The following is a 558,515-nucleotide window of genomic DNA, read 5'->3' as shown; positions in this document are numbered from 1 at the left end:
TTTCTGCCTTCCAGACAGGGGAACTGTTAGGCCGGTTTCACACACTCCGGCTCCTGCCGGACGGTGAAATCCCGCAGGGCCAGGGAGCCGTGCCGCACACAGTAGTTTATCATGGAGGGGATGGCCACAGCCCGGCAGCCATCCCTTCCAGTGGCGGGATCCGGCTGCAACCGTGCGGCCGGGCCATCCCGTGTGAATGGACACAATAGTGTCCATTCACAACCAATGTGTGCGGCACGGCTCCCTGGCCGTGCGGGATTTCACCGTCCGGCAGGAGCCGGAGTGTGTGAAACCGGCCTATGGCTGCATAAGGTTGGGTTGGAATGGTTAGGCTTATGCTGGGTACACACCAGGACGACTAGGGCCCGATCCCCTCAATCTAGATCCAATTCTGACCAATTGGATGTAGATTGTGTGCTGATTGGGCCCTTTTCTGTCCTGGTGTGGACCGATACCGTTCCGATGCGCGGTCCCGCGGGTCGGTCGGTCGTTATTGAGATCCTACCTGCTGCAGGTAGGATCTCAATGACGACCATACAGCCGGGTGCGGGTCGCCATCGGATCGGACCCGCTCACGGTGCACATCGTGAGCGGGTCGTGCCCCCCCGCGTCACTGTGAGCGGGTCGGACGAGCCACTGACGACCCGCTCACGATGTGCATCGTGAGCGGGTCGTCCTGGTGTGTACCCTACATTAGGCAGCAGAAGGGGTGGGTTTAGACTAGTCACCAAAGTTAATTGGGATTTTGACTTTGACTGCTGGGTTATCCAAAGCATATCCTCACTGTACTCAGAGGTGGTGGTGAAAGAAAGCCATTTTGTGGGAGGACGATAAGCAGGTGTGTTCCCTTCTTCTCACATTGTTTAGCGTACAGTTAATTAATTAATTAAATCGCCAAGCAGCCTTGTATGTATTATTTACAGTGCAGTAGTGGCCCTACACATGGGGTGACATTCAGGCTTTTTCTAAGTGATTTTACTAAATCACTCAGAAAATGCCTGAAAGCACATGTAAACCGCTGTGTGTGTAGACCACACAGCGACTTAAATGCACGGCCACGCCATTCTGAATATGCCCACGATTCAGAACGGCCCTGTCAGATTATTTCTGTGCAGTTGCTCAGAAGCTCCTGCTCATCTCCCACATGTGTGGCGCAGGCAAATGAGCAGGGCCTTCTATGCGGGTGATGCAACACTTCCGTGCCTTCTGAAACCCCCCACAAGCAGCACCCCTCCCTCCATCTACAGGATGTGAATCCGTGCACTCACCTTCTCAGCAACTGGGCCCCCCTGTCATCCATTTGCGGCAGTGGAGAAGGGAAAAAGATACAAAATGGACGCGGCCAGCCAATCATGGCTTGCCACATCATCGCCCCACTCCCAAGGGCTGGCTATATTAGCCTACTCGAGACAGGGGGCAGGCAATTCGATGGCGAAGGAGGAGCAGTGAAGAGCTCCTGAAGAACAAGCCCTGGGAGGTGGCGGTCATGCAAAAGAGCTATAAAAGGTCACCGCCCCAGGTGAAGATGCCGCTGAAACCCTTGGGGGGAGGGGTCTGGGTGAAGAGAGAAGATGCAGTTTAATAACATATTTTAGAAACCTGTGTTTATTTTAATATTTCCTTTACGGGGGGAGGGGTGCTATAGGTACCGGCGGGCCTTTAATGCCCTACATGCTGGTACCTGTGGTTCTCCCAAGTACCAACATGTGGGGCAGGCTTGCTGGGATCTGTAGTCCTACTGTGAAGGACATTATTACTGTTTAAACCAGCTATCAACCCTGCACCCACTGCCCAAGGGTGCAGGGGATAGCCCCGGGCTTCAGCCCAGGTCTGGGGTGCACCTCCCCAAAAACTCCCGGCCTGGGCTGGCTAGTTATGGTGGGTAATGCTTTGGCCACGGACCCCATCAAGTGTGTCTCCTAGCTATGGCATTACACCCCCTGCTAGTGGAGCCTGATGCTGGTCCCTAAAATACGGGAGAATCTTACTCATTTTGTCCCTGTATCTTGGAAGTCAGGACCGGTCCAAGAGCCCGGTGCTGGTTTCTTAAATATTGTGACCTCCGTAAATTTTTCCCCTGATTTTCAAGAAACCAGGACTGGCCCAGAGAGCCCGGGGCTGGTTATGCTCGTGGAGGACCCCACGCCATTTTTTTTTACATTATTTATTTATTTTTATAATATAGAAAAACGAAGATGAATCTCCCCAGGCTTTATTCCAACCCCTTATTTAAATTTGAACCATTTCTTTATTCCCCTGAAGTCGCCTAAATACTTTCTGTGTGAGATTTGAAATCTCTCATGCTGAATCTCCCATTGTGAATCTCTGGCACAAATATCTCCGTGTGTAGGGCCCTTTAAGGTCATGTATTGATAGTGGTCGTAGGAATGATTCATTTCCAGTGCTAATGTACGGATATTGGCTCAGCTGTGGTGGTGTGAAGTCTCTGACGTCTGCAAAGTACTTAGATCACATCAGGGTACACAACCATTATATAAAAGGGATTTTAATCAAAGTAAAAAAAAAAATGCAAAAAGAACAATGGAGACGTATGTAAAAAAAAAAAAATTGAAACATAGGCAAATTGCATTGTAGCTTTGTTTCCCTAACCTAACGCATACATAATACACACATCAAGATAAAATTTGGTACTTATGTAGTATCTGGGCTGCCGATTTTTTGATTGTATGCCTTAAGTTAAGGCATACAATCAGATGCGATGCGATGCGATATCGCATCGCATCGCATCGCATCGCATGCGACCATCGGATGCGATGACCCGATTTTTCCATAGGAATCAATGTTAAAATGGACTGAGTCCATTTTAACATGGAATTCAATGGGAAAAAGGGGTCCTTTTCATACCCCTACTATCCAAGTGGGCATGGGGACGGTATTCTGTGTCCCCTCGCGGGGCTCGCTACGCTCGCCACGCTTCGGGCTCGGTGGCTCGCTACGCTCGCCACAGGTTTATATCCAACTCCATGCCCACTTGGATAGTAGGGGTATGAAAAGGACCCCTTTTTCCCATTGAATTCCATGTTAAAATGGACTCAGTCCATTTTAACATTGATTCCTATGGAAAAATCGGGTCATCGCATCGCATCGCATCGCATCGCATCCGATGGTCGCATGCGATGCGATGCGATGTACCCGATTTAGAAATCGGCAGCCCAGATACTACATAAGTACCTAAAATTTCTACTGTTGTTATGCTATGCTATCTCACAATGTAGGAATTACTGTACATTTTTATGTCTACAGTACAGTATGTTCTGTTTTTCAGAATATAAAGGAAAAATAAATTCACAGTGTTTCTCTTTATGTCTTCCAAACAGTTGACAAAAGCTTATAATGTATACTGGAACATTAGTGGAATTTCCTCTATTGTGCATCACTTTGTAAACAGAACAGGTATTGTCTGCACAATGTTCCCGCCGAGAAGGTAAGCAGATCACATGACCTGATATCTGTCTAGTTCCCTTTTGAAAATCAAAGCTCTGATGATTTATTCAGGTTCCTCTCTCCAGTCATGCATGTAGGAAGAGCCTCGGGGACATGTCTCATTACTTCCTTGTACTTCCTTGTATCTGTGACATGGATCGTTCCATAATTATAGGTCTCTGTAACGTGTGAAAAGTGAAAGTTTTATTTATGAGGCAATATCTCCTATATATTTGGCTACATCTGTCACTCAAAGTGGGTGTCTGTGTCTATAACGCTCTGTTCCTGGACTTTCCTCTTAATGTGTGATTGCCTTCATCTGTGCTGAACACCTTTCTGAGAAATTAACCTGTTTAAAACAGGTGATGGCAATCATACATTAAGGGGAAGTCTAGAAACAGAGCATTGTGTCCCTCCTGGAGAGGGTCATGTTGGGAGGTACAGTATGTGACAGAGAACCAGCCCAGTAAACCCACAGACAGTGCCAGACACCCACTGCCTTCCCATGTTGCCCAGCACTGCTACTCCACAGCCACCAGGTGAGCGCCCCCCTCCCGCGATTTGCGGCAAAACCTCCCCCCCGCGCGCCCCCCCTCCCGCGATTCGCGGCAGAAACACCCGCTCCCCTGCTCCCCCGCGACCCCCCCTACCGCGATTCGCAGCAAAAACACCCCCGCGACCCCCCTCCCGCGATTCGCTGCATAACCACCACCCCGCGACCCCCCCTCCCGCGAATCGCGGCAAAACCCTCCCCCGTGACCCCCCCCCCGATTCGCGGAAAAAACACCCCCCCCCCCGCGACCTCCCTCCCGCGATTCGCGGCAAAAAGAACCCCCCCTTGCACGATTGGCGGCACACCCCCTGCGACCCCCCTCCCGCGATTCGCGGCACACCCCCCCCCCCCGCAATTCGCAGCAGCCCCAGGATTAAATGGCACATGCAAAACACTGACATGGCTATGGTCGACAATGAAAAAGGTTGACATGAGTTTTTGAAGATTTATTTTTAATTTTTTTAATTTTTTCATATTCATTGTCATGTGTCGACATGGACACCAATGAAGTGGCACACTTATGTCAACATTTACATGTGTTGACCTTTCTGTGTTGATTTTTTCTTGTGGCGATTCGCGTCACACCCCCCCGCAACCCCCCCTCCCGCGATTCGCGGCACCCCCCGTGACCCCCCACCTCCCGCAATTCGCGGCAACCCCCCACCGGAACCCCTGTGAACCCCGCCCTCCCGCGATTCGCGGCACCCACCCCCGCGACCCCCCCTCCCGCAATTCGCGGCACCCCCCCGTGATTCGCGGCAGCTCCAGAATTAAATTGCACATGGAAAACACTGACATGGCTATGGTCGACAATGAAAAAGGTTGACATGAGTTTTTGAAGTTTTTTTGTAATTTTTTGAATATTTTCATATTCATTCTCATGTGTCGACATGGACACCAATGAAGTGCCACACTTATGTCAACATTTACATGTGTTGACCTTTCTGTGTTGATTTTTTTCTTGTGGCGATTCGCGTCACACCCCCCGCAACCCCCCCTCCGGCGATTCACGGCACCCCGGCACCCCCCCCCCCCCGCGACCCCCCCCTCCCGCAATTCGCGGCAACCCCCCACCGGAACCCCCATGAACCCCGCTCTCCAGCGATTCGCGGCACCCACCCCCCGCAACCCCCCCCTCCCGCAAATCGCGGCACCCCCCGCGATTCGCGGCAGCCCCAGGATTAAATGGCACATGCAAAACACTGGCACGGCTATGGTCGACAATGAAAAAGGTTGACATGAGTTTTTGAAGATTTATTTCATTTTTCGAATGTTTTCATATTCATTGTCATGTGTCAACATGGACACCAATGAAGTGGCACACTTATGTCAACATTTACATGTGTTGACCTTTCTGTGTTGATTTTTTCTTGTGGCGATTCGCGTCACACCCCCCCGCAACCCCCCTCCCGCGATTCGCGGCACCCCCCGTGACCCCCCACCTCCCGCAATTCGCAACAACCCCCCACCGGAACCCCTGTGAACCCCGCCCTCCCGCGATTCGTGGCACCCAACCCCGCGACCCCCCCCCCCCGCAATTCGCGGCACCCCCCGTGATTCGCGGCAGCTCCAGAATTAAATTGCACATGGAAAACACTGACATGGCTATGGTCGACAATGAAAAAGGTTGACATGAGTTTTTGAAGTTTTTTTTTCATTTTTTGAATATTTTCATATTCATTCTCATGTGTCGACATGGACACCAATGAAGTGCCACACTTATGTCAACATTTACATGTGTTGACCTTTCTGTGTTGATTTTTTCTTGTGGCGATTTGCGTCACACCCCCCCACCCCCCCCACAACCCCCACTCCCGCGATTCACGGCACACACACACACACACCTCCCCCGCGATTCTCGGCACCCCACCCCGTGACCCCCCCTCCCGTGATTCACGGCACACCCCCGCGACCCCCCCTACCATGATTCGCCGCAACCCCCGCCCCGTAACCCCCCCTCCCACGATTCGCGGCACCCACCCCCGCGACCCCCCCCCCTCCCGCAATTCGCGGCAGCTCCAGAATTAAATTGCACATGGAAAACACTGACATGGCTATGGTCGACAATGAAAAAGGTTGACATGAGTTTTTGAAGTTTTTTTTTCATTTTTTGAATGTTTTCATATTCATTCTCATGTGTCGACATGGACACCAATGAAGTGCCACACTTATGTCAACATTTACATGTGTTGACCTTTCTGTGTTGATTTTTTCTTGTGGCGATTCGCGTCACACCCCCCCCACCCCCCCCCCCGCAACCCCCACTCCCGCGATTCACGGCACACACACCCCCGCGATTCTCGGCACCCCACCCCGTGACCCCCCCTCCCGTGATTCACGGCACACCCCCCGCGACCCCCCCTACCATGATTCGCCGCAACCCCCGCCCCCGTAACCCCCCTCCCGCGATTTGCGGCAACCCACCCCGCGACCCCCCTCCCGCGATTCTCTGCAATCCCTCCCCTCCCTCGATTCGCAGCATCCACCCCCCCACAACCCCCCCTCCTGCAATTCGCGGCACCCACCGCGACCCCCCCTCCTGCAATTCGCGGCACCCTCCGCGACCCCCCCTCCCGCGATTCGCGGACACCTAAGTTGCAATACAGGGCATCTTTCATACAATTCTAACCATATTTCTCATATACAAACGTTCACAAATTAAGGGGGCGCAGCCCCTTACGACGGTGTGAAGAGCGCCCGTAGGGCGCGATGAATCACCTAGTCTCCTATATATTTGGCTACATCTGTCACTCAAAGTGGGTGTCTGTGTCTATAACGCTCTGTTCCTGGACTTTCCTCTTAATGTGTGATTGCCTTCATCTGTGCTGAACACCTTTCTGAGAAATTAACCTGTTTAAAACAGGTGATGGTAATCATACATTAAGGGGAAGTCTAGAAACAGAGCATTGTGTCCCTCCTGGAGAGGGTCATGTTGGGAGGTATGTGACAGAGAACCAGCCCAGTGAGCCCACAGACAGTGCCAGACACCCACTGCCTTCCCATGTTGCCCAGCACTGCTACTCCACAGCCACCAGGTGAGCGCCCCCCTCCCGCGATTTGCGGCAAAACCTCCCCCTCCCGCGATTCGCGGCAAAAACACCCGCTCCCCCGCGACCCCCCCTACCGCGATTCGCAGCAAAAACACCCCCGCGACCCCCCCTCCCGCGATTCGCTGCAAAAAGAACCCCCCATGACCCCTCCCGCAATTCGCGGCATAACCACCACCCCGCGACCCCCCCCTCCCGCGAATCGCGGCAAACCCTCCCCTGTGACCCCCCCCCCCCGATTCGCGGCAAAAAGAACCCCCCCGCGACCCCCCCTTGCACGATTGGCGGCACCAGGATTAAATGGCACATGCAAAACACTGACATGGCTATGGTCGACAATGAAAAAGGTTGACATGAGTTTTTGAAGATTTATTTTTAATTTTTTTAATTTTTTCATATTCATTGTCATGTGTCGACATGGACACCAATGAAGTGGCACACTTATGTCAACATTTACATGTGTTGACCTTTCTGTGTTGATTTTTTCTTGTGGCGATTCGCGTCACACCCCCCGCAACCCCCCCTCCCGCGATTCGCGGCACCCCCCGTGACCCCCCACCTCCCGCAATTCGCGGCAACCCCCCACCGGAACCCCTGTGAATCCCGCCCTCCCGCGATTCGCGGCACCCACCCCCGCGACCCCCCTCCCGCAATTCGCGGCACCCCCCCGTGATTCGCGGCAGCTCCAGAATTAAATTGCACATGGAAAACACTGACATGGCTATGGTCGACAATGAAAAAGGTTGACATGAGTTTTTGAAGTTTTTTTGTCATTTTTTGAATATTTTCATATTCATTCTCATGTGTCGACATGGACACCAATGAAGTGCCACACTTATGTCAACATTTACATGTGTTGACCTTTCTGTGTTGATTTTTTTCTTGTGGCGATTCGCGTCACACCCCCCGCAACCCCCCCTCCGGCGATTCGCGGCACCCCCCTGCGACCCCCCCCTCCCGCAATTCGCGGCAACCCCCCACCGGAACCCCCATGAACCCCGCTCTCCCGCGATTCGCGTCACCCACCCCCCGCAACCCCCCCCCTCCCGCAAATCGCGGCACCCCCCGCGATTCGCGGCAGCCCCAGGATTAAATGGCACATGCAAAACACTGGCACGGCTATGGTCGACAATGAAAAAGGTTGACATGAGTTTTTGAAGATTTATTTCATTTTTTGAATGTTTTCATATTCATTGTCATGTGTCGACATGGACACCAATGAAGTGCCACACTTATGTCAACATTTACATATGTTGACCTTTCTGTGTTGATTTTTTCTTGTGGCGATTTGCGTCACACCCCCCCCACCCCCCCACCCCCACAACCCCCACTCCCGCGATTTACGGCACACACACACACACCTCCCCTGCGATTCTCGGCACCCCACCCCGTGACCCCCCCTCCCGTGATTCACGGCACACCCCCGCGACCCCCCCTCCCATGATTCGCCGCAACCCCCGCCCCGTAACCCCCCCTCCCGCGATTCGCGGCACCCACCCCCGCGACCCCCCCTCCCGCAATTCGCGGCACCCCCCCGCGATTCGTGGCAGCTCCAGAATTAAATTGCACATGGAAAACACTGACATGGCTATGGTCGACAATGAAAAAGGTTGACATGAGTTTTTGAAGTTTTTTTTTTCATTTTTTGAATGTTTTCATATTCATTCTCATGTGTCGACATGGACACCAATGAAGTGCCACACTTATGTCAACATTTACATGTGTTGACCTTTCTGTGTTGATTTTTTCTTGTGGCGATTCGCGTCACACCCCCCCACCCCCCCCCCCCGCAACCCCCACTCCCGCGATTCACGGCACACACACACCCCCCCGCGATTCTCGGCACCCCACCCCGTGACCCCCCCTCCCGTGATTCACGGCACACCCCCCGCGACCCCCCCTACCATGATTCGCCGCAACCCCCGCCCCCGTAACCCCCCTCCCGCGATTTGCGGCAACCCACCCCGCGACCCCCCTCCCGCGATTCTCTGCAATCCCTCCCCTCCCGCGATTCGCAGCATCCACCCCCCCACAACCCCCCCTCCTGTAATTCGCGGCACCCCCCGCGACCCCCCCTCCTGCAATTCGCGGCACCCTCCGCGACCCCCCCTCCCGCGATTCGCGGACACCTAAGTTGCAATACAGGGCATCTTTCATACAATTCTAACCATATTTCTCATATACAAACGTTCACAAATTAAGGGGGCGCAGCCCCTTACGACGGTGTGAAGAGCGCCCAGAGGGCGCGATGAATCACCTAGTTAGTTCAGAAGAGCACAGTAGTAGTATGTAATATGAATGAATAGGGCTAGGTATCAGGGGTTGGGATCATTTGGTCTACAGCATGATGGTCGACAGTCATTAGGTCGATACCATTAGGTCGACATGGGTCTAGGTCGACATGGGAAAAGGTCGACATGGGAAAAGGTCGACATGGTCATTAGTTCGACAATGGGGAGGTCATTAGTTCGACAATGGGGAGGTCATTAGTTCGACAATGTATAGGTCGACAGTCAAAAGGTCGACAGGCAATGTATAGGTCGACAGTCAAAAGGTCGACATGGGGTTTTTCACTGTTTTTTACCTGAATGTCAACACAGTCAACATGGACACAGTTTAAAGTGCACTGCATCGCTCGCTATGCACCGGGCACACTATTTTATTCTCCCACCAGGCCCTAGTGGATGGTAGGGCATGAAATACTGCCTGTTGGCACAAAAAACAGTCAATGAAAAACTCCATGTCGACCTTTTGACTGTCGACCTAGACAATGTCGAACTAATGACCTTTCGACCTAGAACCATGACGACCTTTTCCCGTGTCGACCTAGACCCATGTCGACCTAATGGTGTCAACCTAATGACTGTTGACCATAATGCTGTAGACCAAATGACCGCATCCTGGTATCAGATGTTAATGTTTCCAAGTTTCCAGTTTCCAAGTCATGTTTTTGACAGCTACAGTATAATCATTATACTGCTGTATGATTAATAGTTAATAATTAATGCAGAAATGCCCACTGCAATATTTCAAGTTGAGAGAAACAAATGACTGACAGATAATTGGTTTGTACGCGTCTCCATTGCTCAGCACCAGTAATAACTTTAGAAAGTCAAGGGACAACGCCTAGAAGTGGGATGATATGTCCTATAAATTGGGCTTCTGGCAGGCGTTATATGACACATTGAGATCGATCCTATTAGCCGAGGATGATTCGCGAGTGCGAAATCGTCACGGCATCAGACGCACTTTGCGGCGGAGGAATTCGTTAAACGTGCTCATTGCACCATAGGGTTGTGAGCAATTTTTAGCAAATTCGGGCCTGCGAAGGGTGTGAGATACCCTTCCCTGGTACTCCTGAGAATTTTCCGGGGGTTTGCTCCAGTGCGCAGACTGGCAACCCCAGAAAATTCTTAGGAATGCCACTGCCTGCGCTCCCTATTGCCGAGCAGTGCCGCTGAGCGCTGAGATCTGGGGACACAGTGGTGTTTTTTTTTAGGGAGCACTCCCCAGAAAAAACTCGTCCAGTGGGGAGCGCTCCCTAAAGCAAAAACCACCACTGAAGGGGTTAAATGGGGCGCCATTGCCAGTGTTTAAATGCTGTTGGAACGTCACCTTGCACCCTTTGCAAATAATAGGGTCGACCCCATTGTCATCATTTGTGACATGTTTTACTGTCTGTTGTAATTGCAACTTTTACATGATAGCTATTTAATGCTGCTTTCCCACTGCCAAGCTGTTTAAAGAACCGGTATTTTTAAACGGTATTTAAAATGGTATTAGCTTTCACATTGCAGTAGATTACCGTTTTAAATACTGTTTAAGTACCAGTCACATCACAGTGAAACCGTTTAATCCCCTCGTGTCCCCTGGTACCTGTCCTGCCCCCCCTCCCCCCCCACCTGCCAGCTGGTACCCTCGCTTCCCCCCCCCCGCCCTGGTACCCCCCTCCCCCCTTCCCTGGTACCTTGCTCCCCCCCCCCTCCCCTGGTACCTGGCAGCAATCCATCCTGGCAGCGGGGCAGTGCAGTAGGCAGCGCCATGCCAGGGCTCCTAGTCGGCAGGTCCCCCACTGATGCAGGAGCATGATTCAGGAGGAGGCTGCAGCTGGTGCACAGACAGCGGGGGCACTGGGGATCCGGGCAGGTCCGTGCTCAGGAGGAGGAAGCGGAGGAAGGTCCATTAGGAGATTGTCATTTCATCGGCGGGGGTCCCTGCCGCGAATGGGAAATAGCGGGTCTGCAAATTACATATGCGCATATCTAATGAGTCACTAATTTAATATGCGCATATTTAATGAACGGAGTGCCCCCGCTGTCTGTGCACCAGCTGCAGCCTCCTCCTGCATGATGCTTTCATGCATCAGTCTGGGACCTGCCGACTAGGAGCCCTGGAATGCCCGCTGCCTACTCTGCCTACCATGCTGCCCGGATGGATCGCTGCCAGGTACCAGGGGAGGGGGTTGCGAGGGTACCTGGGGAGGGGGGGGGGGGGCGGGTACCATATGCAAGGTGCCAGGGTGGGGGGGGGGGGTACCAGCTGCAAGGTAACAGGGGAGGGGGGGGTACCAGGGGGGCCAGGACAGGTACCAGGGGAGGGGGAAGACTAGTGTGGGATCCTAAATACCGTTTCAGAGCCATTCTTACTGCATAGAAAACGGCTCTGAAACGTGTAGGACTCTGCTTTTTAAACGTGTTGAAATACCGGTTATCTTTAACTGGTAAATTAACTCTGGCACTTTCCCACTGCAGCCTTAAACCTTTAGAAATGGGAAAAAAACGGCAATTTACAGTTTAAGACCTGCAGTGGGAAAGGTGCATAATAGTGTTGCATTAGACCAGGGCTGCGCAACACCGGCCCTCCAGATGTTAATGAACTACACATCCCAGGATGCTTTGCATTACTTTTGCTATGTGGCCATGCTGAAACTGATGCAAGGCATGCACGGATGTGTAGTTCATTAACATCTGGAGGGCCGGTGTTGCCCAGCCCTGCATTAGACTCTCTCTTCTTTGTTTTATGATATCCACTGGATTATTTGTTGCTGTTACTATCAGGTGAAAGAAATGATATTACTGAATGGCGGTGTATCATCTTATATAGAGTAAGGATTTATTGTACACAGAGTTTTTGTTAACTTCAGACAACACAAAGTGATAACTCTTATAGAAATACTTAAGATTATTCATAAAACATAATGTAGCTATACAGGAATATATAATCATGTTATTTGCTCACTTTCTCTCTGTATGAGTTTCCCAGGTCAGTCCTTAGTATACTCAGGTCGTCCATGCTGCCACCATGGTATAATCTATTATCTGTCCGCAGTTCCCTTACTCTCCCTTGCAAATTGCGCAGAATTCTTAAAGCACTGGAGTCATGCTGTGACACTGGCCCATTGAGTGATGGCGTGGAGGCTGATCGTAGATGGGAGTTCTCTCTTCTTTCCTGCCATAATGAAAATAAGAGGATTTGTTTTTATCACACTGTAATACCCATTCCTCCTAATGCATCTGGGCACAGGCACTAAGTAATTACCTAGCACAAAGCTCCGCCCCTTATGCCCTCCCACCTCCAATCAATTTGTCACTGTTCCCCAGATTGGATGCAACAAGAATTAAAAATTGTAATGGTTATGAAATATTACCAGTCATTAAAATTGGTGTTAATTCACAACGTTATTCTGTCTCCTTTTGATAGATTCTATATTTAATATGTGTTCTTGCCATTTATAAATTCATACTATGGGCTTCCATGCCTCTATTATATGGGACACGACTATTTTATTTACACTAGTAAATAAAACAGGGCACAATTGTTTCCTGTTTCAATGTTCTATAGGACAGATTGTTTCCTACTCACCAGTCTTACTACAGAACTACTTCCCTCACAATGCTATATCGGACGTATTATTTCCTACTCCCCAGCCTAATTGCAGAACTACTTCCCTTACACTCGTGGGGAAACGCAGGGGGGTTTCTGGTTGCACAGAAACCCCCTTCCTCTTGGCAAGTGCCTTAAATTGTGACAACAATAGCACTGGTATATAATACTTGTAAGATCAATAGAGCTGCCACCACATCAATGTAAGGGACAAAACAGAGCTGCTGCACATGCCATTTGGGAGCAGCTTCTTCTACCAAGCTAAGCTTGCTGTGTGGTAGAATTGGTGGCGGTTACTGCGCTTATCCCTCTGTATGTGGGGCAGCTTAACTGAGTGGTCCGTGCTCAAATTATGGGTTAAACAAATAGTAGTTGTTAAGCGCTCACCTAGGTTGTGTCTTTATATGCAAGTATTTGACAAAATGCTGGTGTTTATGAGGAAAATTACTTTAACTGTAACAGAAATTAAATGTTCTCCCGTGTATGTGAGAATGAGTGACAGAATTAGCTGATAATGTGAAATCAAAAGTGTTTTTATTTGAAGTTGCAAACAAGTGTACATAGAAAACAATTGCAATCAGGGTGGGTGATGTGAGCCTTGAATGAGCCCCTTTGGGGGAATTTGGGTGCCAGCAGGTCCCTTTTTACCATAAGCCTAGAGGGCTTATGTCTCATACAGGTGGGGGTGGTGTGTGGGCTGCCAGTAATAAGCCCTTGCGGGTGTAAGGGGTCAGCAGAACCCTTTAACCATAAACCGGTGGGCTTATGTCTTATGTCGGCAGATGTGGTAGTGGTGGGGCAGGGGGGTACAGGTACAGTCCAAGGTGACAACACTGTTGGTGGCTGGAGGCAAAGTCAATGGATGCTTGGTGGGTTGCGCTGGGTAGCGGCGTCCCGCTCCCAGGAGTCTTACCCACGTGATCCTCTTGCAGAGTGGTACGCAGCGGTGCTGTGCTGTGGTCCCTGTCTGCCGACGCCAGTACGAGGTGAGGGGTGCTCACCCGGCTGGCTGAGATGTGCGTGGCCGCTTGGATGGGGATGCGGCCTGCTCGGACGCGACTTCCGGGTTGGAAGGGGACGCGACGCGACTTCCTGGTTAGTCGCGATGACGTCACTGCGGGAACGAACGCTCGACTCCGGCTGGGAGGAGACTTCTTGTAGTGTAACACTGGATGCTTTGAGGTGCTGTGTAATGGTGTCCATTACACAGCACCTCAAAGCACCACGTCATCGCGACTAACCAGGAAGTCGCGTCGCGTCCCCTTCCAACCCGGAAGTCGCGTCCGAGCAGGCCGCATCCCCATCCAAGCGGCCACGCACATCTCAGCCAGCCGGGTGAGCACCCCTCACCTCGTACTGGCGTCGGCAGACAGGGACCACAGCACAGCACCGCTGCGTACCACTCTGCAAGAGGATCACGTGGGTAAGACTCCTGGGAGCGGGACGCCGCTACCCAGCGCAACCCACCAAGCATCCATTGACTTTGCCTCCAGCCACCAACAGTGTTGTCACCTTGGACTGTACCTGTACCCCCCTGCCCCACCACTACCACATCTGCCGACATAAGACATAAGCCCACCGGTTTATGGTTAAAGGGTTCTGCTGACCCCTTACACCCGCAAGGGCTTATTACTGGCAGCCCACACACCACCCCCACCTGTATGAGACATAAGCCCTCTAGGCTTATGGTAAAAAGGGACCTGCTGGCACCCAAATTCCCCCAAAGGGGCTCATTCAAGGCTCACATCACCCACCCTGATTGCAATTGTTTTCTATGTACACTTGTTTGCAACTTCAAATAAAAACACTTTTGATTTCACATTATCAGCTAATTCTGTCACTCATTCTCACATACACGGGAGAACATTTAATTTCTGTTACAGTTAAAGTAATTTTCCTCATAAACACCAGCATTTTGTCAAATACTTGCATATAAAGACACAACCTAGGTGAGCGCTTAACAACTACTATTTGTTTAAGCTTGCTGTGTGTCTGTGTGTGTGTGTGTGTGTGTGTGTGTGTGTGTGTGTGTGTGTGTGGATCTGAGCCCTCAAACATCGCAATAGACCAGAGATTAGTTGCCAGGAGGAAGAGACAGGAGCCTTACCATGAGGTGGGAGAATGTGAGCTTAGAAAGTGCAGTCTTGTTTCTTTTATATCGGTGTATTTTTTTTTATTATGTCATGTTTAACCTTCTCCTGACCACTTATCTTATTTAAATGTTTGAAACAGCCTATACTATTATTATTATAATTTTATTTATAAGGCGCCACAAGTGTTTCGCAGCGCCGTACAAAGGAACAATACAGGGAGACAAAGCTTGGCATAACATTGAATAAATAACAAAAATACAGTACAATCCACCAGAGACGCATTAAGGAATAGCTTCCAATCGACAACCTGGTATGAGCTAGAAAACATAACAAATGGAGTACCACCTTTTTGAAAATACGCACACTCGTGCAGGATTCTGTCAATGCCTAATGCTAGACCTAATAATACATACGTACTGACGGACAATTATAATAATGCTTGGATGTTACTTGATTGTGTTATAAATGTGTAAGATTTTGTCTTTATTACTATTTGTGCTTACATAAATGTAAATCTTCCGATGTTTGTTTTTGGATGTGCATTGCAATTAATAAAACTGTTTAAAAAAAAAAAAAATACAGTACAAATAAAGAGCGCCACAGTTCAATACACATTACAGCTTGGATATAAGTAGTGATCACTCAATCAACATACAACTAGAGGCTAGATGCCAATGATGGAGATGAGTATGCGGACAAAGATGGTCACTGAGTGTTGGAGTATAGGAGAGCTGTGAGTGAAATGTGCAGAGAAGAGGGCTTTGACAACAGGAGGGAAGAGGGACCTGCTCGGAGGAGCTTACAATCTAGTAACATATATCTATACTATAGACCAGTGGTAGCCAAACCTAGCCCTCGAGAGCTACCAACAGTTCACATTTTCCAGACAACCTAGCTGCTGCACAGCTGCACTCATTAATCACTGACACATTTTAAAAGATACACAGATGGAGCTAATTAGCTCACTTGTGATTCTGTGAGGAGACCTGCAAAACATGCACTGTTGGTAGCTCTCGAGGTCCAGGGTTGGCTACCCCAGCTATAGACCATCTGTACTGTTAAATATTAATATTGTATTCCATACTCCCCCAGACTCCCGTACTTACTACAAAGTGCTGCAGAGTGGGAGACTTTGGATTACATTTGGAAACCCCCCTCTAAAAATCCTGCGTTTGCCACTGCCACTGATATATATATATATAGGACATATTATTTGCTACTCACCAGTCTAATTGTATGACTGATTCCATTGCAGTGCTAAATAGGTAATATTGAGGCTAATTCGGATGTGGTTGGAATTTTCTGTCGCTGCTGCTTACATCATGCATCCTTCTGCATTACTGATCCGAACGGCATCCAAGGATGAAGCATTAAATCTTCCTTAGGACCAAGTTCAGCACAGAGGCCAGACAAACTCCATCCTGGCCTCTTCCCTCCTCCACAAGAACCCCCCCCCCCCCCCAATCAGACTGCCAATCAATGCTAGCCGGATGCAGGATCCACTCACATATGTGCAAAACAGGTCCTGCCCATGCACAAAGTACATATAACTTGTTCTTTGATGGATGTAAAGCAACTACAACCACATCTGAATTACTCCCATTGTTTCCTACTCCCCAATCTAATTGCAGGACTTCTTCACTTGCGCTACTACAGTGGTAGCCAACTCCAGTCCTCGAGAGCTACCAACAGTTCACGTATTCCAGCTCACCTTGCAGGTGCACAGGTGCACTCATTACTGACTGACACACTTTAAAAGATCCACAGGTGGAGCTAATTACTTCACTTGTGATTCTGTGAGGAGACATGGAAAACCTTAACTGTTTGTAGCTCTTAAGGACTGGAGTTGGCTACTCCTGCTATATAGGGTGTATTGTTTCCTACTCACCAGTCTAATTGCAGGATTTCCTCCCTTACTATGACATATTGTTTAGTACTCACCAATCTAATTGAAGGACTGCTTCAAATTCACTGCTAGATAGGACGCATTAAGTTTCCTATACACCAATCTAATTGCAGGACTGCTTCCAATATGATTATTTCCCTTTTTATCATCCTACTTGGCATGGCTATAGGAAAGGAATGTTTCTATATTGCTAGATATAGGATATACTGTTTCCTACTCTACAGTCTATTTGAAAGACTGCTATCACAAGCATATGGGCCATATAAATTCCTACTTACTGGAGTAAATTTTCCATTCATTGCCCTATCTGGCATGGTTACTGATCTGTGGGACAGGTTTGCTTATGTTTTTGAAGAAGGGCGCAATATAAGTAAATTTACTATATAAATAAACTGACTGATAGCTATTCTATGCGTATAGCACAGAATTACAAAATCTATATGTCAGAATACACCCCATTCCATGGGGGCTGCTGCTGTTTGCCTGATCTGTGCTGCTGCATTTTCCAGTGAGTCTGCCCAAAGTAGCATTCATGGTTTTGTCTCAGAGATGAATGCTACTTGAAAACATACTAAACATCTTCTGTCATTTTTCAAATAAAATGTAAAATGACAGAATCTCATTGTTTGGTACCTTGAGCCGGATGTAATGCCGCCTGAGTTGGCCGGGGTTACGGGATCCCAGAGGAACTCAGCAGTTTTATAAAGCGGCAATCATTTACAAGGCAAAACCATCTGTCCCTATGAGTCTGACTCAGCTGTTGTTGAACTACACATCCCAGCATGACCTGCAACATTTTTGCTATTTGGCCATACTAAACCTGTTGCAGGGCATGCTGGGATGTGTAGTTCAACAGCTGGAGGGCAGAAGGTTCCCCAACCCTGCTGTAGTCAATGAAGTCTCCTGGGTTTATAGCACTATAATGAAGCTAAAACCCTAATGTACTCACAGGTTGATAATAGTCTATTAGTTGCTATAGGTTGAGTAATAACGCTTTCATTTTGTGCAGCACATAATTAAAAACTGATGAAAAATACATAAAAATTGACATTTCTTTAGTAGCCTTTAAATAATATTTGCTTAACCCTTCACTATATGTATCTATATCTATATATAGATATATATAGATATTCCAGTACTACTGTAATAGACACAGGACACTGATACATGGACAGAGGACAAGGCTTACCCATGACAGTCTGCGGACAGCTGCTCCAACTCTCTCTGGGGTCCTGTGACTCTCTGACGCTTTGCTCCTGGATAAACTTCTACAGAAAATAATACAGATCTGTCACATTTATCATTTATTGAAAACTCCAATACAAATAAGTTTATACCAATATTCAAAACATTCATTTCCTGTTTAGTGATACGTTATTCCCTAGAGAATTAGTGAGGTCCAATGATAAAATATATATAAATTAACATCATTATTACAATCAAGTACACAGAGTTCCAACATCTCATCAGATTCAGAGATGGATACTAATCCAATGGTAATCACAAATCTCTTTGTAGGAGGACTGCACATGCAAAAACCATTTAATAAACACTGAACAGTATCAAGAAAAAGCTCAGGATCCTTATGTGGCCTCTCCTGACCTTTGCCATGAGAGCACCAGGGCCAGGCCTACTACCCGTCCAGCTGAGAACATCAGAACTGCCCCAGGCCTACCCCTCAATGTGAGCAGGGAGCTGAGGGGGGAGAACACCAGGGCTAGGCCTACTACCCGTCCAGCTGAGAACATCAGAACTGCCCCAGGCCTACCCCTCAATGTGAGCAGGGAGCTGAGGGGGGAGAACACCAGGGCCAGGCCTACTACCCGTCCAGCTGAGAACATCAGAACTGCCCCAGGCCTACCCCTCAATGTGAGCAGGGAGCTGAGGGGGGAGAACACCAGGGCCAGGCCTACTACCCGTCCAGCTGAGAACATCAGAACTGCCCCAGGCCTACCCCTCAATGTGAGCAGGGAGCTGAGGGGGGAGAACACCAGGGCCAGGCCTACTACCCGTCCAGCTGAGAACATCAAAACTGCCCCAGGCCTACCCCTCAATGTGAGCAGGAAGCTGAGGGGGGAGAGCACCAGGGCCAGGCCTACTACCCGTCCAGCTGAGAACATCAGAACTGCCCCAGGCCTACCCCTCAATGTGAGCAGGGAGCTGAGGGGGGAGAGCACCAGGGCCAGGACTACTAACCGTCCAGCTGAGAACATCAGAACTGCCCCAGGCCTACCCCTCAATGTGAGCACGGAGCTGAGGGGGGAGAGCACCTGGGCCAGGCTCAGCAGGGACATTAGTGTGCTCCCCATAGTCTCACACCCACCCATACTTCTTCCATGAGACCACGACAGTTATAATTTTCTCACAATAATGTTATCGCTATTTTCCTCATTCTTTTGGCTGCAAATATGTTACTAGTGCTTTTTTCTTTCTTTCTTACAACCTTCTTGAGCGCCACTGTGTGCTATTCATAATTCCTGTAATGTGTACCTCAAATCACTGCACACCCTGGCAGCCTACACACTGCACCCCAGATGGTTCCACCGCATGCTTCGCTAGTGCTGTGTACACACGGGTCCAGATGCACTTTTAGTTTTCACGGGGCCAGATGCAGTTTCAAAACAGCCAGCCAATCAGTGCCTACCTGCCATGTCACAGCCTGTGTTTATAAAATGTCAGGCAGGAGCTGATTGGCTGGCTGTTTATCACTCTCCATTTTATGACTTTTGAAGTTTAGTGCATCTGGCCTATGGTGAGATTCCCTTACTATTCGACTTAAGATTTGACTGCTATTCAATCTTTGCTAACTCTGTACTTTTTACATACAATTCATGCTATCTGCATTAGATTTGCATTATATAGTCATTGCTGCCCTGTCTATCTGGGTTTCGATTTGTGCTGTCCCGGGAGCACGCATAGGGATCAAAAGGTAAAAAACCTGTGTGATCTGCATGCAATTTTGACTATATAGTCAAAATCTACACAAGTATATAGTCAAAATCTACACAAGTGTCAGTTTCCCATAAATGCATTGTGTCCTTGTATGGCTCACCTCCCACAGTGCAACCTTTGTAGTGTACGCAGCATGGCTGCCTCATCTGGAACACAGATGGGATGAACAATACATGGAAATTACGTTTTTGTGTAGACCCTACTCTGAGCAGTAGGACGCTACAGTTACCCCATATAGTTTAATCTCTTCTAGGGGTGGACCACTCCTCCCAGGATAATCTTAGGCAGTGCGCCTAATATGGCTGCCTCACCTGCTACCTTGTGAGGGTGGAATACACAACCTGTGGAAATTATTACCCATAATTCTTACACCAATTCTGCATTATGCTTAGTCTGTGTGCTCTAAGGTTTTTGTTGTGTGCCTGTGTGGCTTGTCTACAGCTGTATTATTTAAATCATCTGTATTATATGCATTGTCTATAAAGCTCCTCGAGTCCTATTGGAGAAAGAGCGATGTCTAAAAATATTTATTATTATTAATAAGAATAATAATAAAAAAATGCATGGTGCAGGTGTATTATAATCTATTATAGACTTGCTTAAGAACTAAGTATTACTCTGTAGTCTTCTGAATTTACTAATTAATTTTGATCTTTTTTTAAATATCTAATCAGCTCTGAACAGAATTAAATGACTGAATCACTTACTTTTCAAGTTCTGCATTAAGCTCTTCTTCAAATTTCCGAGCAAGCTTTGTGGCAGTCTCGTCTTTCCACTTGGACATGTTCCTCTGGATAGCTCGCAGCTCGTTGTCCTTCTCCCGAAGCTGCTGCCGCAGAGACTGGGTGTTCGCCCCATTGGAATCTCTTAGCTGGTCCCGCTGCAGACTGGTGATTTCTTCTATGTGCTCCTGATAAGCAACAGGAGATACCAATGGAAGAGGTCATATTATGAGAGGTTGAAAGCATGTGGCTTTCAGTTGGGCCAGTCAGGACAGGCTGCTTCAGCATAAATCATCTGCCACATACCACACATGAGAAAATATCTCACTTTATAATGTCAAATATCAAAATAATAAAATGTATAGAATTCTGAATGCATAAGACACCCTATGTGAGGAGAGGTGCTGCCTTGCTAAGGGGGGTATTCAGATAGTCACATTTTTTCACCTAGGTGGAGAAAGTGGACTATTTTGATGCTTCAGTATTAAATTGCATTGCCCATTTTTTGTCTTTTATTACCCATGCCTTTTCGTCCTTCACTCCCCTGAACGCGCGGGGGAGCGAACAAACTAGAATAACCCACCTGATGGGTTTTACATGTCAGTGCGAATATCCATGTTTCTCTACATTTGTGATAATACACCAGAACTGTAATGCGGGAATACAAACAATGTTTGTGCTAGTGTTAATTTCTTTGGCCTGCCACCATTCTCCAAAAATCATGGTAAAGATCCATAATCCCAACCAACATAATTCATGTATAAATAAATGGATGCTACCAGTAATTAAAAACAAATATAACAGGATTGTATATAAAGGCATCCAAAAGAAAATATGGTAAGATGATGAAACATGGGAAGTCCTACTGATCCCGATACTACCCTATTCTCCTCCACTACCTTTTCCCAAATCTGGACCAGAACAGACACCAGTTTGTGGGTTGGACCATTTTTTGGTGTTGTTGAATGACATGGTGTTGGGACACTAGTGAAGAGGCTGTAGAACTGCCAGTCATATTTGTTTGACACCACATCTAATATTATTTATTAATATGAATATACAGTACCATTTGTCCTAGTTGCAATATGGATCTTATTACCTCTGATATACCATTCTCTACAAGGTATAATTAGACTGGATATAACAATGTTACATTTTGAAAGGCTCAATGTGATTACCATCTGCATTCCACAAAGAATCCGAACCTCCATCATAGGGGGGGTATTCAATCAGCGCCTAGATTTCCAAAAGTGGGAAATATCAGCACCTATAATAGGTTGAATTTCCATTTGTCCTATACAATCTATCATATCGTTGGAAATTTTCCAATGGTCAGAAAACCCGTGGATCGCAGAAAACGCCTGTATATTCACCAATTTAGCAGCCATTTTCACAAAATGAAGAATTGGCTTTTAAAAAGGTTGAATCTGCATTGGTGAAAACGGACACTAAATTGTCTAAGTCTCTGCCGTTTTCACCGATCGGCTGCCACATTGAATAGGTGTGTGCTGATATTTCCGCCTGTCGGCAATATCAGCACACATTGAATACCCCCCTTAGAGTTAAAATAAATCACCTTCACTGAATGCTGAAGCATTGTTTATTGTAGGCCAGATTACAGATGTGGACATATTTGTTGGAACCCTTCCATGAACAGAGAAGAACCCATGTTATTCAATGAATAATGTGAATGTAACATAAGGAATTGGCATCCAGTATTATTTGTTACATATTTAATACAAATCATGAGGGAAAGTATGTAAAACATGGTTACAATCACACACGTCTTCTATGGAACAGCTGTACTCTCTGCACCTGTATGAGTCTCTCCTTTAGCATTTCCAGAGCCTTTTCCTTCTCCAGCTGAAACTGCTCCTTTAGCTGCTGTAACTCACGTTCCTGTTCAATACACAAAAGAGATATTACAACTACTGGGTGCCACTTTTTCAATTTAATTTAATTTTAGTAGTGAAGGCGGATAACTATAATCAGAAATGAGTAGGATCAATTTATGATTAAATGCACAGGTCAGTAGGGTTCTTGCACCAAATCATTATTAGAACTTTATGATTGGACGGTTTCCCCTCATCATGATCTGACCTATTTTTTATGTGCAAGTTTCACATGAGAAAAGTTCAACTTTTGGCCAATTAGTAGGAAAACGGGCAAACAAATAATAATAATAAAAAATACTTCCATGATCCATGTACCTCATATAACACAAATAGGGCTACCCCAAATATTTATCTCTGTAGCCAACACATTTTCCAACATATAGGTGTACAAATGTGTGCACTTTATATATCATTACTGGGTCCAGGGACAAATGGAGTTTAGTTTAAAAAGAACATTTGACACCCTTTACCATTGTACCCATTTACAGATATCCTTGGGGAGCTAAGGTAAGTGGGGTTGGGGCCAGGAAACAAGCTAAAATAATAATTAGGGGGCTAGCACCGTTAGCACAGTAAAAGTGGGGGTTTATTTCCTAACGGTGTGGTTAGGGGAAGACGGAGGGAACCACTTTTTTTCCTTATTATTTTTCCAAACACAAGGCATGCATACTGCTCAGTGGGTCTTTGCCCCGCCACCCATGGTAGCCCCCAGTGAACTTACCTTCTCTCTTTGCACATGGAGGACAGTGCGCTTCTGTGCTTCCACTTCATGTTGTAATTCATGAAATAGCTGGTTGCTTTCCTCACTTACTCCATGTAGCATCTGTAATGCTTGGTTGGTGGAAAGGCGAGAGGGACTTCTGCAAGAGAGAGGTTGCTCTAGGTTATATCATGCCTATATATACACAGTACCACTGTAAGCCAGGTTTCAGCACTGCTTCATAGCTTGTAATATATTGTCCCACTCTCCGCTCTTCTGTAACTGCTTCAAAATCTTGTCATCTGTGAGCGGACACTTACCCGTGTTTGCTCCGCGATGGGCTTTGTGTTTTAGGCTTCCCAGGAGTGCACTGAATCCGCTCACATGCCGCACTGATTTCCCTGGCCAGGGCCCTTTCTGCTCGGTCAGCCTGAGCCAGTGCCTCCCTCTCTCTGAAGATGGATTCATTCTTTTCAGCCCTGAGCACATGCTGCTCTTCCTCCAGCTGCTGCATCCTCAGCTTCAGGCGCTCAATGTCTCGCTCCTTTTCCTAAAAAATCATTGTCTCTATATGATAAATGGTTTCTCTGGTAGACAATGCTAATTATTATGGATGCAGAACAGGGTTGGCCAAGCTGCTAGCTCTCCAATACAGAAAATATCACTTTTGAACTAAAGGAGTTGTAGAACTACCAATCATATTACTATATTCCACTGGGCAGGAGAGAACGAGGCAGAGAGCTCTCCATGCTAGAGACATGACAAATGTCAAGAGGACTGAGTTTATAGTAACCTCTCTTACACAGTCATTTCCCATTTATCAGAATTTTAGCAAACACTTGCATGAATGAGTTAAAGAACTAGCTTCCCCATACAAACAATGTGCATTTTAAAAGGGATCTCTATCTATTGTTATAATTAATATGTGCCAAAGTATAATAAGGTATAACTGCAGATGAGACAAAAAGCCCACCTCACCCAGTTCTAAGGACCTCCATTTTCTATGACAAACACAGATGGAAATCGGGAATGTAGAATGCATTTGATGGACATAAATAATACTGCCTATATCATATCCCCTATGTAAAGCGCAACGGAATATGCTGCGCTATATAAGAAACTGTTAATAAATAAATAAATATCAGTCAGTGTGCACCATTATTCCCTTTCTTCTCTCCAGGAACTTCCATGGTCTATGTAGTAGTAGTAGTACGTTTATTTATAAGGCCCCGCAAAGTGTCCGCAGCGCCGTACATAGCAAACAAAAAACAAATGACAAGGTAACGTACAGGGTGTGTTGAAAAATACAGTATAAATAGGGGTATAGCTGGTAGAACTAAAATCAGCATCAGTTCAGAAGTAGGTGTCGAAATTGTCGAGGAGCCTGAAGATGAAGTAGAGGAAGGGAAGAACAGGGCAGGAGTGCTGGTGAGGTAAAGAGGTAGGGTGAGTATGTGAGGAAGGAGGACCCTACTCATAAGAGTTAACATACTAAAAATAGGTGGGTGGACGAACGAAAAACAACAGGATAAGTAGGAACGGAGGGGAACGGAGGCAGGATAGGAGGATCAAAAGAGGTTAGGAGGAGGGATAGGCTAGTCGAAAAAAGTGGGTTTTGAGGGAGCGCTTGAAGGAGGTAAGGGAATCAGAAAGCCTGATGGGTGGCGGGAGGTTGTTCCAGTGCAGGGGGGCAGCGCGAGAGAAGTCTTGGACACGGGAGTGGGAGGAGGTGATTAGGTGAGAGGTCAGTCTATAACCATCTCTTTCAACTTGGTTGTATAAGGCGTACCCAAATGGAAAGGAGACTTTTGCTGTAGCGGCATTACATCTAATCGCAGTGAGTAATGTGCTTGCCGTTAGATGGCGTGGCATTTTCCCAGTTACACATGTACAATGAACGGTTTCACCACAGTGTCTTCATTCCTGGAAAGTTGTTTGTGCGGTCGAACGCATGGTGGATTCCTCCAGATCAACGCAAAGAGCTGTCATCCAATTTCTTCACGCAGAAGGCAAGCATGCTTAATTATGTGTAGTTATAATGTTACACATGAACTTGTAATTAAATATTCTTTAAAATATTATTTTCATACAATCATAGTCTCCTTTTCATACAACCATAGTCTCTTTTTCATTTCGGCACACCTTATATTAACAATCATGGATAGACAATGGTGTTACCTTGTGCAAAGCATGCTGGTTACCTATAATGCAATTCCCTGCACTAGTTAAATACACATTTTTAGATACATTGTACAATATAACATGTGTTCCTCTATGTTTTGGGTTTCATTTTAGAATCTATCAACAGATAACTCATTACAGAAAGCATCTGAGGGCTCCAACATTCCTTTCCCTCTCTAAAGACTTTTGTTAGCTCAGGTTTTTCAGGTCCTCCTCTGAGGTTTGTTGTTACCGCCCTTCTGCCTGAACCGATCTGGTCTTGCGGTTTTACAATATATACCTCCTAATAACATTATCCTTCCTTCTCTAAAGGTGTGTACACATGCCTCAATCTGCTTTAGATTCCATGTCCTATTCGATTTTCCATTAGATCTTTGCATTCAATTTGGCATTAGATCTGTACTTTTGCATTCAATATCGATTTCGAATTCGATTTACATTCAAGGTACAGTGTACACATTCGATTTACTGGATCGAATTCGATATTTCCCTGCCTGTCTATTTTTCTTTTCAATATATAGAAACTGGGAACGCGCATGGAATCGAATGTAGATCGAAAGCATCTGAAAAACCATTCGATTTCTATTCGATTTTGCTTCTATAAGCAAAATCGAATCGAAAACCTGTCAAAATCGAAGTGTGTGTACATCCCTTTAGATCAGCTTACAATAACTTAGCTATCACTCCCACTTTCGGTACTTGTGTATTATCACGGCGCCCATCACATCGCATCGCATACCACTAATTAAGGTATGCGACTGCATGCGATGGACCCGATTTCAGCCTTTTCCCGGGCTGAGCATACAATTTTAAAATCGGGTCACATCGCATGTCATTACAATGGCATGCGATGCGATTTCCCATTGAGTCCCGTGTTAAATGGCACCCCTAGACCCGATTTTTAATTGTATACCCACCCTGATGGGTAATAAATATGTAAATTGCCCCCACATTGTTAACGGCCCGCCACTATCAACGCCAACTCGAAGCGTGGCGAGCGCAGCAAGCCTGCGAGGGGCGGCGGTACGCGTCCTCCGACCTTTTCATACCCCCACTATCCACGTCGGCGTGGAGTTGATTTTATAAAGTGTGGCGACTGTAGCGAGCCACCGAGCCCGAAGCGTGGCGAACGCAGCGAGCCACCGAGCCGAAGCGTGGCGAACGCAGCGAGCCCCGCGCGGGGACGCGCATTACTTCACAGGTATATGCGTCCGCTCGCCACGCTTCGGGCTCGGTGGCTCGCTGCGCTCACCACACTTTATAAAATCAACTCCACACCGACGTGGATAGTGGGGGTATGAAAAGGTCGGAGGACGTGTGGCCTTCATATTGGGGTGGCGTTGACAATGGGGGAGCATTTCACATACTCATGGTGGGTATACAATTAAAAATCGGGGTCTGGGGGGGCATTTAACATGGTAATAAGGCATTTGGGTGCCTGTACAATTAGAAATCGGGTAAAATCGCGTCGCATCGCATGCGATCATATCGCATGTGATGCGACGCAACATGATTTTTCATCGTACAATGCCCTGCGATGGAAATCGGGGGCGCCGTGATAATACACAACTACTCCACTTTCTACAAGTCTGATTGTCTTTTAGTACTCAGCCAAGATTCACATCATACTTGTGCTAGGTCGTCCTCGAGTCTCCTCATCTCTTCTTGTTTCTCTTCTTTCAGGACTGCACGTAGCTCATCCAAAGCTTCCTGCTTCTCCCGCTGTATGGTACGCTGGTAAATCTCATGTTCTTGAATTATCTACCAAACAAAAGCAGAATAACCAGCTAAAGTTAGCTGCGCTGCAGGCATATGGAGAATGACCTCAAAAGGCGCTTGTGTAGGCAGATATAATAAGACTTCCTAGGGGGTTCTTGTTTGCAAATTATCTTTTATGCAATTGTAAGGAATACGTGTTGGTAAGCAGGTAATTCCGTACAGTATAGAAAGCTAGACGTTCCCATATTAGTGCATTCTAGCCATATGTTACAGGCAGAAATAGCCTTTTTGAAAAATGAACATTTATAACCCACCACTATTATTTATGACATGGTATATCATATACGTTGCCAACCTTACTACCTAATCTACGCGGAACCACACTTGTGCTCTTCTCACTACCCTATAACGTCTTCCTACATTATACAGCAAGCTTACATTTTGAAGGTCAGCTGATTTCTTTTCCAATGTCATAGATGTGCGTCGCTCCCTTTCCAGTGCTTCCCGCAGATCTGCCAGCTCTAGCAGCCTCTCCTCTTCCATTGTGTGCCTCTGTATTTGCAGTGCGTCCCTCTTTTCACTGTCCCACTTTTTCTGCTCATGCACTAGTGTATTGTGCATCTGATATACAAGAAACAGCCAAGCACAAAGATCTAAATGTCAAATTCAGCACTCTGAAAGTAAAGAGATCTCTCAGTCCTACAGGAGACCTGCCCAATACATCTGATAATGCAGTAAGAAGCTTATCCCCAGTTGTCAAACAGCTATGGACCTGAATACGGGCCTGATGCTGGAGTTGAAAGTCTGTGCTAAAAAATGTCTGGCAGATGGCGTTGTGACTACTGAATTCTAAGCACACAGAAGCAATACATGCTTCAATAACTGAGATAAGTGCTGTCAAAGAACAGACAGTAACAGGATATCCATAGAAAAATAAAATCAGAATGCAAAAATCCTACTTTTCAGACTCTACTGATGTACAATGAATACCCAATTACAGAGAGTGAGCAATCATGTGAATATGATAAAGATCCATGTCCGTCTTACCATCTCCCTTGCTTCTTGCTTGAGTTCTACAGCTAGCTTCTTCATGGATTCTTTTTGTGACTTGAGAGTGTCCTTCAGCTTTGCAATGTCCTTCTCTTTCAGCTGAAACATGGGTACACATAATGGCTGTAGACCTCAGGAGGACAACTGCTATACTACTGTAGCTTATCCCACTTTCATTTCCACATGCCAAGTCCAGATTCCAGTATACTCCAACCACTGTACCCATCATTAGCTCATTACATTAGCTCCCAATTCCTGCTCACCTCAGATATGATCACATGTACAAGAGACGCAGAACATGACCTGGTCCTGCATTATGGCTATAGCACACCAGGGAATTACACTGCCATATGTATTACTGTAGTATATTACCTCCAGAGACTTTCCAACTCTCTCCACGTCTTTTTTCAGAGCTTCAGCTTGATCCTTAAGAGCTTTTTCTTTCACCTGCTCCATATTTTCTGCAAACTTAAAGTGCAGAACCCAATGAGAACCAGAAACAGCTCATGCAACAGAAGATTAATGACATTTATTGGGTAATGATATCCTATAGAGCTCTCCATTTTGAGAACAATTTTGGGTTTATTTAGACTTGGCATTAAGGACTTTATTCAGGTCCGTTCGCAGATTGCCTGCATTCGCACGGGTCCAATGTTTAGGATGTGCATATTCAGGGTGTGTGCACCAACGGCGAACAGACTGTTCGCCGGTTGCACGCACCCAACACATCGGGCGGGGGGGGGGAGAGGGGCGCGGGGCACCGGGCAGCCCTATTAGCATATGGGAATGCCCAGCGCAATCATGCTAATAAGGCATGGACAAGGGTGGGGCGGGCAGCTTACATCATCAGATATCAGCTGCCCAACCATTTCCTCCCCAGCGTGCAGGCATATGTAAGGTTGCTCAGAGCAACCTTACATATGCGTGTACCTTCCACATCTTTCAATGGTCGGCGACCATCGAAAAATATGGGAGGTTCCCCCTACCCTGCGAATGGATGTTACTGTATAACATCCATTCGCAGCCCCAGCGAGCAAATCGCTCTTGCGAATGGGTGCCGGCAGCCAACCATTCGCAAGGCGGGGTTTGGTTGATACACAAGGGTGCGAATTCGCATCCGAGCAAATCAACCAGAATAACCCCCTAAGTCCATTGTAGACATATGAGATGTGTCACACTGCGTTTAACTTACAGCCATATATCAGGTTGACCATACAGTATCTGACACTTCTTTCCCTTTGCACAGGGAAGTGTATGTCTGGGGATTCCCATGGAGATATATGTCCATTGCTTAGACATGCATCAGATTTTGACTTTTATATATTTTTAAGAACCGCCTTACACATACATTTGTGTCTATAGACCTGGCATCAGTCACTAAGAGGGTGTTGATAATGATGGACATAGCTATGCTTTTGGTTTAATACCTTAATGTTCAAGCCAATCAGAATACAGTGTAACTGAAGAGCACAGGTGTAATGTTCTCCTATACAAAGACACCTTACCTGTTGGATTTCCCTCTGCTTTTGGATCTGCATCTCTTCTTTAAGTTTTGCAATATGTAGATCCTGGAGAATAAAACATTTCACAATACAGTAAGCTCCCATCACAATACAGTAAGCTCCCATCACAATACAAAAAGCTCCCATCACAATACAGTAAGCTCCCATCACAATACGTAAAGATGTGTCAATATACATCTGTCCTCCATGTGCCACAACCCACATTATTCATAATGCTTGAGCTCCTTGCGTAGTGACGGGCGTCTCTTATCTTTATTCACAAAACTGAGTAAATAGGATAAAAATTACAATTGAGATATTCTTTATGATTGTAGCCCACTTCAATAATCTGACCATTAATGTACTATTTGCACCCCTGGAGTGATCTCTGGGCGCACCATCTGCCGGCTCCTCACATAAAACACAATAGATGACTTGTATTAATGATGGCAACACAGGAAGCCAAGGGGACCAAACCTAACTGTAGAATGTGACATGGTGGAAGCATAACTACCTGCACCGCAGTTTACCCCAGCAATGCAAGCTCACTTATTTACCCAACCCAAATCTTCACCATCTATTATTTATTACCATTTTATAGCGTGCCACAAAAACCTGCAGCCCTGTCCAGCATCGAAGTAGAGCATATAGCATAGATGTACCATCAGGCAATTTGGTTGGCACAGAGGAAGCACAGTACTGTGCATAAGGACTAATAGGTAAGGTGTATAACAGGTGTCATAAAGAGCATGCAGGAAGCAAGGGGTTATATTCATGATGCTTCAGAAATATATCAGAAGGGGTGGATGAGATGGGATCAGGCAAGAAGAAGAAGCAAGGCCATGAACGTAAGAGCTTACAATTAAATATCAATACCACTCCTGTGTAACATATCTACAAGGACTATAAGCAGTGTGTACCCTGTCCTGCTGATGTTGGAGATGAAGGTCAGCCAGTCCCTTATTATGCTCCTCTTTCATTGCCTCTACAGCCAGCATCTGCAATTCCTTATCGGCCTTCATAGAAGACACCAGATCCCGTAGCTTCAGCAGGTCCAGCTCCTTCTCAGATAGGATCTTCTCCAGAGATGCTATTCTTGTGCTTTGTTCTCCAACTTGGGACAGTAGGTCAGTGATCTGTTGGTTAAGTGCTTCTTGCCGATCACTGGCTTCTTCTGCCTGAGTCTGCAAAGATGAAAGAGTTCCCTGCTCTCGTAACATTGGCACAAAGTGCTGCTGCTGCTTACATTTGTTCTAGATTGACCATAAAGTAATTCAGTTGTTTGTATTATAATGACTGAAATTTTAGGACCCATATTAAAAGGAACTGGGGCTGATGGAAAGTTAAATATACGCACAAATGTGAGGCATATTTTTTGTCCTTTTGCACTGCACAAGTTTCAGTAGAAAGTGTACGCAAATACTATAGTTGTTCTGTAGGTTCGCAGAATAGGGGAACACAAACAGTAATAAATACAGACTTAGAATGGGGTCACTTATTTATAGTAGAAATGAAGAAATGGGTGTGCATACAGAGTAACCCTACTATACTGGGGGATATAGTGTAACCCTACTATACTGGGGGGGGGGGGGAGTATAGCAGTAACCCTACTATACTGGGGGGGGGGGGATGGGTATAGAGTAACCCTGCTATACTGGGGGGTATAGAGTAACCCTACTATACTGGGGGGTATCAAGTAACCCTACTATACTAGGGGGTATAGAGTAGCCCTACTATACTGGGGGGGGGGGGTGTATAGCAGTAACCCTACTATACTGGGGGGGGGGGTGTATAGCAGTAACCCTACTATACTGGGGGGGGAGGGGTATAGAGTAACCCTGCTATACTGGGGGGTATAGAGTAACCCTACTATACTGGGGGTATCAAGTAACCCTACCATACTGGGGGGTATAGAGTAACCCTACTACACTGGGGGGTATAGAGTAACCCTACTATACTGGTGGGGGTATAGAGTAACCCTACTATACTGGGGGGTATAGAGTAACCCTACTATACTGGGGGGTATAGAGTATCCCTACTATACTGGGGGGGATAGAGTAACCCTAATATACTGGGGGGGTATAGAGTAACCCTACTATACTGGGGGATATAGAGTAACATTACTATACTGGGGGGTATAGAGTAACCCTACTATACTGGGGGGGGGGGGGGTATAGAGTAACCCTACTATACTGGGGGGGGTATAGAGTAACCCTACTATACTGGGGGGTATAGAGTAACCCTACAATACTGGGGGTATAGAGTAACCCTACTATACTGGGGGTATAGAGTAACCCTACTATACTGGGGGTATAGAGTAACCCTACTATACTGGGGGTATAGAGTAACCCTACTATACTGGGGGTATAGAGTAACCCTACTATACTGGGGGTATAGAGTAACCCTACTATACTGGGGGGTATAGAGTAACCCTACTATACTGGGGGGTATAGAGTAACCCTACTATACTGGGGGGTGTAGAGTAACCCTACTATACTGGGGGGGTATAGAGTAACCCTACTATACTGGGGGGTATAGAGTAACCCTACTATGCTGGGGGTATAGAGTAACCCTACTATACTGGGGGGGGGTGTATAGAGTAACCCTACTATACTGGGGGGGGGGGGGTGTATAGAGTAACCCTACTATACTGGGGGGTGTAGAGTAACCCTACTATACTGGGGGGGGGGTATAGAGTAACCCTACTATACTGGGGGGGTATAGAGTAACCCTACTATGCTGGGGGTATAGAGTAACCCTACTATACTGGGGGGGGGGTGTATAGAGTAACCCTACTATACTGGGGGGCGGGGGGTTAGTGTAACCCTACTATACTGGGGGGTATAGAGTAACCCTACTATACTGGTGGGTATAGAGTAACCCTACTATACTGAAGCCATGTAACATGCAGAGGAGTGCAATGATACACACAATGACAACATTATCCTGGTACCTGTATGTCTGAGTTATCTATACATACTAACTCGTTAAAGATTCAATTATCCTGTGTGACGGTGTCCCATTAAACATATTGCCTAAGTGCATATTAGCACTACCTCTGACATAATGTAACTATCTCTGCATCTTCTGGGGGCTACAACATCTTCCGCACTAACTACAAATATATTTTTAATATTCTACCCTGTGTTACCAAATAAAATCATATCTGCATCATACATCGTACATAATCTGGTGCGTTATGATAGATAAGTCATATAATAAAAATGTGACCCATACGCATTCTCTAAAGTCTGTCCATTATCCATCTTACCTGACTAATCTATGCAAGGACAATATCTTAGATGAAATTGCAAACACTAGGATGGATTTATTTATTACCGGTACACTGGATGAGCACACCAGGGACATATATAGTTCATAATCAGATCCGAGTGAAGTTACAGAGAACAATTGTAGTTCTTTTACCTGGAACCGAGTCTCATATTTCTTCTCAAGCTCACGTAATTGGGTTTTCAGCTGTTTGTTCTTCTCCTGCTTCTCAGCACAGTCTGCCCTTGTTTCCTCCAGTTTACACTGAGACTCCTCTAAATTCTGAAAGTAAAATCCAATCCTTCGATCACCTAATATACTGTACATGTATACTGGGGCCTTTTTTGTTTAGAATATATGCCTTAAGCTATAGGAAGAGTGTGAGTTTCACAGTGGTGTATTACAGGGTTTTAATGTGTAGCAATTTCCCTATGGAATTCCCTCAGTGCTGCAGTTTTCTACCGGGAAAAGCCTAGCATTCACATGAGCTCGGGGGATATTACACCACCAGCAAATCCTCATGAAAGATACTTGCCTACCTGACACACTCCATGAGGGAGAAAATGCTCTGTTCCTGGACTTCCCTGGTAATGTATGGCTGCCATCACCGGTGGTGAAACACCATTCTTATCAATGATCAAGCTCCCTACAGGTGCTGGCAATCCGGGTCCCGACTGTCGGGAACCCGTCCGGCACCTGGCAATCCTACATTACCAGGGAAGTTCAGGAACAGAGCATTTTCTCCCTCATGGAGAGGGTCAGATAGGCGGGATGCAGTTAATTTCCCAGCGGTCGGAATCCCGGCGGTCAAAATCCCGACGCTGGAATCCCGATAGCCGAAATCCCAAAACTTTCTCCCTCTGTGGGTGTCCACGACACCCATAGAGGGAGAATAAATTAGCGTGCCGAGTGTAGCGAGGCACCGAGCCTGCTGCGTGGCGAGCGCAGCGATCCACGTGTCCCCCTTGTCGGGATTTCGGCGGTCGGGATTCCAGAGTCGGGATTCTGACCGCCGGGATTCCATACCGAATCCAGATAGGCAAGTATGTCATGAACTGGAAAAAAAATCAACTGCAATAAGCTCCTGACGGCTGTTGTTCAATTAAACACCGTAATTTACCACAGATAATTGATCCACCTGGTGCTATGTAATTGTCTGAGGCAGGCAAAGCAAAATCCGTGTTTTTTTTTAATGAAAACACTTAAGCTGATAGAGAAAATGCTCTGTTTCTGGACTTCCCTGGTAATGTATGATTGCCATCACCTGTGGGGAGCTAGGTAATTCATAAGAACGGTGTTTCATCACAGGTGATGGCAATCATAAATTACCAGGGAAGTCCAGGAACAGAGCATTTTCGGTACTTATGTATTAGCACTGCGTATTCTGCGTAGGAAAATCACATCGCATGGGCCATTTTAGTGCCACGCGATGTGCGATGCGATTTTCTTATGTAATTTATTCACTGCTCTCTCAGCCCCGGGCCATCGCATCGCATCTGCCGCAAAATCGCATGCAATCGCATTTATAGGGTGTGCGATGGCATGACATTAGGTATACAATAATATGATTATATGTCCCCAAAATAGGTTTAACGCACCCCCACTATCCACGCCACCCCGAAGTGTGGCAAGCGCAGCGAGCCCCGTGAGGGGTGGCGAACGCGTCCTCTGACTTTTTCATTACCCCAGTATCCACGTCGGCGTGGAGTTGACTAAATATAGTGTGGCGAGCGCAGCGAGCCACCGAGCCCGAAGCGTGGCGAGCGGACACGGAATACATGTAAAGTAATCCGCATCCGCTCGACAAGCTTCAGGCGCGGTGGCTCGCTGCACTCGCCACACTATATAAAATCAACTCCACGCCGACGTGGATAGTGGAGTAATGAAAAGGTCGGAGGACGCGTTCCGCCCTTAAATGGCCCATGCGATGCGATTTCCTTACGGTGCCGTACGTAGCAAAACTGGGCGCCATGATAAAACACAAGTACCGCATTTTCTCCCTCATGGAGAGGGTCAGGTAGGCAAGTATGTGTAGGACTAGTCTATGTATGTTTTGTTATACTGGCTGTCCGTTTCTGCACCACCTTAACTAATAATATCAATGATATACAGCTGTAAATTTACAGCAATGAGTAGAAATTCATAGTTAGGGGGAATACAGAGGGCAAATCACTGAGTTAATCTTATAAGGGGATAAATACAAAGCCAAGAATTGGTTCTAAAGAATCATGGTATAGGAGTTTACCATAAGCAATGAATGAATTTCCCAAGAGACATTACACCATCCGTGGGCAGCACGGATGGTGTAATGGTCAGCATTACTGCCTCACATCGCTGAGGTCATGGGTTCGATCCCTACCATGGCCCTAACTGTGCAGAGTTTGTATATTCTCCCCGTGCTTGTGTGGGTTTACTCCGGGTACTCCAGTTTCCTCCCACAATCCAAAAATATACAGGTAGGTATGTTGGCTTCCAACAAAATTAACCCTAGTAGAATGTCTGTGTGTGCGTGTACATTTGCTAGGGAATATAGATTGTAAGCTCCACTGGGGCAGGGACTGATGTGAATGTTCAAATATTCTCTGTAAAGCGCTGCGTAATATGCGTGTGCTATATGAGGAACTGTTAATAAATATTAAATAAATAAGAGACCTTATCAGACTGGATCTATTTTAGGTTCAAAGGTCCTTTTACTGTACATTGAATGTGGCTCTCACATTCCAGCGGGAACCCTTTTGCGGGCTGCCTGGCTCTCTGAGCTCACCTCTTGTAGCTGCTCTATCTTTGCTCTGGCAGTACGTTGCTCGGAGAATAGCTCTGACTTTGCATTGGCAAGCTGGCGTTCTAGCTCCTGCCTTTCCATAAACGTCAGACTCCCCTCCAGGTGGCGCACACGAGCCATTAATTCATCTCTTTCCGTTGTCAAAGTGGAGATCTTTTTAAAAAGAAGAATTAGATCATTGGTCATAACAATAAGGCGAGTTTCTAAGAGAGGGTTAATTTCAACCAGAAAAATAAAATGAAAATGAGAGAACGACCTTCACTTAGCTACATAATAAACAACAGTATTTCCTACAATTATTATATATGCTCTTGGCAGGAGGACTGTATTGTAAGTGAGGAGTCCGAGTTACCTCGTACTGAAAGCTGGCGACATGGCTGCTGTGAGCATTGGAGCATTGCTGCTGAATGGATTCCAGATCCACCTCCAGCTCTTGCAGTTCCTTCAGATACTTGTTACGTTTGTATTCCAGGATTACCAGCTCACTCCTGTAGGAAATGAAAGGAACATTAATTACTTCAGTGGGTTCTTAGTTATCATGACTTGTGTAAAATATAGGACATGGGGCCAGATGCACTCAGCTTCAAATACTGATAAAATGGAGAGTGATAAATAGAGACGTGATTATATGTATTTGCAAATTTTGCTCATTCTCACTGGTTATTGCATATTTTACCTAAAATCTAGTAATGGTGCATATTTTTCCAAAGGGGGGAGGGGTTGGCACTTCACGCATTAGGCCCCGCCCCTGCCCCCTTTCCACCTGCAAATCACCTGGCACGAGTTAGCCGCTGGTCCCCTACTGGCATCATGAAACCCTTTTTTTTTGCTGAAAATGAGATGTGACTAGTACACACAAGGAAACCGTAACTCTAGTATATTGTGTGTGACTGAGCCTGTATACTGAGCACAACGGAACTTATATTGGAAAAAGTTGTGGCTGCAATATTGTGACACTTTGTATATAGATTCACAGAGATTCAGGGGGTTATTCAGACCTGATTACACGGCTGCGAATTTGCATATGGATTGTAATGCGCATGTCTGAGGTCATCCTGCGATATACAGTACTACTGCTACTTTTTTGATCGTTGGCCGTCCACAAGTTGATTGACAGAAAGTTGGTGTTTGGGTGGGTGAGTGTGGTAACCAGCTGGTTTCTGGGAGTGTCAGGGAAAACGCAGGCGTGCCCAGGCATTTGAGGGGAGAGTGTGTGACGTCAGCTACGGTCCCGATCAGACTGCTTCTGTCACAGCTGCTGAGTAAGTCCTGGGCAATGCACGGGCTGCACACACTGGGGAAATAATTTGGTGCCGAGCGTCTTGTGAATGAAGTTGTAGTTATTCGCCAATCCAGCTAATTTCCGCAAACCCTGCTAAGCAATTCACAGGCTTGCAGAGGGGCAGGATTTCACTATGGAGGGCAGCTAATTCACAGGGCTCTGCAATTTAGAAGCCCAGCTATTAGGTCTGAATAACCCCATCACATACAGATATACAAGCATTGCACATCAAATGAATCAGCACAGTCTCCACATTGCTTTGTGACTAAGATGCCTTTTTGGCAAAAAGTCATCTAATGCTACCAGCCTGTCATGGGACCTGGCGCATCCAAAGCGGCGTTGTGTGATGTGACTGCAGCACATCTAAACAACCAAATATCCTTAGTTCTTTTTGCTTGCATCCCATAGAGATAACAAGCTGTTCCTGCCCTAATATCCAATCTATGTCTGTGCAGAGCATATGGGTTTATAACAGTTATTATTCGTTTTCCCATTTGTAGTATTAAATAGTGACTTAAGAAAAAAAAAATTCTGTCATAAATCTCATTATTTTTATTTTTCACTGGTAACTATGGCATCATTCCTCATCTTAACTGGGGCACTGGTTTATTCTAGAAGCACTACAGGCCATATAAGAAGTGAAGGCATTTGGCCATGCGTGCTTTCTGCAGTGTTACAGGTGACTGGGGATAAAGGATTACCAGACACCCAGTTGTCCTGATGCTGGAGCTGCGCCTGTCGTACCTGTACTCCTCATCTGTGATCTGACTCTCCCTCACACGTGACTCTAGTTTTGCCGCTTCTTTCTGGGTCTTCTCTAGTAAATCACGCAGTGACTCCAGCTCATGAAAAGCTTCCTAGAACAGAAACAGCATGTCATCTTGCACCATATGTCAGATGTAGGTCTTAGATTCTATGTGTAATGATGTAAAAGAGCAGATGTCGAAAGAAAATTCTCAGGTCTGAATTCACCCCCGGTCCCGATGGTTGGGGTTTGCGCATGCACAGCAGGATGTGTGGGTAGGGGGCAAGCATGGGGCATATGCATGGGACCGCCCAGCACTGCATGTACCCATGCATCCTCGGGGCGGGTGGCTGATGTCACATGACATCAGCCCCGCCCCCAATTTGGCAGATAGCGGGCATCTTAAAAGTAAGTATAGAATTACTTTTCAGAGCAAAGGCTGGAGAAATCATTCGATGGTGAGTGACCATCGAATGATTTCTCATCCTTGTGGCCGCATGTGTAAGCGTAAATATCAGCTTGCATGCTAGTACTCGGATTCGATTGGGGGGGGGGGTGCGTTCAGTGGAGCCAGCGTTTACCTGCTAGCGAGGAAGCAAATATAGGCATCCTAGCGAGCAGGTCTGAATCAGGCCCTTGATGTGTTTGTACTAGATCGCATCTAGTTCGAATCGCATGCGATACCCTAAAACAGCGTGGGTTGTGAACTAGATGCGATCTAGCACCGAACGTACTGAATGCACAGAACTTTTTTGACTTGCTATATGCGACTAAAAAGTGCAAAACGCACCCGACCATCGCACCGCGTGTGGGCACCTTCTGCTGTTATATGCTGAGACTGCTGCTAAAGACTCACTGCCTGTTATACTGCCTATTAGCATTTCCATGGCCATGTTTATCCAGGTATTATTTGTGCACAGGAAAGCCGAGCACATACAGTATTATACCTCCCTATGAACAGATGGAGTAGACACTACTATGCTTCACTAAGTCTTCAGGTTCAGTATAGTTTGTTGACATTCATCATGTCAACCTTCAAAATGTCAACACTGATGGCATGTGGACATGATTAGAACCTGCTACCAGGTCTCCAGTGTCTTCTGAGTTTGGTGGGCAGATGATTGTGACTTCCAGCTGTCATCCAGCACTTCTCGCAATGAGGAATATAAACCTATGACCCCAAACTCTCCCCTCCCACAGCCTAAACCCACCCCCCCAGTGCCTAACCCTAACCCGCAGCCTAAATATTACCCTCCTCCTAGTACATAACCCTAACCCTCCCTACCTGCAGCCATAATATTACCCTCCTCCTAGAACATAACCCTAACCCTCCCTACCTGCAGCCATAATATTACCCTCCTCCTAGAACATAACCCTAACCCTCCCTACCTGCAGCCTAGATATTACCCTCCCTTAGTACATAACCCTAACCCTCCCTACCTGCAGCCTAAATATTACCCTCCTCCTAGTACATAACCCTAACCCTCCCTACCTGCAGCCATAATATTACCCTCCTCCTAGTACATGGACCCTTATCACCTCAAGGACTTTCACCTATACTAAGGACTGTCCTACCTGCTGAAATATCTGATCTGATGCCAGTCACTCTGAGAGTCTCAAGCCAAGAATCCTTGTTTGGACACCTGACCACTCCTAGCAGTGCGACTCCCGATCAGGCTAATTTCCACTCTTGCCATCGATTGCAGTCCATAATCACAACTTCAGGATACCATCAAGTGGCCTTAAAGGACTCCCTCCAACCCCTCCGGATCAGAGCAGGTCCTATTACCGTACATCATTGGTGATTATAATATTGGGTCCATTCCTAACTTTCTACACCATCTGGTTCATTTTAATGTCTTTTTAAAATTATTGTTTTTATTGTGTTTAATAAATTTTGTTACATTGTAATATCAGCGCTGCTTCACTTTTTATTTCATAACCCTAATCCTCCCTACCCGCAGCCTTAATATTACCCTCCACCAGGGCTATTTTTGTGCAGGCTCCAGCAGGAACTGTGGCCCTTATTCTAGTTCACTCTTTCAGACAAAATATTTATTTGATGGACAAAACCATGTGCACTGCAGGTGAGGCAGGTGTTACTTGTGCAGAGATAATTAGATTTGGGTGGGGTTTTACACCTGCCTCACCTGCAGTTCACATGGTTTTGTCTATCTAAGAAATATTTTGTCTGAAAGAGTGAACTAGAATAATGGCCTCAGTTCCTGCTGGATCCTGCACAAAAATAGCCCTGCCCTCCACCTAGTACATAACCCTAACCCTCCCTACCCGCAGCCTAAATATTACCCTCCTCCTAGTACATAACCCTAACCCTCCCTACCTGCAGCCATAATATTACCCTCCTCCTAGTACATAACCCTAACCCTCCCTACCTGCAGCCATATTATTACCCTCCTCCTAGTACATAACCCTAACCCTCCCTACCTGCAGCCTAAATATTACCCTCCTCCTAGTACATAACCCTAACCCTCCCTACCTGCAGCCTAAATATTACCCTCCTCCTAGTACATAACCCTAACCCTCCCTACCTGCAGCCATAATATTACCCTCCTCCTAGTACATAACCCTAACACTCCCTACCTGCAGCCTAAATATTACCCTCCCCCTAGTGCATAAGCCTAACGCTCCCTACAGCCTTAATATTACCCTCCTCCTAGTACATAACCCTAACCTTCCCACCCGCAGCCATAATATTACCCTCCTCCTAGTACATAACCCTAACACTCCCTACCTGCAGCCATAATATTACCCTCCTCCTAGTACATAACCCTAACCCTCCCTACCTGCAGCCATAATATTACCCTCCTCCTAGTACATAACCCTAACCCTCCCCCAGTACATAACTCTAACCTTCCCATCCACAGCCTTAATATTACCATGTTGCAATGATTTACGGAATAACCTGTAGATGTAATCCATGAAATCAGTATTTTTGTTATTATAAACCAAGCTTAGCTACAGTATAGCTGGATAACACGCGCTGTACAGGATAGGTGCCACTGCTCAGTGACTTAGCTCACTCCACATTTCACAGTTTGATAAATATTGCAGGTGGAAGCTGATTGGTCACATCGCTCAAGTTAGTATTAATTAACTCAATAAATGTACAGTGTGTCTCCTTTGCTGCATGTTTCTGTATCTATCATTGCCTTTCTAAGGTTTCCTTTGTTACTGTCTTGATTTAAAAATAGGTCCCATAGCCAGGACATCGGCCTGGAACTCTGTTCACATGAAACGCTGACACGATGTTACTATACTATGTTCAGGAAGATTTATTATCACATAAATGTAAATGCATCTCAGGAGTGACACCTTCTTCTGCTGTACGGCATCATTACACTGCTGGTCAGCCTCTCTGCACTGGGCTTTCCGCTGTGAAAGTCTCTCTTCTTCAAACGCTATGTCCTGTGAATAGGATGAAGAGTGGGATTAGATCTGCAGCTATTTATACTGAGCTAGGACTCTAGAGAGATGTATTCATAGCAGCAGCTTCACTTCTTCTACAGCCCTGATCTCATGCTGCCGCTTTTATAACAAGCAGAGCTATAAAATACTGTATTTATTACAGCCAGAATACATTCTTATAATAGCATTTAAATGGTTGTGGGAATGGAATCCATTGTACACAATGACCCCACATGCACTCCTAGTTGTACTTGTGGCAGGAAGTGTATGGGCTGCAACAACATTATTTGGAAGCTGCATGTTACATTGTCTCAGGTACTCTGACTCCAAGGTGGGCGCTAAAGCACAGCTGCTGCTTCTCATTATGCCGAAGCCACAGTAGGCACGCATTGCTGTTCTGGTCTGTACCCTATAGCACAGCTGCCGCGTCTAATTATGCTGAAGCAACAGTAGGCACACATTGCTGTTCTGGTCTGTACCCTATAGCACAGCTGCTGCTTCTCATTATGCTGCAGGAGGCATGCATTGCTGTTCTGGTCTGTACCTTATAGCACAGCTGCCGCTTCTCATTATGCCAAAGCCACAGTAGGCACACATTGCTGTTCTGGTCTGTACCCTATAGCACAGCTGCTGCTTCTCATTATGCTGCGGGAGGCACGCATTGCTGTTCTGGTCTGTACCTTATAGCACAGCTGCCGCTTCTCATTATGCCAAAGCCACAGTAGGCACACATTGCTGTTCTGGTCTGTACCCTATAGCACAGCTGCCGCTTCTCATTATGCCAAAGCCACAGTAGGCACACATTGCTGTTCTGGTCTGTACCCTATAGCACAGCTGCTGCTTCTCATTATGCCGAAGCCACAGTAGGCACACATTGCTGTTCTGGTCTGTACCCTATAACACAGCTGCTGTTTCTCATTATACTGAAGCCACAGTAGGCACATATTGCTGTTCTGGTCTGTACCCTATAGCACAGCTTCGGCGTCTAATTATGCTGCGGGAGGCACACATTGCTGTTCTGGTCTGTACCTTATAGCACAGCTGCTGCTTCTCATTATGCCGAAGCCACAGTAGGCACACATTGCTGTTCTGGTCTGTACCCTATAGCACAGCTGCTGCTTCTCATTATGCCGAAGCCACAGTAGGCACACATTGCTGTTCTGGTCTGTACCCTATAGCACAGCTGCTGTTTCTCATTATACTGAAGCCACAGTAGGCACATATTGCTGTTCTGGTCTGTACCCTATAGCACAGCTGCTGCTTCTCATTATGCCGAAGCCACAGTAGGCACACATTGCTGTTCTGGTCTGTACCCTATAGCACAGCTGCTGTTTCTCATTATACTGAAGCCACAGTAGGCACATATTGCTGTTCTGGTCTGTACCCTATAGCACAGCTTCTGCGTCTAATTATGCTGCGGGAGGCACGCATTGCTGTTCTGGTCTGTACCTTATAGCACAGCTGCTGCGTCTAATTATACTGAAGCCACAAGTAGGCACATATTGCTGTTCTGGTCTGTACCCTATAGCACAGCTTTTGCATCTAATTATGCTGCGGGAGGCACACATTGCTGGCTTCTGTTCTGGTCTGTACCTTATAGCACAGCTGCTGCGTCTAATTATGCTGAAGCCACAGTAGGCACATGTTACATCTGCCCCCCTGCAGTGTACATGGATTTGTCCATTAGAGAGAGAACTTGCTTTTGTAAGTGAACCAGTATAAATGTAACCATTTACCTATTTTATCCCAAATTACTGTCAAGCACTACAGTGTAAAGACAGTCATACTGCATTACTATACTTACTTACTGGTCTTGTGCACTATGGTCACACACAGTAACAAGAAAAGTCCTCATCCCCATAACACCACAGTTTGGTAACTTCAGTAACTTATGCCCCCAAGATACAACAATTGTCACTTGTAGCCCGCACATCATACATTTCTCATGTAGCCAAATGTGCAGAAGTGTCTCAATCCATATTTACATTCTAAAGGTGTCTTATATCCTTACAAACTGGTAGTAAACCATTACTTACTCTGTGGAGTTTGGCGACAGTTTCCTCCAGAATTGCCCTTTCCTTTGCAAGGTTCTCGATGATCCTCCTGCTCTGCACTTGTTCAGGGGAACACTACAAAACCACAAAGACAGCTTAGCAATTACATTTCCCTCAGAACCTATCATTGGTATCATAGCTGTCCCCCTAAAGGCTCCTGTTTTACACAAGGTTGATGATTTTGCAGCCTAATTTAAAAATAGGCCTCCTTTTAAAAGATCAGACCGTCATACTCCCATCTGTTAATGCTTTAGAAATACAGGATTACTAGAATAATGATAAATATTTTATTGCATCGCAGAGAGTTCAGATGCATTTCAGAAATAATCTAGAGCACATTCCCTTCATCATACATTCTGGGTGTAATTAATATGCTCATGCTACAGTTGCATTAAGATGCTAGTAGACCTCAGTGGTGCTCACACCCAATTGCACTTCTGTGCAAGCTGCGGAGACCCGGAACATGGCTGGCATGCGTCTGGCTTCGATGCTAGGCTGCACAGCCGGGGGCAGCTGGTTGTGTGCAAGGAATTTGCTTTGTAGCGAAGCTCTCACACTTTAGTGATATGCCTGCAAATATGTGCAGGTAGATCGCAAGATGAAACCCGGTGTGCGGTGCGGCCTTGTCGTTTCACAAAACTGCAACTGACTCTGAATCAGGTCCATAATGCGGACATAATTAGAGTGACTGAAGAAAACATAATGCTCGTCACTATGCGCATGTTTTCTGACCCGTATGCACCATGCAACCATTCCGCCCCTGAGAGCATTCGCCATATTCCTCTGACATACCCAGGAAAGGTTCTCTTGCATGCATTTACATTGCTGTCCAGCTGTCACTCAGAAACACCCATTCAGCAGATGCAGAGAAACAGAGAAGCTTAGGAGTCCCACAATACATGCACAGTTTGCTAAAGATCACTAGATACATACACATTTGGATATATGAGCCACTTCAGGCCCCTGATGTACAGCTCAAAACACTCACATAAATCCCTCCCCTTCCCCCCGGTCATCAAGATGTAACACCCAGGGGACTATTGTCATTGTCACAGTGAGGGCCCAGAACAGCATAATCCTTAGTTATCACTATTTCTCAAAACAACCTCTTGCTGGGGCAATGGATCTTATAGCAGTTGCTCCCAGGCTAGGTACAGTACCACTTTATGGACCTTTCTGACACCACACCTGCATGGCCATATGGCTGGGAATGTGCAGCATCTTTTTACAATAACCATTAGGGGATGAGCATGGAAACTACCAGACAGAGTTCTTGGATGAGAATGCCTCTATTGGCACAATGCAGCTAATAGTGGGCCTGATTCAGATGGGGTTACAATACTAACACAGCAGCAATCTATTTTAGTTACAGAACTTGCTAGGCAACGCAAGTGAAGCAGCCGCCCACTGAAGCTACTATGCAATCTGTAGCAATCCCGATGCAGATACCAGGAACATCAACAACTTGAGTGCCCCATGGTCATGCAGAATGCCGCGGGGGCTTTGGGACTGGTGTCATGTGTTTTATGCGTACCAGATTGCAGTGCTGTGTAGAGACATGCCCCACTCATGACTCACCTACGTTTTTAGTTAGACACATCCCGCTACCCCCAAATGAGTGTCAATCGTTCTGCAACTGATTCCTCACTGCGAACGGCATCATAAAAGTACCCTGGTGCTCTTACATTGCAGCTGCGATACACACCCAGTGTGCCGCTAATTGTACAGCTGCGACCCATTCAACAATGCAATCACAGCTGAATCAGGCACAGTATCTGAAGATGTGGGTAGCTAATGGGCCAAGCTCTGAAAAATAAGCTTAGCAATTTGCTCCAGATGCATCCCCATTGTGAATAATGGGGACTGCTTTAGTCTAGGTGGTTTAGCGGGATTTCGGAGATCTCTGATTCTTCCTGTCTCAAGCCTTTGGTAAACTGTAGGGAGAATTAAATCATGCAAAATACAGTTGTTGAAGTCTGCAAAGAAATGCATCTGGAAGGATCTAAATATGTACCATTAAAGGTATAGGATGAGAACAAAACATCATATACTACAATGCCTACTCTGTACCTTGCAAGGGAGAACTCCACGCAGCTCTTCCACCAACCCTGCCCCTTTTACTCCAACATTCTATGTGCCTTTGCAGAAATCTAGGTGAACTTAGAACTAGGTTTTTACAATAATAGTAAAATCATGGGGGCAGTAATAATTACTGAATGAATGTACAGTACCAACAAGTCATTGGGAATGCCCTTAGCTGCCCAGCTTTTGGAAGACTCAACGGATTTGAGTGGACTTGAACTCCACCGCCTGGGACTTCCACTCCTCCATTCAGTGTTATTGAAGTTCCTTGTGAAGTCCTTCTCATCTTCCTCATCTGAGGACACCTTGCTGGAGTCAGCGTACCTGAGAGAGAATGCATTTGTGTGCAACGCATAGTAGTAGCATGTGATTGCTATTCCCAGGTTATTTGCAAACAGTGTGAAAGGTACAGTGACTGTACTAATGCTCCCGAGCTGTTCTGATATAGGGATGTTAAAATGAACAATGTTGTGCAGTGAAGTTCTGTTGTGTTAAAGTGACAAGGGCCTATAATGATAGAACAACATGTTAATAAGCATTTGTAGGGGCATAAAAAGCATTTTAAATAAACAAACTATAAAAAAAACATTTCCAATAGGCACATGCTGGGAGTTATGGTTCACCCACAGATTAAAAACCTGTGCATAGGTTTGACAAGTTAACAGGCACACTGTAAAATGGTATATTAAATAAAAGTAATTATGTATAATTAAGTTAATACAGGCATAAACAGGCATCCAATATACAAGGGTATGGTATGTAGCATGTTAACAAGATGTAATTACTGAACTTACCGACCACAGTCGTGACTACTGCGATGGTACCTTCTGGTGCTGTGACCAGGATCTGTGCAAGAAATATATGCATGAGTTTCCTTGTAGTACAAGAATTGTAATCTACATAGTTGGAAAGTTTTGTTGTCAATCATGTGTCAAGTATAACCGTATTATGGGGAGTATGACCGTATTATGGTGAGTATGACCGTATTATGGGGAGTATGACCGTATTATGGTGAGTATGACCGTATTATGGGGAGTATGACCGTATTATGGTGAGTATGACCGTATTATGGGGAGTATGACCGTATTATGGGGAGTATGACCGTATTATGGGGAGTATGACCGTATTATGGGGAGTATGACCGTATTATGGGGAGTATGACCGTATTTTGGGGAGTATGACCGTATTATGGAGAGTATGACCGTATTATGGAGAGTATGACCGTATTATGGTGAGTATCACCATATTATGGTGAGTATGACCGCATAATACAGTCATGACGTATTATGGTGAGTATGACCGTATTATGGTGAGTATGACCGTATTATGGGGAGCATGACCGTATTATGGTGAGTATGACCGTATTATGGTGAGTATGACTGTATTTTAGTGAGTATGACCGTATCATGGTGAGTATGACCGTATCATGGTGAGTATGACCGTATTATGGCGAGTATGACCATATAATGGCGAGTATGACCGTATTTTGGCGAGTATGACCGTATTTTGGCGAGTACGACCGTATTAACATGTAAAATGCAGCTGCCAGGCTGTGTAGACTAACCAGCCTCGTTCCTGCCAGTTAACTCCCTTCACTTAATCGTCTTAAGATTATGCCCCCACATGGGGCCTAACACCTCCCCCTAGTGTATAACCCATGTCACCTGCAGCCTAACCCTACACCTCCCCCTAGTGTATAACCCATGTCACCTGCAGCCTGACCCTAAGCATCCTCCTAGTGTATAACCCATGTCACCTGCAGCCTAACCCTACACCTCCCCCTACTGTATAACCCATGTCACCTGCAGCCTAACCCGACACCTCCCCCTAGTGTATAACCCATGTCATCTGCAGCCTAACCCTACACCTCCCCCTAGTGTATAACCGTTGTCACCTGCAGCCTAACGCTACACCTCCCCCTAGTGTATTACCCATGTCACCTGCAGCCTAACCCTACACCTCCCCCTACTGTATAACCCATGTCACCTGCAGCCTAACCCTACACCTCCCCCTAGTGTATAACCCATGTCACCTACAGCCTAACCCTACACCTCCCCCTAGTGTATAACCCATGTCACCTGCAGCCTAACCCTACACCTCCCCCTAGTGTATTACCCATGTCACCTGCAGCCTAACCCTACACCTCCCCCTAGTGTATTACCTATGTCATCTGCAGCCTAACCCTACACCTCCTCCTAGTGTATAACCCATGTCACCTGCAGCCTAACCCTACGCATCCTCCTAGTATATATCCTCCTTATATAAAATAGTGTATAACCCATATCACCTGCAGCCTAACTCTGCGCCTCCTCCTATTGTATAACCCATGTCACCTGCAGCCTAACCCTACGCATCCTCCTAGTGTATAACTCATGTCACCTGCAGCCTAACCCTACATCTACCCCTAGTGTATAACCCATGTCACCTGCAGCCTGACCCTACGCATCCTCCTAGTGTATAACCCATGTCACCTGCAGCCTAACCCTACACCTCCCCCTACTGTATAACTCATGCCACCTGCAGCCTAACCCGACACCTCCCCCTAGTGTATAACCCATGTCACCTGCAGCCTAACCCTACACCTCCCCCTAGTGTATAACCCATGTCACCTGCAGCCTAACCCTACACCTCCCCCTAGTGTATTACCCTTGTCATCTGCAGCCTAACCCTACGCCTCCTCCTAGTGTATAACCCATGTCACCTGCAGCCTAACCCTACACCTCCCCCTAGTGTATAACCCATGTCATCTGCAGCCTAACCCTACGCCTCCTCCTAGTGTATAACCCATGTCACCTGCAGCCTAACCCTACACCTCCCCCTAGTGTATGGGAACTGCTGCTGTAGATCATTTTTTTTATACATAGCTACTAACAGGGCCGCTGATAGGGTAGAGCTGTCCCGGGCCCCGGCCTCTGGAAGGGCCCGTGCAGCTAATTTTGCCCACTGCAACTCTCCGCTGTGCTGCCTGCGCTGCGTCGGTCCTCGGGACTAAGCAGGTCCCGAAGCACAGGTTTCTTTAATGCATGACGCCGGTGGCCAATTAAAATGCTGCCCTGGCTTTTGAGCCAATCAGAGCTCATGTACCATTAGCCAATCAGAGCAGCTGCCGGTACACAAGCTCTGAATGGCTCAACAGCAGGTGCTGCATTTTAAATGGTCGCCGGCATCCTGCATTGAAGAAGCCAGGCTGTGTTTCGGGAACTGCTGAGTGAAGTGTGTCGGGGGAGATACTGCGAGATACAGTATGTACAAATAAATATACCTCCCGCACTAACAGCTCATCCGCCATGGGCAACACCACGGTGCCCAGGGGGGAAGGGGCGGACTGGAAATCAGTCCCCGGGCCAAAAAATCTTGGTGGTAGCCCTGGTTATTAAATCATCCTCCGTTGTCTGGCTATGCAGGATGATGGAGGACATTGCTAGCTCCGCCGCTGCCAGAATCAACAGGTTCTGTCCCCAACACCCCCCCCCCCCCCCAAACTAGAATAAGAGATGAGAACCTCTCAAAACACACCTTTTTTTTATTTAATATTTTTTATTGAGCTTTGTAAAAAACAAAAACACAAAAACCAAGAAAAATAAGAAACAGGAAGGGTAAATAAACGTATGAGGGTATACATAATATAAAAGGGGGTATATCACAATTTGAGTATAGAGAGTACTCCTATTATCAGTTATGCCAATTTCACCACCAGAAGGTGCCATCCGGGCTTAATTTTACATATATAATGAGGAGTATGCATTGAATCAGTGTCATATATTTGAGTACACATATCCAGCCAATATAGTTTAAGCAGTGTAGTTCTATAACAAAACAAGTTTTGTGAATATGAAGATACACCCAACCTTCACGAAAATAAAATAAAGCGTAGATTCAATTAATAAAACAAAACTATAAAACCCAAAGCAACCCTTCACCATAACCCCCTACCCTGTATAACCTACCCCCTAACTCAGGCATACCTGGATCCCTAAAACATCTTACCCCTACCCTGCTAACTAGACTAACTACACCCACGTCAAAGAAACGGGCAAAGAACTTATGACCTTAAGCTGGGTGAATCCCAGCTCTCCCACGTTAATAAAGAAATCCTTCTGGCTAGATTATTAATTATCATGTATGAAGGATTCGTTTTCATTCTAGCACCCTACTCCTTGTAAAATCCTTGTAGTTCCTCCTTCCTGCCTGGGGTGTCGCTGTCTGCTGTGGTACTTCAAGAACAGTCTGGTTTGTATGTCAATGTTGAAATACAAATCAGATTGTTGTATAAACACCACAGCAGAGAGTGACACCCCAGGCAGGAAAGAGGAACTGCAAGGATTTTACAAGGAGCAGGGTGCTAGAATGAAGACTAAAGGATTACACATAAAGGATAACAGGGCACGTGGCAGAGAGGGCCGTCAACCTAACATCCCTTAGATAACTAAACCCTTTTCACCACCATATATAGAGAAGTTTGCACATATAAAACATGGTATAATAACAGAAAATATACTGTACATCACACAAGGGAATTACAAGAAAAACAGGATATATAAGATGCAGTGCAATTGAGAAACATAAAATAAAATGAAGAACAGGGTATGTGAATAATAGACCTGGGATCACTAGTCCAGCCAGGAATGACAGAAGTAAACAAATGGTTGTGGCTCAGGTCACTCGGAGAGACCCAGGGGAGCGCCCAGGATATATAATCGTATAATCCCAGAGACACATAGCTTGCACCAGAATCAAGTCAAAGGCAGTATGGGTGGACCACAGCGACATTGAAGCATTCAGGTATGAAGAAATAAGGATTGGCAGGTTTGGACAAGACTATTGAAAAATATCCAGGGTAGGAGCAAATAATGGAGCAGTGGGTACTGCATGGGCTTCCAGCACAGGTATAGCCCCCTCAGCCCCATTGACATGCTGCTCAGGTGTATGTGAGAAAGGAAGGATATCCCTCTGAAGATCAGCAGTAGTAGTGTAAGGCCTATCTGTAGCGGTATACCAGAGTAACCAGAGAGAGACACGGCGCCCACTGGTATAACAACTGTGTATTGGCATATATAGCCTGAAGGAGCTTTTTTACATCCATAGTTCCAGTGAGATGTAGAGAGTGGTGGAGAAACCAGGCCAGCCGCTGTAAAAGGGTACAGACAGAATTGGCGGTGGCTAGCACACCACCAAGTAAGGCTATGAATCCAATATATACCCAGTTAGAGTCAGAGTTGCCAGGAGACAGCAGCAGATGAAAATCCCAGGTGGGGATGCCAATCCCGGGGCATTTTATCAATCCCGGGATTCTCGGGATTGGCCTCCCTAATTAAAAAAACAGGCCCCTCCTCCAAATGTCACTATAAAAGGATTTATAAGCCTACCCCCCCCCCCTCCCCCACAGCACTAATCTTCCCCGTGCCCCTCCTCCCTGCCCCGTCACTTACGGCGGCGGTGGTGACAGGTCACAGGCCGCAGCAGCACGTCTATCCCCGGCGGGCGGACGAGACAGTGTGCTGTGCTGACAGGCATAGCGGTGGCCAGGCTGCGCAGGTTGACGTGATGTCAGGGGTCACGCCACGCAGCCTGGGCGCCGCCGTGCTTGTCAACACAGCACACTGCCCCGACTCCAGAACAGTGGCACCGGGCGGGGGTAAGGAGCAATCAATCAGGCAGCATCTGAGCCATATTCTAAGGTGCTCAGCGCTGCCCGGCTTAAAACAAAAAGTTCATTTTTGCATGGAGGTACTAATCCTGGAATCCCGGGATTGAAAGCTTCAATCCTGGGATTCAAATCCCGACTATTTTAGGCTAAAACCCTGGGATCCCGGGATTGGCCTCCCTAATCCCAGGGTATGCTGCACACTGCTCGCAAAGACACTAAGGCGCATATTCAGATCTGATCGCAGTACAAATTTGTTCTCAAAATGGGCAAAACCATGTGCGCTGCAGGTGGGGCAGATGTAACCTGTATAGAGAGTTAGATTTGGGTGGGTTATTTTGTTTATGTACAGGCAGGGCCGGTGCAAACCCTCTATGCGCCCCAGGCAACCCCCCCTGACACCCGCTCCCCCCCCCCCCCCTTTTCCCCTCTGCCCTCTGTGGGGGGGGGGGTGTTTCAGCTCAGTGCGCACTACACGCAGCACACGATACTGCGGCGGTGGGGTTTGGGGGGGGAGGGGGCGGCCGGGGGGGGGGGGTGTCGGGTGCCTGATTCCCGCTGACCCAGCCTTCACGTCCCGCCAACTGCAGTACTCATCTCTCACCGCTACCCGCGGACATCCTCCTCTCCCGCCGGGTTATTCTGCTGCATTCCCCAGACGTGACTTCCTGCCTCAGCAGGAAGGGTCGGGTGTGTGTTTTCTATGGTACCTCTGCAGTACTGAGCCGCTGAGGAGAGGTACCATACTCTCCTCGGCGGCTCAGTACCGCCCTCCAGTGGCCGGCGCCCTAGGCAAATGCCTAGAGCTGCCTAGTGGTGGCGCCGGTCCTGTGTACAGGCTAAATAGTGGCTGCATTATTTTCACACTGCAATTAACATTTCAGTTTTAACACACCCCACCCAAATTTAACTATCTCTGCACATGTTACATCTGCCCCACCTGCAGTGCACATGGTTTTGCCCATTTTGAGAACAAACTTGTACTGCAATAAGGGCCAAAGTCACACAAGGCCTTATTCTAGTTCACTCTTTCTGACAAAATCCTTCTAAGATGGACAAAATCATGTGCACTGCAGGGGGGTAGATGTAAAATGTGCAGAAAGAATTAGATTTGGGTGGGGATTTAATTCAGAGATCTATATTGCAGTGTAAAAATAAAGCAGCCAGTATTTACCCTGCACAGAAACAAAAAAACTCACCCAAATCTTATTATCTCTGTACATATGACATCTGCCCCCCATGCAGTGCACATGGTTTTGTCAATCTAAGAAGGATTTTGTCAGAAAAAGTGAACTAGAATAAGGCCCACGGTGTCAAAATGGCTACAGACGCACCCAAAACACTAAAGCTCACCAGCCAGAGGAAACCCGAGCACCCCAGGAGACAGTCAGGCACCAGAAGGAGACATTGAGGATCAGCCAGTGTCCAGCAGGAGGAAGCGTCTGAACAATGCAGCGACAAACAGCAGCCGATGAAGCCTGAGACACCGCTCCAGCTCACCCCGCCCCCCCCCAGCTGTTGCATTACAGCCTGCAGCGCCGGCTTATGACGACAAGCCAGTCGCCGCATGTAGGGACAGAGAGCCGGGCAGCGGCTGATTGATGGTTCAGCTGCACTGCCCGGGTAGACAGCGGTGGGTTTTTTAGGGAGCGCTCCCCAGAAAACACTCGCCCAGTGGGGAGCGCTTCCTAAAAAAAATACCCACCACGGAAGGGGTTAAATAACAAGTACAGCTTAAGTAGGCAAATCATCTCTTTTTCAAACTTTCTAAAGGAAGATAAAGTATGGATGCCATGTACAGAGCCTGATTCAAAGTGAGGCGGGCTGCGGGGGAACCTGGCATAGGGCACTGCTAAAGAGCGCTCGCACATGACCGGCTGCCCCACAACACCGCTTTGTTGACGCCCCTGGCCAGCACTGAAACTACGATCTCCTGTGTTAGTAGAGTAGTGTTAATACGTTCAATTCTTCTGTAACTCCAACCAAAAAATTCTCCAACACTAATAAATAATAATTATGGGAAATGAAGGCTCGGGGTACATACATTTATTTTGACTGAAATTACTATATAACCAGCTTATATATCCATTTGATTATACAGCGCAGCAAGTTCAGTTGCACTTTACAATTGAAAATAGGGAGATAAAAAACTGGGTAGTTACAGACAGTCAAAGGATTAGGAAGGCCCTGCTCGCCAGCATACAATTTATTGATTTAGTGGCAGTTACATATCATTTGCCAGTGACAGTTGTAAACAGTACTGCCTGTTACAAATGTACCCAGTAGGTTTTTAGAATTTTCATTTTTTTTATTTTGGGAACTATGGTTTTCACAATCATTTGGATAAGGGATATTTGGATAAGGGATACTCAACCTGTAGTAAAAATCACAACTGGTTAAAAAAAAAACAGCATTTGAAAAGGTTAACTATTTCATATATATCAGCTGCAATAGTGTAGGTGACCTTTAAGACTATGCTCTTTTGCACCATTGTGACATCACAATCACTGATGACATCACAGAGCTACTTATGCAGCTGCTGAAGGCACTGATGGTCAGATTAGCTAAAGTCCTGACTGCAGCTTGCAGCTTGTGATTGTGCTAGTGATTTTTTTCTCGAAGAGCCTTATTATTGTCTTTGGACATAACATGGGAACTACAGAGAGAAAGAAAGCGAAGGAGAAAGCATGGAGATATATAGGAAAGAAATTACAGAAAAGAAAAGAGAGCAGAAAAAGAAAGCAGGCAGCGAAAGAACGGAAACAAAACGCAGTTCTTGCAGGTATAGAGAGAGGTTTTGAGAGAATGGCAGGGTTTCTTAAAGAAAAACGAGATCAGTTCTTAAAATTATGTAGCAATTGTCCCAGATTTTGGCAAGTGAGAGACCGGAAAATCGTGCCCATTGCTGAAGATCCAGGTGAAGGATGCAGCCATTGGGCAGGCCAAACAAATCTGCCGGAGCGAGAGATAACCAGAGATAAATCACCCAAAGGAGCCAAACATAGACGCGGGCGTAGATTTGCTGGTTTTCTTAAAAAGAAAAAAAATCAATTTCTAACAGCAATTGGCAGAGGACAACGAGACAGCGGCACTGCTCCCTTAACAGTGGAAGCATTAACTTTTCACTCACTACTTGGAGAGGGAAGTTTTGGCAAAGTGATGCTCGCCACAGATGCCGTTCGTAAGGACAAAGTGGCAGTTAAGATCTTAAAAAAGAGACTACTCATTTGGGACTCAAAGCTGTCGGCAGAGGAGAACATTTTTGCCGAGCATCGGGTACTACAGTTGGCACATAAGAGTCCTTTTCTGACCCACGGATATGCCGCCTTCCACACAAACAGCTATCTATACTATGTGATGGAACTGGCTGACGGCGGGGACCTGTTTGATTTTATGAAAGAGAACTCACCGCTGAACCCAGTCACAACAACATTTATAGCGGCAGAACTGGTCTGCGGTTTGCAGTTCTTGCATTCCAGCGGAATAATACACCGAGACCTGAAACTGGACAACGTTTTGCTGACCACGGACGGACATGTAAAAATCACTGACTTTGGTCTGTCCCTAGTGAATGCATGTGGAACAAGCAATGCCACAGTTGGAGCACCTGGCTACATGGCTCCAGAACTGTTAACACACCAGTCATACGATGCAGGTGTAGACTGGTTTGCCCTTGGTGTTATGCTGTATGCCCTCATCCTAAAGTCCAACCCTTTTCCTGGATGCAATAATGAAGCGATAAATATAAGGGTCCTTTACCAAGAACCATCATATCAAGGGCTTACTGATCTCGTAGCAAAGGACTTTATATCTGAACTCCTGTGCAAAAAGCCCACCCTCCGGCTCGGGGTAAATGGCAATGTGCGAAAACACCCCTTCTTTTCTTCAGTTAACTGGAAAAGAATAGAAACTGGAAAAGCTGCATCCCCAGTTGTCCAACCGCACAAGCGCTTCAACAATCTTGATACAATTCCTGTTTCCTACGGTGAAGCTTTGAAAGAGCCAATTCCTGCCACCGACCAAATCCTATTTGACAACATACAATTTGTTGGCCCTAAATGGGGTAAAACATATCATAACGTGCCAATGGAGCCGGATACTATTTCATCGTTTAACGGCGACCTGCACAAAACACACTAGAAACATCCTGTACCTGCTGCCTGCCCTGCTACGTCTCTGAAGATGTAATGTGCCAACTGTACACTACTGCTAAAAAGACTTTAAGCAGTCACTACTTTCCTTCTCTGTGATCTGGGGATTAGGGCTACTGGCGACACCCCATAAAAAAAAAAACGACACTGCGCAGCCACCTCATGGGTGTGTTGGAAGAGCTGCTAAGCTGTTTATTATTTTTTAAATGTTGACAGTTACACCCAACTCATTGATCACTTAATAAACTGAAGAGTTAAACACAGGCAACACCGTGTACTTCAGATTATTCTTCATAAAACAGAGCTGTACATAAAACTTACGCTGGGTGAACACAGAGCGATATGTCGTCTGATCAGGCGGATCGGACGGTCATATCGCCTACCTCGCTCAGTGTGTACACTCAATGTGCATCAAACCCATGCGCGGTCACATTCAACATCATCCAGTATGCAATCCAACCAATATTGTTAGAGATCTGATGCCTAACTTGCAGAGTGGCTGGCAGCCTAACCCTATGCCTCCTTCTAGTGTATAACCCTTGTCACCTGCAGCCTAACCCTACACCTCTCCCTAGTGTATAACCCATGTCACCTGCAGCCTAACCCTACACCTCCCCCTAGTGTATAACCCATGTCACCTGCAGCCTAACCCTACACCTCCCCCTAGTGTATTACCCATGTCACCTGCAGCCTAACCCTACGCCTCCTCCTAGTGTATAACCCTTGACACCTGCAGCCTTACCCTACACCTCCCCCTAGTGCATAACCCATGTCACCTGCAGCCTAACCCTACCCCTCTTCCTAGTGTATAACCCATGTCACCTGCAGCCTAACCCTACACCTCCACCTAGTGTATAACCCATGTCATCTGCAGCCTAACCCGACACCTCCACCTACTGTATAACCCATGTCACCTGCAGCCTAACCCGACACCTCCCCCTAGTGCAGGGGTGGGGAACCTTTTTTGTGCCAAGGGCCGTTTTTATGGGGAAAAAATCCTTTGGGGGGCCATATGTAAAAATGTCTCTTACAAATTGTCCTGCTGCAGCCGCCCCACGCTTCGGCGGCTGCCGCTGAATAGGACTGACAGTCTCCAGTTGCTGTTGATTAAGAGGAAACTTGCGAGAACTACCGACCTCTCGCGAGAATTCCCCTTTACTTGACTCCCGGCCTGGTGGATGGGAGGATGGATGGGAGGGCCACTCAGATGGCTACGGGGGCCGCATACGGCCCCAGGGCCTGAGGTTCCCCACCCCTGCCCTAGTGTATAACCCATGTCACCTGCAGCCTGACCCTACACCTCCCCCTAGTGTATTACCCATGTCACCTGCAGCCTAACCCTACACCTCCCCCTACTGTATAACCCATGTCACCTGCAGCCTAACCCTACACCTCATCCTAGTGTATAACCCATGTCATCTGCAGCCTAACCCGACACCTCCACCTACTGTATAACCCATGTCACCTGCAGCCTAACCCTACACCTCCCCCTACTGTATAACCCATGTCACCTGCAGCCTAACCCGACACCTCCCCCTAGTGTATAATCCATGTCACCTGCAGCCTAACTTTACACCTCCCCCTAGTGTATAACTCATGTCACCTGCAGCCTAACCATACACCTCCCCCTAGTGTATAACCCATGTCACCTGCAGCCTAACCCTACACCTCCCTCTAGTGTATAACCCATGTCACCTGCAGCCTGACCCTACGCATCCTCCTAGTGTATAACCCATGTCACCTGCAGCCTAACCCTACACCTCCCCCTACTGTATAACCCATGTCACCTGCAGCCTAACCCGACACCTCCCCCTAGTGTATAACCCATGTCACCTGCAGCCTAACCCTACACCTCCCCCTAGTGTATAACCGTTGTCACCTGCAGCCTAACCCTACACCTCCCCATAGTGTATTACCCATGTCACCTGCAGCCTAACCCTACGCCTCCTCCTAGTGTATAACCCATGTCACCTGCAGCCTAACCCTACGCATCCTCCTAGTGTATAACCCATGTCACCTGCAGCCTAACCCTACACCTCCCCCTACTGTATAACCCATGTCACCTGCAGCCTAACCCTACACCTCCCCCTAGTGTATAACCCATGTCACCTGCAGCCTAACCCTACACCTCCCCCTAGTGTATTACCCATGTCACCTGCAGCCTAACCCTACACCTCCTCCTAGTGTATAACCCATGTCACCTGCAGCCTAACCCTACGCCTCCTCCTAGTGTATAACCCATGTCACCTGCAGCCTAACCCGACACCTCCCCCTACTGTATAACCCATGTCACCTGCAGCCTAACCCTACACCTCCCCCTACTGTATAACACATGCCGCCTGCAGCCTAACCCGACACCTCCCCCTAGTGTATAACCCATGTCACCTGCAGCCTAACCCTACACCTCCCCCTAGTGTATAACCTATGTCATCTGCAGCCTAACCCTACACCTCCCCCTAGTGTATAACCTATGTCATCTGCAGCCTAACCCTACACCTCCCCCTAGTGTATGGGAACTGCTGCTGTAGATCATTATTTTTTATACATAGCTATTAACAGGGCCGCTGATAGGGTAGAGCTGTCCCGGGCCCCGGCCTCTGGAAGGGCCCGTGCAGCTAATTTTGCCCACTGCAACTCTCCGCTGTGCTGCCTGCGCTGCGTCGGTCCTCGGGACTAAGCAGGTCCCGAAGCACAGGCTTCTTTAATGCATGACGCCGGTGGCCAATTAAAATGCTGCCCTGGCTTTTGAGCCAATCAGAGCTCATGTACCATTAGCCAATCAGGGCAGCTGCCGGTACACGAGCTCTGAATGGCTCAACAGCAGGTGCTGCATTTTAAATGGTCGCCGGCATCCTGCATTGAAGAAGCCAGGCTGTGTTTCGGGAACTGCTGAGTGAAGTGTGTCGGGGGGAGATACTGCGAGATACAGTATGTACAAATAAATATACCTCCCGCACTAACAGCTCATCCGCCATGGGCAACTCCACGGTGCCCAGGGGGGAAGGGGCGGACTGGAAATCAGTCCCCGGGCCAAAAAATCTTGGTGGTAGCCCTGGTTATTAAATCATCCTCCGTTGCCTGGATATGCAGGATGATGGAGGACATTGCTAGCTCCGCCGCTGCCAGAATCAACAGGTTCTGTCCCCAACACCCCCCCCCCCCCAAACTAGAATAAGAGATGAGAACCTCTCAAAACACACCTTTTTTTTATTTAATATTTTTTACTGAGCTTTGTAAAAAACAAAAACACAAAAACCAAGAAAAATAAGAAACAGGAAGGGTAAATAAACGTATGAGGGTATACATAATATAAAAGGGGGTATATCACAATTTGAGTATAGAGAGTACTCCTATTATCAGTTATGCCAATTTCACCACCAGAAGGTGCCATCCGGGCTTAATTTTACATATATAATGAGGAGTATGCATTGAATCAGTGTCATATATTTGAGTACACATATCCAGCCAATATAGTTTAAGCAGTGTAGTTCTATAACAAAACAAGTTTTGTGAATATGAAGATACACCCAACCTTCACGAAAATAAAATAAAGCGTAGATTCAATTAATAAAACAAAACTATAAAACCCAAAGCAACCCTTCACCATAACCCCCTACCCTGTATAACCTACCCCCTAACTCAGGCATACCTGGATCCCTAAAACATCTTACCCCTACCCTGCTAACTAGACTAACTACACCCACGTCAAAGAAACGGGCAAAGAACTTATGACCTTAAGCTGGGTGAATCCCAGCTCTCCCACGTTAATAAAGAAATCCTTCTGGCTAGATTATTAATTATCATGTATGAAGGATTCGTTTTCATTCTAGCACCCTACTCCTTGTAAAATCCTTGTAGTTCCTCCTTCCTGCCTGGGGTGTCGCTGTCTGCTGTGGTACTTCAAGAACAGTCTGGTTTGTATGTCAATGTTGAAATACAAATCAGATTGTTGTATAAACACCACAGCAGAGAGTGACACCCCAGGCAGGAAAGAGGAACTGCAAGGATTTTACAAGGAGCAGGGTGCTAGAATGAAGACTAAAGGATTACACATAAAGGATAACAGGGCACGTGGCAGAGAGGGCCGTCAACCTAACATCCCTTAGATAACTAAACCCTTTTCACCACCATATATAGAGAAGTTTGCACATATAAAACATGGTATAATAACAGAAAATATACTGTACATCACACAAGGGAATTACAAGAAAAACAGGATATATAAGATGCAGTGCAATTGAGAAACATACAATAAAATGAAGAACAGGGTATGTGAATAATAGACCTGGGATCACTAGTCCAGCCAGGAATGACAGAAGTAAACAAATGGTTGTGGCTCAAGTCACTCGGAGAGACCCAGGGGAGCGCCCAGGATATATAATCGTATAATCCCAGAGACACATAGCTTGCACCAGAATCAAGTCAAAGGCAGTATGGGTGGACCACAGCGACATTGAAGCATTCAGGTATGAAGAAATAAGGATTGGCAGGTTTGGACAAGACTATTGAAAAATATCCAGGGTAGGAGCAAATAATGGAGCAGTGGGTACTACATGGGCTTCCAGCACAGGTATAGCCCCCTCAGCCCCATTGACATGCTGCTCAGGTGTATGTGAGAAAGGAAGGATATCCCTCTGAAGATCAGCAGTAGTAGTGTAAGGCCTATCTGTAGCGGTATACCAGAGTGACCAGAGAGAGACACGGCGCCCACTGCTATAACAGCTGTGTATTGGCATATATAGCCTGAAGGAGCTTTTTTACATCCATAGTTCCAGTGAGATGTAGAGAGTGGTGGAGAAACCAGGCCAGCCGCTGTAAAAGGGTACAGACAGAATTGGCGGTGGCTAGCACACCACCAAGTAAGGCTATGAATCCAATATATACCCAGTTAGAGTCAGTGTTGCCAGGAGACAGCAGCAGATGAATATCCCAGGTGGGGATGCCAATCCCGGGGCATTTTATCAATCCCGGGATTCTCGGGATTGGCCTCCCTAATTAAAAAAACAGGCCCCTCCTCCAAATGTCACTATAAAAGGATTTATAAGCCTACCCCCATCCCCCACAGCACTAATCTTCCCCGTGCCCATCCTCCCTGCCCCGTCACTTACGGCGGCGGTGGTGACAGGTCACAGGCAGCAGCAGCACGTCTATCCCCGGCGGGCAGACGAGACAGTGTGCTGTGCTGACAGGCATAGCGGTGATGTCAGGGGTCACGCCACGCAGCCTGGGCGCCGCCGTGCTTGTCATCACAGCACACTGCCCCGACTCCAGAACAGTGGCACCGGGCGGGGGTAAGGAGCAATCAAATAGGCAGCATCTGAGCCATATTCTAAGGTGCTCAGCGCTGCCTGGCTTAAAACAAAAAGTTCATTTTTGCATGGAGGTACTAATCCTGGAATCCCGGGATTGAAAGCTTCAATCCCGGGATTCAAATCCCGACTATTTTAGGCTAAAACCCCGGGATCCCGGGATTGGCCTCGCTAATCCCAGGGTATGCTGCACACTGCTCGCAAAGACACTAAGTCGCATATTCAGATCTAATCGCAGTACAAATTTGTTCTCAAAATTGGCAAAACCATGTGCGCTGCAGGTGGGGCAGATGTAACCTGTATAGAGAGTTAGATTTGGGTGGGTTATTTTGTTTATGTACAGGCTAAATAGTGGCTGCATTATTTTCACACTGCAATTAAGATTTCAGTTTTAACACACCCCACCCAAATTTAACTCTCTCTGCACATGTTACATCTGCCCCACCTGCAGCGCACATGGTTTTGCCCATTTTGAGAACAAACTTGTACTGCAATAAGGGCCAAAGTCACACAAGGCCTTATTCTAGTTCACTCTTTCTGACAAAATCCTTCTAAGATGGACAAAATCATGTGCACTGCAGGGGGGTAGATGTAAAATGTGCAGAGAGAATTAGATTTGGGTGGGGTTTTAATTCAGAGATCTATATTGCAGTGTAAAAATAAAGCAGCCAGTATTTACCCTGCACAGAAACAAAATAACTCACCCAAATCTAATTATCTCTGTACATATGACATCTGCCCCCCTGCAGTGCACATGGTTTTGTCAATCTAAGAAGGATTTTGTCAGAAAAAGTGAACTAGAATAAGGCCCACGGTGTCAAAATGGCTACAGACGCACCCAAAACACTAAAGCTCACCAGCCAGAGGGAACCCGAGCACCCCAGGAGACAGTCAGGCACCAGAAGGAGACGTCGAGGATCAGCCAGTGTCCAGCAGGAGGAAGCCTCCGAACAATGCAGCGACAAACAGCAGCCGACGAAGCCCGACACACCGCTCCAGCTCACCCCGCCCCCCCCCCAGCTGTTGCATTACAGCCTGCAGCGCCGGCTTATGACGACAAGCCAGTCGCCGCATGTAGGGACAGAGAGCCGGGCAGCGGCTGATTGATGGTTCAGCTGCACTGCCCGGGTAGACAGCGGTGGGTTTTTTAGGGAGCGCTCCCCAGAAAACACTCGCCCAGTGGGGAGCGCTTCCTAAAAAAAATACCCACCACGGAAGGGGTTAAATAACAAGTACAGCTTAAGTAGGCAAATCATCTCTTTTTCAAACTTTCTAAAGGAAGATAAAGTATGGATGCCATGTACAGAGCCTGATTCAAAGTGAGGCGGGCTGCGGGGGAACCTGGCATAGGGCACTGCTAAAGAGCGCTCGCACATGACCGGCTGCCCCACAACACCGCTTTGTTGACGCCCCTGGCCAGCACTGAAACTACGATCTCCTGTGTTAGTAGAGTAGTGTTAATACGTTCAATTCTTCTGTAACTCCAACCAAAAAATTCTCCAACACTAATAAATAATAATTATGGGAAATGAAGGCTCGGGGTACATACATTTATTTTGACTGATATTACTATATAACCAGCTTATATATCCAGTTGATTATACAGCGCAGCAAGTTCAGTTGCACTTTACAATTGAAAATAGGGAGATAAAAAACTGGGTAGTTACAGACAGTCAAAGGACTAGGAAGGCCCTGCTCGCCAGCATACAATTTATTGATTTAGTGGCAGTTACATATCATTTGCCAGTGACAGTTACAAATGTACCCAGTAGGTTTTTAGAATTTTCATTTTTTTTATTTTGGGAACTATGGTTTTCACAATAATTTGGATAATGGATATTTGGATAAGGGATACTCAACCTGTAGTAAAAATCACAACTGGTTAAAAAAAAACAGCATTTGAAAAGGTTAACTATTTCATATATATATCAGCTGCAATAGTGTAGGTGACCTTTAAGACTATGCTCTTTTGCACCATTGTGACATCACAATCACTGATGACATCACGGAGCTACTTATGCAGCTGCTGAAGGCACTGATGGTCAGATTAGCTAAAGTCCTGACTGCAGCTTGCAGCTTGTGATTGTGCTAGTGATTTTTTCTCGAAGAGCCTTATTATTGTCTTTGGACATAACATGGGAACTACAGAGAGAAAGAAAGCGAAGGAGAAAGCATGGAGATATATAGGAAAGAAATTACAGAAAAGAAAAGAGAGCAGAAAAAGAAAGCAGGCAGCGAAAGAACGGAAACAAAACGCAGTTCTTGCAGGTATAGAGAGAGGTTTTGAGAGAATGGCAGGGTTTCTTAAAGAAAAACGAGATCAGTTCTTAAAATTATGTAGCAATTGTCCCAGATTTTGGCAAGTGAGAGACCGGAAAATCGTGCCCATTGCTGAAGATCCAGGTGAAGGATGCAGCCATTGGGCAGGCCAAACAAATCTGCCGGAGCGAGAGATAACCAGAGATAAATCACCCAAAGGAGCCAAACATAGACGCGGGCGTAGATTTGCTGGTTTTCTTAAAAAGAAAAAAAATCAATTTCTAACAGCAATTGGCAGAGGACAACGAGACAGCGGCACTGCTCCCTTAACAGTGGAAGCATTAACTTTTCACTCACTACTTGGAGAGGGAAGTTTTGGCAAAGTGATGCTCGCCACAGATGCCGTTCGTAAGGACAAAGTGGCAGTTAAGATCTTAAAAAAGAGACTACTCATTTGGGACTCAAAGCTGTCGGCAGAGGAGAACATTTTTGCCGAGCATCGGGTACTACAGTTGGCACATAAGAGTCCTTTTCTGACCCACGGATATGCCGCCTTCCACACAAACAGCTATCTATACTATGTGATGGAACTGGCTGACGGCGGGGACCTGTTTGATTTTATGAAAGAGAACTCACCGCTGAACCCAGTCACAACAACATTTATAGCAGCAGAACTGGTCTGCGGTTTGCAGTTCTTGCATTCCAGCGGAATAATACACCGAGACCTGAAACTGGACAACGTTTTGCTGACCACGGACGGACATGTAAAAATCACTGACTTTGGTCTGTCCCTAGTGAATGCATGTGGAACAAGCAATGCCACAGTTGGAGCACCTGGCTACATGGCTCCAGAACTGTTAACACACCAGTCATACGATGCAGGTGTAGACTGGTTTGCCCTTGGTGTTATGCTGTATGCCCTCATCCTAAAGTCCAACCCTTTTCCTGGATGCAATAATGAAGCGATAAATATAAGGGTCCTTTACCAAGAACCATCATATCAAGGGCTTACTGATCTCGTAGCAAAGGACTTTATATCTGAACTCCTGTGCAAAAAGCCCACCCTCCGGCTCGGGGTAAATGGCAATGTGCGAAAACACCCCTTCTTTTCTTCAGTTAACTGGAAAAGAATAGAAACTGGAAAAGCTGCATCCCCAGTTGTCCAACCGCACAAGCGCTTCAACAATCTTGATACAATTCCTGTTTCCTACGGTGAAGCATTGAAAGAGCCAATTCCTGCCACCGACCAAATCCTATTTGACAACATACAATTTGTTGGCCCTAAATGGGGTAAAACATATCATAACGTGCCAATGGAGCCGGATACTATTTCATCGTTTTACGGCGACCTGCACAAAACACACTAGAAACATCCTGTACCTGCTGCCTGCCCTGCTACGTCTCTGAAGATGTAATGTGCCAACTGTACACTACTGCTAAAAAGACTCTAAGCAGTCACTACTTTCCTTCTCTGTGATCTGGGGATTAGGGCTACTGGCGACACCCCATTAAAAAAAAACGACACTGAGCAGCCACCTCATGGGTGTGTTGGAAGAGCTGCTAAGCTGTTTATTATTTTTTAAATGTTGACAGTTACACCCAACTCATTGATCACTTAATAAACTGAAGAGTTAAACACAGGCAACACCGTGTACTTCAGATTATTCTTCATAAAACAGAGCTGTACATAAAACTTACGCTGGGTGAACACAGAGCGATATGTCGTCTGATCAGGCGGATCGGACGGTCATATCGCCTACCTCGCTCAGTGTGTACACTCAATGTGCATCAAACCCATGCGCGGTCACATTCAACATCATCCAGTATGCAATCCAAGCAATATTGTTAGAGATCTGATGCCTATCTTGCAGAGTGGCCGGCAGCCTAACCCTATGCCTCCTCCTAGTGTATAACCCTTGTCACCTGCAGCCTAACCCTACACCTCCCGCTAGTGCATAACCCATGTCACCTGCAGCCTAACCCTACACCTCCCCCTAATGTATAACCCATGTCAACTGCAGCCTAACCCTACACCTCCCCTTAGTGTATTACCCATGTCACCTGCAGCCTAACCCTACGCCTCCTCCTAGTGTATAACCCTTGACAACTGCAGCCTTACCCTACACCTCCCCCTAGTGCATAACCCATGTCACCTGCAGCCTAACCCTACGCCTCCCCGTAGTGCATAACCCATGTCACCTGCAGCCTAACCCTACCCCTCTTCCTAGTGTATAACCCATGTCATCTGCAGCCTAACCCGACACCTCCACCTACTGTATAACCCATGTCACCTGCAGCCTAACCCGACACCTCCCCCTAGTGTATTACCCATGTCACCTGCAGCCTAACCCTACACCTCCCCCTACTGTATAACCCATGTCACCTGCAGCCTAACCCTACACCTCCTCCTAGTGTATAACCCATGTCATCTGCAGCCTAACCCGTCACCTCCACCTACTGTATAACCCATGTCACCTGCAGCCTAACCCTATACCTCCCCCTACTGTATAACCCATGTCACCTGCAGCCTAACCCGACACCTCCCCCTAGTGTATAATCCATGTCACCTGCAGCCTAACCCTACACCTCCCCCTAGTGTATAACTCATGTCACCTGCAGCCTAACCATACACCTCCCCCTAGTGTTTAACCCATGTCACCTGCAGCCTAACCCTACACCTCCCCCTAGTGTATAACCCATGTCACCTGCAGCCTGACCCTATGCATCCTCCTAGTGTATAACCCATGTCACCTGCAGCCTAACCCTACACCTCCCCCTACTGTATAACCCATGTCACCTGCAGCCTAACCAGACACCTCCCCCTAGTGTATAACCCATGTCACCTGCAGCCTAACCCTACACCTCCCCCTAGTGTATAACCGTTGTCACCTGCAGCCTAACCCTACACCTCCCCCTAGTGTATTACCCATGTCACCTGCAGCCTAACCCTACACCTCCCCCTAGTGTATAACCCATGTCACCTGCAGCCTAACCCTACGCATCCTCCTAGTGTATAACCCATATCACCTGCAGCCTAACTCTACGCCTCCTCCTATTGTATAACCCATGTCACCTGCAGCCTAACCCTACGCATCCTCCTAGTGTATAACTCATGTCACCTGCAGCCTAACCCTACACCTCCCCCTAGTGTATAACCCATGTCACCTGCAGCCTAACCCTACGCATCCTCCTAGTGTATAACCCATGTCACCTGCAGCCTAACCCTACGCATCCTCCTAGTGTATAACTCATGTCACCTGCAGCCTAACCCTACACCTCCCCCTAGTGTATAACCCATGTCACCTGCAGCCTAACTCTACGCCTCCTCCTATTGTATAACCCATGTCACCTGCAGCCTAACCCTACGCATCCTCCTAGTGTATAACTCATGTCACCTGCAGCCTAACCCTACACCTCCCCCTAGTGTATAACCCATGTCACCTGCAGCCTATCCCTACACCTCCCCCTAGTGTATAACCCATGTCACCTGCAGCCTGACCCTACGCATCCTCCTAGTGTATAACCCATGTCACCTGCAGCCTAACCCTACACTTCCCCCTACTGTATAACACATGCCACCTGCAGCCTAACCCGACACCTCCCCCTAGTGTATAACCCATGTCACCTGCAGCCTAACCCTACACCTCCCCCTAGTGTATAACCCATGTCACCTGCAGCCTAACCCTACACCTCCCCCTAGTGTATTACCCTTGTCATCTGCAGCCTAACCCTACACTTCCCCCTACTGTATAACCCATGCCACCTGCAGCCTAACCCGACACCTCCCCCTAGTGTATAACCCATGTCACCTGCAGCCTAACCCTACACCTCCCCCTAGTGTATAACCCATGTCACCTGCAGCCTAACCCTACACCTCCCCCTAGTGTATTACCCTTGTCATCTGCAGCCTAACCCTACGCCTCCTCCTAGTGTATAACCCATGTCACCTGCAGCCTAACCCTACACCTCCCCCTAGTGTATAACCCATGTCACCTGCAGCCTAACCCTACACCTCCCCCTACTGTATAACCCATGTCACCTGCAGCCTAACCCGACACCTCCCCCTAGTGTATAACCCATGTCACCTGCAGCCTAACCCTACACCTCCCCCTAGTGCATAACCCATGTCACCTGCAGCCTAACCCTACGCCTCCCCGTAGTGCATAACCCATGTCACCTGCAGCCTAACCCTACCCCTCCCCCTAGTGTATTACCCTTGTCATCTGCAGCCTAACCCTACGCCTCCTCCTAGTGTATAACCTATGTCACCTGCAGCCTAACCCTACACCTCCCCCTAGTGTATGGGAACTGCTGCTGTAGATCATTATTTTTTATACATAGCTATTAACAGGGCCGCTGATAGGGTAGAGCTGTCCCGGGCCCCGGCCTCTGGAAGGGCCCGTGCAGCTAATTTTGCCCACTGCAACTCTCCGCTGTGCTGCCTGCGCTGCGTCGGTCCTCGGGACTAAGCAGGTCCCGAAGCACAGGCTTCTTTAATGCATGACGCCGGTGGCCAATTAAAATGCTGCCCTGGCTTTTGAGCCAATCAGAGCTCATGTACCATTAGCCAATCAGGGCAGCTGCCGGTACACGAGCTCTGAATGGCTCAACAGCAGGTGCTGCATTTTAAATGCTCGCCGGCATCCTGCATTGAAGAAGCCAGGCTGTGTTTCGGGAACTGCTGAGTGAAGTGTGTCGGGGGAGATACTACGAGATACAGTATGTACAAATAAATATACCTCCCGCACTAACAGCTCATCCGCCATGGGCAACTCCATGGTGCCCAGGGGGGAAGGGGCGGACTGGAAATCAGTCCCCGGGCCAAAAAATCAGTCCCCGGGCCAAAAAATCTTGGTGGTAGCCCTGGTTATTAAATCATCCTCCGTTGTCTGGATATGCAGGATGATGGAGGACATTGCTAGCTCCGCCGCTGCCAGAATCAACAGGTTCTGTCCCCAACACCCCCCCCCCCCCCAAACTAGAATAAGAGATGAGAACCTCTCAAAACACACCTTTTTTTTATTTAATATTTTTTACTGAGCTTTGTAAAAAACAAAAACACAAAAACCAAGAAAAATAAGAAACAGGAAGGGTAAATAAACGTATGAGGGTATACATAATATAAAAGGGGGTATATCACAATTTGAGTATAGAGAGTACTCCTATTATCAGTTATGCCAATTTCACCACCAGAAGGTGCCATCCGGGCTTAATTTTACATATATAATGAGGAGTATGCATTGAATCAGTGTCATATATTTGAGTACACATATCCAGCCAATATAGTTTAAGCAGTGTAGTTCTATAACAAAACAAGTTTTGTGAATATGAAGATACACCCAACCTTCACGAAAATAAAATAAAGCGTAGATTCAATTAATAAAACAAAACTATAAAACCCAAAGCAACCCTTCACCATAACCCCCTACCCTGTATAACCTACCCCCTAACTCAGGCATACCTGGATCCCTAAAACATCTTACCCCTACCCTGCTAACTAGACTAACTACACCCACGTCAAAGAAACGGGCAAAGAACTTATGACCTTAAGCTGGGTGAATCCCAGCTCTCCCACGTTAATAAAGAAATCCTTCTGGCTAGATTATTAATTATCATGTATGAAGGATTCGTTTTCATTCTAGCACCCTACTCCTTGTAAAATCCTTGTAGTCCCTCCTTCCTGCCTGGGGTGTCGCTGTCTGCTGTGGTACTTCAAGAACAGTCTGGTTTGTATGTCAATGTTGAAATACAAATCAGATTGTTGTATAAACACCACAGCAGAGAGTGACACCCCAGGCAGGAAAGAGGAACTGCAAGGATTTTACAAGGAGCAGGGTGCTAGAATGAAGACTAAAGGATTACACATAAAGGATAACAGGGCACGTGGCAGAGAGGGCCGTCAACCTAACATCCCTTAGATAACTAAACCCTTTTCACCACCATATATAGAGAAGTTTGCACATATAAAACATGGTATAATAACAGAAAATATACTGTACATCACACAAGGGAATTACAAGAAAAACAGGATATATAAGATGCAGTGCAATTGAGAAACATAAAATAAAATGAAGAACAGGGTATGTGAATAATAGACCTGGGATCACTAGTCCAGCCAGGAATGACAGAAGTAAACAAATGGTTGTGGCTCAGGTCACTCGGAGAGACCCAGGGGAGCGCCCAGGATATATAATCGTATAATCCCAGAGACACATAGCTTGCACCAGAATCAAGTCAAAGGCAGTATGGGTGGACCACAGCGACATTGAAGCATTCAGGTATGAAGAAATAAGGATTGGCAGGTTTGGACAAGACTATTGAAAAATATCCAGGGTAGGAGCAAATAATGGAGCAGTGGGTACTGCATGGGCTTCCAGCACAGGTATAGCCCCCTCAGCCCCATTGACATGCTGCTCAGGTGTATGTGAGAAAGGAAGGATATCCCTCTGAAGATCAGCAGTAGTAGTGTAAGGCCTATCTGTAGCGGTATACCAGAGTGACCAGAGAGAGACACGGTGCCCACTGGTATAACAGCTGTGTACTGGCATATATAGCCTGAAGGAGCTTTTTTACATCCATAGTTCCAGTGAGATGTAGAGAGTGGTGGAGAAATCAGGCCAGCCGCTGTAAAAGGGTACAGACAGAATTGGCGGTGGCTAGCACACCACCAAGTAAGGCTATGAATCCAATATATACCCAGTTAGAGTCAGAGTTAGATTTGGGTGGGTTATTTTGTTTATGTACAGGCTAAATAGTGGCTGCATTATTTTCACACTGCAATTAAGATTTCAGTTTTAACACACCCCACCCAAATTTAACTCTCTCTGCACATGTTACATCTGCCCCACCTGCAGCGCACATGGTTTTGCCCATTTTGAGAACAAACTTGTACTGCAATAAGGGCCAAAGTCACACAAGGCCTTATTCTAGTTCACTCTTTCTGACAAAATCCTTCTAAGATGGACAAAATCATGTGCACTGCAGGGGGGTAGATGTAAAATGTGCAGAGAGAATTAGATTTGGGTGGGGTTTTAATTCAGAGATCTATATTGCAGTGTAAAAATAAAGCAGCCAGTATTTACCCTGCACAGAAACAAAAAAACTCACCCAAATCTAATTATCTCTGTACATATGACATCTGCCCCCCTGCAGTGCACATGGTTTTGTCAATCCAAGAAGGATTTTGTCAGAAAAAGTGAACTAGAATAAGGCCCACGGTGTCAAAATGGCTACAGACGCACCCAAAACACTAAAGCTCACCAGCCAGAGGGAACCCGAGCACCCCAGGAGACAGTCAGGCACCAGAAGGAGACGTCGAGGATCAGCCAGTGTCCAGCAGGAGGAAGTGTCCGAACAATGCAGCGACAAACAGCAGCCGACGAAGCCCGACACACCGCTCCAGCTCACCCCGCCCCCCCCAGCTGTTGCATTACAGCCTGCAGCGCCGGCTTATGACGACAAGCCAGTCGCCGCATGTAGGGACAGAGAGCCGGGCAGCGGCTGATTGATGGTTCAGCTGCACTGCCCGGGTAGACAGCGGTGGGTTTTTTAGGGAGCGCTCCCCAGAAAACACTCGCCCAGTGGGGAGCGCTTCCTAAAAAAAATACCCACCACGGAAGGGGTTAAATAACAAGTACAGCTTAAGTAGGCAAATCATCTCTTTTTCAAACTTTCTAAAGGAAGATAAAGTATGGATGCCATGTACAGAGCCTGATTCAAAGTGAGGCAGGCTGCGGGGGAACCTGGCATAGGGCACTGCTAAAGAGCGCTCGCACATGACCGGCTGCCCCACAACACCGCTTTGTTGACGCCCCTGGCCAGCACTGAAACTACGATCTCCTGTGTTAGTAGAGTAGTGTTAATACGTTCAATTCTTCTGTAACTCCAACCAAAAAATTCTCCAACACTAATAAATAATAATTATGGGAAATGAAGGCTCGGGGTACATACATTTATTTTGACTGATATTACTATATAACCAGCTTATATATCCAGTTGATTATACAGCGCAGCAAGTTCAGTTGCACTTTACAATTGAAAATAGGGACATAAAAAACTGGGTAGTTACAGACAGTCAAAGGACTAGGAAGGCCCTGCTCGCCAGCATACAATTTATTGATTTAGTGGCAGTTACATATAATTTGCCAGTGACAGTTGTAAACAGTACTGCCTGTTACAAATGTACCCAGTAGGTTTTTAGAATTTTCATTTTTTTTATTTTGGGAACTATGGTTTTCACAATAATTTGGATAATGGATATTTGGATAAGGGATACTCAACCTGTAGTAAAAATCACAACTGGTTAAAAAAAACCAGCATTTGAAAAGGTTAACTATTTCATATATATATATATCAGCTGCAATAGTGTAGGTGACCTTTAAGACTATGCTCTTTTGCACCATTGTGACATCACAATCACTGATGACATCACGGAGCTACTTATGCAGCTGCTGAAGGCACTGATGGTCAGATTAGCTAAAGTCCTGACTGCAGCTTGCAGCTTGTGATTGTGCTAGTGATTTTTTCTCGAAGAGCCTTATTATTGTCTTTGGACATAACATGGGAACTACAGAGAGAAAGAAAGCGAAGGAGAAAGCATGGAGATATATAGGAAAGAAATTACAGAAAAGAAAAGAGAGCAGAAAAAGAAAGCAGGCAGCGAAAGAATGGAAACAAAACGCAGTTCTTGCAGGTATAGAGAGAGGTTTTGAGAGAATGGCAGGGTTTCTTAAAGAAAAACGAGATCAGTTCTTAAAATTATGTAGCAATTGTCCCAGATTTTGGCAAGTGAGAGACCGGAAAATCGTGCCCATTGCTGAAGATCCAGGTGAAGGATGCAGCCATTGGGCAGGCCAAACAAATCTGCCAGAGCGAGAGATAACCAGAGATAAATCACCCAAAGGAGCCAAACATAGACGCGGGCGTAGATTTGCTGGTTTTCTTAAAAAGAAAAAAAATCAATTTCTAACAGCAATTGGCAGAGGACAACGAGACAGCGGCACTGCTCCCTTAACAGTGGAAGCATTAACTTTTCACTCACTACTTGGAGAGGGAAGTTTTGGCAAAGTGATGCTCGCCACAGATGCCGTTCGTAAGGACAAAGTGGCAGTTAAGATCTTAAAGAAGAGACTACTCATTTGGGACTCAAAGCTGTCGGCAGAGGAGAACATTTTTGCCGAGCATCGGGTACTACAGTTGGCACATAAGAGTCCTTTTCTGACCCACGGATATGCCGCCTTCCACACAAACAGCTATCTATACTATGTGATGGAACTGGCTGACGGCGGGGACCTGTTTGATTTTATGAAAGAGAACTCACCGCTGAACCCAGTCACAACAACATTTATAGCGGCAGAACTGGTCTGCGGTTTGCAGTTCTTGCACTCCAGCGGAATAATACACCGAGACCTGAAACTGGACAACGTTTTGCTGACCACGGACGGACATGTAAAAATCACTGACTTTGGTCTGTCCCTAGTGAATGCATGTGGAACAAGCAATGCCACAGTTGGAGCACCTGGCTACATGGCTCCAGAACTGTTAACACACCAGTCATACGATGCAGGTGTAGACTGGTTTGCCCTTGGTGTTATGCTGTATGCCCTCATCCTAAAGTCCAACCCTTTTCCTGGATGCAATAATGAAGCGATAAATATAAGGGTCCTTTACCAAGAACCATCATATCAAGGGCTTACTGATCTCGTAGCAAAGGACTTTATATCTGAACTCCTGTGCAAAAAGCCCACCCTCCGGCTCGGGGTAAATGGCAATGTGCGAAAACACCCCTTCTTTTCTTCAGTTAACTGGAAAAGAATAGAAACTGGAAAAGCTGCATCCCCAGTTGTCCAACCGCACAAGCGCTTCAACAATCTTGATACAATTCCTGTTTCCTACGGTGAAGCTTTGAAAGAGCCAATTCCTGCCACCGACCAAATCCTATTTGACAACATACAATTTGTTGGCCCTAAATGGGGTAAAACATATCATAACGTGCCAATGGAGCCGGATACTATTTCATCGTTTAACGGCGACCTGCACAAAACACACTAGAAACATCCTGTACCTGCTGCCTGCCCTGCTACGTCTCTGAAGATGTAATGTGCCAACTGTACACTACTGCTAAAAAGACTCTAAGCAGTCACTACTTTCCTTCTCTGTGATCTGGGGATTAGGGCTACTGGCGACACCCCATAAAAAAAAAACGACACTGCGCAGCCACCTCATGGGTGTGTTGGAAGAGCTGCTAAGCTGTTTATTATTTTTTAAATGTTGACAGTTACACCCAACTCATTGATCACTTAATAAACTGAAGAGTTAAACACAGGCAACACCGTGTACTTCAGATTATTCTTCATAAAACAGAGCTGTACATAAAACTTACGCTGGGTGAACACAGAGCGATATGTCGTCTGATCAGGCGGATCGGACGGTCATATCGCCTACCTCGCTCAGTGTGTACACTCAATGTGCATCAAACCCATGCGCGGTCACATTCAACATCATCCAGTATGCAATCCAAGCAATATTGTTAGAGATCTGATGCCTATCTTGCAGAGTGGCCGGCAGCCTAACCCTATGCCTCCTCCTAGTGTATAACCCTTGTCACCTGCAGCCTAACCCTACACCTCCCCCTAGTGTATAACCCATGTCACCTGCAGCCTAACCCTACACCTCCCCCTAGTGTATAACCCATGTCACCTGCAGCCTAACCCTACACCTCCCCCTAGTGTATAACTCATGTCACCTGCAGCCTAACTCGACACCTCCACCTACTGTATAACCCTTGTCACCTGCAGCCTAACCCTACACCTCCCGCTAGTGCATAACCCATGTCACCTACAGCCTAACCCTACACCTCCCCCTAGTGTATAACCCATGTCACCTGCAGCCTAACCCTACACCTCCCCCTAGTGTATTACCCATGTCACCTGCAGCCTAACCCTACACCTCCCCCTAGTGTATTACCCATGTCACCTGCAGCCTAACCCTACACCTCCCCCTAGTGTATAACCCATGTCACCTGCAGCCTAACCCTACACCTCCCCCTAGTGCATAACCCATGTCACCTGCAGCCTAACCCTACGCCTCCCCGTAGTGCATAACCCATGTCACCTGCAGCCTAACGCTACCCCTCTTCCTAGTGTATAACCCATGTCACCTGCAGCCTATCCCTAGACCTCCACCTAGTGTATAACCCATGTCATCTGCAGCCTAACCCGACACCTCCACCTACTGTACAACCCATGTCACCTGCAGCCTAACCCGACACCTCCCCCTAGTGTATAACCCATGTCACCTGCAGCCTAACCCTACACCTCCTCCTAGTGTATAACCCATGTCATCTGCAGCCTAACCCTACACCTCCCCCTACTGTATAACCCATGTCACCTGCAGCCTATCCCGACACCTCCCCCTAGTGTATAACCCATGTCACCTGCAGCCTAACCCTACACCTCCCCCTAGTGTATAACTCATGTCACCTGCAGCCTAACCATACACCTCCCCCTAGTGTATAACCCATGTCACCTGCAGCCTAACCCTACACCTCCCCCTAGTGTATAACCCATGTCACCTGCAGCCTGACCCTATGCATCCTCCTAGTGTATAACCCATGTCACCTGCAACCTAACCCTACACCTCCCCCTACTGTATAACCCATGTTACCTGCAGCCTAACCCTACACCTCCCCCTAGTGTATAACCGTTGTCACATGCAGCCTAACCCTACACCTCCCCCTAGTGTATTACCCATGTCACCTGCAGCCTAACCCTACACCTCCCCCTAGTGTATAACCCATGTCACCTGCAGCCTAACCCTACACCTCCCCCTAGTGTATAACCCATGTCACCTGCAGCCTAACCCTACGCATCCTCCTAGTGTATAACCCATATCACCTGCAGCCTAACTCTACGCCTCCTCCTATTGTATACCCCATGTCACCTGCAGCCTAACCCTACGCATCCTCCTAGTGTATAACCCATGTCACCTGCAGCCTAACCCTACACCTCCCCCTAGTGTATAACCCATGTCACCTGCAGCCTAACCCTACACCTCCCCCTAGTGTATAACCCATGTCACCTGCAGCCTAACCCTACGCATCCTCCTAGTGTATAACCCATATCACCTGCAGCCTAACTCTACGCCTCCTCCTATTGTATACCCCATGTCACCTGCAGCCTAACCCTACGCATCCTCCTAGTGTATTACTCATGTCACCTGCAGCCTAACCCTACACCTCCCCCTAGTGTATAACCCATGTCACCTGCAGCCTGACCCTACGCATCCTCCTAGTGTATAACCCATGTCACCTGCAGCCTAACCCTACACTTCCCCCTACTGTATAACCCACGCCACCTGCAGCCTAACCCGACACCTCCCCCTAGTGTATAACCCATGTCACCTGCAGCCTAACCCTACACCTCCCCCTAGTGTATAACCCATGTCACCTGCAGCCTAACCCTACACCTCCCCCTAGTGTATAACCCATGTCACCCATGTCACCTGCAGCCTGACCCTACGCATCCTCCTAGTGTATAACCCATGTCACCTGCAGCCTAACCCTACACCTCCCCCTACTGTATAACCCATGCCACCTGCAGCCTAACCCGACACCTCCCCCTAGTGTATAACCCATGTCACCTGCAGCCTAATCCTACACCTCCCCCTAGTGTATAACCCATGTCACCTGCAGCCTAATCCTACACCTCCCCCTAGTGTATTACCCATGTCATCCGGGTCTGACCCGCCGCTGACCCGGATTTTTCGGCGGTGTAAAAGGGGTATAAGAGACTGGAAGTGGTCATCGCTGACCTCAGAGAGCCACCTCAAAACTGCCTGGACATGCCTGTGTTTTGACAAACAAACTTATAAAACACCATGTTTCCGACACTAAATGCTGGCTTCCTGTCACTCAAACTGCGACTGCGGTATGTGCAGGTATTTATTCACAAATTTTATCTGTGCAAAGCAAACGCTTTCAATAATCGTACAGATTGCGATTTCTTTAAATTCATGCTGAATGAACTATCTTTTCTGTATTCTATTAATATTAACTTTGTATGCTGTTTTTTTTTTCTTTTTTAAACACTTTGGGGTTTATTTACTAAGACGGGAGTTCTAATGAAGATGGGATGTTGCCCATAGCAACAAATCAGAATTGTGTTATTATTTATATAGCACGTTCTAGACGATAAAAGCTGAGATGATGCTATGGGCAGCCAATCAGATTCTATCTATTATCTTCTAGAATGTAATAAATAAATAATAGGTATATTCTGATTGGTTGCTATGGGCAACATCCCATCTTCAATAGAACTCCCATCTTAGTAAATAAACCCCTTTTATTCCCACTGGGAGAAAAGTGCTATATAAAGAAATGTATTATTATTGTCATTGCAACTGACCTGCAGAGGTGCAATATGTAAAACAAATTCTGTGCACATCGACACCTAAACTTGCATGCACTGTAGAGAATAGTGGTATAGAAGCAAAGGCAGATAGCATACTTGCCTACCCTCCCGGAATGGCCAGGAGGGTCCCAAAAATCGGGTCTGCCTCCCGGCCCCCTGGGAAGGTGGGCAAGTCCCACGGAATCCCCCCAGTCTCCCACAATTATCCCTTATTGGAGGCGCTGCTGGGATCTGATGACGCGAATTGCATCATCATGGCCCCGCCCCCTTTACAGCAGAGGGAGGGGCCACAATGATTATAACACAATGACAACAAACAAAACAGGTTTCACTGGGTTAGTCCCGCCTCCAGCCCTGCCCCTTTCTCAATGCGGCCGCTGCCCCCTTCTCCTCCCAGAGAGGAGAGCCCAAAAGTAGGCAACCCTGGATAACTTGTGTGTAAATCACTGTACATGGACCATATGTAATAGGCTGCAATTTCATGGTCCTGGCTTGATGTCACTGACCAATTTACCGTAAATCTAGCAGCCATCCTTCCTAAATCAGGAAATTGCCATCTATTATATTATATATGGACCATAGTGGTGTTTACATGGGCAACCTGAATTTAGCCTAGTTAAACACTGGAAATATTTATGTTTTCACCTTTTTTGCTGCTGCTCAGAGCTTTTCGAATGTGATCCCGCACTCGCTCTGTTGTCACAGAGTCCAAATCACTGTCCACAGTCACTGCATCAAAACTCTTCAAAGCAATGCCTTGAGGAAGACAAAACAGCAATGTTTATCAGGCTGCTGATAGGAATGACAAAACAAAATTGCCTCAAATACTGTATCAGCTACAGAAATATTAACATGAAAACCATCTCAATTAACAGTGAATATTCTTTGTACAGAGCTCTAGGTTATTATCTACTAAAAAATGGTTTCAATTTAGTTTAGGATTGCTTTGTACAGGGAACACTAATACCCCTTTTACACCAGCCAAAATTCCCAGGTTGGCCCCGGGAACAACCCGGGACTAGAAATGGTGCAAAAGGCTCCCGGTCCCAATGTGTCAGGATTTCAACCCTGCTAGCTAGCAGAGTTGCTCCCAGGACCTTCCCAGGATACAGGTCAGTGTGAAAGGTACTTACCCGGCTTCACGGCTTGCTGTTGCTGGCCGCAGTGCTGGAAGAGAGCACCGGGGAAGCCGCCGGTCTCCTCCCTGGACATGTCAGCTTGAACGGCAGCTTTCGCCTGTCATTCAGGGGAGCTAGGTCAGGGCTGGCACTGCCGGCGCAGGTGACTCTCCGAGCAGGGCAGCAGCTCCTGTGTGCCGATGGCGGCATACACCATTCTCACTTGTCCAGGCAGGGCATGCACACTCCCCGCTTCCCACACACAGCTCTGAGCACCCAGCCAATTCCAGGCTGGCCCCGCCAGCAAAAGTGCAACTGGCTATCAATAGTGTATTACTATTCAATGGATGACCATCGATATTTTTTACATATCGGGGCTTCATAGGTGTCGGGGCGGAGCTTTGCTCAGTGTCCCGGCCCCTTGGGGGAAAATGCAAAAACAAAACTATTTGTTTAAGTTGACATCGATGGTGGGAAACCACCTGGTTATCCCCCATCGATGGCAAAACTATTCGACATCGGTCAGTAGCCATCCCTACTTGGAGTAAGAGGCAGTCAGCTGTTCTGTTCAGCTATCCGGTGCACCAGGCGAGAGTGACTGCGGCAGTAACAGCTGTGCGCCGGGAGCCCTGTTCCCGCGTCCACCTCCCCGAACAGCCAGGGGAACCCTGTCCCATGTTACTCCTTCTTGTGCAGCCTCACAGTGGCAGTGCAGGGAGAGCGCCTCTTCAGCCCGGCGCCGCCCTGCACCGCAGCAGCTGCTAAGTGGCTAGAGCCAGCCCTGCCGCACATGTAATTTTGCAGAAGTGTTTTATAGCCTGGGGGCCTGCTGTGATTATCCCATAGCAGGATAATCACAGCACATGCTGATACTGTGTCCCACCCTGTCATTCAGCACACATCAGCACATTAATACATGTGGGAGAAGCAGTATCGGTGCTCATAATGTGCACACATACCACTTCTCCCCCATACATAGACTCCAGATATCACTGACTATACAGGTGAGAAGATTCTGCAACAAAACAGACCACTAATGTGTGACTGTAATTAGTGTCAGGCTGGCATATTCAACAGGCCACAGAGTATCTAAATGCATACCAGCTACATGTTTGTATACAGCAGAACTTGGCTTTTCATCCCTCAGTGATGATTCCACATGGACCAGATCTTCAGCTTGTTCATTTATACCTGCTAAAATACCAAAATACACAAGTGTCATGTATGTGCCCAATGCATTACCTTGCATGCTACTTCTACCACATAGCACATACTTGCCTAGTCTTGAAAACAGTATTTCTGGGAGATTTTGAAGGCAATGCGTTAAAGTGGACATGTGATAGACGGGTTGGGATCATTTGGTCTATTGCATTATGGTAGAAAGTCATTAGGTCGAATCCATTAGGTCGACATGCTAAAAGGTCGACATGATTCTAGGTCGACATGGGAAAAGGTCGACATGATTCTAGGTCGAAAGGTCATTAGTTCGACAGGTCATTAGTTCGACAAGGTCATTAGTTCGACATTGTATATGTCGACATTCACAAGGTCGACATGGGGTTTTTCACTGTTTTTTTACCTGAATGTCAACACAGTCGACATGGACACAGTTTAAAGTGCACTGCATCCCCTCGCATCGCTCGCTGCGCTCGCAATGCGTCGGGCACGGTGCCTCGCTACGCTCGGCACACTATTTTATTCTCCCACCACGCCCTAGTGGATGGTAGGGCATGAAATACCGCCTGTCGGCACATGTTGGCTCAAAAAACAGTGAAAAACTCCATGTCGACCTTGTGAATGTCGACATAGACAATGTCGAACTAATGACCTTGTCGAACTAATGACCTGTCGAACTAATGACCTTTCGACCTAGAATCATGTCGACCTTTTCCCATGTCGACCTAGAGTCATGTCGACCTTTTAGCATGTCGACCTAATGGATTCGACCTAATGACTGTCTACCATAATGCAGTAGACCAAATGACCGCATCCCGTGATAGACTGTCCCCTGCATTCTGCCTTGAAACGTGTTCAGGGGATTAAACGGGTTGATTGATGTGAATGGTACTTAAACGGTAATCTACTGCAATGTGAAGGCTCAGACACATTTTAAATACCGTTTAAAAATACTGGTTTTTAAAACGTTTTGGCAGTGTGAAAGCGGTATTGTTGAATGTTGATGAAAGCATCCAGACACTTTTCAGGGCTAAATCATTATTCATTGTGTATTGTGTTTTACCCTTACACAGGGTTTCCATATAAATGGATGCTAGACACAACAGGGATCACTGTGCCTTTCAGCCTATTGAGTAAAATAGCGCATTTCATAACCCCCCCCCCCCCCCCCCCCCCTGCCCATGGAGATTGCTGCTAATTCAGCAAGTCTTCCTGACAGGAAGAGGTGGCAAGTATGCTATGAGGTGTCTGTGTTCTAAGCCTTGAAAAGAGATAAAGTGGATGAAAATAAAGTTACCAGACAATCAGCCTGTAACTGCCAAGGCTTTGTTAGAAAAATGGTTGATTAGCACTTCACATTATCTCTCTCCAAGGCTTAAGGGGTGCACACACAGACAAAATTGTGATGTCACTACTGGAGATAAACCAGCGGCCATTCTCAGCAGCAGCCGGAACAGACACTGCAGTGTCTAGTCAAAATACTCTTGCCTGGAGGGTCTATTCTGCTGGGTGCCGTACATTGCTATTGCCTGCTGTGTACACACGGGCAATTCATTGAAACTTAAACGATTTTGACAATGTAGTCAAAATCACTTAGAAGAATCGCCCCGTGTGGAAACCACACAGTATATTATTTATGTAAAAACTACAAATTAAATCAAAGTAGTTATGAATATTATTAACCTGTACTATTTTTGTCTGATATATATTTAGTGTACTCTCTAACATTAAGAATAATATAGATCATACAACATAACTAAGGAAAAGGAATGTTAAGATATAGGCAGTACAGTAAATAAATGGATGATGGTTGGATCAGTTTATGTAATGTGGTGAATTTATTATAGAACAGGTGGAAACATCAATTAGGATGGTATGAAGAGGACATCACGGGTGAAATTTAGTAGGATGAGAGAATCCGAAAGTTAAGGTGCCCATAGACGGTCCGTTCCCGGACCGTCCGTTCTGTACTATGAGATGCGCGCTCCCGCGCATCTCATCGTACGGTACAAAAAGTATGTGCTGCACATACTTTTTGTACTAGGTACACATCGTATCGGATCGCATTGCATGCACAAGGCATGCACTAGGGATGCGATCCGATGCGATGCGTGCTAATTAAGTGCCGAACGGATCCGTTAAACGGATCGTGTATGGGCACCTTTAGAGATTTGATAAGAAATCTCCAGTTTTTTTAAAGCAGCAATTATTTACACTGCATAACCAGTTTGATTTTAAAGTGTAAATGATTGCCGTTTAAAAAAACTGGAGATTTCTTCCCAAATCTCTCACTTTCTGATTCTCTCGTCCTATTACATTTCACCCCAGAATACAATGGATTATTTACAATGATATTCATATCACAAACTGCCAGAAAATATTCATGTACAGTAGAATGCAGGCAAGCAACTACAGACTTGATCTTACTACAGTTAGTACTGGTCATAAATACATGCCGTACTCAGTACTACTGGAAAATGGTTCTAGATATGGTAACTGAAATGATCTTATTGGGCCTGATTTACATGTGGTTAAAGGTGCTATCAATGCTGCTTACATAGATGCCTCGTAGCTCCCCCAAAATGGAGGCAATATGTCTCTGTTCTGGGAAACAGCAGCCAATGATGCATCCACCCTGCTCCCAAACGTCAGCAAACTGTAAATCACTGCTGGTGTGCTGCCGTTCTGTGTCGCATACTCGTACAGCACATGTGCAGTACAGCCCTGGCGCATGAGCAAAGTACTGAACATCGGTACTTTCCCTGCGTGCAATACAGATCAAACAGGACCTGAATCAGTTGCAATGCTATTGTTAGTATGATATATATATCGTATCTCCTCCATGGATGGATACCAGGTTGCCTGTTGTTGGAAATGATACCTGTTACCTGTGTTGTTACTTTCCTGATGACGATCTTTTGATCGAAACGTCACGTCACGTCGGATGTACTACCTTTTCATGAATAAAAATTTATTTGCTGAATTTAAAGACCTTGGTGAGTGCCCATTTCATATACTTCTATATATATATATATATATATATATATATATATATATATATATATATATATATATATATATATATATATACATATATATATATATATATATAATATATATTTCCAGTTTACTAAATGTGAATTCAAATATTAACAATATAGAGAACGCAGTGGTTAGTCTGACATATATTTATGACAATGTGTAGGCCACAATATAAGAGTAAAATTGCTTATTTTATATAGGATGTTATTAGTTTGAGATACAGGAATATGTTGCTTAAGTAGTAAAATCTAAATTTGAGATTCTAAACTTGCAAAATAAGTAATGTAATGGTGAGTAAGAGAGAATAATAGAACGTGCAGCTTATTATCCTACCGTGTTTCCCCGATAATAGGCCCTACCCCGAAAATAAGCCCTACCCTGAGTTCTGGACATCTGTCCAAAATAAGCCCTACCCCGAAAATAAGCCCTATCGAAATACCCATTTTTACGGGTCCATGCACCAAAATATTGGTACAATGCCCCCCAGCTCGACCCCCGCTATCCCCCTCACCTACCCTGCATGATGGATGCCGCATCGGTATGGTAGCACGGTACCGCTGAAGCCTCCCAGTCCCAGGGATGCATTGCGCATAGCGCATGATGTCACCACGCCTTCCACGCTGTGCTATACAGACTGGCGGGAGCGGACTGTCAGGAGCGGAGAGCCAGCAGCAGCAGCAGCGGCGGAAAGCCTGACAAACGGGGAAAGGTGAGGGGCATGTACAGGTAAAGTCAGCAATGGTGGCATGATGGGGATAAAGGCAGCAATGGGGGCATGATGGGGATAAAAGCAGCAATTGGGACATGATGGGTATAAAAGCATCAATGGGAGCATGATGGGTACTGTATAAACTTAGCAATGGGGGCATGATGGGGACAAAAGCACCAATGGGGGCATGATGAGTCAATGCTATTAAAATAAGCCCTACCCCGAGAATAAGCCCTATAGTGTTTTTTGTTATAAAAATAAGACAGTGTCTTATTATCGGGGAAACACGGTATATAATAGAAGTGTTGCTGCATTTGGGCGCACACAGCCATTAGCACTGCCATTATGGTGTTCTGCCATTTGACGGGCTGCTAACTACTGTAGTATTATTGCTGCATGTATCCCTGAATGTATTTTTTTTTTTTTTAACTCCTACTTAATTCTATGCAGCACAAAATGTTGTACTGGAGGGATATGTACTAATAATCTATGAATACATTACTTCTAACAAACTGTATTAGTGATGATAGGCCCTCTTTATAGAATGGTAAGGGTTTCTCTAGTTGGAATAGATACGAATGGCCGGCAACAACAACGCCTGCGATCAGAAGACTGACAGTTCCAGTGATAGCGGGATTCCGGCACCAGTGTTGTGACTCTGGCACTGAGATCTCGACTGCCGGTAAGCTGAACCCATCCCTTCCAGTTTTCTGTTCTTATACATGCAATATGAAGACTATGTGGCGTAAATACTGGAGATAAAAGCATACATTCCCCTGAATTAAAAAGCTCAGCACATCGTTCAGTGCACCCATTCCCTGTCTTGTTTCATCATCATTATCATCATCATCAACATCATCATCAGTGCACTTTACACCAGCCTACAATAACAGTAAAGGCAATGTCTAAAAACTGATGAATTTATGTATCTGTCCAACTCAACATAGACCTGCAGCTCCATTGACACTACAACAACCAGTGCCGTTTCTAGAGGTGGACAAGCCGTGCAGCAGCCCGGGGCGCCGCACGGCTTGTCCACCTCTGTTAAACAACCAGGAGCGCCCGGCAGCTTCCCCCAATGCCACCACCGCCTCCCTTCCTCCCCCTCTCCCCATCCGCCACAGGCACAGCTGATTTTTCAGGGGAGGGGAGCACATCGCGTGTCTCTCCTTCCCCTCGCGCACTGTGTCACTGGGCTGTCAGCCAATCAGAGCCAGCCCCCGAGGTATGAATGGCTGACGGCTCAGGTACACAGTGAAGGGGAAGGAGAGACTCGCAATGCGCTCTGCTCCCCTCCCCAGGAAAGCAGCAGCGATGGCAGCTGCGGGGGACTGGAGGGGGAGAACCAGGGCCAGAGACAGTAAGTTATGCTGCTTCTGGCACTTTGGGGGCATAAGTTTGGCACTGTGGGGGGCATATGTGTGGCACTGTGGGGGCATATCTGTGGCACTGTGGGGCATATATATGTGGCACTGTGGGGGCATATATATGTGGCACTGTGGAAGCATATATATGTGGCACTGTGGGGGCATATCTGTCACTGTGGGGGCATATATGTGTGGCACTGTGGGGGCATACTGTATGTGTAGCACTGTGGGGGCATATCTGCCACTGTGGGGCATATCTGCCACTGTGGGGGCATATTAGTAAACGGCATCAGTTGTGCGGCAGTAGCGCGTGGGGCATAATGTGTAATAGGCATTACGGTGTGGGGAGTATTGTGTAATTGCCATCACAGTGTGGGGTGTAATGGGCATCACAGTGTGGGGTCTAATGGGCATCATGGTGTGCGACATAATGTGTAATTGTCATCACGGTGTGCGACATAATGTGTAATTGTCATCATGGTGTGCAGCGTAATATGTAATTGTCATCATAGTGTGCGGCGTAATGTGTAATTGGCATCACGGATAAATAGTGTATAATGATTTAAGTAGCCTGTCATTGTTTGGCCTTGATCTGTGAGGAGTACTAGGTCACTGTGTGGGCGTTTATATTTTTATGTCACTGTGTGGCCTTCAGCCTGCGAACTTAAGTGCGGGAGGACAATGACAATTCCTGCGGTAACCAATGTCTGGAGGTTGCAAAAGTGAGATGTAAGGTAATTTCTTCTATGCCATGTTATGTATTTTTAATTTTATTTTTTTTGGGGGGGGGGGGGGGGGGGCATTTTTATTTCTTTGCCCTGGGAGCTAAATTGTCTAGAAATAGCCCTGACAAGAACGAATTGGTTCAGAGGCAACTAGTGGGAATGACTATGCCTTACCCATACTGAGGTATGCCTGGTTCCAGAGCAGACACAGTACCTAAACACATAAGTTGTGCTAACTCAGCATATCCACCTTAAGCTGGCAATCAGTGCTGCCGTTTTTTGCAATATACTCTGGTAATGAGTTACATTTTATTAACTTAGCTGGCACAATCACATGGGAAGCAGCGGCGGCCACAGAAGCATCTCATACAACGCATCCTCCTGCTCTATCCTCCATGATACTAACAGAAAATCCATTCTGCGTAGGGTTCCTCCTTCCACCTGTCTGTCCGGACATCTGGCCATGATGCCCTTAGAAGCTTTTCATTATTTTTAGTTGTCTAATAACAGTTAAAGTTTAAATTAGCAAAATTATGGAAATTGGGGTGCAAGGAAAGAAAAGGGTTTATTGGGGTGCTTTAGGAGTAGGACAAGAGTTTTTAGACTTGCATGTGGGAGTAATCAGTTTTTAACACTTTGTTTAAAATTATGTAAAATGTACCAAATGTATGCTTATCCCCATTTTTATATACCGCCAATTTACTTTGAGTGCTCATTTTACTAAACAACACTTGCTTTCTATCATTTGTTCACTTTAAAAATGCATTTCACAGCCATTTAGCTAATTCGCCCCTAACTGAATTCTGCCCTTAACACCAAAGAAAAAAGTTGTCTTTCCTTCTAAAGGGCTTCTCATGATTGGTCCAATGTACATCACAATCTATGAGCAGTATTGCCAGTCTTTCATATAGGTACAAAATACATATTGTATGCCTACTCTATGGGGGGAGGGGGGGGTTCAATGACTTACTTAATACGAAGTTACAATTTGTTTGTGTTATTTTTCTTCCATCTTGCTCACTGGATAAGGCTCTCCCTGTAGTCTCATCTGTCCTGTCTGCATGGCTGGGCAGCATGCTACAGTCTGTCTGTTGAGAGACCATAGTTCCATCCTTGTCATCTTCTTTGGTGTGACCTAAATAAGCATTCTTGGAGAGTGGTTTTGATGTCCACCAGCCTGAGTCCAATGTGTCTGTGCGAGAGGCCTTCCAGCTGCTGTGAGCTGTACTCACCATGCTCTCAGTCTTCTTACATTCGCTTTTACTCTCTTTAGGAGTAAATGATGCTGTATCATATGCGGCATCAGCAGGATCCTCAGATAAACATGGCTCTAACTTGTAATCAGCCATGTTATCCTGCCTGGCAGTCTGAGAACTCACAGCACAGGTCCTTTTCTCCAAACGGAGCCGTTCTATTGGCTCAGAAATATTTGCTTGGCTAAGTCTGGAAATCCGCCCTCCCAAAGACTCAACACTATCCCTCCTACTATTTCTGTTGCCTGGAAGCTTGTCTTCAACACTCATGGTCAGAGCAGCCTGCAAGTCATCCTCTAACTCTACTTTGAACTGTTGCAGGATGTCTTCTCTTCTTGCCGTGTTCAGAGAGAAGTTCTCTGCAGTGCTACCCTCGCATAATGGAAGTGATAGGGATATGTCTTCAGAGCAGTGTGCCACAGTATTTGCATTGCTGCAATGTACATTCTCATTGCCCTTGTTACTTGCTATTGGCTGAACCATGCCTTGATTGAACTTCACTGCAAAGTCCTCTGTGCACACGCTCTCTGCAGAGTTGGAGTCACTGTGGTACCCCTGGGCGTCTGTGTGTTCGGATCCCAGGAGCTGTGCCAGCCTCCATGTGTACTCCTCTTTCTTACTTTCTGTACCTCTCTTGTGTTCACTAGAGGCAAACATATTGTCCTCTTTAGGCTCCTGAGAACAGACTTCATGCAGCTGCTCCTTATCTGCACAAGAGACGGAGAGGGTATAACAATGCATTGTTTTGGCTACAAGTCCTTCAGGTATACACTATGAATACCTAGTATTGTCTTGCCCTTCACTTGCTGCACTAATTATCACTGTCCCCGGAGGAGCTGCGGACAGAGCATTGCAACGAGTTATACATGTACTACATAAACTATATGTCTAGTATATGTGGCATAACATGAATCGGGGGTTCTACTGAAGTGACAGAGATGGGGGAGTGATGGAGATATAATGATGAGAATGGAGATTGGGTGGGACATGATATGGGAAATGACTGTGGGGATCATGATGATGAGAGGGGGGGTTGATGATGAGAGTTTGACATGATATGGGAAGTGGCTGGGGGTCACGATGATGAGTGGGGGGATTGATGATGAGAGGGGTGACATGACAATAGTCCTAGCAAGCCCCTGGGACATCAGTGCAGAGCATTGCTCTCTAAATGTCGCTAGGAGCCTGCCTAATAAAATATCCTGCACATTCCAAATCCATCTATATCCCTGAGGTATACTGAGGTAAATGGCATGCAATTTATGGTCTAACCCAGACATGTGCAATCTATGGCCCTCCAGCTGTTGTGAAACTAGACATTCCAGCATGCCTTGCCATAGTTTTACCATTCCCTAATAGCAAAACTGTGGCAAGGCATGATGGGACTTGTAGTTTTACAACAGCTGGAGGGCCATAGTTTGGACAACTCAAAACCAGAAACTAATATTACATTTGCTCAAATCACAGAATCTGTCTACTACTTTCTACCTGTTAAGTACTGGGCCCATAGAGTGCTATTATTATTAATGTTGGGGAATCAGTGTTACCAAAAGAAAGGTGGGGCCATGATATGAAGGAGGTGTGATGGCATTGTGTTGTGGCAAGCACACAGTGCATAAATCCTGAGCACCTGGTAATGCAATACTGAACAGAGCATAGAACATCCTGTTGGAAGTGAGCTTGTGGCCCCTTGGTCGACTTGGGTCCTAATACGAATTAACCAAACCCCCAGCGTCTTCTCTGCTCCCCTGGGTCTATTACGAAAAAGAGAAAGACGCAACACTAGTTGCTCTATGACTACAGTATGAAGGGAATGTTAGTGTAACTGTGGCAATAAGATTGTGTTGTGTAATACGCCCTTTCACTGTTTATTATTTAGCGCACACATATTCCGCAGAGCTTTTACAGAGAAAATGTGGCCATTCCCATCAGTCCCTGTCCCAGCGGAGCTTCCAATCTATAGGGGTGATTCAGACCCGCTAGTTGGTGGGGTCTGCACATGTGCGAATATGGGAACGCCTTAGGCGACTTTCACTCTCGCTGGGTCCATAGTGGGTGGAATGGGGACGGTCATGGGGCTGGAGCAGGGGAACACCCAGCATTTTATGGGCATGCCCATAAAAAAATGCTGGGCGTTTCCATGCATACACAGGTGTGTCGATGCCTGCTTGGGGCAGGTGGCTGGCGTCTCATGACATCAGTGCCCGCCCCAAATTCAAATATCTGCAGCCAGGATAAAAGTCAGTTTAGATTAAAGGTGCCCAAGGTACAATATCCCTGTGCGTTTTTAACTAGATTGCATCGCATGCAATTTACATGCGATGCGGACCTAGTTAAAAAAGCAGACGTTATGTGTGATAGGATGCCCCCGGGAGCGGGCATCGCATAGCACCCTCACACCGTGTATGGGCACCTTAACTTTTATCTATGAATGGGAGAAAAATCATTCCATGGTGAGCATGCGAGTGGATGTATAGCATACACATCCACTCCACTCACACTCGTGTGGGATGTCATCCGAACTTGGGCCCTTATTCTGATTTAGTCAGACGGCAACTTGTTCGGTCGGACGGCCGATGTATTGTGTTTGCACATGTGCAGAGGCGTTTCTGCGCATGTGCGAACGCCTCGCATGTCCGAACATGGCGTGAATTCCGTGCAGAAAATTATCGGTCGGAACCATCCGAGCAGGGGGTGGAGAGGGGCGTGAAGGGCTGTTTGGGCTTATTACCATATGTGTATGCCCCGTGTTTCATGGATGTTCACTTGAAAACTCTGGGCTTACGTATGGTAATGCGGCCGTGCCGCACGTGTGAGGGGTGGACAGCTGACATAGCCGGATGTCACCTGCCCGCCCATATCCCTGCTTTCACACGGAAAGATGTCCGAGTGGTCTGGAGCACTCTGAGCTGTCTGACCGCTTGGTCCATCATTCGATGGTCGGTGACCATCAGAGAATGGGGGAGGTTCCCACATATGGGGGAGGTGTTCACATGAAACTTCCACTCGCGGTCCATTCGTTCGGCGTCTTACTGCATTCGGACTGTGTGAGCGATCCGTACAGTAGGCGGGGCTAAGAACACTCGGTGGCCGTCTGAAACACGCATCTGTCCAAGTCAACTAGAATAAGGGCCTTGGAGTTTTTCTAAAGGAGGCGTTCATTGGAAAGGCAAAACCATGCCTTGTAAATGATTGCCCCTTGAAAATAACATCCGAGTTCGTCCTGCATCCCACGCGGCTGATGGTCCGCTATTACATTTGGCAACACATGTGACACCACTGAGGCAATTTGTCACCTACACAAACTGGAGTCAGACGTTCAATGGGAAGCAGCAATACTGATTTTCCCTGACACAGACAAGGCAGCCATTCTGTAGGCCAAAGCAATATGCATCACAGCCTATGGCTATTAAACAGTTGATCTACCTAACCAAAATATTGGACAATTGGTACATTGGATAAAGGAGATTATAAGATAATCGCCCATATACTTTTATGCGGTCAAATTCAAAACCTAAATATTAGGTTTTACTTTGCATGGGGAATTTCAATCCCAGTATTGTATACAGTATGTTGGTGTTATTTGCCATATGCAGCCAGCAGGAAAGGCAGCAGTGATGTCATGCAGTACATCATCTACTAATAGAGTGATGCTCGGGTGATAATGGAGCGAAGACAGACATACATCAGATATCTGTACAGATAAGTGGAATAAGTGATGGATCTTCACCATATGGAGGCTGCCGCACAGAATAGTAGAACTCACACATGTAGGCCTTACCTGGTACACTTGGTTCTTTGGTGGGGTCAAGGTTTCTTACAGAAGCTTTGAAGTTGGAATGTGACTGAAACAGATAAGTAGACAGGGAAGGATTCCTCTTTAGGTAAGGATTTTACTACATTGCTACACACAAAGGCCCTCATTCTGGTTGACTCGCAAAGCTTTGGGAGCCAATTAAGTGCTGCCCGCATGAACTTCCGCCCAGTGGCGTAACTATAGTCCCGCAGCCCCCGCGGTGGCGGGGAGGCGCTAGGCAGGTGTGGGCGCCTGGGGGGTCTGCAGGACTATAGTTACCACCTGGTCCCGGCTCCCGACTCCTGCCCTCCCCCTCCTTACCCCATTGCCGCCGGCGCCGCTGCCTCTAACCCGACACGCAGATCTGTGTCGGGTGACAGGCGGTCCCCGGCTCCGGCTGCAGTGCTAATATAATAAGAGACACTTGGAAAATGGCTGCCCTCATAATGCTGTATGGGGGCAGCCATTTTCCGAGTGTCTGTTATTATATTAGCACTGCAGCCGGAGCCGGGGGGCGCCCGTCACCTGACACAGATCTGCGTGTCGGGTTAGAGGCAGAAGCGCCGGCGCCAATGGGGACGGGTAAGGAGGGGGGTTAATATTTCGGGGGGGGGGGGGGGGGGCGCCCGAAATGTCCTGCGCGGGGGGGTGCAAAATAAGTAGTTACGCCTCTGCTTCCGTCCCCATCCCCTTGCACGGTGAAATTCCCTGCATGCATGTGAATGGAGGTTTTGCATAAACATCCATTTGCAGAGTTGCGTGCGGGGCAGAACTCATTCGGTGGTCGGTGACCATCACATGATTTCCTATGCGCTCGCAAATCTAAGTCACTCTCTGCTGAATTAGGTTTGCCGCGCCCTGAAACGGGGGGGGGGGGGGGGCAGATGACATCCGGTGATGTCAGCTGCCCACCCAAGGCACCCACATCACTGCCAAATTACCATTGGAACGCCCTGCATTTTCATGGGGACGCCCATGAAACGCAGGCTGTTCCCATGGGCACTGCCAGCCCCCGCCGCCCCACGATGGCACTGCTCCGTGCAAATGGGCCGGCAACTTGTATCCAAGTTGCTGTGTCCATTCGCAAATGGAGCCTGCGCATGCGCAGAAGCTAAACATCGCTCCCCGGTGCGAAAGCCTCCAAACAGTAGTACAAGCGGCTCACTTCCACCCCTATACAGCCTAATATAAATATTGTATCACATATATATCTCAATATAGTTGTGAACAAATAGAAAATATAGAAGGTTCTATAAATGTTTTCATGAGTAGTCACTTTAAAACAGACTCTTGTCTATGTAATTTCTACCTGGAGTTGGTCAAGTTGTTCATCAAGAGCATCCAGAAGGTAATCACAATGGTCCCTGTGTCTTTCATCTGACCTTTCAGGGGACAAAAGGTGCATCTGAAGATCTATAGTGGGTTTAAACACATTGAATACCATAGGAACAAACCAAGCAAATCAAGTCATTAGCAACTGATTAGCTGAGTGTGCAGATCAAAAAGTGCTACAATCATAAATGTAGTCCTTTTTTAAGAACAATAAGGAGAGAGAGAGAGAGAGAGAGAGAGAGAGAGAGAGAGAGAGAGAGAGAGAGAGAGAGAGAGAGAGAGAGAGAGAGAGAGAGCCTAGGGCTGCCCTTGTCACAGAGCCAAGGTGAGGCTGGAGCAGTCATATAGTCCAGGTGGAGACTACAGTCAGAGTCTAGGCTTCCCAAAAGGTATATTTAGTAAAGCTTCTAAAAAAAGAAAAGCAGTGATGTTGCCCATAGCAACAAATCAGATAGTGTGTCTATCATATCTCTCTATTGCATCCTATAAAAGTATACAAGGGATTTTTATTTATTTATTAGAAGCTTTAGTAAATATACCCCAAGGAAGCTGGGTTCTTACCTACAGGAGGTAGGACAAGCCCTAAAACTCTAAACCCTATGAGACTCCAATTGTGAAGAAGTGACAGGAAGCAAAGGGGGATTTACTAATTACCTGGGCTGCTGTATAGGTATATCTCCTGACTATACCTATACGTAAGGTGGGCACCATCATTACCATGGTATCTTCAGGACATACTTTCCTACTTTTGAAAACTAGTTTCGGGGAGATTATAGTTGGTATTAAAATTTTGCACAGCACCCCACTGAGGGGGTGCATCATGCTCCTCCAAAAGGACGTGTCTAGTTCCATATATGGAGAGATTGTGAAAAGAGATTGTGAATATGGCACCTAGAAGCGTGGGTGTGTACTGCTACATCTGAGAGGAATCTTTTAAAATGACTTATATGCAAATGTAGATGAGCCCCAAAGCAGTTAGTAAGATCTACTATACTTGCCAAAGTGCTGGGATATGGTGCTGACGATTCACTGTAAATGTATCTATTTCTCATTCCTTTTTTCCCCAAAAATGTAACAGTGTAATGTGGGATAGGTGATATGAGGTAGGTTGGTAGACTAATGAGGGAGAGAGGGAGATTGCTGTTATTTCAGGGAGTCTCCTGCAGAATGCAGGAGGGTAGGCAGCTATGCTTCAGTAAGATGGCACTTGCATATTGAATGCAATGACTCCGGCACTGTGATATCCCTAAAGGCAGGTGTTAAAGTGTGTGTGTGTTTGGGACAACGAGGTGGAACAGAGTTCCACCGCCTGTATTGGTAGGGGGACCTAGTTCCACTTCCACCACAGCCCTGCACAGTAATTCCAAAAGAAAGCCTATCACATCTGCTTTCTTTTCCAGCAAAGCATATGTAATTTAATGCCACCACCGCTGCAGTTATGAAGAGCAGGCTCGGTGTATGCTAAAGACAAGACGAGAGGGGTCTGGAGGGATAGAGAGAGGTGGGGAAGCTGCTGGAAGGACACAGTTTGCACGGGAAATTAGTTCCACCACCTCTCTAGCACCACTTACTGAGAGTTTTGTGAAAGACATTCTAGAGAGGGACCAAGCAGTGAGATAGTGCCCTGAATGGGGGCTAGGCTGTCTGTTGTTTAGTTTCAGTTATTATGCTGCCAGTAAATCACCATTTCAATCGTCTACCTGTGGCCTCTGACTCAGCACTTAGACACTGTCCCAAATACCTAACAATTTACAGATCCATAGATATATAGATAGATAGTATAATTAAATGTATTTAAAAGAGATATATGTTGTAAGTTATTTGGTAGCAATTATATATATTTACAAAAAGGTAAATGTAATATGCTTAATCGACTTCTTACTTATGCCGATGTCCTCTTCTGTAGAATCTTCAAACTCAGTATCCTTTTCTTGCACTGTATCGGCCATGTTGTCTTTACAAGCTAAAGGGAAACAAGAGACTATATTACCACTCCTGTCTCATACTGTCTGTTCACAAGTTGAATGGATAAAAAAAAACTACAAACTAAAGGACTAGAAATAATACCGAAATTATTTTGTACAACAGAAGACTATACAATTGACTGTTAGGTCATTCTAAATTATTTTACGCAGTTCCAACTAAACACATAGAATCATGCAATCTTAATGGACTGTTTCAGTAAAATGTTGTTCAGCCACCAATATGGAAGTCAAAGAAAAGTACCAAATCCATTCGTTATACAAAAGCCATCAAAGTGTGGTTGCTCTTGAGAGATGTTGCCCATGCCATCTGGATAGCTTTCCAAAGCTTCCTGATATTTGTAAGTAAATTAATTAAATCATTGGCCACAGTTTTATTCAACAATCATTAACCAATGTTTTGCAGGGTGAGGGCAGAGAGCGGTGGGCAAGGTGCAAGAGCCTATCAATGCCGATCATTGATTTTGTGCTGGGGCGTGCCACATACCTACAAGGTAGGCCCTCGGCAACGCCCCCTCCCGTTTTCGGGAGCCAGCCCCCGCAGATCACTCTTGCTTGGCACGCAGCCGATGGCCCACCGCCGAAAGCTGGAGCCTGCCATGCAGCAGCGTGCCGAGGGTGAGTCTGCCACCTCAGCTGGTTCCCCTCCTCTTCCCGCCCTGCAACATACATCAATGCAACCACTGTGACATAGTACATAACTCATACCAAATCCCGTTACAATACATCAATGCAAAAACTTTGACATAGCACATAACTCATATAAAACACTGTTACAATAAATCACTGCAACATTTGTGACATCGCACATAACTCGCAAAACTACCTTTACCATATCGACCTGACATGCACAAAACTCCTCACGCACTTATGCTATGAAAAAGCAGTGGGTGGGTGGGATCGCGCTCCGATGCTGTGTGCCCGGCCTCCTCCCCTGCCCTGGTTTTTAACCCCTTCCCAGCCGCGCCACCCCCCCCCCCCCCCCGCGCCTCACTGGCTGCGCTTTTTGCCCCAGGTGTGAAAAGGGGGACGAGGGTACCTGGCCGACTCCCCCCCCCTCCCCCCTTATGCCGTGTCGGCGACATGCTGGGGCCTGTGCTTCCTATATACTGGTGTGAGGCTGCTGAGTTGGATCTCGCATCTAGACTGATGAGAACTAGAGTGGAGGACCCAACGGGAGGTAAGTATATGCAGCTGTAGGAGGCATCAGGAAGGGCGATGGAGCGATGTGGACTAGCAGGACAGAGAAATGGACAGTGTGGCTAGATAGGGCATAAGAGATGGTACAGAGCAGAACAGCAGACAGTGAATAGCACGGCAGGACAGTTCTATGGAAATCTGAACAGATAACCTTTTTTTTAAGGTTTTTTTGGGTGGCAATGTCTACACCAGAGCATGTGGAGCCCCAATCAGTGTAGCGCATGGCTCGCTTCTGTCACCATGCTTCAGACCACTTTACCATTCCCAATAGTCAACAAAGTCCACTTGGATATACAGCAAAAGTCCCCAAAATTTTAAAAGATCATGTCAACCGTCTGCATGTTACCCTTTTGGTATTGACTGTATCTAGACCCTGTCGACCAATCAACAGGATATCATCTGAAATGTTCTATCATTCGCTAACAAAACACAGTATAAAATGTGTCAGTGACAGGGATAGAAGCTCAGACTTCTTACAGTGTGCTTCTATCAGCAAACAAGTCATTCCTAACCCAACAGATCAAAAGGTCTCTAGAACCTTTCATCTGACTTCCTACCACAATGAGATTCAACTCATTAAACAACTAAATCCATTCTCACTTTTATGGGAAATGACACTTCAATTTAGGAGATTTAATTAGTTTTCCATCAAAGATCTTAAACACCAGTACTAATTAATCACTTAGTGCTGCTGACAGGCCCTGTGTGTCTAATTAGTATAATAATAATAATTGCAGTGTATCTGCATTAAATGTTTCTGAAAAGTGAATTCAGCTCTCTACATTCTCTAAACATGACCACGTTGGTCAGGTTATCTGTTCACTTAACCACCTAACCCTGGCCTTTCCCGGAACTAACACTACAAGCTACTTGGGTTGGATTGCTGGGTATTGAGACCCAGGTCATTTTTTCTGGCACGCTTTCATATCAAGCCACGGCCCAGATTAACCCAAGTCAAAAGCTTGATGTGAAAGGGGAAATAGACACATATACCCCTCTATCCTAGGTCCTACCCAGCGCTTTCACATTAAACCCGGGTTGCCCACTATACAGAGGGAGACCCAAGTAAATCCTTCTTATAACCCGGGTCGAATGGCTGGTTGGTCGACCCGGGTTACCGGCTTTGGGAGATGGTCCATGGAAATCTACACATGAAACCCCTCATGTCTTGGCACCAACATTAAATTGTACAGTGCATTGGCCCACAGATGCAAAATGTTACTACTGCCATGTTACAGACAGGGCCGTCTTTTCGTATGGGCTTAATGGGCACTTGTCCAGGGGCCCCAGGGGTATAATGGCCATATGCTGATAGCTGAGGATCCCCTTTTTCCAGGGATACAAGAAATTTGAAAAATCGGCCCTGGGGAGCAGGAGATATCCAACTTCAAACCAGCAGTCCACATCTGACCTGTTAATTGCAATTCCCAGTCAGATTTCTCAGGTTCTCTCGGACTTAAGGCCCCCATACACTAGCCGATTTTGGTCAGATTTAGGCCAGATCAGTCGGATCTGGCCTAAATCGGACCAAAATCGGCTAGTTTTGATGTCCCCTCAGATCTGATGCGCGGTCCCGTGCGCATCGGATCTGCGTCGGGTGGTCGGACCTGCTGCACGTCCGACCACCCGACTTGGGACCTAGTGGGGCGGTGCGGCGGTGGAGGGAGCAGGGGGGGCTGGGGACGCTGCGAGGGACACAGGCGGCATAGAGCCGGGCGGGGGGAGCCGGGAGCTGTCAGCACTGAATAAAAAAAAAAAAAGTCCATACAATGAATGGGCGGCCTGTGATTGGCTGAGCGCTCTCTCAGCCAGTCAGCAATTGGCTGAGAGAGCGCTCAGCCAATCACAGGCTGCCCATTCATTGTATACAGTAGGCTTTTTTTTCTAGCACTGACAGCTCCGGGCTCCCTCTGCCCGGCTCTATGCCGCCTGTGTCCCCCGCAGCGTCTGTGTCCCCCGCAGCGTCTGTGTCCCCCGCAGCGTCCCCAGCCCCCCGGGTTTTTTACATGTGATAAATCGAGACGATTTATCACATGTAAAAAATGGCACATCAAGTGCCAATCTAATCAAGCTCCCCCGGGGAGCAGCCGGGGAAGCTCAGGGGGAAGTCGGAGGCGACTTGTCCTAAGTACAAGTCGCCCTAGTGTATGGGGGTCTTTAGAGTTTTTCTGATAGTAGTTCCAAAAGTTTGGACTCTCCCCTTTCTGTCAACACTAGCGGCTTGTCTTTATCATGCCCAGAACCAGAGATATCAGCCTTCCAGCAGCCAGTCCCTGCTCCAGCGCCAAACATCTGGTGTGCAGTTTTATATTTGTGTCAGTGGATTGCTCTGGCTCCTGATCTCTGATCCCCAAATCCCCAGCACCTCCTGAAAGGTGGGACTCTAGGTTTTTATACTATTGAAAGCTAAGAAATCTATTTCCAGATAATGGCGATATCTGCAGTGAATCTGCCCTTCCACCCGAAAAATGACGAATATTAAGCCCACTCCGTTATCCAACCCTCCACTGCGTATAAAACACCCCCTACCTCCCGGGAAGTAATTTACAAGGGACCCTTCATTCAGCTCAGTGCCCCCTTCCACACGTTAGTGTTCACTCTCCCACCACCTGTGCAGTAAAGGAGTAATTAGCAGAAGTTACTGCTCCAAGTCCCACATGTTGAATGGAAGATAGAGCACCCCCTGCCACCCGTGGGACATCAAAGCTGCTGCGGATAGCACCCCCCACCCCTAGGATGGGAGAATGGGTAAGGGCCCCAGTGCATTGCTTTGCCCAGGGGCCCACATTGCTGTTAAGATGGCCCTGGTTACAGTCTTTGAAATATGTCAAGAGCCATTTGGTTGGTACTTTATCTCAGTCCACTTTATTGCTCTCCAATGGGTGAATTTACTAAAGAGTGAGTTTTTAAAACTGAGAGATGTTGCCCATAGAAACTAATCATATTTTGGCCCATACTTGCCTACCTTCATGAGGGAGGGAATGCTCTGTTCCTGGACTTCCCTGGTGATGTACAGTATTATTGCCATCACCTGTTGTGAAACACCTTTCTTATGCATTACCTAGCTCCACACAGGTGATGGCAATCATACATTACCAGGGAAGTCCAGGAGCAAAGCATTTTCTCCCGCATGGAGAGGGTCAGGTAGGCAAGTATGTTTTAGCCATTATCCTCTAGCACAGGCATGTCCAACGTTGGCCCTCCAGATGTTGTGAAACTACACATAAAACTATTGCAAAGCATGCTGGGATGTGTAGTTTCACAACATCTGGAGGGCCAACGTTGGACATGCCTGCTCCCGGCTGACATGCTCTAGCACGAGGTGGCCAAATCTGATCTCCAGATCTACCTGCTCATGTGCAATTAGCGCTGACTCCCGGCTGACGTGCACTGGCTGCACTGTCCCACTGGCAGTGTGGGAAGTAGCCCATAGGCTACGGTCATCTCAGAATGGCAGTAGCCCTGGGACCCGATGCTACCTAATAATGGTACATCGGGCAGCATCGCAAGCCCCACAGAAACCTATTAGGAATGTGGCTGCCGGCGGGAAAGGAGGGATCACAGCAGGAATCAGTGATTCCTCCGCGACATGTTAAGGAGGAACTTAATATTAGCGGCTAACCCGACAATGGCTGTTTTCAGGGAGTTAGCCATAGATATTTAATGGTAAATGTGCCCCTCAGTCTTTTCAGCAACAGTAACAGCTATACCAACAGCTGTGATGGTCAACAACCGCAAAGGTCATTGCATACTTAATACATGGAAGTCAACCTATTGCAGATGGTCTGTTACATGGTGTTGGGATCATTTGGTCGACATTCCTTCGGTCGACCACTGAAAGTCGACACCCTGAAAAGGTCAACATGGTCTAGGTCGACAGGGTCATTAGGTCGACACAAGCATTAGGTCGAAATGGAGATGTCAACATGGGTTTTTCATGGTTTTTGTCCAGAATGTCGCCACAGTTGCATGGCTCGCTGTGGTCACCATGCTTTGGGCACGGTGCCCCACTATGCTCGGCTTACTATTTTATTCTCCCTCCACGCCCTAAAGCAGGGATGGGGATGCTTTTTTGTGCCAAGGGCCGTTTGTATTGTGAAAAAATCCTTCAGGGGCCATATGTAAAAATTTATCTTACAAATTCTGCTGCAGCCGTCCCACGCTCCAGCGGCTGCCGCTGAATAGGACTGACAGTCTCCGGCTGCTGTTGATTAAGAGGAATCTCGCGAGAACTACCAAACTCTTGCGATAATTCCCCTGTACTTGACTCCCGGCAAAGATGCCGGCCGGGTGGGAGGGCCACTCAGACCGGCTACGGGGGCCGCATACGGCCCCCGGGCCTGAGGTTCCCCACCACTGCCCTAAAGGATAGTAGGGCATGAAATACCGCCTGCAGGCACGTCGGCTCAAAAAAAAAGTGAAAAACCATACCGCCCAACAGTCCCGTTTTTCGCAGGACCACCCCATTTTTTTTGGATGGTCCCGCATCCCACCCGGGGACGGCAGTGTCCCGCGGCAGGGGGGCAGTTGTGAGTCCTCCCAGCCTGAAGGAATAGACACCGTGCGCATGTGCACAGTGTCTATTCAGCGATACAGAGGGTGAAAGGGGGCTTGGCCCAGTGGCAGCATCATTTGCATATGACACGCCCTTATTTTCCCCCTTTTCGGTGTGGCGCGCTTCAAGAAGTTGGGAGGTATGGAAAACCCATGTCGACCTTTTGACTGTCGACCTTCCCCGTGTCGACCTAGACCCATATCAACGTTTTGAGGGTGTCGACCTTCAGTGGCCAAATTAATGAATGTCCACTTTCCTGTGGTCATCCTAGTGACCATATACCGTTACATGTGGTACTGACGCACAGGACCCATTTTGCTGCAATGTCACAAGTTGTCTGATTAATGCAAGATTTGTTATATGAGCTCCACAAAGCAGTCCGGCAGCAATGAGGAGGGTTTCCACCACTGTGCTGTGATTTATGCAGTGACCCATCAGAGACACATCATACTATATATACACAAAGATCTGTACAATGAAAATGGTTAACTATATGGCATAGATTAATAAGAACAGACAGATGCAATCTGTGATTTAGCAGATGTTGTAGAATTATAAGTCCCAGCACACCCCGGCAGGCGTTTGTTAGAAGGACATGCTGGAATGCACAGTTAGTGCAGCTGCAGAACCACACACATAACATTACACTTCAAGTGTCAGGACACACTACTTACTGTGTCACTTCTCAGGCCGCACACGGGCACCGGGGCTCAGTAGACTGATGGCACCGTTTGAAGCACTTAGAAATTGGGAATACTGTCCGCTCAAAGAACTGGTATGTGTCCCATGGCAACCATTACACGCCGGATGTCCCACCGCCGTAGTTATGGCAACCGCAGAATACTGGAAGGCGAAGCGGCCGCCGGTTGGTCAGGATGCGTTGCGGTTGCCTGGTAACGTTTTCGAAGTTGCAGTAGCGCCAGAATGTGAATGTTTAGCGGCGGAATGACCGCCGTGATGTGTGTGATATCTGGGGGATGTACTAACTATACTATAGAGGGTTTATGGGTAAGAACCGGACAGGACCCCGGAACGTTCTGGGGGCTGCTGTGACACCCTGTGTGGTCCTCTCCCTCCCCCCCACACACATGCACTTGGATCCCTACCACTGCATACCTTGGTGGTGGTGGGGTACTGTAAAGGGGGTGTATAGTGTATGTGATGGGGGTATACTGTAAAGGGGGTGTATAGTGTATGTGATGGGGGTATACTGTAGAGGGGGCTTATAATTTATGTGACTGTAGGGCATAGGTGCCGATTTATGTTTTTGCTGGTGGGTGCTGCTCAAGCCAAAAAATATAGGGGAGTGGCTTCATGGGAGCGTAGCCACAAAATAATACCAGTTTATATTACGCAGCACAGTTCCCCTTTTTACACGTTACAGCAGCAGAGTCCCTCTTTTTACACATTACTGCCAAGTACATAAATGCCCCCACAGTGCCAAATACATAAATGCCTCCACAGTACCTGTACCGGTGATGAGGGAGGAGGAGTGCGGAGCAGGGGCGGATCCAGGATAAAATGACAGGGGGGGCACCATGATAAAAAAGGGTTTGGGTGGGGGAGGGGCGGTGTTAGTGGTGCCAGTGTACATGCTAAGAGAGCGGCAGGAGAGTATGGGAATGGAATTAAAAATAGGCCCTGGCATTTAAAGTACGCAGGCCCACCATGGCGACAAAAGTGAAGGATGTAGTTGTGCGCACGCCAAAAGCACGCTCCGGAAAAGGGTGTGTGGCCACTCAACAGGGGGCGTGTCAACACCATATACAACTTCTACACATTATGCAACAAAATACTAGACCCCATTATACTTGCCCCTTACACATAATGCCAAATGGAATGAGCCAAAATTGACATAATGCCACATGGATTGAGCAAAATTCAAATAATGCCACATGGATTGTGTCAATATTCACATAATGCCACATGGATTGAGCCAAAATTTACATAATAACACACACGGATTGAGCCAAAATTCACATAATGCCAAATGGATTGTGTCAAAATTCACATAATGCAACACAGATTGAGCCAAATGCATAAAATGCCCCATGGATTGAGCCAAAATTCACATAATGCCACATGGATTGAGCCAAAATTCCCATAATGCCATGTGGATTGAGCCAAAATTCACATAATGCCACACGGATTGAGACAAAATTCACACAATGCCCCATGGATTGAGCCAGAATTCACATAATGCCACACAGATTAAGCCAAAATTCACAATACACTTCAAAAACAGGGACATTGTCCACCAAAGGCTTGCATTAAACATTTACACCATAATGTCCATTGCACGTTAAATTACACGCCATTATGTCCATTATGTGTTATGCCAAACACCATAATGCCTATTAAAAATTATGCTACATAAGTGCTGCTTCTCTACATGCTCATTGACAAGGGTTCCATGCTCATTGACAGAGGTTCCATGCTTGTTGCCATGTGGGATTATATGCTCATTGCCAAGGGGGAATACATGCTCGTGGTAAATGGGGGACAGCAGAAGTGATAGCCACTGACAGTGGCAGAGCCTGGCTGTATTCAGAGCACTGCAGGTCCCGGCTATTTGAAATAATACCGCTTTCACACCAGAAAATGCATTCCCAGGTTGGCCCCTTTTAAACCAGCCTAGTACCTGCATTTTCTGGTGTGAGGGGGAGAGAAAACCACCCCTCCCCCCTTTAACCAGTTATCTCATTTAACCGGCTATATCTTCGGAACCAACTGACCCATTTACATGAGACAAGTATCATATTGAAGAACTTTTGAGTGGGCTTTGAATGATTTTGGTCCAGTGAAACTGGAACATTTGGTTCCAGAGTAATCTGCCCTCAAAGAAAATGAACAGCCATGAAATTACATTTCAAAAATAAAAAAAACGGTTTATACGCAATATCTCTGGAACCGATTGACCGATTTGGACCAGCCTGGTATCATATTGAAGGCCCAGCGATTTGGAATTGAATGAAATCAACCACAAGCTTCTGTGATGCCAGGGTGGGAACTGGCAGCCATCGGAACTGGGTGGGGGTCGGAATTGACGGGTCCCATATTATCCTATGGGGAAAAAACGTTACAGGTTTGCCAGGCGATATCTCCGGTTCCCGGGGGGCTAGAGACACGGGGCTGGGCTCGTTGGAAAGCCCTGGTCCTCAGCTACAAAATAAATGACAGGGGGGGCACGTGCCCGGGTGCCCCCCCCCTGAATCCGCCACTGGTGCGGAGGGATTGGGGGGGGGGGGGGGGCTTGGGCGCTGCTGAGCTACTCAGTAAGTGTGCACTATGCCCCACGTCCACGTATTACTCCGCAGACGGAATACACTCCTCCCGACATACTGTTTTCCAGGCAGCAGGTTCGGCGACGCGGGAGCGGCAGCCACAAACTATCAAGGCTGTGGGTGCTCATCAATTTCCATGGGTGCTCAGGCCCTTAAGCACCCACAGAATCGGCACCTATGCTGTAGGGGTATAATACTGTAGAGGGGATAGTAAAGTGTCTGTGACTGGGGGTGGGGGGGGGGGGGTAAGGATAGTCTGTAGAGCAGATGTACAGTGTATGCAACTGGGGGAGGGGTATACTCAAGGTTGCCAACCCTCCCGGAATTCCCGGGAGTCTCCCGAAAATCGGGTCCCCCTCCCAGCCCCCCCCCGGAGGGTGGGCAACCCTCCCGGAATCTGGGGGACCACCCTGAGCCCCCCGAATCGCGGCATGTAAATGCCGCAATCCGCAGGTATCAGAGGAGGGGGCGGAGCTAAAATGGCACAATTGTGCCATTTTAGCCCCGCCCCCTCCATGGAGATCAGCCATCTCCTATTTCCCGTAATGGGGGTGGGGCATAATGGCGTCACAGTCAAGCCCCGCCCCGCAATCGGGTAAGGAAAGTCTCCTCTCCAGGCTTCTCCCGGAGAGGAGCATTTAAAAGTCAGCAACCCTGTGTATACTGTAGAGTTAGTGTATAGCGTATGTGACTGGGGGGTATACTGGGTGGTATTCTATAGAGCGGGTGTATAGTGTATGTGACTTGGGGGGGTATACTGTAGAGGGAGTGTATATTGTATCTGATGGGGGTATTTTGTAGAGGGGGTGTATAGTATATGTGCCTGGGGGATATGCTGTAGAGCCATACTTCAGGGAAACTATAGTTGGTAGTAGAATTTTGCACAGCGCCCCATTGAAGGGGCGTTTCATGCTGCTCCCTAAGGGCTGTTTCACACGCTCGTGCGAAACCCCGCACGACCAAGAAGTTGTGCCATACACAGAAGTTTTCAATGGTTGGGATGGCCACAGCCCGGCAGCCGTCCTTTCCAGTGGTGGCATCCGGCTGCAGCCAGGCCGTGACCATCTCGTGTGAATGGACACAATCCTGCCATTATTAACTACTGTGTACGGCACGGCTTTTGTCCGTGTGGTGTTTTGCCGCCCTGCGTCAGCCGGAGCGTGTGAAACAGCCCTATGAGCATGTCTAGTTCCATATATGGAGAGATTGTGAAAAGAGATTGTGAACGTGGCACTAGAAGCGTGGGTGTGTACTGCTACATCTGAGAGGAATCTTTTAAATTTACTTCTATCCAAATGTAGATGAGCCCCAAAGCAGTTAGTATAGTAAGAGCTACTATACTTGCCAAAGTGCTGGGAAATGGTGCTGATGATTCAATGTAAATGTATCTATCTCTCATTCCTTTTTCCCCAAAAAATGTAACCATGTAATGTGAGCTAGATGAAATGAGGGAGATTGCTAGACTATTGAGGGAGAGAGGGAGATTGCTGCTATTTCAGGGAGTCTCCTGCAGAATGCAGGAGGGTAGGCAGATATGTGTAGAGCTGGGGTAGCCAACCCTAGTCCTCGAGAGCTACCAACAGTGCATGTTTTGCAGGTCTCCTCACAGAATCACAAGTGAGCTAATTAGCTCCATCTGTGGATCTTTTAAAATGTGTCAGTGATTAATGAGTGCAGCTGTGCAGCAGCTAGGTTGTCTGGAAAATGTGCACTGTTGGTAGCTCTCGAGGGCTAGGGTTGGCTACCACTGGTGTAGAGCATGTGTATAGTGTATGTGACTGGGGAGTATACTGTAGAGCAATTGCATAGTGTATGTGACGGGGGGTTATTCTGTAGTGTGGGTGTGTAGTGTATGCATACCTCCCAACTTTTGATTGTTCCAAAGAGGGACAGTGCACGCTCCGTAGGCCTAGTAGGAAAGGGATGTGGCCTGTACTCTCGGCGCTGCTGGGCTACGCCCCCAATTTTGCTGCTGTGGGGGCATACCCAGCAGCTCCGTGAGCTGCTGGCTATGCCCCCAGCCCCTCTGGCTGCAGGAATAGATGCTGTGCGCATGCACACAGCATTTATTCCTGTGTGCCAGGGGGGGACTCCAAACTGTCCCCCGCCGCGGGACACTGCCGGCCCTAGGAGGGATGTGGGAACTTCCCAGATAAGCGGGACAGTTGGGAGGTATGTGTATGTGACTGGGGTATATTCTGACTGCGGGGTATTCTGCAGAGTGGGTGTATAGTGTATGTGACTGGGGGTATACTGTAGAGCGGGTGTATAGTGTGTGTGTGACTGAGGGGGGGGGTATTCTGTAGAGCGGGTGTATAGTGTGTGTGACAGGGGGGGTATAATGCAGAGCATGTGTACATACCTCCCAACATGACCCTCTCCAGGGGGGGGGACAGAATGCTCTGTTCCAGGACTTCCCTCTTAATGTATGATTGCCATCACCTGTTTCACACAGGTTAATTGATAAGAAAGATGTTTCAACACAGATGATGGCAATTATAAATAAAGGGAGAAGTCCAGAAACAGAGCAATGTGTCCCTCCTGGAGAGGGTCATGGGAGGTATGTGTGTACAATGCATGTGACCTGCACTGTAGAGCGGGTGTATAGTGTATGTGACTGGGGGGTATTTGGTAGAGGAGGTGTATAGTGTATGTGACTCGGGGGAGTATTCTGTAGAGGGGGTGTATAGTGTATGTGACTGGGGGTATACTGTAGAGCGGGTTTATAGTGTATTTGACTGGGGTATAATGTAGCACGGGTGTGACTGGTGGGTACACTTTAGAGGAGGTGTATAGTGTATGTGACGGGGATATTCTGTAGTGGGGGTGTATAGTGTATGCGACTGGGGGAGGGGTATACTATAGAGCTGGTGTATAGCGTATGTGACTGGGGGTATACTGTAAAGCGTTTGTATAGTGTATGTGAGCAGATGTGTAGTTTATGTGACTGGGGGGTATACTGTAGAGCGGGTGTATACTGTAGTGTATGTGACTGGGGGGTATTCTTTAGAGGGGGTGTATAGTGTATGTGACTGGAGGGTATACTGTAGAGCAGGTGTATAGTGTATTTGACTAGGGGTATACTGTAGAGCGGGTGTATGTGATGGAGGGCTATTTTAAAGAGGGGGTGCTTAGTGTATGTGATGGGGATATTCTGTAGTGGGGGTGTATAGTGTATGTGACTGGGGGGTATTCTACAGAACAGGTGTATGTGATTGGGGGGGGGCAGTGGTCGAAGTGGGGCGGTATACGGGGGTATGGCATACCCCCACTTTAATCTGAAGATAAAAAAAAAAGTTTTTTTTCCCCCTCAGGATGCTCTCTGATCACTCACCAGCACATATTGTGCTTTTGTAATACCCCTGTACAACGGGGCAGTCTGGCAGGGGACGTTGATGGACAGGGGGGTGTCCGAAGGTGCGCACTATATTCACTCTTTACTTTTCCATACCCCCACTTCAAAATTTCCATACCCCCACTTAAAAATTTCCACTTCGACCACTGGGGGGGGGGGGGGGGGGTATACTGTAAAGTGGATGTATAGTGTTTGTGACTGGGGGGTGTTCTACAGAGCGGGTGTATGTGATTGGGTATATACTGTAAAGTGGAAGAATAGTGTATGTGATTGAGGGGTATACTGTAAAGCAGATGTATAGTTTATGTGACTGGGAGGTATTCTGTAGAGGGGGTGTATTCTGTAGTGGGGATACACAGTGTATGTGACTCGGGGGAGTATTCTGTAGAGGGGGGTGTATAGTGTATGTGACTGGGGGTATACTGTAGAGCGGGTGTATGTGACTGTATAGTCACAAACACTATATAGGGTGTATAGTGTATGTGACTGGGGGTATACTGTAGAGAGGGTGTATGTGACTGTATAGTCACAAACACTATATAGGGTGTATAGTGTATGCTGTAGAGGGGGGTGTATAGTGTATGTGACAGGGGTATTCTGTAGTGGGGATACACAGTGTATGTGACTCGGGGGAGTATTCTGTAGAGGGGGTGTATAGTGTATGTGACTGGGGGTATACTGTAGAGCGGGTGTATGTGACTGTATAGTCACATACACTATATAGAGTGTATGCTGTAGAGGGGGTGTATAGTGTATATTATGGGGACTATTTTGTAGAGTAGCCGATGGGTTACATATCGCATAGCTAGCCATGAGATGGTTCCCCTGAACTCTACCTGGAAATGGCCACCAAGTATATGTGGTATGCCAGACTGCCCATGTGTAGGACTACCAGCAGCACTCAGAGAACATTGCAGGAACAGACTCATTTTGCAGCCCCTCTGCCTACAGGTGCTCCATCTTATATCCTGCCATAAGAATTGCATATTGCAGTGTGTTTGTGAGAGCAACTATCACGCCCAGATCACATATACAGTTCTTGATAAGGGAAATGCCTGAAATGCAGAGATGATACAGCTGCTGTTCAAGTCAGTTGTCTTTTTTCCTGAATATAGTTATTACACCCCCCCCCCCCAAATAAAAAGAAAAAAAAAACAAATAGCGAACTACAGCTGCACCATTCCCATTATTCCATAATCAAAACTTGTTGTTGCTAATGTACCATATCTTTAATTCACATTTCTTATTCATGTTGCATTCATTTGTATGCATAGTGACATGCAGTATGTACTTTGTAGCATAATTTATGCATAAATTCCAGCGCACAAGGCTTTTGACTTAATTACATAATGATTACATGTGTTGTATATTTATTAATGTTATTCAATTCATGCAATCCATTGACACAGACAGATATTAGATGATTATCATGTACAGCCATGATTCCATTGAAATGTATAAATTCAGCAACAATTTCAAGCATTAGCAACAGTTAACAATGGAAATCAACAAAAGCAGTCTGTAAATATGGCAAATAATCCATAGTGTATAATAAATAAAGATAAAGGCCCCTTATTCTGGTTGATTCGCAAGGCTGCGAATTCGCAGCCATGCGAGTCCACCAGATGCTGCCCTACAAATGCCGATACGCACGCCCCCCTCACTCACACACTGCGTTCGTACACACGGGCTGCGAATGGATGTTTAACAAACATCCATTCGTAGGCTGTGGGGTAACACCCCATCATTTGATGGATGCTGACCATCCAATGATGTGGAAGGCACACGCACATCTAAGATTACTCTGAGGTAACGCTAGATGTGCATGGGCATTCAGAAATAAGTGGGCGGGCAGCTGACATCTGGTGATGTTAGCTGCCCGCCCCCGGTACACACATCACTGGGCAATTTCCATGTGAACGCCCAATGTTTTCATGGGAACATTGGTGAACAGTCTGTTTGCCATGGCCGCACGCACTTGGCGTATGCACATGCCAAGAAATGCGGCTGCACATACGCAAAACATCAGTCCCCATGTGAACATATGGTCCTTGCGAATGGCCCAGAATGCCCCCAAAATGTACTCAAACTCCTTAAAATTGGTTTCATACATGAAGTGTAAAGGCATCTTTCAATCATTCTCAGACTTTTTTATGCCCATTTCAGAGATGAATGTAAACCTGATGTTTTTAGATCTCCACATGAGCAGTAACCCCAATTGCAAGTGTTCAGATTCTGGGTTGCGATGTTGCTCACAGTTCCCCAACACTGCACCATGATTGACATCAGTGCAGCCATCGGGGGCCAGCCAGGACTCCAGTCCCGGGCCCCGTAAATTCTAATGGCAGCACTGATGTTTACATTTAGAGGAGGTGGCAGGCAGCGTTACAGAAAACATGTCAGCCTTTTTTGTGGGGCATGTTGAAGTCAGTGGCTTCATCCTTACATGTTTAATTTTACAACAGTTTTTATTGAATTAGCAAATGGAGAAAAAAATCTAACAGGTACAACATGTACATATACAAATTGAAAAAAATTGCAAACATTGTGTACAAAAATAAAAATAAAGTTACATTTAACTCCTTGAATTTGTCACGGGTTTTCATTTCTCATCACAAAATTCGGTACTTGTGAGTTATCTGGGCGTCCGATTTTTTGATTGTATGCCTTAAGTTAAGGCATACAATCAGATGCGATGCGATGCGATATCGCATCGCATCGCATGCGACCATCGGATGCGATGACCCGATTTTTCCATAGGAATCAATGTTAAAATGGACTGAGTCCATTTTAACATGGAATTCAATGGGAAAAAGGGGTCCTTTTCATACCCCTACTATCCAAGTGGGCATGGAGTTGGATATAAACCTGTGGCGAGCGTAGCGAGCCACCGAGCCCGAAGCGTGGCGAGCGAAGCGAGCCCCGCGAGGGGACGGTATTCCGTGTCCCCTCGCGGGGCTCGCTACGCTCGCCACGCTTCGGGCTCGGTGGCTCGCTACGCTCGCCACAGGTTTATATCCAACTCCATGCCCACTTGGATAGTAGGGGTATGAAAAGGACCCCTTTTTCCCATTGAATTCCATGTTAAAATGGACTCAGTCCATTTTAACATTGATTCCTATGGAAAAATCGGGTCATCGCATCGCATCGCATCCGATGGTCGCATGCGATGCGATGCGATGTCCCGATCCGACCCGATTTAAAAATCGGACGCCCGGATAACTCACAAGTACCCAAAATTCTTTATAAGCTTATTAGTGCAAAAAGAAAAACAAGCAAAGGGCCTAATTCTTTAGTGTAGGGGTTCTCAAACTCGGTCCTCAGGACCCCACACATTTCACATTTTCCAGCTCACCCGGCAGGTGCACAGGTGCTTTCATTACCCATTGACACATTTTAAAAGATCCACAGGTGGAGCAGTGGCGTAACTATAAATTTTGCTCCCCCCTGCCAAAAAGTTTGTGGCGCCCCCTGGGCTCCTCTCCAGCGTGTTTCCCCAGTGGAGAAGCTGAAGCAGGAGAGAGGCAGAGAGACCAGCAGACACTTCTGCTTCCCCTGGCTCCGACGCCCCAGCACGCCCATCCTGTACACAGTAGCCAATAGCTGGCTCTGTGTACAGTCAATTGAATCAGTGGGGGGATTTATCGTCTCAGTCATGGCTGACTCGCCTCCGGTGCTCAGCCAGCGGCATGTCAGTGCGTCGATTGGGTGCTGGCGCCCACACAGATCCCGCTGCCGCTTGCTCCCCCAAGCGGCTGCTGGGGCTGCGTTACAGTAGTTACGCCACTGAGGTGGAGCTAATTATAACCACTTGTGATTCTGTGAGGAGACCTGCAAAACATGCACTGTGTGAGGTCCTGGGATCGAGTTTGAGAACCTCTGCTCTAGTGATTGGAACGGGGCAAATTCGGCCCTGTTCCGATGTTTGGGGGTGCAAGCCCAGGCAACGAACATCTTTGGCGAGATACACACTCGACGGGCCATTCGTTGCGGGGATTGAGGGACGGGGGGGGCGAAAACGGGGCTCGTCCATGGGAACGCCCAGCGTTTTATGGTCGTCCACCAGCAAATGCTGGGCATTCCCTTGTCAACGGAGGAGGGCTGATGCCTGCCAGGAGCGGGTGGCTGAGGCCACAGGACGCCTTGTCTTCAGCAATTTGCGGAGGAAATAAAAGTCAGTCTAGACTGACTTTTATTTCTGAAGGGGAGACGGGGAACATTGATATCTCTCCCCTACGGCCACATGCGAAGGGATGTGTTCACATACATCCCTCACATATTACCGAGGGGATTCGGCAGTGGGGGGAAGGTACTTATAGAAGCTAAAGTGTAAGAAATATCAATGTGGGGAGGGAGAAGGGAGGGTATGGGTGGTGCTCTTTCTAGCAAGCAGGGGTGATCTGAACACATATGAGAACACATTTGTTTTGTGAGAGAGTGAATGTTTCTAAAGGCCAGGTAAATGGGGTATTGTGGTAGATGGAGCCACGGGAGCCAGATAGAGTGAAATTTTTAACCATATTGTTCTGGAGGCTGGTGATAAATGACAATCTTGCTACAAATTATATACTATTTAGAAATTCTTGGTGACTTGGAGTGGTGGGGACTATCCAATTATGAGCGATTTGATACTTGGCTGAGCATGAAATGTGAAGGAGTTTGTTGGTTTCCTTAGGGGTGTGATCTAAGTGGAGGTTGGCAGGTGTAAGGGGTATAGGGAGAAAAATTATTTGCGATACAATGGAGAGCACCATACATATGTATGGTAGAACGTGCCTTTCTATTAAGGGTCTCCCAGACTGGACAGTTAAATCAACAATAGAGGATGGATGAGAAAATTGGATGAGAAAATTGGGGATAGGATTTACGCAGAAGTTAAGCCCCATACACACCGGGGAGATATATTGCTCAGCCATATATTGCTGAGCAATATATGGCTGAGCCATATATTGCCCAGTTTCTCATTTTCATCAGCGACCAGAGATGGTCGCTGATGAAAAAGAAACTGCCGGGGGGAGCCCGGCAGTGGTAATCAGCTGGTCGCAGGAGCATGTTCCTGCGACCAGCGATTACTACAGGGGTAAAACCGGGAGCGTGCACCCGGCGATATATCGCCGGTGCACACTCCCATCGTAGGCAATATGGTCGCTTAGCGACCATATTTCCCGCGATTATACACAAAATCGCCCCCGTGTCATCGAAGAGATATTGACTAGATCACTTTCTAGGTCTACCCATCGCCTAATATTTCTCGGGGTGTGCCAGGCTATCAGCTGGATTATTCTTATGGCATGTACATAACGCTGAAGGATTTGTAGTCCAAGACTCTGTGAGAGTTTAGCTAAAATGTTCCGTCGGACTCTGGGCTTTTTATGGTTCCATACAAATTTGCCTAGTGTGGATTGAAGTGCGGTGATGGTGTTTGGAGGACTTGGGATTGAAAGGGTTTGAAAGAATATTATTACTTGAGGAGAGTGTTCATTTTAATGGCATAAATACGACAAATCCAGGATATGTAGTACGACTGCCATTGCTGGAAATCCATGTTGATAGACCTAAAGAGGTAGGGGGGGGGGGAATTTGTTTGATATAGAGAATAGTAGGATTTCGTAATCTGAACCACAAGATATTTAGACCGCAATTTTAAATTGGAGTAACGTTTTAGTGTGGCCCAATGTGTGAAGAGGTACAGTAGGGCTTCTGATTTAGTGTCGCTAATTTTGTATCCTGAAATGTTCCCGTAGTTAGTGAGTTCAAGAAATAAATTGGCCAGTGAAATTAATGGTTTACATAGGATGAAAAGAACATTGTCAGCAAATAAAGATATGGTACAGTATATTGGGAGTGGTTGACTTGAATTCCTGTGATATCTGGAGTAATGCGTAAGTGTTGAGCCAGTGGTTCGATTATAAGGGCGAAATTGAGTAGTGACAAGGCCTTTAATGATTGCGAAGGGTTCGGATAGTAGACCTCCTGCCTGCACTGTGGCCAAAGGGTTATGATAAAGTGCTTGTACAGCTTGAGAAATTTCCCCTGAAAAACTAATTGTTGGACAGTTTGAATCATGAAAGCCCAGGAAACAGGAAACTGTGTTAAAGGCTTTATCTGCATCCAGGGCAAGCACCAGTAAAGGGATTTTTTGGTGTTTCGGTACTTATGTACTAACTGGGCTGCAGATTTTGAAATCGGGTCCATCGCATCGCATCCGACCATATCGCATGCGATGCGATGCGATGGACCCGATTTTTCCATAGGATTCAATGTTAAAATGGACTGAGTCCATTTTAACATGGAATTCAATGGGAAAAGGGGTCCATTTCATACCCCTACTATCCAAGTGGGCATGGAGTTGGATATAAACCTGTGGCGAGCGTAGCGAGCCCGAAGCGTGGCGAGCGGACACAGAATACCGTCCGCTCGCCACGCTTCAGGCTCGGTGGCTCGCTACGCTCGCCACAGGTTTATATCCAACTCCATGCCCACTTGGATAGTAGGGGTAGGAAAAGGACCCCTTTTTCCCATTGAATTCCATGTTAAAATGGACTCAGTCCATTTTAACATTGAATCCTATGGAAAAATCAGGTCATCGCATCGCATGCGATATGGTCGTATGCGATGCGATATCGCATCGCATCTGATTGTATGCCTTAAGTTAAGGCATACAATCAAAATATCGGCAGCCCAGATACTACATAAGTACCGGTGTTTCTAACATATATGTCTAGTGTCCACTTGTGTGTCTCCGAAAACACTGTTGGCAGCAAGTGAAACTACATCTCTTTCTCTCACATGCACAAACACAGAGGCAGCAGACTAGCTTTCAAAGCATTTGCTTTGAGCTGGCGTACTAGTAATGAATATCTATGGTATGGCAAGTTTTGTCCAGTGTCTGTCTGGATGGGACAGAACCAGCTTGATCAGGATTAATAAGTTTAGGGAGAATTGGGTTTAGTCTAGTAGAATAGTTTAGTCGGTACTTATGTAATATCTGGGCTCCCGTTTTTCTTATGAGACCGCGTTCGCTCGCCACGCTTCGGGCACGGTGGCTCGCTGCGCTCGCCACACTATATAAAATCAACTCCATGCGTAGTTGGATAGTAGGGGTATGAAAAAATGGGGTGCATATAACATGGGAGCCCAAATAATACATAAGTACCGTTTAGTCTAGTAGAATGGGGATCCTTCTAGAATTAAGTTAAACATTTGTGTAACATGAGGTGTAAGGGTGGCCTGAAATGTTTTATAATAGGACATTGGATAAACATCTGGACCAGGTGCCTTGGATGGTTTCTGTGTTGCAAAGGCCAAGAGTACTTTTTTATCAGAAATAGGTTTATTGAGGCCTGCTGATGTGTCAAGATCTATCGAAGGAAGGTTACAAGAGGATAAATAATTTGTGGCAGACAAGTTAGGTGGTAGTTGGTTATTTGAAGAGTCCTTAAGATTATAAAGACATTCACAGTGTGTTTTAAAAGTAGAATTGATGATGGTAGGATTATATTGTAAGGAGCCCCTTCCATCTGAGCCCCCATGCCTTAAGTCTATTTGCAAGCAAGGTGTCCGCTATCAGTGTTCAGAAAAGCATGGAGTGAAGTTCTGGCCGAGTTAGTCTCTATACTTGCATGTTTTGTATAAAAACAGATATTTAGAATCAAATTATAATAAGTGAATGTACCACTTGCATTGGAGAGAGAGATAGACTCACTGGGCACCCAGGAAAGAGATTCAAGTTACATTAAACATCCTAGCATCTGATGTGTGTGACCTCTAGCATGTGTATACATCACATTTCAAAACTTACAAACTAAACCTGAAATAAAGACTCGGAGACTTAGGTTTGGCCGAAATTGTTAGCTGATTTATTTTAGCACTTTTAAGCTAGATTAATTTATTAATAATTAATTAATTAATGGTGGCCCAGAAAGAACGGCAAATTAACTAAACTCCACCCACACAATCTGCATACGTAATCAAGCCTACCCTAACAAGCGGTATCCGCTCGACCTACTGCATTGACTACCCACCCATCTGATGGGTTCGCTGCCCCCCGAGCGGGAGATCGAGCGAAGGCCTAAGCCAATGAGAGGCGTGCGCACCGAAAAGCAAACATATACGTAGCATCATCATTTGAATAAGAACTAATTCTATTCACCTGCCGTTCTTTCCCGCCTATCAGCCAACGCGATTAACACCCACCCAACCATAATAACACAAGGGAGGGAGGGCGGGAAAACTTTCAGGAAAGAGAGAAATACTCCTCCCTTTCCTGCCCTGATATCCCAGCTAACACTGCCCTTCCCTAAGTCCTTATTGGACCACCGAGTCACATGCTTCCCTAGGTCACACAACAGTCTTGGATGTTTAACCCACTCCATGCCTATTGCAGACATTACGTTATTCTAAACATCCTAGCATCTGATGTGTGTGACCTCTAGCATGTGTATACATCACATTTCACAACTTACAAACTAAACCTGAAATAAAGACTCGGAGACTTAGGTTTGGCAGAAATTGTTAGCTGATTTATTTTAGCACTTTTAAGCTAGATTAATTTATTAATAATTAATTAATTAATGGTGGCCCAGAAAGAACGGCTAATTAACTAAACTCCACCCACACAATCTGCATACGTAATCAAGCCTACCCTAACAAGCGGTATCCGCTCGACCTACTGCATTGACTACCCACCCATCTGATGGGTTCGCTGCCCCCCGAGCGGGAGATCGAGCGAAGGCCTAAGCCAATGAGAGGCGAGCGCACCGAAAAGCAAACATATACGTAGCATCATCATTTGAATAAGAACTAATTCTATTCACCTGCCGTTCTTTCCCGCCAAAGCGGGGACTCTGAGCCCAGAATCCCCGCCCGGCCACCAACCTAACGCACTGAGCTACAACCAGAGATAGATCCTCCAAAATTAATGAACCATCCCTAACCAAATGCACCCCGTTAGGCAGGAAGACCTGATGGCACCAAAACCTAATCCTCTCCTGTGGGTCAACAGCACCTCTGGCAGCTAGAACCCACTGTGCCACCGCCGATATAGCTGCTTCCGAGCCTCATTTGAAGCCTTACCATTTCTAACCTCTCTCAAAACGGAGTCGGGGAAACAATTGGAGACCAACCAAGGTGCAGAAAAACCAAGCTGTATTAATGGCTGCAAGATCACTCAAGATCAAGGCCGACAGCTTCAATCGGGACATTTTCCCAAATTATTGCCTCCAGCTGAAGTACCAAAGACCTCAGACACTGGCGGACGTTCACCTCAAGGAACGCCTCTAAACTCAAGCCAGTACGGCCCTCGAACTCCAAGCCACCAGACTAACAGAGAATTCGCAACCGGCCTACCCCCAGATGAGGCCCAGCCGGCTGCCCAATACACAAATGAATGTTGAACTATGCACACTCTGAGCCTATCCTTCTCCATACCTCTAAAGGAGAAGCTATAAGAGGAGACTAGTAGTATTTATATTAAAGGGTTGACCTAAGTATAATAGGAGGATCTGCCAAAAAGAAAATAAATTTGTTCTGTTGAAGCACAATTTTAGGTGCTTAGGACATGCTCCAATACCAATTGAAGCCATACCAGGAAACAAAGATGGAAAGAGACAAACAGGGGGAGGGCAAGGTAATGGAAGGGTATAAGGAAAAAACGGGTGTACTCGGCCGGAGAAAAAACGACTGGACCTGCTGAGGGACTCTTAATTGAGACTATAGCCGAATCAGAGTATGGAAGTACATTTATTTATATATGCAAAGGAACGCCTCTAAACTCAAGCCAGTACGGCCCTCGAACTCCAAGCCACCAGACTAACAGAGAATTCGCAACCGGCCTACCCCCAGATGAGGCCCAGCCGGCTGCCCAATACACAAATGAATGTTGAACTATGCACACTCTGAGCCTATCCTTCTCCATACCTCTAAAGGAGAAGCTATAAGAGGAGACTAGTAGTATTTATATTAAAGGGTTGACCTAAGTATAATAGGAGGATCTGCCAAAAAGAAAATAAATTTGTTCTGTTGAAGCACAATTTTAGGTGCTTAGGACATGCTCCAATACCAATTGAAGCCATACCAGGAAACAAAGATGGAAAGAGACAAACAGGGGGAGGGCAAGGTAATGGAAGGGTATAAGGAAAAAACGGGTGTACTCGGCCTGAGAAAAAACGACTGGACCTGCTGAGGGACTCTTAATTGAGACTATAGCCGAATCAGAGTATGGAAGTACATTTATTTATATATGCAAAGTCTATCTAATTTATTCATGTCGCACGCAATCAATAAGCGAATGTCCAGAATTATAATCAATGAATATTATTTATGAATGTAAACAGATGAAACGGTATCATGGATTTCAAAATATAACAATACAGGTATTATAATTAATAGCGATTATTATGCCAGCATCCTTAAATACAATTAACCTCAGTGTTAAATACTGTGTATGCGAATACAGCGCGGGAGGGGGCGTGGCTATGAAGCAGCCATTTTGTGATACCAAGTCTTTGTGTCCGCCATTTTGTGTACTGCCGCATGGCACACAAAGGAACCTTATCAATCTACAGGCACAAACAGCTGCCTGGCAATCACACATAAACTGCCTGTACTTTCCTAATTTCTATTCACAACATTTACTCCAAATTAACCTCTAACCTGCATTCATGCGATACTCACGATCCTGAATATAACTCGCACATTCAGCAAACACACTTTACCTGCAGCATACACAATTGAATATCATTTAAGCTACAATGTACTTCTCTGTACAGAACACCTAACTGGCACTATACAATCTATGGCCTTGCTATATCATACTCACATCACATGCCGTTACACACACACCATCCGAGCATCATGCTATCAACATTTGTTACATATAAGTTGGTTCTATCCGATAGTTTATCTAGATATTCTCACTGGATATCACACAAAGCATTCACACTCTTCAATACAAAGAGTCCATACATGTTCACGCATAGCCTTACACATGCATTCAAATACATGGTTGTAAATCAATCTACCAAGCCAAACACATCCTCTCTGAACAGATCACAATCACCACACTTTCAACACAATACATACCTCCATATGTCCAGGGGCAACATCCCATTGTTCCTATACATACACCATATACTCCACTCACGATTCATAACTACAGGCTAATAACACAGCACGTTTCAACCATTAGATCTATGTATGATATATTATTACAATGCCTTATCTCAATGATCCTAGCTAATCATTGTTCACACAGGTCACTTCTCAAACACAGACACAAGCTTTCTTTGTATAGCTATATGTAAACATATTCTGGGCCTAAACACATGTTAATGTCCGAAACTAACTAAGAATGGAAGTTAACTATTCCTAAACTCTATAACATAATCCACGTTCCATAACCGGGGTCCTAGTACACAATTCGATTAGTCCTACAAATATACGTTACTCAAAGCCATGTGTCCAATCTTATCCAATCTTCTCCAGGACTGTTGCACTGCATCTTATCTGGCTCAGGTTCCAAAATCAACTACTTGTCTGTGTTTCATTTACTATCCAAGAAAACTTTCTAGGGGGAGGGGTTGATCCTATTGTCTTTCCTGGTATCACTAGCCTTTGTTTACAGTATCCTGTGACTGGCTCGCTGGTGCTTTCCAGAGAACCATTCATCACATTCTATCCATTAGCCTATAGACACGCCCCTCTGTTAGCTGTATCTTAATCTTATGTGAACTTATGATTTGTAATAACATGTGAGTGCAATATCATATGGAATTCTAATAACTGTCATCTGATAGCTAATGTAATTTCGCTCATTTAGAGTCCAAACATGACATATATGGGATAAAAGATTATTTATCCCTGACTATTATTAATGTTATGGGCATGGTTATAATTTATAATTATGGAAATTATATGCTGGGAAAAATTAGACATTGACAGTCGTCCCTTTGACAGTATATAAAACTGTCACATTAAAATTAATAATGTATAATTTCCGCATTAATTTTCATAATTCATAAAATTTCAATATTTTTCATAAAAAATATTTTTCATTGATAAAAAAAAGATTTTTAAAGGGGTGGAACTTATGTGTATGTGTAGAAAGAAAGGGGATGTATCATTTTTGCGCAATGGCTTAATCCTAGATTAATAATAAATGGGGGAGTGCATTTACTTAACGCCGGCATGTCCAGACTATGACCTCACAATAGTTGTAGGGCCACAGCCCAGACACACACGACTGAATGATACATTTGGGGAGTGTATGTGTAGTCTATGTGGGTGTAGTGTTCCTGCATAGGTGTTGTGTTACCTACCGCAGGATGTACAGGGGTGAACACTTTCATATGTCCTACAAAGGATGCTGGGAAAACATTGATGAACAATCATAACAAACAATTTGACAGAGTATTATAAAGATTTCCTGAAAGAGTGGAGAACAGTCATTTCTCCTTGGGCAGTAGGGGATTAAAAACCTGAATAGGGTCCCAGGACAAAAACCTTCTACGCCCTTTGGGTCATTCCTAGTGTCTCTTGACATTAAAACTAAGGGCCAAAAAGTCTCTAGTGGGTCTTCTGCTCATCACGACGTGGGGTCGTCTAGGGGTCATCATTCTCTTGGTCGGCTTGTGTATTTCGTCGGCTCTTGGGGCTTTCTAGCTGGGTTCCTATCCAGTCATCTGTCGGTATCCAAGTCGTCGTCTCGAGGACTATCGTCTGTCTACGGCTGGGCTCGTCTCTCCTTCTCCATTGCATCTGTAGGAAAAAGAAGTATCAATATTTTTGCATTTCCACCTATTTTCCCTACCATCCTTGGCTTCTTGTATTCCATCCGATCCACTTGTAGACTTCCGATAGTTCTGTCGTCGACTCGTTTCCCTGCAGAGACATAAACAGAAAGAACTTCCCAAGCGTTAAAAAGTATCCCGCCTCCCACATCTGTGAAGCTTCTACACTCTAGAGTGCTATAGTTTAACCCTCGACTTACTGTCTTTTGACACTAGGTGGCGCTCTAATTTATTTAAGGGTATTTCTACCCTGTACTACCAAAACTATTTCAATTTAACCTCTATACCACTCCATATATTACAAATACAGTTGTCTGAGCCAAATGATCTGCGTTCCTCTTCGGAAAAATGTGACTAGAGGAAGTCTGAGATATTCAGCTTCAATATTTGATCTCTCATTTCCCTTGTCCAATCACTAGGGACTATCAGTTACTTGACATCTGGACCTAACACTATCAATATCTTGAGATTTTTAAATCTCATTTAAAAAAAAACCACTGTAATATATCTCGTTGTCTAGGGGATTAAACTTTTTCAATGTTAGGTCCATACGCTCTCCATGCAATTAGGAGCAATAGGGGTTTCCAAATTCAATGTGTCACATTTGACCGGGTCCAATCACAGCTCTTTCTGGCTTAACTAAACAACACAAAGAAAAACAAGTCGTTAGACACCTTACATGACATATGTCTGATTCTGAGAAGCATCAAAACAAACAATAACAATCAAACAAACAAAAGAGAGTACGTATAGACTAACTTCCATTTCTCCTTACTTGATTCCTAAGAACCTGGACTGACAATTACATCACATACAAGTCACCCCTAGGTGGCTATTAACTTTTTAACCACTTCCCTATGCCTATGTGTTCACATACATATGTGTCATGGGAACTATATGTCATGTAATGAACAAGCATGTTTCAAAAACAAATTTCCTTATACGTCATCCCTGGTACCTAGGGCGGATCGTATGCAGTACTCCTTTGAATAGTACATGTTATCTTGTTCTCTACCTTTCCTTGTGTTCTATACCTGTATGTCTTACCATAGTCTAAACCTTCATGTGTTCGCTGTAATATTGTGTTCTACGTTTAAATCTTTAATCTATTTGCTAAAGGGGAGAAAGAAAGTTTAGGAGTCTTGTTAGTTACAGTTCTTCATGTGTGCGACATCTCTGCTTCTCTATACCTGCAGCAGTTATTAACCTGGGGATGTAATTAACTTCAAATACAATTTGGCATTCTCAATTTATCTTGTTACCTTAATACTTATTACCTGAGTCAGTGTGAAACCAGTATACCTACTTCTCCAGCTGTGTCAATTTGGCGTCAACTGTACCTTCTCTTACCACTTGGGAAAAAGAACAGCATCCTCTCTGGCTGTTTGACTCCGCCTTACATTTGACTTCTCTCGTCTCGGAGATGACAGCTGTCTTGAATATTGCGTCAACACTTACTAATCCTTAACAAGGAGTTGACACAGGGTATAGGTTAGTCAGTTTCACAATTTCATCAGACACTTTAGAATAACTGGTCCCATTATATATGAATGGGGGGGTATTGCTATTCTGCATTAACAGTCTAATTGCATCTTTGTCATCACTTTTCCTATTGCCATTTTCCTATACCACAGTTTTAAACAAACACTATGCCTCTTCTTACCTCGCGTTTGATGAGAGCAGACATATTTTCAATTCTTATTGTGTAATTCATCCGGTTCGAAGCTATCAACACTGGGAAATTCTAACTTGCTGCCTTGTGTCATTCTTCTCCATTTATTTTGGTAAACAACTGCTCATTCACCGTGCTCACAGCACATTATGAAAGCCGCCGACCCTTTGGGTCGACTAGATTCCTCCCTAACTGACTCGGTATCCCTGTGTGACCCGTTATAACCCATAATTACAGGAATAAACGGTTACAGCTAGCAGAAACCGGAGGGCCGTTTATCAGTGAGTCACTCCCAAATCACTCCTTCTCCACAAAATGGCACTATTCCGCAATCAAGCGTGAAGCCCACTATGCGAGGTAATGTACTCAATCACCAAGTCTTTCAACTAGTAGCGAACTGCTAGCCAACTTGCAAGGTGCGGCAGTTTTTCCAGGGCACAGCAAAACTTGTTTTTCCTGTACCCCCAAAAACTGGTATTTCTAAAGTAGCTAATCGGATCACTGGGTTCCGATGTATCTCTTGTACCCTCCCAGTGGATCAAAATAGGTAGTTCCACGGAAGGGGCAGTTCCTATGTGTACGTCGGCACGTACACCCTGTCCTAACTGGACTGTCCTACACTGGACTACACTGCGCTTGAGTCGTACCGTCACACACCCGTTCGCCTCAGTTATTTTTCACACTGGGCGCTAGTTACACCTTGGTCTTATGCTTATTTTTGAAATATTTCTGTACAGAAAATCTTCCTAGGCTGGTAGCTCTTCTACTGGATGTCACACGAGTGTTCCCTTGACTATCAATGGGAATTTAATCAATACTATTTGAATTTCTTGAATTTTGAACAATAATAAAAGAATCCTGTTTGTCACTCAACAGGAGTCTTACTCAATTTATGAATTGTAATTATCACTCAATTAAGTATCACTACCCATCCTTGGGCATTTACCTGTACAGCGTACCTAGGCAATCACATGCGCCCGCACATGTGTCCATCACGCAAACAGTGTCTCACTGAGCGGCAGACGTTGACACCCATGTGTCCGAGTCCCGCCTTCTTTTGCATACTTATGTGGGTTCACACTCTGCCACTTGGCGTTGTGTCCCACAGTAACTTAATTATTCAAGAAATCCAAACAATACACTCTTTCTATAACATTTGTGGTTAGCAAGGATATGGCACTATGAATTTAACACCTCTTACAATACTGTAGATATCTCATATTCACAGGGGAAAACAAATGCAATTTTTACTCTTAACAGGCACAAACTCCACACAGTACAATACCTCTAACCAGTTTTTTTTTCATGCACTTATGCATTTGGGATAAAGATCACAATAGTTACAAAAAGAAATATTCTGTCTATTGAGCCTATTCAAAACTACAGTTGCTGCTGAGAGAGAAAGCAAATAAATCAATCCTATTCAAATGCCCCCTCTCTAAGAGAAGTTGCTTTGTCTAAGTTTCAAGGTTAAATCTATTGTCTCAACACTTTAATTTACATCTAAATACCCTCTGGCTGGCACTTTTAAAAGTTAAGAATCTTTTTCTGTCTTTTAGCCTGGAATAAAAAAAAGAAAAAATGTTATATATCATATTTGGTAACAATTTGTTTCAGTTTTAAATGTAACACTTTAGAGTAACATTCAAAATTTCATACTGCTTGGAATTTGTTGATTTTAACTGTACCTGATTTTTCTATTGACTGGTATTTTATCTCTCTCTGCTTTTATCTTTCTAAAGCAAAAATACTTATGACTCAATCCTATCAATTATGGGAATGAAAGTTTACTATTAAACACTCTTAGCACTGGCAATGCCTACTACTCTCATTACCATATGTTGAAAGATATACTAAAAAATAAAATAAATTTATTTAGTAGAAATAGCATTTTTACCCAGAGTTCTTTGCAACATACAATTATACAATGGCTTTCTCAGGTTGAGATGGTCTGCAGTAAAATACCTGCAATTTATGGCTATACATCGCTTCTGCTGCAATTATAAAAGATGTGCATTTATTTAAAATTTGCATTGCTTATAAAACAATTCAAATAAAAAGAAAAACAATTCAACCTGAAACAGCCCTTGCCAATCATATCTGACTATTATTTAAAAGATAAACATCAAAAGGAGATACCATCGCAAGAGAGAAAACAAATTATTATAACATATATATACTTATAGAATCGCATCTTGGTATTTAAATATAAATAAATGTTTTTCCTTTTGTCCCAAAGTTCAAATTAGAGCTTTGTAATACTACAGATCCAACACAGGCCCCTAACCGGCAGTAATATGGAAACACACAAAACGCACCAGAAAAAAAAAAAAAAAAAACTTTTTCTTCTTTTCTGGCAGATGATCCCACACCTGCCGATATTCGCAAACCTGCGCATATCCGCACATCGTCAAATGCTTAATCCCGAGGACTGAGGCCCCATCTATGGAAGTACATTTATTTATATATGCAAAGTCTATCTAATTTATTCATGTCGCACGCAATCAATAAGCGAATGTCCAGAATTATAATCAATGAATATTATTTATGAATGTAAACAGATGAAACGGTATCATGGATTTCAAAATATAACAATACAGGTATTATAATTAATAGCGATTATTATGCCAGCATCCTTAAATACAATTAACCTCAGTGTTAAATACTGTGTATGCGAATACAGCGCGGGAGGGGGCGTGGCTATGAAGCAGCCATTTTGTGATACCAAGTCTTTGTGTCCGCCATTTTGTGTACTGCCGCATGGCACACAAAGGAACCTTATCAATCTACAGGCACAAACAGCTGCCTGGCAATCACACATAAACTGCCTGTACTTTCCTAATTTCTATTCACAACATTTACTCCAAATTAACCTCTAACCTGCATTCATGCGATACTCACGATCCTGAATATAACTCGCACATTCAGCAAACACACTTTACCTGCAGCATACACAATTGAATATCATTTAAGCTACAATGTACTTCTCTGTACAGAACACCTAACTGGCACTATACAATCTATGGCCTTGCTATATCATACTCACATCACATGCCGTTACACACACACCATCCGAGCATCATGCTATCAACATTTGTTACATATAAGTTGGTTCTATCCGATAGTTTATCTAGATATTCTCACTGGATATCACACAAAGCATTCACACTCTTCAATACAAAGAGTCCATACATGTTCACGCATAGCCTTACACATGCATTCAAATACATGGTTGTAAATCAATCTACCAAGCCAAACACATCCTCTCTGAACAGATCACAATCACCACACTTTCAACACAATACATACCTCCATATGTCCAGGGGCAACATCCCATTGTTCCTATACATACACCATATACTCCACTCACGATTCATAACTACAGGCTAATAACACAGCACGTTTCAACCATTAGATCTATGTATGATATATTATTACAATGCCTTATCTCAATGATCCTAGCTAATCATTGTTCACACAGGTCACTTCTCAAACACAGACACAAGCTTTCTTTGTATAGCTATATGTAAACATATTCTGGGCCTAAACACATGTTAATGTCCGAAACTAACTAAGAATGGAAGTTAACTATTCCTAAACTCTATAACATAATCCACGTTCCATAACCGGGGTCCTAGTACACAATTCGATTAGTCCTACAAATATACGTTACTCAAAGCCATGTGTCCAATCTTATCCAATCTTCTCCAGGACTGTTGCACTGCATCTTATCTGGCTCAGGTTCCAAAATCAACTACTTGTCTGTGTTTCATTTACTATCCAAGAAAACTTTCTAGGGGGAGGGGTTGATCCTATTGTCTTTCCTGGTATCACTAGCCTTTGTTTACAGTATCCTGTGACTGGCTCGCTGGTGCTTTCCAGAGAACCATTCATCACATTCTATCCATTAGCCTATAGACACGCCCCTCTGTTAGCTGTATCTTAATCTTATGTGAACTTATGATTTGTAATAACATGTGAGTGCAATATCATATGGAATTCTAATAACTGTCATCTGATAGCTAATGTAATTTCGCTCATTTAGAGTCCAAACATGACATATATGGGATAAAAGATTATTTATCCCTGACTATTATTAATGTTATGGGCATGGTTATAATTTATAATTATGGAAATTATATGCTGGGAAAAATTAGACATTGACAGTCGTCCCTTTGACAGTATATAAAACTGTCACATTAAAATTAATAATGTATAATTTCCGCATTAATTTTCATAATTCATAAAATTTCAATATTTTTCATAAAAAATATTTTTCATTGATAAAAAAAAGATTTTTAAAGGGGTGGAACTTATGTGTATGTGTAGAAAGAAAGGGGATGTATCATTTTTGCGCAATGGCTTAATCCTAGATTAATAATAAATGGGGGAGTGCATTTACTTAACGCCGGCATGTCCAGACTATGACCTCACAATAGTTGTAGGGCCACAGCCCAGACACACACGACTGAATGATACATTTGGGGAGTGTATGTGTAGTCTATGTGGGTGTAGTGTTCCTGCATAGGTGTTGTGTTACCTACCGCAGGATGTACAGGGGTGAACACTTTCATATGTCCTACAAAGGATGCTGGGAAAACATTGATGAACAATCATAACAAACAATTTGACAGAGTATTATAAAGATTTCCTGAAAGAGTGGAGAACAGTCATTTCTCCTTGGGCAGTAGGGGATTAAAAACCTGAATAGGGTCCCAGGACAAAAACCTTCTACGCCCTTTGGGTCATTCCTAGTGTCTCTTGACATTAAAACTAAGGGCCAAAAAGTCTCTAGTGGGTCTTCTGCTCATCACGACGTGGGGTCGTCTAGGGGTCATCATTCTCTTGGTCGGCTTGTGTATTTCGTCGGCTCTTGGGGCTTTCTAGCTGGGTTCCTATCCAGTCATCTGTCGGTATCCAAGTCGTCGTCTCGAGGACTATCGTCTGTCTACGGCTGGGCTCGTCTCTCCTTCTCCATTGCATCTGTAGGAAAAAGAAGTATCAATATTTTTGCATTTCCACCTATTTTCCCTACCATCCTTGGCTTCTTGTATTCCATCCGATCCACTTGTAGACTTCCGATAGTTCTGTCGTCGACTCGTTTCCCTGCAGAGACATAAACAGAAAGAACTTCCCAAGCGTTAAAAAGTATCCCGCCTCCCACATCTGTGAAGCTTCTACACTCTAGAGTGCTATAGTTTAACCCTCGACTTACTGTCTTTTGACACTAGGTGGCGCTCTAATTTATTTAAGGGTATTTCTACCCTGTACTACCAAAACTATTTCAATTTAACCTCTATACCACTCCATATATTACAAATACAGTTGTCTGAGCCAAATGATCTGCGTTCCTCTTCGGAAAAATGTGACTAGAGGAAGTCTGAGATATTCAGCTTCAATATTTGATCTCTCATTTCCCTTGTCCAATCACTAGGGACTATCAGTTACTTGACATCTGGACCTAACACTATCAATATCTTGAGATTTTTAAATCTCATTTAAAAAAAAAACACTGTAATATATCTCGTTGTCTAGGGGATTAAACTTTTTCAATGTTAGGTCCATACGCTCTCCATGCAATTAGGAGCAATAGGGGTTTCCAAATTCAATGTGTCACATTTGACCGGGTCCAATCACAGCTCTTTCTGGCTTAACTAAACAACACAAAGAAAAACAAGTCGTTAGACACCTTACATGACATATGTCTGATTCTGAGAAGCATCAAAACAAACAATAACAATCAAACAAACAAAAGAGAGTACGTATAGACTAACTTCCATTTCTCCTTACTTGATTCCTAAGAACCTGGACTGACAATTACATCACATACAAGTCACCCCTAGGTGGCTATTAACTTTTTAACCACTTCCCTATGCCTATGTGTTCACATACATATGTGTCATGGGAACTATATGTCATGTAATGAACAAGCATGTTTCAAAAACAAATTTCCTTATACGTCATCCCTGGTACCTAGGGCGGATCGTATGCAGTACTCCTTTGAATAGTACATGTTATCTTGTTCTCTACCTTTCCTTGTGTTCTATACCTGTATGTCTTACCATAGTCTAAACCTTCATGTGTTCGCTGTAATATTGTGTTCTACGTTTAAATCTTTAATCTATTTGCTAAAGGGGAGAAAGAAAGTTTAGGAGTCTTGTTAGTTACAGTTCTTCATGTGTGCGACATCTCTGCTTCTCTATACCTGCAGCAGTTATTAACCTGGGGATGTAATTAACTTCAAATACAATTTGGCATTCTCAATTTATCTTGTTACCTTAATACTTATTACCTGAGTCAGTGTGAAACCAGTATACCTACTTCTCCAGCTGTGTCAATTTGGCGTCAACTGTACCTTCTCTTACCACTTGGGAAAAAGAACAGCATCCTCTCTGGCTGTTTGACTCCGCCTTACATTTGACTTCTCTCGTCTCGGAGATGACAGCTGTCTTGAATATTGCGTCAACACTTACTAATCCTTAACAAGGAGTTGACACAGGGTATAGGTTAGTCAGTTTCACAATTTCATCAGACACTTTAGAATAACTGGTCCCATTATATATGAATGGGGGGGTATTGCTATTCTGCATTAACAGTCTAATTGCATCTTTGTCATCACTTTTCCTATTGCCATTTTCCTATACCACAGTTTTAAACAAACACTATGCCTCTTCTTACCTCGCGTTTGATGAGAGCAGACATATTTTCAATTCTTATTGTGTAATTCATCCGGTTCGAAGCTATCAACACTGGGAAATTCTAACTTGCTGCCTTGTGTCATTCTTCTCCATTTATTTTGGTAAACAACTGCTCATTCACCGTGCTCACAGCACATTATGAAAGCCGCCGACCCTTTGGGTCGACTAGATTCCTCCCTAACTGACTCGGTATCCCTGTGTGACCCGTTATAACCCATAATTACAGGAATAAACGGTTACAGCTAGCAGAAACCGGAGGGCCGTTTATCAGTGAGTCACTCCCAAATCACTCCTTCTCCACAAAATGGCACTATTCCGCAATCAAGCGTGAAGCCCACTATGCGAGGTAATGTACTCAATCACCAAGTCTTTCAACTAGTAGCGAACTGCTAGCCAACTTGCAAGGTGCGGCAGTTTTTCCAGGGCACAGCAAAACTTGTTTTTCCTGTACCCCCAAAAACTGGTATTTCTAAAGTAGCTAATCGGATCACTGGGTTCCGATGTATCTCTTGTACCCTCCCAGTGGATCAAAATAGGTAGTTCCACGGAAGGGGCAGTTCCTATGTGTACGTCGGCACGTACACCCTGTCCTAACTGGACTGTCCTACACTGGACTACACTGCGCTTGAGTCGTACCGTCACACACCCGTTCGCCTCAGTTATTTTTCACACTGGGCGCTAGTTACACCTTGGTCTTATGCTTATTTTTGAAATATTTCTGTACAGAAAATCTTCCTAGGCTGGTAGCTCTTCTACTGGATGTCACACGAGTGTTCCCTTGACTATCAATGGGAATTTAATCAATACTATTTGAATTTCTTGAATTTTGAACAATAATAAAAGAATCCTGTTTGTCACTCAACAGGAGTCTTACTCAATTTATGAATTGTAATTATCACTCAATTAAGTATCACTACCCATCCTTGGGCATTTACCTGTACAGCGTACCTAGGCAATCACATGCGCCCGCACATGTGTCCATCACGCAAACAGTGTCTCACTGAGCGGCAGACGTTGACACCCATGTGTCCGAGTCCCGCCTTCTTTTGCATACTTATGTGGGTTCACACTCTGCCACTTGGCGTTGTGTCCCACAGTAACTTAATTATTCAAGAAATCCAAACAATACACTCTTTCTATAACATTTGTGGTTAGCAAGGATATGGCACTATGAATTTAACACCTCTTACAATACTGTAGATATCTCATATTCACAGGGGAAAACAAATGCAATTTTTACTCTTAACAGGCACAAACTCCACACAGTACAATACCTCTAACCAGTTTTTTTTTCATGCACTTATGCATTTGGGATAAAGATCACAATAGTTACAAAAAGAAATATTCTGTCTATTGAGCCTATTCAAAACTACAGTTGCTGCTGAGAGAGAAAGCAAATAAATCAATCCTATTCAAATGCCCCCTCTCTAAGGCCCTTATTTTGATTCGTGCGGTACGGCCCGCGTGCGGCCGTACCGCCGATGTTTTTCTTCTGCACATGCGCAGAGGTCAATCTGCGCATGTGCAGCCCCCTTCGCCGCAGACGGATTTCGTCCGCCGCAAAGGGGGCGTATAGGGGCGTGAGAGGCATCATGCCCTCATTTCCCTATGTGTACGCCCCGCGTTTCATGGGCGTTCCCATGCAAACGCGGGGCGTACGCATGGTAATGAGGCCATGACGCCACTCATGGGGGCGGAAAGCTGACGTCGGCGGATGTCAGCTTTCAGCCCCCATACAAGCTACCACACGGACGATTGTCCGTGTGGTCTCAGCTTGCGGGAGCTGCCGCGGCGTGCGGACCTGCCTTCGATGGTCGTCGACCATCGAATGCAGGGGGCAGCTCCCACCATGGTGGAGGCGTACGCCTCCACCATTTTCGTGCGGATCGCCAGCCGTCCGTGTACGGACGGCCGTGGCGATCCGTAGTGTGGGCGGGGATACGTCTGGTGCGGTCGGAGCCGCATATGCGGCTCGACCGCACCAACCAGAATAAGGGCCTAAGAGAAGTTGCTTTGTCTAAGTTTCAAGGTTAAATTTATTGTCTCAACACTTTAATTTACATCTAAATACCCTCTGGCTGGCACTTTTAAAAGTTAAGAATCTTTTTCTGTCTTTTAGCCTGGAATAAAAAAAAGAAAAAATGTTATATATCATATTTGGTAACAATTTGTTTCAGTTTTAAATGTAACACTTTAGAGTAACATTCAAAATTTCATACTGCTTGGAATTTGTTGATTTTAACTGTACCTGATTTTTCTATTGACTGGTATTTTATCTCTCTCTGTTTTTATCTTTCTAAAGCAAAAATACTTATGACTCAATCCTATCAATTATGGGAATGAAAGTTTACTATTAAACACTCTTAGCACTGGCAATGCCTACTACTCTCATTACCATATGTTGAAAGATATACTAAAAAATAAAATAAATTTATTTAGTAGAAATAGCATTTTTACCCAGAGTTCTTTGCAACATACAATTATACAATGGCTTTCTCAGGTTGAGATGGTCTGCAGTAAAATACCTGCAATTTATGGCTATACATCGCTTCTGCTGCAATTATAAAAGATGTGCATTTATTTAAAATTTGCATTGCTTATAAAACAATTCAAATAAAAAGAAAAACAATTCAACCTGAAACAGCCCTTGCCAATCATATCTGACTATTATTTAAAAGATAAACATCAAAAGGAGATACCATCGCAAGAGAGAAAACAAATTATTATAACATATATATACTTATAGAATCGCATCTTGGTATTTAAATATAAATAAATGTTTTTCCTTTTGTCCCAAAGTTCAAATTAGAGCTTTGTAATACTACAGATCCAACACAGGCCCCTAACCGGCAGTAATATGGAAACACACAAAACGCACCAGAAAAAAAAAAAAAAAAAAACTTTTTCTTCTTTTCTGGCAGATGATCCCACACCTGCCGATATTCGCAAACCTGCGCATATCCGCACATCGTCAAATGCTTAATCCCGAGGACTGAGGCCCCATCTATGGAAGTACATTTATTTATATATGCAAAGTCTATCTAATTTATTCATGTCGCACGCAATCAATAAGCGAATGTCCAGAATTATAATCAATGAATATTATTTATGAATGTAAACAGATGAAACGGTATCATGGATTTCAAAATATAACAATACAGGTATTATAATTAATAGCGATTATTATGCCAGCATCCTTAAATACAATTAACCTCAGTGTTAAATACTGTGTATGCGAATACAGCGCGGGAGGGGGCGTGGCTATGAAGCAGCCATTTTGTGATACCAAGTCTTTGTGTCCGCCATTTTGTGTACTGCCGCATGGCACACAAAGGAACCTTATCAATCTACAGGCACAAACAGCTGCCTGGCAATCACACATAAACTGCCTGTACTTTCCTAATTTCTATTCACAACATTTACTCCAAATTAACCTCTAACCTGCATTCATGCGATACTCACGATCCTGAATATAACTCGCACATTCAGCAAACACACTTTACCTGCAGCATACACAATTGAATATCATTTAAGCTACAATGTACTTCTCTGTACAGAACACCTAACTGGCACTATACAATCTATGGCCTTGCTATATCATACTCACATCACATGCCGTTACACACACACCATCCGAGCATCATGCTATCAACATTTGTTACATATAAGTTGGTTCTATCTGATAGTTTATCTAGATATTCTCACTGGATATCACACAAAGCATTCACACTCTTCAATACAAAGAGTCCATACATGTTCACGCATAGCCTTACACATGCATTCAAATACATGGTTGTAAATCAATCTACCAAGCCAAACACATCCTCTCTGAACAGATCACAATCACCACACTTTCAACACAATACATACCTCCATATGTCCAGGGGCAACATCCCATTGTTCCTATACATACACCATATACTCCACTCACGATTCATAACTACAGGCTAATAACACAGCACGTTTCAACCATTAGATCTATGTATGATATATTATTACAATGCCTTATCTCAATGATCCTAGCTAATCATTGTTCACACAGGTCACTTCTCAAACACAGACACAAGCTTTCTTTGTATAGCTATATGTAAACATATTCTGGGCCTAAACACATGTTAATGTCCGAAACTAACTAAGAATGGAAGTTAACTATTCCTAAACTCTATAACATAATCCACGTTCCATAACCGGGGTCCTAGTACACAATTCGATTAGTCCTACAAATATACGTTACTCAAAGCCATGTGTCCAATATTATCCAATCTTCTCCAGGACTGTTGCACTGCATCTTATCTGGCTCAGGTTCCAAAAGCAACTACTTGTCTGTGTTTCATTTACTATCCAAGAAAACTTTCTAGGGGGAGGGGTTGATCCTATTGTCTTTCCTGGTATCACTAGCCTTTGTTTACAGTATCCTGTGACTGGCTCGCTGGTGCTTTCCAGAGAACCATTCATCACATTCTATCCATTAGCCTATAGACACGCCCCTCTGTTAGCTGTATCTTAATCTTATGTGAACTTATGATTTGTAATAACATGTGAGTGCAATATCATATGGAATTCTAATAACTGTCATCTGATAGCTAATGTAATTTCGCTCATTTAGAGTCCAAACATGACATATATGGGATAAAAGATTATTTATCCCTGACTATTATTAATGTTATGGGCATGGTTATAATTTATAATTATGGAAATTATATGCTGGGAAAAATTAGACATTGACAAGAGTGATCAAATTCAGTCCGTCAGTTCAGGCAAAAAGCGAGAAAACTCCGGACGCTGGCCCAACAGCAGAGCGTAGCTAATCCCCGAGTAGGATGGACAAGGATGGGGGAATAAACAAATGACATCAATCAAACACATGCATACAAAGCGCAAGGACCTACAGCGCAGTAGGTGAGGCCTAATGTACTATTTAAATTGCGGAGCGCCATCTCCCTAGCGATTTAAAGCTCGACCAGGCCAATTGAGCGGCTATAGCCGACGTGGCAGCCCCAAGGCAGTGGGAATGGATTCCAAATTCCCAATGGAAACTCGCTGGACAACGCCACCTCGACCCAGCAAACTGACATCAGGTCATCAGAGAGCCACCAAACTGCAGGAGCCAGAGCCTGCAAAGGAAAGCCTGACCAGTGTATAAATGTTTGCCAAGGCCACTGGGAGGATGACCTAGGGCACCACAGGAACCAAGGACACACTTCCGCCCCCAGCCGTCAGATCCATCTTGGCCACCCCGGGGACTAGTCGGATATCTGATGCCAGCAAAAAACGCAGCGCAGGTCCTAGAAAGCACTACCAGATAAGACACCCGAGGGGCACCATGCAGCTGTAGCAAAACAGCAAGGATAGACTCCTCCCGGACAATAGCGTATCGTAAGCAGAGTCTGCGCAACCCTAAACCTAAACCAGCAGCAAGCAAAAGGTGATGGGGTGGTGGGGAGGGGAGGGCATTTTTTGGAAAAATCAAAAAGAAAATACCCATTAGGTAATGCGCCAGTACCACCCTGAAGTTCCCGGTACTAAACATCCTAGAATAGACAACATTAACCCCAACCCCCGCCAACCTGACTGCGCAGATAAGCCAACCCAACGCCCGGAACATACGTTCCCTAAATAGAATTGCGAAGTGCAAACATTGCAGGGCGAGCTGCCCCTAGCCCACGCAACCAAGGAGACCCGGCCTACTGGGTAGATGGCTGCAGCCCTGCATTGACAACTACTAGAGCCAGCTGGATCCCATCCTGCCCAATTATGGTAGACAAGCGAACCAGATGATGGGATCTGGCCACGCCCGCAGCGGACCTTATTAGTGAGCGGCAGACAAGTGACCCATGGGTACAAATGACTTCAGGTAACAGAGGTCATACACAGTGGCAATCTGGATTCCCAGAAAGGACAGGTAAGTAACCACTCCTCCATTCCAACCTCAGCAATTAGCACACCAAAATGTCCGAATAGCGAACGGAAACCACCCAGGAGCCTAGCGCAGCGTTCAGAATAAGCAGGGCCAACAAAAAGCAATTCCTAAAGGTAGTGAGAGATCCAGCCCTGACACGGTGACACTTCCACGCCCCAGTGTAAAGGTGTGTAACCCCTTAAATTATACGCGAGAAATGGAACACCCCATCGGCAACACTTGACGATGAAGTATTCCTCACCTCTCCACAGCAGATCCGTTCGCTAAGGCTAGTGAATAACAGGCTAAAGGTGTTATAATCCTGATGCATTTATTCATGGCATTGCTGCTATTTAATTGGTAGTGGTGATGTACATTGTTCCCATACTACGTAGTGCGTTACAGGGGACGTATGCACCCATAGATTGCTGCCTTGAACTTAAAGTCTATATTTTAATTCACCTGGACACGTATGCCCACCAAAACTCATTTTGTTTCGTTCTTGGCATCCAATGAATTTTAGAAGTATTATTGTGGAATATTATTATCGAAAATAATGATTATTACTGCAATGCTAGAGATTTTGCCTTTCTTTATTTTGCTGCTTGTGACACATTCGAGAAGCAAATATTTTGATTTGAACGACCCCTAATCCAGATATGCGTCCGTAGCATAGCCTGGAGCGCTGGAAATTTTTAGAAGGGAATATTACTGTGCGAGAACACAGCGTTGCCCATGCGCTTACCTGATGTGTTCTACCGCCAATCATGTCACCTTTCCCTCACTCATCGTAATTTTAGCATTGCAAAGCAAATGACAGATCTTGTACCTTAGAATACCACTAATCCAAGCTTTAGAGGCTGATGCTCCTAAATAACTCATTCGCTGGTACTGCGCTTCCACCGCCATGTTATGTAATCTATTTATTCTGCAGTAATAATCACACCCTTCTGGAGAAATACCCTGGAGAAGGATGGTCCCTGAGCTGAACTACTTTATTAGGAACGCTGTATCTGGGGCAGGGGTTCCCAATCTTTTTCTAATTGCGACACCCTAGAGTATCAGAATTTTTTCAAGGCACCCCCAGGCCCCAAAAATTTATCAAATCAAGTAGATTCTGTTGATATATTTTTCTTAGGGTCAGTTATGTGGTAAGGGGCAGGATTTGCTTCCGATTGTACACATTTTATGATTGGCAGCCACCAGCACTGGTTTTGTCCAGAAATAATTGAACGTAAATAGTTTGAATTGGTCCCGGACCACCAACCCGAGGCACCCCTGCCAGTGTCCTGAGGCACCCCAGGGAGTCTAGGCCCATAGTTTGGGAACCACTGATCTAGGGATTGAGGCTGATCTAATTTAGACATAGGAACACCGAGCCTGGGAGGCTTACATGGACTCGTCGGTTGGGCTGAACAAGTACATAAAGTCATCCTTCTAAATTTACCCCCTACGGCTCTCACTTAATGCCTCGATACCTGAAGGACTGCTGTGCATTCGCAGAGCCCAACCAATGTCAACCCCATGGGGGGGGGGCGAGTAAGAAATGCCAGATAAGCCGCCCGACACAGGCTCAGCCCCCTCACCTGAAAATCCAGGCCGCGCCGTCCATGTACCAACATCAGCATCACTATCCATGCCCGCTTCCATAGCCGACTCCACTGCCCGAAAATCCGTGGGGACTTGACGTCTGAAGATTCAGTCTGAGCAGCCCATGTGTCATCATCTGCATCGTCCTCCCCGACTTCGCCAGCAGCGAACGAATCCTCTTCGCTGTAGTCCAGCTGTGCCTCAACATCTGTGGGAACATGCAAAAGGGGGAGGGGCACCCCGAGGACTGTAGGCCTCGGTCACGTATGCGGCTCTGTGCAGAACCATCACCTCAGAGTGTCTCCCTCTCCATCATGGCAACAGCTGACCCCATATCCCTGAAAGCCTGCAAGAATTCTGAGCACCCTGGAATGGGCCTCCTTTGTGCCCCCTGAGACCAATCCTCTAACTGTCTGGGACCCCACCGTCTCCCGGGGCAGAGTATTAACAATGGGCACCAGAGCCCCAGCAACGGAGGACACTGCTGTGGACAGCAGAGAGGGGTCAAAGGAGGTAGTGGAGACTCCAGCCATGGTTGCACCCCCAGACCCTGCCTTGGATCCAGAGCGCACCCCACCGGTGGAAGCCTGCCATCCCCCCTGACTCCACCCCCCAGAAGCCCGTGCAGTAGTATGTCCCCTAGGTGGCAGCGCCTCACAGTGGGCCGATGAGGGCATGTAAATGCTGCCCGCACTAACCTGGCCCACGCTGCCCGACCCCTAATGTTCGCAGCTACTGTAGCGCTCACCTACAACACCGGGCCTTGCTGCCCCACGGCGTCCCGCCCCTTGGCTCTAGCCGCCCCGGGGCCTGAGGCCGGAAGCAGGCCGCAGCGCAGGAGCCTCCAAGGCTTCACCTGCAGCCGGGCGTCTACCACAAGCCCATCCGCGAATGGGGACCAGAGACAGGGATGATGCCACAGCGTCTGTTCAGACCTCCTTGACTTCGCACAGCATCTACTCAGCATCGCAGAGGGGTGGGGGGGCCTAATCGCGGCTAATTAGCATATGCCACGACCTAATTAGCATATGCCGCAACCTAATTAGCATATACCGCGACCTAATTAGCATACATCGCGACCTAATTAGCATAGGCCATGCGCTGTGAGAGTCCCTATTTGCAATCTTCAGAAATTGGGAGGTATCCATGGCATGGTAATAGTCAGGGAAAGCACTACTGAGGCAGCAAAGCAATGTATCAGCACTCAACTGAATACAGTTATACACTAACTGGGGAGCTCAGGGGCACAGGTCCACTCACCAGAAAACTTTCAGGAAAGAGAGAAATACTCCTCCCTTTCCTGCCCTGATATCCCAGCTAACACTGCCCTTCCCTAAGTCCTTATTGGACCACCGAGTCACATGCTTCCCTAGGTCACACAACAGTCTTGGATGTTTAACCCACTCCTTGCCTATTGCAGACATTACGTTATTCTTCTGTACATGAGAGTTTTAAGGCCTGTTTGTAGGGTAGCCCCAGAGTCTGCAGGCTTTTTTTTCTTCTGGAGAAGTATGCGTGCTTGATGGACGACTGCACATAACTTTGACATTTTCCAGACCACCCACAGGTCACATATTCCAGGTCACCTGGAAGGTACATAGGCTGAGTTGACCAACTGTCACATTATCAAGAGCTCAGTAGTGATGCAATGTGATTGGTTGGTGGACGTTTTGAGACAAAACTGTGAAACAAAGCACCCAATTATAATGCCAATTCTGCACAGCTACGGACCAAGAGCTTTAATTTGGAATATGATGTGCTCTGTTCAGGCACCAGCAACATAGAAATACCTCACTCATAAAAATCACCCTTAAGTTGGCCATAGATACGCAGATTTATCTTCAGATCTGGCTGGTTGGAACAAAAACATGGTTATGGATGAGAGCAAATGACAGTTAACCATTTGCCTGGAAATGCTGGAAAACTGACAAACTGTCATTCAGATATTACCAGGTTTTTGTTCCAACCAGCCAGATCTGAAGATAAATCTTACTAGTGAATGGGCACCTTTACTCTATTAACATATAATGTAGATAAAACAAACAAAAAAGTTTATTTGTTCTGAAAACAAAATGAATGTACTATACATAGTATAAGAAATCAAATTACATCCACCTTTGGAATCTCAGTTACAAGAAATGTTATTAAAAAGCTGGTCATGAAAAATAAGGAATGTTCAAGAACATAAAAATAAAGTGTATAGTGTTGGAAAATAGTAATGGAAAACAGGGAAAATGGAGAAATATAAGAAATGACTCTGTAAATCAGAAAGATGAGGGCTGTTTCTATATAATCTTTCTCCCAGTGTGAACAGTAAAGACACCCCCTCCCCCCCCATTCCCCACTGATCATATTAAATATAAAACATTTGTGTGTGTACCAAAAAAAGTGAATATCCTTTACCACGTTTTGGGGCAATCCCTGTTTTACACCAGGCCTGGAGAATCCGAAATTTATGGAGTGGAGGCATAAAGGAATAGCAGCAATTAGGAATATTTTTGACCACGGTGGTGTAATCCTGCCTTACTCAAACCTAGAAATCCTAGTAGAAAATTGTGATATCCCTAACATCCAATTTTTTATGTATTTCGTTGCGACACTTTGCACAATCTTTCGCTTGTAACCTGTAATAGAGAAGGCTTATGATGCCCACTGGAATTGAAATGGAGGAAGGTTCTTCCCGTCCTCCCAGAGATTGCAACTATTTTTAAAAATTGAGACCTCACATTGAAACGTCTCCATCTCCTTGCAGGAAACTCACCTGAAATATTTGAATAGGACATATATCTCCCACCAACAGAGGAGCCATTTTGTGCCAGATGATTTAGGAATTTCTACCGTTTCAGGGAGTGTGGGCGGATCAGGATCTTTTGGCTTAAATTGCTAAACTACTTTACTGACATACAGTATTTCAAATTAAGCTAACACATAATCCAATTCCTTGTTTTTTTCTTTACTTCAAAGATTAGAATTTAGGCCCGAATAAGAAGGCCATAAGCCAGTGATGGCTAACCTTTTTAGCTTGTTGTGTCGAAAATCGTAAAAATGTGTAGCTTTCCTCGAGTCGTGTGCCACTTCAAGAAATATCAATATTTGCAAATTGGCAGAGCAGAAGTCAAGGGTGGGCCAGGGGGTATTTGGTCCAACACTCTGCTTTAGCACAAAGAAATGCCGTATTGTCCATGATGTCATGTCTCCTAATTATGACATGCTCATGTGAAAATATGTATGCACACCCCAACGGTAAGTTACCTACCAGCACCCCCACTCTACACCCTCCCCTCCAGACGGTAACCTTATTATCAGTTCACACACCCAGGCCCGGAGACAGTTGGGATCAAAGGGGACAGCTGACCCGGGCACCGACTATCGAAGGGGCCCCAGAATCAGCCACTCGTCCCTGCAGTTAGCTGCCCGGCAATCGATTGCTGTGGGCAGCTGACACATAAACCACCCCCCTATCAAGAATTTTTACAGCCGCGGCACTGCAGGGACTCGGGAGGGGAAGCTGCCTAGGGATGCCTGTCAGAACACGCAGCTTCCGGCCACCGCTTACACACACACTGACACGAGTGCCGCAGCAGCACCAGCTCATGTCAATGTGTGGCCGGGAGCTGCATGTTTAAACAGGCAGCTTCCCCTCCTGAGTCCCTTCAGTGCCGTGGCCACAAAAATTCTTGTTGGGGGGCTGGGGGGATATTAAGTGCCAGCCTCCCACAGCAGTCCAGTGCCTGGTAGCTGAATGAAGGGACGAGCGACTGAATTTGGGGCCCCTCTGATGCACAGATTACCCCTGGGCAAGAAGCATGTAAATTCCCCTGGAAGAAAACATTTAACCCCCCTGGCATCAAGCATGTTATGCCCCTGGGCAACAAGCATTTGACTCATCTGACAACAAGCATGTAATCCTCCCTGGGCATTGAGTGGGTACTCCCCCATGGCAACAAGTATGTACTCCCCCATGGCAACAAACCTAAAACCCAGGCAAGGGCAACCCCCCTGGCACTGAGCATGTAACTCGATGGCACTGAGCAAGAATCCTCTGGCAATAAGCATGATACCCCTGGTAAAGAGCATGCAACCCCTGGCAAAGAGCTTGTAGGTAAGTGGCACTTATGTGGCATAATATGTAATGGGCATTATGGCATGTGGTATAATATGTAATGGCATTATGGCGTGTGTCCTAATGTGTAATGGGCATTATCGTGTGTGTTATAAGTAATGGGCATTACCATGTATGGTATAATATGTAATGGGCATTATGGTTTGTGGCCTAATGTGTAATAGGCATTATGGTGTGTGGCATAATATGTAATGGACATCATAATGTGTGGTAAAATATGTAGTGGGCATTACAGTGTGTGGCATAATATGTAATGAGCATTATAGTGTGTGGCATAATGTGTAATGGGCATTATGGTGTGTGGTAGAATGTGTAGTAGGCATTACGGTGTGTTGCATAATGTGTAGTACAGTAGCTCTCAGATCAGAAGTGAGACTGTCTGCACTGGGGGCAGCCATTAAATGGGACTTCTTGCCACCAATATGCCCACCATCCCTCCCTGTTCCACACAACTACTAGTGCTTAAGAAATATCAATGTATGGGGCCCCAAGATTTCTGTTGCCGGCCCTGCCCCACACCTCCTTTGTGGAATGTTACTAGTGGGTCCCGCACTCCCCTCCTGGTAATGTCACTAATGGGTCCCGCAACAAACTCCTACCTAACCACATGAAAACATTACTAGTGTGTCCCCCGTGCGGTAATGTTATTAACAAGACACATAACAGCCTCCCCTCACAACCAGTATGCCCCCACCCCATCCCCGACCAGCACGTGCCACCCCTGAAGTCACTCTCAAAGTTTAAATAGGTCACTCACTTGTCTTTGCTGTTACTGCTGCTTGTAGGGCTTCCTGTGCAGGAGAGGCGGAGACAAGACAGAAGGGCGCTCACGCTGAACTCCGAATCACCCCCAGCAGGTGGATGCATTGCAAGGGCCCGCCTGCTTCACCTCATCACAGATTTTCCGCACCTCGGCATCAGCTGGCTTAGCGTCCCCAAGACCGCCGACTAGAGGCATGATGACACCAGGAATGAGTGAAGCTCCCTGCCCAGGCTTACCAATCAAGTGCTGAACATATCCACCCACATGAGCTCGACTGCTGCCTCTAATAACTTCCTCTCCGCACACGAATGGTCAGCATGCGTGTCAATCATAGTGCCTTGGCGTGTCACGAGTGACATGCGTGTCATAGGTTAGCCATCACGGCCATAAGCTGTAAACTGAAACATAATATGTATGTTTCAGTTTACAACTTACATATGTTACTCAGTCATCTTTACTGTGACATGCTCTTCTCAATTCCTGAATAATCCTTGTATTTTTCAAAATTCAAGTAAAAAAAGTGGGGAAAAAAAGTGAATATCTTCACAGCAAGGGGCATGGACTTGGAGAAAAAGACTACCTTACTCCTCAGCTTTTCATCCTGTACCCCCAGACACTGGAAACAAACTCCTTTGATTCAATCCCCTTATATTATTTATTTTTCCTCCTTATTGTAATGCCCCTTAAACATTATGCACCACACTTTAATGACCCTGACACAATATTATGCCCCCATAGTTATACCCGTCACCATATTATGCCCCACACAATATAAATGCCCCTTATAAATGATGCCACAGTACCTGCTTGTTGTCAGGAGGTTTCAATCAGATAATTTTTATGTAGCCTCAGGCTCTAACTGCAGTATCTATAGTTCCCCTGCAGGTCAGCAGTCCCAGTACTTCCTCTTTTCTAGTAAATGTCTCACCAGAAATGGTCACATACACCTCTAGCATCATTCACAACCGTTCGTCTGAGGTGGCCATTTTGGGAGGGGCATTTTCAACAGCCCCTGCGCACAGCATCTCTGCAGTGCAGAGAGGAGGGAGGGAGTGTAAGGAGGGGGCTGTGGGCTATCCAGCTGCTAGGGTAGCGCTAGGCACACTCCTGAAAATGGGTAGAGGGTTCATGGTGATAGGCAACGCTCCCCCTAAACAAAGTCACGCCCACCCTCCAGTAGCTCTGCCCCCTTGCCGGGACAGTCCCGCCTTTGGCGCTGCAGGTCCCGACCTCAGCCTTTCAAATGTTGGGAGGGATACATTAAGTACTCTGAAACAGACCTTCAGCCAGTATGACAAAGGCATTTCTCCCAACTGTCCCTATTGTCATCACTGGCATGTCTCAATAGTGATAAAAATGGGAGGTGTGACTCCCATAATTTCCACAAAATCATGCCCCTTACAAGACCACACCCTCTTTTTGGCATCGCCACAGCTTCGTCATGCAGGAGTCCTGCTGCATGCATCGTCTATGTTGGGAGGTATGCAATGATAATGTTTTTGTTTTTTTTAATGCCCTGCCCTAATTTACAGTATATAGAATAGCACTCTGCTGCCTAACTCCAGAAATGGGTCCCCTCCCCACCGTTTTGTTAAAAAATATAACAAAAATATTGTGAATAAAAGGGTGCTGGGGGTACTAAGTGTATATTTTAAATCAATATTATATTAACTTTTTATTGATAAACAGTAGGCAAAAATATATATAAAAACAGAAATACAAACATATTTAAAAAATAGATCAGTTTATAATAAATATATATATAAAAAAAAAAAAATCAGTATCAGCTTTTATAAGGAATGTGCTTTGTAGTCCTATATTTTCCTGTATAAGGATCTTCCAAATAAAACACTTCTAGGGAATAGTCTAGTACTCCCTCAGGCTTATATATATCCGTTCAACTGTGGTTCAGCAGGAAAATTCTACTCATGAAAATAATATCTCCTATATTATTACACTGGAGCAGCCAGAGGCATAACTTATGTCCAAATGGATATGTCTTGAAAATGGAATGTCCTTTTCCAAGTGCGTGCAAAGCCTTCATCCTGTAAAGCATGTCAAATGGGGAAGTCTTACAGGAAGAATTGAAAGCTCTCAATAAATTGGAAAAAAATCAAACAGTTATCATAGCTAAGTACATTCTGGGTGACATTTAATGTGATGCTATTTTGTTTCAAAACGTCCAAATTTGCAAGTTTTTCCCCGAAATCAACAACTTAATTGGATGCAGATTGCGGTAAAAAAATTGCACTCTTTGCCACGAATTAGCACATTCTGAAGTGGCGATTTTTCCCATATACAAATTTCAAATTTAATGGGAATTCGGGAAAATGTTACTTAAAATCACCACGCAGACCAGGTCCGGATGGGCGATTTTGACAGAACCATGCACTAATCAGTGCGATCTGTGCATGGTTCTGTCCAAAAGAATGAAAAGAATGTGTAATATATATATATATATATATATATATATATATATATATATATATATATATGCACTTTAGGAGGAGATAGTGGGGGCCTTGAAAAAGGTCTGTTGGCAGACCGAAACATTGGCCCTAGGCCCAGTGTCATGCACTTTGCACTTTATTGGATGTGGCGATATGGATTAAAAATTATTTTGAAGAAAGACCGGTGAGTGTCCTCATCTTTGTGGATATATATATATATATTTTTATTTAAATAGCGTGGGGTCCCCCCTCCTGAGCAACAAAAACAGCCCTAGGCTTAAAGAGCTGGTCCTGGTTTCATAAAATCACGGGGCAAACCGACTAGGGGTCCCCCGGATTTTATAAAACCAGCAACAGGCTCAAGGGCCGGTCCTGGTTCCCAAAATATGGGGGGACAAAATGAGTAGGGGTCCCTCATATTTCAAGAACCAGCATCGGGCCCAACCAGCCAGCAGGGTAATGCTGACCGGTCAGCATGGGCAGGGATCCTGGGGAAGTGGGAACCCCTGCCCCCCCAATGAAGGGATCCCCCCTACAGAATTTTCCTGCCCTGCCAGGCTGTGGCCTGGTGGCAGTGGCCACCAGGCTGATTAAATGTGTAAAAGTGGAATAAACTATTTTGTATTGTTGTGGAACTACGATTACCAGCAAGCCTGCACTGCATGCAGGGACTTGGAGAACAACCAGTCCCAGTCAACTGATGCACACTCCTCCATCAGCATCAGCTGCCCCTCACCTGCTCTTATTTCCAGCAGATGAGTGATGTGGTGGACAGCTTTCTATTGTGTCCTGCTATGCTGCTGCACCCGCTAGCAGGAGAAATAATATATTGAAATAGAAATAATGATTTCTCCTGCCTTGCCATCTGAACTGACTTTTATTTACAAGCACTATGACAAAGACAGGGTGGGCGGCTGATCTCCTGTGACATAACCTGCCCACCCTCGGCAGGCATTGGCCGTCTGCTTTCCACGCCTAGCGTTTTCATGGGTACGCCCATAAAATGCCCAGCCTTCCCATGGTATGGCCCCCAGTCCTCCCTCCCCACAGCGAACGGCCAGGCAAGTGTATATCGCACCCGATTGGCTAGGCGGGCATGTTGGGGGAGGAGCTGAGAATGTAAACATGCGATGGCTTGGGTCATTTTACCTGTCCCGGTATTGCCTACATGGAACAAAGTGGACGCAATTTTCACTGGAGGAGTTGGTGAGTATAATTTCCTTCCGCAGGTACCATGTGGATTTTCTACTGGAAAAGGGAACCAATCCTTCAGGTTAAGGTAGGTGAGTATAAGTATGTATGGGCTCCGGATGTAATAAAGTTTTACTTCTCAGGTGTGTGTGTCTTTATTGGGCTATTGGTTCTGATGTGGAACTAACAGTCTCAGCATACCCTTTAATGCCCGCATACTAGGTTCTCCAAGTCCCAACATGTGGGGAAGGCTTGCTGGGATCTATTCATCTATTTTTTTTTCACATTACAATCAGCCTGCTGTTCACTGCTCAGAGGTACCAGGGACAGCCCCGTGCTTCAGGCCAGGCAGGGTTTATTTTGGAGGGGGGACCTCTTAATTGGGGGGGGGGGAGGCATTTCTTCAGGGTACTTGCCTGGCCTGGCCAGCCACAGGGTGATTGCTTTGGCCTTGGGAACTAATATAAATAGTTTTGGGGATCCTGTACTTGGTTGGACTTGTGAATTTCTAGAACCAGCAACAGCTGTTTGAGCCTGGGGCTGGTTATGGCCATGGGGTGGAGAGACTCCTTTTTAAATTATTTATTTTTTCTATGTTTTATCCTATGACTGATCCATGCAGGCTGGTAATTCGTATCTGATGGCTGTATATACGGAATAAATATGGCCGCCTATGCCATCAGGGAAATATGAATCTGTAAATACGGCGGATTAGTAAATCTGCACTATTTACAAATTGTATTTTCCTGAAAATATGGCCTATGCCAGTTGTATGCAGTCGTACCCGGCATTGGCCGTATAACACATATCTTAGTGAATTTCCCCTTTAATGTTGGAATAAACCCTCAGTGCCCAGCAGAGTAATGTATCTTCTATAATCTGAACATTTTCTATTGTTTGATTAGTACTGTCCCTGCTTATATTGTCACCTACCTGGCTGCTGCACTGACCAGTGGCGCCGAGGATGACTGCCTAGGCGCTGTGCAGCTTGGCGGGTATGTGTTCCCTGTGCGACAACTGTACTGTCTATGCTTTTTTGTTACCCACCTGGCTGCTGCAACGTCCAGTGGCGCCGCTGAATGGCTGCCTAGGCGCTGTGCAGCACGGCGGGTATGTGTTCCCGTGTGAAAACTGTACAGACCCTGCTTAGATTGTTACCCACCTGGCTGCTGCATCGTCCAGTGGCGCCGCTGATGGCTGCCTAGGCGCTGCACAGCTTGGCGGGCATGTGCCTCCCGCATATAATGTCTTAATGTAACGTATGCATCTCCTCCGTCCTCATCCCTGCTTGATGCTGCATTGTAATCCACAAAAAATTCCTAGTGTGCGCAAGCACACATGGCCAATAAAGTTGATTCTATTCTATATTGAGCAGTGGTTATTGAAGGGTGTGCTGGGAGAGATCCCGGAGTGTTGAACCTCAGGGCTATTATTAAATAATTATTCAAAATCTCCACCCACGTTATAACCGTACTTATATTATATGGTAAAAGGAGAGACCTTCTGTAGGCTTCATTAGTGCAGGGATCGTATCCCAGAATATAATTCACTATCTTTGTGATGGCTCCAATAATATTTTATCCCTGGATACCTCTCATTATTTTGCCTTCCAGTAATTCTTAAAGGTGTATAGTTGTAAGGTCTTGGGTATGCACAGAGATAACAAACCAGGAAGATTGGCTGGGTACACCTCACTAATAATCTCTATAGTCTTTCAAACCATTGTGTGTAGTAGAGACACGAGGAATATGTGTAGCATTGCTGTTTCTGCTATCACTGTGTCACTAGCCTTGTTCGAGACTCAGGTAAGAAAGTTAATGTAAATCACCTCTCCCAATGGGATTCCGTTCTGCAGACACTGACGCAGCCATCTCTTTAGATGAGATCACTAGCAAAAGATATTACTTATATTTCTAATATGTCAAATGAGAACTGCAAGCCCATTATTTGTAATACAGTATGTAATGAATATTGGATTGTTGTATCTTTAAGGATTTCTTTCTGCCTTTTTTAATACAGATTTTAATCCAAAGAGATTAAGAAAAATAAGTACAACGCTGAAGAATATTAAATTACAAGCAATTCATATGTACAGATAACTGCAGATTTTTTTTCATGTACTATGTTTTATGTCTAGGTCTTGGCAAAACATTATCTACAAGATGTCCTGATTGGTTCTTTGAAACCATGAGTATTGCCAGTGAGTTAGTTTGCCCGGTTTCATTCTAATTATTCATTCTGATCGCTAGGACTGATATTGGTAAATGCATACCCTCCAACATGACCCATCCCATTAGGTACAAAATGCTCTGTTCCTGGACTTCCCTGCCAGTGACAGTTACAGATGTGAGCCTACAGCACAGTCCAATATTTAAAGAGGGGGGGTCACATCAACTCTCAGTGATGTTTGGGATGGCAGCTGGTGTGGCTCCCCTTTTTGAATATTGGACTGTGCTGCAGGCTCACATCTGTAACTGCCACTGGCAGGGAAGTCCAGGAACATGGCATTTTGTACCTAATGGAATGGGTCATGTTGGAGGGTATGTAAATGGTTCATGTTGGTCTAGGTGCTCCTCCAGTATCAGTGGAGACACATGGACATGGAGACCGTGAATAACAGAGCTGCCATTTTGAATCCTTGACAGTGCTGCGTGCAAGTTGATGGCACCAATCTTACAGGTAAAGAAATGTCAGGAAGATCTATACACTGTTGTTATATTCATTTATGAATTTGCTATTTATTTATTTATTACTTGTTCTTTCTTTCATTTTATCTCTGGTTCGAATTTTCTGTTATTTCTCTTTATTTCACTTACTGTAAATCAGCCATTTTAATTTATTACCGCCTCAGAGACTCACTTTCCCAGCATTCCCCCTGCTTTGTCCTTAACTGGACTAGCACGAAGAAGCCCATTTAGCTAGCTTCCCAATAGTAATCAGAGCTGCATATTACAGTATATCAACATGAAAGCAATTGAATGGTTTACAGTATATGGGGTATTACACATGGGTTAGGGGTGCCAAAATAGATAGCTGAAGCTTCACCTATGCTAATTCGTACAGGCCCTTCTTCTATTCAGTAATGATCAGATGCCAAACAGATACCTACAGACATGATTTTCAGCCCTCGATGTTGTATTGACGATATAGCAAAGTGGGCCGAAGCTTTTTAATCTTTCAAACAGAGTATAGAAGCATTACACCAAAGTTTTCATTATATAATTTATTAATGGGTTTGTGGGACTGTATGAACCATAAAACATTTTGTGCTTTCAGTACATTGCCAGTCTTTCAAATCATTGCAAGCCACACAGCTTGAGGTCAGAGACATAAAATGTGTTCTTAAAACATGTGTCTATATTCAGGTAAATGGAATCAAAGCAGATTGATTTCACAGCTTTACTCTTTTATTCACATTTCATATATAGCCACCATGCTTTTAAAAATACAGTCCATTCATTAAAAATCACCATAATCTACAAGCCTGCAGTACAGTCCCCATATAATGTCCATGGACAGTCATCCTTCTGGTTATCCTATCTCAGCTCTCTGTCTCATGTTGTCATGGAGACTTCATAGTGATGAGACCAATGTTTTACATTATTAAGTTCTCTTATACAGAACGGCTACAACCTGAGATCTAAATATTTTGCCATAATATAGTAACAAATAATTAATGGATACAATTGAAAAGATTATTCATGTGACCTTAATTCTAATTGCACTCATATTTCTCCAAACCATGTTTGTCTTTTTCAAAAATAGAGTACAATATGATAATGGGAGTCCCTTGTTAAAACATTTGGGCCTGTATGGAGAAATATATCCGGTATGGTCTAACTTACCTGCAGTACTATTGGAAACTCCCAATAAATGTTACAGAGATAGAATAGAAAGGCTTTGCATGATGCTTGAAGGCAGCAGATACAGGCACTAGAACATGATCACAGCAAGATCTTGCAGAGATGTTACTGTGTCCAGGGCAGCCGTGAGGAATGCTGGGCCCCGGTAAAAATTTTGAGGCGTGGCCTAAGTGTGGGAGGTGTGGGCACCTACCGCACTTAGGCCACGCCCCCAAAATGGTTAAAGGAGGGTGAAAGAAAACTCTAAAAACTGTAATTTCAGCAGCAGCACACACCTACAGCATGTGCTGTGCTGACAGCAGGCTCAGCATGAGACACTCATGCTGAGCCTGCTGTCAGCACAGCACATGCTATAGAAGTGTGTGCTGCTGTTGCTACCCGGGAGGGATGGAGGGGGGGAAGGGAGGGGTCGAACCAGGGCCCCTGTGGGCCCCCCCCAGCAAGCCTGGGCCTGGGTAATTTGTACCCATTCCCCCTCTCTCTCGGCTGCCCTGACTGTGTCTAACCAGCAGACCCCCTCAGGTACAGTATAGGAGTGGCCACGAAACCAGCCATTTCCGCTATGACATCACATTTCCTAAGTTACTAAGTGACACACATAAAAAGACTAGAACACAGGGCTATTCGGTCCTGCATAAGACATCACCAAATCCTGTACATAAGTCATCATTGTACAGAAAGTATAAGGTTTTAATAATCAGTTAGGAAGCTATATATTGGTCTGAACAAATGTTTGGATTACATATTGTAAAAGAATAGTTGATATGACATGACTTATAAATCAGGGTAAATATGCTCAATCTGTACACAGAAATAAAGACTTATAGCCTGCAATTGTAAAAGGGCCAAATTCAATTGTTTTGGGCATCTAGTTTTCTGGTCTGAAACAGGAGAGTTTATGTGGCCAAACAATTGCCTCCATTCAATTGTTGTTTGAACGAATGTGGCATTCAAACAGACCCTTAGCAGCGTAAAATGGCTAAACCTGTCTAAAGTCCTTGCGTACATTTTTTATTTTCTCACACCTCAGGAGGCTGCAAGAAAAAATATGAACTCCATGATGGCTGGGTGCCGAATGGCAAAACAATTGAATTGCTGCCTTTGCATATCCTCTACTGCCGTCTGCAGAACAAAAAAAAAGATTTCTCCCCAAAATCTGCTAGAGACACTCCCTTATTGGTGCATTGTAACTCTTCAAAGAAATAGCGTAAAATATAATGTACATGGCAATGCTGATTGCTCAGATAATAAGTGTAGTATACAGTATATATACAGGCTTTGGACCATCCTTTACCATTGTCTGCCAAAGTGGTCCCTATTGTGTCATTCTCTTTGTTCTGTTGGAATATATACAGATAATCATTGGTGGGGATGCCTATCCACCCCCTCCCTGAGCCAAACCAGAAACCGTCCCGAATACTCTTATCTGGTATCCCGGCAGTCTGGATTCTAGCTCTGGGATCCTGCCGTCTGTCTCCTGGCTGTAGTCAGGATACCGGCGTTGGTATTGTGAACACCGGCATCCCCACCTCCCAGGATGCTTTACACATCATGTTCTTTTCATCTGGTCGATATTAACCAAAAAAAAGATTATCTTATCCAACTTCACTTTAGGAAACTTACTTTCTTGAATATTGTTAGATCCTCGTGAAAACTTCCCAGGGTAAGTCATCCACAAGACATTCAAGTAACCTACCGTGTTTCCCCGATAATAAGACATCCCCTGAAAATAAGACCTCCCCCAGATTTTGGACATATGTCCAAAATAAGACCTCCCCCGAAAATAAGGCCGATTCAAATTTCAATCCTGTGCAATGCAAACAATAAATACAAGACCCCGCTAACCTCCGCTAACCTCCAGGTGATCTTCAATCACCTCTGAGGTATTTAGAGACCTCCGTCTTCTACAGATGCCGCTTTGCTCCCAGTCCCAGGGATGCATTGCGGGAGCCGCGTGACGTCGCTGCGCACATCAAGCGGCAGCAGCAGCGCGGCTGTAGCAGAGCACGGAGCTGGCGTTGATGAGACAGAGAGGAGGCGAGTTGTTTAATGGAGGCTACGGTACGTTCTTTAACCTGGGGCATGTTTACAAGGGGCACTGGGGCATGTGTACAAGGAGCACTGGGGGCATGTTTAAAAGGAGGACAGGGGCATGTTTACCATATCAAGGGGGTTTGGGGCATGTCAAAGATGGCGGTCTGGGGGCATTTTTAAGATGGCGGACTGGGGCCTGTTTAAAAGGAGCACTGGGGCCGGTTTAAAAGGAGCACTGGGGGCATGTTTAAAAGGAGCACTGGAGCATGTTTAAATGTGTACCGTATTAAAATAAGACCTCCCCTGAAAATAAGGCCTATGGTGTTTTTTGTTGGTTGAAAAAAAATAAGACAGTGTCTTATTATCGGGGAAACACGGTATAAATCGGTGTCAGTCAGTCCTCAGAACCCCTAACACTTCATCCTTGGGACAGGCGTGTGAAACAGTAAGCTACGAAGATCTAACAGTGACCTCCTCATCGTATTGGCAACCACATTGGTGTAACGTGGGGTAGGATTGCTCAAAGCATTTATATACGCCAAACAAAGCGAGTGTAATTAGCTGCACTATAACTTCAGCACTGCCATATTTCTATAGAGTGTACACATACACTATGGCCACTATTCAGATCTGATCGCAGTACAAATTTGTTCTCAAAATGGGAAAATCCAAGTGCACTGCAGGTGGGGCAGATGTAACATATATATATATATAGAGACAGTTAGATTTGTGTGAGTTAGTATTATTATGTGCAGTGCAAATACGGGCTGCATTATTTTTACACTGCAATTTAGATTTCAGTTTCAACAAACCCACCCAAATCTAACTCTCTCTGCACGTTACATCTGCCCCACCTGCAGTGCACATGGTTTTGCCCATATTGAGAACAAATTTGGGTACTTGTGTATTATCACGGTGCCCATCGCATACCACTAATTAAGGTATGCGATGGGACCCGATTTCAGCCTTTCCCCGGGCTGAGTATACAATTTTTATATCGCGTTGCATCGCATGCCATTATAATGGCATGCGATGCGATTTTGGCTTATTCCCATGTTAAATGCCACCCCAGACCCGATTTTTAATTGTATACCAACCCTGATGGGTCATGAGTATGTTAAATGCCCCCCCCATTGTTAACATCACCCCACTATCAACGCCAACCTGAAGCGTGGCAAGTGCAGCGGTACGCGTCCTAAGACCTTTTCATACCCCGACTATCCACATCGGCGTGGAGTTGATATTATATAGTGAAGCGCGGCGAGCGCAGCGAGGGGACACGGAATATATGTGAAGTAATCCGCGTGCTCTCGACACTCTTCGGGCTCTGTGGCTCGCTGCACTCTCCACACTATATAAAATCAACTCCACGCCGACGTGGATAATGTGGGTATGAAAAAGTCGGAGGACGCGTTGATAGTGGGGTGGCGTTAACAATGGGGGGGGGGGGGGGCATTTAACATAATCATTACCCATCAGGGTGGGTATACAATTAAAAATTGGATCTGGGGGGGGGGGCATTTAACATGGGAATCAGGCGTCTGGGTGCCTGTAAAATTAAAAATCAGGTCCAATCACGTCGCATGCGATGCGATGCGATGCCATGCGATTTTTGGTCATACAATGCCCTGCGATTGAAATCGTGGGCGTAATGATAATACACAAGTACCCAAATTTGTACTGCGATCAGATCTGAATAAGGGCCGATAGATAGATATTATGGTATGTAAGGACTGTAACCCCAAAGGGTACTGATAAAAATCACATGAGAGACTGTAACTTTGTGAAACTGCATGTGCTGAAATTTGGCATCGCTTCCTATGAATTCTCCAAGACAATTTTTTCCTGGCTATGATTTGTGATCCCATACCTTATACATTTGGGTGTAACTCACCACACATAAACCTATTACCTATCACTTCTCTGCCACCTAATTCAGTTTTGATTGTTCATTAAGTGCCTGGGTGATCTGTACAATGGCATGTTGGTCTGTGCGAAGATCTCAGAGCACCATATATTCACTTCTATCAGTGTTGTGTGGCAGGTACGGCAGGTACTGGCGGTACGAGGCCTATGGTAAGGTGCTGCAATCGGACATGTTGAGGGGACCCTTCATGTTATAGATTTATATATATAAAAATACAGATGCAGTAATAATAGGAAGCTATTGCTAGTAACAGTTTTAAAACTACAGTTTATACACAATACTGTATACAGTAGATTATAGTCCCCTGATTCTCAAACACACAATAGAATTAAAAAAAAATTATATTGAGTTAATTTAAATGTATTGTTAATGCTATCACTATCTAACCTTTGTTATCGATTGTATAAAAAAACATTATAATTCTCTAGTTTACATAAAAAGATTTATTTGAATTTTAGTAATGCACAAGTTCAATAAGGTGTTGCTAAAATGGAGACTTAAATCTTGTTGGCAGAATAAGGTTTCTACAACAAATGCTAGAAGCACTTTCCCCCTCATTAGACATTTCTAGAAGACTTGATCTTTTCATGAGGAATCAGAACTGATGCAGGATAGTTCCTGGAAGTGACTGAGCATATATATACTACCAGTAAGTCTGTGTGACTCTTAAGCTGCTTTCACATCGCATAAACGGCATTGACCCGGTAATTTAAAACGTTTTAAAAAAAATGGGTCAGACAGCCTTAACCCCTTTCACAGGGCATAGCTTAAACGGTATATTACCCGTTTAAGTGCAGTCTGAAAGGGGTATTACCGTTTAAATGCCGTTTTTTCCCATCACTTTTTTAAACGTGTAGGATCCTGCTTTTAACACGTTTAAAATTCTGTAACCGGTAAATTGACAATGGAGCTCTCTCATTGTAGCTGTCCCAGTTTTAAAACGGTAAAAGAACGGCAATATACCGTGTTAAAGCTGCAATGTGAAAGGGGTATTACTTAATACAAGAAAATATAAACGTTTAGATGCAGTTCAAATCCATACTCCTATATTGTATCAAGTTCAAAGACGATGACATTGCTTATGTGGATATGTGGTAGGCAGTAATCCATGTGCACTGTACAGATGGCGCCGGGCTCATCTTTCCAGGGGATGGCGACGCCATTCGCCATTCCCTGCTCCGGCGCCATCTGTGTGTCGGAAGGGGACGCGCGCGCACGAGGTGTGCGCGCGTCCCCTTCCGACGGTGCTGCCGTCCTCGTCCGACGGGCGCCCGGTGCCCACACCGGGCGCCCGCACCCCCCCACAGCCGCTTCGGGTCCCCCCAGCCCCCCTCGAGCGGGAGGCGGACAGTATTGCGTCCGCCTCGCCCGCCGGCCGCCCGGATACTGAGACGCACGTGCGTGGGGGACGCACGCGCGTCTCAGTCAGATGGCGCGCCGTGCTGCTGGCGGATCGCCAGCGGCATGCTGCTGGCGATTCGCCAGCAAGCATAAGGCCTGCCCCATCTGTATATGTGATATAGCAATGATTTTACGGCAGTGGCCGATTTCAGGGGCAAGTGTAGGATTTTTAAAGCATGGATTCTAAGGCAGAAATGTACTAAGATGGGAGCTCTATTTCACATGATGTGTTGCTATGGGTAACCATTCAGATACTATCTATTATCTTTAAGAAGGTGCTAAATACATAAGTAGATTCTGATTGGCTGCTGATAGCAACATCCCATGTGAAATAGAATTCCCATCTTAGTAAATTTTCCCCTAAATGAAAAAATATAATAGAATGGAAAGAACCACAGGACAACACGCACAAAATGTCATAGGTATCATTTCCTGTCATGTGTTTAGGGCAGACGTGTTTAGATGGTCCAAGTGGTTCTTATCGGTCACTACAACTAAAAAGTAGCACTGCACTTTGTAAAGTAATAGACTAAAGCAAAACTTAGACGCTTACTGTATGTATAGTTTTAGCATAGAGTTTCCCGCCGACCATCTAAGTGCAGGGCGGAACACATAGCACATATAAACATACATGCAATCATGTATGTAATATATGTTCTAGAACTGAATAGATTGGGTGCCGTACGGTGCCCGGAATCAGCATGCTTTAAATGCTACTAAGTCTGCCCCCGGACTCCTATTGGCTAGTTTTACAGGAGTCTGGGAGTGGGTTTACAGTAGGAGTGTGTGAAGCAGGCTAGTTCCTGGGCGATGCATTCTGCGCTACTGATCCTCTGGAGAACCATCCACATACCTCCCAACTGTCACGATTCCGTCGGGACAGTCCCGATTTTCGGGTCCTGTCCCGACGTCCCACCCGCGGCAGGCATTGTCCCGCTGCGGGGGTGGCAGTTGGGAGACCCCCCAATCTAGTAGAATAGACGCTGTGCGCATGCGCACAGCGTCTATTCTCGTATGAAAATGAGGTCGCGACTAATTAGCATAAGCCGCGCCCTCATTTGCATACGCCCCGCCCCCTTTTCGGACGCTCGCGCGGCGAAGCCGCGCGAGTGTCCCTATTTCATCCGGACACAAGTTGGGAGGTATGCATCCAGCACATACTGTATATTACATAAATAATCAGATGTATGTTTATATGCGGTAAGAGGTCCCCCCTGCACTACATGGTTAGCAGTGATTTCTGAGATATACACACACACACACACACACACACACACACACATATACACTTCTCCTGACAAAGGTTCTAATAAATTCTGAAAGAAATACTCATAGATGGTGGCACTCACAGAATAAATGTCTCAACAAAGCCTTTTGTGGGTCAACATTTCGAAGCTTTATTAACGCTTCTTCACCAGGACTTGTATGTCCTGATGAAGAAGCGTTAATAAAGCTTCAAAACATTGACCCACAAAAGGCTTTGTTGAGATGTTATTCTGCCCAGCCAGCCACATTCAGGGCCAGATTAACAATGGAGGTAGATGGGAATTCAGCCCCAGGCCCCCAATTAATAATAGGCCCATCATTATGTATGCATGATGATGACGACTAGTCACCAGCTGTCACATGATTGGCCATAAATCATACATTTTTGTAATCCTGTAAAATGTATGCCATGTTTCTACTTTTACATATTATCGATATCATTGGGGCTGGCCACACCCACCCGAAACCGATCACCAATCCTCAGCGTCTCAAAGTAGGCTCTTGATCACTTTCAGCCCCATCCCCATGTGCCCATTAATCCAGCCCTGGCCACAGTGAGAAAAGTTGAAAATCCTTAGCTTCCATATAGCATCTACTATTTTAGGGACTGGATGATAGGTCAACACCATATGTTTGGCGTGTACAAGTTTGACACAAGCAAAGGGCCGACATGGCTATGTTCGACACATGAAAATGTCAACATGAGTTTTTTACAATTTATTTGTGTACATTTTTTGGCCTTTACCATCCATGTGGACTCTGATTGGGGAACGCAACGAGGAACTGACATGAAGTATGGCGAGTGAAGGCTGTACAATAATTGGGGATACACATGCTCAGATACAAAAAAAATATGAAGAACTCATATTGACTTTTTTTATGTGTCGACTTTAACAGTGTCAATCTTTTTCCAGTGGCGACCTTTGGGGCCGACTTAGTGTCAACCTAATTACCCCATGATCCACACCCACTGTCAGATAAGCCCATTTCATTTTTAAGTTGTGTTCTGTTTCTAGCAAAAAATAAATAAAGCCTTGATGGATAAAGGGGTTAAATATAATGAACAGGAAACTATAATACAGAGTATTTTCAGGGGTCTCTATCACAAAAGCAGTCTTGCACCGTCCTGGCAACTACTGAACTGTAAAATGTCTGTGATGCTCAGCGGGCAAAACAGAAGACAGGATTGTGTCAGACATGGAACAAAAAAACCCCAACAGAATAAAATACAGATAACTAGCAGTAATGCCTTAACCCATGCAATGTAACATATGACCCCTCTCACCTGCAATCATTAATGGCCCATGTGTACAAAACAGTGCTGTACGGAGCTCTGCTCTCTTCCTGCCCTACTCTATGGAGAGGACTGCCTGGTTAATCCCAGCTCTTTGGAAATGTGTCAATAAAAGTGCTCTAGTCAAGTTAAAAAAAAAGTGAGATTATTACACAGTGATTTTTTGTTATTTAATATTTTAAACCTAGTAATCATCGTATGTTTACACATTTTGAACAACTGTACAAACTGGCATTGCCATATTAACTTGTGATTATGTTGCTGTCCATAATTAAAAGCATACCTCATTGAGAATATACATACTGTATGCATATACTGTACACAAATAAATAATGTACCTATAGAGTACTTTATCTTTAGTTCCTCCGTTTTCACCAAAATCCAAGACAGTATATCCCAACGGATTGCCATCAGACTTGGAAAAAACCCTACTGAAACACATACACACACTATGGGCCTGATTCTGTCCACTCGTAAAAGCAAACTCCTTCTTTAATGGACAAAACCATGTGCCCTGCAGGTGGGGCTGATGTAACATGTGCACAGAGTTATATTTAGGTGAGTTAGGTCAGTTTGAAGTACAAACCCCACCCAAATCTAACTCTCTCGCCAAATCTAATTCTTTCGCCAGAAGGCAAACAACACACCAACATTACTTCGGAAGGACTGCATTAAAACCCACAAAACTCAGGAACATCATGTGGCCTCAACTCACCTTTGCCATGAGAACACCTGGACCAGGCCCTACAGCTGAGAACACCAGGACTACACCCAGGCCGACCCCTCATGGTAAGCATGGAGCTGTGAGGATAAGCACCAGGGCTAGCCTATGTAGCAAGCCTTTGCCCATACTTGAATGTGCTCCCCTCCCCCCGCAGCATACATCTATCCCACCATGTGCTATTCCTGTAATGTGTACCTCCGCAGATTACATGGACCTGAGTATACACTGAAATCATTTTGGGTAATTTTTTTTAGGGGTAATCTATTCCACCCAGGGTAATTCTACGCAGAGCGCCTAAAATGGCTGCCGCACCTGGTACCTTGTCAGGGTGGAGTACACAACCCATGGAATTATCCAAAATGCTGCATTAATCCTGCATTATACTTACTGTGTGCTCAAGGGATTATCTTGTCTGTGACGGTTCCACCAACATCCTCTGTATTATGTGCCTTGTTTTTAAAGCGCCTTGAGTCCTGTTGGAGAAAGTGCGCTATATAAATGAAACTTACTCCCTCTGCACATGTTACATCTGCCCCACCTGAAATTCACATGGTTTTGAACATTAAAGAAGGAGTTTGCTTTTACGAGTGAACCAGAATCAGGCCACCCAGAACCCTATATTATATCATATCTATAGATATTATAGATATATCTATATCTAATATATACACACTTAGCAAATGTTTAATGACACATTGATAAAATAAATAATATTATTTCCCACCCTTATTAGATTCTAGAAAACAAATGTCAATGCATTAGAACAAAACTCTTTATCTTTAGAAAATATGCTTGTGATCCATGTTTCCCCTGAATTTCCTCAGACGTGTTTATTTTGGCATGTGTTTTGGCTTTGTTTTTGTTGTTGTTTTCCACAGGAAATGGGCCCTCACTGCCTGTTCCTGAGCACTGCAGTACTTTTGCCTGGTGTGTACTGCACCCTGCGTGCCCAGCTCGAGGGTGGTGAGATCTGGAAGCTTTTCCTTTTTTTGCCCCAGAATGTGTCAGAAAATATCAGGGCATGTAGACCAGTCTTGCTTCTCTTTACACTCCCAGTATCCACCTTTGTAAACACAGATGAGCTCGCCGGAATGTGGGTCAACCTTCCTCTCAAACCACAATGGCTGATACCCTTCATAGTCATTACCTGCAATAAAAGTGTGAAAGTGAGTGGAGGCTACAACAAGTGATAGAGGATTTGTATAAAATGTAATGAGACCTATTTTTTTTCTGATGTGACTGTACATCTCAGCATGCATTTTCCAGGTGGCTTCGATGGAGGGGGGAGTCAGCTTCAGCAGTCACCTACGAGCTTCCGTGCAGTTCGTATTAAGGTTTTAGTGGACCCCCTAGGTTTAATTGAAGCTTAAAAATTAAATGTACTATGGGACAGCGCTAAGCCATTAAATTCTGTGTGGGACTTGGAAAATGAGCCATCATCCAGAAAGTGTTCGGGAGTTAAAGCCAAGCAAAAGCTGCTGTTTCATGACAATGCACCAAGCCACACCAGCTTCGTAGTCAACGACTACTTTGCTTGGAACGGCATCGCAATGCTTCCCCAACCCCTCCTACAGCCCGATCTGGCCCTGGCGGACTTTTTCCTGTTCCGCCTAGTGAAGACAGCCCTCAAAGGACACCGACATGGGACCGTAGCAGAGGTCAAAGCGGCTTTGACACGCTGCTTAAAGGACGCTCCGGAAAAGGACCTTCCAAGTGTGGACAACTCGTTGGCAGAAGTGTGTCGACGCACAAAGGTCTTATTTGATGAATTTTTATTGTTTGTAGCGATATCTTCAATAAATATTTTTTCACGAATTTGACCTCATTACTTTTTATACAAACCCTGTAAAAGGTATCAACAAAATCTCTGCAACCACTTCATACCTGCCAACGTTCTCAGGGAAAAATACTGAAAATTATTATACTGTACATCCACTCTGATCAGCATTTTATGCATGCCGTAATTGTATGCATTTTTCACTTGTAATTATTGTGGGACTGCACAGGGACCTAGTGGTTTGCACTACTGCCTCAAAGCACTGAGGTCCCTATATGTGTGGAGTTTGTATGTCCTCATTGTGTCTGCATGGATTTCCTCTAGGTACTCTGGCTTCCTCCAACATGCCAAAACCACTCGTAGCTTACCTCGCTTCTGACAAACACCGCTAGTAAGTCCAAGCTATAGGAAATATAAACTGTGAGCTCTGTTGGGACAAGGACTGATGTGAATGTAATGCACTGCAAAATACTTGTGCATTGTATAACTCACAGCTAAAGAATTGTGTATGGACGAAATGCCCTATTTTACATTATTTATATAATGTATAGTTTTAGCATCTTCAATAGGTGGGAAGCGAGTTAGCTTGTCCTACAGCGCAGTAACTTAATGTCTCTGCATAGAAGCAATGGGGAGTGCACTGTCCTAGACCGAGAGAAACCAGAAACACATTTCAAAAGGAGACTTATGGAAAAGGTACTCTATAAAGTATTTGCATTTTAGGATAGAAACTGACAATTTAACTTTTGGTTGCTAGGGGTTACTGTACATGTGTTGCACAGCTAGCACATTCCTTGTCAGGGCAAACATTTCCTAAGTAATGTGAATATGACTACCTCTAGGGGTCCAATCCCAGGATTTTCGCCTAAAATTTCTGGGATCCAGGATTTGGAGATTAGTCAGCACATGTACATTTTTTAATGCCGGGAAGTGCCGAGCACCTGCTGTAGATGGTTTACACGCTGCCCACCTTCCCCTGCCCTCGATGGTGCACTGCATGGCGTCTGAGTTCAAGCTGCGCACCCCGATACCAGCCACACTGCCTCACAACAAGGAGAGGAAGAGCCACTGTGGGCCCTGAGCTGGTTAGCCCAACCCCAGCCAGCCTGCCTGCCCTCCTACACCATAAGAGAGAAGAGTGAGTCAATGGGCGGTATTCAGTGTGGTTTGTACGGCGAGGATGGCTTTTCCTCACCGAAAACAAGCCATCCTCACCGTCCGACCCCCTCGGTGTATTCAACGTAAGGTGCAGTGAGTTTGCGGCATTTTCTAGCGAGCCCCGCCATTTTAATAGCCACACTGGTCGTTTTCACCTCGTTGAATTAAACCAGCATGTGGAAACAGCGAGTGAAGTGGACGGAGTTGAATACTGTGACGGCGAGCTATGGGCACTGCTCACCGTCATAGCTCGCCATCAGAGCATTAAATACCACCCAATGTGTGCAGTGGGCTGGTCTGGTTGGACGGCATGAAATAATATATTTATTCACCAACTCAATCCCAGGTATCCTGGGATTGATCATTTCGGGATTAACCCGCCTAACTGCCTCCAATGTCTTTGCCTGGACCGGCTTGGAAAGAATATTTTAGTTAAAATGACTAGACAGGAATGTCAGTTTAGTATTCATATAATGATCAATTTACCTTCTTCCAAAGCCTCCACAGCTTCCGCCTCCCGTTTCCTCCGAACAGCCCTCTGCTTCTCCTCCAGACGCTGCTTCTCCACATTAGCCTCATCCCATTTGCCATTCTCCATTAACCGTTGATCTGGTCGAAGTCGGCTGTCCGTGGGGGCAGTGCTGTCATCAGGCTCATTAAGTGTAAGGGCAAGTTCCGAGAAAAAATACATATTCTCTGCATTCTCACTGCAAGACATCAAATCATTGGTTTTAGGGGTTATCTGTCATTACAGTATGGAGTGCAACTACTGTACATTACTGTACTGTACATATAAGTGGATTACAGGGAGCATTAGCAATCTATAAGATGGGGCCTAGGCCAGATGCTTTGGATATCACTGACCCCCCACATTTGTTCTCTTATACCACAATTAACTGAAAGCAATGATTAGGAGCATAGGCGTACGCAGCTCATTTTCTTAGGTGATGCAACATTGGAGGGACGTGTCCATTACCTCCAACTGGGTGTGGCCATTACCGCCTACTGAGCATGTCCATCACTGCCTGAGCGTGTCCATCACAGCCTACTGGGTGTGTCCATCACAGCCTACTGGGCATCAATGCAAACTAAATATAAGGTGATTTATTTATCTATATGCACTTCTGAATGAATCATTCCCCCCACATATACTAGAAACAGGGACAGTACGCGCCGAAGGTGCACTGCAAAAATTTACACTGTAATGCCCATTACACATAATGCCACACTGTAATGCCCATTACACATAACGTCACACACAGTAATGCCCATTACACATAATGCTACACACCATAATGCCCATTACACATAATGCCACACACCATAATGCCCATTACACATTATGCCCATTACACATTATGCCAGGGCTTGACAAATTTTTGTAAAATAGGGGCAATAGGGACACTGTGGGCCAAAAGAGCGCACCAAAAATGTACATTGCAATGCCTATTACATGTTACACACTTATAACATACTATACTTTATGCCATAATGTCCATTACACATTATGCCAAACACTGTAATGCCCATTACACTTTACGCCACACACCGTAATGCCCATTACACACTCTGCCTCATACCGTGATGCCCATTACACATTGCGCCTCATATTGTTATGCCCATTACATAACTGTGATGCCCATTATGCCTCACACCGTAACGCCCATTACACGCTTTGCCTCACATGTGATGCCCATTACATGTTCCGCCTCATATTGTTATGCTCATTACACATTGCGCCTCACACTGTAATTCCCATTAAGCCTCACACTGTGATGCCCATTACACAATACGCGTCACGCCAGGCCACCATTTGCAAGGCGGGGTTTGGTTGATTCGCAAGGATGCGAATTCGCATCTGAATGAATCAACCAGAATAACCTCCTAAGTACAGTCACATTTCAGGTATTTTGTGTTTGTGTGTGTGTGTGTGTGTGTGTGTGTGTGTGTGTGTGTATGTGTGTGCGTGTAAAATCAGATGTGATAGAGATTACAGTATGGAACTTTACCCATAGCATCTCCCCAATGATTACAGAACTATTACTTGTTCAGCTTTTTGGTAAGGTCCAGAAATAAAACTATTATTATTCATATACAGTATTACACATTATACTGTACCTTATTTTGCCACCACTGCATTTTGCACAAATACTACATTAATACGGGATAATTCATGCTTTAAAACAACAAAACACACAATGACCATAAAACCACGCATCATCTTCCATCTGTAGATGCTGTATATTGCACCTGTATATGGCCACTAGGTCGACAGTCAAAAGGACGACATGTATTAGGTCGACGGGCCTTATGTTGACAAATGAAAAGTGTCTACATGGCTTTAGGTTGACACACGTATTAGTTCAACAGTGGGAAGTTCGAAAACCACAAGGTCGACATGGGTTTTTCCCTTTTCTTTATTGAATGGACATGTGCTGACAGGCGGTATTTCATGCCCTACTATACACTGCGCTCCTGTGCAAACATAGTGGATTTGGGGAAGTTGCATGAACACTGCAGGAGGTTCATGTCTTGAAGTCTGTAAATAACCTTTGCTGTATTTTACATGTGGCCTCATTGTTAATGGAGTATATGTACCGCCTGTGCGTATAACACTTTGCCACCACTGTTTTTTGCTGATGTAAAAATCATTTTCTGTCATCTAAAGTTATTGAAAGCTCTCTGCATGCAAGTTGCTGAAGTCATCTGCACAATTACAATACAGATTTATTCCAACGCAGAGAAAGTCAATAATGTCAATGCTTCTATAGCACACTCATTTTGAAGAGTATCAAATGAATAAATGGAGAAAGACAATAGGAGACCTCATCTCATAAACAAGTTAGATGTCTAGCCTGTTTCACATAGGTGCATTGCTCACCAAATATATATGTGCTAGAGGCTTCTGGGGACAAATAAGGACAGAAAAAGAAATCTGGTTGTCACCGCGCAGAAAGGTGCCCAGTAGTTTTTAGGGAATAGGGTTCCTGCACATCCAAAGAAATGACTACACCTTGGGGAAGATAGATCAAACCATCAAGATGACCATGCCCTTTTGTACGCCAGGGCACAGACACCCGATTAGAGACTTAGAAACGCTGGAAAACAGGTTGAACCATTTCTAAGCGATCTAGTCAGAAATCGCCCCATGTGCCCCTTAAGATGCTCATCCAAGTGGAAAAGACCGAAAAAACCTGCAGAGTTGGATTGGACTTGGTGAAGGTCAAGAAGGGCTGTTTGGGCATTACTACGCCAACAGTGTGTAAGGACACATCTGTGTGTCTGATTTTGGAGACATTTCCTACACCAAGGACAGGGCTGGTGACTGCTATTTTCATAATGCATGCATGAGGATGGTGCGGCCACCTGGAAGGGCATCTGCATTGAGTCCCATGCATGCAGTAACTGTAGCCCAAGTGTGTTCTTCTGTGAATCATCCTTTCTGCCTGTATTATTTACCTGGTCTATGCAACCTATTTCTTAAAAAATTCTAAGGTCACATGAGGAAACCTAGTTTAACAGCAGCCAAAGTTCTACTCTCCAATCAACAGCGACATGCTCCTGAGACTTACGGTAGGGGATATTTCTTCCATAGCAGCTTAGGAGGAAGGGTCTGGTAGACGGTCTTCTGCTTCCCTTCTGCGCTGCCATTGCCTTGACTGCTCTGCACAATTTTTGCACATTCCATCTTTTCATCCCACGTTCCTGACAGGACATAATGTGCTTTTCCATGTGCATCTGTCACAACACCAGTGACCTGTAACAGATGACCAGAACAGGTCTGATAAAGTATTACGGTACCTTCCCAGTCACTGCACCCCACAAACATTTTGGAAACTGAAATATATGCATGAGATCAATCAACATCCTCTCAGATACATTGAATTTTCAGTAGATTGGAAAAAGAAAAACTGAATTTAAGATTTGTGGTGCAAGTAGCTAATGTTGAAGAAAACACATGGCTGATGCAAACACAACATCATTTTCTAATAATAATAATAATAATAATAATAATAATAATAATAAATCCTGTGTATAAGAAAAATTAGATTTACAAGACAAAGATTGTATGAAGGTCTGGCAAGTCTCAATACTGAGAGGACTACAGTACAATGAAAGGAAGATCATGTGGCAATAATCAGCAAAGCCAACAGGACACTGCAGCAGAGAATTAAATGTTTGTTGTCAGTCTGCAAGACATTAGGAGAATATAATAAGAAGACATAAAAACAGGCCATACCTGGGACATAGGGGCCCAACAAAATAAGGTTTTGAAATCCATGAACAAAAGTGGGAAATACTGAGCATATCATTACTAGAAATGTGCAGGTTCGGATTTACCCGGAAGTCCAAACGGGATCTTATTGGCTATAGGCTGTCACATGATTTGGAGTCAAAACATGTGATAGCCGATAGCCAATAAGTAAATCCGGGTAAATCCGAACCTGCATATCTCTAATTATTACTAGTACAAGCAATGAATACAGTGCACTATTAGGTCATGGCACCCAGAATAGCCTCCTGGTCTGTCCTGGGAAGTAATTATGCCAGCATCCAATAGTGTAAATAGGATTACAGTTACATATAATAGTGTGAATAGGATATTACACCCTTTAAGACCCTGCCACACTGGAATATTTTTCTTCCTCAACATGCACAAAAATTAATAGTGTTAGATCCATCACAGTCTCCTATGCAGTCAATAGGTCAAGATCTCAGAAACGTCTTTTTAAAGCTGAGGCACTTTACAGTAAGGACTGTATTATTGATCAGTATTCTCCGGATTGTCTCGTGTGAACAGGAAAAAATGCTATTTATTTTTGTGAAGATCAGTAAGAAATTTACAATTATTCTCTTTACAATGTAAGATACAGCGCATGTAAGTTAGTGAATCTCTAAAACATTCACTCTAATATAAAGCGTCAAATTATTTCCTGACCAAATTACACCGTGATAAGATGAAATCGTATATGTTTAATACTCGCCCAATCTCTGGCCATTAAAGGAAGCTGGCTTGTCAAACATGCAGGTCTCTTGCTAAGGAGACTGCTGGGAAATATATGTAGTGGCTTTTATCCAGGAGGCAGCAGTCAGCGTGGAGCCATTTTGTAGCTCTGAATGGTGTAATTCCACCACATATAAATTCAGGGAAAGAACTATTGCCTCATAGAATCTGCATATATGAAATGAGGCTGCATAATGATTGGTGTAGGTTGATTGACTTACAATAAGAAATGACAGGCATGTATCATCATAACCTGGGTTATTGTTTTAGGTATTGATAAATAGAAGACTGTATGTTTTAACATACACTGTTAAAATGACATTGTTTTGTGACAAAAAGGTTTATTACAATTATGGAATAATGGTTAGGGCATTTTCTGATCCCTTGACTGCCCAAAAAATGTTGGCAAATATTGTGTAAACAGATCCGTCGAGTAATATTACCAAACACAACCAAAGGGTTGAATTCAATTGTGGGAAGGGGGGACTCTATTGCCATTGATGTGATGTTTAAACGCCAGCAATGAAAGCCCGACTCAACCATCCCAATTTACCTAAAAAATACTCAAAAAACTTTTGATTTAGATTCCGCCGCAGTAAAGTTCGGCGGGTGTTGCAAGAGATTGGGTGGGCAAACAAGTTACAGGCAATTGAATGCCCCCCAATTTTTTTTTTATTTTTTTCTCATTTTCATGAACATCCTTCTTTACAGTCAATAAAGTGAAAAACACCCCCCCCCTCCCCCCAAAAAAACAAACCAAGACAGTTACAAGCATTTCCTCTACTTTCATGTGATCATTTTTATGGGATTTAACTTTTGTAACTTTCCATTTCCACCCATCAAAATCACTGCAAAATAAATGACTATAGCATCTTTCATTTCTAGAAACTTGCATTCACGTCACAGCTATAGTCTCACTACCTTTCTTGCAATGTCCCTGGAGAAGTAGCTGTATGGGGTGAATTTCATTTGGCATTTGTCCTTGGTTTTATAATTAGTAATCTCTATATCCCCAGACTACAGAGAAAGAGAGAAAAAAAAGAAAGAGGCAATAATATAAATGTTATGCTTAAAATTAGGAAACTCTTAAAGACATTTAGGACATTGGGGTTAACCAAGCAATTGTCATGCAAAAAAATAAAATAAACACCAGATCCTATTAAGGATGTACTAGCCTACATAAAGCAGAGAGAGTCATCATATCTCATTCCTATGATTTTCCGTATAAGAGTATTGGTTGTGGCAGCTACATAGAACCAGCTGTACACTTCATGAAGCAAGAGACGGAAGTTATTTTCAGATTGGGCAAGGTTCCAAAAATATGTGATTTTTGATACAGCTCCAGTTTTCCTTATTACTCTACATTGAAAGGTAGGAAAATAATCTATATGGGTCTAATTTGATAATTATATTATTACATATTCCACCAACAGCAAAGTCCTAAAAAATAATTATTTTATATATTTATTTATTATTTTTATAATTTGAAGGATAAAGCTCAACAAAAAAAGAAAACCTAAACCTCTAACAGTAGTAAAGGGTAACTGGATGATAGGTTGACAGTGTCTATGTCGACAGTCAAGGTTGACTAACTCTAAAACTTTTTTTTTGCATGCATGCATTGTGGGCACATATGATGAAGCAGCCAAAATAACTTAAAAAAAACCACCATGTGTCCGTAATTGTCAGGTCAACCTTTTGTACCTGTTGCCCCAGATGGCACCAGTATAATATAACAATGTACTCCTAGTCAATGTATATTAGTCTGAAGCTCACCTGCTCAGGGCTATGGGACTGACCTGGTCTATCCAGAGTTTGCCAACAATGATATTGTGCACAGTGGAGGTGACTTTCTTCCACACATAATGGTTGCCGCTGGAAGGAAACTCCAGGTGGATGTCCCCTAGGAGACACACAGTTTTAGCAGAGTAATGTACAGCAGTCGGCATTATTCCTTTCTACTTATTTAGAAAATAATCTAGCATAGATTTGCCATGACAATCCTGTTTATCTTGTTATAAAAACACAGTAATGAGAAACGTAGAAAAATAGGTCAGATGAGATGTATCAGAGGGACATGAATACACTAGGGGAGTGCACTCATAAACAGCAGCAGTATACATTCAGTGTAGAATCACCGACATAAGGTTATGTACACTGGGGAATCATGACTGTGCAGAGTAACCAAATGGATCAGTGAAAACATGCACATACACGTGAATGTGCCACTAAGATGATGTACCAGACAACCCGATTTCCATGCTTTATAACCTGTACTCTTAGAGTGAATGATGATCCACATATACACAGATGGTTTGCTAACTCTACCTAATACCAGAAGACTGCGTGTAGTGATCATTTTTGATCTCATATATGAACAAAATTGAACGTTAAGATCTTACGGAGATGTATTCATGTATGGATTCCTCCTCTGTATGATAAGGGCTTAAGACTATCCTATGTAATAATGGCATAACACCTCTATCGTGCACCAATGGCCACACACATACCCCTCCCCCCACACACCTCAGCATAAAACAGAGCCCCCTGTCCCGTCAACTGCATCATTTTTTACGGGCTGGTGACTAGTCATGCATAAAATAACATTAAAACATCACCATGTACAGTCAATGGCTACTTAAAATGTTCTCACAACACAACACAAATTGTGGCTTAAAATACATCATATAACGAGACTTGAGCTGAAAGGTGCACCATACTTAGACCCAGATGAACGAAGCTTCAAGAAGTGATAAAGTGGAGAGTGATAAACAACGAGCCAATCAGCTCCTAATGGTCATGTTACAGTCTGGGGTTGAAAAATAACAGGTAGGAGCTGATTGGCTCGTTGTTTATCACTCTCAATTTTATCACTTTTTGAAGCTTAATACATCTGGCCCTTAATGTCTTTCCAATTGCAATATTGAATTGGGATATTTCTCTCTGCTCATAGATCACAGTATCCAACTTACCTAATGGCATAATAGAGAGATATTTGCCCCTAAATTTACTGGCAATGGTGATTTCCTGCCACAGATTCCACCCGTTCCTGGAGTAGACATGATGGGCAGCAGCTGGTGGGTGGTGACTGACCTGACAGAGAAATACAGGGAATTACACCATATGAAGCACAAATGATTCAAAATGTGCACACATACATTTTGACTAATTCATCGAAAGACATTGATGAACAATTCCCCTTGAACCTAGTGTCCTGGATGAAAGATGTTGACGAAAGACGAACCACATAGTTACAGTCTATAGGCTTTTTTTTTTATTATTATTTTTATTGGGTTTTCGTTTATCATAGATTCATGTATACTGTATATTCAGTATATATTCAGCAAAGTGTCTGACATATAAACCTCGAACAATTATATCAGTGGGCAACATACCCGTCCCAACAGCCAATGTATCAATTATACTGTTCTTAAACAAGAGTACATTATAGTATATAAAGAGACTCGTAGATGTAGAGAGACTTGAATATTAAACATAACATTTCATATATTCTTATTTTTTTAATCCTTTTTTATTGTTTTTCATACCTTTGTATACAGTATTCGTATATTCTTATTAATTAAACTGAACATCATCTAGAAAGGGGAACATATAAGCACAAAGACAAAACAAGACAGACATGTAGGGAATAAAGGGAAGGGAAAAGTGGGGTGGGGGGAGGGAGATAATAACCAGTGAGGCCCAGATGAACATCATATTAGTTAAGAATCAATGCTTTAGATAGCAGTTGTTTCATAAGGAACCATTCGGTGTGTCGAAATATCTTAAAAATATGAGTCTGAACGTCACGGTTAAGGTTGTCAATGTATATTCCCCATTTTTTTATAAAATGAGATAACCCCCTTTTCTGGATAAGCGGAAGCAGAAGCCGTTTTTCTATCATAGTATCAGATTTGCAACAATTTACTCTGGACTTCTGCTATAGACTGCGCTGTGGAGGATAACCAGTGTGATAAAAAAGGGATTTTTGTAAGAACTTACCGTTCGAATCCCTTTCTCTGATATGGTCCTGGTGACACAGCTCAACACTGGGATGTAGGAGGGTCCGAAGGAGCCAGGCACCTATCCTAAAGCTTTAGAGGGTAGGCTCCTCCCCTACTGCATCCCTGGACTCTTCAGTTCAATCTTTCAAAGCCACTGGAATACATTAACTCAGTACAAACGCCTGCACATATTATATGCACATTTTATAACAGAAACTGTTAACTTTTAACCATTTTAACATGAACATCATGAAACTTCTGGCATACTTACTGAGCGTAAGGGAGGAATCGGTGTCACCAGGACCATATCAGAGAAAGGGATTCGAACGGTAAGTTCTTACAAAAATCCCTTTTTCTCTTTCAATGGTCCTGGTGACACAGCTCAACACTGGGACGTTCCAGAGCCGGTCCTTTGGGAGGGTACGCTCAGGTCTGCAGCTCTCAGCACTGCTCGCCCGAATGATGCGTCCTCCGACGCGAACTCATGGAATCTATAGAATTTGGCAAATGTGTGAACAGATGACCAAGTGGCAGCTCTGCAAACCTGCTCAGCTGTGGCCCCATGTCGAACCGCCCAAGAGGTGGCAACTGAGCTGGTGGTATGCGCATTAATTCTGGCCGGTACAGGCCTACCCACTTTGGTGTATGCAAAAGCTATCACAGATCGCAACCACCTAGCAATAGTCTGCTTAGAAGCAGGCCAACCAATTTTGTGTACGTCATACAGTACCAATAATGTGTCAGTCTTTCTGACACTCTTCACTCTGTCCACATATATGCGTAAGGCACGCACAACATCCAAAGTCTTCAACTTGTCCCTTTTCTTGGAACCCTCTGGGGGTTGAAACACAGGTAGAACTATCTCCTGATTTAAATTGAAGGCAGAGACTACCTTCGGTAAAAATTGAGGCACTGTTCTCAGAACAGCCCTGTCATCATGAAAAATTAAGAAGGGAGATTTGCATGACAAGGCTCCCAACTCTGACACTCTTTTAGCAGATGCTACTGCTAACAAAAACACTAGTTTCCACGTGAGAAACTTAAAGTCAGCCGACCTTAAAGGTTCAAAAGGTGCCTTCTGAAGGCAATCCAAAACCAGTGACAGATCCCAAGGCGCTACTGGTTGCTTGTAAGGGGGTTTCAGTCTGGATACCCCTTGTAAAAAAGTTTGAATCTCCGGCAAAATGGCTACTCTTTTTTGGAAATAGATGGATAAGGCCGAAATCTGCACCTTCAATGATTGAAGGCTTAGGCCCGATGAAAACCCATCTTGTAAGAATTCCAACATTCTTGATAACTTGAAGTGAGATGTGTGAGCTTTTCGCCTCTCACACCATCTAATGTAAGTCTTCCAGACTCTATAATAATTTGCCGACGAAACAGCTTTCATGGCTTTTATCATAGTCTGCACTACTGCGTCAGAAAACCCTTTCCTTTTCAAAATGGCGGCTTCAATAGCCAGGCCGTCAAAATCAATCGATCGGAATCCAGGTGATTGAATGGGCCTTGTCTTAGCAGATCTGGTCTCAGAGGTAGACGCCATGAGTCCACAGACAACCTCTGAAGCCTCGAGTACCAGGACCTCAGATCTGGTCTCAGAGGTAGACGCCATGAGTCCACAGACAACCTCTGAAGCCTCGAGTACCAGGACCTCCTTGGCCAATCCGGGGCCACAAGGATCACCGTAACCTTCTGGTCCTGTATCCTCTTCCAAAGTCTCGCTAACATTGGAATTGGAGGGAATGCATAAAGAAGATCTCCCTGCCACTGAGTAGTCATGGCATCCACTGCCTCTGCTAGCGGATCTCTCATTCTGGCATAAAACCTGGGCACCTGATGGTTGAACCTGGATGCCATCAGGTCCACATCCGGAGTTCCCCACATCAAAGTGATCTGGTGAAACACCTGAGGGTGTAAGCTCCATTCTCCTTCCTTGAGCTCCTCCCTGCTCAGGAAGTCTGCTTCTATATTCTCCACTCCTGGAATGAATATAGCCGATACAGCAGGAACATTCTGTTCAGCCCATAGGAAGATTCTGGACACCTCCCACATGGCCCATCTGCTGCGTGTACCTCCCTGGTGATTCAGATACGCCACAGCTGTGGCATTGTTGGTCTGAATCCTCAAAGGGAGGTTCCGTAACCTGTCTCCCGCCAAGGAAATCACTTTCCAGACAGCTCTCAGCTCCAAGATGTTGATTGGTAACACTGATTCCTCTGCCGTCCACAGGCCCTGCAGCCTGAGATCCAGGACTACTGCCCCCCAGCCCCTGAGACTGGCGTCGGTAGTTATTACCAACCAGTCCCAGGTCTGTAATGACCGACCCCACTGAAGGGAATCTACTTCTGTCCACCATTTCAAGGAGTCTCGAGTGTCCGAAGACAGCACTATCATCTCCGCCTTCATGGTCAGAGTGTTTCCTGACCAGGCTGACAAAATGTTCCATTGGAACACTCGAGAGTGGAACCTGGCAAATTGAAGCGTCTCGAATGACGCCACCATTTTCCCCAGGAGCTTGAGGCACCTCCATACTGACAAGCTCTGAGCTCTGAGAATCTCCTGCACTAGAGTGACCAGATCCCTGGCCTTTACCTCCGGGAGAAAAACCCGATGGAGATGGGTATCCAGTATGACTCCCAAGAATTGAAGCCTCTGTGATGGTACCAACTGAGATTTTTGTAAATTTAAAATCCAGCCGTGAGCCTGCAAAAAACTGATGGCCTCTGCCAAGTGACTTTGAAGCATGGCTGCTGACCCTGCTTTGAACAGGAGATCGTCCAAATAGGGTATTACTGTGATTCCTCTGAGCCTCAGCACCGCCGCCATCACTGACATTATCTTTGTGAATACCCTTGGCACGGTCGCTAGCCCAAAGGGTAACGCCCGGAATTGTAAATGCAGGTCTCCTATAGCAAACCTCAACAGGGTCTGATGTTCCGGGTGAATGGGAACGTGCAGATATGCGTCCTGGACATCCATGGACGCCAAAAATTCTCCCTGGTCCAGACTCAGTAGTACTGAACTTAAAGACTCCATTTTGAAATGGTCTACCCATAGATGGACATTTAAGGATTTGAAGTTTAGTATTGGTCTGAAAGACCCGTCTGGTTTGGGCACCAGGAACAGCGTGGAGTAAAAGCCTTTCTTCCACTCTGCCCTGGGAACCGGAATAACCACCCCTTTTTCCAAAAGGGAATGAGCCGCTCTCATAAGAGCTGTGCGAAGGAGCGCCTGTTTCGGCACGGGTGTGGGGATGAACCTCTTCGGAGGCAACCCTCTGAAAGGGATTTTGTAACCCTGGGTAATAATCTCTAAGACCCAGGAATCCTGGTCTAGAGAAGCCCATGCGTCCCTGAAATGTGTGAGACGCCCCCCCACCTTTATCACTGTCGGGCCTATCCCCTGACAGTCATGCGGAGGGTTTGTCCTCTCCTTTGGAGGCAGGCTTCTTATGGAAGGAGCCAAACTTGGACCTTTGAGTTTTGCCCCTAGAGGCCTGAAACTTTCCCCTGAAAGACTGTCCTCGAAAGGACGCACCACCTCTAGGGGAGGGCCGAAAGGACGGCCTAAAAGCAGCGAATCTGGATGTCTGCTTTGCTGAGGGGGCCGGCAGAAATGTACTCTTGCCGCCCGTGGCTTGCTTTATAATTTCCTCTAGCTCAGAACCAAAAAGCAACTTTCCCTTGAAAGCTAACATTTCTAGGGCCTTCTTGGACTCATTGTCCGCTTCCCAGGCCTTAAGCCAGAGCACTCTCCTGGCATTAATAGAGACTGTGGACACTCTGGTCGCCATTTTAAGAGCTTCCTCCTCTGCTTCCACCGCATATTCTGCAGCAGCCTTAATCTTCTCTGCTATAAGCAAAGCACCAGGGTCAGCTTGCAGCATGGTGCATAATTCACCAGCCCACTCTATCATGGCCTTAGAGACCCAGGCTGAAGCAATAAGGGGGCGTAGGGTAAACCCCACCCCTTCAAAAATAGCCTTGAGGTTTCCCTCCAGCTTTTTATCCACAGAATCTTTAAAAGCTGCACCGCCCTGTACAGGCAATACCGTAGCTTTGGATAAACGTGCCACTGAAGCATCCACAACAGGCACCTTTTCCCAGAGTTCAGCATGAGACTCTGGCATGGGGTACAGACTAAGGAATCTCTTAGGCATCTGTAGCCTCTTATCCGGGGTTTTCCAAGCCCCTTTCAATAATTCCTGCAACCCCTCATCTGAAGGAAAAGTAACAGCCTCCTTCCGCTGTCGCTTGAAAACACCTTTAACAGGAGTCTTATCCTCCACAGACAGTTTTAAAGCCTGTTTCACAGCTACAATAAGATCCTCTATACCAGCAGCAGAGGTCTCTTCAAAATCATCACCCTGATCCCAGGGGGTGTCAGTATACGCTCCCTCCTCCTCATCTACCACAGTAGGCATAGCATAAGACCTTTTAGGGGTCCCTGCCACATCATCCATTTTGTCCAGTATTTCACTGAACCTGTTGATCCCCTTTGCAGTATCCTGCATCACCTGAATAAGCGCAGGATCTGCCTGGGTAAGAGGCAAGGAGCCAGAAGACTGCTGAGATGATGGCATAGGTCTCTGTGATTCTACCAACACATCACTCTGCCTGTCTAGAAGCTGCACCAAAGCGTTTACTGACCTGCCTAGGGCACTGGCCCACGCAGGTTCACTCTGCTCAGCCCTATGGGGTTCACTGCCCATGGGTCTCACATCAGCGCAAGTAATACATAAGCCCCCCTTGGCCATCTGCTCAGGGACAAACTTTTGTGTGCAAACATTGCACGCGCTCAGTGCACTAAGGGCTCCCTCCCCCAAAACCACAGCCTGATGCTCAGACATGATGTAAGCGATAAATGTATAACTATCAGTATACACAGTGCAAACAATGTACAAGCGTTTATACAGAGGCAATGCACCCAGTCACTTAGCTGTCTGTTGGTTTCAACTGCGGGGAAGCGATGCCCAGGAAATCCAAACACTCTGCCAGGATCAATTAGCCAGCTCAGCTCCGCTGCAAGCGTTCTGAAAGGCGCCAAAGTCAGAGTGAAGGAAGAGACCAAAAGTCCCTGCTGCTGCGGGGTCCGTGACCTTTTGGCGCCAACCACCCCCAGCCAGCCGCTCCTTAGGTAGGATTTCCTAGTTCCAGTGTCTCCCCCTCGAATGGGGACCACTTGGAACATGCCTGTCACAGCGCTGCTGTCCTCTCAATCAGGAGCTCAGCGTGTAAGCTCCGCATAAAATGGCCGCCGCCATCACGGAGCGCCTGTCCCCCATGATCCCCACCTAAACGTGGAGCCGGTTTCAGGATGCTCCGGAGCCCAGGCAGCCTCTTAAAAGAGGCTAAAAGCGCTGCACAGGGAGGCCAGACAGCGTCTCCCCTGTGCACAGTGAGCTGACAGGACGCGATTCTGTCAGCTCCTGCTGCGCTAGCAGTGTGAGGATTCACTATGAGAATCCTCACACTGTGCCTACCTAGCTAGGGTGAAAGTTAATAAAACAATAAAAATTCCCTAACTACTCTATTTCTTCGGCTGCTCCCGCAGCCCTTTAGAATAGCACCCACTCCAGTGGGCACCTAACATGAACTGAAGAGTCCAGGGATGCAGTAGGGGAGGAGCCTACCCTCTAAAGCTTTAGGATAGGTGCCTGGCTCCTTCGGACCCTCCTACATCCCAGTGTTGAGCTGTGTCACCAGGACCATTGAAAGAGAAATTATCTTTTTTGCTACTGTTATAATAATCGTTAATACAGGTATAAGCATAGATTTCCTGGTTCCCAGTTCCCATTCATTGAAGTTAACCAGTAGACAGGCCCTATATTTCAGGGAGACCTGTAAGCGGAAGGAGCGATTGATGTAGTTAATGAGTTTATTCCAATAACGTTTGATGAAACCACATTTCCAGAAACAGTGAAGATATGAGGCCGATGAAATGGGACATTTGGGGCATTGTCCCGAATTGTTGGTAGAGAAATGCGCATATCCACTGGGGATATGTAAGCCATGTCTATAGGCTTTTTTTTATAGATATCCAAATTGAGCTGCCTGCACAGTTCACGAGCAACCTTGATGAACAACTGGCGTGGATGCGCATCATTGTTCGTCGCATACACACTGAAAGATATTTTGACCAATATCGTTCGGAAGGGCCACAATGACTGAAATTGGTCAAAAAAATTGTACAGTGTGTTAAAACATGAACTAAAAGAACAGACAATTCTCTGTACAAAGTGCCACATAGCACACGTCACACATTAGTTTGTGTTTGTGTTGTATAATTATTTAAGATGGATTGAAAAGGACACACTTCACATCTAATGACACACTTGTAACAGGGTTAAGTTGTATTAAAAGATTTGAGAGACAGAAACTATTGTGAGCATGATAATTTCATAACACTGGAAACCTCAGATGCAGCAGTAGGGTTATTCAGCGTTAGCGGAAAGTGTTTTGTTTTTGTATTTGCAGCAGTGTGAATCTCCATTCCGTGATCAGCTGTGTATGCGTTGCAGTAATCTGAATGGAAGGAAGCGTCTCTGGGTCGCTCATTTATACAATTATCTCATTTTAGGAAACTGCATTGTGCAACATTTTAAACAGAGCAAAAAATAGGAAAGCAGTGACAAATACAACGCCAAGCTATCTTTGTTTATTAGAACAATATCTGTAGCTCTCTCGGTGCTTACAATCTATTTTGAGTTTCCGCAAACACTGGGGAATAAGTGATTTGTCTACAAGACTTTACTGCTGTTTAAATATAATTCTTCTGGGAAACCAGTTCATGGAACATACTGAGAAATATCGATGTCCGCAATGATTTATAGAAACCACCTAGGAGGTGTTGATAACATGAAAATGCACAATATTGGGACAGACATCAATACGCTCTAGGAGTCTGAATGTAAGACAGCAACTTTTTAAATCTATATTTGAGGCAAAGAATAGGAAATATGTAGCAGAGTTCAGCATTTCCCGCTGACTTTTGTGAATTAACAGCCACTGCAGAACAGTGCATGCTGGGACTTACAGTTCAATAACAGCTGCGGAGGTCACAGATTTCATAACCCTGGTCTAAATAACATCCTTGCTAAGAGGTGAAATATTTCTCACTTTTGTGTAACTCCCTAGAAGCACAAACACATCTACAGTATATAGCGCTGCCTAGATTAGATGCAATAGGTTAAGATGTCACTGCAGAGACATAAAGGAAGCAGGTCCTGTGTGTTATTAGATTGTGGACAGAAGGAATGAAGGTCCTATGTGTTATTAGATTGTAGAATTAAATTGGTTTAAAAAGATACGGATTTTCACTCAGTAATCTTACTGGAAAAAATGAGTGTCTTGGCTGATAAGATTCCTAAATCGTTCAATATTGATTTAGATATGTGCGAGAAGTCCTGTCTGCAAGCTTAATGAAAGCTTACGGTAATTAGACTTATCTGAGGCTCATCTTAGCTGAGGATGGATAAGTAACATACCGTGCGGTGTCAGCGCTTATCAGCTTGTATTGATCGGGATGTTGTAGATAAACTAGCATACGTTAAATGTGCCAAATGATCTACAGACCCACACTGTATCAGGAAACATTTTGCAGACATAAATGAACAGTGAAATATTTTGTTACACTATAAACTTAAGGCCCAAACTGTTTAAAGAAAACCGGCAGAAAAACCGTCGGTACTTGTGTAGTTTCACGGCGCCACGCTACGCTACGTTGCCAGCGTAGTGTCACCGCGCAGCCCTGCGTAGTCAGCGTAGTGTCCCCATCGGTATTTTGACTGTCGGTCAATGGTTGTCGGTATTTTAACCGTCGGGATTTTGATTGTAGGTAAATTAACTGCATCCCGTGCAATTGTCACTGTTGTGAATAGAGCCCAGGACACTTGTTTCCCATGTCCAGAGGCAGCAAGATCTTATAAACATCCCTGTACCTGGTGCAATCCTGGACACCACCATGCAATTTCCCACTTGCCAAATCTTTGCTGTTTGTGAGATGATTATGTGGGGTCAAACAAGTAATGTCAATCAGTTAGTTACAGCTTTCAATTATGAAAAGACAATATTTATCAGAAAATAAAAACAATGCAAACAGAATGGCCAAACTACACCCAAGCCAGCCCCATGTCATGTATCTTGCACGAAATAGAAGCGTGGTCACTTCTGAAACACCACAACCTTAAGGTGAAAGCACCAAGGGCAATAATAATATACCACGGTCTGCCCAGCACACATGGTCATTGGGTGATCTAGGTTAGACAGATTATATAAATGGGTATTGTGGATGAACCATTACATTGCAAGTTGCATTGAGTTTAGCTGGTTTCCTATAGTAAAATAAAACACTATTATTGGGCACAATAGATATAGCAACATTTAAATCCGTTTGATAATTCTGTATCTCCCAGAGGATTATCTGGATTTCCCAAAAGGACCAAGTATTTAGTTTAGCAATAACTAAAATAGAGAGTGCAGTCAAATACAAATATTTAATACCCCTTTCACACCGCACTTGTTAAACGATGTATTTTTCCATTTTAAAACGTTCAAGGCTGCAGTGGGAAAGCACCAGAGTTCATTTACTTTAAAAAGCAGAGTCCTACACGTTTCAGAGTCGTTTTTTATGCAGTGAGAAGGGCTCTGAAATGGTATTTAGTAAAATCAAAAGACTACAGACCTGTGATAGGCTGTCCCCTGCATTCTGCCTTGAAACGTGTTCAGGGGATTAAACGGGTTGACTGATGTGAATGGTATTCAAACAGTATTTAAAACGGTAATCTACTGCAATGTGAAGGCTCAGACCCGTTTTTAAATACCGTTTCAAAATACCGGTTTAGGCGTGTGAAAGTGGTATTAATTATTCACATAAAAAAAAACCCACAAGATATTGTAAACAGTATTGTTTATAAATATATATCACATATAGATGTCATATCTCAACTAACCACTTGTATGGATAATGATGCGGGTATGCAGAATATAATACATTACCCTGGATACTAGTTATTATTTATTGCTAAACTAAATATGTGGGGTGAAAATTAATAGGATGAGAGATTTGGTAAGAAATCTCCAGTTTTTTTTAAAGCAGCAATCATTTACACTGCAAAACCAGTTTGATCTTGACATGTAAATGATTGCCGCTTTAAAAAAACCTGGAGATTTCTTACCAAATCTCTCACTTTCTGAATCTCTCATCATATTCAATTTCAGACTTGATTTCCTAGAGGTCTATTTCTGAAAAACTAAAACATTACTAGAGAAACTAGGAATTTATGTTGGAGATAGGGCTTGATGACACACTTCCCTATACATGAAAGTGCTACCACAGCCAGAGAAACCCTAAGAAATATTGCGGTGGTACTAGATTAACAGAAAAAAAAGCATAAAAAAGGGTTGTATTGTTTAAATGTAATTTTTAAAATAAATTAAATGTTTGCAAATGGTAAAATAAAACATAGCAATGTTATGTATGATGTAAGCTATAGATTAAATACATTTTTATTTATGTATGTTTTCCTTATTTTCGGGCAAGGCAGCTCATGAATGTGCTCAACTAACAGTAAGCAGTTGTTAACCACCAGGCAGCCATGTAACACTCAGTAAGTCTTTATTTAAATTAATATTTTTATTGGCTGTTACTTTCTAGGTAACATCCCAGACACTTCATGTACCGCCACTAAAGTTTACTTGTGCACAGTCTGGTTGTAAATCCCACTGCTCCTGATCGTGATTATGTTCAATCATGTAAACGGCAATGATTGTTCTAGCTGAGTTTTGCTAGCATAATCATTGCCCTTTATATTTTGAGTATAGCCACAATCAGAAAGGCCGGTTTGCTTTGTAATTAAACCCCATTGAGTGCATTTACATCATGTATGTGCCTAGAGTTGGTCAGCATTTGTATATTTTTAGTTTGATTCATTAAGCACACAGCTGTTAGCTGGCATTACTACCATTCACCATTAAAGCTCATCTGGACCTCCTTAAGCCCCCCATACACTGAGACGATATCGGACGAGTCCGCCTGATTGTGCCGTGAAATCGGACCAAATTGGCTGTGTGTGAAATGCTGTCAGGTCCGATGCGCACGGGAAGGCTGTGGTCAAACCGGCGGGACATCAGATGTCTCGCAATCAGACCCATCAGTGGCACATCACGGGTGCTTTTTAGCACTAGCGATGTGAAAGGTCTGACCCTAGGTGTGTGCCAGCGGTGAAGCACCACTGGCACACACCTTTGTGCAGCCAGCAGCGGGGTCCATGCAGCGGGGGGGCGGGCAGTGTGGTCCATGGGGTGGGCAGCTGGTAGTGGCGGGGGGTGGGCAGCTTATAGTGGCGGGCAGTGGGGTCCGTCCGAGCGGCTGGGAGTGCAGTGGCGGCTGGGAGCTTGTAGCAGCATTTTGCCGGGCGGCAGGTGGGATGCGGCTGCTGAATATTTTAAAATGACTGGCCGCCCCCCGCTGCCCACCACTACGAGCTGCCTGCCCCCCACGCCACCACCAGCTGGCCGGCCCAACTGCCCACCCCCACAGCAGCTCCTCAGGATTACATACAATAAATTCGCATGCGATTTATTACATGTAAAAATGGCACATCAAGTGCCAAATCGCATGTGAGCCTCCTGGAGGGCTCTCAAGGGCAATTTGGTCCAACGTGTCCTTCAGACAAATCGGCCCAGTGTTGTGACTCTTCTGCCTGTATTACATGCAGGTATCACAACCCCACAAAGGCATGTGAGGTATGGAAGGGCCTAAGCCTGGTTTTGCATGCTCTATATAACATAAATGCAGCTCTGGTTCTCCTCACCTGCTCACAAATTGAACGGAATCCTAAATCCTCTAACCGGTCAAGTTCATATGTTTCTCCTAATAACGGATTGAATGGTTTTGCGGTTCGATAGACTGTGGTGGAATAGGAAGACACAGAGAAAGCGGCGACAAAGCACATCTGTTCTATAGGATTCTCGCATTTTGCGGCCTTGTCCAGCAGCTCATGGTACTCCAAGTCTTCAGTAAGCCTCTGTAGCATGGAGAGTGGCTCGTTGAAATTGACCTATAATGCAAAGAAACAAATACTGTATTGTGCAAAACATATGACAAATGTTTTCAAATAAAACCATATAGTTGGATGTATTCTTCTTACTGTATGAAAGAAAACAAAAGGGCAGAACAATACCTGTAACAAGAAAGCATTCCCCTGTGTTATATTTCATTATGTGCCTATTTATCCAGCTACAGCGCACATTAATGCATTCTCACGCTCTGTACTTAGATTGGGAAGATTATGGGTCCACATGGAAATTTGCATTGTTGGAGGAAAAAGATTCAAAGTGCAGCCTATTGTCACTTTAGGACTACCAACTTCTAGAACACTCAGAATGCATTGTGTATTATTTTCTATATTTAATATTGATTAATGCATTGGGAAACCTACAATAAAACTCCAGAAAGTACTAGAAAATCTGCAAGTAAATATATGCCTTATATTAAAAAAAAAAACATGCCAGTGGGTATGAGGGGTTAGTGACAGCAATTTGTATGGACCATATTTTTGCCATTTAGATAGAAGTATTAACTTATTTCTTATTTCTCTTTTTATGTGTTATTACTTACTTGATATAGTTCATGTAAGCAAATAAATATAGCCATGACAAACTGATAGGCAGGATAGTACCTATCCATCAGTGGCGCAACTATAGAGGGTGTTGGGCATGCAGCTGGTATGGGGCCCGGCGGCTTGAGGTGCCGCAAAGGCAATCGCTCCTGCACCTGCCATACTGCTGGATACTAGAATAAGCAGCTTTGCCTCCAGCCTCCCTCCTCCCAGTGTGGCAGCATAATTAGTAATTTTAGAAGGTGCACAGGGATTGCCTTTGGCGGCACTACAAACCCTATAACAACTGCATCGCCTGCACCTTGTATAGTTAGAGGGTCCAACCGTGTCTGTACATCTATGTCTCCCCCATCCGGCCGTCTATGTCCCTCCTGTCTATCCGTCTGTTCGTTCATGACCCCATATGGTGCTCTGTCTGTCCGTCCATCCATCCATGCCCACTCCCATCTGTCTGACCAGCTATACCCCCATTTGGTGCTCTATTTGTACGGTGGTCTGTCTAGGCCCCCTCCGATCTGTCTACATGAAAACTCTCTTATTCTTGCTCTCCCTTTCTCTAACTTAGTCCTCTCTCTTTAACCCCCTGACACCCTCTTTCTCTCTCACTCCCCTCTCTCCTGCCCCTTAGGGGCAATGTAGTGACTACTGGGACCAGGGGGAAGCCCTTCAAGATTTTGCTATGTGGCCCACCATTTTATAGTTACTTCCCTGCTATTAATTATTAAGAATCACTTACAACATTGGTTGAAACATACCTTGCACATACCCTACATAAACCCTGAATAGGATTACATAGAGTACATGTTACATATCCCAGTAAAGTTTATATTAGCAATTACAGGGATAAAGACTACAAAATAAAAAATAAATAAAAAATCAGTTGTCTCTCATGATATCTCTGAAATTTGATTTACCTCAGCAAGCCCAGAAAACCAAATTGGTGTAAAATACACAATACACCACAATTATATAAAATACACAATTGGCTACAATGAGAATAAATACACAATAGAACCATGGCATTGGCATACGTATATAGATTCTAGAGATGAATTTATCTAGAGATGAATTTTGTTTGGTCTTAAGCTGGAATCATGCATACAGTCATTGTGATTAGACATAGGGTCTAATCACAATGACTGTATGCATGATTCCAGCTTAAGACCAAACAAAATTCATCTCTAGATAAATTTCCCCTTAAATAAAACACTACACTCTGGATTAGATTGTGTATATATATATATATATATATATATATATATATATATATATATATATATATATATATATATATATATATATATATATATATATATATAAAGAGAGAGAGAGAGAGAGAGAGAGAGAGAGAGAGAGAGAGAGAGAGAGATTAACTAGCGGCACTCCCTGGATTTGACAAAACACTCTCTGAGACTGAGAGTGTTTTGTGAAATCCGGGGAGTGCCACCAGTTGTTTGATATTTTTGGTCTCAGCCACTCTGCCGTCCCAGGAGGGCACCCAGATCCTTTTGTTTCCTTTTTAAAGTGGAGTGCCGGTCAAATTACCCATATTATATATATATATATACATATAGAGAGAGATAGAGATAGAGATAGAGAGAGAGAGAGAGAGAGAGAGAGAGAGAGAGAGAGAGAGAGAGAGAGATTGATTTAGCATTTGTGTTGGCACTTTAAATCTGACAAAGCTGTCAATCATATATGCCTTTGAAAACCAAAGCATAGTAAATCTATCCCTACATCTTCTTCAACAGACAGGACTAGTATCAGGTTAACTAACATATTATATATTTATTTATTCCAATGCGTTTACAATTGGAAACAACAGTGATAAAACAACAGATATAGAGGTAGGAGGGCCCTGCTCGCAAGCCTATAGGGATATAGGGATAATAGGAGGATACAGAAGGATAGAATTCCATAGGATGGCAGTCACACCAGATTAAAGAAAGCCATGGTGGGATGCAGTTAGATAGGAATGCTACTGGAGGTGATATGGGGGTTCCGGAATATGATAAGCTTGCCTGAAGAGATGAGTTTCATGGAATGTTTAAAAGTTTGGAGGCTAGAGGAGAGTCTTAGTATTCGAGAAACGGCATTCCATAGGGTGGGTGCTGCCCATGAAAGTCCTGTAATTGTGAATGGGATCTAGTAATGAGTGTGAATGAGAGACGCAGATCTTGTGCAGAGTGGAGAGGTCGGGCGGGATATATTTTGAGATAAGCTTAGAGATGTATGTTGGTATAGTCAGGTTAATGACTTTGTATGCGAGGAGAAGTATTTTATATTGAATATGGTAGAATACAGGCAACCAATGGAGGGACTGACAGCGGATCAGCAGACATGGAAAGTCTAGCCAGGAATCTCAGCCTGCATTCAAAATAAATCGTAGTGGTGAGAGTCTCTTAGGAACACCAGTAAGGAGGTTATTGCAATAATCAATGTGTGATATAACGAGTGCATATATTTGAATTTTTGCAGTGTCTTGTGTAAGAATTTTGGATATGTTTTTAGATGCATGTAACATGATTTAGAGCCTAAATGCGAGGAAAAAAGGACAGTTCAAAGTTGAGGATGACACTTAGGCAGCGAGCTTGTGTAGTAGGATTGATTGTTTTGTTCTCAACAGTGATAAAGATTCAGGTTGGCAACTGTCCTTGGCTGGTGGGAATAAATTAATTCTGTTTTGGAAATGTTGAGTTTGAGGTGGCGAGATGACATCCAAGATGAAATGTCAGAAAGGCATCAATACTGATGGTGACAATTCAGAGGAGGATAAATAGATAGATTTGATTATGATCAACATACAGATACTGAAAACCGAAAGAGTTGATTTGTTTGCAAAGAAAGGAGGTTACAATTGAGAAAAGCAGACAACCTAAGACTGAGCCTTGTGGTACTCCAACTGACAGAGGTGGTGAAGCGGAGGTAGAATCAGAGAAGCGAACACTGAAAGAGCAATTAGATAGGTAGGAAGAGAAATAAGAAAGGGATGTACTGTGACTAGGGACTTTAGTGTTTGTATGAGAAGAGAGTGGTCAACAGTGTCAAAGGCATAGAAACATAGAAAAGGAAGTAAATGTATTGCTTACAAAACAAGGCACATAGAATATGCTTTAGGATGTGCAGTGCATAGATAGGATAGACACAGTCTGTCTGTCTGTCTGGTCATGAACTGTAATCATTGACTAAGGTTCTTAGGTGAATACACAAAACTTCACTCTCTCTCTACAAACTCGTTTTGGAGCTCACACAGAGGCCACTGGAGAGTTGGGATCTCCTACCACTACAAGGCTGGTCTGTGATAACAGGAGAGATTTGACCAACCGTGATCAGTTTTTGGTAAGCACTATGTTTGAGTGATTTGTATAATTTTGGAGCAATAGAGTCTTCCAGGAAGTAGTTTCCATTTTATGTGCCAATAATGCTGTTCTTTTAAATGAGTGGACTTTTGAGGGACAATGATGCATGGTAAGCCAGTGCGCTGATAATCCCTCACACGTTTCTGTGCTTTATTAACTGTAATTTGTATGTTGTGGTTTATATGAAGATGTGATGAAATACATTTTTACAATTTTTTATTTAAAGCAATACATTGAAGACCAATTTTTATTACAGCATTGTTTTTTTTTGCTCTAATAGGCAGCGCCATTTTGCAGGCTCCCAGTTACTAGTGTCTCAGACACTGGGCCTTATTTTGGTTCATTCTTTCTGACAAAATCCTTCTTAGATGGGCAAAACCATGTGCACTGCAGGTGGGGCAGGTGTTACTTGTGCAGAGAGAATTAGATTTGGGTGGGGTTTTACTTCAAAGTGAGATCTATATTGCAGTGTAAGAATAAAGCAGTCAGTATTTTCCCTGCACAGAAACAAAATTACTCACCCAAATCTAATTCTCTCTGCACATGTTACATTTGCCCCTCCTGCAGTGCACATGGTTTTGTCCATCTAAGAAGGATTTTGTCAGAAAGAATGAACCAAAATAAGGCCCACTGTGAGGTTGTAGTTCAGAGGAGAGTTTGTTTAATCTCAAGGGTGATCACTAGCCCAATCTAATTTAATCTTCTATAATACTGCTAGTCTAATCGCAAATAAAATCTGACAAATAAGTTCATTCATGCATTATTTAATTAAAAAGCAACAATTGCAGAATTTTTTTTTTCAAGCAATATATTACACTACAGTACAATGTCCTATGATTTTTATTTTGTCTCCCAAAAAAATAACTATAATAACACAATGCACCCTGGAAGTAGCAGGGATAGCGTTGTAAGATAATGTAGGAGGCGTCTATTGCAAGCAGAGACATCCTGCTGCAGCAGTGATCCGAGCTGAATCCTGGGACACAGCTTCAAGACTACAATGAAGATCCCTGTCCTCTTCGCATCCCCTAGTCAGCGGCAACACACCTCAGTTTTCACAAATGGAGACCATCTCCACCCCCTCCCTTTCCCCAAAATGGCATTAGACTGAATCAATGACATTCGAATGCCAACCTGTGTCCTATGCCGCAGGACCAACTTGCGCATGTGTAGAATGGGTTCTGCACATGCACAAGGTACAGAAATTTGGTAATTTGTGCCATTGGAAGCTGTTACAACTGGACCTGAATGATGTGCATTGTGCCACATTTTAGTGGCCCAGTATAAATGATGTAACGTTATATTCCCCTTCAGTTATTTGTATACCACATTACAATGAGCAGGTACAGTTGTGTAACTAGATAGATTTTAGGCCACAAGGCAAATGTTTGTAGGTACCACCTATTAGTGAAAAATGTATACAACACATGTAACTGTAACAGGAAAGGTGGGCCCTCTCTGCTCTGGGTCTCGTAACAGCTGCACTATCTGCACTTATGGTAGCTACGCCAAACGAACCTTCACTAGTAATGGGCATTAAGATTACACAAATTTAACAGTAGCAACCGCACAGGTAAACTAATTATTTTGATGCCAAGGCACCATGTCTAGTGTTCTCCCCAGGAGGCTTTACCTGGCAGTTTATTTGGTACTTATATGTTAGTTGGGCGCCCACTATAGTTAGTACGCTCATACCCCCACTATCCATGTCGGCATGGAGTTGATTTTATATAGTGTGAGCCACCGAGCCCGAAGCGTGCGAGCCACCGAGCCCGAATAGTGCGAGCCACCAAGCCCGAAGCATGCCGAGCGTAGCGAGCCCTGTGGAAAACTAAATAGCTTAGTGGGCGCCCAACTAACATATAAGCAGTGGCGGATTCAGGAGGGGGGGCACCCGGGCACGTGCCCCCCTGTCATTTATTTTGTAGCTGAGGACCAGGGCTTTCCAACGAGCCCAGCCCCGTGTCTCTAGCCCCCCGGGAACCGGAGATATTGCCTGGCAAACCTGTAACGTTTTTTCCCCATAGGATAATATGGGACCTTGTGGTTGATTTCATTAAATTCCAAATCGCTGGGCCTTCAATATGATACCAGGCTGGTCCAAATCGGTCAATCGGTTCCAGAGATATTGCGTGTAAACCAATTTTTTTATTTTTGAAATGTAATTTCATGGCTGTTCATGTTCTTTGAGGGCAGATTACTCTGGAACCAAACGTTCCAGTTTCACTGGACCAAAATCATTCAAAGCCCACTCAAAAGTTCTTCAATATAATACTTGTCTCATGTAAATGGGTCAGTTGGTTCCGAAGATATAGCCGGTTAAGGGGCAGATGTATCATAGCAGCGCTTATCGCGCCGCTATGATACTTCCTGCTTCGCCTCAATAGCGAGGCGAAGCAGGAAGGGACATCGACAAGATGTATTAACATCTTGTCTGCCGAAGCGGGGGAGGGTTAACTCCCCCCTTCGGCGATGTCCCTTTCTGGAGATAGCGCATCAGTTAATGCTGATGCGCTATCTCCTGTCCCCCTGCCGGCCGCACTGGGCATGCGCGGGATCTCGCTGTTCACGCGAGATCCCCAGCGCAGCCCAGACCTAACAGCAGGGACAGCGCTGTCCCTGCTGTTTAGATAGGGCTTCGCCAGCCTGATGCTGGCGAAGCCAAAGCAGGCTTCGTGCGGAACGGTCAGCGATGCTGACCGTTCATACATTCGGCCTGCTATCATTTTGATAGCAGCGCCGATATGGACAGGGGCGCATAGCGCCCCTGTCCTTTACCGCATGTCACCTCCTTCATACATGGGGGAGAAGCGGTATCAGTGCACATAACGTGCGCTGATACCCCTTCTCCCCCATAACGACCCTTCATACATCTGCCCCTAAATGAGATAACTGGTTAAAGGGGGGAGGGGTGGTTTTCTCTCCCCCTCACACCAGAAAATGCAGGGACTAGGCTGGTGTAAAAGGGGCCAACCTGGGAATGCATTTTCTGGTGTGAAAGTGGTATTATTTCAAATAGCCGGTACCTGCAGTGCTCTGAATACAGCCAGGCTCTGCCACTATCAGTGGCTATCACTTCTGCTGTCCCCCATTTACCACGAGCATGTATTCCCCCTTGGCAATGAGCATGTAATCCCACATGGCAATGAGCATGGAGCCTCTGGCAATGAGCATGGAACCCTTGGCAATGAGCATGTAGAGAAGCAGCACTTATGTAGCATAATTTTTAATAGGCATTATGGTGTTTGGCATAACACATAATGGCGTGTAACTTAACGTGTAATGGACATTATGGTGTAAATGTTTAATGCGAGCCTTTGGTGGACAATGTCCCTGTTTATGAAGTGTATTGTGAATTCTGGCTCAATCCATGTGGCATTATGGGATTTTTGGCTCAATCCGTGTGGCATTATGTGAATTTTTTCCCAATCCGTGTTGCACCCAAACCCTTTTTTATCATGGTGCCCCCCCTGTCATTTTATCCTGGATCCGCCCCTGCATATAAGTACCGTTTATTTTATACCACTGGGCACTATACTGCTCCTGGGGTCTGATGGGCAAAATCAGAGACACACTGCACTTATATGGCTGTGTCAGGAAGAGTAACAGAGATCACAGCTCTATCCAGAGGCAGAACTCTGGGAGGCAATGGAGTCATCTGCCGCCGGGCTCCTGCTCCCAAGGGGGCACCTTTCCTAAACTGCAAGTTTAAATCAGTTAATTGAAAGCCATCAATATTGCTTCTGTGATTGAGTTCTGAAATGTATGTGTCCTCTCTACCTCTCTCTATCTCTATATTTAGATATACAGTATATAGAGATATAAATATACATTTCAGAATGGACACACATATAGATTGTATAAGGTTGTGCATGTGTGTGTGTGTGTGGGGGGGGGGGGGGGGGCAACCAATATACATGTATTGCCTCCGGGCAGCTGGGACAAACTTACGCCACTGGCTCTATCTTTTTGAAGCATAGCGCGTCTCGGCATGCATCGCTGGCCACAATTATATATGTGACCAGCTAACTTGGGGGTTGTAGGGGGGGGGGGGGGGGGAATATTTTCACCTGTGGTTTAAAAATATTTAGTTTAAAATTGATCAAATCAATAGAAGGAATTTAACATTTTTCAGTATCTGGAAATATTTCATATCCCCACCTGGCTACCTGTTAACGCCACCAGTGTTGCAAAATATCCTGGGAAGAGCACGGATATTGCGGAGTAAAATACTTTTTGAGATGAGAAAGGTTTAAAACCACACAAAACACCGAACTTTGAACCACAAATGTATATAATCCAACATATAGGCTAATCTCCTTGCAATCACTATAGCACTGGGTTTGCGGCACTCCCAGAAAAATAGTTTAAGCAAACTGAATAGGCCAATGGTTCCCAAACATTATTGAATCACATATATTGAAATACAATATTAAATAAGGTAAATGGTGCCTTTTCGGTCATCCTTAGGTTTAGTTATGTGCTGGTATACATTTATGCTTCTGATTATCCACATGTTTTATGATTGGCAGCCACTAGCACTTGTTTTTCCCATCATTTTATCCCTAAATAATTACAATTGGTCCTGGACCACCAACCCAATGCACCCCTGGAAGAGTCTTGCAGCTCCCCAGGGTGCCTGTACACACAGTTTGGGAACCACTGGTATGGGGGAGGTCCTCGCCCAATGAAAATTAGTGCCTGTGTTAATACTGATTGTCCTTATATGCCAGCGCTGCGCCGCTGCAACTTGCACCAGTCTCGTTGTTGAGTACAGTATTATGTGTGAGTGGTGGAGTGTCTGTGAGCTCATCCTCTTTGCACCTACAATACTCCCATAGTACACCCACTAAATGGGCCATGTTTCTGTGCACTACTATCAATCTCCCAGTCACCACCTGGGATGGGATGCGGTTAATTTCCCGGCGGTCGGGATCCCGGCGGTCGGAATCCCGACACTGGAATCCCGACCGCCGAAATCCCAAAACTTTCTACCTCCGTGGGTGTCCACGACACCCATAGAGGGAGAATAAAATAGCGTGCCGAGCGTAGCGAGGCACCGGGCCCGCTGCGAGCCCGCAAGGGGGAGCGATCCATGTCCCCCCCTTGTCGGGATTTCGGCGGTCGGGATTCCAGTGTCGGGATTCCGACCGCCGGGATCCCGACCGCCGGGAAATCATATCGGATCCCCTGGGATTGCCAATCCCTTTTCTGTTGCCTTTCTCTTACTGTCTCCCTATGGGCTGTCTGTGCTATAGATGGAAACAATGATCAGATCGCAGAGTTTCTCCATCATTGTCTTTGGTGTATTGGGATAGTGCCTTCCTTTCCTATTAATAAAAGTGGTATATACAGAGATCAGAATAAAAACAATGTTAGTGTTATAATGTTCTGCTGGTGTAAGATATTTACAGAAGCACACCAGCATCCAGTTAGCAAGGGTATACATACAATCCTACATATCGGAGTATAATATACAAATTTAGACTAACAGTAAATGACCATACAAAGCATTAATGCAATGCAAATGTATGGTAACAGAATAGGGTTCCAATTTTAACTTCAATATAAACATTGCTGGAAATTAATTGTCCTTTATCTCAGCAGGTATTCTGTTTACACAGATAACAATACACCCATCTACCTGCATACACTACTGTAATAACCGTGTTCACTTGTGGCCTTGTAGCCGCCTAATATTATGTGTGTCCACTCAGGTGTCGACCTTTTCCTTGTGTTGATCTTGTTGCCATGTCCACTTTGTGGGGTCAACCAAGGCACGGCCAATCTATTCACTGTCGATTTAATGAACCAAACCCATCTCATCCCCTGACAGGTGCCACTCTAACAAGATAATAAATGTCACTCACTTCCCCTGTCAGTAGATTTATTGTTATGGTTGGTGGGTGTATGTGATCATTCGGCGATTTTATTATGGAAGAAAGGTTTTGTATTCTTCCTGCATAATTCCAGATAGTGCCAGCTAAAGCTGGGTCAGCAGCCCCACCACACCAACCAAGGACACTTTTACACTGTGGGGTTTTAAATGGTGGAGTTTTATTCTGTAAAATTCCACCCATATACAGCAGCCACCAAGCCTTACTTCCACTTTGCTCTTAGCGCAATGTAACCTTGTTCAGTCTATCACTGCCTAAATTAAAATAGCTTCCAATACCATGACTTTTATCAGGACTGCCATTAGAAATTGTGGAGCCCGGGACTGACAAAATACGCAGGGCCCCTATTCTCCTTTTTTGTACCCCGGACATGCCTGGTGAGACTTCCGATATATGCAGCAGTGGCTCTTTCTGTCTGGCACGGGGCTGGAGTCCCCGCAACCCCCCCACCCCCCACACAAACCCCCTGATGGCTGCACTGACACTCATGAATATTATTTTGATACCAATCACATTTGTATGGATTTCTTTTTATGCCGACATTTCACTTTAACCCGTTAACCCAGCGAATTGCCAGATTCACTGAAAAAAAACGGCGAATCTGAGGCATTGAATACTGGCCTTAATCTTTATCTTATAAATATATAGCAAGGGCAGAGTCTTAGATTGTTCTCATCTGAGCATACGGTCATATACTGTCATTACAGAGATAGATTACTACATGACCAATTCCATATACTGGATTTCTGCTATAATCTCACAATCCTGGTCAAAACTATCCAGATGTGCATCTCACTCAATGAACCGCCTTTGATTTTCCTGTCTTCCACATCATCTTGCCATTCTGTGCTTTGACACATAGCTATCCTCAAGGGATGAGAGAGATGCAGTGAGCATCCTTCATTTCCTGAGACATGTCAGGCACCAACTGTCCTATCAGCAGCCTGGTCACATACACTGATGATCCTAAAGCAATCCCCTCTCGCTTTTACCTGGTATCAGCTGTGCAATAAACTAATCCATTCAAGCATGTTAGAACTTATGTGGCTACAGGTAAATAATGAGAAAAAGCTTATGATGCGGAGATTTAGCAACAGAAACATATTTCCACAAACCCATAAATAACAGCTGATGCTCACTTCGGCATTAACAAATATGTGGATGGGTTAAAAAAAAAATATAGATACATAAAGTACAGTCATGACCAAGCCTTAGTATCCAGATAAATCCCCTAAAATAGACCAGCACACAGAATCTTTTTTTAGTCTTCCATCTGTGAGTTCCTTGACAGTGATTTACAAGAAGGCTTTTCTCTAAAAAGGTCACAATGCGGGGTTTGCAACTTGCTAGGCTTCTCCTTAGCACAGGACGCTGGCAAAAGGATCAGGGATGTACAGTGGTAATACAGTGTTTATGCATCGGATTCGGGATCATCACCATGAAAGTGTTGTATTGCAATGAATATACACGCAGTGTGCAATGCAAAAAATTATCAACCAACTGTGCAAAAATCTACATAGCACCTACCTCATGCCTGTGTCACGGTTTTCTGGATGCTACAAACTCTAGGTTAATGCAATAAATTAAAATTAACTGGCTACTTAAGACACTTATGACTCCAATGGTCAACTCAGAAAAGCCCTACCCAGGTAGGAACAGGTGTCTATGGGCTTCCGCTGCTTAAAAGGTTTGCCAAGGTGAACATAATGGCTTCCCAATACCCAGCATCAAGGGTCAGCGTAAGTTGTTATGTCATCATCCTTCCACTATCTCTAGATGACAATAGCATAAAAATAAAGTGCTTCAATATTTATTTATTTTTCACATGGGAATTATGTTACTGTTGGGATATTAGTAGAAATGAGTAAAATAACAATGTATTTTTACTTGCGACCTTCTACTCCCTATTTAACACGGGTACACGAGTGATTAACCTATGCTTTCCCTATTCACAAGGCCGGCGCCACCACTAGGCAGCTCTAGGCATTTGCCTAGGGCGCCGGCCACTGGGGGGCGGTAATGAGCTGCCTGGAGGAGCAGCAGCAGCAGCAGGAGGAAGGGTCCCGACACCGAGGAGAGCAGGAGGAAGCAGGTGAGTGAGCCTACCCCCACCCCTGGAGCCCGCACTGACCCCCGTGGAGCTCTAACCGCCCCCACCCCCCTCCCGTATCCGCATCTCCCTCCACCCGGAGCGGGTGAGCGCCGGAGCACCGGGGATCCCCCCCGCCTGGGGCCTGTTCATGTGCAATGTTCACCTGACCTGGAACTGTCTGAGTGTGTCTGTTTTGCCACAAAGCAAAGAAGAATTACCTTGGCAAATTAGTGGCTTTGATACATTATTGGGGTTAGTTGCTTAGGACACAAATAAAGAGGGTTTAGCAGATGTACAGTTCTCAATATTAGAATATATACTGTCATATTTGATAAGTGTCTATGTGTGCATTTGTGACTGGTGGGTTGCAGCAGAGAGTTATATGTCTATGTTGTTTGGGACAATGAAAAGGACAGCTTTTAGAATTGTGGGGCACACGTATAAAGCCTGGTACAGTGATAAAGTGGTGATAAAGTCTAAGGTGGTAACGCACCTGAAAATCTACTCCCAACTGTAATTTTTCAAGCACAGCTGATTGGCTAGTGCATTATCATCTTACACTTCATCACTTCACCAGGCTTAGTACATCTGCCCCTGTGTGTGTGCAGCAGATGGCTTTACAATCTGTAGAACGGAACATGGCCTTCAGATGCCTGTTCAGTAATTGTCATTTTTGGAAATCTGTTTCATACTGATCCATTTTATAATCTTACCCAGGTGCATCTACATGACTAAAAATGATTTTTCAGTTTGAGTCTTAGGTACTTGTGTATTTTGGCGGCGCCCATCGCATCGCATACCATAACACATACGATGGTATGCGATGCGACGCGATATCGTACGATAGTGCACGATGGCATACAATTTTGAAATTGTATGCCATTGTACATGGCATACGATGTCATACGATGCGATGCGATTAAACATTGTATAAGCACCCTAATGGGTGCTTATACAATGTTAAGCACCCAAATGGGTGCTTACAATGTTAAATGCACCCCCACGCCACCCCCCACTATAAACGTGAACCCGAAGCGTGGCAAGCGCAGCGAGCCCGCGAGGGGCGGCGGTACGCGTCCTACGACCTTTTCATACCCCCACTATCCACGTCGGCGTGGAGTTGAGAATAGAATAGTGTGGCGAGCGCAGCGAGCCACCGAGCCCGAAGCGTGGCGAGCGGACGCGGATACCTTCACAGGTAAATGCGTCCCCTCGCGGGCTTCACAGGTGTCCGCGTCGCCACGGACACCTGTGAAGCCCGCGAGGGGACGCGTATAACTGTGAAGGTATCCGCGTCCCCTCGCGGGGCTCGCCACGCTTCGGGCTCGGTGGCTCGCTGCGCTCGCCACACTATTCTATTCTCAACTCCACGCCGACGTGGATAGTGGGGGTATGAAAAGGTCGTAGGACGCGTACCGCCGCCCCTCGCGGGCTCGCTGCGCTCGCCACGCTTCGGGTTCACGTTTATAGTGGGGGGTGGCGTGGGGGTGCATTTAACATTGTAAGCACCCATTTGGGTGCTCAAAAGCACCCTTTAGGGTGCTTATACGATTTTTGGTCGTATAGGGGGTCAAAATCGTGTCGCATCGCATCGCATGCCATCGGGTGCATGACATGCGATGCGATCCGTTCGTCGAACGACGGACATCGGGGGCGCCGCCAAAATACACAAGTACCGAGTCTTACATTAACATGTTTTACTTTTTTAGCCATAAGTTAACATCAGGACCATATGCACAACATGGGAATTCATGTTAGGAAAAATCCCATGCTTTTTGGAAGGGCTTTGTAGCTCGCCCCACTTCCGGAAGAAGCTGGGTCAATGGTGTTCAAGTGATCCGATGCTACGTCCTCAGGTGCAGCACGGGATCACAAATGCATGCAGGTGGCGCCTATTATCCTGCTGCATTACCATATCTGAGCATCGCTCCTGCTTGCAAGTGAGTAGTAGCGAATCACCCTCAAACCACATCTGAATCGGTCCCGTTGTGCGCATCTGCATGGCATCTATTAATCCTGGGGGTGCGTCACACAACACCCAAAAGAGGAACAGCTACGAGATTTTACATTTGTAGATCAAATATTATTATTTATTTGAAATATTTATCATTGTATTACCTCATTCTCAGAGAACTGGTGCTAGACAGTTCAGCCTAGTATAAGCATCACATACATTTAATGCCATTATTATTTGGCTAATGTTAACTCTGATTGCCGTAAAATATATTTGTATGGAGAAAAGGCAAGGAGCGACCAATGCTTTGAGTCCAGACCTGTTGGTGGCAGAAATTTAGAATTAATAGTACAGGTGTGTATTTGTATTTGGTACTTATGTATTATCAGGGCGCCCAATTAGCATACGTACGGCACCATAGGAAAATCGCATTGCATTGTGGCGAGCGGCGGCGGAACGCGTCCTCCCGACCTTTTCATGACCCAACTATCCACGTCAGCGTGGAGTTGATGTTATACACCGAGCCTGAAGTGTGGCGAGTGGACGTGGATTACCTTACATGTATTCCGCGTGCGCTCGCCACACTATATAAAATCAACTCCACGCCGACGTGGATAGTGGGGGTACGAAAAGGTTGGGAGGACGCGTTCCGCCGACGCTCGCCACGCTTTGGGGTGGCGTGGATAGTGGGGGGGGGGGGGGTGGTGCCTAAATCTCACTGCATCTCATGCAAACGTCTAGCAAAGTCAATGGCATCGCACCCTATGCAAAAATCGCATGTGATGCGATGCAATGTGATTTTCTTACGCAGAATCCCCCGCAACGCAGTTTGCTTAGTGGGCGCCCTGCTAAAGTACCTTGTATTTATTTATACTAAAAGAACAGTTGCTGGGATAGCGAATATTTTGAGGATCGCTCACAACAACGTTGCCACTCAAAGGGTTAAATAAAAGCACACGCATTCACACAGGCAGAATACGTTTCCTACACAGTCACTAACAAAAAGGACAGAAGATGTTAATGTTTCCTTCTTGCAACACATGGGGGTAAAAATAGGACTGAAAAATTAGTGCACTGAGCTCATCAAATTTCCCACCTACACGGCAGAAATCTCACTTTTATTTTTGTCTGAAAATATTTCATTTCCGCAGCTTGTGCATCGGTCCCAATGCAATAAATCCTCCAAATTAAAAAGGAACCGTGCTGTGTAGTTGTCATCCTCACCTCCGAAAGAACCTCTGCGAGTGACCTTGCCTGCCTTATTAGAGATATTCCCAGGGCCGGCCTTAGGCATAGGCAAACTAGGCAATTGCCTAGGGCATTTGGAATGCCTAGGGGCACCAGCAGCTTCTGCTGATTAAAATGATATGCAGCATGCCTATATTCTGTGTGTGAGTGAGGCTGTATCTGCATATGAAATAGTGTATTCATGGAAATCACTGTAACATAGCATTCCGTACGCAGGTACAGCCACAGTCGCTCACAGAATATAGGCATGCCACATATCATTTTAATCATCAGAAGCTCCTTGTGTGTGCTGGTCATAACAAAGCAAATAAGACGAATTTTGAGCAAAAAAAGGCACCCAACGTTAGCAGAACTGGCCAGGAGCTGCATGGCCTATTGAGGCAAGATGTATGAGGAAACATCTGTATCCATGCAGAGGCAGAGGTCACAGTGTTAGCTGCTGTGCCAGTGCTGTCTGTGGGTGGGTTGGTTGTGCAATAGTGTTCGGCATATGTGTAAGGGGCATTATGTGTGTCATGTAGAAATGCATTTATAATGTACGACATATGTGTAACAGGCATTATGTGTGTAATGTTTATAAGGGCATAAATAATGTGCAACATATGTGTAATGGGCATTATGTGTGTCATTATGTGTATGAAGGGCATTAATAAAGGTTGGCATAATGTGTAAGGGGCATTATGGTTATAAGGACATTAATAATGTGTGTAATATGTAAGGGGCATTACTGTGTGGTATTATCAGGGGTGCCAAGAGAAAGGGGTAGGGCCAAAGTCTGATGGAAGGGCCCAGTGGGGGCCCGGGCAGCAGCAGCTGCAGCTCTTCTCCTCTGCCCAGCACACACTGCTTTGTGCTGGGTTGCAGTGTGGCCATGGAGGTGCTTAAAATACAATATTTTCTCAGGATTTTTTTCTAAGGGTATAAAGTGAATAATGTGAGGAGTAATGTTTATAAGGTAAAGTGTGATGTAACATGAATAAGGGACACCATCGCATGATATAATGTGAATAAAGTTGCACTACTGTGTAGCATAATTTGAATTGGGGGTAAGATTGTGTGGCCATGCCCCTTCCCAGCAAAAACACACTACTGTTTGGGCTGCGCACCTAATGTGTACACTGTTTCTATTTAAAATATTGCGGGTAGGAGCACCAAAATTATGACTGCTATGATGAGGGTTGATGGTGCTGGGAAAGGGGAGCAGGGTCAGAGGCGGAACTAGTGGCGGTGCTAGGGGGCACCAGACAAAATCTTGCCTAGGGCATCATTTAGTCTAGGGCCGGCTCTGGATATTCCCCAAGGCGTTTTATGAAGTTTTACTTTACATCTAGCATGTGTGTGCTATTCATCAGCTGCAAACAGGAAAATAAGGAATAATTTAATCCTTTCCTGGGCTACAGCATAAGTTAAAAACCCAGCAAAGTTTTCTGCTTTGTACAGTTTTTCATTTTCCTGACAACGGTCTGATAAGCGCATTTGTTCTGATTAATGCCTAGTTCTATAGAAGGGAGCAGGAAAGGCAGGGATATCGTCATTTGGTTTCTGTGCGGTACATTTCTGTAAAAGGCTTCTTTCTTTTTTTTTTTTTTTTCAATTACTGATTTTAGTTTTTTTGTTTCCAATATTTTTATTGAATAAAGACTTGGCACAAAGAAATGACAAGAACGGCATACCATCTCTGCACAGACTCCTCCAGCGGAACCAATTACCACCACCGTGTACCACCATCCAAGTGAGGCCCATTTGGGCTATTTGGGGGTCCCAAAGCTTCAATTTCCACAGATTCCTCCAACGGTTTACCTACAACTCCGTAATCACAGAAAGGATCTGTGATGTTCCAACAATTCATAATTTAAGATCAGTGATCCTTCATCCAGTCCTCCCTTGGTAATGTGCACTTACCTGTATTTTCTATCCAATCCTGTGAGTGAGCTCATTAATCAAACACTTATTTTTACTTATATTCATTTTATGTATTGAAATGTATGTGTATTTTTAATATCTATATAAAATATTTATTATATTTGTTGTGTAGTATCATTCATTGTAGAGAAGCGCTGCTACAATTGTATATATTGTTGTCTAAAGCTTGTCTGGATGGGACAAAACCAACTTGGTCAAGGTGAAATAGAGTAGGGAGGATTGGGTTAAGTCTGTTGGCCAGTACCTTTGCGAAGATTTTGAGATCAGTATTAAGAAGTGATATAGAACCTTAATTGGTGACAAGGTGTTTTTTTTTTTTTTGGCTTCGGGATGACAGTAATTGTGCCTTGGTGGTTTCTGTGTGAAATGGGGAGCCCTCCAATATTAGATTAAACAGCTGTGTGAGATGAGGTATAAGGGAGCTTTGGAATGTTTTAAAATAACCCATCTTTTGAAGGTTTCTGTGAAGCAATGGTTAAGAGCACTTCTTCTACAGTAATAGGTTTGTTGAGGTTTGATGAAGTGTCAGAATCTATTGATTCGTTTGTTAGCAAGCAAAATTAGGCAAGTAGGTAAAAAGTAGGCAAGTATGATTGTAGTACTGTACTAATTTCTGTAATTAACAAAAACATACTGAAAGTCAATATTTCCACTGCTAACTAACCTGTTATGTGGCTATCCCATGTGTTTTCCTGGGGTTTCAATAAAAGCGAATTATCCCCATCCCCCCTCCCCAAAAAAAAAAATCTGTAAAAAAAGTGATGGAGATTTCATGGACTCTTAGAAGGAGCTGTGGCAGCTGGTTTACGTGACCTTGTGGATTACTCATCTGACCGATGGAGTCACTAGGACAAAGCCTAGAAAGCAGCAATGTATCACACATTTATACAGGAGGCATCTATGTATGCAGGAGGCATCACCATATCAGTGCACAGCTGCTACTTCCAAAGAAGCAGCAATGAGGCACACTCCAACTACATCAGAATCAGGCTCACTGTCCACTATCTTATTGTTAACATTCTGACTGTTGATCATACATGCAGATCCCATACTGGATTAATATTTGTCGAGGGGTGAAAACCCTGAATAGGGCAGATAAAAATATATGATACACAAGAAAATGGTAAATTAAGGCTTAGGGCTGGTTACAGATTCATTTTATTTAATATGTAACCAGCACCAAGCTGTAACTTACTTCCCCATTTGTTTGCTTATCAGTCATTGGAAAGGCAGAGTGAGCCTTGTATTGCTGAAGTGGGCATCAGATGAATTTAAGCACCTTGGAATTTCTTATGCATATTACATTGATGAAAATAAATATCTAAAAGGACCATAATCCATATAAACATCCAATGCACACGACCAAAATGCAAACAGAGGTGTCAACAGTTGCAGAGAAGCACTCGCACAATGAAAACCACCAAAGGATAAGTTCCTTCAACAAAAACAAGACGAAGAATAGATATGGTCTATTTTTCAGCGTTTAGGAGAAAATGGTCCATTGCCATCTGCTCCCATTCATTAAAATCTGTTTTTTTCCCACCAGACAGGTTGTAGAGATGAATATGGTTACGTAACATGCTTACAATGCATCTACAGCAGCTTCAAATGCAAAAATTAAAGGAGCTAATATATTCAATACAAAACCAGCCATGTTTTGTATTCAATATAGGTACTACTTGCAACACAGCATCCAAGATCAGAAGTACCCCAATATCTACACAGATTCAAGTCGCAGAATACAAAGTGTACTATTTAATTTTTTTCTTAATATATAAAACACAGACTTCTTGGCTCCATGGTGGAAGCTTCTTTCCCCAACCAAGTGGACACTATAGACGGGATGTAAAGCCACCCGAGTTCTGCAGCAGTGTGGGATGCTGGCTGAACTCAGATTTTTTTTAAAGGGGCAACCACTTGAAAGGCAAAACCATACCTTGTAAGTGGTTGCCCTTTTTAAAAATCATCCGAGTTCGATCAGCATCCCGCGTTGCTGCTGAACTCGGCTGGCATTACATCCCGCCCTATAACTTTCTTATCCTTCAATAAATCAATGTATACGCTCCATTAATGATTCTCTGAAAAATTGTCCACAGCCAAATCAGCTATTGCGCTCCTTAGGAGACAACTAAAGCTACTCAACAGGTTGGACTCCATAGCTAGTTAATAAACATTTCTAGTTCTTTCCTTTAAAAGGGCCACATTCTATTATTTTCTGCCAACATTGATGCTCCGGAACTCAGGTTTACCTTGACGAGGTTTCCCCTCCCATCCACATCACCAACAGTCTATGTTCCCTTGTCCCTCCCGTAATCTACCATCAACAAATCTTCTTCCCACCTTTACATTTATATTTTCTCTCTCATATATTAAGAATATCCATTTAAAAATAATCTGTTTGGCATCTTTAAAAACCACAAAAAAGAAAACATCTATGTACATTTCTTTACAGAGTGGTCCTGACAACTCACGTACAGGCATGGGGATCTTGGATAGCTCTTTGCCAATGCAGTTTTTCATTATACTCCAGAGATTAAGGCTGTAGTTTGGTTTGTCTGGAATTCGAGTCCTTCTCCTTTTCTTAGGCAGGAGATCTTTGCGCTTAGATCCACAGTAGCTGCCTTCTTGTGAGCTATGGAACACCTTAGAGAGATGCATTGCACATAAGTTATCAAACATTTTATAAACTTGATTTACATTGACTGGCTTTTTAGAACACACAAAACTCAAATGAGCTACAAAGCAATAATGACCACCTATCGCACATTTGCTTTCACTGGTCTAACCTGCACTTGATAATTCAAAGCTAATTATAAAATAAAAGTGAGAGTAGATACAGTAGGTGCACACGCACACAGGAAGTGGTGTTGCGCCCATGATGTGGTCACTTTTTTACCACTGGATGGAGGGGAACAGACACATTTGCACCTTGTTATTATTTATTCCTATGTAGATGAGCACAATCTGTACACAATATGGCCCATGAAATGTACACTCATTTTTTTGGTGCCCAACCCTCATTCCCTCACTGTGCATCATACATGAATACACATACACCTATATGTACTGTCATTTTATTACATAACAATGACTAACGGCTCCTAGAGGTGGACAGCAATCTGTAGGCTTATTACAGTAAGGACATGTCACATAATCCCCACCCAGCATAGAGGCTGGCTGTGGGTGCTGGCCAGATGGTACAATGATAACAAATATGATGACTCAGTAACATTGGGCCTAATTTTACATCACTCAGAACAGGGCAAATTTTGAGGTCTGTGCAAGGGCGTATTTGCGCATGTGCAGACCCCGGCAACAAACGGCTCGCTCCTTGCATGGAGGGAGGGCCAGGAGAGGTGACAGTGCTGGACCATGGGAACGCCCAGCATTTTACGGGCATCCCCATAAAAAAGCCAGGTGTTCCCATGGGTATGTGGGCAGGCCGATGCCTGCTGGGGGGGGCTGACATCACAGGACATCATCTGGCAGATCGAAAGCAGTTCCACCTCCCTCTCGCTGCACACTGTCCTCCTGCCGTCCCTCACTCGCTCCTGGCCGATGCCGGCAACCCACTGGCCGTCCATATAGAATCAGTATCCATGGCTGCCGGGTCGAACCCTGTGTACGCCCTTTAGTGTCGCAACCCAACAATTATATCAAGCTGTGGTAGTCTATCTGCATTACTGTACTGGCATTACCAGATTACCATTTGATGTTAAGAATAAATCAACAGATGTATTTATTTGAATTTCGTTTGCTTTTTGTATTTAATTAGAGGTTTAATTGAAAATGCAACCTTAGCGGTTTCTTTAAGACAATATTCTCTGCTGTGTCACAATCGTGTTATTATACGGGGATTCAAATAGGGGAATGTGACTTTAGCATTAGCACGGTCAAGACTCTACTGTAATTTATAGTGGCTGAGAAAGTATAGAACAACTACGGTATTACGCCTAATACAAAGGCTATGGATTTTGAACTGGATCGTTTTGAGATGTGTCCAACCGAACAGGTGAATGGAAATATGCTTTCTGTTAGGTGTGTCTTTTGCTACATGTGATTGATGCCCAAATGGGCCAAAATGTCAAGATATATTTATAAATGTATGAATAACATCAAATATGCTTACACCTAATAGTGCTATTGAACCTATTAAAAGATTTCCACTGAAACATTTCAGAAATAACTAATAAACTGTTTATTTTTGTGAGATTGCCGATTAATATTCTTACATTGTCTTCTAGATGCCAATCTTCTGGATGACTTCCGCTAGCACTGCTGTGATTACTGCCAGAGCGCCTGCCAAAACAAATGAGAAAATGCGTCACTGAAACAAAAATATTAAAATTGTAGAATTCGAGCTTAGGCAACCTGGGACTAAACATGGCAGGCATGCTGGGATTACAGCTTAATATCTGCCAAGCCACATGCTGAAAAATACTTGTCTACACAGGCCATCAATTTTACTAATCCATGCTGAATTCAGTTCCTGCCATGCAACTTACATAATTTGTTAGAGGCTGCTGAATGCACTAAAGGTGCCCACTGTGATCTTATGCTTTATCTTAAGATTTCCCTTGAACTCCCCGTCAGTACCGGGCAAAAGATTTTGTGCAAACAGTGCATTTTGACAAAGATTTATCTGAAGATTTCAGAAAAATGTGAACCCCTTCGGTGGTATGCCTGGAAATTAAGCGGCAGTCGGCTCCCCAAAAAGATTTCCATGTTTTCTCATTTGGAGTTAATGTGGGAATTAAGGAGCCTTCTGTGGCATCCGAACACCATTGCTTCTAATATAAGTGTTAAACAGCAGATTACATGGATTCTGCATCTACAGGCACCAATATGCTATAGTAGCCATGGATAGCACCAGGATACCCAATGTGGCAGTAGATGAAAGGGAGTTTTGGGAAAAATAATGCTTTAGTATGTGGCATGATTTAACACCCCATGGTTTTGCAAACCCAGTTTTCTTAGGGAAGTCAGACACATACTGAACAGGCTTGTTATAGGACAAGCGAAGCCTAGCACAGCCTTTGTGGGGACACCATTGTTGATTGTATCCGCATGTTAGCTGTAAATATACCACAATGAGATCATCACTGTTAACTTCCCTTTGGGTGGGGGCATTAGACTCTATACTATATTTTATTTATTTTCTATGATTTTGAATACATACATAAAACACCAATCATCATCTTCACGTTTTAGATGACAACTGCAGTATTTAGTATGTGGGCTAGTATCTTCATATTATTAGGGGTAAATTCAAATAAAATTATAAATAAATTAAGTCCCATAGGAACGACTATAATGTAGGTACCAAAAGCACCAATATAATTTTCGGTACTTATGTAGTATCTGGGCTGCCGATTTCTAAATCGGGTCGGATCGGGAGATCGCATCGCATCGCATGCGACCATGCGATTCGATGCGATGCGATGCGATGCGATGACCCGATTTTTCCATAGGAATCAATGTTAAAATGGACTGAGTCCATTTTAACATGGAATTCAATGGGAAAAATGGGTCCTTTTCATACCCCTACTATCCAAGTGGGCATGGAGTTGGATATAAACCTGTGGCGAGCGTAGCGAGCCACCGAGCCCGAAGCGTGGCGAGCGAAGCGAGCCCCGCGAGGGGACGAATACCGGCCCCTCGCGGGGCTCGCTTCGCTCGCCACGCTTCGGGCTCGGTGGCTCGCTACGCTCGCCACAGGTTTATATCCAACTCCATGCCCACTTGGATAGTAGGGGTATGAAAAGGACCCATTTTTCCATAGGAATCATTTTAACATTGATTCCTATGGAAAAATCGGGTCATCGCATCCGATATCGGATGCGATGCGATGCGATGCGATATCGCATCGCATCGCATCTGATTGTATGCCTTAACTTAAGGCATACAATCAAAAAATCGGCAGCCCAGATACTACATAAGTACCTAATTTTCTTTATTTAGAGGTGCAAATTAAAAGTATCCCTGTGTATCCCTGTGGCGAGGGGAGTGACGGGCGTGCTGCCATTGCAAAATGTCTGTCGCTAATGAGGACATTTCTCATCCAGACATGCTGGACAAGGGAGTTGGTGGGTTAACGGCACGCGGGAGTGTGAATCGTTAATGACAGGGAGTGTACAAACCAGTGGCATAACTATAGCCCCCGCGGTGGCGGGGAGGCGCTGAGAAGGTGAGGGCACCGGGGGGTCTGCGGGGCTATAGTTACCCGCTGCCATCTGCCCCTGCCGCCGGTGCTTCTGTCTGCGGGTCCCGGCTCCTGCTGCTAAGAAAAAAAGTGTTAACCCTACGGGGGCGGGGGGGTAATGCGCTGCCAAAATTTGCAGCAGGGGGGCGCAAATTTCATAGTTCATATTTACGCCACTGGTACAAACTAGGCAAAATTGGCCACAATATCACTTAGAAAGCCCTTTCTGAGTGAAATTGTGAACAAGATCGCCTATTGTGTATGGGGCTTTACTCTCTGCAGCCCATACTGTAAAGCTCCATACGCACTAGATGATATGAACTATGGTGGTGAAAACATAAAATCCCGGTTTCTCCCAGCGGTTTAATAGGTACGCCTGCATTTTTCTTAGCACTCCCACTAAACAGCCGGTTTCCATCCCCCACCCCCAGACACCTACTTCCTGTCAATCACCTTACAAACAGCCAGCGAACACAGGATCACATGTGATCCAAGCCTGCCCGGCTTGGAAGCAACCCAAGAGGTGGAACTCACATGCTCTGGTGCTATGTGCACGGTACCGCATATTGCATCGGCCCTACTGTCAATCACATAGAATTTGGACACTTTTCATGCGCCTGATTGCCACAATTGCATTAAAACAGCCCAATTTGCATGTGAACCCTAGTGTTTGGTGACCTTAACACTGAGATGTGCACAGCAGCAAATCATGACCGCACATAACTGAGGCCCTTATTCTGATCGGTGCGGAAATTCCCGCATTCTTACGGAGCGGTCCGCACGCCACGGTGTTTTGCCGCATGCGGCCATCGTCCGTAGAAACGCCCACGTGTCCTCCGCATTCGGACGGACTCACTCTTTAAGAACAGGGCGTGTTTACGGACGACATACAAAGCATGCGTGTGCGGGAGAAACACTCCGATTCGGCACGGTATTACAGAGTATTACAGAGTATGCTCGGGAATACCGCATCCGACCGGGAGCCAAGCGGTGCTACCGCACGTAAGCGGAGGATTTACGCCAAACAACCCACTATGAAGTATCTTCTGCAAGACATCACATGACCCACTTATTCAATTACCTATCCTCATAAAAAACTGCTTATTTGGAATTGGAATCAATTAGATTCCAATATATCCTTACAAGCATGCCTAACACATGCATTGCACACATTAACCCTTACAGCAATTGAAGCAGCAATGGTTTCAATTAAAGCACTGACAAGCGTCCTATTAGTGAGTAATGAGTAAAGGAGTAGATTCTATTGGGTTCAGGTGTTAATGGTTGTAGTCATTAGGCGTACGTTCGCCAACCGCATGAACGAGTGGTGTCCGCAAAGCAATAGTACACTTGTGGACACCGCACATTTCTGCCCTTTTTTCATCGCGTGCATTCGTAGTGGTTTCCGAATGTACGCCCCCCAACATAAGTGTACTCCCCCGTGTCCGCCCATGTTTCCGCCCCGTTTTGCCCACTTTGAAACTACGCCCATGTGTCATTCCGCATGACGCCCATAATACGCCCCTATTTCCCGACTGATAGCGGTGAACAGTTTTGGACGGGATTTGGCCGAACTGGTACCGAGTCAAGGCGTGGCACATGCGCGTAGCGTTCTCCACGCATGCGCAGACGTCAGAAAGACGCGATCCGTAAGTACGCGGTAAAGTCCGCATCAATCAGAATAAGGGCCAGAGAAAGGAATTCCCCTATAAAAAGTGACTCTTGATGTGGTTGCATTGTAATAGCATTTTGTATTGCTCACTGAACTGTAAAATCCCCTAATACTGTATATTATTTGGACATATGACTTGTACTTTACAAGCACAATTTATAGCTCTAGAGCAATATTGTAGTTTACTATAAATATTCTTCCTCTACATAGCAGTCACATAAGGATTCAGGGGTGAATTTATGAAGCTTGGAGAAGTGTTATCTATCCCCATAAAGAACGTTATGAGCAAGGTGATAATGGTTCAGCCAATCAGCTACAATATGTAAATTGACAGGTAAGAGCTGATTGGCTGAACCATTATCACCTTGCTCATAACGTTCTTTATGGGGATAGATAACACTTCTCCAAAGCTTCATAAATTCACCCCTCAGTTTCTGTGTAGTTTGAAAAATTAGAGAACCAAAGAGAGGTGCAAGAAAAGGAGGTTATTACAGGCACCCATGTATGTACAGTATATAGCATTTGTATTAGAGCATGAGTAGGACTAAGTAGTTCTCCTAAGAGAATCTAAATACAGGTTACTTAGTACAAATGAATACATGGTTTCTCATTGCACACCAGGGATAAGCACTCCGTGCCAAATATGTAGCAGTGAAGACTGCCCAGTTAGTGCCAAGTCAGTGGGTGACAGCTAGCACGCCCAGCAAACAGTTGCTTTCTAAAAATTCTCTGACAAGGTATTTTGTACTACAGAAGACATATCTGCCAGTGAACTAACGTAGCACTAAGGAACATCAGGGCTGAGTGACAGAATGATGGCAGGCCCTGTACTGTGTGTACACAACCTGATCAGACAGTCGCACATAACAGCAATAACCATGTTTAAATCAGAGCATCAACGTTATGTAAGATGCACAGGGTCATATTGCGCCCCCAACTGTCGTCTACGATACATATTGGTGCAATCCCCTGATCATAGGTGTGCGAGTGTTAGGGGTGCACAGGCACCCCCAAATGCTGTGCCCACCCTAGCAATACCAGCAATACCTTTTACCAAAGTCTTTTGCTTTTTAGACCTGTATTCCATTAAAATTAGCACCAATCAATCAATTGTGTGTTTTGCATTGTTAATTGTACTAGACCGTTGTCATATCACTACATACCTGCATAATCCATATATTTTTTTTTACTTATATGCATGTACTGTTATTCAGAGTAATAAGAATATTAAAACTGGAATAGGCCTGAGATTATGTTCTGGCTGAGAGACATTTTATATTTTAGCGAGTACCATTAGATGATGGTAAACATGCATGATTGGCAGTGTTAGACACACCCAATGGGCAATGCTAGACACAACCAATAGGTGGCGCTAAACACACCCCTTTGACGGTGCACCCCCTAATAAAATGGGCTGTGCACGCCTATGCCCCTGATCCTGTGATGGTCACAATGGGGGATTGGGGATGAAATATACATAATTCGATGGTTTGGGGATCGTGGAATTGGGACATTTTAACATGATCCATTTTGCCATTCTGCAGACGGATCGCTGATCGCCCGGTCAGCGGATCGACACTCCCAGCATGTTGGCAGATCACCCACGCTGGTGTTTGGCCACCTTAAAGCGACAGGAGATTGCAGGGTGATAAACAATTGATTTTTTTTTTTACACTAGACTTGCTCGTCGTAGTCAGGTTTAGCGGTGCATAGCGGCTACACCCAACCAAACTTACGGGTAGCGCCACAAAACATTGTTCATATGTGTATCATATCACATTTGTTTTCTGTCAAATGCAGTCATGGCTGTTAGTAACTTTCCAAAACACAGCAATGTTACCTGTGCTGTTTCGGGTCAGTTGTTACTGTGATGAAGGCTGGTGCGTCCTCCATGGCATCAAAGTACTCTGTGTCCTCATCTTCATCACTGGCTTCCCCCTTTACAGCTTGTACATTCCCTGAAACAGCAGATACATACCATCAATGAACACTATACAGTGTGCCAAATGTCTATCAATGGGCCTTATTTTGGTTCATTCTTTCTGACAAAATCCTTCTTAGATGGACAAAACCATGTGCACTGCAGGTGGGGCAGATGTAACATGTGCAGAGAGAATTAGATTTGGGTTAGTAATTTTGTTTCTGTGCAGGGAAAATACTGACTGCTTTATTTTTACACTGCAATATAGATCTCACTTTGAAGTAAAACCCCACCAAAATCTAATTCTCTCTGCACATGTTACATCTGCCCCACCTGCAGTGCACATGGTTTTGCCCATCTAAGAAGGATTTTGTCAGAAAGAATGAACCAAAATAAGGCCCAATATGTCCTTTCTCACAGCTTCTGTAACTAGGCATTGAAGGGGTAAGTCAGTCAACTTTGGCGGGGTGTTCACTCTGATGGGCAGACAGGGGCAGGTTGCTGGGGTTCTTGCCCACAAAAATGACCATAAAAATGCTGCGCTGGCCTGTCATAAAAAGTAATAAAGTGGAGAGACTGCCATGTCACAAGCTTTGTTTGCAAAATGACACTTAGGAGCTGATTGGCTGGCTGTTTATCACTTTCCATTTGATCACCTTTTGAAGCTTGATACACATGGCCCTTAGTATGCTTTAGCCCCTGAACATCCATATACTGTACAATTGTTTCTGATTAATGGAACTGAATGTGTATTTAAAGCATTCCTGCAGAACCAACATTCATAAGAATAAAACCAATTTGTACACTTGTGAGACCCCATACGGAATGCTTATACATTGTTTTAGAAATGGGTTACCTATTTTTGTACACAATAATATATTTTCACAATAGGTTATCCTCCTTTTTATTTTTAATTAAACTGATTTGTTTTAAAGTATTTTTAAAACAATCTGCTCACAAAATCATTTACAAATAACGAATTGTAACTTCAAACATATTCACAAAAGAGTGTAGAAAGTCCTCAAAATAAAGTTACAAGACGACTTATTTCCTTTGGTTCAGCTGTTACAAGTTTTAAGGTTTGTTGCATTCTTCCAATTTGTGAATACAAAGGAGTACAGGAGAATTCTGAATTGTCAATTTAGTACCCCAGGGGCACATACATCTACAATGTTTTGTGGCAATCCCTTGATAGTCGCGTCAGGGGATTGGGGAAAAATAAACCTGATTGAAAAATCCTGATCCTCTGATCCTGGTAAGGATCGGGAAATTTGACATTTATAACATGCTTAATTTGCCTGAGATTCTGATGGATTGCCAATCAGTACATCCTTAGGAGGATTGGCACTTCCAGAAGACCGTAGGATCGCAACGGCTGATTTATGATGTATCAGTGTACTTGCTGATATGAAGCACTATTAACTTTAAGAATCAAAATCTTCAATTTACAGATTCTGATATAAAATATTTGCTCACCGCTTATCAATGACATGTACTCCCAGGCACCAATGAGATGCTTCATGATTATTGCAGTGCACAGAAAACACAATCTGTGACCCAATATAGGGCCTAATTCAGGGTTGACTTTTTTAGGCTACGGAACTGCTAACGTTAAGCTGGGTACACACTAGATGATACATCGTCCGATCCGGCCCGAGTGATATTCGGGGCACATTGTCTAGTGCAGCGGTTCTCAAACTGTGGGTCCTGACCCCAAAGTGGGTCCCGAGCTTCTCATCATGGGGTCGCGACTCCATGTTGCTGACCATCAGGCTGATGACTTTTCTAATCTCAGCCAGTGATTCAAGGAGTCTGAAAGATCTGTTGAATTGTCTGTTATTTTAGCCTCCTCGCATCATTTTGTGCCTCCACAATGCTGCCATGTATGTGCTGTCTGCTGACTACACATGTGATGTGATGACCTTCTGCAGTAACTTGCTGGGGTCCTGTAATTATTTTTATTGTATAATGGGGTCCCAGAGCAAAATAGTTTGAGGAACCCTGGTCTAGTGTGAACCCGCTATGTCACTGGAGATGTGCCGTTGCAGATGCTGTAAGAAACATCTTCCATTGGCCCTGCAGAATGCAGCATTGCTACCACCAGTGCTTCGTCTGCATCGGAAAATGTGTATGTATTTAATGATCTGAGCTCCACCGGCAGGTGATATTGTACAGTGTTTAACAATTGAAGCTGCCACCAAGGAATAAAGAGACCCCAACTGGAGCCATTGCAGCTCATTCGTATTATGCATACACAATAATGGGGAACATCGACTGCTTGAGTAGGTCTATGGCTATGCAGAGTGCATGCAGCAAAAGCGAAGCAGGAGCTGCTCCCAGCTGACAGCATATACACTCCCCGAAAATAGCCATGTCACACGTGCATTATTACCCCCCCCCCCCCCCCCCAATAAAAAGTATCTCCCCGTAAATCAGTCTGGGATTATATCCTCACTGCACCTTGACACCTTGATCTCAGGACAATGCACAGACTGCTGTTAGTCAATTCAATTGGGAAAACATCAGCATGGGGTAGAACTCTGAATTAGGCCCATAGTTGGATTGTTTCACCTATGAAAATGTACAATAAACTATCTCCAGGTTACTGTGTATGTACTATGTATGTACTCCACCATGCCACCCCAAGCACACAACTACTGCACTGTGCAATCTACATATGAAACATCATGGTCCTCTGAAGGGTACAACAGTGCACATGAACTGTGTGGTCTCTTAAGGCCAAATTTCCACGTCTATTACTGGCACACCAATGCCAAAAATATTACAGATTTATTGCCAACAAATGTATACACAAATACACATAACACTATCAGACACAACCAGAGCTTAAACAAGTCCTGGAAAGGTGGTGGAACTAATTTCCCCTGCCACTGCCCCACCCTAAATTAAGCAGAGTTCAGGCCAGAGTTTTGGGCACCACCTGCAAACTACGAAATGTGTGCCCTACCTCCCATACTTTATAAAGGGACAGTGATCTCACAATATTACCTCAAATTCAAATTATGCCACCCAGTAGCACAATCATATTCACATTACACTGAATTTAGTGACCCTGATTCATATTACACCATATAGTAGTGCCCCTTATTCACATTATGACACACGGTAGTGCCCCTTATTCAAGTTACCCTACACAGTAGTACTCCTTGTACATGTATGCCAAACAGTAGTGTCACTTATACATAATGCCTACAGTAGTATTGCTTATACACATAATGCCCACAGCAGTAGTACCCCTTACACCAAATGTCAACAGTAAATGCCCTTTATACACCAATCTATCTCTGTCGAGCAGCATTATCTCCTCTCTTCTTCACTTCAGCGGTGATGACGGCATGATGTCACATACGCTGTGCAATAAGCCTCTCGTACAGGCTTTTCTGTGGGAATTACTCTGCAGAGATGTGGTGGAGGTGGAACTCAGTTCCACCTAATATTTCAGGTGGTGGAACTCAACTGCATCCATTACCCAGCGCAAAGCATTATGTCATAAAGCAGGGAATTTTTTTTTTCTCGGTCTGCTCTTTTTTTTTTTACTCGACTTGGCAAGGTTGCGGCTATTCAATGTGTCAATCACGCGAGTCCCCACCCATCGAGGTTAGCCCATTGGTGCTAGCTGTGGGCGTACAATTGAGATTACATATAAGTTGAACTATAACGGTACCGCGTAACATAGGTGCTGCGCAGTGGACACCAAACTAGAGAAATCACAGCCCGGTACTGAGGAAGGGAAACAGAGCAGCAACGGGACTCAAGCTGTTGGCACAGGGGAGTGTTACGTGGGGCGAGTACCCGGCGAGCCTGTGCTGCACGCAGGACCCGGAAGAAGAAAACCCGGGGATCTGCATCAGGACAACAAGCTAACACGGAGAAGCCTGACTTCCAGTGCTGCACGGTTAGGAACGGACTGCCCCGATGTATAAGGTACTCACGGCGGAAGGTGCACTGCGGGCGGGTCGGGATGTCAGCCCCACGCAACACCCCCCTGTGCCAACAGCTTGAGTCCCGACGCTGCTCTGTTTCCCTTCCTCAGTTCCGGGCAGTGATTAATCTATTTTGGAGTCCACTGCACAGCAACTATGTTACGTGGTACCATTAGAGTTCATTGCATTCAACTTATATGTAATCACAATTGTATTTGCATTTGTTTATAATAGAAGTGCCATTACCAAATAAAAGTGAGTATAAAAACATCATTACGTGCGTACATAACTTCTATATTATTCAGCACACTGACAGCACAGCTTCCCCTATATACTCTACATTGGGGCTAAAGAACACGGGCCAGATTTAAAAAAGAAACAGCCTAAGGACAACACAGCACGCCAACAGATGAAGGCGAGTATCATATGCCCGAGTCCCGGCGAGCAGGGAAAAAAATCCAAAGCATTGAATAGAGTTCCCCAGACCAGATAGCATGCCTGGAATCAAACATTGATGTGATAGCTATGTGTATTGTAGCCATTTTCAGCGATAGTGTTAGGACCTGCAGAAAAGTGGGGTCCTTTGAAGGGGGCTGCAGGCTTAAATGCATTGATCAATTCATGAACCAAATCTCCACTATTTATTATCAGTTAATTTAGTGTGTGCAGAGCCCCTTTCAATGTCTGTTTAAACAATGTGGTCACAAGCTATAGGGCACCCCAAAACTAGGAAAGGTGAGTGCCGATGTTAAGTGTTTATTGTTTATTAGATTAATTTTTTTAATTAGTCTTATTGTGGTCACATTCTCTCATGCACCCTGTTTTTAACTAAGATTCCATAGCTTATGTTAACCATTTCCCTAGATGATTAGTGACAGGTGTGTTGGTAGCTGCTCACCTATAAAAGCAAAGTGTGCTGTGAGCTTCAGACCAGATAGCATGCCTGGAATCAAACATTGATGTGTTAGCTATGTGTATTGTAACCATTTTCAGCGATAGTGTTAGGACCTGCAGAAAAGTGGGGGGGCTGCAGGCTTAAATGCATTGATCAATTCATGAACCAAATCTCCACTATTTATTATCAGTTAATTTAGTGTGTGCAGAGCCCCTACAATGTCTGTTTAAACAATGTGGTCACAACCCATAGGGCACCCCAAAACTAGGAAAGGTGAGTGCCGATGTTAAGTGTATATATTGTTTATTAGATTATTTTTTTTAATTAGTCTTATTGTGGTCACATTCTCTCATGCACCCTGTTTTTAACTAAGATTCCATAGCTTATGTTAACCATTTCCCTAGATGATTAGTGACATGTGTGTTGGTAGCTGCTCACCTATAAAAGCAAAGTGTGCTGTGAGCTTCAGAGCAGATAGCATGCCTGGAATCAAACATTGATGTGATAGCTATGTGTATTGTAGCCATTTTCAGCGATAGTGTTCGGACCTGCAGAAAAGTGGGGTCCCTTGAAGGGGGCTGCAGGCTTAAATGCATTGATCAATTCATGAACCAAATCTCCACTATTTATTATCAGTTAATTTAGTGTGTGCAGAGCCCCTACAATGTCTGTTTAAACAATGTGGTCACAAGCCATAGGGCACCCCAAAACTAGGAAAGGTGAGTGCCGATGTTAAGTGTATATATTGTTTATTAGATTAATTTTTTTTAATTAGTCTTATTGTGGTCACATTCTCTCATGCACCCTGTTTTTAACTAAGATTCCATAGCTTATGTTAACCATTTCCCTAGATGATTAGTGACAGGTGTGTTGGTAGCTGCTCACCTATAAAAGCAAAGTATGCTGTGAGCTTCAGACCAGATAGCATGCCTGGAATAAAACATTGATGTGATAGCTATGTGTATTGTAGCCATTTTCAGCGATAGTGTTAGGACCTGCAGAAAAGTGGGGTCCCTTGAAGGGGGCTGCAGGCTTAAATGCATTGATCAATTCATGAACCAAATCTCCACTATTTATTATAAGTTAATTTAGTGTGTGCAGAGCCCCTACAATGTCTGTTTAAACAATGTGGTCACAAGCCATAGGGCACCCCAAAACTAGGAAAGGTGAGTGCCGATGTTAAGTGTATATATATATATATATATATATATATATATATATATGGAGTATAATAAAAAACTAAGCAATAAAGGCCTAGGATTGATAATATACTATTAAACCGCCCGGGGGTTAACAGTTAGCCAGTGAAGCTGGGCTCTTGTGAGTGATTCCCAGACACAGATGTTTTTAGTCCTTCAATTGGAGTTTAAGCATAGTAGTGCTTGAGGTGAAATTTACTCACATAAAGGCCCTTATTCTGATTGAGTCGGATGGCTGCGTGTTCGGTTGGACGGCCGATGTATTGTGTTTGCGCATGTGCAGAGGCGTTTCTGCGCATGTGCGAACGCCTTGCACGTCCGAACACGGCGTGAATTCCGTGCAGAAATTGATCGGTCGGAACCATCCGAGCAGGGGGTGGAGAGGGGCGTGAGGGGCTGTTTGGGCTTATTACCATATGCGTACGCCCCGTGTTTCATGTGCGTTCCCTTGAAAATGCTGGGCGCACGTATGGTAATGCGGCCGGACATAGCCGGATGTCAGCTGCCCGTCCATATCGCTGCTTTCACACAGAAAAATTAGTCTGGAGCACTCGGGGCTGCCTGACCACTCGATCCATCATTCGATGGTCGGCGACCATCGGAGAATGGGGGAAGTTCCTACAGATGGGGGAGGTGTTCACATGAAACATCCACTCGCGGTCCTATCGTTCGGCATCTTACCACATTCGGACGGTGTGAGCGATCCGCATGGTAGGCGGGGCTAAAAACATTTGGTGGCCATCCGAAATACTCATCCGTCCGAGTCAACTAGAATAAGGGCCAAAGAGTCCTTAAGATGTTCCTGGTGATATGTCATTGAGTGTCAGGAGTACAGATGCGGGTTCCGGTGTCCGCAATTCCTCCGCTTTTAAGCATATGCCGATGGTAAGGCTATTCACCAACACGCTGGCTATGTCTGCCACAGTTTCCACCGGCAGTGCAGTCCCGCTCACCACCATGTGATGCGTGCTGGTAGTCAGGTGGTGTATGTGAGCCGCAGTTCGGCTGGGGACAGCCCAAAAGATGTGAAGCGTCTGCCACTGTATGTTCTGTCGACACAGGAACCGGCCAATTAATGGTGCAAAGATATGGTAGGCAGTGTAATGTAATGTCGACCAGGTTACCACTGTGCAGGAGAGTAGACAGATCCTTTAGTAGAAAAAGTGTTCCACCGCACTCAGGGCGGCTTTATCAATTCAGGATCCTCTTAAGGACTCTTTGTGTGAGTAAATTTCACCTCCAGCACTACTATGCTTTAACTCCAATTGGAGGACTAAAAACAATCACAGTCCCAGAGCCTGTACAATATAGGGACCAGCACATGGACAGTACTGCCATAAGTACTGCACACGTGCAGACCCTGGATTTTATGGACTGCCATGCAGCAGCCCATAGAGGCATCCCAGAGGGAGGGACCACCTCCCAATGGGACTGCCTTTTGTGATTGGCAGGTCGGACTGTGTGCCAGTCACAGTGAAGCCATTGCAGTCTCACAGACAGTCTCACAGACAGAAAAAACAAAAAGACTCACACTAGGTGAGTCAAGCAGCGCTCAAATCAATGAAATAATACCAGAGATTTATAAAGGTATAACAATTTTTACTGTTTCTTTAAAAACACATGTATATCAATACACAAATAAAATCAATTTATAATGACATAATGAATGAAGGGGGGGGAATAAAAGTAAACTGGAATGAATGTAGAAAAAATAATAAATGAATTTTGAACAAAAAAAGTCCCGCCTCAATGGACACAGGAAAGTGGGCTGTGTCGACACTTTTGGACAAACAATTGGTAAGTGCACATTACCGATAATGAATGATGAATCCCATGAATTGTGATGATGCTGGGGGTCCTCACGATATGTGCGGAGATGTTAAATACCGCTGGAGGTTACCGCTTGATATAAACCAGACGTGTTGCAGTTGGAGTAAGAGATGGATGAATAAATCTCAATTAGCAGGATTGTCTGGAGCGATCTCACCCAGATATATTGTAGATGGTGGAATGAGGGAATGGCTTCCGTGCCAGGTAGCAGTCCACACTGGTGTAGATGTTGTTAACCAGGGGTTTGGTGAGCACGGTGTCCGCCAATTAAAGATGCCAATGGGAGTAAGCAGCAATAGTGGTGTCCAAAATTCTGTCGAGAATAACACAGTGGTGTCCAGAGGTGGGGGGCACTGTGTTATTCTCGACAGAATTTTGGACACCACTATTGCTGCTTACTCCCATTGGCATCTTTAATTGGCGGACACCGTGCTCACCAAACCCCTGGTTAACAACATCTACACCAGTGTGGACTGCTACCTGGCACGGAAGCCATTCCCTCATTCCACCATCTACAATATATCTGGGTGAGATCGCTCCAGACAATCCTGCTAATTGAGATTTATTCATCCATCTCTTACTCCAACTGCAACACGTCTGGTTTATATCAAGCGGTAACCTCCAGCGGTATTTAACATCTCCGCACATATCGTGAGGACCCCCCAGCATCATCACAATTCATGGGATTCATCATTCATTATCGGTAATGTGCACTTACCAATTGTTTGTCCAAAAGTGTCGACACAGCCCACTTTCCTGTGTCCATTGAGGCGGGACTTTTTTTGTTCAAAATTCATTTATTATTTTTTCTACATTCATTCCAGTTTACTTTTATTCCCCCCCCTTCATTCATTATGTCATTATAAATTGATTTTATTTGTGTATTGATATACATGTGTTTTTAAAGAAACAGTAAAAATTGTTATACCTTTATAAATCTCTGGTATTATTTCATTGATTTGAGCGCTGCTTGACTCACCTAGTGTGAGTCTTTTTGTTTTTTCTGTATTTCCGAGTGGGGAGTGACTACCCCCACAACCAAGCAGCTGCTCTACTCAGAGACTCAGCTCACTGCAGGGCGCCTGATTATCCCAAGTGGATAACACTTTTTCTTCCCCCAGTCTCACAGACAGTGCAGTCTCACCCATACGTAAAAACCGTCACTGGAGATTGTGAACGTGGCACCTAGAAGCGTGGGTGTGTACTGCTACATCTGAGAGGAATCTTTTAAAATTAAATAGCTAAATGTCGATGAGCCCCAAAGCAGTTAGTAAGAGTTACTATACTTGCTAAAGTGCTGGGAAATGGTGCTGATGACTCAATGTAAATGTATCTAGCTCTCATTCCTGTTTTTCCCAAAATGTAACAGTGTAATGTCGGCTATGTGAAATGAGGGAGATTACTAGACTAATGAGGGAGAGAGGGAGATTGCTGTTATTTCAGGGAGTCTCCTGCAGAATGCACGAGGGTAGGCAACTATGGTTGGTACTTGAGCTCTCACAAATGTGACACTTTCAAAGCTTTAATACCCCTAATACACACATTTGCTATATGTGGGAGGGTGCAAAACGGGACACATTTTAAAACTTAAAAAGTAGTATTTTTTCAAATCAAGCAATATTTTCATCACATTACCAAAGACAAAATGTAAGCCTCCTATTTCTTAATCTATACGATAACCGGAACTAAACATTTTATTCCAATAAGTACTTTGAGACCGTAATTTATCTTGACCAATATTGTATAAGCTACCACCTATTTATATTCCATATGACTGACTGACTGACTGACTGAATGATCGATTAATTGGTGCTAAAATTAGTAGCATCTCATATACAACAACCAGACACATTCTACAAATGAGAGCTTTTTAAAATGACCGGATAACTGTTATGCTAAGCATTCTCCCAAGTCATCTGCAGAGATTCTAAACCTACCACATGGTACATCTATCTGACAGATTGAGTATCTGCAAAAAGCAGATGCCACAGACATGACATCAGGATTATTCCAGTCCTGTCACAATATAAGTCTCTGTAGTATTGCTCCTAAAGCACTGCACAGTTCACATGCGCCCAAACATTTCTTGATTAAACTCTACATTAGTTTTCAATTGTCGGTGGAAAAGAACTTGGCTCTAGGCAATTTCTGTCAGTTATGTTGCTACAGATTCAGTTTCATCTCATTTTAAATCAAATATTTAATTGTTGCTTAAAATATCCTCCTTTCCTTCCTCATTATCACGGTCATAAATTGCTATCACAATCCTGATATATAGGCACATTTAATAAATTGTTTTTTTTTTTCATAATAAATGTCTTTGAAAACAGTCATAATGCAAACAAATGGAAAGATCATTTCAATTCTGTTCAGATTTAAAGCTTTTATTGAAGATTTGGAATAAAAGGATCTCCAAGTCAAAATTTGACTGAAAGCATTAGATTCTAATGGATAAGCTAAGAATTTGTTTACAAATCATACAATTCTGTATTTCAATCGACAAACATACTGTAGGAACTCACCCATTATTGGTTGACAAATTCAAAAACTCAGTGTCACTGTTAAAACTATCATTTGTGCCAGTAGATAATCCAGGAAGAATGAAAAAAAAAATCACATCAGCTGAAAACTGCAGAGCCACAAAAGCCAGTGTCAGCTACCCGGTAAACAACAACTTTGCAAAGTGATTTAGCATGCAGGAGACGAGAGGTTCAATTTTAGTCCTGGTTTCGGAGTGTAAAAATAATATCAGCAGCTATTCCTGCACATAGTGTACATGCAGGAACAGTTGGGCATCTTGGACCTGTGTGACTGCTACAATATGAACCTTAATGAGTACAGCATTAGGGTTGGCATGGAAATGTATGGTTTTCCATTATATAGATAGTGTGCAGAACTACGTTATCATTTATGAACACATTTCACAACATTCTGTAAGAAAAGGGTTAAGTCTCCCAAAGTCAAAATTCAGATTTCATGCACAAAACTATTACACATATCGTAACAAGTTCTCTTCAGGCTATGTGCATCAGGTGTATCTGAAACGTAAAGGCATTTTGTGTTTAGACTAAAGGCCCCCATGCATTAGTCTGACTTGTCTGAAAAGTAAATTGGACCCGATTTCCCTTGAACTCCCACAGCAATTGATTTGCAATTTTTTACAAGCGACTTATTGCATGAAAAAGGACTCCCTGGGAGCTGCCGGAGGAGTTCAAGGGAATTGGATGTGATAGTTTGCAGGTGCTAAAAAACACCATCGATGCACAGCTGATGGGTCAGATTCCGATTTATCCCATGGGCTGTGGTTCAGACCTCTGATGGGAATGTGTATTGGATCCGATCAGACGTCTGCTACAGATGGAGCCATCCTCAACTAGCCGTCTCTGCTCACCAGGATTTACTATTATCTATTGTTCTCAGCTGCAATACAATACATAGAACAATACATCAGGGGATTAGCAGGGGATTAAGCCCGACAGCTCTGGCTCACTTAGTCCTATTAAAGGGATAGATGAGGATGTATTTGGCGACTTTTCACCTGATTTCTCGGACCAATCCTTTGGAAATGGGTGAAAATAGGCCAAATCAGACTAGTCTATCGGAGCCTTTAGACTTGGGTCCGATCCCCAAGATATCTCATTATAATATGCAAGTATTCCAAAAAATTGAAAATCCAAAATACTTCTTGTCCCAAGATTTATTATTGAGCTATAGAATTCACTCTGTGTGACAGTCCAAGGGCAGACTATAAAGGCAAGGGCCATATCCTATCAGCTGAGGTAAATTACTGCAGCTAATGGAACCTCCAGGGGCTATTCTATTAGCCACGTAAGACAGCACTTATCGGGGACTCCCCAATAACCAGCACCAGGAGACCTGTTTTTCCACCAATAAAACATGGGTTCAGGAACTTATTCCTTATCCCACATTCCAGTTTGTTATCGCCCAATAACAAGTAATTTACCACACAAAAAATAACTAGCTATAATTGGATAGACCATTTCCACCATGTGGAAAATTTGGTGGCAATTGGCCTGAATGTCCAGGACAGCCAGCAGATTTACTGGCTTTGCATTGTAAAGGATTGCAGTTTTAAAAAATGGGCACAGTCCAATACCCCCAGCTTTCGCAGGCTGCTACCTTATATAGCAACCACTATATATTCCAACCACTTCCCACCAGTGTTTCTGCAGAGACTGTAACTTGCTGTTTCAGTGCACATGCTACATAGAAAACTACACTTGAAGACCGGTACACAGTACTAGTATAAATGCGCAAATCCATAGGAATCAATGGAGTGATTGCTAGCTGCGAATAGTTGCAGCCCAACATGCCATGCAGCATGAAGAACATACATTCTGCAGAAGAAGTGTTTAGGCAAGATTGCTAGTAAAATAAATAGCGGTAGTAAATGTATTACCTACCTCAAGTCAACCTATTGTTATGTATTCTCTCACTTATTACTCTCGAACTTGCTCGGGTAGTCTGAACGAAATGACCTTGTTCTTAATAGTCCATCACTACTGATTCCTCACAGCTACTGATAACTCACAGCACCACACACATTCATTAGAACTGAAGACATTTAGGACCAGTTGTGATCCTGAGCGAATATAATTTTCATTGACAGCAAACTTCCTGTCAGCACACAGTATATACAGAGGGACACTGCAGTCAGCCTCTTAAGGCTTAAAAAGTGAACAATAACTTGCATTTAGCTGAACAACCATTAAAAATCAATTGCACATACATCTTAATGGGATATTAAGGATGGGCACACATAGAATGGTCCTGTCACAAGTCTACAAGTCAAGCAAAAGGGTACATTTCCATTTTTGCCACCATTATTTATTTATTTTTTTACAGTTTCTTATATAGCGCACACATATTCCGCAGCGCTTTACAGAGTATAGTTGAACATTCACATCAGTCCCTGCCCCAGTGGAGCTTACAATCTATATTCCCTACCACATGTACATGCACACACAGACATTCTAGGGTTAATTTTGTTGGAAGCCAATTGACCTACCAGTATATTTTTGGATTGTGGGAGGAAACCAGAGAATAGTATGGAATAATTTAATTGACATATAAGTCAATTAAATTATTCCATACTATTCTCTGTGCAGGAATACCATTTTAGAGTTGGGTTTATCAGTAATCTATGAAGTGAAATTATTGGCTAATGCCTTTATTGCATCCCTATTTGGGATAATCTTTATTGAGATATTGTATACTGTAATTTTATATGTATTTTTATTGTTTTTCTTTTTAAATATAATAAATCTTTATACGAATCTTTTGAAATAATTGTTCAGATGTGTGGCGCTCTCTTTTGAGTTAGACATATTTCAGTATATGTGTATATATACACAAAGCAAATTGATTTTCATCTCCAAATTAAACTTTCTATCATTATATAGCGCTTCGTACTACCTATATAGACTCATGTGGACCATAGCAGATTGGACATTAGAATGGCCACAACTGGCTTTGTGTTCCTGTCATTCCTCCAAAAGAATGACCTGGGAAAAACTGAGGTTATAGCTTTTAAGCCATAAGCCACTCAACCACTGATATTGCATAACCATTTTTAATGCTAGTAAATACACAATTGAATACATGCCAAATACAAATGACTGTGAAACACATCTGCTGCTTGCAAATGGAGCTTACTGTAAACTGTGCCAATGTGTTTTTGTTCTGTAAACCTGGAAGCACTACCACGTTTGGCAATAAAATTATTGCTTGCATGTACTAACTTTAAAAACACTAGTAATAAATGTAATAAAAGCTAAACCGAGGATAGAGGACTTTTCCTGCTTTTACCAATAGAAAAAAACAACACACAATGGGCGGTATTCAATGAGCCTGATTCGCCATGTTTTTATGGCGAATTTGTGCTGTTTGGCGAATTTTGGACTAAAACGGTGAATCACCCTATTTAATGACCACATGGCGAATACATTTGAAGGTTTTTTTCGCCATGATTCACCGAGTAGCAATCGCTATCTTTTTATGGAGAAGTGGAATGTGAACTTTTAAAATAAAGTGTTTTGTTTTTTACATTTGGTGTAAAAAAATCAGGAATTGTATTCTGAGGAGGGGCATGCTACTTTTATTCATTTATATATATTTTTTTTTTTACACAGCAGCCAGTAGGGGGCGCCGGAGCCGAGCCGCTCATTACATATTCATATATTCACTGCACCCGATCGTTACGATCGGGTGTAGTGAATATACGGTCCCCTGCTGGCACCCCCGGGGGGCAGCCTGTGCTGCCTGGCACCCGGGGAGCCCACCTCCCCCCCACAAACGTTCTGGGGCAGGCAGAGAGACTTCCATCTCTCTGCCTGCCACCGTCCTCCGGTTCCCTGCGGCATTCGCCGCAGGAGCTCATATTCGCCGGTCAGGGGCTCGCTGCCCCTGACTCGTTGAATACCGCAGCGAATCCAAAAAAGGATTCGCTGCACCTCGCAGGTATTCTCATTGAATACCACCCAATATATCAGAAATGAACACTGATGATTCCTGATCTCTGGGAGGATCACCTACCTTTTGCAGTGTTGGGAACTCCTGTAGGGTTAGAGGATAGGCCAGGTGTTCCTCGGCAGGCTCGTTCCAAGCTGTTGTGTTGTTTTGCTAGTTGCTCAATGGTCTCTTCCAAGCGGACTCTTTGCTCACGTTCATACTGCAAAGCACGGTGCCATTTCCGACTATGAGTATCTGCTAAGTCCAAGAAGTCGCGGCAAGCCTTAATAAAATAGAGAAACGAAGAGGTAACCAATTTGTTAGAAAAACTTTAAAAACTTTAATCTATTCCAATACAGATTGAGTATCCATTATTCAAAAATCCATTATCCAAATTATTCTGAAACCATAGTCATCAAAATGTTTTTTTGTTTTTTTTTCTTAAAACCTACTGGGTACATCTGTAACTGGCACATGTGCAAGAAAATGATTGCTTAGCATTCAAATTTAGTGTCTGAGATAGAATAAGGTCCAAAGTTTGTGTACTATTTCACACGCAATGTTGCAAATTTCAGCTCATTGCATCAGGTTACCCATGTAACTGTCCAACTCTGCACCCTGTAAGTGCCCCCCTGCACAATGTAACCTTTCCCCTGCAGCTGAGGATGGGGGGTTAGGTTTAGGCAATATTGGGGGCACTTAGGGTTAGCCTGAGTTGGGGGGGGGTGGGGGGCTGAGGTTAGGCTGCAGGCAGGTGGTTTAGGTGTCGGGTTGCAGTTGTCAGGTTCAGGCAGCAGTAAGGGAGGGTTGCTATGGAGCCCCTGTCAGCATTTCTGGAATTTGGGATGTTGGGGTTGGTCTTTTGACCACCGGCATTTTAAAGGCTGGAATATTGTATGTATCCCATGTAGATAAATAGATATATGCATACACACATGTTCTCCTCACAGTTCATTTGGTGGGCTGTCCCAACAGCAAAATGACCCTACTGCCTGGAACTTCGATGCAGTTTCATGTGCAGCACTATCCATACCCACCCTGGTGGAGATCTGAGATGAGGGGCCCCTTAAACAATTTTGCTATGGGGCCCACAAAGTTCTAGTTACTTCCCTGTCTGGTCCCGAGCATTTGGATAAGAGATACTCAACCTGTATAATACATTAAATAATGCACTCATTACTGATATAGACTAGGCTACTGGAAGGATATGTTAGTACACAACAACGCTAGCATCAAGAAAACAGTCCATACAGATTATTACAGGAGATTACAAAGGAAGAATGTCATGTGTATTACAATATAAGTGAACTTAAAAAGAAAACCATACCACAAATCACTACAATAAGAAATGACGGTACTTATGTAGTATCTGGGCGCCCGATTTTGTGATTGTATGCCTTAACTTAAGGCATACAATCAGATGCGATTCGACGCGATTTTTGGCAAAATCGAATCGCATCCGATATCGCATGCAATGCGATTTTGCATAGGATTCAATGTTAACAAGGTCCTGTTCATTTCTCCACTATCCAAGTGGGCATAGAGTTCATTATATATAGCGTGGCGAGCGCAGCGAGCCCAAAGTGTGGCGACCGCAGCGAGCCCCTCGAGGGGACGTGGAAAACATTTTAAGTAATCCGCGGCCACTCGCCACGCTTTATAAAATCAACTCTATGCCCACTTGGATAGTGGGGAAATGAACAGGACTATGTTAACATTGAATCCTATGGAAAATCGCATCGGATCGCATGCGATATCGGATGCGATTTTTCCGACCCGATTTTAAAATCGGGCGCCCAGATACTACATAAGTACCGAAATGACAATTACGTGAGAATAAAGGGGCATTGTGTACAGTGTGAGGTGGCTGACGTTACACTGACTGGTTTTCAGTTCAAATCCTCAAGAATCACCAACGGGTCATGTTTTCTGAATTTATGTAATCATGTACAGCTTAGTTAATTTTATTTTCTGGGTCAGTTATACTTCCGGTTTCCACAGACAAATCCTGAAAACATGACCTGATGGTGATACTTGAGTTTTGGACTTAAAATTTCATTTCTGCTGTATATTTCATTGCAAATATTTTGAAAATATTTTGAAACAGATACATGTAATAGTATCCATAAAGTATTTCTAAAACCTGCAATATCACATCACATTTTTTTTACTGACTTATTTTTATTTGTAGTAAACCCTCTTTATCTCTTCTTTGGAAGGTTTCTCTGTAGTGGCAGACTTCTATGGCACAGACTCTCAGCTGTACTGCATCCGAGTCAGAAGAACCCTCCATTGATATACATGACAGTAGGTGAAGAGGAGCTAGGGATTGCACGGTGAATGAGCTATATAACAGGAAACTTCAAAGCCTCGCTCTGGTCACCAGACCATATATATCATAAGACTGTGGTTGCCATGGTACTCACAAGCCACTGAGCAAATTGTAAGTAATTAAAAACAGTACGAAAATAGTACTATACATTTGCTTACAGCTGGCAACAAACACACACACACAGTGATTAACAAGGTATTGCTATTCTTCCAAACACGGCAACAAAATTGTGATTAGGTGTCATACAACACAGCTATTTATAGTCAGTAAAAATTGCAAATGCAGAACATGTTCAGGGATGATGTCAGCGTACATTAGACAAAGTGACTGCAGACACAATGGGCCTTTCAAACCCACAGCATAGGACTTGGATACAAAAAGATTAGAAGGCCTCCACATAAAACCTCTTTACAAACCACATGTGATTTCCTGCTGAAATAGACCTGAAAGAGGAATAAATATATCTACATTACAAAAGGATATCTCTAGGAGCAGGGACACAGTGCAATAGGAGCAGTAAATGACCAATAAGAATCCCCAGTTTTTTTCTTTCCAAATAATGGATGCAATGCTGTTCCAGTATTATTAACAATGGAATCCAAGGTTACAAGACAAATAACATTATTGATTTTGAGTTTGTTAAAATGAAAATGACCATGTTAATTGTTATATAAAATAAGGAAGTATTCCGAAGGCTATTTCAGTTTATCATTAACGATATCGTTTGATGTATATGCACTAAATTGTTTTTTTTTCCCCAGGCGTTTTAGGCAGTTCATGGGAAATCGTTAACGAGCTTGCATTGTTTGCACGGGTATGGGTCAGTGTCGATGTTAATTAGGTCGACAGTCAATAGGTTGACCACTATTGTTTGAAAGGCAAAAGGTTGACATGTTTAAAATGTCAACAAGCAATAGGTTGGTATGAAAAATGTCAACATGAGTTTTTCATGTTTTTTCTCTATGTCGACATAGACTCTGTATAAGTGCACCGCGTCCCGTCGTTTCACTCACCATGCTTCGGGCATGGTGCCTCGCTACACTGTGCACACTATTATATTCTCCCTCTATGTCCCCGTGGAGGGTTAAGTATGAAAAACCGACCTCAAACCTATGTTGGCGGTGTGGTAGTGAGCCAGGCACGCTTTTACACATATGGTGGGAATGTAGCCTCATCAAACCCTTCTGGAAATTAGTAATTCACACTGCCAATATTATCCTACAGGATAACCTCCCCTTAAGTGCCAGCTTTTGGCTACTCAACCTTATCCGTAGGCCCTTTTCAACATATAAAAACACTCTACTGCGTCATCTGATTAGTGCATCCAAAGCAGTGATCCCGGTTCACTGGAAATCTAGCTCACCTCCATCCATACAAGAGTGGTGTAATCGACTAGATCACTACATGATCATGGACGATCTCACTTCCTCATTAGACTCTAAACGCACTGCCTTTACCACAACTTGGTTGCCTTGGTTGACCTTCAAGGAATCAGAACAGTATAAAGCTTTAGTCTAAAGCACTTCTTATACCTGCTCTATATATTTTACTACTCCCATATGATTAAATTCCCAGGGGGACACAGCCCCTACTTCTTCTCTTCTCCCTTCTATGCCTTTCTAGTTGTTTTCTCTCCTCAGCTGTCATTGTTTTTTCCTGTCTGACACCCTTTACGCCATTCTGGTGTACACTTCGATTTATGTGTTAGAGTGTGCAAGTTCTACTTATGCAAATGATACTTACAGAAAGTTGTTAAATGTATATCTATCCCAATGCAAATTCTGTTCCTTTAATAGCTATACACATAAAGTTCTCAATTTATGTTACTTCCTTTTAAAACTCAATAAAAATCTATTTGCAAAAAAAAAAAAAAGTATGAAAAACCACCTTTTTTTGTCAAGAAAACATGAAAAACTCATGTTGAACCATTGCTTAATTAGGTCGACCTTTTGACCATGTTGACCTAATGAATGTCAACCTATTTCATGAAGAAAAAAAACTGGAGTGCTTGTGTAATTAAATAAAGGAATATAAATACATTTAAAATGAAGACCGTGCTTGCCTGTTAGGGAAAAAAAGGTTTGGGTTATTAGGTAATGTTTACAGCCCTTTCATTGAGGTTTTGTTGGTGGGGGAGCGATGTGCAGAGCAGCACTGGGGATCATGCACTGTGGAGCAGCAAACCTACACTTTCTCTACAAAACCCTGATGATACATAATGTAAACACTATAAAAACTAGGTACTTCTGTAGTTTCACGGCGCCAGCATGGCGCCGTGCTACTTCCGGGTTCTACGCTCGCCACGAAATATGTCAAAAAAAGTAACTTAACTCCATGCCAACATGGATAGTTCATACCCCCACTATCCATGTTGGCATGGAGTTGATTTTAAATAGCGTGGCGAGCGTAGCGAGCCCCACTGGCGCCGTGAAACTATAGAAGTACCAAAAACTATACAAATTTTTTTTCATCATCTGGCAGGTGCAGTACTTGCTCTTTGCCTCTAGAAGTGCTGTATTCCATTACTGTGCAGTGTGCACTAGAAAGCAATATGGCGGTATCACACATTCTTTGCCCATGGACAGTAGCACGCAAAAGCTATCAATTGGCTTACATGGCAGAGAGAAATCTGATTCTATATTTAAGACACAGAAATAGAACAGCTTCCTCCCAGCAATACAGACAATAAGTGATGCAATTTGTAAACATGAGCTCCATGAGGGATTCAGATTTACTTGCCTAAAAACATTCATATCTCAACGAACAAATGAAAAATGACAAAACCTTAGTACTGTATAAAGATGCTCAGTTTCTAGTGCAGTATAAGAGGAAAGAAAACATCAAGGTTGGTTCTATAAAGGAAAGTGTATCAATTCAACAATCTAAATCTAAATTAGTTTTCCACTGAGGGATCAGGGAGGTTACAGTTATTTCAAAGGGAAAATATATCAAATGTACTATGAGATTGTTTTGCCTGAAAATGTATTAATTTTTAGTGTATCATTCACAAAAGCAAAGTGATAATGCATATACACTTATGATTCTCTGTAAGCTACCGTGTTTCCCCGATAATAAGCCCTACCCCGAAAATAAGCCCTACCCTGGCTTTTGATGACTGGTCCAAAATAAGCCCTACCCCGAAAATAAGCCCTATCAAAATTCACATTACCCGAGTGCGTTCACCAACTTCAATACCCTCAGGTCCACTCTAACCCCCGCTAACCCCCTTCACCGCCGCTTGAGGGATGCTGTACAGTACAATGCTGTTCTGCCGTCGAATACCCCAGCTCCAGGTCCCAGGGATGCATCGCGCCCTGCGCATGATGTCACTGCGCTCATCACGCGGCTTCTGTACATGGCGGGAGCGGATAGCAGCGGTGCCGGTGGAAAGCAAGAAGAACAACTGGAACTGGAAGAAGGTTGTAGGTGAGGAGCAGGGCCGGGGGCATGGTGCTGTAACTGGGGGCTGTGAAAGCAGGACTGGGGGCATGGTGCTGTAACTGGGGGCTGTGAAAGCAGGACTGGCGGCATGGTGCTGTAACTGGGGGCTGTGAAAGCAGGACTGGCGGCATGGTGCTGTAACTGGGGGCTGTGAAAGCAGGACTGGGGGCATGGTGCTGTAACTGGGGGCTGTGAAAGCAGGACTGGGGGCATGGTGCTGTGAAAGAAAGACTGGGGGCATGGTGGCTATAAAAGCAGGACTGGGGGCATGGTGGGCATGTTAATTAAGATAAGCCCTACCCCGAAAATAAGCCCTAGGGTGTTTTTTGTTACAAAAAAAAAAATAAGACAGTGTCTTATTATCGGGGAAACACGGTAATTTAGGTGTGGTATAAGACCCCGACAGGCATTAGCCCGGCATTGGGAACCCAACTGCCCGGACTCCGACAGCAGAGGGAGCGCAACGAAGCACCTGCGGGCACGGTGGCCGTCGGTATTCCAAGTGTCGGGGTTTTAACAGTCGGGATTCCGACGTCAGTGTAATGACTGTTGGAATCCCGACTGTCAGCCATCAGGCACCCGGCTTATTTTGACCATTTAGTGAGAAATGCCAAATTCATGAGTTCATTATAGTGTGAAAAAAAAAGAATAAAAAGATATGCATAAACGGCTGTGGATTGTCGAGATACGACCGTGATCTCAACAATCTAAGAGCGTCCTCTGCAAAAAGGGCCTGTTCTGCCGAGATGCTTCTTCAATGATGTTGGGAATTACAGCATTTCAAGAGTGTATCATGACTACACAACATCAGGTAAGATGTCCGGCATGAAACAACCCTGTATCCAGCTGAAAACTATGGGTGATAGTGGACGGCATCATCTAGCACAAATCTGAACATATAACCAGCATGAAACAGTATGGCAGATACCAGCAATATTTTATTCTGGAGCCACAAGTATCATCAATATTTGATATTACATCAGAATCCTGAACACCACCACTGGGTGATTACTCTGTTATGGTGTGGTGCTGAATTAATTACCAATATGTTCTAAATTCAAGAGTATATTCATACAATACGCAATAGATCTAACTTTACTCAATAGAAAGTTTTCATAGATATTAATTCATCAATATTAAAAAGCCAATATACAGGTTGAGTTTTTTGAATATTTTTTTGCAGCCATACTTACCTGTCCCCTGATGGTCCCCAGGCGTCCCTCGGCGTCCGCGCAGTCCCCGGGCGTCCACAGCAGGCCTCCGGCATCTTCTCCTGGTCTCCAGCGGTCCCAGGAATGCATTGCGCGAGTGTGCGCGCGCACCGGTGACGTCACCGGCGCGCGCGCGCACACTCGCGCAATGCATTCCTGGGACCGCTGGAGACCCTGGAGAAGATGCCGGAGGCCTGCTGTGGACGCCCGGGGACTTGGTAAGTATGAAAAGAGGGTTAGGGGGTTAAAAAAATTTTTTTCCAAATGATTCCAAAAACCACGGTTTTTGGAATAATTTGGATAAGGGATGTCCGGATACCGGATACTCAACCTGTATTAGTATTATACATTATTTCCAAGAGAAATAGTTTGAATGTTTAAACACAAATAGTATAATGGCGTCAATCACAAGTTATTAAAATTCTAACATTATACAGCATCAGATAGATAAATACAATTAGGCATATCGTAATAAATGACATTACTTCAGCGGACATCGAATTCACCAAAATTGCCAAGCTTGAATGCATGGATCTATTGCAACTAAGGAATAGTTCCTAAGGAACCAGGAAGACTTCAGGTAGATGCACCAATCTTCAAAAAGTGATACAGTACTGAGGGCGGGATGTACTAAAGGGAAAATGCGGTAAACCGGGGGTTTTACCGCATTTTCCTATTTACCATTACCCATCTGCCCCATTTTCACCTATGGGCTTCTATCGCCGCCCGACGTCCGCGCGCCCCCCCTCCCGTCCTCCTTTGATCTCCTCCTCCCCCAGCAGGTGTCACAGCCGGGAGGACATCCGGCTGCAGGGGGGAGGAGGAGACGCAGGGGGACACTGGGAGCCGCCGGGATGTGACGGAGACCCCCGCAGACCACATCACAGGTATCGTGGGGGTCTCCGCCACCGCACCCCGATGCTAGCCGCATATGTTAGTGCGGCGATGTATATTAATACATCCCACCCGGAGTTATACACCACCAGCCAATCAGCTCCTAAATTTCATGCTACAGGCTGGGCTTGAAAAAATTGATAGTTAGAATCTGATTGGCTGGTGGTTTATCACTCTCCACTTTATCACTTTTGAAGCTTGGTGCAACTGGCCCTATATCTCTGCAGTACCTTCACAGTTGCATTGTTTTATCAAAAATAAGGTACTTGAACACTAACATTTCATTGCCAGTGACCCAGTTTTGTCTGCCACTTTCAGTGAACCTCCCAAGTTTGCTTATCAAAGAGGTCCCAATTTCAAGAATATGCTAATGGGATTGACCTATCCTGCAAACCCCAGACCACACTAAATTATTTTTTGGAAATGGATATAACTATTTATAGCACTGCTTTGTCCTACCTGCATTGCTGAAACCTACAGACTAATTTACAGGGTAACTACACAAACGCCTTAAGGTGGCCATACATCAGAAAGATATTGTACCCAATCATACAATCTCAACTGATTGTAAGATGGATTGTATGCAGATTGTGTGCACATCTTATGTACATAATCATACAATCAATCAGCAGATGGATTGTATGACTGATTGTAAGATGGATTGTATGCAGATTGTGTGCACATCTTGTGTACACAACCATGCAGTAGATGGATTGTATGATTGATTGTATGATCGATTGTGTGTAGATTGTGTGTCCAAAAACCACCAAGGACTGCCGGGGATTTCAAGGGAAATTGTACACAATCATGAGCGCAATCGATCTTAAGATCGATCTTTCTGATGTATGGCCAGCTTTAGGCATTCCTAAACACTTCCCATACGCACTATTATGTTACAGTTTTTACAGATCATGCAATTAAAATATTAACATTTTGTCATTACAGGGCTGTATGGTTATTTGCTTCTGACATTTAAACGAAAGGTTTCTACGGAAGTGAAATCGTCAGTGACAGAATTATTTTGTTTAACAAGAATTACCTGCAGGGTTCCTCATTTCCTTCCCATCTCTCATATAATCCCGCTGATCTACAATTTCTTGATTTAATCTGAAATTCTATTAGCTGATATTTTACTAACGAGAACATTTAACTCCTGGCTCAAAATCTTTAACCTTGGTTATACAATAAAAAAAATAATGAGGAGATTAATGTTCTATCTGTAGTTACGTAACTAATACTAGTAATAAATAGAAGAAACTCTCTGGAACAAACACATTTTAAATCTTATTACGCAGCACTAGAGAGGATAAAAGAGGCACTAATTCCTTTAAATAGGATCATGTAACATTTCAAAGAGCCCAATTATTAATGGTTTTTACATAGTCAGTAAGATAATTATTGGAAAGGACAGCAGAAGTACACAGGGTGTAACCAATACAGGGCAGGCAGATAAGGAGGGGCCAGCAGCGTCAGACCATCCTCCACATCCTCAAAGGTTACCATGTCGACACTGATCGACACTGATGAAATGTGGACATGGTTATTAATTCGACAATGTCCTCTTGAGGTAAGTTCAAAAGGTGCATACATACACGGTGAGATTTTAGCTATGTATGATTTCTACTATGCGATTTCCCTTGAACTACCCAGAGCCATGAACCATACAATTTTGACTATATTTACTTACACATACTTTTGACTATGGCCGTTTTTAACTATACTAGACCACTTTTCTTCCAATTTTGACTATACTGTATAGTCAAAAGTAGAAGCTCAAATTGCGCTGTGTGTATGCACCTTAACCCTAATCATGATGTAGATATTTCACATGTCAACATTTTACAGGTGTTGATATTTTTCATTGCGACGGTTGATATTCTGGTTTTTAAATGATGAAAGTAGACATAGGTGACCTCCAACTATGTGACTGCATAGCCTCCAAAGGGGATGCGGTCATTTGGTCTACAGCATGATGGTCGACAGTCATTAGGTCGACATCATTTTGTCGACATGGGACTGACATTCAGGTAAAAATACAGTGAAAAACCCCATGTCGACCTTTTGACTGTTGACCTAGACGTTGTCGAACTTATGACCTGTCGAACTAACGACCTTTCAACCTAAAACTATGTCGACCGAGAACCATGTCGACATTTTCCCATGTCGACCTAATGGTGTCGACCTAATGGCTGTCGACCATCATGCTGTAGACCAAATGATCCCAACCCCCTCCAAAGTACTTACTCCGACCATAATAGAGCAAAAAAGGAGGGGCATTTCCAATCCAGACTGAGCATGCTCAAAATAGCATAGGAAGGATACAGCGGATCAATAGGCCGTTATCCTTTACTATGGAGACGGCGATGTATTGTTCAACCCCATGTCTACAATAAACTGGTATTAACAGTTGTCTATATCCCTGCCAATTTTCTACATGCCCCTATGAAATGCAAGGGAAAAGTGACAATGTTTGGGCTCCTGAAGTGACATCATTCAAACTGAATTCTTCCATTATGTCTCTTGCTAGAGAGTTTTCCAGTCATTCCTGGACTTATTTTTCATGTAGAAGCTAATGTATGGTGACCACAGTGTGGAATATGTACATTTGTACAGTGCGGATTATCAATAAGAGTAACTAAAAGAAAAATAACAGAACATAGGGCCTTATTCTGCTCGGAGCGGCCAAACGTGCGTACGTTCGCCATTACCGCACGCTAGCCGTACGCGGCCGTTAGGGCTAAGTCCACCCACAAATCAGCTGCTTACGTACGGGCAGAAATACCGTAGAAGGGGAGTGGCGTACAAATGAGCGTACGGCAACGTACGCGGACGGGCCAGCCCTTGCACTCCGACAACAGGCGTACAACTGAGCGTACGGCGCCGTGTACGGCCGTCTTTCCTCCGTCTCCCCACCGACTTCTTGCGGAGATCTGAGCGTACGGCAGTTTGCACGGACGGGTCCCTATTGTTTTCAATGGAAAACTCAGCTTATGTCACCGCTCGTGAGAGTGAGCGTACGTCCGTGCACGCTGGCATACCCTTCACATATATGGACCTGCAAATCTTGCCTCTCAACTACTAATCTGACAATTGATTAATTAATCTATTTGTTATTCACTTATTGTTTTCTATTAACTCAATTGTCTACCTTAATAAAGACCTAATAAAACTACATTTGAACCCTCATTACATGTATATTTGTTATGTTCTAATGTGGCATTTTAATCACTATCTATGTTAGTATTAGAGTGAACACGTTGACACATGTCGACTTGTGTAGATTGAGTGTGCTACTGCGTAAAGTCTATGAAAGCACGTAGTGAATGTGTGTGTTTAGCAAATACCTACCTTAGCGTATAAAAAGATTCTTACCTTAAATTAAACAAACCAATAAATGTGGAGAAGTATAGAAACATAAGCTTCCAATGTGTTTGCGTGCTGTATGTGTGGCTTGCAGGCAGTGAAATCATGGTTTGGAGTTAATAGACTGCAGCATTGCTTATTACATTCAGGTGTATGTGTTTGAGTAGTAATCAGCGTTAATTAGCCAACTCAGGCGCACGCTGGCATGCGGTATCTGTAGGGGTGGTTTGAGCTGGCGGCTGGCGGCCGCCTGTTTGGTGTCCGAAATGAACGGTGCCTTAGTCGATCGTGCGGTAGTAGCACCGCTCATTTTTGGTGCACACCCCCGTATACGCCCATATTTACGCCCATTTTCCCTCATTATTTCGGCCGCTCCCATCAACACGCCCCTATGCCGCCCCATTACCCGTACACTCGCGTACAGGTTTTTTCGCACGTTGAGACACCGGCCGTAAGCGTTGTGGAGTGTTCGCGCCGGCGCATTAGCGTATCTGCACATGCGCAGATCGTAAAAAACCCCGGGACGTACGCGTACGGCCCGGACGCTCCAACCAGAATAAGGCCCATAGATAGCAACAACAGAATTAAATAGGTTTTAAATTAGAGGATCAGCCACACCGTCAGTATCCAAGGTAATGGTAGAGTTACGAAACTATTGAGAGTCACGAGTACTTGGTTTTTTATCTTCAATTATATTGAGTGATAGCCATGGAGCACAGATGAAAGGACGCAATCAATCACATGCAGCTCATCAAATTGGATTCAACTGTAGTACAGCGATATATAATCTCACAACTTGTACAAAAGTATCCCTGAAAACATTGAATTAAAGTCATGTTGACAGTTCTGATGTCAACATTGAACATATTGCATTGTACATAATGTTGACATGTGAAATGTTGACATCTTGCATGAACAAAAGGGTTATCAATACACTCGCTGCTGGATGCAGAAGACACTGTTGGAGCTACTGGACAAGGTAAGTCACCACTAGTGAGGTTTTGTCAACATTTTAATCATGTTGGGATGACGAATGTCGATGTAGTCCATGTCAACATGCTGTGTGTTTACATTATGACAATGGTGACATTCACGCATCTTGCAATTTCACATAAGGTGGATATTTGCTATACTGGAAAATGACTTCAATATAGCATACAGTAACTCTTAAAAGTGAACTGTGAATAGACAGGTAGACAGGTGATGCCATGTACCTCACACACTAAACTTAGGACTGCAGAGCAATACAATGGTTTTTTTTAAATTAAATACTGCGCTGCGGAGCAGCCTGACCTGCACGGCAAGTGTGTCACCAAACACACTACACATAGAACCACAACAGAAAAATACCGACAGTTCTTTCAGGCGCTCCTTCTTTGTGTTTCTCCTTCAAATGTATCTTAGAGGGTTACTCATATGACATGTAAGGAAAAGACAATAATATAGTGTAAAACCATAAGACCAAATGGAAATTCTAAGTGGTGTTTTATAATGGGAACCGTACCCTGATGAATTGTCCACCAGTTAAGTAGACAATCTGCGCATGTGGTTAGTAAATCTGGAAAACAGGTCCTCAAATGTGGTCCTCCTTATTTCTCCATGATTGTCCCATGGGTACAGAATATACAAAAAAGTGTCTCCATATAGTGAAATACCGTTTTAATGAAGACATAATTTTAAAACATTCAACATAAAAATTGGGATATAAGTCTTGGACTCTCACCAGAATGAGATGTCTACTTAAACAAAAGCAGACTCAAACAGCATGGATGGTAATTACTTCAGGCGTCCCTGGATGCTGATAGATCTCCCGGTCCTGGTGGTCTGTTCAAAGCTCATAAGGCGGAGGGGACAATCATGGAGAAATAAGGAGGACCACATTTGAGGACCTGTTTTCCAGATTTACTAACCACATGCGCAGATTGTCTACTTAACTGGTGGACAATTCATTAGGGTACGGTTCCCATTATAAAACACCACTTAGAATTTCCATTTGGTCTTATGGTTTTACACTATATTATTGTCTTTTCTTTAGGACTGCAGAGGTTCAGAAGAAACTCGCACCACCAGTTTTAAGCTCAGTTACAAATGGCAATTTTTTTTTTTTTTATAATTCTCTATTTTAAAGTGGTCAATCAGTAGAGAAATAAACATAGAAACAAAAGGGCCACAGAAGACCAATTGGGGCAGCACGGGTGGTGTAATGGTTATCATTACTGCCTCACAGCGCTGAGGTCATGGGTTCGATCCTCACCATGGCTCTAACTGTGCAGAGTTTGTATATTCTCCCCGTGCTTGCGTGGGTTCACTCTGGGTACTCCGGTTTCTTCCCACAATCCAGAAATATACAGATAGGTTAATTGGCTTCCAACAAAATTAACCCTAGAATGTCTGTGTGTACATGTGGTAGGGAATATAGGGGCAGATGTATTAAGCCTAGAGAAGAGATAAACTGGAGATAAAGTGGAAGGAGATAACGCACCAGCCAATCAGATCCCAACTGTCATATTTCAAACACAGCTGATTGGCTGGTGCGTTAACTCTTCCAAGTTATCTCCACTTTATCTCCAGTTTATCTCTTCTCCAGGCTTAATACATCTACCCCATAGATTGTAACCTCCACTGGGCCAGGGACTGATGTGAATGTTCAAATATTCTCTGTAAAGCGCTGCAGAATATGTGTGCGCTATATAGAAAGAAACTATTCATAAATAAAATAAATAAATAATGACCATTTTATTAAGTACATTAGCAAGCAAAATAAAAAACATGACAGTTGGATATTGGAAGACGAAGTAAAGTAAGTAAGCTAGGAGAAGAAAAGGGAGGAGGACCACAAAACCGTATAAAAAAAGGTAGATATACATATAGCATCCAGTAAAAAGAAAAAAACATGGAGGTGGAATCATAGAAGTTAAGAGAGATCAGTAGCCGTTACCCATAGGTCTGCCTATGAAGTTAGAACTCAGGAACGGGACGAAGGCCTACACTCAGCAATTAATCAAGATGCCCAAACTTGGGTGAAAACATGTCCCTGATCATTGAGGGGTATCCGCACCCTAGGTCAACCATGTCTAGGTCGACAGTGAGTAGGTACTGTATGAATGGTCAAAATACACATGGTCGACAGGGTCTAAAGGTCAACACAAGCTTTAGGTCGACCATGGGAAGGTCGACAGTCAAAAGGTCGACAAAAGTTTTCACCTTTTTCCTTAGCCGACATGTATTTCATACCCTACCATGGCACACCTCACTACGCTTGGTGTGCCAAGCGTAGTGAGGCACCGTGCCCGAAGCATCGTGCTAAAGGACGCAATGTACTTTTTTAGTGTCCATGTCGACTGTGTCGACGTTCGGGTAAAAATAATTGAAAAACTCATGTCAACCTTTTTACTACCGACCTTCCCATGATCGACCTAAAGGTTGTGACGACCTGTAGACCCTGTTGACCATGGGTATGTCGATTATTCATAGGTGTCGACCTACTCACTGTAGACCTAGTGAATGTCAACTTAGACATGGTCGACCTAGCATGCCATAACCTCATGGAAGTACAGTAACAAGTTATTTACTCCATTAATGTAACATGCTAGATCTGGGACTTAAGTGTGAAGAAGTGAGCTCGTCTTCCAATTTTGCACCAGCAAAATGTGTGCGGACAGTTTTTTAGAGAATTTACCAATGGTTGGGAGGGGGGATAGCACAAAAATATCCAGTAGGCCATGAACCAAATCCCAAAAGGAAACAATATTTGGACAGGTTCAATATATGACGAAGTCCGCAAGTGACGAAACGCGTCAGGACGTGGCCTACGACGCTCCTTCACCTGACACCGGTATCCAGGACCCGTTGTGCTACCATACGCTTCTCTGCAATCCAGCCCTGCGGCGTTCGAGTGCACCCGAGTACCTGGTACAGTGTGAGCAGCATATGCCTTGGTTTTAAAACTTATGCCTTGTGGTACCCAGTCCACACAGCCCTTTTACTTGGTACGAGTTTATGCTAAACCTTACCGTGGCTTACTTTTTTAAAATAAATTGTGTCTACTAAAAAATACTACACCATGAAGCGCCTTCTTTCTGCCCTATTTTAGATATATATATATATATATATATATATATATATAGATAGATAGATCATCGAACTCTGGCAGCCAGACAGTCAGGTAAAGAGGACGGGAACATTGTATTAAGTCTCTCAGGAGTATAATACCAGCAATAGTAGATCTTATAAGCTCTTTCATTTCGGTTGCAATAGAGCTTTTGGCTATACCCAGTCTCATGTCGTCCTAGGCTTCTTCATCTGGAGGAGGTCCTAGATCTCGCTCCCAAGCAATTTCATAAGGTCAGATGACAATTTTCAACTTTAGATTTTCACTTGATTTAACGAGTTGCGTTGGGAGGGTGAAAGTTGTGCAGTTCTTCTGAATATTTAGGCTACGTTTGTTCACAGAGTGTGAGTGGGCTGAGTTTACATGGACATAATTAATATTGGTTACTTAAATAAATATAAGTAGGCTAAAAATTCCATTTATATTCATTCTCCACTACTACAGTGTCAAAGGCCATTGTTTTGTAGACTAGAATACATATGTATGCATTTTCCCTCTACTTTGCATACTGTAGTCCCTGACCTTATGAACAAAATGACAGCAGAATAGAGTTTAGAATTCTTATCTTAGATCAGGAAAACATTTGCGGTTCTGGAATAAATAGCAAGCAGATTATACTGTGGCGTGCAGTTTTCTAGGTGTTATTGGACCAGACAGAGCCATAAAAATTTATTAATATTTAAAGTTACAGGTAATGATGATTAATGCATGCATGCATTACCCCATTTCACACATGCCTGCGCAATAGATGACAATAGTTGTGAAGATTTATTTTTTAATATCCACGTGGACTATGAGTGGGAATAGTAACTTGTGCTGAGCACAGCGGTAGTAGAGTGAGGCACCTTGCGTGGAGAACAAAGTGAGCTTGTGAGGGAACACGTGTCTACTAATTTGGCTTTTAAATGGTTAAACATACAAAATGACACTAATAAAACCCCAAGAACCATTTTTGTGCTCCATATCGGGGTTGACCTATTCCTTGCTGACTTCAGCCTGGTTGATCTAATGCAGGGATGGGGAACCTTCGGCCCTCCAGCTGTTGTTGAGCTACACATCGCAGCGTGCCCTGCAACAGTTTTAGCATGGCCAAATAACAAAACTTAGCAGGGCATGCTGGGATGTGTAGTTCAACAACAGCTGGAGGGCCAAAGGTTCCCCATCCCTGATCTAATGCAATATCAGATTTAAAGTGAGGATCTGATAATGCTTTGTCTTCAACAGCCACACACACTTTCAACACCAACAATCTTACATTACTTAGATAATATACTACATTTGTGCAGGGACAACTGTATCCTTTTTTATGCAACTGCATATAATTTGTGTTGTGCATATCATCACAGAACTAATACGTCGATCTTAATGTGTAACAACACTTTCTTTAAATATACTTCCACTTACTGGTCATTGCCAACCTAATATCTATCACTGTTGAGAACTTGACAATTAATCCTACCCCACAAGTTTGCTGTCTTATGCCGCAGTAAATGTATAAGAAAGGGAATGGTACTATAATATAATATAGCATTTCATAATGCAGATATAGGGGGTATTCAATACTGTCATTTCCAACATTAATGAAGGCAGTTTTCGACAAAACAGATCCGATCTGAAAACAAGTCGAATCTGTTTTGTCGGGAAAGGCAGCGGATTGTCAAACTTTCGAGTAGACCAAAAACGGCCTGGGGTTCCGACAGTTGAAATCTCAGACAGAATACCCCCCATAGCGGATATTCAATGATGTCTGGATATTTGGCTTGCAGTGTTTGACCTGATTACTATTTATTTATTAACAGTTTCTTATATAGCGCACCCATATTCAGCAGCGCTTTATAGAGTATACAGTAGTTAAACATTCACATCAGTCCCTGCCCCAGTGCAGCTTACAATCTATATTCCCTACCACATGTACATGCACGCACAGACCTTCTAGGGTTAATTTTGTTGTCAGCCAATTAACCTACCAGTATATTTTTGGATTGTGGGAGGAAACCAAAGTACCCGGAGGAAACCCACCCAAGCACGGGGCGAATATACAAACTCTGCACCTTTTAGAGCCATGGTGGGAATCAAACCCATGAATGTATTCATTTTTCAGTCTATTTTTGTCCAATAGCCCACATAAAATATTGACCGTAAAAGAAGTGACTAGCTGTCACATCCCAGTCACACAACAGATGTGGTAGGTGTCTCATTAACAGTCAAGTTCATCTGTGAATTATTTTGCAGGAGTCTCTGCACTGAACACAGGCAGGATTACCAGGACAGTTTCTATACAACCTGGAGGATGTTCATTACTGTGTGCAATTGATATATTTTACATTGAAAAAGGAAGAGTCACATTGCACAGTGAGCAAGGGTACAAGATCTACAACTCTCAGACAGTGCTGCCAATGCTGCAGGGTTGGATGTGTGTACAATGCACAGTTTGTTAAAGTGTATAAAATAACATACTTCTAATATACAATACAGTTAAAGGAAATAAACTAATTTCAGAATTATCTGTACACTGATCCATTTGGCTGTTTGAAAGACTGCACAGTGTGTGTGCACTATATCGCTTGTTCTGGAGTTCACGGGAAATGGTCATGACCATTGCGTCATTTGCACATTGTCTAGTGTGTACCCAGGCTATCATAGTTGTACACCTTTCACACCGTACCTGAGACCTGGGTAATTGCTGGATTGCTGACATGGCGACCAGGGTCAAGATGCGGTGTAAAAGCGCCAAAGCGTATAACCCGGGTCGACCAACCCAATAATTCGATCCTGGTTATAAGAAGGGTTAAACCCAGGTCGCCCTATGTATAATGCGCGGGATGCAGTTAAAATCCCGGCGGTCGGGATCCCGGCGTTCAGAATCCCAACGCCGGAATCCCGACCGCTGAAATACCGACACATTCTCCCTCCTGGGGTGTCCACGACACCCCTGGAGGGAGAATAAATTAGTGTGCCGAGCGTAGCGAGGCACCGGGCCCGCTGCGTGGCGAGCGCAGCGAGCCCGCAAGGGGGGGCGATCCACGTCCCCCCCTTGTCGGCATTTCGGCTGTCGGGATTCTGAACGCCGGGATCCCGACCGCCGGGATTCAATACTGAATCCATAATGCGCAACCTGAGTTTAATGTGAAGGCGCAGGACTCAGGATCGAGGTCCCTGGGTCCGACTCGGCATATCAATGTGAAAGGAGTATAAAGGGCAACCAGCAGTGTTCACAGTAAACACTGATTTGTACTAGATATTTTTTTCTGATTACATTAAGCACATGCTATGAAATCAATGTAATAAAAAAAGATACATTGGGGTGCAGATTAGAAGCAGAATCAGCTTTATTGGTCACGTACAGTGTACTTTCATATATTAGGAATTTGTTTCCAGTTACAATGCAACTGCCAGGAGAGAACATGCCAGAGGGGTGGGGGTCATACAACATGCATAGACAACGGGGAGCACAGTGTAAATTAAATAAATTCACAGATATTTGGTTCGAGGGCAACTAGGCTAGTTCATTTGGTGGACCGCTTGAGGAGAAAAGCTATTTAGGCGTCTGGTTGACTTTACAGGGATGGCCCTGAAGCGTCTGCCAGATGGAAGCATTTTGAACAAGTCGTGGCCAGGATGCAGTTGGTTCTCTGTGATTTGTCTGGCGTATTTTTTGACTCTGGACATTTCTTGACTCTGCAGCCTGCATCAGTCTCATGCACTGGTGGTTCCGTATCAGACTATGATCGAGGAGCTTAACATAGACTCGACAATCGAAGTGAAGCAACAGCTTCTGAGGGACACTGAACTTCCTGAGTTGCCTCTGCTGGGTTTTTCCAATGATAGCAGCAGAGTTGGACTCCCATTTTCGGTCCTGGGAGATCTTACAACCCAAGAACTTGAAGGAGTCCACTAACGACACCACATTGTCGGCGATAATGAGCGGAGGCGTATCAGTTGATTTCCTTCTCTACTGTTTTGAGTGGGTTCAGAGCAAGGTTGCGGCTGCCACACCATAATGCCATGCGCTCCACTTCCCGTCTATAGGCACACTCGTCCCCACCACTGATTAGGCCTTTAATGGTAGTATCATCTGCAAATTTCAATACTATTACCGATTGATTCTCCAAGGTGCAGTCATTCATATATAGGGATAAAAGCAGAGGGGAGAGTATACATCCTTGGGGGGCCCCCTTGCTGATCATATGCACACTAGAGGAGAATTTCCTAACTTTCACCACCTAGATCCTTTCTGACAGGAAATCTACTAGCCAGAGCAGGTGGATTCTAGGATCCTTAAATAGAGTAGTTTGGGAAGCAGGAACAATTGTGTTGAACACTGAGCTAAATTCGATGAAAAGTCTCTTGCAACTGTACACGGAAGGTCCAAGTGCTGCAGAATATAGTGCAATCCCATGATGACTGCATCCTCAGCACACCTATTTGCCTGGATAAGAAACAGCTGTATTTTTTTAAACGTCTGCAGTGATTTATTTACACATTTTTTAATAATTACTATGTCCACCTACAGTTAATGTAATTTGTTTAGCTTGCGTTACCATTTTAGGTTTAAGAAATATATTTTTTCCCATCTGTCGTTCTGCAGTTTCTCTCACTTGTAGACGTTTACACCACACCGCATTTCCATTTATGATTCTGTGGCATCCAGTTAGCCTTGAAACACTGGATTTGCTGACTCCAACAGATGTATCACTATAGTATAATTGGTACATGTGAGTTATCCGGACGCCCGATTTCAAAATCGGGTCGGATCGGGCACATCGCATCGCATCGCATGCGACCATCGGATGCGATGCGATGCGATGCGATGACCCGATTTTTCCATAGGAATCAATGTTAAAATGGACTGAGTCCATTTTAACATGGAATTCAATGGGAAAAAGGGGTCCTTTTCATACCCCTACTATCCAAGTGGGCATGGAGTTGGATATAAACCTGTGGCGAGCGTAGCGAGCCACCGAGCCCGAAGCGTGGCGAGCGTAGCGAGCCCCGCGAGGGGACACGGAATACCGTCCCCTCGCGGGGCTCGCTTCGCTCGCCACGCTTCGGGCTCGGTGGCTCGCTACGCTCGCCACAGGTTTATATCCAACTCCATGCCCACTTGGATAGTAGGGGTATGAAAAGGACCCCTTTTTCCATAGGAATCATTTTAACATTGATTCCTATGGAAAAATCGGGTCATCGCATCCGATGGTCGCATGCGATGCGATGCGATGCGATGCGATATCGCATCGCATCGCATCTGATTGTATGCCTTAACTTAAGGCATACAATCAAAAAATCGGGCGTCCAGATAACTCACAAGTACCGTATAATTAATTATCGTTGTGTATCTTCTCTGTAACCTCCATATATAAAAACCACAAAAACATGCAAACGGAAAAGGTGTCCCAATTAACATGCACAATTGCACCTGACATAGCAGCCATTGTAGGAAACAAGCAGAGGTCTGTGGAAACTGACATTTTTTAACTTATAAATACTGAATATGCTCCACAAAACAAGCAGATATGATTACATGCAGATTTTCTTCTAAATATGGGTTTATAGTCTGCAAAAGCAACATGTAAAGGGTTGATACAGATGTAACACAGAGTTAAACACCTGAGGTCTTGTGCTTACAAGCTTAAGAGTCATACTGCACCTCATGTGGTTAACAATAGCATCAGGTGCAGTAAACCAAACGTGACAAATATGTCCAATTAGTTATGGCATGTCACAATCACGTCACCGTGGTAGGAGCAGCTGTAAAGCCTTCATCTCAATCTCTGAAAACATAATGTATCAGCTGCAATTGCTAAATACCCTATGTTTAATAAAGCAGCCCATTATTATCCTATTACTATTTTATAACAGAATCTATTTTTAGCAATTATAGGAAATATATCACTCTCCACTTACTGTAGCACATGCATAAGCTCTATCGGGTATTTCTGTTCTAGCCTTCAACTTGTCAGTTAATGGCCAACACAATGATATGACCTGGGGACGTTGTCAGAGAAATGATGAAGTATGGGCAGTTATGACCAGGAGATGCGAGGTATCGCTCTATAATGTGTCAAGCTGCAACTGAATTTCATTATTCTAAAACTTTTCTTATTTTTTTTCAATTATGGTTGTAAACGAATACAAAGAGACAGATCTGGCAACAACGGCAAACTTGGATGTTGCTGATGAACTGTCCATTCCACTAACTACTAAAGTGGTGGATTTGGCCCTAAGATGTCCAGGATTTCAATCCAGGGATTGGAGTATCCAATCCTGGGGTTTCGGGATTAGTCTGCTTAGACGCTTCCTGTCTGTTTGTGACCCCGGTAGGAGGTCACAGTGGTGACGCTGTGAAGGCCACTCCTGCTGCTGCTGCCTTCCGGCAAACGTCGGCCCCCTCTGCTGCTGATGGCAGTGGCACCCACCCGCTCAAGCCTGGAGGCACCAGGTACCCCCCACACCCGCTGCTGTCTGCCCCGCTCCCCACCCATGTAAGTAAATGTGCTGGGCGGGTGGTGTGGGGGCATCGGGGGGGGGGGACACCTGCTAACTTTACAAAATGCCCTGGCATTGGCATTCCTAATAGTCACATACTAGGGATAGTCCTGTGACCTGGAATGAAGAATCTACGCAGATTTTGCGGAGGCCGAGTTTGGAAATATTTGGAGATATTTCATATAGGAATCAGTAAATATACATGCAATGGCAGAACTGGTCAGTAGAAGAATGTTTTTTTTTTTAATGGGATGTATGCAATTAGTTGCAGTTAATTACAATGGCTAATTGGTCTGGTGAGGTCAATTAATTATAGCCTGCGGCAGCACGCGGTCAGCCAGCAAACTGCAGTGATCATGGATTTTTCGATCTACGACAGAATTCTGTGTTAAATGCGCTGATCGCAGTGCCACAAAGCTGTTAATCCATAGATCCAGGAACTTATCCCAGGTTCTATAGGTTAGCGGGTAATGTACTACTGCACAAGGGAAAGGAGCTGTAAATGAACAGCCCTGGGCCAGTGTTTGCCACCCTTTTCCTCAATGCTGTACTGTAAATTACTTCTGTGAATTGACTTCGGCCCTATGCGTGAGATATAGGAATTTCACATCCATCGATCGCAGACACCATAGAGATGTCTCTGATCTCCAACTGCCCTGTGTGGGAAGCAGACGGGCAGCTGACATCCGGTGATGTCAGCTTCCTGACCCCTGCACCACCGTATGATTACCATGGGAATGCCCATGAAACGCTGGACATTCCCAAAGGCTATGCCCCAAGTGTCAAGCCACTACCCAACACCAAGATTCCGCACATGTTCAGTGTATTGTAGCTTTGAACCTTCAAGCATAAGTCCTGTTGGTATGCTATACTGCAGTGTTGTCTTTTTACCTATCATAAGGACCTCTGTTTTATCAGGGTTCAGCCGCAGCCAACTGGTACTACTCCACTCCTTGGATTCTCACATACCTGGATCAAATGACAGGTACAATTGTGTGTCCTCTGCATAGCAGTTTTAATCCAGGACATGCCGTCTGATTATTACACCCATTGGTAGCATATATACTACAAAGCATGGCAGATAGTATAGTACCCTGTGGGACACCACATGGCAGTGGAACTGGTCATGAGGAGAATACTCCAGAAGAAACTCTGTGTGACTTGCCGGTGAGAAAAACAGCAAAGGACTGTGCTCTGAATTCCTCAGAAATTCTTCAGGTGCTCAATTAGAATACAATGGCCCACAGTGTCAAATGCTGCAGAGGTCCAGAAGGATTAAGATTTAACAGTCACCTCTGCCTCTTGTCATTAGAAGATCATTCAGCTGAATCCTGACTGTAATGGGTCATAAATATAATGAGTTGACAGGCAGGTGTCTCTTTCTCAATAACATTTACTATAAAAGGAAGGTTTGAAACTGGACTGCGAATGGCTTCCATTAGTGGTTCAGGAAACATGGCTGTCTGCAAAGATCAAAGAACGATCTTTGCAAATACAGGTCCAGTACACCCAGGTCCAGTACAAGCTTGGTTGTGGCAGGGCCAAGATCACAAGTAGTAGGACGCAACCTTGGGTAATTGTAGCTATGTCTTTTCCATCAATTTGGTCAAAGCTGTTCTATGAAGACAGGTGGCATGCGTGGGAGATTGGCAGTTCTCTGGTGGCACTGTTGGGATTGCAGCTTGGATTGAGGAGATTTTGGGCTCCTGTCCCGATAGTCGGGGTTTGCGCATGTGCAAAACCCCAACTGTGAATGGCCGCAGTGAGTTACTCACTCACCAGGCCGTTTGCAGCAAGGAGGGAGGAACGGGGCGGACGGTGGCAGGGATGAGAGGTCACCCATGGGAATACCCAGCATTTTACGGGCACCCCCATGAAAATGCTGGGTGTTCCCATGGCTACCCATCTTCGGGCAGGCACGTGCAAATAAAAGTCAGTTAACTCACTGCATCTTGACTGGGAGAGTGTCTTATCAGGCTGCAGGCACTGCCATGCCTGCAGCCTGATGAGACACTCCCAGTCAAGATGCAAAGCACCTTCACTGTGTGGAATAGCAGAGCTGGCCTATTGTTTGCTTCCATGATCTACTTTAAAAGGTACTCTAGGCCTAATACAGACCTGTTAGCAAGGACAAAACCATGCTGCACTGCAGGTGGGGCACCTGTAACATGTTACTTTGGATCTGTACTAGTATATTGATTTTAACTGGGCTATCACAGTTAAAAAACAACAATTTTAATTGTGAATTCACTTTCTTATGATTTGCTGAATTCACTTAATGATTTGCATAATAAGGATACTTGGAGAAAGGTGGACCGTCCAAATTTATAAATCACTTCTAGTGAATATATATCCAATCAATGTTTCTAAATCAATAAGTTCAAATAAGTAGATCGCCGGTACTTATAATAAATCCAGTAAAACTTATAATAACCAATAAAACTTATAATAAAGCCATTTAAGAAATTCCTTCTTAAATGGACAAAACCACGTGCACTGCAGTGGGGCAGATGTAAAATGTGCAGAGTGAATTAGATTTGCCTCGTTCTCTGTATAAATTGGGTAGTACTCAGTGGGAGCAACAACCATGCAAGATACTTCTGACGAGCCTCACTCCACAGGGAGCTTCATCAAAGAGTCCGTAAGCATAAGCAGACATTAATATAACCGGGCAAAAATACAATCCATACCATGAGTTAACACAGATGGATGGAGATCTGGAGTGGGTATGTATTTTTGAGTATCATCCACATACAGATGATATTCAGGGGTGGTTGAACTGGCACTACCATAACCATGCACAAAGTACTGATTATCGGCACTTTGTACATACACAAGACCCGTATGGCAAGTTCATGAATGGGTCATGCAATGTTGGAAACAGGCTGGCAGTGGACTGTCAGCATTTGACAGTCCGCTACCATTTGGGGGACAGTGAGGAGCAATGACTGTCTCCATTTGTGTAAATGGAGCTGTTTGGGTGTTGGGAAGGTCAGGTATCTAGACCATAGAACTGAGATTTCATGGCTTCTACAATGGGTCGCCTGATTGTTGTAGAGTAATCCTATGTTGCATCGTAGTACGCAGTTTTGACCCCCCCCCCCCACACACACACACAGAAGATAGTGACATCCAAATAGTAATTTTTTTTAACAAAAGTAAAAAAGGGTGGAATTTTACAATATTACAAAAATTAACATGGACCTGGTAGTGTTATTTTGCCAGACGTGAGGAACTTGAGCCAGCCCAATTTTCACAACACGAATGTGATGCTCCATCGGATGCAGCCATCGGATCACAGAAGCCTACAGTTGGTGAGAGTCTTCACTCAAGACACCTCTTGTGGCTTTTGCATATTTTAGACTTCATTAGTTAGGTAGTTAGATAGAACATGTATTTAATGTATAAAGTATCCAATACACAACCTTTATTATATTAATAATTCAACATTCTCTTTTACCATGTCTTAAGACCCTGAAATTTATTTTACAAAATCAGCAGATTATTAGAACCATGTAAGCTACTGTATGTACCTTTACTGTCATTATACAAAGGAGACAATTAAACGCTTTGCATCTGTATCTGCATTTATAACACTGAACCACTTATGCAGCACTACAATAAATGGAGTGTGTGCACCAACCTGAGTATTTTGAAGTCAGCCAAATTGGGTATATTTCATAAATAATCCATGTATCTACTAGAACAGTCTTTATTGTAAATGGATAGCAGAAACTCTTGTGTTTGCCCAACATCCTGACAAGTAATAACAACACAGTCCTAGCTGCTCATTACCCCACATCATTTCCTATACAAATGCAATGTAGGTAGGCTTAAGCAACCCCATGCTCTCCAGCTTTAACAGAAATCAAGTAACGTATGTCCCTCAAAATCAAATGTCCACTGCTATACTTTATAGGACAAACATATTTCTGTGTCCCTTGCTAAAATCCACACAATGTATTTCTATAGACTACAGTCTCATACATGCAGTATGGGATATTGTCATTATGTTGACCTGATTGGTCGACATGCATTGGATCAACCACTGAAGGTCGATAGGCTTTAGGTCAACAGCTGAAATAGGTTGACATGGCTAAGGTTGACACAAGCATTAGGTCGACAAAAGGCAAGGTCGATAGTCAAAAGGTCAATATGAGTTTTTCATGTTTTTTTGAGCAGACATGGCCGACAGGTGGTATTTCATGCCCTACTATCCACTAGGGCAGGGACATTTTTTACATTTTACCCCAAAATAAATTTAGATACGATGACATGATGCCCATTATACATATGCCACACACCGTTATGCCCATTATACATATGCCACACACCGTGATGCCCATTACAGATATGCCACACACTGTGATGCCCATTACAGATATGCCACACACTGTGATGCCCATTACAGATATGCCACACACTGTGATGCCCATTACATATTATGGGACATAAGTGCTGCTTACCTACATGCTCATTGCTAGGGGGTTCTTTCTCAATCCCAAGGAGATTTGATGCTCGTTGCCAAGGGGGTTTACATGCTCCTTGCCATGGGGGAAGCAATCTGACAGCCGGGCAGAGAGCGGTTGTCTTCCCAGCTGTCTTTAGAGTGGTTCGCAGCTGCTGCATTGAAACAATGTGACAGCCAGGCAGAAGCGGTGGGCTGCCCGGCTATCTTCAGAGCAGGTCCACGGCGGTTTGGAATCTCGTGCTGGGCCGCCAGCCACCGCTGTTCCTGATTGGCTGTGAGCTGGCATGAGATTTCTAACAGCTGCGGACCCGCTCTGAAGACAGCCTGGCAGCCCACTATTTCTTCCCAGCTGTCACACTGTTTCAGTGCTGCCACAGTGGACAATTAAATACAATTTCAGTTAGTAATGGACTGTTACGCTGCAGTGAGGCTGTGTCCATTACCCCCAGGAATTAAATTTTTACCCCATTAGGGGTAATTTATCCCGGTTCCTCGACATTGCACTAGGGCATGGAGGGAGAATAGAATAGTGTGCCCGAAGCATAGTGAGCCATGCAAGTGGACGCGGTACACTTTAGTGGTGTCCATGTCGACATTCGGGACAAAAACCCTAAAAACTAATTTCGACCTTTTGACTGTCAACTTTGCCATTGTCGACCTAATGCTTGTGTTGACTCTACAACCCTGTCGACCTTAGCCATGTCCACATATTCAGGTGTCGACCTTCAATGGTCAACCTAATGGCAACATGGTGCGAATCATGGCAAGGGGATGCTGTATACAAATTGGGAATCCACACCAAAATGTGAAAAATCCTTGTCGACCTTTGCTTGTGTCAACCCCCCCACCACCACCACCATGTCGACCTTGCACATGTTGGGGTAAATCAGACCTGATCACACAGCTGCAAATTCACACAGTGGCTGATTATCGATAGATTGCGCATTGCCTGTATTACGCATAAGCGAGGTCATCCTGAGCCTGTGATGACTGGTGCCTAGTGTAAAAATCAGCCTAAGGTGAGCCTGTTACAATGGGTTTTGGACATATTTGCATGGCCACCAATAGATGTATGGCCATACACATCCATTCACACAGCGAGAATATAAATTTGCAAGGTGGGATTTCACTCTAGCTCGGTGGCAGATTAACTGAACGCCAATGGTGCGAATTCACAGCCATGCGATCAGGTCTGAATTACCCCCATTGACCTTTCGGGGTCAATGTAGACATGGTCTACCTAATTACTGACGACCCTATGACCCACACCCATAGGGACGCAGATATAAATGAGACATTTGAAACAGTATGCAGTCTACCAGGTTGCATGGCATTTGTGACATTAATAAGGTATGGTCTGACCAATGTTAATGAAGTTCCTACTCCTAGTAAATGGAAAGCTTACTTCAGTGATTTCCAACTCATAGCACAATGAACAAGATGATAAAGCTGACAAGCCACACCATTTTCCTTTAAGGAGAGGTTTTGTCATTAAAACAACATGAGTAATAAAATTGTTTAAAAGTGCAGTAGATACAGTTCTATTGTTATTTTTTTAAACAATATGGATGACTGTGTTTATATTTTGGATTATTTTGATAATTGAAAAACGATATTATTGAAAAATGTCCTTAAAACAATGACGAGTAAAAACGGTATGTCTTTACTTACATTAACATATAGATTACTAAATGCAGGGAGTGGGATCACAAACAGCATTCTTTTCCACATTCCTTTTTTTAATGGAAGAAGACACTGAGAAGAGTTGGGGATTTTGAACCCCCACCACCAGCAGCATCCATACCTTGGGCCCAAGTGTAGTCTTCTGTATGGGCCCCTTCTCTCTAGCCGACAAAGTAATAGACTGTGGGCACTAGGGTTACTAGAAGACACTAGTGCGGTCCCAAAACGTGGTGCACATGCACAGATTCCCACACCATTTTCCTGGTGATGTTTCTACTGCGCATACATAGAACACCAGCTGCGGCTCTATTTTCCTTGTGGCTTGTGCAGCGCTGATCCCATTGACCAGGACTCTGGATGGTAAGTATTGAAAACATGGGTGCGGTGTGGGGCCCTCATGACCCAAGGTGACCATGTGCAGTGACACCACACCCATTATGGATACGCCAGTGCCAGGTCCAACAAGAGCTGACGGGCCCACTATCCTTGACCACCAGTGTGTGGGCTCGGGGGAAAACTCTGCAGGCTTCCATTGATGTTAGTACTTTGAGCATGCCTACCTTCCAAAGAGCCCATTATGTGAGATAGTCCAGTAGACTGGGATTTTTGACCCAATACCGGGCAGTTCAGAGATGTGTCCCACTGATGGCTGATCCTTCAATACCATGTGTACCAGCTACAGTATGTGTGCATGCACCACTGAAGGGGTTTTATTTTTCTAATGGTATATTTCTAATACACGGGGGCAATTATAGCAAATATCGCTGGAAATATGGTCGCTAAGCAACCATATTGCCAGTGATTGGATTGTGCACCAGCGATAAATTGCCGGGTGCGCACTCCCGTTTTCAGCCCCTGAATGGTCACTGGTTGGAGGAGCATGCTCCTCCGACCAGCGACTTCCACTGCCTCTACTCCCGGCAGTGTGACATTTTCATCTGCGACCACATGAAAACGGGACACTGGGCAATATTATTGCTGAGCAATATATTGCTTGCAATATATTGCCAGCGATCATATTGCCCCGTGTGTACGCACCTTAAGAGAGGAGACGGACATGGCCCAGTGCTGTGCCCATTAGAAAAAGCAAAACATAGCAGTATGTTACACTGTAATGTTATGTGCTACAGGGGCAGATTTAGTAAGTGCGGTGCAGTGATAGAGTGGCTGGTACTTTACACCAGCAAATCAGCTTCTAACTGTCAAGTTTGGGTTTTAACCCCTTCCCGACATTTGACGTACATTTACGTCATGGTCGGGAAGTACTTCCCGACACATGGCATAAATGTACGTCATGGTTTCTAACTGTCACTGCGTCTATAGACGCAGTGACAGTTAGGTGATGTCTGCTGTCCCTGACAGCAGACATCCCCCCTCGCCGCCCAGGGGGGGCAGGGGTGCCCCCCCCGGTCGGCGATCGCTGTGATTGGCTGTTCAAATCTGAACAGCCATTCACAGCGTTTCCTGTGTTACCGGCGGCTAAGCCGCTCGGTAACACAGGGATCGGTGGTGATCGGTGCTGTCAAGTACAGCACCGATCACCACCGATGTGCAGCCACCCCCTCGCACCCGCCGGGCACTCACCCGGCAGCAGCAGCAGCTTCCCCGGCTCCCCCGGCAGCTCAGCGCAGCAGCGCTGCCCTCCTCCCTCCTCCCTCCTCCCCCCTCCCCCCGCAGCAGCAGCAGCATCAAGCTGCACAGTAGCACACAAATATATGTAATGAATAAATATATATATATATATATATATATATATATATATATATACACACACATATATATATATATATATGTGTGTGTGTATATATATGTATATATATATATATATACACACATATATATATATATATATGTGTGTGTGTATATATATATATATATATATATATATGTGTGTATATATATATGTGTATATATATATATATATATATACACATATATATATATATATATATATATATATATATATAAAAAGATATTCCCGACATATGATGTATATATACGTCATGATCGGGAGGTACTTCCCGACCGAAGACGTATATATACGTCATGGTTTTAAACTGTCACCGCGTCTATAGACGCGGTGACAGTTTGGAGATGTCTGCTGTCCCTGACAGCAGACATCCCCCCTCGCGGCGATCGCTGCGATTGGCTGTTCAAATGTGAACAGCCAATTGCAGCGTTTTCTGTGTTACCGGCGGCTAAGCCGCTCGGTAACACAGTGATCGGTGGTGATCGGTGCTGTTAAGTACAGCACCGATCACCACCGATCGCCAGCCCCCCCATCCCACCCGGCAGCCCCCCCTCCCTCCCACCCACCCGGCTGCCGCAGCGCCAGCACCCCTCCCAACCCCCCACCAGCCGCAGCGCCAGCCCCCCTCCCAAAGCTGGTGACCAAAATGGGGTCACATGTGGGGGGGTTCCACTGTATTGGTGCTTCGGGGGTCTTGCTAATGCGACATAGCACCCACCATTCATTCCACCACCAAATATCACTCCTTCCCTTCTGAGTCCTGCCATGCACCCAACTGGTATTTTTTGGTCACATGTGAGGCATTGCCATACTCGGGAGAAATTGGGGCACAGATTTTAGGGTGCTTTGTCTCCTTCATTCCTTGTGAAAATGAAAAATTTTGAGCCAGATCTGCATTTTTGTGTAAAGAAAAATTTTGAGCCAGATCTGCATTTTTGTGTAAAAAATTACATTTTTTTACACAAAAATGCAGATCTGGCTCAAAATTTTTCATTTTCACAAGGAATGAAGGAGACAAAGCACCCCAAAATCTGTGCCCCAATTTCTCCCGAGTACGGCAATGCCTCACATGTGACCAAAAAATACCATTTGGGTGCATGGCAGGACTCAGAAGGGAAGGAGTGATTTTTGGATTTTGCAGCACAGATTCTGGTTGAATGACCCCTGAAGCACCCATACAGTGGAACCCCCCCACAAGTGACCCCATTTTGAAAACTACACCCTTCTGGGAATTCATCAGGGGGTATAGTGTACATTTCAAACCCCCAGGGGTTTCACCAATTTTGATACAACTGAGCTGTGAAAATGAAAAATTAAATTTTTTCATTTTCACAGTCCAGTTGTATCAAAATTGGTGAAACCCCTGGGGGTTTGAAATGTACACTATACCCCTAAATGAATTCCCTGAAGGGTGTAGTTTGCAAAATGGGGTGACTTGTGGGGGAGGTTCCTAACTTTTAGCACTTATGGTGCCTATAAACCTACATGGTGCCTAAAAAAAAATCTCATAAAAAGGAGGCTCCAAAATCAAGTAGGTGCTCCTTCTATTATGAAGCCTGTGGTTTGGTCACCATGCACACTAGGGCCACATATAGGATATTTATGAAAACAAAAGAATTGGGGGAATCAATTTTTAGTCACATTTCTCTAGTAAAATCTACTGTATTCGTTAGAAAAATGTATTAAAATTGAAACTCTGCAAAAAAAAAGAAATTTTGAAATTTCACCGACACTTTGTTTTAATTCCTGTGAAACACATAAAGGGTTAACAAACTTCCAAAATGCTGTTTTGAATACTGTGAGGGGTGCAGTTTTTGAAATGGCATCATTTATGGGGGTGTCTCACATACAAGTCCCTCAAAGTCACATCAGAACTGAACTGGTCCCTAAAAAAATCAGTGTTTGAAATTTTCTTGAAAATTTGAGAATTTGCTATTCATATTTGAAGCCTCCTAGTGTCCAAAAAAATGAAAAGGAGGTTGAAATAATGATTGCAACATAAAGTAGACATATGGTCTTTGTTAGTTATTAACTATTTTGAGTGGTATGTTTATTTGTCTCACAAGCAGAAAATGTGACATTTTGCAAATTGCAAAATTTTCCATTTTTTCACGACATTTTGGTATTTTTCACAAAAAAACACAGACTGTATCGACCCAAATTTACCACTAATTTGAAGTACAATGTGTCACGAGAAAACAATCTCAAAATCACTGGGATAAGTAAAAGCAAAAAAAAGTTATCCCCACTTAAGTGAAACATGTCAGATTTGAAAATAATGGCTCTGTCAGGAACGCAAAAACTGGCTCTGTCAGGAAGGGGTTAAAATGACAGTCCAATTGTTCTTATTTTCACATACATTTGAATCTTAAATTCATATATTTAGCTTGTCATTAACCTTTTATAGTATTGTTCTATTGCTTTGGTAGTTATGGTTATGTACTGGCAGTCTGTAGAGATACACGCAGTGTCTTTATAAATCAGCTATAGCTTCCAAAAATATCTTATTGACTCCTACATCCAGTATGGTGGAATGCAAGCTGTGTATGCTAATACATAAGCGATTTGCAGTATGTGTAGCTGTATATAGCACGCTGTGTTTTCTTGTTCTCTACCTGAAAGACTGTTACCGTGCCTTTGTTTCTTGACACAGCAAGCATGTCTGGTACCATTAACCTGTGTGTGTGTCTCTCTTTGGTCTTTTAAAATGTTAGGAGGCATAGAAAAAATAAGTGTTTGCGGCCTCACATTGATTGCTAGATGCCGCAGTAAGGTCAGTTCCTTTCCTGCATGCTATTCCTTTTTAGTTGGGGGGGGGGGGGGCGGGGGGGGGGGTTCATTTTAGTGCCCCTAAATCACTGAATGTGTCCCCCTTACCCACCACACCACATACCTGATAAGTTATCTATCTATATATGTCTACATACACACGCAAACATGAATGTAAGAAACAGCATTGAGAACACTATGGGGAATGCAGATAATAGTGTATTAGAGGGAAAATACAGCATTAAGAGGCCCAGTAGCGGTTTATTCAGGTTTAGACTCAACAAATAGAATTTCTTATTGCTACTGTTCATAAATAAGAAATTATTTTCTGCCCATATGTATTAAAAATCACATCCAAAAACAGGTGCAGCAAAAACAGCCCATCTCAGATATGTGTAAACCAAAGTGATAGTAATTGGGATACTACAGACCTATTGCACTGCACCTGGTGTGGCCATTAGACAGCGGATGTACCAGTGGCTGTTACCAGGGAGTGATCAAGACAATCCGTCTCCTGGTAAATTAGGTTATGTAGCTCATAGACTGCGAACTGGGCCATGCCCCCATTCAACAGTCATGTCCCCTTTTTCAGATCCAGATCCAGGGCCGGTGCAAGGCACCGGGGTGCCCCAGGCGAGGGGGGATGGGGGCACCCCAGTGCCCACCCGCTACACAGGGGGGGGGGGTCCGCATGGTCTGAGGGGTACCTCCCCAGCAACTTACAGAGCCCCGTCGGGTGCCATCGTCCGGCCAGGAGAGAGAGATCCACCCGTTGTACTGCCCAGCCGGAGTGAAGTACTGCCCGCTTACGTCAATCATCATCTCCCGGGCAGCGGCGCGGGAAGCGCTTCTAATTTTGAAAACACTGGCCGCACGCTGATTGGCTGAAACTCAGCCAATCAGCATGCGGCCAGTGTTTTCAAACCCAGAAGAGCTTCCCGCGCCGCCGCCCGGCGGATGATGATGGACGGCAGCGGGCAGCACTTCACTCCGGTTGGGCGGTACAATGGGCGGCTCCCTATCTCCTGGCGGCTCCCTCTCTCCTGGTCCTGTATGACAGCACCCAACGGGGCTCTGTAAGTTGCTGGGAGCGCTGCAGGTACCCCTCAGACCGTGCGGACCCCCCCCCCCTGCTGCATATAACCCACCCCGCCGGATAGCGCCACTGGAACCCCTCTGACAGACCCTCCTGCTACACCTCCATCCTGGGGGGGGGGGGACGGACCTGGCTGCTCCAAACTTCTACCCTCCAGTGGCCGGCGCCCTAGGCAAATGCCTAAAGCTGCCTAGTGGAGGCGCCGGCCCTGTCCAGATCTCATCACTTAAATTCTTGGAAGGTATGTAATAATATTCAGTGGTCAACATGAAACCCCTCTGTCTGATCCTCCCCTTTACAATGTAAGTTCTCACAATCAGGGCCCTCTTCTCTAATGTACTTTCCTTCCCTTGGCTGCTGATGCACCAATGTTAATAAACCATGTACTTGCAGAGCACGTTCTTATATAGTCCTTGTTTTTTTTGTTGTGCTCATTTGGTTATGTACATTTTGGAAGGTGTAGTGGTACCTTTGTGGCACCATATAAATAAAAAATAATCCTGGGGCGTGGTCTGGCTGTGCAGGAAGCAGGACGCATTACCACAGCGCTCCTGCATTTAGCCCATGTAAAAGCACTAAACAATAATAATAACAGACTCCTGCCCGGCTGGGGAAGCCCAGAGGCCCCACAGGCACACTCCGGTCCAGCATTGAGAGTGCTGCGGAGTCGGGGACGGGAGAAACTCCGTCCTGCGGATTGCGGCCCTTACCTGGGTTGAAGCCGTGGCCTCTAGTAGCTGCCTGTGCCCGCCGACGGAGCTCCGCATCCGCATTGCGGCTATTAACGAGCCGCAGAGACACCCTGAGACGCTGATTCCGGCGGGGTTACAGGCGGGATGTGCCCCTACCTCCCCTGCCACTGCTGAGGGACCCGGGGGACGGGAGAGAAGCCTGCCTCACCTGGGGTCCCATTCTGGCGGCGGCCATATTGGAATGCATAGCTGGAGGAAAACTTCTACAACCTGTGAGTAACACTGCTGGAGAGGCCACACACTAGCCTTACCCTACCTCACATCACATCTAAGGTGCTCCATACTAAATATAAGGCTGCCTCTGGGACTCTCCCAGCCACCCCCACCTCTGAGATAAGAGGCCCAGAGTAATATGATGGTTTGTCCCTGAGCTTATACAGCTCACCCCTCAGAAAGTAACCTTATTTGGCTGAGCAACTTCGGATATGGTTCTGTCTGAACTCTGAGTGTGTGAGATGAGCTTATACTAGATCTCACAGTGCACCCCACCGGGATACAGTCTAGGTTTATATTACATAATTATTACCATATATACTCGAGTATAAGTCGATCCGAGTATAAGCCGAGGCACCTAATTTAACCCAAAAAAACTGGGAAAACTTATTGACCCGAGTATAAGCCTAGGGTGAGAAATTGGATGGCCATTATGGCAAGCAATATTTGCTATGTTGACTGCATTGCAACATCTGGGGAAGAAACTTGCTGAGGGTGAGGGGGGATTACCAGCCTGCAGAGGCTGCTGAGCAGTGTGGGACCATCTGGGCAGCATGAGCAGATTTCCCCATTGTGACTGTGAGCCCAAAACCGCCCCAAACAGGATATGCACACAGTGAAGGGACCAAGCCTCAGTAACCTGCAATGATTTACAGCAAGCGTGGCCGATTAGTGCAGGAGAGAGGTGAGAGTGAGTGGAAAGCCCCATCGGCTGTGCAGACTACAGCAATGAGAACTGCCCAGCCGTGCACCGTCCCTGCTACTCCTAGCAAAGGTGTGGCAGTTAGGGAGGAACAGAGGGAGCACCGGTACCTGAAAGTGGTGAAGCAGAGGAAGAGACTGGGGGACCTGGCAGCGCGATCTCCGGTGGCTCAGTGCACTGCAGCACAGCATTAGTGGGACCAGGCAAGATGGTAATTTGCTTCCGACCCCCGCTGAAAGCACCGGTACGTGAGAGTACGTGAGAGTGGTGAGGCAGAGGGAGAGACTGGGCAGCAGGACCGGCAGTGCGATCTCCGGTGGCTCAGTGCACTACAGCACAACGTCAGCGGGACCAGGCAAGATGGTGCTTCGCTTCCCTCCCCTGCTGAAAGCACCGGTACCTGAGAGTGGTGAGGCAGAGGGAGAGACTGGGCAGTGGGACCCGGCAGCACAATCTCCGGCGGCTCAGCACAGTATTATGGCACTTCACTTCCGGCCCCTGACTCGAGTATAAGCCGAGGGGGACTTTTTCAGCATAAAAAATGTGCTGAAAACGTCGGCTTATACTCGAGTATATACGGTAACTATGCCCTCCAAACGAAATAAGGTGTCTAAAGCGGTCTCTCAGGTTCCGTTCTTCAAACCATCTCCCAGAGGTGCAGGGGGTAAAATGGGGAATCCTTCAACATCATCCTCCCCATCTGCCTTCAACTACACCCCGGTTGCCTCGTCCCCACCTCCTGCTACCCAATCTGATCCCCCGGTCAGGGCGGAGATTGCAGACGACGCTGCTCTAACCGTTGGCACCCTAAAGCTATTGCTTACCCAAATGAAAGATGAGGTGACAACCGAAATCCGTTCCTCCCTTCAAACATGCCAGAGGTCTATAGACGAGCTGGGAGAGCGTACGGATGCCCTCAAAACTAAGATGGGGGAGCTCGTGGGTTCCCATAATGATCTTATAGACTCCCACGCTGCCTTGGAGGAAGAGGTTGTCGCCCTACGAGAGAAGCTGGCAGATATGGAGGATAGATCGCGGAGGAACAACCTCAAGATGAGGGGTATACCTGAGAATATCTCCAATAGTGGCCTTCATGACTTTGTTATCAACATCTTTAAGAAACTACTGCCCTCAGCGTCGCCTGCCGACCTCCTGATAGACCGAATTCACAGACTCCCCAAGGCTAGGTCTGCCCCGGAGGGTGTACCCAGAGACGTTCTGATGAGAGTACACTTTTTCCATATCAAGGAGGCCATACTAATAGCTGCCAGACCCTCCGTGGACTCTGCTGCGGCTCTGGGATCTTTCCAGCTGTTTGGGGACCTCTCGCGAGCAACCCTCCTTAAAAGACGCTCTTTCCTGCCAGTCACATCGGCCCTTCGGAAGGCAAATATAATATACCGGTGGGGTTTCCCAACCCGTCTTCTAATTCAACGGGAAGGATCTACAATTACAATCTCGTCAGTGGAGGATGGGCTGAAGCTGTTGTCCAAATGGAAGCTACAAGATACATCTCCGGGTGCTTCTCCGGCCCGGCGACTCCAGCAGGACTGGTCGTCGGTGGAGTAGCGCCTCCATTGGACTAGCTCTCCGACACGGTGCACTAACTTAATTTCGACTTTGCTTGATTTCATAAGCTACCTTAATCCGTATGTTGTTATTATGAGCTTGTTCTTTGAATGTTTTCATAGAGTAATGATTTTTCATACAATTATACTTTAGGCTGCCTGATTGTGCCACCGTCTCTCTGCGTGCAGTCAGGGCTTTGCAGTGCTACCCTGTTTGCTGTGTTTTCCTGCAGGGCCCTACCTCCCTTCACTATTGGACACTCCTCCCCTGTCTCTACCTATAGTTTAAAGTGCTAGAATAGACAGCAATAATTTTATAGATTATACAGATAACTCTTACACCAATAAGTGTCCTGTTTTTTTTTTTTTTTTGTAGATCTCTTTACGGCATATGCCTCATCTGGTTTATATTTATGGTGATTTATACACAAGGCTACTTAAAGGCTCCTTTTTTGTAGAGATAGAGGTGGGACCTGCCTCGGTAGCGCCGGGCCGTTGCGGGCTGTTCTAGTAGCGGGCTTGGGGTGGCATGTACTCCTGGGTCGGCTGCCAGCCAGCCGCGCTCCTGCGAACAGATGGGGCTGGGGTTTTATCTGATTACCCTGTGGGTGGTATTTAATTTAGTAGTTGTATAGATACTTACCGGTAGGCATTGCTTTTTTTTTTTACTAACTTGTTATATAAAGTTTGTATAGACGGCAGCATATCTATCTAATATAGGGATGGCTTTCTTCAGGTATGTGTCCTGATCCCAGGCGGTCCTCTCTATCCCATATGTTGTTCAAGCTCGGGAGTCTTGTTAGCTAACGCTAAAACTGAGTTATATTATATTACTGGTTACAGTTGCTCTATGTTATATGTTCTTCTTCGTACTTCTCTTTTTTCTCTTCTGAGGGGTGACAGTCCACTACCCCCCAAACATCATGGTTGAGGTGACCTTGGACAGGTCTCTCACTACGACTCCTTTAGGAGCCGCCAGTTCTAATCTTTTCTTTTTCTCTGTTTTTTCTCTTACTCTTTTTTTTCCCTCATGTGTCTGGTATCCCCATGTCTCTGTCTCAAGTAGCTTCACTTTACGCGAGTAAACGCTATTATGCAATTGCTTCCTCCCATAGAAGCAATCATATGCTTTTTGCCTCAATACTTCCATATGGTTAACATTCTATCTTTGAACACTAAAGGGTTAAATTCTCCCCAAAAGAGAAAGTTGGCTTTGGCTTACTTCCATAAGTTGAAAGCAAATATAGTTGCCGTCCAGGAAACCCACTTTATCAGATCAGCCCCCCCCCAGATTTCTCGACAACAGATATCCACATTGCTACACTGTAAACGGTCCTCATAAAAAGGCGGGTGTCGCCATATTAGTGTCCGCTAATTGTTCCTTTACCATTACCTCTCAGTATGCCGACCCGGAGGGCAGATTCTTAATATTAGTGGGCCAGTTAGAAGGGACTGAGACCACACTTGTCACCTGCTATGCTCCTAACACTAGACAAATTGCATGAATTAGGAATCTCTTCTCTACTGTGCAGAAATATGCCAAAGGTGCTCTCCTGATACTAGGGGACTACAATATGGTATTAGACCCGTCTATGGATAAGTCCCGCTCTTTAAGCTCTAGAGCCCGTCAGCCCCCTGATCACTCTAGGAAATTTAAGCAACTTATTAATGAATATGACCTACAAGATGTCTGGCGCGCTAAACACCCTGGTTTGAGGGATTATACTTTTTTCTCACATCCCCACCAGTTGTATTCGAGAATAGACCTTGCTCTGACTGACAAATGGACTCTGGCCTCCATTCGTAGAGCTGACATCTTGTCCACCACGTGGTCAGATCATTCCCCGGTGCAACTGGTGTGGGATTTGGGTTCATTTAGGATCCCTCCAGGCCCATGGTGGTTGGGAGGTGCAGCCTTGACGCATATGGACTCCAAGAAGTCCATCCAAGACTCCCTCTACCTTTACATTACTACTAACAATCCAGATGATACTGGAATATTCACACATTGGTGTGCGCTGAAGGCTGTAGTGAGAGGCTCTGCAATACAGGCCGCTGCTAGAGCAAAAAAGGCGGAGGCTAGAGATATGTTGGCAGCTGAGGAGGAGCTCTCTAGATTGGAAGCGGCCCATAAGAATAACCCCTCAGACGTAAATGTTCTTAAGGCACTTGCACAGGTTAGAGATAAGATCAATGCTTCATCATTCCGTGAGGTACAAAAAAATATCTCTAAGCTAAATCAGCGATATTACCTTTTTGGTAACAAGGCTGGTAGGCTTTTAGCTAGGAAGCTGAAAGGCAGACGAGCCAAAGCTAAAGTAGACCTCTTAATAAATTCCAAGGGTGCTAGAGTTGTTGATCCCTTCCAAGTAGCAGACACTTTCACGGAATATTATGCCAAGTTATACAATTTAAGTACGGACCCATACACTCCTCAGCCCTCAGAGGCCGGTATAGCTGCCTTCTTAGATATTATCAAATTGCCAGTGTTGGACTCTGGTGTCTGTCAGGCTCTTAATGCTCCTTGGTCTCCGTCAGAGGTTGAGACGGCGATTGACGGATTGCCAAATGACAAGGCGCCCGGCCCTGACGGTTACCCATCTAACTTTTATAAATGTTTTAAGACGGAGCTGAGCCCGATCCTAACGAAAATCTTTAATGAGGCATCTTTGAATAAAGAGTTCCCTAGCGAAATGCTTGAAGCCCGAATAGTTACTATTCCTAAGCCTGGTAAACCTCCCACCTCGGTCCAGAATTACCGACCTATTGCTTTATTAAATACAGATTTGAAAATTTATGCTAAAGTGATAGCTAATAGGCTGGCCCCTTTGCTCCCGTCTCTTGTAGACGGTGACCAGGTGGGTTTTGTTCCAGGTAGACAGGCACCGGACAACACTCGCAGGGTCCTCAACATTGTGGAAGTGTGTGACCGAGCTAAATCCCCACTACTATTGCTTTCGTTAGACGCTGAGAAAGTGTTTGATAGGCTACACTGGGGGTACTTAAGAGAAGTATTACTACGCTTTGGTCTTCATGGCAGGTTCTTGGATTCTATATTCGCCTTATATACTCAACCTTCTGCGAGAGTGTTTGTAAACGGATGCCTTTCGAACAGCTTCCAGATAACTAATGGTACCAGGCAGGGGTGCCCACTATCCCCGCTTATTTTTGTGCTAGCTATTGAGCCCCTTGCAGAGAAGATCAGATCTGATAGTCGTATAGTCGGACCAGTCATAGGAAACATTTTACATAAAATCCGTCTCTGCCTGCTTTACATGAGGTACTAGAAACATACTCTTCCGTATCTTATTATAAGCTTAACACAACCAAGACGGAAGCCCTCCCATTGAATATTCATACTGCAGAAGTAGCTCGCATGAAAGATCAATATCGCTATGCGTGGCAAGAGAGAGCAATTAAATACTTGGGAGTGTTAGTGACTAAAGATACCCACTTGATGGATTGCAACTTTTTGCCGCTCATCAACTCCTTCCAAAAACTAATAACTGAGTGGTCTATTCATGAGATTTCATGGATGGGCAGACTAGCGGCCTCTAAAATGATCCTCCTTCCCAAACTTCTCTACCTCTTCCGTGCAATCCCTAGAAAACCTCCCAAGTCTTTAATTTGCAAAATCAATTCCCTCTTTACTAAGTACATCTTGAAAGGTTCAAATCCCTGCCTATCTAGAAGATTTTTAGTACTGCCGAAGACTTTGGGGGGAGTAGGATACCCTGATGTTGAGAGATATCATGCCGCCTGTTTACTGAGTCAGGCTAGAGATTGGTTCGATCTCAAGACCCCGAAGCCGTGGGTGGTCTTAGAGCAGTCATTAGCTTCGAACATTCCACTTGTTGATCTGCTTTGGGTTCCTTCCCCGGCCATCCCAAACAAATCGGACCTTAGCTTAGCCACTAGAACGACACTGGAGGTGTGGTCTGGGGTGCTTGGCGATACGGGAGGGCTTGGCATGCCGAGTGCGGAGATCTCTCTGGTGGCCATCTCTAAACTCATCCCGAACCTGAGATTGGACTCTTGGGTTGGTGCGGGGATCTCCAACCTGGGCCATTTGGTTCAGGGGGGGCATCTACTCCAGTTCTCTGTCCTTCAGGAGAAATTCGGCCTATCTAAAAACGAATTTTATAAGTACTTACAAATTCGCCACTGGCTATCGGCCACCCGGGTCGGCCCGGCGCCTGTGTTGCCTGCTCCCAGATCTCTTACCTCCAAACTGAATAATAGGTCTCATAAAGGCGGTATCTCGAGGTGGTATGATTACCTAATCTCCGAATCTAAACAGGGGAAATTGCCCGTCCAGCTCAAGTGGGAGGCTGACTTGAATGTGTCTTTTAGTGAGGAAGTTTGGGACTCTATCTTCTATTCGGGATTCAAGATGTCCAAATGCATACAACATGCCGAAATGTTTTTTAAGCTTTGTCACAGGACATACTTTACTCCTAAGAGACTACATGCCATTTGGCCGACTGTTTCACACTTATGCTGGAGAAACTGTGGCGGTATAGGTACTATACTACATATATTCTGGCAATGCCCGCTAATCTCTCCATTTTGGGCAGATATATCTTCCCTTATCAGTGCTGTACTCAGATCCCAAATACACCTAGATCCGGTAGTTGCGCTACTACATCATTCAGATTTATTTTCAGGAGGGGACCTCTACATTTTGAGACACATCTTAATTGCCGCCAAAGCAAATATTGGACATCTCTGGAAGTCAACAGAGATACCCTCGGTTGGACAAATTATTAACAAGGTACATAACCACTTTCTCTTTGAAACTACGAATGCTCGATATTCCTCTTCGGCATCTTTGATCCATTTGAGGTGGCTCAAATGGGCGGAGTTTAGAGAATCCCAAGGCCTCACGTTAGCTAGGGAAGATACATGGGAGGTGTCAACTCTTAGTCCCTCCCCCCCCCCATTCGCAAGAGTAACGTTTCATCCCTGAGCTGACTAGTGTGAAAGCTAGTGGCACGCACTTATAGGTTGTCTAATTTGACTTTGTAATGCTACTTGTTTCCCCCCCGCCCCTTTTGTGTCTGTTTCCCTTTTACCTCTCCTCTCCACTATTCAGGCTCTATGCTACCTGGTTACACTATACATTTTCTTACTCTTTCTCTTTATTTCATTTTGTCTTTCTCTGATAAAACTTAGGTCAGTGGTTATGCGCAGGTATTGCCATCATTACCTCTCTAGAGTGCAACCTGATTATTTGCTCTGTTTGACTTGTATGTCCATGTTTTTTTCCCTTTTTGTATATTCATACCATGTATCTCAAAGTGTGATGTAATTCTGTGACCTAATAAAAACTTATTTAAAATAAAAATAAAAAAATAAATAAAAAATAATCCTAATAATAATAATCATCATCACCATACAACAACTGGAATAATCATAATACAGTTCTAGCAAACATGCCTCTTCAAGAGTAAATAATTAAAACTCTCCTCTATGTAGTATGGGCTACAAAATAATAGCTAAAACCTTATTTGTTGCAATGTGCTGATCTTTTGAAGGGTTAATAAATCTTCCACTAAATAAATTGTCTGTAAAATAAAGGTATTTCTGCTGTGCGGCCTTAGGCTACTGCCATTTTTATTCCCATTTTTCTGCTCCGTAAAGAGATATACTGTAAGTACACACTGGAATCATTAAGTAAGAATAAAGAGAAGAAAAAGAGGGAGTGTCCTTTTATCGGTGCACCTTATATGAAATAAACCTTAAAATATAACCTTTATTTAGTCTTTATTAAAAGGCTGCGAAAATATATTAAAAACAACATGAATAGACATACATGGTTGGGATAACACACATAAAAACAAGGCTGGCAGGCAGGGGTTGCTCAGAATTTCTTTTTTGAGTATGAATAGTGTTTAGACAGTGTTTGGACGGAATGGGATCATTCGTCAGACTGCATTTAGGTCTACAGTCATTAGGTCGACCCCACTAGGTCGACTGGCAGGAAGGTCGACCTGACTTAAGGTCGACATGGGCCAAGGTCGACATGACTTAAGGTCGAATTTGCATAAAGGTCGACATGAGGAAGGTCGACTGGTCATAAGGTCGACATGGGTTTTTCACTGTTTTTTGATCCGAATGTCGACACAGTCGACATGGACACAGTTGGCAATGAGAATCGGACCCTCGCATCGCTCGCTATGCTTCGGGCACGGTGCTTCGCTGCGCTCGGCACACTATTTTATTCTCCCACCACGCCCTAGTGGATGGTAGGGCATGAAATACCGCCTGTCGGCACATGTCGGCTCAAAAAACAGTGAAAAACATGTCGACCTTATGACCAGTCGACCTTCCTCATGTCGACCTTTATGCAAATTCGACCTTAAGTCATGTCGACCTTGGCCCATGTCGACCTTAAGTCAGGTCGACCTTCCTGCCAGTCGACCTAGTGGGGTCGACCTAATGACTGTAGACCTAAATGCAGTCTGACGAATGACCGCATCCCGTTTGGACACCCAGGTCTGTGCGGTGGATTGTGGTCTTGAAAGACACTATTCATACTCAAAAAAGAAATTCTGAGCAACCCCTGCCTGCCAGCCTTGTTTTTATGTGTGTTATCCCAACCATGTATGTCTATTCATGTTGTTTTTAATATATTTTTGCAGCCTTTTAATAAAGACTAAATAAAGGTTATATTTTAAGGTTTATTTCATATAAGGTGCACCGATAAAAGGACACTCCCTCTTTTTCTTCTCTTTATTCTGATTAAAATTGTTGTGTCCAGTAGTAGCACACCCCTATTTCCCAAAAAGTGATACCTCACTAAGTGTAAAATAAAGGGGTCCACATTCTTATATATCCAGTCGTGTGCGAATGACAACCCCCCCCCCCCCCCCCTCGAAATCATTAAGTAAGGCCTGTTAAGTGTTCTCTATAAATTAAGATCTATAAGTTTCAGAATACTCCAATATTGGAGAATAAAAAATACTTTAGAAAACATGCAATGAGTGACAAATAGCCATGGACTCACATTGATCATTGCATTGGAAGTGATCCTGAAGAGAGTGGCCCTTTCATTAACAGATTTGATCTTCTCACTGCTCTCGACCAGCAGTTTCAGGTTCTCCAGCTCACTCAGGGAGCGCTGGAGTGCAGCGCCATGTTTAGCGATGAGGTCATTACATGTGCTGAGGTCATCCAGTTTACTGGTCAGAGACTTCAGGGAGCTGTGCAACTCGCTCTTGTCAGACTGAGAACTTGGTTCTTCATCCCCAGAGTCATCTACACAAACACAGACATTTCACACTTCAGAATAGGAGTATGAAGAATTTGTATCCTAGGTGTTTGCATCATTATTATTAATTATTATTATTATTATTATTATTATTATTATTATTATATACATACAGTAAGCATGTTAAATTATCAATGGAAAACATTTATTTCAATAACAAGAAAAATAGCACAAATATAACAGTGATCAGCAGTTTATGAAAATACCATTATTTTATGAAGGATCGGCACTGGCTCCTCTTGAATAGTGTCCCCCATGGAACACGTCTACTTAGGGAACACGTCTACTTTTCAAGAGGTCACTGGAGACTCCGAAATTTTCGGGTAGTCTCTTGCACCCATGGAAGAGTGTCCTAATGTCCCACATTCTGCCCGTTCCTGTGATGCAGACAGGATGATACGTTTATACCTGGAATTCCCAGCTCTCTTCTGCTCTAAAATGTGGCTGGGCTAAATAATGTGAATTCGAGGCTTTGTGACAAGACAGATCCTGCAACATCTCCTCTCCAGGCTTCTCCAGAGAGGAGACCAAAAAACATATCTAAGTAGGTTGTAGAGCCCTAGGCAAGATTTTAGCTGGTGACTCCACCCCCTCCCTTCCCAGAAATAGATGCCACTTCAAAGCAGTAGCACACCAACATCTGACTCTAGTGAGAGGGAAAGATTTTACCTGGATACTCTTATCAATGTAAAATATTACAGATCATTATAAATTCACTGCACAGCCCCGACTTCCTTCTTGTGGACTGCCTGCCTCCTCCTCCGCCTGGCCCACCTGTGTTCTCCTCCCAGTTCTGACTCTCTCTTCTAGTGGCCCACTGGTTGTCCCAATTTCTAGGTGCTGAGGCTCACTCCTCAGAGCAGTCTACCCCTTTCTCTTGGCCCACTTGTGTTGTCCTCCGTCCTCTGCCTCCTCCTCCTGTAGCCTCCCTCCATGTGCCTCACAGTTACCACATATTTAAAGGGTGATGTTTGATCATCACCCTTCTTTTCATTGATTTAATCATGGTACCACAGCTCCACCAGTTGATACCCCCCCCCCCCCTCCATCAGTCACCTGGGATATGTGGCCTACATCCTCATCCCTAGCTGTGCCATCCAATGGGTGTCACCTCTGAAGCCCAGTCATCTTATGTAAATGCCTAGGTCACCGATGCCCAGGGCCAGCCCAGAAATTCCTACAATTGACTCTTCCCAATCTTTAAAGCTCTCTAAAAATGCACCTACCCTTTATATAGCCTTTACTAGTTACACATATTTACCCTGATATCCATAGTTACAAGTGTTTCAGCTGTGCCTTTTCCCACAAGACTGCGCTCATGACCAGAATAGTATAATTCCACACCTTTATTTTGTGTTCCTTGTTGTGGTTATGATATATTCCCCAATGTACAGTGATACAGAGAATAATAATACCATTGTAGCTATTGTGAGGTTCAGGAGACTCCACACTAATTAACCTTTTAGTAACAAAGCAATTTTATACCTGGAATCAGATCAAATTTTACTGGGTTATTTCATCACCAGTAAATAACATGGTTAAAGATTGAAGCTTTCATAAAGGAGCAATCAGTTCCCGATGCTAGCAGTCCCTCTCCTGTCCTGTTAGTCTGCTGCTAAGAGGGAAGAGTTGTAGACCATATAAAGTCGGGAGGTGAGAAGTGCACAGGGATGGTACCAGAGGAGGAGCCTGCCCACAGTAACTAGCTTCACACTGTAGGTGCTGGAGCTGGGTACAGGCGGGAGTAGGGCCCTGTAGGCAGATGACCAATGGCTTTGGCAGAGCCCGATTAACCAACAGGCTGATTCGGCTGCAGTCTTTGGCACCAGGACTGGGGAGGCGCCTTGCAGGTAATGGCCGAGGTATAATATTAAGGCCTAATTTATGTTTGTTAGCTAGCACCTGTCCTGATGTAATGTGGGGGTGGGGGTGGGGGGGGTAAAGTTCTTAAGGTGACTGCCAGATGGCTGTGCCAATGTAGCTTAAAGATGGAACCATTACTTTATGGGCCTGATTGTGGTTCACTCACAAAAGCAAATTCTCTCTCTTTAATGGACAAAACCGTATGCACTGCAGGTGGGGTAGATGTAACATGTGCAGAGAGAGAGTTAGATGTGGGTGGGGCTTGTACATCAAACTGATATCTATATTGCAGTATAAAAATAAAGCAGTTTTCTCCTTCATACTTCATGGCAGCCATTACATTGGGTTCATCCCTCTCTCCTCTCCAATTAGACAGGTAGTTTTTTCCCCAGGATCCAGCCCCTCCTCTATATAATCTGGCACCTCCCCATAGACCATAGTCTTTTTCCTGTCTCCTTCTGTCTGTGACAGGTAGTTAGTTAGTATTAGCTTTGTTGTTTTTAGAGCGAAATCCGGGAGGCTGGTTATGCTACCGGGGACCTGGGCGGTCAGGCTGGCGGTGCCTTAAGCCTATGTATGTCCAGGGCCGGTGGCAAGGACGTGACCTGGTAGCCCATGGCGTTCCTTCCCCGTCCCCTCCCCGCGCGTTAGGAATAGTCACCTGGAAGTCAGGTGTCTGGCCGTCTTCTGCTGCGGACTCCCGGTGGTCCGGTTGGTGCATACACCGGCATATACATAGCGGGTCACGCTGGGCAGACTCCCTCGGCAGTTCCGACTTCGGGCTGCGCATAGGGGCGCGCGTCACTTCCGGCGGATGCACGCGGCGTGCGGGTCACGGCCGCGTACGTTCCAGCTACCCGGAAGTACGCGTTAGTCTGGCTACTTCCGGCAGGGAGGGGGAGACGCCGGCTGCGCGTGCAGCATTCATTTAAAAGCGCCTGGTCGGTGTTACAGGCGCGGGGCTGTGTTTTTGACCAGGAGTTTAACCATGGAGGATGCCTCTCAAAAAAACGTTACACCGCCGCCCAGGTAAGTCCTCTCATAGAGGACACGTTATTCATATCGTTTTGTCTAGTCAGATAGTTAGTATCCTTTCTTGTTTTGTAGTGTGCCTTCAGTGCCCAAGAAGAAAGTGGTTAAGACTAAGAATACTAAAGTCTGTCCAGGATGTGATAGAGCTTTTGTCGGAGAGACTGTGCTGTGTTTAGAGTGTCTAACAAAAAAGGATGTTGGAATGAATATATCAGCACAATTAGCTGAGATGAGAGACTGGATGAAGAAAAATTTTATTTCGAAAGAGGAATATACGGGGAATAAGAGGTCCCGGTCGCAGACTAGCCTTGATAAAGATGACGGGGATGTGTCTGTGCATGATGATGTGGACAAGGAGGAGTCTGGTGGCTCGTCAGCAGAGTCAGGCGAAGTGTTGGAGGACGAGCGTCTGTTTAATGTGGAGTTGGTAGAAGCAGTGCTAAAGAATCTTTATAGGACACTTAACTATAAGCAGCTTGTAAAGTCTGAGTTTGATGCATTGTTTGAGGATCGATCCAAAAAGGAGAGATCGTTTCCAGTACATAAAGTAGTGAAGGACATCCTAGCTAAAGAGTGGCAGGGTGTCGACAAGAGAGTTGGGTCGACTAAAAGAATTCAAAAAATGTTTCCTATTGAGGATGAAGAATTCATTAAATGGTGTAATATACCTAAAGTCGACGCAGCAGTGTCAGAAGTGACGACCCGTACTACTATTCCCCTTGAGGATGGGGCGTCACTGAAGGACGCAATGGATAAAAAAATGGAAAGTGCTCTAAAGAGATTACATATTTCCTCCTCAGTCTCGCTAAAATCTGGAGTGGCCATGGCCTCGCTCTCTCGGGCACTCAGGATTTGGTGTTCGGCCTTACAGGAAGACATACAGGAAAAGGTTTCCCGTGATCAAATCTGTAAAAGTCTTACCCAGATTCAGCTGGCGGTGGACTATATGTGTGAGGCCTCTCTAGATGGTCTAGATTTTGCAGCGAAATCCCTGTCTTCAGGGGTGGTGGCCCGTAGGGCCTTGTGGCTTAAGTCATGGGCGGCAGATTCCCATTCAAAGAACAAACTAGCGACATTGCCTTATGAGGGTGCTTTCCTTTTCGGCAGTCGTTTGGATCAAATGATTCAAAGAATGTCAGGTGGTAAATCAGTGAGATTGCCACAGGATAGAAGAGGGAGGTTTTCCTCTTTTTCTTCTAGACAGGCGTATAGACAGGCCAAGTCCTACAGGCCAGGCAGGTCTGTCCGGGACAGATACGCTCAAGGGACATCCAGAGCCTTTTTTCGTCAATACGTCAAGAAAAAAGGTGAAAGTTCTGGAACCACACAGAAGCAGTGACGGTGGTCCCATGGTGGAGCAGGCCCAGGTAGCTGGAAGGCTGTTGGGTTTCGCTCGCATCTGGGAACAAACCGTCCGAGACAGATGGGTTCTGGAGGTAGTCAAGACTAGCTATCGGCTGGAATTCATGTCAAGGCCAAGTATGGCAAAATTTTGTGTTTCAGAGCTCCCAGTTTCGAAGATAGAAAGGGAAGCTCTAAATTTGAGTTTAGAAGGACTCATCACATCAGGAGCAGTGGTGAAAGTCCCGGAAGAAGAGAAAGGGGCCGGTTTTTATTCCCGTCTCTTCATAGTCAGCAAAAGTTCTGGAGGTTACAGAACTATATTAGATTTAAGAAGATTAAATCTGCGCATAAAGAAGAGAAAGTTCCACATGGAGACCACAAAGTCTATTCTAATGGGATTAAGAAAGAACGATTATATGGTCTCCATCGACCTAAAAGACGCCTACTTCCATATTCCCATTTCCCCAGACGACAGAAAATATCTGAGATTCTGCATAGGTCACGATCATTACCAGTTCACCTGTCTGCCCTTCGGCCTCACCTCTTCACCAAGAGTTTTTACCAAGGTTCTAGTGGTATTGATAGAAGAACTGAGAAAAAAGAAAGTCATGATATGGGCATATCTAGACGATCTATTGATTGTGGCACCATCAGAAGAAGAGGTGATCACAGCAAGAGACTACACCATTCAGTTTCTTCAGGAACACGGGTGGCTGGTGAATTGGGAGAAGAGCTGTCTGAGGCCAACACAGAGTCTTCAGTTTCTGGGGGTTCTGGTGGATACTGTACGGTTCCAAATGTCCTTATCCACAAAGAGATGCGAGAAAATCCAACAATTAATCTCTACGATATACGAGGAGGATCGTATACCACTCAGGTCAGCAATGAGCCTGTTGGGTATGATGGCATCTACGGTGGACATAGTCCCATGGGCCAGATGGAGGATGAGGCCTCTGCAGTGGTCCCTTCTGGGTTACACAAAAAGTCTGGTACCGCTGGAAAGAAAAATAAAAATCTCAGAGCCAGTGAAAGAATCTCTAGTTTGGTGGGAAGCCGATCAGCTAATACCAAGGAAGTCCTCACTAGCAAGCCCCCTTTACAGTGTGATCACCACAGACGCCAGCGCCATGGGTTGGGGGGCTCATGGTCTGGGCAAACGTGCCAAGGGCTTTGGTCCCCTCGCGAGTCAGAGTTTTCCTCCAATCACAAGGAACTAAGAGCCGTGTGGAAAGCAATAGAGTTCTTCAGCGAAGATATCAGGGGTGCGCACTTGCGCATTTTCTCGGACAACGCTACTACCGTCTCCTATGTCAACAGACAAGGAGGTACACGGAGTCACGTGCTCTTAGAAGAGGTTCGAAATATCATGTGTTGGGCCGAGGAGAATCTGCTGTCAATATCAGCGCTCCATGTGCTGGGGGAGGACAATCAGCTCGCAGACTATTTGAGCCGCACAAGCGTGGTTCCGGGCGAATGGGAACTGAAGGATTCAGTTTTTCAGAGAATAGTGGAGCAGTTCGGTCAACCAGAGGTGGATCTCATGGCTTCAGCAGTCAACAAGAAGCTTCCACAATTCTACTCCCGATACCCAGCTTGGGGGTCAAGCGGAGTGGACGCCCTATCTCAGAGATGGGAGTTTCACCTGGGGTATGTGTTTCCTCCAATTTCTCTCATTCACAGGACATTGTGGAAGGTCAGAACGGAGGGGGTCCAAGTCATAGCCATTCTGCCCTACTGGCCCAGGAGGGCTTGGTTCCCCATGTTAGAGAGCATGGCGTTTGCGGGCCCAGTATTTCTTCCAGTGACTCAAGATTTGCTCAGGCAGGGCCCAGTCAGTTGTCAAGAGCCTCACAAATTGAATTTAGCGGCCTGGAAATTGAAAGGCAACAGTTGAGAGACAAAAATTTATCTCCAGAGGTCATTGAGGTGCTTCTCCAAGCAAGGAAGAAGATATCATCAGAAATCTACTACAGAATATGGCGGGTGTTCGCAACATGGTCCAAGGACAGGTTCAGTTTTCCTAAAGCAAACATCCCCCAAGTGTTACAGTTCCTTTGTGATGGGCTTAACAAGGGGCTTTCGGTTTCTACGCTCAAGGTCCAGATATCGGCGCTGAGTGTACTGCTAGACAAGAAACTAGCAGAGCATAGTTTAATTAAGAGATTTTGTCAAGCTATCAAGAAAATCCGGCCTAGGGTTAGGTCAATAATCCCCCAGTGGGATCTTAATTTAGTCTTGAATGGACTTATGGAGGCTCCGTTTGAGCCGTTGGACAGAGCGAAGTTAAAGTTTCTAACATGGAAGATGTTATTTTTAGTTGCAATAACTTCAGCAAAGAGAGTGGGAGAGATTCATGCTCTGTGCATTAAAGAACAATATTTAAAGATTTTCCCGGATCGGGTGGTGCTGAGGACCAGACCGTCCTTTCTACCCAAGGTGGTTTCCTCGTTTAATTTAAGTCAAGAAATTGTTTTGCCTTGTTTTTTTTCAAAATCCTCTGACGAAGAAAGAGGAAAAGTTGCATACATTAGATGTCTTGAGAGCCATCAAGATATATCTACACAGGACAACGGGGTTCAGGAAGTCAGAAGCATTATTCGTGATTCCCCAGGGGGCAAAGAAAGGGTTGGCTCCGTCAAAACAATCAATGTCAAGGTGGCTAAAAGAAGTAATTGCATTCACTTACAGAAAAGTTGGTCGTGAAGTTCCTGAGGGTATTAAGGCTCACTCGACAAGGGCAATGGCGGTTTCTTGGGCTAGAGAGGCCAAAGTTTCTGCTAAGGAGATTTGTCAAGCAGCCACCTGGTCTTCCTTGCATACCTTCTCTAAGCATTATGCATTGGATGTCGCAAGCCCTAGTTTCGGAAGTGAAATTCTTAAGCAAGTCTTGGCTTGAGGTATAGTATAACCCACCCTACTGCTTTGGTACATCCCAATGTAATGGCTGCCATGAAGTATGAAGGAGAAAGCAAGGATTATACTCACGATAATACCTTTTCTTTGGAATACTTCATGGCAGCCCAAAAATTTGTTGGCCCTCCCTATTTGTGTTTTTTTCCTAGGATCAGGACGGAGACAGTCAAAGACTATGGTCTATGGGGAGGTGCCAGATTATATAGAGGAGGGGCTGGATCCTGGGGAAAAAACTACCTGTCTAATTGGAGAGGAGAGAGGGATGAACCCAAGGTAATGGCTGCCATGAAGTATTCCGAAGAAAAGGTATTATCGTGAGTATAATCCTTGCTTTTACCCTGCGCGCCCAGGATGGTCTTTTTGGGTTCCTAGTTCTGACCTTGCTCCTCCTCTCCCCGCCCCGCCCCCTCTCATCCCCAGGTCCTTAGTGCAAAGGGGAACTAGCCACAACCCTTAAATTAGGCTCTGGGTTTTTGGAGAAGGACTGTTGAGTTACAGTAGGTGGGGATTATTTATGTCATGACACTGCCTATATTCACTGGAGATGCCAGATGCACTGTGCCCAGCAACCCTCCTATTTGAGGGTGTCATTTGCCCTTTTGACCCCCTTATTACAGCACATATGAGTACATTTCCTTTGATCTTAAGGTCCCCATACACTAGGATGGCTGCCCCAAAGGGAGAAGTAGGCCACGATCCCCCCTGAGCTGCCCAGGAACCGCCCAGGGAGGCAGGACAGCATACCATATACCATATGCAATGTATCGTATGACATCCCCAGACAAGCCTGCTGGTAGGATTGACTGGGCAACTTATCTATAGTGCAGCAGGTGTGATCCTCAGGCTTCGATGCTCTGCACACGGGACCACACATCGCATCGGACCTGATGTCAACAACATGCGATTTTGGATGCTTTTTATGCAATTTATAACCCCAATCGCATGATTGCGATCGCAGGAGAATCTCCCTAGTGTATATCACCTTTAGATTCACTGAAGGTCGTCATGGCTTAGGTGTGGACCTAAGCCATGTCGACCTTCAGTGGTCGATCCAATGCATGTCAACCTAAGGTGTGTGACCGAACGACCATATTCCAAGGAAAGAAAGACAGGATTAGTTGAAACCAAAATACCTTTCATTACAGAACCTATTCAGTATATCTGACTGCTGACAATATCGCTGTGGTCTTTGCAGAGGTCCCTATGATGCTCAGACCCAATGCTTTATAGATTGTAAAAGGAACAGAAGTAAAGCTCTAGCACAGCAGTATTGGCGAATTCCCCAAACAGCAAACAAAGCACCTTTTCCACCGGAAACATTTTTGTATGCAGAACAGCACTAATGAAGCTTTGCAATGTTTACGTTTAGAAAGCCAGAAAATGCTGAATCAACTAAGGCTTAGAAAGCAATATATTGTTCTGTGCCTCTATTAATCTGCAGCACAGATTGCACGGAATGTGAAATGTAGGACTTGTCCCTGAAAATATAGGCAACGGTTATATTTTTTTTTTCCAGGAGTATACTTCATAAGGTTGTCAAATGAAATGTCAACATTAACAACTGCGTCAGCACTACCAGCATGGATTGACCATTTGTTAGGGTACAGTACCAAACCAAAATCACACTTGCCTACCCTCCAGAATCTGTGGGGGACAACCTCTTTGCAGGGGTGCAGACAGGTAACCCAGGCCCCTTTAAAATGGAGGGGGCGTGGCCACCCCCTGTGAAAAAAATAAAAATAAACGAGAGGGAGATAGAGGACAGGCTGCCGCTGCAGCTGTCTCTTTCACCAGCTCAGCACACGGCACTGAGCAGCAGCTTGTCGTCTCGCTCCCCATTGACGGCAAGGAGGAGGGGGAGCGGGACCCAGGCCCCCATCAGACCCGGGTAAAAAGTACCCCCCCACTGACACCATTAACTGTTGCCCCCACCTTCACACACCCCATGCAGCCCTGTAGGTAGTTCTCCTGCATCCTGCCAACTTTAATACCTAAAAACACTATTAATGACATGTTTACAAATGTCATTAGTAGTTCTTAGTTATGGATGAATGGAGGTGCTGGAGTTTGGAGAAGGTGACATGTGCTTTGTGGCGACTAGAACACGTACAGGAGACAGTAGCACAAGTTGTTGGGAGGAGAAATATAAATTTATGTTCTGGATGTAACATACTATGGATTAAGTGTCATCCTGGGCTAGTAATTGTAAATCACTGTATCCATTTGTGCATGAAATATTACAATATTGATGTTATTGATTTTGGAGCTGGGAAAAAAATCAGGTTGTCATGACTTAAACTGTAACTGTATGAAAAAGTGAATAGGTGTTAGGTCAAATCTGTTTCCCTCATAAACAACTCTATTTAAAAATGGTTAGAAGGTGTAACAATGTAATTGCTTGTCAGTGGGAATTATTTGGCTCTACATGATCCTGTGAATATAGATATCCCCAATTATAAACCTACAGATTCTGCAAAAAACTTTTCACTTTTTGTTCAAACAGTAATTAACTAATGAGAACCAGCTGTCATCATTTAAAATAAGGTCTATGGAGCACCAGCTATCTGTTTGTGATGTGTGTGCCTGGCAGAGACTTTTCACATCCTGCTAGCAGCTATCAGGCCTGGCTTTAATAGCTGTATTTATTTCAGCATTCCAAATGTTTGCAATAAAGTTGAATAATTATTTTTTTTGTATAGATTTTTTTATTTTATTTAAACACCGTGCAGAGAAATCATTCACAAGGTTCAATATCATCGAATCCAACAGAGAATTATCATATATAAAACAGCTATCATTAATAAATGTTGTTAAATCATATATGAAGCATATTTGTTTTATTACATGGCATACATCATTATTCAAGTACATATTTATTAGTCCTTATTCAAATATATTTAAAATGTGTTAAAAGTTGTATAGTTTTCTTTGTGCTGTTTTGGCATATCCATTAGCAAATTAACTAAAAAGATAAGGAAACACAAAACAAAAATAAAATGTTTCCATTGTGCAGTTCTTTTGAATTCTCCATCATGGAAAAGCATAGACAGACTGCACCTATATTGTGCACTAGAAAATAGCATAGAGATTTATTCTCCATGTCACACAACAACCTTACTACATCTCAGCTTCCTAGCATGTGAAACAGAAGACTTGAAGGATAACAACCTGTGAAATACAGCAGCCTGCACTTTGCCTACAGCATGGACAGTATACTCTAATATAAATGTTAATTGAAGAGTGTCTGGCAGCAGGCAGGTGAGCAGCAATTCGGGGTATGGGGAATAAACCATTAAAAGAGTGTATTCTAGTGTAATTATTTTATACACACGACAATCGCTTAAAAAACTAAATAAAATAATAATAATAATAAAAGTATAATACGGAGTAAATTTGCTAAAGCTTCCAAAAATGAAGAGTATTGATGTTGCCCTTAGCAACCAATCAGGTTCTGTCTATCATTTCTCTATTGTATTCAAGAAAATGATAGTCATAATCTGACTGGTTGCTATGGGCACCTAGGCGAAAAATTGGACCTAATTGAATACCCCTATTAATATCTTATTGAATTGAACTGTCACTAGAGTATGAATGGAGCAGAGCTAGGATTCAGCCACTGAGTCATTTACCAAACTACGGGAAGAATTCAATTGTTATTGGCAACACAATAATTAATGTATGCCCAATGGACCAATTCATTTGTTTTTGACTGCCCATTAGCTATAATGCTTGTCGTGCCCAAAATCACTGTGTTTGGCTGCACAGTCCTGGTTAATGCGCCCAAACCACATCAGAAGGCTGCAAACAGAAATGTGTCCACCAGCGGCCTTCCTGCCCGACTGGAGCAATAATTGGGCGCCCACTAATACTAGCTACACTATACTTGCCTTCTTTTGAAAAGCATGTTAGGGAGATTGTGAAGGCGGCACCTAGAAGCACTGACTGAGGTGCATGTCACAAAATGACTTGCATCCAAATGCAGATGAGCCCCAAAGCAGTTTAATAGCAGGGAAAATGGAGATGGGAGTGCCTGTGCACAAGCTGTATAGTTTAAATCTAGTTATAAATTTGTAGTTCACAATACCACTTATAGTAGAAAAGAACATTTCTGAAAGAAGTCTCTCCTGAGGAGGTGGAGTATGGTCAAGTACAAGTACAATCATAAAAAGCCTCCGCAGTCAACCCTCCCTTCTCTCTCCCCTCCCATTTCTCACCGGCAAGAGGTAATTGAGCCGACAGCTCCTAAATATATTAATGTGCCTGTTCTTACCCTTTCTCCAGTACCTGATATTACATGTACACAACTCACCCATCACCTATGTGGACTGATAAGTGATAGGCAGCAGGATAGCAAACGTGCAAATAAAGACACTGTCTATATCTATTCAGGGCCGGCTCTACCATTAGGCAGCTTTAGGCAGCTGCCTAGGGCGCCAGGATTTGGGGGGGGGCGCCACCAAGGCTGCCTATCAAAAAATCATGGCTGTCTATGAGGAATGTGCAACTTCTAAGACCTCACCGCCATACTTTTCCTTGAGGCATACTTCCCTACTTTACTGCCCCCTCTTCCTTGTACTTTGTTGTGGGTGTCAAAGGGAGGCCTCCAGAGAAAGCAGGGGACATGTCCATCTTCCCAGGAATGGCTGGGAGGACCAAACGATTTTTTGGAGCCTCCTTGGGGGGCCGGGGGGGGGGGGGGCAGTAGGTTAAAGTTTTGCCTAGGGTGCTGAAAAGCCTTACACCGGCCCTGTATCTATTACACACCAACCTCTGGGCTAGAGTCACTGGTCAGTGCTCCTGAGGAAGGTGTAAGCCACACTGAAACGCGTTGAGCCTATTTACCAAAGACATACTGACCTATCCAGTTCCCGACCAGCGACTTTAGCCCACCTAAGGAGGTCATTTTCCAATGTCTACAATTACAGCATCTTTTTTTTGCGAGGATCTTGCTAAAGCGGACGACAGATGTATGAACTGTGACCGAAACTGGGTAAATGATATATTGCTGGGATATTGACTGGAAAATTTTCCTTGAGTATTGACTCACACTGTTTGAATGCATGATTACTGAAACCGAATTATATTGTGCATTGCCACCTTATACTACCTCTCAATATAAGGGACACCACTGTTGCACATACCGTCATAAGCGATACTGAGGTTGTGTTTCTTATTAACTGCTATCTGTAGTTACCCATACATGATTGCACTCCTGCAAGGAATGTGATTGTAGGTTCATTAAATTTTTACAATGAACTATACTCTGCTGAATTAATTTAGTGGAACTCCGCGCTGTTCCCTATTCTGTTTATATGTGTATATTTTAGAGAGACCTACTGAACAGCAGCTGTGATTGCGCCCAATTATCACTCAATTAAGTGAGAACATTTAATTACATATGAGATCTATAATTCTTTTTTACATATTTTCACCAACCTTCCAAGAGTGTGAGAATAGGCGCGACAATATCATAATCATTTGATTGTACTTGTTAAAGAAAATATACTAATACCTTTCAGGGATTGTTCATTTGTTTTGCTTTACAAGTAGTTCCAAATAAGTGGCCATAGCATGTAGCAATAGGTATCATTGTGCCAATATCAAATGCAGGGCAATGGAGCTGATGCTTAAATTTGAATGCATAGAGACTATAATTGTCCCCAAAATTGTAACAGTAAGGCGCGATCAGGGAGATTGCTGCTATTCCAGGGAGTCATATTGAGAATGCAGGAGGGTAGGCAACTAAGAGGTACAAACTATGCTGTATGGGCCATTCAGCCTACAAATGACATATTGCATCATTGGGTTTGTACAGAACAAATATCTGTGAACGATACAGCTGATGTGGATATATCAGTATATCTGGCAGTAAGTACCCACCACCTGACCCATATGCCTGCTAAGGTAAGACAATGTCGTCATTACTAGTTCCTGCGGCCGGACATATTGGGTGTGGTATTGGTAAGGGTGTATTCAAAAAATAGTTTTCTTATAGCACTTGCCTAAAATTAGGATCAATCAGCACATTGAGTGTTTGGATGATACATTGTTCATATGTGTATCCAAAAGGACTAGCACCCCAATAAAAACAATAAAATAACATTTTAATTATGGAGTACACCATCGCTGATCTCACAAATGCCTTTCCTAGAAAGCTTCCTCAATTTATTGCGATTAATATCATCAACAGTAGGCGGCAGTTATGTCCCCTGGGAAAGCGGTTATTTATGGGTTCTCTAGAAACTGAGGAAGACCTGCATGTTTCTCCTTAAGAGGCTAAAGTTACATCACATAATATGTCATTGTATCCAATTACATTAGAGATGAGCACTTCAAAAAGCCACATAATTCTATTATTTCTTGCATTAAAGAATTAATTCCAAATCGTAGTATTATCAGGGCCGGAGCTACCACTAGGCAGCATTAGGCAGCTGCCTAGGGCGCTGGCCGCTGGAGGGCGCCACTTAACCTTCATACACTAGGTGTGCGCCAGTGGTGTCCAGGTGTGCACCACTGGCACAGCACCTCTAGTGCCCACCCCCCGCCACAAACCTTGTCCCCGTCCTCGCCATCACCTTTTTGTCTGGCGATCCCCTGCCGCCCGCCCCGCTAGCCGCCTGTCACTCATATTACAGTGACGTCGGCGGCAGGCTCGGGGATGGTCGGCGCGGCTCGGGGGGACTCGGGAGCGCTCAGGCACCCGAGTCCTTCCGAGCCACCGCAATCATCCCCCAGCCTGCAGCCGACGTCACTGCTGAAAGTGACAGGCGCCGGCAAAAGCAAGGGGGACAGCGCAGCGGCGGCATGGAAGCTCCGGCGTACTAACGCCGGAGCAGAGGTGAGGGGGGAAGCCTACAAATTCCTGTGGTGGGTTTTGCTGGGGCAGGACAAACCTGCCCTGGTAGGTTTGTCCTGCCCCAGCAAAACTCACCACTCAAGGGGTTAACTGCCTGGGGGAGTGGGTTAAAATGTGTGTGCGCGTGTGCGCGCGCCCCCCCCCCCCCTCACGGAATAAATAAATAATTGTGGGGGGGGGCGGCTGGCAGAGGTTTTGCCTAGGGTGCCATGGACCCTTGCACCGGCCCTGAGTATTATACTTAGAGACCAGAACTGGGAAAAAAGAAGCAGGTTGCCATAGTAACTGGAGGCTATTTCTATCCTGATTACGTCATTTAATCTCCTTACTGAACAAAAAAGATAGCTGTTGTTCCTAGGTATCAGTCTGCTCATTTCCTTCACCCGAAGGATAAGATGATAGCTGGAGACACAAAAGCATCACTTAACTAGATACAGTTACTTACTACACTTACAGCAATTTGCACACGCTGGAAATACATTGTCATTTAGATGTACTTAGGTAGGTAGTTCTAATAAACATATAATATTGAATTGTTACAATTAACTATTGAGGGTCCAAACACATTTTCAGATACACATCTAATGCAGGGTACACACCACGACGACCCGCTCGCGATGCACATCGTGAGCGGGTCGTCAGTGTCTCGTCCGACCCGCTCACGGTGACGCGGGGGTGCACGACCTGCTCACGATGTGCACCGTGAGCGGGTCCGATCCAATGGCGACCCGCACCCGGCAGTATGGTCGTTATTCAGATCCTACCTGCAGCAGGTAGGATCTGAATAACGACCGACCGACCTGCGGGACCGCGCATCGGATCGGTATCGGTCCACACCAGGACAGAAAAGGGCCCAATCACCACACAATCTACATCCAATTTGTCGGAATTGGATCTAGATTGAGGGGATCGGGCCCTAGTCATCCTGGTGTGTACCCAGCATAAGTGTTTTTTTCTCACTATATATATATATATATATATATATATATATATATATATATATATATATATATATGCCAGTCACAATGACACAGACACGAGGGTGCATTAGCCTTATATACAGTATATATATATATATATATATATATATATATATATATATATATATATATATACACACACACACACACACACATACACACACACACACTTAAGGCAATATGCACACTAAAGTCCTCAACGAAGTGCTGTAGCCACTTAAAGGTTAAGTTGTATCAATATATGTTTGCTGCCAACTAATACTGGCCATACACTAGCCAACTAGTTGGTTGGATGGAATGAACATACTGTCCAGGAAAATGGACCAGAACTCATTTTTTTGTCCATTGTTTAAATCAAACAGGTTTAACGACAGCCCCTTGTTTGAGCAAAAGTTTTTGTCCAGATATTTATTCCATCCAACCAACTAGTTGGATGGTTGGAGGAAAGTATGGCCAGCATTTCTCATGGCTTTTACCTGTAAAGGTGTGACAATCACCAAAACAACTTCTGAATTCCCACCAAGGAAGTAGCTGTCACAGGTCCATTACAAATGAGTTTACCTGGTGTGCGTGAGAAATCAATGATCACAGAATTGTGGGTACTTGTCTAGTTTCCCGGTGGCAGTTACGTAGTTAGCGTAGTTTCCCTATCAGAATCAGCGTAGTGTTCCCGATGCCAGATTAGTCAACTTGTGTCTGCGACTGTGTGTAAGTTCGCGCCTAGCCGGAGCTTACGCAGTTAGTGTAGTCAGTCAGCGGTGTGTCAGCGCTGACAATTTTTCACCTGCCTGACATGACAGGTGTGAATGTGTTCCTGAAACACCCCCACTATCCACGTCCGCCTGAAGCGTGTGGAGCATAGCGAGCCTCGCATGGGGACATGGTATGCATCATCCTGACCTGCTCGGTGGCTCTCTGCGCTCAACACACTTTATAAAATCAACTCCATGCCAATGCGGATAGTGGGGGTATGAACAGGTCGGGAGAATGCGTACTGCATATGGTTGTCACGCTTCGGGCTGAAGTGGATAGTGAGGGTTTGAAATGGAGGCATTTGCCAGTATGTAATATGGAGCACTGACAAATGCGTCCTTTATTGTGCATTAGATGCACTTGCCGTCTCCCTGAAGCAGACACGGGCAGGGTTGCCGTACCCTGCCGCACAAATTACTGAGACGAACAAGCGTATGCATGAGTCTCAGGCAGATGGAGCACCTCTCCACCGGCGCCCGCATGATCGCCTAGGCTTGCCAGGGACGCCGGGGACAGAGCTGCAGCTCGCGGGGACAGCACGGTGACTACACTGCCTGACGGGGACACTACGCTGACTACGCAGGGCTGCTGCTGGGACACTATGCTAACTACGTTAGGCTGCTGTTGGGCTATGCTGACAGTGAAGCGTAGCCTGTCCCCATGAAACTACACAGGTACCGAATTGTGAATTCTAAATTAACCCAAATACACACATACAGGATACCACCGCACTCACCATAGGAATGGGGTGAAAATGGCACTCACTATTCACAAATTGGAGTATGTTTCCTTATTTAAACAATGTGGTCACAGGCCACTGCACCCCCAACCTGGGAATAATGAGTGCTGTGGTATCCTTTATGTAATGTATATATTATATAATACCTTTTTTTTGGTATTATAATATTCTAGTAATACTAATTTATGTGTAAAGACTTCTAATCAGGGGTTAAAGTGAGGGGGAACAAGGGGGACTGAGTTCCACCACCTCTAATGGTAAGGGGAACTGAGTACAGCCCAGAACAGTAATTCCAACAGAATAGCCTGTCCCAGCAGGGTCCCCTCCAGGCATGACATATGTGATGTCATGCCATGCCATCACCGCCACTAAAGTGTAGTAGAGCCACTAAGAGAAGCAGACTCTGCTTGCTGAAGAAAGGGTGAGAGGGGGCTGGAGGAACACAGAGGATGGAGCTGCTAAGGGACATGGAGCTGCTGGAGTGACAGAGACAGATGTGTATAAGCAGCACAACTGTGGACATTATGTGTATAAGGGGCATTACAGTGTGCTTTAATATGTACATGTAGTGGAATGTGTATATGATTGTGACACAGTTTGTTGTAATTTTAAATCTGCGTTACTATTGTGTGGGGGGGTTTGGGTAGAGAAGTTCCACCAACTCTCCAGGACCACTTTAAGCCCTGCTTCTAATAATGTAGAATTTTTCACAATGACAAAGATTACCGGATATAGCATTCTTTGCAATTCACACAAAACTCGAATCTTGACATCAGTACTGGAATTATTCAGAAATACCTTAGGAAAACAGATTGGACAAAGTGTAATAATAATGTATATGTAGTCCTTCTCAAATCTATGCAGAGTTGCTGTATCCTTTTTCATAAAATGTACGGTACTTATGTATTAGCAGGGCGCCCGGCTACGTAACTTAGGCTACGTTGTCAGTGTAGCCAGGTGCCCTGCTAATATGTGTGTAGTGCATTATACTTACCCTCAACGGTGTCCCCGGCGCCAGCATTCACCTCTTCGGGCACTCACCGGCGGCAGCAATGTACCTAATTCAGAGTACTGCCGCTGGGGGAGCATCACATGGTTTCCCTGCTCCCCCAGCGGCACTACGCTAATTGCGTACATTGCTGCCGCCGGGGAGTGACATGGAGGAGGCGAGTGCCGGAGGAGGGGAACGCTGGCGCCAAGGACATTGATGAGGGTAAGTATAATGCACCAAACACACACACAACACAACACCACATTTCACCCACTAACACAATCATATCCCCACTATCCATGTCATACCCCCAGTGTCCACGTGGACGAGGAGTCAATTTTATAAAGTGTGGCGAGCGCAGCGAGCCATTAAGCCCAAAGCATGGCGAGTGCAGCAAGCCCCTCACCATGCTTTGGGCTTGGTGGCTCGCTGCGCTCGCCACACTTTATAAATTTAACTCCCCGCCCCCGTGGATACTGGGGGGTTTGACATGGATAGTGGGGATATGAACCATTGTGTATTAGCACAGCTCCTGGACAAGTTACGTAACTTACGTAGTTTACATAGCTGGCAAAGTGGTGTATTGGTATTCTCAATACACCACTACGCAAACTACGTAATGGCATCCTGCTAATACACAAGTACCAAATGTACTATCTGGAATCTCTAATACACACATTAAAATACCTTTCTCAGAATACATGCAAGGAAAACCATGCAGGATTTCAGCTTCTCTCCCTGCAAGTTCACAATACCTACAATACCCACAAATGTGAGCTGATGAGAAAACGCAGCACAACGGAAAAGACTGAACTGCTACCAACTGGAATCAATAGTTCTATTGCTCAAGCACAGCTAAATGATTTTGAAGCAGAGTACTCCTGGTCTTTTTTGTAGAACAAGGATACAGATGGCTCCAGGAAAAGAAGTAGAAGCCTAACAAGGTGTGAAGACTGATGGGATTCTGCCAACACTGGCCATCATCCTTTTAGGCTGATAATGAGCCAAGCATGATACTAGGACGTGGATACTAATGACTTCAAACTCCCTGCTAACCCTATTAATGCAAGAGGAGTCTTCGTTGCCATAGTGATCCAAAATAGCCACATCATCACAGACAGAATGTCACAGCTCTCTTGAGGACCTTGGAAACCCTTTCCTTCATTATAAAATGGAAGCTTGCATTTATTGGTTCCTCTTAGCAATGACGCAAATCAGAATGCGAATATTCACTGCTTAGACTCACATGACTCATTAACAGTATAGCAGTGCATTTCTCATTGCTGCTCTTTGATGCTTTTCTTCTATGGCTGTGCATAATTAACTTTATAGTTGTATTACAAAAGACTATTTCTTCTGGAGATGCGATGATGAAAAAATGTTCGCCATCCCAGGCATACACAACTGGGTAATGGGTAAGAAACATGAAATAAATGAGGCTTTCATTTTATTGCTCGGGTATTGCAGGTGGCTTCCTAGGCTGCAGCCTAATCAGCCTCAGTGGCGGAACTCCCGGAGGCAATGGAGTCATATGCCGCCGGGCGCCAGCCTCAAAGGGGGCACTGGCTCCATTGCCTCCCAATGTTCCGCTGATCAGCCCTTGATTTAGTGGTGCTGGTGGTGGGGATGCCCCCCACCCCTTATTGTATGCAGTGGCCGCGAAGCGGCACCGCGCAGCGCCCCCCTCCCCTGATCCACCCTGTCACCTGTGATCTCGCTGGCTGCTCACTGCTCCGTGGAAGGGCCTGACATCCGCCTGAGCTAGTGAGAGCCAGCCAAAAGCGACGAGGTGCCAGGAGGGAGGCAGCCCACAGCCAGCGGTAAGCCAGGACCTGGGAGCCGGGTAAGAGACGCTGCAGTGGCAGCCAGTGAGCCGAGGTTGAGACACATATTTTATATAGCGTCTCTCTCACCTGCCGGGTCACCGCTGGACTCCCCCTTCACCAGGCATCCATAGAGTGCACCTGGCTCTCCCCTTCTGCCAGGAGCCCGCTGGCTCCCCCCTTGCCGGGCGTCAACATTTTGTGCGCCTGGCTTTCCCCTGCTCTTGTTTGGTCCCCGCTGGCTCTCCCCCCCTCGCCGGGCGTCTTCATGTACTGCGCCCGGCTCTTGCCTGCTACCACCGACTTTCCCCTTCCCTTCTGCTGCACTGGATACTCTCGCAGGGCGTCCGCAGGCAAGATGAATGCTAGCGTCCCTCCAAGCCCCATACGTATATGTATAAAAATATGTCGGGAGTTTGTTTGTTTTTTGGGGGGGGGGGCACCAGCATTCATCTAGCCTCCGGGCCCCTGGGATGAACTTACGCCACTGATCAGCCTATTGGTTAATCAGGCCCTGTCCATTGCCCAATCTTATTTGTTTTACATAAAATTTTCAGTGAGAGTGTGTAGTGGATGTTGTAATGGTAAGGTGCACTGTAATGTGGCATAATTTGAACAAGAGGCCACTATAATGTGGCACAATATGAACTGGAGGGCATTGCAAAGTGTCATAATTTGATCTGCAAATTGTTATGTGGGGGGCACTATAATGTTACAGAATAAGAAATGGGGCACTTTAATCTGGAATAATTTAAAATGGAAGCACTATAGTGTGGTATAATATGAAGTATACTTCTTGGTTTGAAGGTTATCTGCACTTGGCTTTTAAAAGAAGAGACAGCCAACAAGCATATCATCCATAAAACCCCTAGGGAAGCACTTGTAGGGAGTATGGGGTACTTATTACCCACTCCCCACTTGTCCCGATTACAGCAGAACAGTCCAGAAAATTGTAGACTGTCCCGCTGTCTCTCCTGCGCATTGCATTGTCCCATGGATAGGGGACAGTTAGGGGGAGCAAGTAATCAGCATTGCTCAGATTTGCAGAGCAGCCGGTGATTGCTGGATAGTTGCCTTTTGCAGGCACATGGCTTCTATAAGTGCTGGATGGGGAGCGGGGGGTGCCCAGCTGCTCAGATAGCGGTTGTGACCCCACCTCCCCCCAAGTCATAAAAACAGAAGTCTCTCTGCTTGGCCTTGCCCACCTAGCATATAGCCCCGCCCATCCATTCCCACTCTTTCGGAAACACCCGTGCCTACGGCTCAGCAGGTCCCGCTACTCCTACATTCAAAGTTAGGAGGCATGCAGTTATATCGCTGCACCCCCTCCCCTCTCTTACCTGTCTACTGCAGCCTCTCTCCCCAGACCAGCACAAACTACTGTGACCAGGAAGGCTATGCCACTGAGTTGCAACCACACTTTCAATATACATCATTTTTTATATATTGTACAAAACTATACATTCAATGGCGTAACTATAAGTTTTACATCATCCTGCCCCTTTTACACACCTAATACACACAGTAGTGTCATTTACACACCTAATACATACATTAGTGCCATTTACATGTATAATGCCCCCAGTAGTGCAATTTACACATAATGCCCTCAGTAGTGCCATGTATACACATAATGCCCCCAGTAGTGCCATTTACACACATAATGCCCCCAGTAGTGCCATTTACACACATAATGCCCCCAGTGGTGGCATATATAATGCCCCCAGTGGTGGCATGCATAATGCCCCCCATAGTGCCATATACATCATGCCCCCTATAGTTCCATATACATCATGTCCCCTATAGTTCCATATACATCATGCCCCTGTAGTTCCATATACATAATGTTCCCAGTAGTGCCATATACATAATGCCCTCAGTAGTGCAATATATATATATATATATATATATTGCACTACTGAGGGCATTATGTATATGGCACTACTGGGAACATTATGTATATGGAACTACTACTATATGGCCTCCTCCTCTTCTGCTGTTGCCGCTGGGTCCTTCCATCTGTGAGGGGAGGAGAACACACATAGCTTCTCCCACTCCTTGCTGACTCTGGCAACTATTTCAAATATGCCACCGGCTGGCGAGCCAGTCTGAGTTTGAGGTCTGGAAGGCAATCCCTGACCGTGTCTGCAGGCAAGCAAGTCATGATTGACTGGTGTCCGGCATCTAAAAATATGTCTGGAGCCAGCTATGGTGTAAGCACACCCCACACCCCCAAGCCATCACGGGGGCAGTAGCTACACCAGTGACTGAGCAAGCAGAGGCAGCAGCGACAGGAATTATGTGTGTTAGGGTGCAAGAGTGAGTGCGGCACCTGGGTGTCACCCCCTTACAGGTCCCAGAAACCCTCCCTGCCTGCTAGTAAAAATATGTCAGTGGACAAAGAAAAGCAGATGCAAAAGTGCATACCAAAAGGTTGATGGAGAGTTAGGTGAGAATTCACTTGCTGAGTGCACCTTGCGTGTTTTTGGTACATGATCCTGATTCCTGAACCTAGTATATGAAACTATGGGCAATAGAGAGTTGTAGGCAATTCAGGTGCATCTCCTTCTGTACTTACATATTACATATACACAAACTATAAATAAGTTGTGTGTGTATATATATATATATATATATATATATATATATACCGTATTTGCTGGCATATAAGACGACTGGGCGTATAAGACGACCCCCCAACATTTCCACTCAAAGTATAGAGTTTGTTATATAAGTGCACCCGGCGTATAAGACGACCCTCCCACTTGGAGGCATGTTTTTCAGGGGAAAAAAGTAGTCTTATACGCCAGCAAATACAGTATATATATATATATATATATATATATATATATATATATATATAGAGAGAGAGATAGATAGATAGATAGATAGATAGATAGATAGATAGATAGATAGATATAGTCTTATGTAGATGAAAGCAGGCACTCACCAAAATATTATTTTTAAAGTTCAAAAAGGATTTATTCCATAGTCAAAAAGCAGCATGTCGACGTTTTGATCCTCCACAGGGATCTTTCTGAAGACGGTGACAAGTGAACATAAGGACCCATAACACCAGGTAGACTATACTATGGAAATACAAATCCTTTGGTGGAGCACCGCCCAAATCCTTTGGTGGAGATATATATATATATAAATCTTTGTAGATTCTGCACTCACGGCCAGCTTTTGAAAATTTAGGGGGTGCTTCTTTAAGACAACACAATGTGTCCCAATAAAATATAGGATGGGAAAAATCCCAATAAGGGCACTCACCAGGATTCACGTAGTGACAATTTCTTTATTTTTAATCCATTACCAGTTACATTATGTAGGTCTATGTTTCGGCCACTAGAGGGCCTTTCTCAAGACACCACAACATTTGACGTCCACACAGCTCAGAGGTCAGGATACGTATCCATCCGAATAGGAGGGCACCGGTTCACTAGGAAGTGGACATCAGCAGGAGTGCCGGGCATCTTGGTCCAATATATATATATATATATATATATATATATATATATATATATATATATATATACACACACACACACACACATACCATATAGACTTGCTGGTAGGACTCTAATGAGCACACATGCACCTGAACTAAGGAGCAGCCCCAAATACTTCCTCTTTCTGAAATACCCATTAGAGGACAAGTTTACTATTGCGAATTAGAGGATCTACAGAGATCTTTTGCTGGCTTTTATATTTAACCGTGATTGGATTACAATTTCTGAACTCTTTATGGGATCTCGCCCAGCTGAATAGGGGGAGACTCTAATCCAGGGGTGGCCAAACCGGTCCTCGAGATCTACCAACGGTCCACGTTTTACAGGTTACCTATCTGGTGCACAGCTGTAGTCATTACTAACTCACATTTCCCAGACTCCCTAGCTGGTGCACAGCTGTAGTCATTACTAACGGTCACATTTTCAAACTTGCTGTATTCATTCCTACTATAGATCCACAGGTTGCCTGGAAAACATAGAGTTTTGGATTGACAGAACAGTATATGGCGCTATGCAGCCCTGATGTTCCCAGTCCCTTTAAGTGTCACCCACACTTACAGAAACATGTGTACAAGAAAAAAGTAGGAACTGGTATACAATACGGCGCAACAGGAAAATGCTTGAAAATATCATGGAGTGTGGTCCTCCTTATCCTGACATATGATTCCACTTTGGTTCAGTGTCCGCTTCAAATGGGTTGATGCTCGTGATGAAGAAATAAAGTAAAAAAAGAAAAAGAATTACTCCTTTGTGTCCTTGATTTACAATTATTAGTGTGTTGAGAAAGTGATTTTTAGAATGAGCGTACCAAACTCACGTTAAGGTAAGTTGGTATGAAGCGCATCAAGGTTTCTTTAGTGTTATATCTTATGTTTTCTTGAAGTGAATGTGACTCTTTCAATGGACTCCGAAGAGAAGGGAAAAGAAAAAATGCAGTTTGTGTAGAGGTGACGTGAATAACGTATAGAAAACAATTTGTGAGGAGCTGGATTAGCGTACCTCACTCACCAGAAGTGAAAAAGATATACATATGTAAAGGTTTCTTTTTAAAGGTTTATAAACGCCCACATTATAAATTTAAAAAGAAACCTTTACATATGTATATCTTTTTCACTTCTGGTGAGTGAGGTACGCTAATCCAGCTCCTCACAAATTGTTTTCTATACGTTATTCACGTCACCTCTACACAAACTGCATTTTTTCTTTTCCCTTCTCTTCGGAGTCCATTGAAAGAGTCACATTCACTTCAAGAAAACATAAGATATAACACTAAAGAAACCTTGATGCGCTTCATACCAACTTACCTTAACGTGAGTTTGGTACGCTCATTCTAAAAATCACTTTCTCAACACACTAATAATTGTAAATCAAGGACACAAAGGAGTAATTCTTTTTCTTTTTTTACTTTATTTCTTCATCACGAGCATCGACCCATTTGAAGCGGACACTGAACCAAAGTGGAATCATATGTCAGGATAAGGAGGACCACACTCCATGATATTTTCAAGCATTTTCCTGTTGCGCCGTATTGTATACCAGTTCCTACTTTTTTCTTGTGCCTGGAAAACATGCACCGTTGGTAGATCCTGAGGACAGGTTTGGCCACCCCTGCTCTAATCCCTTTTAAAAGGATATCAGTATCGTGAAGGATCGGTATAAGAGAATATTGTCTTGATATCAGATCAATTACAGGAACTCACCTTAATTGGTGACCCGCAAAACTCAGAGGGAATTTTCCATTTCGCCAGAAGGTTGACTTAAAATACCTATATTTGTGGTTAATACCTATTGGAGATTTGTTTAAAACATTTGTACCCCTGATGAAGTCTCACAACGAGATGAAATGCGTTGGGTTTATGTTTCATCCATAATCTTGTGAAAAACCACCTCTGACAAGAATCTGACACGGAAAAATTGTTGTAAATACTGTTTTAATAAATATTTCATGTTTAAGAAATCTTGTGTGTATCAACTATAAATTAAAGAGAGATAGGAATTCCCATTTTACTATATAGGGCGCCAGATAGCACTATTGTGGGAAGATTAGGATTTGAGAGCCCCACTAGTAGGGGGCTAAGTGCTATTGGCGACCACTTTTAGACTTCACATTTAGCGCGACATAAGGGATTTTGTTGGTTTTATATATATATATATATGTTCAAAAAGAAACACAGGAGGAGCGCTCCATAGTGTAAAACCAATATGATTTAATTGATATAAAATATCCTCGGTACAGACAATCAGTACTCGTACCGTTTTAAAAGCAGCAGTGGACTGGTTACCACATGGTGTAATAATAACAAGCCAGACAAGCCTCCTACCACCATCCGGGGCACTGCAGCACGACACGGAACCTCACCGAACACTCTGCGAGGGAAGCGGTGCACCGTCAGGCTGGACAGGATCAGATGCGGCAGGGGGATCCCAACACAAACGGAGCTCGCCGTCACTAAGGCTCGCCCTAACGCGTTTCGTATTACAAAGTTTCGAATTACTTTGGAGGAAGCTGCAGTCCGAATTGGGACTTTTAGTGTTTTCTAAAAAGGGTGTCTATATCCTTTTTTTTTTTCACCTACAGGTGTGTGCTGACCACTTAATTAGCGCTGATTGGATCCACCTATATCCCACTTCTCTAAAAATATATATATATATATATATATATATATATTATACACTAAACATCGGCACTCGCCTTTCCTAGTTTTGGGGTGCCCTATGGCTTGTGACCTCATTGTTTAAAAAAAAGGGATTGATGCAATTAAAACATGTTTGCAAAAAGACCCTGAGATGACACCTGCAAGGATCGACTTCCTCTGTGATTGTGTGCAGTTTGTGCTCAAGCACAATTACTTTGAATTTTTGGGGGAGTGGTTCTTGCAGGTGTGTGGGACTGCTATGGGGACCATTTGTGCCCCCAGTCTCGCAAATATATATATGGGCGACTGGGAGTCCAATACACTAATTGGTAACACCTGTAAAAATATAGTGATGATAAAAAGATATATTGATGACGTGATAATCGTCTGGAGTGGTGATCATGCCTCTTTAGACGAGTTCATGTGCATGCTAGGTACCAATACTTATAATCTGAAATTTACATCGAACTTCCAAGACAAAAAGATCGAATTCTTGGATATCGTTCTAAGTGTTGAAAGATTTCCTATTGTACCTTACATAGAAACATCAACATTCTTTAAAAGTGTGGACTCAAACAGTTATTTAGACTTTGACAGCTGTCATTATGGCCCTTGGAAAAATAACATTCCTTTTTCCCAGTTTCTCAGGTTAAAAAGAAACTGTTCGGACCCACTGATGTTTGAAGAACAATCTAAGATTTATATCCAGAGGTTCAAGGAGAGGGGGTACCCTACTGGTTTAATTAATGGTTCATTGGACAGAGCCAGTAAACTGGCTCGTGAGGACCTCCTTAAAAACTAAAGAAGAAAGGAGAGTTGAATTAACATCAAATAATCAAGCTGATTCCAGTGATAGACAGAAAGAGGTAATGTTCGTAACTCAATTTAACAACAGAGAGAAAGAGTTGAACAAAATCCTCCGCAAACACTGGAATTTACTGAAACTGGACCCCATTTTAGGTACCCATCTTTCTGATGCCCCTAGGATGGTGTACAGAAGGGCCAATACAGTTAAATCTTTAGTGTCCAAAAGTCAGCTACAAAATCTTGATGTCAGACCTATGTCTAACACATTTTTGGACATTAAGGGCTGTTTCCCTTGCAATAGCTGCAAAGCCTGCCAATATGTTAGCAGAGGTGCAGATATTGATGGTTCCAAGCTAAAAATGAGGGACTTCATTAATTGCAATGCTGTTGAAGTGTGCTTGTGGATTACGCTATATTGGGAAGACCAAGAGATCACTTAAAATCAGGATTTTTGAACACCTAAGAAATATAAAGCATGGAGTCACCAATCATAGCGTACCACGCCACTTCAAAGAACATCACAACTGTGATCCATCCAGTCTTACCTTTAAAGGTATAGAACTAGTTAAGAAAAACAAAAGAGGAGGTGATTGGGATAAGTTTCTTATCAGAAGGGAAACACATTGGATCCTACAGCTGGGAACTCTTATTCCAGCAGGTCTTAACGAAGGCTATGAGATTACGCCTTTTATTAATTAATTGATATTTTAATGATTTTAGTATAAACTTACTATTTTTTAATTTGGTCCTTTTTTAAACAATGCTTTTTATGTCTTTTTATCGATTGTACAGTGTGATGCATCTTTCACTCCCTCTTGTAATTTTTATGAGATATATGCCGTTTTTTAATAATTTTTTGTATTTAAAACATTTCCTTAGAAGAAGATGTTTTAGTCTATATAAATGTTGTTTTATGATTTTTATATTGATTCTCTTTCTTTCTTATACACATACGTGTATCTCTCAGGTGCAAGTAACCCACGAGCGGCTTACATAAATACGCTGTGGGAAGAATCAATGCCCTTTGAGAGAAATACAGCGGCATACAGGCAATACGTTACTGAGCGTGCGAGATGCATCCCACTTTATTGCCATTGGACGAATCGGTCCGGCCTCTGTAAGCTGATTGACAACAGCATGAGTATAAATTCTAGTGAACGTCAAGCAGTAGCCACGCCCTCTGACGAAGTCATCCTGACGAAACGCGTTAGGACGTGGCCTGCTGACGTTCACGCTGTTCACTTGCTGATGCCGGGATTCCTCTTGCTTCTCAAACATCCTCGCCTCTGCTGCACCGCAAGCCAGCGTGTGGAAAAGGACGTAGTCTGTGAGAGACTTTGGAATCCCGGTTGCCCAGCTGATTTGCCGTGGTATTTGTTTATATGCCGCGTGGTAACCAGCCCACAGTGTTTTTTGTTTAGGTACGGGTTCAATCTATATGTACCTGGAATTGATGTTCTTAACCCTGATAATAAATCGTTTAATGCACTATCAAGCGCTCCTTCTCTCGCTTGTTGTTTGTCCAGATATATATATATATATATATATATATATATATATATATATATATATATATATTATACACTAAACATCGGCACTCGCCTTTCCTAGTTTTGGGGTGCCCTATGGCTTGTGACCACATTGTTTAAACAGAAATTGTAGGGGCTCTGCTCTCACTACATTAACTGATATTAATAAATAGTGGAGATTTAGTTCATGAATTGATCTATGCAGTTAAGCCTGCAGCCCCCTTCACGGGACCCCACTTTTCTGCAGGTCCTAACACTATTGCTCAAAATGGCTACAATTCTTATAGAGCACAATTAGTTAAAAAATATGAGCTATTTGCTACTGAAAGATTATCCTTTGCTAACACGGGGAGATTTACCGTAATACATAGCGGTGCTATGCTCTTAAAACCAAGCCTTTTAAGAAGATAAAACTAAAAAGAGGATTATTCTGCAGGCAAGCCTCTCATGCATGTGAGCCATTCTATACAGCAAGAATGAGCACGGGAGTATCTGTGAAGGGATTTCACATACAGTATAAACCTCCTCCTATATACAGTATGACAGGGACTGCCAACACAGCTGCTGTTGTGGTACTACTACAAGCTCTATGGTATTACCTGTTAGCAAAGAACGATGGGCATGCTGGGACTTTTAGATTGGCTTCCATACTCCATTTACTATAAAACATTTTGCCATATTATATATGTCATAGACAAAAGTCAGTCAGTCTGAACTGACTTTTATTTTGCCCACTGATTGCTGAATTCGGCCCCTTCCGAAGAAGCCTGAATCAGGCTGTGTATTTTCTGACTCCAAGATTATCAACTGACATGTCCACATCAATGTTGCTACTGTTTGGGACCACCTTACCCTCTGCTGTCTGATACTTACCTGAGGAGGCTCCTCTGTCATTGCCGTCCGCCTGTTGAGGTTGGCATCCCTGTGAGTACTCCCACAGCTGCCTGTTCCCGGGGTGTGCCTCTGACCAGCATTCTGTGCAGCTCCCTCCTCACTGGCCGGTTCTCTGCTTGGCTCTGTTGGTACAGACGGGAGGCCCACTTAAGAGTTTGCACGGAGCCTTCAAGCCTCTAGTTATGTCACTGTGTCATGTAACCATACAAAATAAGCTTCTAAGTATGGCTCATTTGAAGGCTGTTCTTCTTAATTCCATAATCCACAATCTAAATATACAAAATCACATATACAATGGGGGAAATTTCATAGGCAGTCGTATGCAAGTATGACTGCCTACACGTATTTTTGGCATTTACTATGCCGAAAATATGTGAATTCGTATTCATGGCTCATTCGTATTTACGAATACGAATGTATACGTCATTGAATGAATACGAGTAGCAATCACCATTCATTCGAATGGTGATTCCTATTTTACATACGGCCGCTAATTAGCAGGTTATGGCCGCTAATTGCCAGGAAATTACGCCTGGAAGTACTCCAGGTGTATTTGGCTTTATCTTGCACGGATCAGTCAGATCCATGCAAGCTGCAGTATAAAAAATAGATAAAAAAAATAATTGAAAAAAATGGCGTGGGGTCCCCTCCCCCATGGCCGAAGCCTCAGAGAGCTGGTCCTGGTTTCAAAAAAATCACAGGGAAAACCAAGTAGGGGTGTCCCTGGATTTTTTTAAACCAGCACCAGGCTCAAGGTCCAGTCCTTGTTCCCAAAATATGGGGGACAAAATGAGTGGGGGTCCCCCGTATTTGGAGAACAAGCACCAGGCCCAATCAGCCAGCAGGGTAATGCCACAGCCGGGGGGATACTGTTTATACAAAAACCTGACTGGTCAGCCCGGGCAGGGATCCTGTGGAAGTGGAGACCCCCCTATTATGGGGTCCCCCTACTAAGGCTGAAGCCTGGGGCTGTCCCAGGTGCCCTACACTATGTACATGTATGGAACATCACTTGTTTCCCGCCTGTTGATGACCCCATCCTAGTAATGATATAGAGGAAGAGTAGCTGAGACTAATTAGTAACTGAGGACTATTGTCATTAGAAGTAAGTCTCAAACGAGTTTACACAGACAATATTTAGGTCACGGATTACATAGTGAATATTGATAGCATGATACATACAGACTGCTGCTAATAAAGAACCTGTCTTGTTTTGCTTTTTGAGGTTGATCAGTGTATGTGAGTACATGTGGTATATGGGAATCATAGGCGCTGATTCCGTGGGTGCTCTGGGGCCCAAGCACCCATGGCAAATGATAAGCACCCATGGGCCACGGCTGGAGCTCACCCGACGCTTGTCGCCAACCTGTGCCACTAAGTCTGAAAACACATTGGCGAAACTGCTGGGAAGTCAGCGGCGGGGTCCCTGCAGTGGATGGGAACTCAGCAGGGATCCCGCCGCTGACTGCCCATCCGCTGCAGGGACCTCCTCTGCCTCCCGAGCGCTGAAGGGACCCTGCTGCCTCTGACCCGGACTGGGGGGGGGGGGGGGGTCTGTGGGGGCCCATTGAAGGGCCACACCCCTTCCCTAAAGGACACGCCCCCTTGAGCACCAACCAGCAAAACCATAAATCAGCACCCCTGATAGAAAGTGGTATGCAGGCAGCCTCACTAAACTACTGTATGAATGAAGATTAGGGAAAGTTTTACCCTACTTCCTAGTTACAGTCTACAAATAACTAAGCACCTCCAATGTAGGGGCAGTAACTTCAGGTAACCTTATAATAATAGCTGCCTGAAACTGGGTATACACTATGCAATATTTAATGTTTGCACAGACAAATTATATCTTCAATGAAGAAAAATAGAATCCGATTTATGAAGGCTGGAACAGATTGTATGCGTCTTGCACAATTTTATTCATTTACTTACCACTCAAACAAGTACACTATCAGCATCATCTGTTCCTTCCTAAATATAACTCTCTAATTATACAAGAAATAAAAATGTGTAACTATTGGAAGTTATAAAAGGTGGAAAAAAAACAGACAAAACGAATACGTTTGAAACCACAGTAAGACAAATTGGCTACTGTGTCGGCAAAGGATCTGCTCGAACAGACTCAATTTTTCCCTCAAGGGACTGTTGAGCTAGCTCTTAAAATAGTATAAGCAAAGAACACGAGAATGACTTGTCTGTAGATGTACCAAGGTCAAAGAACCCAATATTACTGGAGCCGGAGACGCTGACATTTCTTAACGTGTTAAAGAACAGAACCAGGGGCTATTCTCGTTCAACAAATATTGTTATGTACTGAGGGACACATAAATAAGCACTGTAAGCTGAATAAATTCTATGCCTATCCAATTGTTGCATATAATCACCCTCCTCGTTTCTTTTACTTGGAACTAAATATATAAAAAGGTTATAAATATCTGCAGTATTTCCTCACAGTTATGGTATAAAGGGTTGACAGCAAAAGGTCAACAATGTACAGTGTCAACATAAACAAAAGGTGTACACAACAACAAGTCAATATGCCTTTTTTGTGATGTCAAATTGTACATTTTATCACATTTTCCCAATTCCCCAGTGTGCTGCTGCGCATAGGCAAACTAGGCAAATGCCTAGGGTGTTTGGAATGCCTAGGGGCACCAACAGCTTCTGCAGATTAAAATGATATGCAGCATGCCTATATTATTTGTGTGAGTGAGGCTGTATCTGCATATGAAATTGTGTACTCATGGAAATCACTGTAACATAGCATTCCGTATGCAGGTACAGCCACAGTCGCACACAGAATATAGGCATGCCACATAATATTTTAATCATCGGAAGCTCCTTGTGTGTCCTGGTCACATAACAATGCAAATAAGACCAATTTTCAACCAACGTTAGCAGAACTGGCCAGGAGCTGCATGGCCTATTGAGGTAAGATGTATCCATGCAGAGGCAGAGGTGGGTTGGTTGTGCAATAGTGTTTGGCATATGTGTAAGGGGCATTATATGTGTCATGTATAAATGCATTAATAATGTGCGACATGTGTAACAGGCATTATGTGTGTCATGTGTTTAAGGGCATTAATAATGTGCAATATACTGTGTGTGTAATGGGCATTATGTATGCCATGTGTATAAGGGCATTAATAATGTGCAACATATGTGTAAGGGGCATTATGTGTGTCATTATGTGTATGAAGGGCATTAATAAAGGTTGGCATAATGTGTAAGGGGCATTGGAGGTTATTCTGATCGTAGCGGCCAAACGTGCGTACGTTCGCTATTAACGTACGCTATCCGTACGCGGCCGTTGGGGTTAGGTCCACCCACAACTCAGCCGCATTCGTACGGCCAGAAACATCGGCAAAGGGGAGTGGCGTACAATTGAGCGTACGCCAACGTACACGGACGGACCAGCCCTTACACTCCGACAACTGGCGTACAATTGAGCGTACACCACCGTTTACGGACGTCTCTCGGCCATCTTCCCACCGACTTCTTGCGGCTATCTGAGCGTACGCCAGCTTGCACGGACGGGTCCCTATTGTTTTCAATAGAAAAGTCAGCTTATGTCACCGCTCGTGAGAGTGAGCGTACGTCCGTGTACGCTGACATACCCTTCACATATATGGACCTGCAAATCTTGCCTTTCAACTATAATTATGAAAATTAATTAATTGATTGAATTAATTAATGTGCAAAATAGTGGACATGGGCTTAAAACATTGCTGAAACATCCTTTGTAGGTGTTAGATGTGGTTTATGTTATTGTATCATAAATACAAAACCTATGTTTGTATTAGAGTGAACACGTTGACACATGTCGACTTGTGTAGATTGAGTGTGCTACTGTGTAAAGTCTATGAAAGCACGTAGTGAATGTGTCTAACTGTTTAACAAATACCTACCTTAGCATATATAAGCAGGTCTTACAAAGATTCTTACCTTAAATTAAACAAACCTTTAAATGTAGAGAAGTATAGAAAGATAAGCTTCCAATGTGTTTGAGTGATGTGTGTGGCTTGCAGGTAATGAAATCATGGTTTGGACTTAATAGACTGCAGCATTGGTTATTACATTCAGGTGTATGTGTTTGGTAGTAATCAGCGTAAATTAGCTAACCCAGGCGCACGCTGGCATGCGGTATCTGTAGGGGTGGTTTGAGATGGCGGTTGGCGGCCGCCTGTTTTGTGTCCGAAATGAACGGTGCTTTAGTCGATCGTGCGGTAGTAGCACCGCTCATTTTTGGTGCACACCCCCGTGTACGCCCATATTTACGCCCATTTTCCCTCATTATTTCGGCCGCTCCCCTCATCACGCCCCTATGCCGCCCCCAATGCCCGTACACTCGCGTACAGGTTTTTTCGCACGTAGAGACCCGTCCGTAAGCATTGTGGAGTGTTCGCGCCTGCGCATTAGCGAATGTACGCATGCGCAGATCATTAAAAACCCCGGGACGTACGCGTACGGCCCGGCCGCACCAACCAGAATAAGGCCCATTATGTTTATATGGACATTAATAATGTGTGTCATGTGTAAGGGGCATTACTGTGTGGTATTATCAGGGGTGCCGAGAGAAAGGGGTAGGGGGTACAAATTATCCAGGCCAAAGTCTGATGGAAGGGCCCAGTGGGGGCCCCCTCCCCTTAAGTGAGAGTAGCAGCTGAAGCTCTTCTCCTCTGCCCAGCACACACTGCTTTGTGCTGGGTTGCAGTGTGGCCATGGAGGTGCTTAAAATACAATATTTTCTCAGGATTCTTTTCTAAGGGTATAGGGCCAGATTCTCTAAGCTTCAAAAGTGATAAAATTGAGAGTGATAAACAGCCAGCCAATCAGCTCATGCCTGACATTTTTCAAACACAATCTGAGACATGGCAGGTAGGAGCTGATTGGCTGTCTGTTTATCACTCTCCATTTTATCACTTTTGAAGCTTAGAGAATCTGGCCCAGAATATGAATAATGTGAGGAGTAATGTATATAAGGTAAAGTGGTACTACTGTGTGATGTAACGTGAATAAGGGACACCATCGCATGATATAATGTGAATAAAGTTGCACTACTGTGTGGCATAATTTGAATTGGGGGTACTATTGTGTGGCCATGCCCCTTCCCAGCAAGAACACACCCCTGTTTGGGCTGCGCACCGATTGTGTGCACTGTTTCTATTTAAAATATTGCGGGTAGGAGCACCAAAATGATGACTGCTATGATGAGGGTTGATGGTGCTGGGAAAGGGAAGCAGGGTCAGAGGCGGAAATAGTGGCGGGCACCAGCCAAAATCTTGCCTAGGGCATCATTTAGGCTAGGGCCGGCTCTGGCTGCGCTCCTACACACTTTACCGATTGGGAGAGGTAAAGTATGACAAGTTATGTCGACCTTTTCATGTGTTGACAATTGTTATGTCGATAATATGCAATTCAGTCTATTGACTGTCGATCTATAGACCAGATAACTTTGCTTACCACAAGCTCCCTTACGTGCCACAATTGTCAGCATTTGTCTCTGTGGCTAAGGGAGAGGAGGCGGGAGACTTGCCCAGCTTTCCAGGCCACCCCATTTTCGGGAACCTCCTGGCCGTTCTAGGAGGGTAGGCAAGTATGTGGAGCCATCATTACTAAAAATGCTCATAGAATTATATGTCTACCAGGAAATGGTTTCCCAACATTTATATACGTAATTCTATGGCCATTATTAGTAATGATGGCTCCACATATTTGCCTACCCTCCTACAGCAGAACGGCCAGGGGGCTCCCAAAAATGGGGTGGCCTGGAAAGCAGAAGACTTTCGGAGGCTGTAAGCAGAGCTGAAACTAGGGTTTCCAGCGGCCGGGTCAAGGAAACAATTTGGCGCCCCCCACCAAAAAAACCCACAAAAAACACAGGAGCGGCATCTATTCATTGGTATATGTACTCAGTGAGCTTGCATTCAATACATGCAGCTCAATCAGCAAATAGCTATAATACACTGAATAATAGTACTTACTGTAGATGCCACTCCAGTGTGGCCAGGCTGCCATCCTCTGTGCCTGCTGCTCCCCTCCGCACCGTTGCTTTTTGCACTGATGGGAGCCGTGCCATCCCCTCAGCCGCCAAGGTTACTGCCTGCCAAAGAAGCCTTTTATCGCAGCCGCACTCTCTGTCTGCCAGTGAGGGGGGGGGATAGCACAGAGTCCTGCAGCAGGGCGCCAGACAACTTTCTCCTCCTCCAATGCCCCTTCCTATGCAGCACCCAGGTCGCCTGACCCCCTAGCTCCCCCCTACAACAGTAATTCAGGATATTTCCCCTTTCTTCACTAGATTTTCATGGGTAACAGGAGGTGTTCTTAATGTAAAGTATAAACCCAACCCATCTTTCATCACTAGGTGTCTGCAAGTTGCACCTAATTGGATTTGCATCAAGCCACAAGGGCTATTACTACTTATACAGTTTATACTTCTGCTAGTTCAGCATAACAATCTGACACCATATTGCTGACAATCTCATGCTGTGCAGCAAAAAAAAGAACGATTCAACATATTTATAAAAAGGTCAGGCTTTACTAAAACACAAGCTCTATAGCATGTAAAGACAAACAAAAGGAAAACCACCTAGCTTGATTCGGCTTTGCCTCCTCCAGGACACCATTAGACTAATACTGCTGGGACCATTAATGTTTCACGTACAACTTCTGCTCATGGCAACAGACATCGCTTAATAAGGCTCCTTTCGCTTACACAGGCACTTCTGAAAACGGTTGTTGGTTTTTCATATAAATTAGCACAGATTGAGACTACTACAGCTTAAACAAAGTGCTTCCAAGCATATGCTCTGATTCTTACACCCTATTCACTATAATATTTGAATAGTTACAGACAAACCAGATACAAGTAAAATAGGTGATTACCTTAATTTTCTCTACTGTGACAACGCTATCCTGCCTAATCAACTAATTCACAAAGAGCATTTTTGCAAGGTAAGTATGGCACTCTGTCAGTAATTATGCCTATAGACTATTTAAAAAGATGTGAACCTGAAAGAACAGGAAGACTATAAAGACTTCAGTTATGTCGCTTATACTTTTCAGCTTAGTAATACACAGCTTTGATATCTAACATAGGGATGGCTATCATTGGGTTAACCTTGACAGCATAAAAAGTTCTGCATCGGAAATCCCTGCTCTATTCAAGTGTATGCGAGACAATAACAGACAGGGGGTGGGGCTTCACATGCGTTTGGGGTGGGGTTATGCTCAGTGGCCCTTAACTTATACAAAAAAAGCAAAAAAATAACTATCTGATGGTTCTGTCAGAAAAGACCATTGGGCTCTTCTCCATCGGGCATATACCATCCATGATTTTGAAATGTAATCTAAAATTAAATTGTGGCTTTGCTTGCCAGAACAAACCATTTAAACTGGCTTTAACAATCCTTAGTTGTAAGCAAATGGCCATTCTGCGAATCTCTTCCACTGAAACACTTATATCTCGATCCCGGGTCCGACCAGGCACTGACCATAAAAAACCATAAACCAGAATCATTTGATTTTGCCCTGCTTCCTATATTCATGCCTATTAGCTATCTACTTTCTTGGATTGACAGTAAAGGTCATTTAAAAGAAAGGAAAATAATTACCTCTCATTCCTTTTACATAGGAAAAAGCTTTAAGATTTTTTTTTTCACACTGGAATATTAATAAAAGAAGAAACACATACAAAGGCAAATCTAGCTAACAAGAAAATGGTTTAACCTTTTTTTCTTAAGCCCTAATCTATCCTTATAACCTCTGTATAAATAAAAAACAGATTTGTCGGTTTTGTTAAAGGGCATCAGAGCAGAACAAAAGTGCAACAGCCTAATCATACGAGAGGCGCACAGAACAATTCTATTACCTGGTGTATGTAAATGCATACTGGAAGGGGAGCGTTCCTTGAAATGTAATTATACTATTAAGCTACACATCTATCCCACCTTTCAGAACTGCTTTAATCCTTTAAACCTTTAGTACAGGTTGAGTATCCCTTATCCGAAATGCTCGGGACCACGAGCATTCCGGATAAGGGAATATTCCGTTTTTTGGAATAATTTTTTTTTTAGTCATACTTACCTGCCCCTGGTGGGTCCCCGATGGTCCCTCGGCATCCATGGAGTCCTCCGGCGTCCACGGCAGGCCACCAGCACCGTCTCCGGCGTCTCCAGCGGTCCCAGTAGTGCTTTGCGCAAGTTCCCAGGCGTGCCGGTGACGTCACTGGCGCGCGCACACTCGCGCAAAGCACTCCTGGGACCGCTGGAGACGCCGGAGAGGATGCTGAAGGCCTGCCGTGGACGCCGGAGGACTTGGTAAGTATTAAAAGAGGGTTAGGGGGGAAAAAATAAAAAAAAATTGAATTATTCCCAAAAACCACGGTTTTTGTAATAATTCGGATACGGGATGCCCGGATACGGGATCCCCGACCTGTATTATGAATATTCCTTCAGCATCCAAATTATACCGATCCATAGCAAACCGCAGATCACCACCTTTACGAAAGCTCTCATCTATACGATAGTCAACCCTCCTATGGGCAAATCTCACATTAGCCAATTTTTTAAAAACATCCCGGTCTTAGCTGTGGATGCGTTGTGATGCATACAGTTGCAAGAAAAAGTATGTGAACCCTTTGGAATTACCTGGATTTCTGCATAAATTGGTTATAAAATGTGTTCTGATCTGTATCTAAGTCACAACAATAGACAAACACAGTCTGCTTAAACTAATACCACACAAACAATTATATGTTCTCATGTTTTTATTGCCCATCAATGTAAACATTCACAGTGCAGGGTGTACAAATTATGTGAACCCTTGGATTTAATAACTGGATGACCCTCCTTTGGCAGCAATAACCTCAACCAAACATTTCCTATAGTTGCATATCAGCCCTGCACAACGGTCATGAGTAATTTTGGAATATTCCTCTTTATAAAATTGTTTCAGTTCAGCAATATTCTTGGGATGTCAGGTGGAGGTCAGAACTGGACCACTACTGAAGGCATACAGTATTTACTTCTGTTGAAGCCATTTTTTGTTGATCTACTTCTGTGCTTTGGGTTGGTGTCCTGTTGCATCACCCATCTTATGTTGAGCTTCAATTCGTGGACAGATGGCCTTAAGTTCTCCTGTAAAATGTCTTGATAAACATGGTTATTCGGTTTTCCGTCGATGATAGCAATCTGTTCAGGCTCTGAGGCTGCAAAGAAGCCCAAAACCACGATACCCCCTCCACCATACTTCACAGTTGGGATGAGGTTTTGCTATTGGTGTGCTGTGCATTTTTCTCCACACATAGGCCCGAATTCAGATCTGATCGCAGTACAAATTTGTTCTCGAAATGGGCAAAACCATGTGCACAGGTGGGGCAGATGTAACATGTATAGAGAGAGTCAGATTTGTGAGTTATTTTGTTTCTGTTCAGGGTAAATACTGGCTTCATTATTTTTACACTGCAGATTTAGATTTCAGTTTCAATGCACCCCACCAAAATTTAACTCTCTCTGCAGATGTTACATCTGCCCCACCTCCAGTGCACATGGTTTTGCCCATTTTGAGAACAAATTTGTACTGCGATCAGATCTGAATAAGGGCCATAGTGTTGGGTGTTCCTTCCAAACTCAACTTTGGTTTCATCTGTCCCCAGAATATTTTGCCAGTATTCCTGTGGAACAACGTTTTAAGTATCCTAGATTCCTCAACAGAGATGTTAGCATGTGCCAGAGATTTCTGCACGTCTAGCTGACACTCTAGTATTCTTCTTCACCTCACTGAGCATTCTGTGCTGAGCTCTTGCAGTCATCTTTACAGGACAGCCACTCCTAGGGAGACCAGCAACAGTGCTGAACTTTCTCCATTTATAGACAATTTGTCTTACCGTGGACTGATGAACATCAAGGCTTTTAGAAATACTTTTGTAACCCTTTCCAGCTTTATGCAAGTCGACAATGCTTAATCGTAGGTCTTTTGAGAGCTTGTTTGTAGAATGCATGGTTCACATCAGGCAATGCTTCTTGAGAATAGCAAACTCAAAACTGGTGTGCAGGGAAGGGTATCTTTTACCAACACCTTCAAACTCGAATCCGTCCGCTCCATCTGAAGTTTAGTGGCCCTCAGCTTTGTTGAAATTTTTTTTATGTGGCCCACACATATATGCATACCTCCCAACTGTCCCGCTAAACACAGGAACGTCCCGGTTTTTTGGGGGACGTTCCTGCATCCCTCCCGCGGCCGGCAGTGTCCCACTGTGAGGGGGGGGCAGTTGGGAGTCACCCCAATGTGACAGAATAACGGGGACACTACCCTCATTTGCATACGCAGCACCCTCGTTTGCATATGGCACACACCCTTTTCGGGCGATTTGGCAGCAATAACCTCAACCAAACACTTCCTATAGTTGCATATCCGACCTGCACAACGGTCATGAGTAATTTTGGAATATTCCTCTTTAGAAAATGGTTTCAGTTCAGCAATATTCTTGGGATGTCTGGTGTGATTCGCTCTCTTGAGGTCATGCAACAGCATCTCAATCGGGTAGAGGTTATGACTCTGACTGGGCCACTACTGAAGGCATATTTACTTCAGTTGAAGCCATTCTGTTGTTGATCTACTTCTGTGCTTTGGGTTGGTGTCCTGTTGCATCACCCATCTTCTGTTGAGCTTCAATTCGTGGACAGATGGCCGTAAGTTCTCCTGCAAAATGTCTTGATAAGCATAGTTATTCGGTTTTCTGTCGATGATAGCAATCTGTTCAGGCTGCAAAGAAGCCCAAAACCATGATACCCCCTCCACCATACTTCACAGTTGGGATGAGGTTTTGCTATTGGTGTGCTGTGCCTTTTTTCTCCTAGGTAGGGATGGCCATCGACCATCGATGATTCAAAATCATTGATGGCTTATGGCCGATGTTGAATACTTTTGCCATCGATGGGGAAGAACCAGATGGTTTCCCTACATTGATGGCACAGCAAAACCGATGTTTTGCTTTTCTTTTATATTTAAAGTGCTGGGACACGGAGCATAGCTCCGCCCCCGACACCGCGAAGCATCGCCCATGTGTTTTAATTGGCACACATGCCAATCACTCACAAATTATAGTTGACCATCGATATGTAAAACTATCGATGGTCACCCATTGCATAGTTTGACATTATCGATGGTCATGTGCACTTTTGCCATCGATGGCAAAGTCACCGATGGCCATCCCTACCCCTAGGCCTGATACTGATAATTTAAATTAAATTGTGCTTATCAGTCACTCTTAGGTTCAGTTATGTGGTCCCAATTTATTGGCAGCCACCAGCAATGGTTTCACCTAACTTATTGACCAAAAATAATGTTTTTGTCCTGGACCACCAACCCAAGTAAACCCTGCAAGTGCCTTGTGGCATCCCTGGGTGCCTAGGCAGACAGGGAACCATTGGTGTAAACAGAAGTTACTTTGGGATCTGTTGTTCCCGATGTTATTTCTCACATTTTTTTCTTGCATGTTTTTTTAGCTGAATTTTTTTCTTCTTCAGTCACTGCAAGTTACACAAATATTCTTCATTAGCATCCCGAAAGCAAGTTAGCACATTTCAGCTCCTTTCAGTCTTTCAGCCATGTTCCCCAGAGACTAGACCATATACAATACAATGCGGTCCTTTAGCATGCTATGTATAGTGCGCGACCCCAGCAACAGTTCGGAGCTGGAGGTTAGGCACATTCAATTTGGGCACTTTTCACCCAATTTTCTGGGCAAATGCGTCAGAATCAGATCAAAAGGGTCCAGACCGTATAAGAATATGGCCAGCTTTACTCTGTTCTGATCTGCACAGAGACACTTCCCTTCTCCTGTACTCATAACATGAGACCTGTAGGGGAAAAAAACATGGGCGTATTCAATGCCGTGGGCGAGCGGCGACAGCGAGCAGGGCTTCCTGCTCGCTGTCACCACTCACCCTGTTAGTATTCAACTCACCCCCCTCATAAGCCAATTCCCCCTCGCTCCGTATTTTATGAGCGAGGGGGAATTGGCATTTGCGGCTGCAGAAGCAGCGAGACTCGCGGCTAAATACAGTGGGTTCACTGCATTAGCCGCGGGTCTCGCTGTTTGGGGGAATCCTCGCCGACGGCGAGGATTCCCCCAGAATGTTGAATAGGCGAGCGTCTGGCAATGGGGTTAAACAGTGAGGATCGCTGGTTTTCTACGATCCTCGCTGTTTAACCACCTCGCCGTCCGCATTGATTAGTACCCATTGTGGTATAAAAAAAAACATTAATGTACTGCGAGGAACTATTGGTCATACTGGAAGTCAAAACAGATTTAAATCAGTGTTCAGCTATTAAGAGATTGTGTTTTGCCTATAATTATTATTACAAGGTTATTATATTATACGCTGATGATAAACGGAAACTTCAGTGTTATACTTGTATTTTGAAGAGTATACTATGCTCTGATGTCAAACATTATTATTTGAGTATTGGGCTATTATTTGTTAGTGGGCAGAACAGTGCAACACAGTAAAAAAGCACTGTTCTTCTCATGAGGGATGTCTTGCAACTACTTTCAGGTGGCCTTCACACAGATTGACATTATGCCACACAGTAGTGCTCCTTTTTCTCATTAAGCCATACAGTAGTGCCCCTTATTCACAGTATGCCATTCTAGTGCCCTTTACTCGATTATTAATTTTCTTTAGCTCGAATAACATAATACAACATCTAGCTTCACACTGGTCAACGGCAGCCATTTTGCAGCAGCCGACTTTGTGGCTATACATTTTTTTAGACCCTGATGCTCAAGTAGATATCCCCTGGCTTAGTCATTACAATACAGGCTAAGCTGGATCGTTAAAACTGGACCAGTCCAGGGGCTAGATGAAACCCTGCCCCCATTCCAGCCTGTACCTGGAACTAGGCATACTACAAGACTGTCCACTAGTCAGTGTAAAATCGATTTTAAATCGATATTATAATGCATGGGTAGTCAACAAAGCATCCTCTAGAATCAGAAGTACACATTGTATAATGTACGTTTTACTTTTAGTTTTTTTTCCATATATTAGACAGAGAAACACTCTAAAAGGTGCGTACACACGGATAGATTTGTCAAAAGATCTGGGAGTTCCCGACCCATTGAAACGACCATTCGCTCAAATCGTTCTGTGTGTATGAACGATATATCGGACAATGTGCATAACCGCCGGTCGTTGGTAGAGGTTGATGATCTTTCCTGCATGCAGAAAGATCATAGATCAATAGTTAGAAATGTGTACCAATCGTTTCATGTGTATGCACGATGAACGATTTGGTAAGGCTAATTGACTGGCTCCCTCTCCCTCCACCATCGTTAAAGATCAATTGTTCATGTGTAATCGTTTGTACAATCGTTCATCATTTGACACCAAATCATTTGTGCAGGAGTTCAGAGGAAATTGTTAACTAGATTGAATCGTCGGCCAAATCTATCCGTGTGTACGCACCTTTAGTCTTTGGATCTAAAAAGCTACTTATACTAATGTAATGCATTCAATAGACGTTTTAGATCCCACCAGCCCATTATATGCTCTAATGTTTAGTATACAATCCATATGTATAAATATTTAATAGTTCCAGTAGTTTTATAGTGCTTTCCGGTTTGCATTTTTCTGACATTTAATTAAAAGTAAACATTGCCGCTAATGACCGCAGTAGTTGGATATAATCACCAACCAGTTTCCGTTCCTAGAAGGTCACTATGGAAAACCAAACTACTTATGTAATTGGCTGTTTTCTCAATGGAGTAGTTTTATGCAGGTTCCCAATAAAACGTTGACAGAATCGGATATCCCCACGTCAAATTTTCCCGTTAACACCAATCACTTAAATTAACACTAAGCTCATAATACAAGGTTGTTATATAGATTATACATGTATAATGAGAACTGTTTCTAGACCTTATCAGCCCTACAAACTATTGCCATTTGGAACATGACAGGACAGTTAAAGGAGAACCAAACTGTTTACTATGGTCCACTTTAAGGCAAAATTTTTAGGGGCTGGCAGCAGAACAGCTTTACGGGATGTGTCTCGAACGCATTTTTGGTGGGAGCCCATGGAGATAATAAAAGAAACGAGCTCCCATAATTGTGTGCACTTTGTCTACCACACAAAGCTTTTGTGTGTACTTGAACGTGCCCCTTAGGAGCAGATACGATTGAGTGTGCGGTTGCGCACACAGTCTAAAAAATGGTAAGAAAACCTTGCTCATATTTTACTCGCTCCTCCCCAGGCAGTGAGGTTTTCCTTTGCCAGATTGCATGTGAGGTACAGTAGAGGCTTGGATGGAAGCTTACGGCTAAGGTAGGTACATGAACAAAGTAAATTATTGTGTGCCGACTTGTTGTAATATTAGTGTTGTTCGCATCAGCAAGAATAACCAAAACGAAACCGGATCACAAAAAACATACAAGTAAACGCATGCATTATGCAACTGCATAAAAAGTAAAGTACTAAAGTATGAAAATGTACAGTTACTTTTACAGAACATTCACAATAATATCATCAGAAAATACAATTTCAAGGTGACCCCCGCTACGTTATTTTATAATGCTTATCTAAATCCACCGTGCAGCATTGTAAGTGAAAGACAGTATTATAACAGTATAAGCATCATGTAAGCTATGAGGAGATCTTAGAATACTGATTGCATTGTGGAGAAAACAAATGGCTACGCGAAATGCCCTTACATGAAGTGACATAATGAATAATACACTACAGCCATGTATGGTACCATTCCCCCTCTGTGTGGCCCTATCTCCTCCTGACCCTACCTCGTCTCCAGATTGCACCGTACATGATAGGTCAGAGCAGCAGAGCAGCCACCCCTGCTGCATGGTCAGAGCTGCTGCTGTCAGTATGTCAGGGTGAGAGAACACAACACATCATGCTGCTGCTGCGCACACAGATCTGTCTCCTGCAGGTGCACGGTATGGCTGAGCTGGAGTTAATCATGCAGCAACAATACCCGCAGGATCGCACACATTTCCCCCTGACGTGCAGTGAACGAACCACAGGCTGTGACTGGAAGGCAGGGAGGCCACTAACCCTTCTTATACTTATTCAGGCAGCCGGTATTGCAGAAGGACCGAGCGGATGGCGACTCCCAGCAGCTCCTGCCCTTCATTCCCACAGGAAACTTGCTGGATGCACCAAATGCTTCACGTTAACATCAAGATGACGGAGAGAAAAAATATATAAAAAAATAAAATATCAATGGCATGGAGTTAGTCGGTGACTCTTACTGTGCTACCATTCACTTCCCGCTGCACTGAGAGCTCCTAAACTACATGGGAGATTCGGGAGATCTCTGCCACATGCTCCTAGCAATGCAGCACCGAGCACAGCCATAGAAGTTAACAGGAATCACCAAAGCCTGTTACCAGAATGCATCAGGGCTTACTCCGGTGCACTAGGCATTATTTAACTCCATCAGTGCTGGGAGACGATGGGGACAAGCTGTACATTTAGAAGGAGCATGACAAATATGGATACAGTGAGAGGTTTTTGAACATCTTGAGATATTAGGCAAAACAAAATAAATGTGCTAAATAAGATATACAGAATTTTCATTGTGACATACAAATTGAGTATATATGCATGTAGCTGGTGAAGGTGACCTTATAAAAAAAAAAAATATGGACAATCCCTATCTCTGATGAAAATTGCATATATATATATATATATATATATATATATATATATATACTAGGTGATTCATCGCGCCCTGCGGGCGCTCTTCACACCGTCGTAAGGGGCTGCACCCCCTTAATTTGTGAACATTTGCATATGAGAAAGATGGTTAGAATTGTATGAAAGATGCCTGTATTGCAACTTGAGTTATAGGTAAAATGTGTTAAACAGAGAGCATATGATGTGGAAGGGGGTGTGTATTGTTTTGTTTAATTAAAAAGCAGTTACAGAGTAAGATGTACATTGATAGTGTGGATGGTACAGTGACATTTGTGGGTGTGTGGGGGGGCTGTGTGTGCGTGTTGTTTAGGTGTGTGTGTGCAATAGTATAGTAGGGTGTTTCTGAGTCAGCGGCTCCCCACTGGCGGAGGTCACGACACAGGAAAACAGGAGGCTGGGTAGTGATAGGGGTGTGTGGGCATAAGGGGGACTAAAGAGGAGGGTGGGAGATACTGTGCAGCTTCTGCCAGTGGGTGAGGGGCCAGCATGGCAGTACAGGAGTACAGGATGGTGGCCCTTAGTCAGTGTCTCCTCCTACTGGGTGGGAGTTCGGGTGCATGAGAGCAGGAGGCTGGGCTATGAGGCATGATAGGGGCATGTGGGCAAAACAGCGTCAGCGACTCCCCAGTGGTAGAAGTTACGGTTCAGGAGAGCAGGAAGCTGGGTAGTGATAGGGGTGTGTGAGTATACGGGGGACTAAAGAGGGGCTTAGGGGTGCTGCCGTGGGTGGATGCCGTGAATTGCGGGAGGAGGGGGTCGCGGGGGGGGATGTGGGTACCGCGAATTGTGGGAGGGGGAGCGCGGGGGGTTGCAGTGAATCGTGGGAGGGTGGGTCGCGGGGGCGGGGGGTTGCCGCAATGACAGGAGGGGGGGTCAGGGGTGGGGAATCGCGGTAGGGGGGTCGTGGGGGGCACCGTGAACAGCGGGAGGGGGGGCCCGGGGGCTTGGCGCGAATCGTGGGAGGGGGGGTCGCGGGGTGCCGCAATCGCAGGAGGGGTGGGGTGTCACGGGGTGGGGCCGCGAATCGCGGGAGTCACCGGGGGTGCCGCGAATTGCAGGGGGTGTGCTGCAAATCGCGGGAGGGGGGTCACGGGGGGTGCCGCGAATCGCCACAAGAAAAAATCAACACAGAAAGTTCAACACATATAAATGTTGACATAAGTGTGGCACTTCATCGGTGTCCATGTCGACACATGAGAATGAATATGAAAACATTAAAAAAAATAAAAAAAAATCTTCAAAAACTCATGTCAACCTTTTTCATTGTCGACCATACCCGTGCCAGTGTTTATCATGTGCCATTTAATCCTGGGGTTGCCGTGAATCGCGCGCGGGGGTGGGGGGGAGGGAGGAGGTGAGGGGTGTCCGCGAATCACGGGAGGAGGGGTCGTGGGTGGATGCCGTGAATTGCGGGAGGGGGGGTCGCGGGGGGGGGGTGTGGGTGCCGCGAATTGTGGGAGGGGGGGGCGCGGGGGGTTGCAGTGAATCGCGGGAGGGTGGGTCGCGGGGGCGGGGGGTTGCCGCAATGACAGGAGGGGGGGTCAGGGGTGGGGAATCGCAGTAGGGGGGGTCGTTTGGGGCACCGTGAACTGCGGGAGGGGGGACCCGGGGGGTTGGCGCGAATCGTGGGAGAGGGGGTCGCGGGGTGGGGCCGCGAATCGCGGGAGTCACCGAGGGTGCCGCGAATTGCGGGGGGTGTGCTGCAAATCGCGGGAGGGTGGTCGCGGGGGGTGCCGCGAATTGCCACAAGAAAAAAATCAACACAGAAAGGTCAACACATGTAAATGTTGACATAAGTGTGGCACTTCATTGGTGTCCATGTCAACACATGAGAATGAATATGAAAACATTGAAAAAGTGAAAAATAAATCTTGTCAACCTTTTTCATTGTGGACCATAGCCATGTCAGTGTTTTGCATGTGCCATTTAATCGTGGGGATGCCGTGAATTGGGGGGGGGGGGGAGAGAGGTGCATACCTCCCAACATGACCCTCTCCAGGAGGGACACATTGCTCTGTTTCTGGACTTTCTTCTTAATTTATGGATTACCATCACCTGTGCTTAAACACCTTTCTTATCAATTACCCTGTTTAAAACAGGTGATGACAATCATAAATTAAGATGGAAGTCCACAACCCAGCGTTACAGCTCCAGACACACTTTGAGTGACAGATGTAGCCAAATATATAAGATATATATATATATATATATATATATATATATATATATATATATATATATATATATAAAAATCTGGGGGCCAATAACAGGGAAACAGCCGAGAGAGCACACTTCAATATTCAACAGTATGATTATTTAATACATCACCAATACGGCATACACTTGGTCGACGTTTCGGACTGCAAACAGTCCTTTATCAAGACAGGCATCAGTGCGACACAACAGCTCAACAGCAGTGCAACCTGCACTACTGTTGAGCTGTTATGTCGCACTGATGCCTGTGTTGCAATGTATGCTGTATTGGTGAAAATCATCTTCCGCGCCTCTCCATAGAATGATTCTATTGGCCGCTAGGCGGCCAATCAGGAGCCGACTTTCTCAGCTCCTGATTGGCCGCCTAGCTGCCAATAGAATCATTCTATAGAGAGGCGCGGAAGATGAATGATCTCTGCGCCTCTGACAGTCCGATGCGGGGAGCTGATGGAGACGCTGGCGTGTCACAGAAGGTGACAAAAGACCAGGACTACGGCGGATCAAGACTACAGATCTTCACAGGAGGACCTGGGTGAGTTGGATTTCCTTCCACAGGTCCCCCATGGATTTCTTCGGACCCGGATGGACGCTGACACAGACGCTGCCGACATGGAGCCGACCGCCGACATGGAGCAGGACAAGGCACCGGACCAAGACCCAGGGACCTACCTACGGCTCAAGATAGGTAAGTATCAGTATGTGTGTAATGTATGTATTAAAGTTTTATTTTTCTTATGTGTCAGTGTGTGTTTATTTAACTATTTTTTTTACTGCGGAACTACAAGACCCAGTGGGTCCTTTAATGTCCCGCAGGCTGGGACTTGTGGTTCTCCAAGTCCCAGCTTGCGGGGGAGGCTTGCTGGGACTCATTGTTCCACAGTTAAAAGCAATAGTTTTTTATTCTATTTTTTTGCACTCAATCAGCCCGGTGGCCACTGCTCCAGGGCCACCGGGGACAGCACCAGGCTTCAGCCTGGTCAGGTAAGTCCTGGAGGGGGGGACCCCTTTATTGGGGGGTCCCCACTCCCCCAGGGCCCCTGGCCAGGCTGACTGGGTGATGTTTTGGCCGCGGGAACTTATATAATAAGTGTCCCCTGGCTGTGACATTACCCTGCTGGCTGGTTTGGCCTGGGGCTGGTTCTTAAAATACGGGGGACCCCAAGTCATTTTGTCCCCTGTATTTTGGGAACCAGCCCCGAACCTGGTTTAAAAAATAAATAAATAAATAAATTGGGGAACCCCTATTTGTCGGCCCCCGGCTCTTTCAGCCTGGTGCTGGTTACAGCTGTGGGGGGGACCCCACGCTGTTTTTTTTTGTTTTTTATTTATTTTACACCATACAGCCTGCACGGATCTGACTGATCCATGCAGACTGCCTCCACTAATTCTTATTAGCGGCCGTATATACGGCCAGCTAATACGAATTAATACGACATCCGAGGGTTACAAAGCAGTCGTATAGGACTGCTTTGTAAATTCCCCTCCGGAGCACGACTTTGCATATGGCTGAAACAGCCGTATGCAGTCGTAGTGAAAATACTCTATAATGAAATTTTAGGTTTTCCATTTTAGTAAATTTCCCCCAAAGGGTTAAGTATGCCTACGGTGATGCAGAAACAAATGCTTTTCTGCAATATAAAATCCTTATTGCTACTTACTGTTACACAGACAGGTATAGCTGGCATTATAAGTACATCCCCATTGTCTATAAGGCCTTGCTGAGCCCCGGCTAGGTGAAACAGTGGGGAATGCCGCAGGACATTACCAGAGAGGTGAGTCTAACAAAGTCTACCAAAGGTGTTAGGTATCATTAAATTAAGTCCTACAGGGCAGATGTAATAAGCCTGGTAAAGTGAGAAATGGAAGGTGATAAGGCACCAGCCAATCAACTCCTGTCATTTTACCAACACAGCTGATTGGATGGTGCATTACATACTTGCCTACTTTTGAAAACTAGTTTCAGGGAGTTTATAGTTGGAAATAGAAATAGAAGTCTAGTTCCATATATAGAGAGATTGTGAAAAGAGATTGTGAACGTGGCACCTAGAAGAGTGGGTGTGTACTGCTACAGGTACACCACCGATTTTCCGGCAACCTTTGGTCCGGAACCTCTTTTAATCCGGACAATTTTGATTTGTCCGGATTAAAGAAGTTTAGGGACCTCTTTTAATCCGGAAAAAGCAAAATTGGATTAAAAGAGGTTGATGAACTCTTTTTATCTGGAACAAGTGCAAGTGTCAGTGAGTACAGCTTCCGCATACACTGCAGGTGACACAGGAAGCATCATGGCGTCTGAGGTCAAAGCAAGTACCGCACATAGGTGGAACACACAGCATGAGCAAGTGCCACTGGGTACAGCTTCCAAGGATCCCGCAGGTGGCACAGCAGGCAGCAGTGGGGCTGATATGGCGTCCAAGGTCCCGGCAAGTACCGCACATGGGCGGAAGACACAGCATAAACAAGTGCCACTGGATAAAGCTTCCAAGGACACTGCAGGTGACACAGCAGGCAGCAGTGGGGCTGATATGGCATCCAAGGTCCCAGCAAGACTTTCATTCATACTGCACTTACTGTTAATGTTTGTTCAAAATGTACCTGATACCTTTTTTGCTTATACAGCACGTACTACACTAATAAACAGTTTTGCATACACTACTGTGTTTATTCATTCATTAATATTATGCTGTGGCATATATTTGACTGTTTATTGCTTTAGAAATGTACTGAAGGTGCAAAATTAGTAAAAACTAGAAACCTTCGATAATCCGGCAAAATCGATAATCCGGCATGGCACTGGAACCGATGATGCCGGAAAATCGGTGGTGTACCTGTATATCTGAGAGGAATCTTTTAAAATGACTTATATCCAAATGTAGATGAGCCCCAAAGCAGTTAGTAAGAGCTACTATACTTGGTAAAGTGCTGGGAAATGGTGCTGATGGTTCAATGTAAATCTATCTGTCTCTCATTCCTTTTTTCCTCAAAAATATAGGGAGGGAGATTGCTAGACTAATGAGGGAGAGAGAGAGATTGCTGTTATTTAAGGAAGTCTCCTGCAGAATGCAGGAGGGTAGGCAACTATGGTGCAATATCACCTACAATTTGTATCACTTTACCAGTCATAATACATCTGCTTCTATGTGCGTTATGTTTTATAAGGATAAGAAGACATATCTCTTCTGTGTTACGTGTCGTTAGGATGGACAGACACTATAACTGAACACAAAGTGCAAACAGGTAGCAACTAGTCTTCAGCTTTTATTTGCGGGTTCTGCGTGTTACATGTTATGAGCAAGTGTTTGCTGATCCAGCTAATAAAAGATTTGCTCCTCACTGCATTGATTTAATTTTAAAGAGGAAAACTGCTAATCTCAGTAGGAATCCTTGATCCTCGCATTCTACCAAATCTCTTATACCCAATTCAAGAGGTTATGATTGTATGAGAGGCGAAGGGGGGGGGGGAGGGGGTGTCTGTTCGTCAGGAAAACCATAAGGCACCATTGAAGCCTTTGGGGAACACAGCATCTGTATGTGCAGTGCTCTTTGGAAGCGCTGACACCATCCTCAGTGTGAGGTGTCGTTGTGTATGACGCTGTAGGGCTGCCAGATACAGTACTTCCCACATGACCTATTCCAGGAGGGACAGAATATATGAGTGACGTAACCTTTGTGGAACTATTTATTTGATAAGAAAGGTGTTGTTTCAGCACTGGTGATGGCAATCATATCATGTGTAATTCGTATTTATTTATTAAATTGAATATATGGAAACGATATACACAAGCAATGGGGCAGATGTATTAAGCCTGGTGAAGAGGTAAACTGGAGATAAAGTTGAGATAAAGTGGAAGGAGACAACGCTCCAGCCATATCTGTTGTGTGATATATATCTGTACTGTCACTGTTGTACTTGTTCCTACCCTGGCTGTTGCACAGCAATCCAATCTAATTCCTAGTATACACAACTATACCTGGTCAAATAAAGCTGATTCTGCATGTCTGGGAATGTTGGGAGACATGCAGTGGTGGCTCATACCTTTCAGGGGAGGAGGGCTGCCGCAGCTGCAGCAGAGGTACCGCGATGCAGGCACCCCCACTCCACCTATTCCTTGCAGCATTCCCGGCGCCTGTGCTATGAGGACAGGCGCCGGGACTGGCGGATGTGCAATACAAACCTCTGCACTGCTTCGGCAACAGCCCATAGAAGGGTAATCATGGTCCAGGTGCCTGTATAATACAGATGACCGGTACCGGCCCATGCACAGTACAGTACCAATGTAGGTACTGCGCATGCGCAATCTTGGGTTTTGCTCGGCAGCCCATAGAAAGGCATCCCGGAGGGAGGGAACACCTCCCAACGGGACTGCTTTGGTGACTGGCAAGTCGGACTTCCAATAGGAAGTCACTGCCAGTCACAGTGAAGCCAGTGCAGTCTCACAGACTGCATCTGGCTTCACTACAGTGTTGGATTTTACTTGGGGAGGGGGCTATGGTGAGCAGGAGCAATCTGCAATATCAAGTTTAGGATTACCACCTGTCCGGGATTACTCTGGACAGTCTGGTAATTAAGACCTGCTTTCAGAGGGGTGTCGTTCCCGGACTATACAATGTCCAAGAATAGGCAGGTGCCTATTCTTGGACATTGTATAGTCAACAGGAACGCCACCCCGCCAGACCCGGTCTTAATTATCTGACTGTCCGGAGTAATTCCGGATGGGTGGAGGTAACCCTGATCAAGTTACTTATAGTGAAAGGGTTCTGGGGTGGCACGGTGCTTATATACTGTATATACTGTAGATGCAAGTTGAATCACTACTGCAGCAGGAGGTGCAGCATTACCGTACAGAGCCATTGCCTGTGCTCAAGCATAGATATGCTTAAAACATGGAGTGTAATGAACATTTTGGAACTTCTGATCTACTGGATTTAAAAATAAAGCAAACAGACAATTTTGTGTATGTGTGGTTCAGGCTAAATAATGTTATTAAAGCCTGCATACAGGATTTCTTTTCTGGTTACGCCATACATACAGTATATTTTCTTTTCTTAACATGACAATTTATAGTGTGTATGATATCGCTGGGCAGCTATAATTTAATTATTCACCTCAGGTGGATAATTAGGCACAGGACAGATGTTAATCTTTGGCAGACTCTGTAGACCACACATGGTAGAAGCAAACTTAACTATTTCCTCTTATATAACACTAAATCATTAATATCTTGTAGAGAAATACAGGCTGAAACAATATAGCATCTTGGGACCCTTTAGAGGAATAATATAAATCAGGTCAGTTACAGAAGACCCCCTGCTTGAATTCAATCCATATATATTGCAAAGAGGGCACATTCATACAGCAGATAGTTATTTAAAATGATCCGAATGACTCACCGACAGTTGGGATTCCGACAGTAATTTTTCCGACGTTGGAATCCCGACTGTCAGGAGCACAACAGTCAGAATCCCAACTTACACGTCGTATTTTCCCTCTGGGTGGTCCACGACCCCCACAGAGGGAGAATAGAATAGGAGGCACTTGCAAGGGGTTTAAATGCGCTCACCCCCCCTGTCACGCTCCTACCAGTCCAGATTCCGATGACTAAGAGACGACAATCAGAATCCAGACTGTCGGAGGATTATACCATACCCGATAAACCACAGACAAGTTCATCCTGATACAGATATGAGAGCTGAACCATTGCCTCTAACTCAAAGTAAAACCATTGAAACAGCCTCTAGTTAGTATGCCAACGAGCTTACATATAGCACATCTTCAGAAATGACAGTAATCCAACAACAGTCTTTTATATGATGAAGGCACATTTCTATTACAATGAATCCCATTCTAAATAATAGAAATGGCTGACATTAAGGAATACTGGAAAGTCTACACCTATAGGCGTTTTCTATAATGGGTGCACAGTATGTGAACACACTGCACCCATATATTGTACTTATCCCTCCTGAGTCCCATGTCCTCGTCACTGCACTACAGATACATACAGTATCACTTGGAAAATGGCCACCGCGGCTATTACCAAGTCATTTGCGCATGTGCATTTGATATGTCCTGCGGATATAATGCCAAGGTCTATTCACCATCAGAGAGGAGGGCGTCCGCCCCTGACTACACCCAGCTCCTAGAAGAAGAAATGTCTTTTTTCTTACATATATAATAAATGAGGTGCTTGCTTAAGTACTCTACATTAGAGGCACACATCTCTTGTGCGTCAGCAGGTGCATGACTGCATATTTATCTCAGGGTTTACATATCCAAAATATGATTATAGAGGAGGTGAATGGTACTTTAAACATAATCATCCAGACCTAAGATCACTAAGCATTCATATTAGTATTAAATAGCCTGTGCGCAAGTGTCCGCAGTTGGATTAACCTAACCACAAAACACAGGTGGACCTCCTCACTAAACCCTGCTCTCCCTCCCCTACTCTCATCCCCCCTATGCCTTCACTCTCTTTATCCCACCTCCCTCACTCACCGCACCCCCCTCTGTTCGAGTCTGAGCACTAGAGGGTGCTACTTTAAAAAAAAATTGAGTGCAGTGTGGACTCCCCTGGAGCTCAGGGGTCCGTGTACACTGAAAACATTTCGCCGATTATACATATGCCCCTTGACTGTTTCTCACTCCCCCCTTGCTGCCAATGTCTATCCCCCTGCCTCTGCTTTTCTTACTCCTCCCCTCTCATCGCTCCCCCCATCTTTTCAGCACCCTCCCCACATAGTTCCTCACTCTTACCTCTCCCTGTCTCTCCTTGATATTCTCTCACTCCTGCTCACACCCCTCCCTCTCTCCTTCCCCCTTTCTCTCTGACACCCTCTCTCTTGCTCCTCTTTCTTTCTCTCGTTACCAATTTTTACATGAAGCCCTCTCTCACTCTCTCCCTGACCTCCCCTCTGCTTCTCCTCACTTTGGGGGCGATTCTCTAACACAGAAATGTGGTAAAAACCCCGTTATCGGGGTTTTTAACGCATTTCTGTATGCTCTAACCCCCCTCCGCAGCATCATCGCTGTGGAGGGAATCGCCAGCAAAAGCTGGCGATTCCCTGCAGAAGCCTATGGGCTTCTTACCGCAGCGCTGTGTGAGGGATCCGTCACGGATCCCTCCCAGCATGCCCTGCGGCCGGCTCCGGCTCTCTGTGCATGCGCAGATGGACTCCCGGGTCACAGACCTGGAAGTCCAACACCGGCGCCGCATCGCAAGGGACAGCTCTTATCGCAAGAGCTGTCCCTTGCGTTAATAACCGCATATGTTAGAGCATATGTGGTTATTAATAATGCGATGCCCGGCGATACAGGGCAGCGGATGTTACAACATCCTGCCCTTTTTCTCTCTCTTTCCTCGACACTCTCTAGGGGCGGGATGTATCAAGCACTAGCGGAACATCACACTACCCAATGCCACGATGTTCATTGCATATGTACAAACATATGCAACAGGCAACGCAAAGGGCAGCTCTTCTGAAAAAAGTGCCCTTTGCAATCCTCACCATTGACCGCACTTCTGAGTCTGTGACCTAGAGTCCTTTTGCACATATGCAGACACCTGTGACCGCATGGCATGCTGGGAGGGATACATTTCAGAACCGTCACAAAGCAGCACTATAGAGAAAAGGCCATAGCCCCCAAAAGTTATAGTTACCCCTGAATACCCCCATAGGTCTCAATGCAGAGAGCTCAAACCAGCCTTTTCTCCTGTCAATAGCAATGACTCACTGCACTGAATGACCCTGGCACAAAGCCGCCTAGCATGGAGAGGCCATTAGGATCTGATGAGAATCTGCTTCCTGCTCACCATATATTGCATAGTCAGAGGTTACATGTGCTATTCATGAGAGTGTGTGTCTGTCACTCTTGGGAATATAATGGTTACAATTCTCAATAAAACATAAAATTACATGAAAATATGGTTACGTCACTATGCGCACTAGAAACTGCATAAGACTGTTCAATGTAGGTCACCTCTCCTACACAAAAGACATACAGAATAGCAAAGATTAAGAATACCCATTTGCACGAATTTAAATTAATAAAGTTCATCAAGAGCCAATTATCTACATTCATAGTAACAAAAAAACAATAGACGGATTCATCTGTCATTTCCTATTAATGTATATTTCTTCTGTGGTAGAAACCCCTCCCCATTCCGAGATTCATAGAAAGAGAAAGGATAAAAAAAAGCACACAGTGGTGTAATATGTCCGGCCAATGTATACGCAGCAGTTGTGGGAGTTCTCTGTGCATTATAAGTATGGCAATAGGTTGTATGTCATCTCCACGTAGTAATAGGAAAACCCTTGAACAGAATGACAATGTTCTTCCAGTGAATAAGTGCCTATGATCATACAGGGGAAGAGCTGCAGTATTGATCATGTGACACAATACATCAACCTTGACACACAGGGCCCGATTCAGATCCTATCACAGGGCTGCAAATTAGCAGACCTTATAATTATCGAGCGACCGCACATTTACACGGTCCGCTATGCAGATGCGCGGGGTCTCCATCGCTATCTGTTCGAAAATTAATTGACAGGCATATCTAGGCAGCACCCCGGCATTTTCTGGGGCACCACCTAAAACCGTAGGTTGGCCCACTTGTGGGGAAGGAGGGACGCTGATCTCAAAAGCGGCCTCCATCTCCCCATGGCCATTGCAGTGCCGAGCAAGTCTAGACTTATATAGCACTGCAGGTCAGGGGGGAAAAACATTCAATGGTGAGTGATTGTGAATGGTTTTCCCCCTGTTTGCATGGCTGCAAATGTATTCTCAGCTGTGCACAGGGGCAGAGAGATAGAATCGGATGGGGTGGCATTAACTGATCACTGGGCTCCCAAAATTTGCAGCCCAGCAATCAGTTCTGAATCAGGCCCAGCATTAAGTCACCATGATTAGGTAAAACCTTAATTGATATTTTTGACTAACTCTCAGAGGACCTCACAGTCTCGGAAATCTGTGCCCAGAATTTTTGCAATCAAATGGCCTACAGACAAGAGTCAGTATAGAAAGACACATTAGTTCTTTCATTCACTTAATATGTATGTATGCAGAGACATGCCCAGCAGTTTTCCCAGGCACATATTGCCACAAAGCTCTAAAACTCACACCAATAATTAGTTTGGTTATGATAATGTCCAGGAGTCAGTGAGGCTGCATCCGGATAGATGTGTAGGCAAAGTAAGGACACAGAACTAACAAAACAAGGAGAGGTGAATGCTCCCAAAGTGTATGGAGAACCTCCCCAACGCTGCCATTTATTCACTATTGTATAGTTGGGTGCCGGACGGCTCCCCGACAGTCGGGATTCCGACAGTCATTACTCCGACGTCAGAATCCGGACTGCTCCCTCGTGGGGGTCCACGACCCCCATAGAGGGAGAAAAAAATAGGTGGCGAGCGCACCGTGCCCGCAGCGTGGCGAGCGCAGCGAGCCTGCAAGGGGCTTCATTGCACTCCCCCCGCTGTGCAGTCGGGATTCCGACGTCGGAGAAAAGACTGTCGGAATCCCGACTGTCGGTTTGTCATACCACACCCGTATAGTTAGGATGATCATGTTTTGTGTGTGTCATGCACACAAAAGGGCTGAAGAAGATTCATGGACCTTCTCAAGCTGTTATTAAATAGCTATTCCCAACATATCTAAGCACGGCAAGTAAAGGGATTGAAACCGTATTGTGTTACATTTAGCAGTAATGTCTGAATACTTATTGATCATCTACTGTAGACCTTACCGATAGTCCTAAACATGTGACATAACATATGGTAATGGGATGGCAGAAATCACTATGCATACTGAGCATGGTGAATAATATTGGTAAACGGTTACCAAGCTCATTGCCCTTATTACTTCAAAAAGGCCAGTGATAAAAGCTTGGCAATAATCATCATTAGCAATATAAACTAAACATTGATGACGAGACAAGCTCAGTGTGGGCCTAGTATGGACTAGGATGGAAATTAGTTTAACACCTAGGATAGGATGTAATAGCATACCTGTTCAGAGGCCGTGCGGGTTGCTGGCCCGAACGCAGAGGCATGGTTTCACCTTGTAAAGGATTGCCCCATGAAAAAAACGTCAACATCCTGCACAGCCACTGAACTCTCACATCCGCCTCTAGTGTGCAATCATTTTGTTTCATGACTGTGAGGAATCCAAAATGCGATCAAATATCCAATACATTACAGGGAATGTAAAATCTATCAAAACATACTCATTTTTTAATAGTGAAATCTATAACACCAAAAGACTTTTTCTAAATTAGGTAAAATTTGTTGCAATTCAAAAAAAAAAAAATGAAATGTGCTAAGCACTAATAATAAGATACTTTTTTTTTTATACATACTGTAGGATAACTGAGATAAAACACCGCCAACAAGCTCCTAAAGTAAATTTTTCAGACAACCCATAACATTGCAATTAAAGCGGATTGGCTGCTTCTTGATCTCTGTCCATTTTTGCTATCTCCAAGGCTTAGTAAATAAACTATAGATGATTTTATGCTCTGATATATCAACCTTAAGCTGGGTACACACTAGATGACATTCTTAACTTGTTCCAACTCGGCGGAATTTGCAATAAAATCAGAATGTAGTCCAGTGTGTAGGATGATACGAGCTCCTGCACGCATCTTCAGCAGCATCCTCCCTCGCCTGTACATGCGTATCATGAGCGCGAACCTTGCTGCGGAATGCAGCATCGCCCCCACTACCAAGTCTGCTGTTTCATGTAAGTGTGTAAGCACTTGCCAATGCCGGCATCAGCGAGGTACCGGTCGCTAAAGATTTCGCTGGTGTGAACCCAGCTTTAGAGAAAATACAAAAAAAAAACAAAGTGGATCTACACGGATATAAACATATAGCATATAGCACTGGTGGTGCAGTAAAAGTCAAGACATGTTAATAATATTCATAATACCAATTTAATAAAACATCAAAATCAATATATAATTTCACCATATCAATGGTATATAATTGGAAATGGAACTACAAATCTCAGAATGTAGTACCATACCAGCAGATGTAGGCGGAATGTATTAATCACCAGATGCTCTGGCTGCTGTGGAAAAATATTAGGTCTGGCAACAACACAGATGGCCACCCGTTCAGCAAACTTGTTTGCCATTTATCACTGCACTCTCTCCCACAATGCCTGGGGACAAGACGCCATAATGCATTTATCCAATGGATATTATATTTTCTTCATGGCAGAGATCAAATCTTTCTCCCTCTTACAGCTCTTAGAACATATTCCAAGATACAGTCTTAATCACGCAGTACTGTACTGGAGGACAGAATGGTTACACATTTCATAAAAGACAAATAATTGCTGTTCAGACCTTCTGGCGACCGACTAAATTATCCCACACTTTAATTGTAATTCATTCTACTGATTTGTCTTCCAATAAACCACTGAACAGTTAAAGGAGTTTCCATAATGTATGTAGAGAAAAAACACATGCAAAAAATATGCATATGTTCAGTAGGATGCATCTGAAGATGTGTCCTACTGAAAAAAGCATAATTTCCACTAGGAGTAACAACTGTTAATACCGAAAGTCACTATAATTTAGGGAAACATTAAAATACTAAAGTTCATCAGATATTCCTACCGTCTGGTAGAAAGGGGTCTGCTGTAACAAGTGCCGTACCCAGTATGAAGAGAGCCATCCCTGGCCAGATGGGTCCTTGAGACTGCACAATGGATCTGGCAGGCACTGTCGCATGTACACAAGCAGAGGCTTGACTGCATCAGCTGTAGCCCATAGAAGCCAGCCAGGAATGCACAAAAGGCAGGGAGTGGCTTCCAACAGGATGCCAGCTCTTTGCTAATCGTAGCCCGGTCTGGCGGTCCCAGAGGGAGTAAACACCTCCTATGGGAACCGCTTGTCTTGTGAGTGACTGTCGGAAGTCACTGCCAGTCACAGTAGCTAGTGCAGTCATAGACTGTAACTGGGTCACTGAGTTAAGGTGGCGGATTTTACTGGGGGAGCGGCAGTCTTGTAGCCCATAGATAAATCTACCACTGGCAATGTCCCATCACTGCATACAATGTGATAATGTAAGGAAGTGTCATATATAAAAGGATATGGTCTACGCTTTTAAAGAAAAAAAAAAAAGTAATTAAATACAAAACAAATCAGAAATAAAAATGTTCAATCTTCTCTCTCCACTACAGACTATAATATAGAATATATGTTGTGTTAATTATTAATACTATATTACAAACACTATCCAATATATACGAAGACCAAGGTTTACGTATATGCCTGGGTCTGATGCTCAGTGGCACCAAGAGGGGGGAGGTGGTACAGGAACTCTTTACCTGGGCCCAGGTGTGTTGGAGGGACCTTGACACACCCTCTCTATCGCTCTCCTCTCATTTTTAGGAAACTCTCTCTCTGATACTACGCTATTTGGCCCACAAGCTTCTAGTTACACCCCTGAGCACAGATGGTGTAATAGTCAGCATTATCTGTGTCAAGGTTGGTCTTAATTGTGTGGTGTTTGTATATTATCCCTATGCTTGTGTGGGTGTTCTCCAGGCACGCTGGTTTTCTCCAACGACCTGAAAATATACTGGTAGGTTACTTAATTCACAAAAGAAGTAACCGTAGTGTGTGATTGATTGTGTGTGTGTTTATATACAAGTGTCTAGGGCAGGCCAGATGGGCCAAGTGGTTCTTATCTGTCATCTACTGTATATTCTATATTTATTTCAATGTTACTGCCTCATCTAACAATTTATTGCAATTGCTGCCCCTATATATACTTACATACACTGCACTTTGTATGAAGCAGAATATGTACTAATTATATCTCTTACTTGGGCGGGTCACACTAAATTGAAACTGAAGCATTTGGAAACCCCCCTCCAGAAATCTTTTCTTTGTCCCTGATTAGATAATGCTAATATATGGCTGTGTCATAATAATATAGCAACAAGCATAATTATTTAAGTACCATTAGTTGGCAATAAGCCAATCAAAAGCTGTTAAATAGTCACCACTGCGTATAATTGCATGAGCCCTCCAGCACCCACAAGAGAAGAGTCATATAAAATGCATGTCCATAGATGTGCGGATATTTAATTGCGTAATAGCTCATTAAAAAGTAATGCATGGGTCAAACATTTCCAACCCCTGCTTCCACTCCTCTCTCTTTTTCTCTCCTGGCTCCATCCGTTTCTCTCCTCTCTTCCACTCTCCCCCATGTTCTCTCACCATAGGCTAGATGTATGGAAGTAACAAATGCGGCCAAACCTCTGAAATTGACGTTTTCACTCCAAAACACAGAAGTTCTATCATGGCAAAATTCTTCATGCACACGGCGTTAGTAAATGCCAGTATGCATGCAGAGGCTGGCGACAAACTTCTTGCAATGCTTGTTGCATCTCACCCCATGCCTCTCTCACCCCCTCCCCATGTCTTAACTATCTCTCTCCTCTCCCACCCCCAACCCTCTCTCCTCTCTTTTTCACTCTGTCTCATTTTCTAGCAGAGTCTCTCACTCTCCCTACTCTCTCTCTCTGTAGCTCTCTCTTTCTGACACCCTCTATTTTTATCTCTCCCCACCTCTCTCACTTATATTTCTCCACCCTGCCTCTTTCCCCACACTTCCCCTCTCTCTATATCCCACTCTCTACCTATCTGGCACTCTCTCTCTCTCTCTCTCTCCTTGTTTCTCCCACATTCTCTCCCTGATACCCTCTCTCTCATTGCCTCTGTCTCCGTCTCTCCCAGACACCTCCTCTTTCTGTCTTTCTATCTTGCTCTCATTCTCTTTTTCTCGTGAAAGGCAGGCCCTTTCAAGATTTTGCTATGGGGCCCACAACATTCTAGTTACTCCCCTGCTCCAAATTCACACCAGGACCAGCAAATCAGAGCCCATTACATTATGGCCTTAACACACTTAGTGATATTACAAATTATATTGCTAATTTTGGCCCTTCTGAGTGTTTGTAATATCGTCCAGAGCGTATTGTCGATATCATTAACAATGCGCACTCACGTGGGTCATTAATGATGCCTCCATTTTCTGTACTTGCAGCTCAATTTGACTACAGTATATCCCCCACTACTGCATGTACTGATGACGTCACTGACGGATATCAGTCAGCATGGGTGCACTATATGGTTCCCCCCTGGTGTTCAAGGGAAATCTTTAAGTATATTGGGCCTGATTTAGACCAGTTAGCAAGGCTGCAATTTTTGCAGATGGACAAAACCATGCTGCACTGCCGGTGGGGCAGATGAAGCATGTGCAGAGAGAGTTAGATTGGGGGAGTTATTTTGGGAGTTAGATTTGGGGGGAATTATTTTGTTTCTGTGCAGGGTCATTGTTTCTCAATGATATCTTCTAGTGTGTATGGGGCTTTTAGATTCCTGTTGTGTGGGAATGGCCTATGGTTTAAAGAAATATGGGGGAAATTTACTAATTTCACATGTGAAGTAGAATACACATCTTAGTAAATTTCCCCCAATGGCTTCCATGTTTTGGCTCTCGTGTTTTTCTGCGACTTTAGGAAACATGAATAAGCAGAAATTAAAGTGACATGCAGCACTGAGCGAGTCATGTTTGTGTTTTAATTGGTTGAGAGAGGAGATCATAAATCAGGCCCGGCGACAGGGGGGGGGGGGGGGGGGTTTGAAAGGGGACAACTGACCCGGGCCCCAGCGATCAGAGGGGCCCTAAAATCAGCTCCGCTTAGCCGCCGGGTCACTCATCCCTCCCTGCACCCAGCAATCAATTGCTGCGGGCGGCCGGCACTTGATTCCCCTTCCATCCCCCTAAACAAGAATTTTTCACTCTGCCCGGGAAAGGCTGGAATTGGGTCACATCGCATGGCATCGCATACCTTAATTAGTGGTATGTGACGCAATGCATCGGGCGCCCAGATAATACACAAGTACCCTATTTTATTCTCCATCCACACCCTAGTGGATGGAAGGGCATGAAATACTGCCTGTCGGCACAGGTTGGCTAAAAAAAAAATGTAAAAAACCCATATCAACCTTTTCACTGTCAACCTAACCCATGTTGACCTTCCTACATGTCAACCTAGACTCATGTAGACCTAAACGCATGTTTACCTAATGACTGTCGACCAACATGCCTGTATCCCCCAGCACTGACCTCTGTGTCCTGCCTCCATGGAGCCCGACTCCCCTGGCTGCAGACCACCTACACACCACCTCATTAGTAACCCCATCATTGCTTGATCTCTGGGTCCCTTCTCTCAGTTCCTGCCAGCTACCCTCTGCACAGGCTCCAGGTGGGCTGTCTGCAGCACTGTCGCCATCAGGGAAGGGATGCTGCAGCTGTATAGCCTGAAATTGGCCCAAATCGGATGTGTTTGACATCCCATCCGGACCTATGTGCGGTCCTGTGGGAGCATTGGGTTGGACCCTGGAGATTGAACCGCCTGCACATAAAATTTATCAGATCGGACCCATCAGCACCCATGATGTATTGGGTCCCATTCCGTAGGTGTGTGCCAGCGGTAGGACGGCTGGTACATGGAAGTTGGGAGGCCACTGATTGGCTGAGTGTTCTCAATTGCCAAATCAGAAGTAAGCCCTCTGGGGGAGCTCAAGGGGAATTTGGTCTGACTTGTCCAAGTCGGACTAGTGATGTCTTATACTGAAAACCTACATTTAGATTTCTAAAGTATTTTGTATATCCAAGGGGCATGGATCATTGGGTTGACATTAACTAGGTCGACAGTGAAAATGTGGACACTGAGGGAAAAGGTCAACATGGAAATGGTCGAGGCACTTGAAGAGTTTTCCATGAGTTTTTGGTGTCTATGTCGACATCTGTCATCATGAACCCCAATTAGTGTAACGTGTCTTGCTTCACTTGCCATGCTTCGGCATGGTGCCTCGCTTTGCTTGGCACACTTTACATCTGTAGTCCACGTGGATTGTGAAGCATGAACAAGTTATCAGAATTAAAAAAAATCATGAAAAATGCATGTCGTCCTTTAACAATCGGAACCATCCAAGACTATCCCACTTTCTAATGGCAATGTAGTGCATCCCAGTGTACAGGTCATCAATTAGTCGGAGTACTGCCAGCCAGGATTCCGATGTTGGGATATTGACAGTCAGCGACAGACTGGGCCTCCGAATCGGCCCTGGCATTTGTGCACGCGCTCAACCTTTGCAGCACACGTGCACACACTTGGCACAAGCACACATGCACTGTGCATGTGTGCGCGGTCTCTCCCGGCTTGCAGCAGAGAGGGGAATAGCGGCGTGTGATGCCTCCCTTTTCCCTGGACCTCAGCGGCACACAGAGAGCCGCCGGACTCCAGCGGCTCTCTCTGTGCACCAAACGGGAGGCGTAGCCATCGGCCAGTCATGCCACACCTCTCCTCTGCTGGCGTACTGGCTCTCCATAGGGTTTGAATGGGAAATGGGTCAGACATCCCGGATTATCTGTTCACATTGCTTCCAAACATGAGTTCTTGAAGGACCACCAAGGGTAGCTGCCTAGATGCTATTCCAGTGCACTGGACCCGGGTTTTTTTTTAAGGTATGTAGTCACTAGACTAATGGTCAACATTTACTAGGTAGACGCATTGAAATGGTGGACATGTCCAAGGTTGACAATGACAAAAAGGTCAACACAAGCTTATGGTTGACAGGCATTGTTGACATGAATAAGATCAACATGGGTTTTTCACAGGGTTTTTTATTTTTAAAGGTGGTTTTTCATACTATCCAAGTGGGCATAAAGTGTGAATATAATAGTGTGCCCGAAGCATAGCGAATACAAATATAAAATGTCCATATCAACAGACACAAAAAAACATGAAAAACCCATGTCAGCCGCATTCATGTCAACCATAAAGCTTGTTTTGACCTTTGTCAATATTGACCTTGGGTATATTGACCATGTTAAGGTGTTGACCTAGTCACTGTCGGCCATTAGCAGTCGACCTAGACATTGTCTACCATTTATAACGTAACCCAGTGGTTCCCAAACATTTTTGAATCTTGGCAGCCTAGTGTATCAGTATTTTTATCGTGGCCACAAGTCTGTTGTTTTGAAGAAAGTATCAAATTAAGTAAATTGTGTTTATACAGTATACCATATATAGATCCAGTTATGTAGCAATGCATAGGTTTTATGACTGGAAGCCACAAGCACTGTATTTGCCTATTACATTTACCATCAATAATATGAATTGGTCCTGGACTACCAACCCAGGGCACCCCTGCAGGTACCCTGAGGCCAGAGGCGTAGCTAGGGTGGAGCCGGCGAGCACAAGCTCCAGGCGACGACATGTCACCTGGCGCCGGAGCTCTGCTGCCGGCTCCCCTGCCCTGCTCGCCCGCTCCCTGCTCTGCCCGGCATCAGTCAGTGGGGCAGTGGCGTTACTATCGCTCAGCAGACCCGGCGGGGGGGGGGATGGGCCGAGAACATCAAGCAGCATCTCCCGAGCCCGACGCCGCCAATACCCATTCCCCCGGTCCCCTCCGCCTGTCCGGGGGCGCCCCTATCTCACCTCCACCTGAGGAGGGTCCTCCGGTCCTGCAACCCGGCGGCTCCCGGCAGGACAGTGCCACACATAACGTCTGCGGCCTCCTCTGGGCTGGAAGCCGCGGCCTAGATTTCTGGCCGCGATGTGGCCACACACAAGCAGGGGACGGGGTCTGAACTGCTGCCCTCCTGCCTGTGACCACGCACTGGCGATACCATCCGCTGGACAGCGGATCGCCTTCTACAATCAAGGAGGCCCACACCATCTACAGCAGATGCCGGAAGGACAGCCTGGACGGCATGGATCCAGGGATAGCCTCTCCTGAAGCCACCTGTGCACTCACCAACCCACATCTCCCTCTGGGAATACCCCAGTTCAGGTAAAATAAAGGGGGCACAAGGGGCTTCCATACTCCCCTGAATGAAGGTGAGGCCTGTGAACTAGTTAGCTGAGGGGGGGGGGGGGGGCGTGAAATAGCTTTGGGGGGGGGGGGGGGGGGTGTGCAACTTGCCCTTGCTCCGGGCACCGTGGCACCTAGCTACACCACTGCCTGAGGCACCCCCCAGGGTGCTGCGGAAACCACTGCACCCAATAAGCACCCTTTCACACCAAGCCATGACCATGAAGCTTGATGTGAAGGGGTATTACATTCATTGTATGATTTAGTTTAATCTAATCACTTATTGATTATATCAAATGTTATTCATGAAATAGATGAACAGGGTTCTAGTAGTCAACAATATAATTATATTATTCAATTTGCATAGCCCAAGTAATTTGCTGGCAATTTATACATCAATAAGCAAAATGTAAATACAGTATACTGTTATATGCCATGTAATTAATCATTAATAAGTAATAATTCAGTCCCATCAATACAAGACTAACTACATAACAGGTAACTGAACATTAATTGTATTGAAAAATCTCAAATGTTTATTCCTATACAAGCTTAAATCAATTTAATCATAATTCTGGACATGAGCTGGGAACATACAACAGGCATTTATCAGCTCCCACTAATACCATATTGCTATAGCAGTAAATCACTGCTACGTTATAAGGGATAAGCGCAGCTCTCACAGATGGATGAATAAAATATAATTACAGAATGCTGTACTCTGCCTTTACATTTATAAAGGTGGAATTGAGTATATTTGACTTTATTCCTCATTAGCATCCTTTTTTATACAATTTACAGCTAAACATTTTGTCAGCTGCTGGTTTAACCTCCACCCAATCCATTTATAATAGTAGAGTAAAGGGGTTTTAGGATCACATTGTAATACAGTATGATTAACTTCTCCGTTCCGTAGACCCCCGCCCCTTCCATTCTGTGGCACGGTGTCAGCAATTATAGACCAACATACATTCAATGTTTTACTTATTCCCATTCTTGGGGTCTGACCTTGGCAGGTGGTGGAGAGAGGAAGAGCCCTCTGGTAGCGTATAAGACAGAGGTGACCGATGAAGTTCAGACACATCGTTCTCCAGAGAGCGGTCACAACACAACATGTTCCTTACTGTCCTTCTTCTGCTGACCGGGAAACGCTTACTCCACTGAGCTGACCAGTCCTCATCTCCTCTGACTGTCATCCACCCATCGCACCATACATCCTTGTGCACAAACCAAAGCCAATCCATGCACCAGTATACTAGCTTTATGCCACACACACACACAAGTCTTCTTGTACAAAATAAAAGTAATCATTGTATAAGACACAGTAAAAACAAACTCCAACGAGTTGTGCCGTGGATCCTTTCACTGCAAGTTTAGCAAAATCATTACTGCAAATTAGATAAAGGGTAATGCCACTGTAATTAAAATGTTACCATGTTTTGGAAATAAATATTGCTAAAGGTGGTTACTGTACCGAAAGTAAAAAAGAATGACCAAAGCCGTAATTATTAATTACAAGTGTATACTACTTAAAGAAATACAATACAAAAACCTTGCTATAGCTGTCTGTAGCCTGTGCTATCCTTTGTCTCGCTCCGTGATCATCCCCTAAGCTGATGTACAGATCCATGATGCCCCTGTCACACCAATCAGTTTGTTGTATATTAATATGTACCTGCTCATAGTACCACAGTGTCCTGGTTAGTGATATGGATGGCCCTGGGATACACCTACAAAGCAATAACAAAACATACACACACACAAACAGACAGAAAGTACCTTGCTTCCTTACAGATGCTGTGTCTTTCCACAAGGATGGAGGGAAGCGAGGAGGAGGTGTGATCACATTATTCTGTGTACCGATAGGATGTCTGTCATCAGAAAAACAGACAAGTTCCCAGTCCTTCCCCTGGTATACTCACAGGATTCCTGAGGAGAGACTGCGAGTCGTGTGTCCAGTCCCAGCTGGCTCTGGGTAAATGCCAACTTCAATACAAAAAGCCGAGAACAGCCTGTGTCATGTACAACAGGCAGCTCAACAGAGCCACCCACAGTCTATAGCTAGATTATTTCCTTCCCATCTGATTACAGGACTCATCGCAAGCTATGAGGCAACACCTTTTATACATGACAACATGTATGTGTGTACACTGAGAACAACCGTTTCCTTTAATATATACAGTACACGTCAATTAGCGTTGTTCGGAGTATTACAGTCCTTTGGGTTACAATGAACAAAAAAAGAAAAAACAAATAACCCTATTAATTATTAAAGGAACATGAAAGCAATCTGTTTTATGCAAAGTGTCAGTGGCCTGAGAGCCTCTGTCTCCCATCCCACCAAGCTCAGCTTGCAGCAGCACACAGTGAATACTATGGGGTATATTCAATGCCGATCAGGCGAGCTATGATGGAGAGCAGTGCCTATTGCTCGCTGTCATAGCCCGCCCTCAGTATTCGCCATTTCCACCTCACTATTTCTAAAATGGCGAGGTTCACAGCCATAGGCATTAGCCATGAACCTCGACGAGTGAGGGAATCCCCGCTGTACTCTGATGGCGAGGATTCCGCCGGTCCATAGAATAGGATCCTCGACCGAAAACAAGCCATCCTCGTCATAAGAACCCCCTTGCCTGTTGCATTGAATACCCCCCAAAAAATGGGGCTACGGTCATGAGGTCGAAAAGCATTGGGCCAACAAGCATTGGGTCGACACCATTAGGTCGACATGGTTCTTGATCAACATGGGTCTAAGTCATTAAGTCGACACAAGCATTAGGTTGACAGTCAAAAGGTCTACATGGGGTTTTTCACTGTTTTTTGAGCCGACATGTGATGACAGGCGATATTTCATGCCCTACCATCCACTAGGGTGTGGTGGGAGAATAAAATAGTGTGCCGAGCGCAGCAAGCCATGTGAGGGGACGTGGTGCTACGTTTCAGTGTCCATGTCGACTGTGTCAACATTCAGATAAAAAAACCACGACATCCTTTTTACTGTCGACTTTGCACATGCCTAATGCTTGTGTTAACATAATGACCTGTCAAGCTAGACCCATGTCGAGCTAGACTCATGTCAACCCATGTCGACGTTTCTGCATGTCGACTCAATGCTTGTCAACTAACTTCTTGTAGACCTAATGATCCATACCCAAAAAATGTATGGGAACTGCTATAAAACATTTGTAGGAGAGAGTATGCGATCAAATATTATCACTTTAATCGTTATTAGCACGGCCAATTTACAGATAATAAATGTAGGTTTGATGCAAGAAAAAAATGCTTAAAAAGAAATGTTTCTATGTAAATCCATATACCTATATTGTATTTTGTCACCCACCCATAATCTGAGACCGCTACCTTGCTGTACCGCCACATTGTAGACACATCTCTGCATTGAACGTTCAATGGTGGTAAAATGGATTCCCACAGGCATTGGCACATTTATTACTGCATCCCAAATGTACAAGTTGCCAGAGTGAGATGAGACCCTTGTTATTCTGCCTTCCATGGTGTCTATATTACAGTGTACTCCATTATGTCAATCACTCCAGCTGGAATCTAATGTAAGCCATGCTAAGGCCTTGTATCCTGTACAAAGAAAATTACCAGTATATGTGTTTAAAATAAATTTAACAATCAATACCAAGGAGTATAATCTTTTGTTATAGAAACTTATGCTGTTGTACCACTAGTACGTAAGTAATAATGTATAATATACAGGTATGTATTGCCTAAATATATACCAGTATATCATACTTTTAAGTGTAAAATGACAAAGTTCTACTGTGCTTCAATCCAGGTATCAGAGGTGGAATCCAGGTATCAGAGGTGGAATCCAGGTATCAGGGGTGGAATCCAGGTATCAGAGGTTTTAAGTGTGAGTATTATTTGAGTGTTCTTTTTACTATATATTTGGTGTTGCATACAGTAATCTACAATAATTTACAGTACAACATCTCTGCCATGGTCCATTCTCCATCCAATGAACACACCTCTACTATGAAATGATGTACTGGTCACCAATATGCGATATATTGTGAGAGAAACATCCATGAGTAAAGCAGATACCAGAGCTCTGACAACAGATAAATATGGGGGGTGATTATTGTTAATTTAGACAAGTGCGTAACTGCCGAGGCCATTCATTGCCGTGTTCTGCAGACTCCAAAACATCGAAACGGGGCCAAACATTTGTGTGCTACATGCAAAAGCAGCCAGTATTTACCCTGCACAAAAAAATAAATATCTATCTACGTATTTTCTCCCCTTCAGTACAACATGGTTTACTCCAGATACGTTATTTTCTTTTCTTTTCTTAACTTCCAAATCCGAATCAGGTTCAATATGTTGATTTGCCAAAAACCATTGCTCCTATGCTGCTGAAGTGGCCACTGAAAGTGGCTGATAATAGTAAAACCCATCCAGATTTCCACAGTTTACAGATTAAAATGATTTGCATCTGAAGTTGCATCGTCCAGTAAGACCACCCCAACAATATTTAACTAGCATAGGGACCTGTCCAGGTCAAGGGATGTGTCACACCATGTCAACCCCCTCAAGAAACTTGTGTGGGTGAATTCAGGGTGCCAGGAATGACATGTTCACCCGTGGTGCCTCCTTTCACTAATTAATGTCATGGTTTTTTTTTTTAGAGTATTGCGAACCACAATAATGTATATGGATGTGTGGGGTATAATCACATAATCATTGTTGGTAGAGGAGTGTATTTTCATTGTAATGCAGACAATGTTTGCAACATAAACCATACAAATGGTAGAGCCAAGCTAAAGTATGCCATTTTGTATTACATTGGAAGTCTGTTGGTATTCAAGAACAAAGCTTGGTACACACTAGTTCTCAACTTCGGTCGTCAGTGCACGTTTTCCAGGTCTCCTCACGGAAGCGGTACATCTGTCAGAATGAACTTAGGTCTACAGTCATTAGGTCGACCCCACTAGGTCGACTGGCAGGAAGGTCGACCTGACTTAAGGTCGACATGGGCCAAGGTCGACATGACTTAAGGTCGAATTTGCATAAAGGTCGACATGAGGAAGGTTGACTGGTCATAAGGTCGACATGGGTTTTTCACTGTTTTTTGGTCCGAATGTCGACACAGTCGACATGGACACAGTTGGCAATGAGAATCGGATGCTCGCAGTGCTTCGGGCACGGTGCCTCGCTGCGCTCGGCACACTATTTTATTCTCCCACCACGCCCTAGTGGATGGTAGGGCATGAAATACCGCCTGTCGGCACATGTCGGCTCAAAAAACAGTGAAAAACCCATGTCGACCTTATGACCAGTCGACCTTCCTCATGTCGACCTTTATGCAAATTCGACCTTAAGTCATGTCGACCTTAAGTCAGGTCGACCCTCCTGCCAGTCGACCTAGTGGGGTCGACCTAATGACTGTAGACCTAAGTTAATTCTAATAGATGACCGCTTCCCCTCCTCACAGACTCACAGGTGACAAAATTAGCTCCACCTGGGATCTTTTAAAATGTGTCAGTAAATAATGAGTGCACCTGCCGGGTGACCTAGAAAACGTGCACTGTTGGGGGTTCCTGAGCACAGAGGTTGAGAACCACGGCACTATGTGATAGATCAGTTATCCAAAAGGCCAGCGTATTGTGAGGCGGTTGGCTTGTGTGTACCCAATATGTTGACATTGTTCACAGGCAAATTGTGTTTGCTGTGCAGCACAGGCAATGGGCGATATATATCTGTATATAAGTATCAGCGTGACTGGCTGTGTGCATGAGCAGTTATTAATTACACAGCATCGCACTAATGCTGGGTAAACACCAGGACGACAAGGGTCTGATCACATCAATCTAGATCCAATTCCGACCGATGTAGATGTAGATTGTGTGGTGATTGGGCCCTTTTCTGTCCTGTTGTAATCCTATTCCGATCGGATGCGCGGCCCCGTGGGTCGGTCAGTCATTAATCAGATCCTATCTGCAGCAGGTAGGATCTGGACACTACCATACACCCGGGTGCGGGTCGCGATCGGAACGGTACCGCTCACGGTGCACATCTTGATTGATTCGTGCACTCTGCGTCATCGTGAGCGGGTCAGACGAGACACTGACGACCCCGCTCACAATGCGGTCATCCTGGTGTGTACCCCGCATAAGAATATTTTGTCATTCAAGTCAGTCCATTTCCCGTTGGAGCTCACAGTCTTCATTCCTAAACACAGAAGTGCACACAACCACACACACTTTAGTTTTATTCAGCAGATCATTTATCGGTCAGTATTTTTAGGAGGATGCAGGAGAACCCACAAGAAACCAAAATCAAACAATGGGAGAACATAGAAACTACACACAGATTGACAAAGCTGTTAGGACTGCTGAAAAATGTTGCCTGAATATTCCAAGCATGTAATGTGGAATCAAGTATGGTATGCCCATATTCCCTTTGCATAATGCCAGTGGTGTAAGACCCCCACCCCCCGAAATACACACACATCCACATTAGGAGGACAGATTATGGATGTAATCAGCAGATGTTATGGGAAATCTAATAAACCAGCTGTGGTGCAGTAAGTCATGGACAGTTCTAACGAATGCTTATATACTTCTATATTACTAATATTAATTTAAAAAAAATAACAAATTCATGAGAAAAGGTACAGTAATGGCACCAGTTTTCCTGTATCTACAATTAGTAGTATATTCCATGAATTCCTGTGTAACATTACTGTAGTACATTACATACAGGGCTATTGCTGTGTGTACTGTACATGACCCCTGTAATTAGTGTGTGCTTCACAGTCATGTAATTGCTGCTTATTTCATACTTCCTCTGCAGCAGCTGTGCTTTATGCATGTGCTGTATTTGGCCCAAACCATGATTAAGCTACATGTAGTGAGAAATAAAAATGGCACCAGAAGTCCAGGCAGGGGGCGTGGGGAGGCGGCCGGGGGAATTTCCTATGGGAACAGCCAGCATGGTGATTTCCTGATGACGCGGGTGCGGGGGGGATTCGTACAGCGAGCACATTAATTCCCAAGGTGGGATTTTGATCAAGCAGAGGCCTAACTGAAAGCTGGCTGCGGCAAATTCATGGCTCTGCACTCGGGTCTGGATTACTCCCTGTATCCCACATTGTATCCAAACCATACTTTATCTAACCTACACTATATACAACCCACACTGTATCCCGCATTGTATCTAACTTGCACTGTATGCCAAACTATATCTTATCTGAACTGTATCCAACCCTTACGGTATCCTGCACTGCATCCTGCCCTCCCTGTATCCAACCAATACTTGATTCAACCAATACTGTACCTGAGCCACACTACATCCCGCACGGTATACAACACACACGGTGTCCTGCACAGTGGCCCTTATTCTGGTTCACTCGCAAAGGCAAATTCCTTCTCAAATGGACAAAACCATGTGCACTGCAGGGGAGGGAAATGTAACATGTGCAGAGAGAATATAGAGAAGCCCATTGACTTTGGGTACCGCACCAGTACCATGGCTAAACATCAACACCTGGCATTATGTGATATGTAGTTCAACAAGATGGTTTCTATCCTTCGCTTATATAAATTAATAAAGAACAGAAAGAAAATCACTTCTTCGGAGCTGCCTTAAGGTTATGTGCGAAAATCAATATTTTGCTTGAAGAGAGATTAAAATCTGGAGCAATAAAATAATCTTCCATCTGCTGGTCTGTTATTTCATCTGGAAAAATAAGCCACCCTAAAGCCTTGTTTGGAAGTTAACTATTTCCACTGTTCTGGGATGGTTTTCCTTTTATGGTATATGCGTAGTTAAATTGCACCATGTTCAAAATGTTATCATCTGAAATGCTGCTATAAAAATTCTCGGTACATATGTATTATCTGGGCTCCCATGTTAAAGGCACCCCATTTTTTCATACCCCTACTATCCAACTACGCATGGAGTTGATTCTATATAGTGTGGCGAGCGCAGCGAGCCACCGTGCCCGAAGCGTGGCGAGCGCAGCAAGCCCCGCGAGGGGACGCGGTCTCATAAGAAAAACGGGAGCCCAGATATTACATAAGTACCAAATTCTCATGTTAATCTAACATATTTGTTCCTAGCACATAGACTGGGATGGGCCTTGTAGATTTATTTCATTTATACTAATTGTAGGGAGATTCTTTAAAGAACAACCAATGGTGTACTGGTGCTCACAGCAAATAGGACAGCCCAGACATACGACATACATTACCTGAAAGAAGTACAATTTTAGCATGTTCTTCTATCTCATCCAATGAAAAATAACAATGCACACAGTGCCGGATTTGCCACTAGGCCCGTGAGGCACAGCCCTAGGGGAGGCACATATTAAGGGCGGCAGCCAGGCTGCCTAGTCTGGACGGGTGGTGTTTAATAGTCAGGGAACATCGGGCAGTCACACAGACCGGCAGCCCGCAGCCCCAGCACCCGATTCTCCGCCGCCACCGCCGGCGCTCACATAGAACATGATGTGGGGTTCAGCACAGTGCAGCACTGCTGAGTAGAGATGGGTCGTTCGTGAACGAAGCGGGTCTTTTGAACGGATCCCATAAAAGACTGAGGGAGCCGCCGATCCCAAAAAGGTGACCCGTCGTTCTTTTACTTTCAGTTTAGTTTTTCATTACAATGCTTTTGCCTATGCTCAGCACTGCCACCTGTGGCAGCTAAGCTGTACTAACTCTGGAGACTGAGGGGGTTATTCTAGTCCATTCTTTCTGCCAAAATCCTTCTTAGATGGACAAAACCATGTGCACTGCGGGTGGGGCAGATGTAACTTGTGCAGAGAGAATTAGATTTGGGTGGGGTTTTTCTTCAAAGTGAGATCTATATTGAAGTATAAAATCATGCAGTCAGTATTTTCCCTGCACAGAAACAAAATAACTCACCCAAAGCTAATTCTCTCTGCACATGTTACATCTGCCCCCCTGCAGTGCACATGGTTTTGTCCATCTAAGAAGGATTTTGTCAGAAAGAATGAACTAGAATAAACCCCTGAGTTCAGTGCTGCTACTGCAAGCAAAAGAAAGAATAACAAGGCTGCTGCTGCTGCTAGGGATGGCCATCGGTGAAGACGCCATCGATGGCGATTCTGCACCCAGCCATCGATCAGTGTTTTACTTGGTTATGTATTTTCTTATATGTTCAGCTCACTGTTTTAAAAAAAAAAAAGGCAATAAATGATTGCAAAACAAATTATGCTTCTTTATTATCAATTACCCCCTCTTTCAAAGTGAACCGTCGGACAGCCTAAAAGATACGGATCTTTTCATTGACTGGTCTGCTGGATCCCAGCTCTCGCTAGTGACCCGTTTTGCCCATCTCCACTGAGACACGGCAGACTCTGCAGAAGAACGCTGTGTGTGTGCTCAGCCTGTGCTTTTAAGCACAGGCTGGTGGCGGCGCATGCACAGGAGGACATCACGGACGCTGGGGCTGCACACAGCGCTGTGCCGCTGCCGACAGGAGAATTGGGTGATGGGGCTGCGGGCTGCCAGTCTGTGTGACTGCCAGATGTTCCCTGACTTATGAACGCCACACGTCCAGACAAGTCCCAGTGCCTCCGCAGCCCAGTGCCTCCACATAATCAGTATATGTTCTGTAAGTTCCATTGGTAATTTGTGGCAAATAAACTTAGACAGTGCAGTGCAATGCTGTGTGTGGGGCCCAGCATACCCTGTGGCTCAGCTGCCGTCACCGTGTGGCACTGGTAGGCTGTGAGGAGCCCTTGCGTCCCTGGCCCCTGCTGCTGCCAAGGGCTCAGGCTGCCCTAGCAAAGCCCGGCCAGGCTCCAGCCCTGTGATTGTGGGCCCACCCTCTTGAGTCCTGTGGCTCTGAGAAGCCCTAAATTGCCCCCCTGGCCCCTGGTGCTCTAGCAGGTCCCTCCTACTTGGCCTGTTCTCCACAGGGAAGGCTGAATGACACTGACACCACACAGGTGTCACAGGCTACCTGTCACAGAGACCCCAGACAAAGCATGAAACCCCTGGCATCAAGCATGAAACCCATAGCAATGAGCATGCAAGTAAGTGGCACTTATGTGGCATAATATGTAATAGGCAGTATGGCGTATGTTATTATATAATGGGCATTACGGTTTTGGTATAACATGTAATGGGCATTACAGTGTTTGGTATAATGTGTAATGGGCAGTACTGTGTTTGGTATAGTGTGTAATGGGCATTACGGTGTTTGGCATAACATGTAATGGGCATTACAGGGTTTGGTATAACGAGTAATGGGCATTACAGGGTTTGGTATAATGTGTAATGGGCATTACAGGGTTTGGTATAACGTGTAATGGGCATTACGGGGTTTGGTATATTGTGTAATGGGCATTACGGGGTTTGGTACAATGTGTAATGGGCATTACGGGGTTTGGTATAGCGTGTATTGGGCATTACAGTGTTTGGTATAACATGAATGGGCATTATGGTGTTTGGTATAGCGTGTAATGGGCATTACGACATGTGGTGTAATAGGTATTATGGCGTGTGGCATAATGTGTAATGGGCATTATTGCATGCAGTATAATATGTAATGGGTGTGTGATGACATCAAGTACATGGTAAAAATAGTGTTTTAATTCAGCATGGTGACTCCTGGAGACTGCTGTCACCATGTTGAATTAATACAACACTATTTTACCAACATGTCAGTCAGTCTCCGAGTGCCGCTGATTTAGGTTTCTATTTGTATATTATCAGGCAGGGTCCAGTTTTAGCTCTACTCTAGGCTTATTTTATTATTACAGTATACTGGCAATTGCATAGTTAGGACTTAATAATGAATAGGTTACAATGGGGGGAGGGGGGCGGCCAAAAATGTTGTGCCTAGGGGCGGCCTGTCCAGTAAATTCGCCCCCTAAATACACAGTTATATATTACAGGAAATTAGCAGAAAAGACCATGTGGCAGCAGAACACAAGAAATGTTTATAGCTAAACAGCCATTCACAAAAGCTGCTGCATTAAGCTGTGAAATTCTCCCTATAAATCATGTTTACAGATGATTTATACCCCTTTCAGACAGAAAATGAAATTACAGAGTGAAGCAGTTATACCCGGTAATTTCGTGAATAACACGGGTCCTTTTTCTGTGTGAAAGGGCACAACAGTTTTCTTTTTCACCTTTACAATTTTTACTTTCTGGCTTGACATGTACTAAGCTGCCGCACATATTACGTCAAGCTATAATGATTTGGCGATTTGCCCATACGTTATATGAATGGACAGCACAAGATAAATGCACCCCATTGTGGTTTAATAGCTCGTATCCAGAATTAGTTAAAATCTCTAAAGATAATCTTTGGGTTGTCCATGGTTTACTGGACATAGGCCAGATATATGGGGATGATGGATTTATAACCTTTCAACAACTTAAAAACACTCTGGGAATTCCAAATACTGCTTTATTCCAATATTTTCAGTTAAGACACGCGGTAATAGCCCAGTTTCCCCAGGGCTCCCCGATATTAGTAGATTCCCCTGTAAAAAGAATGCTATTAAACGTGGGGCAGAAGGGGAAAATGTCCACTATATATGCAAATATAAATGATAAAGGTATCCCGGATCAAATACTTAATCTTAGAGAGAAGTGGGAAAAGGATCTTGGCCTTTTTACTGATGAGCAGTGGAATCAGCTACTGGGTTCATTGAAACATACCACGCCATGTATCAGATATAGACAAATTTTCTTTTATATTTTACATAGAGTATATTGGACCCCAGTATCTCTTCAGAAGGCAGGTCTTAAAGATAATGCAATTTGCCCAAGGTGCCAGAAGGACAATGCAGATTTTTGGCACATGATATGGGAATGTCCAATTGTTTATGACTTTTGGAAGGCTGTTTGGAAGGATATTCGCTCTACAGCTCCGATGTTACCAGAAATAGATCCTCGGATATCTTTATTCTGTATAGATTTAGAAGAATTATATTCGAGCTGCATCTATAGATACGTTTTATGTCTTAGTACAATGGCAAAGGTAATAATAGCAAGGGTTTGGCTTTCTTCAGATCCTCCTAGTATATATAAGTGGAGAGCATTGGTGAATGAAGTAGTACGTCACGAGAAGCATATGTTTAAAATAAGAGGGACCCTATTGGGATTCTCCGAAAAATGGGATAGATGGTGTACATCGGGAATAGGTAGAGAGGAATGAAAATATATAAATGACCTATACCATAAAACTCTGAAGTACAGTATAAGGTTGGAATTAAAAGATAACACTGGAAATTGCGGGAAAAAGGTGGAAAGGTAGATATGTGGGTTATAAAAGATTAGAAAGGAAGGGAAGAAGAGAAGGAATATAGATATATTTGATGAAAGTGTATATGGACTGCATAAGTGATATAGATAGCATAATATGAAATAATTGTATTTTGGGTTTTTTTTTTTTTTTTTTTGGTTTGTTGTTTTTCCTTTATTTATGTACAGGGGTGGTCTTTGTCTCCTGAGCAATGCTTTATCGGTAAACTATTAATTATTAGCTAGAAATGGAAAATTGATAGGCATAGGGATCCCCCCCTCTTTATTGGATATCCATATTGATATTTATTGTGTGTGGATGTGTGTGTGTGTGTGGGTGGGGGGGTTGGGGCTGAGGGGGGGGAGGGCATGGGAATCTCTTTTACTACTATTTAATTTTTTTTTTTTTTCCTTCACGTCGGTAAACTATTTTCACATAGCAATACATTATAAGATTATGTTCAGTCACATAGTAAATTAGTACACAAAACACACTATAGGCACAGCAAGTAATTATTTAATTATTCACTTTTTTTTTTTTTTTTTTTTTTTTTTTTACACAATGGCAAACGCCCCTACACAGCAGTATATTATATTGCTGTCTTATGCACATTAAGGGAAATTAAGGAGGCCATATAGTAGGTAGGTACATTAAACACTTAAACACTTAAAAATGCTAGATAGGTACACGAGATAGGTACACGTAAAGGTAGATACATTAAATACCTAAAAATGTGAGATAGATGCACGAGATAGGTACACGTAAAGGGTAAGTAAAAGTATAGAAATAAATAATATAATTTTTTTTTTTTTTTTTTTTCTCTTTTCTTTTTCCTGTCTCCTCCTTTTCTTTCCCTCTGCCTCCCCCTCCTACATGCATATACACAGAAGCAAGGGGAACATTATGAGGAAAAAATATATAATTAGATTAGATTGGTAAAGATTATCTGGATATTGTCTCAGACGGGTAAAGGCCATCCCTAGAGAGATCTATACAGTGTATACATCTGCTATATGTATTGTGATTAATTTGTTTGTAAGTGTTGTGTTGATAAAAAAGAAAAAAAGATGCAATAAAGAAGTATCTGATTGAAAAAAAAAAAAAGAAAGGGCACAACAGTGTCGTAAATCCTGTGTTTCCAACCCTGGAATTGGCCAGGGTCTAGGACATGGGATTTATGACCCGTGTTGACCCTTTCACACAGAAGACATACCCATGTAATTCAGCAAATTACTGGGTAGAAATTTTCAACACGGTAATTTGTTCTTCTGTGTGAAGCTGGGTCAGGCTGCTCTCTGCAAAATGACCCGGCATTTGAAATGCCGTGTACAGTATTTGCTGGGATTTTCAGACGGAAAGGGGTATTATTTGTAGAATGTGTTAGGAGTCATCACCTATGACTCCTAGCTTTCTGCCTGGCATGGGATTATTCCAGCCTGTGTGTGTTTACTCGCTGGTGGCCTCCAGTGGTCAGTCTGGGCCATTGCAGCTCACTCAGTGGTGTGTTATTAGGACTCAGGTGTGGTTTAATTAGGCTGCTAGCTTGCAGAGCTCACCTGCAGGCAATGTGTGATTATCACCTCCTTGTGCTCACTATTTAAACCCTCTGCTCACTCACTCCCTTGCCAGTTATACTGTTCAGTCCCAGACTATCTTGTCAGCCGTGTGCAAGCCTGTAGTGCAGAGCTCCCAGCCAGAGTCCTGTGTGCTACTTTTCCCAGCTTTGTGGATCCTGCCTTGCAATCCCTTGGTGTTCCTGGTCCCTGAGTCCTCCAGGAGTCTCGCAGTGTTGGTTCCTGCATCCTGCCCTGCTGCAGCTAAGTGTCCATTGGACTTTTGCATTGTATTCCTCCTGTCTCCTGGTTTCCCTAATACCAGCCTGGGTGTCTGCATTGTGGGGCTTGTCACTTGCAGTGCAGGATAGTACAGTTGAGGATTATTAATATTGTGTGTCATCTCCTGAGCATTGTTGCTCCCCTGGGGTTTCTGGGAGTTCCCTGTTTCTTGTGGATATTAGTTAGCTTGTCCCCTTGCTCTCTCCTGGCCTCGGCGGACGTGTTGTCTGTACATAAGACCTGCCTGTAATGGAGTCTGGGCGGACCTAATTCGCCCATAAAGCCGGGACGGGTACAGGTGAAGCCTAGCCCTGCACACGTCCGTCGACTCCAGTGCGAGGCAACGGAGTTAGGTTTGGAGGGGACACTCCCAGAACCCTTACAGTATGGTGGTCTCTCTCTTGTCCACGGAAACCGCTTTTAATTATACTTTTTATATAAAAAGGTATTGAATACCCCATCTGTGTCTGTCAGCCCCATCCCTTTAAAATGTAAGGTCTCACGAGCGTTTGCTGTTGGAGATGTTTATATACCCTGTACTTGTCCTATTCGGTCTTGAACTGTAAAACCATATACATGTTTGATTTGGGACGATTTAACCCAATTCCGATGGATCGGGGCGATAGATTGGGTGAAATTGGGCTCAGATCAAAGGTGTTTCACATCAGGTCCAATCCGATGCATGTTCCAGTGTGCATCAAATTGGAGCCTGGAGATGTTATGTGCAGCACATAGGATGAATCGGACATCAGTATTGCATCCTTTTAAACTCCCCTGGTAGCTCCGCAGGAGTCCTTTTACATGCAATAAAGTCGTGATTTATCGCGTGCAAAAAAATGGCACATCAAAGGGAAAACAGGCCCGACTTCCGCCTCCGACAAGTCAGACCTGTGTAAGGCCACCTTGTCACCGTTTTCTTGTTTTCCTTATGTGTTTATGAAACTGGTGTCAACCCAATGACTCATTAGCACTGCAGTCCTTATTTGTCTCAATGTAGGCTGCAATCTGGCCCATGGGTACCAAACTTTGAAAAGCAAAACTTTCTGGAGTTTGGTCCCATTGGTTCATGCTAATCTTAGCGGGGTGTGGTCAGCGGGTCGGTTTTATTTTATACTTGATCCAAGTAGACATAGTTATATTATAATTCTTAGAATAGTACCCAAAGCATGGCAGGTGAAGCGAGAGGACCTGGTACACTTATAAGTTGTCCATGTCGACCTAGGCACAAAAATGTGAAAAAATCATGTTGACCTTTTTCATGTATTGACTTATGGCTTGTTGACCCTATGACCCGTACCCATTTTCAGATGGTGTAACCCGCCTTATGCCTATGTGGTTGTTTCCACAGGAGGGGAATCTTAAGGCCCCCATACACTATGCGATGTGGGCCTGAGTTCACTGGACTCCAATGGATCAGGCCGTGAAATCAGCCCAAATCGCATGTGTATGACATCCAATCCGATGCGCGGCCCTGTTTGCATCGGATTGGAGGTCAAATGGGCTGCACATAAAACATATCTTATATGCAGCCCCGAACTGAGTTGGTTTTGCCGGTGGGAGGTCGCAGAGGTGCGCGGACACCGCGAGACAAAAAAAAAAAAAACATACAAATGAATGGGCAGCCACTGATTGGCTGAGTGCTCTCTCAGCCAATCAGCGGGCACTCAAATGTGAGCCTGCTGATTCAGCCAATCAGTGGCTTCCCACTCATTTGTATGTTTTTTTTTTTTTTTTTTTTTGCAGTCCTGCTCTCCCTGCCCAGCTCTCCGTGAAGTCCCCTGCCTGGCTTCCACCGCCTGCAGCTCCTCAGGTGTGCATTCTAAGATCCCCCCCCCACCCCCATAAGCTAACATTGGAGATGGATTTGGGGCGCGGCTCCCCTTGGGTTGGTGTAACCGAGTTGCTTTCGGGGTGGCACACCCTAACATTTATTTAGCACTATTTATTTTCACTAATATTCTACTTCCTAGCACTACACTTTTTAACCTCTAGCTTCTGCTACTTTCTTATTAACACACATTTATAGCTTAGTTTTTCACTTGTGTGCTGCCCTGGGGTGACTGGCTTATGCTGGCCTTTTTGGGGTTCCGCGCCCCAGATTTTTAGTATTAGGGACCCACCAGAAATGAGGCCACCGTGAAGCTGGTTGGTGGGCAAATATTTCTTGGCCAATTAATATACCAAGAGCCTCTATTATTGATTTAATAATATGGAGTGTGCATCTGCACCACATGTCTTTCTTTGCAGAACTACAGGTCCCAGCATGATAGCACCTCATGTAAATCGGGTGTGCATTCTAAGATCCCCCCCATAAGCTAACATTGTGTACACCTGTACACCTGAAGGTTGGGACTCCTTCAACTTAGAGTAGCACCCCGCCCACCTGATCTGAACATTAGTTCACCAGTTTGGTCCCTGGTAGCCACAGACTGCAAACTGAGGGCACAATGAAGGTAAGACCTAAAAATTTACACTAATTGCTAGTCTTGGAGATGGATTTGGGGCGTGGCTCCCCTTGGGTTGGCGTAACAGAGTTGCTTTCGGGGTGGCACACCCTAACATTTATTTAGCACTATTTATTTTCACTAATATTCTACTTCCTAGCACTACACTTTTTAACCTCCTAGCTTCTGCTTCTTTCTTATTAACACACATTTATAGCTTAGTTTTTCACTTGTGTGCTGCCCTGGGGTGACTGGCTTATGCTGGCCTTTTTGGGGTTCCGCGCCCCAGATGCTTAGTATTAGGGACCCACCAGAAATGAGGCCACCGTGAAGCTGGTTGGTGGGCAAATATTTCTTGGCCAATTAATATACCAAGAGCCTCTATTATTGATTTAATAATATGGAGTGTGCATCTGCACCACATGTCTTTCTTTGCAGAACTACAAGTCCCAGCATGATAGCACCTCATGTAAATCGGGTGTGCATTCTAAGATCCCCCCCCCCCCCATAAGCTACTCAGGAGTTGCATGCAATTTATCACATACGATTAGGCACTTGATGTGCCAAGTATTGCATGTGAGCCCTCCCAGGGAAATCATGTCCGACTTGTCCTTCGGACAAGTCAGCCTAATGTATGGGGGCCTTTACCTCCCCTCTCCCACAGCCTCCACATAAGCAGTGTCAGATTCTCAGGAACAGTCTTTTTGATATGTAAAATGTATCTCACAGGGACAAAGCCTTCACACGTTTCTCTGCCTTTTTTACGTGGCGGTTTCATCAGAAGATCTTCTAGAAACACATCAAGACTAGGAAACTGTCCCCCCTGATCTGTCCAGGAATCTCTCTGCCACCTCATGTACCATTGATGGAAAACAAGGAGGGCTTACTGAACGCACTGTGGTATATATTGCCTTTTTGACAGCGGGAGTGTGTCCCACCTTTATCCAGCACCCATCAGGAGAGTGACGTGGGACGCTGAAGGCTGCACCATCAATCCGGCAGCGGGACTTCGTTCCACCTAAATCCAGCACCCGTGACGCTGAGGGCTGCAATACCGCTCCGACAGCAGGAAGCTGCCCCATATACACTCAGTGCCTGTCAGGAGAGTGACGTGCGGCGCTAGGAACTGCGAGATACAAGTGGCTTGTGGACACCGGATCGGAGATGTTAAATCTCCAATCTGGTGCCAGTCAGATCTCTGACAGGAAATACCGATGACCGCATTTGGGCACACGGCACCTGCCAGTAATAGTACTGGATAAGTAATCATCAGGACCCGGTAAGCTAAGGGGTTGTTGCCCATATAACTAGTGTCATAAGACTGCATAAATCCCCCTGTGTGTGTGGATACAATAATTTACCATTGTGTGTCACGTGGAATATACATTATACTAAATATTGCCCCACCTAAATTCAAAAACATTGCAAGGTATATCAGGTGGCTACAAATACAACTTTCCTGCTTGTTGAAAAACCAATTATCCAAACATTCACACAATTAGCCTAACGGATACAAATTGACCTACTGCTACATGATTACAAAGTGTGTTTGGAAAGGAACGGAGATCTGGACACCACTATTTAGTTCAAATAAGTGGACTTTGATTAAAAGGGGTTGAATACTCTGCATTAGATACGGTTTGTTATGAAGTATTTGTAATGTCACATTGACCTGCACATTGTTTCATGTATTTTATTAAGTGTGTATTATTGTGATTACAACATGTGGATCTTAGGAATAAATGTATTTGAAATTAGTGTACCTAGTGCGCTCTTTTATATCCCCTAGATCAGTGGTTCCCAAACTGTGTGCCGCGGCACCCTGGGGTGCCTCAGAGCACTTGTAGGGGTGCCCTGGGATGGTGGTCCAGGTCCAATTCATTTTATTTATGGTCAATGTAAATATGTAAACAAACCAAAGTGAATACTGTCCCTCACAGTATTATATATAACTGCACCTAAGGATCACATATAAACACAATTAATTAATTTTATTTATTTAATTAATAGAAACTTTTGGTCTAGGCGTGCCACGAAAAAATGTCTGATACTTCTGGGCGCCGTGATTCCAAAAAGTTTGGGAACCCCTGCCCTAGATATTGTGTGAGTGGGGGGGTACACAGAGGTCCCCAATTGAGAGCAGCAAGTGTAAACTGAGATATATGTAAATTAAATTTTTAAAGCAACAAGGTGTGGAGTGCGCTGATTATTTTTTTTTTTGGTTCTTCTGTTAACCCCTTGTGTGTCCGGGAGTCGTGTGTCTAAATACATCATACGGATAATTGAGACAAACACGTGGTGGGGTACTTGTTTCTAAGAAGGGCGCCCAGTACGCATTTAGCGTACTGGGCTATTCACCGTAGTGAAATCGCATCGCAGTGTATGCCGCGTTATAGTAGCATGCAATGCGATGTCCATATAAAGTGCACAGGAGTGCTTATACAGGGGCGGCGGAACGCGTCCTCCGATCTTTTCATACCCCCACTATCCACGTCGGATATTATACATATAAAGTAATCCGCGTCTGCTCGCCACGCTTCGGTGGCTCACTGCACTATATAAAATCATCTCCAAGCCGACGTGGATATGGGGGTATGAAAAGGTTGGAGGACGCATTCCGCCGGCGCTTCGGGTGGTGTGGATAGTGCTGCTGGTTTAGGAACACATTCACACCTGCAAATTCATACAGCTGACACAGTAATGACGACATATGTTAACTAATTTACGTTTTTAAGTTTAAAATCAGAAATGATACAAGAACAATAAAAATAACAAGAATAATAAATTTAAAACCTGATTAATTGTCCTTTGGGAGGAGCTTCAGGGCCTCAATTACAGAGGAAAGGGTCCTCAGCTCCCAAAGTTTTGCGCCACATGAACTCTGTTAAGTATGACTGGAGCGGGGACAGGAAAATCACATTGCATGCTACTACTATACGTCATGCGATTTCACTACGTTTGTGTACGTAATAAATCTGACCGCCCTGCTAGGAAACAAGTACCCGTGGTGGTGTGACAGGAACTAAATTTTTATTGTATTGTTTGTAACATAACAAATGTGGAAAAAGCGACGTGCTGTGAATACTTTCCGGATGCACTATACAGGTGAGGGACCGACTCCAGCTACAGCAAAAGGCCTCAGACATTTCAGTAGGGACAACCCTACAGTTAGCAAGCAGGTGAGGTTAGGAATATACTGTAAGAGTGCAAGCTCTGTGACCGGCAGACAATACTGGAGCTAATGCAAGTTTACTTCTGCAGAGATGGCTAGCAGACCCTGAGTAGTCAGAGGCGTACCTAGATATCCGTGGGCCCCATAGCAAAAGTTTGTATGGACCCCCTATTTAGCAACTGATGGTAATAAATGTATGTCAAATTTATTACTTAGACAGCAAAGATGGCCCACCCTCACCTCTGGGCCCCATAGCAGCTGCACCCCTTGCACCTATGGTAGTTACGCCCTTGTGAGTAGTGCAAGAATTTTCCTCTGCCTCTTCTGCTCACCGTATAAGCCTTGGCCGACTGTGTAAGAGCAAGTCTGAAACTACCCGGGTTCCTGCAATGGGTAGAAGTCAGCATGTGAAGGTACAGTGCTTGTGCTAGACTGAGACCATGCACCATTATATAACAGATAATGTATCACTCATGGCTAGAGTAATTTTACCAATTGAAAACTTGCCATGTGTATATCCCGTGTACCAGGACTTAGACTGGTAAAATTTGCAAGACGTATCAGGAGTACATATCTCTTATAGATTTGGCTACATCTGTCACTCAAAGTGTGTCTGACCCTCTAACGCTGGGTGGAGCCTCTGACTCACATGACAGAAGGGACACATTGCTCTGCTCCTGCACTTTCCTTTTAATGTATGATTGCCATCACCTGTGTTGAAGCACCTTTCCTATCAATTAACCTGTTCAACACAGATGGAGGTAATCATACATTAGGAAGAAAGTACAGCGGCAGAGCATTGTGTCCCTCCTGGCATGGGTCATGTAGGGAGGTATGCACAGTGCCAGACACCCTCTGCCTCCCCATGTTACCCAGCAAAGACACAGCTACTTACCAGACACACCAGGTGAGCGCCCCCCCTCCCGCGATTCGCGGGGCCCCTCCCACGATTCGCGCACTCCCCCACGAACCCCCCCTACCGCAATTCGCTGCAACCCCCCGCGCCCATCCCCCCCGCGACCCTCCCGTGATTCGCGGCAAACCCCCCGGCCTCGCGACCCCCGCGCCCACCCCTTCTGCAATTCGCAGCACCCACCCCCGCGACCCCCCCCTCCCCCAATTCATGGCACACACCCCCTCCCGTGAACACCCACCCCCCCCCCAGCCGCCGCGATTCACAGCAACCCCAGGATCAAATGGCACATGCAAAACACTGACACGGCTATGGTCGATTATGAAAAAGGTTGACATGATTTATTTTTCATTTTAAGAATGTTTTCATATTCATTCTCATGTATCGACATGGTCACCAATGAAGTGCCACACTTATGTCAACATTTACATGTGTTGACCTTTCTGTGTTGATTTTTTTTTCTTGTGGCGATTTGCAGCACCCTCCCGCGATTCGCGGCACCCCCAGCGACTCCCGCGATTCGCGACCCCACCCCGTGACACCCCCCTCCTGCGATTCGCCACACCCTGCAACCCCCCCCCCCCCCCACGATTCGCGCCAACCCCCCGCGTCCCGTCCCCCCCCCCCCGCAATTCATGGCATCCACCCATGACACGGCTATGGTCGACAATGAAAAAGGTTGACATGAGTTTTTGAAGATTTATATTTCTTTTTTGAATGTTTTCATATTCATTCTCATGTGTCGACATGGACACAAATGAGGTGTCACACTTATGTCAACATTTACATGTGTTGACCTTTCTGTGTTGATTTTTTCTTGTGGCAATTTTTTTCCAGTGACTATGTGCACGTCAACCTAGACGTCAACCAATTCTTTGTATAATATAGAACACCTGTTCTGTTTTACTGTAGGTGCTTTAAGTCAGATCTTTTACTGCTACTATTACTGTTTATGTAAATGCATTCTGAATGACCGCAACATCCTACCATCCTTCTACAAGAATATATAACCAACTAGGTTGATTCATCGCGCCCCGTGCCCCCCCTCCCGCAAATTGCGCGCCCCCCCTCCCGCAATTCACAACCCCCCCCCCCCCCCTCACGTGATTCACGCCCTCTCCTGCAATTTGCAAACACCTGCGCCCCCTCCCTTGATTCACGGCGCCCCCCATGCCCCTCCCGCAATTCACGGCACCCTTAAGCCCCTCTTTAGTCCCCCGTATACTCACACACCCCTATCACTACCCAGCTTCCTGCTCTCCTGAACCGTAACTTCCATCACTGGGGAGTCGCTGACGCTGTTTTGCCCACATGCCCCTATCATGCCTCATAGCCCAGCCTCCTGCTCTCATGCACCCTAACTCCCACCCAGTAGGAGGAGACACTGACTCAGGGCCACCATCCTGTACTGCCACGCTGGACCCTCACCCACTGGCAGAAGCTGCACAGTATCTCCCACCCTCCTTTAGTCCCCCTTATTCCCACACACCCCTATTCCCACACACCCCTATCACTACCCAGCTTCCTGTTTTCCTGTGTCGTGACCTCCGACAGTGGGGAGCCGCTGACTCAAAAACACCCTACTATACTATTGCGCACACACACACACACACACACACACCTAAACAACATGCGCACACACAGCCCCCCCACAAATGTCACTGTACCATCCACACTATCAATGTACATCTTTCTCTGTAACCGCTTTTTAATTAAACAAAACAATACACACCCCCTTCCACATCATATGCTCTCTATTTAACACATTTCTCCTATAACTGAAGTTGCAATACAGGCATCTTTCATACAATTCTAACCATATTTCTCACAATACAAACGTTCACAAATTAAGGGGGCGCAGCCCTTTACGACGGTGTGAAGAGCACTCGTAGGGCGCGATGAATCACCTAGTAGTATAAGAAGCTGTAAAATAGACCTTTCTAAATAAATAAATAAACCGTTTAGTCAGACCATTAATAAGGAAATCAAATAACAGAATCAGTATCAGCCCTGAGGAAAAATGGGAATAGTAGATGATACATAATCAGCTTTGGGGATTAGACTATGAAGTGTATGAGCCTAATGAATTCCAAGCAAAGGCTAAACAGTTTTATGGCATGGTCTTAGAGAGAAAATAACATGATTATTAGATCACAGATGGGCTATACATTTACAACTAGATATCTGTTTTCTACTAGAAGTAGAACATTTTTATTCTTTATATATTTTTTTTTTAATCTGGGTTGAATATTTCTAGTCGGGGGCATAACCAGAACTTTTTGGACAAATACCGGTACTTGTGTAGTTTCACGGCGCCGCCGCGCGCACAGTCTCTCTGAAACTTGGCAGCCTGCCAGAGGCTCTGTTTAACTGTGCGCGTGCCACTCTAGCTCTGCCTGACTGTGCTCGTGCCGCTCTAGTTGTAAGCTATTTATTGATAGCAACGTTAACAGCGTAGCGGCTGGGCGGCAGCAGCAGCGCGCTGACAGGTCACTGTGGTACTTGTAGTTCCACAGTGAAATAGGCAGCCCTGCGCACCGCTGACAACGGGGGCATGTAAAAGTGGACACCCCGGGTACACCGCTACCAAAGCGTCTGAAAACCAGACTACCTGCAAGCCGCTAAGAAGGGGTCGTGTCCCCCAGCAGACGCTAAAACTTAGACGCTTTAGCATCTGAAAACCAGACTACCTGCTAGCCGCTAACATGCTGGGGGGTTTCTGGACTTAGACGCTTTAGCATCTGAATTTAGTTGGGACTAGGGGTATACTATTTAAACCTGTCCACAGTGGCACTAGTCTACGCAACAGCTGTCGGCCTTGTAAATCCCACGCCAACCCGAAGCGTGGTGAGCGGCGACGGTACGCGTCCTACGACCTTTTCATACCCCCACTATCCACGTCGGCGTGAAGTTGAGAATAGAAAGTGTGGCGATCCCGAAGCATGGCGAGCGCAGCGGATACCTTCACAGGTGTCCACGTCCCCTCACCACGCTTCGGGCTCGGTGGCTCGCTGCGCTCGCCACACTTTCTATTCTCTACTCCACGCCGACGTGGATAGTGGAGGTATGAAAAGGTCGTAGGACGTGTACCGCCGCCGCTCGCCACGCTTCAGGTTGGCGTGGATAGTGGTGCTGTTTCAGGAACACATTCACACCTGCACGCTCACACACCTGAGACAGTAAGGACGACATTTTCGGCAACTGTTTTTTTTTTTAGTTGAAATTTAACTTGAGGAGAACTTGAGGATATAAATGATTCAAATAACATGTAGGTAATCAGCATAAAGAACAGTCCAATATTAAGTCATGATTGGTCAGTTGAACAGGAAGGAGCTTGTGCGTCGTTGTCACCGCCAGCACTTGCAGAGGAGTCGGCCGGCTCGGTGCTCTCATCGTCCTTCTCGACCAGGGTCAGAGCATGCAGGATGCGTTGGAAGGGGTCCTGGGCAATGTTCCCTCTAATTTTACGAAGGCTGTGTGCGGCTAAAGATTTTGGCTGTGCAACTTTGGAAGGAAATTTAAATTTTTGTGCGTCACATATATAAAACTGGAAAATGACGTTCAGCATTTGTGTTAACTTAACTTCAAAATTATATTAAACTGTTAAACATTGAAAACACAGCACACAATGTAGGTAATGGGGGAAACACACATTAATTGAGTCCACAACTGCAAAAAAAAGGACCACTGCTGCTTTGTGCGCTCAGTTGTAATGTCTGTGCGCACACTCGTCGAGTTGTGTGCGTGCGCACGAGCGCACAGCTTAGAGGGAACACTGGTCCTGGGCGCCTAAACTCTGCTTCCACATAAACTCCTGGAGGTAGGAGTCCAGGTGATGGCACGCGGTCCCCCTTTGGCGCTTATTGCGCCACTTGCAGCTGTCCCACAGGCGCTCTATGGTCTGGGTGTGCACCCCAGTGTCCGGGTCAACAAAATTGTACTTATGATTGACCTTGCCATGCAGGTAACCGGCCTGCTCGAGCTGCTGGGTGTTGTAGACCCTCCAACAGTCCGTGTAGACGGTGATGCCCAGCTCAAAATGGGCCTCAATGGCAGCCATCAGGGTGGCCACATCCCGCCGCTCCACCGCAGTCATGAAGCACTGCCCGGTCTCCCTGGATATGCCCCTGAACACCCACTGCTGGGGCAGGAGCCGTCCCATGTTGCTCTTCCTCTTGACATAGAGGCTCTCGACGATATGACCCGGACCTCCGATTCGCCGCTGAGGCTGCGCCAGCAGGTCCACCGTGAAACTACACAAGTACCCAAATAACATATTGAAAGGGGCCCCTGTCCCAATACTTCTGGAGACCCCTTGCCACATCGGCTATTAATTCCCACACCCCCCTAATAAGGTCTTTGTTTATTATCTGAACCAGTTCATATCATGCCACAGTTACAGTTGCCTCTAGACCAAATTATGCCAGTATTTATTATTACAGTATTACTCCCATGCCATTACAATATCCACTCTACACTCTTCTCACAGACCATGTAATGTCACACAATTCAGGCTGGGCAAATCTGGGAATTTGGTATGCAGATTTATAACCCGGGTGTAGGCGCTCCTAAGCAGTGACAGTGAAGGACTAAATGCAGTGACGTAACTATAAAATCCACACACACTGCCCCCCCAGCCACGCCAGAATTTTCGGACCCCCCCCCCCCCCCTCGCCTTATCCCTCCTCTTTCCGCTGTAGGGTTTGTGGCACAGACCTGCAGATCTACTTGTCTGTGGTCCCGGAGCTCCTCCTGATTCCGAATGGAAAAAGCAGAGCAGAAGCCACTGGGAGCGCCAAGACCGCAGACCAGTAGATCCATGGGTCCTGGTGGCAAGCAGGGGGGTTAGTGTAAGGCAAGTCCTGGCGGCAGTGCAGCGTGCCCACACTTATAACAAATATTTGTTCAAAACATTAAAATTTTCAGATATTTCCAAATTTCCAATTTTCCAACTAGCAAATTGTAACCATCAGCAAAAGATCTTCACTAACCTACTAGAATGTTATGCTACTTTTAAATGTATAATGTAGTATGAAAATAAAATGTACGGAAATTATCGCAGACCAGTAAATTGTATGAGTTTATTGTTCAGATACTGCACAACAGCACCATCATATGGAATAAGACTGTATTGCTGCTTGGAATATTTAATACTGAAAAACTGATTACAAAAATAGTAACTGCAATATAGCATCAAAAGGCTTTTCTAGATTGTGAGAAATGGGTCTTAAGGTGGCCACATGTGTTTTGAACTAGATAGCATTGCATCTATGTGATATGATAAAGCAGCGTGCATTTTGAACTAGATGCAATCCGGTCCAAATAGTAGGTGCAGCACATACATTTTGTGCTATGGGTTGTGATCGGAGGCGCGCATCGAAAACCCAAAACGGACCGCGTGTGGGCACCTTTAGGTGTGTGTGTGTACATGGTGTGATTCTATTTCCGTTCGATCGAATCGCACAGCAAGCAATACACATTACATTTTTACTATATAGTACAGTTTTGTACTATATAGTCTTGCCTGCACAGTCTATTTGCCCATTTGATCCCTATCTAGCAGGAACGCACATTGGGACAGAGTCAGATTCGAATGCCGCTGTACATGTGCGATTCAGACTAACTCTCTATTCAATTTGGACTGTATATGAAAGCGACCCTGAATCATGCTGTGTACACAGTATTAAGACCCAAACACACAGGGCAATTGCAGGGCTCTTTCTAAGCAATCTGAAAAGATCTCTTGGACATTCAGCACACATTGCCACGTGTGTACACCCCCTAGCAATGGTTATCTACTGACTACATGCAGTCAAATCAAGTCAGATTGCCAGTGTTCACACAAGAGAACACGGGTCTGCACAGATCGCTCAGCACATGCCTCTGGTGCATCGCATGTGTGCCAGCGATGTGTGCTGAGCGACCAGCACAGTGCACCAGCCTCCCCATTATTTTTGTTTAAACTTGTTTATCTGCTTACATTTTATTCATCCCAGTAACAGTAAAGAGTGGGAAGGAAAACCAGGTTGATTTTGCCATGTAATTGATTGCTGCTTTAAAAAACATGGGAAAACTCTCCCAAAATCTTTCACTTTCTGAAACTCACACCCTATTATATTTGGCCCCAGATGTTCAGGAAATAGGGGGTCAAATAAATGCAGGTTTGGAATTTAGTGAGCATATTGCACATGCACTGGTCAAGGCATAGTTGGAAGCTTACTGTTCTACAAAGCAATAAGCTTTTACTTTGATTAATACGTTCTGTACAAAAGAAAAGTATCTCTGAAATCTAGACTACACCAGATGATAGAAGGTGCCGATATGCACAATATCATGAATTATAGTCTAGAGCAGTGATTTTCAACCTTTTTAACCTTGCGGCACACTAAATAAGATTTTTAAATTGCCAAGGCACACCATGAGATCCCCACAGGAAAAAATAAACCTATTGGCCCCCCATATAAATACAATCACACGGGTAACAAAAACAAAATACATTGGCCCTTTACATGAAAAGAAGAGACCAGTAAATAACAGTTGAACTGGTGGAGGCTGTAAACAGATTTGGGCATCTCTATATCTGGGGGCACACTGGTGTATCAGGGCACAGTGGTTGAAAAACACTGGTCTAGTGTGTGTGCACAAGGTCATTAAAAAATGTCTTCCGCCAGGGATTATTTGCTCCCTGCATTATAAAGAATTACTGGATTAAGTTTATCCCCAAAGAGAAAAACTACTTATTAAAGTGGCCAAGTGATTTTCTTGATGGTGGAATCACAACCTGAGGTAGCAGCAATGCATCTGGCTAAAGGGGTCACAAGAGACTATTCTCCGAATGCAGGAAGTCACTTCATTTTCTTACATCAAAGCTTCTTCCTGTACATCGTTATACCATTGCCTTGGAGCCCTCAAACTGGAGTAGTGAATTGGACACAGGTCTTTCTGGAAATCATCTAGAGAGACTGAAAGCTTAATGGGGCCGACGGATGGCATGACGATTTGGGAAGTTTGGGGATAGGGTGCGCAGTTTGCACAGCAGCATGGATTATGCTCTTGTTTCTGTTCATCTGTCCCCATGTAGGGCAATTCAGCTTATTGGTTTGTTACATTGCAGGCCCTTAGCAGGTGTGCAAAGGATTTTTTCAAAAAGATGTTGAAGAGAATGTTGTGTGTATGATAATGCAAATAATCACAACAATATTTTTTGTAGGGACAATTAGATTTTTGTAGGGACCACCAACATTTCATTCAGCCCTGCTTGCATGAGGCCTCTTGTATAAGGGTTTTTTTTTTATGTAACCTCAGACTGGAGTCAGTGCCATTACCAGAGTAATGGTGCCCACACACGGTGCGATGATCACATGCGGTTTGAACTTAAGTTCAAAACACATTGCAGCCCATACTTTCTGTACTAGATCGCATCTAGTTCACATCGCACACTGTTGTAGCGCATTGCATGTGATCTAGTACAGAACATACTGTGTGTGGGAACCTTTAATAGGGAGTACAGTGTGCAACCCTTCCCTTGTCTTTACCACAAATGGCCAAAATACAAAGATATGGGAGAATTGTTAGTAGACAGCTGATCTATGAGAGGCATAGGGGGAATGTCATATTACCAAGTATAGGTCTGGTGGGAATGTACATAGTGTTCATTATAGAACACAGCACCTGTCATAACCTGTGCAGTTACATTTTCATGCCTGGAGTATCGCTCTTTGCTCTGATGCTTATAGCACACCCAGGTCTGTATCTCAGCACTGAGCCTCTACATATTGCCCAGAAAATACTGTTTTCATTTTTCCATCTTTCAGCAAGGAATACAAATTGTGCAGAACTATACTAAATGGAGAATGAATATATTCATGTCAGTGCTATATAGAATTTTAAGATGACATTATCAACATCATTCTTGTATACCAAATATTACCTTAAATTTGCTTTTGGGTTGTCAAAACAGGCTTCTTGTATTTGTTTTCTATCCATCTGCTCAGTGATTTTCCTCCTACACACTACACAGGATTAACTGTTTAATCTCCCAAGAATGAATGCTATAGAAGTACACAAACCTCACAGAACAAAACAAAAAACACACACACACACACACACACTACACAGCATAGAAATCATGACAGCAAGAGTCGATATATAGGAATGTACACAAGAAGTCTGTGCCCCTTACCCAGGGAGTTTCCCATTAATCCATACTGTCAGGTGAAACTATAATTTAAAAGCTTGGAAAGACTTGATTGGGCAAAGATCTGCAATTTCCTGCTGGAGCATTCTTGTATTGTTACCCTGTCCACCTTACTTATACTACACCATTTCCCCTGAGCTTTTATTTAGCACGCAAAAGCAGCTTGAATTGATTTTCCATGTAAACAAGTCACTGAAATTGTAGGAGGCTTGAATTCCATAATGTGTCAATCACTGAAAATAAAACTGTCATTTATCATTAATCCATTACAAGATTAATTTGTAAACATTAAGGTTTATCTCCAACTGCGGGATGTGGGTGTTTTGTGTGCCAAGGATTACGTACAGCAGTGACTATTACAATTCAAACATTTGTATTGCACATGTAAAGTGCAGTTTTCTTCCTATACTCCTGCAGGGTTCTGTAGTCCTGTCATAATCTTCCATTTACAGCACAAATGAACGTTTCTAAAATAGAATTATTTCAAAAAAGCAAATCTGCCTACTAAAGTCTTTCCGCACCCTGACATGACGGCTTAACCTTCGTGCCAAATTCCAATAGCAAATTCTCATATTCACGAGTCAATTTTATCATTACACATGGAAATAATATCCTCTGATGAATGGTCATAGCAAAGACAAGTCAGTGTCACAGCATTTCCTCTTACATTGTGATTCATCCCTTTGTGCTATCCCAAGGACAAATTGCAACTGCAAAACTAAAACAGTTATTCCCAAAAGGAGCATTTTTGCCAACTGGGGACTCTAGATTACAGTGAGGGTGAGGGATTCCCAAACTTTTTTTGAATCACGGCACCCTAGAGCATCAGAATTTTTTTTTTCATTCCACCCCAAGACCAAGTTTTTTCTTATGAAGAAATGTAAAAATAAAAAAACCTTAACCCCTTCCCGCCGCAGCCTGTTTTTGCCTTCCTGACAGAGCCCTTTTTTTCAAATCTGACAGGTATCACTTAAGTGGGGATAACTTTTTTTTGCTTTTACTTATACCAGTGATTTTGAGATTGTTTTCTCGTGACACATTGTACTTCAAGTTAGTGGTAAATTTTGGTCGATACAGTCTGTGTTTTTTTGTGAAAAATACCAAAATGTCGTAAAAAAATGGAAAATTTAGCAATTTTCAAAATGTAAAATTTTCTGCTTGTGAGACAAATAATCATACCACTCAAAATAGTTAATAACTAACATAGACCATATGTCTACTTTATGTTGCCATCATTATTTCAGCCTCCTTTTAATTTTTTTGGACACTAGGAGGCTTAAAATATGAATAGCAAATTCTCAAGAAAATTTCAAACACTGATTTTTTTAGGGACCAGTTCAGTTCTGATGTGACTTTGAGGGACTTGTATGTGAGACACCCCCATAAATGATGCCATTTCAAAAACTGCACCCCTCACAGTATTCAAAACAGCATTTTGGAAGTTTAACCCTTTAGGTGTTTCACAGGAATTAAGGTGAAATTTCAAAATTTCATTTTTTTTGCAGATTTGCAATTTTAATACAATTTTCTAAGGAACACAGTAGATTTTACTAGAGAAATGTGACTAAAAATTGATTCCCCCAATTCTTTTGTTTTCATAAATATCCTATATGTGGCCCTAGTGTGCACGTTGACCAAACCATAGGCTCATAATAGAAGGAGCACCTACTTGATTTTGGAGCCTCCTTTTTATGAGATTATTTTTTTAGGCACCATGTAGGTTTCTAGGCACCATAAGATGCTAAAAGTTAGGAACCCCCCCCCCCACAAGTGACCCCATTTTGCAAACTACACCCATCAGGGAATTCATCTAGGGGTATAGTGTACATTTCAAACCCCAGGGGTTTCACCAATTTTGATACAACTGGGCTGTGCAAATGAAAAATTACATTTTTTACACAAAAATGCAGTTCTGGCTCCAAATTTTTCATTTTCACAAGGAATGAAGGAGACAAAGCACCCCAAAATCTGTGCCCCAATTTCTCCCGAGTACGGCAATGCCTCACATGTGACCAAAAAATACCATTTGGGTGCATGGCAGGACTCAGAAGGGAAGGAGTGATTTTTGGATTTTGCAGCTCAGATTCTGGTGGAATGTTGGTGGGTGCTATGTCGCATTAGCAAGACCCCCCAAGCACCAATACAGTGGAACCCCCCCACAAGTGACCCCATTTTGCAAACTACACCCCTCAGGGAATTCAACTAGGGGTATAGTGTACATTTCAAACCCCCAGGGGTTTCACCAATTTTGATACAACTGGGCTGTGCAAATGAAAAATTAAAATTTTTTACACAAAAATGCAGTTCTGGCTCAAAATTTTTCATTTTCACAAGGAATGAAGGAGACAAAGCACCCCAAAATCTGTGCCCCAATTTCTCCCGAGTACGGCAATGCCTCACATGTGACCAAAAAATACCATTTGGGTGCATGGCAGGACTCAGAAGGGAAGGAGTGATTTTTGGATTTTGCAGCTCAGATTCTGGTGGAATGAATGGTGGGTGCACCCCCAAAAAGTTGCTGATCAGTTAATTTATACTGATCAGCACAAAAGGGGGGGCAGCAGTCAGTTGCACAGGCAGCACAACCTTTGGTGCAACTGACAGGTATATATATATAAAAAAAAAAAACCCTGAACCCCCAAAAAGTTGCTGATCAGCACAGATATACTGATCAGCACAAAAGGAGGGGGCAGCAGACACAAAATATAGCACTCTCTGTCACTATCTGTCACTATCTGACACTGCAGCAGCAGCACACAGGAAGTGACAAGATCCAGGAAGCATCCAGCTGCTGGCAGCACGCTACCAGCGGTGATCAGGTAAGTATCAGGCAAGGATCAGGTATGTATATCATGACAGATTGGTCGGTGACCGCTCTGCACGCAATTCCAGACCGGAATTGCGTCTGCAGCGCAGTCACCGTTAGTTTAAATCACGCGCCATGGCTGTGATTGGTCCCAATCACAGCCTTGGGGGCAGGTGGGGTGAGGTGTGGTCATCACCGGTGACCCCCTCACGCCCCCTCACACCCGGCGGTGATTGATCCCTGTGTTACCGAGCGTCAGATTTGCGTCTGATTCGCCGGTAACACAGGAAAACGCTGCGATTGGTTGCTCACATTGAACAGCCAATCGCAGCGATCGCCGACGGGGGGGAGGCATCGCCGCCCCCCTGGGCATGCTGGGACATGTCTGCTGTCAGGGACAGCAGACATCGTCCCTCTGTCACCGCGTTCCTAGACGTTTAAAGTCATGACGTATATATACGTCATGTGTCGGGAAGTACATCCCGGCCATGACGTATATATACGTCAAATGTCGGGAAGGGGTTAAATAACCAGATTATGTTGATATGAGATCCTTTGATGCAACTATGTGCTAAAGGGACAACATTAATAGCTGGAGCGATTCCGTGTAGAGACCTGGAAAATGTTAACTGTTGTGAGTACTTGAGGACCGAGGTTGGGAACCACTCCCCCCCCCCCCAGCACCTTTTTGTAATACATACCTTGTCCCCCGGGATCCTCTTCAGTGGCATCTCCGGTCCCAGGGGTGCATTGCACGAATGCACGTTCTCGCCGGTGACGTCACCAGCGCCCTGTGCACTCGCACAATGCACTCCTAGGACCAGAGATGCCACTGAAGAGGATCCTGGGAGCCGCCATGGACCATCGGGGCACCAGGTAAGTATGAATAAAAAAAAATATATATATTCCAAAATCCGAAAAATATCCCTTATCCAAAATGTGGTCCCGAGCACTTCGGATAAGGGATACTCAATCTGTATCATTTATATATAACATTCATATATATTTATTACGGAAAATGTCTTTAGTAGATGCTTGAACTAAAGAGTCTCCACCAACATTGGCAGATGATCAGCAACATCCCTACACTTAAGAGGTCAAATAAATATATTTGCAAAATCAGACATCTAAGCTATGGAAGTTACGTCCATTATGAGTTTCCCTCAAATTGTCTGATATACTCCCGAGACATGCAAGAGACGCTACCTGACTGGTTGTTCATCATGCGGATAGCCTTGGCTTTGGCCAGCTCCAAAGCAGTGACCCATCTCTGCCTCTCCACCTCGCAGCTTGCCTTAAGGTGATACGTCCGCCCACCGTTTGACAGGACAATATTGCATGAATCTTCTGTGTCAATGTGAGCTGTAGATAGGTTAATGGTTCCACGGCATGTGTGCGCCATCTCAGCCTGCGTCCTGAGGGACAAAAGAGTATTGAATACATACAATCAATGACATTATTTGAAAGCCACTTTTAAATTTGAATGCAGATAAAATAGTGGTAGATATGAAAACCCCATGCAGGGCTATATACCAATAGAAAAAAGTATAACTTATCAATGTATGCCGCTCTCATGACTCATAATACACTGGGTGATCGAGCGCAATTTTGTCTTTTGAGCGGCTTCAGCTCCAAAGCCGCCCAGTGTGTACTTGACAGTTATGAGCGCTGATGCACGCTCCCGCATAATTGCTGGCCCGGCCGCCCATTTGCTGGTATTACCAGAAGAGGAGTGACGGGGTGCATGGCTTTCCATATAATCCTGCTATGGAAAGTCATCCACCCCCAGGAAAATTGCTAAAACTGGCGAAAAACTCTCGTATGCACGGAGAGTTTTTCAGTCCAGCAATTTTTCAATCAGCATACACGCTGGGCAAAATCACCAGCACCAAACTGTGGTCTTCAGATACACTCATATCTCCACCTATTTAGGTTTGCCTAGTTATGTGGAGCTTTCTCTCCATTGGGACTTATATTTCTCCTGTTGTGCCTTGGATTCTAGTATTATGCTTTTAAAACATTATATTTTAAATGCAAACCTTTATGAAAAGGTTTTATTTTTAAGCGTTCGTCAATATTTGTTGTTTCTTTTGCCATCTCCTATACATATTTATATTGAGCGAACTAATGGAGGAGGAGAGTTAATGCAATTGCTTTCTTACATGAGGAGTTACCAGACCATTTGACCTATCTGGGTTTTCATGGTGACATTTTATATAATTAAGCCATATACATCCTTTTGGGAAGCACTGAACACTGTATTTATATTTTATCAGCTAGACTTTTTTTGAGTGTTTTTGAATGACACCCATTACACTGTTTGTTTAGGTTCTTTTAGAATTATTGTCAGATTCTGACTTATTCTATTACTCGTTATGTGGAAATCTAAATTGTAAGCTCCACAGTGGAAAGGACTGATGTGATTGACTAAACAACCTACAGTATGTAAAGTGCTGCATAATACAAGTGGCAAGTTTAAGAAAAAGTCACCTTAAAAAACAGCACACCTCAGGTAGCCCTGGAGTCTGTTCCCTGCAAGGGTATTACCAGGGCTCAGTGATTGGTTTGCTGCTCAGACTGAAAACTGGGTCTGTGTGACGCTGCATTGAGGAAAGGAGGATGGGCAGTGAGCAGGATGGCCAATGAGAAGCCTCGGTTACTGTGATATCAGACTGCATCTTCTGATTTTAATCAGATCAGCCATGTAATCTGGACACACAAATAAGGTGCTTTAAGGCTACACTGCAATAAGTTCCAATGGACAGCTGATGTTTTACAGTGCAACAATTTACATTCATATATGTCTGCATGCCACAGTATGAAAGTTACCATATTAGTCATACTGTTGCAGCAAAAAACAACAACAAAAAAAGCAGGGTAAAGGTGCGCTCGCGGGCACCCAACCTTTAGTGTGCTGTGCATCCTGCATCTGATGCTCCGCCCACTTCTGGCTGGAGGCCACTTGAAATGACAGCATGGGCCGCAATTGGCCCCGGGCCGGACTTTGGACATGCCTGGTTTAGAGCATTGATACATGGTGTTTGCATGACCGTTTTTAATGTCTGCAGTGCTCATGCTGAATAGCGAGAATGTACAGTACTTTAGATGGCGTTCCTAGCTTGTGACCTGTTTTATGGTTTGTTATGTGAAAGCCCTTAGAAGAAACCTGCAGGGCTTCATATCTAGGCCAGCAGGGTAGTCTCCTTCCTGCTCACATGTAAACCACAAGCCACCAGAAAGTGGGACGTATCCAGTCGATTGGTCAACAGTCGATACAGGGTCTAGGTCGACATTGTCTAGGTCGACATTGTCTAGATCGACACAAGCAAAAGGTCAATACATGAAAGTTTTTTTTTTTTTTTTAACCAACTTGTTCTTATTTCACAATCCAAGTGGGCAGAGCGTTAGATAAGTGTGCCGTGCGCAGCGAGCCATGCGAAGGGACAATAAACTTATGTCGCAAGATTTTGACACCAAAAAAAAAAAGTGAAAACTTCATGTTAAACGTTTTCTGTATCGACCATTACCATCTCAACATTTTGCTTCTATTGATCCAGACACTGTGTGACTGCGGAGGTAGGAATTTAGCACTTGACAGTAACAGTAACTAAAAAAGTGGATTAAGGTGCCCGTACACTATGCGATTTCACCAGATTCCAGTGGTACGGGCCGAGAAAGCGGGTGAAAAATGGCCCAAATAGCATGTGCCCAGCATCTGATCTGATGCTTGACCCCATGCACATAGGACTGGACCTTATGCTGCACATAAGATTTCTGGGTCGGACCTCCTCCCGGAGGCAGGGAGCGTGGATAACATGATACATCGCTTGCAAAAGGGCCGCATGTGATGCATCTCATGCGATCCTGCTGCCCAGGAGTGTCCCGGGCAGGTCAAAGGGAATTGGTGTATGGGGGCCTTTATTAACAGGTAGTGCAGGATGGGAATTTAACATGCCAGTAATGGGCATTAATAGAATAGGCATACACCACATTTGACAAGTATTCAATCAAACTACACAACAGTTTGATAGAGAATACTAAACCTTGATGCAAATCTGGAAACTCTATGCAAAATTTGTGTTGTGCAGCAAATGGGCGAGGATATAAAATTAATAAAACAGATTTAAAAGTTGTGAATAGGGTCTAATGTGGTGTAAGATTGCATCACGGGACACAATTAGTTTTCCTTACCTAAACCACCCCAGGGGGCAGAACACCCATCGATTGCCAAGTACAATTGGGACAAGGTGAAAAAAAAAGGTGGAATGGATGCAGTTATTTGATACTCAAGATGGGATGCGGTCATTTGGTCTAAAGCAGGCATGTCCAACCTGCGGCCCTCCAGTTGTTGTGAAACTACACATTCCAGCATGCCTTGCAATAGTTTCAGCATTCCCTAATAACAATACTATGGCAAGGCATGCTGGGATGTGTAGTTTCACAACAGCTGGAGGGCCGCAGGTTGGACATGCCTGGTCTAAAGCATAATGGTCGACAGTCATTAGGTCGACATGGGTCTAGGTCGACAGGTCATTAGTTCAACATTGTCTAGGTCGACAGTCAAAAGGTCCACATGGTGTTTTTCACTGGTTTTTGAGTCGACAGGCGGTATTTCGTGCCCTACCATCCACTAGGGCATGGTGGGAGAATAAAATAGTGTGCTGCGCGTAGCGAGGCACCTTGCACGACGCATAGTGAGCGCACACTTTAAACTGTGCCCATGTCGACCGTGTTGACATTCAGGTAAAAAACTTTGAAAAAACCTAAGTCGACCTTTTGACTGTCAACCTAGACAATGTCGAACTAATGACCTGTCGAACAAACGACCTAGAACCATGTCGACCTAATAGTGTCGACCATAATGCTGCAGACCAAATGATCCCAACCCCTCAAGACATGGCTCAATTATTTAAAAGGATATGACTTTCAGGGCAAAATAAGGGCCTGATCTACAAATATAAGCCTTTGTGTTGGGAAACTACAGGCTGTTCCATTACTCTGCAGATTGTACCCACCCTGTAAAGCAGGTCATTTTGCCATGGCAAAATATTTTGTTGGGTCCGAGCTAAGACACCTGTTTGCAGGATGGTAGCTTCCTGAATGTGCAATAAAAAAAATTTTATGAGTCAGAAAGGGATGTTTCATTGGCATCACCCAAGACTATCATTGTCAGGGTCATTCAGTTTTACACTAGAAAATAAGCAGAGTGATACTTATGTAATGGAATAGGACAATTGCCTTTTTTTTTTTTTTTTAATCCAAATATTTAAAGAAGCTCCACTTTTTGCAGAATTTGGGTTTTATAATGGTGAGTGCATTGATATTTCCCTACCAAGATGGCCAGAAACCAAACACTGCAGAACAAAAAGCACGCATTGATTAGTCAGATCCGTATACTGCTTCATTGTGCAAAAGTGTAAAGGAGCCCATACACGGTCCGTTGTGGACCGGCTCCGTTCTGTACTATGCGATGCGCGCTCCCGCGCATCACATAGTACGGTACAAAACTATGTGCTGCACATACTTTTTGTACTAGGTAAACATTGTATCGGATCGCAGTGCATGCACAATGCATGCATAAGGGATGCACAAGGGATGCGATCCGATACGATGTGTGCTGTTTAAGTACAGAATGGACCCGATGAACGGACCGTGTATGGGGGGCTTAAGAAAGGGTAAGTAATTAATAAAAAAAGTCTAATAATTGACTAAGACACAGCAGAGTTCGTCCAAATACACATGAAAAACACAATGAAACATACATAAGCATAACCAGCCCTCGGCTCTTTGAGGCAGTACTTTAAAAAATAAATAAAAATCTATCTATATACACACACACACACAAAATAGAGGCGCGCTATAGTCTTTTCACCAGTGCCCACTTGTCAAGTGGCTATTAAAAAAGATAAATCAAATAAATACAAATATACATTTGTTCAATATTACAACATATGAGTTTTCTTCCGCAAATAAAGACAATCTGCAGCCCTCCGCGTTTCGTCAGGGGAAATGAATAGATCAATACAAATGGTATACACACACTATACTAACAATAATAATAATATTATAACTGAGCTCCCCCTGTAATTAAAGAACCAGCAGTGGGATCTTGGACCAGTCTGGGTTACAAAAATTACAGGGAAAAACAGAATGTAGGGGTACCCTATATTTTTGAAACCAGCACTGGGCTCCACTATTCAGAAAGGTTATACCACCAACCAAGTGACACATTTATAATAATCCCTGCGGCCATAGAATTGTTCCCATAACTAGTGAGCCCTGGCCATACTTACCTACCTGTTTCAGGCAGTCAGGATGCATTCAGAATACAGATGCCAGTATCCCAAAGGAAAGAATCCATACGTGTGTCAGGTAAGTGACTCTTGCTGCCCCCCCTTAAACCCCCTTTTTATAGCAGTATAACCCTACCCCCCCCCTTCCCCACTTTGTAGGTGCCCAAACCGAACCTTTCCATCCCTGCAGCCTAACCCTAAGTCCCCCTGCTAGCACCTAAACTAAAAACTCCCTCAAGCCCATGCATCCGCTCCCCACATATTTATCGATTGGAATGCCTGCTGCCGTTATTCCATTTTTTTTTTTTGTTAGATCTGGTGCCGGTCTTCTGAAGGAAGTCTGGATGCTGGCATCTGTATACTTAACGCCGGCATCGGTTTTCCATGACATGACTTGATTACCGCACAGTAACAAGCTGGCGATGAGTTTCAGTTGCCGATATGCCCTTTAGACATAAATCTCTACAGGAAACATGTGGTTTCTGCTAGATCCAGAAAAGCATACCAGAACACCTCCGTATCAGCTAGCGGCTAGTCAGACCCCAGCTCTCTGGTTGCCATTCGGTAGTGAGGGGGTAGGGTTTTGCACATTATAAAATAGCTGCTCGAATCAAAACCAGGACGGTAAGATATCATTAACTACATTCAAACATTTAATAGTGTATTTAATATTAGTTCAGTGTGTATCTCCACAGGAATTAGATGAAATTGCTCTTAAACAGCTTCAGTAGCCATGTGTTGAGCAGGTAATTTATTAGCAAAAATGGACCACCGATACGGCTTTCCCTTTTTAGCTTTTATCTGGGGACTATAAAAGTAGGACACAAGTCTGCTCTCAGCTACGATGCATTCTGGGAAAATAATAATAATGTACTAAAAGCTACACTAGATGGTTAATTGCAGCAAGCAATTTATTCATACGACTATTATAATGTCATGTAGATGAGGTCACCACACAAGGCTCAATGGCAACCATGTCACTGCAGGAGGATATACAGATGGTTTAGCAATAATGGGTTTTCTTTATGCTTTCGGGCTAGAAAGTAAAATACTGTTTAAGTAGTTATTCCAGTTTTAAAGTTTTCTGTGGGAAAAAAAAAAAAAACTATAATTTGATTTAACACCATTCTCTACAGATTCAGAGCGCTGTACTGATGAGCACAGGAAAGCAGACATTGGATCCTAGCCTAGGTGTAAATTGTACAAGAAAATTGATTACATGAGGACATGCTGACTGATCACCGCTGTGAGCAGTGGTGTCACAAAACCGTTGTACAAATGTCACAGATGGGTTATTCAAATAGGAGCTTCAGCCCATTCTCTTTTATATATTGGTTATTACATTTCAATCAGCAGGTTTCACTCACACTATATATAACTTTAGAATAGAAGATCTTTAACACCTTTTGAAGGTGTTAAGGACCATACACACTGGGCCACTTTGAGCTGAAAGCCGTTCAAAACAAAGTTTAAGCGGCTTTCAGCTCAAAGCCGCCCAGTGTGTATGGTGGAGCTGCGCGCTCCTACGTCATCGCCGGGAAAGCCGCTCATCTGCTGCGATCACCAGCAGATGAGCAGCTTTCTATCCAACAAGGATAGCGATCATCGCTGTCCATACACACAGGCCATAATCGCCCAGTGTGTATGGACCATTAGACTGCAAACTTTTAACAAACCTCTCAGTGGGGTAGATGTATGAAACAGTGAAAAGGGAGGAGAAGTGATAAAGTGCCTGGTACTTTATCACCGGCCAATCAGCTCCTGACTGTTAAGTAACAGGCTGGGTTTAAAAAGGGACAGTTAGAAGCCGATTGGCCAGTGATAACGTACCAGGCATTTTTATCACTTCTCCTCCCTGATCAATGCTTCATAATGTACATCTACCCCAGTGTATCAGGAAAAGAACCAAAATTTGCTGGTGACTGACAGCGGGTCTGATGCAATGCACGGTCCTGTGCTCAAGGGAGCACTGCGTGCAACTTCAAGGGCAGAAGTCCCCACAGTGTATGGGTGTCTTCACAAGACAATGGAGTCATCTGAACTCAGAAATGTGCCCAAATACACTACCAGTGAGACACTGGCATAACTGCGCATTCACCATATGTATTCAAAATGTGTCCATGTAAGTCAGTAATTTTTTTAGGTTACATTGTAAAGGAGCACAGACTGCATATCATCAAATACATATCACGTAAGTACAAATCTAAAAATTCACCTATAAACTAGAACCGTGGTTTTCAAAGTCAGTCGTCAGGACCCCGCACAGTTCATGTTTTCCAGGTCACACGACAGGAGCACCCATTACTGACTGACATTCATTTATTTACAGTTTCTTATATAGCGCAGCAGATTCTGTTGCGCTTTACAATAGTAGACAGTGATAAAACAAACTGGGTAACAACACGACTTGGAGGTAGGAGGGCCCTGCTGCAGTGCAAGCTTACTATCTATAGGGATATAGGAGGGAAACACAAGGACAGGCACCAATAATAGCATAGCAGTCCCACCAAGTTGCAAGTCTAGAAAGGAAGCTACATTTTAAAAGATCCACAGGTGGAGATAATTATTTTAATTGATTCTATGAGAAGACCTGAAAAATATGCACTGTGGGGTCCTGAGGACCGACTTTTTGAACCTGTGAACTAGAAGAAAATATTGTGAGTACTAGGTGATTCATCGCACCCTACGGGCGCTCTTCACACCGTCGTAAGGGGCTGCGCCCCCTTAATTTGCGAACGTTTGTATTGTGAGAAATATGGTTAGAATTGTTTGAAAGATGCCTGTATTGCAACTTGAGTTATAGGTGAAATGTGTTAAATAGAGAGCATATGATTTGGAAGGGGGTGTGTATTGTATTGTTTAAGTAAAAAGCAGTTACAGAGTAATACCCCTTTTACACCAGAGGTTGGACCCGGGATATTGCCGCTCCAGTCCGGGGCAGGGCATGGTGTAAATGGGCTGAAAAAAATATAACACGGGTACTGTTCCCCGGGAATCTGACCCGGCAAATGTTCAGGGTCGGACACGGGGCTTATCCGGGGCTTAGGGTGGTGTAAATGGTCATTATCCGGGTTATTTGGTGGGTAGAGGGGCGCGAAGAGCTGATTGGTGCTTCTGCGGCTCTGGCAGATGATGTCATCTGCTGGAGACCCGCACAGGGCGCATGTAGCAGCAGCGTTATCACGCTCTCTCCTTCGGCACAAATATTGGTGTCGAGATCTAGACCTCTCAGCCAAGAATTGTGCTCTCCTCCTCCAAGTGTGAAGCAAGTAGCACAGGGTGAGAAGCTGCTTCAAACTCTCAATTGCTGAAAAGTACAGCACAAACTGCAACACAGCTACTCCGTCTGCCATCTTTGCTGCAATGCTGGGAGCAGAACCCACTCCCTCCCTTTTCCCTTTCTTGTGACGTCATCTCAAACAGCCCAAAGGTCCATTTTTAATAACACCAGCAAGGAAAGACAGGGCTGATCCGTTTTCAGTGTGAAAGGGCCTTACCCGGGAATAACCCGGATTGAATTGCAGTGTAAATGGGGTCTGAGGCAGGGCATGCCCTGGCAATTTCCCGGGTCCTACCCGGTATTCTGGTGTAAAAGTGGTATAAGATGTACATTGATAGTGTGGATGGTACAGTGACATTTGTGGGTGTGTGTGTGTGTGTGTGCGCGCAATAGTATAGTAGGGTGTTTTTGAGTCAGCGGCTCCCCACTGGCGGAGGTCACAACACAGGAAAACAGGAGGCTGGGTAGTGATAGGGGTGTGTGGGCATAAGGGGGACTAAAGAGGAGGGTGGGAGACACAGTGCAGCTTCTGCCAGTGGGTGAGGGTCCAGCATGGCAGTACAGGACGGTGGCCCTGAGTCAGTGTCTCCTCCTACTGGGTGGGAGTTAGGGTGCAGGAGGCTGGGCTATGAGGCATGATAGGGGTATGTGGGCAACACAGCGTCAGCGACTCCCCAGTGGTGGAAGTTATGGTTCAGGAGAGCAGGAAGCTGGGTAGTGATAGGGGTGTGTGGGCATACGGGGGACTAAAGAGGGGAGCAGGGGTGCCGTGAATTGTGGGAGGGGCGTGGGGGATGCCGTGAATCGAGGGAGGGGCAGAATTGCGGGAGGGGGGGGCCCAGGTGTCGGTGAATCTCGGGAGGGGGCGGGGGTCTGCAAAGCGCAGGAGTGGGGCGTGAATCGCGCAAGGGGGTGGGTTGCGAATTGCGGGAGGGGGGGTCGCGGGGGGTGCCGTGAATTGCGGGAGGGGGGAGGGGTCGCGGGGGTTGGGGGTGGGTGCCGCGAATCGCGGGAGGGGTGGGTCGCGGGGGTTGCCACGAATCGTGGGAGGGGGGTTGGCGTCAAATCGCGGGAGGCGGTGGTTGCAGGGGGGGTGCCGCGAATCGTGGGAGGGGGGTTGGCGGCAAATCGCGGGAGGGGTCACAGGGTGGGGTGGTGCCGCAAATCACGGGAGGGGGTGGTCGCAGGGGGGGTGCCGCGAATCGCCACAAGAAAAAATCAACACAGAAAGGTCAACACATGTAAATGTTGACATAAGTGTTGCATTTCATTGGTGTCGACACATGAGAATGAATACGAGAACATTCAAAAAATGAAAAATAAATCTCAAAATCTCATGTCAACCTTTTTCATTGTCGACCATAGCCATGGGGAGGGGGGGGGGGGGGGTGTTTGCCGCGAACCGCGGGAGGGGGGGCGCAGAGTGCCACGAATCGCGGGAGAGGTCACGGGGGGTGTTTTGCCGCGAATCGCGGGAGGGTCGCGCGCGGGGGGGGGGGTTGCCGCGAATCGCAGGAGTCACAGGGGGGGCGCGAATTGTGGGTGGGGCGGCGGGGGCGCTCACCTGGTGCAGTGTCTTTGCTGGGCAACATGGGGAGGCAGAGGATGTCTGGCACTGTGGGCTTACTGGGCTGGTTCTCTGTCATGTCATGTGAGTCAGTCAAATACCTCCCAACATGACCCTCTCCAGGAGGGACACATTGCTCTGTTTCTGGACTTCCCTCAAAATGTATGATTGCCATCACCTGTTTCACACATGTTATTAATTGATTAGAAAGGTGCTGGCAAGCATTAATTAAGGGAGAAGTCCAGAAACAGAGCAACGTGTCCCTCCTGTTATACATACACACACACACTTTGAGTGACAGATGTAGCCAAATATTTAAGAGATACTGTTAACTTAACAGTTCTGCAACTGCCCTTTTTCTGTACTGTTCAGGTCCTTGGGTCAACATTGACAAATGGACACAAGCCAAAGGTCGGCATAAACATGGTAGACATTGGGCTATAGTCAATGCCACCTGGCGAGCTGTGACGACAAGCAGTGCCGATTGCGGGTCAGTATTCAGCTGACCCCCCCCTGCACCTGCTGTTTCCACCTTGCTGGGTTTTTACAGCGAGGTGGAAAGGGCGTGTGTGGCCGCCAAGACAACGAGGGGGTGTCTGTGGCGAGGTTGATTTTTTCACTCATTCTCACCGTATAACCCCCTCACTGGCCACTCGTCCTATTCAGCATTCCGGGGGAATCCTCGCCATCAGAGGAAGGTTTTTTTATACACAGTATGCTAAAGCGTTTGATGATGAACATGCCCTTGTGCAATACAATGAGAATATAAGTGTCTACGTCCTGAAGCAGCAAGAACATGCTCTAGTCTAGTACTATAAATGGGATGTTATTCTTGGTCCTGCTGATGCCTGGGATATCCGACACAACTGTTTACATTCTGCTTGGCTGGAGAAGACTGAAACTGCACATTTCTAAATGTAGCCGTTGTGACGAAAGTCACGTCCGACAGGTCATGAAATGAAAAGGAGCAAAAAATAAAATAAGACAATAGAGAATCCAAGTGATCAAGTAATGAACCATTTGTTTTTTTCAGTTTATTGTCCAAGTTGTTGATTGATAATTACAGAACTATATAAAAGTGAGATAAACATGTACAAGGCCAGGACAATCTAAAATCCTAATTTCAGTCCTGTATGAGGAATAATCACCCAGGACAAGGCAGTAATTCTCCCCAGAAGGCATGTATGGTTATCACATCCAGAATTCAGGGCATGCAACTACACCCCCTCCCCCTTGTAACCTTGCCTCATATTACCCAAGTACCACACATATCTGCCTCTTGCAATGAAGCAAACACTTCAGAAGTTCAATGACTGTCTTTCCCCAGCCAACATCACACATCAATAGTGGGAATTGGCAAGTGGGGAACCTTGCTATTTGCAGATGTGGAGAGCACCTCAGCTGCCCCACGGCTCCTGCATCTAGCCAGCAGTCCACGGATGGAAGATAACTTGCTGTAACAGCATTGTATATTTAGGAACGGGTACAGAGAATGCATTATATGGAGGAGACAGGAACCCTGTATATAGGGGGCACTATATGGAGCGATACATTGGTGCAGTGTGTTCTTAGATGATATATATGGTGGGGGCAGATGATGTAATAGGAAAAGGGAATTGCAGTGTATATAGAGGCAGTATATGGTTGGTTTTGCCAGTGTCCCGGATGTTAATCTGCCGTAGGCACCTGACAAGGTTGACAGGTACAATGGTTGTTTTTATTGGGTGTCATTTACTATTTTAAAAACCACATGACCCCAATTAGTGTACAAGTTTGCTCGCTACGCTTTGGGCAAGGCTACTCGTCCCAATCCCAATACAGCAACGGGCTGACACTGATGCGCTGTCTCTATTAATGAATATGGCGTAGTCATTTCCTCATCTATCGGGTATTCCACCCAGGTAAGTGATCATACGTGGATAGGGAAACACAAATCAATAAAGATGTCTTCTATTTAAATTTCAAAAATAGAAATTTCTGGTACACTGACCTGTATAACTTTCTCGGTACTTGTGTAATAGTACGGCGCCCACGATTTCCATCTTATATAATTTAAAATTGTATATGGCATACAATGAGATGAGATACGATTTTAAATCGGTATGCGTCCTCCGACCTTTTCATACCCCCACTATCCATGTCGGCGTGGAGTTGATTTTATATAGTGTGGCGAGCGGCCGCGTATTACTTTACATGTATTACACATCCGCTCGCCTCGCTGCGCTCGCCACACTATATAAAATCAACTCCACGCCGACATGGATAGTGGGGGTATGAAAAGGTCGGAGGACGCGTACCACTGCGCTCTCCGCGCTTCGGGTTGGCGTTGATAGTGCATTTAACATTGTAAGCACCCTTTAGGGCAGGGCTGGGCAACACCGACCCTCCAGATGTTAGTGAACTACACATCCCAGGATGCTTTGCATTAGTTTTGCTATGTGGCCATGCTGAAACTGATGCAAAGCTTAGTTCACCAACATCTGGAGGGCCGGTGTTGCCCAGCCCTGCTTTAGGGTGCTTATACAATTAAAAATCTTATATGGGGCCAATTAACATTGAAAGCAACCATTAGTGTCCTTATACAATTTGAAATCTCATCTCATTGTATGCCATATACAATTATAAATTGTATAAGATCGGGTCACATCTCATCTCATTGCATACCATATTAAGCCTTATGGTATGCAATGCGATGGGCGCCGTGATAAATAAAAAAAAACAGCCAGAGCAATATCCTTCTTTGACTGAACCCCGGTTAACTTATGCTCACCCGGGTTAATAGACACATGGTTAATGTCCAAAAAGATGGAAGGATAGGGTAAGGGGTCAGTGTTGCAGGATACTCCTCCTCTGTCTCACAGATGCGTTTCGGGCCCCAATTGGCACTTTTTCAAGGTGTGGAGTAGGAGGGTACAGTGAGGGGTTTTATACCCGGTCTTACAAACAACTTAATGATTGTACATATTAAAACCTGGAGTGGATTATTCCAGGAAATTCATTAAAAAAACAAACATAAAACACATATCTAGTACAACATAAAGTATAAAAACGGGATGCAGTTAAAATCCCGGCGGTCGGGATCCCGGCGTTCAGAATCCCGACCGCCGAAATGACAACACTTTCTCCCTCCTGGGGTGTCCACGACACCCCTTGAGGGAGAATAAAATAGCGTGCCGAGCGTAGCGAGGCACCGGGCCCGCTGCGTGGCGAGCGCAGCGAGCCCGCAAGGGGGGGCGATCCACGTCCCCCACTTGTCGGCATTTCCGCGGTCGGGATTCTGAACGCCGGGATCCCGACCGCCGGGATTCAATACTGAATCCATAAAAACAACTTAAAATATCTCAATACATAAATGACACCCTAAAAAAAAAAAAAAAAAAAACCATCAATAAATATCCAAAATTATTTACTAGACATTCTCATGATTTGGTTAAAATGTTTTTTTATGATTCTTTATGTTCATAAAAATTTTTTTATAGAAAAAGACTGGTTTATACATTGTGATCATTTATTTAGTTTGAGAATCTTTTAAATATTTTACAAAGGAGTCCTCCACCTTTCATGATCATATAAAGGATGTGTTCTGGCATGTAAGTGCAAACACTACACACACACCCTACTGAACTGTGACCATGGGTCCCATTTAGAAAAAATATCCCTTAAATGTATGAAGGAGGTACTGCAGGAGATATCTCCGGTGTGATCCCTCCATACCCAACTGCAGTCACAGCCCCACAGAAACTTATTGGGAATGCAATGATGCCAGATTTACCAAGCTCTGTAATGCTAAGTATTCTGGAGACTGGTTTCCATTGACAACACCATCTAGAGAATGTTAGTCTGTCGTAGCAAATGGGATACACACTTTGCAAAGAATGACCTGAATAGGGTTCCCCATGAACCCTTCCTGGTAATGGCCACTGCGTGGTAAGCGGGACTCCCGTCACTTAGCACAGCATAGGGAAAGGCTCCCTGTCCCTTCAACTGCCTCCTGCAATGTAATCTTAAAAAAGGTGCCAATATCACACTGCAAATGTTATATTTAATAAATAGCACCTCATTCAAGAACTAGCTTCAGTCATAAGTGTTGATTCACTCGAAAGGTGTAGAGCACCGTTTAGTGAACGAACAAAAAGTGCCAGGAACATAAGAGATATGCTCCACCAACATACGTTCAACTCTGCAAATGTCCAAAATGTACCTCTACGAACAAGCTCGCTTACATTCACCGAGTATAAAAATTAGAAAACAAAGAAAATGCAGACGACTGAATTGAAATGCCTGAAGCAGTTAATTTTTGAAGACCTTTGGCTATTTGTTCCAGATGCACAGAACAAGCTGGAATCAAGTATTTCAGCAACAACGGTACATGTGACACATATCTCTGCCAAATACAGTAAAATGATGGAAACTGAAAACAACTCGCAATAACAAAATACTTTAAACACAGTACACAGATTCTTCCAATATACATTCTAATGGTGTGTACACACGGTCAGATGTGCCTTCAGATACTATCCACGATCCGATCGTGGATAGTATCTGAAGGCACATCCGATTTGCATACAAGTCTGACTATATAGTGCAGACCTGCACTATATGGTCATGGCAGACAAGACTTTCTGCCTTGCGATACGTGAACGCGCATCGGATCGGGATCTGAAGGGTTAAAACCCTTGCGATCTGCATCAGATTCCGATCCGATGTTGACTATATCGTCAACATCGGAAGGCAAAAAGTACCGTGTGTACACACCATTAAGCTCCGTACAGATGAGGCGGCGCTGGCATCCATGCTGAGTGAATCACAGTACACCATGCAATGCCCGCCACGATTTGTGCAGAGTGGGGCTTTACCTGTGGTTTTAAAAGACAGTGCGAGTGCATCACCGTCTGCCCGGGGCTATACACATGGAGTGATCAGTGCTCCATCTCTAAGCGATATAGGGCCAGATTCTCTAATCTTGAAAAGTGATAAAATGGAGAGTGATAAACAGCCAGCCAATCAGCTCCTGCCTGACATTTTTAATATACAGTCTGTGACATGGCAGGTAGGAGCTGATTGGCTGGCTGTTTATCACTCTCCATTTTATCACTTCTGAAGCTTAGAGAATCTAGCCCCTGGTTAGATCACTTAGAGATGGGGTGAAAACCGCCCTGTGTGTTGGCCCTTATGAATGTGCTCATCTGGAAAAACATGAATGTATTATAAAATTTGTGCTGAATGCAGTATTTTGACTGAATGCTCCAGTAACATTTTCATTCCACCCAGGAATTTAGGAGTGTTCTGTTTATGGATTCTTAAGAGTCAGGGCCAGGTTTTCAAGCAATAATTCCAAACTGCACCACATGACAAGCCACTGTAGCTACTGCATAATCATTTTCTGAACACCTCATATAGGGGCATGTGTGATAAAGTAGAGAGAAGAAAAAAAAAAAAAAAAAAACCAATCAACCGATCTGCTCCAGTCATTCTTGAAACAATGCCTGTAACATAGCACAGGGTTCAACACAAGATTTCTAGAGGTGCCCGAATATTTGATTCTAATGCAATTGAAGGATGTTCAATTAGCATGCAACAAGCTGTATGGGGGAATTAAATTGGGTACAGGTTCCACGAGGTTTAAGAAAACCCCCCTCTAGTTGTCTCCACTCTTTTTCTAGAAAATGTACTTCTCACAGGGGGAGGGCAAACACTCCTACCACTACATACTAACCCAGGGGTAGCCAACTCCAGTCCTACAGAGCTACCAAAAGTTAACTTTTTTCCAGGTCTGCGCATAGTTCACAAGGGAAGTAATTATCTCTACCTGTGGATCTTTTGTATTTTGCCAATGAGTAAAGCGTGCACCTGCTAGGTGGTCTGGAAAACATGAACTGTTGGTAGCTCTCGAGGACTGGAGTTGGCTACCCCTGTACTAACTATTGCCACAGAAGACATGGCTTCAGAAGGTGAGCAATACAAACTAATTAAGCTCATTTTAAACTTTTAATAGCATAATTAGTTCTCAGGATGGGAGATACCTGGGTTCAGGAGCAAGTAGTTGCTATATTTTTTTATAAAATTAATGATTTTAAGGAAGGTGTGAGAACACCCCCAATAGAATCTTCTCCAAGGTGAAGTGTATGTAATAAAGTAATTCAGATGTAGTTTCAATATATTTACTCCTATGTACTGATGTAACGCATGTATATGGAAGCAGAACATATTTCAGGGATTTATTGATAAAAAAAAAAAAAAAAAGGATCAGTGAGATTTTTAATTAATCTACATAAATTTAAATATTTTCATCATACTAAACAGAAACATTTAAAAAAATGTGGACACTAAACTTCAGAAAGTCTTCACCCAAATAGCCGAAACGTAATTGTGAAAAAAAAAAAAAAATAAGACCCGGCAGCATTTGTCCTCCATCATTGCAGGGGGTACCAGCTTCCTTGATATTGATGCTCCATGATCAGGATGTTTTAATGAAAATGTTCCCCCCTGTTCATCACTTAAACTACCCAGGTCCTCTATATGGGAAGGTAACAAGTGAATTTTAAATGATATTCTATAACCCATGTTCTCGATTCCACATACATGCTTTCTTTTAGCTTTGCGAAGCTTAAATAAAAGCCTGGACCAACTTACCCACTTGCTTGGCATGTTGGCATCAGATGCAGCCACACCAGGTTGGGCTTTCCATTTACATGGCCGCATCTGATGTTATCTGTCACTGTGCGGCTTCTGGAAAAGGACCTTGCTTGCTGGTCCGCCCCAAAGTGATGACATGCCACCTGTCACTGCTGATCGGTCAGATCGGCAGCACTCACCAGCTATGGTATCATCTATTGTGGAAAAGTCAGCAAGCAGCCACCTTTTCTTTCTCATGGTCCCCCTAGAGGAGGTAAGATAAGCCTTCAGCTGTTAATGAACTACAAATCCCAGCATGCCTTACAAATCGGTTTCCGCATGGCCAAATAGCAAAACTAAGGCAAGGCATGCTGGGATGTATAGTTCATCAACAGCTGGTGGTCCGCTTATTGCCAACCCCTGCCGTAGAGTGTAGAAGGCACTGAAAACGTGAAGTTGTGATGTTCCGACTATAAAGGTTTGTAAAAATATTATTAATATATATATATATTCTCACAATCATGTTGGGTGATCAAAACAATTCATTCATAGAACCCCCGAGATAACTTATGAGCATTTTATTTAAAAACTTATGAGCATTTTATTTAAAAACATATTCGTCAGTTAAGTTACTAATGTTAGGCATTAATGTTAAGTGGAAGTTATATGGTTTTATGTCGCTCATCAAATGGAGTGAACTGTTTTCCTCTTTGGCCACTTCTTTATGATAAAGACAGTGGCGGTTTTTACCTATGGGCTACAAGGTTGCTGCCCCCCAGGTAAAACCCGCCACTGTCTCTGCCTAAATTGAAGCCAGATGCAGGCTGTGAGACTGCTCTGGCTTCACTGTGACTGGCAATGCCTTACTATTGGAAGTCCAACCTGCCAGTCACTCAAGGTATCCCATCGGGAGATGTTCCCTCTGGATACTGGATAAAGCTAATTCCCATGAACACAGAAATTCTAATTTTTTCTAAAATCGAAAAACCTTACAAGTTCCAAAAATGTCTCATGGTAAATTTGGATTCTTCAAAAGATTGCATAGAAATTTACATAGAATGTCAGTTGCAAAACGGCTGGAGTAGAGATTTTTCGAGTAGATTTATTAAAGCTCAGTGAGGTGATAAAGTGTCTTGTTTTTATCACCTGCCAATCTGCTCCTAACTGTCATTTTCCAAACCAAGCCTGTAACTTCACAGTTAGTAGCTGATTGGCCGGTGATAAAAATCAGACACTTTATCACTTCACCGAGCTTAATAAATCTGCCCTGGATTCTAACTTAACTGTTCTCATCTCCAACACTTCAGTTACAGCTCTCTCACTCAGCTACCATCTATACCCGCATTTCTTCTCACCCGTGATCATTCATCTCTACTAATGACAACCTGTCCCTGGTAACATGTAGACTGCTCCTCTGCTGGGAGGGGGGGGGGGGGGGGCTTTCCCCCCTGCCCGGCACGGTCAGCTTTGCATAGTGCAGCGCTATGCAAAGCCATCTAAAAGGCCGCTCATTTGCTGGTAATACCAGAAGATGACCGGCTTTCCCGACGAAGATGCAGGAGCGGACATCACCGCTCACTGCCAGGCTGTACACACTGGGCGGCTTTGAGCTGAAAGCTGCTTTCAGCTCAAAATCACCAAGTGTGTAAGGGTCTTTACTGTAGGTTTAGTTCCGTTTACCCTGTGCTGGTTCAGTGTTTACACCGAGAACCACTTGTAACACCTTAAAAATGATCATATTTTGTTTATAACAGTGATAAATATTTAGGCCAAAATAACATTTCCACAGGTATTTAGTAAAATAGTCTTGCTGGAACAGAGGCTCCGATAAGAGCCCAATCTGGCGAAGGCCTGGAAGCAGTAGGATAGCTCATGCTTGCAATCCGCTTCATTGTACGGATCCAAAGTGAGTACTGCACGATATCCGGATGGCTGACAGATCATGTTTAGGACAACAGTCAATAGATCAAAACATATGGTCAAAATAGTCAATGTTGACATGGCTATGGATTTTTTTTTTTAGTTTTTGAACTTTTTCATACTTTACAATACAAGTGAACTCCAAATGGAAACAGTAAACATGGCGAGTAAAGGCAGCCATGCATGGGTACGCACTTCACTAAATATGGGGGGGGGGGTCCATATGCTCAAGTGTGGACACTGACAGCAGAAAAAGTGAAGAACTCTACCTACCATACCACACCAGTACTACACATGCACTGCAGTCTGCCTTCGCATGCGTCTGTGGGGCCTGAAGGGGAGGAATTTAGTGAAGCAATTTGTCCACCTGAATTACAGTCTGCTCTCTGGGCTACAGGGCCCCATACACTACAATAATATGTCCGACACTGAAGTCAGATGTTCCCGAAAGTGATTCCATCCGATTTTGCACATTCAAGTAATTTTTGCATAAAATATATCTCATGCGATTGATCAAGCCAAGATAAAATCACAGGAGATATATCTTATGGTATACAATTGTACTAGAAGATATAGCTGATGCCATTGGCCATACAAACAGAGCTATCCATGCTTCATTTCTAAGCGATCTGGAAATGGGGCTGTAATTGCCCCATGTGTACGCCCCTTAAGTTTCACTCAATAGTGCCAGTTAAGAGATTGCCCATAGCAACCGAATCCCAAGCTATTATCCTCTGGCGGGTGCCAGGTAACATATGTAGATTCTTGATTGCAAAAAAAAACCCACACCAGCAAATATACCCATCACAGTCACTCGGGATGACAACACTCACACAGCACACTACTGCTGCTAATTTTTAGATTTAAATAAATATAGTGTAATGTCCTGTAGCAGAATCGCACAACAAAACATCTAATGTCCACAATACAAACGTAATTATAGGAGAGCACAAGTCACATTTTTCATTGCCAAGCCTTTCCCCTCTGCAGTGTGTCCATATAGTGCCCTTAATTTAGGTATCCGGACAAAGGATCTACAGCAAAAAGATAGACAACCATTAGTTCGACACCATTAGTTCAACAAGCAAAAAGGTCAACAGTCAAAAGATCAACATGGGGCTTTTCACTGGTTTTTGAACCGACAGGCGGGATTTCATGCCCTACCATCCACTAGGGCAGGGCAACACCGGCCCTCCAGATGTTGATGAACTACACATCCCAGCATGGCCACATAGCAAAACTAATGCAAAGCATCCTGGGATGTGTAGTTCATTAACATCTGGAGGGCCGGTGTTGCCCAGCCCTGCACTAGGGTGTGGAGGTAGAATAAAATAGTGTGCCAAGCGTAGCGAGCGATGCAAGGGGATGCAGTGCACTTTAAACTATGTCCATGTCGACTGTGTCAAAAAACAGTGAAAAACCCCATGTCGACCTAGACACTGTCGATATAATGGTTGTCTATCTTTTTGCTGTAGATTCCTTAATTTCTGTATCCACCCTGCCAACCGACCTGAATCCACAGCCTGTCGGGCTCCCCGCGCTCTCTACCCATGTACCTGCCGGACTCCCTGCACCTACTACCCCTGCCGGGCTCCCCGCACACTAGGCTCTACCCTTTCACCTGCTCCACGCACCCACTACCCCTCCACCTGTCAGGTTCCACGCACACTCTACCTGCCGGGCACCTCCAAAGGGGTAATGCCCAGCAGTGGGTGCCCAGCACTCACCTGTAGTAAGACAACAGCCCGTTGCTCAGGACAAACCAGCGCCTCTGATACCCTTTCAGGTAGTTGGTCCATTTGAACAGCCAGCCCTTGTAGGTGTCGGGGCCGGGGATGGCCGGCGTGCCCTGGTGGACGGATCCTGAATTGCTCATGCCTCTGAGCCCGGGGCCGGCAGCGCTGGGCTGCGGGCAGGACAGACACCGCACCACTGAGAGCAGGGACACCACCAGCCTCCCGGAGCCCTGAGCTGCCGCTCTCCCCATATACAAGCATCAATATGGGCGGGGACAGGCGCGAGGGGCACACCCCTCCTACACGTGACAGAAAGCATCACAACAAACACAGGTCACGTGATGCGGCACACAGGCTCGTAGCAGTCGCCAGTAGGTGACAGTAGGCGGTGCCGCCTCAGTCACGTGACTCGCTGGGTCGCGACGAGGACGGGCTCCGGTCAGTTGTTACTTTCTCCCACTCCGGTGACATACTCCTGCTCGATAAGCCCCAGCATACCCCAGTAAGCAGGATATTTAATTGTTGCCTACGCAGCCTGGGATGTCACTGTGTGCTCCATAGAAACAGCCTGCTGTCCGCCGCTCTGTGGGAGAATTCCAAAGTCTATTGCTCCCATTCCTCAACAGTTTTTTCTTTAATTGTTTATTTATTGACGTTAACTTTGTAACCGAAATCCAGCAGAGAAGCTAACGGCAGTGCCGCTCACACCCCCTGACAACGCTAACCATGACACGCGCAATGCACGGGCGCGGGAGTGTTCGGCGCATGAGCAGTGTCTTACCTAAAAGCCGAGTGGTAGTAAGGCTTCGGAGGGGCAGAAAAACCTTTTCTTTCGGGCGGTAGAGAGCGGCGAGCCATAGTAAGTGTCCCTGAATGAGAGACAATTTTTCGAAGCAGGAGTACTGATATACTCTCCAATTATTCTGCTGCATGTAGCATGTAGCACCCCCTTCCACTATTGGAAGGGGCGCACAAATTCTTTAGTTTTAAAATGTCTATGGCATTTTTAACTGTTTATACAAATTGAATAGAAATGGCCCTATTTGTTTAATTAAAATGCCAAGGGGGGAGCAAAATGTATAGTTCCTCCACTGCTGTTAGTAGGGTGACCAACTTTCCAATGGGCAAACCAGGGAACCCCCCCCCCCCCCCAGCCCTCCAAAAAATTCCGGGGAGCCACTGCCAGAACAGGAGGGAGGGAGCCGGGAGGCTCAGCAGTTATGTACTGTCCCGTATCGTCCGCATGGCGCATTTGCGTGTGCCACTGTGACCGTGCTGCAGTGGAGGTGTGGAGCAGCAGGTACCAGGGCTGTAGTAGCAGCCCACCCGACTGTCCAAAGTCACGTTGCCGGCCGGCCGCCAATGCCTGAACGAGCCCACCCTGCACAGCATTACTGGGAATGTGGGAGGGGACGCGGTCACGCGGCGGCCGCACTAACCAATGGTGGGGAGGCGCCTACTGCATAACAGCTTCCCCTCCCACACTCCCAGTCCCAGTAATGCTGTGTGGGGCGGGAGCAGTTGAGAATTATTATTTAGGTTGGGGGGGCCTGAATCCACCAACATTTTGAGTTACTTAAAACTGGGACTTTTCGTGTCCCGGGATGGGTTTGGCCGGGATGCGGGATTTACGAGTTAAAACCGGGACAGTCCTGGGCAAACCGGGACAGTTGGTCACCCTAGCTGTTAGTTAGATGCACAATATTAGAAACAAGCAGGGGTGAGACAGAAATGTGATCTGAACACCCTGTTGGAAAAAGGCCTTTCCATATATAGTAGGGATGGCAATAGTGCAACTGACCATTGATAGTGTAAAACTATGCAAAGGATTATATCAATATTTTTACCAATCAATGGTCATCCATGTTTTTTAACTGATTGGCCTGTGGGCCAATCAAAACATGGGAGCGGGGCTTTGCGTGTGTTGGAGGCGGAGCTATGCTCCATGTCCCAGCACTTTTTAAAAAAAACGCAAAACATCGGTTTTGCTGTGCCATTTATGGAGGGATACCATTTAGTTCTCCCCCATCGATTGCAAAAGTATTAGACATCGGCCATGGACAATCAATGATTTTGAATCATCAATAGCCGATGGTCATCCCTAATTTATAGGAGTACACTGAACAGGCACATAGACCCAGATATGCACTAAAATATTGTGAATTGTCTAATTTTAGCCCCGCTTCTATAGACCCAGCATATCATCAAGATTGGTCCTCACCCCCTATTATCTCCAGGCTTCTGGAGAGGAGAAAGAAAAAGTCAGTAAGTATGTATTAAATCTCTCTGTACTTTACATTTGCCTCAACTGCAGTGCAACATGGTTTTTGTTTATTTGAGAAAAAGGTGCTATGCGATCAGGTCTGAATTAGGCCCTGAGTTGTAAGACGCATGTAGCATATTTGTAGAGAAAAATCCCTTTTTTGTCTTTATATTATATCAGCGGTTCTCAAACTGTGGGTCCTGACCCAAAAGTGGGTCCCGGCCTTCTCAGCATGGGGTCCCAACTACATGTTGCTGACCATCAGGCTGATGACTTCTAACCTCAGTCAGTGATTCAAAGAGTCTGATAAATCTGTTGAATTGTCTGTTACTTCATTTTGTGCCTCCACAGTGCTGCCATGTATGTGCTGTCTGCTGACTACACATGTGATGTGATGACCTTCTGCAGTAACTTGCTGGGGTCCTGTCATTATTTTTATTGTCTAATGGGGTCCCAGAGCAAAAAAGTTTGAGGACCCCTGTATTATATCTAGAGACAGGATTATATGCACCATAAAAAGCTTGAATTATGCATGCAAATATGCAAGACAAATACTTAAAATATGCATGAAAAGTGTTAAAATATGCTACATTAAATAATATAAAAAAGTAATTTTTTACTTATTTATTTAAAAATCAGCATAAAATTAGTTGCAAGTAAACCTCAAAAATAGGCACACAGCATCTGCAGATGTCTAGTGCTATAAACAGGATTTATTTTCTTCCTGGCTGCTACAGCATACTGCAGCATCCAAAGCTCTTCTTGCATCAACTACATGGACACTCATCTCCAGAGCCGATGGATCAAATGTCAGCATAGCGTGTGAGGGCGGCGCAGTGAAAGGCTTCCTCCCTGCACCGCATACTCACTGTGACACAGCATTTCCTCTGCGCCACGTGATGTCACAACCGTTCTGCCCGCCTCCTCTGCTGCAGAAGTCTGTCTCTTGGTGTAAAGTCCCAGGCCAGGGGCAGGCAAAGGTTCAGGAGCTTCGTAGTGGCATCCGCACTAACTGACTTTTATCAACATGGATTGGCAGCCCAGAGCAGTGTCAGACATAGCGTAATTCCAATTGCCCCAGCCTGTACAATCTACCACTACCTGGCCAGCAGCAGCAGCAGTACAAAGCAGTGCTGTGACTCGCGGGTGGAAAGGGGGCAGGGCCTAAAATATGCACCATCACTAGATTTTAGGTAAAATATGCAAGAACCAGTGAGAATGGGCAAAATATGCAAACGCATATGCAAATATGCAAATGCATATAATCCTGTCTCTAATTATATCATAACCACCTGCTCATGCTTGATAGTCCATTATACATTATATTGGCCACTTGGTGGCACTGTTGTTTGTTTTGGCTCTTTTTCTGTTTACTGCAGAGCAGGGGTGGCCAAAAGGTCGATCGCGATCTACCCGTCGATCGTGGTGGTCCCGCGGGTAGATCGCGATCAAGTTCCCTGTGCACACATACTGTAGTTGCTGAAGCCCCTGACACAGAACAGAGGCTTCAGCGTTCCCAGGGATGCAGTGCGCGGGTGCACGTGACATCACCCGTGCACTGCAAGTGAGAAGCAGGAAGCCCATGTTTGAGCCGACTGGAAGCTTAGCTTCATAGGCTCAGCGGCGGTGTGACAGGGCTGGGAGCGCAGTGCGCATAGCTGCAGCAGGGACTGGCGGCTCAGCGGTTGCGGTGGGACAGGGCTGGGAGCACAGAACACAATAGCAGCAGGGACTGGAGGCTCAGCAGTGGCGGGAGTCGGAGCACAGAACGCAGTGTCTGCAGAGAATCTGCACCCAAATGGCGGGCATCACAGTAAGTTAAGTGCACTGCAAGTGGGGGGATAAGTTTGTCCACAGCTTTTATTTTCATATGTTGTGTTATGCGGGGGGAGGGGCTCTGTTTACAAATGTAAGTTCATCAGAGTTGCTGCCTGTGATGGAGTTGTGTGCCCCCTCAAAAAGAAAAATAAATAAATATATATATATTTTTTTTACAGGCACAACTCCATCACAACTCTGATGAACTTACATTTGTAAACAGAGCCCCTCTTCCTCCGGCCACATAAAATAATTTCACGCCATTCCATGTTGCATATTGTGAAGTTTGTGCCATTCCCTGTGTCAGAATGATTTCCCCTCATTCCCTGTGTTAGAATGTGAATTTCGGTCACATTCCCTGTGTCAGAATGTGAATATCGTCTCATTCCCTGTGTCAGAATGTGAATTCCGTCTCATTCCCTGTGTCAGATTGTGAATTTCGTCTCATTCCCTGTGTCGGAATGTGAATTTCGTCTCATTCCCTGTGTCGGAATGTGAATATCGTCTCATTCCCTGTGTCGGATTGTGAATTTTGTCTCATTCCCTGTGTCGGAATGTGAATTCCGTCTCATTCCCGGTGTCCGATTGTGAATTTCGGCCTCATTCCCTGTGTCGGAATGGGAATTTCGGCCTCATTCCCTGTGTCGGAATGGGAATTTCGGCCTCATTCCCTGTGTCGGAATGGGAATTTCGGCCTCATTCCCTGTGTCGGAATGGGAATTTCGGCCTCATTCCCTGTGTCGGAATGGGAATTTCGGCCTCATTTCCTGTGTCGGAATGGGAATTTCGGCCTCATTCCCTGTGTCGGAATGGGAATTTCGGCCTCATTCCCTGTGTCGGAATGTGAATTTCGTCCTCATTCCCTGTGTCGGAATGTGAATTTCGTCCTCATTCCCTGTGTCGGAATGTGAATTTCGGCCTCATTCCCTGTGTCGGAATGTGAATTTCGGCTCATTGCTTGTGTCAGATAGGGAATTTCGTCTCATTCCCTGTGTCCGATTGTGAATTTCAGCTCATTCCCTGTGTCACAATGTGAATTTTAGCTCATCATGTGTGGCATACTGTAATGTGAAGTTTGGTCTCATTCCCTGTGTTAGAATGTGAATTTCGGCCTCATTCCCTGTGTCAGAATGTGAATTTCGGTCATATTCCTTGTGTCAGAATGTGAATTTCGTCTCATTCCCTGTGTCAGAATCTGAATTTCTACCTCATTCCCTGTGTCGGAATGTGAATTTCTGCCTCTTTTCCTGTGTCGGAATGTGAATTTCTGTCTCATTCCCTGTGTCGGAATGTGAATTTCTGCCTCATTCCCTGTGTCGGAATGTGAATTTCTGCCTCATTCCCTGTGTCGGAATGTGAATTTCTGCCTCATTCCCTGTGTCGGAATGTGAATTTCGGGCGCATTCCGTGTCGGAATGTGAATTTCTGCCGCATTCCCTGTGTCGGAATGTGAATTTCTGCCTCATTCCCTGTGTCGGAATGTGAATTTCGGCCTCATTCCGTGTCAGAATGTGAATTTTGGCCTCATTCCCTGTGTCATAATGTGAATTTCGGCTCATTGCTTGTGTCAGATAGGGAATTTCGTCTCATTCCCTGTGTCCGATTGTGAATTTCAGCTCATTCCCTGTGTCACAATGTGAATTTTAGCTCATCATGTGTGGCATACTGTAATGTGAAGTTTGTCTCATTCCGTGTTGCATAATGTGTAAGGGATGTATTGCATTTGGAGGGGTATATTTTACACAGGGTTAGATGTCGGTAGATCCCCGGTAAGTAAGTGTAGAAAAAGTAGATCCCGGATTGTTAAAGTCCGGCCACCCCTGCTGCAGAGGTTACCAAACTTTTTTTAATCACGGCACCCTAGAGTATCAGAATATTTTTCAGGGCACCCCTAGGCCAAAGTTTGTTACCAAGAATATTAAAAAAAAAAATTAAATGAAATAAGTTGTGCTTAAATGTCATCCTTAGGTCCAGTTATGTGGGGAAACAGAATTGAATCACATTCCTCACCACATATTTTATAATTGTAAGCCCCAAGCACTGATTTTGCCTGTTTCATTGGCCATAAATTATTTGAATTGGTTCTGGACCACCAACCTGGGCACCCCAGGGAGCCTAGGCACACAGTTTGGGAACCACTGGTTTACTGTATTCTGTAACTGTCTTAAGGATTCTGAGGGGAGTTATCTACTTGGCAGTATAGGGGGCTGAGATTTAGAAGGAATCAGACTGGAATTCCTATTTTTCTCTTTCTGTTCTGCTGAAGTGTAATGTTATTTTTCCAGTGATTCCTCTACTTGCACAACTCAATCATAAACAACTTATTCCGGTGTTATTTGTTTAAGCTGGAAAAAACACAAAGCATATGTATGATAATATTTAAGCATTAAAGGTGTGTACACATGGTGCAATATGGTCGCTGAGCAATTTTGGCTTAATATCTCTCAGCAATATATTGCTCAGCCATCAGTGGCACGGTACATGAAGCAGCAGCCTGTGGCTTACTGACTGGCTGGGCATGCAGGCTGCAGGGACGGAGGTGGGACTCCTTGCAGCGGTTGTGCTGCTTTGAGGAAAGACAGAAGAACGTGCAGGCATTTGTTCTCCTTAATGTGCGGGTGTGCTACACCCGGTCTGCTAGCAGTAAAACAAAAGAGACTGTCCTGCTGTTATCATTTCAATCAGAATTTTAGGCTGTGTGCGTATATGTGTTAAAATAGATGCGGATAGCTGGTGGACGGGATGTTGGCTAGTGTTCATTCTAGCGCCCACTATCTTTGAAAACCCATGCAGTTCCTCTTCCCTGCCTGGGGAGTCACTGTCTCCTGTAGTGCTTCTAGCAGTGTGGTCTGTATATCAGAACTGATATGCAAACCAGACCTGTGCTAGAAACACCACAGCAAACAGCGACACCCCAGGCAAGGAACAGGAACTGCATGGGTTTTCAAAGATAGTGGGTGCTAGAATGAACACTAGTTGGCGCTCAGGGTACCGGAGTCGGCATCTCGATAGAGGGAATCCCGACAGGAGTCCAGTAAGTATACTAACCCATCCTGCATACTTACATTTGGGATGCCGGTATCCTCCTCAATGTTAGCATTGCATCTGCCGGGATGGCATCTGTGTGTGTGTGTGTATCCCAAACCTAAGCGCAAAATGCATTCATGTTTCATAGGGTGTGGTATGACACACAGACAGTCGGGATTCCAACAGTCATTACTCAGATGTGGAATCCCGACTGCACAGTGGGGGGGCGCAATGAAGCCCCTTGCGGGCTCGCTGCGCTCGCCACCTATTTTATTTTCCCTCTATGGGGGTCGTGGAGTAATGACTGTCAGGGAGCCGTCCGGCACTCGTTTCATATACAATTCAGTGTTTTAACATTGGTTGTTGCTTACATTCATTTGGAAAGTAAGTAATGTGCCCATCAAGTGTTTTGGAGATTGTGAAATATCCCTCTGCTTATATATTGTTTTGGTACAGACTAATCTAATGGGTTGCTTTCATTACAGCTGAAAAGCAGGATTTATGCTACTGTGACACATAATGAAGCAAGGAGCGGCCAGCGCATGTCACCGCAAGCCAATGTCTCTTTCTGGGCTCTGTCAAGTAACAGAGAGTCTATTTCTGAGCAATGCAGCAGCTGCAAGCACCCAAGCCTTACTTAGAAACCACCACGTCACTTGTGTCATTAACGTGTCCTTACAATGTCCTGTTTGTACCTTACCGGATTTGGAGTATCTGCATATTTCTGTAGCGGATACACCAGACACATCTTTGTCTGATTACTTTGAAAGCATAACAGATAAAGTCCATAAAGTGGAGAGCAGTGGAGGACGCACATTAATCCATTGTACAGCAGGCATCAGCAGGTCTCCTACTATCTGCCTCGCATACCTGATGAGACACCGTGGGATGTCCCTGCTGGCAGCCCATGTTCACTTAAAAACACGCAGACCTATTATCCGCCCCAACCTTGGCTTCTGGAGACAACTGATCAACTACGAACTGGATTTATTTGGGAAAAATACAGTGCAAATGATCAACTCCCCTGCAGGACTCATCCCATCTATTTATGAGGCGGAAATAAAAAACATGATTCTTTTTTAAACAATTTTGTTTAATGAGAGAGAATACATTATCACAATACATATCTCTATCACAAACAATTAAAAATGTTTTCAAATGTCATTTATTTAAATAAATTGTAGGGTTCATTATCCAGTCAGTAAGCTTTAAATGCTCCTGTCACCTTCAAATTGGAGACAGACATTTTGTGCAGCTGAACCTTTCTGTTGAGCTTTACAATTGGAAACAGTGACAGAACAAACTGGGTAGTAACAAACCCATATAGAGGTAGGTATATTGTATACAGATTGGGTTTTGTGTCCAAATGCAGCTTAAGCTTTCACACAATTCTTCCGGAGTTAAGGCAGAGGAATTACCTCCCAAGTCTTCTCACTGGCCTTGGAGGATTTTCCTCAATGGCGAGACATAGGACCTAATTCTCTAATGGACTAAACATGCTGCACTGCAGGTGGGGCAAATGTAACATGTGCAGATATTAGATTGGGGGGGGGGGGGGAGTTATTTTGTTTCTGTGCAAGGTAAATACTGGCTGCTTAATTTTTACACTGCAACTTGGATTTTACACTGCAACTTGGATTTTAGTTTGAACACACCTCATCTAACTCTCTCTGCACATGTTACATTTGCCCCACTTGCAGTCTGAATTAGATCCGTGGTGTGTGACCATCTTTGAAAGAGTAAAATCTGTTCAATAAGTGAAATTAAGTAAAGTGCTGTTTTTGTGAATTGAAATTGCTTAGGGTTTCTGTTACCTATCAGTAGAGGACCATATTTATGGCAAAAAGGTGTCAGAACTGTATTGTCAGTGGTCAGTCAGCCATTCTCAGTATTGTGTAGTAACACCACATTCATTTTGAAACCACATAAAAACATTCTAGATAACAGAAGAGGCCAGATTTAAATGTTTGCGCAGCCAACAACCAGTAGACGGCGCCCAATTTTATTTATAAGGCACAACAAGATGTTTGCAGCACCGTACAGAGGTCACATATTAGAACAATACAGGGTACACAAAACTAAACATAACTGCGGAACAAAAAACAGCACGGGTAACAATTCAGCTGAGATGTAGGGAGGCAGAGGAGCAGTCTGCATGTTACCAGGGGCAGTTTTTTATTACCAACAATCAATGAACACCGGTAATACCCCGTTCTCACTGCCGCAAAAACCCGGGTATTTCCCAGGGCAAGCAGTAATTTCCCATGTCCTGTCTCCGTGTGAAAGGGTCTTTGTGAAATTCCCTGGTGTTATGCCCTGGGAATTAGACACGGGTTTTTTTGCAGAGTTTTTCCTGGGAAATACCCAGGTGTATGGCAGTCTGAACAGCATAGACCCGGGTTTTTCTCACAAAATGCAAAAAAAGCAAGTTCATTGGGGAATGTAATCATGTGATAGCCAGCCAATAAAAGCTGTTTTTTAAACAGCCAATCACAGCAATTTGTACAAATTTCCCAACACCCAATCAAATTGCAGACACGGGGAAATTCCCGGGTCTGAGGTGCAGTATGAAGGGGGTCAGTTGAGCTGAGAAGCTCTGTGCCCCGCCAAAAATCCGGCAAGAAAAACCCGGGATTTTGCAGCGGCGGCAATGAGAAGGCAGCATAAGAAGATATTTGGATATAGATGGTAGGGAAGTTAAACTGGTTATATACACAAAGATTTATCTGTCTGGTGGCAACAAAAAAATCCAGCAATGTGTTAAAGAGAAAATGACAATCCATCATTTTCTGGCAAACATACAATTATCATTCAAACAAATTGATTTCATCCATTTGATCTAACAGTGAGATCCTGGCCACTGGCAGCAGGGGAGTGCAATAAGGCCCCTAGTGGGCATGGTAGCTTGCCTCTCCCTGCAAGGTTCTATCCCAACTCTAGTAGATCTCTGATATGGTAAAACATACAAAATGATGCTAAACAACTTATGTTGAGCATTTTTTTGTCTATTCCCACATTGCCTGCCTTGTACCCATCAACCTATTGACTATCAATTTACTGTAAAACTATTGAATCACACCCTTCATTATGTGGGAAAGAATATGCCTATATACACAATTCAGAAAAGCTTTAGGAAAAGTATAGAGGATAGCGCAGAAAAGATAAAGACATTTTAGTAAAAACTAATTATAAATTCTACTCCACAGACAAGCCAGACCTCGAAACCTAACCAGCACCTTACCAAATCTGCAATATGTTTCAACATGTCAAAATGGGCATCCGAATATCCTGTAGTCTTTGCAGCTGAACGGATATTGCAACAAGATGGTTTCTCTCCAGGAAAACAAAGCTAAAGCTTCTGACTTTACAGTTTTCTTTTATAGAACGATGCAGTACCTGATAAATGGAAGGCAGTGAGGCCTAAGGTTGGTAACAAACATAAGAATATAGTCAGTGAAAAAGATAGAGGTTATCCAATTACAATCGATAATTTTCAACTGACAAAAAAAAACCCTCACGATTTTAGCCCAAGAGTAATTCTAAAGCTATCCACTTATAGTCCTTCTCCCCCTTTTTGGTTAAAAAGCACTTGGAATCCTGGAGGAGTTCCCAAATGGGTGTGGTACAGGGGTCAGACAGTCGGGATCCCGACTGGCCGGACCCAGACCGCATGGTGAGCGCAACTAAGCCCATTGCGGGGTCGCTACGGGAGCCACCTATTCTATTCTCCCTCTATGGGTGTCGTGGACCCCCACGAGGGAAAATAGCAAGTGGCCATCAGGAACCCGGCTGTCGGTGTTTTGACAGTCAGGATCCTGACGTCGGGTAAATGCCTGTCGGGATCCCGTCCGGCACCCTTCCCAAACCCATGTGTTTTCACAGCTGTGATCACAAAATTGTGTCATTTGATCAGGGATTTTTTTTCTCCTGCCCAGACCAAATTAATAAAATTCACGATAAGTGCTAGCAAATTGGATAAACCCGGGAAATCCATTAGCTCCAGTAAATTAGCACCACTAATTGGATACTACCCATAATTTGTGCAAAGAGGATACAACCGTAATACCAGTGAAAGTATGCAAGTTTCAGATCATGACTGTTAAGGGTTCAATGGTGGATACTATGAGGTATATTCAATGCCGCTAGCAAGCCCCTGATGGTGAGCAGTGCCAATAGCTCTCCGTCAGAGTATTCAACGCCCTCCCCTTCACTCACTTAATTTGCGGCGAACCTCACCATCCTTTTACGGCGAGAAGGATTTCTCCCAAAACATTGAATACGGCGAGGGGGTTGGAGGGTAAGGATGGCTTTTTCTCACTGTACAAAACCCCCTTGCTGCTGCATTGAATACACACCTATGTCTCATGCGATTTGTAATAGAATAGAGAAATTCTAAAACCATTACTAGAAATTCCAGCAATAGGACTGTTGTAAAGTGCTGTAATTGATGGCAGTATTGGTCCCTAAAATCAAACCATATGGCAAGAACAGGCCTCAATGACTCTCCCTCAACCCCCACCCATGCTGGCTCTCTCTCCAGCTGTGGCTCCAGCCCAAGCCCCTGCTGCCCCCACAGCAGGACAGCCTCTGGGTCCATCCAATCCGACTGATGTGGTGTGCTGAACGGGTGATGGCATGTTGAGACCCTCCAACGCTGCCCTGGGTGTAGCAACATCAAGATGGCACCGCTGATGGCTGCCCAGGATCTGTGCCGCTAAACCAACTATGTACCCCATGCCACCCCTGTCATGTTCTATATCTGTATTTTTACTTGCTACCTATCTGGCTGGTGCAATCACAAAGTGGCGCCGCTGAATGGCTACTGCGAAATGCTTAATTCCAATATAGCAAGAACTAGAAAAAGAAACCTAACCGTAAAATGGCATAATTCAAATAGAAAACAGAAATAGTTTATCAAATACCCTGCTATTAAGAAAAATGGAAAGTGCCTATGTACTGTATACATAACAGCAATGTATAACACTCCATAGGCATCAAAGAATAACAAAAACGAAAAACATTGTGGGGCAATGATCTTACCCTAAAATATATTTTTGAAGAGAATGTCTTCTTTGTCTGCATTGCAATCTAATGCTGCTTTCACACTGCAAAACCTGCTCTGACCCGGTTTTTGAAACGTTTCTTTAACTGGGTCAGAGCAAGTTTAACCCCTTTCATATTGCATGATGTAAACAGTATATTACTGGTTAATTACCATTTTTGTACCTTTCACATTGAACCCGTTGTGAAAGGTAAAACCGATAATTCACCAGTAATATACCCCCCCCCCCCCCGGGTACTTGCCAGCGCCTGGGGGTCCATGTATTGGTGGGGAGGCAGCCGGGTCCGTGCAGCAAATGGGAACCCAGCGCCGCTACTAGTTCCCATCTGCCGCAGGGACCCCATCGCCTCCCCACCATTACATGGACCCCACTGCAGGGACCAATACATGGACCCCCAGGCGCTGCCAAGTACCAGGAGAGGGGGGTGCACTGCCAAGGACCAGGGGAGGGGATACCGGTGTGGGATCCAAAATACCGGTTAAGACACATTCACACTGCAAAAAGAACGGGTTTGAACCGTGTAGGATCCTTCTTTTTAACAGTTTTGAATTACCCGTTTTCTTGAACCGGTAATTTAAAACTAGCGCTTTCACACTGCAGCTATAACCGTTTTAAAACTGATAAAAATCAGCAAATTACCGGGTTATAGCTGCAGTGTGAAAGGGGTATAAATGAAACATAGTTTACACTACGCTAAATTCACAAGTGAGCTTTGTCTGTAGTGTTTACATGCGTCACTGCCACAATGGGCCATGCAGTTATTGAAATGAGATTACCATAGCAGTGAGTCAGTCATCAGTGATTGACAGGCAGCGGTTCTTTTCCAGAAGGCAACAGGAAATGGAAACAAAAACACAGGCGTGTCAGTACAGTTTTTGAAGCGTGATCAGGCCAAACGTCCAATGCAAAAACCAGGTCGGTTGTAAATGATTGCCAATTAAAAAAAAAAAGAATGGCCAAGATTGGCCAGGAACCTAAACCTCTGGCACCCACCGACCCTATTACATGTGGCCCCTTGTGTGCAGGCAGAGAAGTAGCCAGTTTATTGGTGTTTCATCAGCATTGACATGTGAGGTACAGAGAAGATAAGCCAATACTTGCAGCAAAAATACAGCAGCTCCCATATATACATCACTCCGGCATTTTTTATCTACCTAATCAAAAAGCAATTGATTTTTTCCCCCGCATATTTATGAGGAAAAAAAACAACAAATAAACAGCATTTTCTGGTTTAGTAAATTTTGTTCAACATATTGATCTTTCACTTGAGTACAGTACCATTGTGTCCATATATAGAAGTTTTATCAATAAATACACTAGAAAATAAAATGAATGCAGTAATCGGTTCTACAAATAAATTATTGTCCCTTCTACAAGTTCATTAATCTTGGGATATTTAAGAAGTCATAATGCATCTTCCTTTAGTTTGAGGCAAGAAGAACAGTTACTGTGGCAAGACAAGATGGGCAGGTGGTCATCCACACAGTTAAGCCAGAAGTTGGCACAGCTTGGGTGATAGGAGAGTCCTCCGAAATTCAACATGCAGCTTTTCGGGTCAGATGGCAACTAGAAAATAAGTGAAAAGATGGGCAAACTGTAACAGCATACCTTGGAAGAAAAGCCCAGTTTTCATTTTTTAAGCCCTGTTAAAATTGTAAATACTTTTAAAATGAAACTGGTCATATGTACTGCACATAACTCACATGTAAATGTGCACACTAAGGCTGGGGCCACATGTAGCGATTCAGCGAGACCTGCTTGGCAGGAAAGAGCCTTTTTGCAGGAGGCCACTGCACGGAATGGGATCATTTGGACAGCAATTTGGTCAACAGTCATAAGGTCGACACAAGCATTAGGTCAACAGTCAAAAGGTTGACATGGGGTTTTTCACTGATTATTGACCCGAATGTCGACAGGGACACTGGTTAAAGTGTAACGCATCCGCTCGCCATTCTTCGGGCACTATTTTATTCTCCCATCACACCCTAGTGGATGTTAGGGCATGAAATACCGCCTGTCGGCACGTCAGCTCAAAAAACAGTGAAAAACCCCACATCGACCTAATGCTTGTGTTGACCTAGAACCATGTTGACATATCCCCATGTCGACCAACTAGCTGTAGACCAAATGACCGTATCCCCACTGCACAGGATCTGGCCGGTGACATGACCAGATTTTAAGTAATACACATATATTAGCACACAGCTGCACTGTGTGAACACATGCATTCAAATGTACCGTATGTGTTCTACTTGAAATCCAGGCATCCAATCATCCTACTTGCGATTGGATCCAGTGGATGCGGAACCGCTGCATACTGTATGTGTAGATGGCAGCACAGATGACCATGTGCAGACTCCTTCCCACTGAAACGCTAAATATGGCCTTAGCCTAAACTATTTTTTACTAAAAGAATGTAAAAAGGGGCGTTTTCACATTATTTAAGTATAACCTAAATGCATTAGGGGGCTTTGTGGAGCAGTATTTCAAACCCTTTCATTTGAATTTTTTAAGCAGCCAGATGGCATTTCCCATTATATTACGATCTGGCCAAATGGATTAAAACACAAACAAACAAAAAAACCTACAGTGATATCGGAATTCCGGAACTGGTCTCCTGGAGTGAGTCGTGATACCGGCATCTGCATTGTGAACGCTAGCATCCCCACCACCAGGAGCCATTTCATTGTCAGTTTTGCCCTTTGGCAAGGTGCTCCATCATACTGGAAAAGGCATTGTTCATCACCAAACTGTTCCTGAATACTTGGGAGAAGTTGCTCTTGGGAGGAGGTTTTTGTACCATTCTTTATTCATATTCTTTATTACTATTCTTAGGCAAAATTCCATCCTTGGCTGAGAAACAACCTCACACGATTGGACTCAGCATCAGTGACGTGCTGTGAACAGAGAGGCACAGCACAGCTGGATCTGCTGTCCAATCACAGCAGCCCCTGTCAATGAAGCATTTCTAAAAGTGCCACTTTTGCCATGATATTTAATGGGCTTTCTTAGCCCATGGCTTAGCCCCCCGCCCCCACTAAAAAAAGCGAACACTAATGATCCCTGTATATAACTTTAGCCCAGCCTGATAAGATTTTATAGCAATCCTTTAATCAGTTATATACAAGAAATAATGCGGATCAAAATACTGAAACCTAAAAAAAAAAAAAACGGGGAGGCCAAAATTAGCATGGGAGAGAGATCTAAAGAACATTGTGTTGCCCATAGCAACCTATCAGATTCTACTTCTTTATTTAGCAGGTACTGAAGTATAAATTAAACTCCGATTGGTTGCTATGACCAACATCCCATCTTTAATAGAACTCCCATCTTAGTAAATGTACCCCTTCAGTTGCAACTCTCCTACAGGCTTTAGACTTTTACTGATATTTATGTGGTCAATGGAGCTCCTCCCTGCAGCACAATGTGATGTACTTGCCTAAAGGATACATGATCTGTAACAGCACTCTCTTTATTACTCAAAAATGTATGGTAAATTATCCAATAGCAAAAAATTGAAAGACATGGTTTCCATCCTCTGTAGTGATCAATATATCATATGGAACACATCACAGCTGTCCTGCAGTATATTCCACTGCCAACAGATGTTTTAGAACCTGGACAGGTCACTCTAAAGATAAACCGCCATAGAATACTAAGAAGGGTATTTAATTAGTGCCGGATTTTTCCACCAGTCAAATTTCGGATTCACCCTGTTCAATGCTGGTGAAGATTTTTCAACTGGTCAAATATTTACATGGTTGAATTTGCAGGTGCTTTTGGGTCTGTTTATCGCAAACGACAAATAAATGAATAGGCATGGGTGAAAATGTACTAAAGAAATGTGCAAAAACACCTGCAATTGAAGACTGAGGGGTAGAATTAGTACAGCTTTTCCGGAAAGCCAATAAAACCTCACATAATGAATACCCCCCCCCCCCCCCCCCCCCCTAAATGATTTAGGTGTTTTACAGTGACTTCATCTCATCCCTTCCCTCACCTATTTCAGGTATACTCCATGTTTTAGCACAGACTCTAAAGGTGCCCATACACTAGTAAGATTTATCTTCAGATCTGGCTGGTTGGAATAAAAACATGGTTATGGATGAGTGACAGTTTGTCAGTTTTCCAGCATTTCCAGGCAAATGGTCAGCTGTCATTTGCTCTCATCCATAACCATGTTTTTGTTCCAACCAGACAGATCTGCAGATAAATCTGCGTGTGTATGGCCACCTTAATAGAAATTTTACTCTGTTCTGTTACCAACTGCTACTGTACTGGAAGTGTCATGGTCTTAATGTCATTGGTGCTTTAATACTTTGATATACAACACGTGTATTTTTGCTCCTTCTTCCTCAGTTTTATTCAAACCTACAAATATCCCTACCTTTGCTGATGAGAAGTGTTCAATAAAAAAAAAAATACAAGAGAATAAACAAACACTACTAAAAATGGAAATTGTAATATTCATCAGTAATCATGAATTGCTCACCTCCTCCTCCAGGCTTTCCAAGAGACATACGCCACAGCACCTCTGAAGGCAGAAGTTTGAGTCAGAGGTGGGTTCCTCAACTTCACAACCTAATGCTGATGGGGCGGTCTGCAGATGTAAACGGGAGGAGAAAAACAACAATGTTAGAGTTCTAGGGATGGACAGATAAAATCTTTATAATCTGTTTAGTAAAAACACATTGCTTCCAGAATTTATTGTATATTGTACAATTTATATTGTAACATTTGAGGCATTTGATAAAGTAGCCTTCATATGTTACATGACAGCTATTTTTTTTTATACCCCAGTGAACCTATAGAATTAAAATCAAGATTCTACTGTAGTGTGGGGAATTCAATCTGGATTCTAACTGTCGTTTTCATTGGCTTCTGGCATTAACTCAGTCGGTATTCAATTATCCAAGTGTCGGAAAGTCTGCAGATCAGCTAAAGTGGCCATAGATTTTTGGAAATTGGACACGGATTCGACAATCCACCGCTGTCGTTGAGTGTTTGAATATTGGGAGAGCTGTAAATGAAATGTGAAGAGAAGAGCTACTTGATAGCAGGATGTAAGCATGGTTCGGTGGCAGGGTACGCTTTGAAGAATAGGTGAGTTTTTAGTGCCTGTTGGAAGCTTTGCAAGGTCGAGGGGAATCTAATGGACCGAGGGAGTGTGTTCCACTGAAGGGGTGCAGCACGCGCAAAATCCAGAACACTAACATGGAAAGCAGTGATCAGGGTGGAGGAGAGACGACAGTCGTCAGCCAACGGTAGGGGCTGGGATGGAGTAGGAGTGGAGAGAAGGTTGGAGATATATGGGAGCAGTAAAATTAGAGATGGCCCTGTATGTGAGGGTAAGCCAGTGCAAATTTGTTGAAGATGAGCTGCGTTAATGGAACAGACAGAAATGTGCCAGAGCTTGGATGTGGGGTGCAAAGGAGAGGGAGTAATCAAGAGTGACACCCAGACAGCAGAGTTGGGGAACGGGGAGATGGGGTTAACAGTAATCGAGATGTTAGTAGAGGTAGATTTGTGTGTCATTAGCATAGAGGTGGTATTGGAGGCCAAAGGAGGTAATGAGTGCAACCAGTGAAGAGGTGTACAGGGAGAACAGAAGGGGACCAAGGAAAGAACCCTGAGGGACACCAACAGGAAGGATGGGAGGTGGTGCCAGACGCAGAGACTATGAAGGAGCAGTTGGCGAGGTAAGAGGTAAACCAGTCAAGGATAGTGCCCAGGGCCAGCGCCACCACTAGGCAGCCTTAGGCATTTGCCTAGGGCGCCGGCCGCTGGAGGGCGGCAGTTTGGAGCTGGTCCCCCCATGCCGCATCACCCAGCAAGCCGCCCCCTCCCTGGGGAGCGTTGTGTTGCTGCGACCCGCATCCCCCGCCACCACAGACACCCCCTCCCACGGCATCAGACACCCCCTCCCCTCCCTGGGGAGAGTCCCGGCGGCCAGCGCCGCATCGCTCGGTAACACCCCCCCTCCTGGAAAGTCACAGCGATGGACACCTCCCCTCCCCGGGGAGAGTCCCGGCGGCCAGCACCGCATCGCACGGCAAGCCCCCCGGAACGTCCCAGCACCGTGCGCCGCATCACTGGATCCGGAAGGCAGCCCCCCTGGAGCGGGTAAGTAATTGAGTGTAATTGAGCGCCCCCCCCCCCCCCCCCCGCCTGGGGCGCTCTGGTGCCTAGCACCGGCCCTGATAGTGCCAGAGGGGCCAATGTTTTGGAGAGTGTGTGGAGGAGGAGGAGAGGGTGATCAACAGTGTCAAAGGCAGCAGAAAGGTCCAGAAGGATAAGAAGAGAGAAGTGGTCCCTGGATTTGGCTGACAGCAGGTCATTGGTGACTTTTCCCAGGGCGGACTCAGTAGAGTAGAGTGGGCAAAAGCAAGATTGAAAGGGATCGAGGATGGAGTGGTCAGAGAGGTCGCTGGTGTGACACCTGTAAACTAGCAGTTCAAGGAGTTTTAAGGTGAATAGGAGAAGAGAGATAGGGTGGTAGCTATTGGGTAATTAAGGGTCAAGGTTGGATTTTTTAAGAATAGGTCAGACCAGAGCATGTTTGAATGGGGAGGGAAATATGTCAGTAGAAAGAGATAGGTTAAAGAGGTGAGCAAGGTGGGAGCAGCCAGTGGGGGAGAGTGAACGGAGGAAAAGGGGTCCAAGGGGCAGGTAGAGGGGGGAGGGATGAGATGAGGGTGTGGAATTCCTCATCTGTAGTAGGGCAGAAGGAGGACAGAGTTGGATAGTTGGAGGGAAAGGGTGATTTGGGTGGGTGGGCAGCAGAGGGGAGATGGGAGGAGATATTATGTAGGAATATCTCAATTTTAGAGAGGAAAAGTCTGTGGTAGTGGGATGATGGGAGGGGGGGGGGTGCAGGAGAGTGTTCAGAAGAGTCTAACAGCAGGCAGGGAAACACGTTAGGGGCTGATAAAAGGAGACACATTGGAATCTTATGCATCTGAGAATATCTTATTTTACAGTGGACCCAGTTAATTTTCTGATGTAACTCTAAAGAAAGCTACACCATTCCAGATTTAAAGCACCAGTAGCTGGGAGACACAGGGCAGCTGGCATCCAAAAAGGGTTATTTAACCCTGTAAGGTACTCTTAATTGTCTAGCCAGACAGGATTTTATATACTAATATTGATATTGATACTAATATTACACTATTAACCCTTCATGTGTGATTACTAACCAAGTACAAAAAGGATCTGCATACTAACAGGATTATACCATTTACACTAACTGAGTTTAAAGCAAAATCTATATGGTGGCATAATAAAGAAACACTTGGTTTAAAAGCAGGGCTCCATATAAGGGACAGTGAATAAATCACAGAGTGATATGGCAGATTTGATCAAATTGCATTTTTTCTCTCCTTTTTATTGCTGTATTATCGTTATTATTGTTTTATATATTTAACAGATCTATAACATGTTAAAGTCACACTGAATCACTGTTCCATATCTACGACGCTCACAGATGGAAACTCATTTTTATTGGCCTCCAGCTTTCACCCTGGTCCTTTCAAAAAGGAGCGCGCATTTAAAGAACGCATGACGCTCCACAGAAGCGCGATCCGCCAGGCATATGGGGAAAAGTATTGAACAGCCTGTAGCTAGGCACTTTTCCCAATTAAAACATAGCCCAGTGACCATACACTATAAAATAATAGATAGGGTGCCATGGTCTATATATGGGGTGGGGATCGAGCTAAATCCCTTCTGCAAAAGGAAGCAAAATGGATATATTTATTAAACACCGCTAGTCCGCATGGATTAAATGAACAATTAAATTTCAATTGTTTCCTATGATGCTCTTGACATGTATATTAACCGTGTTTCTGTATATTTAGCCTATTTGTACTTTACTGCATTTTTTCCCCCACTATAGCAGTCTGTAACCTAGCAACCGGGAGACGCTGGTGAGGTCACAGAGGGTGTGCTGGAGCACCCACTTGAACAGCAGCAGAAACGATGGAGGGAGGCAGACGGATGTGGGGATGTCAGGTGTATTTAAGGTATGTTATTGTTGTCAATTGCTTCTGATGAAAATTCAATAGAATTGAAATGTTAAGTTCCTACTTTTGGTGTTTGTAATTATTCTCTGTGAAACTCTTTTGTCCATTAATAATTTATTTAGATTGGGTATACAGATGCTTACTTGAGTCATATGATGCACTTACCAGTTTCTGTAGCACACTGGGGCAAATGGACAGAAAGGCCTGCAAGTTATTCCAAGATAGCTCAATATCTCGCAGGAGAAGCTGCAACCTCTCACAATCAATGTTTCGTGTTCTCATTCCTCCTTCCAGTCTCTTTGATACTTTGTAGACTTCAACCACACCTGCAGTGGGCATTGGTATAATCATTTAGTGTTTCCCAGTCTCTGTCCTCAATGCCCCTCACAGTTTGTTTTCCAGGTCACCCAACAGATCTCCTCATTACTCCTTGACACATTTTAAAAGATACAAAGGCGTATCTAATTATTTCACTTGTGGTTCTATGAGGAGTCACAGAAAAATGTGCACTGTTGGGGGTCCTTGAAGTCTTAAATTATGTCGCAGTCATAGAATTGTAATACTTGATTAGTCTCCAAGGAGTCGATTTAACAAAATTATAAGGTGTAGCACAATCCAAAAAAAAAAAACCATATTGCTGCAAAGCACAATTTGGAAAAATTGTTCTGGAAAAATCAAACATTGCAAAGGCCATTTATTGGGACAGGATATCCAATTACGGCCCTTATGGCAATGAGCAAAATAGAAGATGATATTGAATACAATCACTTAACATCTGGGTTCTGATGTGCTGCTACTAGCTCATGTACAATGTAACAAAACACATATGTGAATCATGAGTAGGGGTTCCTGTTAGCATACCCGCAGTCTTAAACTGGTTTTGCTACAGTTTCCTGGGAGCTTTTTCAAAGCCTCTTTAAAAAAGGTCCCAGGAAATCAGAGCAAAACAGGTTATAGATAACCAATTTGATCTTCCATAATTGTGGATCTATCGCTTTGTGCTCGTAGCAGATGATGGGACCAATTCAGACCTATCCGCACAGGGCCTCCATGAGAACAGGTCTCTATACGCCCTCTGCCCTGCGAACTGGCTTGCAAATAGATGTGTACAGGTACAGATCCATTCGCTTTCGGATGGTAAGAGGAAAAGGTCATTTGATTTTTTTTCTCATGTCCCTGTTGTTCACTGCCGTGGAGTACATCAGGACTCTCACCGGGTGCGAACAAAACAGCTGCTTCAGGCCGGCTGTTGAAGTTATCTGCCCTCCTCCAGCAGGCATAAACACGCCTGCATTTTCCCAGATACTCCTAGCATTTCCTTGGGCACGACCACCCTTTTTGCGGGCCCACTCCCTGTCAATCATGCTGCGATCAGCTTGCATATAGTAATATTTTCCGAAGCCATTTGCAGCTGGTCCCATGCGCAATAGCCCAAACATCGGGAAGCATCTGAATTTGGACCTGGCCGAACAGGTCTGAATCGTGCCCAATGACCTGCTTGGAGACGTCACTTGACCACTAGCCACAGAAGTGTGCCCCTACCCTGATGATGTATGGGGACTAAAGGAATACTTAGCACGAAATCTAATATATACTTAGCACTCACTTTTTGCAAACCATGCCAACAGTATTCCTCCCTCGCTTCCTATCTTTCCTAACTAATTGTACCCTTCTTCCCACCTTCTTATTCCATTTATAACGTACAGGATTCTTTTCCACTTCTTAACATTTTTGTACACAGATTTTGACTTTACTTGCTCACTGACAATACCTTTGCTGTATCATTGTGTTATCAAGTATGTTTTTAAATTAATGCAAAACCTTAATAAAAATTACTTTAAAAAAAAATATATTTTTGTATACAGATGTCATAAACTACACAGTCATTTTTGTAGAGGAGAGACAAAATTAAGGGGGTATTGAATCTCAGGTCACGATTGTCGCAAATTCCTGACCTTGGACCGTTCTCGTCCTGCTTGTCTGTTATCGGGCAGGCGGGATTCAATGCCCCACCTGCCGAATGATGAAGAGGGGGCGTGTCCGCGGAAACGACATGTATCGTCAAGATATGGTCCTTATCTCGACAACCCACGGCCGTTGCAGTGGGGAATTGAATACAATATGTTTATACCATGGATTAGTATCAGGACATGATTTAAGTTAGTTTAGTGATCAAATGCTGCCTCTCTGCCTAAACTTAAGCCCATGGCTGTTAAATGCCCCTATAATGCAGTCCCCACAGAAAACTCTGAGGATGGCGGCTGAAATAACAGTTGCTCCTGAAGCAAGATATCACCAATATCTCCTGCTTCAAAGCTTTGTTAAAATAGTCAGGGCCAGCTCCGACTATCACAAAATTAAGGAGAGGCAGGTGTTGAACTTCTAAGATGCCACCTGCACAAGTTCATTCACTTGCGGTTCTGACAAGTTGACAGATGTTTGGGTTGTGGTGGGAGCAGTAAGTTTTGCCTAGAATGCTGAAAAGTCTCGCACCAGACCTGCATACAGTTTTACTTCATTCTGCCTTAAACATCGTGTTTTAATGACACAATTACTTAAATAGGTACCTGAAGATGTATTCTACAATTTTCTGACTGATGTTTTGCTAGATGACAAAAGCAGAGGTTAATTGATTAATTGATTGTTTACAAGGAGCACTTAAGCCTTTAAAAAGCACATCGGTGGAAGCTAAAACTTGTCTTGAAAAAGTTTCTGGTCGTCAACGAAACACGTCGACGTCACTTCCGCTTTATATTTGAATTCTCCGTGGTCACTACCCGTTGCTACACAGCTGGTCTGTAGCGCCCTCTCCCCCGAAGCCGCTTACTCTTGGCAGCAACTGTGTCCCTCACGGTCAGCAGGAAGGATAATCACCAGCCTGTCCCCCATTTATCAGGGTCCAACTTATCTGGGGATGCTCATTGCCACCATCATCGGGTTGAGCCGTCGACTTGTCCGACTCCCCGCTTCCTCCAGCAGACAACTACAAAAAGCGGAGCTTTACAACTATTCCCCACAGCACTAACCGCTGCATTCATATATATGCCTTAAACAACTGTTATATGCGTTTACCATCTACTTGCTAACTAGCTTTTTGTATATTAGCAGCCTACTTGCTTTTTTTCTAATACCTGCTTGACCCGCAAACTTTGCTCTGCCAGTGACTGGAATTAACCCCTCACTAACTCATTACCCTGACCTTTACGGAGATTCCTATACTAACTCACTACTTTCAAGTGCTATATTTATGCTATATCGGCATGTTCTGAACATTTTAACATATATTTTTTTTGTATGCATTATTTATGCTAGTATTCTGTGTTGTGATAATAATCACGTCTTTTTTTTTTTTTCATATAAAATTTATATAATTTACCGGGTGTCCAGTGTTGATTTTATTCAGCGGGGTTCACTCTAATCATTACATCCACTTAGCAGCGCATAGTGTTTAACCCTCAATTGATGACAAAAGCTACATGGGGAAGTCAGCCATTTTGCAGTGTGCCAAGCTACTGTCGAGCAGCGATTTCTGTGGCTAGATCATGAAGTACACCACTCGCTGCATGGTGAATGTGGCACAGTATGAAAAGTAATGAAAGCCTAAAGCAATATTTTTACAATCCATCTGCAATTATAGTACATGCCTTCACCATTAATAATGGATGAGAGAGATTGGAGCCCCAGCAGTGTGTCTTATAGACCATCCTGATGGTTTATTAGCAAGTGGACAGCTGAAGTGTGCCATGTGCAAGCACACAGTACTATATTTCCCTGCTGGAACAGGATGATTTTACACTGAAAATAAGATACAGAATACAAAGACAAACCTGAGATATAATCTGTTCCTCGTGTAGACTGCAGCACTTCACTGCACACAGAGGGCCGGCTAATGCCGCACAGTATTTCATTGGCTTTCTGGATCACCTTTACAATGAAGGGAGAAAGAAGACATACTGCTGTGGTCTTAGTCTTGTAACAACTTTCAGAGTAACATTGAAAGTATATATAAAACTGTGCAATATCCACAAATGGCTTTTTAAATATCTCAGCACTTCTGATTTAATATAGATGCATTCTGAGGTCACAGTGCATAGCATTTGTTAATGCAACACTGAATACCAATAACTATTTATAGGAAGTATAAAAATAGAACAGATAGTGTAAAGGTGCGTACACACGGGGGAGATATATTGCTGAGCGTCTCCTTTTCATCAGTGTCCGGGGAGATATATTGCTGAGCGTCTCCTTTTCATCAGTGTCCAGAGATGGTTGCTGATGAAAAGGAACCTCTGCAGGGGGAGTCGCAGAGGTAATCAGCTGGTCGCTGGAGCTATTCGAATGGGGCTGAAAACGGGAGCGCGCACCCGTCGATTCATCGCCGGGGCACACTCCCATCACTGGCAATATGGTCGCCAGTGACCATATTTCCAGCGATTATCGCCCATATCGCTGCCGTGTGTACACGGCTTAAGGGGTGGAGGTGCAGGAATTGCAGCCTCCCAACTGCAGTTAGTACCATGATGAATATCTAACTATCTAAACATGCAGACACTGTGGGCCTGATGGTGTGAATGGAGTGCGTGTGAGTCAGAGGTGCAGTGCACATATGCCGGGATGTAGCACTGGTCGCAGTGTTGTGGAAGCTGCAGCTTTACAGGCTGCAGAGTTTGGTCATCTAGTGTTGGTAAGCTTCTACTACTCCAATAGCTGATGGCTGCCCGACAGGGCCGGCGCCACCACTAGGCAGGTTTAGGCATCTGCCTAGGGCGCTGGCCACTGGAGGGCGGTAGTGAGCAGCGGCCTGCAGAGAAAGCTACCGCAGAGGAGGACAGCCAGCCGGAGGAAGGAACTGGAAGGAGGAAGCTGCAGCGCCAGCGATCCATCTTCAGAGAGCCACAGGCACTGGCAGCATTCAGTGAGTGTTTTTTTCCCCCTCCCCGCCGGAGCCCGCCCGTTGTGTTAAACTTGCTGTCTGCCTGACAGCAGACAGTCCCGACCCCATCTCCCCCCACCGGTGCGCTGCTGGACACCACACCAGGACACACTTGTCAATCTCCGGGCGGGTGGCGCTCCTATATTGGGGTGCCGCTGCCTTACACTGACACCGTCAGCGGCGGCTGCTGCCCGCCCGCACACCCGACGCCCGGACACTTGCCCGCCTGTGTCTAATGTCTCAGGCACGGACACCGGCGGTTACCGCTCTCTGCCTGCCCTCACACCCGCCAGCCTGTACTGTACACCCGCCCCCGCCCACCTGTGCCGCATGTCTTGGACACTGACACCGGCAACTGCCGATGCCTCGAAGCCAGTGTCACCCTTCCCAGGCACAGACACCGGCGGTTGCCGCTCCCTGCCTGCCCGCACACCCATCATGAACCCCCCACGCTGCATCTAGTGGAGGGTGCAACGGTTGTAGGGTGGATGGGCGGCTGACAGTTTGCTTGTGTGGGGTGGGGGGGGGGGGGGGGGGCGGCGGCTGACAGTTTGCCTAGGGTGCAAGTGAACATTGCACCGGCCCTGCTGCCCGATGCTGCGTCTGTGGATCTGCAGTGCCAGCAGCGGGTGTCTTTATCCTCAGGCACATCCTTGTTCATGGCTGCTGCAACCAAACACACGGGAGCTATGCAAATAGCCGACAACTTAAACTCAAGCCCTTTTAACTGTTTATCAGAGGTCCGCAAACGCCATCGTTGCAGTTAGGTATTGAGTATATCCATGCTTCAGCACAGGTGAATTAATTAGTAGCTCTGTCAATTTCATTTAATTATCTGGGCTCAAGCATGGATAGCTGTGAAAATCACAGATCGTATAGAGATTACACTTGACCTAAAAAGGTCTAGTCTATCCAATTTATTTTTAGACAATAGATTGGCCAGATTTGGTACTTTTCTGAATAAAAACAGGCAGGTACTCTGCACAGAGAAACACAAATGCAGTACATGGACATCCTGCCTCTACAGAAGAGCTCATCGCTAAAATAGATTTTAATCCACAAAAATTGGCGCAAATGACACTGGGCTCTGAAATCCTGGGAATAGATTTTGCCAGTATTGGTATATACAAATTTTCTGACCACCTTCCTTATTAGTTTTTGACATTTAGGTGCAATATTAGTTTTACATCCCCATCTGATGCATTTTTATTTTTCCTTTTGACATTTTTAAATCTTAACATACTTTTAAATACATGATAACATACACAGTAAAGTAGTATTTAAAGACAATTGAAGCTTGTGTGACATTAGAGAAACCAGTGGTTCCCGAACTGTGTGCCATGGCACCCTGGGGTGCTTCGGGACACTTGCAGGGGTGCCTTGGGTTGGTTGTTCCAATTAATTATTGTCAAAGTAATAGGCAAAACCAGTGCTTGTGGCTGCCAATAAGTACAAACAGAAGCAAAACCTGTCCCTCATTACATAAATAAACCTAAAGATTTTATATAAACACAATTTCTTTAATTTCTCCAAAATAAACTTTTGGCGTAGGGGTGCCGTCGATAAAATGCTGTTATTATCGGGCGACTTAATTCTAAAAAGTATTGGGAACCCCTGTTGTAAGCAGTTCAGCATAGTCCAGTGGTTCTCAAACTCAGTTCTCAGAACCCCAGACAGCTCATGTTTGTTATTAAAGTCGCTGAGCCTGGGCTCAGGGACCTGGAATAGCAAATTATTTTGCTTTGATTTTGTGAATAGGCCTGGAAAACATGACCAGTTTGGGGGAATTAAGGACAGAGTTTGGGAACCTATGATATGCTTTCTCTGTGATTTATTTTAATTTTCATGACCATTTGCAGTACTTATATGTTAGTTGGGTGCCCACTATAGTTAGTACGCTCATACCCCCACTATCCATGTCGGCATGGAGATGATTTTATATAGTGTGGCGAGCGCAGCAAGCCACCGAGCCCGGCGAGGGGACGCGGAAAACTAAGCAAATAGCTTAGTGGGCGCCCAACTAACATATAAGTACCGAATTTCCATTTTCAGATCTGTATTACACCTGCTATAACTCTCAACAAGGCAAATCACAATGACCAAATGTGTTGCTCCTGTTTTTTTCATTTATTATATTTATATATTAGTTTGCAAACCGCCCATTTTGCTGCAATTTGACTTTATAGTGTCGAAGTCCATTTTTCCCCAGCATATAATTTCCATAATTAGGATTTTAACCATGCCCACCACATCAATATAGTCTGAGATAAATATTATTTTATCTCATAAGTCAGGAAAATATCGCATATTAATTTACATATTCTACCTCATATGTCATATTTGGTCTTAAACTGATTGGAATCATAGTAGCCATCAGATGACAGTTATTAGAACTCCAAATCATGTTGCACTCACAGTTTATACAAGTTATAAGTTTACAGTAGAGTTTTCAGAAATACAGTAACAAGGGGCGGGTCTACAGGCTATTGGTAGAATGTGAATGAATGGTCCGGGGAGGAGACAATGGGTCCCCCCCTCCCCCTAGAGAGCTTTCTTGTAGAGTAAAGCAAAAACACAAGTTTAGTTGCTGTTGAAACTTTAAACAGGCTTGCTACTATGGAGTGTACCACACCTGGAAGACGAAGAAGTGACCTTCAATTATATGGATTGCAATAAGTGTTAAGTATACATGTATAGCTGATTGAATTGTGTGCCAGGACTAAGTTATGGAAAATGGACTATGTTAGAAAGTTAGGAGCAGCTAACTTCCAATCTTTGTTATCTTCTGATATCACACGTGCTCAGGCCCAGATTATGGTTACATACAGTTACATAAAGAAAGCTTGTGTCTGTGTTTAAGATTGACCTGTATGAATAATGTGTAGCTAAGTGAGATTGAGATAAGGCAGTGTAATATATATCATACAAAGATTTGATGGTTAAATGTGCAGGGCGTAATGTCTGTGTTGTAGCCTGTTATTATGAATCGTGAGTGAAGTATGTGTTGATCAGCAAGATCTTGGTGTGATGTGTTGATCCTGGAAGAATGGAGTTTTACTGTGTTAGAGAGAGATCCCTGTTATGGATGGAAGTGTGATATTTTGATCTGTTAAGAGAGGATATGTTTTACTTGTTAGATTGAGATACAATCCTGTATCATACAAGATTGTTAGGCCATAAACTGAGGCCTACCTGCCTTCTGCCATGTGCTTGGCCTAAGGCATAATCATGGATTGTAATTGAGTTTCACAATAGTTACATGCAGCAGCAGTTGGTATATTATTGATCAAAATGTAGTTAGGTATTTGGAATTATAAGGTGATGTGCTGTGTGTGTCTTTCACTATAGTCTGGATGGATTCTTTGTATCCACATGTGTGTGGGCCCAAAAAGGGACGCAGGTAGTTGAAGGCCTGTGTTAGGATATGTGTGAGTATGAATGGATCCCAGCATTTGTGTTTAATTACATGTGTGTTTAGGGCCTAGAAGCGAAGGGTGCTTGGATTGGCTTTTAACTGTTTCAACCTAAGAGTGTGAAAGCTTTGTGTAATATCCAGTGAGAATATCTAGATAAACTGGCAGATAAAACCTATTTGAATGTAATAGTGTCTTTTGCATGTGTTCACTTCTACCATATATATATATATGCACTGTTGAGGTGGTGAGTGTACGGCCATGTGATGGGATTTTGGTATAGCAAGGCCTTGGATTGTATAGTGCCATTTAGGTGCGCTATTTAGAGAATACATTGTAGCTTAATATTCAAATTGTGTATGTTGTAGGTTTAGTGTTTGATGAATGTGCAAGTTATATTCAGGATTGTGAGTATTGCATGATGCCAGTTAGTGGTAATTTGGAGTTATGTTGTGGACAGATGAATGAATGTGCAGCCAGTTCAGCGATATGGAAGTTGCTGGTGAATAACGTAGCGTAAGTCAGTACAAGATATTATTGTTACAATGTGTGGTAGAATAGAGTAGTATGGAGAGACAGGCTTGATATGTTTTTTTCTTGCAACCAGGAGGTTAGGCCATTTTCTATTGTCAGTTTATTATACAAAATGGACTACAACATGTGCTCATCATTGTCTACCCTAAAATGGCGGATGCCATGCTGCCCCTAGTGTGATCTGGCCACAAGATGGCCGACAATCAGATTCATTCATGCTGCTTCATAGCCACGCCTCCAGCACTGTACACACATATAACACTGAGTTTAACTGTATTGAGGATGCTGGTATTATAAAAGTATTAATTGTAATATCTGTCTTGTCATATTGTACAATCATTGATGCAGTTTCATTCGCTTGCATTCATAAATAATATTCATTGATCGTATTTCTGGACATTCGCTTATTTATTACGTGCGGCATGAATAAATTAAGTATACTTTGCATAAATGGGTTTCCATAATAGATAACCATTTTATGACATGTTTGTAAGACAATACAGTAGCTATTTTTTTTAGTACAAAAGTTTCCTTAGAAAATAAAACAAAAATCATGCATATAACATTACCTTATGGATATTCTTTAAGCATGTCTTTAGGTGAAGAATACACGTATTTAACTGAAATGAAATAGATAATATTTACAAAGATATATAATAAAGTCATATAATATAATGTAATAGAAAGTATACGTGAGAGTCTGCAGATATAATGAGTGCAGTTCCAGCATCAGATTGTAATTATCAAGTCCCTATGATGGAACAATCCAACCTGATCACATCTGTTTACAGTACAAAGGACTTCAACAGGAAACCAACATTCACCAGCAATGACTGGGTAACATTACGCTGCGGCTCAAGGATACAATTATTTTCTTTTTTTTTGCCACTACTGCAGGGGTCCTCAATCTGTTTTGCTCTGGGACCCCATCAGACAATAAAAATAATTACAGGACCCCAGCAAGTTACTGCAGAAGTCATCACATCACATGTGTAATCAGCAGACAGCACATACACGGCAGCATTGTGGAGGCACAACATGATGGGAGGAGTCTAATATTACAGACAATTCAACAGATTCAGAATCATTGACCGAGATTAGAAAAGTCATCAGCCTGATGGTCAGCAACATGGAGAAAGGTTTTTATATACTATACAGTTTTAGTGGTCTGTCTCCGCTTCAGTCCTTTTTTAAATAAACAATGCGGTCTCCACTAACATCCCAGTAGTGCAACGGTACTCAAACTGTGGGTCCTGACCCCAAAGTGGGTCCATCTTCTTTAAAAAGCTCTTCTATCCTCCACTCATTACCTATATTAATGGCACCTGTTTTAACTGGTTATCTGTATAAAAGACACCTGTCCACGTCGTCAAATAATCAGACTGCAACTTTCCACCATGGCCAAAACCAGAGAGCTGTCTAAGGACACCAGGGACAAAATTGTAGAGCTGCAAAAGGCCGGGATGAGCTACTCGACAATATGCAAGCAGCTTGGTGAGAAGAGATCAACTGTTGGCGCAATTATTAAAATATTTAAAAAATACAAGATCACTGACAATCTCCCTCAACCTGGGGCTCTATGCAAGATCTCTCCTCACGAGGTATCAATGATGTGGAGAACGGCAAGGAATCAGCCCAGGACTACACCAGGAAACCTGGTCAATGCCCTCAAGAGATCTGGGACCACAGTCACAAAGGTTACCATTAGTAACACACTACGTCATCATGGATTCAAATCCTGCAGCGCCAGAAAGGTCCTCCTGCTTAAGCTAGCACATACCCATCTAAAAATTGGCAGTTACCATCTGGATGATCCAGAAGAGTATTGGGAGAATGTCATGTGGTCAGTTGAGAGCAAAATAGAACTTTTTTGTAAAAACTCCACTCGCCGTGTTTGGAGGGAGAATAATGATGAGTGGCATACCAAAAACACCATACCAACCGTGAAGCATGGGGGTGGAAACATCATGCTTTGGGGCTGCTTTTCTGCAAAAGACAACTGATCGGTATTAAGGAGAAGATGATGAATGGGGCCATGTATAGTGAGATTTTGGCCTAAAACCTCCTTCCTTTAGTAAGAGCATTGAAGATGGAATTGGGTCTTCCAGCATAACACACCACCTGGGCAACTAAAGAGTGGCTGCATAAGAAGCATTTCAAGGTCCTGGAGTGGCCTAGCCAGTCTCCAGACCTCAACCGAGTGGTGGGAGTTGAAAATCCATGTTGCCTGGCAAAAGCCCCAAAACACAACAGATCTAGAGAAGATCTGCTTGGAAGAGTGGGCCAAAATACCTGCCACAGTGTGTGTGCAAACCTGGTCAAGAACTACACGAAACATTTGACCTCTGTAATTGCCAACCGAGGTTATATTACAAAGTATTGAGTTTAACTTTGATTATCCAAATATTTATTATCCACAAGAATATACAGATAAATTGTTTAAATATCATACAATGTGCTTTCTTTTTTTCCCCCACTGTACATCTCTCACTCAGGCCCACTATATAGGTATTTGCTGACAGGATTTATACGAATAGGCCCATTGGTGGATTTGCTAAACTCAACAACTGCCTAAAAAGATACCGTGTAATTGCAGATCATTCTGACACGCCAAAGCCACCTTTACTGCACATGGAATTCCAGATGCCGCCAGTGACAGAACCTGAAAACCACACAAACAGTCCCTTTATTTTAAATATATTTCAAAAAAATATTTGTTGCAAGTGACTATGGTACCCCATAAATAACAGTTACTCCTTACGGCAAAGCAAGAAAAGTCACTGGGTGCCGGACGGGGTCCCTAAAGCCGGGTTTGCGACAGTCATTTTCAAGACGCACGGGTTCCCGACGGCCACCGGCTATTCTCCCTTGTGGAGGTCCACGACCCCCATAGAGGGAGAATAGAATAGGTGGCGAGTGTAGCGAGCCACCATGCCCGCAAGGGTCTTTGTTGCGCTTGCCACGCTGTCTGAGTCCGACCAGTCGGGATCCCGACGTCGGGCTAATAACTGCCGGAACCCTGTACCACACCCAAGTCACTACAGTCCAGGTTTTAAGAATATCAATACTTGAGCATGTGACTTATACCCCTTTTACACCAAGGCAAAAAACACAGGTTTTCGCCTCGTGGGCCCGGGCCAGTGTTGTAAATGGGCACAAAAAATAAAAATAACACACACCCATTTCCCTGGGAATCCAAACAAAGGTCCTGACAAGGGTGAAACAGGGGGCGAGGACCCCGGTGGTGGGGCAGTGTAAACTGGTAACCCGGGTCGATGTGACCCAGGACCCGTTCACTGCAATGGAACAGCAGCACTAGGAGATGCTCTCATCTTAAAGTGCCAGCCCAGGACACGCCCCCGATGACGTTAACCACCCCCCCCCCCCCCCCCCCCCCTAAAATCCCAGGTGGGACCCTGCTTTTTGGTATAAAAAAGAGTTATAACTTAGTACCTCAGTCAATATGATTTACCCATCTGGACTCAAGCTTGGAACCTGGACTGTAATTGCAGAGTTTGGGAAACTATACAATTACATTAATTTCCCTAATCCTACTGATATTTACTGGACTTTATACAGCAAATACGCTACTGTGCCCCGAACAGCAGAAATGCAGGAGCAGTGTTTTATTATATATATTTATATCTTCACGGATGCCTGCCAGCTTTACAGAACAAACATCTGATTTACTGGTATCATACATTTTACATAGACGGATCATGGCAAAGTTCAGAGTCAGGATTAGGGTTTCAGGGCGTGAAAGATTGCTGAAAGATTTCAGTAACTTAAGCAAACACCTCTCAAACTGCTAAAACCTTTATGTCAAACATCGGGAAAACACCCCCTGCACAAACAAAAGCCATGCACAGAATATATAGTATACAGTATATAATGCACATTAGCATATTTGCTATAAAAACTCCTGTAAATATCACCATGATTATTCTGCTGTTTAGGTATATGCCAGGCGCAGTACAGAGAGAACACCTGTGTGCCCCTCCTATCTCACAGCACAGTACAATCTGACTTGCACAGGTCTCTAGGAACATGGCATACAGATGGAGCCTTCTTCAACTAGCCTTCTCCGGTGAGCCACGGCTCACCAAGGCTTATTATCATCTATTGTTCTTAGCTGCAATACAAAACAGTAAGGGATTAGCAGAGGATTAAGTCTGACAGCTCTGGTTCACTTAATCCTATTAAAGGGCTAGATGAGGATGGCTCTATCTTTACATTGCAGTCTCCTATGGTGATAGTCAATTGTTTTTCACCAATATTTTCAGCTGAAATGCACAAATGCATGGTGTAACCTGACCATAATGAGCTTCATATGCACACACAAAAAAAAAAAAAAAAATAGATCAATTGAATATCACCCTACGATTTTCCGTCACTTTAGACGGGAGATCGGGCGCAGCATAACAATTGAATACCATCCCTAGTGCATACATTATGTTTCTACTGCGCATGCACAGATCTCCAGAAAAATGGGCAACGCACCATTTTCCTAAGTATAATGAGATGGGTGCAGCGTATGCCCCTTGGACACAGGGTTAGGTCTAAAATGGGCTAAAGGACCTCCTGACGTCACAGGGGAGGAGAGGGGGTGGAGAGAGGAGGAGCAAGGTCGGAAGAAGGGTCCCAAATGGACGCTCGCCAAGCTTTGGGTACGGCCTTGCTCTCCCCCCTGAGTGTGGAAGGTCCTTTAGCCCACTACAATTTAGTATCTACCCTGGATTGGACACAGTGTTCACTGCACCTATTATAGACACAGCAATGGTATAGGCTTATGTTGAAGTTTCTAAATCCAGGTAGAGAGCATTTATAAAGGTGAAAACGGTCTTAAAAATATAGACACCAAATATATGCATACAATTCAGAACTAAAGCTGGGTGTACACCAGCGGCAGGGACTGCAGTCCCAACAATTTAGTGCAGGGGGAGACAGACGGACAGCTTAGCACATATAATCATACATGTTATATGTGCTGGATGGTTGCCTTGGGTATCGGCAGCACTGTATACATCGGCGCATTGCAGCCCCTGGGAATCAGAATAATGCTTCACAGACTCCTGAGCACCTCAGATTTCTGTGAAAATAGCCAATGGTAGTCCGGGGCTGAGCTAAGGGGGAGTGTGTAACGCTTTATCTTCATTCCTAGGTGTCCTGTCCCCTGTACTACATAGTCGGCACTGCAACTGGCAAACACTGCAAGTATCTGGCAGACCATCTGTCTTATCTGCATGGTATGAATAAAAATCTGGTATTATATGGGAGCAAATGACAATCATCCACTAAAAAACATATGGATGACCAAAGGTCAGAACACCCTGATAGTGGGAATCCCAACAGAGATCCGGCAAGTATACTTACCTTACCCCTGCAACCTAACCTTCCCCACTAGTGGCTAAACCTGGGGTAGCAAACTCCAGTCCTCGAGAGCTACCAACAGTTAATGTTTTCCAGATCTCCTCAAAGAATCACAAGTGAAGTAATTAGCTTCACCTGTGGATCTTTGAAAATGTTTCAGCTAGTATTAAGTGCACCTGTGCAGCAGCTAGGTTGTCTGGACAATTTGAACTGTTCGTAGCTCTCGAGGACCGTAGTTGGCTTATAGAGGAGTTATAAAAAGTAGGCATGTATGGTTTAATACATGAAGCCTGGAGAGGAGTGAACGGGGAGGGGGGGACAAGGTGGACGTCACCAAGCCCTGCCCCCATGACAGTCAGTGTTGTTAATTTGTGGATCCACAGATTGCGGGAGGGGCTAAAATGCAGCAAAATTATGCAAAATGATGCGATTTGTGTCATTTAGCCCCCTTCCTACAGGATTTTATACAGCAGGGAAGAGGGGGCTGTGGCGGTGATGCATGAGACTTTTCCACCTTCCGGGGGCTGGGAGGGGGACCCAATTCACGGGACCCTCCTGGCCATTCCGAGTAGAGCACACCAGCCTAACGCTAACCGACCCTGCATTAATACTCAGGATGCTGGCAATTATGCTGCCCCATTAATGGAGGGAAGCCACCTGGTTCTCCCCCATCGATGGTAATGAGTATTCCAAATCTGCCCTAACCATCAATGATTGTGAATCATTAAAGGTCAATCACCGCCTTACTTAAATGACTCTATAGAGAATTACAGACATGACAGATTTCTAATAAGCTAGCAGGTACAGATTGTATCACTGTACAGACAAACCCATTGTTCTGTACGTATGTACAGGTCATGCAGTATGAAAATACATGACTGACTTTAGAAGAGTTTATCCCAGTTAATAACCATGCCCAACAGTGCTTCCCAACAGGCCATGTTTTGAGGATTTCTGTGTGCAAGCAGGTGGGATAATTACTGACCAAGCACAATAGAATTACTCACCTGTGAATGATTGAGGAAATCCACAAAACATGGCCTGGTGGGGGTACTTGGGGACTGGAGCACAGAACCCCTGTTCTATGTGGAGATCCTTACCAGAGCAGGTTCAATAGCCATTGATTGCAGGGCCTTCCACTGGTGCCAGAGCTGTCAGCAAAGAGGAAACAAAATACATCAATGCATGTGTGTGAGGGCTAGGAGACACATGATACAGCCGGTGTTGTACTCCCAGCAGAGGTGTCCTGGGAGTGGTGCAGCCAGTGACACGTTACCTGGGGAGCCCTGCCAGCTGCTTCCTCCAGCCGGGATTACACGTCTGTCTGCGCTGCTATGTACCACACCACAGGGCTCTCACTCACAGTGCAACGTCTGCTAGTACCATCCGGCACTTGTATAGCTGTCCTGCATACCCCGGTATTAACCCGGCCCCCATCACCCTCACCACGACCGGAATCCAGGTGCAGACCCTACAGCCCTTTACTGCAGATCCCAGCAGGTGCGCTACACTGCTGGTTACCTGCATTACTGTACAGGATATCCTGACAGATACACAGGCACGCTGACTGCACAGCGGCACGCCCAGCCCCCGGCTTAGCTTCATAGAGCAGCCTGCACATAGCTGCTGGGTGATCAGATGCTGTTAGTGATTGGGGAGAAGGAGCAAAGAGCTACTTTACAATAAGCATGTGTTGTGTTGGCACAGTCTGTTTCTGACACCCCCTCATGGTTGCCTACGTGACCCTCTCCTTCAGGGAGAAAATGCTCTGTTCCAGGACTTCCCTGGTAATGTAGGATTGCCATCACCTGTGGGGAAACACCTTTCTCATCAACTAGCTCCCCACAGGTGATGGCATTCCTACATTACCAGGGAAGTCCAGGAACAGGGCATTTTCTCCCTGAAGGAGAGGGTCAGGTAGGCAAATATGCTGTTGTTTCTACCCATCTACTTACCCGCCCTAAAGTAGTGCAAGCACCAAACAATGCATAAAATAGAATTTATATAGCGATAGAGTAAATATAAAGCTAAATGTAAGTAGAAATTGAAATCCTCACCCAAAGCAGAAGCAGGAATTTTAGCAGTAACCATGACAAATTGAGAATAATAGATTAACAACATACAGACATTCCTCACTTAACGACCAGGTTCCGTTCCTAAGACCCGGTCGTTAAGTGAATTGGTTGTTAAACGAGCATATATAAAACCCCTTAAGATTTCTGAGACGCTGGTCGTTAAACAGGCAGGGCAGGTCGTAACTGCGAGAGGGGAGGCAGGCAGGTCGTAAATCAGAGCAGACGGGGTCGTAAGTCCGAGGAGTCAAGGAGTCACAGCACGGACGCTAAACTAAGGCCCAGGTCGTAAGTCCGGGTGGTCGGTAAACAGGTAGGTCGTTAAGTGAGGAATGTCTGTATACTGTATGGAGGAGACTCTCAATAGATCAACATTACAATAGTGGCATCGAATCGGGATTCAATCAAAAAAACGAACACTGAAAGAGCGGTTGGATAGGTAGGATGAGAACCATGAAGGGGCTGTGTCTATAAGATCTACTTAAATATATAAATATGTTTACATAATTAACAATTCAAAAAGTCATAGTGGCTTTTTTCTAATAAATTGATTAGCTTCAAATGAGGCGTACACATGGGCTGAGGCATGGTGATTTTGGCCATGTCAATCTTGGCTTAGTTCACAAGCGATTTTGACGGGGGTGGGTAAAAGCCGGAAACATAGTAAATGCATTGAAAAAGCCGGAAACCATGTAAAATGTATTAGGAAAAGCTGGAAATCATAGCAAATGCATTGAAAAAGCTGGAAACTACAGTATGTAAAGTGTATTAGGAAAAGCTGGAAATCATAGCAAATGCATTGAAAAAGCCGGAAACTACAGTATGTAAGTGTATTAGGAAAAGCTGGAAATCATAGCAAATGCATTGAAAAAGCCGGAAACTATGTAAAGTGTATTAGGAAAAGCTGGAAATGATAGTAAATGCATGTAAAGTATCTTAGAAAAGCCGGAAACCATGTAAATTGTATTGGGTATGGATCATTGAATAGACAGCAAGTAGGTCGACACCACTAGGTCGACATGCAGGAATGTTGACATGACTGAAGGTCGACATGTCATTAGGTCGATACAAGCATTAGGTCAACATGGGGAAGGTCGACAGTCAATAGGTCGAAATGGCATTTTTCACCTTTTTTTTGTCCCGAATTTCGACACAGTCGACATGGGCAATGAAACTTAACCCTCGTTGAACCCCTCGTTGGGCTCGCTGCGCTCGCCACGCTTTGGGTGCGGTGCCTCGCTACGCTCAGCACACTATTTTATTCTACCACCACGCCTAGTGAATGATAGGGAATGAAATACTGCATGTTGGCTCAAAAGAAAAGGTGTAAAAACCCAATGTCAACCTTTTGACTGTCGACCTTCCCCATGTCTACCTAATGACCTGTTGACCTAACCCATATCAACCTTCCTGCATGTCGACCTTAATGCATGCCGACCTAGCGGTGTCGAGCTAGTAACCGTATCCCAGTATATTAGAAAAGTCGGAAATTATAGTAAATGCATTGAAAAACCCGGAAACCATGTAAAGTGTATTAGAAAAGCCGGAAATCATAGCAAATTTATTTAAAAAGCTTGAAATACAAGCAAATGTATTGAAAAAGCTGGAGATCATAGCAAATGCATTGAAAAAGACAGAAACCATGTAAAGTGTATTAGAAAAAGCTGGAAATCATAGTTAATACATTGAAATAGCCAAACACCATGTAATGTGTATTATGCTGGCCACACATCAGACCAACTTTCCTCCAACCATCCAACTAGTTGGTTGGATGGAATAAAAATCTGGTACTGGATGAGAGCAAATGTAATTTGTAATTGTCATTTGTTTCCCAAATTGGAAAATGGACAACAACTGTCACTCAGACCATGGTCGAGATTCACCAATAATCCCCGGTGCACATAGCCGGCATTCGCATAGTTAATAATCGCATATGCAGTAACATATGCGATTATTAACGCAAAAGCGATGCCCGGCGATGTGCACCGGGTCCCCCCCTCCCTGCCGGAACCCTTACACAGCTGTAAGGACTCCAGTTCCTCCTCCCTGCACTCAGAAGTGGTGCAGGCAGGAGGAGAACACTAGTCCGGGCAGCACAGCAGGAGGCTGCCCGGACTCAGGTGAGGGGGGTGCGGCGCAGATCGGCGGGGGACGCAAAGGGAAGCCCATAGGCTTCCATGGGGTTACGCTGGCGTACCCATCCCCCCCCCCCCCCCCCCCCCGCAGCGAAGCCCCAGCAATGGGGCTTTGCTGCATTTGAAAATGCATTGTCCATTCTCCTGAGTTTGTGAGCAAATTGGTTACTGGCATTTGCCCCCATACAGTACCAGATTTTCAGTCCAACCAACTAGTTGGATGGTTGGAGTAAAGTTGGCCTGATGTGTGGCCAGCATTAGAATAGCTGTAAATCATAGCAAATGATTTGAAAAAGCCAGAAACATAGTAAAAGTATTGAAAAAGCATATGCAATCTATGGTAAATGGGCCTTGTTGTATTGAGCAGCAGCATGCTTCTTGAATATAACATTGGCTTGAGAAAAACAAATATGTTTATTGTATAGGGTCACAAACCTGTGTCAGCTAAGTTGCAAAAATATTATCAAAATCCTAAGGTCCCTGCCTTTGCCGGCTTTTTCATTGCATGTACTATGATTTCCGGCTTTTCTTTTTTTTTATCATCAATGATTTTTATTGATTATAAGAGTATATACGGGGTACAGAACAAAGAGAAGGGAATAAAGAAAAATAAAAAAGGGGGGGTTACGGGGGACTGTGGGGGCATCTGGATAACATCTGGCATAAAATTGAAAATACACATTTAACATCTACATCAGTATCGGGTGGGTCAGCAAACTGCATGGAGAACGGAGGAGATACATTTTTTTTTTTAATACACATTAGATGTAGCAGTATCACATAGATATCTTATCAACATAAGAGCAGCGATTACAAGGGTATAAATGGTCAGGGTGAATCAGTACCATCGTCCGTTTTCTCATTGAGGATAAATTGGAGGGGGTCTCAACTGGTAGACGTAGAGGCATATTGCTTTCCTTCTCCCTCCGTCATGTATAAATGCCAAGCGTTCCAGCGAACAAGTGGCGATGAGAGGGAATATGAATATGGCATATATTCTGTTCCCATAAGAAAGTGGAGATTGGTTTTCTGGACAACCTTAGTTAGGGAAAGAGAGTTGGGTTGTTTCCATTGTTGGGCCAGAGCTGCTCGGGCTGCAATGAGTATATGGTTCAGAACATATCTAGCATGTGCGGGGATGGTATCTTTCATTATGTGAAGTAGCGCCAATGCAGGATCAGGGGAGAGGGAGATATGTAGCACTGTTTGAATCAGGGAGAATACCTCTATCCAAGTGAGAAGTAAGGAAGATTTTCCTCCATTGGTTGGGAGATAATGTTATGTTTAGGTCCGATTCCCATTTATTCTGGGCGCTCAATTTAGGGACAACAACAGAGTCTAAGAGAGTTTTATACCAGAATGATATATTCCCTGTGGAGTTACTGTAGGTAATAATAATCTGGTATATATTGTTTTGGAGGTCGTATCTGAGGGTATGGATAGTGTGGGGCGTGACTTCCACCAGTGTTGGATTTGGAGGTAATGAAGAAGTTCATGTTGCGGTAAGGAGAATTTTCGTTGGATATCTGCAAAAGGCAACAATTGGCTGCCGCCTGTGATATCTCCAATAGTCTCGGCACCAGATGCGATCCATTTTGATAAATGTAGATTAGGTATCAGTTTCGTCAGGGATCGCAAGGAGATACTGGCTACGCCAAGAGCAGGAGAGGACATCCCGGCGGAGAGCCCGTCCCATATTTGTAATGATGCCTGGGTAGGCGGTAGAAGATTAGGGGCTTTTGGTCAGAGATATTTTGGGATTCTAAACAAGTCGGATACAGGGATTGGTGTGGTAGCAGATGTTTCAAGGGGAACCCAACATGGTATATAATCAGAGTTTGTGTAGCATTTAATTTGAGCTAATAAGCATGCTTTCTGGTACAAAGTTAAATCTGGTAGACTGAGGCCTCCTCTATCCTTTGGCATAATCAATCTTGAGCGGGCTAGTTTCGGAGTTTTCCCTGCCCAGATATAGTTTATCATTGTAGCAGTGCAGGTAGCTAGTTCTTTTTTTTTGGGGAAAACATAAGGGATTGAGCAAAAGAGGTACATCAGTTTAGGGAGGAGAGTCATCTTAAAGGAGGCCATGCGGCCCATCCAGGAGATGTCAAATGCAAACCAAGAGTTTGTTAAATTTGGAAAGCAAAGTAATGATAGGGTGGAGATTTACTTCAAATACTTTAGAAGTTCTGGCTGGAATATTTAGACCCAGATAGCGGATCGAAGTTGTCTGCCAATAGTAGGGGTAGCTAGTGCGGAGTGTGTGAAGTGAGTCGGATAGATTGATAGGAAGGGCATCGGTTTTAGTAGTATTTAACTTGTAGTAAGATGCCGCGCTATATGCATCTAGTATCGAGTGGAGATAGGGAAGTGATGAAATAGGATTTGTGACAAAAAGCAAAAGGTCATCTGCAAAGAGGCTGAGCTTATGGTGGGAGGGACCGATGTTCAGCCCCAGAAAGTTGGTGTCCTTCTGGATGGTGGCCGCGAGGGGTTCGATGGACAGGACGAAAATCAATGGGGATAAAGGGCATCCCTGTCATGTACCTTTGGAGATAGGGAATAGATTGGAGAGAAAGCCATTGCTGAGGACCCGGGCCGTAGGGGAAATATACAGTGCTAAGATAGAAGTAAGTATGCGATCCCTAAAACCAAAGTGGAGCAGAACTTCACGCATATACGACCAATACAAGTGGTCAAAAGCCTTCTCCACGTCAAGGGATAACAAGAGGAGGTCTTGGTCTGGGGCTAGGGAATCGATCAAATTAAATACTCTGCGGGTGTTATCTGATGCAGAAAGAAGGGGGTTATAGGAACTGGCTACCTGTTGGCGCTAATGCAGCCTTGAGTCTGTACTAACCCACAGCTATCACCAAATAGCAATATACAAGAAAATACAATACAACAGAATTTGGGATTCCAGGCTTCTAAGGCGCAAAGATCGATAGTGAGACTATCAGATGGCGACGTTGCTCTTGGTCTTGTCACTATTCTGAGTGTTCGTACTCGATGGAGATATACAAACAGAACAGAGATGGGGAGAAAACCAACTGTTATGTGTTGTTCCTCATTCCAACCATAAATACACGTAAGAAAAAATAATAAAAAATGAAAAAATTGATGGGCGTACCCCACTCACGGTATTGGCGGAGGGGTATAAACACGTAGCGTTATCTTTAAGGACCTTCAAGTTCTTTCACGTCAACCTTTTATTCTCTCCGTGTATGTGCATACAGGTGAACAAATAAACAAATTATATGTGTTAGTATGTGTCCTTTACTTAGTTCCTGGAGTAAGAATTCCAGGAAAACGGAACAAAAGTTATTTTGTCCTTTTTGTGGGCGTACCTCACTCACCAAGTAAACGGTGGGGGTACACCTATAAAGGTTTCTTTGTGAAAAGACAGTGAAACAATTGAGACAAGATGGGCGTACCTCACTCACCAAGTGAACGGTGAGGGTACACCTATAAAGGTTTCTTTGTGAGAAAAAGTAAAACAATTGGGACAGGATGGGCGTACCCCACTCACGGTATTTCAGATGGTGAACAGGCCCGTAGCAGGTTCTTTGTTAGACGTCCTCTGTCTACTCAGTGAGTTGTCGAAATACTCATCCAATCGACATAAATAAAGTGAAGCACATATACAATGTGTAAAATATTTTTCAGTGTTAATCGAAACAGATAATTGACTCTGAAAAGTGAATGTGAACTGGGGGCGTACCACAACTCACACTGTGAAGTGCTGTTTTAAGTGTATAAAGGTATCTTTACACGTAAGGACCATAACCCTCCACCTTGTGCGACAAGAAGGGCAGTAAGTACCAGGGCATTTCTTCTAAAAAGGAGGAGGACGGAGATGTTTGTGCGTACCAGACTTACGATTCAGTAAGTCTTGAAACTCTCATAACGGTTTCTTTGATCTTGTATTTCTTATACCAGTATCATCATTGGGTCCATTATGAATGTATGCCCAGAAAAAATGATGAATATAATTAGCCGTAGAAAGTCCACTCAAAACATCAAGAAAAGTCCTTGCCAGGTGTTTTTTATAAAGGTAAAAAAATTCTTTATTCCAAAATCACATCCTCTGTCCCCATGACAGACAGATGTACCATAAAAACAGGGGGGTACAACATAAAGACCACATACGGTCACACTACAAATAGGAATTTCCAGGGAAATCCGGAAGCATCAAGATAAAATTCTTTAAAAACAAAAATACTTGAAAAAAGGCAAATACGTACATCCAATGTTGGGGTTCCTTGGTATAGATGGTGATGGCTGCTCACACTCCACACTGGCAGTCGACGCGTTTCGGTGTGTCAACACCTTTTTCAAGACATGCCTGTGGGGGGTGCGAGGCCATCCATTTATACCCTGAGCAGCCTGTTAACCTTAACAGGAAGTGATGTCACAACTATTCATGTGCTCCTCACTTCCCGTTTACCAAAGTACAAAGTTATTAACATCCATGATGTATCCGATAAAAAACAGTTTTGTATAATAAAAACACCAAAAAACAATATACAAAATAAGTGTAAAGTCCGATTTACTGATGATGTCCTTCTACAAACACTTCCGGGGCAGACGGTCGCCATGACAACCTTCTTGGCATCGTTTGTTTTGTGACCTAATACCTGATGATCGGGGTATAGTAAAAGATCGTGGGAAGGACTCTGTTATATGCTCTGCGTGACGCTGTTTACTGGAACGCCAGAACCCGTTTGCTGTGAGAAGAACTGTTGTTTTGCTGCCTCCGGCTGCTGGGTCGCAGCTTACGGAAGTACGAGCGGGTGGGAGGTGGCGTCGCGTCATTCTGGGCTCGGTCACCTGGTGCATATGACGTGCATCACTATTTCCGGTGGTTGGAACGCAAAATAAGAAAAAGGGGAAGTATATCCGGCTGGTGATCCGCAAGTTGCCGATGCCAGTTCTCGCTGTCATGGCAACCCGTCTCCCTGCAGAATAACACAAAATATAAAGTTAGACAATGGCACATTTCTCATCTTACATTACTAATCCCACTATGGATAATTTAATAAATAATCCTGCCGTATTCAAGATGTAGTATGGCTATTTTCTTTCTATGACTGTCGTTCTATTGAAGCCAGATGTAGACAGCATGAATGTATACACATAGAATAATCAGATCTTGCTGTATTTAACAAAGACGATAAAGCACATGGAGAATGGTAATTTATAGGTTCAGGAGAACCATGGTGATTTGCAAGGTCAGAAATCAGAGGAACCATTTCAGCTCAAAATCGCTGTTTAGGCCCCCTGGTATTAAGGTATTGCAGTTGAAGATGAGGTTCATTTCTGACCTTGCAAGTGGTGTAAGGTTGTCATTTTGTCTGATGGTCCCCTTTGCTATTTTGAGGCCACAGAAAGAGATTATGTCCTGCTGTGAACATTTATGTACAGTTTTGAAATGTGAGGCCAGGGCGTGTGTCTCTAACCCCTTCTTCACATTTCTTAAGTGCTCTCCTAATCTCACTTTGAGAGCTCTAGAGGTTCTTCCGATATAGTGTTTGTTGCAGCTGCATTTTATTGTATATATCACATTTTTGCTATTGCACGTTATGAAATCATCTATTTTTATTTCATATCCATTGATGGAATATTCAGTGATCTTATTATTTCCTAGGCTTTTAATATTCTTACAGCCTATGCAGCTGCCACAACGGAAGAATCCTTTAGATGATATTCTTGATAAAGGGGGTTTTGATACAAAATTGCTCTTTACTAATTTGGTGCGTATATTCGGTGCCTTTCGATATATATGTTTAGGCAATTTAGGTATTAGGCCCTTCAGGATGGGATCATTCTGAAGAATCCCCCAATGCTTTTTAAAGATTTTTTCCACTGACTTGTGTTCTTCTGTGTATGTGGATATGAAAGAATATGCAAAATCTCCTCTATTTTTTTGTTCATCTGCAGTGTCTGGTATTATAATTTCCTTAGTTTTGACGGCATCTATCTCTCTCTCAAGTTTGATTTTATCATAACCGCAGGCGGAGAATTTGGTTTTCATCTCTCTGGCCTGATCTAAAAATACCGTATCGTCGGAACAGTTCCTTCTTAAGCGTTTAAACTGTCCCTTTGGAATGGAACCTAACCAGTTCCTATGATGGCAGCTGGATGCTGGAATATAAGTGCCCGAATCTGTCGGTTTGCAGAAGTTCTTATGTTTGAGGATGTCTTCCTCTACATAGACAGTTATGTCCAAAAAATTAATGCTTTTATCATCCACTTCGAAGGTCAGCTTAATATTACAGTCATTATTATTAAGGTGACCGCAAAACAATTTAAGGGTTTCTCTGTCTCCCTCCCAAATCATAAAAATGTCGTCTATATATCGCGCATAGGACACCAGATTCGCCCCGAAGGGGTTGCCGGCCCAGATGGTATTGAGCTCCCATGCCCCCATAAATAGGTTGGCATAACTCGGGGCGAATCTGGTGCCCATTGCGGTCCCTGTGCGCTGAATATAAAATTCCTCATTAAAAGATATACCACTCAAAATGAAGCTCTGGAGGTCCTGGGGTTTGTCTGTAAGTGACAGGAAATGCTTTGAACTCTGAATGCCCTTTTCGTGTTCGATTATGGTGTACAAAGAGCTGACATCAGCTGTCACCAGTAGATATTCTTTTTTCCAAGTTATAGATTCTATTAGTTTTAAAAAATCCTCCAGTATCCTTCAAATGAGACTTATTCAGCAAGACCAGGGGTTGGAGGTGATAGTCAATAAACATGGATAGATTACTGGTGATAGAATCCACCCCGGAGATGATAGGTCTCCCGGGGGGATCTATCAGGCTTTTGTGAACTTTAGGTAATACGTACATTACCGGGGTGATGGGTTTCTCATTCAGCAAGAATTTCATTTCTGTCATAGTTATAATTTTCCTATCTAGAGCTGACTCAAGGAGATTTTTTAATTTTTGTAGGGTGGTTGTAGTGGGGTCATTCCTTAATTTTCTGTATGTTACTTTATCTCCTAATTGTCGCATTACCTCTGCCTCATACTTCACTGTATCTAGGACTACCACCCCCCCCCCCTTTGTCCGCTGGTTTAACTGTAACTTGTTTATTGTCTTTTAGATTCTTCATTGCTGTTTTCTCCTTTGAGGTTAAATTGGAGATCCTTCTATCTACCTTTATGGATTTGATATCTTCAAAAACTAACTTCGAAAAGGTCTCTATGTACGGGCCCTTACAGTGCTGGGGATAGAAAATTGATTTTGGTCTAAAGGGGGTGATGTCATTTGATTCCTCCAGTTCTTCTCCCAGTTGATTCTTTTTTTCAAAGAAAACTTTAAGGGCTAGCTTGCGTGTGAACCTTTGAAGGTCTATATAGAGTTCAAAATTGTTAATGTGGTTGGTGGGTGCATATTTCAACCCTTTTTCCAACAATTTGGTTTCCTCTGGTGTGAGGATATGTGAACTAAGGTTGAAAATTTTAGTAGCTATTTTAATGGGATTCTCACCATCTAAATCGTTATGGTCACTGAGAGCTTTTTTTCTTCTCTCTTTGCTTTTTGTAGGTGTTTAACTTTTTTCTGGCGGGTCTTATTTTGCCTCCTCTTTTTCCCCTGTATTTTAAGGGTTCTATCGATTTGGGGACAGAGTACTGCTCCTTTCTAAAAAAGGAGAATGGTCCCATTCTTCCTCTTCTAAAAAGAAGATGTCTTCCATAAGAGGACTATACCTATTCTGCAATTGGTATCCTCTGGAGGTGCCATAAGATTCTCTATCCATTTTTTTATTGTTGATTAACCCCGTTTGGCCCGGGTGCACCAGCAGCAGCAAAAATGAGTTTATGCGTGTAGCTATCATTTTAGCGTACAATTTTACAATTCAAAGCGGATTGGGTCTGAGCCATAAATAATTTTTGCAATTTAGGAGATTTGTTTTTTAAGGGTGTTGGAGGGAGATAGTCCATTTCTAAATTCAAGGTCTTTGAGTTTGCTTTCTAAATCATTCTGTCTTTGTATGGACTGCCTCTTGAGTGTGGCCCCTGCCTGAATGGCTGCGCCTCTAGTAACTGCCTTGAAAGCACACCAGTGATTCAGTTGGGATGTATCTAGCGGTGAGTTGGTGGAGAAATATGACTCTACAGCATCTAAGATGATTTTCTTTGTCGTCGGGTCTTTCAGGAGGTGTTGCGATAAGCGCCAAGGGCGGGCCGGGGAATGAGGTGTACTAGATCTCCACTTCCACATCACTGGCGCATGGTCAGACCACGTGATTGGGAGTATATACCCATGGTTTGTTGCAAGGTCCATTTATCGTATAAAATCATGTCGATTCTGGAGTATGAATTGTGGACAGGAGAATAGAATGTATATTCACGACTAGTCGACTAAATCGAATTCTGTCAGTAGGTTTCGAAATGCCAATGAGGGGCCGGCTGGGGGTGTGGGCTTATGAGGAATGGTTTTAGTTGATTTGTCAAGTTTAGGGTCTAACACTAGATTGAAATCTCCCAACACTACTAGAGAGCCTTTGAAAGATTTACGGATTAGGAGACATAATTTGTGCAGAAACAGTATCTGATTGGTGTTTGGGGAATACACACAGACTAAAGTAACTAGTTTGTCATCCAATAGTCCAGTCAAAATTAGGTATCTCCCATTTTTATCTGCAATACAAGATTGGGGCACAAAGGTCACATCCTTACTAAATAAAATTGCGACCCCATTGCGTTTGAATGGACCATTGGCAAAGTAACCCACCGGGAACCTGTGATCTTTAAGCAGAGGGGGTTTTAAGGAGGTGAAATGGGTTTCTTGTAGAGCCACTATATGGGCTCCTTGTTTGTGGAAATACGACAGGGCCATTCTACGCTTGTTGGGGGAATTCATCCCCTTTACATTTAAAGTAAGAACTTTAGGCATTAGCAATCAGTAGTGAAATATGGTGCATACTAGGGTCTCTATCAATAAGTGTATCTATACGAGGCTGACCGATGACCAATGTATGAGAAAATAAAATACAATATCCAGATAACATAACGGGAAACTGAATGTGGGGTAATAAGTGAGGATGGGGGGTGAGGGGAGAGGGAAAATAACAAACACAAGGGAATAGAAAAACAAAAGGGTCCTGTGTATTGGACCCGCATGACTACTGCTGGGGGAAGGAAAATATATGCAGTAGTGTGAGAAAAAGTGGGGCGTACCTACGCAGTCTAACACCGCCACCCGCAAATTCTAAACAAATGCGTCGTATACGCATGTAACCTACAGAGGGTAAATCCGAACAGGTTACAAATATATGAGTATGAAAGGTTAAGAACAAACAACCGAAGTATTAATACAGAACACACGCTAAATATTATGTAGGCAGAACCGCATGGTCAGCACTACGTGAATTTGGTAAAGGGACAACATTCCTGGTAACTTCTTATAAACTTAAAGACACTGTATCGTTTGAAAACACATATTTACTAGTACCCACTACAGTAGTGGGAACCCAGTGTCCTGGAGGTCATAGTTACCAATATCGTGGGCCAGGTGGAAAGGAAGTCCATCAGGCCTTCAAGTAGTCACCCACTCATTGCTGGGGGTCGACTTGGGCTTTGGGTCTGAAGGCCGCTTAACCGAAATGTCCCAGTCCAGTAATAGCTTGACCGCGGCGTCCAGACATGAAATGGTATATGAAGAATCCTCATAGGAGACGATGAGCTTCACTGGGAATCCCCAGCGATACGGGATCTCTTGGGCTCTGAGCGCTGTTGTGATAGGTGCAAGCGCTCTTCTCTTGGCTATCATCACAGCAGAGAAATCCTGGATAATTTGTTTGCCTCTCATGTTCTCCGAGGCTTTCGTCTCTCTCGCAGCTCGTAGGATGGGTTCTTTAGTTGATTTCCGGCTTTTCTAATACACTTTACATGGTTTCCGGCTTTTTCAATGCATTTACTATATTTCCGGCTTTTACCCGCTTCTGATTTTGACCTTGTATGTACACACGCTCAGCAGCATAACTATAGAGGAGCCCACATTCCAGGAGCCCGCAGACCCAGCAAACACCCCTGCACCATGCATCTTATTATTTTATTCAAAGTTAGGGAGGTGGGGGATGGAAAAGGTTGAGATCCGCACACAGACACTTTTTTGTCCCTTTATAATTTTTCGGGACCTATTGGCACCACCTATTATGCTTTTTTACTTGGCAGGGGTGCTATCTGGGCAAATGGAGTAGATCAATGACACAAGAAGAAAAATAATTTGCACTATGGATGCACACCAAAAATGATGATAAAATGTAAACTTTTATTCTTCATCTAAAAAGAAAAGGACAAGATCCTTGCAGTCTTTTAATTTATAGGATTGCAGGTAATGTTCATATTTGCTGTGGTGAAATTGATTAGAGGTTAAGATAAATGACATACGTTACAAATATACATATAATGAGATGCTAACAAAAGATAGATTGAAAAAAGCGAATATAGATTTTAAAATGGACAGGTTAGCTCTGGGCACTGCAGTTTAGATATATATTTTCCTTTAATATTTGTTAGGATATAGCTGGTTCCTGGGGTCTGGGTATGATATAGTGTTTACTTATATTTGTGTGTTAAGGTGTTAAATATCCTTTACTTTATTATTTTTATTCCTTTTAAACACTATGATATCATCCAATTCTGCCCAGGATATTACTCTTCTAATAGGCTTGATACAATTATTTCAAACAGTGCTGTTACTTTTGTATAAATAACTTTGTTATGAATCCATTGATTTACAAGCACTGTTTTGTTTTGTATCAGTGGTCAGGGCATCTGTGTGAAGTTCTCCTTGTATTCTTTAGGTGTTTAAACAGTAGATACTTTCATAGAGAGTGGTTTACTCCAGGGTTGCCTACCTGACCCTCTCCTTCAGGGAGAAAATGCTCTGGTCCTGGACTTCCCTGGCCCATCACCTGTGGTGAAACACCTTTCTTAGCAATTACCTAGCTCCCCACAGGTGCTGGCAATCATACATTACCAGGGAAGTCCAGGAACAGAGCATTTTCTCCCTGAAGGAGAGGGTCAGGTAGGCAACCCTGGTTTACTCATATAAGTCATTCATTTTATTTGCATGTTGTTCAAATTTTGTTGTCCTAGGCAGTGGCGTAACTACTTATTGGCTTTTATTCAGATCTGATCGCAGTACAAATTTGTTTGGAAAATGGGCAAAACCATGTGCACTGTAGATGGGGCAAATATTACGTGCAGAGAGAGTTAGATTTGTGTGAGTTATTTTGTTTCTGTGTAGGGTAAATACTGGCTGCATTATTTTTACACTGCAATTTAGATTTCAGTTTCAACAGACCCCACCCAAATTTAACTCTCTCTGCACATGTTACACCTGCTGCCAGGGCTGGTGCTAGGCACCGGAGCACCCCAGGCGGGAGGGGTGCCCCGGCGCTCAACTGCTGGGGGGGGTGCGCATGGTCTCTGCCCGGCCGCCGGGGAGACGGGATGAGGTTCATTTCTGACCTTGCAAGTGGTGTAAGGTTGTCATTTTGTCTGATGGTCCCCTTTGCTATTTTGAGGCCACAGAAAGAGATTATGTCCTGCTGTGAACATTTATGTACAGTTTTGAAATGTGAGGCCAGGGCGTGTGTCTCTAACCCCTTCTTCACATTTCTTAAGTGCTCTCCTAATCTCACTTTGAGAGCTCTAGAGGTTCTTCCGATATAGTGTTTGTTGCAGCTGCATTTTATTGTATATATCACATTTTTGCTATTGCACGTTATGAAATCATCTATTTTTATTTCATATCCATTGATGGAATATTCAGTGATCTTATTATTTCCTAGGCTTTTAATATTCTTACAGCCTATGCAGCTGCCACAACGGAAGAATCCTTTAGATGATATTCTTGATAAAGGGGGTTTTGATACAAAATTGCTCTTTACTAATTTGGTGCGTATATTCGGTGCCTTTCGATATATATGTTTAGGCAATTTAGGTATTAGGCCCTTCAGGATGGGATCATTCTGAAGAATCCCCCAATGCTTTTTAAAGATTTTTTCCACTGACTTGTGTTCTTCTGTGTATGTGGATATGAAAGAATATGCAAAATCTCCTCTATTTTTTTGTTCATCTGCAGTGTCTGGTATTATAATTTCCTTAGTTTTGACGGCATCTATCTCTCTCTCAAGTTTGATTTTATCATAACCGCAGGCGGAGAATTTGGTTTTCATCTCTCTGGCCTGATCTAAAAATACCGTATCGTCGGAACAGTTCCTTCTTAAGCGTTTAAACTGTCCCTTTGGAATGGAACCTAACCAGTTCCTATGATGGCAGCTGGATGCTGGAATATAAGTGCCCGAATCTGTCGGTTTGCAGAAGTTCTTATGTTTGAGGATGTCTTCCTCTACATAGACAGTTATGTCCAAAAAATTAATGCTTTTATCATCCACTTCGAAGGTCAGCTTAATATTACAGTCATTATTATTAAGGTGACCGCAAAACAATTTAAGGGTTTCTCTGTCTCCCTCCCAAATCATAAAAATGTCGTCTATATATCGCGCATAGGACACCAGATTCGCCCCGAAGGGGTTGCCGGCCCAGATGGTATTGAGCTCCCATGCCCCCATAAATAGGTTGGCATAACTCGGGGCGAATCTGGTGCCCATTGCGGTCCCTGTGCGCTGAATATAAAATTCCTCATTAAAAGATATACCACTCAAAATGAAGCTCTGGAGGTCCTGGGGTTTGTCTGTAAGTGACAGGAAATGCTTTGAACTCTGAATGCCCTTTTCGTGTTCGATTATGGTGTACAAAGAGCTGACATCAGCTGTCACCAGTAGATATTCTTTTTTCCAAGTTATAGATTCTATTAGTTTTAAAAAATCCTCCAGTATCCTTCAAATGAGACTTATTCAGCAAGACCAGGGGTTGGAGGTGATAGTCAATAAACATGGATAGATTACTGGTGATAGAATCCACCCCGGAGATGATAGGTCTCCCGGGGGGATCTATCAGGCTTTTGTGAACTTTAGGTAATACGTACATTACCGGGGTGATGGGTTTCTCATTCAGCAAGAATTTCATTTCTGTCATAGTTATAATTTTCCTATCTAGAGCTGACTCAAGGAGATTTTTTAATTTTTGTAGGGTGGTTGTAGTGGGGTCATTCCTTAATTTTCTGTATGTTACTTTATCTCCTAATTGTCGCATTACCTCTGCCTCATACTTCACTGTATCTAGGACTACCACCCCCCCCCCCCTTTGTCCGCTGGTTTAACTGTAACTTGTTTATTGTCTTTTAGATTCTTCATTGCTGTTTTCTCCTTTGAGGTTAAATTGGAGATCCTTCTATCTACCTTTATGGATTTGATATCTTCAAAAACTAACTTCGAAAAGGTCTCTATGTACGGGCCCTTACAGTGCTGGGGATAGAAAATTGATTTTGGTCTAAAGGGGGTGATGTCATTTGATTCCTCCAGTTCTTCTCCCAGTTGATTCTTTTTTTCAAAGAAAACTTTAAGGGCTAGCTTGCGTGTGAACCTTTGAAGGTCTATATAGAGTTCAAAATTGTTAATGTGGTTGGTGGGTGCATATTTCAACCCTTTTTCCAACAATTTGGTTTCCTCTGGTGTGAGGATATGTGAACTAAGGTTGAAAATTTTAGTAGCTATTTTAATGGGATTCTCACCATCTAAATCGTTATGGTCACTGAGAGCTTTTTTTCTTCTCTCTTTGCTTTTTGTAGGTGTTTAACTTTTTTCTGGCGGGTCTTATTTTGCCTCCTCTTTTTCCCCTGTATTTTAAGGGTTCTATCGATTTGGGGACAGAGTACTGCTCCTTTCTAAAAAAGGAGAATGGTCCCATTCTTCCTCTTCTAAAAAGAAGATGTCTTCCATAAGAGGACTATACCTATTCTGCAATTGGTATCCTCTGGAGGTGCCATAAGATTCTCTATCCATTTTTTTATTGTTGATTAACCCCGTTTGGCCCGGGTGCACCAGCAGCAGCAAAAATGAGTTTATGCGTGTAGCTATCATTTTAGCGTACAATTTTACAATTCAAAGCGGATTGGGTCTGAGCCATAAATAATTTTTGCAATTTAGGAGATTTGTTTTTTAAGGGTGTTGGAGGGAGATAGTCCATTTCTAAATTCAAGGTCTTTGAGTTTGCTTTCTAAATCATTCTGTCTTTGTATGGACTGCCTCTTGAGTGTGGCCCCTGCCTGAATGGCTGCGCCTCTAGTAACTGCCTTGAAAGCACACCAGTGATTCAGTTGGGATGTATCTAGCGGTGAGTTGGTGGAGAAATATGACTCTACAGCATCTAAGATGATTTTCTTTGTCGTCGGGTCTTTCAGGAGGTGTTGCGATAAGCGCCAAGGGCGGGCCGGGGAATGAGGTGTACTAGATCTCCACTTCCACATCACTGGCGCATGGTCAGACCACGTGATTGGGAGTATATACCCATGGTTTGTTGCAAGGTCCATTTATCGTATAAAATCATGTCGATTCTGGAGTATGAATTGTGGACAGGAGAATAGAATGTATATTCACGACTAGTCGACTAAATCGAATTCTGTCAGTAGGTTTCGAAATGCCAATGAGGGGCCGGCTGGGGGTGTGGGCTTATGAGGAATGGTTTTAGTTGATTTGTCAAGTTTAGGGTCTAACACTAGATTGAAATCTCCCAACACTACTAGAGAGCCTTTGAAAGATTTACGGATTAGGAGACATAATTTGTGCAGAAACAGTATCTGATTGGTGTTTGGGGAATACACACAGACTAAAGTAACTAGTTTGTCATCCAATAGTCCAGTCAAAATTAGGTATCTCCCATTTTTATCTGCAATACAAGATTGGGGCACAAAGGTCACATCCTTACTAAATAAAATTGCGACCCCATTGCGTTTGAATGGACCATTGGCAAAGTAACCCACCGGGAACCTGTGATCTTTAAGCAGAGGGGGTTTTAAGGAGGTGAAATGGGTTTCTTGTAGAGCCACTATATGGGCTCCTTGTTTGTGGAAATACGACAGGGCCATTCTACGCTTGTTGGGGGAATTCATCCCCTTTACATTTAAAGTAAGAACTTTAGGCATTAGCAATCAGTAGTGAAATATGGTGCATACTAGGGTCTCTATCAATAAGTGTATCTATACGAGGCTGACCGATGACCAATGTATGAGAAAATAAAATACAATATCCAGATAACATAACGGGAAACTGAATGTGGGGTAATAAGTGAGGATGGGGGGTGAGGGGAGAGGGAAAATAACAAACACAAGGGAATAGAAAAACAAAAGGGTCCTGTGTATTGGACCCGCATGACTACTGCTGGGGGAAGGAAAATATATGCAGTAGTGTGAGAAAAAGTGGGGCGTACCTACGCAGTCTAACACCGCCACCCGCAAATTCTAAACAAATGCGTCGTATACGCATGTAACCTACAGAGGGTAAATCCGAACAGGTTACAAATATATGAGTATGAAAGGTTAAGAACAAACAACCGAAGTATTAATACAGAACACACGCTAAATATTATGTAGGCAGAACCGCATGGTCAGCACTACGTGAATTTGGTAAAGGGACAACATTCCTGGTAACTTCTTATAAACTTAAAGACACTGTATCGTTTGAAAACACATATTTACTAGTACCCACTACAGTAGTGGGAACCCAGTGTCCTGGAGGTCATAGTTACCAATATCGTGGGCCAGGTGGAAAGGAAGTCCATCAGGCCTTCAAGTAGTCACCCACTCATTGCTGGGGGTCGACTTGGGCTTTGGGTCTGAAGGCCGCTTAACCGAAATGTCCCAGTCCAGTAATAGCTTGACCGCGGCGTCCAGACATGAAATGGTATATGAAGAATCCTCATAGGAGACGATGAGCTTCACTGGGAATCCCCAGCGATACGGGATCTCTTGGGCTCTGAGCGCTGTTGTGATAGGTGCAAGCGCTCTTCTCTTGGCTATCATCACAGCAGAGAAATCCTGGATAATTTGTTTGCCTCTCATGTTCTCCGAGGCTTTCGTCTCTCTCGCAGCTCGTAGGATGGGTTCTTTAGTTGATTTCCGGCTTTTCTAATACACTTTACATGGTTTCCGGCTTTTTCAATGCATTTACTATATTTCCGGCTTTTACCCTCTTCTGATTTTGACCTTGTATGTACACACGCTCAGCAGCATAACTATAGAGGAGCCCACATTCCAGGAGCCCGCAGACCCAGCAAACACCCCTGCACCATGCATCTTATTATTTTATTCAAAGTTAGGGAGGTGGGGGATGGAAAAGGTTGAGATCCGCACACAGACACTTTTTTGTCCCTTTATAATTTTTCGGGACCTATTGGCACCACCTATTATGCTTTTTTACTTGGCAGGGGTGCTATCTGGGCAAATGGAGTAGATCAATGACACAAGAAGAAAAATAATTTGCACTATGGATGCACACCAAAAATGATGATAAAATGTAAACTTTTATTCTTCATCTAAAAAGAAAAGGACAAGATCCTTGCAGTCTTTTAATTTATAGGATTGCAGGTAATGTTCATATTTGCTGTGGTGAAATTGATTAGAGGTTAAGATAAATGACATACGTTACAAATATACATATAATGAGATGCTAACAAAAGATAGATTGAAAAAAGCGAATATAGATTTTAAAATGGACAGGTTAGCTCTGGGCACTGCAGTTTAGATATATATTTTCCTTTAATATTTGTTAGGATATAGCTGGTTCCTGGGGTCTGGGTATGATATAGTGTTTACTTATATTTGTGTGTTAAGGTGTTAAATATCCTTTACTTTATTATTTTTATTCCTTTTAAACACTATGATATCATCCAATTCTGCCCAGGATATTACTCTTCTAATAGGCTTGATACAATTATTTCAAACAGTGCTGTTACTTTTGTATAAATAACTTTGTTATGAATCCATTGATTTACAAGCACTGTTTTGTTTTGTATCAGTGGTCAGGGCATCTGTGTGAAGTTCTCCTTGTATTCTTTAGGTGTTTAAACAGTAGATACTTTCATAGAGAGTGGTTTACTCCAGGGTTGCCTACCTGACCCTCTCCTTCAGGGAGAAAATGCTCTGGTCCTGGACTTCCCTGGCCCATCACCTGTGGTGAAACACCTTTCTTAGCAATTACCTAGCTCCCCACAGGTGCTGGCAATCATACATTACCAGGGAAGTCCAGGAACAGAGCATTTTCTCCCTGAAGGAGAGGGTCAGGTAGGCAACCCTGGTTTACTCATATAAGTCATTCATTTTATTTGCATGTTGTTCAAATTTTGTTGTCCTAGGCAGTGGCGTAACTACTTATTGGCTTTTATTCAGATCTGATCGCAGTACAAATTTGTTTGGAAAATGGGCAAAACCATGTGCACTGTAGATGGGGCAAATATTACGTGCAGAGAGAGTTAGATTTGTGTGAGTTATTTTGTTTCTGTGTAGGGTAAATACTGGCTGCATTATTTTTACACTGCAATTTAGATTTCAGTTTCAACAGACCCCACCCAAATTTAACTCTCTCTGCACATGTTACACCTGCTGCCAGGGCTGGTGCTAGGCACCGGAGCACCCCAGGCGGGAGGGGTGCCCCGGCGCTCAACTGCTGGGGGGGGTGCGCATGGTCTCTGCCCGGCCGCCGGGGGGACGGGCGGGGGATGCGCGGTGTCTCTGCCCGGCCGCCGGGGGGGATTGTGGAGTCTCTGCCCTGCTGGGAAGGGGGTTTGCGGTAAGTCTGCCCGGACGCAGGGGGGTGGGGCGGTGCGCGGTGTGTCTTGCTGCGGGGGGGGGGGGAGGGAGAGGGTGTGTTCACTCACCAAACACTGCTTCTCCCTCCAGCTCTCCTGCTCCGCCGTGTGTGTGTGGGGGGGGGGGGGGGGTGGGGGGGGGGGAGAGTGTTCACTCACTGAACACCTGCTTCTCCCTCCAGCTCTTCTGCTGTGGTGGTAGAGCTTTCCAGCTCACTACCGCCCTCCAGTGGCCGGCGCCCTAGGCAAATGCCTAGACCTGCCTAGTGGTGGCACCGGCCCTGCCTGCTGCACCTGCAGTGCCAGTGGCGGATTCAGGGGGGGGCACCCGGGCACGTGCCCCCCCTGTCATTTATTTTGTAGCTGAGGACCAGGGCTTTTCAACGAGCCCAGCCCCGTGTCTCTAGCCCCCCGGGAACCGGAGATATCGCCTGGCAAACCTGTAACGTTTTTTCCCCATAGGATAATATGGGACCCGTCAATTCTGACCTCCACCCGGTTACGACGGCTGCCAGTTCCCGCCCTGGCATCACAGAAGCTTTTGGTTGATTTCATTCAATTCCAAATCGCTGGGCCTTCAATATAATACCAGGTGGGTCCAAATTGGTTAATCGGTTCCAGAGATATTGCGTGTAAACCGATTTCTTTATTTTTTAAATGTAATTTCATGGCTGTTCATGTTTTTGAGGGCAGATTACTCAGGAACCAAACGTTCCAGTTTCACTGGAACAAAATCATTCAAAGCCCACTCAAAAGTTCTTCAATATGATACTTGTCTCATGTAAATGGGTCAGTTGGTTCCGAAGATATAGCCGGTTAAATGAGATAACTGGTTAAAGGGGGAGGGGTTGTTTTCTCTCCCCATGACACCAGAAAATGCAGGGACTAGGCTGGTGTAAAAGGGGCCAACCTGGGAATGCATTTTCTGGTGTGAAGGGGTATTATTTCAAATAGCCGGGACCTGCAGTGCTCTGAATACAGCCAGGCTCTGACACTGTCAGTGGCTATCACTTCTGCCTGGCGGCGGCTGTCCCCCATTTACCACGAGCATGTATTCCCCCTTGGCAATGAGCATGTAATCCCACATGGCAATGAGCATGGAACCTCTGGCAATGAGCATGGAACCCTTGGCAATGAGCATGTAGAGAAGCAGCACTTATGTAGCATAATTTTCAATAGGCATTATGGTGTTTGGCATAACACATAATGGACATAATGGCGTGTAACGTACACGTAAGGTGTAATGGACATTCTGGTGTAAATGTTTAATGCGCGCCTTTGGTGGACAATGTCCCTGTTTATGAAGTGTATTGTGAATTTTGGCTTAATCTGTGTGGCATTATGTGAATTCTGGCTCAATCCATGTGGCATTATGTGAATTTTGTCTCAATCCGTGTGGCATTATGTGAATTTTGGCTCAATCCATGTGGCATTATGGGAATTTTGGCTCAATCCGTGTGCCATTATGTGAATTTTTTCCCAATCCGTGTGGCATTATGTGAATTTGGGCTCAATCCGTGTGGCATTATGTGAATTTTGGCTCAATCCGTGTGGCATTATGTGAATTTTGGCTCAATCAGTATGGCATTTTATGCATTTGGCTCAATCCGTGTGGCATTATGTGAATTTTGACACAATCCATGTGGCATTATGTGAATTTTGACACAATCCATGTTTCATTATTTGAATTTTGGCTCAATCCATGTGGCATTATGTCAATTTTGTCTCATTCCATTTGGCATCATGTGTAAGGGGCAAGTATAATGGGGTCTAGTATTTTGTTGCATAATGTGTAGAAGTTGTATATGGTGTTGACACGCCCCCTGTTGAGTGGCCACACACCCTTTTCTGGAGCGTGCCTTTGGCGCGCGCACAACTACATCCTTCACTTTTGTCGCCATGGTGGGACTGCGTACTTTAAATGCCAGGGCCTATTTTTAATTCCATTCCCACCCTCCCACCCTCTTAGCATGTACACTGGCACCACTAACACCGCCCCTCCCCCACCCAAACCCTTTTTTATCATGGTGCCCCCCCTGTCATTTTATCCTGGATCCGCCCCTGTGCAGTGCACATGGTTTTTCCCATTTTCCAATCAAATTTGTACTGCGATCAGATCTGAATAATTTGACACTTTTAATGTTTCTTGTATGTATTTGGGTTCGCACACAGGGAACATACCCTGTGTGGGAACCCAAATACATACAAGAAACATTAAAAGTGTCAAAAACACCAAACAATATATAATCAAAACATTTCATTTTTTCCCCCGGCACACTGAGTAATGTTAGTAACCAGTCTTGAACACTACATGATAATAGAATTCAGAGATATTGGTTACATATACCTGCGCAGGTGTATGCTATGCCCCCAAGCCGCGTCAAGGCTTCTCTGTATATTGGGGGTCCCTAGCGCTATATCTAGGTGCAGGGTGCGGCACCCCAAAAACTATCATAAGCTAGGAAGCCCAGTGCGGCATGCCAGTGATATACTAAGTGTTAATAATTAGGGATAAGTAGCCGAAGCTATACATAAAGAGAGAGATAAATGAAATGTAATTAAAATAGGAGAGAGATAGTGTTAGTGAGGGAAAAGTGTTACTAGAATGTAAGAGCATGCCGCACTAAAGCCACCCAGCCCATCCAGTCCAGGAGCACCGCATGTCTTGTTTTACTTACCCAGTATTAACCCCTCCCTCATGCACCTGGGTAATGTTACTGAACTAATTGAGCATCTACCACTATCTGTAAATATATAATCAACCCCCAGACAGCAGAAAATCACTGATTAAACCTATCCTAAAATCATTGTCCTATAGTGCCCCCTGCAGGGAAACCTATCATCAATAGACCCACAAACTAGCAGTGAACAAAACTTCTCTCCCTGGACCAAAACAGTATGAGCTGACTACTCAGACCTAGGACAACAAAATTTGAACAACATACAAATAAAATGAATGGCTTATATGAGTAAACCACTCTCTATGAAAGGATCTACTGTTTAAACACCCAAAGGAGAACTTCACACAGATTCCCTGACCACTGGGTATCCGGACTGATCATAGACTGACTTAAGATAGACAGGGATATGGTTGACAGTCAAAAGGTTGACAGGGTCAAAAGGTCGACAGACAATAGGTCGACAGGTTTTAAAGGTCGATAGTCATGGAGAATAAAACTGAGCCTGAAGCATGGTGAGCACAGCGAGCCATGCAAGGGGACGCTGTACACTTAGACAGTGTCCATGCTGACCTATGTCAACAGACACCCTAAAAACATAAAAAACTCATGTCAACCTTTTAGATGTTGACCTTTTGACCTTGTTGACCTTTTAACCATGTTTAACCTTTCCAAGGTCGACCTTTTGACCCTGTCAACCTTGTGACTGTCGACCATATGATTGTAGACATAGACACTGTAGATGTTTTATACCACAACCCAGTGGTTCCCAAATTGTGTGCGTGGCACCCTGTGGTGCCTCAGGACACTTACAGGAGTGCCTTGGGTTGGTGGACCAGGATTAATTTATATTAGTTATGTGCAATCAACAGGCAAAAGCAGTGCTAGTGGCTGCCCATTATAATATATGTGGACAAACAGGAGCAAATCCTGTCCCTCACCACATAACTGTGACATATAAACACAATGTACATCATTTTATATTTTTTCCTGAATTTCTCGATAAGAAACATTTGACCTAGGGGTGCCTTGAAAACATTTTGATGCTCTAGGGTGCCGTGATTCAAAAAAGTTTGGGAACCCCTGCCATAACCAACCACTGATATACAAAACAAAACAGTGCTTGTAAATCAATGGATACATAACAGATAGTTATTTATACAAAAGTAACAGCACTGGTTGAAACAATTGCATCAAGCCTAATAGAAGCATAATATCCTGGGCAGAATGCCAATTATTTGGATGATATCATAGTGTTTAAAAGGAATAAAAAGAATAAAGTAAAGAGTATTTAACCACTTAACACACACATATAAGTAAACACTATATCATACCCAGACCCCAGGGACCAGCTATATCCTTACGAATATTAAAGGAAAAATATATATCTAAACCTGGGGTAGCCAACCCTAGTCCTCGAGAGCTACCAACAGTGCATGTTTTGCAGGTCTCCTCAAAGAATCACAAGTGAGCTAATTAGCTCCATCTGTGTATCTTTTAAAATGTGTCAGTGATTAATGAGTGCAGCTGTGCAGCAGCTAGGTTGTCTGGAAAATGTGAACTGTTGGTAGCTCTCGAGGGCTAGGGTTGGCTACCACTGATCTAAACCATACTTGCCTACCTGACCCTCTCCATGCGGGAGAAAATGCTCTGTTCCTGGACTTCCCTGGTAATGTATGATTGCCGCCACCTGTGGGGAGCTAGGTAAAGGTGTTTCACCACAGGTGATGGCAATCATACATTACCTGGGAAGTCCAGGAACAGAGCATTTTCTCCCACATGGAGAGGGTCAGGTAGGCAAGTATGATCTAAACTGCAGTGCCCAGACATCTGACAGCTAACCTGTCCATTTTAAAATCTATATTCACTTTTTTCATTCTCTTTTGTTAACACCTCATTATATGTATATTTGTAACGTATGTAATTTATCTTAACCTCTAATCAATTTCACCACAACAAAGAGGAACATTACCTGTGATCCTATATATTAAAAGACCGCAATGATCTTGTCCTCTTTTCTTTTTAAATAAAGAATAATACAAGTTTACGTGTTATCATCATTTTTGGTGTGCATCCATAGTGCAAATTATTTTTCTTCTTGTGTCATTGATCTAATTATTTTAAACATTTCGCTCATTTTAAAACTGCTGCTAGCTCCAGAGGAAGAAGGGAGCGGGGGTCAAGCGGCAGCATTATCCGGCCCTCCGACCTGCCAGCAGCAGTGCGGAGCTGACCGTCGGCTGTCACAGGAGGCAGTTTCCTCCACCACCAGGACCTGCGTCTATCCGCCCCACCACCAGTGGCTCCATAAGCGGGGAGACGGCGTCACCTCCAGCAGCGCTCCTCACTCCATCTCCCCCACCTACTCACCGGGACTACCGTGAATCAGCAGCAGCCTCTCCTCGAGATTGGAGAGCAAAGCCTATAACTGCAGATACAATGGGGGAAATTTACTAAGATATGAGTTGTATTTCACAAGGGATGTTGCTTTGGGCAACCAATCAGAAACTAATTCTCATTTTTTAACACATTCTAGAAGATAATAGATAGTATCTGATTGGTTGCCCATAGCAACATCCCATGTGAAATACAACTAACATCTAAATTTCCCCCAATTTCTTTTAAGACAGCAGCAGCCTGTAATGTATGAAATGGCCACTAAGTGGCAGTGTGTCACAGCTAATGTGTTATCAGTAGCTGAATAATGTAGTTAAGGGCCTGTAATTAAAGTTGGGAGTCAGCATCTATTCCTGCAGCCAGAGGCATATTTGCAGCACAAATATGGGGGCGTGTCATCGTGGTAGTGGTATAGGACATGCCACCTTCATGCTAGGCCATGTCTTCAAAATTTTGCCGTGCACATTCGGCGCACGCACTTTCCCTCCTCACATCTCTCAAAAGTTGGGAGGTATGGAGATGTAGGGGTAAATTTACTTAGCTTCTACAAAGGAAAACAAGGTTATGTCATTTCTTCATTGCAACATAGAAAATAATAGACTGAATCTGAATGGTTGCTATGGGAAACATCAACTTTTTTATTTTTAGAAGCTTTAGTAACGTTACCCCGTAAAGGCTAATGAGGTTCTGGTCTTCTCCAGGGACCTCCACAAGGAGTTACAGGCTTAGCTGCAGTCACCACTCAGGTCTCAGCCCCCAGAGCAGGGATGGATTATGGGCCTCGTGTGCCTGGAGCTAAACCTATACAAGGGCCTGTTTTGAGAAGGGGGGGTACAATGCCATGTAGGTATGAAGAAAGACAAAACTTTTGTTAAAAAAAATGCACTTAAAAAATGCAATATGCATTTAGTGGGTATGGATCAGTAGGTCTCCACAGCTTAGGTTGACATGCAGAAAAGTTGACATGGGTCTAGGTTGACATGTCATTAGGTAAAGGATTCAGTGGACAAGAAACGTGAACAGGGATGGATTTCCCGTCAGCCGTCCACCCCATTCTCTGAGCCACACACCCCGGGATGATATGTTTGGATATTTGTTTTCTTTCAACAATAAAAAAAAAAAAATCAATCTCTCTCTCTCTTTCTCTCTCTCACACACTCGTGCCGATGCCGGCTGGTGTGGGAGCCGGGGTCATGGTGCATTTTGTAGCATGACCCTCGTTAATGATCTGCTCCCACATCTGTACATGCACAGACGACGGAGGTGGTCCTTAACGTCCCACGGGAGCTTTGCATTAGCTGTTGGGTACAGCATGGGTGATAAAATTAGCAATATCGCTGTCACTCATGTTATCGCCCCGTGTGTACAGACCTTTACTCAGGAACTTCATGCTCAGTCGCTGAAACTTCTATCTCCAAATATTTTCAGCCCTCTGTTTTGTTGGCCGAGACAATGGTAGCTGCACTGAAATGAAGAAAAAGAGCCACAAGAGGGCAGAGATACAGTAGACCACAATAATGAGAAAGTGAATGAGGCACAAAATGAGCACAAGGGTGAAGATAAAAACAGTTTCAAAATAGTTAAAGTAAAATAGTCACACCATAAAATAGAGACAAAGTCACTAGGTGGAAGAAACAGACACAGGTCTATGAGGTATGAGTGAGATATTATACAGCAGACATATTCAACATGCGAACCGTTCAGCTGAAGGGGAACTATACATCCCAGGATGCCCTACAACAATTGTAGGATGCCATAATAGCAAGACATGTACAGCAGGCTGTGGTGTCTAGTCCCACAGGATGTGGATAGCTACATGTGTCATACCCCAGCAGGCAAGTAAGGTGTAAAGACATTCATACACTACTGAGCCTCAAGTTGGCCCCAGCAGCTCCCCGGGAGTCCTTTCATGCAATTTTGTACTTGATGCTATTTATACATGCGATATATCTGATGGGCTGTACTACAGTGGCTGGCAAATATGACTATATACTGGTAGAGCCAGGTATATCTATCCAACCAGCGGGACAGAGCTTTCCATCTCGGCACACCATTCGCCGAGACGGGGTGCATCCCATTGGCGCAAATGGGGTGAGCAATCATCTCACACGCACACGCATCCCATTTTCAGCTAACAGCACGCCATGACGGAAAGCACCGAATCCGTTTGATTGTTCAACGTCTTGTGGCAAATTTTCTGCCAGCGTGTCTGACCCGGCTTCCTGACGGCAGCTTTCGGAGTAGTGCTTGAGTACCGCTGACCATGGCAAGCTGCACACATACATCAAGGTTAAAAATGAACAGTTCTATAATTAAATAGTTTTACATGCTCACTGGTGCTCTTTTCTTCATTTCTTCTTTGCAAGCATACTGTGTGATCCGTGGTTAGATTCTGAAAAGCAAGATATATATATATATACAGTATATACTGTATATGGAATTCATTAACACACACAACCTATCAAGCCAGGAGCGGTGTGTTTCAAACAACAATACCACACCTGATTTCATTGCTGCCATTGAGTACCAATGCAAACACATTCTAACATTATGGTAGAGGTTTTAACAAATTACAATCTTGGGCCTTTGGCACAGCATAACTTTTACAGCAATTTTGGAGATTAAAAAGCCCCCAAGGTTTTCCCGGGCAACGGCGAGCGGGTCAGCTAGTACATACAGATGGAGAGCCTCTCAGCAGCGCCGGGGCTCACTAGATTGCCCCCCGCTGGCGAGATGGCGCTCCATCTGACTGGGAAGTGCATCCCACACGCACGCAGATTCCAGTTACCGGGCAGACAGGCAGGGTTTGGGGGGTGAGCGTCGGGGACCTGCATTGAGGCGGCAGGGACTGGCTAGGAGCTCCGTTTGAAGGGCTGGCGGGTGCTGGCAGTCGGCGATCCGACCGCCAGCCCCTGAATGGAAGCGAGCAGCTCCATCTGTAAGTAAAAGTGACAAGTAATGATATGTTACAAATGTAATTTGCCGTTTTAGCCAGCAATTTTTAAAAACAACAGAATTATTTTATAGGCAATGACATAAATACAAAGGGTTAAGCGTTAAAATCTAGCAGTAAAGAATAAATAAAGATGTTAAAGGCAGCAAATTTGTTTAAAATACTAGTTCACATATTAATATTTTGACACATAATACTTATTAATGCAAGAGACGACAGCATTCAGAGAAATGCTTAGTGCAGCAACTGTTCACTGATCTTCAAACAACCTTTTGTCTGTAACTACAAATTAGTATTTCCACTCTAAAATAGGAGATCAGCTGCTGTAGCCCCTTCTTGCCTGGAATTTTCCAAGGCAGGCCTGTGGTAATCCCATTCAGTAATCTTCTGAAAAAGCGCCCTTCCCCTTGTAGTGCTGAAATAACTGCTGTGAGCTCATGGCTAAGACACACAAGTTTTAAAAATAACAAAAAAAAAAGTAGCTTGTACTCAAGACCAATTCCTGATTCCAGCAGGCCACACTTGTGCAGTGAAAAGTGCACCTGGCTGGATTGCTACAATCAGCAGACATTCCCTGTTCACCACTGCCTAATATTACTTCGTGGTTCTGCTTCAAACGTCTCGGAAGATAACGGAAGCTTCTCTGGTTGGTTTGAAGTATAAAATTACACCCCTTAAGTACAAGAGATCAATTCTATAAAGCTGTGGGCAAATGAGACAAGACGATGTAACTTGCTTTATAATACCATAACCACAGCAGCATCAGAATGCAAGTCATGTCTCTCAAAGCAGTCAGTGAAATCTTGTTATTTTATACGTCTTCCAGATATTCCAGGGGTGCCATCAAGAGATAAACATACAAGGGCCGGTTGTACTAAGCCTGTGTGGTACATCCCGCCATAAATCACGATGATACTAATCACATATGTACTAACATATGTGATTAGTTTTTCAAAGGACGGCTCTTCTGAAAAAAGTTGCCCTTTGCAATGCCAGAATTTCTGGGCTTCAGGACCCAGAGGGATGTGCTGGTCGCCGGGGTTGTTGGGAGGGATCTTATCGGATGCCTCTAGAGCACAATGCGGACAGAAGCCCATAGGGTTCTAAAGGGTAATGCCAGTACAAGCTGGCTACACACTCTGCACCGCAGCGCAGCATTAATGGCTAAGCAATCATGAAAAAAGTGACTACAGCCCAAAAATGGGCTTTGATCCTCATTTTCCCTTTAGTACATACCACCCAAAGTAAAAAGATCAGTGTCCACCAATGTGCTACTACAGTGGAGATTTTCATACAGTGAAAATTGCTTAGCTAATAAGGTAAAAAATAGCATGTGTTGTAATTTATAGCAGAAATCTGAAAATTAGCCTTGGATATATATAAACGCACATATCTATTTACCACAGTTCTATGTCCTCCTGGCGTTTGTGTGTGTCAGGAAAGATGTCTCAATAAGTGTGCACAGTTTTGGAATTCACTTGTGTGACACAATGACTGCAGACTGGACTGGAATCATGGCTGTAGCATGGCTGTCAATGTTTTCCTGGGGTTTCAGGACTCTTAACCCTATAGGTTTTTAGATAGAAATGAGGGACCTTTGTGTTGAGGAACACAGCAACCCTATTTCCAGAAAATAAACCACATTTCACCCGGAAAGTAAAAACATTTGTATTTATTTATTCATTCATTCATTTTTATACCTCACATAAGAAATACAAGGTCACATGGGTGTAGAAACTTATGTTCACTTCTGTTGCTATATTACTTTTGAAGTTACATCTAAGGCAGTATACTGTGCCTTGGGTTTAATGGATTTTAGTTAAAATGTACAACATACCTTTTATGCAGGTGGAGAAATGTATCAGCCACACACACTCCTGTACATCAGAACAAAATCTAACTATGAAGTGATTGTGAAATCAGCATGCACGGTTGATGCTATATTTAGCAATGATCATTTAAAGTTTCCCATATGAAGATAAATTACTGTAAAAATTGTACTGGGTCAGGTCCATAAATATTGGGACATCAACACAATTCTCATATTTTGGGCCCTATACACCACCACAATGGATTTAAAATGATCCAAACAAGATGTACTTTAACTGCAGATTTTAAGCTTTGATTTGAGGGTATTTTCATCCAAATCAGGTGAACAGTGTAGGAATTACAATGGTAAAATATGAGAATTGTGTCGGGTCCCAATAGTTATGGACCTGACTCTATATTAACCTTTTCATTATTGTGTACTAAGTACTGATTTTATTCTTGTTATTGTTATGTTGTCATTTTTATTATTATGTTCCCTCTGTTGGTATAAATAAAAATAAATAAAAAAGTAATGTTAGTTACGGTTTCCACTAACTTCCAATTCAAACAAACCCCACGGTTGTGTCATCTGCCATAAGAATTTGTTTTATATGAATGATAGAATTATAAGAGCATTCTTAAATGATATATTATAGCTGTGAAGGCTGACTGCACTAAGGCCGTGATTCCTTACCAATCGTCAGATGGCTTTGGCGAGTTACACATTCGCCGGGCCATTCATTTTGGGGATGGAGGGCCGGGGGCGGATGGGGCTCACCCATGGAAATGCCCAGTGTTTTATGGGTGTCCCCATGAAATCACTGGGCGATCACATGGGAACGATGGTGAGCCAATGCCAGCTGGGAGCGGGCAGCAGTCACAGTCACAGGACATCAGCGCTCGCCCCCTCTTCAGCGAACTGCCGATGGCAGGAGAAATCATTTGATGGTCAGCGATTATGGAATGATTTTTCCTGATGGCGGATGCACGTGAGGGGATGTGTTAGAGAACCGGTGGCAGGTGGGGTGGGAGTTTGGTGTGGCGGGGTTTCAATGCTTGGTAAGCAGCAATTTTCGCTGTTTACCGAGCCAAGCTGAATCAGGGCAACAGTATCGCAGCCTAGTGATTAGCAGCAAATCCATACACAAGCCGCTCACCATCGCATGATTTTTCCAGTGTGTACAGTCTGTGTGTAGCCCAGGACTTACTCGGCAGGTTCGATAGAAACAGGCTGATCGGGGCCAGAGCTGATGTCACTTGACTTTCCTTAAAACGCCTGGGCAAGCCTGCATTTTCCCCAACTCTCCCTGAAAACAGCCAGTTACCACCCCAAATACCGGCTTTATGTCAATCAACTTGCGTACGGCCAGCAATTTAAAAAAAATAACTTGATTTTATCGCAGGATGGCCTAGCACATGCCTACTTTGAGCCGTATGCATAGCCCAGTCTACAAACCCTATTTGTTGGTGAAAAAGGGGTATAATTGGCTTCACTTGACTTCACAGAGCCAGCTCAAAGCCATTCAGCGTCCCTTATTTATTTGCAGGACTTGAATCCACCCGGGTGTGGTATGACTTGCCGACGGTCAGTAAAACATCATCGGAATCCCAACTGCCGGTATTCCGACAGGGGGAGTGGAAAACAGCCCCTTGCGGGCTCGGTAGCTCGCTTTGCTGGCCACAGGTTCTATTCTCCCTTTATAGGGGTTGTGGAACCCCATGAGAGAGAATAGCCCCTGTTGGTCGGAATCGCTACCGTGAAGCAGTTGAACTGTTGGGATTCCGATGTCCGTATACTTACCATCAGGATCTCGACTGTCGGCGAGTCAGCCAACACTCCCTCCACCCAACGACAATTTGCAACAATGATTAAATACACAATAGGCACCTCTATTTCATGGCTACAGAGTTTTGCTAAGAAACCAGGACACTTTTATAGTAAATGTAATAATTTCTATTGTGATAAACGAGGACGTTTTAAAAGAGAGCTATGTATGATTGTCAGAGTACCTGTCACAGGCTGATACAAGGGACCTTATTCTGGTCCATGCACACCTCAGTGTGTCTTAGTTTTGCTTGTGCCTTCCACATCATTCGATGGTCGGCGACCATCGAATGATGTGGGTGTTTTCCCATAGGCTGCGAATGGATGTTTATGCTAAACATCCATTCGCAGCCGTGCGGGGGAATTCCCCCTGCAAATGGGGGCAGCGGCATATGGTGCAGAAAATGACATGCAGCGCTGTGAACCTCGCATTGCTGCGTGCCAACCAGAATAACCCCCAAGTTGTGTATGGTCTCTCACTACCTGGGGAGCAGCCAGCAGGCCTGTTGAGAGACACTCTGAATACTGGCTGTAAGTACAGTACTGTGCTAATATTACTGTTGTGTGAGGGGGATGCTAGTTCTCTCCACTCAGAGTGAATCATTTTGTATAGACAATTTAGGCTTTTATTTATGTTCGATGCAACTAAACCAAGCTGCGGCTATTTGTACCAAGGTCGTGTGCTACTAATTGGCTGATGTGTGAAAGTGCACCCATCCACCTTACGAGATTGCACTAATATTTCCACACAATATTGATTATTTTAACTTTGAACAACTGTAGTTTCCATATGTCTTTGTTATGTATCTGCGGTTCAGGGAAACATTCTATGTATGAAAGCAGAAAATAATTTGTTTTTAAACATAAATTAATTATTTGTGAGCTTGTATTTTGTACTCTATTTTTGTTATTTATTCAATGTTATGCCAAGTTGTGTCTCCCTGTGCTGTTCCGTTGTACGGCGCTGCAAAACACTTGTGGCGCCTTATAAATAAAATTATAATAATAATTGTATGATGCAAATTTGGACATGACTGTAATATGCAGTGATCATAGAGTATTTAAGGATAGACTATATTAGTATTGCTGTCATTTTTCAATATCAAAGTTTTAAAACACATTGCTAAAAATGACCCGTGGTTTACCACATGTTGACCCTGCTACTTCCTTCCTGCAGAAAACTGATTAGGAGACCTCCCCACAGTACTTGTAAGAGGAGACAATTGGTCATCATTTATATGTAAATGACAAAATCACAAAACAGCAGCAATAAATTGTTCCCTTCTTATTTGTAACTTTCCTGGTAAAAGGTCTCATACCTGTAGTGTATTTTCCAATATAAAACAATGAACATAGATAGCAGGGCTAACAAAGCATAGGTTGTAAACACATATATGTATAAGATATATTTTAAGACAAAGTTTCCTAAAATGCAATTGATAAATAAGACAATTACTGGATAATAGAGAGACAGTAAATTAGATGAACTGCCATAAAGTACAATAATACTGATTATACAAAACTACTCTACAGTACTTCAATTCCACCCGGACACTTAATCACAAAATACACAATTGTCTTTATAGAGTTAATCACAGTTTTTAAGGTTTGTATCTGGATGACCAGGACAATACAGACCGCTACAACAGTGCTAGTAGGACAAAGACATTTACATAGCACCAAATGCTCATTGTGCTGACCGCAGAATTCACAGGTATAAATAGGCATTCTATACGGCTCATTAATAATGCTGATGGAAGTGTAGAAATGTGTTTTCTTACTATGGGGGAGACGGTTACTCATACTATAGAGCAGGCATGTCCACACTATGGCCCTCCATCTGTTGTGAAACTACAAGTCCCATCATGCCTTGCCACGGTTTTGCTATTAGGGAGTGCTAAAACTATTGGAAGGCATGCTGGGATGTGTAGTTTCACAACAGCTGGACGGCCATAGTTTGGACATGCCTGCTATAGAGGAATGAAGCACAAATTGCCATATGAGCCTAATGATAGATAGATATATACTAAGCTCCACTGGGGCAGGGACTGATGTGAATGTTCAAATATTCTCTGTAAAGCGCTGCGGAATATGTGTGCGCTATATAAATAACTAATAATAGTATAGAATGTTAGTACTACTAGTAAGCCCGCGCGAAGCAAAAGCTTCGAAAGCTAGTCTGCTACCTTGTGACTTGAATTGTGAGAGAAACAGATGTAGTTTCACTCACTACCAACAGATGGCAATGTTTCAGAGACACACGAACACTGAACATATATAGATGATCCTATACCACTGACTGTAAGCAATGTTCACATTACAGTACAGTAAAGTATCTGGAAGCACATCAGGTGAGGCTACAGTTGAACCTCATGCTTAAAGGTGCCCATACACGTTGCGATTTTAACATGCGTTTTGATCTTTTAAAGTTCAAAACGCATCGCATCGGTTAAAATCGCACCGTGTACCTGCGGGGATGTGATGCGCGTTGCCACGGGTACAATATTGTATAGCACAAAAAGTATCTGCAGGCAGTATTTTTTGTGCTACATCGCATCAGTTTTGTAGTATATGGGATGCGATGCGATGTCCATTAGGTAAAATCGCATCGCACCCGCACAGTACAGTAAATCGCAATGCATCGCCCTACAAGTGCCAAAATCTCATGGCACAAATGAGGTAAAAAACGCACAGCACACATATTGGCAAGTGTATGGGCACCTTAAGGCCCAAACACACTAGAAAATTATATATTGGTGAACAATTTCCCTTGAGCTGATCGTGAAAGATATTGTGCATCCACACTGAGTGATGGGTGTAAATGGCATAAGCAATATTGGCAGATTGACCTGCATGTCCGGAAGATGTCAATATCTTTAACAATGAGTGGGGGCACACATTGTTAAAGATATTAGGCACACACACTAGAAGATATTGCCATCCTAATTTCCTGCACAAAAAAATGAGTGAAGATACATTGGCAAAGAGCGCTTTTGCCCCCGCTTTGGATGTGATCAGAGAGAACATTACGGCAGATGTATTAAGCCTTAAAAAAAGAGATAAATGTGAGCATGTTGAAGAGTGATAAATGTCCAGCCAATCAGCTCCTAATTATCATGTTATATGCTGTTTGACAGTTGGGAGCTGATTGGGTGGACGTTTATCATTCTTTAACACCATCGCGTTTGTCTATTTTTTGGACTTAAAACATCTGGCTGAGAATTCCATAATTTTGTTAACTGTATGTTGTTTAGCCTACCAGATCCCCCACGTATATATGCTCTGTATAATGTTATTCTTCATCTTCAGCCTATATTGAGCATTTGTAACTGGAGTTACTCCAGTAGTAAACTATGATGTCATTATATTATGCAATAGAGTTAAATATGATGTAGTAAAGTTTGCAGCCCTGATTCAGAGGTGAACACAGTTATACCGCAAAATATGCTAATGTTGCAGCCATTGTAATTTGCACTGACACGCCAACTGGCTGCTTCTCTAATATGATTCTTGTATACACAGAAGCACCATTAAACAACTGAGCAATACTGTCAATGCTCAGAATGTCCATCGGAACTAAGCTGCCAAGGCCATTACAACTGTGCACTAAATGCTTTCAGCACTCGTGTGTTTGACTAGCCCCCTTCTCCATTACCACCCATAAACACACACTGTCAATCACTCTGCATCTAAATTCGGAACTGAACTGTGTCCACCTCTAAACTCGCCCTAAATCTGTCCACAACAACTGTGCACGTTTTGTTGATCCCCTTACAAAATACAGCAGGTGGATTTGAATACCGATGCAACCAGTGTCATCCATTTTCCTTAACTGATTGTGCACTGCTGGTGAGGGGTGGCTTTAGAAATAAGCACTTAGTCCCCAGCTGGCAAGCAAGTTCTGTATACAAATAGTATTGCATATTTTTCAATCTCACTTACGAAGTAAAAGTATTGTTTTAGTGCATGAAAGGAGAACTAGCATACTGTAGGTGCTAGGATCATGTAATAAAGCTTTGTCATGTCTGCGTATGTAATGCTACTCCACATCTCCCAACTGTCCCAATGTTCATGGGACCGTCCTTTTTTTTGGTGTTGGGGGGGAATGTTGGTTGGGAGTCCCCTTGTGCTGCTCTTCAATAGACACTGTGCATATACAGAGGGGCTGGGAGCATGGCCAGCAGCTCAGAGCTGCTGGCCATGCCCCAACTATGATGAAAATGGGGGGCGCGGCCTCACAGGAGCGCTGCTACAATATGCTACAACCCCTTGCCGCTAGGCCACACCCACAAATTGCATCATGCACCTTTGCCGTGTGCAGAGTGACAATTCAAAGGACTGGCAAGTTGGGAGGGATGCTATTCATGTGTCAGCTATGCATTAATATAACCCTTCTAGAACCACACTATGAGAAGCGGAGCTGTGTTCAACTGTGTATTGTGCTTTTTCTTGTGCTGGTTCCATATTAAAAGGTCTACAGTGTCTAGATAGAGAGTCAATAGGTCCACACAAAAAGGTTGACATGGATAAAGGTCGACAAACACGAAAGGTCGGCATGACTTTTTTGTGACAATGTCGACACCTCAGCATGTGGACTCCCAATTAGCGTAGCACGTGCCCTCTCATGACTCGTTTCACTCGCCATGCTTTGGGCCAGGTGCCTTGCTTCGCTACATGTCAACCTTTTTTGTATGTCGACCACTGCCACCTCAACATTTTGCTTGTGTCCAACTTTTGTCAATGTCAACCTTGTGCATGTCGACATTTTGGTGTCGACCTATTGACTGTCTTGACACTGTTGACCTATCATGCAGATACCCTTGTGCTATAGTGCTGTAGATGACAGAATTCACAATGCCCATGCTCACATATTGCTTATTCATTAGATCCAATTCAAATGGAGACACAAGGCCTTAGCGATGGATAGGACTATGGTATGAGCTGGACATAATGTGGTCAATTCAAATAACTGCAGAAACTGCCAGAATGGCTTCTAGTGACTTGTCGGGCTGACCCGGCTCACAGTCTATGGAGGTAGAAGCAGAATCAGCCTACCATACCTGTTGAAACATGCTCAGCACCAGCTGTTGTTGGCAGCTAGAATCTCCTTGACTTCATTATTACTACATAAATACCACAGGGCCTGATGCAGAGTTGAGAGTTAATGGGCCGTACATATGTCAAGAGTGGTATGCTGACAAAAAATGGTTTTATTCATCCTTCTATGCATATTAGACAGTAGACAACATCTGTGCCTTGTATGCTGCTATCAGTGAGCATCTGTCCTACACTGCAAACTCCTCCCCTATGGGCAGGCTTTAACAGTCCGCAGGTGTGAGAATATGACCTCTTATGTGAGAGCGGCCCGTTCTGCCTCATTGGTCACAAGTGTAAATGAGGCAGAAATGCATCCAGCTCTGTAACATCCATTCCTGAGCTATGCTCCAAAAATTAGCATACATTCAACTGTGCATCACCCCCATGGTGTTTACTTGGTCACATTAGCAACTTGCAGGTTTGTTTTTGGCTGTTATTCCAGTATAACAACATGATTTTAGGCAATGGAAACTACTGCAGAAAGTACAGGTAAGAAAATATAATATCCACTGAAAACCCAGAGTGAACTAAAAAGGGAAGTTAGGGATCGATCCTATTCAATGCTAAGAAGCCGCACTCTATAACGGGGGGGAGAATGGAACAATATTTTGTGCAAATTCAGACTGAATCCAAACTGCATAGGGTGCGAAATTGGGTGCCGTTGCCAGCGTTTAAATGCAGATCAAACCTTTTGCAATTCATACGATTATCCCCATGATATTAATACAGTTTTCCTTGAAGGACACATTCAGTTACTGAGCAATTCTTCCAGTGCCCTGATAAGATCTTCATTCCAGAACAGTGATTTTCCTATACAAAGGTGACATTGAAGGCTTCATTTATTCAGCAGCACTTCATGCTGAATGACTCAGCAAATACAAACAGATGTATAATTTATTTTCTGCAGTGCCCCCAATAATCTGCTTATTGTTTAACCTCTTGGCAGAAAGCGGTCACTCGGACTTCATCTGTCTTTCTGTGGCATGTAGAGATTGCCTAGTGGCAATGTACCTGGCTATAAATTCACAGTTATGATACATACACATTCCTGCCAAGGTAAGACCAATGCCCATGTAACTGAGCACTGTCAGATGACTCCCAAAAAGTACTCTGGATAGAACAAGGTTCCCAACCACATTCAGGTTGCCCAGTACATGTATGGTTACAGCCGAGGTCAGTGTGATGACACAGAAGCTGGCTAGGTTGTACAGAACAGATCCCAAGCAGCTGAGGAGGATGAAGAGCCAAAGTCGATTGTCACAGTCAGGTGGGCTCTCCCATACTACCCCTCTCTCCAGCAACATGGCAGCCACCAGCAAGATACAGAAACTGGGGATGGACATCAAGTAAAGCAGGGTAACAGAATGGATGTTTTCTTCTTTAAGAAGTGAACCTAAAAAACATAAAAGAATTGTCTGTTAAACGAAAAATCATCAGTCATATACTATACAGACTATAAGTGAATAACTGCAATGTGTCATAGAATGAGGAGGAAGAGTCACATTTTCCGAATGACTAAAGTACTCCACCCAACATCATAGGTTTCCCTTCTATCCAGTATTTACCCAAAACTAAAACTTTTGGATTGTAACACTTTCTGTGAATTTAATCCTTAGAAATACAAAACAAATAATTTTCAATTCCCTCCAAAAATGAATAACCATACACGCTGCACTTGCAAGGAAGCCAGGTTATGCTTTGTGTGCAATGATACTCTCTATGTAAACTTCAGCCCAGTTCTATATGATTCCCTATCCTGTATTTTTTTTTTTTTTAAATAATTTTATTGGGTCAATGCATAAAAATAGGATAACATGCAATAACAATTGTAGTACACTACATTCCTTGCGTTACAGTCTATCGTTTCCACATAGTTATATAATAGTGGTTTTACATATAATATACTCTATCCTGTATTTTAACATACTAATCACCTCTCAACCTCCGGTGCCCACACACTAGAACAATTTTTGGGCCGATTGGCCGATTTCCTATAAATCGGCCTATATATCGTCCGATGTTTACCAATAATCGGTCGAAAATCGGCCGATTTTTGTCCGATACGCGCTCCCGTGGATCTTTAGCTGAATCTTCTGATCTTACGTGCTGCACAAAAGATCAGAAGATTTAACAAAAGATCCATAGGAACGCACACGGGATCTTAAGAAAAATCTTTGGTAAAGCTGTGCGCTTGCCTGAAATCTTTTGTCTAGGACGGAAAAAAGATTTCAAGGCTAATTTATGCGCACATCTTACGATCGCAGATCTTTCTAGTGTGTGGGCACCTTTAAACACAGCAGCTGATTGGTTCACATCTTCACTCTTGTCACTGCTTCATACATCTACCCCTTAAACACATAACATGAGTACTTTTTTTCAGTTAAATATTGTGTTCACTTCAATCATATTGCCACGTTATAAAAATCTAAATGTGTTAACTGGGTCAAATGTAATAAATAGTACCTCAGGCATATCCCTGAAGGCAGCATGCCAATTTCTCTGTTTATATATGCACACAATGCCACTTTGTTCTACATTTCTGAATCCCTTGCCAGCAATTTCATCATTATTATTAAATTATAGTCATGGGTTGAAGTGTTACAATGTCTGTGCCAAAGGTATGGGGACAATATGCAAGGTAAACAGTTGTAGGACTTTATTGTCTTATATGGTGAACTGTCAAACACTATATTTACTTCCTTACATACCTTGTATGTTCCGGGCATAAAATTGCTCTCGGCATTGGGTGTGACAGTGGGGCTTTAGAATATGAGACACTGCTGGTCTTTACCAGACAGGAAGAAGATGCAAATTAAATGTTCCATGCACCTGTTGGCATTAGTAACATTAACAGCAGTGTAGAGCAGAATCAATAATTAGGAACTTATACTAAAATTGTATAAATAGTTAAGCTAGGTGCTTAACAATTTAAACAATTTTAGTATAAACTGCTTAAAATTGCAGTACACAATTAATACCTATTGTAGTAAAAGGCATGAAAGTTCGTTGACATACTCAAGTCAATCTGGAGCCTATGAAATGCAAAAAACAGGATACGGTCACTAGGTCAACAGCATGGTGATCGACAAGCATTAGGTTGACATGTATTTAGGTCAACATGCAGGAAGGTCGACATGGGTTAGGTCGACACAAGCATTAGGTTGACATGGGGAAGGTCGACAGTCCAATGGTTGACAGGGGAAGCCGCTCGGCCGTCTTTTTTTGCGATATAAATCTGAGGAGATGTGTCCATCTATTTCAATAGTTAGCTTCAGGTCTAGGAAGGTAACTGACTCCTGGCTGATCTCAAAGGTCAGATTAAGGTTCAGTTGATTATGGTTGAGAATCCTGATGAACTCTATGAACTGCTCTTTATCACCTTCCCAGATGATAAGCAGGTCATCTATATAGCTCAACCATAAGAGAACATGCTGGGTAAAGTGCTCAATACTAACTATTGTTCCCACCACCCCAGGTACAGGTTCGCATAAGTTGGAGCACAGGCACTGCCCATAGCAGTCCCCTGTACCTGGAGGTAGAATTTGTCATCACAAGTAAAAAAGTTCTTAGTGAGTACGAATTGGAGAAGTTGTATAAGGAATTCGTTGAAGGGGTCTTCACGATCCATACCAAGGAAGTATTGGGTGGCATTGATCCCGTGTTTGTGGATGATGCTCGTGTATAAACTCTCCACGTCGCATGTAATGAGCCAACACTTGTCATTCAAAATGATATCCTGGATCTTGTTGAGCACATCCATTGTGTTGCGGGTGTATGATGATAATGTATACACATACTTCCGTAGCCAATGATCCACAAATTTACTGGCATTCTCAGTAGGGATGCCAATCCCGGGGCATTTTTTCAATCCCGGGATTGAAAAAATGCTCAATCCCGGGATTGAAAAAATGCTCAATCCCGGGATTGAAAAAATGCTCAATCCCGGGATTGTTTTCCCTATTTAAAAAAAAATGCCCCGGCCGCCTGCATATTTACATACCTGGGCGGGTGCGGCCAGGATCCGGGAGGTATGGCCAGACTTATGAGGCTGTAACAGTGGGGAACAAGCTGAGCGGTGCGACTGTGGTAAATCCGTCCGTGTCCGGGAGCGGCAGTGCAGTTTTCTGGCCTGCGCAGCGTGACTACTGACATCACGCTACACAGAGCCATGCTACGCAGAGCCGCGCTGGAAGAAGCAGGGCAGCATCTGAGTAGGAGCTCAGACGCTGCCCGGCATTAGACGGCGCATGCGCCGTCTAATCCCGAAATCCTGGGATTGAAACCTCCAATTTTGGGGCCAAATCCCGGGATCCCACCTAATTCTCAGTAAATCCCCCCACCCCTGAGACTATGGGTCTCCCGGGTGGGTTTGTTTTGTTCTTATGTATTTTAGGTAGGAGGTACAGTGTGGCTACCTTTGGATGTTCCACTTTTAGAAACTCTGATTGTGTCTTGGTTATAACCCCATTGTCACCAGCCTCCTTTATAATCCTCTGGTAGATTTCCAGATAATTGTCTAGGGGATTGAATGTCAATTTCTGATTGCAGGAGCGGTCCCTGAGTTGTCATTCTAATTCTTGGAAGAAAATAATACAGATAGCGACACTTTTCCAAATATATATATATTTATTCAATAAAGGAATATAAAGTGCTATCTACTAAATACATAAGCAAAATTTAGGCAAGAGCTTGTTAACCCCGCACGTGCTTTTTTAAATCATTGCACTGTACCCACTTTGTGCTGTTTGTTCGTCATATTTCGCAGCTTTTTAATGAATAAATAATAAAAGGTATGTGTTTTAATAGCGTTGTTAATCCTGAACTGGTGCACCACCTAGTGACAAACCTTCTCTTTCCTAAAGCAATGGTGCTGGTTATAGTCAGGTGGGGGTAGCGTTTTTAAATGTAAAAAACAAACAAAAACTTTGATATATTTTTTTTTTTTACACAGACCATCATTGCATGGATCTGACTGATCCGGAGCTACCACATCATACGTATTTGATGGCTGTAAATACGGCTGCCCAATACGAGCAGCTACGACATTTGAAAATCCAAATCTGGAGAATATGGCAGCTTTGTAAATTAGCCATATTCTCCATTCATATATGCGGGCGTTCGTACCCGTCTGTACGCGGATCGACTGTATATGGCCGTACTTAGTAAATTTCCCCCTAAATGTGGTTATATTTAATAATCGGGTGTGGCATGAAGGAGAGATAGTAATTAGGTTGCTAATCAATAAGTCAATCACTATTGGTCAACAATTAAAAGCTCGACACGTGAAAAAGGTCAAAATGCACTATGTCGACATTGACAAAAAGTTGACATAAGCTAAGGAGGAACATGGATTGTGTAATGGTTAGCATAACTGCCCCACGGCACTGAGGTCATGGGTTAGATTCCCACCATTTATTTATTTGCAGTTTCTTATATAGCGCAGCAGATTCTGTTGCACTTTACAATGGTAGACAGTGATAAAACAAACTGGGTATGACCCCAACTGCAGAGTTTGTATATTATCCCCGTGCTTACATGGATTTCCTCCGGGTACTCCTGTTACCTCCCATAATCCAAAATGGTACTTATGTAGTATCTGGGCTGCCGATTTTTTGATTGTATGCCTTAAGTTAAGGCATACAATCAGATGCGATGCGATGCATGGCATGCGACCATCGGATGCGATGACCCGATTTTTCCATAGGAATCAATGTTAAAATGGACTGAGTCCATTTTAACATGGAATTCAATGGGAAAAAGGGGTCCTTTTCATACCCCTACTATCCAAGTGGGCATGGAGTTGGATATAAAGCTGTGGCGAGCGTAGCGAGCCACTGAGCCCGAAGCGTGGCGAGCGAACGGTATTCTGTGTCCCCTCGCGGGGCTCGCTACGCTCGCCACGCTTTGGGCTCGGTGGCTCGCTACGCTCGCCACAGGTTTATATCCAACTCCATGCCCACTTGGATAGTAGGGGTATGAAAAGGACCCCTTTTTCCCATTGAATTCCATGTTAAAATGGACTCAGTCCATTTTAACATTGATTCCTATGGAAAAATCGGGTCATCGCATCACATCCGATGGTCGCATGCGATGCGCCCGATCCGACCCGATTTAGAAATCGGCAGCCCAGATACTACATAAGTACCTCCAAAATTATACTGGTAGGTTAATTTGCTCCCCAAAAACAATGAACCCTGGAATATCTGTGAGTGCGTGTAGGGAATATAGATTGTAAGCTCTACTGGAACAGGGATTGATGTTGAAATATTCTCGGTACAGCGCTGCGGAATATGTGTGCGCTATACAAATAACTGGTTAAAAAATTAAAATAAAAGGTCGCAAGGAAATGGCTGACACAAGTTTTTCATTTTTTTTTGTATCTACACTAATTGGACCCCCAGATTAGTGTAACACGTCCCCAAGCATGGCTCTCTTTGCTCAGCATGCTTCATGAAACTTTACCATCCTCACTAGTAGTCGACATTATCATATTTGCTTCCTATAAATTAGACAATAATAAGCAAAAATGGATAAGGAAATCCTTTCATACTTTGGGGTTGCTGTATCATGCACTGTGCAGCAGTTGCCCATAGCAACTGATCAGCTTCTACCTATGCTTTATTAGTACTTACCTCCACTCTTTCCCTGCTTGATACATGATCCGATTTGGTTACTTTATACATTAATATGATACCAATGCTCAGGAAATATCTTGATTGGTATCTAGGTAAAAGATTGTGCTTACAGTATATGTGTCATATCAAAGGTATATGAAACAACAGTTACATACCATTACTAATAACATTCTCTGCCTGGTAATGAGTACAGTATATTTAAATTATTGTTACAACTGCATCTTGTGTTACTATGTGTAATGTTTACATAGTATTTATTGTAAATTACTTGTTTGTCAAGATACATATTTTTAAGATATCCGCAATGTTGTTGTGCGGAATGAAGCTGCAGAAACAGGATCTTTCCATTTACAAAGAGGAACCTACTGTATACTGTCATGTGGCTTTGTCTGTTACTGATTTGCAGCCGTCCCCTGCATGTGGTGTAGTAACGTGTGATCTATCGCATGTGAACACCGTCCATGCATGAAGCTCCGACCTCCGACTCAGGTCCGATGAGCACAGGACCATGCATCAGACCCGATGGGACATCAAAGGATTCCGATTTGGCCCAAATCGCTGGAGTGTATGGGGGACTTGAGGATTTAGGTGAGTAGCTCATTCTAGTCCTTTACTAAGGAGCCTCATATTAAAGGAGCAGAAGTCAATGGGCTACTGCTATAAATCCTCAGTCACCAGATGTCAGCTGCCCGCCCACTTCCTTCTGAATGCCCACTCACATCTAAGGTTACCTCAGAGTAACCTTAGATGTGCGTGTGCCTTCCACATCATTCGATGGCCGGCGACCCGGTATTCGCAGGGCGGCGTCTGCTGACCAGAATAAGGTCCATAGACAGAGCAAGCGGGTGACTCACACACCCAGCTATAATGTCTCAGTAGTAGGGCAGATCTATATCCTTGGTATAAAAAATTATATTGTGGTTCATTTTTAAGCTGATTATATCGTGCTAACAGATCTAGCATGTGATGATCTTTACTCGCCACATCTGTGGGAACATTTAATTGGTTATTACACAAAGACTAATTTCATGGTTACCCATTTTTATAAGCAAATACAGTATATATATCATGATGTGACATTATACAATGTTGCAATAAAAATCCACACCACTGCATGGTGCACCCATGTCTTTCAATGCTTACACCAGGGGTTCCCAAACTTTTTTGAATCACGGCACCCTAGTGTATCAGAATTTTTTCGCGGCACCCCATGGCCCAAAAACAATTAATTAGATTGGCTTTATATGCGATTCTTAGGGTCAGTTATGTGGTAAAGGGCAGGATTTGCTTCTTTTTGTACACATTTAATGATTGGCAGCCACCAGCACTGGTTTTGCCCATAAATAATTAACCATAAAAAAATTGAATTGGTCCTGGACCACCAACCTGGGGCACCCCAGCAAGTGTCCCGAGGCACCCCAGGGAGCCACGGCACACAGTTTGGGAACCACTGGCTTACACTGAAGAGCCCCGCTTTGGCAGCAGCAGCGCCACACAAATCATCAGGAAAATAAAGCGCAGTAAGAAAACACTGAAGAAAATGGCTGCCAGTAAAACCTCCCTACTGCGCTGCCAACTAGAGAGGAGAGGGCCAAACAGAGGGGCCAATTCAGCATCGCTCGTGGCAATCCAAATTCGGCTCCATGTTTGCACATTTCTGCACTGGTCCCCCCTGCCTCGACATTGCCAACCCAGCCAACCCCTAGCAGTGACACTGACACTGACAGGACCGTCCCGCCCCCAACAGTAATGGCTAGCTCCCCTCATGCTGCCCCCATACCCCAGCACCCTGCCCCGATTCTAGAAGGCCCACTACGTGTCATTTTGTGTTTACAATTTGACTGTCAACATTTTAATTATCATAACATTATGATTTATCTACATTTTAACTGTAAAGATTTTGACCCGTCAACATTTAAACCTGTCTATATATTATTTGTCGAGATTATGTTCATATCTACATTCTGGGTAGCCCTGAATGGAACATACATTGAATAAATATTGTTGTTACAATATCTTTCACTTCTCAAAATTGTATCGCTATGCGAACTTGGGGGCTATTTACATATGTAAGGGGTGCAACCCGAAAATCATGAAAGAATTCTAAACATAAACAGACATGAGCTTTTTTAGTGGTACAAGAACTCATATTTTGGTTTTACTATATTATAACCCTTATTATTTTTATTATTAATAATAACTGTTTCTTTTACAGTAGAGCGCAACATATTCCATTCTGCTTTTCAATTGGAACAACAGTAATAGAACAAAACTAGATATTACCAGATAGACATAGAGGTAGGAAGGCCCTGCTCACAAGCTTAAGCTTACACAAGCTTATAAGGAAACTAGTAAACTGTCTCGAAGTGAAAGCTTCGAAAGCTAGCCTGCTACCTTCTGTGTTTGTGTATGTTTGAGAAAGAGATGTAGTTTCAATCTCTGCCAGCAGATGGCAGCAGTCTAGAGACTCATGGACACTAGACATATATATAGGCATTGATACAGAAGGATATTCCAATTGTAAAGCACAACGGAATATGCTGCGCTATATAATGCTGCTTTCCCACTGCCAAGCCGTTTAAAGAACCAGTATTTTTAAACGGTATTTAAAACGGTATTAGCTTTCACATTGCAGTAGATTACCGTTTTAAATACCATTTAAGTACCATTCACATCACAGTAAACCGTTTAATCCCCTCAACACACTGCTCTCTTCTAAATATTCCTGGTTGAAACTTTCTGGTTGTGGGGAGTGTCAGAACGCTGGCGACAGCCTATCACTGGTCTGTAGCCTTTTGTTTTCACTGAATACCGTTTAAGAGCCATTCTCACTGCAGAAAAAACGGCTTTGAAACGTTTAGGACTCTGCTTTTTAAATCGATTGGCGCTTTCCCACTGCAGCCTTAAACGTTTAGAAATGGGGGAAAAACGGCAATTTACCGTTTAAGACCTGCAGTGGGAAAGGGGCATAAGAAACTGTAAATAATTAAATATGTGTTATGTATTCCAGAGTTTCTTGGTGCGTTGCATAATATGGTCACCCAGCAATGTTGGTCAAGGATCAGGAGGATGAGAAATTGAAGAGAAAAAAAATATGTGAGGATTTGTGTGGACTGTACATAGGGGATGTAATAAAGCTAGGTACACATATATACAATCGTCGGGCCGTTCTTCCAATCTGGGGGCAAACGGACGTTCGATTGTATAGGTGTGTACGCTGTCCCAATTGCTGCTGTGCGATCGATAAACGGCCAAAAACGCTCTTGGCCGTCCACGGTCGGTTGGTCGAAGGTTCTTTGCTGCTTAATATTTCATCCGACAGGACGGCTCCATATCGGAACAAAAGTGAAGTGTGTACGCATGTTCGATTGATATGCTTCACAGTTTGACAAAGCACGGTGGTATGCTGCATTATGAGAGACCCTGTAACCCTTTGCCTGCTGTTTTAACTAATGTGTGTTTAATGCCTCACTGCCCAACACTTTAGAGGCATCACTTTAAGACATTAATCAATGTTGAAGTTTTAATAGAGTGTGCTGGAAGCTCTTTGCAGGGCACCATAACACACTATTAAAACTTCAACATTGATTAATGTCTTAAAGTGATGCCTCTAAAGTGTTGGGCAGTGAGGCATTAAACACACATTAGTTAAAACAGCAGGCAAAGGGTTACAGGGTCTCTCATATACTTCTTCTTGCGATTGTTTGGACGGGAGTACATCGGACGTCGCAAGTAAAATTGTACATATGTGTACGCGCAGAACGGTCGTTTTGGACGGCCGAACGTGTATTCGGTCGATCGAACGGTCGCAAGAAAAATGAAATTGTACATATGTGTACCCAGCTTTAGATTGGAATGTTTATAAGGGCGGTTCTGAAATCTGATACACTTGCTTCAAGAGGTGAGTTTTTAGGGAACTCTTGAAGGTTTGAAGACTTGGAGAGTCTTTATGTACATTGAAGCACATTCCACACAGTGGGGGCAGCCAAAGAGTTAGGTAATATTGAGTGAGCGTAATGTAAGTGGATAAGACGCAGAATGGAGAGGTTGGGAGATATTTTGAGATAAGAAAAGAGATGTATGTTGGTGCAGTTTGGTCAGGAAAAGTATTTTATATTACATATGGTAGAATACAGGGAACCAATGGAAGGACTGACAGAGCAAATCTGCAGGCGATGAACATTTAGCAAGGAACATCAGCTTTGCAGCTGAATTTTAATATGATGGCAGCGATAGGAGTCTCATATTGTGAAGACCAGAAGAGACCATTGCATTAATGTTGTGGGAGATTACCAACAGTGATAGATATAGCAGATTATCAATTACTATTAGCTGGTAGAAATATAATTAATTCTGTTTTGGATGACATCCAAGATGAAATGGTAGAAAGGCATTCAGTGACACGGACCAATACAGATGAAACTGAAATCCAAAACAGCTGATTAGTTTGCCAAGAGATGTGTTATAGATTAGGAAGCAGAGGAGCTAAGATTGAGTCTTTCGGTATTCCAATTTATAGAGGTAGCGAAGAGTAGGTAGAGAGACAAGCACTGACAGAGCAATTAGGTGTCCTGAGGGGTTATGTGTCCAGGTCGACATTCTTAAGTCTACACTAAATAGTGACAAGGTAAAGGTAAACACATGGAAATGGTGGACAAAGAAATGGTTAACACATGTTAAGATTGACATGGGGGTTTCACATTTTGTTTTGGTGTCAGTTTGTAGGTTTGAGCATGTGGACCCCAAATTAGTGTACTGCGTCCCTTCGCATTGTTTGCTTCACTTGCCATGCTTCACTCTAGGTGCAATCTGCTAAAAGAATAATGAGAAATAGTGGGTGTGCAGCCTAAAGTACAATCTATTCCTATTCACAAAAGGAATTCTTGCTGGAAAGGCTTTTGCTTCTCCAGGGAAAAGTATCCCATAGTCCCTAAGTCTTTAAAACTATCTATTAGATCTATCCATCTACTACCGCTGATACTACCAACACTAATACACCCTCACAACTTCTTTATTACCACCAACACTACCCAAACTAATGAACCCTTACACTTTCCCTACCCCACCTACACTACCCCCATTAATGTACCTTCACACCTTCCGTACCACCACTTACACTAACCCCATTAATGTACCTTCACACCTTCCCTACCACCACTTACACTACCCCCATTAACGCACCTTCACACCTTCCCTACCACCACTTACACTACCCCCATTAATGTACCTTCATACCTTCTGTACCACCACTTACACTACCCACATTAACGCACCTTCACACCTTCCATACCACCACTTACACTACCCACATTAACGCACCTTCACACCTTCCATACCACCACTTACACTACCCCCATTAATGAACCTTCACACCTTCCATACCAGCACTTACACTACCCACATTAACGCACCTTTACACCTTCCATACCACCACTTACACTACCCAAATGAATGCACCCTCAAACCTTCCCTACCACCACCTACACATCCTAAACATATGCATCGTCAGACCTTCTGTACCACCACCTACACTACCCAAATTAATGCACCCTTACACCTTCCCTATGGCTGAGTCTCTCTCTCCCTAACCACCCTCCGCCTGCTGTCCTGGGTGCATGCATCCAGCGATCCGAGAATTCACAATGGGTGCACGCACCCTGCATATACATATGCACAGAAACACAACATTGGTCCCCATGCAAATGAATGGCCGCAGCGAACGGACCTGAATAAGGTCCGATGTTCAGCATCCTGGCAGTCGGGATTCCTGTGCTGTCCCTCATTGGTGTTGGGATTCTGGCTCTGATCTTCAGGTGGTAGTCAGGATGCTGGCATTGGTATTTTTAATGCATCTCACCTAAAGTAATGCACTTTCAAACCTTCCCAATTCAGAGTTGTATGTAAAACCAATCACAACCCTGTCAGCCACAGTATGATTGACATGTTGCAGGGTATGGGGGGGGGGGGAGGCAGCATCTTTCCTCAACGGAGAAGGGGTGTGTGTGCGTGTCTGTTGCATTGCGGGCACACCGCGGAGGGGGGCAGCATCTTTCTTCAACGGAGATGGGGGCAGGGAAGATATCACCCCTGTTTTGTAGGTTTGCCAGGTCCAGAGTGACATCCACAAATGAGTGCAGGCAGCGTATATATATCTCCTCCTGCTGTATTTTTATTTGTACAGAACTGCTACATATGCTTGGAAGCAGCCGGCGCGTGGAACAAATGATATTTTTTAACATCAGAGTGCATAGTGAGCTGCATGGGAGCCGCGGCCATAACCGTAATAAGTATTATCCTAAGCATACATTTATCATTTATAACCTACTTAATGCTTGAAATAATGATGTGTTGATTCAGGGATTTGCATATGAAAATAAATCAATACATATTACAAATAATAAATACCTGACAGTTAAAGCATGTCACCTGGCTATCCATGTGTTAATTGCACTTAAGTAATGAATCACAGAATGGGCTGGTATAGCTCATCTGCCTTTCTGTATTTCTCAGCATGCTGGAGATTTAACCAGCCAACAGCGAACCAGTAAATATCCTGCTTAAACACTGATGAGTCACAACTGTCATCACATTATCTATGCAAAACTGGGATATTATCTTACAATGTTCCCATTGCTTGAGATCTAGGATTATCACTGTCTTGTCTAAACACAGCAATCTCATTGCTGCCAATATCTCCATTTTATTTATTTATTAATACATACCATTTTTATAGGAGGGAAACTATGGTCTTTACCTATATTTACACAACAAAATACATGTACAGCAGCAACTAAATGTTACCATCCCACACAGCAACTTTTCTGATTTATTACATTATAGACCAGAGGGTCTTATTCAGTATCGGACGGCGAGAGGTGTGAAAATCGCGCATGTGAGAACTGCAAAAGCTTCTAACAGAGTTTTGTGGGAGGGGTCTGGACAACACCGGTATGTCCGGACCATATTCAGAATAACTGCGTAACGTCATTCACAGCTGCTGGGAATGGGAAGATGGTGGCAATACGCATGCCTTCACAGCCAGGCCTAGCAGGCAGGGGTCAACCTTAATCACTGGGGATATGGACATTCGGTCGATCCTATTAAGGCGAACATGCATTGGGTTGACCACTGAAGGTTGACAACTGAAATAGGTTGACAGGGTTGGAAGGTCGACACAAGAATTAGTTTGACATTGGCAAGGTTGACAGTCATGAGTTTTTCATGTTTTTTTAGACAAAATTTGCCAACATCCACTAGGGCGTGGAGGGAGAATAGAATAGTGTGTCACTGCCCCCGTAGCATGGTGAGCTCTGTCCATGTCGACATTTTTGGACAAAAAACTCATGTCGACATTTTGATCGTCGACCTTGCCATTGTCAACCTAATGCTTGTGTCGACATTCTAACTTTAGCCATGCCGAGACCTATTTCATGTGTCGCCCTAAGGCCTGTCAATCTTCAGTTGTCAACCCAATGCATATCTGCCTAAATTGTGTCGATGCAATGACCCAAACCCAATCACTGCAGCCATTCATGTCATTACAATTAGATTGCAATTGCATAGCAGGGCGGACTTTCTCATTCTGATGGCCTTGCCCTGTGTTGGGTGGCCCCAGCATGCGACAGCAAGCCGTTGCAGGTTTGAAATGTCAGCAAAACTGCAACTGATGCTGAATACGGCCCAGAAACTCTGACAATCTGTTACCGTTTACTGAAAACATAAAGCTAACCATGTCTTCTGGAAGCAATCTCACAGCAGTAAAACAACTGTAAAGCCCCATACTCCATACTCACTAGACAAGAAATGTATAGATATTGCTCAGAAGGTCCCACTAAGTGTGTACTTACCTTTAAATCTACTACATGTTGCAATATACAAATGCGTCTGGCTGGAGTACTGCGCACACACAGTGCTGGTTCCATTACTTACTTTGCTGTATGGATTTCAGTCCCCTGAGAAACGTCGATGCGAAGATGTAGATGCATCCTGTCTGATCGAACTGCACCTCTCCAACAATACTAAAGCAAGCTCCCAGACATATGGGTACCATGGCAGTGTACTTAAGGGCATGGTGCTTGGTGCCCAGGAAGAGCTTAGAAAGAGCCAGGGTGAAAATAGGTGTTGTTGTGTAAATCATTTGTGCAAAAGAAAGCTGAACGCAGCTCAGTCCAAGATTCCCAAAGGCGATGCTGGAACAGAATGTCAAACTCAAGAGGAACACTTTGAACCGAGCACTGGTGTTCAGGCCCTGCTCTTCCTCAGTGTGTACATGTACCAAACCAAACCTGAGAATGGGATAGTCCAACAGAATAGCAGTGAGCATGTGAAGTGAGGACAGCAACAAGGGGTACCTGAAGTTGTACACTGCAAATATCCATTTGTTTAGACTAGAAATGGTAGTTCCTGTTACTAGCCAGGCAAGCACTGCAGCAAACAGGTACAGGTTGTGGGTTCCTCTTTCCTGGGGGGCTTGTTCTGGCTTGGGGTGTCTGACAGAAGCAGGAAACGCTCTATCAGAAGGTTCCATTTCAACCTCATCTTTCCTGCTGGGTGCTAAACACATGGGATTGTCGGCAATATTTCCAGTTAGACTTCTTTCACTGCCAAATATACATGTTCACAGCTCAATCTGGATTCAGTCCTGGTGCCCATTGGCTGATTCCATATCTCTCACTATTATGTACAGTCTTTCCTGTAATATCAGCTTTTCATCTGTGAGTGATCTTGAAGAAGTGTGCTATAGAAAATGTAACATAGACATACATGTTAGATTAACAGACACTGGGCTGCTAATACACAGCAACACAAGGATACAATATCACACACAGTCACACTGCCTGCCCTGGGTGACAATGAAGACACCTACCTCATTGTTGTCCTGTAGTCAATCGCTCAGCCATTCTTCACCTTCACACGTCCTCCCAAGTTAGGACAATGTCCTAGTGCTACTCACCTCCTACACAGCAGCTATACTACAGTGTGAGGTGTATACAAACATCTGAGCTGCTGCTGCTGCTGATGGGAGCAGTGGCCGGAGACTCCTCCTCCCCGAACCCTGAGCAATGCGTGCGTGCCTCGTATGTGTGTGCGCTGCTCGCAGATCACTGGGTTCATTCACTAGCACACACAGCCCTCTGGGAAGAAAAAACACCGTCTTCTATTAGTTACCGTCTCCTAGCAACACAATACTGACTTACTAGAACATAACAGGGGACACGTCTGCCTGCCTGTGCTGCTGATTCATGGGCAGGGTGACTAATGTGCGTCTGCTGCCTCCTGCCCTGCGTTTCCTTTGAAGACCAACAAGCAGCACTGTCACACCACAGCCCTGCCCCCTGCCCTAGCACATCCCGTCCTTTACATGTCACCTTCCTAAATATAGACCCCACCATGCCATGGAGAAGTAAACAGTTCCTAGAATCCGGTTTCATGTATTATATACTGACACCTGAGATCACCACAACAGCAGGCTCTTCTCTGTCTAGCCAGCATGATTCTCTGCAATATTATTATTATGCTTGTGTTCTGCAGGTGATGTTCACAGCACGGAGAATGCATGCACGACTGTGCCCATATACACACAGCTCCATGCTGATGCCCCACACCCGGATTTACATCCATTTCTACACGCATACCTGCAGAAAAACTGCAGGTATGCCAGTACTGCAAAACGCAATGTAACAGGTGACAACAACACTGTATACAACATAAGCATTGCTAATGAGCAGTGTACAGAGCTGGGTATAGCGCCTGCACTGCGTTTGCGTTCAGCTGTTACAGCGCTGTGTGTGCAGTGCCGGCCGGGCTTGGCACGCACATCTGTCAATCACTGTCACATGCGCGCTAGTGAATGGAACTATGGAAGAAGGGAAGTGACGATGGGGGCGGTCCACGGGCGTGACCAGCTGGACCACACAGAACGCCCTTCAGTTGCTAGGGGACAGGATCCGTTGCCATGGTGCGACTGACCAAAGGATGCCGGCATGTGTCAGATTGTTGACTGACCTGTGATAGGCAGACAGCCTATAAACATGTTTTATTGCAGCATACATTTATTCAGAAGAAACGTCATGATGTTTTTTTTTTCTTTTAGCTCTTTTAATATGGAAAGTTTATTAGCTTCTTATTATTAGCATTTAATTATTATTATTATATTATTATAATTATTAATTATTAGCATTATTAGCATCGTTTACCTTTTGTAGTACAATACGCAATAATGCAATACACTTGAAAACTGTGCTAGCAGTTTTTTTTTTATTTATAAAAGAAGTTACTAAAGTGCTAATACGCATATCTACCACTTAACAGTGGCCCTCATTCTGTTTGACACGGTAAGCTGCTAAATTCGCAGCTTACCGAGTCCCAGAGTTCCTGCCCTAACGAATCGCAACTCCCCCGCTGCCGTATCCCCTCGCAAACCATGTCAGAGTATGTGTTATGAAAACATATCCCCTCGCATTTCCCGCTGCTGTAGAACCCATTCGCTGGTCGCGACCATCGAACGATTTCTCCAGGGCTCGAAAATATAATTTAGTGGAGACTGACTTGACTTATATTTGCGGACTTCTGGAGGAAGACAGAGCTGGCGGCTGACATCGTGTGATGCCAAGCGCCCGCCCCTGGCACCCCGCTTCACGCAGCCATTTGCATGGGAACACCCAGCATTTGCATAGGAAGGCCCATGAAATGCTGGGCGATCCCATGCCTCATGCCCACCACTGCCCTGTCCATCTTCCACTACCCCTGTGTGAGCACCATGCCGACAGTACAGGTCAGCGAGGGCGCTCGCACTGAAGCCCTGCTCATGTGCATAACTGATTATATGCATGCGTAGGTCAAAACCATCGTTCCACCGCGTGAACGCACGGGTGACTGAAGGAATTAGAATCTGCTCCAACGTCCACTGGTATTTTTTTATTGCTTTTTGTCCACTGGCAATTTAGTATGGGGAGGTGTCACAGCTAATCTCCGAAAACTCCAAGTAAAAATAATCGAAAAGAAAGCAACCGTGACAGTTTACACATTACATAAACATACTATGGGGGAGATTCTCTAAACTAGAAATGCGGTAAAAACCCTGTTATTGGGATTTTTACCACAATTTGGGATGCATCCCCCGCCGGGTTACCGCGCCGGGGGGCATCACCAGAAAAATCTGGTGATGCCCCATAGAAGCCTATGGGCTTCTACCGCGTCCCACTGCCGCCCCGCACCGACCCACCGCCGCCCCGCACCAACCCCCGCCGCCCCGCATCAACCCCCCCCTCACCTGTGTCTGGGCAGCACAGTGCTGTGCTGGCCGGACCTGTGACCTCCTCCTCCCTGCACTGTGATCCTCTTCCAGGTGCAGGGAGGAGGAGAGCCCGACGCAGCAGCGCCGGGTAAGGGAGGGAGGGGAGAGCCGCCGGGTCCCCATGGGACCCGCTGACTCTCACCGCAAAGGACAGCTCTTAATGCACGGCTCTGTGTGATGTGCTCTTAACACTGCTCTGTATGATGTGCACTCAGCTCCCATGCTGCTGAGCGGCTCATACCATCGCCGACAGACATTTAATAAATGGCGCATGCTAGTGAGCCAATTGGAGCTTGCAGGCCAGCAGCCAATCACAACTGTGGCTGCTGGTCCATGAACTCTGATAGGCTGGTAGGTAGGACCCAAATTTCAAATGTCCGTTGGCACTGGTCTGAGCCCCTCAGAAGTCAAGGACCTGAGGGCACACCACACAGAGCCATGATTGGTTTATCAGGCCCTGGCCCCCTCCCTGTAGTATGTTTAACAGCCCACTCCCTGTAGTTGTATTAATGGTACTTGTTTCCTAGCACGGCCACAATCGCGGGCATCGGGTGTCATTTTTAGTGGTATACGACGCGACCGACGCGATGCCCCCGATTTTCCCATTGAAATGCATTGAAAACAGTCAAAATCGGGTCGGTCGCATCGTATGCGGCTAAAAAAGGCTTAAATGGTGCAGACGCGATGCCCACGATTTCCCCATAGGAAACAATGTTAAATGGCTCAATGTACCCGCGATGCCCCCGATTTCCCATAGGGAACAATGTTAAATGGCTCAATTTGACCAATTCATCATAGGGAACAATGGTAAATGGGCCAGAAAGCCCCAAAAACACCCCAGAACAGTGAAATGTCCCCCCAATTGTAGTTTACGCCACCCCACGATCAACGCGAACCCGAAGCGTGGCGAGCGCAGCGAGCCTGCGAGGGGCGGCGGTACGCGTCCTCCGACCTTTTCATACCCCCACTATCCACGTCCGCGTGGAGTTGAGAATAGAATAGTGTGGCGAGCGCAGCGAGCCACCGAGCCCGAAGCGTGGCGAGCGCAGCGAGCCCCGTGAGGGGACGCGGATACCTTCACAGGTAAACGCGTCCCTTCGCGGGCTTCACAGGTATCCGCGTCCCCTCGCTGGGCTCGCTGCGCTCGCCACGCTTCGGGCTCGGTGGCTCGCTGCGCTCGCCACACTATTCTATTCTCAACTCCACGCCGACGTGGATAGTGGGGGTATGAAAAGGTCGGAGGACGCGTACCGCCGCCCCTCGCGGGCTCGCTGCGCACGCCACGCTTCGGGTTCGCGTTGATCGTGGGGTGGCGTAAAATACTTTTGGGGGGACATTTCACTGTTCAGGGGTGTTTTTGGGGCTTTCTGGCCCATTTACCATTGTTTCCTATGGGAAATCGGGGGCATCGCGGCTAAATTGAGGCATTTAACATTGTTCCCTATGGGGAAATCGCGGGCATCGCGTCGCGACCATCGCACCCGATATTTTAGTGCATACTATGGCCGCGATGCCCCCGATTTTTCCTCGCGATGCCCACGATCATGATCGTTGTGGCCGTGCTAGGAAACAAGTACCGTATTAATATTTAAAAGCCCCCTCCCTGTAGTATTATTAATATTAACATCTCCCTGTCTTCTAATTAAGATTTCTGCACACCCCTCCCCCCCTCATTATATTAACTTATACCTTTGACTGGCACATGCTGCTCCTGACTCCTCTCTGTTCACTGCAGACCAGGATTAACGGTGCGTACACACAGGGCGATATATCGCCCAGCGATATATTGCTGGGCGATATATCACCGAGCGATATATCGCTCAATGCTCCCTTTTCATCGGTGACCAGAGATGGTCGCTGATGAAAAGAAACCTCTGCCGGCTTTGCCGCAGAGGTAATCAGCTGGTCGCAGGAGCAAGCTCCTGCGACCAGTGATTAGAACGGGACTGAGAACGGGAGCGCGCACCCTGCGATTTTTCGCCGGGGCACACTCCCATCAATGGCAATATGGTCGTCAGCGACCATATTTCCAGCGATTATAGCCCATGTCGCTGCCGTGTGTACAAGGCTTAAGGCTCTGGAGGGCCCGGGGTACTTAAGACAGGGGGCTCTAAGGTAATGTGGCATCAGTTTAGACAGTCCCTCCTTCCCTGCACCTCTCCTTCCATCTTTTACCCCTGCACAACTCCCTCCCTCCTTCCCTGCACCTCTTTGCTCTACTGTACCTCTCCGTCCCCATCCCCCCTGCATCTTTCACTCCCTCCACCTCTCTGTCCCCAGCGCCCCTGCATCTCTCTGTCATCGATGAACCTCCCCATCCACCTGCACCTCTTCCTACACGTCTCCACCCCCTTGTCACCGCTGCCAGCCCACATACACCCCAAACAGCTATCTCCATACCCCTATACCCACCACACACTACTCCTTCTGTCCACCCACATACATCCCATATGCCTCTACCCTTACATAACCTACTGCCCATGTTTTCCCACATGCAGACCAAACCTCTCTACCCCCCAACATACCCTACTCCCCCTAATTCCTACAAACACCCTATATCGCTACCCTCAACACATCCTGCACTTCAGTTCCTATTCCCACCACACACACCCTATTCCACCCACACGGGATGTGGTCATTTGGTCTACTGCATTATGGTCGACAGTCATTAGGTCGAATCCATTAGGTCGACATGCTAAAAGGTCGACATGACTCTAGGTCGACATGGGAAAAGGTCGACATGATTCTAGTTCGAAAGGTCATTAGTTCGACAGGTCATTAGTTCGACAAGGTCATTAGTTCGACATTGTCTATGTCGACATTCACAAGGTCGACATGGAGTTTTTCACTGTTTTTTGAGCCAACATGTGCAGACAGGCGGTATTTCATGCCCTACCATCCACTAGGGCGTGGTGGGAGAATAAAATAGTGTGCCGAGCGTAGCGAGGCACCGTGCCCGACGCATTGCGAGCGCAGCGAGCGATGCGAGGGGATGCAGTGCACTTTAAACTGTGTCCATGTCGACTGTGTTGACATTCAGGTAAAAAAACAGTGAAAAACCCCATGTCGACCTTGTGAACGTCGACATAGACAATGTCGAACTAATGACCTTGTCGAACTAATGACCTGTCGAACTAATGACCTTTCGACCTAGAATCATGTCGACCTTTTCCCATGTCGACCTAGAATCATGTCGACCTTTTAGCATGTCGACCAAATGGATTCGACCTAATGACTTTCTACCATAATGCAATAGACCAAATGATCCCAACCCACCCACACAATCCTCTTCTCCCATATACACCCTATTTCCCCTCTTCATCCCACATATGCTCCAAGTTCCTCTACTCCCATTACAAACCCATTGACTGTCCCCAACATACACGTACCATAACACCCCTTCCACAACCCCCGCATCCCACACCCGGGTGGTGACCTTTATCTGATAATGCAGCTGCATGGTACCCTTCTGCTAGCGTAGCCACTTCTGGTAGCACATTGAGGGAGCCGGTCCCGGCAGGATGAGGTTAGCTGCGGTGGTGGCGGGCTTTGATCTCTCTCCTGCAGCCTGCTCTGTTGGCAGGCTGCACAGTCAAACAGCCGCACTGTCACTGGGGGCAGCAGGGTGGACCGAATCTTTGTTGTGGATCCGATCCATAACATCCCCCAGCGGCACAACATTCTCCTCGCATTTCCCTCTCCCACACCCACATCGGCAAAATAATAACACACCCCCCCTCCCGAAAACAACTGGATTCTGTGCAGATAGCAAAAGGCCCCACGGACTCCACCTGCACCACTGCACCGTCTGCACCTCCGGCCATCGACCATCGATTAGTTTCTCCTGCTGTGGGCACATGCGAGGGGGTGTGTGTCTTGCGAGGGGAAACGGCAGCATGGGGGCATGTATTCGGTGGGACTGCGTCACGGGATGGTGTAATGGTTAGCATTTACTGCCTCACATTGCTGAGGTCATGGGTTCGATCCCCACCATGGCTCTAACTGTGCAGGGTTTGTATATTCTCCCCGTGCTTGCGTGGGTTCAATCCGGGTACTCCGGTTTCCTCCCACAATCCAAAAATATACAGATAGGTTTATTGGCTTTCAACAAAAAATTAACCCTAGAATGTCTGTGTGCGTGTACATGTGGTAGGGAATATAGATTGTAAGCTCCAAAGGGGCAGGTACTGATGTGAATGTTCAAATATTCTCTGTACAGAGCTGCGGAATATGTGTGCGCTATATAAGAAACTCTTAATAAATAAATAAGGATGCGAAGCTCGCAGCTTACCAAGTCAATTTGAATAACCCAACTAATGTCTACAGAAGTAGTGTCACTTGCACACAATGTCCACAGTAGTTGTGCTCGTTACACAATGCTCCCATTAGTTTTGGGGATGCATCGGGATGCCGGCATTCCACTGCTGGTCATTCTTATGTATCTCTCAAAAAATAACTTGTATTAACTGGAAAATGTCTTTAAAACACTATTTGATTTCATAAATAACAATATGTATCCCTATATTGTGTACAGCTCAGACAAATATATTATTGTACTTGAGCTGTCCCTTTAACACTCTTTTCAGTGTAACGTTTATAAATAGCCAAGTCATTCTCTGCATGAAGCAGTAATGGAAGCTGCCTGTACAAAATATTTCCCACCTCTTCTAGATTACAAGACAGAGAAATATGTGCTGACTAAGAACAGGAAGATTGGCATACTTCATCGCCTCCTTCATATTGGCATTTTTTGTTATATTATTGGGTAAGTAATATTATTTTTGGAATAATGCTGTGTTGTAGAAGGTAAGAGACTCCCTAATACTGCTTTCACATTACAGAAATGGGTAATGACACGGTATTCTTAAATGGGACTTTAAAACGGGTCTGAGCCTTGAGACCTTTCACATTGCAGGTGAAAACCGTTTTAAAAATCATTTAATACCATTCAAACATTCAACCCGTTTAACCCCCAAGGGACACATTTCAAGCCATTGAAATAGAGCTGTTCAAACTGCCAAAAAAACGGCTTTAAAACGTGTAGGACTCTGCTTTTTAACCGTGTTGAAATACCGGTTAACTTTAACCGGTAAATCAACTCTGGCACTTTCACATTGCAGCCTTAAACGTTTTAAAATGGAAAAAAAACGGCAATATACCGTTTTAAAAGTGCGATGTGAAAGGGGTATTACAGAGATGTGGGTTAAGGTAATGCAGGAGAAAAATATACAGGGTATAAATAACTGAGATACAATAAGTGCTGTAATAGTCTTGTGCTCACTCAGGTTCAATGTAAATCTAGTTAAAGCATCGGTAAAACCTTATAATTTGCCTTATGTGCATTAAATGGGTGTTCTGTATACTTCCGTGTAATGTCATAATGTACCATCTAATTACTGAGCATTCTTATAGTATTTGCAGGAAATGGGGGAAGCCTCAACTCAGGCTGTGGAACTGTCCTCCAATTTGTATTGCAATAAAACAAATTGTGAGGAGGTAGTTGCTTGTAATCATGAATATAAAATATTGCTTTTGTAAAAACATTGATTCAAAAGAAATCAAAGTATGCCGATATATAATAAACAAAATGTTCAAAAGAAAGTAAGCGTGTGACAATCTAGTAGTGAATAATTGTAACTCACCAAGCCTCATGCAGACATTATTCCTTTAATAAATTGTGAGACTCATTTCAATTAGTAGGTGTGTGTGATACTGTCCACTTGGCATGTGTGGTATATGAATTGTGGGGACTACAGTGAAAAAGGTATAGCAAACTATCAAAGTAACAGAAGTTCTGCCGATTTTTAATGAGGCTAGAAATGAAGTTCATATTTTGGACAACTTCTTCCTTGTCGAAATAAATGATACTGTGTGTTCAGACTTTTAAAGCAGATTATTTATTTATTTACAATAACTTATATAGCGCAGCATATTCCATTGCGATTTACAATTGAAACAACAGTGATTAAACAAACTGGGTAGAAACAAACTGACATAGAGGTAGGAGGGCCCTGCTCGCAAGCTTACAATCTATATTATTTAACAAATGCCCACAGTACTATCTCCCACTGTAGGTGGGCTCAACATACCACAGATATTTACTATATTTACTATAGCCAAACTGAGGGGTTTATTCTAGTTCATTATTTCTGACAAAATCCTTCTTAGATGGACAAAACCATGTGCACTGCAGGGGGGCAGATGTAACATGTGCAGAGAGAATTAGATTTGGGTGAGTTATTTTGTTTCTGTGCAGGGAAAATACTGACTGCATGATTTTACACTTCAATATAGATCTCACTTTGAAGAAAAACCCCACCCAAATCTAATTCTCTCTGCACAAGTTACATCTGCCCCACCCGCAGTGCACATGGTTTTGTCCATCTAAGAAGGATTTTGTCAGAAAGAATGGACTAGAATAACCCCCTGAATCTGCATATTATTTTATCAACAGCATGAAATGGGGGTTATTCAGACCTGATCGTTGTTGTGCAAATTTGTAAGGTGATCGTTTATAAGGACTGTGCATGCATATAGGACGCATGCATGAGGCCAAACAGCGACAAAAATCAGCGATTACTTTTTTTGCAATCCCCACGAAACAGGAAAGCCGGTGCTTTGGGAGCACTATTTTGCCACTGTAGAGGCATGGCCAGCACTGTGTGAGCTGCTGGCCAGGCACTCAGCCCCTCAGCCTGCCTGAATTGAAGCTGTGCGTATCTCCAGTGCCGGTGCCAGGCGTGGTGGGGGGGGGGGGAGATACGCACAGCTTCAATTCAGGCAGGCTGAGGGGCTGGGGCCTGGCCAGCAGCTCAGACAGTGCTTGCCATGCCTCCACAGCGGCAAAAATGGTGCTCCCAAAAGGGGGTCGCCAAGCCGGCACGGCGTTCCAGGGGGGAGGAGGGGTTGCCAGGGAGGGGTGACACGGATAATGTGGCGGCAGGCCGCCGTGTCATTCCACAGGGGAGGGGGTGTGTGTTAGCCAGGGAGAGGGTGTCGGGCGATGCCGGGTGGGGCTTGTTTTGGGTAGTAACCGGCCGTTTTCTGAGTGTCAGGGAAAACGCTTGGGATTGGATTTGCAACTTTTTGCTGATCCAGATAACATTTGCAAGCCCTGCTAAGCAATTTGCAGGCTTGCACAGAGCAGGATTTCACTCTGGAATATAACTGATCGCAGGGATCTAAAAATTTGCATCCCAGGGATAAGGTCTGAATTAGGTCTTCTCTAGGGAAATCTATATATTTGAGCGGCTAAGCAATTTTTGTGTGAGAGCAACTACTCCGCTTTTTCCTCTTGGTTTGGAATTTGCAGCAAAGCCTTGGCAAATATTTTCTTCCCTAAATTCAGTTAATATATCAAATACTGACACTTTTGGTATACAGTAAACTTTAAGGATACAGTAAATTTTCGATGAATGCATTTTAGAGCACAACACTTTATTCGTTACAGTATATTTCGAGCAATGCAGTTGACTAGTTATAGTAACTGTGCCTAATATATTGTTTCTTCTTGAATTAATAGATGGGTGTTTATTGTAAAAAAGGGATATCAAGAAAGTGACTCTGATCCTTACTTCTCTGTAATAACAAAACTCAAGGGAGCTTCCGTCACCAAGAATTTCTGGGAATTTCAAGAAAGACTGTGGGATGTAGCAGACTATGTGAGACCTAGCCAGGTGAGTACTCATTTCCTTCAATGAATTGGTAATCACTGTTGATGCCTGTTCAGTATCCTCAGGGCCGGCGCCACCACTAGGCAGCTTTAGGAATCTGCCTGGGGCGCCGGCCACTGGAGGGCGGCAGGAGGGAGCAGGATGGATGGAGGTGACTGGACTGGACCCCCCTGTGGAGCCACGTGGCAGCTGTATCTCCCCCCCCCCACACTGGAGTGATGCGGTGGGAGGGAGCAGGATGGAGGTGAGCAACTCCCCCTTCCCCCCTGCAACTCTCCCCGACCCTGTGGAGCCTCTTGGCTGCCACCGCATCTCCCCCCTTCCTGGAGTGACGTGGTGGGAGGGAGTGGAATGGAGGTGAGCAACCCCCCCTCCCTGTGGAGCCACTCGCGCATCGGGGTGCCCCCCCTCCCAACTGGTCAAAATCAGTTGACCAGTTGGGTCCCAGATAATATCACGTATAAATGGTGTCCTGAGAAATGATAAGAAATAATTGTTACTTGCAGGAGGCCTATGTAGGACCACCTCCCTCACAGAGCTAAAGAAAGTAGAGCAGGCAGTGCTATGGTAGTGTCTCATATGCAGATGATGCTTCACCATACATCATGGGTACTTCTTTCAAGTAAAAAATACAATCTTCAGGGGGAACTGTCCCACAAAGAAGGAAATTCAGCTATATGAGGTATGACAATTAAGTTTGCCAACTCATTGAGGGGTATTCAATGTGGGATTCCGGCTGTCGGAACTTCCCGACAGTCGGAATACCAGGACGCTTTTGGCCAGCTTGCCTGCAACTCGGCAGGCGGAAATCAATATGCTGCCTGTTGAGTGTCGAAAAGTGGGCGTGTCGACGAAAACGGATGTGGATTGTTGAGAAACAGCCATGAATTGGACAATTTCCGACAAAACAGATCCCATTTGTTTTAAAGTCAGATCTGTTTTGTTGAAATCCACCTTCAATGCTGTTGGAAAATGTTGAATAAGTGGTGGCGCTATTTCCCCTATCAGAAATAGTACCCCACATTGAATACCGCCTAATGTAGTAAAAGTGCTGCATTACTGAATATCATTGTGGTCCCCTTTAAAGTACATCTGTTGGGAAGCTATGCACCAATGCCAATGCCTAGACCACCCATCAAAACTATTTTGAATGTGGTTTTGTGGAATGGCCTTCAGAGCTGCTGTCATATTACTCTTAACCTCCATCTCCCCTTGGCTGAGCTTGGTTGACTTCCGCTATAGGTGAGCTGCGATGAAAGTCAGCATTAGCCCAGTGTCTATTATAACACTTAATGGCTGCGCTGGGTGTAGTGAGGGATGGGATGGGTCTGTCAGGGGCTACAGGCAGCCACAAGATGAATTGCGGGGTGCTCTGCTCGCAGCCCCCGGCTCCTTTGAAGTCTGTCTCTGGTCAGTCAGGAGGGGGTTCTGGGTACTCTGACCCCCCCCCCCCCCCTTCCTCTGCTTGCGCTACTGATTACTATTATGTTGCTCTGTCATTTTGACTGGCTGGTAACTAGTACATACATATATATAGATAAAGCATTGGTATGTTTTGGTTTCTATATTATGGAGTTTTTATTTTCTTATAGGGTGAAAATGTCCTATTCCTAGTGACAAACTTCCTCTCCACACCAGGACAAGTGCTCAGTGTGTGTCCCGAGGTAAGATTTTCTTTGTATTATTAGCATTATTAAAGTCAAATTGACAGGACGGCTCTGCAGAAAATGGATGTCCCAATCGGTTACAGTTTATTTTAGATAAAACAAATATTTTTTTTTTTCAAAATTGTTTTTTATTGCAAGGAATAAAATATAATAATGAAAGGTATCATTGAATAACAGTGTACAATGCATACAATTGTACTTAAATTTATATATTTATATGTGTAGTACTTACATTTTTTTTCCACCAACAAGGCAACCAGGTTATACTAGAGCAGTGATGGCTAACCTTGACACTCCAAATGTTGTTGAACTACACATCCCAGCATGCCCTGCTACAGTTTTGCTATTTGGCCATGCTAACCTTTTGCACGGCATGCTGGGATGTGTAGTTCCACAACAGCTGGAGTGTCAAGGTTAGCCATCACTGTACTAGAGCAATAGCGAGGTTACTATCCACGAGAGAGGATATTGGGAATGACTATGCCACTATCCTCTCTTGGATAGTAACCTTGCTATATACTCCTTACTCTCAGTGAGCACCTTCACACCTTTATCATTACATATATACAATATCAGGTTACTGTGAAATAGCCATTTTCTTACAGTTCTTTACACCTGTGTCCCACCTACCCCCCCCCCCCCATCCTCCATCCCTTCACAGCCACCTAAACTAGATCAATTTCATACATTCCAAATATGTTACTTTGTCGTACTCATGCAACATGGACACTGTTGCTGAACACAATCCTCCTGGGGGACAACATTGGTCTTATTGATCTCAATATAGCCCTAAAGGTACCCTACCCATACAATTATATGATTTTGGCCCATTTCATCCAATTCCCGACAGATTAGGACAATAAATCAGGTTAAAAGTGCTTAAATTGTATGTCCTTAACCTCCGATTCCGATCAGATGCTCAGTTCCGTACGCATCCGATCGGATCTGGAGATCACAAGTGATGTACATAACATTTATCAGATCCGGCAGCACCTGCTGGGGGTCGCATACAATACATTGTATGCTAAATGACAGCATACAATGTATAGTATGCAGTCCAGGCGGGCAATATATCACATACGACACTGCATAAGTGTATGGTGGCCTTTAAGATTACAACGTTTCTTTCCATTAAATAAATAACTAATAAACTAACACAGCGGTTCCCAAACAGTGGGTCTTGACCCCAAAGTGGGTCCCGACCTTCTCAGCATGGGGTCGTGACTCCATGTTGCTGACCATCAGGCTGATAACTTTTCTTATCTCAGTCAGGGATTCAAGGAGTCTGACAAATCTGTTGAATTGTCTGTTATTTCAGACTCCTCCCATCATTCTGTGCCTCCACAATGCTGCCATGTATGTACTGTCTGACGTGATGTGATGACCTTCTGTAGTAACTTGCTGGGGTCCTGTCATTATTTTTATTGTCTGATGAAATCCCAGAGCATAATAGTTTGAGGACCCCTGAACTAACATATTGAAAAACAATTATTGTACAAGATAGAAAATAATCACCATAAAACTCTTGCAGTGATCTAAAACTATTTAACATAGCACAGACATCACATAAATAATTACAGTTTTTTGGAATGACGGTATTCCTATAACTAAAATCCAGCGAGATTCTTTTCTTCTCAGTTTATGTAGACAGTCATCACCTCTCAGATCGGAGCGTGCTTATTCTATAAACAAAGCACTCAGGAATTCAACACCATTATTATGAGGCTGTGGGGAACATAACAAGATTGTTATACCCTTATTTTGTATTCCAGTCATACAATCGAGGGTCTAGTCTGTGTATTGTAAATCGCAAACGTATTCTATTTAGTAAACACGATAAATGGTTTCACAATTCATATCATCCCTCACTATAATGGAGTTCATTCCATTCCTTGCTTAGTGCTATAGGTCTGCTACTTATTACATAGTTTACAATTGCTTCACTGGGTCACAGAGCACTTGTAGTCCTCTATACAGTAGATTTCATGTTTAGGGCCAAAACAAATTTAAGGTTAGGCCCTTTACTACAGATAAATTCCATTAGTGTAACCAGAATTCTGGTACTATACCCAGCAGAAAGATAAGGGCTGCCCAATGTGTAGGAAACATACAATCCACAGTGCTGTCTTCCAAATGTGTCATATACATAAATTCACTTTCCTGCATAGGCGTTGGTTTTTAATATATGTAAGAGTTTGATTGGCAAGTGAATTTGTGAAAATCACAAAGCAAATATTTGTATTCATCATAATGACCTGTAATGTTTACGTTATGTAGGAAATGTAATCTCTTTTTTACACAACAATTTTTTATTTGAATTTATATAACAAATGTGAGCGACCCTTTGCATATTTTGCTCTCACAGATATGTTGGCACTCAAAGGGTTAATGGTCCATTTGCATCATATCTATCATGGTGTTAACATGAATGAAAATTGGCAATAATCATCTTAACAGAAAAATAACTGGCTCATAATGCACATGTGCCAGCATGCCCAGACTTTAAGGGCCCGCTGGAGCCTATAGTCTGCCTGTAAAAATAATGATAATATTAAGACATGATATGGAATCACTATGCCACACATCCATCATTTTCCACTTTAATACAAAATCCTGGGATAAGGTTGTCTTCGGTCCACGTAGGCATCCATAATCTTGGCAAACAATAAACCCGACCTACTAGCTCAATGGAGAGCCCCAGTACAAAGGACAGGGTCACTCGCAGTCACTTTTCATTGAACTTAATGGGGACTTGCAGATTAGATTTTCTAGAATGAAACATCATTTATTATTTACAATTGTTTTAGAGTAAATGCATGGTTTCACTAATGTTACATGTTTTGTTATGATTTGGGTGTGTGCTGAAATACAGACTACGTGTGCTAGAAGCACTACAGCAGACAGCGACACCCCAGGCAGGGAAGAGGAACTGCCTGGGTTTTCAAATATGGCGGGTGCTAGAATGAACACTATACTAATTTAAAAAAATTAAACAATGGTAGGAAATGAAAGCTTCAGTCTACTATTAATTAGAAATTAGGGGGGAGATTTAATAGGATGAGAGTTTCAGAAAGTGAGAGATTTGGTGAGAAATCTCCAGTTTTTTTAAAGGGGCAATCATTAACACGGCAAAACCAGTTTGATTTTGCAGTGTAAATGATTGCCGCTTTAAAAAAACTGGAGATTTCTCACCAAATCTCTCACTTTCTGAATCTCTCATCCTATTAAATCTCACCCAAAGATTGGACAATAACATTTAATTGAAAAAAATTAATGTGATATAAATTGTAATAAAAAATCCCACAAAATAAATAAGTAATGCCAAATCCATTATACAGTATGTATAGACAAGAAAAAAGAAGTATTCTAAAATGATGTTTTATTTGCGTAAATTAGGGTATTCTCAGTATAACTTCAGTGAGTGGGAATAAAAGCAGTAACTACAAAAGTGCATTCCACCAGTTATCTAGACAAATCCATACATTATAAAGGCTTAAGGACTGCAGTTTAGTCATGTCTAGCAAGATTACTCACTCAACTGAATTACCTCCATAAATATATTACTTCCATTCGAATTAGAATTTGCCCTAGTAGATGAGGGCATTTACTTTTCATCGCCATGATGGCTAAATCTGAAATGAATGTAGTGACATTATCGTTATATAAATGGTGAAATTATAGTGTTTCTAAACTAAAGTAATTATGATAATTGATTACACCTACAGTATTACGGTACGGTTACCCAGACATACTTGCTCAAGTGACCTTGTTTCTGTATTATGCCATGAAGGCGTTTAACAAACTGGCATTTAGGAGAAATGGTACTGTATATGCATTTACTGTAGATTTGTGTCCTTACAGAGCCTATCCATTTTAGATGGCAGATGTGGTGAAGACTTAGACTGTGCTGCAGGAGAACCTGTGGTGAATGGAAATGGTAAGAATGTTTTATGTAGATTATAGTACAGGGAGTATTACAGGGAGTAATATAATCCTGGAGCACTGGTTCCCAAGCAGCTGAGACACCATTGGCTGTCACCAAAATTACTATAATATGTGAAAAAAAAGGGTACTTATTTCCTAGCATGGCGCCCGTCTCGTTGATTGTATACCTTAACTTTAAAGTAGTTAAGGCATACAATCAACGCGATGGACCCGATTTTCTGTCAATCACCGGCTAATTTGCTGGTGAAAAAGAAAGGTCGCGTTGATCGCGTCCATCGCGGCCCATAATAAGGGGCCGCGATGCGACCAACGCGATCAACGCGATTTTTCCATAGACTGTAATGTTCAATTATTTTTAAAGTGAAAATCGGGTTGATCGCGTCGGTCGCGGGCCATTATAATGGCCCGCGATGCGATCTAGGTGATTTTACATAGGTGACAATGTGAAATGGGCCAATATGGCCCATTTCACATTGAATATAGTTGTAAACTATGTTTAATGGCCCAGTCATTATTAATGCCACCCCGCTATTGACACCAACCCGAAGCGTGGCGAGCGCAGCGAGCCTGCGAGGGGCGGTGGTACGCGTCCTCCGACCTTTTCATACCCCTACTATCCACGTCGGTGTGGAGTTGATTTTATAAAGTGTGGCGAGCGCAGCGACCCACTGAGCCCGAAGCGTGGCGAGCCCCGCGAGGGGACGCGTATACCTGTGAAGTTATGGGCGTCCCCTCGCGGGGCTCGCTGCACTCACCACGCTTTGGGCTCGGTGGGTCACTGCGCTCGCCACACTTTAAATAATCAACTCCACGCCGACGTGGATAGTGGGGGTATGAAAAGGTCGGAGGACGCATACCACCGCCCCTCGCGGGCTCGCCACGCTTCGGGTTGGCGTCAATAGTGGGGTGGCGTTAACAATGGGGGGGGGGGCATTTCAAACATGAGGGGGGGTTTGGTCATAAAATGGGGGTTTTGGGTCTTTTTACATTGAAATCAATGTAAAATCGGGTCTCAGGGACCATGGCATGCGATGCGATCGACGCGATTTTTCCGACCCGATCAATACAATCAAAATCACGGGCGCCGTGCTAGGAAATAAGTACCAACAAAAAGTCTTCACTAATCCATACATTTAAAATAGATCCTTATGTGTATGATTTTCTTTATAATACTTTAACATACATAATACTGTGCACTTTAATGTGAAAGGAGAATGAGCAGCAAATAGCAGTGAATGGGGATAAACACTAAGCTTGTGCCCCACTTAAAGAGACATATGGTTTCAGATGGGCGGGGTGGGGTGGGGTGGGGGGGGAGCCTGTTAGCTTAAGACCAGGCATGGGGAAAATATGAATGTGCTAAAATACATGAACATGCTACAGGACATGGTTGAGAACAGTAAGGCGAACACCTGGAGGGAGTATGATGAAGCTTTCCGTAGGAAGCACAGCTGGCGGAAAAAGCTAACTTTATGGGAAAAGGACATAGAAATATGGCTGGATATTACACAGCCCAAGGAGGAGGAACAGCCCAGCGGGCAGAGGAGTTGGGCAGGGAGGCCTAGCTTACAAGAGAAAGCTGGAGGAAAATGCTTTGCATATAATGGCACCCACTTCAACAGAGGCCAGCAGTGCAAACTCAGACACGCATCCACACGCTGCGGCAAAGGGCGACCTAGCAAAGGAATACTACAGGAGAGCTGGGGAATTCCAGGGGGCCAAAACAGAAGGATATAAGCAGAATAAGTAAGGCCCCAACTCTGATAAAATTAGAAAAAATGCAAAAATGGCTAGGATGGTACCACAACAAGGTTGATGCGGAATTTTTAGAAATTAGATTCAAGTTACCCATTGAGGGAAAAGTCAGAGGCGCAGTAAAACCACGTAATTTAAAATCAACCACAGAATTCCCTCATATCGTGAGAGAAAAAGTGTTGAAGGAGATAGAAGCAGTTCGCATAGCAGGCCGCTTCCCAGAACCCATTTTCCAGCATTTAGTAGTGTCCCCAACGGAGTGGTACCAAAAAACGACGCCTGGGAAATTGCGGCTAGTACATAACATGTCATACCCCACAGGCGAGTTGGTAACAACAACAAGGCTATCCTAACTAGGCTTAAAAATAAACACTGCAGACAAACTTTGTAGGTTATCAGAAGACAAGGTGTCCAATCTAATGTGAGAAACTTTTCTGCAGAAATTAAATTAGAATATGGCCAATAGCACCTGTGATTATGACACAACAATTGCCATTTACTGTGTTTCTAAGTGGAGACTTGATAGATGCAGAAGAGTATATTTGGTTACTTTTATTTATTTATATAGATAGTTGCAATATGATGGACTTCAATTGCTAGGTGCACTTCAAAAGAGCCACTTGGCTGATCTGAGTCAATCATATATTATACACGCCAATATTGGTGGCTTTCTGATGTATTCATGAGTTCAGATGATTTTGCCCATCATTATCTTAGTACAATTCTCCTCTGCGTCCCTTAATGGGAATTTTTGCCTTAATAGGCAATCTTTTTTTTATATACAAGTCTCTAAGTCACATCCCATATTATGTTAGATACACATTATTTACATTTTCTACATATTAGTATCATATAGCGGCATTCATCAGGGTTCTATAAAGTCCGACACGTGTTTCTCCTGTCTAAGCAGGCTTTATCAAGGCCCTATATTTTAATGCTATTTTTCCACCTTCTAAACACTCAGGGCCGGCACCAACACTAGGTAGGCAGCTTTAGGCATTTGCCTAGGGCGCCAGCCACTGGAGGGCGGTAGTGAGCAGCAGCAGCATTCCCCCCCCCGTGGAAGCGATACGCTGCTCCCTCTCTCCCTCTCTCCCTCTCTCCTCCCCCCCCCCCGGGAAGTGATGTGCTGCGGCATCTCACCCCCCGCGGAGCGAAGTGACGGCGGCCGCTGCTTTGTTCCCCCGTGTTGGAGAGGGTGAGGCGCTCCGGTGAGTCGCATCGGCCCTAGGGTACACTATGTATGTTGTCTGTAAATGTATGTGATTTTAATCTCTTAATTCACCGTGTCTAATATGTCCCTGAGTTTCATTAAATTAAAGAAAAATGATAGGGTCATTTTTAATAAAATTTAATAAAGCTGAAATAAAATACATATGTTCATCACTGGTTGTTAAAGATAGCACCCCCACCAAGAGTAAAAATAAGGTGGATTAGATTCCTGAAATACACAGGAAATATTTAGTAGAGTGCAGACTCACCCCCTTTATCCTTTGGATAGCAAGTTAGCCAACAGATTGATAACTTTCTAGTGTGACAACCTGAACCTGGGGGTGGTTCAGGCGGTCAACAAGCAAAGTGCCTCCTCCCCGCCAGCGAGCAACCTGATCAGACACCTGGTATTTGGGTGCCTACAGCACAACATTAACTTCCACGCCAAACACGTGGCACAGGAAGAGAACACAATAGCCTATGCCCTCTCCAGGGTATAATGAGAAGTCTTCAGGGAGCCGGCACCGCAGGCACAGCTGCAAGGTTTAACTTTTCCTCCTCACTTATGGCCGATTGTCAAGTCGGGGTGAGCAAGCTGGTGAGATACGTTAGAGCCAGCAACATGGAGAAGGTACAGGGAAGCTTGGGAGAAGCATAGAGAAGTGGCAGCAAGAGGGGGAAATGGAAAGAGGGAGGAGATTAAAACACTTAAATTAAAGCATTTCTGTGGGGGATGTACAGGGATGGGAAGTCTAGAGCGCAGGCCAGGGTAGCACTAGCAGGCATCGCCTTCTATGCCAAGGTGGCAGGGGACCGACATAACACAAAGATTTACCATCAGCAGAATGATGAAAGGATAGGGCAGATGAAGCCCAACCAAACCAGACTCCAGACAGCCCATTATGGAGCCTATGTTAGAGCAGCTCATGTTGGTGGCAAGGGAAGTTTGCAAAGGAGAATATGAAGCAGCGCTGCTCAGGGCAACATTTGCAGTGGCCTTTCACGGGGCTTTTAGAGTGAGCGAGCTGGTGGCTGTGTCAAAGAGGTGCAAGGCATCGGGCATGTTGGGGAGCAACAAATCAGTTAGTGAAACAGTGGTAGTCAAAAAATGGGTGATACCGAAGGAGCGAAGCAACCCAGCAACATGCTCGGTTAGGCGGGTAAAAGAGTACTTGGCGCACAGAACTGGGGAGGGCATAGCATTCTTAGCACACACAGATGCATCCCCACTCACCATTTATCAGTTCAAAACCATGTTCAAGCTCTGTGTGGTAGCATGCGGTAGGAAGGAAAATGAATACGGCATTCACTCTTTTAGAATTGGCGCAGCCACCGCGGCAAAGGAATTAATGCTTAACTAACATCCATCCTGTTCTGATTCTGGTTCACGCGCAAAGACAAACTCATTCTTTAATGGACAAAACCATGTGCACTGCAGGTGGGGTAGATGTAACGGGTGTTATTTTATTTCTGTGCAGAGTAAATACTGGCTGCTTTATTTTTACACTTGCAATATAGATATCAGTTTGAAGTACCCCCCCCCCACCCAAATCTAACCCTCTCTGCACATGTTACATCTGCCCCACCTGCAGTGCACATGGTTTTGTTGATTAAAGAAGGAGTTTGCCTTTGCAAGTGAACCAGAGTCAGGCCCATAGGGTATTGACAGTTAATAGGTCAACCACTATTGGTCAGCATGCATTAGGTCGACTTTGCTCAAAAAGTCAACATGGTCAATATGTCCACATGGTAAACATGGTAAACACAGCATATGGTCTACATGTGTTTTTCACAAAATACAGTTTTTGAAGTTTTCATACTTTACCAACCACATGGGCTAGAATTTGCAACAAGTGAGCCATGCGAGGGGACACGGTACACTAATTGTGGGTACATGTACTACAAGATAAAAATTAACACCCCAAAAAACTAAATCTGATGTTGACCTTTTCATGTGTTGACCTTTTTATTGTGTTGATCTTGTGCATGTCAACCTTTTTGGGTAAACCTAAACACTGTCGACTTTATGAACCAAACCTACACACAGATATATAACCTTGGTTGTAATGGTGGGCTAATTTCAGAGAATAACTGAATGTGACTAGCAAGTCTCCTGATCCATAGGCGTCTGAGGAGTAGATTTATTAAGCTCAGTGAAGTGATAAAGTGTCTGGTTTTTATCACCGGCCAATCAGCTCATACCTGTCATTTTTCAAACCAAGCCTGTAACTTCACAGTTAGGAGTTGATTGGCCATTGATAAAAACAAGACACTTTATCACTTCACCGAGCTTAATAAATCTGCCCCTCTGTCCTTTACAAACTTCCAACTGTCATTTGTATATACTATAATGAGACTAATGATTTTTCCATTACACTATAACAGATAGATGTCCGGGAGAACATAATAGGCTCTCTGGTTTGCAGGTATGAAAACTGGGAGGTGTGTAATGTTGGACAGTGCTCATTCCACTTGTGAGATCTATGGCTGGTGTCCTGTTGAGAATGCATCCTTGATTAGGTAATTCAACTGATTGTAAACTAATAATTACATATTCACCCTACATTTTTTTACCTCATCAATTGTATGAGTGTGTAAGGTTTCACTGTGCATATACTGTCAGGGTTATTCCTCCTGTGCTGCAAAGTGAATGCCTTATTTGTGGCAGCAGTTTTCTAAATTGTTCCCAGTTCATTCATTTTTAAAGATGGGGTGATGGCTGAGGCTTTGTCCATGGAGATCTACAACAGTGGAAAAAGGAGCATGTCGAATAGCTTAAAATAAGTAGCTTATACCCCTCTCGCATCACAACTTATTACCGGGTACAAGCCTTTTGACCCGGTAATTAGTGTGATGTGAAAGGGGTTACCGTGTCCCGAAAATGTGTAGCAACACGGCAAAACGAACCGTTAAAAAAAGCATAGTCCTTACTGGTTCGTTGCCGTGTTGCTTGGTGGTGTGAACGGGTTAAACGAGTTGACCGACCTATTTCCTGTTCACACTATGGAGGAGGAAGGGCTTGGAGCAGCGCCAGCTCTAAGCGCTGCCTCCTCCCCCACCCTCCGATGATGCACCGACTCCCCACCGCGCCCCTGGACGACGTCAGCAAAATTATTGCCGGTTTGCTGTGGGGATGTTAACATGCGAAAATGAAGGTTCCCGCCAGGACTGCCCAGTGCAAACTTTCATTTTGCTATGTGAAAGCAGCATCAGAGAAGTTGACCCACTTTGCAAACTACAGTAGGAACCTGTGGGTCTGATTCAGAGGTTTCCCGATTTCCACAACAGCGGCTGAGTATTTATGTTAATGCAGCAACCTATTCTGCGCTTGCTGAGTTCTCCACAGGCAGTGCGTACTTAGACGCATTATCAGTTGCAACTTTGAAGCATGCATCAACCCAATGGCAAGCTCAGTTTTGTCTTCTCAACATGACCCCTTGTGTCAGTGTTACTGCGTCTTTAGGAACAGCCATTGTCAGCAACATGACCTTGATTGGCTAGCCACCCCCTGTTATATCCCAGTTACAACCACTGAAAGCCACTCTCTCTACATGGAAAAATTAATCTGCGCCTCATAGCAGTATTTGTTGGACATGCTCAGACTAGAAACCCTGGCCGGCATTGCCACTGCATGCACCTCTATATCAGGCCCTATATAACCTTTATACATATATTTTCTCTGCATTCTTATTGACATGTTATCATAGGAGAAGGGGAAACGTCATTAAATGATGTATAAGTATATAGATGGTTGACAGACAATAGATGGACACCAAAAGGTTGATATGCACAAGGGCAACACTGACAATAGTCAACAATAGGTTGACTTGGCACATGAAAGGTTGACATGAGTTTTTCACAATTTTTTACTTTTTCATACTTTACCATTGACTTGGACATTGATTGGGAATGATAAAGTGCATGAAGCACCTGCAGCAAGGGGAGCACACTAATTGGGGGTCCACATGCTCATACCCAAATAAACGCACATCAACCTTTTGCTTGTGTTGACATTTTGTCAGTGTTGACCTTCTGCTGTCAACCCAGTAACTGTTGACCTATATATTGGGTGGTAATTGCTTGGCTGGGGGTTATTCAGTTAAGTGCCAGTGCCTTCTGCGGCTTATTGTTTCACAGCGAAAATGAGGCTGTGGCAGCTGAAAACCCACAGATCTCATTGAACGTATGTGCTTCTTATTGGGTGATCCAATTGGATAGCCCCCCTTCCCCCCCCAGCTTCCAGAGTTTTTATCTGGGCTAATACACATCCTTACATAGAAAGTAGAAAAGAAAAATACATGATCTGTACAATTGGGCAGACGAAGGACTAGGTTCAGTTTTCAGAAAATAAATAAGACAAAGTTTGGTATGTGAAATGATTGTTGTTTTGCTTTGTTTAGGAAAACTCCTTTAAAAGAAGCAGAAAACTTCACGCTTTTAATAAAAAATTCAATTTATTTTAGCAAATTCAATTTTTCAAGGTAAGCATTTTTATTTCATAAACAATTTATTTCCCATATGTTAAGAGGGCTTTGAGATACAGACCTCTTCCTTTCCTGCTTCTCACAATTTACGTTATCTACTATATTGAATGCTGCCGGTGAGGGGGTTTCTGTGGCGAGGGTGTCATGTTTTCAGCTAGGATCACCGAAAACAAATCCATCCTCGCCGTCTACAATAAAGTGCATACATTCAGTTTTTAAATGCGCCTTTAGTAAACACCCCACAGGTCTATCTCAAGCTGTGAACACACGGTACACTTATCGCTGAGCAACCATATTGCCAGTTATTGGAGTGTGCACCAGCGATAAATCGCCAGGTGCGTGCTCCCGTTTTCAGCCCCCTAATGGTCGCTGGTCGGAGAAGCATGCTCCTCTGACCAGCGACTGCCCCTGCCTCTTCTCCTGGCAGTCAGGGGCGGATTTAGGGATGAGGGCGCCCCTAGGCACAACAATAATGTTTACTAAGTAGGACAGTTTATAGGGGCAGTATCTGCATGTCCTATCCATTTACACTCTATTTAAGATGGAGTATAGTACAGTACAGTGGATATTTTGCAGTTATTGGTACATTTTGGGCTGACAGTACTATCACAGGCATCCAAGTGCCGCCCCCAAACATGTGCCGCCCCTAGGCCGGTGCCTCACGTGCCTTATGGAATTCGGCTCTGCCGGCAGTGTGACATTTTCATCAGCGACCATCTCTGGTTGCTGATGAAAATGGGACACTGAGCAATATGACTGCTGAGCAATATATTGCCAGCGATCATATTGCTCGTGTGTACACAGCTTTAGACTGGCAAATTATTGCTGTTTTACCAAAAGCTCCAATCTCTGCCGCTAAACCGAAAATGTTTGTAGTCATGGATGTAACTAGAGTGCAGATGGTGCCAATGCTATAGGTTCCAAAGGGTTAGGAGTCCAAGACCCAGGTCACATGGTTGTTTACAAAGTTCCTGCAATTTGCTACCAAACAAGTGTGTATGTTCTGTTACCAACCCTGAAAGGAGGGACTTCTCAGCACTCATATAGGTGGCAGTCTCTGTCTCTCCCTTTCAGTAATGCCCCCACTAATATGATCCATTTCCAACTCTCCTATTTCACCTAAAAGGCAGAGCCACATCATGAACCTGAATTATTTTGCAGCTTGTCTTCAGTTGCACGGCTCTGAGAACTCCCCAGCCTGTCTACATTTGGGCTGCATGCATCTGCCTTGCTCTGCAATGCTTCAGCTCTAATTGTGCACCTGTGGTAGTCCAGCTTGCCACAGAGGATACTAACCAGCTTTTAACCTCTCAAGTGCCTGATTGCTAGGTATGCAGCACCATTGGGTTTGCATTACTGTTTCCTGCAGTAACACTCTCAGTAATTATTCTACCCTGTTGGCATTCGCAACAGAATCCATAACTGATATTACAGGCAACTTCAAGAGCATTCATCCAATCATGGAAAGGCAAGGGATTTAAAAGCCTGGCTCAAGGCCAGGTATCTCATGCCATTACCCAGCCTTCAGCAGCTCTCCTGACACATCTCGTGATTCTGTTTCCATCCGCACCCAGCTTTCAGCAGTTTCCTGGTCTCCAGTATCCCAGCGGGTACCCAGTCATCTGCAGCTTCCCAGCCGCTGACAGTCATCAGCTGCAGCTGGCTTCTCAAATGCAAGGAGACAGCTCTGCAGCTACCTCCAGAGCTCCTGTGTGGAGGTGTTGTTCCAGTGCCTCAGCATTTAACCCTTGTTCCTGCTGGACCCTGTGGTTCCCGTTTCCACCAGTACCTCTGTCAACCAAGTTGGTCATTTAAGTTATCCTGCTCCCTTTTTCTACAGCCAAGTGGGCCATTTAAGTTCCAGTTATACCCATTCAGAGTTTCCACACTGAGCCGGTCCTTTAACATATCCTGCTGTTTAACTTCCCTTCTCCTGAAGCCAAGTCGGCCTTTTGAGTTATCAATTATCTATACCGGAGTCTCCACGCCAAGTCGGCCAGTTCCATTCTTCGTTATTATCACCTATTCCCCAAGCCTTTGTGTCCTGACCTACCTCCAGTTATCCGTTCAGTTATTCTCCTGCCACCAGTGAGTTCTACTAGTGAGGGGCTACGACCTGCTGTCCAGACGCAGTGAAATCCAAACCCTCTTGCGGGGGTCCCTGGCAAAGACCGCTTGGCAGTTAGACTCTGCGTCCTCGCCAAGGAGTTCAGTAAGTCTCATAGCCTGAGATTTTATGCATAGGTACTACATACTACCCGCCAAGCTTCAAGCACCACCAGCGCAGCCCGCTCCAGGACTGCTGCCAGAGGTGGATCCTCAACCTTAATTTCGGGCATAGCAATAGGGGAATGTGTGTATTGAGAGTGCTTAAAAAATGGCTCAGTGTGCACAGGGGATGATAATTATAGGGATATAGCCATATCAGTCCCAGCGGTTATACCGCATATTTACAGGTAACTTCACATGCAATGTACTAAAGTTCTTGCTTTTATATATATATATATATATATATATATATATATATATATATATATATATATATGAGCTGTTATTACTTTATTAGTAAACCCTGCATTCTGACAGCAGCAGGGGCAACAGTGTACATATGCCTGAGTGTTCTGTATGAATTCCGGTGGATATACCGCTTATTTACAGATATAACATATATATATACAGATCACTATAAATAAAAGAATGGGCATACACTGATATCAATGTAATACACACAGTGGCATCCCTATATGCTATTTAGCGTGTAACTGTATAATACCGTGTTCTCACTGCGAGTGAGAAATACACGGCTTTTACACGGCATTTAAATGCCAGTGACTGCAGGGACGAACCCTCGTTCTCACTGCAAGGCAAATTCCAAGTTCTACCCGGTAATTTGCCTTTTATCACGGGTTTTTATGCAGTGAGAACGGGTCAACCCCTGTCTGCATACCCTGATTTCAAACACAGGTAAAAAGAACGGTTTTACCTGTGTATGAGATCCGGGTATGCGACCCGTTCACACTGCAAAAAAACCTTTGTTAAAAGGCAAATTTCCGGGCCGACATGTTAGACCTGGGAATTTGCCTGCAGTGAGAATGGGGTGTTAGTGAATGACTTACATCCATAAATCTTAGGAGTCCCGGCAGATTTACTGCTCACTTACGGGTACTCCTAAGACCATATAGCTTGCCTGATTTAGATATATTTAATACTTTTCCTGCAATATCCTAAATAAGTTTGTAGAATGATGACTACACTTTCATGCATTTCAGCAGACTATAGAAAAGGCTGAGATAATATTGCAACAGTCCGGTGACTATGATAGTGTTACATTTATATTTAAAGTCACAAAGGGAATTGCAACAATATAAATCTTGTTAACAACAAACCTGGAAAGCCCTTTGAATAAAGAGTTGCTATAGAATATATGACATCCAGATAGCATCTTCAGAACAAAACAAAAAAGGTAAATAAAGAAACCAATTAAGCCAACACACATACATTTGTCCTTCTCATCTTTTTAATACAACACAATAATTTTTCTATTCTTTATTCACTTATCTTTCATTTTAATATTTTACTAAAACAAGGTATTTTTGTCTCTAAGTTATGGCAACAAGAGATCAATTTTATGAAACAATAATAAAAGTTAATTTTTAAATGATCATTTTGATCCTCAGTGCACCCTAAAGGATACTTGCTTTTTTCTTTGTGGGTGTTTTTGGATCCTCAACCATGCTCCAGCCGTGACAGTTTGGACCAGCGGCTCCAGTTCCAGCTTGTACACCAGCTCCTGTAGGGCACTCTCCCAGTGCAACTACGGTGGCCAGGAATTCTTCAACCAGTCGCAGTTCCTACACAAGTGCCGGCGGTCCATCTCCAAGTTATTATTTCAGTTTACCCGAGTAGGTATCTTTCATTTATTCAGTACTCCCAGATCCAGCTGGCAAAGTTATTCCTGCATTCTCGGACTCAAGCTCTAGTAAAATCCCAGAGTCCTCAAATCCAGATTTCCTGTGTCTCAGGTATCCAGCACTAGTTCACTAGTTCGTGACACACCATCAGGGGAGGACTGCCGGGCTGTTGACCTGTGACCGCACAGTGGCCCTTATTCAGATCTGATCACAGTACAAATTTGTTCTCAAAATGGGCAAAACCATGTGCACTGCAGGTGGGGCAGATGTAATATGTGCAGAGAGAGTTAAAATTGGGTGAGGTGTATTAAAATTTAAATCTAAATTGCAGTGTAAAAATAATGCAGCCAGTATTTGCCATGCACAGAATCAAAATAACTCCCACAAATCTAACTCTATACATGTTACATCTGCCCCACCTGCAGTGCCATTGGTTTTGCCCATTTTGAGAACAAATTTGTACCGCGATCAGATCTGAATAAGGGCCAAAGAGGGATTCCAGCAGCGGTCTCATTATATAAACGAGTTATACCCTATAGAGCTTTCTGGTGTGTGCCTATGATTGAAGCATAACTCCAGAGGTGATCATGACTGCATGGATAAAACATGCAATGTCCTCAACAAAATGGGCAGCACCTATAATGAGACAAAATAACCAGCAAATATGGACTAACAAATACATTAGAACAAGGAAGCATTATGTTATACAGTTGTCAGAGATAAGGCAACATTATGTTTGCAGAATAGGGGCAGACCAATTTTCACACTGGGAAACTCGACTGACAGCAGTGAAGAAGGATTAGGGTGTATCTATCTGTGGGAGGTAGGTAGTTGAAGAGGGAAGGTAGAGGAAAATGAATGGGGCAGGGCTACGGTACCTATATGTATAAGAGGGAGATGTCTAAGGCAGGAACATATATCCATGAGAGGAAAGTGGTTGGAGTATATGTATGGGAGGGGGTTAGGGAAGGGGTGGGTATATGTGTGAGAGAGTGAGGTGGTTAGAGAAGGGCTGTATATATGTGTGAGATAAGTTGGTAATTAGGGAAGGGCTGGGTATATGTGTGTGAGAAGATGGTAGTTAGGGAAGGGCTGGGTATATGTGTGTGAGAAGTTGGTAGTTAGGGAAGGGCTGGGTATATGTGTGTGAGAAGTTGGTAGTTAGGAAGGGCTGGGCAGTGGCGTAACTACTGTAAGGCAGCCCCAGCTGCTGCTTGGGGGAGCAAGCCACAGTGGGGTCTGTGTGGGTGCTGGCACCTTCTCAACGCACTGATATGCTGCTGCCTGCCGCTGCCCACTTGCTGAGCACCGGAGGCTAGTCAGCCACAGCCTGGGTGTGGCCATGGCAGAGATGAAAAATCCCTCCACTGATTCAATTGACTGTACACAGAGCCGGCAATTGGCTACTGTGTACAGGATGGGTGGGCAGATGGACGTGATAGGGTGGCCTGGGATGCGTCGGAGCCAAGGGAAGCAGCAGTGTCTGCCGGTCTCTCTTCCTCTATCCTGCTTCAGCTTCTCCATTATGCGTGTGATGGCAGGGGGGAGCAAAATTTATAGTTACGCCACTGGGGCTGGGTATATGTATGTGAGATGGAGGTGGTTATTGAAGGGCTGGGTATAGGTTTAGGTAGCGGAGTAGGAAGGTTAGGTTTAGGCACTAGCGGAAAGGGTTAAGCCGGGGTGTGGAGGCAGAGGCATCACTCTGCATTAATACCAGTATGAAAAGGGTGTGTGACCTAATCAAAATGGGTGTGGCTATGTGAGTATTTCATTTTTCTCACTCCAGGGGTGTGTCCAGCATCCTGCAGATGTTGGATGCACCCGGAGACGGGGATGTCTGCAGTGCTGGCTCTTTATATGTGACAGGAGCTGAGTGTTGCAGAGGACTATCACACTGCAGCACCTAAATCCTGTCACATTGCACATTGGTGTCAGCTTTATTGCAGCCCGCAACCTCCGTACTCGGTGGTGCCCCTGGGGAAGGAAGGGGGGGGGGAGCGGATTAGGCTGTGGGGAGGGTTAGGGGAGGGCATATCTACCGGACCCCTACCAGTATTACCTGCATCAGGTCAGTATTCTGACCGCTGGCCTCCCCACCGCCGGTCATCTGTATGTATTCCCTGACAAATGATGTTACTGCTTTACATTATATTTTCTGTTATTCTTTAAATGGGACCATGATTTGAAGTAATGTTTGCAGACTGTGAGATGAGTATGTTTGGCAAACAGTAAGTCTGTGGTGTGTACAGAAGGTTCTGGCATATATCCTTCAGCTAGCAGCAAACTGGGTGCTCCTGACTACTAAGTAGAATGTTTACCATGTTAAGTAAATAATAAGTTAAATGCATTTCCCTTCTCCTAAAGTCTGTGGGATCAGGGAGATTTTTTGTGTGTTTCAGGAAAAGCAGAGTATTGTCTGTGTTAGGTATACTGTAGGCAGATACCAGAATATGGTCATCTGTATTTTGTGTGTGTTTACAAACTGTACATTTTATTTTCTAATTTTGCCTGATGAAGAGTCTCAAGTGGTTTGGTAATATTGGCAAACCATATCAGATTAATTCATACTTCATTCCTGTGTTTTACAGTAGGAAGAATTACAAGGTAATGATTTTGCAGGGGGTTGAGGGGTTTTCTGACTGTTGGAAGTCACAAAGGTTATATGATTTAAGATGATTTGCCACCAAGAATTATTATGAGAAGCAATTGGACAAACGTTTGTCCACGGTTGGCCCTATGAGGTGGCATTTTGTCCACTTTGACAGACCCTCCCCATCAGAAGGCTCTGCCCCATTAAGACTGTTTCCATAAATTTCTTGGGCTGGTTTTTTTATTCCAATGCGCCCCTACCCACAGCACATATTTGGACTTAAAAAAAAAAAAATTGGTTGACGCCCCAATGTATGCCATTATTCCACCAATAAAATCCACAGCACTGTTCCTGTCTCTTTTGTCGGTCCGAGGCCCCACCATTTCTGATAGCAGCCCTGCTCACAGGCACAACTGAGCAAATCAGTGAGCTCAGCACAAATAAACAAACACACTTTAGACAACTGACACAGAGAAACACTTGCTATGCTGTTTGTCAAATATACAATTTGCCAATGTGGTGCCCTTCTTATTGCAAGTAACTCAAAACCACCATTTCATTTGAAAAGGGCGAACACACAAAAGACATCAGACGAGACATATTTTAAAAGCTGCAAATACGATCCAGTCTCCAGCCCATCCTGCCCGGTCTTCACAATCAAAGAGATTGTATCAAAATCCAGGCACAGCTTCAAAGAACTATCATTCCTGGTATGTTTTACCTAAACCATATAAATATAGCTATTTAATGTGGTAATATTTAAGCTGCCATAGGGTATATGTTACATTGATTCTACAGAGGACACATCTTGGAAGTGCAACAAAACGTCTTCTAGCTATTATTTGTTGGGTACGGTTTCTAAATTTATTTTTGCAATCTGATTGGTTGCTGTGGGAAACCTTCACCTGTCCTTAGAGGGTTTGATACATCTACCCCATGAGCACAAGAAAGTAACAACAACAATTCAGTATTCAAATAGCTTTCCTCATTGGTCAAATCTAAATATCTAAAAATGGGGTCAGGATGTTTTTTTTTTTTTACAAAACTATTTTTTATTGAGACTCACTGGAACAATACAAATATATAACATACTTGCTTGCATAGCAAAACTGGTAGACATCAGATACATGAGTAACCTTGCTTTACAAGGTCAAAACAGTATGGTACTTGATATCATGAAGTTCTGCCTCATGAACTTCAAGAACTTTTGACTTTAAACAGAATGGTAAGAAAAATAGAAATAAGTGGTGCGATGTACTAAGCTTGAAAAGTGATAAAATGGAGAGTGATAAACAACCAGCCAATCAGTTCCTTTCTTTCATTTTTCAAACCCAGCCTGTGACATGACAGGTAGGAGCTGATTGGCTGGCTGTTTATCACTCTCCATTTTATCACTTTTTAAAGCTTGAAACATCTGGCCCAAGATATTATAAATATCTTATTATAATATGCTAATAATTTTTAGTCAAAACTCTGGAGTATTGCATACTGGGGTGGGACAGCTGAGACTCGGCCTTCCCCGCCTATCTTTTCCACACATCTCTGATCAAAACTTCTCAAATTTCCAGCGGTATATGCTACTGTACCTTTATATAATGCCCTTATGAATCTTTGGGCTCATATACTGTGTACAAATCTGACTCTAGTGCTAGCTACTGCCTCACCAGCCATTTACCTCACCTCATGTCACTTCCGGGTATAACACCTCCACCCTAAGCTTTCCAAAGTTCCAACCGGAAGCAGTCCCTGTGCTCCACCCAAGGACTGCTGCCATTTGAAACCTGGCGCCGGGGACAAGGGGGTGGCAGTGACAGGGGGAGTAGGGGGGTGCCTTTGACCCGAGGCAGCCATTAGGAGCCCCCTAATTTGACACCTTGATTTAACTGTTACCAAATCTATGCACTTCTTGTACAAAATATCATCTTAATACATATATTCATTTACAGTCCAACTATATTTTACCATTGTTTCAGGGTGCTGTTATTAGAATTGACATTGAGTGGAGATGTGACTTGGATCTCCCAGAAACCGCATGTATGCCACAATATTCTTTCAGATTGCAGGACAAGAAAAACAACTTCAGGTGGGTTTTATATAGGAAATTCCATATTCAGTCAGCAGTTTTCTGTCATGATTTTCTTGTCGTATTAGTTGCCATCCAAATGCACATATAGATAAACGCAAGTTGAATCCTGAGATTATTACAGGAGTTTCTACTAGTTAGAACATGTACAATAAAATGGAACAACAGATGTTATTACTCTTTATTTTTAGAACGGCTACTTATTATTGGGATCGGGAGAGACGAGAACGCAGAGACCTCCTAAAACTGTATGGAATCCGGTTTGAGATATCTGTGACAGGAGAGGTTTGGCTTTGTAAAATAAACAACACACTGCGCTCATCCGGCTGTATGTCCTGTTTTCATTTCTTTACATTCTGCCTTCTGTATCCAGGCAAGAAGATTTGGCCTTGTCCCAACAGCTGTAAGTCTTGGAACTGGCTGTGGCTTCCTGGGTACAGTAAGTAATAAACTACTCACGGATAATCAAAAACTATTAAGAGTTATTTACAAAAAAGGTGTCTTCAGTATATATTCCTAGTTGTGCCAAGGTTTCTGCTTATACTCCTTTTGCATACGTATATTGGTGCACACTCACATTCTGAGATTTGGAACTGCCCATTATATGATTACTGGATGGCAATGCGCAGAGTAGAAAAAGCAATATACTGTATGTAACTTAAAAATTCTGGCTTAGACCCTTCGCTGACCATCAGGGTACGTTAAGATTTTATTAGAGCCATAACTATTGTGTTTAGGGCACAGGGCCAGGGCTGGCAACAGAAATCTTGGGGCCCTGTACAATTATATTTCTGGGGCCCCCACCTAATCCCAAATCCACACAACCCTCTTCTGCACGAGGCTCATTTAACCTTTCGCTGCTCCAGATCCTGCTTTCAGGTGCAGACTTCTCTCGTTCTCAGTCCTGCTGGCCTGGCTCCTGGCTGCTGCCTTCTGCTGGCCTGTCACTTTCACAAAAGAATGCAGAGCACTACAAGCAGGCACGGAACAGACGACCCGCGCATGTGCTATAAGGCCATGTGGGCCCTTGAGATTGCTGGGGCCCGTCACACTTGTCCCCCTTGACCCCCCCTGTCGCCTGCCCTGCACAGGGCTAAGGGGAGGTTACTGTCATTGACTTGGTGGAACCTGTATGTGGCATGTAGGATGCCTAGAACAGATTTCTCCAAGCTGATGTCATGCACAGAAGCAGGCGCAATGTATTCAAGCCCTATATGGTTCCCTTTGACGTGTTGTATTTGTGTTTTTTTAATATTTGGGCATTGTGTTAACTTGCATCAGATATATTTGAGTGACACATAAAGCTGTTCCATTAAAATGTATGGAATTACTCCTAGAATAAATATAACGTGAATTAAGAGTGACAACACTCCAATAAAACCAATTTCATGTAAAGAGGCCACTACAGTGGACAGCTGTTTTTAAGATATTGGGGGAAATTTACTATGAATGCCGATTATGGCCAATCCGCGCCACAACCATACAATACAACTAATTTACTAAGCTGCCGTATTCTCCGTATTGGTATTTTCCGATGTCAATGTAGTTCATATTTTGCTGCAGGGTTTGCCAGAAGCCAAATACGGACAAGGCGTGGAGTTGAGAATAGAAAGTGTGGCGAGCGCAGCGAGCGGACGGGGATACCTTCACAGGTATCCGCGCCCCCTCGCGGGCTTCACAGGTATCCGTGTCCCCTCGCGGGGCTTGGTGGCTCGCTGCACTCGCCACACTTTCTATTCTCAACTCCACGCCGACGTGGATAGTGGGGGTATGAAAAGGTCGGAGGACGTGTACCGCTTCGGATTGACGTTTATCGTGGGGTGGCGTTAACAATTGGGGGGGCCATTTCACACTTCAGGGTGGCTATTTGGGGTCTGTGGGCCATTTCACGTTGTTCCCTATGTAAAATTGGGTCAATTGGGCCATTTAATATTGTTCCCATGCGATGCGACCGACGCGATTTACCTTTTACCATTAATTTCTATGTAAGATCGCGGGCATCGCATCGGTCGCATCGCATGCCATTATAATGGCATGCGATGTACATGCGATGCCCGCGATGGGCGCCGTTCTAGGTAAACAGTACCAAAAAAGGTGTGGGGTCTACCTCCCACGAACATAACAGCCACAGGCTCTTTGAGCCAGTCCTGGTTTTTAGAATACCAGGAAAAAATCGGTACTCTTTACCTAGAACGGCGCCAGCGATTGAAATCGCGGTCATCGGGGGTAAAAATCGCGGTCATCGCGGTAATCGCGGGCATCGCGGGTAAATTGGGATGGCCGCGATGCCCGCGATGCCCGCGATTTTCCCATAGGAATCAATGTTAAAAAGGCTGATTGACCGCGATTTGACTGTTAAATGCCTCAATGGACCCGATTTGGCCATAGAAATCAATGTTAAATGGGCCACAGAGCCCATTAACCCTTAAATGTCCCCCCCAATTTTTAACGCCACCCCACGATCCACGCGAACCCGAAGCGTGGCGAGCGCAGCGAGCCCGCGAGGGGCGGCGGTACGCGTCCTCCGACCTTTTCATGCCCTACTATCCACTAGGGCGTGGAGTGAGAATATAATAGTGTGGCGAGCGCAGCGAGCCCCGCGAGGGGACGCGGATACCTTCACAGTTATACGCGTCCCCTCGCGGGCTTCACAGGTGTCCGTGGCGACGCCGACACCTGTGAAGCCCGCGAGGGGACGCGTCTACCTGTGAAGGTATCCGCGTCCCCTCGCGGGGCTCGCTGCGCTCGCCACGCTTCGGGCTCGGTGGCTCGCTGCGCTCGCCACACTATTATATTCTCACTCCACGCCCTAGTGGATAGTAGGGCATGAAAAGGTCGGAGGACGCGTACCGCCGCCCCTCGCGTATACAAAAAATACAGGGGACAACAAAAATAGGGGTCCCCCGTATTTTATAACCAGCATGCCACAGCCGGGGAAAACTATACTAGTTCCCCAGGTTAAAACATGGAACCCTGGGGAAGCCTGGTGGGCTCTGGGAAGTGGACACCGGGCTCATGGTGTAAAAAGAGTTTACATTTTTTTTAAAATAAATATTGAGTTCTGTAGTAGAAAGACAAGGCCCAGAAAGCCTTCCTCGCATGCTGGTACCTGGAGAACCACAAGTCCCAGCATGTGGGGTATTAATGGGCCTTGTGGGACTTGTAGTCCTACTACAGAACCAATACCCAAAGAATATACACACAAAATAAAGTAAAACTTTATCACACACCACGTACATACGTACGTACCTACATACATACTCATCTATAGGGTCCCCTGTAGGCCTGACCTCTTCTCCAGTAGTAATCCATCGGGTACCTGTGAAAGAAAAATATACTCACCATCCCTCCAATGTAGGCTTCGTTCTAAGTAGGCTGTCCCTGATGTATCAACCCGGACATCAGGGACAGCCCCGGGCTTCAGCCCGGCCTGGGGGACTCCAGGAGGGCGGTGGACCCGCCCGGGCTGACTAGCTAGGGTGTCAGGTTTTGGTCGGGGGAACTAGAATAGTTTTCCCCGGCTGCGGCATTGCACTCCTTCTTGGAGCCCGGTGCTGGTTATAAAAATAGGGAGACCCCTATTTTTGTTGTACCCCCCCATTTTTGTAACCAGGTCTGGTCCACGAGCCCAGTGCTGGTTTCTTGAATACAGGGAACCCCTAGTTAATTTTTCCTGGTATTCGAAAAACCAGGACCGACTTAAAGAACCCGGGGCTGGTAATGCTCGTGGGAGGTGGACCCTACGCCGGTTTTTAAAATTAAGTATTTAATTTTTTTTTTTTTACCGAGAGAAGCCTGCGAGGATAGGACTGATCCATGGAGGCTTCAGCCAAATATTCCTAGAAAATGATGAGTACCTGTATATTCCATTTGTATTTTCTGCTGAATTAACAGACAAATTCAGCAGTATGAGTGTTAGTAAATGAGCACACCTCCATAGAACTCTACAACTGAGTTCTATCGATGGTGTATTCATTCGTACACCAGAATTTGGCTGAGCTTGCCATATATAAATACGGCAAATCACCGAATTTGACTGATAGTAAGTTAGCTGTTGCTAATTTACCAGCCGTATTTTAAATTTAATGGGTATGAATACGTGCAGTCGTACCGATTCGATCATAGTAAATTTCCCCCATTATCTCCTATAGAAACTCTTTGGACATCACTAGTGCTGTTGACCTCTTCTTTGAACTGCCCCTGAACCTAGAAGGTATCCCACCTAGTGGCAGCTTTTAATTCCTTCAAACCAAAGATAAAATGAAATGGTTGTAAAATTTCACCAGGACAGATCGCTTTGGGAAGTTCTTTAAAAATATTTTTACTCAAAGATAACAATGCAGGTAAAAAAAAGGTCATAATATGGTGTATCAAGCACTCAATTTATGTTTCACAGATCATAATATGTTCACTTGAGTGGACGTCATACAATACAAACATCCATACTGTGTGTAAGGCTTATCCTGGCATATGGGAAAAACCAGATATCTTATTCATGTAAAAGTCATATATGCCAGTCCGATAGACTAATAAAATGATAAAAAAATGTTTAATGTATCATAATTCATGCATGAAAGAGTTAAAACACCAAAATAAGTGAAATAACCATAGAGTAATTGATATAGCAGATTATTTCTTCAATTGTTTTAAAGGATATCTCGGTACTTGTGTAATATCTGGGTGCCCAATTTTTTGATTGTATGCCTTAACTTAAGGCATACAATCAGATGCGATGCGACGCGATTTTAGCCAAAATCGCATGCGATGCGATTTCCCATAGGAACCAATGTTAAATGGTCCCAAATGATCCCTGAGACCATTAGGGTGAATGTGAAATGCCCCCTAGGCCCCCCCATTGTTTGTATGCCCCCTCATTGTTAACGCCACCCCACCATCAACGCCATCCTGAAGCGTGGCGAGCGCAGCGAGCCCGCGAGGGGCGGCGGTACGCGTCCTCCGACCTTTTCATACCCCCACTATCCACGTCAGCGTGGAGTTGATTTTATATAGTGTGGCGAGCGCAGCAAGCCACCGAGCCCGAAGCGTGGCGAGCGGACGCGTAATACCTGTGAAGTAATGCGCGTCCGCTCGCCACGCTTCGGGCTCGGTGGCTCGCCACACTGTATAGAATCAACTCCTCGCCGACGTGGATAGTGGGGGTACGAAAAGGTCGGAGGACACGCACCGCAGCCCCTCGCCACGCTTCAGGTTGGCGTTGATGGTGGGGTCATACAAAGAATGGGGGGGGGGCCTGGGGGGCATTTTGGGGGGCCATTTGGGACCATTTAACAGTGATTCCTATGGAAAAATCGGGTCCATCGCATCGCATGCGATTTGGTTGCATACGATGCGATGCGATTTTTCCGACCCGATGAAAAAATCTGGCACCCAGATAATACACAAGTACCGATATCTCTTCTGAGAAGAGATTTCTTTCATGAGGACTTCCAGATTTTTGACCCGGAAGTCCTATTGCTAATGTACGGCCTTCAGTTATCTCTGAGTAAAAAGGATCCTGTTGGCTTCTGTAGGTAGTGCCATCTATAGATGATACTGCCTATCTGAAACATATGGCAGGGGTTCCCAAACTTTTTTGAATCACGGCACCCTAGAGCATCAAAATGTTTTCAAGGCACCCCTAGGCCAAATGTTTCTTATTGAGAAATTCTGAAAAAAAATATAATATTATGTACATTGTGTTTTATGTCACAGTTATGTGGTGAGGGGCAGGATTTACTTCTGTTTGTCCACATATGTTATAATTGGCAGCCACTAGCACTGCTTTTGCACTGTTTCATTGCACATAACTAATATGAATTAATCCTGGTCCACCAACCCAAGGCACCCCTGTAAGTGTCCAGAGGCACCCCAGGGTGCCTAGGCACACAGTTTGGTAACCACTGACATACTGTATGGGGAATGTGGCAGAACTTTTCTGAGGTTATAAACAAACCCTCCTAAATAACAGCATTCAGAAGATGGTCCTTCTCTCTCCGGAGTCCTGAAAAGTCAACTGGACTTTTTAGGTGAGTAGGTAAGTGCCTGTATAATGGTTCCCTGGAGGTGATTGGAATTTCTGTACATTTATATAAAATAATAAGGTAGCCCTTGTGGTGTTTTTTTTTTTTTGTACAAATTTTGCACTGTAATAACTTAAATGATTACTCCAACATTCATTTTATATATTGTCAACAGAAAAAGTCAATGTCTTTTTTTCTGGTTACACACACATTCAGTGATTGTGGATAACATAATAGTATCATTGTTGCTGTTTTGTTGCAGGCAACACTTTTGTGTGATCTGATTCTCCTGTATTTGGACAGTAAAGCCAATTTCTACTGGGAATGTAAATATGAAGAGGTAGGTGGCAGGGAATGTGTACTACAGAACGTAGCTGTGGGATCTAGATTTGAGTACTGTTTCAAGGAAACGATATCTGGTTGATGGTTCAACAGTGTGTAGGTCAACACATGTAGTCAACATACACAGGACATTATTCAGGTCCCTTTGCTCCCCCGTGCATGCATTTCTGCGCATGTACAGATGCAGGGTGCGTGCAGCCACGATGAACAGAGTGTTCACCGTGGGCACGCACCCACGATTGCTAGCGGTTTGCCAGACTACCCCCACACGTGTGTCCCAGTTTCCTGTCGGCGGGGGACGGGTACCCTGCCCATCTCCGCTTCAGGGAGACGGGCAGGGTTAGGGGGGGAGGCGGTGAGGACCCGGGCGGAGCTGCGTTGCAAGGGGACGCACACACGCATCCCCTTCTGATGGCTGGCAGGGGCGAGGGGACGCGTGTCCCCTCGCGGGTATGGGGGACCATTTAACATTGGTTCCTATGTAAAAATCGGGTCCATCGCATTGGTCGCATTGTATGCCATTATAATGGCATACAATGGACCAGATTTTACATGGGAATTTAACATTACATACAATGCTTACAATGTAAAATCGGGTCGGTCGCACCGCATGCCATTATAATGGCATGTGATGGATCCGATTTTACATTTGTCGGGAAACCTCAAAAAAAAGCCAGAAAATCGGGTCCGTCGGGTCCCATCGCATACCTTAAGTTAAGGTTTGCGATGGGACCCGTGCTAGGAAACAAGTACAGTAGATTTATTCATTCTCAGTAATTCTATTAATATTATTTAGCCATTCTTATTTTTAGCACCGGAATCTGTTAGTTTGTGGGTGGCCTCACAGCTTACAGAACTCTTTTCTACTATTCTACTTGTATAGTAACACATTATGAAACAGTAACAGAGTATATGAAGGAACACTCCTGTAAAAAGAAACGTTTAGTAAGTGAGGAGAGGTTGTGTGTATATTTAAGATATACTCACGAAGCGGCTAACAGTTTGATGGGTCAAGTGACCTGTTGAGGGACAAAGGCAGGTCTTCTTAAATGAAGTCGTGCAGTGTTTAGTCCTGGGACTGTATAGGTTATAGTATTGTCCCTGTCAGGTCTTATGAGTTATGTAGAAACAGCATAATTATATATAGAGACAGTTCATAGTAAACAGTAGGAAACCAAAGGATTCTTGGAGGGGGTCATGTGACTTTGCTGCTCACTATAGGACGCCGACGATTAGGGCTTTTCCTGGAATGCTCAACAGCGCAGAGGTGAAGGCAGACTTACTGGGTGTTTTGGCCAATCAGGGAGCTGGGGGTTCAAACCCCAAGGCGTTGCAGAAGGTCTGAAGATCTGAAGGGTCTTTAAGGATAAGTAGTTTACCCTTGTGCATCACTTGAAGGCTGAAAGGAAAGCCCCATCTGTATCTTAGTTCTAGACGGCGTAATTCGGCAGTAAGAGGTCTGAGTGCTCGTCTTTGCTGCAGGGTGGACCAGGAAAGATCTTGAAAGATTTGGATTTTTTGCCCATCGATTTCAATAAGGTCTTGAGCGTGGGTTTTGCAAAGAATATCTTCTTTTGAGTGAAGTAATGAAGACGGCAAATAATATCTCTGGGTTGATCAGTCGAGGAGCTACGCAGGCGAAGGGCTCTATGAGCTCTATCGAAGGTGATTGAAGAATTAGGGTTTTTTCCTAGAATTTCATTGAAAATCCTAGTGAGGTAGTCTATCAGACTGTTCCCAGGTATGTCTTCTGAGACCCCTCTAATTCTTAGATTATTACATCTCCCATCTCTTTGTGAGAGGGCATTGATCATGTCCATCTGTTGCGCCACCGCTTCACGGAGATCATTATATGCCTGTGTCACAGTGTCTTGTTGATCTTCACATTTGGACAGCCTGTCGCCTGAGAAATGTCGGCTCTGATCTTGGCCAGCTCAGAGCGTATGGTGTCCTGTAAGCTACGGTCCAGAGAATCAAATTCTTGGTGGGTAGGCATAGATCGTAAGAGTTTTAAAACTTGCGAGAGATCTCCTCCTTTGTGGATTTGGGTATGGTAGGCGACTGGAGTGCGGTGCGAAGGAGACGGTTCTTGGGAGGATGGACCTTGTGAGTTAGAGTCTTCATTATGAAGCATGGTTTCTGTAGGTTTGAGAAAATGCCTCATATCTGTTTTGGATGGTGTAGACCAGGCATGCCCAAAGTCAGGCCCGGGGGCCAAATGCAGCCCGTGCTGTCATTTCAAGCGGCCCACAGCCTCCAGCTGGAAGCGGGCAGAGCATCAGATGTGGGAAGCACAGGACACTAAAGGTGGGGCCCCGGTAAGCGCACCTTTACCTTGCTGTCTACTGCACTGAGGAGGTGCCGGCAGCCACAGTCAGATGTGTTTGGCGTCCTACCCCTGCTGCTGCAATTGTATATCACCCTACTCCACAATCATAGTGACAACAGTGTTTAGGGAGGGGGCAGGAAGGGGGAAGCTTGCTCCCGTAACATGCAGAGCAGAGGAGGGCAGCAGCGGGAGCCCAAGCATCTCCTGTCCTTGCAGTTCCTGCTTTGCCTCTCCTTCCTCTGGCTCACACAATGGGCTGGGAAACATACAGAGAAGGGAGGGGGCAGAGTGGGGGACATACTTTGAAGGAGGGTCGGGCTGGGGGACATACAGTGAATGGAGGCAGTGATGGCCATTCAGAGAAGGGGGAGCAGGGGCAGGCTGGGGACATACAGTGAATGGGGGCAGAGTGGGGTACATAGTAAATGGGGGTCATACAGTGAAGGAGGGTAAGGCTTGGGGACATACAATGAATGGAGGCACTGATGGACATTAAGATAAGGGGGCAGGCTGGGGGCAGAGTGAATGGGTGCAAAGTGGGGAAATGTGTGGGGGCTAAATGGTCGGCCCCCACACATTTACACTTCACCAAATCTGGCCCTCGTCGCAAAAAGTTTGGACACCCCTGGTGTAGACGTAGGTGTAGCCATATCTTGTCACCACTCGCCTTCTTGTTTCTGCCCATGCTACAATGTGGGTAAGCAAAAGACAGGGTCATGGCATTTTTTAAGCTGTGGAGTCGTGCACGAGTGCAATGTTCTTATAACTCTGGCCAAATGTTGTTATTGCTGGATAGTAACAATTGGGACTGTACTCGCAAAAAAAAGGGTCAGACTACAGCCATTTATTAAATTGTGAAGAAGGATCCAAAACTATCAACAAATTTACTAAAGCCTCGACAAATAGACAAATAGTGGGCGCCATGTTTCTGGATCTGTATTGTCTTTGTACTTTGTACTAATAATGTGATTTTTTTTTTCAGGCAAAACCACCTAAAGAAAACCAACAACCTTCATAAACTAGCAATCATCTATTAACAAATATGAAGATAGAACTAAGAAAATATGCATTTATCCTGAGGCCTTAAGAGTTCATTGTTAATGCACAAACAAATTTACACTGTGATGACATAGTCTTATTCCTTAGGGGCTCATTTACTATTGGATAGCATATACAATGCGATCTGGGCAGGATCTACCAACCAGGATTGCATTGCAATATGCGATCCTGTCGGGGCAATATATATCCCTGCAGACACAGGGACAGGGGCTCCAAAAGGAACCCGTGCTTGTGATCTGCTTTGCCAGGTGTGGGGTCTCCGCATTCACGGTTAGCACTGACACCCAGCTGACCACACTGCCCCACAGGCAGTGCAGTCTGTAGCCCATAGTCCCAGGGTTAATGCCATCTCAGAATGGCGGTAGCCCAGGGACATTATAACCTATGGGGGATTTGGCTAGTGGTGGAGCAGGAGGGATCTTAGCAGTATTGGAGATTCCTGTTGCAGTCCCTCCATCATCATAGGCGTGCTCACATTAAGTGTTAGGGGTGCACAGGCACACCCTAATGCTGTGCACACCCTTAAAAACACTTCCTTGCTGCTAGTAATACAAGCAATACCTTTTACCAAAGACTGTATTCCACTGAAAGAAGCGCCCATCAATTAATTATGTATTTTTTGCATTGTTACTTGTACTAGACCATTGTTATATCACTACATTCCTGACTTTATTTGCTTGTACTGTTATGCAGAGTGATTAGAAGATTAAAACTGAAATAGGCAGGAGATTATGGAGTGACTGAGAGACGTTTTATATAGTAGCGTGTGCCAATAGATGATGGTAAGGTGGTGCTAGTCACACCCAATGGGCGGTTAGACATGCCCAATAGGTGGTGCTAGACACACCCCTTTGACAATGCACCACTAATAAAATGTGCTGCGCACGCCTATGTCCATGATACATGCAGGGATACTTAATATTTGCAGATAATTAGCTGCAATTTCTTTATATTAAATGGGCACCCAATCATTGTTCTTACAAAGAGCTGCATCAAATGCTACACTTAGAGGTGTTTTTATTCAATTTGTTTGAAATGCTTCCTCTATAAATTACTTGCAATGGTATACTGATTTAAGGGGTCTGCTTACTAAGCCTTGAAGAGAGATAAAGTTGAGAGAAAATGTACCAGCCAATCAGCTGCTCTCATTTTTCAAATCCACCTGTAACATGGCAGTTAAATGCTGATAGGCTGATACTTTGGACATTATTTTGATTGATTCAAGCCTCCGTGCGTTTGCACGGAGGACCGATGGTGTGTGTCTGCGCATGTGCAGATGCAGGGTGCGTGCACCCAGGGTGAAAATTCTCGCACCCTACACAGCAGGTGGGGGGGGGTGCCGGGCAACCCCATTACCATATGGGAACGCCTAGCGTTTCATGGGCGTTCTAATGAGAACGCTGGGTGTTCTCATGCTAATGAGGCCATGATGTGGGTGGGGGAGGTGGGCAGCTGACATCACCATATAGGTGTCTCTGGACTGCAAGCGCTGGAGAAACCATTTGATGGTCGTCATCCATTGAATGATTTCACCCCACCTGAGAATGGATGATTATGTAAATTAACCATTTGCAGGCGTGCAGGGGGGGGGGGGGGGGGGGCAATACGGGTGGCGTCTGATGGGCTGCAAAATTATCTCTATCTACTTTATCTCTCTTCAAGGCTCAGCAAGTACGTTCCTTCTTTTGTTTCTATTACTTTTCAGAATTTGTTTGTATTGTTAATTTTGAATGGTTAATGTTTTTTTAATTACATTTTTGTAAACTTCTCCTTGCAGCAGTATGCACTAGGAAAGTATTAATTGAATTGCTTTGTAATAGTAGTACAGGGACTATGGGAGTCAAGTTGATTAAAGTCCACATGTGCAAAATTATTGTGTTTTTAATTTGATTTCAAAATAAATACACCACAATGTCAGGGCATTACTAAACAGCATCATTATAAAGATCAAGAGCAAAAAACCATTCACACCAAATCAGACCCCTAGTCTTGAGCTACGGTATACCTAAAATGTACAGTATTATAATTCATAGAGCATAAAGGGGGTTATTCAGTTGTTATTACCCCCTGATCTCCCATCTAGAGTGATGGGAGATCGCGGGGCGATATTCAATTGTTGCATTAAATTGCGCTTGTCGCACTCATTGGGGTGGGGTTTAGCCACGTAAAGCAGTCAACTTGAATAATCGAACGGTTACTCTTTGCTTATCTCAGCTTGTTACTCGCAGGGTAAATTGGTAGGATATACATGAATACTGTTTATGGTGTCATCTGTCATGAAGTTACAGTATATATGACAACAGCAGTTTGGCCACTTTAAAAATCTGTTTGGGTCTCGCCTTGCACGAATAATTGCAAGAGAGAATAATGCTACAATCTGTAGCATTATGAGAACTTGAGAACTCCTATATAAGATGGTAGGATGGTTATTTCCATCCTACTCCAAGTGTATATTCTTCTAGTAGCTACTCTATATATCATGCACAGACACAAATGTAATGAAAATAATCATAGTAACACATATAATGATAATAGTCTTTTCTACAAGATGGCAAAGTTTATTCAAAATCAGTTTGGAAATATTGTTAATATGAATTATAACAGTATAAATAACACTAAGTTATGGTGCAGCCATTATCAGTTTTGTGCTCTACAAGTCTGGGGTAGAACAACAGTTCTCAAATTGGGCCTTCCAGTTGTTTTGTATTTCTATCCTTCATCACATTACTACATACCTCCCAACAGTTTCCTTCTTCACAGGACAGTCACTTTTTTTGTGACTGTCCAGTCTCCCACCTGCAGGCAGCACTGTCCCGCTCAGGTGGAGCAGTTGGGAGTCCCTGTCATTCGCTGGTCTGCCCATCAGAGCAGTGAATAGGCGCCGTGCACATGAACACAGCGACTATTCAGGGGAACAGGGCACATGGACAGAAGCTCACAAAGTACTTGCCATGTCCCCACACCTTCACCTCCTTACATAGCACTTATGTGCTTCTTATTTAACACCTACTAATTTTCATTTGTGTGCTGCCCTGGAGTAGTCAGCCTGTGCCGGCATATTGGGGGCCCACACCCCAGACCCATACCCAGCGTTAGGGACCCCCAGTGACAGAGATGCCTTGACGTACGGCCTGGGGGCTTAGCCCTATATCTGCAGATATATGCAACCAAGATCTCTGCATTATCTGATTATTATATGTATATTTCTCATTCAGTGTGCAATTGGGATACAAACTGTTTTTTTTCCTAACCAGATTTACCCCTCCCTGTTGGCACCTGAATGACATTACCTCTGATTAAGCAGCTTGCCAATAAAAGTGTTGTGCAGTTGAGAGAGGCATAGATGGGTCAGCATTAGGAGGGATTGCTGACACCTGAGTGCCATTGGAGAAGCCAGGGGTAGCTCCTGGTAAGCTGGCTCTCAGATGTTGTAAGCCATTATCATGTGGCCTTACACTGGGCTATTAGGCCCAAAAATTTGTTATTGTGCATGGGATGGGTTTGGGAGTGTGATTCCCTCTTTGTTGGTATGGCTGGCCTGCTCCAGGTTAGCACACCCTAACACTTTATTAACATTTATGTTTTTCCCTATCACATTGTATGTATTATTTTAACCACACCTTCACCTCCTTACATAGCACTTATGTGCTTCTTATTTAACACCTACTAATTTTCATTTGTGTGCTGCCCTGGAGTAGTCAGCCTGTGTCGGCATATTGGGGGCCCACACCCCAGACCCATAACCAGTGTTAGGGACCCCCAGTGACAGAGATGCCTTGACGTACGGCCTGGGGGCTTAGCCCTATATCTGCAGATATATGCAACCAAGATCTCTGTATTATCTGATTATTATATGTATATTTCTCATTCAGTGTGCAATTGGGATACAAACTGTTTTTTTTCTCCTAACCAGATTTACCCCTCCCTGTTGGCACCTGAATGACATTACCTCTGATTGAGCAGCTTGCCAATAAAAGTGTTGTGCATGTCCCCACAGTGACAGAAAAAATGGAGGGGGGTGTATGGATTGCAGCATGTCCCCGTTTGGGAGGGCATACCTTTTCCCGGGAGCGAACACATGCAGTCCCTACGCCAGAATTTGAAAAGTTGGGAGGTTTGTTTCTATAGTTACGGAGTGTCACAAAAGGAGAACCACAGCTGTACAGAACAACTCTGCTCACTGAAGTACATCAGATAGAAGTGCAATAATAATAACCAGCTGTCAGTGAAATACTAAAATATATTTTGTTAATTTATCAATTTCTGTTATCGCAGATCAGAGGACATAGACTACTCCAGCCTACAACTCATGAAATCCTCCTTTCCTTCCAGGGGCCTTGATGCATCCACTTTAGAAATGTATGACTTTATGACGAGGAGCCTGAAGGGCTTGCTAATTTCATTATTTCTTAAAATGTTTTTGAATCCACGTGAGCAGATTCTGAATCTGCACAGATTTCATATGAGCTAGGCTTCTAATTCTGCATAAACTATTCTATCCGCTCTGCAGAACGCTAAGCTTTGTGGCTTCGGGAAGCAGCTGATTAGATCATACCTTCATTTCATTTGCATTGCTATCATCATTCTAGTGGTAATCTATAATTAACAATAAAGATTTAAGGCAATTTCCTAAAATGATGAAATGCGTATTACAGAAGTAGGTTAGTACTCTAGAGACGGGCGGAATGACCGGCCCTCTAACAGCACGGTAATAAAACATTCTAGTGGTCTTGGCTGATGGAGGTTATGTTAGATCATAACGATGAAGGTCGCAGGATGATTGTTTCACCATTCTTGGGCTTGTAATCTGCAATACCTGAGAAACAAATACACGTACTATAAAATCAAATATAAAAAATACTAATGATGTAGCACAAGAGATATGTGATAGTAAAAAAATAAAAAGTAGAAATAGAAAGCATAACAAAAGTAAAGAAGCAGCCTCTGCCATCTATTGGTCATGTTTGGTAGTGCTACCCAAAATTGCATTCTGAGTTCTGACAACTCACTCCAGAATATAGCTTTGATAAAGGTCTGTGAGGGAGCGAAACCGGTCAGAGTTCTATTGCATTGGAACAGTTATTGGAATTAGCCCCTAGGACACCTTTTCAGGATCTTAAATGCGACCCACCATTTGCCACTTATAAGGGAGACCAGGATACTCACAGCTGCAGCAGCTGCTGTTTCATTATTGTTTCCACTTACAGCACAGCCAGCTCCAACAGCCTAACAAGTGAGGAGCTCAATACCGGGAGAGATAACACCCCCCCCAGCCGGCCCAAACAGAAATGTATACTCCATAGGAGTGCGGACGACTGTTTTACAGTATTGATCTGGACAGAGCGCTTATATGGTCCTAGTAACCCGAGAATACAGACTTAAAGGGGAAGTGTCCATATACGGACATGATAAATATATGATGCATTGATACTAAGGGGTAGATGTATGAAGCAGTAATAAGGGAGGAGAAGTGATAAGTTCCTGGTACTTTATCACCGGCCAATCAGCTCCTGACTGTCCCTTTTGAAACACTGCCTGTAACTTAACAGTCAGGAGCGGATTGGCCGGTAATAAAGTACCAGGCACTTTGTCACTTCTCATCCGTTATCACTGCTTCATCCATCTACCCCTCCGTTTTGAATATTTTTAGATCCACCTCTAGTTATTTTTTTTACGTATTTGTGATTTATTTATGTGTGCACACTGAAATGTATTGATTTTATGATTACGTTTGTGTAATAAACTATTATATAGTACAATTTGAGTTTGATTCATCCATGTCAGCCTTATTCTAGATTACATTAGTGCAGATATTGCGCTGAACATTTGAGTTCTGATGCTTCAGTGTGAATAGGGAACCTACTGCCCAACATACTCCACTACAGATTACAATGTGCTTGACTGGCTTTAAACCTGTGTATGGACCTTTGGTGTTCTCTGCTTGCTCTTTTCTCCTATTATGTCTCTACTTGTTGCTTGAGTGTTCTTGTTATACATAAACAGCACAAAGTATCAGTGCAGTCTGAATCTCCCATATCAGAAATGCTTTCACCGGAAGTATTCTAAGTGACTATTTCTACCCGATCGCATGTGTGAAAATGCATAGTTCCGCTGCTTTTTGGGGATCCAATGCATTTTCATGTGATATAGGGCAATTTGACACACAAAACAAATGGGATTGGACAGCCCAAATTGATCATTGGCCTAGCCCATTTTTTGTGCGGCAAATTACCCAAGGTAATAGGATACCATACACTGCACGTAATTTTATACAATTTTTTTATAATTTTGTGCATGAAAAAAGGTTTGTGCACATTGAACCATCAGAAAGTAAATCTGTCACTAGCTCAGTCTTGCTTAAGCATTTTGGTATTTTGGAATTTCTGGGATATTGGATTTTTTGGCTATGGGAGACTCAAGGTGTATTATACAAATAGTCAGTGCTGTAAATAGACATTTTGGTGCCCTGTGCCAGGAATGAAATTGTTGCCTCGCCCATACTCAAGATAGGGACCGTTCAAATTTAGGCTGTGGCTTCATGAGGAAGGGGTGTGGTCACATAATAGTACCAATTCACATGACACCACACAGTAGTGTCTGTTATTAACATTAGTAGTGTTACTTGTACACATTTCAACAGGTAGAGCTCCTTAGACATGCCGTGCCAGGTAGAGTCCCTTAGACACACTGCACCAGGATCATGCACTCCGTGATGCTTATTACACATTATGCCACACGCTGTAATGCCAGTTACACAATATGCCCCATACCCTAATGCCCATTACATATTATGTCACACACTGTAATTCCCAGTAGTGCCAATTACACATAATGCCCCCAGTAGTGCCCATTACAATTAATGCCACCAATAGTGCCCCTTACATAGTGTCCCCAGTAGTACCACTTAGAGTGACCCCAGGAATGTACCCTTACACACTGCCCCTTACACAGTGCCCACATTAGTACCCCTTACACAATGCCATTAGTGCCCCTTATACAGTGCCCCTTACACAGTGCTTCTTACACAGTGCCCACATTAATGCCCCTTACACAGTGCCATTAATGTCCTAATACAGTGCCCCAGTAGTGCCCCTTACACAGTGCCCACATTAGTACTCCTTACATAGTGCTCACCGTTTAGTCAGTTTAGCCTTCCGCCGTTGCTGCTGCAGCAGAGAGGACAGCAGCTGCTTCTAAGCTGCAGAGTGGCTCACACCAGGGCCAATGGACATTTGAAATATGGTGCTGGCTCATGAGCCAATCGGAGCTTGTGGTTTAGCAGTCAATCTGTAACTGCAGAGGCCAGACCGCAAGCTGTGATAGGTTAGCGGGCCAGCGCTACATTTGATATGCCCGTTGCCCTGGTCTAAGCCACTCAGCAGTGTAGGAACTGACGGCACCACATGCAGAATGCGCCAACCAATAGGTGGATGGCAGGTGTTGCCACAGTGCAAATGCGCTGTGGGCTAGGCATTACTGGCACACACCTAGTTACGGCCCTGCAAATAGTTGAAATATGTCAAACAATGTACACTACCTTTCAAAAGTTTGGAGTCACTTAGAAATGTCCTTATATTTTAAAGAAAAGCACTGTTTTTTTTTAATGAAAATAACATTAAATGATTTAGAAATACACTCTATACATTGTTAATGTGGTAAATGACTATACTAGGTGCAAATGTCTGGTTTTGAAAGGAATGTCTACATAGGTGTATAGAGGCCCATTTCCAGTAACCATCACTCCAGTGTTCTAAGGGTAGACTGTGTTTGCTAATCACGTTAGAAGACTAGAATGATTAGAAAACCCATGAAAACCCTTGTGCAATTATGTTAGCGCAGCTGAAAATGGGTGTGCTCGTTAGTTGAGTATCTGGGGCATCACATTTGTGGGCTCGATTATACTCTCAAAATCTCCAGAAAGAGAACTTTCATGTGAAACTCGGGAGTCCATTTTTGTTCTTCAAAATGAAGGCTATTTCATGCAAGAAATTGTCAAGTAACTGAACATTTCCTACAATGGTGTGTACCACCGCCTTCATAAAACAGCACAAAAAGGCTCTAATCAGAGTAAAAAGAGAAGCGGGAGGCCCAAGCTAGTGCCAACATCTCCAGTGACCAGGTGACCCTGGGATGCTGGCCTTATAGGCGGTGGCAAGGGAAAAATCCATATCTGAGACTGGCCAATAAGAGGAAATGATTAATGTGGGCAAAATAACACAGACATTGGACAGAGGAAGATTGGATAAAATGTGAAGGACAGACAAATCGAAGTTTGAGGTGTTTGGATCACACAGAAGAACATTTGAGATGCAGAAGAAGTGAAAATATGCTGGAAGAGTGCCTGACACCATCTGTCAAGTGGTAATGTGATGGTTTGGGACTGCTTTGGTGCTGGTAAAATGGGAGATTTGTACAAGGTAAAAGGGATTTTGAATAAGGAAGACTATCACTCCATTTTACCATGCCATACACTGTGGACAGCACTTGATTGGAGCCAATTTCCTACTCCAACAAGACAATGACCCAAAGCACACCTCCAAATTATGCAAGAACTATTTAAGGAAGAAGTAGGCAGCTGGTATGCTGTCTGTAATGGAGTGGCCAGTGCACGCAAGAAATGCCCATCAAGCCAATCCAACTTGTGGGAGGTGCTTCAGGAAGCGTGCGGTGAAATTTCTTCAGATTACCTTAACAAATAAACAGCTAGAATGCCAAAGGTCTGCAGTGCTGTCATTGCTGCAAAAGGAGCATTCTTTGATGAAAGTTCAAAGGACAAAATTATTATTTCAAATAAAAATGTCTTGAATATATGTTCTATTCATTATGCAACTCATTTGATAAATAAAAGTCAGTTTTCATGTAAAACACGAAATTGTCTGCATGACCCCAAACTTTTGAATGGTAATGTAACTGTAAAATTTAAGTCTGGAGATTTAAATTCACATTGGATCTAGAGCCAGTCTAGATGTGAGCTAAGCTAATGGAGCCAGTCTGCAGCAACAGCTGGCAAACCCAGAGCATTGCCGATGCAACGATTAACTCACCTTCTAACAAGGAAACATCTGGATCCCTGAGAAGCTGCCAATAGCCCTTGACATCATTGATTGTCGTCAGGAAAGGTCCATGCAGGGAGTCTTTTGTTTCAAATCTGTGGGAGGGAATATGCATTGTAACATCTACTAACTGTAGTCAGCAGAATGGGAGAAATCATTCTATAATGCAATATAGTAAACAGATAGAACAGCCCATTTAGCTTGTCCTGTGGTTTATTGTACAGACAGATCTTTGTTTTGTTTTCCCTATCAAGTTTAATATATAAGAAGAAAGAACTGTGCTACAAAGGAGGTAGTTATCAATACTTAGGGGTTCATTTAATTAGGATCGCGTAAACAAAGCGATCTGGGTGGAACATTACCACCCGGGATCCCTTTGTAATATGCAATCCTATAATTGGGATGTGTCTCCCTGCGCTAGCAGGGACAGAGCTCCAAAAGTAGCACGTCCCATGCGATGCACTCAGCCTGGTGTCAGAGGTCTGCGCATGCACTGTTAGCGCTGACCCCCCGCCAACCCCACTGACTGCACTGCGACACTGGCAGTGCAGTCTGTAGCCAAAAGGCTACAATGGGCTACCTCCATCTCAGAATGGCGGTAGTCCAGGGAGCCGATGCGATGCTGCCTGATATTGATAAACTGTTCAGCATCGCATCCTCCATGCAAACCTATGGGTGATGCAGCTGCCAGCAGAGCAGGAGGGATCGCAGCAGGGATAGGAGATTCTTGCTGGGGTCCCTCCAGATACATTTGGAGGCTACTTAATATTTACGGCTAACGGATTTAGCCTCAAATATTAAATGATAAATGGGCTATTATATTGAATGCAACATAGTCCAAAGAATTAATTAAGCTGATTAATTTACAATCCTTAATTACATTATCATGTGGCAGCGATGGACTGGAATTTAAGCAACCACGCACATCATAGGTGTTTAGATGTACGCACTGCGTAAGGTAAGGTTAGGCTGTGGGTAGGGTGACTTAGGGTTAGGCACTAAGAAGGAAGGGGATAGGCACTGAGTGGGAAGGGTTATGGTCAAGCCTTGAAGGGGGGGGGGGGGGGAGTTAGGTGCCAACAGTAAGGGATAGGGTTAGGCTAAGTGCAGGTGTTTCAGGGATAAATACTTTGTCAGTATTGAGGGGGTCTCATATGTTATATTACAGATGCAGTTCTGCAGACCATTGTTTGCATATGCATATTTCATGGGATGCCAGGCACACATTACTTCACGCGAAGCTTCTTTGAAGGGTTGTTTCACTGAAATTTACAAAAAAAAATTGTTCATTATATCTATGAACTTACGAGAAATCTGAATTCTGTTTCCGTACAACTTTCAGTATGTCAAGAAGTGAGGACTGTGAATGGACCTCAAAGAGTTTATTGAACTTCTGACCTTCTACCACCAGTCGAACCTGGATCAGCTCTTCACCAATGTCAGCAATGGGTGGGGAGGGTGAAGTGGGGATTACCAATGGATCATCTAAAGAGAGGAGAGGTGCATAGTTAATTTAAAGGAGTAGCAGTATCATCACCAAATTTACAGACTAGCTAGCTCGGGTTTTACTTGCAGTGTGCTAAAAGATGTAAAGGATGCATTTAAAACCAGATAGATAGAGACACGGTTTCAGAATTCTGTTGATCCATATCAGGACCCTTGGGTATAACTGAAGGTGAAGCAAGGGTTTTTAGGTAGTTCTTGCTCAAAGAACAGATTTGGACAGTGGAGGCTCCTACTTACTTTTAGGAGGAGAGCTACCTTGCCCGGAGAGGAGAAAGCCAGCATTGGTGGGGCGTGCATGCACAAAATACTGGCTTCTAAGGCCTGTATCAGTTACAGCCCATATAAACTGTCTAGGGCTGCATAAAAGGCAGAGAGTGGCTTCCTACTGGAAGCATACTGTCTCCTTATGGCAGCCTGATCTGGCAGTCCCAGAGAGAGGAAACACCTCCCAGTGGGACTGAATATAGTGTCTGTGACTTACAGGGAGGACTTCTTCCAATTGGAAGTCATTGCCAGTCATAGAAAATAACTGACAGCATCTGTCTCATGGACACTGAGCAGAGGTGGTGGATTTTACTGGGGCAGCTGCAGTCCTGCAGCCCATAGATAAAATCCCAATAAACATATGGACTGATAACTGAAAGGCTCAGACATTCATAGCAATTGTAACAACAGGTTGTCACTCTGGAATGGAATATGCACAAGGACAGAGAAGTAGAATCCCAGCCACAAAACCATGCCTTGTAAGTTAATTCCCCTTTAAAAAAATGTCAGACTTTGGCCGACATCCCGCAATGCCGCTGAACTCGGGCGGCATTACATTCCGCCCATTATATTTTGGGCTAGTTGCCTAATGTGGCTGCAGCAGGTATGGCAAATACCTCTCCAGTATTGACAAATAATAAACAAACTGTTGATTGTACAGTACTCAGAACATCACCATTATGTCAGGACAATGTATCAAGCATCAGCTAATGACTTACTTTCAATTTTTCCACATCGTACATTAGCCACATCCATGTAAGATTTTTGGTGCAAAACAGGTATTAACTGGGACATCATCCCCGGGTTAGAGAACTTTCCTTGTTTCATCGCATCCACAAGGGCAGACATTGCCTTAGAACAGGAATCTCTCGTTTTTTTGCCAACCAATTGTGAGAGAAACTGCGGAAGAGACAATTTTGTTTGGATAAAGGGCTTTCATAAGTTCCTAAAACCAAATGAATATGAGAAGCTTCTACGCAAGATCAATAGAGCGCGTAGCTTCTTTTTACAGACAAGTCCCAAGCTTTGTGATGCAGCATGTAGTAAATGTATGGCTTTAGGCTGTGAGTAGTAGTCATGGAAGCCATGTTTCATACCATCCAGAGCAAGCCCATAGCTATCACTGGGGGTGATTCACAGACCCATGCAGATGCATGTGCAGCTAAATTACGAATATATGCTAATATCTCAGACACTGTCTTGTACATACAGATGCCAGGTAATGATGCATATATTGACTAAAGAATTTGTTAGAGAGACAAGGGGGTGAACAATCTGTCAGAGTAGTTTAAATAATTATTTACTTCACCTCCATGATCCAAACTGTTATATCAGGACAAGGAAGGGTAAAGTTCATGTAGTTTGCACTAACAAGAGCTTTCAAGGGGCGCAGTTGTGTTAGCACAATAATAAACAAACAATTCCAATAAAAATTATTATTTTTTATTTTAAAAAGAAATAACAATATCCAAAAGTGAAGTGCACTTCATTGATAAAACAGGACAATACAAGACATACAACATATAGACAAACAAAGGCTATTTTAATAGCTGGGTGAATCCGGCATGAGGCTTAAACTAATCAGGCATTCATTATTAAACAGGCATCTGCAGCATGAGGAAGCCGCTGATGTTGATCTAGGCGGAGAAACGCGTTTTGTTGCTGTGCCAGAAATACCTGCACCTGCATAAATACCTGCACCCAGAGACTGCTGTGGAGATTGCCGGAAAAGCTATTAAGCAGAGAAAACGGCTATTGCTAAAATCTGAGGAACCGTCTCCCTCCCCTTATACATCAGGGGAGCCCCTCCATTGAATTAGAGGTTGGACTGTCCATCAAAGGAGCCCAGAGTTCCCAAACAGCAGCTATCTTGAACACATTTCGGGACTGGTAACTATATATATGCTGCAGATGCCTGTTTAATAATGAATGCCTGATGAGTTTAAGCCTCATGCCGGATTCACCCAGCTATTAAAATAGCCTTTGTTTGTCTATATGTTGTATGTCTTGTATTGTCCTGTTTTATCAATGAAGTGCACTTCAGTTTTGGATATTGTTATTTCTTTTTAAAATAAAAAATTATCATTTTTATTGGAATTGTTTGTTTATTATTGTGCTAACACAACTGCGCCCCTTGAAAGCTCTTGTTAGTGCAAACTACATGAGCTTTACCGTTCCTTGTTCTGCTTGAGGTACACATCCTCTAACAAGGGGCTGCAAAGGTGTATAGCAACAAGGGATCTTGGATACATATCACCAGCGCTTCTATTTTAGCCCCTGGGCTAATTGTTGGTCTTTTTCTGTTATATCAGGAGACTCACCTGCACAGCAAGTGGGGTGCTGTAGATATTACCCAGCTGCCCCTCAGACCTTTGAGATGCCAAAATCTTTTCTTTAATATTTTTAATCTCCCGCTTCATTTCCTCAATGAGTTCACGAGGATAACTGCTGCGCTTCTTCAAACACAGGAATGCTAAACCGGCCATCGCCTCTGTATCTGCAATAGCAAAAAATAAGTTGTTTTTTTCCCCAACCTCCCCTCCCACAAAAAAAATCTGACACCCAAGAAAAATATGCGTACTGTGCATACCGTATGGGCAGTATTCAATGCCTTTTTGCGAGCTGTGACAGCGAACAGAGCTGACTGGCCACACTCACCATTTCCACCTTGCCGAAGGGAACCAGCCAGTGAAGGGGAGGGAGTTGAATACACTGACGGCGAGCTATCGGCACTGGTTGCCATCATAGCTCGCCACCAGGAACTCATCTGCTTGCTAATTATTAATGGAACTGTGTTCATCTACATTCATATCGTTATTCATCTTCATCCATTGAACTGAAATTGTATTCCATCAGTTTAAACTTCATCTGTTCCTATATACATTCACAGTGATGTCACGTTTGGATTATCTCTGCTAAATTTAGAAAAAAGCATCTCTCTGGACTCTCCCTCTTGAGGGATGGTACTATAGTAATACTTAATTTATCCTCTAATTTGCCTGTCAGTTAAATCCATTGCGGTTCTACAGTTTATTGTAGGATAATTGTTTTATATATCTGTCTACCTGTATGTTTTCTTGTGTTTTTAGTATTAATTTTTATTAAATTTGCTGTTATTTCTTGCACGGTCTCTCTTCTCTATATTATTCAGGTTTCAATTAGGACAACTGGAACAAGATTGGAAGGGTCACAGCCAAAAAAACGAGTCTCACTTTAGCAGCTTTCTTATGGGGCTTACACACGAGGCTATTTCAGGGCATTTTCTAAGTGATTTAACTAGAGCGCTAAGAAAATGCCCCTACATTGCTCTTATTGGAGAACACTAGCCCTGACAGATCACTCAGCACACAGCGCTGATACGTCGCTGTGTGCTGAGCGATCGTGCAGTGCGTTCTTAGCGATCTAGCATCACTCAGAACGCTCAGCAAATCTCCCCGTTTGTAGGCTTCTTTACTTTCAATGAGGCCTCATTTCACATATTGCTTTTCTGCCCAGCAACATCTAGTTCTATATTTTAAATTTTAAAGGTAAGTTTTCATGGGCGGTGAATCCAGTAATAGAAGAAATATGACATAAATTATGGGGGGAAGGAGGTGGCTGGGGGTGTCCTTCCCTTTGCCTGGGTCATCCAGACCCAATGATACGCCAAACCTCTAGATTCAGTCCTAAGTATTATGATTTAAAAATATGTCAAATAGATTAGCATTCTCCTACAGCAGGGGTTCTCAAACTGTGGGTCCTGACCCCAAAGTGGGTCCCGACCTTCTCAGCATGGGGTCACGACTCCATGTTGCTGACCATCAGGCTCATGACTTTTCTAATCTCAGTCAGTGATACAAGGAGTCTTATAGATCTGTTGAGTTGTCTGTTATGTTAGACTCCTCACATCACTTTGCGCCACCACAATGCTGCCATGTATGTGCTGTCTGCTGACTACAAATGTGATGTGATGACCTTCTGCAGTAATGTGCTGGGGTCCTGTCATTTATTTCTATTGTCTGATGGGGTCCCATAGCAAAATAGTTTGAGGACCCCTGTCCTACAGCATTGGCTGTTGTTACATTTGAAGGCTTATACCGCTTTTACACTGCCAAAACTTTCAAAAACCCGTAGTTTTAAACGGTATTTAAAACGGATCTGAGCCTTCACATTGCAGTAAATTACTGTTTTAAATACCATTCACATCAGTCAACCCGTTTAATCCCCTGAACACATTTCAAGGCAGAACGCAGGGTACAGCCTATCACAGGTCTGAAATCTGTTGTTTTTACTAAATACCGTTTCAGAGCCATTCTCACGGCATAAAAAAAACGGCTCTGAAACGTGTAGGACTCTGCTTTTTAAACGTTTTGAAATACCGGTTATCTTTAACTGGTAAATCAACTCTGGCACTTTCCCACTGCAGCCTTAAATGTTTTGAAATGGGAAAAAAAGGCAATATACCGTTTAACAAGTGCGGTGTGAAAGGGGTATTAGCTGCACTTACACATAAGCATACCTTGTACTTTGCAGGGATCACACTCAATTATTACTTCAGCTATTATCAATCAACATTTTTGCTGATCAATCCTGACCACTTTATTCTCTTTCCATCTCATCATAATATTTTTCAGCAAAATGAACAAGCGTTCATGCCTTGTGTCCACCTAGTGTTCACAGACATTGTGATTAATTGGAAATAGCATATTTGAATCCATTAAATTCTCTCCTACCTATAGAGATGTGTTCTCCGTGGCCCAACTGATTGTGCTCTGATGCAAGGATGAGCTTGTGTATCACGTGTCTATCCATTGTCTTGTCACTGACACACATAGCCAGAATGCCCAGGCTGTACTGATAGTAGTTGGATAATGGTTTCTTATGTAGAGCTGTGGAAATGGAAAATGAAAAGCTAAACAATATTTGGGATTTCTCTACTACTTACAGATGTAACGCTACAATTTTCCAGTAGTTTTAGTAAAAAAAAAGCTTGCATATTAAATGACAAGAAATAATTGTGTAGACCAAACTATAGCGTCTATGAAAACTGGACATTTTTTTAAAGTGATTTTATGCTTAATTGACACCCTAGTACAGGACAGGCCAACCTGTGGCTCTCCAGATGTTGTGAAACTACAAATCCCAGCATGCCTTGCCACAGTTTTAACACTCCCTTATAGCAAAACTGTGGCAAGGCATGATGGGATTTGTAGTTTGATAACATCTGGAGAGCCACAGGTTGGCCAGGCCTGCCCTACCATGTGTAATATCTCTGTTATATGTCCAACCCAGTCTGTGATGTTATAATCATGTCATACCTATGTATATGTAAATATACAATGGTAACCCTTTTCTATTGCAGTGGTTCTCAAACTCGGTCCTCAGGACCCCACACAGTTCACGTTTTCCTGGTCACCTAACAGGTGCACTCATTACTGACAGACACATTTTAAAAGATCCACAGGAGGAGCTAATTATTTCACTTGGTTCTGTGAGGAGACCTGCACAACATGCACTGCGTAGGGTCACGAGGACCAACTCTGAAAACCTGTGTTCTAGTGTACTGATGCTATAAAACATGCTTAACCCCATATGGTGCTGCTGGCCTTATAGATAACACACAGCAATTATAAATGGAAAGCATAACAAAAGTGGCTTTACTGTTCTGTTATATGTAGGGGGCTTCTAAAGATTGGGGAATCAGTTTCAGATTGGTTGCTATGGCCAACTTATCCACTTGTCAGCATTAGATGGTTTGATACAACTAATGGAAAACATTTCCCTAAACCCGTGCACATTGTACAATAATGTGTATAATGTATAATGCATACCTCCCAACTGTCACGATTTTAGAGGGACAGTCCCGATTTTCGGGTCCTGTCCCGCTGTCCCACCCGCGGCAGGCATTGTCCCGCTGCAGGGGGTGGCAGTTGGGAGACCCCCCAATCTAGTAGAATAGACGCTGTGCGCATGAGCACAGCGTCTATTCTCGTATGAAAAGGAGGCAGCGGTTCATTAGCATATGCCGCACCCTCATTTGCATACGCCCCGCCCCCCTTTCGGGTGCTCGCTTCAGGTCAAAAGTTGGGAGGTATGATAATGTGTGTTGTTAAAAATGTTGTATGCTACATAAAATACATCATTTTCAGTTCCAGTGAAACAATAGTCATGGACAGAACCTGTATAAATGACACGGTCTGTCATAGTAGTACAAAGGTCCATCCGGATTCACTGGTTAATAGTCCACTACTGTGTCCAGGCAGCTGGTTCAATGCACATGACTAAGCTAACATCTTTATTAATAATCATTCATCATTTGTATCCTTTTTATAATACAGGGGTGACTCTTAGGTTAATATCTTACACCTGTACTCGGCCTCTTCTCCCCCCCCCCTTTTTTTTTCTCCTTTTTCTTCCTCTCTTCTCTTCCTTCTTTCCCCTTTTCCTGTTTTTTTCCCCCCCTATTTGGGACAAGAGGGCTTGATGCTCCAGAAGATGGAGGGAGCTGGCCTTAAATATTAATCTAGGTACTCTATTTGATGGTTGGCTTGCTATACCTAATAGAAAATGTAAGCATTTTTGGAGGGTATACCTCCATGTAATATTCTTTTGCTCCTATAATGATATTTTATGTGAATACTGTATGTAGATATATAAGAGTGTGAATTTGTTTGTTTTGATTAATGAATATGAAGAAAATTTATAAATAAAAACGAAAAAAAAAAAAAAAATCATTCATCATTTGTAAATAATATGTTTATTTTTCAAAGATTTTACTCTCATTAGGGGCCAGATGTATCAAGCTTCAAAAGTGACAAAGTGGAGAGTGATAAACATCCAGCCAAACAGCTTCTACCTGTCATTTTTCAAACCCAGCCTGTACCATGGCAGTTAGGAGCTGATTGGCTGGTTGTTTTGAAGCTTGATACATCTGGCCCTAGATCGGTGGTGGCAACATGATAGCTATTGGTGCTCATTGGTCCTTTCTGTAATGGTTCTACAATGTAACCTATTGGGAGACCTTGGGTAGTAACGTCTATATTATAGTGCAATCCTTTTCAGAACAGTAACCGGTACCTTATATTTACACAGAATAAAAATATACATGTACTAAGTGGCAGGTAACCTAACATTTATAAACCGTTGCACATTGCCTGTTGTCCAAAATACAGAATTTACTAAGCATCATATTTAATGTTTTGTAAAATGCCATCAATAACCATCGGTTTCTAAAAGCTGATTCTACCTAACGTCTTCTGACAGATATGCAGAAGAACCAACAGCGATGTACAGATTAGGATATAGGCTTGACTTGTTGCTGGGTCATCAGACTCAGATCTCAAATCTGCAATTCGTGCGGTGGGCATCTTTTGTCCTCAAACACCTCCTGTGGCATTAGGACATATTTGCATTGCTGCTGTATCTGAAGACACAATAGTCATGCAAATAACAGACAACTTAGGGGTAAATTCACTAAAGCTTCTAAAAGTGAAAAGTGGAGATGTTGCCCATAGCAACCACTAAGGTTCTAGCTGTCAGTTCTCTACTGCATTCTACAAAACGATAGATATAATCTAATTGGTTACTTTGGGCAATAGCACCACTTTTAGACGCTTTAGTAAATTTTCTCCAGCAGTGCAGTAGAAATCACCAGGAAAACGGGGCAGCAGACATTTTCCTGGCACTTTACGCGGGTACAGTAAGAAAATCACTAACAAAATGGCCACTACGCCATTTTCCAGGAGACCAGCACACGTGCAGTAGACACTGGGACAGAGGTAGGGTCCCCTTATATCCAGAATCGACAGTGCTAGAGAGGAGGGGTCCATATGGATGCTGTACATGGGCCTTCTCCTCTCTAAAAGCACCAATGCCTGACAACCATTTATAATGGGAACCAATAGTACCCTAATAATGGAAAATATATAAAAAAAATTGTTAACAATAATTATTAACCCTGCAAGAGGTGTATGGAACAGCCAAAGTTCTATTAGCACAGGGGTGGCTGTCCCTAGGGGGCTGTATATTTAATTTTGCAGGCTCCATACTTACTTAGAGATACAAGCCGAGTGCTGAGTGGCCTAGTATGGTTGGCACAATGTGAGGGGAACTCATCTCATTTTTTCCCCTTGCTATAGTGCACCAAACTGTAGCTGGTGCACCTAGTGCCCTTCAATTTAAAATGGGAGCCATATGCTCAAACAAACCACCCCCCCACCCCCAACACACACACACATTCGGATTTATCCACTGCCTAGCCTAGTAAAATATCTGCACAGTCATTTTCCAAAAGCCTCTTGGGGTATGGTACATTTCTGCCCAACTTTGTTGTGGGTTCAAGACTGCTACTTAGTAAATCTTCCATTGCTAACCTTTCATTAGGAAAACGGAGAAGGAAGATTTTTTCCCCAGTGTGGATTCTGGGAAGGATTGCAGTTGTTGTGAGCATAGCAAATCAGTGTGAAGAAATGCCACAGGAAAAACACAGTCATCGTGCCAATATTGCCAAACCAACGTTTAGTAATTTCCCACATGAAGTCATCACCATCCAACCCCTAATTACTCTGCATTCTATACGAGAATGATCAGGGTTAGGCCTACAAGGGAATTTTGTGGTGTGAATCAGTCCCCACTGAATAAGACAACAGTGTTCTATTTCTTAGCATAAAACTATATTGCTTTGTATAAGGTTACCATTGATCATTAAATGTGGTAATATGTTTATATGTTTATAATATCTCTGACAGCAAAATTGGTCTGTATTATCTATGCCACAAATAACATGGGCCCGCAAGCTGAATAGTTACCTATATTTTCCTTTTCGCGGTGAAGGTGGTATTTCAGATGTGTGATTAACCTGTTCCTTACTTGTGTGTCGGTCTCCTCACAAGAAGCCTTCTGAGCCAGCAAATGCAGAGCAAGTAGTCCAGTCCTTGGCTCATTTTCCTTGATATTTAGGCTGCTATATAGATACATTATATATTCAGTGATTAGTTCAACCTAACCATCCATAATTATTCAAAAATCCCAAAATCACATATTTTAACTGATTTTTTTAATACTAATATGTAAACATATTAATAACTAGTAAGCCCGCTTGAAGCAAAAGCTTTGAAGGCTAGTTGCCTCTGTAAGAGAGAGAGAGAAAGAGATGTAGTTTCACTGACCTAATCGCGGGAGGTGGCCACGCCTCCCATTATTAGGCCACACCCCCGATTTTACCAGGGCCCGGCATTCCTCTTGGCTGCCTTGGGCATTTATATAGATGATAAGCTATCAAAGTACTTTAACCAAACTAAAATAGACAGATCAGTAACTTCCTCTTGGTTCATGGTGTGGCCACAAATTAATCATTACATTTGTAGCAGGCACTGCCTCCAGGATTGCAGCATCTAATTGGTTCTTCTACTCCAGCTTTCCCTTACTTGTTTCACAGTCTAGCAGGCTTTCCTATGCTATGAGACCTGGGAAACCTACAGCTGCATTGAGCAATCCCAGGGCTGGGGAAATCATAGGTTATACTGATATATCTGAAGTGGCAAATGGATGAGCATGATCCATTTTGGCCAGTCATGCGATATAGACCAATGGTAGCCGTCTTCCAACTGCAGTTTAGACAGGTTCATTAGCAGCCACTGTTGTGGTTCTGGGCCACAAGCCTCCAATATTGGACCAACTGCGCTATCGCAGATTGTGGACGGTATTCCATTGTCTACTGACCCCTGATCTCCTGTCATTTGATCTTTTTATCACACTTATTATGGTCAGCTAAACCCAACCAAAGTAATGGGCATGCTGCGATATTTCCTGTTTCAGAGTGTGACTTTTCCTGCATTTCAGCTTGCCACCGCCTTGTGAGTTCGGGTGTGGTATGGTACTCCGACAGTCGGGATCCCGACTGCCTGTACTCAGAAAGCATGGCGAGCGCAAAAAAGCGCTCGTCACGCTACGGGCACAGTGGCTCGCTATGCGAGCCACCTATTCTATTCTCCCTCTATGGGGGTCGTGGACCCCCATGAGGGAAAATAGCGAGTGCCCGTCGGGCACCCGGCTGTCGGCGCTTTGACAGTCGGGATCCCGACATCAGGTAAATTACTGTCGGGATCCCGACTGTAGGGAACCCGTCTGGCACCCGTGAGTTCACTTTTAAAATTTCTACTTCTCTAAATATCACTTCACTTTGGAAGACAATATTTTATCTATTATATTGGCTATCACCTAAACATAAGGGGGAAACATACACTAGAAGAAAAGGTACATTTTATGTTAAAGTACCTCCGGGATATGGTCTCCACTGAACTTTTTAGTCTCATATAGTACTCCTCCTCTTTTTCCAGATTGTGATCTTCGGAAAGACGAAGTCCAACATAGACACTGGGATTGGCATCGTGATTCACATCAAGTGTTGTTCTTAATAACTTTAGATTCAAAGACCTGATCAGATGCGCGCTTCCTTCGGGAATTTCTATTAAAACACAAAAGGCGATTAACATAAATTACCATAAAATGCTGCAACCTAAACTAAACAGATGAGTTTAATAGCCAAGGTGCAGGGTGTGACCAAATCTAATAAATGACATGAATTTATTGTAAATTCTATATTGCCAATGTATCTTCCTTAATGTTGTCACTGTCTGCACCTGTCCATCACACATAAATGATCTAAATATCAATATTCAAGTAATGTTATCCAATGATGGGCATCTGGTTGAAATATCTACAGTTAAAAGATAAGACAGTCAACAGTGAAAGGTTGACAGGGTCAAAAGGTCGAAAGATAGACAGGGCTTAAGGTTGACAGGTTAAAAAAGGACAAATGGTTCTGATGGTCAACATGACAATTGTCGACACGCATCTGATCGACACAAATTATATTTTTTCTCAACTTTTTGAGTGAGGGGCCTTGCCTGAAGTGTGATGAGCGAAGTAAGCCTGCGAGGGCACATGTTTCCACTATTTTGGTTCCGATATTGGGGGAGATTCTCTAAACTAAACATGCGGTAAAAATCCCGTTATCAGGTTTTTACCGCATTTTGGGATACTCTAAACATCCCCCGCCGGGTTACCGCGACAGGGGGCATCGCAAACTTTGGTTTGATCTTATGTGTATTTTCTGATTCTTTATTAAACAAAATTGAGTAAATGGCCAGTATAAATTAAATGTACTTTATAAAAATGTATTTATACATAAGCAACATTGGGGCAGATGTATTAAGCCTTAACAAGAGATAAATGCCAGGGTGATAAGGAGAGATAAATGTCCAGCCAATCAGCTCCTTACTGACTTTTTTCAAACACAGCCTGTAACATGGCAGTTGGCAGGTGATTGGCTGGACGTTTATCTCTCCTTATCATCCTTGGATTTATCTCTTGTTAAGGCTTAATACATCTGCCCCAGTATTACTGACACAAAGTAGGAATGGTTTTCTGATCCGGCCAACCTCACTTTGAGCATTGGAAAGAGATAAAGTGGAGTACTTGCTCATACCAACAACTTTAAATGTAATTTGAGTAGATTGGCTAGATAAATCACAGCTAAAATCTGATTGATTAGTTTGGACAACCTTTCTACTTGATCCCTCTCCAAGACTTAATACATCTCCACCCTTTGTCAGACAGGGCTGACATAACTCTGATTAGTGGATAGTGCCGGTACAGTATGAATGGTGTAATGGTTAGCATTACTGCCTCACAGCGCTGAGGTCATGGGTTTGATTCCCTCAATGTCTCTAACTGTGCAGAGTTTGTATATTCTCCCCATACTTGCGTGGATTTCCTCCGGGTACTGGTAGGTTAATTGGCTCCCAACAAATTAACTCCAGAATGTCTGTGTGTGCGTGTACATGTGGTAGGGAATATAGATTGTAAGCGCCACTGGGGCAGGGACTGATGTGAATGTTCAAATATTCTCTGTAAAGCGCTGCGAAATATGTGCACGCTATATAAGAAACTGATAATAAATAAATAATAGTAAATAATAGTGCCGGTTGTTTGCAAAAGAATTTGGACGTATCAATGAATGGGCTATGTTATCTACTCATAGCATGTATGTAGAGTGACATTCTCTTTGTATGTAGATTTACATAATACCTAGTAGGTGCTTCCCAGCACTGGATTGTTGGAAACCAACTAACTTCTTAGCACAAACAGGGCTTCCTCGCTAGTGTGCCAACAAATAAAAGAGTAAGTAAGTGATCTGGTCGCTAGAGCTCTACGGTCTGCAGATTGGTCCTAATTCAGATGTGGACTATGGTGTGCCAGTTCAGATTATCGGTACTTTGCGGATGTGCAGGACTCCTTCTGCGTGTGTTTGAATGGGTCATGTGACTCAGGATGGCAGCAGACTTTGGGCGGTATTCAATGAGGCTGATTCGCCAGGTTTTTATGGCGATTTTGTGCTGTAAGGTGAATTTCTGACTAAAACGGTGAATCACCCTATTCAATGACCAGATGGCGAATACATTTCAAGGTTTTTTTCGCCATGATTCACCGAGTAGCAATCGCTATCTTTTTATGGTGAAGTGGAAAGTGAACTTTTAAAATAATGTTTTGTTTTTTACAATTGGTGGCAAAAAATCTGGAATTTTATTCTGAGGAGGGGCATGCTATTTTTATTCATGTGCTGTAAGCACATGAATATATATTTAATTAAAAAAAATATATATTTTTTTTACACAGACCAGCCAGCAGGGGGCCGGAGCCGAGCCGCTCATTAGATATTCATATATTCACTTCACCCGATCATTACATATGCATGATCGGGTGTAGTGAATATACCCGGTCCCCTGCTGGCACCCCCGGGGGGCAGCCTGTGCTGCCTGGCTCCCGGGGAGCCCACCTCCCCCCACAAACGTTCTGGGGAAGGCAGGGAGACTTCCATCTCCCTGCCTGCCACCGTCCTCAGGCTCCCTGCGGCATCGCCGCAGGAGTTAAAATTCGCCGGTCAGGGGCAGCGAGCCCCTGACTCGTTGAATACTGGAGCCGGCGAGGCTCCGGAACGCGGCGACCAGTGGCGAATGTGCAGCGAATCCTAAACAGGATTCGCTGCACATCGCCAAAATCATCATTGAATACCGCCCTTTCAGTGATTGACAGTCTGCTGCTTTTGGTTGGCTGGGATAGGCCGCAACGGCCTCTGTGAAAACAATAGGAATGTCACTGCTGTTTAGGGGATGAAGAGACTAGGGATCTCTGTCATTGTATGGAAAATGTCTTGGCCTCTGCGATAGGTAGATTGCATGGCACCATGTGTGAGGCTTGGAAGCAGCAATGATAGCAACCCCAACCACATCTGAATTAGTCCCTTTGTCACCACCACAGATCTGAATAGAAAGCAGCTTCCACATTATGAAATAAGTAGAATACACTTCATGTTTTGTTATAGTCACTAATCACTGGATTTTAAAATAGTCACTAAAATGCTCTTTATATTTTATATGGGTTACTATAATATGCTCTGTTATTTATCTGTCAACATAATGTTGTCTGCATTTTACAGATGTAACAAGAATGCTCTATCTGCATTAGAATGCGCTCTGTATGGTATAGATGCTCTGTGTATGATATATGTGCCCAAGGATGTTCTCTGTAATGTACGTTATAGATTTCACTAGAAAAGGCTCTGCAATGAATATTTAATTGGGATTATGGGCCTGATTCTGGTTCATTCGCGAAAGCAAATTTGGTACTTATGTATTATCTGGGCTCCCATGTTAAATGCACCCCATTTTTTCATACCCCTACTATCCAACTACGCATGGAGTTGATTTTATATAGTGTGGCGAGCGCAGCGAGCCACCGTGCCCGAAGCGTGGCGAGCGGACGCGGTCTCATAAGAAAAACGGGAGCCCAGATATTACATAAGTACCGCAAATTCTCTACCTAATGGACAAAACCATATGCACTGCAAGTGGGGCAGATGTAACATGTGCAGAGAGAGTTAGATTTGGGGAAGCGGTACATCTGTCAGAACAGACTTAGGTCTACAGTCATTAGGTAGACCCTGGAAGGTCGACTGTCCCCAAGGTCGACAGGGTTAAAGGTTGACATGGCTCATGGTTTTAGGTCGACAGTCATTAGGTCGACATGAGTTTTTCACTGTTTTTTTACACAGTCGACATGGACACAGTTGGAGTCGAACCGCAGCCCCTCGCATCGCTTGCTATGCTTCGGGCACGGTGCCTCGCTGCGCTCGGCACCTTATTTTGTTCTCCCACCACGCCCTAGTGGATGGTAGGGCATGAAATACCACCTGTCGGCTCAAAAAACTGTGAAAAACTCATGTCGACCTAATGAATGTCGACCTAAAACCATGTCGACCTTGGCCCATGTCGACCTTAAGTCATGTCGACCTTGAGACATGTCGACCTTTAACCCTGTTGACCTTGGGGACAGTCGACCTTCCGGGGTCGACCTAATGACTGTCGACCTTGGGGACAGTCGACCTTCCGTGGTCGACCTAAGTCTGGTCTGACAGATGACCGTTTCCAGATTTGGGTGGGGTTTGTACTTCAAACTGATATCTTTATTGCATTTTAAAAATAAAGCAGCCAGTATTTACTCTGCAAAGAAACAAAATAACACCTAAATGTAACTCTATCTGCACAGGTTACATCTGCCCCCTGCAGTGCACATGGTTTAGTCCATTAGAGAGAGAATTTGCTTTTGCCAGTGAACCTAAATCAGACCCATAGCTCCCAACTTTCCCGCCTCCCGCTGGAATGTCTAATTTCTTGGGCATGTTCCTGTGTTCCACCCAAGGCAGTGTCTAGGGGACTAATTAGAAGCTCACAGAGCCTCTGGAGGGGAGTGGCCTCACAAAATGATGTGATTTTATGCCACGCCCCCAAATGTTGGGCCAAATTTCCCACTTTATACAGTTGGTATACACCTTGATAAAGCGTTGGTGTTTTGCTGGACACTATTGGAGAGAGATTATCACCAAGTCCCCTAAAGAAGTGCTGACCACCTGCTCTATCTACATCTGATCCTGTCCTAAAGACCGGTCCTCTAAAACCATGTAGAGCCTAAAGAATCCTGATGCCAAATTCAACTGGAAGGACATCCCGGGCTGGCTATTCCATATCATCTTTTGCCAAAGGGCCCACCTCCTAGGCAGATACCAGGACACACCATCTTACGGCCTTAATCACACGGACGCTCTCTGGACTTTTATGGACACAAGTTTCTGGATCAGTGCAGGTCCAATCAACACCACACGGGTGACTATACAAATATCCCAGCTCTCCCAATAGGTCCATTACCTTTTATTGAATTTGAATTTTTATTATATTTATTATTTTTCTTGTGTTTTGTATACATGTGTATGAATTTATTTATTATTTATTAAATATTTTTATTGAATTGATACAGGCACTTGAAACAGTATTTCTTTGAGCGCCGATTCACCCCTCTGTTTCTTGTTGTTTCATATTCTTATTTGGGGAATTGACCATCCCCTGAATCGGCTGCTCTCTAAGGGAATAAACTCATACATAAGCGCTCTAATAGATTGACCCACGTCAGTCTCTTTTCCAATTCTGGGAGGTATACTTGCCTACTTTTGAAAACTAGTTTCAGGGAGATTATGGTTGGTAGTATAATTTTGCACAGCGCCCCATTGAGGGGGCGTGTCATGCTCCACCCAAAGGGCGTGTCTAGTTCCGTATATGGAGAGATTGTGAAAAGAGATTGTGAATGTGGCACCTAGAAGTGTGGGTGTGTACTGCTACATCTGAGAGGAATCTTTTGACAAATGTAGATGAGCCCAAAGCAGTTAGTAATAGATACTATACTTGCTAAAGTGCTGGGAAATGGCGCTGATGATTCAAAGTAAATGTATCTGTCTCTCATTCGTTTTTTTACCCCAAAATTTAACAATGTAATGTGGGCTAGGTGACATAAGGGAGATTGCTAGACTAATGCTATTCCAGGGAGTCTCCTGCATAATGCAGGATGGTAGGCAACTACTGTATGATGCAGGCCTTATGTTGATAAATGAAATAACAATTTCCCAAAACTGTCACTGGCTGGGTAGAACTACAGTCTCATATTAAGACAAACCTAACCCACATGTTTTGGCAACACCCTGTTATTAAGCATGCTTCTACATGATTGCGAATTGCGTAGTTGTATTTTCAGCACAGGCTGAATGTTACTTCCTCACCCCATGCACTTCATCTGTTAAGTATAGAAAAGACACTGTACACATAAGTATTTAACTCACCGCATAACTTCACTTGTACAATAAAAGCTTGGAGCAAAACGACCAGGACTAGCCAACCGATAGCCATTATCTGTAGGAATAAACAATACATTTCTAAGATCAAATACATTGAACTGCTTTGAAATCCACACATATCAGGACCAACACAAATGGTTTGTGTTTTGGTCCTGACGACGGGTGCAAGCCCGAAACGGCGTTGACCGTTAAACACTAAAGTTTGTTTGCTACACTAAGACCCGGAGTGACACCTGTTATTTCTCATTGTATTTGGTGGAGCCCCCACCTGGGAGGCGGGGGGGAGTGCCGGACATTACAAGACATTATGTGTATATATATGTATATATATATATATATATATATATATATATACACACACAGATAGAGCGGGAGACATCTTTGGCCGGCGCTCACCAGATCCCTTGCACTGGCGAGCGACGTGCGTCCCAGTTTCCCGTCGGCGGGGGGACGGGAACCCTGTCCATCTCCGCTTCAGGGACGGACAGGGTTGGGGGGATGCGGCAAGGCGGCGAGGACCCGGGGTGAGGCTTCGGGGGAGCACTGTTGTAAGGGGACGCGCGCGTATCTCGTGCGTGCGCATCCTCTTCCGCCATCCCCTGCAAAGATGTCTCCCGCTCCATCTGTATATATAAATTGTGCTTGTGATTCTGAGTCACATGCAGCGCTGCGGCCCTCATTCAGGTATGTTCGGGGGATGCTGCTGCTGACAGGAATGGAGGGATCATAGCAGATACTGGAGATATCTGCTGCGTTCCCTCTGTGATATATTTAGTAGATCCATGTTACCACCAAAAATTTGTGTTTTGGGGAACTAAGCTGCAAATATTTATTCAATAATGGGGCCCTGTCAACTTTATGCAACAATAAACAGTAGCTAATACACCTTGAAAGACACTAAAGCAACCCGGGTTATTGCCGGGTCAACCTGGATTGATCTGTGGTTAGAAAGCACCAATGACCAAATTCCCAGGTCGAGCAACACGGCATATCAACTCTGGTCATAGCCAGGGTTAAACACGTCTCTGATCCGGGTTGCTGTGCAGTGTGAACGGGTATCCCGGGTCGAGCGACCCGGATCCCGTTCACATGAAGGAGAAGGCATCGCTTGGAGACAGCGTCAGATCCAAGTGCTGCCTCCTCCTCCGCCCCCATGTCCAAATCTGGGGTGTGACTCAGCATTTGCAGTGTGAAAGGGATATAAATAAAGCAAACTGCAAAGCATGACGTCAATACAGTTTCGGGGAACAGACATATTCCAAGCGCACCTATCTACCAATCACATAACATATCCCTCAGAAGGACACAGCAGGTCTGGTGGACTTGCCAGGCAGTGAAAATGTACTTTATTTTACCTCAAAAAATAAATAGAATGTTCATCCAGGAGACAGACCATGATATACAGTGGTATTATTAATTGTAAATACTCAGGTCAAATGTCTACTTAGAAACTTAAAACAGGGTCAATGAGAAAGGTGAAAGAGCCATGAAAAATCTAAAAACCAGGAAATTCTTTTGTAGAATTGTATTGTTCGTTCTGCTTCATAATTCACAATTAGGACAATTCTATCAATTATATCCTGTCAGCAAAACACATAGAAGCACAGTCAGCAGATGTTATGGGGGAAGCAGAGGCAAAACTGACATTATCAGCAATAAACTACTGGCAGTTATCTTGTGTGTGGCCTTTGACTGCATGTAGAACTCTGTAGAACTCTGAACTGTGACCACATTAGAAGAATGTGTGGCACACTTCATGGAAAACCTCAGACTGCCTAATGTCAACTGGAGAAAATTCTATATTGTGTGTGTGTGTGTGTATATATATATATATATATATATATATATATATATATATATAGATATATATATATATATATATATATATACACACACACTCAAATATGGGTGCTCAGTCAGGCCCTTAGTGAACGAAACCCCACTGAATGAATTGGAGGAGCTCAGTAGCACCATAAAAGTGTTTTATTTATTGATTAACAGTTTCTTATATAGCGCATACATTTTCCGCAGCGCTTTACAGAGAATAGATTAATATTTACATCAGTCCCTGCCCCAGTAGAGCTTACAATCTATATTCCCTACCACATGTACACGCACACAGACGTTCTAGGGTTCATTTTGTTGGAAGCCAATTAACCTACCTGTATATTTCATTACATTTTCCATCTTAATGGTGTTGAAGCAATAATTACTGACTGCTATTTCATAGATTTTAGTTGTTCTATTATGAACAGTGAGAAATTGGTTGTGGGATTTTGTTATTCAGGTGATGTGGGGAGGAGTGTTTATTTTTAATAGATTTGGTGATTAACAAATAGAGTAATCAATCAGGAAAACATATAGCAAATTACTATTTGCTATTTATGTTAATATTACATAATTATGTTAAAGCAGTAAGTCAACTAGGAATGAGCAGGAAGAGGTGTAAGCTTGCGAGCAGGGCCCTCCTACCTTTTTCACTATCTGTAAATACCCAGTTTGTTGTGTCACTGTCTCCAATTGTAGTGCACAATGGAATATGCTGGGCTATAAAAGAAACTGTTAATAAATAAATATTAAATAAGAATTGCGGTTGCAACAATGTTTAATTTATACTAGCAAACCATGAACTTGCAATTTTAGTATGCAGTCCTATGGAACTGTGAACAAAAAAGCAAGTTTGGAAGCACTTGAAGTGTGGCATATGGCTGCAGACACCGGGTCAGAGCATGGGAACGCCCAGCATTTTTGGCCATCCCCATGAAAACACTGGGGGTGAGATTTAATAGGATGAGAGATTCAGAAATTGAGAGATTTGGTGAGAAATCTCTAGTTTTTTTAAAGTGGCAAACATTTACACTTCAAAATCAAACTGGTTTTGCAGTGTAAATGATTGCCGCTTTAAAAAAAACTGGAGATTTCTCACCAAATCTCTCACTTTCTGAATCTCTCATCCTATTAAATCTCACCCATGGTGTTTCCCTGGTGTGGGCCGATGCCTGCTCGGCGTGAGCGGCTGATGTCACATGACCTCAACCCCTGCCCCCTCTTTGGCGGACTCAGACGAAAATAGCTTAGACTGACTTTTATTTCAGAAGGGGAGCAAAATCATTCAATGGTTGGCGACTATCCTATGATTTCTCTCTCCTACAGGCTGCATGCGAGGGGATGTGTTTTTGCTGAATCAGGCCCAAAGCCAGGGCCGTCTTAACATTGTCAGGGGCCCCTGGGCAGAACATTAGTGGGGCCCCTGGGCAGAACATTAGCGGGCGAGCGAGCTGCATTTGTCTCTCTCGCTGGCGAAGCCGTATCAGACCAGTATTGATGAGCACAGTACAGACTCCACAATTGCGGAGTAGAAGAGGAGCAGAAGCTTCTGTGGGATGTTGAACTTCCTCAGCTGCCTAAGGAAGAATAGCCTCTGCTGCGCTTTTCCAACAATAGTATCAGTGTTGGGCCCCCATTTAAGGTCCTGGGAGATTGTGGTTCCTAGGAACTTGAAGGAGTCCACTAGTGACACCACACTGTCAGCAATTGTTAGCGGAGGAACACCAACAGCCTTCTTCCTAAAGTCCGCTACCATTTCAACGGTTTTGAGTGGGTTGAGCTGTAGATGGTTGCAGTTGCACCAACGGGCCAATCGGTCCACTTCTTGTCTGTAGGCCGATTCGTCCCCGTCCTTGAGAAGGTCACTGACGGTAGTGTCATCAGCGAATTTGATTATCTTTACTGATTGCGCCTCTGAGGTGCAGTCATTGGTGTACAGGGAGAAGAGCAGGGGTGAGAGTACACAGCCCTGGGAGGGCTCCTGTGCTGATGGACCGCACTTGGGAGGTGAAGTTCCTCGCTTTCACAACTTGTTTTCTATCAGTCAGAAACTCCACAATCCAAGAACACGTAGCTTCAGGGACTCCTAGGCGGAGTAGTTTGGGGTGCAGGATGTTGGGGATGATTGTGTTGATGCTAAAGAGACAAATGCTAGAGACTTTTCTTGTGTTTATGACCTGGTAAATGTACCTGAAGGTGCGCCTGATGTAAACCAGTGACACTAGGGCAGCATATGGGCATAAATATGCTATTTGCAGCTTTGTACCAGCACGGGAGCATATGAGGTCAGGCTAGTATCAGCACTATAAACACAATGGCGGAAGCACAAGGGCAATTGCTTTGTGAGACAAATTGGCGATGTGCCATCAGAATGACATAAAACACTTATAACATAGGAATATCACAGAAGCAATATCGCTCCATCGTTTTACCTCACTCCACCATTTAGGGTTAAAATGTTACTCTACCATAATTATCTGTGCTGTACATAGCTACCCAATGTGGTTAATGAAATCCTTTCAATAGGTTTAGAGTGATAACTGTTTTAGTCAGTTGATTATATTATTTGCGATTATATTTTTGCTTCTGGTAAAACAAAAAACACATTGGGGGTATCCTATAAGCCACTGTAAGTTTTGCACATTAAAAAAACATGCTTTTATCACCCAATGGTCACACATGGGATCATATAAAATCCGCAGACTTATGTGTTTCCGTGGCGGTGATCATGGAATACATGCATGCTTATCGAGGGTTTTGTTTTGCCTGCCCAAAATAAGTGTCAGGGTGAGGTAATTAGCCATTTTACATGGTTGGGTTGACAATATCTAGGTCAACAGTCGATCACTATTGGTCGACAGTGACTAGGTAGACACCTAATGGTCAACCTACCCTAGGTCGACTGTGACAGAAGATCGACACAAGCTTTAGGATTGACATGTACATGGTTGACACTTTAAAGGTCAACAAGAATTAATTTTTCATGCCTTTTTTGGTGTCTATGTTTACATATGTTGACATGTACACCGTACAAGTGTACCGCGTCCCCTCACACGGCTCGCTGCACTCGTCATGCTTCATGCACACTATTATTATCTGACTCTATACCCACTTGGATAGTAAAGTATGAACCAAGTTGGTCTAAAAAAAAAAAAAAAACATGAGTGTCGACAATGTACATGTCAGCATTAAGCTTGTGTCGACCTTCAGACATTGTCGAGCTAGGGCATGTTGACCTAGTCACTGTCAAACTATAGTGGTCGAATTCCGGACACTATAAAGTAAATAGGATCGGCCCGTAACAACGTCCAGTACTTCCTTATGTCCACTAACAGCCTTTTTATATGTTTCTACTAATGAAGTTGTAATTTCTTTGGGGTCCAGGAAGCCGTCCCCATTTTGTCATGCTCTTCTCTCAGGTCACATGTTGTAGAAAATTTGCACACCCTTGCAACTACTACTGCAAAATGGAGTTTTAATTTCTACCACAGTCGCAATTGTGTGAAGCCTGCGAGTTTCATAAAACAAACTTGCACCTATTTAGATTGAGTCCTAACATTTATGTTAGTGTAATCCAGATTTCTTATAGGATGGATAACATGTAGTATCATATTACTAGAACTGTTACATATAAAGATTACACTGCTTTGATTATGGAATCAGGATTTTGTAATATATATATATATATATGTTTGGCGTCTATGAATGATCTCTACAAAGGTTATATATATGAATTGTCTCACACACACACTCATCTGTAACGGAGAGAAACTAGCACCATTGTTCTCAGGAAAAACGTGTTGACAACTCAATCTTACACACAATTTGTGAAACATTAGATCTAAAACATTCACTAAACAAAATCCAATACATTATCAAGACTTACCTATCTACTTTCACATACAGTAGTAGATCCCCTGGAAATCACTTTACAGCATAATACTTTACTCTCAGAGATTCAGGAACGTTTTGTCTCCCCCTGATCACATGACTGCTCTTTTACCCCCTCCCACTAAAAGAGAAAGCCATTGAAGGAGGAACTGTGTGAGTACAAGCACTGCACATTCACAATCACAAATGATTCTGTGAAAGTGACTGTGGCTCACATCTTTCAGATATACACATTACAAAACATAAGCTCTGAAATATTTAACTACATAAAAAAATAAGATACATAAATTGGGCACCATTGAGTAAATGATTTGATGTGCACACAATGTGGCATTAAAAGGGTATGAAAATAAAATGCTTATACAGGTAGTAGGTCATCTTCTCACATATACAGAGTATTTGCAGCATCTGTGATTTAAATATGCTCCAAAGGAGGACTTCAGATCACTGTGATGAAATTAATGGTGGTAATCCTAAAAAACAGAACACAGCAGAACATGGATCATTGCCGCGTCTGGAAGTAATATATTTTAACTAAACACACATGGGTTGCTGTAAATTACTTTGGGGCCTATTTATCATTCTATATTTGAGGCTAAATCCCCCAAAATATCCCTACTGCGAACCCTCCTGCACCACCGCCCCACCCCCCATAGGTTTCTATAAGGGATGCAAAGCTGTCCGAAGCATAAACATCGGGCAGCAGCACATCACATCCCTGGGCTACCGCCACCGCAACCTGTTCCTGCGCATCAGGGATGATAATCCCACTGTTAGGGCTATTGCACATGCTACGGCTCCTTCCGGGCGGCGAAATCCAAAAGCCAAAAGACGTGCCGCACACAGTAGTTGTGAATGGACACTATTGTGTCCATTCACACGGGACGGCCACGGCCCGGCCGTCCGGTTGCAGCCAGATCCCGCCACTAGAAGGGACGGCTGCCGGGCTGTGGCCATCCCCTCCATTCTAAACTGATGTGTGCGGCACAGCTTCCTGGCCGTGCGGGATTTTGCCGTCCGGCAGGAGCCGGAGTGTGTGAAACCGCCCTTAGGATTGCATTTTATAATGTGATCCTGGGCGGTAATATTCCATCCAGATTGCGTTGTAAATACGATCCTTGGTAAATGGGCCCCTTAGGCTGTTGTGTGTACTATTTTGCCTCCAGAAGATGGAACAGATGTTCCATCACTGATCCCTAATGCCCCTTTCCCACTGCAGCTAAAAAACGGTAAATTGCAGATTTTCAGCGCAAATTACCGTTTTAAGGCTGCAGTGGGAAAGTGGCAGAGTTGAAATACCGTTTAAAGCTAAATGGTATTTCAACCCGTTTTTAAAGCAGAGTCCTACACGTTAAAATAATGTTTAAGAGGCAGTGGGAATGCCTCTTAAACGTTATTTAGCCTCCAGGCAGTCCCAGTGCCTGATGAGACCTAGTAGTTCTCACTTTGTGCATGTGTAATGAGTGCACGTGCATAATAAAGAGCCGCTCATTACATATGTGCATATGTAATGAGTGGCTCATTATTATGCGCGTGCACTCATTACATATGCGCAAAGTGAGAACTACTTGTTCTCATCAGGCACTGGGACTGCCTGTACCCTGCATGGACCCCCGCTGCCACCCTCTGCCCTGCATTCCCGTGCAGGTAGGCACAAGGGGAGGGGAGGTGGGGGCACAGGGCAGGTACGGGGGGGTTAGGCACTCTTTACACTTGGGGGGGGGGGGATTAGGCACTCTTTACACTGGGGGGGGGGGGTTAGGCACTCTACATTTTACACGGTTCACTGCAATGGGAATGGTACTTAAATGGTATTTAAAATGGTAATCTGCTGCAGTGGGAATGCTAATACCGTTATAAATACCATTTAAGATTACCAGTACTTTAAACTGGTCTGCAGTGGGAAAGCAGCATGAGAGAAACACAAATGATAAAATTAACTTTATTACATAGCACTGGGAAATAATGGAATGTTATATGTAATAATAACATCCCATCCCTGATTCTGAGTCTTACTCTCAGAATCTGGCCATCTTTTGCCTCAGATGCATATGCAACTCTGACTGTATGCAGTAGTGGCAATGCAGGAGACACGCTTCTCTGCGTACATGATCGCAGCTGACAGCATATACACACCCCAAAATATGACCACATCATGCTTGCTTTTTACCACCCATAAAAGATCACTTCCTGTCAATCACTCAATTAATTCCTGACTGCGAGTGGACTTGCAGATACCCATATTCATGTGCAGAGAGATTGCAGTGCAGGCTGCTGAGAATTGCTCAATTGCAAAAACATCAGAATAGTTTACAACTCTGAATTAGGCCTTTAGTCAATCGTCTGTGTTCACGCATAGATATCCTTAAAAGCTGGTGAGTAACTGTGGAGTTTGGCTATCCTGTGCATTTCTTTACCATGGTGAATGGGGCCCACATAATATTTATACGGCTTCCCTCCTGTGTCAAAACAACCTGGAATCATTGTTATTTCTGAATTTAACAGTACTGTACTATATATGTTTACTATTATTCTGTGTGCCAAACTACAACTGCTGCTCCACTCGGTACCAGAGAATTGGAATGGCCATTGACCTTCGGTGGGTTTTGAAAACATTGGTGGTCTATGACTTATGGCAGGTGTTCTTTTTACCCCATCGACAGCTCTGAGTGAAGCCCATGTACAGAACTCACCTATCAATGGCTTAACCACCAATAGATTTCTACCATTTTTTTTCTACCAACACATCAGCAATCAAAGGTACAGCTTTTGATGGCCATCACTACCACTGGGCATGGCTAATTCATAGGCACGCACTATGGCACAAGGTATTCTATAAAGATGATATGTGTCCCATGGCCATTACTCATCCTTAGACACACAGCCAATCATGTATACTTATACATGTCAAACACATCCTCCTTATTCTTCTCCCTAGTGTTTTCACATATTGGGTGCACAGTGATAATGTTTTTACTGTTTTGTAGGGATAGCAGCACATGTGCAGGTAGCGCAACCATTAAAATTGCACATGTACAGTAGAAAAGACAGGAAGGCAGACATCTGCACAGTGGAGCAGGGGACACTGTGGAACTGGAACTGCTGCTGTTGCATCAGGATGTTATCAATACATAGTGATTGAGAATCATTTTAAAACCTCAATGTATTGGTAGATGAACATCGATCTTTCTGGAAATATCATAGAGATATTTTCATCCCTATAGTGTTGCTCTCACCCAGCTCAGCCACATGGGCTTCACTCAGAGCTGAGGTCTGTACAGGGAGTTGACTCCCTGACTCAAGAACATCACAACTAATTCAGAGTCTCCTAAACATTCAGAGATGTACACAAATCCCTAATGGTTGTTTAACGGCACCTGCGCAAGACCAATACTATGCATGTGCAGAATAGGTTCTGCATCATCAGAAGCAGTATGACTGCAGACTTCAGATGAATGAGAACCTGCAGCAATTTTGGCATGGCAATTGGGAGTGCTGTACAAAACAGGGGCATGATTGCCTCATATTTTACACTGGCCAGTGTCTGTGTCTTTTAATCAAATTTACCGGCCACTGCAGCTTGAATTCCTCCACCAAGTAACATGAGTGTTAAGGCACATTCACTAGTCCAATTTCACCCGATTCCAACGGTTTGGGATGAGAAATCGTCTCAAATCATCGTTTGACATCCCCTTGAGTCCGATGCACGGCCCGAGCGCACTGGTCGATACATCACATGTGAAAGTACTGAATGCAATTCTGCTCTCCGGGAAGGTCCCAGGTGGCTCAAGAGGGATCGGATGGCCATACACTGCTGCGACACTTCAACACATCTTACGCGTTGTCGGCCTGAAGACTGACAAGACATAAGAGGAAACCTTCTGAACGACACATCTACTATAATTATGGTACTTCATGGTCCTAATAATTAATTAATAATAATTAATTGACTAAGGGGTATACTCAGTCCAGGATTCCACAGTCGGAATCCAGCTGTTTTCCAATAACGTGACAGATGCAAATCAGTGAAAACGACCACGGATTGTCAGAGAACAGTCACGGGTTCGACAATCCACAGCCTTTCTGACAAAACAGATTTGACTTTTAAAAAAGTAGACGTCCTTCAATGCTGTCGGAAATGGAAGCATTGAATGGGCGACTGTCGATATTTCCACCTGTTTGAAATATCGTCACAAATTGATTACCCCGCTATATATTCAAAATTAAAGTACATATCGCCGAGTGTGTCCACAGCTTTAACTCAACAATTAAGTAGCTGAAAAAACGCACGAGAAAATATGCCATGGAATAAATCCATGGATCACTCCAGCGACCTGTCTCATACCTGGGAAATACTTCAGTAAATTCTTGTTTGCGCAAATCTGCAGAGTGATAGCGGTGAATAAGGCGTTACATAATTAAGTGAAGTGCATGAATAAAGATCTCGCAAAGTGCAAGTTCTGGAACCAAAAAGATGGCGGCGCGCATAGGCACGACAAGATTACAGCGCGCACAAGTTGCTAGACTCAGCCCCGTTGACTGACAGCTCCCCGCCCCGCCCACATATAAGTACTGTCTGGTCGGCTGCACGCGCTTCATCTCTATGGTTGAAGGAGAGTAGAAACGCTGAGAGCGTTCTAGAAGGGTGCAGGCTCCGCCCAGCGGGGGAATACTGGTTGAGGCGCACGGGAGCCAGCGTCACTCAGAGCCTGGGAGATGGAGTACTTGTAGTATGGAAGGTTGTCTATCGCGAGACTAGTGGCACAGGAGGGCGGAGGTGACCCCATAGTGACGGGTGAGTGACCCGCGGCCAAAGGGAACTTGAAGTCACCTCAGTAGTACCTTATGCCGATTCTTATTGCAGTGACACAATCGTGCGACCTCAGCGACGCCCGGTCTGGTCAGTGCGCAGCTGTCAATGAACCACAGTTCCCAGCATGACCGACGTGTAGCTCTGAACCAGGTGTTGCTGCAGGGAGCCCCCACAGCTGACTGCTACATGACAGTTCTCAGTAACCTCATCGTATTGCTTACAGCACGCATGGGGTGTTCCAGGGGAAGCAGCATTGTTTTGTAAACTGACTTTCTGTCAGAGAACATGTCTCACTGCTTTCCCTATAACATTATTATTAGTCTGAGTGTTCTTGCTAACATGTGTTTTAGTATATTCCAGAATCCATACCTTCTCAGCTTATGCTTTGTTTAGCCATGCAATTAGTATTACTTTACTTTGTTAGGTTTAATTGTTAGTTATTTTCCCTCCTAGGAGGACGCTGGAATGGCTGCTGCTGTCTGGACTTGTAGCACACAACCATTGTGCGGGATGGAGTATCACCAGTCTCCAAACTCCTTTCTTTTGCGGACCAACCCATCAGGTGTTCCTGAGTCCCCGTTTCTTGGCACATCAGCCAATGATCTCAACGAAATAAGCAGCGTCTCTATGGCTGGTGGGATAATCCATAACAATGCAGACGTTGGGAACTATAGCCAATACATCCCAAGTAGCAGCGCTGCTAGAGAGAATGTTGGCCTGGTTTTGGGAAGTGAATTGTTATTTCAAAGACCTGATGTGCCCCCTTTATCTTCTCTAACAAGCTGCACTGGGTAAGTGCTTCTTATGGCACTACTTATGATTTGTAAATCTGGACGGACCCTACATTTTTTTTATTTTTTATTTATTTTATTATTGTTTCGAAATGGTCTCATCTTTTAGACAACACATTGGTGTTCAGTTGTCCAGTGATGTCCTTGTTTGAGCTGCATGTGATTTAACAACCACAGTACATCTGCATGTGAGGCCCAGCTTCGTTATCCTCAAGGAATTATAATGGCCATATTTTAAGGTGCCCATACAGTGTGTTTTGCACATGCGATGCGCGCTCCCGTGCACATGCGATGCGCGCTCCCGCGCACATCACAAAAAGAATGTGCAGCACATAGTTTTTGTACTAGATACGCTCTAGTACAAAAAGTATGGTGCACATCGCTCTGTATATGGGCACCATTAGGTGCTGAAGATCTGTGTGAAATTGTGCACAATTACCTCTGAATAGGCCAAAATATTTCTTTACCTCCACAGCCAACTTGTGCTAATGGCCAGTCAAACTATATTAGCTGCAAGTAGTGGTGTGACCAGCTTCTATGCCCCTCTGAATACTTCTGCATAGAATGAAAGTGAGCCATAATAAAGTACATCTTATGTGGTGTTTCAATAATGTGCAGTGTCAAAAATTGTACATAAATTAGCATGTCACACTGGGGGTTATTTTGGTTCACTCTTTCTGACAAATTCCTTCTTAGAGGGACAAAACCATGTGCACTGCAGGTGGGGCAGATGTAACTTGTGCAGAGAGAATTAGATTTGGGTGGGGTTTTACTTCAAAGTGAGATCTATATTGCAGTGTAAAATAAAGCTGGCAGTATTTACCCTGCACAGAAACAAAATAACTCACCCAAATCTAATTCTCTCTGCACATTTTACATCTGCCCCCCTGCAGTGCACATGGTTTTGTCCATCTAAGAAGGATTCTGTCAGAAAGAGTGAAGTAGAATAAGGCCCTCTGTTCCAGGCACTAAATGTGAATGCTGCTTGGATAACCTTGGTTTCCCTCGTTAAGGGGTGTACACACGAACATGCAGGCAAAGCAATTTTGGCTTAGCCCATGAGCGATTTTGAGTAGGACGATTTTGGCCATAGGCCAAATACAGTGTGTTCGGCTTAATCAAAATTGTTTTACCTGCGCAGTCTATTTGGCTGGGGCCATAGTGACATCGTGCATCTCTATTGCCTGCAGTGATCACTCTTGGGATGCCAATTCTGTGCCATTTTTTCAATCACGGGATTTGGGATTAAAAAATGCTCAATCCTGTAATTGACTTAATGGTGTCAAAGCAGGTAGCAGCAGGGCTCTTTAGCTGCACTGCATCTTCCTCCTTAGCTCTACCACCTGTCCCTCAGTCCTTATATCCTCTTCCCCCTCTCTCTCCTGGCTGGAGACGTGGCTATTGGGCTGTGCAGCGTGACCCCTGAGGTCACGCTACGCACAGCCGAGGGGCAGACGGGCAACATCTGCTAATCAGCCTAGCATTAAAAAAAAAAAAAAAAATCAAACCCCCACATCTGTGCGGTTCGCATGTGCTAACTAATCCTGAAATGATTAAAATCCCGTTGATTTGATTGGCCTCCCTAGTACAGAGGGTATGATTCTGGCTAACTTTGCTAGGCAAAATTGCGTAGCGCATCGCTCCGTGTGCACACAGCTTTACGCCCCTTCTGCCTTGAGAAGTTTCAGTATTCCACCAAGTGCATGCTGAAGTTTTGCTGCTCCTCCTGTTGTCTGACATCAGAATCTAACAAAGATCAGTGAACCCTACAGCTTTGTGGGACTATATTAATAAGAATATGTTTACACCATTGGATGACCCGCTAAAAAAAGATAAATCCTAGTCAGTGATTTAGTTGCCACTTGATTCCCTATAGTAATTGTTTTGCAGGTCAATGACCGGCAGTTCATATACAGCATTTTGAGATGCTCATAACATTGTGTATTTCATCTTCCTTTGGATTGCCTTACTGTAAGGGGTTAATACAATTTGGCACAAGTTAAGTCTTGCAAGCCGTTCAGATGGAGAATCAGAACTCGCACTGCAAACTATTTTGTGTGCTCACCCTTGTAAGAAGGCAATGAAAAAGTCAGTAGTGGAGAATCATTGGTAGAAGCCTCCATGAAAAATCATGCCCATAGGGGGTTGATTGATGTGGCATAATTTTTTCAATAAAGACTTTTAGGTTGTCAGGCGAGTTTCTGTTGAGACAAAAAAAATCCTAAATGGATTAAATCAGGGGTGGGGAACCTTTTTTCTACCGAGTACCATTTGGAAAATTTGAAAACCCTTCGGGGGCCATATAAAAATGATCAACTTAAAAATACATGTGGGCATTATACACAGGGCAGCGGCATATACACAGGGCAGCGGCATATACACGTGGACATTATACACACGGGCAGCGGCATATACACGTGGACATTATACACACGGGCAGCGGCATATACACGTGGACATTATACACACGGGCAGCGGCATATACACGTGGACATTATACACACGGGCAGCGGCATATACACGTGGGCATTATACACACGGGCAGCGGCATATACACGTGGGCATTATACACACGGGCAGCGGCATATACACGTGGGCATTATACACACGGGCAGCGGCATATACATGTGGGCATTATACACACGGGCAGCGGCATATACATGTGGGCATTATACACACGGGCAGCGGCATATACATGTGGGCATTATACACACGGGCAGCGGCATATACATGTGGGCATTATACACAGGGCAGCGGCATATACACGTGGGCATTATACACAGGGCAGCGGCATATACACGTGGGCATTATACACAGGGCAGCGGCATATACACGTGGGCATTATACACAGGGCAGCGGCATATACACGTGGGCATTATACACAGGGCAGCGGCATATACGCGTGGGCATTATACACACGGGCAGCGGCATATACGCGTGGGCATTATACACAGGGCAGCGGCATATACACGTGGGCATTATACACAGGGCAGCGGCATATACACGTGGGCATTATACACAGGGCAGCGGCATATACACGTGGGCATTATACACAGGGCAGCGGCATATACGCGTGGGCATTATACACACGGGCAGCGGCATATACGCGTGGGCATTATACACACGGGCAGCGGCATATACGCGTGGGCATTATACACACGGGCAGCGGCATATACGCGTGGGCATTATACACACGGGCAGCGGCATATACGCGTGGGCATTATACACACGGGCAGCGGCATATACGCGTGGGCATTATACACACGGGCAGCGGCATATACGCGTGGGCATTATACACACGGGCAGCGGCATATACGCGTGGGCATTATACACACGGGCAGCGGCATATAAGCGTGGGCATTATACACACGGGCAGCGGCATATACAGTGGCCAGAGACACTAGGACTGGCTAATTAATGCACAGCATTAATCCAGGGGTTGTCATTTACTCATAAAAAGTGGAGAAAGTGGCAGTGTCACCCCCAAACAGGTTTATGTGATTATCTCTGATTATGATAATCAGAGATAATCACATAAACCTGTTTGGGTGTGAATCCAGGGGTAAATGACAACCCCTGGATCTGTCAGTCACTGGGGAAGGGAGGGTGAGAGGAGCAGCATTTACAGTACCTTTAACACACTAGTTGTAGCAGCACAGCGTGATGGCTGCTGCTACGGCTGTTGTAGGATGCTCCCGCCCATGCACATGCACTGACTGATCCTCAATCAGGCGACCAGTCTCCCTCCCTACTGCCCGCATCACATCCACAGCCACTGTGATTGGAGGGCGCGTGTTAACATCTCCCCGCTGCAGCACCCATCCATGTGGGCGGGCAGGCGGGCGCCTGATTAGGTAGGATAGGAACATTGCTCGGCGGGCGGGAGGCCGGCTGATTAATCAGTAATATAGGCGGGCGGCTGAATCAAGCTTAATCAGCCCACCGCCTGCCCACCTATATTACTGATTAATCAGCCGCCCGCCAGCACAGCTATATTACTGCAGTAATATAGCCAGGCGGGCGGGCGGCTGCTTAAACAGTAAAATATGCAGCTGGGCGGGCCGGACAAGCAGGGTGCGGGGGCCGTATCCGGCCCGGGGGCCGGAGGTTCCCCACCCCTGGATTAAATGATTTAGGTAAGTGGAGGTTGTGTATTGATAGAAGAGGGGTTTTAGTACTTGAAGAGGATATATGGTCCTGCAATCTTGTTCGTTACAGATGTGTCCACATACATCTAGCCTTCTTGCAAGATAAACAGCCCTTCTAGTCACACGTGACATAGATGCGCTGAGCCTCTTCGTGGCCCACTTTTCCATCAATGCAACTTATTTGCAACGTAAGTAGAACACACATGCAGCTTATGCTGAGTGAAATGTTATGTGGCATGCCTATATTCTGTGATGCTACACTGCAGTTTTTTTACTAGAAAACCTGTTTCGTTTTGTATTCGGATACAGCCGCACACAGATTATAGGCTGTAAGTGGAAGCTGCTTCTGTGTCCTAGTCGCACCATTTTGTGAAGACGCACTTTAATTGTAAGTGTTGCAGGAAAAGATGCACTACAGAGTCACACAGCACACGGGTTATGTATAACGTGACGTGTAGCGCACAGAGGATAGATGTGGACGGATTTGGTATGAATGGCAGACAGACGGGATGTTGATGGTCAGAAGATAGCGACATCCCACTGAACAGAATCTTGTCAGGGGGTTACCGGCTCCCCCTATGCTCCTCACCCTCTGCATCCTGGTCGCCAGCATCTTAACCGCATCCCATGTGGACACTTCTATGTTTTTCTCCCAGGTCCTATGTTGTAGAAACTTGCCAACCCTTGCTGTGAATCTGCGAATTGGCATCTTTTACTGGCTCTTGCATTTATTTAGTACATGCATTGCCACAATATATGCATGTTTTTTTTAATAAAACAAACTCTGAATTGGATTGATCCATCTTGTGGGTATACCATTAATGGTGTTAGTGGTGGTTGTGTTCCAATTGAATTGTTCTGTGAGATTGTTAAATGTATAAAACCTTGTCTTCAGTATCTACACTTTGTCTTTTGTTTAGACCAAGTGCTCAACGCAGAAAGAAACACAAACACCAGCAGGAAGACAATGAGTAAGTAGATTTCCAGTTCACTTAATAGTATGCATGAATTTCACGTGGGAAAAAGCACAATGGATGGACTTATTTAGCTCAATTAATCAAATATCTAGATCAGCGGCCCACATTGAGAGATTTTATAAGATTTTTTATCAGACATTCTATACTCCAGTGAAAATGAATAGATTTGACCCTAACCACCCAGATACCTGTTGGCGATGCGGAGAAAGAGCTGACTTAAAACATATATTCTGGTACTGCAGTAAGCTTGGGGAGCTATGGGCAGGAATAGAGCAGTTGATCCTTGAGAGCTTGGGACTTGAGATACAATTAACACCTCAAATTGTATTGCTACATAGCCTTCCACTAAATTTAACCAGGGCAAAGAAATATCTATTAAACCAAATAATAAATGCAGCGATAGCTGCTATTGCGCAATACTGGAGGCAGGAACAAGTCCCAACCTCCCAAGACATACAAAAAAAGATCGCCTATAATTATAAGATGGAAACGCTGGGGAGAACGCAAAAGGATAGGATAAAAAAAATGTGGGGAGAATGGGAGAGATTTAACCTATATAAATAATAACACAAAGATACCCCGATAGCGTGGTCCTTGATGCTCATAATAAAGCCTCTATTGTCAAGTAATAAATGCCAAGTAACCTATGTCGATTGCCGCACTTGTTAATGAATGTCGTAGATGTCTAGGTATTGTTTAGATGTATTGTCCATAGGTCCAACGTGGGACCTGATGTAATTGTATGTTTGTCTTTTTTATAAATTGAAAAATTTTGAATAAAAATTAAAAAAAAAAAAAAAAAAAAAAATAGTATGCATGTTCTGTTTTCATACTATAGTCTTGAGGCAGAGACACTGTGCTGATGTGTGTCAGTCCCAGAGCTTGGCAGCTATCTGTTCTGTTCTACTGCACTTGACAGGTGATGGAAAAAACAGGTTCATATCACAAAAGCACCAATACCCATATCTATACCGTCTGCAGTGTGCAGCTATAAGAAACAGCAGGTGACTTTGAGGCTGCTAAATGTGGGCAATTTTAGAAAATGCTGAAGCATCATTACCTTCCCATTCACAGATGGAAAATCCGGCAACTTGTTTGTTCTGTTCTATTAATTTGTACTCTTATCTTTTTTTGTTATAGTTGCCCATTGAAGAAAAGGAAACTTTCAGTCTCGCCTAGAGCACCTGTATTTGAAAGAGGACGCTCTCTAGGTGTTTTTACTGGAGACACCCAACAGCCATACTGGAACCCTAGCCAGTCACATGTGGAGCAAACTTCTGTGCTTCCGGATTTGTGTGACCAGTCTTTTGAGATGATGCACACACTCCCCACTGAGGCAATGGAGGAAGTCCCTGTAGAATCTCAATATGCCGCTACTCTTAGAAGAATTAGGGATATTGAAAGCAGGTAAAAATTATATAATGGAAGGACAAGGACAAGCTGTTTGCTCACTGGACCTCTGTTTATTAGCAAATTATATATCCTTAAATAATTTATCCAGTGTCTGTATAGGCATCCCTTATGTGACTTATTGGTCTGGCCATTGTTTGGTGACCATCGGGCAGATGTGCTAAGCATTGGAAAGTGATCAAGTAGAAAGAACTAAGAATTCAGTTGCCAGCAGTTTTTTGGGTTTTGCTATTCAGTTAAATGACAGAAAATGAAATATTGTAATTTGTAATGAAATCACTGAGGACAAGTTTGATTTATTTTATTGTTTATCTTGGGAAAACGACTGATCTGGACAATATGCACGATAATGTCGTTAGAGATATTGTTCTGCATATGTTCAGGAAATACAGTGTGTCCCAGCTTAAGTGTGACAGAACATTAACCTCAGTGGTATGCCTGGAAAATTTCCATGCATACCATCGATTCCTAGGTGTGTGCCAGTGGTACATCACCCGAACGGCCCATTTAGTCCCATGTGCTCATTGTGAATCTGGCATGATTTTTTTTTTTCTCCATGACCTTGTCACTTTCTGTTGTTGTTGTTGTTGTTGTTGTAATATATATATTTTTTATTAAATTGCACATGTTAAAACTTCTCCCTCCCCCCAATAGGTTAGTAGTGGAGGAGGATGACTATGATGAACAACCTACAAAGAGCCATTTACCCACACTTGTGATGTCCGATGTACTTGTAGAAGGCTTAAAAAAGGGATTTGATGAGTCCCTAACCAAGAAAATTGTGGATTCTATGTAAGTGTGCAGATATATATTCATATAGTTTTGATTTTGTAACCCTGGACCTGAAAGGTCTGCCAGCAAAATAAGTCATGTGGACAATGTTGGTCTATTTTAAATAAAATACACACTCTAGTGCTGGGGTAGCCAAGCCTAGTCCTCGAGAGCTACCAACAGTGCATGTTTTGCAGGTCTCCTCACAGAATCACAAGGGAGCTAATTAGCTCCATCTGTGGATCTTTTAAAATGTGTCCGTGATTAATGAGTGCAGCTGTGCAGCAGCTAGGTTGTCTGGAAAATGTGAACTGTTAATAGCTCTCGAGGGCTAGGGTTGGCTACCACTGCTCTAGTGGATGGTAGGGTATGGAATACTGTTGGCTCAGACAAAGTGAAAACCTCTTGTCAACCTAATATGTGTCGACCTTCGTAGTGTCTACCTAGCGACTGTATCCCCCTGGAGACAAAATTCCTAAGTAGGCTGCGCTATAGGCTATGTCATCCCTGGCTCTTGTTACAGCTACAGAATGTTTAATGATGCGTTGCCCATATATTTCTTGAGTGTAAAAGTTAATTGCATCTGTGTTTATACTGCAGAGAGCAGTGCTGCCTCTGGGGGGAGGGGGGATGATGGAATGATATAGGGGCCCCCTCTACTCATGTATGGGGCATGTGAAGGATTACTTATATGAAGGTGGATAATCTTTTATTTTAAATAATTCAGGAGTCGACCATCTATGGAGCTTGTTCTCTGGAAACCACAACCCGAATTCCTTATTGATAAACTACAGTGCATTGCCAGTAGCTATGAGGAGGATTCTGACCTATCCAAACAAGCCCATCACACACCAGGAGCTTCCTTCCCTCAGGAAGAGGACTCTGACAAGCAGACAGCACCCGCTATAGACTGTGATATTGACACAATGTGGAACAGAGGAGAAGAAGAAGAAATGGAACTGTAAAAGACTATTCAGTAAACTTTCCTGTTGAAATTCCAATCGAGATGTTTAACTTCGATGGCAGCTGCCATGAAAGCATTGGCCTAAACTTGGAAATATTGCTTTATTGTCACTTGAATGTTCATCTCTGTGGGGATGCTCTGAACAAACTGTATCTGTGGACACTTGGCATTGCCAATGAGCAAGGGTTTTATACCCAGATGGCTGAAATTAATACCATTTGCAAAATGTTTTTTTTTTTTTTTTTTTTTTTTTTTTTTTTTATGCTTTCTTAATCCTGACGGCAGTCCTTTTCTGCCACAAGAGACACTGTTACATGATTTGCACATGTATACCTACAGTTAGCGCTGCCAAACTATTAACAACAAACCTAATGGTAAGTTGGGAGAATTGTTGCTTGACGCAAAAGATCATATTTTGTTTTTTTTGCAGTTACATATATTGTATTTAGGGGGTTGTCACCCCCTCTCCATTATGTTGGCTATAATGGCATTGTCAGTTTACAGAATTATTCTGAATACGATGGTGTGGTCTTTAGTGTTTTGGATTTTAAGTTGCTAATTTCACATTTTGTAAACCTAAAAAATACTTTTATAATAAAATTCAATCAGTGCTTTGCTTTGGATTTATTCATAGAGAAGGGCAATAGCTGCTTTTGGGTTTTAGGTTTAACGTCAAATTATGGCGGGGGGGGGGGGGGGAATTAATCGACACAAATCCTCCTGCGCAATTCAATCAACTCAATTTCTTTACGTTTCCAGGCCAAAACGCATAATATCTGTGAACCTCCCACGGAACCTAGGTGTGTTTTGTAGGCACAAATCTGACTTGTATCACAATTATTAAATATTTTTTTTTTTACTGTGTGCAGTGGTTCTCAAACACTGTCCTCAGTACCCTACAGTTCACATTTTCCAGGTCACCCGACAGGTGCACTTATTACTAACTGACACATTTTAAAAGATCCACAGGTGGAGCTAATTATTTAACTATGAAGAGTCCTGCAAAACATGCACTGTGTGGGGTCCTGAGGACAGACTTTCAGAACCTGTGCTCTATAGTGCTGTGTCCCAATAGAGTTTGGGAACCACTGATCTAGAGAGATGCAGTTTATTTTACTTTAGAGATTCACAAGGCTTATTCAACTTGCCTACAATTCCAATTAAAGGTAGGAATATTTTTTTTGATCTTGAGGGTATCACTATGACAGCAGGTTTGTAAAGTCGCACAGGTTGTATTGCTGAGACACCGCCTTGTCAATTTCTGTTTTAAAAAAAATG

At 44.3% G+C, this 558,515-nt stretch overlaps 8 protein-coding genes and 1 long non-coding RNA gene across 38 annotated transcripts; 4 read left to right on the top strand and 5 right to left on the bottom strand.

Annotated features, from left to right (window-relative positions):
- Nucleotides 1–3,079: 3,079 nt before the first annotated feature.
- Nucleotides 3,080–99,473, bottom strand: LOC146013531 (uncharacterized). 5 transcript variants are annotated; one of them, XM_083151527.1, is made up of 28 exons: nt 98,990–99,471; nt 92,461–92,541; nt 90,556–90,659; nt 89,232–89,295; nt 85,168–86,157; nt 78,280–78,372; nt 76,706–76,816; nt 46,083–46,134; nt 45,438–45,612; nt 43,189–43,281; nt 41,060–41,152; nt 37,726–37,838; nt 36,052–36,187; nt 35,682–35,852; nt 33,074–33,199; nt 30,568–30,831; nt 29,651–29,713; nt 28,518–28,613; nt 28,143–28,244; nt 27,534–27,716; nt 27,006–27,137; nt 23,516–23,745; nt 23,217–23,355; nt 22,416–22,499; nt 20,586–20,788; nt 18,116–18,194; nt 12,283–12,492; nt 3,080–3,623 (listed from the first exon to the last, which is right to left on the bottom strand). In XM_083151527.1, the coding sequence occupies exons 2-28, from the start codon at nt 92,525–92,527 to the stop codon at nt 3,567–3,569; spliced, it is 4,230 nt and encodes a 1,409-aa protein (XP_083007653.1). In that variant the 5' UTR covers nt 92,528–92,541; nt 98,990–99,471; the 3' UTR covers nt 3,080–3,566. The 5 variants fall into 5 exon arrangements, with proteins under 5 accessions (XP_083007653.1, XP_083007654.1, XP_083007655.1 ...); XM_083151528.1 differs by having other exon boundaries at nt 90,556–90,623; XM_083151529.1 differs by having other exon boundaries at nt 90,556–90,628; nt 98,990–99,470.
- A 54,596-nt stretch (nt 99,474–154,069) lies between these two features.
- OSBP2 (oxysterol binding protein 2) lies at nt 154,070–380,749 on the bottom strand. Of its 6 annotated transcripts, XM_083151498.1 has the most exons (14): nt 380,464–380,749; nt 360,268–360,476; nt 262,661–262,911; nt 218,893–219,091; nt 204,389–204,506; nt 198,907–198,973; nt 197,150–197,317; nt 177,395–177,640; nt 165,550–165,670; nt 164,377–164,480; nt 163,499–163,594; nt 161,145–161,329; nt 158,059–158,279; nt 154,070–155,784 (listed from the first exon to the last, which is right to left on the bottom strand). In XM_083151498.1, the coding sequence occupies exons 1-14, from the start codon at nt 380,721–380,723 to the stop codon at nt 155,642–155,644; spliced, it is 2,388 nt and encodes a 795-aa protein (XP_083007624.1). In that variant the 5' UTR covers nt 380,724–380,749; the 3' UTR covers nt 154,070–155,641. The 6 variants fall into 6 exon arrangements, with proteins under 6 accessions (XP_083007624.1, XP_083007628.1, XP_083007629.1 ...); XM_083151502.1 differs by lacking the exons at nt 360,268–360,476; nt 380,464–380,749 and adding an exon at nt 329,219–329,425; XM_083151503.1 differs by lacking the exons at nt 360,268–360,476; nt 380,464–380,749 and adding an exon at nt 329,232–329,425.
- Nucleotides 380,623–398,518, top strand: DUSP18 (dual specificity phosphatase 18). Of its 15 annotated transcripts, XR_014446473.1 has the most exons (4): nt 380,623–380,974; nt 382,650–382,737; nt 390,787–391,005; nt 397,148–398,518. XR_014446473.1 is itself a non-coding variant. In XM_083151518.1 (3 exons), exon 3 carries the CDS (start codon nt 388,100–388,102, stop codon nt 388,661–388,663), a length of 564 nt encoding a protein of 187 aa, XP_083007644.1. In that variant the 5' UTR covers nt 380,811–380,974; nt 382,650–382,733; nt 388,066–388,099; the 3' UTR covers nt 388,664–388,744. The 15 variants fall into 15 exon arrangements, 14 of the variants coding, with proteins under 14 accessions (XP_083007644.1, XP_083007648.1, XP_083007642.1 ...); XM_083151518.1 differs by lacking the exons at nt 390,787–391,005; nt 397,148–398,518 and adding an exon at nt 388,066–388,744 and having other exon boundaries at nt 380,811–380,974; nt 382,650–382,733; XM_083151516.1 differs by lacking the exons at nt 390,787–391,005; nt 397,148–398,518 and adding an exon at nt 388,066–388,744 and having other exon boundaries at nt 380,812–380,974; nt 382,664–382,737.
- Nucleotides 393,659–416,462, bottom strand: LOC146013326 (synergin gamma-like). 2 transcript variants are annotated; one of them, XM_083151507.1, is made up of 7 exons: nt 416,191–416,459; nt 416,015–416,065; nt 410,114–410,164; nt 404,492–404,588; nt 400,830–400,990; nt 397,136–397,243; nt 393,659–394,209 (listed from the first exon to the last, which is right to left on the bottom strand). In XM_083151507.1, exons 2-7 carry the CDS (start codon nt 416,033–416,035, stop codon nt 394,048–394,050), a joined length of 600 nt encoding a protein of 199 aa, XP_083007633.1. In that variant the 5' UTR covers nt 416,036–416,065; nt 416,191–416,459; the 3' UTR covers nt 393,659–394,047. The 2 variants fall into 2 exon arrangements, with proteins under 2 accessions (XP_083007633.1, XP_083007634.1); XM_083151508.1 differs by lacking the exon at nt 410,114–410,164 and having other exon boundaries at nt 416,191–416,462.
- Nucleotides 399,565–460,816, top strand: LOC146013504 (uncharacterized). The gene is made up of 3 exons (XR_014446484.1): nt 399,565–399,744; nt 400,538–400,664; nt 460,641–460,816. It is a non-coding gene; the product is annotated as an uncharacterized LOC146013504 (long non-coding RNA).
- SLC35E4 (solute carrier family 35 member E4) lies at nt 446,523–470,019 on the bottom strand. 3 transcript variants are annotated; one of them, XM_083151504.1, is made up of 4 exons: nt 469,681–470,019; nt 469,101–469,368; nt 468,164–468,971; nt 446,523–454,992 (listed from the first exon to the last, which is right to left on the bottom strand). In XM_083151504.1, the coding sequence occupies exons 3-4, from the start codon at nt 468,795–468,797 to the stop codon at nt 454,553–454,555; spliced, it is 1,074 nt and encodes a 357-aa protein (XP_083007630.1). In that variant the 5' UTR covers nt 468,798–468,971; nt 469,101–469,368; nt 469,681–470,019; the 3' UTR covers nt 446,523–454,552. The 3 variants fall into 3 exon arrangements, with proteins under 3 accessions (XP_083007630.1, XP_083007631.1, XP_083007632.1); XM_083151505.1 differs by having other exon boundaries at nt 469,870–470,016; XM_083151506.1 differs by lacking the exon at nt 469,681–470,019 and having other exon boundaries at nt 469,188–469,568.
- Nucleotides 470,020–476,143: 6,124 nt separating this feature from the next.
- On the top strand, nt 476,144–512,186 carry P2RX6 (purinergic receptor P2X 6). Its single transcript, XM_083151497.1, has 12 exons — nt 476,144–476,295; nt 479,053–479,206; nt 480,796–480,867; nt 484,732–484,807; nt 490,209–490,302; nt 492,183–492,263; nt 499,339–499,480; nt 500,744–500,853; nt 501,045–501,138; nt 501,227–501,292; nt 507,136–507,213; nt 510,527–512,186. Exons 1-12 carry the CDS (start codon nt 476,162–476,164, stop codon nt 510,560–510,562), a joined length of 1,137 nt encoding a protein of 378 aa, XP_083007623.1. The 5' UTR covers nt 476,144–476,161; the 3' UTR covers nt 510,563–512,186.
- A 280-nt stretch (nt 512,187–512,466) lies between these two features.
- On the bottom strand, nt 512,467–547,887 carry TCN2 (transcobalamin 2). Of its 2 annotated transcripts, XM_083151491.1 has the most exons (11): nt 547,709–547,887; nt 543,359–543,484; nt 537,631–537,700; nt 531,681–531,870; nt 530,213–530,367; nt 526,139–526,294; nt 523,748–523,923; nt 522,146–522,326; nt 520,964–521,141; nt 519,648–519,751; nt 512,467–515,419 (listed from the first exon to the last, which is right to left on the bottom strand). In XM_083151491.1, the coding sequence occupies exons 3-11, from the start codon at nt 537,695–537,697 to the stop codon at nt 515,358–515,360; spliced, it is 1,269 nt and encodes a 422-aa protein (XP_083007617.1). In that variant the 5' UTR covers nt 537,698–537,700; nt 543,359–543,484; nt 547,709–547,887; the 3' UTR covers nt 512,467–515,357. The 2 variants fall into 2 exon arrangements, with proteins under 2 accessions (XP_083007617.1, XP_083007618.1); XM_083151492.1 differs by lacking the exon at nt 543,359–543,484.
- A 77-nt stretch (nt 547,888–547,964) lies between these two features.
- Nucleotides 547,965–557,848, top strand: CCDC117 (coiled-coil domain containing 117). Of its 3 annotated transcripts, none has more exons than XM_083151494.1 (6): nt 547,965–548,158; nt 548,630–548,967; nt 554,036–554,086; nt 555,233–555,499; nt 556,157–556,294; nt 557,001–557,848. In XM_083151494.1, the coding sequence occupies exons 2-6, from the start codon at nt 548,642–548,644 to the stop codon at nt 557,236–557,238; spliced, it is 1,020 nt and encodes a 339-aa protein (XP_083007620.1). In that variant the 5' UTR covers nt 547,965–548,158; nt 548,630–548,641; the 3' UTR covers nt 557,239–557,848. The 3 variants fall into 3 exon arrangements, with proteins under 3 accessions (XP_083007620.1, XP_083007622.1, XP_083007619.1); XM_083151496.1 differs by lacking the exon at nt 547,965–548,158 and adding an exon at nt 548,167–548,263; XM_083151493.1 differs by lacking the exon at nt 547,965–548,158 and adding an exon at nt 548,196–548,326.
- Nucleotides 557,849–558,515: the final 667 nt, after the last annotated feature.

The sequence above is a fragment of the Crinia signifera genome, chromosome 1 (assembly GCF_055691185.1).
Source record: "Crinia signifera chromosome 1, ASM5569118v1, whole genome shotgun sequence".
NCBI lineage: Eukaryota > Metazoa > Chordata > Amphibia > Anura > Myobatrachidae > Crinia > Crinia signifera.
Note: the sequence above shows the minus strand (reverse complement) of the source record. Positions and strands in the feature narration are given on the sequence as shown.

Excerpts from the sequence above, each read along its gene's own strand:
- OSBP2 (XM_083151498.1), bottom strand. The coding sequence starts at position 380,723 with ATGGGGAGAGCGGCAGCTCAGGGCTCCGGGAGGCTGGTGGTGTCCCTG. Across the intron at positions 360,477-380,463 it reads GGGCTGTTGTCTTACTACAG|GACGCAGGCTGAGATGGCGC; the intron begins GTGAGTGCTGGG and ends TTTGTCCCTCAG. Across the intron at positions 161,330-163,498 it reads CCAGGGACATTGCAAGAAAG|GTCACTGGTGTTGTGACAGA; the intron begins GTAGTGAGACTA and ends CATCTGTTACAG.
- LOC146013531 (XM_083151527.1), bottom strand. The coding sequence starts at position 92,527 with ATGGCCGATACAGTGCAAGAAAAGGATACTGAGTTTGAAGATTCTACA. Across the intron at positions 20,789-22,415 it reads TAAAGGAGAGACTCATACAG|GAGCACATAGAAGAAATCAC; the intron begins GTGCAGAGAGTA and ends GTTGCTTATCAG. Across the intron at positions 12,493-18,115 it reads CTGTCCGCAGACTGTCATGG|GAAAGAAGAGAGAACTCCCA; the intron begins GTAAGCCTTGTC and ends TCATTATGGCAG.
- DUSP18 (XM_083151522.1), top strand. The coding sequence starts at position 388,100 with ATGAAGCAAGGAGCGGCCAGCGCATGTCACCGCAAGCCAATGTCTCTT.
- LOC146013326 (XM_083151507.1), bottom strand. The coding sequence starts at position 416,035 with ATGGCTATTGAACCTGCTCTG. Across the intron at positions 397,244-400,829 it reads CCAGTGTGCTACAGAAACTG|ACCGCCCCATCAGCATTAGG; the intron begins GTAAGTGCATCA and ends TTACATCTGCAG. Across the intron at positions 394,210-397,135 it reads TGGAAAGCCTGGAGGAGGAG|TTGCCATCTGACCCGAAAAG; the intron begins GTGAGCAATTCA and ends CTTATTTTCTAG.
- P2RX6 (XM_083151497.1), top strand. The coding sequence starts at position 476,162 with ATGGAAGCTGCCTGTACAAAATATTTCCCACCTCTTCTAGATTACAAG. Across the intron at positions 490,303-492,182 it reads GAGAATGCATCCTTGATTAG|GAAAACTCCTTTAAAAGAAG; the intron begins GTAATTCAACTG and ends TGCTTTGTTTAG. Across the intron at positions 492,264-499,338 it reads AGCAAATTCAATTTTTCAAG|GGCGAACACACAAAAGACAT; the intron begins GTAAGCATTTTT and ends TCATTTGAAAAG.
- SLC35E4 (XM_083151504.1), bottom strand. The coding sequence starts at position 468,797 with ATGTGTTTAGCACCCAGCAGGAAAGATGAGGTTGAAATGGAACCTTCT. Across the intron at positions 454,993-468,163 it reads ACTGAAATCCATACAGCAAA|GTTCACTTCTTAAAGAAGAA; the intron begins GTAAGTAATGGA and ends TATGTTTTTTAG.
- TCN2 (XM_083151491.1), bottom strand. The coding sequence starts at position 537,697 with ATGGCTATCGGTTGGCTAGTCCTGGTCGTTTTGCTCCAAGCTTTTATT. Across the intron at positions 521,142-522,145 it reads ACGATGTGGAAAAATTGAAA|ATGATCCATTGGTAATCCCC; the intron begins GTAAGTCATTAG and ends TCCTCTCTTTAG. Across the intron at positions 515,420-519,647 it reads AGATGTTTCCTTGTTAGAAG|GTATTGCAGATTACAAGCCC; the intron begins GTGAGTTAATCG and ends TTTGTTTCTCAG.
- CCDC117 (XM_083151493.1), top strand. The coding sequence starts at position 548,282 with ATGAACCACAGTTCCCAGCATGACCGACGTGTAGCTCTGAACCAG. Across the intron at positions 548,327-548,629 it reads GACGTGTAGCTCTGAACCAG|GAGGACGCTGGAATGGCTGC; the intron begins GTGTTGCTGCAG and ends TTTCCCTCCTAG. Across the intron at positions 555,500-556,156 it reads ATTAGGGATATTGAAAGCAG|GTTAGTAGTGGAGGAGGATG; the intron begins GTAAAAATTATA and ends TCCCCCCAATAG.